General features: G+C 36.3%; 1 protein-coding gene across 3 annotated transcripts; it reads right to left on the minus strand.

The window, feature by feature from the left end:
• Positions 1-146,731: 146,731 nt before the first annotated feature.
• KCNC2 (potassium voltage-gated channel subfamily C member 2) lies at positions 146,732-446,466 on the minus strand. 3 transcript variants are annotated; one of them, XM_072655398.1, is made up of 4 exons: positions 445,496-446,466; positions 159,485-160,412; positions 156,809-156,973; positions 146,732-149,026 (listed from the first exon to the last, which is right to left on the minus strand). In XM_072655398.1, the coding sequence occupies exons 1-4, from the start codon at positions 446,159-446,161 to the stop codon at positions 148,965-148,967; spliced, it is 1,821 nt and encodes a 606-aa protein (XP_072511499.1). In that variant the 5' UTR covers positions 446,162-446,466; the 3' UTR covers positions 146,732-148,964. The 3 variants fall into 3 exon arrangements, with proteins under 3 accessions (XP_072511499.1, XP_072511498.1, XP_072511500.1); XM_072655397.1 differs by having other exon boundaries at positions 146,732-149,957; XM_072655399.1 differs by lacking the exons at positions 146,732-149,026; positions 156,809-156,973 and adding an exon at positions 158,642-159,085.
• Between the last annotated feature and the right edge of the window lie 38,112 nt (positions 446,467-484,578).

Raw genomic sequence — 484,578 nt, forward strand, 5'->3', positions numbered from 1 at the left:
TAGATTTGTAGTCAGAAGCACTGAGACTTTATTCAGACTTTTGAAATATATGAGTCTCATTTTTTCCATCTATAAAATGTGGGTATTAATGTCTGTGCTAATTGCTCCAAAGAACAATTTAGATAGTCTAATGAGATAATATATGGAAAGTGCTATATAAAACTGTTATTATTATTAAAAATAAAATGCTCTTATATGGTTGTGTAGAGTTTGGATAAAAACAGTGTTGTGACATTTGTTAATATAAAGGGAGTCTAGCACCTTCATAAAAGCACCTGACTTGTCCTCTCTCCACATGGAGAGGCTAGGGAACTTGCTTCCATGAGAAATGTGATAAAATGAAAGGAAAAAAAATACAGTGGAGTGTTGTGGGTAGAGAGCTAACCTCAGTTATTAGGTTAAAGTCTCATATCTGCCACACTCAAAAATTTCTAAGCTTCTCAGTGCCCCACATGCAACATTCTAAGACTAAGTTGTATGGTTGGTAGAAGAAGTTTTTCATTGGACTGTACCAATAACAGATCGACAGAGAGAGAGACAGAGAGAAAGAGAGAGAGAGACAGAGACAGAGACAGACAGAAACAGAAACAGATAGAGACAGAGACAGAGACAGAGACAGAGACAGAGAGAGAAGTAGAAGTGTCCTCAGAGACAATCTAATCTCTTTCTTTTTCATACATATATATATGATTCAAACATATATGCATATATATGTATGCATGTAAAAGTATATATGCATGCATGTGTATATGTGTATGTGTGCATATGCATGTGAGTATATGTGTATATTTTGTGTGCATGTATGTACATGTATGTATGTGTTTTGCGTATTTGTGTGTGCATATGAGTGCTGTGTGCACATATATACACTTGCATGCACATATATGCATGTATATACATTTCTCCATGTACATATACACATATATTTAGACTAGTACTGTGATTTCATTAACATAGAGAATACTTGGTGAAGTAAAAAAACTCTTTTTCCTGATGCTTATTGGCAAAGATTGTAAAAATTAATCTGAGAGAACTTTCTGAGGGCATTAAGAAGTTAAGTGACTTTCCCAGAGTTGCACAATCAATATGTGGCATGACCCGAAACCTCATATTCTTGATTCTACAACCAGCCCTCTATGCACTGCATGACACCACATCTCCATAATAACATTTCAAAATACTAGGCTATATCATAATCAACTACCAAAGGGTACTTTAGGAGGATTCTAATACAGGCATTAGAAGAGCTTACGTACTATACACAGTAAATCAGTTGTAGACATTTTTTTGAGTGCAATATCCCAGTAATTGTTCTTATAACTTTCATGTCAAGGGGAATGTCATCACCATCACCTCCTAGACATTAGTATTAAAAGTGTCCAATCACTGAAGTTCAATTTTCTTGAAATGGAAATGCCACAGATGTCTACTGATCTAATCTAATTTAATCCAGGTGATTTTAATCAAGCTCTTCAGCAAATCAGAGATATCCAAGAAATTCGCCTGATGGCAGGATGAGACACAGTGATTACATCCATTAGAAGCTGGAAAGATTCCTTGGGGAGGCATGGGGGTAAGAAAAGAAATGATGGTGGTCAAATTGTTTTTTTCTCTCAACATTACTTATGTCAGGGAAAATATATACATATATCTATAGATATAGGTAGATATAGATATCTGTGGTAAGGCAAATTTCTATGTCATTTTTAATGAATACAATGAAAGAAGTGGTCTTAGACAATGGAAGATGAATTTGAAATTAGGAGGAAGGATGAAGATAGAATCCTTGGCAAATCTCGGTTTTGGTTTTTGTTTGTTTTGTTTTTGATGATATGGGGTAAGGCCCTTGACTGAGAGTCAAGAGAAAAGGGAAGAGAGGGTAGCATGGGCAGCTCGAGGAAAGAAGTAAAGGGCTAGGATAGCAACTGGACAAGGAATCAATCAGTAGGAATAGATTTGTCTTTCTGAAGTGAGAATCCATGTGAGATATATACTGTAAATCTGTAACTTACCCAATTAGGCTTGTTTCAAGGTTATTTTTCAGTCGTCTTCAGCAGGACATGAATAAGAATAAAAGAAATGGATTCTGTGAGTGCTCCTGAGAAGTAATTTGGTACAATGTGATTTGTGGTGGGACAAGGGAGAAATGGATTCAAGAGAAGAAAATGGTATCAAATTGAATGGGTTGACTAAGGAGTAAAGAGTGAGAAGGGAGCAAAGAAAATGGATGATAGCCTGGGAAGGACCTAACGGATGGGGATATTCAAGTCCACGATGTATATAAAGAGTAGGTTTAGGAGTTAGGGGGAAAAAATGTGAAAAAAAATTATATTTTAGTTCAAGTAACACATAAAACATTGTAGCCTCATGCATCCTCTTTGTACTTGTTTTTCTTTTCTTTTTTAGAAATACTCGTATTCTGCATAAGTTCCAGATAGTCCTAGTGCCAAATCTCCCCACACTAATGATGTATCTGTCCAGGTTTCAAGAAACTCACATTAAACTTGCATTTTAGGAGAGAGGGGAAGATTATATAGCATATGCACAAAAAATTAAATAAAGATAATTTGAGGAGGGAGAGATCAGTAATAACTGGTAGGATAGGGGAAGACTTCAGATGTTATCTGAGCTAAGTTTTGATTAGTATAAGAATTCAGAGAACTCCAAGTGAGAAGTGAATAATTACTTAAAAGAAGGACATGAGAAGTGGAGGGGATCTACAAGACCATTTAGTCCAAACCTTTCACATTTTAAGTGGGGAAACTAAGGCTGGTGAAGTTCACTAATTAGTTCAAGGTCACACAGGTAGTTAATAGAAGAGAAAGAATACACACCCAACTTGCCTGACTCCAAAATCAGTGCTCTTTCCATATACTGTGTTGTCTCTCAGAAAGCACTTGGATGTGAAATCCTAGATTTGTGGAGGTTAGTACTTCTACAGCGAAAGACAGATTAAAAACAATGGAACAAGGTTATAAAGAGAAGGTAAAAAAAAGAGAAAAAATGGCTGACAGTTGTGCAGAAGCTACTACTGGTCTAGAAAGAAAAAAAAAAGATGTCATCCTAGAGATGTGGTTGTTCCTTGCAAATGATGAGGAAGTGTTCATGTGGTATTGATCACTTGGATTCAAGTGTTATAACAGCTGAAAAAACATGATAAAAACACAAAAAAAGTCCTAGGCAGAAACAAGGGCAACCCACATATGCTTTAAGGATAAAGAAAATAAATACTTTTTTTAAAAAAATAGTTAAGTAGCAAGGCACATATTTTGTACTTAGAAGTTCTTTTCTCCTAAACATGAGATTCATACATATTTTGAGAGTACAATACACTATTATTTTTCTTCATGATGAGTGGAAAAGTCATGTTTTCCTCAGTTTTTAAATGGTCAAAGTTCTTCTAAAAAGCAAAGTCTATATTGCCATAAGGAGGAACCATTTATAATATAGTGACACGAGAGATGAAATGTCAAGTTCAGAAAATAGCTCTGTTTTGGCTTGAAAATTAAATGTCCTGGGAAGAGTGATATGAACTAAAGCTTCAAAGATAAATTGAAGGGAGAATGTGAGGATCCTGAGGTTATGGTTAGAGGAGTGTGAATTTTACCTTAGAGACAATAGATAATTACTGAAGCCTTTTGAAAAAGGGAGTGATACCATCAGCTCTTTGTGTTAGGAAGATTACTTTAGAAGTTATGAAGAATAGAGAGGAGAGAAGATAAACTGAAAGCAGGAGAACCAATTAGGAGGCTATTGGAATATCTAAGTGTTGTTTTAAGAAAAAATAGGACTTTAAAATTACAAATTTATACATGTAGTGGAGCTGCACATTATTCAGTGCTTAGGTTCTAAAGTCAAAATATAAGATGAAAATTGGGTAGGATCAAAACTAACCTTGAAAATCTCTGAAATTACTTAGATAATATAGTGTCTTTTAACAATTATAGACAGAAAAGTCTGGACTCTGTGAAAGAAGGCAATTGGTATCAGGGGTCACATGGATCTGAGATGGTTGCTATGAAAATGACTGAATATAAGCTTTAATTTTCATAACACTCAACTAAGGTATTGATCAGAAAAGAGGCAAGAAATATGACTTCTAGCAAAATAGATGAAAAAAAGTTAAAGATTAAATTGGCAGGATAACTGATGATTAAGAGAGCAATTACTCTTTTTTTACTAGTATTTTGTTTTTTTCCCAATAACATGTCAAGACAATTTTTAGCATTCATTTTTACAAAACTTTGGTTCTAAATATTTCTCTTTCCTTCCCCTTTCTCAGAAAATGGTAGCAATTTAATGGTAGCTATGCATAAGCTATCTTGTAAAACATATTTCCATATTAGTCACAGTTGTGAAAGAAGAAACAGATCAAAAGGAAAAACACACACACAAAAAAATAAAGTGGGGAAAAAAGCATGCATCAATCTGCATTCAGAGTCCATAAGTTCTTTATCTAGATATGGATAGCATTTTCTTTTGTGAATCCTTTGCACTTGTCTTGGATCATTGTGTCGCTAAGATGAGCTGAGTTATTTGGAGTTAATCACCATACAATATTGCTTATACTTTGTATAACATTTTCCTGGTTCTGTTTATCTGCATCAGTATGTACAAATCTTTCTAGGTTTTTCTGAAATCTGTCTGCTCATCATTTCTTATTGTACAATATTTTTCATTTATATTTATATTCCACAGCTTGTTCAGCCATTCCGCATTTGATGGGCATCCCTTCAATTTCCAAAATTTCTCCACCATGGAAAGGACTTCTATAAAGAGTTTTGCACATGTAGGCCCTTTCCCCTTTTTATGAACTCTTTAGGATACAGACCTAAAAGTTGTATTGCTGGATCAAAGGATGTGATCAGTTTAGTTGCCCTTTGGACATAGTTTCAAAGTGCCCTCCAGAATGGTTGGATCAGTTCACAACTCCACTACCAGTGCATTGGTGTTCCAATTTTCCCACATTTTCTCCAACATTTTGCCTTTTCCCTTTTTGTCATATTAGCCATTCTAATAGGTGTGAGTTGATACCTCAAAGCAATTTTAATTTGCAATTCTCTAATTGAATTGATTTAGAGCACTTCTTCATATGCTTATAGATAGCTTTGATTTCTTCATCTGAAAACTGCCTGTTCATATTCTTTGAACATTTATCAATCGGGGAATGGATTTTATTCTTATAAATTTCACTCATGTCTCAATAGCTTTTGGGAAATGAGATCCAACAGAAATACTATGTTTTCCAGCTTTCTGCTTTCCTTCTAATCTTGGTTGCATTGTTTTTGTTTATTTTTTGGTTTTGTTTTTGAGGTGTGTGTGTGTGTGTGTGTGTGCAAAAGAGTTTTAATTTAATAAAATCAAAATTATTTATTTTACATTACATAGGGCATTCTATCTTTTACTTGGTCATGAACCTCTAATTCACTTAATTCCTTTAAGAATTTGGATTCTATACCACTTTGTGTATATATGTTTAGTATTGATATTACTTCATTGTCTATGGTATCTTTTGGCAAGATGTGGATTCCTTCCTTATCTCTTTTAATAAGGTCTATTTTTTGCTTTTGTTTTGTCTAAGATCAGGATTGCTACCCTTCTTTTTTGTTTTTGTTGTTGTTTTTTTTGTTTTTTTTTTGCTTCAGGTAGAGCATAATAGATTTTGCTCCAGTCTTTACTCATTGTATATCTGTCTCCTTCAGTTGTGTTTATTGTATACAACTTATTGTAGGATTCTGATTTTTGATCCACTCTGCTGCCCATTTCCATTTTATGGGACAGTTCATCCTATTCATATTCACATTTAAAATTACTAACTGCATGTTTCCCTCCATCCTATTTTCCTCCTGTTTGTCTTCTCTCCCTCCTTTTAGCCTTTCTCTCTTCACCAGTATTTTGCTTCTGTGTACATCCTCTCCTGATGTGCCCTCCCTTCTGTCAGTCCCCACCTTCTATGTGAACTCCTCTCTTTTGGGTAAGTTAAATTTCTATTTTCAAGTGATTGTGTATGTTATTCCTTTCTTGAGAGAATACTGATGAGAGTAAGGATCAAGCAATACCTATTGCTCGCCATCCCATTTTTCCTTTCACTGTAATAGGTTTTTTGAACATCTTCATGTGAAATAATTTATCCCATTTTATCTCTCCCTTCCTTCTGCACCCATTGCAATGTCATTTCCTCAAATGCATTATACTGACTATGTATAGTTCACCTAGTTGTGCTATTAGTGGTACAATTTTTAAGAATTACAAGTATCATTTTTTTCATGTAATTATGTAAACAGTTCAACTCCATTGAACCCCTTATTTTTTCTTTCCTCTTTTTAATTTTTTATGCTTTTCTTTGATCTTGATATTGGAGATCATCTTTTTCTTCAACTCTGTTTTTCTTATGAAAGCTTGAAATCCTATTTCATTGAATGATCATTTTTTCCTTTGAAATATTATGCTTAATTTTGCTGGGAAGACGATCCTTGGTTGTAGTCCTAGCTATCTTGCCTCCTGGAATATCATGTTCTATGACCTCTTATCCTTTAATATTGTAGCTGCTAAGTCCTATGTGATCCTGACTGTGGTTCTCCAATATTTGAATTGTTTCTTTCTGGCAACTTGCAATATTTTTTTCTTTGACCTGAAAGTTCTGCAATTTGTCTATAATGTGCTCTCGAGATTTTTGTTTCCTGAGGTGATCAGTGGATTCTTTCAATGCTTATTTTGCCCTCAGATTCTAGGATACAATTTTTCTTGATAATTTTTAAAAAGATGCTGCCCAGGTCCTCCTTTTCATTATTTCAGACAGTCCAATGATTCTGACATCATCTTACCTGGATCTGTTTTCCAGGTCAGTTTTTTTTTTTCCAGTGAGGTATTTTACATTTTCTTCTATTTTTCCATTCTTTTGAATTTGTTTGATTGATTCTTGATGTCTCACAGAGTCATTAGCTTCCACTTGCCAGTTTTCACTATTAAGGAATTGTTTTCCTCAGTTAGCTTTTGTACTGCCTCTACCATTTGACCAAATATAGTTTTTAAAGAGTTGTTTTCTTCATTAGATATTTGTATTCTCTTTTTCACTTGATCAATTCTACTTTTTACATAGTTATTTTCTTTTTCAAAGCTGCTAACTCTTTTAAAAATAATTCTCTTATATCCCTCTCATTTCTTTTCCTCTATTTTCTTCTGCCTCTCTTATATGATTTTTAAGCTCCTTTTTGAGATTTTCCATGAGTTCTTTCTGGGCTTGACAGTTTCATTTTAGGATGTTGCCCATAGGTGTTTTGATGCTGTTGCCCTTTACTGAGTTTGTGTCTTGATCTTGATCATCATAACTTTCTATGGTCAGATTATTTTGTTATTGTTGTCATTCTTGCTGTTGTTTGCTCATTTCTTTGGCCCTTTTTCCCTTTCTTTTATATTTGAGCTCTGTTCCTGGGGTGTAAAGGGTACTATCTCAGGCTTCTTGTGCTAGGGGCTGCAGGAGCTATTTACCTGGTGTTGCCCTGAGGTCCTTATGTCTGGTACTATGCTAAGGAGGTGGGGTCGAGGTGGCTGGTATTGTTGGAGGCTGGAGGTTTCTGAAAATTTACCTGGTGCTGAGAAAAGGTCCTTCTGGTGGTGTCTGGCATATACTAAGACTGGTAGTGTGTTTCTGTTTTTCACCAGGGCTACATTAAAGGAGATCTAGCCTCTGTAGGTTGCTTATTTGCCTGAGGCTATGTTGAAACATGTGGTGGTTCTCTATGCTGGAGCTGACTAGTTCCCCTGGTTATGCTGAGGCAAGTGAGGGGTCCTGGTTTGGGCTTTTGCCAACTCCACCACACTGGGACTCAGGATATCTCTCTGGCTTGGTGAGGTGGAGTTAGTTGTTGGCTTGCTGGGATGCTTCCTGTCTTGGACTGGACTCCCCTTTTACCAAGTGAGACAGATCTTTCTTGCTGATATTCCAAGTCTCTTAGACTAAAACATTGATTCACCCTATCTTTTTTCTGTTTCTATTGTTTTAGCATGTTTGAGGATACTATTTTATGGTTATTTGGAGATGAATATGAGAGAGTTACAGCAATTTTCTGCTTACTCTTCCATCTTGCCTCCTGGAAGTCAGGAACAGTTATTCTTGAAAGGACTTACATATAAGTTTCATCAACAGATAATTATATAATTATTTCTTCTTCCTACTACAACAGGAGGCAAGAGGATACAGAAATAAAAAATGAAAAAAAAAAAAAACATGGCAAGAACTCTCTACCTATACAAGTAAGCACCCTGACATACACAGAGTCACCTACTATCACAGGTTCTTTGATTTGCTTTTTGAAAGGAAAGGCAGCTTTTGAGGGGTTAGCAACCTCCTTTAATCAAGTATCATATAACATTCACCAATAAAGAAAAATACAAGAAAAGAAATAAAGTCCAATGGAAAGGCTTCCAATTCTATGACCACTACACATATAATTACCAGAGAGGGAATCACCAACATCTGGGTTTTCAAAACTGGGGGGCTGCATAGCAGCTTCCCAAAGTCTCATCTGGGACACAAAACTTCTTCCAAACTAAGCCCCAAAGGAAAACCTCACCCTCAGAGTATTTATACTCTTTTCAGAGCCAGAGGGCACCAACCCTCCCTTATTAGAAAATTAACAAAAGGTGTGGGCCTTCCTACAAATCTTCACTAAACAAACTCCCCTTAAGGGGCAGGCCCATTAATGGGTGAGGGAGATCTTCTCATTGAATTATAATCCCATGAATTATTGCCAGTGTGGTGAAATGTAGTTGTCCCTAAACTTTTAAACTATGCACTATCACTTAGAAAAAAAAATATTCTGAGATTGGATCTCCAATATGCATTTGTCCATTTATTTATTTACTTGCTTGTTTCTTTATATACTATATACACTTACCATTGTACATTATAATATTTAAAAACAAAAAAATGTTAAAAAGATGATAAAGATGATTTAAGTTCAATCTTAAGATCAATAAAATGTCAGTGAAATTCATAAAGTAGAGGAATCATATGGTCTTCTTTAAGCTTTAGTAAAATCACACTGGCAGATGTGTAGAAGATGAAGTGGGGGGAAACAGCAGGCTAGATGCAGGGAGACTAATTAAAAGGTTATTGCAGTGGTTCATTTGGGACTTTATGAAGCCTTGAAGTAGGAAGGTAACCCTATGAGTAGAGAGAATGGAACAGATTCAAGAGATATTGTGGAGATAAAACTCATAAAATTTAGCAAATGATTTGGATATGTGGAATGATGAGAGTATAAAGAATCAAAGATGACTTTGAGGTAAACCTAGAGGACTGGAAGGATGGTAGCATCCTCAATAGTAATAGGAAAGTTTAGAAGAGGAGTGGTTTAAGGGGAAGGTAATGAAATGACATTACCAAAGACAATGACAACCAAATCATGCCTGCTCAGGCTGTATGAATCTTTCTGCCCCCCTTCTGAACACACACACACACATACATACACACACACACACGCACACACACACACCACCCACAAGGAAAAGGAAGGCTGAACTCATATTTCATTAGTCACTGTACTAGAGAAGCCTACCTACTAAGTGTTACCTATTACAAAAAGTTATATAAGGAACCTGCGATGTGGTATAGAATTTCCCAACGACACTATGCAGCTGCTGCTGTGGATGTCTGAGTAATATGCACCTCTTATTCTGGGAGATTGATGCCCAGCTTGAATGGATAGAAAATGGAACCTGCACAGAAAAGAGACCAGAATTCTCATATTCTCTCAAACACTCCCCCAATAAACCAGAGCGAGGGAAAATGGATCACACTATGAGAAGTGATTATGCTTAACATAATCCTCACTGTGTGAACCATATTTATTGATCACATAGCCTTTGAGATAAGATCACAGACCTTCAGGAGACCATGGATACCACTTTGGAAATCACGTACTTACTGGAAATGGAGCTGACCTCTTAATCAAGAAGACCTGTATTCAAATCACACCTCTGATATGTAATGGTTGTTTGATATTGGGTAACTAGCTAAAACTCTCGTTTTTCTAGGCAACTTATGAACTGCAGCCAAGGCCATCTGCATTAGGAGGGGCAGTTTCCTCATTTGGAGTTCCCTGCAAATCATAATTTCAGCATATATCTATATTTATACCTATCTATCTATTATTCTATCTGTCTGTCTGTCTGTGTCTTTCTGTATACATACAGAAAGACAGAGACAGACACATATATATACATATGTGTGTATACATAGATACATATATGTGCTACATACATGTGTACATATATCTAAAATACATATATTATCTGCACAACACATATATGTGTACGTTACACATGCATAAACATTGTTATATATTATATGTGTGATACATTCACATGTATTATATATAATACATTTCCAGAAAAGAGCCTTTAGGCAGGGGGCAAGGGCCCCATGGAGTGCAATAGGGACAAGGGAAGGGAAGGGAAGGGAAGGGAATAGAAGGGAAGGGAAGGGAATGGAAGGGAAGGGAAGGGAAGGGAAGGGAAGGGAAGGGAAGGGAAGGGAAGGGAAGGGAAGGGAAGGGAAGGGAAGGGAAGGGAAGGGAATAGAAGGGAAGGGAAGGGAAGGGAAGGGAAGGGAAGGGAAGGGAAGGGAAGGGAAGGGAAGGGAAGGGAAGGGAAGGGAAGGGAAGGGAAGGGAAGGGAAGGGAAGGGAAGGCTGGAGAGGGGAGAGGAGGGGAGGGGAGGAGAGGGAAGGGAGAAGAGACTAACTAGTGAACCCCAAGTCACCCGGACATCTTTTGACCATCCAAATTTACCTTCCTTTGGAGAAGAGAAGGAAGGGAAGGGGGAGGCAGACAGGAGAGGAGGAGCTGAGTTTACTCACAGGGTTGTGTTCATCCTTTGTTGCCAAAGAAGATCATGCCATTAGAGAAATGATGAGATGACTTGCAAGGGTAATTATCAATAGTAGCTGTTGCTGTTTCCCTCTCGGCCTGATGTCTTTCTTTTCATTGCCCCATTAAAGGTGCCATACACCGACTACTTCTTACAGAGGCCTATTCAGTGAACGGGTGTTACCTCACCCTAAGTGAGTACCTAAATAGACCTTGGCCTAAAGGCACCAAGGTCTCCCATTGCATCCTGGGTCATCTCCAGCCATCCTGATAAATATCTGGTCACTGGATCCAGATGGCTCTGGAGGAGAAGTGAGGCTGGTGACCTTGCACAGCCCTCCCTCACTCAAAGCAAAGTCAAGTGCAAGTCATGTCATCATTTCTCTGATGGCATGCTCTTCTTTGGCAACAAAGGATAAACACAACAACAATATAATACGTTTGCATACATTACTGTATGAGTCCAATAATATGTGCAGGAGTCCTCTCTGCCACTGAGGGCTACTTTACTTTCAAAAGAAACTGAAAAATAATTGTTTATATTTTACCCAGTAGAACAGTTGGGAAGAAATTAGAAACATCACAAGGCAAATGGTCCCAAAGCAGTCTATTGGACAAGACATTTCAGAGGAATATACGCCACATTCTTTGTACAGATTCCCACCCTGGGAAAGAGATGTCTCATAGTATCCACTAAGCCACCTGGGAATGGCAAGGGCCACCATTTACTGACAGACCTAGTTATAACTACATTAGATGCTGCCTTGTGTTCTGACAATGAGATTGATTGCATATGGTGAAAACAGTCTGAATGCAAACAAAGAGATATGGAACCACCAGTGTTCCATTTGGGGTATTGTTGAAAATATCAGCTAACTAGAAACAGCTGGTAGGGTAAGATGCTTAGGCACATATGAACATTTTCCCCCTTACAAAACTTGAAAGATATTCTAATTATGAATCATGTGCTCTGCTATAAATAAACCATGACTGCAAATTGCCAGATCCAGAAACATTCTCATTAAAGGCTATTGTTTTAAAAGATAAAATCGCCTCATTTATTATTTTGATCCACTTGAACTGGGGTAGAGCAATTAAAACACATAATGCCGAGTATGCTTGATAGACTCCAAATCTACATCAAAAAGGGGGCAGCTGCTCTCCTAAGCTGATGGGTCTTTGACCAGTCTGCTACTACAAACATCATTTGTTAAATGAGAGGCAGCACAGTGTAGTGAAATAAGTAGTGTGAAAAACTCTAGATTTGGGAAAAGTGGGTCTGGTTTGAATCTTGGTTCTAACTTCCTGGAGTCACAGTTTATTCATCATCCTTTCAGTCACTCAGCTTCACAGCTTTGGTATCATGCTTCTTCATCTCACATATCCAATCACCTTTGAAGTCTCATTAATTCCCTTTCTACCACTTCCTCTCATTGGTCCCCTTCTCTCCAGCAGTACAAGCATCTTCCTATTTCTTGTCTTCCTTACCTTTCACCTGCACTATTGAAACAGCCTCCTAACTGGTCACTGTCCCAAGTCTTTCCCCTCTCCAAGTCATCCTCCCACAGCTCCAGAATTGGTTTTTCTAATCTAAATATCAATATCTGCTCAAACCTCTAGTACATTGTTTAAAGTTGTTCTGCTTTATAGCACTAGTGTCAAACTCAGAAACTAAACTGAACCAGAGGATCCTTATAGCGTCCACATTGACTTAGAAAACCATGCATTAACATTATCGATGTTCTACTGTATTCCTACTTATTTTCTTAAATATCTCCCAATTACATTTTAATCTGATTCAGGTCAATGGGGAATGTTGCTAACCTCAACACTGTCCAAGAATCTTGTGTTTGACACCTCTGACCAATAAAATAAATTTATTAAGCTTTCTGTTTGACTTTGAAAGTCTTTTGTAACCTGGCTCCAATCTACTACACTTACAATGTTCTCTATGATTCAGCCAAAACTATCTTAGTTTCTATTTTTCACATTCAAAATTCCATCTCCTATCTCTCTATCTTTGCACATGATATGTCCCATGGCTAGAAGGCATTTGCTCCTTACCTCTGGCTCTTGGAATCTCAGGTTTACTTCCAAGTTCATTTCCTGTACAAGGCCTAACCTGATCCCTCCCTGTACCTGTCCATGCTTCTTTTACTCCTTAATTATATTGTATCTACTTTGTACATATTTCATATTTATTTTTGTGTGTGCATGCTTTCCATGAGAGTCCACAAGCCCTTTGAGGACTGTTTGTTTTTCTTCCTTGAATCTCTGGGGTATTATCACAGTGACTAGCACATAGCTATATCTTAATAAAGGCTAACTGACTGACTGATTTTCCTTCCACTTAAAGTAAATGAACTTAGAATGGCACACTTAAAGTGACCCCTTCTTCCATGCAGTAATTGTAGTAAAGGACCAAGGAGAGTGAGTGGAAAGAGATAATAGAAGCCTCATTCTCTCCCTTCTCCAAATTTCCCATACTGAACCCTCTGTCTGAATTGGCTAGAGACTACCGCTGAGATTCGGCATAAATGTTACTTGTTATCAGAATGACGGTGGAAGTTGAAGAAATTTGGATGTCCTACCCCTACTAAATTCTGAACAGGGTCAGGTTTATGAGTTGGTGAAATAGACCATTTCTTACATGCTAATAGTTTCAGAGACAATAGAAAGATCACTATTTGGAATAGAAAATGGAACTTGCATTGGAAATAGCTCCCACAATAATATGTTAATTCAATTAATTGAAGACTCCAGTCTTTTGGGTTAATATGTTAATTCAATTAATTAAAGACTCCAGTCTTTTGGGTTAAGGATCAAATTGTCCAGATGTTCTTGCTAAAAATGAAATTCCCCCTATCAGAAGTGTACAATAAGTCTTTACATCCTAGTAGGAATTATTTGGGTTTAATATCCTTCCTTTAGTGGATGCTAGCTATGTGAACCTGGAAAAATCATTTAAATTCTCTGAGACTGGTCACTGCTGTATAGCACATATACATGAAAGAATAAATAAATGAATGGATGATATTTGTAAAAAGCATTCATTGAGTGAATACTATTTACCAAGCACTGTGCAATTGCTGGGGAAAGGAATATAAAAGTAAAGATTCCTAATCTTCAAGGAATTTGCATTCTAATTGGGTAAATGCATTTAGTAAACTAATGGTCAGGGAGGCTATTACTTGGGCTGAAAAGTTATAATAATTGTGAATGAGGCTACAGTGAATTAGAGTAACACAATCTGTCTCCATGAACAATGGCAGAATTGATTTTGATCATAGTTCATTATTCCAGAACTGAGGGAGCTGGGGTGGCAGGGAAAGGGAAGGGAAGGGAAAGGAAGGGAAGTATCATAGGAAAATAATAGTTACATTGTTTACCACTGAGTTTTGTTATGAGGATTCAATGAAATTTATTTTATTCGTAAAATGCTTTACAAACATTAAGCTTTGAATATTGACATGTCCAACATAATGATGCATATATTGAAGATGGTGATGATGATGGTTAGGAACCATGATGATGAATGCGTTTATAAGAGTGCTTTTCTCTATGATTGACAGTGACTGAGTACCAAAAGAATACAGAAGAAAATGGAGAAAAATAATAGTTTATTATCATCCTTATTATCATTATTAATGGTAGTAGTAATGGCAGTAGTAGCAATCATAATGATAATATCATTGGATTGCCATGGGTGAGGAATTTATCATGTGGTCAACAACATAGTGATGATGCCTTTCTCCACAGTTCGCTAGACTGCTTCTTGAAAAGCTGATTCAGTCTGTTATTGAGACCTGACAAAGCTGTTATAGCTTAGTTGATTTTGGCAAGACTTACATTCTTACAGAATTGTCCTTGAGAACTTCTGTCACTTCCTAGTCATTGTGAGATTTTAGAAGAGGTTTTTTGTATTGCTACTACTGCTACTACAACCATTACTATTACTACTATTATTACTACTACTATTACTAATAATACCATTATTATCAATAATTATTATCACTACAATTACAAATTTATTAGTAGTATATAATTAGCATAATTAGTAATTATTATTAATACTACTTATAATAGTAATAATAGTTACTGCTAATAATATAATATAATAATTATTACTAATAATATAATAATAATAATAAATGATAATTTATATAACACTTGTTATATACCAGGTACTGAGCTAAGTGCTTTTTAAAATTATTTCTTTTGGTTTAGTGGATAGAGCTTGGGCCCTGGAGTCAGGAAAACCTGAGTTCAAATCCAGCCTTAGACACTGACTGTCTGACCCTGGTCAAACGACCCTGTTTGCCTCAATTTCCTCATCTGTAAAATAATCTGGAGAAGGAAATGCAAACCACTTCAATATCTTTGCCAAGAAAACCCCAAAAAGGGTCATGGAAAGTTGGAGAGGAATAAAATGACTCAATATCACAAAAACTCTGGGAGGTAGGTGTTATCATTATTTCTGTTTAACGGATGAGGAAACTGAGACAAACAGAAGTTAAATGACTTGCCAAGGTCACATAGCTGGTACGTGTCTGAGATCATATTTGAATTCAGTTCTTTCTGTGCTTTATCCACTACATTACTTAGCTGTCTATATATCAAATTTCTTAAAAATGGAGAAATATTACCAAGATGGGAGGAGGGCATTGAAAAGGATATTTGACTGTGGAAGGATGACTTGGAGAGGGGAGAGAGTTGAGACCAGGGAGATCAATTAGGAAGCTCTTTCAATAGTGCAGGTGAAGGGTGAGAAAGACCTGAAATAGGATAATGCTTCTCTATTAGTAGTAGAATAGTAGAAATAGAAACAATAGTAAGAGTAGTAGTAAAAATCTTGATGGAACTTGTGTCAGCAGTAGTGATGCTGTTAGGAGTAGCAACCTCAGCTGCAGCAATAAGAATAACTATAAGGGTGGGAGCATAAAAAGTACAAATATTAGGATTAATAGTACTGGAAATAGTAGTTGTACTACAGCTCATTCACTATTAAGCTTGCTTCTATGACACAGATCTTTCTTTAAATGTCCCAAGTTCATAGTAATTCTGCCCTTGGAAAAGTCATTACAGAGTGACTTGTGATAATATTCCCAGATCAAGATCCCTGTGGAGTTGAGGTCTCAGCCTTGCCCTAGGAAAGGTCACTCTCTCCTGTGTGTCTTCCAAATCTGTTGCTATCCTCCTGCTGGGAACAAAGGGACACCAGGTGATTCCAGGTCACAAGTTTTCATGAGAAATGAGATTAAATTCCTCAAATATAATATTTAACAGATTTTTTAAATTACTAGAAATGGAATTAAGCAAGCAGAAGTATAAAAACTCTCTTATCTGTATTTCTTTCTGCACTCCAGCTAGTAGACTGAGGACCTACCATTGATAAACAGATGTAAATATAGATAAATAGATGAGCAAACAGAGGAAGGAAGGAAGGAAGGAAGAAAAGAAGGTAGGAAGGAAGGAAGAAAGGAAGAGAAGGGATAGAGAAAGGAAGGAAGAAAGATTAGAAAGAAGGAAGAGTGGAAGGAAAGAAAGAAGGAAGGGAGGAGGGTAAGTATCTGTTCAGATGTCACCTTTCATGATCTCCTTTGGATGCTTCAGTTTGAGGAAGGGGACCGTAGGCATCACAATCAGGGATTGCTCCACTGCCCTCTCCCCATTCTCACTCCTCCCTTCCTTAGTAGAGATACTAATATTTCATATTCCAACCCTGATATCCAGTTAGCTTCCACTCTCCCCCAGCTCATAAGAACTCTAAATCCTAAGGTCTTCATTAGAATTATTGTTACTCCAGCAATAACCAACATAGCCTCAGCAGCAGCATCAATAATAGAAATAAGGAACAGTAGTAGGAGAAGCAGTAGCAGAGGTTGTGATAGTCTGGGGAGTCACATTATTAGCATCCAATGTCAACAACAATAGAAATAAAAGAAATCCTCGAAGCACAGGGTGTGCCAAAAGTTTAAGAGTTTGAGGACACCCAAACTAGTAATACTTGTAACAGTCCTAGTAATACTAGGGACAGGTCTGATAATGGTAGAACGTTAGTAGCATTTCATATCTTTGAGTGCCTTCTCGTTTTCACAGTGTTTTCTAGTTTTTATATTCAATATCTCACTTGATTCTTGAAACAATCCTGAAAAATAGATAATATAGACTTTATTATTCCCATTTCACAGATAGGTAAAATGAGACTCAAAGGGTTTAAATGAATCACATGAGGTCAAAGAGCCCAAGTCCGATGTTATAGTTCAGAGTCAGTAGACCTTTGAAGTAGGCAGATGTAGTATTTATTGCATACCCTTTTATCTACTTGATAACTATCAGATTAACTTCTCTCTCTTCTCTGGATTCCATTTAATAATTTGGGCAAGACCTGACTTATCCAATACTGAAGTAAATGAGTATTCCCTGGAGTCCCCACTTCCTCCCTCCCAGCTAGAAATGTTAAATTAACCACACCAGACCTTTTAATACATGCAGTCACCTGGGAGGGTCTGTGCTATGGATCACTGAGCCATCCAGGCATTTAGACAGATGTCTTTGCCACTTATTCACATCTCATTGAGAAGTGAACTTCATTACATCCTACTGGCTGGGACTTTTGAAATTTTCCATCTATCTCCCCTCCATGTACCAGCTGTGAGAACAACTTAACAGCATGTTCATTCCTCAGGCACCTCAGCAAGAGGGAGAAAGCCCATGACTCTGTGATTTTCATTTTGATTTATGCAAAGTAGAGACTTTTTCTGATCCTAGATTAACTCAACCTCACGATAGGGAGCAAAGGACTGTAATGCTCGGAAGAAAGCATTTAAAATAATAAAAATCAAATTAGAATAGCGTTCCTTGAATACTTTAATAAGCACAGTCAGTTCAATAATACTGTAACTCTGTGGTATTGAGAAGATACAGGGTAGTCAGTAGAAGATGGGAATTGGAGTTTGGAATCTCTGGGTTTGAATATTCCCCTGAGAGTTGTACTGCATGTGTGACCCTGGACAAGTCATTTTGCCATCTAAGCCTCAATTTTCCTTACTTGTCAAACACAAATAATAATGACCCCATGCAAGAAGATTATTGTAAGATGCATATGAGAAAAATATATATAACGTACCTTATAAATTCCAAAAATATGAATCTATAGTATATATAATTGCAAAGATAATAATGATAAATATATAAAATAAAGAAATATATCATAAAGATATCCATTATCATTGCTATGCTATAACGATTTTTTTTTTGGTTTGAGGTTTTGAGTATCTTGCTCTCCATAATCCATTTTGAAATAAATAAAAAAATAATAATTTTCAATTGCATAGCACTTTGAGGTTTGCAATGTATTTTACATACATTTATACACTTGAGCTGCACAATAATACTCCAAGATAAATGTTTTAATTTTCTTTATTTTGTACAAGAGTAAGCTGAGACTCAGAGGGGTTAAGTAACTTCCCTTGGGACATATATATGTATAGATAGATAGATAGATAGATAGATAGATAGATAGATAGATAGATAGATAGATGATAGAGAGAGAGAGGGAGAGATAGATAGATAGATGGATATAGATATAGATATAGATATATAGATGTATAGATACATAGATATAGATATAGATATAGTAAATTTAAGAGGTAAGATTCAAACACAGATCTTACTGACTGCAGGTCATATGCTGTATTGATCAGGCCACACTGCCTTCATAAAGTATTTAACTTGCAATCTCAAAAGTTCAGCGAACATAGAATGAAATGTTACAACAACTTAACTGCAACAGTGACAGCAACTAATATTTTTAGCTAGATTCTGATTGGTGTGAATAATGAATTCCCTGAAGTGGTCTCATGTATTCAAATTTACACTATTCTAAGTGATGATTTTGTAAAATACAGGAATTGATTGATTTCAGTCCAGGGTAAATAGACAGTACAGATTTTATGACCATTTCAGAGGATTCATTATTCATACTTAATCAGGATAGTGATATTCTTAATGGTTTGCAAGGCACTTTACACATATAATCTCATTCACTTCTTACAACAACCCTTTGATGTAGGTGCTATTTTCATTACCATTTTACAAAGGAGGAAATTTAAGGGGAGAAAAGTGAGGTGCCTTACCCAGAGTCACACAGCTAGTTCTTACTTGTGGTAAAATTCAAGCTTAAATCTTCCTGACACCAGGTGCAACGCGATTTCCTGCTAAATGGATGTGTGTTTGAACACAGAAATTCTTTCTGAGCTCTCTGTCCTGATTCTTTGTTGAATTTGATACAGCAGAACTGCAGTTCAAATTCTGATCCTTCTATAACTTCCTGTGTGACCTCTGGAAGGTTATTTCCTTCTTTGGCCTTATTTTTCTCATCTGTTCAATGAGGGAGCTGGACACTACCTGTTCAACTTTATATGTCTTTTTTGAATTGAAGTTATAGATAGTTTAAAAAAAGAGTCTAGGGAGCAGCTAGGTGGTGCAATGGTTAGAGCACCAGCCTTGCAGTCAGGAGGACTTGAGTTCAAATGTGACCTCAGATACTTACTAGCTGTGTGACCCTAGGCAAGTCATTTAACCTTCATTACCTCCAAAACCAAAAAAAAGTATGGGTATATTGAAAATTACATGTTCAAGATGACTCATATAAATCTATGAGAGATTAATGCATGACACTTTTAGGAGAAAGTTTGAGGAGTTTCAGATGCATCCCTAATCACTTGAAACTGTTATAAAGAATAACTATAATACTCCCCTAAAACCAGAAACAAAAACGAGGAAATAGGACTTCTTATGTTCCCTATTTCAAAGAGAACAAAAATTTCAGTTCAGTTGATAACCAGCCATGGTTTGTCAATGTGGATGTACCTGTGGTGGAGCTCTAATTCAGAGAGCATGGTGGGACAAAATGTTTCTGTTCCAGCCTGGTATCATTGAATGCATTGGCAGAGTCAGGTTAATATCCTTGTTGATTTTCTTTATCTTATCATCTCTTATTTCCCAAGGCCTCTTCTCAATCCTATCTATTAAATTTCCTTTAATTCTTCCCACATTGCCAGGCACATAGGTAATATGACTACCTGCTGCTAGATGGTAAGCAGAGGACTACTGTAGATTATGTGTGATCTGATCACCTCATTTTCCAGTCACCAATCTTCATTATGATGTCTCTGATGCCATATTTCTTATGCAGTACTTTACTGCTAATATAACTTATTCATACCCAACATCACTCTCTCCATTTCTTTGTTGTTGAACTGTTTGAGTTATGTCCTAATCTTCGTGACCTTATTTGGGGATTTTCTTGGCAAAAATACTTGGGTGGCTTGCTATTCCCTTCTATAGCTCAGTTTACAGATGAGGAAACTGAGGCAAACAATGTGAAGTGACTTGCCCAGGGTCACACAATTAGCAAGTGTCTGGGAACTGATTCAAAATCAGAAAGATGAGTATTCCTGACTTCAGGTGCAGTACTCTTCACTGTGCCACCTAGTTGTCTACCATTACCCTTTAAGTGACCCCAAATTTTAATTCTTCAGAGACTGTAACATTCAGTGACTCACAACTACATGGTCCTGAATAATCAAAATGTTAGTATGTTCTTTAGGTCTGAGGTTTTGTTTTTTTTTTTTCAGGGAAAAGTTTGGGGACATTAGAAACAGTGTATAATTTCCCAAAGGAAATCTGTTTTTTACTTGATTATTTTGAATCAGTTCGGGGTCCCATTCATTATCTATTCATAGGGTCTGTTCATGATTTAGATATATGTTTGATGGCTATCTAACTGACTCTCATAAGCTGGAGCACAGACATTTTTATCTACTTGGTTTTTCCCCTTGAAAAAGTTAAGGCAACCTTTTTGAGTTACTGTGAATCTCCTTTATGGAACTCTGATATTTTCTGGAGATTGATATAATTGGCACAATTATTTTCTTCAAGTAGGAGCTTGGAAAGTGTTTCACCATCTATAGCCAGGAGAGAATAGGGCTAGAATGAGTTACAGTAAATCATTTAGTTTGGCAAATGGCTTGAAAATCTAATCAGAATGGATTTAAGCCAAAAAGAGTATTAAAAGGGGGAAAAACATTGTATTCCTCCCACCTCCTCAACCCATGTCAAGTTTAGAATCTATGGAGAAAAGATTCAATATAAAATTAGTAATAGCAAAAGGGATACTTAGAAGTTCATAGGAGTTAAAATTTAGGGAAGAGGCCTGTAGCAAAACTTGAGGCCTCAAATTTCTGTACAGAAATGCAAAAAGTTTAGCATCAAATATTTTAAATCCTAGTCAAAGGAAGAAAATTGCACCATACAGGTATCGCTGAGGCTTGGTTGGATCGAATGCATCATTGAATTATAGTTCTGGATTGGCATATCATTTTTAAATAGGGACACCTAAAAGTTGGAGACAGGAACATAGCATTGTACATTAATAAGGGAAGGTCTAGCCTAGAAAGGCCATGGTCTCCCAGTGCATCCTGGGCCATCTCCAGTCATCCTGATGAATATCTGGTCACTGGATCCAGATGGCTCAGAAAGAGAAAGTGAGACTGGTGAACTTGCACAGACCTCTCTCACTCAAAACAAAGTCAAGTACAAGTCATGTCATCATTTCTCTGATGTCATGTTCTTCTTTGAAAATGAAGGATGAACACAACCACAACATAAATAAGGTATTCCTAATGAGGAAATAAAATAACCAGTAGTTGAGGGTAAAGTCATACTGAAGAACATTTAGAAGATCAATGGAGGGAGAAAGACAATGTCCTTATAGCATACTACAGACCACTTGGTCAGAAAGAGGAAATAAATGATTTCAGGGAACAGATAACATGCCTGACTCTAAGGCATGATAAACTAGTGATGGGAGTCAGGGGTATTCAGTTTTCCAGATGTCTGTTATAACTTTCTCTGCCAACATCAGAGCAGCTAATCACATTTTTATTTGTCTTAATGATAATTTCATCAAAAATTGAATCTGATCCTTACTAAAAGGAAATAAGAGATTTTAGGGATCAGTCAGTTAACAAAAGCTTATTAAAAATTTGCTATGTGCCAGTGACTGTGCTAAATGCTGGGATTAAAAATAGAAAAAGAAATATGAACCTAGACTTCAAGGAACTTCTAGTCAAGTGGAGGAAGACAACACATAAAAGGAAGCTAAAAAGAGTAGAGGGAGAAAAGGGTACCCAGAGAAGGAGGCAGAAGGTAGAGAAAGTCCTTTGGGGATGATTCAGCAATGTGGTCTTGAGAAGGTTGGAATTTATCGTAGTGGTGGAATTGGTGGGAATGTTATGAGGAAATTAATAGAGAAATTAGAGAATATGACAAGGAGGGGAATGTAGACATAGATCCTGGATTTGGAGAAAGCAGATAGGACTATAAGGAGTAAATAGAGATGGTTCATGAATGACTACAATGAGGACTGGTCATCAAAAAAAGTCATGGCTTCAAGAAGTCATTGTAGTTAAGCTTTATTTCTTTTTTTACAGGCTTGTTAAGCTGATAAATGAGAAGAATGCTAAAGATATTGATTTGGTCTCCATTTCCGTCAATCACTTGATAAAGATCATCTTGTAACTCTCATGGAAAAGACAGGTAAATGTGAGCTAAAAAAGACTACAGTTTGATCAATCCAGATGGGTTGTTTATGGTTCATTGATAACTTCTAAGGAGGACTCCAATTCAGTGTCTCAGAGATTTGGTTGTGGGCCTGTGTTGATTTTTCTTCTTCATCCAATAACTTGGATGAAGGCACAGCTGACTGGGATCAAATTTTTTGATAGCGCAAAGCTAGGAAGGACAGTAAGAACATAGGATGATGATATAAGGATCCTAAAAGTCTTTAACAGGCCAAAGAAATGAACTGACTTAAATATGATCACATTTAGTAAGGGTAAAAATAAGATCTTATACTTGGGTTCAGTAACTTCAGTTCAAAGTACAATATAAGGGGCTCCAATTAGATGTGATTTTTAGTTGAGTGAGGGGAGATCTTGATATTTTAATGAGATGCAAATTCAATATGAGCTAACAAGATGAAATTATATTTAGAGAGAAAAAGCAAAGCAATCTTAAGCTTCATTAAGCGTGACATAACTTCTAGGAATACAAAGCTAATAGTCCTCTATGTTCTGCTTTGGTAAAATCACATCCAGATGGGTCACCATGTTCCATTTTGGGTGCTAGAGTTTAGTAAGGACATTGATAAGCTACAAAATGTCCAGAGGAAAGTAAAATGAGTAGTGAAGTCCTTAGAGACCATGCCATATGAATATTAATTGAAGAAACCAAAGATAATTAGCCTTGAGAAGAAAAGACTCCAGTGGGAAATGAAAGCTGTTTTCAAATGTCTGAAAGATCTTGTGGACAAGTAAGATTGGACTTATTTCATTTGATCTCAGAGGGAAGGATTAGGAACAATGGGTAGAAGTTACATAGTCAAAAATAGTTTATATTTTATTTGATATATAACAGATAACTACTGAATAATTTTGAGCAAAGTGATGTGATCAGAGGAAGTTTTCTGTTCAGTGGTATAAGGAGAAACATAACATCTTAGCAAATAAGGACATTAATGCAACCTTTATTCATCCTACAATTCTGCTAACAAATTCCCCTCTCAAATTTAATGAGATCCAGGTTTGTTCATTTTTTCCTCTTCAAATTATGTACAAGTGACAGTAAATCATTAACATTTTCAGTTGGTTCTTGACAGGACACATTTCAATAGATTTATGTAACTGACAAAGCCTGAGAGCACACCTATTCTATACTTCGTAGGAGATGATCACTTGCATTGTCCTTCCATCACTACTTACCTGTGTGACCTTAGGTAGGCCATTTCACCTCTTGGGGCCTCAGTTTTCTCATCTGTAAAATGAGGGGGTTGGGTTGGATGATTTCTAAGGCCCTATAGAATGAGGCTCTTCAAATTAGTACCATCGTGCTGAAAGATGGGGAAGAAGGTTAAATACTGCAAGTCAAGGATGGAAAAGAAAGTGGCAAGATATTTGAGAAAGTGGCCAAGATAGCAGTTCTAATTGGTGAAACCTAATTCATCAGGTATAAACATTCCTTCTGCCCTCAAAATCTTTTGCGTGCTCATTTTTACCCCTTGCAAATGCCACATTTGCTTCCCTGATATACTTAAATTAGAACTCCAGTGAAAAGAAACAAACTTATAGTTAATGAGCTATTACTTGGGTATCTGAGCAGAAAGAGACTTCATGACTTAAGGGAATTAAGAAAAGAGCAAATGGAAACTGAGTAATCACTGTCTAATTTTATTCCACCAGAAATTTTCACAGTTTACATGGCATTTTTTCTGAATATCACAATTTTTGTTTCTTTGAAAATTAAGTCCTTTCTGTTTTTCAGATATACCCTGACACATTAAAATCTCTACTCTCCCCAATTTCCATCCCTGGGCTATGCATTCATTTCTCTTTCTCCATGTCCAAAGTCCATCCTCTTCTTTGGTCTTTATGGTACACAACAACACGATGCTTGTCTCATTGAGGGTGCTAAGAATGTCATGTAAAGGACAAGAAATGAAGATATACTGGTCCTTTCTAGCTGAGAAATCAAACAATGCTTTTTGCATTCTACTGATCCTATATTAAATTGGCTCAGTTACCATATGGATGAGCTGAGCTTAAAGATTTACCATCTGCCTAGCTATTTGTAGACACATGTTCTTACTCCATGTTTTAAATCTCTCTTCTCATGTTTCTCTTTTGCTCTGTGTGTGTGTGAGCTCACCATATTGGTGATACCCTTGCCTTTTTAGTTTTCTGTCTCCTATTACTCTTTTCCACGCACTCTGCATTGGATTATTCTATTTTGGGCTGTTCTCTGCCCATCTCTCAGTCATTGGACTTTCCCAAAGTCTTTGCTAAGCCTCTCTTTTTAAACTAGAATTTTTTCTCATCCCACATTGACCTGAACAATTCCTACTCTATTCAAATGTCATTTTTTTAGGAAATCTTCACTGATTGCCAGGAGTAAACCCCAAATTCAATTGCATTGGACAAGCATATATTATGCACCAACTATGTGACAGGAACTATCCGAGGTGTCAGGGGGTTAACAAAGCTAACTGTTTATACTGTACTCTTTTCCCTTGAATCTCACCTGGAGCTGTATTCTGTGAATCTCTAACACATATAGATATATATCCTCTTAGTAATATATTGCTAGCTTCTCTCATTAGGATGTAAGCTCCTGAAGATGAAGTGTTACTAATAATTGTTGTTATTATTATTAACAACCCACAACAATGACCAGCATTTTGGTACCATTTTAATTTTTACAAAGGCTTTGCATATAATATTTCATTTAATGTTCAAACCAACCTTGTGAGGTAAGTTCTATTATTTTACCCAATTTACAGTTGAGCAAACTGTGGCTATTAAGTGACTTTTCTTATATGTATGGCATAATAAATTGAGTGCTGGACTTTGACACAGGAAAATCTAGGTTCATTTTCCACATGTGACATTTATTAGCTATGTGACATAGGACAAGTAATTGAACCTCTGAGTCTCAGTTTCTTTCAATTTAAAATAGGAATAATAATGCTTATAATATCTAATATATATGGTTGTTGTGAGACTCCAATGAGGTAATTTATGTAAAGCTTTTTGTAATCTCTTAAGGGTCCATTTCAGTTAAACTACTATTTCCCTTCATCTCCTAGTACATTGCTAAATATATGGAAAGACATTAATGGATTTTCTTGTATTGGAGTGGATTATAATTTTAGAGTTTGTGAATAAATGACATAGTACGTAAGTTTCAGTGTCATATTCATATGTCAACTTTATTTCAAGTTGCTATTAAAAGTCATAAATTTACATTAATATTCAATCCATTCTATGAAGGCAGATAATTAACAACATCCCTAACTTCAGTCCCCTTTTCTCCATTTCCCCTGCCAATATCTTCGTACCACTGTTCATTAATATCCTTCTAGTCTTTTAGGATAACCTGATATTTCTTCCTACTTCTCTACTCCCTCTGTCATCCATTTTCTTCAAAACCAAAATGAAATTTCTTATGCATAAGTATCAGCTAAGTAGTCTGTTCAAAAATCTCCAGTGGCTCTTTCATCACTTACTGAGTCAAATTCAAACTTGTTTGCCTGATATTGAAAGCCTTCCACAATCTGATACCAGCCTACCTGTCTAGCTATAATTTGTGTGATTCTCTTCCAGTACTGCAAGGCTGAGTTAATAGGGATTGGGACATTTGTCCCTCCTTATGTCCTGTGTAGTTATAGTGGTTTGAAGCCCAAGTTTGGAATGGAGTAGCCTATATATCTGCTGATAGCAAATTCCCTTATCTATACACTCAATGGCTCATAAACAAAGCCCCTGCCCTAACATCCCTGGGATGGTGCTTATTTTGATTGATCAGTCTAGGGCTTCCCCAATAAGGAAGAGGAAAATAACAAAGGTACTCAATGTGAAATACGAATTGGATATGAAGTGCTGAGAATAGAAGAATCACAGCCAATTTAGCAGAATTTAGAGTATTAACAGGATTCAGTAACTTAACTATGATTATAATTATCTAGGAAGCTAATACCTAAGCCTCATTAAAATGTAAAGCATTTTTGCATCCTAATCAGACATTTTATATTTCACCTTGGCACTTAACTGTCCAAATACTCCCAGTACTTGCTTGCTAATTACATCAACCAGTCTTGGGCTAATCCTCTTGGTGAGAGTAAATTCCCTGATGCAGAGACTTCTCCTTCTAATAGCCACTTCAATCCTAGAGATGCCATATCATATCACTCAAAGCTCTTCCAAGACTTAGAGTTTTAAGAACCTACACTGTGATTACCAGTTCTTGACATGTCCACTATGGGATATTTATACCATAATAAGCAAACACAAAAAATTAGAAGTGGCCATGTGTTGGTGACCTCATAGAGGCTAAGTGGAAAATGGGCTGATCACCCCATTCCACATCTTAAATCTCCAGACTCAACTCTAAATAGTTAACATGCTTCAGATCCAGAAACAGAGTGACAGAGGTACATCTTGATCAGTTTTGCACCTCCAGTTCAACTGACAATTAAGGGACCTTTTGCCATTTCTCACTGCAAGTCCCTCAGTGTTGAGTCATACATGAAGATGGGGAGACGGCTCCCAGGATGCTTTGGTCACACTGTGTCCTATGCTTGGAATCTCCCTCTCCATCTAGTAAATATATACCCATCCTGTGAAGCACAACTTAAAATGTCATCTCCTCCATCAAGTCCCCCATGATCAGCCATAAAGATTTTCTCCCTTGAGCCTCTTTGATGTACTTCTAAAAATATATTTAGACTAGTAATTGAATTAAACGAAGAACATCTGGCAAAAATAGATGCAATTTCTCCATCCCACCTTGTAGATGATCTGGAGCAAGAGTAAGGATCTGCAGATAGGCAGCAATCAGGAAAGAAATTCTGTCTCTGAGGCATATATCGGGGATTGCTCTGTCTGCCCCTTTGGAGCTCCACATAACTAACAGAGGTACATTTACTTCTTCATTGACCACCTCTACCTGGGATTATGGAGCAAGCTATTTCAAACAACAAAAATTCATAGGTTGCCTAAACCCATATACATTCTAGTATTATATTTTTTAGGAAAAGCACATATCTAAAGCTGCATTACATCAGAACAGATTTGAGTCTCAGTCCAAGGTTCAGAGGGTAGTCTAAGGCTATCATGGTAATCAGAGTAGGAGGGGCTGTTAATGGTTTGAATCCCATGCAGACACAGTCTGACTTTTTTGTATGGATAATCAGATAGAAGATATGCACAAAACATAATTTTGACAGTGGTATGTATGAAATACTAAAAACTGAAAAGGAAAATTTCAGAAAAGAACTGAGATGGAAAGTTGCACTTCAGCCGAGCCTTAAAAGGAAACTAGGGGTCTCAAGAAAGCAAATGAGGTCATAGAGCACACTGAGAATGGGGGATAGCCAGTACAAAAGCCAGGAGGTAAAAGATGAAATGCTGTGGATGGAATTGTTAAGATGGTATCAATAGAGAGATCTATTATGCCATGGTCTGAAAAGCAGCATGATATAGTGGATAGAAGGCCTTCTTCAGAGCAACAAATGCCAGAATTCAAATCCTGACTCTGTACTTTGGCTCTGTGACCCTGGGATAGTCACTTGACTTGTATTCTAGCACTAGGCAACTCTCTAAGACTGTAAGTTAAAGAGAAGTGCTATCCTGAATGAGCAGTTTCCTCATCTAGTTCTTTATACCAATGAATCACAGATCTAGTTTTTTATACTAACTATGCCATAATCTAGTTGGTTTTTGGGGGGTTGGATGGGGTATGTGTACTAGTCTTTGCTAGTACCTCTGGTATGAGGGCTGCCAAGCCCCTTTTCAGGGCTACTCATACATCTCTGGTGTCCATTTGTCACCTAGCTTTCGCCTGTGGTTCAAAAATCTGTGCCATGTACAGCAGCCACACTCAGGTAACTCATCTTGGCAGATGACCTAAATCAGGCAGAGGGTAACCAAAGGACCTCAGACCCATCAGTGAGTTAAGAGGTTCATCTACTTCAAACATGTGAAGACTTCCAAAGTAGAATATACAGATGTAGACTTTTTTTTTTCCAGTGAACCACAAAGGTGGTGGAAGTAGGTGCTATGGAGTACTTAGACCTTACTCAAACACTGAAGATGTCAAGGTCATCTGCTAGATCCAGAACTATCATCCTGACTTTATCTTACCATTGGACTCCAATAATACTGGAAGACAGAGTGAAGCTGATAACTTCATGTAACTCTGCCTCATTTAAATCCAATTTGTCTGCAAGACAAAAGACATTACCATGCTGTTTTATTCCATTATTTTGTTGTCATACTATTCAATTACCTTAAATTTTGCCCAAACCATAGAGCCTTCTGAGTTCTTACTGGTATGATCATCCAAAGTCAGACACATTATATATTGACCCTGACATTGTGGTGTTATTTTGGCCCTCTTTGAGCATGAAGAACAAGCAGCAATAATAGTTTGTTTTTAGAAGTATAGATATTATCTTACTTAGGTCCTTCTAGGAATTACATCAACTCTCTCAGGAGAAAGTTTGCTATATTTCAATAGTGCCAGTCACTAACCATTGGGTCAGAGAAAATGGATTCAAATTCTTGTTCTACTTAATACCTGAGTGACTCTGGGCAAATTATCTTTTTTTTAAATTTTTTGCATCTCGGTTCTCTTTTCTGTAAAATGAAGCAGGATTCCATGTGGTTCTTCATTTCACTTTGTTTCTATGACTCCCTTGTTTATTCTCATTGGAATTCAATTCCGTTGGAACTTATTTCAACTCCAATTGAAATTTATTTCAATAGTAGCTAAAAAATCATAGTAGATAAAACTCTGAGTCTTGAGTCAGGAAGACCTACATTAAAATATGGCCTCTGTTGTGTGACCTTAGACAAGTCACTAGACCTCTCTCTGCTTCAATTGTATTAACCATAAAATTAAGATTTAAACAACACCTGCCTCCCAAGGCTATTGTAAAGATCAAATGAGATAGTATTTGTAAAGGGCTTAGCACAGTGTCTGGCCCATAGTAAGTGCTATATAAATGTTACCTATTATAATTGTCTTAGTATTTTGTGAGCTTTAGAGTGCCTCTCTTATTCCTGTAACAGAGATAACAGTTTTGTTCCAAAATCCTATGAAAGAAATAATAGCCTAAATGAATTTGTGTGAAAGGGGAAAATTTCTTTGAATCAAAGAAGAAGGGTCCATGTTTTCTTGATAAAGAGCAAGCAATAAACATAATTTAGAAAGAGAGAGAGAGAAAGAGAGAGAGAGAGAGAGAGAGAGAGAGAGAGAGAGAGAGAGAGAGAGAGAGAGAGAGAGCGAGCATAAAAAGATACCTGGGCTCAGAGGGAAAATATTCTTGTTTGAAGTTCCACTTCTGATTTATACTGTCTATATGACCCCAGGAAAATCACTTAACCTCTCAAAACTCTAAACACCTCTTTAAAATAATAACTTTCAGAGAACATGCCAAATTGAGTCAGTACAGTAGGTTCCCTCATTCAAGAGTTCCCTATACCAGTGAAATCATTAACTTAGTCTCTATCCATATCTCTATAAGAAACAGAAACAGTGAAAAAAATTGGCTGGGATGGTGGGGGTAGAGATGCTGATTAATACTATCTGGGTACATAATTTCAGCAACTTAATCTTGTTTATTTCAAAATTTTAAAATGCAATATTTTAATTCATGACTTTTTGCCTGAAGCAGAAAATCACATTTCCAGGGACTCCATTCATTAGCTAACAAATGCAAATTGACTATCAGCTGGTGAGGAAGCTTCATGCTCCTCCTACAATTAAAGTTTCACTGCAAACAAGGTTGTTGCCTGAAATTTATGTCATTTCTAACTACCATTATTGTCTATGTGCTCTTACTATTTATAATATGAAAATTTGGATATAACATTTTATTTTATGTTTTACCATACAACTAAATATTAAGAATAAAAATAGTATCCTTTATATGTTATGTATAGTGCTTTTCTTTCTACAAAACTGGGCTTTTTCTTCTTGACAACACTTGATATTTATTCAACACCCTTAATATAGTATCCACAAGAAACAAGAAAATAAATTGCTGCATAGATAATTCAGCTAGGCAAACTGAATTCTATGAGTGTTTCCAGAACAATAAACAGAACACTTTTCTACGTACTAATTCTAATGTTCTGTTGTTGCTTAATGGATCAGTGACCTCATCTATGGGAATATTCTCTCCAAAAATCCAGATTGCAGCACATAGGTGCCTTTCCATCTCAAACGACAGTCATCCATGTCTTCCTCAGAGAGGCACAAAGAATCTACCTGACATTTTGGGGCCCTTCCTCTCATTCTTTTAGATCACAGAGTTAATAATGGAATAGACAAGCTACTCATCGATTATTTCACACTCCCATTATATGACCAGTCCATTTTCTGTTTTGGTCACATTTCTCTGAAGGGATATCTTTTATACCATTTCTCACTACTTCCTCTTAAATGGCAGTGCTCCCATGAATGCAAGCAGACTATGGGTTTCTGCTCATATTCAGACACTGTCACCTAATATTTTTGAACATTTTCATTCATTTTTATAGTACAAATGTTCTAATTGGCCGGGAATTTAATTTTAAAAAGCCAAGATTCCATATTAAAATAAAGGTCTTCACTGGTACTGGGCATATTTGAAGTCATACTTTTTTGATGAAATCCTTTATCCTGTTCCTTCTGATAAATTTCTTGTTTTTATGTTGTACTCTGGTCTGACCCATCATATACTTTTTCATTGCCCTGGGAGTGATCATTAATATCAACCCTTTGGTACTTTATTTTTGCATGACTCATAATGATATAATATCACAGGAATATTGAGTAAAGGAATCGATCTTTGTTTCAGGAGAGTAGAGCTGAGGGGATTTTTTATAATATGTTGAAGTTTCCCAGTCTCCAATTTTGTTGTCTTCCTGTTGAAATACAGGTCTAAATCATTGTCTATTTGCAATGTCCAATCCAATTCAACAAGCATTTATTAAGTGCCTATGTTCCAGTAATATGTTTTGGGACTAACATTTCTCTCTTCCTCCCCCCCAAAAAAACTATCCTTAAGGAGCTCAAAGACTAAATGTATATGTCTATCTGTCTATCTGTCTATCTATCTATCTATCTATCTATCTATCTATCTGTCTGTCTGTCTGTCTGTCTGTCTGTCTGTCTATGTATCTATCTATCTATGTAGATGTGTTTGCATATATTTATGTCTATATGTATGTTACAGGCTTGTTTATATATGTATGAGTATATATGTGTATGTGTAAATGTATGTATACATACACATGTATATCTCTGTGTGCATGTGTGTATAATATATGTGTATATATGCATGTATATATACACATACATGAATACACACATGTATATGTGTATAGATAGATAGGCCCATATATATGTGCATTTAGGGGCAGAGACCTATGATTTCATTGGTGTTGGAAGTTCCCAGTAAGGAAATTCCTCTACCAATGCAAAACATTAGCTTCTCTACAAATTATGGCTTTGTAGAGTTTCCTTGGACACTGAGGTTGAAAAACTTGACCAAAATTACAAAACTGGTATGTGTCAAATAGGAGATTTGAACTCAGATTTTCCTGACTGTGAGACCATGTTTCTATTTACATTGCCATATTGTCTCACTTAGGTTTGACAAGATATGTGACTGTACAGATGTAAGATATGTATCCACCATTCATAATTTATATGTGTGTATATTAAATGCATATGTATTACAGTCAGTCTCAACACTTGTGTTTTTAACTTTCATGATTTCAAGTATTCGCATGATTTGGTCAGTAACCTGATTTGCACTCTCACATTGGCTGCATGCACATTCACCATTATGCAAAGTAGAGAAAAAGGTTAGGTGCATGTGTATCCAAGTGTGTGGTATGGCTGGTATCCTATTAGGTGCTTCATAGGTCTTGTTCACCCACTGTTGTATGTATGCATTCATTTCATATTTCAATTGTTCACCTTTAAAACTCAAATTTGGTGTTGCAATTATGCCCTCAAAGTGTTGCCCGAATCATTTGACTCTAAGCTCAAGCATGCAAAATCAGTGATACAGCTTAGTGAGAAAATAAAGATGGTAGATAAATGTCATGCTGGAACGTCTGTAGTCATTCAAATCTGGTGCTAACGAATCATTCATTAAATGTGCAAAGACATTGGAAAAAACTATCAAGAAAAAATGTTTTTCAAGTTACCAATTTTATTTTTTGCCCTCTATTTTATGAGTTATTTCATGGTTTCTTTGTTAGCCAAAGTATATATCATCATAATCGATATTTTGTTATCAAGAATAGTGTGCAGAAAGTGTATTTTAAGCAATCTCTAGTGAAAGATTACAGTTTTTGGTGGTTGTGGGTACCAAATCCTCTATTTTCCATAGGTTCAATATATCAACATTTTTAAAAAATTCTTGCCTTTTTCTTGGAATGTCATCCCTATTGAAGTTGAGGATCAATTGTAGATGCATGTACTTAGGTTTATCTCTTTTTATATATTGAAGCAGAGACATACTCATAGATATAGATGTATGTGTAGAGGTAGACATAAAATTATTGCACTCCATAGGCGATAAATGTTCTTGTGAGTTGTCCAATGCTGAATTGAGCTCTATAGGCTAAAGACAGGTACAGGTAGGTGGCACAGTGGATTGAATGTCAGACATGGAGTCAGGAAGACTCATCTTCCAGAGTTTGAATCTGGCCTCAGACACTTGCTAGCTGTGTGACCCTGGGTAAGTCACTTCACCCTGTTTGCCTCAATTTGTCACCTGTAAAATGAGCTGGAAAAGAAAATAGCAAATCGCTCCAGTAGTTCTGCTAAGAAAACGCCAAGTGAGGTTATAAAGAATCAAGAAACTGAAATGATTGAACAACAAAGGCTAAAGATACCTACCTAAATACGCACCATAGTTTAGAGTCTATAGGATTCTTCAACCATTTTTTTTGATAGTTAAGCTAATGCCTTTTGATTTCAGTCTCACTTAGGAGAATACAGAGTTCTAATTCAATTATTCTTAGTTTTTTGTGTGTTATGGATCCAAGTAACAATCTGGTGAAACTTACGGATTCCTCAAATAATGTTTCAAATATATAAAATAATATACAGAAGATTACCAGGGAAATTTGTATATGTGTGTGTACACACATATGTGTGGATGTGTGGATGTGTATACACATATATGCATGTGTAGACACATATATGTATATATACACTTTTATATGTGTGTGTGTATACTTTCCCCATAGATATCCTGAGAATAATTACGTTAACACTCTCCAAATTGATTCACTGCCATTACAGACCTCTCCTGTATGTATTTCACAGAGTTCAGTTCCTATTCCTACTTTGTTTTCTCTATTTTCATTTCTGTTTCCTCAAGAAGCACATCTAGAACCTATAATGGTAGAGTCTGATTGCCATGTATCCATAACTATCTTTGATAATGAAAAGGCTGCTTTTAGGGAGATACAGATATGTTAAAGGACATTCATTACAGCTGCCTTCAAGAAGTTTGCAATGACGTAGAGGAGACAAGACAGCTAAGCAGACAACTAAATTACAAAGTAGCGTATAAAAAGTAGGAGTTCAAATCACACCAATTGCACATATTAGCTGTTTTACATTGGACAAGTCAATAAACCTCTCAGTGCTCTAAGCAACTCTCTTAAGAATATAATTTACAGAGAAATGGCTAACCTGCACTGGTAAAGGAAATTCTTTAACAAAAGCTCCCTATCTAATGAAATCATGTATTTGTCCTCCTTTTGCCACCTCTATTCTACCAACAAAAGGGAAAAAGAATGTGAGGAGAGTTCAGAGAGGGCTGCCTGTTCCAGGTAAGGAGATCAGATAACATTACACATTTGAGGTGTCATTTAAGGAAGGTCTGAGAAGAAAAAAATAATATTAGTTGCTTAGAGGAATCTCTTTATAGGAAAGATCAGGGATTTTCTAAAAGCCTTTATAACATTTACCTTAAGAAAGCCTGATAATAAAGTTGACATTTATTCCATTAATAAATGCTACAGTATTATTTCTTCTTATGTCTAAAATTTTTATCCATATTTCAAATATGAAGTCCATCCTAACAGATCTGTTTCAGGTGTCAGGAAATTATATGTTTTCAGGCATTAGCAAGAATAGTATTATATTATAATAATACAGAAGGTTGTATCCATTTTCATTTATGTGGCATATATCTTGAGAGCTTTGTCTTGTAAGAATATCATCCTAATATGAATAATAATTTTGGTATTTGCTTTTGCAAGATTAAAGGAAATAATTGTTTTATATTTCAGGAAGTTTACAGCTACCTCTCTTTAGGCACTATATGTGTTTCTGAAAAGTTGTATTTTTTTCTTCAATTGGACCTTATATGTAATTTTAACAAAATCCACATTTAACAAATGAATTAATTTATTATTAACTTATGTTTGGATTACAGTGACTAGTTCATACATATGACACTAACATATAAAAGATACTAGAGGAAAAAATCTCTTAAGAATTTAGAAAACTCCTAAAAATAACATTGAATAAGAAAGTAGTGGTTTTCCAAGAATTTGAAAGCAAATACTCTACATTATTTGAAACTCAAGTACTTGACCAGCGAGGCATGAGAAGGGAAATAGTACTTCCCTTCCACACCTCCTCTCCCACCCAAAGAAACCTGGAGATATTGTTCACAGTTTGAGCTATTTCCGTATGAACTATTTCCCTATTTTCTATCTACCTCACTTGCTTATTTCAAGTCAAGAAGCATTCATTAACCTATTACATGCCAGGAAGCATGCCAATCACTGGACATTCAAGGAAAACTAAAATTATGGTATTAGCAGAGAAAACTGCTGGTCTTTAAGTTACACCTGACTTCAAGCTTATTATATAACTCTTCAGGTATGCAGAAAGTACATAAAGGTGAACCTAGATGTCCTCAAGTGCCTGAAGACTTTTCTTTCCATCATTAAAAATTCAATACTGTATGTATGTGTTGTGTGTGTGTGAGGGAGAGAGAGAGAGAGAGACAGAGACAGAGATGTGTTTTCATCTAGTTGTCAGATAGCAAATCCTTACCCCACGAGCTAAGGTCTTTGAGTTGGGGCATAAAGTTGCCACACTGAATAAAGTATTGGGCCTGGAGTCAGGAATAACTGAGTTCACATTTGGACTCAGACTGTGATTAGCTGCCTCAGTTTAGATAACTGTAAAAAAAAGACATAATAATAACACCTACCTCCCAGCATTGTTGTCAGGATCCAAGAGATAATATTTGTAAAGGATCTGCACAGTATTTGGCACTTAGTAAGGACTTAATACATTTTGTTTCTTTCCTTCCTTCCTTCTTTTCTTTCTTCTTTTATTTTTAAGAATGTCAGGTCTTTGAGGGCACACACTGTCTTTCTTTTTGTATCTGCATTACCAGCATTTAGCACAGAGCCTGGCAGATGGTACATGCTTAATAATGCTTTTTTTTTTTTCTACTTTCCTGAATTAGCAGGTGAATTCCTTAATGTTTTATTTGACTATCAAATTTGAAACAACACAGATTGTTGCCCAATAAATATAAAATATACATTCTGCTAAAAGAACTGGGTTACCTTTGGAAAATTCTGTGGAGTTTTTCTTTAATCCCTTTATTGTGATGATCTGCCTCTTTTTTTTTTTTTATTTTGTAATGTTTAACAATCACTGCCATACAATTGTGATTTTATCCCCCCCACCTACCCCCCACTCCCCCCCTCCCTCCGCACGACTGCATACAATTCTGTATAGATTCTACATATACTTTCCTATTGAGTATATTTTCACTATAGTCATGCTATGTAGTCAGACTAAGATAAATGAAAGAAATCGCATAACAAATCAGAACATGATACACAAACACATACACATACACAAACATGATCTGCTACAATATGTGAGTGACTTCTATATTTCTCTCTCTGAGTGTGGCAGGCATTTTGCCTTGAGATCCTCCATTGGGATTTTTTTTTTTTTTTGGTAAGAAGTTCTTGTGTTATTACAAAAATCTAAGTCTACCAGAAAAAACTCTCACACACTGTGGTTGTTGCTGTGCATAAAGTTCTCCTGGTTCTGCTCCTTTCACTCAGCATCAGGTCATATAAGTCCTTCCAGGCCTCTCTGAAGTCTTCTTGTTCATCATTTCTTATGGCACAATAGTACTCCATTACATTCATATACCATAATTTATTCAGAATAATGCTTTTTTTCTTTCATTCATTTATTCGCATTTGTACTAAAACCCAACAAAGCTAAATTCTCATAACATATAATACAAAATTTAAGTTTGCCATAAATTAAAGCTTTAACCATTAATGAAATTTAAAGCTGAATTTCTTTGGGACTACAATGTCTGTTAGCTGCCCCGACTCCCTATGAAATTCCTCTCTTATTTTTAAAACTAAAATTTTCATCAGAGGCAAGTACAACCTCAAAATCTAAAGCCAGTCTATTATCCTATTAATGATACAGTTGAATCATTCATGTCAACACGACAAGGGAAGAAGCTTATTGGAAACATCTACTGGACACTAGACAAATTCCCTGAGGTAAGTTCCTTATAGGGCAGGTAAGGAGTCCTAGGAACAGATGGGAATACTAAGCTATATACCTTGAACACAAGGTGAAAAGAAGAAGATTTTTGACCAGCCAAGAAGTTGAAGAACAAATGGAACTCAAAATGACAGAACAGACCTGAAGTTGAAGGTTAAAGACTTTGAGTTCTGGACTGGCAAGAGATGTTGCCCTCTCTGCCTCTAACTGCCACTTTCCTTACCTCTTCCTCAAATATTTCCACAGCCTTTGCCCTTCTAACTGATTCTCTCTGTATTTCTCCTTGCTCCTTTTTTTATTTCCTATTTTCTCTTCCTCATCCTTTCTTTTTCCTCTTCTGCCTTAAGAAAAGGAAACTGTACAATTAATCATGTGTTCTATTAAAGTTCTGACGTTGTTCTTAAAATTTGGCTCAAAGAAATAGTGTAATGTAATGGATAGGAAAGCTGACCTCAGAATCTAGAAACTTGGATTCACCTCTGTCACATATTGGTTTTGTGACCCTACACATGTAGATCTCCTAATCTCCCAGTGCCTCTAGTGGTTCTATAAGGTTGTATATTGAGCAACAGTTGTTTATCTGCAATGCTAGGGTGAAATTAGGAGGCAGCTAGGCAGTAGAGTGAATAGAAGACTGGCCCTGAAGTCAGGAACACCTGAGTGCAAATTAGGCCTCAGACACTTACTAGCTGTGTGACCCCTGATGGCCACATAAAATTAAATAATTTGTATTTGGGGGAGTTTCCTCAATCAAACTTTTCACTCCTTACAAAAGCATATATACCAACAGAAACTCTTTAAAACAAAACAAGCAAAAACACTTTGGCCTTCACTGAAAGAAAGATTAGAAAATAGAAACAATTCAGGAAAGAAGGAAAGACAACATCTATCAAGGCAAAACACCAGGAAGATTAAATTAAAAGATTAGATTTTAAAAAATAGATTTAAAAAAGCTAGGGAGGAGGATGCATTTCAGTAACATTTCAATGAGATAAAAAACTACTCATGACTGATATGATTTTATTGAAGCACTTTTATGATGAAGTTATATAAAGGTTAATTCATTCAGGGTTATAACTAATTTAATGAGTTAAAATGAATTTGCATGTACTGAACTTATTCAAGATATGGCTGACAAATGCAACTGACCACATTTAAGAACATTTTGATAATGTGTCAAGGGACTGAAACCTTCCAAGTACTCAGCAAGAAAACATGCACCATTATTCATATTTAGCAACGACATTTTTTTTTACTTGAGGACAGATTGCAGTTTTACTGGATTGTCTTGATTAAAAAAAAAATGAAACAAGACACCACCCAGTGGATTTCAGGTGCTCAGATTCAACGTCCATCTCTCCAACTGAAGCAAGGGTCAATATATAATCATGAATATTTCATTATCAGATACTCATCTACTCAATAAATACTGTTATAGGAGGGTCACAAAATGTGGAAATGCCATTCAATACCCCTGAGCATACTACATATAGTCAGTTCCAAGAATGGAGTAGGGAAGACATTTATTGATCAACAGTGTTTTTTGAAATCAGTTTTCTGTAGTGAATAATCATTCGGTCACAAGAAATCTTGATGCTACATATGAAGAAGAATAATGTGTAGATTGTCCAAATGTATGAAGGAAAACTAACAGGTAAGGGTGACTTAGGGTGATTGGAACATAGTGAATTGATTCCTGTTGAAGTCTTAGAATCACACACTGTTCAAGTTGGAAGCAACTTCAGAGACCTTCCTTCTAGTCCAATTCATATCTAAAAAGAAATCCTTTAACAATAGACACTCAGGTAGAGAGATGGAATAATAGAAAATTAAATAAACAGATAGATAAATGGATAGCTAAATAAATAGATAAAAAGATGAATAATTGAATAAATAAATAAACGAATGAATAAAGGCACATATATAAACACATATGCAAATATATATTCATTTAGAAGAGCTACTTCAGGCTCATTTGACAGGATCTTTATGCCCAGGTAATCTTTCAGATTTAATGAGTATGTATGTAGAATTAATCACCACCAAATATTTTTTTAAAAATTTTGAAGATCACAGGCTAAGAAGAAGCAACAGCCTAGATGATCACTAAAGCCATTTTCCAGTTCAGAATTCTGTGATCTATGAGTTATGACTTTAGATCCAGACTATGTTATAAGCTGCCCAGAATCTGAAACAAAAAACACTGGAGGGTATGGGCCTCAATGACTCTGTATCACAAGGTCAATGAGAGATGTGTCCTTGACAGAACCATCTGAGCTTTTTCCTGGCCTCTTAGTCACGTCTATATTGGGAAAAGCAGCCTTCATTGAAGTTTCTTACCACAGAGAGAACAAGACTCATCATATTTATGATATCATTATCAGCATGCCAAGAATACTTAGCATAATCTCAATAAGATATTATTCTCTATGAACAACTTTAAAAGGAAAATGGATTTCCTATTCTTCATAAGAATCTGGGCCAGAAGAGTAGGGGGTGGGGGGAATCTATAGTTATTTATGCTTTCTGGCAGATCTTATTTCTCCACTCTTTGAATAGCCGACTTCTCTCTCATGAATATTCTAATCAGATGAAGATTTCAGCAGAATCAGAGACAGTACAAACTGCAAAGTTGAATTGGTACCTCTACATAGAGAAGGAAAATCCATGGAGTTTTTCAAGGATAGATGAAGAAGTGAAGAAAAATAGGGTTCACTATCTTTAGCAGCAGCTCAAAAGAAAAAGAACTACAATGGACATTGTCAAAGGAAGACATTCATGCTTCATTTCATTGTTTCATTCATTCCATTCAATTGATTAGGAACATACTCTATACTCAGCACTGTGCTAGGCACAGAGTTAATAAGAAAAGCTTCTCTCCCCAAAAGATTTTCCATTCTGATTCAATGACCTCCATGTTTTTCTTTTCAACTCAGAGATTCTATTTTTGGAGGCAGCGTAGTGGCTGATGTACCACTCTTAGAGTCAAGAAGACCTAGGCCCAAATCCAATTACAGACATTTACAAGGTATATTAGAGCAAAAATAGCACTAATAATAGCTTCATTTATAAACCACTTTTCAGATTTGCAAAGCATTTTGTATGTTACCATCTAACCCTCCTAACAACCTGGGGAGATAGATATCATTATTATCCACATTTACAGATGAGGAAACTGAGGCTGAGAGAGTTTAAGTCCCTTGCCCAGTTTCACAGAGTGAATGATTCTGAGGTAGAATTTGGACTCAGGTCTTGCTGACTCCAAGTCTAGTATTCCATCCAATTCCCCATCAGATTCTTCTGGGCAAATCAATCAAGCAATCTAATGGGTATGTATTAGGAGACAGTATTCAAACCCTGAGCTTTGTGTGCTTGGTGTAGTTTTGTCCTTTCTTCTTGAAGAAGACCATGACATCAGGAAGATGATGACATGACTTGCAACGGACTTTGATTTGAGTGAGGGAGGGCTGTGAAAAGTCACCAGCCTCACTTTCTCCTTGAAAGCCATTTGGGTCCAGGGGCCAGATATCCATCAGGATGCCTGGAGATGACTCAGAACGCAATAAAAGATGATGGTCCTTTTAAGCTAAGATCTTTTGAGGTTCTCATTTTGAGTGAGGCAACAGCCATTCAGTGAAAAGGTCTCATTGAGAAATGAGTCTGAGGTAGGAACAGAGGAAATAAAGATATAAAAAAATAGTCCCTGATCTCGTAGTCTACATCCTCTTAGGAGTCAATGTTTCCATATATAAAAATTTATATGATAAATAAAAGATAATGGTCTTTTATGGGGTGAAGGATACTTACCATTGGCAGCATAAGGAAAGGACTCATGCAAGAATGGCATGAAATGAGCTTTGAAGAAAATTGTAGATCACAAGAGGTAAATGTGAATAGAGGGTCTATTTCAGTCAGTAACAGAGCAGCTACAGAGGAGTAAAGACGAAGTAGGGTGCTGTAAATGAGGAAAAGCAAGGAAGAATGGGGAAAAATATAAGGGTGGAGTGACGAGTTAAAGCCAGGCTCCAAAGATCTTTAAATGTCTCTTAGAATTTATATTTGACCCTAAATGTCCCCTAAATGTATCATGGTGTTGTCACTGTGGGGTTCAAAGTGAAGCAGAACACATATCTCTAGCCTCTTTTTGTCCCATTCTTCTCCAAGGGGGACCTTATTACCTTGCAGAAGAAGCAAGAGTTTGAAGTAAAAGCTTGGCCACTCTGATCTCCTCAGAGAGAGGGAGTACTGGGTTAGAATTATATCTATCTACTCCCTTGAATGTTATTATGTACAACTAAAACATGATTTTTAGGTTCAAGGTAAACTTCTGATCATTATTCATGAATGAGGAAAGAAGAATCTGAGCTTTATATACAAGGCTTGACTCCCTTCTCACAAATTCCAAGCACACAATGAGCACACAATGAACACACATAACAAGCAGCAAAGAAACCCATTTGTGCAAGCTGATAGCAAAACAGAAATCAGAGAAAGTATTTATTGGAGAATATATAACAGACAATACAAGGTGAAAGCTCTCCCATCAGGAATGAGGTAACTCAGCTCAACCAAAAGAGTCCCAAATCTCAACCCATGAAAAATTCTCAGAAGTTACTAGTATGGGATGGAAACTGCTGGCTCCCCTCATCTCAATCCCCACTCCCACTCCACCCCTGCCAAGGGTCTTATTCTCCCTTCATCAGCCTATACTATCATTGACATCATCTACTTTCTCTCTTGAAGGTGGAAGCAAGAAGTGCTAGGAGTGACTGCAGAAACTGAAGAAAGGTCTGAAGAGAGCAGAGCTCTTCCCTCTCCCTCTCTCACCATATTTACTCTGGCCCTTACACAGAAGAAGGCCCAGGTTTTATCTCTACCAATGAGGAAAGAGTTGTATATTAATAGTTTTTAGAAGTTGAGTCACAGGTAAGAGGGAGTCAAGAAAATGTATCTAGTAGTGGAATCATGAACTCCTGAAGCCCCAGTTCCCTTCACTCTAAAACAGGCATAATAGTAGGGCTTACCTCCCCCAGGTTGTTCTGAGAATCACACTGTATACTGTGTAGATGACACTTTGCAAACTTTTTAAAAGCATTATATTGTACCTATTATTTTCAGTCAGGGATTTATTCTTTTTCTTCAGTTTTATGATTATATTAGATAATTGCTCTTTGACTAATGAAATTAAATAAAAAATCTCAATTAGCATCATGAGTTTACGGATGTAAGGGACCTTAGATGTCCACTTAGCACCCTCATTTTCAAATGAGAAAATTGAGGTTTCAAAAAGTTATATGACTTGTCCAAGGTCATCTAGGCAATAAAGCAGATCAAACCATGAATCTAGTCCCTTTGACTCTAAATCTCACATTCTGTCCATGGAATCCTGTGGTACCTTTTACCAATGCTAAAACATAAAATAAAATAAAAAGACAAGCTAGTCGTCTAAATGATCCAGTAGAGGGAGATATGCACTGGTCCATTTCTATTTAGTCAAAAGGGCCTAATATTTTTGTTTTTTGGAACTCCTGATATAATCAGTTAGATTTCCAGGGCAGGTGAAACCAGGCAGTTTCTGACTGGTAAAAATAGAATTAGCTTAAAATGTCACTACACTTTTTTAAACTGAGAAAAACATGCCAACTTACAGGAAATTTTTCTCTCCACTAAAGTGTTGGTTGTGACAGATGACAGAATCCACCAATAATGAAATGTACTTCATGAATTTTCCAACATGTAAAAATGTATACCGATATAATGAACACAATTAATTACCTCTACACAAGAAGAAAAATCGTTTCCCAGATTAGTAGAATTCATAAGGGATACTTGACAATAAATCTTACCTTTGGTGGCAGATTTATGTGAATTCCATTAAAAATTATATTTTTATGCTACAAATTTTTTTCAGAATATTACTTTGACAATATAGCATAGAAGAAAAATGATTGGATTTGCAGTCTGGAGATAATCCCATGTGTTTTCCCACTTCTGCTGCTAATTTTGTGACCTTGGCATAGTCCTTTTACTTATCTGGTTCTTATTTCATCTTCATTCAGTCAAAAAATGCCACCTAATTCAAGGTACTGTTCAACCTTTAAGATGTCTATATTCTAGGGAAAGGGAATGTAAGATGAGCTGAGAGGTAAATATACTGCAAACCAGAGTCTGAAAATACATGAGAAACATGAAGAGGGCTGTGTGAATTCTCATTTCTGTCTTAAGAATCAGGGAAAATGTGGCATTTGAGCTGAGCCGGAAATGGTTTAAATAGTAATAACCAGATATCTTCACGTGGTGCTCTTGGCTTTACCAAACACTTTCTTCATAACAATAGCATGAGACAAGCCAGACATTTTATATCTGGCCATATAAGACTGCAACATTATGCAATGACTGCTGCTGAGGTCATTATACAATGTTCCAGTTGGAAATTACCTCAGAGACATATCTGAACAGGGATCCCTTCTATAGTAAACGAAATAGTTAAAGTCTTTGCTTAAGGACCCACTCTTTTGGGAAACAGACCTATTTCATTTGGATGCATCTAGGAAGTTGTTAGCCATTTTTGTTGGTTTGTTTTGCTATTCTTTTTTTCTCCCCTAACCTCAATTAGCCTCTGTTTTTCAGTAATTTTTAACTTGTTTTCTAGTTCTACACTTTGGTACTAAGCAGAATAAGTCTAATCTCTCTTTCACATGACAGGACTAAAAACGCCAAGAAAAAAGAGATTATCCACCAGGTAGTACTGCATCACCCATATACAGAAACATTGGTTAAAGTAAATGAAGATATTTTGAATGCTGTGGATAAGCTCATTGTCTTGGCAATATACTTTCCAGGGATATACACATAGATAATAAGGTTGATGCATGCATTGCCAGAGCTAACTCAGTGTTTGGGAGGCTATGAAGGAAAAGTGTGGGAGAGAAGAGATACTAGGCTGCCTACTAAAGTGAAGGTTGACAGAGCTATTGTACTGATTTCATCGTTGTATGACTATGAAACCTGGACAGTCTACCACTATCATGCCAGAAAATCAAATCACTTGCATTTGAATTGTCTCAGCAAGATTCTGACGATCACCTGGCAAGATAAGGTACCAGACAATAAGGTCCTGTCTTGAGCTGAAATGCCAAGCATTCAAACTCTGCTGTAGAGAATGCAACTCCAAAGAACTGACCACGTTGTTTGAATGTCAACCTTACATTTGCCTAAAAGACTATTTTATGGAGAGCTCATACAAGGCAGGTAGTCAAACGGTGATAAGAAAAAAAAATGATACAAGGAAATTCTTCTCTGAAGAACTTGAGTATTGATTGTGAGACAAAGAAGGTACTGTGCACTATGAGCAAAGAAGATTTGCACTAGATCAAAAGAAATGTGAGATGTGCTAATTTAGAGACATCTCCCTCCCAAATGGTTATATGCACTTTTTGTTCTTGACTTGTGGTAGAATCTTCCAAGCTCATACTGATCTGATCAGTCACAGACAGACACAGTGTACATTGACACCAAAATTGACATCATGATGTCATTTTGGTCCTCTTCAAGCAAGAGGGACAAACAACAACAATTTAACGTGTAACAACATGTGTATAATATAGAGAATATGAGATATAAACAAAAGTAATGATGATTTGGTGTTTAGGAACCCCATAAATGTAGAATGTCACACACACACACACACACACACACACACACACACACACACACACACATGATGAGAGTGCTTAGGGCAAGGCCCAGGTGAGGAAGAGCTTTTCCCTAGACTTTTTGTTACCACCACCATATTCTATCAGCTCCAGTCAGAGGGTGAGTGGAGGCAAAATGTTCATTAGCATTTCCACATCACAACTAAGACAAAGATTGGTTAATGAAGGGGTAAATAGGCCCAGATTGGAAATGGTTCAGGTCAAAGCTTCGTTGATAGTCAGTAGAGAGTAAATGCTACACTACTAGCCTGGGCAAGGTAGAGAGATTCAGTCTCGAAAGAAAAAAAAAAAACACATTAATTCATACATACAGTATTGTGAATCTCCTGTATTCACACACACACACACACACACACACACACACACACACACATGCACACACACAAACACAAGAATCATGTGATACAAATAAAACAAATGGGAATGGTTTCCTGGAAGCCACTCAAGAGTGTAGCTAATTTGTCAATAATCTAGTCATCCACGATTTTCACCATACAGATACCCACACACTTTCTACTCTGAAAAAGAAGAGTGAAAGACTGAGGACTAGATGACAGGCAACAGCATTATCAACATTAAGTCTTCCCTATCCTTCACCTTCTTGCATTAAAATGTTTTTGACTCTGGGCAATCAAAGAAACAACTTTCTCCATTATGAGTAACTGCAACATGTGGAAGTTTCTTATTTGTAGAGGTAAGCTTGACATTGATAAACCTGACCTAGGTGAGAGGCAATCAAATGCAATGGAATTAATAATTTAGAGAAAATATACTGATGGGTGGGGATGGAGAAGAGAAGGAGAGCAAAGGGGAGGAGAGGGGAAGAGAGGGAACGGAATTAGAGGGAAGGGAGGAGAGAGGAAGGGAGGGAAAAAAGAGGAGAGGAGAGGAGAGGCAAGGAGAGGAGAGGAGAGGGTAGGGGAGAGGACAGGAGGGGAGGGGAGGGGAGGGGAAAGGAGAGGAGAGACATATATTTTCATTGGATGTGGAGAAGGGAAACATAAAGAGATAGTGCAAAGTGGGTTTATGATGGGTTGCTGGACAGCAAAAATTCATACATGTCATAGTAAAAAGTAAATGAAATGATATCAACACCTAGCCAATGCCATTGAATGGAGCATCAAGCTGTGTACCTTGCAGATGTTAATAAATATCAAATGAGTAAATTAAGAATCAGCATATTTTGACTAGTCATGCTACTGTTGCATCCCATTAGGACAGATAGAACAGAATAATGATGTATTTTCAAGCTGTATTTGTGTCACAATGTCGTAATTTGTCATTGGAAAATGACAATATCATGACATTGAATAACTCCTCCAACATAAAGCTCTTGGAATACACTGACCTAGGCCTTGGTCACAAGTTTCAAGATTCTACTTATGAGTCAAACTGCCCCAATTCCCATCCAAAGCAGTTGATAATGAAAAATGGCAGTGCACTTCTCCTTGAATGCAGTTATTAGTCTTTCTCCACAGACAATTTGACACTGTGAAAAGTAAACCAAGCTGTTTCCTCCCTTTCTCCCCTCCTTTTTTTTCAAGACTGAATTTCCACCAAAGTGGCATTCTTTTGACAGGGTAACTAAGTAGATCTCCCCATAGTGCACTGTTCTTTTCAAAAAGAGTCCCAATTCTCCCCTTGAATTTAGCTGCTGCTGTTTTTGTCTCTGATAGAAGTGGTTTGTCAATAATTTTAGTCACTACTGGCAATTGTATTTCAATTTCCAGACACTATAGGGATTTTATTAAGCAAAAATGGGTCATTCATTTATTTCCTTTCCTCCAGGGGCACTGTTGAAATAAGCATGCTGCTATTTCTGTATATTATAAAAGGCCATCAATGAGATCTCATATTTGTGCCCAAGCCACCAGGTGAATGTTAGGTTAAGTGCTTAAATTAAATAAAGAAGGGAGTTGGAGAAAGGAGAAGGAGGATTTGATAATAACATAATCCATTTCAAACACACAAGAAACTGACTCAACGGCACAGAATCCCATCTAATGTCCTTTTTTTCCAGGTCATTTTCCACTCCAATCCAGTAAATAAAATGTGGAGTCATAAGCCCTATAAATACTGAAAGAGGCCCTATCTACACCTCTTTTATATTTAGAGACTGAAGTTTGCAATGGAAATAAGACTGGATTGGGAGTGAAAAGACCTGAATTCAAAGCCTTCTTCAGTTCTTTTCAGTGGTGTCCTCTTTCTAATTCTATTTGAGATTTTCTTGGTTAAGATACTGGAGTGGTTTGTCATTTCCTTCTCCAACTCCTTTTTCAGATGAGGAGACAGAAAAACAAGGTTAAGTGACTTGCCAAGCAGCTAGTAAGTGTATGAGAACAGATTTGAACCCTGGAAGATGGGTATTCCTACCTTCAGGTCTAACACTCTATCCATTGTGCCACCTAGCTGATACCTTCTAATTGTGTGATCTTAGGTAAGCAATTTTGCTCTCTGGTTTCATTTTCATCATATGTAAAAATTATAGAATTATATAGGTTTTAGAGCTAGGAAGAACCTTACAGATCGTCACATTCAAAACCTTTATTGTAAAAATGGGAAAACTGGGAGGCAGAGCCATGATGGCAGAGTAAGACAAAGTACTCACCTAAGTTCTAAGACAACCCTCCTTCAGATACCACTATAAAGAGAATCTGAACAAATTTTAGAATGTCAGAATACAGTAGAAGAGAGAGTGTGGCAGATTTCCAACACAGGACAGCCTGGAAGGTGAATGAGAAGGATGTGTTGTATCGTTGGAGGGGTGCACAGCTCACAGGCTGTACCAGCACAGATTCCACCATAGCCAATGCCAGCAGAAACCACCTGGAAGTCTGAAGCAGCAACAGCACTGCAAATTCTCAAACATCAGCGCAGGACAGGAGTCCAGTTGATCTGTTCAAAAAAGAAGCACAGCACCCCAGATAACAGCAACAACTGCACCTAAGACTATCAGTCCACAGGATAAATGTCTGTGAGTCACCCACTTGAACTTCCCAGGAGCCAAGACAGCAAAGTGACCTGTAAATGCTCTACCCCTCTCTTTATTGACCTTGAAAAGCCCCGAAAATATTTCCCCACAAAAAATCCTGAAGCAGTGTGATCAGTTGAATTGATAAAGTCTCTTAGGCTAGAAAAATCACAAAAGAAAGTCCCTCTTGCTGTAGATGAAGGAGACCTGCACAGGACTGGAGTTGTCCCAGACAGCCCTACCTCAGTGAGCCAGGTCCCAGGGGGTGGATCATGCAATTGCCAACACCAGGACCCCAGGCATGCCTCACCACAGCCAAGGCATAAAAACATTAAAATCCAGTGCAGAAAGGCAAAGATACTCAATGTATACTTCTCAAATCATAATGCAATAAAATTATATGTAATTAAAAGCCATGGAAAGACAGACCAAAAATTAATTTAAAGCTAAATAATCTAATTCTAAAGAATGAATGGGTTAAACAACAAATCATAGAAACAATCAATAACTTCATTCAAGAGAATAACAATAATGAGACAACCTATCAAAATTTATGGGATACTGCAAAAGCAGTTCTTAGGGGAAGTTTTATATCATTGAATGCCTACAAGAAGAAACTAGAGAAAAAAGAAATCAAAGAATTGGGCATGCAGATGAAAAAGCTAGAAAAAGAACAAATTGCAAAGTCCCAAGTCAAAATGAAATTAGAAGTAATGAAAACCAAAGGAGAGATTAGCAAAATTGAAATTAAAAAAACTATTGAACTAATAAATAAAACTAAGAGTTGGTTTTATGAAAAAACCAATGAAATTAGTAAACCTTTATTCAATTTGATTTAAAAAAAGAAAGAAGAAACCCAAATTACCAATAGCAAAAAGGAAAAGGGCAACCTCACCACTAAAGAGGAGGAAATTAAAACCATAATTAGAAATTACTTTGTCCAACTGTGTGACCATAAATTTGACAATCTAAGTGCAATGGATGAATATTTAAAACAATATAAATTGCCCAGATTAACAACAGAGGAAATTGAATACTTAAATAATCCCATCTGAGAAAAAGAAATTGAACAAACCATCAAAGATATCCTTAGGAATAAATCTCCAGGGCCAGATGGATTTACAAGGGAACTCTATCACACATTTAAAGAACAGTTCATTCCAATACCATATAGACTATTTGGGAAAGGTGGGGAAGAAGGAGTCCTACCAAATTCTTTTTATGATACAGATATGGTTCTGATACCTAATCCAGGAAGAACCAAACCAGAGAAAGAAAATAATAGACCAATTTTTCAAACGAATATAGATATAAAAATCTGAAACAAGATATTAGCACAAAGAAGACAACAACTTATCAAGACAATAATACATTATGGTCATGTAGGATTTAAACCAGGAATGTAGGGCTGGTTCAATATTAGGAAACTATCAGCATTACTGATCATATCACCAAGAAAACTAACAGAAGCCATATGATTACCTCAATAGATGCAGAAAAATCTTTTGACAAAATACAATACCCATTACTATTGAAAACTCTAGAGAGCATAGGAATAAATGGAGTCTTCCATAAAATGATAATCAATATCTACCTAAAACAATCACCAAGCATTATACATAATGGGAATCAGCTAGATATATTTCCAATAAAATCAAGGCTGAAACAAGAAAGTCCATTATTACCACTGTTATTCAATATGGTACTAGAAATGCTAGTTTCACCATTAAGAGAAGAAAAAGAAATTGAAGGAATTAGAATAGGTAAAGAAGAGACTAAATCATCACTCTTTGCACATTATATGATGATATACTTAGGGAATCTCAGAGAAAGAGGCAAAAAAAAACCTACTTGAAATAATAAACAAAATAAACCCACATAAATCATTTGCATTTCTATATATTACAAACAAAGTCCAACAGCAAGAGATAGAAAGAGTAATTTCTTTTAAAGCTATGGTAGACACTATAAAAAATCTAGTAGTCTGCCTGCCAAAACAAAACTGAGGGCTATATGAATACAATTACAAAACACATTTCACACAAATAAAGTCAGGTCTAAGTAAGTGGAGAAACATGAGTTGCTCACGGGTATGCTGAGCCAATATAATAAAAATGACAATTCTACTTAAATTAAATTGCCTATTTAGTGCTATATCAATCAAACTACCAGATGATTATTTTCTATAAGTAGAATACAAAAACCTGTTGTTTGATGAACCTAAATACCCCAGCTTCTGGGATAAGACCTCACTGATTGACAAAATTTGTTGGGAAAAATGTGTAATAGTGTTGCAAAAATTGGGCATAGACCAATGTCTGACATCATACACAAGAATAGTCCAAATGGACACATGTTCTAGATATAAAGACTGATAATATAAACAAATTAGGGGAGGAAGGAAGAGTGTACTTGTCAGATTTATGGAGAATGGAAAAATTTTTGACCAAACAAGAGATAGAGAACATTATGAAATGCAAAATAGGTAATTTTGTTTATATTAAATTGAAAAGTTTTTGCACCAATAAACCCAATGGAACTAAGATGAGGGGGGAAACAGAAAACTGGGAAAGTATTTTTGCAACTAGTGTCTGTGATAAAGGCCTCGTCTCGAAAATATATACAGAGCTGAGGCAAATATACAAGTATACAAGTCATTCCCCACTTGATAAATGGTGAAAAGATATGAACAGGCAGTTTTCAGAGGAAGAAATTAAAGCTATCTAGAGTCACATGAAAAAATGCTCTAAATCACTATTGATTAGAGAGATGCAAATCAAAACAACTCTGAGGTACCACATCACTCCTATCAGATTGAATTTTGAATAATTGAGTAACAGAATTTTGAAGAATTTTGAATATTGAGTAATAGAAGTAGAGGAAAAATTAGGAAGAAAAATGAGAGTTATGCAAGAAAATCAAAAACTAGTCAACAGTTTGTTAAAGGACACACTTAAAATGCTGAAGAAAATAACATCTTTAAAAATAGACTAATCCAAATGGCAAAAGAGGTCCAAAAAACTAATGAGATGAGAGCTTTAAAAAAATTAGCTAAATAGAAAAGGAGGTTCAAAAGCTCATTGAAGAAAATAGTTCTTTAAATATTAGAAATGAGCAGTTGGAAGCTAAGACTTTATGAGAAACCAAGAAATTACTAAACAAAACCAAAGAAATGAAAAAATAGAAGACAATATGAAATATATCATTGGAAAAACAACTGACCTGGAAAATAGATCCAGAAGAGATAATTTAAAAAGTATGGGACTGTCTGAAAATCATGATCAAAGAAAGAGCTTAGACATCATCTTTCATGAAACTATAAAAAAAAAAAAACTGCCCTAATATTCTAGAATCAGAGGGTAAAATAAATAGTAAAAGAATTCACCAATCACATCCTGAAAGATATCCAAAAAGAAAAACTCTTAGGAATATTGTTGTCAAATTCCAGAGTTTCTGCATTAAGGACAATATATTGCAAGCAGCCAGAAAGAAACAATTTGAGTATTTTGGAAATACAATCAGTATGACACAAGATCTAGCAGCTTTTACCTTAAGGGATTGATTGGCTTAGAATATGATATTGCAGAGGTGAAAGGAGGTAAGATTAAAACCAAGAATCACCTACCCAGCAAAACTGAGTATAATATTGCAAGGGGAAAAATGGTCATTCAATAAAAGGAAGGACTTTCACGCATTCTTGATGAAAAGAACAGAGCTGAATAGAAAATTTGACTTTGAAACACAAGAATCAAGAGAAGCATGAAAAGGTAAACAGCAAAGAGAAGTCATAAGGGACTTACTAAAGTTAAACTATTTACATTCTTACATGAAAAGATAATATTTGTAACTGCTGAAACTTTTCTCGGTATTTGGGTAGTTGAAGTGATTATACATGAACATGCACACACACAGAGTGGGGGAGGTCATAGGATGAGTTGAATAGGAAGGGATGATATCCAAAAATATGAAATTAAGGGGTGACAGAGGAATATATTGGGAGGAGAAAGGAAGAAATGGAATGGGGTAAGTTATCCCTCATAAAAGAGGCAAGAAAAAGTTTTTTCAATGGAGGGGAAAAGGAGGAAGGTGAGAGGGAAAAAGAGAAGTTTACTCTCACCACATTTGACTTAAGGAGGGAATAACATGTACACTCAATTTCATATGAAAACCTATCTTACACTACAGGAAAGTAGGTGAGAAGAGGGTAAGTGGAGTGTGGAAGTGATAGAAGGGAGGACAAATGGGAAGAGGGAGAAATTTGAAGTAAACACTTATAGGGAGGGATAAGGTCAAAAGAGAGAATAAAATGAAGTGGGGGCATGATAGGATAAATATTGAAAGAATCCACCAATTGCATCCTGAAAGATATCCAAAAAGAAAAACTCCTAGGAATATTGCAGTGAAATAACTAGATATTTTTTAAAAAAAGAAAAAATAGACTAGCTCTAGAAAAATATTTTTGAGGTAGTTTGATTGCTATGGCACTGAATAAGCAAATTAATTAGGTAGAATTATCTTTTTTATTATATTAGATCAGCCTAACCACGAGCAACTGATACACTTCCACTTACTCATATGTGATTTTATTCGTGCGAAATGTGTTTTGTAATTGTGTTCATATGGTCCCTAGGTTTGTTTTTGCAAGTAAACTCCCTGATATTTTGGGGGGTCTACTGTAGCTTTAGATGGGATTTCTCTTTCTGTCTGTTGCCATTGGGTTTGTTAGTAATATATAGAAATGTAGATGATTTATGTAGGTTTATTTTTATAACCTGCGACTTTGCCGAAGTTGGTTATTATTTCAAGTAGTTTTTTACTTGATTCTCTAGGATAATCTAAGGAAATCATCATATCATCTGCAAAGAGTGATACATTCGTTCTTCTTTGCCTGTTCTAATTCCTTCAATTTCTTTTTTCTTCTCTTATTGTTAGAACTAACATTTAAAGTACCATATGGGGGTGAGGAGCCAAGATGGTGCAGTAGAAAGATACACATATACTAGCTCCTAACCCACAGCCCATAAAATACCTGTGAAGAAGAACTCCCAACAAATTCTGGAGCAGCAGAAGCCGCAGAACAATGGAGCAGAGGATATTTCTGTTCCAGAGAGACCTGAAAAACTGGCACCAAAGGTCTGTCATGCACTCGACCCAGAGCAGAGCCCAGCCCTGCCTTGGCCGCACAGCACCAAGAGGAGCAGATCCAAGCAGGTTTCAGGGACAGAATCTCCAGCAGCAGCACAGGTCCCTCTACCCAGTGACAGTGAGGGAGTCTATTCAGCTTGCTGAGAGGGTAGCAGGGTGTCTCCATAACTCAGGCCCCCTCGGGAGGCCGCAGCAGACAGGGGCTCCCAAAGCAGGCAGGAGCTCAGATCCATTGTTGAAGGTCTCCACATAAATCCCCTGAAGCAACTAAACCCTGCCCCCACCTGAGCAGATGAACTTAATCTCACACTGAATAGCAGCCCTGCCCCCACTGAAAGCCCTGAGGCTGGGAACCAGCTTTTGAATCTCAGCCCCCAAGCACTAGCTGGGCAGATCTGGAGGTGAGGTGGGTGTGGAGAGGAGACTCAGAATTCAAGTAACTGTCTGGGAAAATGCCCAGAAAAGTGAAAAAAAATAAGACCATAGAAGGTTACTTTCTTGGTGAACAGATATCTCCTCCCATCATTTTGGATGAGGAAGAACAATGCTTACCATCAGGGAAAGACATGGAAGTCAAGGCTTCTGTATCCCAAACATTCAAAATAAACATTCAGTGGGCTCAGGCCATGAAAGAGCTCAAAAAGGATTTTGAAAATCAAGTTAGAGAGGTGGAGGAAAAACTGGGAAGAGAAATGAGAGAGATGCAAGAAAAGCATAAAGTACCCTATGGAATAATAGTGGTGATAATGGACATCCTTGGTTTACCCTTGATCTTATTGGACATGCATTTCATTTATCTCCATTACATGTAATGCTTGTTGATGGTTTTAAGCAGATATTGCTAATTATTTTATGGAAAGCTCCATTTATTCATATACTCTCCAGTATTTTCAACAGCAATAGGTGTTGTATTTTGTCAAAAGCTTTTTCTGTATCTGTTGAGATAATCAGATGGTATTAACTGCTCTTTAAATATTTGATAGAATTCACTTGTAAATCCATCTGGCTTTGGAGAGATTTTTTCCCCGGGAGTTCATTTATGGTTTGTTCAATTTCTGTTTCTGAGAAGTATTTAACTTCCTCTTATGTTAATCTGAGCAATTAAATTAAAGAATTAAAGTTATCTATAGTCAGAATTAAAAATGTTCTAAATCACTGTTGATTAGAGAGGTGCAAATCAAAACAACTCTGAGTCAGATTGGCTAACATGGCAAAATAGGAAGATGATAAATGTTGGAGAAAATGTGAGAGAGTTGGTACACTAATTCATTGTTGGTAGAGTTGTGAGTTAATCCAACCATTCTGGAGAGCAATTAGCAACTATGTACAAAGGGCTACAAAAATTTGAATATTCTTTTACCCAGCAGTACTGATTCCAGGATGTATCCCAAAGAAATCATAAAAATGGTAAAGGGTCCTATGTGTACCAAAATGTTTCTAGCAGGTCTCTTTGTGGTGTCCAAAAACTGGAAAGCAAGGTGATGACCACCAATTGGAGTATGGCTGAACAAGTTGTGGTATATGAATGGAATGGAATACTATTGTGCTATAAGAAATGACAAACAGGTAGACCAGAAAAACCTGGAAAGACCTATGTGAATTGATGCTGAATGAAAGGAGCAGAACCAGGAAATCATTATACACAGTAACAACCACAGTGTGCAAAGAATTTTTCTGGTAGACTTAGCCTTTCATAGCAATGCAAGGACCTAAAACATTCCCAAAGGCCTCTTGAGGTAAAATGTCATCCACATCCAGAGAAAGAACTATGGAATTTACATGGAGAATGAAGCACAATATTTTCTCTTGTGTAATGTTTTGTTTTGTTTTGGTTTGGTTTTTCTCACGGTTTCCCTCATTCATTGCAATTCTCCTATGTAACATTACTAATGTGAAAATATGTTTAATAAGAACGTATACATGGAACCCATGCAAGATTGAATGCTGGCTCAGGGAGGAATGGAGGAGGGAGGAAGAGAAAAATCTAAGACTTATGGAATTGATTGTAGAAAACTGAAAACAAATAAATTGATAATAAAAAAACACAGATTAACCTGAATGGCAAAAGAAGTTCAAAAAGACAATGAGGAGAAAAATGCCTTAAAAATAAGAATTGGCCAAATGGAAAAGGAGGTGCAAAAGTTCATTGAAGAAAATAATTATTTTAGAATTAGAATTTAGCCAATGAAAACTAATGACTTTATTAAGAATCAAGCAATCATAAAAAAAACCCAAAAAGTAAAAACATAGAAGATAAATGTTAAGTAGCTCTTTGGAAAAACAATTGACCTGGAAAATAGATCCAGGAGAGATAATTTAAACATTATTTATTTACCTGAGAACCATGATCAAAAAGAGAGCCCAGATATCTTCTTACAAGAAATTATCAAGGAAAATTGCCCTGAAATTCTAGAACCAGAAGGTAAAATGGAAATGGAAACAGTCCATATATCATTCCCTGAAAGAGACTACAAAAGCAAAATTCCTAGGAATATTGTAAGCAAATTCCATTGTTACCTGGTCAAGGAGCAAATATTACAAAAGCAGCCAGAAAGAAACAGCTCAAGTATTGTGAAAATACAATCAGGATAACACAGGATTTAGCAGCTTCTACACTCAGTGATTGGAAAATTTGGAACATGATATTGCAGAGGTCAAAGGAGGGAGGATTAAAACCAAGGATCACCTATCCAGCAATACTGAGTATAATACTTCAGGGAGGGAAATGGAATTTCAGTGATGTAGAGGACTTCCAAGCATTCTTGTTGAAAAGACCAGAGCTGAATAGAAAATTTAACTTACAAATATAAGAATCAAAAGAAACATAAAAAGGTAAATAGCAAGGAGAAGCCAGAAGAGATTCATTAAAGTTGAATAGTTTACATTCCTACATAGAAGATGATATTTGTTAATCATGAAACCTTTCTCAGTATTAGGGTAGTTGGAGGAAATATATATTATATACATATAGACACACATGCACACACATATATTTATACACACATATACTTGCACATGTATATGTGTGTGTTATACAAATACATATACATATGTATGTGTGTATGTGTAGGTATGTATGTGTGTGTCCATACACAGAAGTCATAGTGTGAACTGAATATGAAGGGAGAATACCTGAAAAATAGAATTAGCTATTGAGAAGAATGTACTAGGAGAGAGAAATGGAGAGGTAGAATGTAGCAAATCATGTCACATGAAACAATTTTTACATTGAAGGGGAAGAAGGAGGAGGTGGAAGGGAATAAGTGAGCCTTACTCTCATCAGATCTGACTTAAGGAGGGAATAACACATGCTCCATTGTATCTATATTACCTTGCAGGAGGCAGGGGGAAGGGGATAGGAGAGGGAGGATAAAAAAAGGGTCAGCAGATTGGAAGAGGGGCTAATCAGAAGCAAACACTCCTGTGACCAGACAGGTCAAGGAAGAGGATGGAATAAATGGAAGGCAGGAAAGAATAGAGGGAAATGTGGTTAGTCTTTTGCAACACGACTTTTGGATTACACATGTATGACCTATATCAAATTGCTTGCTTTTTCAGTGACATTTGGTGGGGAGGGAAGAAGGGAGAGAATGTGAAACTCAAAGCTTTAAAAAATGAATGCTGAAACTTGCTTTGCATGCCACTGGGAAATAAGTTGTACAGGTAATGAGGTATAGAAATCTATCATGGGATGGGAGAAGGGGGGGTGATACAATGGAAAACAAATTAAGGGAAGGAGTGGATGGGGTACACATTGTCCTAGGGTAGGTGTGGGGGAAGATGGGGAGAAAAATTGGAATTCAAAATCTTGTGTAAAGGTTGTATACTGAAAATAAACAAATTACATATTAGAAAAGGTCGTTCTGTTAACAATCATTCACCAAGAACTCATTAAACTCCAAATAGGTAGAAAGTGAAAAGACACTGAAGGAAAAACAAAGATACATAAGACATAATCATTGACCTCAAGAACCTTACAATTTAATATAAGCCATGAACACACACACAAAAACTGTAATGAGAGGTAGAACAACACAAAGCACACAAAAAAGATAGCAATATAGTGTTGTGAGAGAATTGCAAAATCACAGAACTTTTTTGGTGGAGGAGTTGTAGGAAAATTTGGAAAAAATTTTGGACAGTCCATGAAGAAAGTTGATGCTGAGCTAGGTCTTGAAAGATGAGGAAGCTTACAAGGTAGGTACAGGGAATACTAAAGGTATGGAACATTCTTGAAGGAAAATCATAAGCCATTCTATTTATTAATATCAATAAAGCCCTAGAATTTAGAGAGAAGCTAACTCAATATTTGATTCTGGAAAATGAATCCTTCAATATGGTAGCATGCTAGATGACCTCTAAAGTTCCTTCCAAAACTAAGATATAATTCTATGGGAAACCCACCACATATTAGATGCAATGAATACACTATGGAATTGCAACAGAGCTCCTTTCTAAAGAGGATATTAAATGAAAAACTATGATAAGGAAGCAGTGATGAATATATCAGATTATCTAATAGCATTATTAGGTGGTATTCCAGAATGAGAAGGATGGTTCAAAATAAAAATAGAATCACACAGATTGAAAGCAGTTTGATTTGAACTGCAAGTTTCTGGAAATCAAAATATTCCAAATAAAACTGTGCCTCTGTTAAGTCTAAACAGTCTTACTCTGTCAGAACCTGCCATTGCTTGATCTCCATGGGTGATGATCTTTCCCCTAGTCCCCTCTGTTCATTATCACAGTTTAATTATAGCTAACCATTATCAGAAGGAACACGACTGTGGCACTGGAAAGTCATGTATATTGGAATCTGCCAGTAATGGATTCTCTACATCTCTGATGAAAAGATAAAAGGGTACATTGTTAACCTATAGCTTCATGGAGCCTTCACCAATGTGGCAATGAAGTTCAAACTCCAGGTATGAAACACTCTTGCTTTTTTCAAAAACCATTACAAAATCTTATCCAATGACAAAGAAATTTACTGAGAGCAATAAACTTGATGTCCTGTTCTCAGCAGAAAATAATAACTGAATACATCAAGAAAGTAGATAAGAAGTGGCAGAAAGCTATCCCATTACCTGGGAAGTCCAGCACATTGCTCCAACCAAAGAACTAAAATAAAGTTCTAATATGTTGATCTCCAAACTGGGGCACCATGGTCTGAATGTGCAGATAATATAATCAAGTAATAAGGAGATACTAAGATATATTTACTCTTTCCAATCGCAGGGCTTATCTTCAACATAACCCCATGTATCCTTATCTTTCAATGCTAATCTACACTTCCACTTTCCTCTGTTTTGCAAGTTCTCCATCCTTCCATTCCTGAACAAAGCAATTATAATCTGTTACCTAAGCCGTCATTGAAGCACCTTTACAAGTTGCCAGGGAAGTGCAGGGCCCCAGGACTTTCATACATGCATCCCTTGGTTCCCAGATCACTTCTAGGCTATGAATGCTTATAAAGTTAGACTCTGTACTACCAAATGAGTAAACACACACACACACACACACACACACACACACACACACACTCACACCATTCTCCTTTTTATTATCGTTGGGACACTGTGACTTGTACAAGTTCAGTAGGCCTGGATAATTTGTGAAAGACAATCAATCACATTATATTCTCTTCTAATTGAAACTCACCATTCTACCAAACTTTTCTATAACTGTCAAGGGCACTGGCCTCATTCCACTCACTTAAATTTCCAACCTTAGTGTTTTTTTGATTCTTTACTCTCTCTCTCTCTCTCTCTCTCTCTCTCTCTCTCTCTCTCTCTCTCTCTCTCTCTCTCTCTTTCTCTGTCTCTCTCTCTCTTTCTCTGTCTCTCTCTCTGTCTCTCTCTGTCTTTCTCTCTCTCTGTCTTTCTTTCTGTCTCTCTCTCTATCTCTGTCTCTCTCTCTGTCTTTCTCTCTCTCTCTCTTCCTCTGTCTTTCTTTCTGTCTCTCTCTGTCTCTCTCTCTGTCTTCTCTCTCTCTTTCTCTCTTTCTCTGTCTCTCTGTCTCTCTCTCTCTATCTCTATCTCTCTCTCTTTTTCTCTCTCTCTGTCTTCTTTCTCTCTCTTTCTCTGTCTCTCTCTGTCTCTCTGTCTCTGTGTGTCTCTCTTTCTCTCTCTCTCTGTCTTCTCTCTCTGTCTCTCTTTCTCTGTCTCTCTGTCTCTCTCTGTCTCTGTCTCTCTCTGTATCTCTCTCTCTCTCTCTCTCTCTCTCTCTCTCTCTCTCTCTCTCTCTCTCTCTCCCTTTCCCCCTATATGCAATTGGTTGTCAAATATTGCCTTTTCTATCTTCATATCTCTCTTTTCTTGGATCTTTTCTTTACTCATCCAGTCACTGCCCTAGTCTGAGTCCTATTACCTCTCACTTGGTTTATGAAATAGCTTTCTAATGGATTTTATTGTTTCAAGCCTCTTTGCTATCAAATCCATCCTTTACACTGCTGGCAAAACAATTTTTCTAAAGTGCTAGACTAATCTTGTTAACTTACCATTTTAATAAACTCTAATGGTTTCATATTGACCACAGGATCAAATATAATTTCATGAAATATTATTCTATTCTTTTTGATATTTCTATTTTCTGCAAGTCATAAAATTATATAATCATTAATATAGGAACACGTGACAATTTTAAATTAATAAATACATACTTTAACATTTATCACTTTTTTATTTAATATTTTTTCTGGTAGGTGTGCATAAAACATTTGAAGCCTACAGGTCTAAGAAGTATGAGTTATGGGAAATCAACAAACCAAAAAGTATTTGTGGAATATATGCTATGTACAAGATCCTGAGGTAGTAACAATAGGCATAAAAAGATAAAATGAAGGCAATCTCTGCTTTCATGGATTTGTGCTAGACACTGAGCTTATAAGGCAAAAATCAAAACAATCTGATTCTTATTCACAAGGAGCTTACATTATATTAAGGGAGAGAAAATGTGTATGTGTGCATGTATGTGTGTACATATATATAAACACAGGAAAGAAAATTTGCATTTGTATTTCTGTGCATACATAACTCAACTAAAGGCCTCTATCATAAATCAATAAAGCAACAGGGAAGACATTGATAACAGGAGGAAATCTGGATTCCAAATGAGATAAAAGAGTTCAAGTATCTATGAATTAATATTGTAATACAAAGGAAAATAAGGCAATATCTGATGAGGCAAAGGACTTTGTGAATTTCTAGGAAAGCAGAGAACAACAGCAGGATGTTTATAAGTAATTTAAGCAGAAAAATGAATATTGGGAAAGTCAAATTTCCGAGATTCACAGTAGAATTAATTGGCAGAATAGAAATAATTTGAATCTATAGTGGGAATTATTGCCCCCACCAAGAATAAAGAGAATACACAATTGTGAATACAAATGTATACAAGTGAACAAAAATTTGGAAGGAGAGAATGGAAAACAATAATGTTAAATTAAGACATGATTTGTAATGATCAAACCATATTGATTTCAAAGACATAAATTATAGAAATAATTTGAAGATTAGAGAGATTCCAGAAGAACATAAATCAAAAATTCTGAACACCATAATGCAACAAATCATACAAGAATGCTACACAGAGATTCATAACACACGCATACACACACACACACACACACACACACACACAGAGGAATTGCCAATAAAAAGAATCTATAGGTTGGCTCCAGAAAAATGCCTGTACTAAAAACTTCAAGACACATTGTTAAATCTAAGAATTCCATTGACAAACAATAAATTCTGCAAGAAACCAGAAGACTTCCAAATATAAAGAAAAGTAAATTCTAACACGAATTCTTCTTCACTTCTCACCTGAACACAAACAAAAGAGTAGACTAATGTGTTCTGAAGAGCAAAGGAGCTCAAGATACAACCCAAAGTGATTTGACTCTCAAATCTGAGCCTAACCATTAGTGATTTTTTTAATGGACTCATTAAAAGAGATTTTGAAACATCATTAGGAATGAAAGAGGACCTGAAGGAATTTTTAACTTCTCCAATATCCCAGAAACAGAAATAGAAGTATAAAAAAATACAATAGCAGAAATAAAATAACAAGAGAGATCAATTAGAGGTTTCTTAATAAATGTACATGAGGGAAAGAGTGAAAGCATACATCAAATAGAAGTCAAAATGAAGAAAAAGTCCTAAAATAATTATGGACGAAAACTCATAGGACCACACACATAGTAGAATAAAAGTGTTTAGTTGTTCTTCTTTGTTTTTTGTATGGTTGTTTCATTTCTTTTCTATAAATAAATAAAATGGGAGGGAACATAAAAAGGAGAGGGGAGGAAGAAGAGAAAGGGAATACGTGATATGCCTTAACTGAATTGTGAAAGGGACATCAAGGAAAGATGATCCAGAGCTCCCTGAGACAACTGACACCAAGAAGAGTGAGAGGGCATGAACTCAGAGAAGTGATTCCAAAGTATAGCCCAAGGAAAAGGCAAAAGTTAACAATTAACTTCATGATCAAGGACATAGAAAAATCCTTACCATGAGGAAACACTCATTTTCAACAACCTGAAAGGCATTTCTACACATGGAAGTCTCCAGAAGGTCAATAATGAAGCCTGATTGATTATGTACTTTGTAGCCAAAGGTCAAGAAGCTCTATACATTCGGTTAAAACAACAACTGGGTCTGACTGTGACTCAAATCTTGAGATTCTTATTGCAAAATTCAGACTTAAATTGAAGAAAGTAGGGAAAATCATCAGACCATATAAGTTTGATCTAAATAACATTTCTTATGAATGTGAAATGAAAGCTGTGAAAAGATTTAAGGAATATGATTTGGTAAATAGAGTGCTTAAAGAACTATGGACCAAGGTTTGCAGTACTGTATGGGAGGAAGCAGCTAAAACATTCCAAAGAAAAAGAAAAGCAAGAAAACAAAGTGGCTTTCTGATGAGATTTTACAGTAGCAGAGAAAAGAAGGAAAGGGAAAGATCAAAGAGAGAAGGAAAGATATACCCAATAGCAAGAAGAGATAAGGTGTTCTTAAATCAGTAATGCAAATAAATAGACAAAAACAGTAAAATGAGAAAGATAATTCAAGAAAATGAGAGAAATCAAGGAAAAGTTTCATCCAAAAAATGGGCATAATAAAATATAAAAATGGTAGATGCAACAGAAATACAAGAGATTAAAAAGAGGTGACAAGACTATATGGATGTATATAAGAAAGATCTTAACATCATTGATAACCATGAAAGTATGGTTACTGAACTAGAGTCATACATCCTCGAAAATGAAATCAAATAGGTCTCAGAAAGCACTGCTAGCCATAAGCCTAGGGGAGGTGATGGAATTCAAACTGAGCTATTAAAATGCTGCATTCAATATGCCAGCAAATTCAGAAAATTCAACAGTGGCCAATTGTTTGGAGAAGATCAGTTTATGTCTTAATCCTAAAGAGGGGCAATTCTAAAGAAAGCTGAAGTTACCAAACAGTTGTGCTCCTCTCACATGGCAGCAAGGTTAAGTTTAATTTCACCAATCATTACCAGAAGAGCAGGCTGGTTTTCAAAAAAGCAGAGGAACTAAAGCCCAAATTGCCAGCATTCACTTGATTATGGAGAAAGCAAGGCAGTTTCAGGAAAAAAAAAAAAAGTTTCCTTCTTCCTTATTGACTACACTAAAGCTTTTGTCTATGTGGATCCCAATAAAATATTGCCAGTTCTCAAAGACATGGGCAGGCTAGATCATCTCACCAGTCTCCTGAGGAATTCATAAGGAGCAACAGTTAGAACTGAACACTAAACGACTGATTGATTTAAGATTGGGAAAGGACTGCAACAAGGCTGCATGTTGTCACCTTATTTATTTTACTTAAATGAAGAGTACATCATGATATCATGTGAAATGCCAGGCTGGATGAATCAAGGTCTAGAACTGGGCTTGTCAGGAGAAATATCAACAATCTCATATATACAGCTGACACTACTCTGATGGCAGAAAATGAAGAGGAATTAAGAAGTCTCTTGATGAGGGTGAAAGAGGGTAGTGTTAAAACTGACTTGAAGCTTAACATTAAAAGAAAACTAGTATCATGGCATGGCCCCATTACTTCCTGGAAAACAGAGGGAGAAAAAATGGAAGCAATGTCAGATTTTATATTCTTGGGCACAAAGATCACTGCTGATCATGACTGCAGTCATGAAATTAAAAGATACTTGTTCCTTGGAAGGAAAGCCTTGGTAAATCTGGACAGCATACTAAAAAACAATGATATCACATTGCCGACAAAAGTCTGTATATTCAAAATAATGTTGTTGTTTCTCCAATAGTTATATATATGGCTGTGAGAGTGAGACTACAAGGAAAGCCGAGAGCTGCAAAAATGATGCTTTCAAATTGCAGTTCAAAAGAAAACTTATTATTGTAGTTTGGATAGCAAGGAGATCAAATCAGTCAATACTCAAATTACTTCAGACCATTCCTTGAAAGAACAGTGAAGCTGAAGTTTAAATACTTTGGCAACATAATGAGAAAACAAGACTCTTTGGAAAATAACCTGATGTTGGGAAATATTGAAGGCAAAAAGGGAAGGGGACGGCAGAGGATGAGATGAATACAATGATCATGAGCTTGGAAAGACTTCAGGAAACAATGGTGGATAGAGAGGCCTGCTGTGCTAGGTTCCATGAGCTTACAAAGAGTAAAACATGTTTAAATGACTGAATATCAAAAACCACAAAGTGTATTATGAAAATAAAAAATAAAATAAACAGCTAATTTGAATTTCCTAAGAGAGTAGGGGATTGTTTGCTAATAATCTTTGGTCATTTCTCCATGGAGAATAGCTCTTGGTTTTATACATGCTTCTAACTTCCCTATATATGGAATCATGTTTTGTAAACTTATCTGGAAGAGACATCAGAAGTCATCTAGTATTATACTTTCTATAAATAAGGAAATGTTTTCTAGGGAGGTTAAGTGACTTGCTTTAGGTCACATACACAGTAAGTAGTAATTATGACATCTGAACCCATTTCCTCATACTCCAAAGCCAATGTTCATTTCAAGAAAATATATTTTTCCCCACAATCAACAATTACAGTATGTGAAAATCTGAACAAAAATGTGTATATGTGGTCATATATGTAAATATATGTAATTGTATGCCCATGCATACAGAGATGGTAGATGGAAAAGTATATACACATATGTAGATTTGTTTAAAGAAAATCATTAGTAATACTGGAAAGGGCAGTTTTCTTTTAGCATGATACCAGAGACCAAATTGCAAGAAACTGAGAAGTGAGTTGGAGGAAAGTACAGTTTTCTTGGAGTTGAACTATAAAAGTGGAGGAGAGATAAAGGAAGACAGTTATATCATACAGCATAATTCTGGCATCACATACAATTTGTACTGCTTAAGAGAGTCACAGGAAAATATGTAATCAGTTTCATTCTTGTCCCCTCTAACCCACAAGCATTATGAAATAGCAAGATAAGATTCATGATAGTAGGCTGCTGGAGCACAACCAGTCCATCAGTAGTGAAAACATGATCATCAACATTCAGATCTCTTTGGCTGTAGGGCTTTTAAGAAGAATTAAAGATATCCACTGTAATATTGAAAATATAAGTGGAGCAAGCACAGGCAAGTATAGCTTTATATCTTAAGGCAATATGACACAGCTATCAATTTATGGCAAACAAGAACAGCAGGGAAATCATGTTGGTGTACTGCCATTAAAAATGGAAGGCAAAGGCACCTAGTGGGTGGTGATGGAAAAATATGAGCATATGCAATAGGAGAACTTTCTAGGAAACAGACCACTAGAAATCTTACCTAGAAAATTACCAACCAATTAAGAATAAATATTGAATACTTATAACTTGTTTAATACTGGTCATGATACTGTAATTGACTGCAGTAAAATCTTTGAGGCCCTGGTTTCTATTTTTCAATCTGTAGCAACTGAGTGTCTTGCACATAACAGGTACTTATTAAATGTTTGCTGATTCGAATAAAGGGAAAAACAAAAGAAATACAAATTGTGTCTCTCCCCTTAAGGACCTTGAAATCAGTAGAGAGTAATGACAAATAGCCTATACTTAAATTATTCTTCCCATGTTACATGACTACATGTCATGAAATATGACAATCTCACAAGAATTCAAAATAATTAGAACAATAGTAATTAATGATGATGAGTGTTTCAAAGTTTGTAGAATACTTTACAAACAAGATTGTATTTATCCTCCCAATAACCCTGAAAGATAAATGGTATTATTATCCTTATTTTTCACTGAAAAGAAAACTGGGACAGATGGAGATTAAGTGACTTGTCCAGCTAAAAAGTTTTTGAGGTTGGATTTTAATTCAAAACAACTCAAATCCAGGTCCAGTACTCTATGTACTCTGCAATATAGTCATCTCTTTAAATGTAAAAGCCTATAGTAGGTGTGTGAAGGCTGTCATTCCTCAGAAAGCAGAAATTTTGAGGGAGAAATGTGTGAGGTAAACAGAATATGTGCTAGTTATGTGACAAGAGTATATTCATGCTATGCAGAGAAAGATAGGAAAGTCTCCAGCATATTAGGTGAACTGGCCTGAGGAAAATTTATGAGAAATATTCAAGAAGGTGTGGGATTGTCATCTGCGGTACATTTTTTAAGTGTGATTTTCGTTCATTTATTAGTTAGACCAAATGTTTTCTGAGGACACTTTCAAATCTGAGGGATTCAATGAAAAGAGGAGATTTTTGAGCTCATAGTGACAATAACTAACATTTATAAAGGGCTTTAAAGCTTGTAAAATAATCAATAAATATATTTGTATTTTAAAAATTTTACCTTTTATAGAGCAAATAATCAATTTCACTTTTTTATAAAAATATCTGAGGAGTTCTCTTTTAGATATTCATGCTCTTCCCATTTAAAACAACAAAAAAAGAGTTCATGTGCTTAATTTGCTACAATCTGGATGTGTTTTTTTTTTTTTAAAGGAAAACTATACTCACTAGCCCAGGGAATAAATCCACAATGGAAAAACTGAATAGATGAATTCATTCCACAGAAAACTGATTGTACAAAGATGAGTCAGGGAAGGATATATTGTACTAAACATTCATCTCTATTTCAACACATAACATCTTGAATTCTGTCATTCCTTATTACATCCAAATCACCTATTTACACCTTCTTTACAGATATGTTTTAATTATAGCTTTAATATTCACCTTTAATATGGAAGATTGCAGTATGAATATATGGCTTGATAGAGATTATTAAATTCAACAGGATATTATATCAAATGTCTAACAAATATCAGCTACCTGGTTTACTATGCTATTTTCCTAGTTATACAACAAAATGAAAATTTTATGAAAAAAATACACTCATTTTTCATCAGGATGAAGAATTAAGGAACAGTAATCCATCAGCCCCAAATACCTGTATCATCCTTTCTAGTGAACTATTTTGTATGTTTTACAATTTGTTTAATTCTTACTTTCACATTACGTGACATATGTATATATATATATGTATGTATGTATGTGCATGTATATATATATATACACATATGCATATGTGTGTGTGTGTGTGTATACATCCATGATTTAGTCATGGTTTAGTCTCTACCAAGAGGTCACAGACTCTACAGACCTTCACAGACTGTGCTCATGAACAGAAATGCGTTATTTTATCCCATGCCTTTGTTGATAAGCTTCCTTTGGTGGTACATATATGGTTAAGCCTGAGCGAGGGAAATCTTTCCTTTAAGCAGGACTTTCCAAAATTTGAACTCCACTGACAAAACGCTCAAGAAGCAAAAGTCACCTCCAAACAACAATAAAGTGCTGGTGTTAGAGATCAATGAAAGCATATCTAAAGCTGCCATTTCTATTCAGCTCAACAAACATTTAGTCCCTACTGAGTACCAGTGAGATAGCTAAGTGGTTCAGCGACTAGAGGCTTGGACTCTTGGAAGACCAACGTTCAAATCCTGCCTCAGACAATTACTCAACTGGGTAACCCTTGGCAAGTCACGTAAACTCTGTTCCCTTCTACTTAGTGGCAAAATGGGGAATAATGGCATCTACTTCACAGGTTGTTGTAAAGATTAGATGAGTTAATATTTGTCAAGTGCATAACACAATGTCTTGCACATATTAGGTAGTGAATATATTATTATTATCTTCCATCTCATTAATCATCCCCTATTTCTCATTCATCTTCAAAGTCTACATCTCCCATCTTCCTCAGTTCCCTCATCCGTAAAAAAGAGATAATAACACCTACATAACATAGTTGCTACTCTCAAATGAGTTAGCATACGCAAAGCACTTTGCAAACCTTAAATTGATATCTAAATATTAGCTCTTATTCCCAAATACAATGGTTGATTCTGGGAAGAAAAAAAGATAAAATGAAAAAAATAATCCCTACTGTCAAGCAAGTTATATTCTCTTCTACATTCATATGTTTGAACCACATGGCTTAAGGTTTAATGTACTTATGAATATTATTTTATGCTCACAACAACCCTGAAAGGGATATTTGTCTCATTTCATTTATATTTATTTATAAAATTATCTCATTCTACAGATGAGGAAACTAAGCCAACAGAGCTCAAGTCAATTGCTCAGGGTCATGCACCTTGTAAGTGCCTCAGGTCAGATTTGAATTCAAGTTTCCTGATACTATGCCCAGCACTCCATTCACTATGGCACCTACCTCCCTCTAAGATCATTATTGGCAAAGAAGGTACTGACCTTCTTTGGTAGAAAAAGTTACCCCATTTGGGAATTCATTATACCAAAGAAATCATAGGTTCAGTCTCTGTGACTATTCAGATATTTATATGAACTGATGACCTCATCACTTGTGAATATCATCTGCAATAATAAAGTGATTATTCAGTTTTATCCATTTAAAGTTGTCTGTGCATAAGTAGATAAAAATTTTGTTAAATGTTTCCATGTGTCACTTGCTGAAGCAGATGATGTATTGATAATGCATTTTTTTTTGTTTTAGTGTAATCAAGTGCCTCTGATTGAATAATGTGATTAAAAAAGATCTTCCCCACCCATTGATGGGCCTGGGAAGTTTTGTAAGAAAAGTCCACACCTTTTGTTAATGAGGCACTGGTTCTCAAGGGTTGTGTTACCCACTGGTTCTAAAAAGTGTATAAAAACTATGAGGTGTGGTTTTATTTTGGGGCTTAGCTTTAGGAAGAAAGTTTGTGTGCCAGGTGAGACTCTGGGAAACTGCTAAGCAGCTCCCCAGCTTTGAAAACCCAGATGTTGGTGCTTCCCTCTCTGGTAACTATGTATGTATGGTCAGGCAGTTGCATCTGTATGTTGATTTCTGGTGTATGTATTACTTATTGTCAAGACAATTTGGAAGCCCTGTCTGTTAATTTAGACTTCTCTGTTTTTTCTGTGAAGTTTAAGGTGCTGGCTTTTCCCCCTGAACTAAGTGAATAATATAGGTACTTGATTAAGGAGATTGTTAACTCCTCAAAAGTTGTCTTTCCCTTTATAAATACAGATCCAAGAACCTGTCATAGCAGCCCTCCCTCCCCTCCCCCTGTGTATGTCAGGCTGCTTGCTTTTACAGATGAATACAAGCAAACCAGACCAGTCCCTGCTCTTAAAGAGCTTATATTCTAAAGAAGGGAGACAAAATAAGGGGTAGTTGGAAAAGGAAGGGACTTGTACAAAGAAGTAAATAGGCAGGGAGGGAGGGAGAGAGGGAGAGAGAGAGAGAGATAGAGAGAGAGAGAGAATTCTATATATGTGTGGCTTGTGTAAATATACATACACTTGTCTCAAAGTCTTAGTGTTCAATTAAATTATTAATGCATAATACTGAACAAAGACTTTGGATTCATCCTGTGCATAAATATATACATAGAGATGTGCATGTTAGATAGATAGATAGACAGACAGACAGACAGATAGATAGATATGTAATGACAATCAAATTAGAATCTTTTGCTGTTGTTCTTTTACTAAAAGTGTCTCTGCTTGAATGACGTGATTAGGGAAGATCTTTCCCACCTATTAATGGGCCTGCCTATTGAGGGGAGTTTGATAAGGGAAGATTTGCAGGAACACCCACAGCTTTTGTTAATGAGGCACTGGTTCTCAAGGGCTGGGATGCTCTCTGGTTCTAAGAAAAAGTACGAATACTCTGAGAGTGAAGTTTTATTTTGGAGGTTATTTTTGGTATGAAGGTTTGAGTGCTAGATGACAACTCTGGGAAGTTGCTAAAGAGGCCCCTCCATCCCCCCTTCCCTCCCCGCCCCCCGGTTTTTAGAACTCAGATGTCGTGCTTCCTTCTCTGGGGTCAGACAGCTGTACCTGTCTTATTTAATTATGGTCAGACAGAGGAAGTCATGGCTGTTGATTACTTTGGGGTTCAGGGTGTTGACTCCCCTGAACTTGGTGAATGATATATTTGACTAAAGGATTGGTACATGTGCTTGATTAAAGTGACTCTTAACCCTTCAAAAGTTGCCTTCCTTTTATGAATGCAGATCTAGGAACCTGTGGTAGGAGGTGCCCCTGTGTATGTTGGGGTGTTTACTGATACTATATGTGTGTGTGTGTGTGTGTGTGTGTGTTTATATATTTATATTTAGCATGTATATATGAACATACATAAATTATTCTACATATGTCTGTCTGTATATATATATACACATGCATATATACAAGTATATATAATCTCTCCATGTTTATATACATACTGTATTTATATGTGTACGTATATCCAAGAAAAGCAAAAACACTGGAGCATTGACAACGAAGGGGATCAGGGAAGTCTTCCTGTTGGAGGTAGCAGCTGAGTTGGTCCTTGAAAAAAAAAATGATTCCAAGAGGCAAAGATGATTGATGCTCACCATGGCCCTGATTTTAGCAGCAGAGGTCAGAGAGAAGACTTTTAGAGTTCCACATAAGAAAAATATCTGAGGATTCATGCAGGGAAGAAAACGTTCCCTTTCATATCCTTTTACAGAAAGTCCCCATTGAGTAGTATATTCCCAGTGAAGACCTTAGAACTCCTTTTGTGCATGGGAAAGAAGAGCAACTATAGTTGCCTCATTCCCCTGAGGAGGCTGACTCATAAAGCCACTGAGATACCTGATTGAATCAGCAACCAGGGAGTCTGCCAACTCCAGCTGAGCATAGATCCATGGGAATATTTTCCAAGTAAAATTAGGCTTTTAACTGTTCATACAAAGCATTTTTTTCTTTTTTAATTTCAGTTTACATGCAAAAAAAATTCCTAAATCCTTAGCTATAAATTTATGCCCTCATTTTCACTCTCTAGCAGTACATTTGTTCCCAAGTGCCTTTAAGGGAATGGTCAAAAGGCAAAAAGTAGAACTTTACTGATCATGCATATGTTTGCAATTTTAAAAACTTGACTTCAGAAGTAGGAAAGGTTGCATGTTAGCTCATAAGCTTCTAGAAGCCTTCTGTCATCTCTTCATGCAACGTAACAACTGGAAAAGTCCTGTGAAAAACTGGAAATGTTATAAATGTAAAATTACTTTCTGATGATGACGGAGAGTGACATGTTGTGCTTAAACTGGAAATGCATTCAATATGAGAAGAAAATTGGAGAGGCAAAAGCCATGTTGAGTAAAAGGAATATGAATGAAAACATCTCCAAAGTTTCATTTCACTCCCAGCAAATTGGCAAAGGAGACAAAAGGTAGAAAAAGTCATTGTTGGAGAGATTATGGAAAAACAAGTACATTAATACCATGCTGGAGCAATGAAATGGGCCAACTATTATGGTAATTGATTTGTAACTACATTAAAGAGACTAAATTGTTCATGTTCCCTAGCCCACAGATTCTATTTCTTGGCATACAGAAGGAGAAGGTTCAATTAGAAAAAAGCTGCAATACATACCAAAATCTTCATTAAAAACTTTTTTTATAGCAACAAAAGGGTAGAAGAAAGAACATAAACCAGCATTTGGTAAATAACTAAAGCTTATATTACATGTATTTAATAGAATACTACATTATCATAAAAATATGAATGTTTATGTAGAAAGATATAAACTGATATAGAATGAGTAGTGGAATCAGGAAACTAGAAACAGTCTGTATGTAATTCATTACATATCTAGAAATAACAATAAGATTTAAAAAAAACAAAACCTGGCCACTGGAGATGTTTAAGGATAAAACTTTACCTCAAAGAAAAGATTAACAATTTCCCCCCACATGCAATTTTTTTTTTATTTCACAAAAGTTACAATATGTTGTCTCATTGTCATTTTCTTTGAGGAATAGATCTGTTTTCTCTATGATTTATTCTTTGACCAATCAATTATTTAAGGTTTAATGTTTTTTGCTTTAATTCTTTAGTAAATGTTATTTATTTAATATGATTTTATTTGGACATTTTCAGTGAAGGATGAACTTATTATGTCTGCTTTGTTGCATTTGATAAGATTTTTATAACCTAGGACATACTTGAATTCAAAATGTCATATTTAGCAGAGTAATATGTATGCTCCATTGTATTCTCATTCAGTAACCACAGAGGTATCTTTTTTTCTTCAAAAATTCAATCCTGATTCTTAACTTCTTTCTTATTTGCATTGTTATTTGACTCATCTAGGTTTAAGAGGGGTACATTGCTATCCTTAACTTTTAGAATTTTACTGTATTTTGATTAACTTTTACTTCAAGCATCTGTATGCTATGCCATTCAGTACATATAAAGTGCTGATACTGATTAGTTCTCTATGCTGCCTTTTAGCATAATGTTTTTTCATTAATTATTTTAAATGACAATTCGTAACATTATTTACTTTAGATTATTGCTACTTCATTTTGAGATATAATAAATTCCACTCCAATTTCTCATTATAATTCTATGCAACTTTATTGTGAATGTGTTTCTTGTATTTTTAATTCTGTTTTCTAATCCATTCTGCTACCTAATACTTTTATGTTGGTGATTTCATCATATTCAAATTAGCTGCTATGATTGTTAATTTTGAATTTCCCTCTTATCCTTTTAAACATTTTTTCCTCTTTTACTACTGGTTCCTTTTTTTGTGAGGCTAAAGGAGATAGGGTAAGAGAAGGAATAAGATCAATATTTAAAATGTATAATCGAAGTAATTAATTCCTAACCTTCTACCTTCCTTTCTTCTCCATGCCAATATCTCCCAAATCTCTTATGCTTTATTTCTCTTATTTTCATTCCCATTTTATTATGAACCATCTAAAGCTGGTTTATTTTGGTGATGTCTATCCCCTCCTTAATTCTATTTACTTTTTAAAATCCTCAACCCTTTTACTATCCTCACTTGATTCCTTATTGACTATAATGTATTTCTACATCCAATTCTTCGCATTTGCATGTGTGTCATGTGTGTATTCAATCCTACTTTACCCTATTCACATAATACTGAGATTGTGAAATGCCTTCTCCCATTGACCCTTCTTTCATATTCTTCTAGCCTTCTTTTTGTCAAATCCCATTTATATAAGATAGCAACTTCTTTCTTCTTATTTCTTTCCTAGTGTATTCTTTTTTCAGCTGTGTTTTCTTCCCTTATTAAAACCAATAAAACAGAACAAAATAGCACTCAGGCCATCTGTTTATCTTAACTCCTTCTGTGACTATTAAAAATATTAGAATTCTGCACAGTCTTGTATTTTCTCTTCCTTTGGAATACATGTACTTCTTCATTTATTATTATGTTATAATCTCTCAAGAAGGAGTACTCGATTATTAACCATTCTTAGTTTTTCTTGACTCATGTTTGCATTTCAAAGTTCCTCCTAAGCTCAGATCTTTTTAGTAGGAATTACTAAAAATACTGTATCTTAAAAATTCTCACAGTATTATGTATCCTAATTTACAGTTTAAGTTATTCTTGGTAATAAAACCTTTGTCTTTTGCCTTTTGGAATGATATGCCAGGCTTTCCTTCTCTCTTTTAATGTTGTTACTGTCTTGTGTGATTTTGACTGTTCATTTGTTTTGGTCCCTTGAGCTCAACCTCTCTTGCTCTTTGCGTTTTTCCCTTTTTCCTCTTTGACTTGAAATTGTGGGTTTCTCTCAGGAAGTCAATGGTGAGTTATTTCTCTTTTTATTTTGAGCTCTGATTCTAATAGATCTAGGTAAATTTCAAAATCATTTGAAATATGGTGTCTGAGTTTTTATCTTCAATCATGGTTTTTGTGGAGGATAATGATTTTTTTTTTACTTAATAGCATTTTTTTCTTTTTTTTATTTCACATGATGATAGTTTTCTACATTCATGTTTGCAAGATTTTGAGCTCCAGATTTTTCCCCCTCCTTCCCTTCCTATTCCTTTCTCCAAGAAAACCAGAAATCTGATATAGGTTATACATGTACTATCAGGTTGAACATATTTTTACATTAGTCATATTGTGAAAAAATACTCAGAACAAAAGGGGAAAAACTCACGAGAAAGAAAAAAATGAAAATAGTATGCTTTGATCTTCAGTCTGACTCCATAGTTCTTTCTTTTGATATGGTCATCATTCTCCATTTTGAGTCCCTTGGAAGTGTAGAGTTAAGTGTATCATAGATGACCATCACATGATTTTGTTGCTATTGTGGTCTCTTGGTTCTGCTGACTGAACTCATGCAAGTCTTTACAGGTATTTTTTTCTAAATTCTACCTGCTCATCACTTCTAACAGCACAACAGTATTCCATTACATTCATATGCCACAAGGTGATCACTCCATTCCCCAACTGATGGGCATCTTCTAAATTTTTAATTCTTTGCCATCATAAAAAATTACTGCTTTAAATATTTTTGTACATGGGGGCCCTTTTTCCCTTTTTTATGATCTCTTTGGGATACAGACCTAGCAGAGGTATTGCAGGATCAAAGGGTATACACAGTTTTATAGCCATTTGGGCATACTTCCAAATTGCTCTACATAATGGTTGGATCAGTTCACAATTGCACCAACAATGCATTAGTGTTCCAATTTTCTCACATCTTCTCCAACATTAATCATTTTCCTTTTCTGTCATGCTAGCTGATCTGACAGCTGTGAGGTAGTACTTTATAGTGCCTTTAATTGCATTTCTATAATTAATAGTAATTTAGAGTATTTTTATATGACTATAGATAGCTTTAATTTCTTCATCTGAAAATTGTCTGTTCCTATATTTTGACCATTTGTCAGTTTGGGAAATGACTTACATTCTTTTAAATTTGACTCAGTTCTATAGATATTTTAGAAATAAGGACTTTATCAGAGATGCAACATGTAAAAATTGTTTCCCAGCTTTCTATTTTCCCTCTAATCTTGGTTTCATTGGTTTTGTTTATGTGAAAAACATTTTTTTTTAATTTAATATAATCAAAATCATCCATTTTGTATTTTATAAATGTTCTCTACCTCTTGTTTGGCCATAAATTCTTCCCTTCTCCATATATCTGACAGTAAATTATTCCTTGCTCTCCTAATTTGCTTATGGTATCACCCTTTGTGTCTAACTTTGTATCTAACCATTTTAACCTTATCTTGGTATACAGGGTGAGATGTTGGTCTATGTCTAGTTTATGCTATACTATTTTCCAGTTTTCCCAGAAGTTTTTGTCAAATAGTAAGTTCTTCTCCCAAAAGATAGAATCTTTGGGTGTTTCAAACAATATATTACTATAGTTATTTACTACTGTGTCTTGTGTACCTGATATATTCCACTGATCTACCACTCTGTTTCTTAGGCAGTGCCAAGCAGTTTTGATGATTGCTACTTTATCATAAAGCTTAAGATCTGTGCAGCTTATGATGACTCTTACAACAGTTCAACAAAGTTATTTTTATATCATTAATTATATATATTTTCTTCTATTTTTAATTGTTTTCATTTGTTCTAATATTTCCTTTTTTTTAATCTCATGAAGACATTGACTTTTGATTGACCCATTCTACTTTTCAGGAAATTTATTACAAAGGTAAGATTTTCCATGTTTTATAAGAAGCTACATGTTTTCCTCTTAATTTTTTCCTCTTGAACTTTAATTTCATTTCTATGTTATTAAATCTTGAGTAATCTATGCAAGACAGTTTGTAATTTTGCATCAGATCTTTTTTTTTCACCTTGGAGGTTTTGCTTGAAGTTGTACAGCTATTTTCTTTTTCTGAATTTATTCCTTTATTTTATCTTATTTTATAATAGTTCTTTGTGGGGTTTTTTTATCTTATATTCCTTCATATTTGCAACTTAAGTACTTGAATTGGGATTTTTTGCTAAGATTAGTCTCCATTTCTACTCTTGAGTAGGTTTCACAGACCTCGTCATCTCCATAGTCAAAGGTCGCTTCTGCCATCTAGATTGGTTAGTTGGATTAAGCTACAAACTTTGTGTCATTTCCTGACATGTATGAGTTCCCTGGTGTTCCATTGCAGATTCAAGATTTAAACAGTCTCTTTTTTTCCTTACCTTTGTATAAACTAAAGTCAGAGATGAGTTGCAATGCCTGCTATGGGCCCAGGGTGATATAAAAGATCATATTGACTTCGAACCTATCCCATAGTCCTCTTGCTTAGGACGCAAACGCTAAATGCTCTCTTCCTTTTGATGGGGCTCCTAGTATTCTAAGGAGTAGTTCTATGTCCTGTCTTTATCATTCTTTTTTTTTTAACTGAGTCCAGTTCTATTCCCCATTTCTGTCCTACTAGATTCATCAGGTTCCTAATTATTATAATAACTGGAATTTTTCAGAGCACTGATTGACTTGAGGTCTGTTTGTATGTTAGTGCCACTGTTTTCATTTCTTATTCCTTCTTTCTCTAGATTCTGATTATAAGACTTTTTATTGGTTTATTTTTCTTGACCCCTCTCTTGGTGTCTGCTAGATTCTGGACATTTTTTGGACTCAATTGAGCTAACATTTCTCATTTTTTTATTTCTTTATCAGTGATATTTTTGATATACTTTTCATATATTGGTATGGGTTTTTGGGAGAAAGATGTACTTTTTCTGACTATTTATATGACCATCTTAATCAGAAATCACTCAAAAGAGATGAAAAAAATGTGTTTTTCTCCATTCTTTGAAAAGCTGAAAGACTATGGGTTTGGAGTATTGCATATATTGTCACATTGCATTTAGGTGGTGGTGAATCTTACTTCTTGGATGAATTATATAAATTCTCTGACTCTCAGTTTCTTCATTTTTTATAATTAAGACAAGAACATTTGATCTTTATCTTTAACTCTGTAATTATGTGCTCCTAATTTATAAAATAGGGTAGAATCACAACTGTTACCACATACTTCACAAGGTTGCTGTGGGAACCAAAAGGGAAGATGGGTGTAAAAGGCTTTGTAAACCTTAAAATATCAGTTATTGTTGAGCTTAGATAATATTATAAAATTAGAATCAGAGTTTCAGAGCTAGAAAGGACCTTAAATCCATTGTACTTTATTTTAAATATGATTTATTTATTTTCAGTTTTCAGCATTCACTTCCACAAGATTCTGAATTCCAGATTTTCTCTCCATCTCTTTCCCTCCCCGAACCCCAGTACAGGATGCACCTCAACCACCTCTTTCCCCAATCTGCCCTCCCTTCTATCACCACTCCCTTCTCCTATTTCCCTTCCCTCTATTTTCTATACCTATTTCCTGTACAACTTATTTCCCAGTTACATGCAAAAACATTATTTTTATTTTTAAAGTTTTGAATTCCATATTCTCTACTCTCTTCCCTCCACACCCATGCTTATTGAGAAAGCAAGAAATTCAGTATAGGTCATACATGGGTAGCCATGTAAAACACTTCTATAATAGTCATATTGTGAAAGACTAATTATATTCCTTTCTATCATATCCAACAGACACACATAAAATATATGGAATTATCCACACATACACATGCACATATATGTATATATACATATGTATGCATGTATGTATGTATGGTATGTACTTATTCTCTCTAATTACACTAATACTGAGTAAGACCTCATGAGTTAAAAATGTCTTCTTTCCATGTAGGAGTAAAAATAGTTCAACTTTAATAAGGCACTTTTGGCTTCTCTTTCCTGATTACCTTTTCATGTTTCTCTTGATTCTTGTATTTGAAAGTCCAATTTTCTATTCCTCTCTGGTCTTTTCAACAAGAATGCTTAGAAGTCCTCTATTTCATTGAAATTCCTTGTTTTTTCCTGAAGTATTACAGTCAGTTTGGCTGAGTAGGTGATTCTTGGTTTTAATCCCAGCTCCTCTGGAATATCGTATTCCAAGTTCCTTGATCCCCTAGTGTAGAAGATCCTGTATTATTCTGATTGTGTTTCCACAATACTTGAATTGTTTCTTTCTGGCTGCTTATAATGTTTACTCCTTGACCTGGGAACTCTAGAATTTGGCTGCAATATGCTTAGGAGTTTTTCCTTTGGGATCTCTTTAAGGAGGTGATTGGTGGATTCTTTCCATTTATATTTTACCCTCTATTTCTATTTCTTATAAGAGGATGTCTAGGCTTTTTTTTTGATCATCGCTTTCAGGTAGACCAATCACTTTTAAATTATCCCTCCTGGATCTATTTTCCAGGTCATTTGTTATTTCAATCAGATGTTTCACATTGTCTTCTATTTTTGCATTCTTTTGGTTTTGTTTTATAATTTTCTGATTTCTCATAAGGTCATTACCTTCCATATATTCCATTGTAATTTTGAAGGAATTATTTTCTCCAGTGAGTTTTTGGACTTCCCTTTCTATTTGGCCAATTCTGCTTTTTAAGGCATTCTCCTCATTGACTTTTTGGGCCTCTTTTGTCATTGGGTTAGTCTATTTTTAAAGCTGTTATTTTCTTTAGCATTTGGGGGGAGGGTCTCCTTTAGCAAGCTGTTGACTCCTTTTTCATGATATTCTTGCATTATTCTCATTTCTCTTCCCAATTTTACTCTACTTCTCTAACTTGATTTTCAAAATGTTTTTGAGCTCTTCCATTACCTGAGACAATTTCATATTTTTCTTGGGGACTTCGGATGTAAGAGCTCTGACCTTGCTGTCTCCCTCTAACTGTATGCTTTTATCTTCCCCCAGTTGTGTGCTCTGATTTTCCTCATAATAAGAAAATACTTTTTCACCAAGAAAGTAGCTGCCAAGAAAGTTTTAAAAAATCTTTTTTCCCCTTTTGGTCATTTTCTCAGCCAATTACTTGACTTTTGAGCTCTTTGCTAAGTGGAGGATATATTGCCTCAAGTTTCAGGGTTTTGTGCAGCTGTTTTCAGAGATATCTCTAGGGATCTGTAAATTCTCAATTTCTCCAAAGTGAAGATCAAAGGAGAGGTGTTTACTTCTCTCCAGACTACATTATGGTCTGTGAGCAACCACAAAGATTCTTTTCTGCCCTGGAACTGGGAGTTAGATTTCCTCTCCACAGCTGTCACTGGCTCAATCTTGCCAACATTCCACCTTACCCCAGGACCGCCACCCAGAACTATGACCCACTGTAACAGTAAGCACACAGACATACAAAGGGGGTATGTTTTCACAGCATCTTAGATCTGCATTTATAAAGGAAAGGCAACTTTTGAGGGATTATCTATCTCCTTAAATTGAGCACACATATCATTCCTTTAGTCAAGCACATATTTCATTGACCTAGCTCAGGGGGAAAAAATCAACAACCTGAACTTCAGAGAAAATACAGAGAAACAAACACTTCCAATCAGTAAACCCTAAAGTAAAACCTCAACACAGAGCACTTATACCTTCTTTAGTGCCAGAGGGCATCCCAACCCTAGAGAACCAGTGCCTCATTAATGAAGATGCAGGCCTTCCTACACATTTTCCCTAACCAAACTCCCCTTAATGGGTAGGCCTATTAATGGGTGAGGAACATCTTCTTTAGTCACATTATTCAATCAAAGGCACTTTCTACTAAAACAAAAACAACAAAAGATCCTACTTTACTTGCCCTTACACCCAGATCGGCCTCTCTACTTCCCCACTGTCTGTAGGCTAAGAGCTCCAGAAGCAGCTGCTGCTGTGGCAGTGGCTGCCACTGACCTGGGTCTGGGGCTGTGGCTGGGACTGGATCATGCTTCTCTCTCACCCAAGCGAGAGAGCTTTCCCACTGACCTTTGAAGATGTCTTTGGTGTTTTTGTGTTGAGAAATCTAGAAACCACATTAGCTGCCAGCCATTCTGAACCTTGAGGCCTGCTCTAGTCTGGTATTTGCTGGTGCAACCCATTGAGCTGCACTCCACTCTGAATTAGGTGCAATAGGTACTTCCTCTTGGCCTTCCATATTCTCTTGGGCTGGAAATCTGTTTCACTTGGTCATTTTGTGGCTTCTGCTGATCTAGAATTACAGAGTCATTTTTCACAGATATTTTGAGGGGGTTGGAGGAGAGCTCAGGCACATCCCTGCTTCTATTCCACGATCTTGGCTCTCCCCCACCCTCCACATTCTACTTTAAATCCCTCATTTTACAAATAAGAAAACTGATGCCAAGGTTGCCAAGTGACTTTTCTGTAATCATCCAGGCAATAAGTGACTGAGCCAAGATTCAAGGTCAGGTGGTCTTACTCTAAATTCTGCTCTTTTTTCCTAATGACAATTCAGCCTCCATATAAAATTATACCACAGAAACTAAAGACTAAAAAAGGATACTTAGAATGATATCATCTTCACTGAACACAAATTGCAAACATTGAAAAGAGCAATGTGGGGAGGGTGGAAAATGATGCAGGATCGAAAATAATGTTGAATTGTATATATAAGTCAAACCATGAAAATGCCTTTATGTGAAACTATCTATCTCTGCCTCTGCCATATCCTGCCTGCAAATGTCTCTTTGTATTATTCAAGGGTGAGTTGGCCCCTAGTTAGACTACATGAAGGAAAGTTATATATGCTGGACATGTCAGAAATAGTCAGGTTTTGTTGTGCATGGGTTTTGTGACAGATTCAGGCCAAGGGCTTGGAATTTGGTAGAAGGTGCCTTATAAGTTATATCACTGATCAAGACTTTGCTAATGGCTCTCACAGCTCAGAGGGTGGATAGGGTCTCCTAGAAAACATTGGTTTAACTACTAAAATCATGTGTTTATCCAATATGAGATTCTGAAAAGTCATTCCTTTAAACCCTTGGTGCCAAATAGCTGACTTTTTTTTCCTGGAGTTTTTGTGTTACTTTTTTTTCCTTCCAAGCAAGCCTAAAAATGTCACCATTAAAAGATGACTGTTTTTCCTTATGTAACATTATTCTTTAAAGTTGAGCCAGCCCTTTTCAGAGATGAGCCTCCAGTGTCAGCCTTTGTGCAGCATGTCGGCTGCTGATTTGGTGAGCTCTCCTGGCCCCAAATAGAAATGTCCTACAAGACCTAGATTCCATTGCTCTTAAGGAATGAGGGAAGGTTCATTAGTAACTGATTGAATAATCAAGTGCCCCTCTGTGAAACAAGAGTAATTGCTCACTGTCAAGTGTTTGGATAACAAAATGACTTCTCAGACATTCCATAAAAATAGCAGTATAGTCATTGGCATGAAACTGATTTACCAACCAAAAACATCAGTTGTCAGTCAAAATAAGTGAGCCAAATGTCTTGATTCTACCATAATTGTAACTTTCTTTATTCTCTTTCAGGTTTTCTAATGTTTTAAACATTTTCTTTCAAGGCAAAATCTCTACTGAATTAGCTTCCATCTCTCTTCCATTGTTTAGTGCAGAAGTTAACCTGAGATGCATGAATTTTTGTTTGATAGACCAATAGAGATATTGATATCTGCATTTCAGTATTACTGATTTTCCTTGTAATCCTATATATTTTTGATACATTTAAAAACACTGTGAGAAGTGAACAATAGGCTTCATCAGATTGCCAAAGTGGCCAGTGACATTAAAAAGAAAAAAGTTAAGAATCCCTGTTTTCTTGTAAGGATTTGCATATACTAGTCACTTAATACATATGTGTTGGAAATGCAATGCTGAAATCCTCTTGATTTTCTTAATTTCAGCCTATCTTCCTTTATTTCACATCTATCTGTGTATTCACTACTGAGTATAGTCTCATGAAAAATTTTTTTTAAAAATTCAACTTTTAAAAAATGCATCCATTCAAACTGTGATAAAGTAATGACAATTTTGGTAATATGGAACTAATGATTTACCATCACCTTAAAAATCACTTAAAAAATAACTCTCATTTCCATATTACTTAAGGTTGTTCAAAAAAGAAGTGTATTTTATGCTGGGTTGAACTGAGTTAGACCATTTGGTAAAAAGGAAAGTGACAGTCATGGAGCTATCTGCTAGATAATAGCAGGAGTAGTGTGTTTAGTCTGGGCACTGCAGTTTAAGGAGGGCATTGATTAGTAAACATTTATTAAGTACCTACTAGGTGTCAGGCACCATGATAAACACTGGAGATACAAAAAGTGGAAAAAGACAGTCCCTGTCCTTGAGGAGCTGACGGGCTACCTGGGTGATGAAAGGTTTTGAATATACGGTTCAGTTGAAGGAATTATGCATGTTTAGCATGGAGAAGAGAAGAAAGGTGTTAGAGGACACAAAGAGGAGACCATGATAGTTACTTTGAAGGTCTGTCATGTAGAAGAACAGAAGAGGGATGAAACAAAAGAAGTTTCATCCAAGGAGACAGAACTGGGAATAATGAGCAAATTTAGGCTTCTTGTTATAGAAAAAATATCTAATAATTAGAAGTATCCCAAAGTAGGATAAGCAACTTCCAGAGCTAGAGGGATTCCCTGATTGGAGGTCTTCAAGCAAAGCCTAGATGATCACTTGTAGAGAATGTTATAGTGGGAATTATTTTTGGACAGGGGCTGTACTGCAGAGTCACTGATGTCTCTTCCAACTGCAAACATCTCGATTTTTTCTGAAGCTCTAAAAGGTGAAAATACTTACTTGCCCATGGTAAAATAAAGAGGATTCAAATTTAGGTGTCCTTTCTTCAAGTCCAGCACAAAGGCTACTGCAAAGTCATGAAGTAGAAAAATGGGAATCTAATCCATACTACAACAGAAATGACCATTAAAATATCCCTGACATTTGAATATCTAGCCTACATTTCAGGCCTTCCAGTGAAAAGGAAGTCATTTGAGTGGTGAGTGGTGGATTATCTGATTCTCTTAATCACATGTATCCTTTTACAGACTATGTATGCTCTGGAGCATCCTTTTCCCAGTTCCTATTCCCACTGTCAAACTGGATCTCTGGAACTTGACTAGCTGACTACATCTCCATTTCAAGAATGCTAAAAATTCTCCTCAGATTCAGGGATAATTCTTTTATATTGTTTCCTTGAGCTCCCAACAATATGATCCAAACCCACCCCTCAAGATTTTCATTTAATAGTCACTTAGTCAAACAGCCTTAAGAAGTTCTCTTTGAAAGAGGTATTTAATAGAGCCATACAGTAAAAACAGGTGGAACAAAACTATCTCCCCAAATTCCTGTTATATGTACTCTTACAAGTACATACAGAGTTCAGGGGAAAGTAGGCTCAAACTTAGACAAGGTATGTATGGCACAGGGGTAACTGAACAATAAATCATTCCTTGATTTGTAGTATTTTTCAGTTTCTAAGGTGTGCCCTCTCAAATTAAGAATTGACTCTTGGAAACCTTCATAAGGTACTTCCAACTCACCTGTTGACATTCCTTCACCATGGTGAACTTTTGGGAGGACATGGTAGTTACATACTATAGACAGCTATGCATGGATTGTGCCTGCATCAGTGAAGGTAACTCCTAAATTGATAAGTTGTTAGAACCCATTTGATTATTTGAGTAATTCTAAAGGGCCATGCTATATTTTACTGGGCCCACAGACTTGTCTCTAACTTATCAAACTTATTTCTAATGTTCTGTGATAGCTCAACCATGATTTACGTAATGGAATATTTTATCCTACAGTTCAAAAGGGTTATATCCATCATCACACTGATTGAAGGGAATGAGTGGTGCCTGTTGACCCTCAATCATCTCTGCCTTTTATCTTTTACTCTGTACACCTGCTATTTAGTGATTTTGTGACTTTGTACTGGACCCTTACTTAACCTAAGACCCTCTCTGAAGTAGATTGCTAAACTCATGTCCTACATATCTTAATTACAGAACTTGATGTAATCTAAGTCCTTTTCAGATGTTGGATGCATCATATCTAATAATATTTTTCTTTATAATTAATCAGCCTCTCTTAATATTCCAGATATTTGTTGATGTCTACGTCTATTGACACCAAGCTCTGAGATCATACATATCTTTGTCTCTAGGCCTTTGTTCTTTTTAATAGCTTCCCATCTCTATTCTTTTTATCCAGATGGCTGATTCACACCATGGAGGAGACTTTTCTGTAGAGGAGGACAGAAACAAATTAGATACTTAAGCAATAGTCTAATGAATACAGTCAATGCATAAACCAAATCCTTTTGACCTAAATTAGTTTGATTGCCTACTTTAATTAATTTAATAATATTAATTAAGATCCTTAAAGTTAACCATTTTCTTAAAAAACTAAAATAAAAACCGTGTAGCAGATTTTCAAAATTAATAGGAATCATGGGAGTGGATAGGAAATGATCACCATCATGAGTCAGACTTGTACTAAGACCTCTTATTTAACCAAATAAATGAATGAAGAATGGATTTAAGCACTTATTATATATAAAAATCTGTGATAAAATCTAAGGATATGAATAGAAAAGTAATACTGTCTCTGCTTTCAAGGAATTGCCATCCTAATAAGAAGATAACATATCAAAAGTTTCCTGCAATTAAAATAGAAAGACCACATGCTCCTTAAGGTTCAGTGACAGAGCAAAATGTAATGCTCCTTCTTTAATTGTCATTCAAATGATTAGGTCATATTAGATTTCTAAAGTTGAGCCCTTTGACAGCATCAGACATCTTGATGACAAGAACATTATTTTTCTGGGTCTTCAGTAGCTGTGGCTATGGCACCTTGCAATACTATTTGTCTCCATACTTGCTTCCCAGTATGATGGCCACAGACATTATGCTGGAATGATTGCTAATTATAAGACTCTTGAGTTCAGGATTCTGGACTATCCCTGTTAAAGTCAGTGGGGTGATGGTCAAGATAATGATGGTGGTTTGACTTGCTAAAAACATGATCCTTCCTTTCTCTCACTTGGGATACCATGATTCTATATGAAAAGAACTGGTTTATTGACAATAGGGTACTTTTAGTGTTAATTGGGGAAATCATTTTAATCCACTAATTCAATTCTATCCACCTTGGCAGTTATACAAGGAGACTATAATTTAAGCATATACTCTCTACTTTAAAAAAAAAAAAACAAGCTGCATAGAAAATAAAGAATAGATGCCACTGAGAGGGAAATAGTCTGGTAGAGGCATGAATTATCTAAAAGAGAAAATTTTGAATTTCTTTAAAGTATGCTACATATTCTATAAATTTTCAAAGGATTTATTATACATTGCTTCTTAGGCAAAACTTATAAATATTAATTTCATCACCCTGAAAGCATATATTGGTCAATATTCTGTGTGCCCAATGTCCCATTGTGTTTTTTATGTTCATTTTCCACTTCTCAGTTGTTATATAAATCACACTTTGCTGCAAAATGCTGCTGTTCCCTTTTTTGAAATGATAATAAAATGTTCAAATACAGACTTACTAGTCATGAAATCAGAAGAATGAAAATTGTAAGGAATGGTTATACTGAATTGACTTATAAGAACACATTTATTGATTCAGCCAGCTAGGCATTTATTTATTCAACAATAAACATTTATTGAGCACCTTATATGTGTAAGGTACTGAAAACTCCTTTTGAAGAAGCACCTAGTTCAATGATCCTCTTTGTGGTTTAGCAATGAGACACTGTTTAACTTCCTGATCTTCTTCCATCCCATCTACTATGGATATCTTCTATCTGCTCCTTTAATTTTCAGCTACCTTTTTATGTTTTTCTACTCGCCCCCACTGACATATAAGCTCCTTAGTTGCTTCTCTCTCTCTCTCTCTCTCTCTCTCTCTCTCTCTCTCTCTCTCTCTCTCTCTCTCTCTCTCTCTCTCTCTTTCTCTTTCTCTCTCTCTCTCTCTTTCTCTTTCTCTCTCTCTCTGTCTAGCTCATAGCACAGTGCCTACCATATGGTAAGCAATTAATAAATGTTTTATCTATTTCAAATTAAAAGGTTGAATTTGATATCATCCCTGACTTCTTGAAATTTACAGTCATGGTTAAGTATAAAATTTTCACATGCAAAAATTATCCAGATTAGAATACAATAAATTGATAAATGCATAAGTGCACAAAATGCAATGGACCTTCTAAATATTATTTTCTAGTAGAAGTCAAAGACAGATTTATGGGCAAGATACCATTTGATTTAAAACTTGAAAGATAGCAAGAATTTCAACTGAAGGAAATGAAAACAATGCATTTTAGTCATAGGAGGCAATTTGAGGAAAGCAGAGCTATAGAATATGTAAAGAGAAAGAGTGTGATATACTACTGAAAGCAGAAATTGAAGCAAGGTTATGGGGGGAACTGGAAGAGGATAAGGAGTCTGTACTTCATTTGGTAGGCAATGGGGAAAACAATGAAGTTTTAAAATCATAGGTAGGATTTTGAGTTCCTTGATAACAAAGACTGTCTTTTTGCTTCTTTGTGTATCCCCAGTGCCTAACACAGTTTGGTGCATAGTAGGCATTTGTGTTTATTGAATGACTAGCAGAGTAAGAATAACATGGTGAGAATTTTGTGTTTCGGAGATTTTTCTAGTAGCAGTGTAGAGGAGAGATTAGAGAGGGAGAGATGGGTAGCCAAAAGACAAGTTAGGAAACAAATGCAATAGATTATATAGGAAATGAAGAGTATTTGATATAGTCTGATACTTATTAAGCATCTACATGCCAGACACTGCGCAAAACACTGAATATACAAAGAAAGTTAAAAAAAAAATCCAGTCCCCTTTCTCAAAGATCTGTCATTTTCATAGAGACAGTGATGACTATGGTGATAACAATGAAAATGCAAAGGAAGAATTGAAATCAAATATCATGAAACTATGACAAATTTTATTTTAATGGTCAAGAAAGACATATTATTGAGGTAGAAACTATCCTTAAGTCAGTTGTCTCTTTACAATTAGAAAATCAACCCCTATTCATTAAGAGGAAGAGGAGAGAAGAAGATGATGATGATAATCAAGATGAAAAAGGAAAAAAGATACTGATGAAGAAAAATACAGTGCTATATAGAGTATAATTTAGATAATTGAGTTAGATAAATAAGTAACTTAAAAGGTAAAATTTTTAAAAAATGAATGATCCTATTTGTATCTTAATCCAAAAGTTTATTCAATGTAGTTAACTGACAGAGCAAGAAGAGCAAAAGAACCCAGAAACTTTTCATCAGAAAGTATCTTACTTAATTCTCAAAAGAGATGGCTGCCAATGAAAACAGCAGTTTAGAATGTAAATTCATCTGTAAAATCTTACAAAGCATGAGGATGGTTATGAAATGTGTTCTCATAAAACAAAGAGAGCAGTGAAGAATAAAATCAGTGTAAATAAAGGATGGTAATATATTAGACCCAATAAAGTTAACTCAAGGGCATTCAAGAGTGAAAATGGAAGGAAGACTATAAAAGAAATCAGAAAAAAATTAAAAGATCATCAAAAGTCATTTCAATAAATGGTTTTCTCCAACAAGAATAGTGGAAAGACTACATTTGGAACCTGGCATCACATTTCTCTGATGAGATTAAGAAGGAAGTAGAAATGACACTCAAGAAAACAAAGTTAAAGCAGCAAGATAAAATATAGCAAATATGTATGCTGGAGATCCATGCTAGAAGTGATACAATGGTTTGGAGGAGAAAGAATTCATATACTGAATATGGAGGAGAAGACGTGAAATATGAGGGGAAAACACTAGATTTTCTTAGCACTAAAAAAAGATTACCAAGAGAATATCAAAACCTACCAACCTACAACATATACTTACTCTTGTATGGACCCAACTCTTTATGAGAGTAATATATAGATTAATCTAGAACTTCCTTGATAAAGGTATTAGTAGGAAACAAATAGGCTTTCACAAGTGATATTCATAATGGGCAACAGCTTTGCCATCTTACAATTTAATCGAGAGACATGGTAAAAAACAAGATCCCATTCTACTTAATTGTTGTTGATCCTGAAAAAGTACTTGATTTGGCAGAACAAAAAACAACTTTACAGACTGTTTTACAAGTTATTTCTCATCCACAATTTAAAATAATTTGAGGTTCCTTGAAAGATATAAGAAGAAAAATAACCCTGTTCAATGAATCTCTGATAATAATATCAAGTGAGATATTAAAAAATGTAAAAGTGTGTTCACTTAGGGTATTTGCTATTGTAATGAAGAAAATCCAGTATAGATTCCAGGTCAAGGAGGGATTCCCTTTGGATGGTGAGGTCTTCCAGATGCTCCTGTTTCTTTTCATTAATATTTTATTTTTCCTAAACTACATGCAAAATAATTTTAACATTAATAGTTTTATTAAATTTTGAGATCCAAACTATATCTCTTCCTTCCTCCCCTTTCCCCTCGGTGAAACAGAAAGCAATCTAATACAGGTGGTACATGTGTGATCAAGTAAAATATTTCCATATTAGTCATTTTGTGCAAGAAAATGGAAAGGAAGGAGGGAAGGAAGAGAGGAAGGAAGGAAGAGAAAGGAAAGAAATACAGTAACCATTCTGCTTGTCATTTTTTATACCATATAATATTTCATTATATCATATGCCACATATTGTTCAGCTACTACCCAATTGTTGGAAATCCCCTCAATTTCCAATTCTTAGTCACTACAGAAAGAGATGCTATAAATGCTTTTGTACAAATAGGTTCTTTTCCCCTTTTGAAGTTTCTTTGAGATGCAGACCTAGCAGTGGTATTGCTGCATCAAAAAGCATACATAGTTTAATACTGCTTTGTGCATAGCTCCAAATTGCTCTACAGAATGGTTACATCAGTTCACACCTCAACCAGCAGTGATGCTCCTGTTTCTTAATGATTTTGTGCTAATTGTTTCAACCCCCAGAAGACGGTATATCTTCCTGGAAGAGATTTATAATCTTTGAGAGATCTTTGATCTATCCATTCACATAGAAAGGACAGAGTTGATAGTGTCTCTTGTTCTATATGCCTGTGAGTAAACACACATGACAGGGCTCACATAACAATATGTGTATCTCAGATAAACAATGCAGATGGGAAATGAAGAATAAACAAGAGGGGAGCAAGTTAGATTACTTTGAGGAAATTACAAAGTTCTACTACAAAGTTGTAGTAGTAGTAGTAGTACTAGTACTACTACTAGTACTAGTCACTGGATGAAATATAATATAGAACTAACCTTGGGACCAGTAAGACCTAGCTTTTTGGACTGCCTCTGACACATACAAACTTTGTAACTCTGTTACTTAATCTGTCAATACCCTACCAACTCTCTAAGACTATAAATGGCAGTGGAAATACAAAATTGGATAAGTACAAGGAATTTTCTCAGTCATAATGTCCTTATGTCAATGAAATCTCGGACCCAGTCTGAATTCTTTTTTTTTTTCAAATGTATGGGAAAAGATTTAACATGAAGCAGAATATATAGAATATTCAAGAAAAAAATAACATGCTATAAACCTCCAGAGGAAAGACTGATTATCTATCAATTAAGGGGAAAGGTCCTGGTCAACAAAACCTCTTTCTTCCCTGGTCCTTTCTCAAATTTTCTCCTTTAACGGACATTCCATTTGGTATAGGCAACCTTGTATGTACCAGGCATCACATTCCTAGTCCAGAGCTTTTATTCCCCCAGTAATTTCATTTCATAGATTGCTCCTAAATGGGAATATTGGGTCAACATCTAAATCCTTTCAGGAAATCAGTACCAAAAAGTGTAGAGATTTTTGGTCCTTTTGGGAGACATGAGTTTGAATCATATCAATTGAACCTCAGTTCAAGGTTTCTAAGCTGTTACTATATGCAAAACACTGGGAATACACATACACATACACACGTACATACACACACATACACACACACACACACACAAACATGTGGACTGAAATTAGATTTCTTTGTTGTCGTTGTTTTTTTTTACCCTCAAGAAGTTTAAATTCTTCTTTTGTGACTATGAGACTGTGATGTAATAAGCCTCAGTTTCCTCATCCATAAAATTGAAAAATTAGATTATATACTTTCCGTGGCTACTGCATCTGATGATTTTGTGGCAAGCTACTAAAAGCAGCATTTAAAATTTACTAGCAGTGAATTATAAAACTTTTTTTAGTGTGTTATAAATGTAAAACAAAAGTCGTAATTGTCAGGAGTTAAGAAAGACACAAGCTAGTGCAGTCAGTAGAACTTCCTAAAAATTTTTGTAAGGATAAATTATAAGGCTTTCCAAGATAATACAGCAGAAGGAATCCCAGTCAATATGCTAATAAATAAACAAACAAATAGATAAATAAATAAATAGATGAATAAACGAATGAATGAATGAGTAAATAAATAAATATTAAAAGCCAAAGAAGCGGACTTCCTTTCTGGACAAAAAGCAAAGCAAAGCTACTACTAAAATCTATTGACTAAGAAAAAAAAAAATTTAATACACTGCTATATATTCCCTGAAGATGTCAAAACCTGCCTTAATAAAACATGTTGGTGGATTGCTTTTGGCATCTTCAAAAATTATTTTAATAAACAGCTGATCAAAGAATAAAGTCTCTTTTAAATGAAGATATAAGGTAAGTGTCTTTAATTAGAGAAGTCTGCTTCTTGGCTAGGATAAAAAGAATAATGATAACACTTTTTTTTTTCCTAAACCAAAGGGGAAAGTGAGGGAATATGATAAACCCAAGGAAACATGGATCCTTGCTGTGACACCCTACAGGGTGAAGGAAGAAGGTTTTCAGAAAATGGGATCATAGCTTTAGCTCACATGAGAATTATGGAAACAGTGAAAAATATCAGAGCAGTTCTTAGTGCTGGTTCTAACTATTATTTGTTCATAAATTAAAATATAGATCAAACCAAAAGACAGGTAAATGCATCTTTAAATGGTGATATAAATTCATGTCAAAATGATGAGCCCTAATACCACTGCTTTTAAATGCTTCAGTATTTATTCTCCTTTAAAATATTTTAATGGCCTTTAAAAAAATCTAATATTCAATTCTAGAAGCCTGAACCATTTAAAAAAATGTTTACTGTAGCTTTCTCATCACTATACCTTCCAAAGTAGTTCATAATAACAATAATTAAGATTTAAAATAATAATGATCTTCAATAATAGGAAGCAATTACGGTGGCAATATGCTGTGAAGCTTAACTTTAAGTGGCTAGTAGCATGGGCAAAATTACAGGGGCCACATAATGGTGGTAATCAAATGAATAATTTTTCCATGAGAAAAGCAATGTTGTAGCAACTATATTTAATGTTGTTGGTTGAAAATCAAAATACAACATTTAGGGATATTTGGATCTGGAAGCTATGAGAAAGGCAGATCAATAAATGGGATAGGACATTTTGCCTAGTTATCAAGAAGACTGCAGAGTAGACTACAAATTTGTCATGGACAAATTCAGTTAATTAACATCAATTTATAAGTTTTAAGTACCTACTATGTGCCAGGCATTATGCTAAGCGCACAGTGGAAATTTACCTTACTAGGGCAATAATCATGAGATCTGCACTCTGAGTTTTGCAAGCTGCACTCTGAGTGGGAAGTTTGATCCCACTCCCAAAGGTGAGTTCTATTTGTCTGTACCCGCAATGTTGCTATCTGGGTCAGGGACAGCCCTTTGCTTTGACTGAACTGTGAAGAGTTGGAGGATCACTTGCAGAGGTAGAAGAGATGGGAGCTTGTGACTGCCTACAATTAAAAAGGCTGATTTGATGATTTTCTTCCCTGGCTTACTAGTTTTCTTTTGGCTGCTTTTCATTGAACAATATGTGGCCCAGAGGGAAGAAGGCTTAACATATGGGTTAAAGTATTCCTTTTGGTGTCTGACTGCAACTCAGGGATATAAAGTTTTATAGATTCCAGGAAAACAAATGAAAACAGTAATTCAAACTCTTATTTAAGAATATTCATAACTGAGGCAGGGCCAAGACAGCAGAGTAGAAAGATGGATAGACTCTAATGTTTCCCCCACAGCCCACAAAATACCTGTAAAAAATGACTCTCAACAAATTCCAGAGCAGCAGAAGCCACAGAACAACAGAGTGAAAGAGGTTTCCAGCCAAAGGTAACCTGGAAGACTGACAGGAAAGATCTGTCTCAAGGGATACTGAGAAGAGCAGAGCCCAGTCCTGACCATGCAGCACTGGGAGGAACAGGACCTGAACAGACCTCTGGGGTGAAATTCCCTGCAGGGAGGGTCCCACAAGCAACAAAGAAAGCTTCAAAGATCAGTGTGGGAGGGCTTTTCCAGTTGGGCAAGAGGGGAGAGGGATCCTTCTAGCACTGGCCCTAGGCAGCAGCAGAGATGGAGGCAGCAGCAGCAGGCAGTGAGCAGCCTGCAGCTTGGGTCCATTGTCCAGGAAGCTCAGCTTAAAGCCTCTGGAGGAATTGAGCAGCTGATCTGAATCTCAGCCTTGAGCATGGTACTGAGGGGAGGAGAAGCGCTAGGACCCTCCTCTTGACAAAGGATTCAGAAGGCAAGTAACTGGCTGGCAAAATGTCTAAAAAAGGGGAAAAATAATACCGTGGAAAATTACCTTCTAGGTGAACAGGTGTCTCCTTCCATCCTTGCAGATAAGGAACAACAAGGCATACTGTCAGAGGAAGTCAAGGCTTCTGCCTCCAGTACCTCCAAATGAATATGAAATGGGTTCAGGTCATAGAAGAGCTTGAAAAGCCAGTCAGCAGCTTGCTAAAGGAGAACCAAAAAATGCTGAGGAAAATAACACCTTTAAAAATAGGCTAACTCAATTGGAAAAGGAAGTTCAAAAAGCCAATGAGGAGAAGGAGGCTTTAAAAAGCAGAATTAGTCAAAAGGAAAAGGAGGTTCAAAAGCTCACTGAAGAAAGTATTTCTTTAAGAGGGAGACTGGAGTTCAGGGAAGCTAATGACTATAAGATAAACCAAGAAGTTGAAAAACAAAACCAAAAGATTTAAAAATAGAAGATGATGTGAAACACCTCACTGGAAAAACAACTGACCTGGAAAATAGATCCAGGAGAGACAATATAAAATTTATGAGACTACCCGAAAACCATGATCAGAAAAAGAACCTAGTTATTATCTTTCATGTAATTATCAAGGAAAACTGCCCTGACAGTTTTTGACAAAAGGGCAAAATAAATATTGAAAGAATCCACAGATCACCTCCTGAAAGAGACCCGAAAACAGAAACTCCTAGGAATATTGTGGCCAAACTTCAGACTTCCCAGGTCAAGAAGAAAATATTGCAACCAGTTAGAAAAAAACAATTTGAGTATTGTGGAAATACAATCAGGATAACACAGGATCTGGCAGCTTATACATTAAGAGATCAAAGGGCTTGGAATAGGATATTCCAGAAGTCACAGGAACTGGGATTAAAACCAAGAATCACTTACCCAGCAAAACTGAGTATAATAGTTCAAGGGAATAAATGGTCATTCAATGATATAGAGGACTTTCAAACATTCATGATGAAAAGACCAAAACTGAAGAGAAAATTTGACTTTCAAACACAAGAATCAAGAGAAGCATGAAAAGATAAACAGGAAAGACAAATCATAAAGGACTTTCTAAAGCTGAACTGTTTACATTACTACATGGAAAAATAATATTTGTAACTCTTGAGACTTTTCTCAGTATTTGGGTAGGTGGAGGGATTATACACATACACACATACACATATAGACAGAGAGTACAGGTTGAGTTGAATCAGAAGAGATGATATCCATAAAAAAATAAAATTAAATTAAGGAGTGAGAGGGAAATATTGGGAGGAGAAAGGGAGAAATGGAATGGGGCAAGCTATCACTCAAAAAAGAGATAAGAAAAATCTTTTTCAATGGAGGAGAAAAGGGAGGAGGTGAGAGGGGAAAAGTGAAGCTTACTCTCCTCACATGTGACTTAAGGAGAGAATAACATGCTCACTAAATTTGGTATGAAAATCTATCTTACACTACAGGAAAGTAGGGGAGAAGGGGAAAAGTAGGGTGAGGAGGATTATAGAAGGGAGGGAAAATGAAGAAGGGAGTAACTAGAAGTAAACACTTTTGAGAAGAAACAAGCTCAAGTGAGAGAATAGGAAAAAAAGGGGGGGACAGGGTAGGATGGAGGGCAATATAGATGGTCTTACACAGCATGACTATTATGGAATTCTTTTGCAAAATGACACATATATAGCCTGTATTGAATTTCTTGTCTTCTCAGTGGGGAAATGTGGAGAGGGAAGGAGGGAGAGAAGTTGGAATTCAAAGTATTAGAAACGAATGTCGAGAATTGTCATTGCATAGAGCTGGGAAATGGGAAATACAGGCAATGAGGTATGGAAATTGATCTTACCCTAAAAAAAAATAAAAGAGAGAAGATGGGGATAAGGGAAGGATGGGGTGTGATAGAAGGGAGGGTACATTGAGGGAAGGGGTAATCAGAATGCAAGATATTATTGGGTGGGGGAGGGGAGAGATGGGGAGAGAAATTGGAACTCAAAATTTTGTGGAAATAAATGTTGAAATGTAAAAATAAATAAATAAAAATAAAAAATAAAAATAAAAAAAAAATCTCCATAACCCCTTAGTTTTGTTCTCACTTATCACAGGCCTATCTTAGGAGCTATTGTTACAAAATCTAAACTCTTGAATCAACAGAGCAATACTCATGACAACCATATTTTTCACATCATAGGTGTGTATATGTGCTGGTAGAGGTTTTGTGTGTGTATGTGTATGTGAATATGTGTGTGCGTTTTGTGTGTGTGAAACTCAATTCATAAGCATTCATTAAGCACTAACCATGTACACTGTGCTGAATTCTAGGGACATCAAGAAAGGCAAAAACACAGCCTAGGCAAGTAACAGGTCAAGAAGATACTCCAAAGTCCCTTCCTTAGTCCTATTTGACATTCATGGGCAAATCTTGGCAACACCAAGTCATTCTAGGAATTTTAACTAGAGATACTTTGTATGGGAAACCACCTTAATATAATGGAAACAAGACCAAATTTGGGCTCAAAAGAGCATATTTTTGTTCCAGCTGTGCTGCTAGGTTTTTTGGTTTTTGGTTTTTGGGTTTTTTGTTTTGTTTTGTTTTGTTTTTTGCTTTTGGCAAGTAATTTATCTTTCTATATTCAGTTTTCTCATCTATAAAATGAGAACGATCACTCACTCACCAGATTCACTATTGGAAATTGAGAAATCAATAACAAAATTTTAAAAATCTCTGAAAATATTATATAACAAAGAAATGTTAGATGTTATCATTATTACATTACTTTCCCCAGACTTCACCCCAGAAGGGAGATTGGGATGTAACTCAGTGTAGATTCCATGAGTTACACCTGAGATTAAATCTGTTTTAAAGTAGAAGATAAGTTAGTAATTGTTCCCATTTGCTTTTCTAACTGCTAAAAAAGAGACAGTGGGATCTTAGACTCCAAATGGTTGCCTAGCAACTGTTAACCACTAGTGGAAAAAGGTCTAGGAGACTGACTTTGTAGAAAGGATCATTAATATACTCAGGTCAGAATCTGTTCCCTAGCTCAGATAGCTAACTTCTGATTGTATAATTCAATTTTGTTATTTGGTTTGTGGTTAAGCACTGACCCCCCTATAGCCTTCTTGATTCCCATTAATGTGGGCTGGACAGTGATCTCAGCTATCTTCCATCCTATCTAGGTCCTGCTGCTGCTATTACTACTGCTGCCTTAAATCAGAGCTAGTGTTAGAGTTTCCTCTAACTTCAGACATTAGGCCTTTTTTTGTTTACACATAGTAGGAGTGCATATTGGATTAAGAAAACTGGATTTGACTTCATGGGAAGGACCTGAGTTTGTATTCTGGATCTGCTGCTTTCTGTCTCAAGCATCACCTTCTATGTGGGGCCATTCATGGTCCACCTACCAGCTAGTGACTGGTATGTGTGTGTATTTGTAGGTACATGTATGCTTATGTATTGATGCATGTACTGATGTATATTATATTATGTATGTATTGTGATGTCTACATGCATAGGTATATGTGTATATCTATCTATATAGCTCTCTCTCTACACATACATACATATATACACAAATATATGTATATATAGACATATACAAACATGTATGCACATACATGTATACATATGTACACGTGTGTATACACGTGCATACATGTGTGTTACACATATGCATGCATGTGTGTATATGTGTATATATGTATGTATTGTATATGTGTATATGGATGCATGTATATATGTGTGAATATGTGTGTACATATGTATGTGTATACTCATATACATAATTGTGTGTATGTATATATTGCATGTATGAATGTGTATGTGTATATGCATATGTTTATGTACATGTATGTGTATATATCTGCATACACATGTATGTGTGTTTGTGCATGTGTCTGTGTGCACATGTATGTGTGCGTGCATATGCATATGTTGTGTGTCTATATTTGTTTGTGTGTATATGTATGTGTGTGCGTATGTATACATATATACTAAACACACACACATATAATCTCCTATATGCATACATATTCTCTACCCCATTAAAAATGTAAGTTCCTTGGAGGACAGACTTTTATTTCTGTCTTTGTATCCTCAAGCACCTAAAACACAGGATGCACTTAATAAATGATTATTGATCAACTGACTCTGTGATAGTTTCCTCCTCTCTAAAATGAGATTTTAGTGCTTGGTGATCTCTAAGGTCTCCTGTAGCTGTTAATTCTGGGAATCAAAGAAAGAGAAAGCAAAAGGTGGAATATGAGTCAAAGGGGAGAGGCAGTTGTTGTGGTCATTCAGTTGTGTCCAATTCTTTGTGACCCCATTTAGGGTTTCCTTAGCCAAGATACTGGAGTGATTTGTCATTTCCTTTTCCAGATAATTTTACAGATGAGAAAACTGAGGCAAAGAGTGTTAATGATTTGCCCAGAGTCACACAACTAGTAAGTGTCTGAGGCCAGAATTGAACAAAAAAAGATGAGTCTTCCTGACTTCAGGCCTAGCATTCTATCTACCAAATTGTCAGGCTGCTCAGATAGGCAGTTACCAGTGGCCGAACTGAAAGCCCCAAGTGAGCATTTTAAAAACTATTGTTTTTAATCAACAAGCATTTATTTCCTTTCCCTCCCACTACTTTCCTCTAATGGAAAAGAAAAATGAAAACAACAGCAAAACCTTTGTAGTAAATAAGCATTGTCAAGAAAAACTAATCATCACACTGGACATGTCCAAAACCACACACACACACACACACACACACACACACACACACACACACACGTGTGTGTGTATACACATACGTGCACATGTGTGGTTTTGGACATATACGTATGCATATGTACATGTATGTGTATGCGTATGTATATATATATGCACGCAGACACGCTGGTGTGTGTATGTCCATGTGTACCTATGCATGAATATGCATGTATGTAGAGTTATATATGTGTATATGTGCATGCATGTATTGTGCATGTGTATATATATGTATGTGTGCATATGCATTGAACATATATCTCACACTAATACATTTATTGATAGATCTAAAATGTGTGTTTCTACACATATGTTTGTATATATGTTTGTATATATGTGCATACAGGTGCATGTTGCACACATATATATGTGTACATGTATATCTCTAGGCATATACATGCTTTTGCACATATTCACATACATATGTGTGTACACACATATGTTTACATAATAGCCATGTGTACCTATAATATCCAGTGTATATGCCCATACATGCACACATAAGCATACATGCATACATACATAATGCACACACATTCACAACACATTGTAAATATAAACAATTTTATCTGAGGCTGGATTTCTATTCTATTCACTATGTCATCTAAACAATGACTAAGCTCAGAAACTGTGCTTCCAGCCAGCAGAAGGTGCCATCAGAAGGTCTCCAGAAAGAACAAAAGAACTGATGTTTATATGATGATCGATACTTGACAGAGTGCTTTTCAAGTTCTTGTTGGAGACTTAGAAATACCCTATGAGTTAGATATTATCAGCATTGTTGTTAATCTTCTAATTATTTTTATTATTATTACTTCTTATCAATGAGACAAACTGACAGAGAGATATGGCCTTGGAGCCAGGATAAAGTCTTGTCTTGGATACACACAAGTTGTAGGCAAGTCATGCAATCTCTCAATGCTCTAAGTAATCCTCATACTTTAAATTTCAGGGAAACTGCCAGCTTACAGTAGTAGAGGAATTTTTCCCATCCAAATGTCCCCTACACCAAAGAAACGACAGGGTGAGTCCCCACTTGAGACCACAATCCAGGGTCTTTCTAACTCTCCAGCCAGCACTAAATGATTTCTGAGGTCCCCTTGAAATCTACCATTCAGTGATTGATTTAAAACCTTCACTGGCTACTAGGCCACTTGCAGACAATTTGCGATTGCCAGGAACTGGGCACAGCATCTTCTGGATGGATTTCATCCCTGCAGATGTTGGTATTGACTTATAAGGATCTTATTACTTCATGCCCATTAGATAAATAAAAGGGGTTGTTATTCTCATTTTAAAAATGAAGAAACCATGTTTCAAAAAATTAATTGATTTATACAGAAGTACCACAAGCTAGTGAAACAAATAACTGGTTTCATCTCCTGCCTCTATGCCCTTGCCTAATCTGTCCATCAAACAGAATAATTTCACCACTCCTTAAATCCCAGTCTTCCTTCTTGGGGAAACTGAGAGCCAAAAGGTTAAGTGACTTGTCTAAGGTCACACAGGTATTATTGATTTTAAGCCTTTTGCTTCTACTGACCATATCCTAAGAAGTCACTGTCTGTCATATTTATTTCTCCAACAAGAAGTAGAAGGTTTTGTCATTTGAGAGAGAGGTTAGATTTCCTCTACTTGACCCCAGAAGACAGAATTGGGCATTATTGATGGAAAGTAGACTACATTGTGATGTAAGAAAAAGATTTCCTAACAGTTTTCTGAAACTGAAATGGGCTTCTGAGGAAATGTATGCTATGTTCCTTCTCACTTGAAATCTTTGTGCAAAATAATCACAGTAGCTAGGATTTATAGAGTCCTTGAAGACTTGCAAAGCATTTTCCATAGGTCATCTCCTTTGATACCTGGGAGGTAAGTACTATCATTAGTCCTGTTTAAGAGATGAGGGAACTGAGGCTGAGAGAGATTACATGAGTTCCCCAAGATCCCACAGCTAGAAAGAAAGTGATTGAGGCAAGCTCTTCCTGGCATCATTCCAGCATTCCATCCCTTTGTTGTAAATCTTCTTACCCCCAAAATTTTACTCTTTACTTATCTCAGGGTGTCATTTCCCTGCAGCAGAAGATAATCTACATATTTATTTAGATAAATACTGAGGTCAAGACAGTCTCATTTTTGTCTTTGCATTCTTCAAGAACATAGTGGAAGAAAGTCCCAGTGCAAACATTTCTTTTTCCAATATAGATATGCGTCTGTTCTGCAAACTAGAGTCTTATGAGGTTGTCTGGGGACCTAGAGTTTAAGTGATTTTCCCAGGATCCCACATCATTATGGGTCATCAGAGGCAGAACTTGACCCTAAGTCATGTTTGTTCCTCTGATTGTCTATCCACTCTGTCCTACTGCCTTGTGCCAGCACATAGGAGATAATTTTATTGGACATTGTAGAGTAGATTCTTCATGAGGTACAGGTTGGACAATAAGACCTATGGAGTCATTTCCTATTCTGAGCATCTCTACACTTGTTGGGAAGTCAAGAGATCTGGGTGTGAGATTCTTTCTACTAAGTAATCAAAAAACCTTGGATATTTCATCTATCAGACCCTTAGTTGCCTCATTCAGAAAAAAGGATTTGGACTAGACTGACTTCAGTTTCTTAACCTCATAAGTGTATCATCAAGACAATTTTCATAGCATTGGTGGTGACCATAAATATGCCAGTGTATTTCTCAATCACAAAGTATAACAGACTCCCTATATAAAAGACAGAAGAAAAAAAATTATTCAGACACCAGAAAGTCAAATCTCAAAACCAGAAAGCCAAATTAGTATAGTAGACAAGAAGTCAACACACATTAACACCTCAGGAGACAAAGGAATTTCCAAGCCTTCCCTCTACCCCCAACACCTTCCCACAAACAACCAAACACTCACAAGCTTGGCTGTCTGCTTGCCTGTGTACGTCTCAGCTCTGACTAGCCTGACCAACCTACTCCCAACTCCATGCCACCCTTCCTTTTCCATCCATTCAGCAAGCTCCTCCCACCACATGTGACTTAGGTTTCCATGTGATTTGAGTAGGTCAAGATCTTCCCATTTAAATTACCATTACAATAAGTGACATAGACTCTTTGAACAATTTGGTTAAAGCCTATTAACCTCTTCTCAGAATGATTCTTTTAAATGAATGAAATAAAATCCATAGTACTATCAGGAAAACCAATTGTATTCAAATATACTTATCGTTTTTGAAGTTCATGAAACCCCAGGTTAAAGACCCCTGGACTAACCTATCTCTTAGATTCTCAGTATGATGTTTATAAATTAACAAAATAAATCACATAGTAATATGAAGGAAGACAGTTATATTGAAAAATATCTTATTATAATCCCTGTCCTAAAGCCCGTTGGTATTGGATTCTTTCCTTACTTGTGGAGATGAATGTCCTGACCTGCATGAAGGATGGAATTGGAAAGAGGGAGACATCTTCATTTTTTAGACAGTCCCTTTTGGGACTTTTTAAGTGAAAGTCCTGTTTGAGTCCCTGTCTGGGATTCTTCAGGACTTGGTCCCTTTAGAACTGGTCAAGCTTCAGATGGAAATCGATCATATCTACTACATGAACAATTTTTAAGGGAGCAGATAGATATACTTCTAGTCTGATGCCTGCTCTCTCTTAGAAGAGCAGAATGGCCCCAAATTCCTACTTCCCCTCTTAGCAGTAACAAAAGTCTCCCTTGAATAATAGGGTGGGGAAGACGAGGCTTCTACCTCCCTTCTTGTCCCATGACAGCCCTTACAACAGGTGGGCCTTTCTACACATGTGGCCACTATAGTTTTCCGTAAAATAATTACTATTTTTTAAAGTTCATGGACCCCTAGGTTAAGAACCCCTAGACTAAATTATCTCTAAGGGTCCTTCCATATTTAACATTCTATTGACTTGTTAGAGACATCTCCACTCCAAATGTTCATGAGGAGTATTTGTGCCCAACCTGTGGGAAAGTCTTCCAAGCTTCTGTTGGTCTGATCACCCACAGTGAGATACACTGTACTTTGACCACGACCTAGCGATGTCATTTTGGTCCTCTGGACCAAATAAAGAAGGAAGGATGAGACCAACTAACTTGTTTACAGATATACAAAGTGTAGATGGCTATTCTTTTTCCCCCCACTGAAACAATGATTTCCACAACATTGCAACAATCCATATGACAGAATCAAAATTAGAAGAGTTGGAAAAAAATACCTCCTAAGATTTTTTAAACTCTTTATGTCAATAAACCCTCCACTCCTCCACCTCTAGGAACACATTGAAGGCAGTTCTTATCCATCCTGTTTTAAATGGGCTCAACAACTGCCTCCCATATCAGTTTCACTGTGTGATACTCTTAAGTCACTGAGTTATAATTTAGGTCTATTTCCTCTAGTCTTGTCTTTGGTGTCGTGTTCTTCAGGCACGTCTCTTATCATTAAGATTTATTGATATCATTCCATTTACCAACTGCCCTTTTCGTTTTATATTACAAGCAGATGTTCAAACTGGCAATTTCCCCAGCTGCAATCAATATGCATGAGACCACAGTTATTTGACTGGTTGCAAAACATTTCCCTCTATCCATCTAGGAAGAAGTGTTGGGTTACTCTCCTCAATTTCTTGATTGTCAAAAATAGAACTCCCCAAGAAAGTAAATATGAGGTGGGAGTGGGGAAAGAGGAGGGAGGGAGGCAGAGACAGAGAGATAGAGATGGGGGAGAGAGGGAGAAAGACAGTGAGAGACAGAGATTATAAAGACTTCTCATTATGCCATGTCAATATTTGGCATATTGCTGTATTGGTAGATTGGTAAATAATCTCTTTCTTTTTTTGACTTCTCTTTGTCCCCCTCCCCACCAATTCCATAGCCAGATCTTTTCTCAGGCTATCTTTATTTTCATTTTTTTAACATTTTATTTTTTACTAATTACATGTAAAAACAATTTTAACATTCAAGCTTTACATGAACTGAAGCAGATTGAAGTGAACAGAACCAGGAGAATGTTGTACACAGTAATTGCAATATTGTATGATGATCAATTTTGATTGACTTAGTTGTTCTCAACAATGATCCAAGACACTTAAGAAGGACTTTGCCTTTTATTTTTTTAATCTCTTTGTAATACAGACCTAGTAATGGTATTTCTGGGTTAAAGAATATGTGCAGTTTTAAAGCACAGAGGGTATAATTGCAAATTGCTCTCCAGAGTGGTTGAATCAGGTCACATCTCCACTAACAGTGCTTTACTGTCCAAATTTTTCCATATCTCCTCCAACATTTGTCATTTTCCCTCTCTGTCATATTAGTCAATCTTACAGGTATGAGGTGGTATCTCAGAGTTATTTTAATTTGCTTTTCTCTAATCAATAGTGATTTAAATCATATGTATATATGTATGTATTTATTTTTGAGAAATGAAGTTTTTTTTCAGAGAAACACTTCCTATATTTTTTTCCCACAGCTATGATTGTTGACTATGGATTTCCTTCATTCTGCTTTCCCCACTTATATTTCTTCTCTCTCTTTTCATTTTTTCCATCCTCTGCCTTTTTTGACCCCTGCCTTCCCCAATCAGTCCTCCCTTCAGCAACCCTCTTCACTTGTCCCCTTCCCCTCCTACTTCTTTGTAGGGTAGTACTCTATACCCAACTGAGTGTGTATGTTATCTCTTCTTTGAGAAAGTTCCAATGAAGATTTGAAGCACTGTCCACCACTCCCCATCTTCCTCTCCACTGTAAAAACTCTTTTGATATGAGATAATTTACCCCATTCTACCTTTCCCTCCTCCCTTCTCTCAGTGCATCCATCTTTCTCATCCCTTAATTCTACTTTTAGATAACATCCCATTATTCTCTTTTTTACTTCCTAAATCTTATTTTTTAGGTATTGTCCCATCATATTCAACTCATACCCATGGCCTCTGTCTATGAATAGTTCTTCTAACTGTTTCGAGAATGAGAAAGTTCTTAAAAGTTGCAACTATCCTCTTCCCATGTATGAATTTAAACACTTTAACCTTATTCAATCACTTATGATTTCTCTTTCTTGTTTACCTTTTATGTGTATCTTGAGTATTATATTTTAAAGTAAAATTTTCTATTCAGTTCTTTTTATCAGGAATGTTTGAAATTTCTCAATTTCATTAAATATCCATTTTTTCCCCTAAAGGATTAAAATCAGTTTTGCTGAATAGGTGATTCTTGATTGTAATCCTGTCTCCTTATTCCAAGTCTTGATTCTTTAATGTAGAAACTGAACTGCTAAATACTATGTTATCTTGATAGTAGATATATATGTTTGAATTTTCTTCTGGCTGCTTATGACATATATATATATATGTGTGTGTGTGTGTGTGTGTGTGTGTGTTTTATATATATATACATATAATATGCATATATATCTATAAATATATATTATATATACATTAATGTAATATGTATATAAATAAAGATAGAGACAGATATTTTCCCTTGACCTAGGAGCTCTGAAATTTGACTAAAATATTCCTGGAAGTTATTATTTTGGTATCTTGTTCAGCAAGTGGTTAGTGAATTCTTTCTATTTCTATTTTACCCACTGGTTCTAATATATTAGGTCAAATTTCCTTGAAAACTTCCTGAAATGTCATATCAAGGTGTTTCATTTTTAATCATGGCTTTCAGGTTGTTCAACAATGCTCAAATTATTTTTCCCAGATCTATTTTCCAGGTTAGTTGTTTGTTTGTTTATTTTTTCCCAATGAGATATTTCACATTTTCTTTTGTTCTTTCATTCTTTTTATTTTTCTTGAGGTCTGATAGAGTTATTAGCTTTCATTAGCCAAATTCTAATTTTTAAGGCATTATTTTCATAAGTGAACTTACGTACTTTCTTTTCTATTTCGTCAATTCTTTTAAAGGAGTTATTTTTGTCAATGAATTTTTGTGCATCTTTTTATTTTCCATTTGACCAATTTTATTTTCTAAGTTGTTCTTTTCGATTGTTTTTGTGTCACTTTTACCATTTAATCTATTGTGTTTGTAAAGTGTCCTTATCCTCAGTATTTTTTGGTCTCCTCTACCAAGTTGTGAACTCTTTTTTTCATCATTTTCTTTTGTTCTCGTTTCATTTTTTTTTTCAAATTTTTCATCTATCTCTCTTATTTAATTTTTAAAATCTTTTTTATTGAGTTCTTCTAGGAATTCTTTTGGTGCCTAACACCAATTGACATCTTTCTTTGAGGATTGGGATTTAGTTGTTTTGGCTTTGTTGTTTTCTTCTGAATTTGTGTTTTTATCCTTTCTGTCACTGTAATAACTTTCTATGGTTAGGTTCCTTTTTGTTGTTTGGTCATTTTCCTTGCCTGTTCCTTGAATTTTAGCTTATGTTAAAGTTCAGTTAATTTCCCAGGGTGGAGGAGGTACTATCCTAAGCTTTAGGATTTGTGTGCTTCTTTTATTTAAGAGCTGGGGGGTCTATAAGATTTTAGTTCTTCTGAGATGGTATATTCTAAATCAGGGGAGGGAAAACTGCAGCCTTGAGGTCACATACAGCCTTATAGGTCTTTGGGTGCATCCTTGTGATGCAAGTTTTATGGAACAAATTCTTTTATTAAGGGGATTTGTTCTGTGAAGTTTGGGTTCAGTTAATGGGCTATGTCTGAGGACCTAGGAGGCCACATGTGACCTTGAGGCCATTGTTTCCCCACACCTAAATTCTAAGGAAGTTGTGGTCACTGCTGTCCTGGTCTGTGCTCTAGCTTATCATTAACCATAGAGCTCTTTTCTCCTCTGAAACTGTGTCCAGGGTCTTTCTACCCCTGTACCCATATTTCTAGTTTACTAGGGCTCTTCCTTCTCCTCATCCTGGAATTGAGACCCAAAAACACATATGGGCAGTACAACAGAGTCCTACACTCAGTGCCACAAATGGTCCCCTGTAATCTCCTTCTGGCCAGTTATCTGACCCCCTTATACCTGTTGGTTAAGAGATGCGAAAGACTCTGCTGCCATTAAGTCACACCCAAGGCCTGTTGCTGCTTTGTTGGGATGTGGCCTACCTTGGTGGGATCTGTGTAGGACTGTGCTCCAGCATCACCCCAGTGAGACAGATATTTCCTGCCAACCTTCTAAATTGTCTTGGGCTATAAATTGTTTCATCCCATCCTTTTGTTGATTCTGCTGCTCCATAATTCATTCTGAGATGTTATTTTAATGTTGTTTGTAGGGAAATTCAAGAGAGCTCATAGAAGTCCTTGCTTTTACTTCGTTATTTTCTCAACCTATTCCCTTGGTTTTTAAACCTCAATCACCCCATCCCAATGAGTCTTTGTTTGTAACAAAAACAGAAACTGTTATGTAAAATAAAGTGACATATACTGCACACAAAAGCATGTATATACCATTTAACAACCATAATCCCCTACCTTTCCAAAGAAAGCAATGGGCTACATTTTTTGATTTATCCTCTGGGACCAAAATTGGTCATTAAAATTATGCTGGTCTTAGGATCATTTTAACTTTTTAATTTATGTAGTTGTAGGCATTGTACGTATAATTTCCTCCTGTTCTATATCAGCTTCTACATGCTCCCCCACATTTCTTTGAATTTCCCGTATTGATCATCTCTTTCAGCAGCATCGTATCCCATCACATTCATATTCCACAATTTAATCAGCCATTCCCCATGAAAAGTTATTTTAACCTCAGTTTTCTCATTTGTAACACAAGAATGTTAGACTAGACTCCCTTTCAGCTATGATACTATGAAGAAACCTGGTGAGGTGACTCAAAGCCCTGTAAAACACAGAATTGTTTTTGTTCTCATGTTGCTTTTGGCTGAAAAATAATCACTCCCCCTTGCTGTAGATCTGCTTTCTATGATATAAGCTAAGAATTACCATTAGATAGGAATGGTCTCCAAGAATCCGATGTATTCCAATGTATTAAATTAGTCCAAATTCCTCCAAATAAATTTAATATGATGAATGACCTTTATTCAAGGTCTTTACCAATTTACCAAGTGGCTATTTAAAATGTTTTTAATTATAATAAAATTTACAGTCAGTCTTCATAGGGGAATACTGCTTGCCAGCTCAGTTCTCATATGATGAGTGTAGCTAATTGTTACTATTATTTAATATTTATTTAGCAGACATTGATCAGGTCCCCCCAGTAAGGAAAAGGTTTCTGTAATCCTCCAGTGTGCCAAAGGTAGTCTAGACATCCTCCATCTCCACTGCTTGCCAAAATCGTGGCATAGTGACAAGCTCTCAATAAATGTGAGTTGTTGCTGATTAATTCTGGCTTTCGTTTGAAGAAACTCCCATGTGAGTGACCTTTAAAGGACCTTTTCTAACAAAGTTATACAAGGAAAAGGACCAGGGGATGATTTTTTTTTCAACCCATTTCTCAAGCTTCCTGGATTTTAATCACATCACTACTCTGTTCCGAATTGTGACTTTTCAGGATTGCTTGATACAACATGACATTCTGAAAGTCCACGGGGAAAGCAGCATGTGTCCACATTGTTCTATTTAGGGAGATTTCAAAAGGATTTTAGCAGTATTGGTTCCCTGGGGTTTCTAAGATATACCAAGAAAGAGGAATTTGGGTATTTCCTAAGTGACAGTTCTAAGAAAGTGAGACATAGGGAGATGAATGCTGTGGTCATCATATCGATCTAATTTCTCAGAGGACACATATAAATTTGAAAGAGAAATGCAGTGTCATTCTGAAATGATAAGGCCACTTTAGATATGTCATTAAAATAAATAGGACTGTGTCATCTCTAGGCTCTGAAGCAGCAAGGAGACTTTCGCCTCTTCTTTCTCATTTCTTCCCCATCAAACCGTGGCAGTTTCCTAAATATCTCAGAAATGTCTTCCTTTTCAGCCCTCACATCTCTTCTGGTTACTTAGTGAGATTTTGGGAGCATTTCTAAGGATACAGATATTACCAATGAAATGTCCAAGAACACTCTACTGAAGGAAAAGAAAAAAAACTTCGGAACATAGTGGAACTATTTGGCTCTGCAGGTATAGAACATGGAAGAAAAACGTATGCAAAAATCAAAAATGTCTTGTGGATTGTAAATGGCTTTGTAAATATCAGTTTTTGTATTATCATTGTTATAAATTTCAATTGAATTCCATAATAATTCTCATTCTCTTCAAACCTACCTCTTCTCCTTTACTATCTTTTGTTATCCTTCATTTTCCTAATCTCTAACTCTAAAAGACTCTTTCCTCACCCTCATTTCACATCTCCCTTTTGAAATCTTCCATGTATTCCTGTAGGGAGACCAGTAGTGTATCTGTACTGGACAGAATATAGCCCCACAAATATGAATTTTTAATCCTAGATGACATTCATCTTAAAAAAAGAATGTAGACCAGGAGGCACATAGTGATGACTTTGTTCATTTCACATTTTTTGTTTATTTTTGTCCATAGCTTTAATTGTATCCCAATCAAAGATAATCTTGGGAATTAGGGTAGACACACTGGCTCTGCTTTTCAGCTTCTGTGGGGATTTAGGGGTCATGCCTGTTAAAAAAAGAAGGAAAAAAGGGGGGATATCCCAGGGATACAAACTCATAATCAAGGATTCTTGCTAACGCAAACCTTGAATAGTCAACATCTTCCCACCTCCCTCAGCTTCCTTTCCTCTCTGATGGAGGGCCTTATCATAAAGCATTACATGTCTCCCAAAGCTTTCCTTTATAAAGGTCAGAAACTAGACTTTCAGCACATTTCACTTTTCATCTGTACCTCTAACCTAGTTTTAACTTCATGGAAAAAAGATGCTCTTCCCAAGATAAACTGTTCAAATCTAATCTCATCGCTATGCTGCTAAATCAAGACTTCATATTGCTGTCTTGGGTTTAGACAACTAACATTTTTAATAAACTAAAAAAAAAAATCTTTACTTCTGTAAACATAGGGAGGGTTATTATTTGGCCAGATCCAAAAATAGGGAGAGTTACCTGAAAGAGATGGCTCCTGTTAGAATGATCCACTAAAAGTGATCACTTAAAATTTGCTCTTTAACGCAACTAACACTTAAATGTAGAATACTTACCAGGAGTGAAATTCCCTGGATGGAGCTCTGGTTTATCAGATGTGAGTGTTTTGCATGTTTATTTATTAATTATTTCTGATAAATTCAACAATCAGGTTAAGAGACATGATTTGTCTTTCCAATTTTACGTTGTGCAGTGTGTGCCTGAGCTTTTAAGCCATTCCTTATTTGTTCTAGGTATTAGTGATAATGATCAATGACATACTTATTAGGACTTAACACTGGAAAATTATATACTTTTATATCTTTCACACAAGGGAGAATTCTTCATTGATATTTTTTTTACCAATAAAGTACATAAAAGGAATAAGCATCTTTCTGTAGTAGAGTGATACACAATGATTCACTAGAGCCTGTTGTGTTTCTCAACCTATGAAGAATTAAAAGGAAGTCAGTTTTGAATACATAAACAAAGCCAATGGTGAATTATTCAATAAAGAGACATGTATGGGCATGAAGCTAAAGTTAAGCCCAAGATGACAGACCAATCCATGTTATATTGAATTTTTAGCAATAGATCTATGTACCTAGTACATAGAAAGAGAGTTATGTCAAGGTGGTGGGCAGGAAGTATCTGGAAGTTCAACAGTATTAGAGAATCTACTCATGGGGAGGTTGGATTTGAAGGAAAGTTGAAATGTTGGATGATGAGGATCAAAACCAGGTACCTAAATGCTGAGGCTATGACATCCAAGGTACAGAACTTAATAACAGGACAGTATGGTACAAATTATGAAGGTGAATCCCTGTCAATAAAGCAGAAACCTAATAACTGGAGTCTGGAATCACAAATGCAAAATAACAACAAACTAACAACAAGACACACCTATAGTTGAAACTACAAGTAACCATCATGAGGCCTTATACCAGAAATGCTATGAATTCAAATTGTGAAGGACTGAGGTCACAGGTAAGCAGTTAAGTAGATTTATTGGCTAAGGTTAAAGGAATAAATTAAGGATGGATAAAGAGGCAAGAAGTCCAAGCAGAGGATGACCTCCACCCAAGTATAGTACATATAATGAGTTGTCTATATCTATAGGTATAGAGAAAGGGAAAAGAGATGATATGAGTGGCTCAGAGAGCTTTACGGAAATTACTGAAAATGCCAGATCCTCACATTCTTTCATTAGCTATATGTTTCAGAATGAAATATCTGTATGTTACAAGTAACAATTTTATGTCTTTCACATTCCAGCTGAAATCATACCTATATCTACCATTAAGATACAAATCACTGAAAATATAATCCACCAAAATATAGATTTTTAAACTTTTTGCCATTAAGAAGCAGCGAAGATATTTGTAATCACATATGGGGTGATAATTTCTAATACACTGTTGGACTGAGAAAGGAAATGCAATTAAGATGTTGAATAATTTAATGCTGTACAATCTTCTGAGGGTTTCTACTTTTACTGCTGCTGCTATATCTGGAGTTTATTTTTCAACCTAGATTTTTTTTTCCAATTTTTTATTTTATTTTTTTGCCTGAGCTGTGATTTTCACCTGAAACTTTACTCATTCTCAATGATCTAAGTCAAAAATGGAAACTGGGGCTTATCCCTCTCCATGAAACTCACATGAAAGAGGGAAAGTTGCTACCTCATCTTCTTTTAAGAACTCCTGTGAGTCATAAGAAACCTTTAGCAATGTTTTAGGAGTTGTTTTTTTTTTATTTTTTTAGTGGACTGTCCCATGCTCTCCCCCTCCAAAAATGATTGCACTTAATTTTCAAGACTCAGATTGAAATACTAGAGTGCAGCTTCGAAGTTTCTAGAGAATACTAGAATTTGTATAGAATTTCATTCAGGGAATAGCAACTCTAGACCACAATATTATCAGGACAACCAGTTCATTAGTTGTAGTAAATGCAAATTAAATTTCTTCTCCTTCCAATACACTCATCCAGTAATTCATTCTTTTTTTCAACCAATATTGATTAAACATTTACTCTGTGTAAGGCACTATACTTAGCAAATGGTAGGTGCAAAAAGCACTTAGGCTACTTTCAGAGAATTTACAAAGAAGTAGAGACCATCAGGCATGAACACAAATAATCAGTCAATTCATTGATAAGGTTTTGTGGTGGATTTACTATTGTCAATCACTGCATCAGGGAGTTAAGACACAAGGCAAAAATGAAATAGCATTTGCCCTCAAAAAGTCCACATGCTGTAACAGAAATAACATACATAGAGAAATCTTTTTTTCTGGGGGTCAGTGAGAAAAAAACATTAGAAATTAGGGGGATCAAGAAAGATTTTATGCAAAAGGTAGTCTTTGACCAGAGTTCTAAAGGAAACTATGGGTTATAAAATGGAAAGAGGGGGTGAATTCTAGTCATGAGAGATAGCCAGTGCTAATCTATGGAGACTGGATCTTAGGGTCATGGATGAAGAACAGTAAGTAGGCGAACATAGCTGGATTTCAGGATACATGGAGGGGAGTTAAAATAATAAAGCTTTTTTAAGGTAGATTAGGATCAAATTGCAAAAAGATTTAAATGACTAGGAGAGGAACTTATATTGGACCTTCAATGGAATATGTAGTCACTAGGGTATACTAAGTAAGGCAATGACATGACCATACCTGTTGTTTTGTTCTTGTTTAGTCATTCAGTCATGTCTGATTCTACAAGACCCCATGGACCATCCCAATGGTGCCCATAGGGTTTTCTTAGTGAAGATACTGGAGTGACTTGTCATTTCCTTCTCCAGTGGATTAAGGCAAGCAGGTTGAGTGACTTTCCTGTGGCCACACAGCTAATAAGTGTCTGAGGTTGAATTTGAACTCAGGTCTTCTGACTCCAGGCCCAGTGCTGTATCCGCAAAGCCATCTCATTGCCCAGGTAGCCAGACCTACATTTTAGATAAATCACTTTTATATGATTGTGACAGATAAATTGGGTTGAGGAGAGTCCTGTGGGATGGGAAATCAATGAGAAGATTATTGAAATGATCCACATAAGAGGGGGATAAAGGTCTGAATTGGACAGAGAAAAGAGGAAGGGATAGGTGGGAGAGAAACTGTGGAAAGTTGTGCAGAAATGACAAGATTTGACAACGATAATAAAGGGTGGATTTTGCATGTTCATGGAGGAATAACACAGTGACATGAGAATTCAAGAGAGATAGAAGGTATTTTTAGCTATGGGTATTAGGCAAGCCTTCTTTTATGAGGTGACATTTGAGCTTGATAGGGAGAGGTGAGATTTTAATAAATTGAAATGTTGACGTAGGAACAGTTATTTCAGCCTAAGATTTTACCTTCTCTAGGACAGTTTATGATATTGCTATTTGCAAGTGTTTCTGCTGCCATCAGACTTTCGATGGCATTTTCTGGATATTATTAAGGAGAAAAGATGATAAGATTCAGAAAGGTCTGAAGAGTCTAATCATATCACTTTATACATTTGGAAACTGAGTCCAAGGAGGCTGAATAATTGGCCTCAAATCAAACAGTGAGTGACAGAGCTGGGATATTAACTCCAATTCCTAATACTAAATTTATTTCTCTTTTATTATACTGAGCTTCTCAAGGATAGAGATGGGGTCTATGGAGTTGAAGGGATGGACAGAATTTAAATAATCTGTGGAAAGGAGCAGCACATATTCAAGACAATGTTGCTGAAAACCCACTGCCATAACAGTAGGACAGTGCATTGGTAAGAAGTGAAAAGCTCTGGTTTAAGGGACAGATCTAGATGATAGGGCACATAATATAACCCATGGGCCATGAGTCATCGAGATAGGCTTAGTTTCTCATTATCAATCATTCAAAAAACCCAAGGCATTTATTCAATTCCTACTATCCTCTTGGTAAGAGGGACTGAGGAATAGTGGGTATACAGCTATCATGGTAGTCAAAAAGAATCAAGTTGAAGAGTCACCTTGAACTCATTCAGCCTCTTGTCTACACACACTTGACATCTCAGTGCTTCTGACAACTCTGTAAGATTATAATTTGCAGATCAGGTGCTCATCTACAATGGTAAAGGAATTCCTCTCTGGGAATTCCCTATGCCAAAGAAATCATAGATCCTTTCAACTCTTCATCCTATGTGTCAGGCACTGTGCTAGGCTCTTGGGATACATATGGAGAGGTAATTTCTACCCTTAGAAACTTATATTCTACTGAGGGATGGGGATACACAACACAAATAAAAATATTTACAAAGTTAAGACATATATACTATATGCATGTACAGATTTGTGTATGTCAGTATGAAGCAATTTGGATTAAAGAGAATACTAACAACTGGGAATAAGGAGAAGAAAGTTCTCTTTCATTCCCTTATTGATAAATGATCAAAGGATGTGAACAGGGAGTTTTCAGAGGAAGAAATCAAAGCTATCTGTAGTCATATGAAAAAATGTTCTAAATCACTATTGATTAGAGAGATGCAAATCAAAACAATTCTGAGGTACCACATCACACCTATCAGATTGGTTAACATGATAAAACAGGAAGATGATAAATGTTGGAGAAGATGTGGGAGAGTTGGAACACTAATTCATTGTTGGTGGAGCTGTGGGCTGATCCAACTATTCTGGAGAGCAATTTGGAACGATGCCCAAAGGGCTACAAAAATGTGCATACCCTTTGACTCAGCAATATCACTTCTAGGACTGTATCCCAAAGAGATCAAAAAAATGAGAATCTTTTAGCAATATTTATAGCAGCTCTCTCTGTGGTGGCCAAGAACTGGGAATCGAGGAGATGCTCTTCAATTGGGGAATGACCGAACAAGTTGTGGCATATGAATGTAATGGAATACTATTGTGCTGTAAAAAATGATGAATAGGAAGACTTCAGAAAGGCCTGGAAGGTACATGAACTGATGCTGAATGAAAGGAGCAGAACCAGGAGAACTTTGTATACAGCAACAACCACAGTGTGCGAGGAATTTTTCTGGTAGACTTAGACCTTCACAGCAATGCAAGCACCTAAAAAATTCCCAATGGACTCTGAGGCAAAATGCCTTCCACATTCAGAGAAAGAACTATAAAATTGGATTGCAGAATGAAGCAGACCATTTTCTCTTGTGTTATGCTATGTTTTGTTTTGTTCTGTTTCCATGGTTTCTCCCATTCATTTCCATTCTCCTATGCAACATGACTCAGGTGAAAATGTATTTAATAAAAATGTATGTGAAGAACCTACATAAGACTGCATGCCCTCTCAGAGAGAGATGGGAGAGGGAGGGGGGAAAACCTAAGGTATATAAAAGTGATTGTGGAAAACTGAAAACAAATTAATTAATTTTTTTAAAAAAAGGAAGTTATCTTTAAGAGAGGAATTAGAGGGAATATTATCTTCTTCTTACAATCAGGCTGTTATACCTCTCTGTAGGCCTAACTAACCTAACTACTTGTTACCAATGGTGAGTAGTCTTGAGTATGGCTAGTAGGTTCTCCCCTTCTGACTAGAGCCATTTGAGGGCTTAGAATCCAATCAAAACCAGGTCTTGAATGGCAAGTGGATGGAAACAACTAGGCACAGTCTGACTGTGGAGATCAGATATTTCACTTGGGAGATTCAGGAAGTTCTCAGCTATAGGAAACAGAAGAAAATCTCATTTAAGGAAGAGTCAGAAGCACATGGAAGGAAGTAACAAGAAAAGATTTAGAGACACAAACATTTGCCACTCTTAATGAGGTCCAGTAGTTGCCATGGGTTTTCCATTCAAGTGGACACACCATAGCATTGGGGTGATATGATGGCAGACAGGACTGAAAAGCAGATGTTGAATGATAGGAAATACATGGGTGTCTAGTGTGGAAGTAGAATATGGCATTGGGTATTATAATCATAGAACCCTTCAAGTAGGAAGATAGTTTAAATCCTGTAAAACTAATCCTTGAAGAGGAATCATCTTGTATAGGAATTTCTGACAAATGTTCACCCAACTTATACTGACAAGAATACCCCTTTGTGGCGAGCTCACTATCTGCGGAAGTAGCCCATTTTACTTTTAGATGGCTGTAATTAATAAGAAGCTTTCTTTACATTAAATTAATATCTGCCTTCCTGGAATTTCTACCTGTTGATCCTAACTCTACCCTCAAGAGCCAAGCTGAACAAATCTAATCTCTATTATACAAGACAATCGTTCAAACTTTGAATAATAATAGCTCACATTTCTTCTGTGCCTTAAGGTTTACAAAACACAAGTCTATGGAAATATAGCTTTCCTCATTTTACAAATGACAAAGATGGAGTCAATGACTTATGGATGGTCACACAACTAGTATCAGGGTCAGAACTGTGACCCAGGTTTTTAAGCTCCAATTCCAACTCTTTTTCCATATACTATAGACACTCCTCATATCCAGCCTTAAACCTTCTTTTGTTCAATTGAAGTATTCCAAAAGAATTAACTGGGTTTTCATGTGACCTGCGTTCCAGTCATTCCCTCTGTTTCCTGGCCATCCTCCATATTTACTGATTTTTCAGAGGCAGTTAAGTACATAGAGCACTGAGCCTCTGATAAGGAAGACCTGAGTACAAAGTCAACCTCAGACACTTCCTAGCTGTGTGACCTTGGGTAACACACTTAGCCTCTGCCAGACTTAATTTCCTAATAATAGTACCTATCTCTCAAGGTTGTTGTGTGGATGAACTAAAATAATATTGGTAAAGGACTTTGCAGACTAAAGAGGGACATAAAAATGCTAGCCATCATTTTGTGCTAAATGAAGGATTTTATATTTGATCCTAGAGGTGATAGAAAATCACTGGTACTGAATGGGGGCAGGAGTAGGGATAAAACGGTCAGAAGTGTGCTTTAAAAAGATCAATTTAACTGCCAAATGGAGGACGGACTAACAATCTTCTGAGAGTATGGGATCTTGGCCTAAAGGGCCCAAGGTCTCCCAGTGCATCCTGGGTCATCTCTGGTCATTCTGATGAGTATCTGGTCATGGGATTTAGATAGCTCTGGAGGAAAAATGAAGCTGGTGACCTTGCACAGTCCTCCTTCACTCAAAATGAACTCATATGTAAGTCATGTCATCATTTTTCTGATGGCATGGTCTTCTTTGGCAATGAAGGTCAAACACAATCTGAGAGTACGGAAGAAACTTGAGGCAGGAAAATGAATAGGGCTGGACAAATTGATGTGGGAATCATATACTCAGAAATCATAACTTATATCACTGGGACTGATGAACTCACCAAGCAAAATAATATAGAGGGAGAAGAGAAAAAAGCCCAGGACAGTCATAGGGGATATACACCATTGTTTTAATTTCTGGTGTTTATGTCTGTGTCATACTTTATAAAAATAAATTGTATTTCAAAAAACATTATAGAATGTTTGACCAGGGAGAGACTTTAGAGATCATTCATTCAAGAAAAAACTATGTGCAAAGTACTATATTTGACACAAAAATTAGATGAGACACAGTCTCTCACCTGAAGGAGTTTACTCCCTAGCACATATGCAATATGTATGTATGTATGTATGTATGTATATTATGTGTATATATGTATGTGTGTATATTATGTATATGGGTGATAATATACACATCATACATTATGTGTATCAAGGAACGTAATAAAATTATACATAATAAATGTTTAAAAGGGTGCAAAGTAACATGTGAGATCAGGAGGATGGAATCAGGAGCAGTAGATGGGAGGGTTGAGTCTGGGATCAGGAAGACCTGAGTTCAAATTCAGCCTCTGACATATATTAGCTTGCTGTGTGATTCTGGACTAGCCTTTTAAACTCTATGTCAATGTCCTCATCTGTAAAATGGGGATAATAATAGCACATCCTTCCCAGGGACATTGTGAAGAACAAATACACTAACCATAATGAGCTTAGGACAATGCCTGGTCCATAGAAAGCACTATATAAACGTTTGTTATTGCTGCTGTTGTTTTAATCATACACTAATATCTTCCCAAGCATGCTGGTACCCATTAGGAAATACAATTCTCCCCATACAGTCTTACCAGAATCACCAGAATAATTTTTTTTCCCTCATGGCGAACGTGTTTTCCCATCATTTCTTCATTCTTACCTTTTTCCTCTTCTCATACTTTACTCTCCTTTACATATTCTATAATTTAGAAACGTTGACCTTCTGGATAGCCCTTCTACAACACATCATCTCTGGGCTCTGTGTATTTTCCTGGCTATGAATTCTCTGTCGGGAATGCTCTTTCTCCCTCCTTACCTCTGCCTCCTGGCTCCCCTGGCTTCTTCTAAGACAGCTCTTCTGTAGCAAAGACCTTATTTCTCTCCCTACGCCCATGGCATTGCCTTTCTTCTGAGATTACCCCCAATTTACACATTATATATCTTATGTACATTTAGTTATTTCCATTTTGCCTCCTTCAATGGAATATGAGATCCTTTAGGGTGGGGACTACTTTTTGTCTTTCTTTACATTCTCAGCCAAGGTCACATAGATAGTAAATGTTTGATGAAGCACTTAAGATATTCCTGTCTTTAAATCCTACGTTCTATCCTTATGTCACTAAGATGCCTCTAGATGTTTACATAATTCATTGAACTCTCTGATAAAGAAAGTCCCTCAATCAATGCAAATCATTGCCTGCTCTTAAATTTGTGGTCTTAGAGTATTGCTTGATGAAGTAAGAAGTTATTTTATTTGCCCAGGGTCACATAGTCAGTAGATGGTAGGAGAGATTTGAACCTAAGAGATTTCAACCAAAGTTTTCCTAACTCCAGTATCAACTCACTATCCACTATACACCAATGCCTCTCATTACAATATATTTTCATTTCTATAAAACAAGGTAATATGTAAGTATTGAAGATAGGTCCACTCAGAAGAACATGAGATTTTTAAGAGTGAATTCATGGATGGTTGAGAGTATCAGTGAAAACATCATCTCTAGTGCAAACTTTAAAGAAAGGAAAGCATTTTGAAAGGTGGAGAGGTGAAGGTAAAATTATATTAAACATGTGAATACAGCATTTACAAACACATGGAGACAAAAGGATGAGATAAGGGAATAGTAAACAATGGAATTTGGCTAGAGTATCAAAGGTTTCCAGAAGAACATAAGTCTGCAAAGTTATGTTGAAAGTTATAAAGGACCAACAAAAAGTCAAAGGGAGATGCTTTCCCAGTCTAAGACAATTCAGGAGGTCCCCAGGGGAGGTCTGTAATGCTGGGGTGGGCACAGGTCAAGAGTGCAGCAGGAATACCAATGGTGGGCCTTGGAGGTGACTGCAGTAGTAGCAGCAATAGCTTCAAGAGCTTTCAGACAAGATACAGTGAGGGGGTTGGACAACTGGTCTAAAAGAGATTACAGGAATCTTTTGCTGGTACTGGGTATAGCCGGTACTGATTGACAACTCTATTGCCCATAAGCAGTTCTGGGTTGCAGTTTCAGAATGATAAGGAGTATTAAATTTGAACACAATTCCAGGGCCAACAAGATCACTAGTACTTGCAGCTTCAGGGAAGCAGAGGCTCTTCCTGGGTAACGATCAAAGCATAAACCAGAAGAGCAGTGACCACAACCAAGGATAACTATATATTGGAAGATACCCAGAACTAGCTCTAAAACAGCAACCAGAATAGTTCAAATATTATGGAGCGACAGTCAGGATCACACAAAATTTAGCAGCTTCCCCACTAAAGGATCAGAGGTCTTGAAATATCAGAGGAGAGCAAAGGAGCTAGGATTGCAACCAAAAATAATCTGCCTAACAAAATTGAGAATAATCCTTCAGGGGAAAATAGGTATTCAATGAACTAGAAGACTTTCAACCATTTCCGATGAAAAGATAAGAGCTGAATAGAAAATTTGACATTCAAACGCAAGACCCAAGAGAAGCATAAAAAGGTATTCATGAAAATGTAATCATAAGGAACTCAATGGAATTTAACTATTTTCATTCCTATGGAAAGAGAATACATATAACTCCTAAGAACTTTGTAATCATTAGGGCAGTTAGAAGAAGTCTGAATAGACAGAGGGCATGAGTGTGAATGATTATGTTGGGATGATGTCCAAAATCATATGTAGGACTGAAGAAGAGGGATGTACTGGGAGAAAGGGGAAGAGGGGTAAAATGGAGCAAATTCTCTCATATAAAAGAGCACATAAGAAAAAGCTTTTATAATGGTGGGGAAAATGGGAGGGTGGCAGGTATTGCTTGAATCTCACTCTCATCAGAACTACTTGAAAGAGGGAAGAATATACACACACACACACACACGTATATATATATATATATATATATACACACACACACACACACACACACACGGTTGGGAACATGAATCTACCCTCCTTATTATGGAGGTAGGAGAAGAAAGGGATAAGAAATATTGGGATAAGAAATATAAGGAGAGAAGCAGATTGGAGGAGCCAGTGATTGGAAGTAAGATACAATTTTGAGAATAGACAGGATAAAAAAAGAGAAATATAAACACAAGATGGAGAGATGATGGAGAGAAATGCATATAAGTGATCATAACTGGGGATGTGGATGAGGTGAGCTAACCCATGGAACAGAAGCAGCAGAACTGACTGGACACTAGACCCTATATTGCGTACAAGAGACACACTTGAGACAGAAAGATACATACAGAGTTTAAATGAAGGGCTGGAGAAAAATTCTATTATAATTGTGCTGAACTGAAAAGGGCAAGGGCTGGTTATCATACCTCAGACAAAGCAAATTAGAAAGAAATAATCAGGGAAACTATATTTTGTTAAAAGGTACCATTGAAAATGAAGTAATATCAGAATATTTCACAGCAAATATCTCTGATAAAGTCCTCATTTTTCAAATATATAGGGAACTGAATTACATAAATAAGAAACAAAAGTCATTCTTCAATTGATAAATGGTCAAAGAATTTGAACAAGCACATTTCAGAAGAAATAACAGCTATCTACAATCATACGAAAAATGTTATAAATTACTCATAATTAGAGAAAGGTTAATTAAAACAACTCTGAGCTACCAACCCACACCCATCAGAAATGACGTATGCTAGAAGGTAGGAGAGAAAATAGGTAATTAATGAACTTTTGGTGGAACAGTAAATTGGTCCAATTATCCTGGAGAACAATCCAGAGCTATGCCCGAAGGGTTATAAAACTGAGAATACACTTTGATCCACCATTAATATGTCTATACTCCCAAAGAGACCAAATTAAAAAAAGACCTAATTATATGAAAACGTTTATACCAACTCTTTCTGTGGCAAAGAATTGGAAATCAAGAGGAGGTCATCAGTTAGGGGAATGTCTAAACAAGTTGTGGTTTATGATTGTAACAGCCTACTATTTTTTTTTGTTTTGTTTTGTTGGTTTTTTTTTTTTTATATAAGAAATGGCAAGAGGAAGTGATTTCAGGAAAAAAATAAAATAAAAAAACAACAAAAAAACATTACAAGACCTATATAAACTGATGCAAAATGAAATGAGAAGAACTGGGACTTCATTATGCATAATAATAGCAATACTGTAAAGATGATCATCTATGAAAGACTTGGCTACTCTGATCAATATAGTGATCCAAGACAAATCTAAAGGATGCATGTAGAAAACATGCTACTCACTCCAGAGAGAGAACTCATGAATTCTGCAAATTTATAACTTTCTTTATTTTTTTGTGTGTGATATGGCTAAGATGGAAATATGTTTTGCATGATTTCACATATATATTTGATATCATATTATTTGTTTTCTCAGTGGGTTGGAGAGTAATGGGAGGGAGGGAGAGAATCTGGAATTCTAAATTTAAAAATTTAAAAAAGAAAAGGTTAAATATGTATGTACGTGTTTGTGAATACATGTATTATGTGTATATGCATATATGTATATGTATATAGATCTGTGTATATATATACATACATAGATATGCATGTATATGTATTGCAAATGCGTATAATATATACATACATACATACAAATATATGCCAGAACTTGGCTAGTGGAAGTGGGAGTAGAAATAATATAACGAAAAGGAAAATTTTTATGTGGAGAAAAAAATAAATGACTCCTCATTAGCTACTACATAAAATTTAGCTGCATTGTCTAATAATCAAGCGCCATTCAACCTTTCCAGGATTACTGCATATACTGTCCTCTCCTGGAGTCCATTTTAGTCAAATTGCTTCACTTTCCCTTCCTCACTCTTATCTTACACTCATCCTCTACACCTGGAATGGCCTCCTACTCACTAGGCTAATGTCTTTTAAAGTCATTTCCTTCTAAGAGTTAAAAATTAAAATTCAATTAATTTAATTAAGATTTATCAAGTTCCCGCTATATGCCAGGCATTGTGCTAAGTGCAAAGGATACACATAAGAAAAAATAAAGACGGTCATTGCCCTGAAGCAGCTTACAAACTAATGCAATACACAGAAGGAAGCTGATAATGAGTGTACATCAGAGGACACCTGGCACAGGAAGATTATATTCTTGGAGATGAAAATAAGCAGAGTCATCGATGGATAATGAAGTTACCTACAGAGTTCTGAGTCCTTTATAGATGAAGGCTTTGAAAGGAGGAGTTCATTTGTCTGCCCTCCAGGCCTCCAATCAGAGAGAAGAGGCAATTGAGGGTGCTGAATCAATCTGCATGGTGATGAGATATCAGGTGATCAACTTATCCTGGAAAAGACATGAGGTTCTTGGAATGAAACCAACCAGACTTGCTATTGGAAAATGAAGAGTTTACTCAAATGTCATCACTGTAACTTTTCCCTGATCCTTCATGTGACAATGACCTCCTTCCATCCTTTCCATCTGGAATCTAGAACTTCATATAGTACTTTACTTATATTAATCATTCATTTATATTCTGGATTATATCTTTTTGCATATTAGGTAGCAGAGCACAGTGGATAAAGACTCAATCTCGTACACAGAATGATTTTAGCTTAAGTCCTGTCTCATACTGGCTCTGTGACCCTTGGCAAGTTCTAGTAGGCAACTCTCTAAGACTAAGAAGGTTCCAACCTACATTAATAGAAATTTCCTCACCCAGATGTTCCCTATGTCAATGAAATCAAAGATATGGCCCCTGTCTTTATTTATGTGTATATGCTTAAATAAATTAAAAGAATGGAAATCTCGAATTGATATTATGCTGTTTCCCAGATAGTAAATGTAGTCTTTTGGCAGACATGCAACCTTGATATCAATAGTGTTTTGAAGAATGCAGGGTAGATTTATGAAATTCCCCCTACAAACTCAATCACTGTTCATCCTTGTGGGTAATTCTAGGCCACTCAACTGCCCTCCATGGCCCATGAGTCTTCATTCTTGCCAAGATATTTTCTACTTCTCTTGTTGCTGCAGCCTGCAAATTAGATCACAAGAGACTATGCCATCAGGGACCTAGCACCTGAGCTCTGTACTTTCTGGACCAAATATCTTCATCTTTGTACTAGCAATTTTTCTATCCTCCCACTGAATGCATACCATTCTATTTCCATTTTCTTCCAGTTTTTTCTAAAAACTATAATCAAATCAATATTTCCATTGCCTTTAATATTGACATACCAACAAAATCCAATATGGCTACATTCACTAGTTCTGTGACCTTTCCATATAAAAACATCTTTCTACTATGCGAGTTATTCCTCATCTATTAGAACATAAGGCCCTTGAAGTCAAGGACCTCTTTCTTTTTTGTATTTGTATCCCTAAGGCTTCACGTACAGTAAGGATCATGAACATCTTACAATACCTTTTCATTCAATCATTTATTTATTCAGGTCTATAATGTCTCCCAAATGAACTGATCTCTGTGAGGATAGGAACCATGTGTTATTGAAACATTCTACTTTCCATTCGAGGAATTCTAAAACAACGTACTCTACATGGTACATACTTAATACAGATTTGTAAAATAAAATGAAATTAATGTTAGAATTTAATTCATCAGTTAATTAACAAATTAATTATATATTTATATATATATATATATATATATATATATATATATATATATATATATATACATATATGATATAAAATAAATACAAAGATAAAATTCTAGACTTGGAGTCTGGATAGCCTTAGGCTCCAATCCTGTCTCTGAAAAGTATTACTCATGTGACTTCAACAATTTCATTTAATCATCTTCATCCTTCTTCACTTGTAAAATGGTGATAACAACATTGGCAAAATGCATTTCATAGGATCAAAGGCAATAGCATTATGTAAAGCATTCTGCAAGCCTTAAGGGGATATCTATATAGAATTCACTATTATTGAAACAAAAGATAGATAAGACAATGGTAACCTTCAATGAGCTGGGTACCACTTTTCAAATATATTGAAGATCACAAACATAACAGGGTTTAAATGATTTTTATTGAAGATATGAGCCTTTCAAGAATCCAGATAGACTATTGTCATAATTACCCTACCTCTGTAAACCAAACAGAACAATTAGAAAAATACTAACAGCAAAACAAAATATTCATTATGAACAAAATGAAATCCCAAAGAAACAACTCTCTATTTCCCTTTCTGAACTCGTTCTCTTCGAAAGTCAATAAGAAATTGATTTCTCACAGGGCACATGCCTCAAATTTGAAGCTATTCCATATGAAAAAAACAGGCATTTATAGCACCAAAGACTCTTTAAAAGTGAGATGGCTATTTTAAAAATGACTTTAAAGAACACATATTGACATTATACAACTCTTTCTAATCTTACCTTCAAACTGTCACATTCATCTAGACATGACATTTTGGTCATTTTTTGTTTCTTTTCGGTAGCATCATTAGCAAGAGTATATTTTTATTATATTTCTCTGTCTGTTTAACCAGTGCTTTGACCAATACCAGGAACATAGAAGGTGCTTAATTCATTGACTGATTGATGTTTATGAAAATGAACTCACATGAATAGACTAGTTGAAAGGAGTAAGGAACATTTTTTTGCCTAACTCAAAAGGTCAAATCAAAAAAGCCATAAGGCATAGAGGGAATGTCAATCTTGCCAAGTTCCACTCTTACAGAAGGATGTTTGAGGCCTCCAATAGCACAAAACATCATCTGAATGGTACAAAAACAGTGTTCATAGAGGCACCATTGTTAGGACGTCGGACTATCTCTACCAGTGACCAAATTAAAACTCAAATTAACTGTACTGCTGAGTTCTTAGAAAACTAGAACAATGTCTTTCTTCAAAATGTGTGGTATGGGCATTTAATATTTTTTTCATGTAGAAAATTCTTTGCATGCAACATAATGGAATAAACTTTCCTTTATTCTCCCTAATTTTTTGGCCATTATAAAAATCCAATTAATTAAATCTATCTTGAAGGCAAATGTAATTTTTACCTTTTTTGTCATCCATGGATTTTTACATCCTTAGTATCCTCTGATATTTAAATTACTGGAATTGTCATCCTCATCATTTAAAATATCAAGTCCTTGAAGGAACAGGTTTTCAAAGATAATCCTGGGGACCTGTAAAGTTTTGGTTTGCCTAAGATAGTTTATAATCTAGAAAGAGGTTTACTACTCTTCTGCCTTATATTATGGCCTGTGAGAGACCACAAGCACTTTTTTTGCCCTATGACTGTGACTAATGCCCCAGCTACCCTGAAGCCACAAGCTCTGGTGTGCTAGTGCTCCTCCATGCCCTGGGACTGAGACCTAGGACAGTGACCCAGATTCAAGGATAGGCAATGCAATAAATTCCTCAGTGTCAGCAAAGGGACCCTTGTATCTCCTTTGAACCAGCTGTCTAACTTCCTTACTGTCTTTGGGCTGAGAGGTCTGGAGATCACCACTGTTGCATTAATTTGGTTGCCTCCAAGGTTTACTGCTGGTTTACTAGGACATGGGATTTGTTGAACTGTACTCTATTCTCACCCTGATGTTTGCTGCCTTTGCTGCCAACCTTCTAAGTTGCCTTGTACTGGAAAATAGTTTTACCCTGTCCTTTTGTGACTTTTGACACTCCAGAATATCTTTTAAGGCATTATTTTAAGCAGTTGAGAGGGGGGTTTGGGAGGAACTCAGGTGAGCCCCTGACTTTTCTCTGCCATCTTGGCTCTGACCCAGGTGACTAGATTTTTTTAAAAAATATATTCTTATATTTTGCTCAGTGACTAGTACAGAGTCAAATACTAAGAAGAACTTTACTAAATGTACAGCTAAATCTTAATTAGTATAAATAATGAATCTCACAAAAGAGTCATGTGCATTCAGATTTGTACTATTTGAAGTGATAATCATTTAAAATTTGGTAATTAGCTCCAAAATAAGGGTAACATGCAATGTGAATTTGAATGAGAACACATCACAGGATTGTTGTACTCCACGTTCTATGTCTATGATCTGTGGATTCACCTAACTATGTTTGGAAAGACTTAGTCTCAGAACACTGACCATCACTTTATGATGCAATGTCTCCCAATAACTTCCAAAGACTTAGTAGTGTTGGCCTCCTCAAGAAAATCAAACAATTAACCCTTATGATGAAAATATATACATTTAAAGTATGTTTTCACTAATATAAATACCTGAAATTAAGGACAGCAAGGTGTGTAGACAGAAAGCCATCCTCAGGACCAAGAAGACCTTGATTCAATTCTTACCTCTGACACATCTCAGCTATATGATCCTGGACAAATGCCTTTGCTTCTCTTTGCCCTTGACAACTCTCTGAAATTCTAAGTGGGGAGAAGATGCTGACCTGCATGGGAGCAACTCTCTTCACCTGAGAGTCTCCTATTACAACAAAATCATAGGACAAGTCTCTTTCACACTATTTCACATATAGATGGTACTGTGGAGAACATGAAGTCAAACATCCTCATTTTACCCATAAAGAAACTTAGGTAAGAGGGTGAAATCTACCTGTCCAAGGGCACAGAACACAAAAGAACAAGACCATATGCATTTTGAGAATTACAAAATGACAGTTACCTGAAGGACTTTTCTGTCACTTATGAGAGTCACTATCCTTACACTTTCTATTTTAGTGAATCTTGAATATGGGAAAAATTTTTCTCTGACTTGGTTTTGCACCTGCTATCTTATTTTATTGGCAGAAAAAATGAGATTTCTGTTTTAGAATCATTGCTTTGCCAAATGAAACAACACTTAATCTAAGGCACCTGGACTCTTCATTTTTTTATTATTTTTTATCTGTGTTTGAACAAAGAGACATAAGAATCAGAGAATGATTTTCAATACACTGATATTTAAAGTTTGTTGTTTTTTTTTTTTTTAACAAGAATGAAGCCTATGTGAAACAAAATTGTGAAGTAGGCAGTTTGTGATCTCTTCTTTTCTGTTGGGCATCCAATCCCATCATTCTGCCTTCTGTTTACCCACAATATACCCCTGTCCCCCTGAACAACTCTAGTATCCCCACATTCTCAACCTCTATCCCCATCCTTTGATGGTTAATGCTAAGTGACTGGCTAAGGTTTTAATCCTTAGTCTGAGGTAGCTGGATGGTTCCGTGGAGATAGCTTATTGGACCTGGTTAGGAAGATCTGTGTTCATCTCCTGCCTCAGATACCAGCTGTATGATACCTGGCAAAGCACTTAACTCTTGTACACTTCAGTCAACTCATCTGCAAAGTACCAATATCACCTGCCTCCCAGGATTGTTGTTGTGAGGATAAAATGAATAGCAATTATGAGGAGGTTTGAAAATTTAAAAATACTATGGAAATGACAGCTATTATTAAAAATGACTAAATGTGCTTTACCCTCTCCCAGATAATATTTGAATTTTAACAATCTTCAATTCCTTAACTCCCAAACAACAATTAAAGTAGGACCTGTGAGGGAAACATTTGGTGCCAAAGGAGGCTTTGGGTACCCTTTGACTCACTTCTCAGAGACAAGTGTCTAGTTTTATCTCCTTTGGCAGCTGGATCACACAGTGGCTGGAGCCCTGGACCTATAGTTAGAAAGACTTGAAGTTCAATCTATGAACTACGTGACCCTGGGCAAGTCACTTAACTTCTGTTTTCCTCAATTTCCTCCTTTCAGCAATGGAGACAATACCTACTTCTCAAAATCTGTGTGGGGAATCAAATGAAATAATGTGTACAAAATGCTTTGGAAATCTTAAATCCTATATAAGTGCTAGCCTTTAGCATTTGCCTGCATATAAGATTGGTCTTATCTATGAGGTTTTAACCTATCTATGAGGGGACTTTAGTAGGAAAATCAGAGTAATAGCTTTATTACTCTGACACTTTGAAAGATCCGTTGCTTTATACTGAGTACCTTTTTTCATGAACAGTAAACACTGTATGTCTTCCACCAGTTGCCTTAGTCAACAAATCTATCAGTCAACAGTCAGCCTTCAGATGGTGAGCCATTCTCACTTAGATGAAACAGTTCTCAGCAAACAAGTGCAGTCTGTTCCTGGATTGTACTCAAGGCTTTCCAGATTAGTAGAATCTGATGGAACTTATTTTTTGTTGGCAAATGTCACATATGAATTCACACAGCATATCAGTTGGTAGAAACTTCCAACATCATTCAGTTCAAATCCCTCATTTTACTCATGAAGAAACTGAACCCCATAAAAGTAAAATCTTTGGCAGCAGAGATTTAGACCAATATGTCTTCTATAGTGGTCCAGTATATTAGTAATGGGATGAACCTCAAAAGCCATCTAGTCCTGTTTAGGTGCCAGGAAACTGAAGTTTAGCAGGAAGTAACTTCCCCAGTAGGATACAACTGAAGAATACAAGATGTTAAAACCATGGTCTCAGTCCCCACCTAATGCTCTTACCCCTATAGCATGCCCCTTTAATTTTAAGGCAGAAATTAGGTGATCTTGGGCTACAGTGGTAAAAATATGATCTCTTGAGTCGTAGAATGTGGATTCAAATCCCACCTCAAAAACTTAGAAACTACCATCTCAGGACTCACTTTCCTCATCTGTAAAATAACCTAAGTGACCTCTGAAGTTCAAGTTTTCATTTTACGATAGATTTGTTGTATGTAAAACTAGATTCTCCATAAGTGGAAATAAATGGCCATCCATAGGTCTTTAGGATTCATTTTCCTTTTCTACAATGACCTAGGTAGATTCTGAGATTCCAACTTTATATCTTTTATCTTGTATGTATGTGTGTGTATCTAACTTTAATTGGGTTTATTATACTCATAATGAGATTCTCTATAAGTGTGAATAAATAGTTCTCCAAAGATCATTAGGACTATCTGCACAATGACATAGGTAGCCTTTGAGAGTCCAACTTCATATCTGTATCACTGATCTTATGTATGTGTGCTTAATTTTAATGCAGATTTGTTTTATGTATCACCAGATTCTCCATAGATAGGAAGTTCTGTGGTACTTTGGAGATTGTTCTTTAAAATCTCCTATACTTTTCTGCACATGAAGTATTAGAAAGAACCCTAGGAACCCCACTAAAGGTTGGGAGCAGATCAAAATAAAGTTAATCTTTGAGAATATAAAGTTATCTCCATTCCATATTGAGTCATCAAAATAGAAATTGTATGGAGGGAAGCAGGTTTCAATGATGAAAAAATTATAATATTAACCATATAAGTTTACATATTTGGGTATATCTAGAGGTATGCATAATTGTGTATATGTATGTATGTTTATAAGCATATTGTATTTTAATAACTGAAACATATCACTATATACACTAACTTCAACAGGTACAAATAACAAAATATGATAAATATAAAATCAGAATGGTTAGTTGGTTGTTCTTCATTCTAGAAGAGGGATAAAATGATATTATTATATTAGAGTCCAGTTACAGTCCCCTACCGTGGCTGATCAGACCAATATGAGTTTGGAATGCTCTTCTATAGGTCAGACACAAATAGTACATGTGAACTTTTGGGGTGGATTCTCTCAATTTGTATATCTCCTATTTCTTCTGAACTGCTTCAGTGCTGCTTTGCTCATTGTGTACAGCATCTTTTATGATGAGGCCACACCATGCTAGGCAGTCTTATGCCATTGTCTCCCATGTCACACAATCACTTCATCGTCAGTACGTAAAATCAAAATATTTATGATATAAGTATACGTTAAAAAGTAACATTAACCATATATCCTCATTTTGACCTCTTACAATTATGGTTAGTCCCTTATGACCCATATATACAAATCTGGTCCATTTAGACAGCCCAAGTCATCTATGTGCTGTTTTTTTTTTTTTTTATCTATGGTTCTACACATATATTTATTAAAAATAAGAAAGATAGGAATAAGGACTAGAGTTGTGGTTTGATTGGTATAAATCTTCTAATTCCTATACCAACCCCTCTACAGAGTACGACAGAGCCCAGGAATTCTTTCTCCCAATACAGGTTGGCATTTTCTCTAAAATTTATACTTTTAGAGAGTTGCCTAGGACAGTGCCTAGGGGCACACAGCTAATATGTATGTACCCAAGTCTTGCTAACATCAAGGCCAATTCATTATCAGATAAAGGATTATACTGATATTGATACATTTATCTTTGTGTGTGTGTATATGTATGTATATGTATATATCTACACACACATTTATATAGGTACTTGAATGTGTATTTTTAGCTATATATATGTGTGTGTGTACTTATATATGTACATATATAGATATGAATATATGTAGCATAGGGATTTGGGTTACAAATGCCTCCATTTGTCATGTAAAGCCCTTTACAGTCTGATCCCAACCTACCTGTTGCAGTTCAGGATTGTCGAAGACCTGAGACAGCTTGACTTAACTTCCCATCTGCATATCACCAATAAGCATTGTTGTGAACCAGGATTTGTGAAGCACACCTACTAGGACTCCTAGTAGAGTTTGAATTAGCTTTGTCTCTCTTGGATTGTTATAAAATCCAGATTTGGGTCCATTGGGCAAGGAGTATATAAGGACTAGTTCTGTGACTTGAGTAAGAAGCTTCAGAGATGTGGAGAACTTCCCTACAGGCAGTGGATGATTTTATGTGAGGGTGATCCAAGTTGTTTTTTTAGGAATTTTTTTCTCTGAACCCTCACACTCCAAGTGGTCCTTTGCACTAGCTATGGAAAATTCTTCCACTATGGTGCCATTCCATAACCTTATTATGCATTCCTCTTCATCACATGGCTCAATCAAACTGGATGCCTGACAGTTCCTACTTACAAGACTCATATCTCACCTTTGTACTTTTGCACTAGCTGTCCTCCAAGCCTGGAACACATTTTTTATCACCTCCAGCTCTTAGAAATCTTTAGTTGTTGTTGTTCAGTCATTTCAGTCATGTCCAACATTTCATGACTCCATCTGGGGTTTTCTAGGAAAAAAAATACTAGAACGATTTGCCATTTCCTTCTCCAGCTCATTTTATAAATGAAGAAACTGAAATAATCAGGGTTAAGTGACTTATCCAGGGTCACCTAGCCGGTAAGTGTCTGAAACCAGATTTGAACTCAAAAAGATGAGTGTTCCTGACTTCAGGTACAGAATGTTATCCATTGTGCCATCTAGTTGCCCTCTTAGAGTCAGTCCCTAGCTTCTTTCAAAATTTAGCTAAAGTAACACCTTCTATGTGATTTTTCTTCAATTTCTTCAGCTTTTCATAGCTCCTTTCCCCTACCACATCTAAAAATTTACCTCAAATATTGTGTATATACTAAAGTACATGTGGTCTTTGAAAGAATGTAAGGGATTATTGTTTTTCTTTCTTGAATCCATAGTGTCTATGTCAGTACCTGGTACACAGTAGATACCTAATGTATGCCAGTTGTTCTATTGGATAGATAGATTTAGAAATTAAAATACAGTTTACATGTGTTTCCTATTTATCAAAGTAATAGTCAAAGACATGATAAGCAACAACAAAAACCACATGCATACACACACACACACATGCAGCAGACCTCCCTTTTTATTCTTTACCCATCTTGTATGAAAGTACCAGGATTGGCTGAAGATAGTTCAGGTTTCTGGTATAGATACAGACATACATTTATAGATTGTGTGTGTGTGTGTGTGTGTGTGTGTGTATAAATGAACTGTGATAGTGTCTATAGATATTAGCTGGCATTCTGGAATGGTTTTCTGACTCCACACTAACAGGTACTGACATTACTGTAACTATTAGTCTCTATTTAAAAGAAACTCTTCTATTTTGCACTGGAGTCCAATATAATGCATGGGGCAATGTAATATCTCAAGTGTTACACAAATCAAAGTGGTTATTAAATGGATCTTTTCTCTCCCTTGCTTCTGCAATTGCAAGTCTTTCCCTGTCATTGCCTTTAAACTCTCTCTGGTTACAAAACACTAATTCATTAGTCATTTTGAAAGATGCTGGCTTGAAACTCTCAGAGGAAAAATATTCTCTTTGATTCCAATCAACAAATATTGCGTTGCATCTCCAGTGGAAGTAGAAGGCACATGATATTTCATTCACCTTCTGGGATGTAACTCCAAATAACAAAAACTAACAATATCTCATGGATGAAGTTTCTGAATAATCAACATCTGTTTTGAGATAATGTGCAGGACTTGTTTTCTGATCTCTGCAGTCATCATAAGAATCAGTTCTAGATTTTTAGCACTTTTCACAGCTGACATATTTACATTTGTCAAAGATACTACAGACACTATTGGTTAAGACAGAAAATATTACATTACCACATTTCAAACCTTGAGTTCTGCAGCAAAGGACAACCTATTGTGATCAATTCGTTGCCGGATAGTTACAGCTAGAATCAAAATCTTAAGGAAGAAAATAATTCCTTGAAAACTAGAATTGGGCAAAGGGACAGTAATGACGTTCTAAGACACCAAGAAATGATAAAACAAAATCAAAAGAATGAAAACATAGAAGAGAATGTGAAACATCTCAGAAGAAAAAAAAATAATCTGGAGAAGGTATTGAGGGGAAATATAAGAATAGTCAGACTACCTGATTTGAAAAAAAAAAAGAATTGATACATTACCAGAAATTATCAAAGAAAATTGCTCTGAAGTTCTAGAACAAGAAGGCAAAGTAGAAATAGAAAAGAAAATCACCATTCAATCTATGAAAGAGATCTCAGAAGGAAAACTTGTAGAAATATCATATCCAAGTTTCAGAGCTGCCAGGTTAAGGAGAAACTATTGGAGAAAACAAGAAAATATTAAATATTATGAGGCTACAATAGTATTATGCAAGATCTAGCAGCAACTATGGTGAAGGACTGTAAGTTTTGGAATGCTATGTTTCCTAGAACAAAAGGATGGAAGTTAAAATGCATGTTAACTTATCAGCAAAGTTGAGTATAATCCTGAATGGAAAAAAAAAAATGAGCATTTAACAAATTGAAAGATTTTCAGATATTTGTAACAAAAGAGCAGAACTTAAGGGAAAATTAACTGTATAATATCCAGAAGAAATATATGGTAAACATTAAAGACCACCTACAAGGGATTCAATAAGGTCAGATAGTTTACTTCTTATATGTGAAAATATTATAAGAACTTTCATGATTGTCATCATTATCTAGGTAGTTTGAAACAAAGGGCTTGGGCTGAGCTGAGTATGGTGGGGGTAATTCTCAAAACAAAATAAAACTGTGTAGGGAGGGATAAAAAGGAGCAATTATTTCATATAAATGAGGCATAAAAGGAAAAAATTATCCAAAAGAAACTAACTGGGAGAGTGGGTAGTGCTAGAACCACATTCTCCTCAGGAATGGGTTAAAGAAGGAACAACATTTATCAAGGATGATATAAAACTCTAAATTCAGAAAGAAATAAGAGGGCAGGGGACAGGGTAGAGAGAGACGGCAATAGGGGACTCTTGGAGGGGTGAATAGGTTAAGGAATAGGAGTACAAGGTATTAGTTAGAAGCAAAGCAGTAGAGTGAGGAACGATGAAAATAGGGTGAGAAGGATAGAGAGGGAAAATAAAAGGGAGGAAAATACACAAGTAATTAGCTTACAGTGTGAATGGGATGAATTTACCAATAAAATGGAAACTGAATGCAGATTAAAAATTTGAATTCAACAATATGCTGCTTTTAAGAAAAGCTAGAAAAAACAAGAGATATAAGCAAAGATAAAATAAATGCTAGGAGTAGAATTTATTATGTAAAAATAAACAGGGACAGCACATGATCTCAAAGTTAAAGTTAACATAGTTTTAATCAAAAGTGAGAAATAGGGAAATGATACTATGTGTCAGTAATACCATTCAATACTACTTTAAACCATTTAAAATAACTAGCTAGTACAAAATACCTGAGAGTATATCTGCCAATATGTGAACATAAGGAACACTAATATGTTGGTGGTGTTGTGAACTGATCCAACCATTCTGGAGAGCAGTTTGGAACTATGCCCAAAGGATTATAAAATTGTGCATACCCTATGATCCAACAATATCATTTTTAGGTCTGTATCCTAAAGAGATCATAAAAACAGGGAAAGGACCCACATACACAAAAATATTTATAGTAGCTCTTTTTGTGATGGGATAACATTGGAAACTGAGGGAATATCCATCACTTGGGGAATGGCTGAACAAGCTGTAGTATATCAACGTAATGAAATACTGTTGTGCTACAAGAAATGATGAGCAAACAGACTTCAGAAAAATCTGAAAAGATTTATATGAACTGATGCTGACTGAAATGAGTACACAGGAACTATATGAACATTAACATGAAAACCTTTTTGCACAAATAAAATCAGATCTAAATAACTGAAGTAATATTTATTATTCATAGGTAGGTAAAGCCAATATAAGAAATGACAATTTTATCTAGCTAATCTATTATTTAATGCCATTGCTATTAAAGTACTAAACATTATCTTACCGAGTTAGAAAAAGTAATAAAGTTCATTTGAAAGAACAAAAGGGATTTAAAAAGGAATTTCAAAGAAACCAAGCGTGAAAAAGTTGTAAAGAAAACAGATTAAGTAGTATCAAACTATAAACTATATTATGGCATGAGAGCATTGTGGAAGGGTAAAATGGATAATTTTGATTACCTTAAAATTTTCTTGTGTGAACAAAACCTATGCAGCCAAAAAAACTGGGGAAAAAAATTTGTAGACTATTTTTCAGATGTGATTGGGTTGGGATATTGCTGGGGTGTAGAAAATGATGTACTGGTTGATTTAGAAAAAGACCTGGACTTATGGAGGAAAGGAGCTATCCACCTTCAGAGAAACAGATGGCATGTAGAAATAAGCACGTATACATATGTATGTGCATATATGCATATATACCATATATACATACATGTAAACACATATATACACATATGTGTGTTTCCATTCTTAATTGCAGCCTACTTTAGCATTGGACGGCAGTAGGGAGGGAGGGGGAAAATTAAGTAAAAAGCACACAGCAGATAACAAAAGAAAACCTACGAGGAAAAAGAGAAAAGCTGGGCAGCACTGAAAATAATGTGTAATATTTATTACAAAGGCATTTTTGAAATGGAAATTCACTGTTTTGTGTTGAATCCTCTCATGTTCTGTTATGTACACAGCAATATTTTTTTTCTTTTCCCAATTTCTATTTAAGTTTAATTTTTTTTTAATTCTTCTGACAATTGTTGAGTTTCATAATAAATGCTTCAAGGCAAAAAAAAAATACTAGCACCTCTGATTATTTTTAGCACTCCAACATTAATAAAATATATTTGATGTCCCATTTCTCTAGCTAACTGAGCATTTTGGGAAGTCCCAGTTGCCTCGTCTCTCCTTTCCAGCTGCAGCCAAAGTATGAGATAGTCAGGATAGAAAACAGCTACACAAATGGCCATTTATCCCCACTTATGTCTATAAATTATTTAAAAGTTGATAAAGGATTAGATAGAGAATCCTTGAAAATTTGCTCCATTTCTTTTTTTAAATTTCTTTTATTTTTATTTCATGGAATGAAGCAAGGATTTCCATAACACGATATAATAAAAAATGATAACTGTATATGAAACTACAAATTTATTACATACAACTTGCTAATCTTCTTAAATATCTAGTAAAGTTGTCATATAAATTCACTTTTTCTTCCTTCCTCTTGCCCTAGAGATGACAACCATTAAACACAAACAGATCTGTGTGTCTGTGTATAACATGTATATATATATGTGTGTGTGTGTGTGTATGTGTGTGTGAGTATGTGTGTGTGTGTGAAATTATTCCATACATATTTCTATTTATCAGTTCTTTCTCTGGGTGCAGATAGTATCTTTCTTCATATGTCCTTTATTTTTGATTTGTGTATTTACAATAGTCAAAATCACTTAGTCACTCAAAGTTGTTTTTCTATATTTTATTTATTTATTTATCTATTTTTAGTTTTCAACGTTTGCTTCCATAAGATTTCTAATTTTGAATGTTCTTCCCCGTCCTTTTCTTCCCCCTCCTCAAGATGGCATGCAATCTGACATAGGCTCTACTTATACATGTATATTAAACATATTTTCACATTAGTCATAGTGTAAAGAATTAGGACTAATGGGAGGAACCATGAGAAAGAAGAAACAAAACAAAACAATAAAGAAAGGAGAACAAATAGTCTGCTTCCATCTGCATTCGGACTCCAGAGTTCTTTGTCTGGAGGTGGATAGCATTTTCCACAGTGAGTCTTTTGGAGATCTCCAAAATCCTTGCTGAGAAGAGCTAAATCTATCAAGGTCAGTCATTACACAATGTGTCTGTTACTCTGTACAATGTTCTCCTGGTTCTGCTCACTTCTCTTAGCATCAGTTCATATAAGTCTTTCCAGGTTTTTCTGAAGTCAGCTTGCTCATCATTTCTTATAGCACAATAGTATTCCATTACATTCATATACCAAAACTTGTTCAACCATTCCCTGATTAATGGACATTCCCTCAATTTCCAATTCTTTCACGCCACAAAAAGAACTGCTATAAATATTTTTTGCACATATGGGTCCTTTGCCCCTTTTCATAATCTCTTTGGGATACAACCCTAGAAGCAGCACTGCTGGGTCTAAGGGTATGCACAATTTTATAGCCATTTGGGCATAGTTCAAAATTGCTCTCCAGAATGGTTTTATCAGTTCAAAACTCCACCAACAATGCATTTGTCATTTTCTTGTTTTGTCATGTTAGCCAACCCAAAAAGTGTGATGTGGTTCCTCAGAGCTGTTTTGATTTGTATCGCTCTAATCAATAAAGATTTAGAGCATTTTTTATATGACTATAGATAGCTTTAATTTCTTCCTCTGTAAAGTGCCTTTTCATAACTTTTGACCATTTTTCAATTGGGGAGTGACATTCTTATAAATTTGACTCATTTCTCAATATATTTTAGAAACGAATCCTTTAACAGAGACACTTGTAAAAATTGTTTCCCAGCTCTCAGCTTCCCTTCTAATCTTGTTTGCATTGCTTGTGTTTTTTCAAAAACTTTTCAATTTAATTCCAGGATTTCTACCCTTGCTTTTTTTTTTTTTTAACTTCAGTGGAAGCATAATATATTCTACTCCAACCTTATACCTTTACTCCATGTGTATCCATTTGCTTCAAATATATTTCTTCTAAACAACATATTGTAGGATTATGGTTCTTAATCCACTCTTTTATCCACTTCTGTTTTATGGGAGAGTTCATCCCATTCACAATCACCGTTATGATTCCTATCTATGTCTTTCTCTCTATCTCCTCCCCATTTATGCTTCTTCCTTTCTTTCTCCCTTTCCCTCCTCACTAGAGTTTTGCTTTTGACCACCACTTCCTTTAGTCTGCCCTCCCTTCTATGCACCCCCTCCCCTTTCTTCCCATTTACCCTTCTTCCTCTCCCCTCTCCCTTCTCAAAGTCATTCTTAAAACAACATAGTTGTCACTGTATACAATATTCACTTGGTTCTGTTGACTTTTCGCTTTACCATTCCTTGCAAATCAGTTTCTAGAGGCTCCTGGGCCATAACAAGGACCAAGTGACCCAAGGGATATTTTAAGATTCAAATAGGAGGTTTAGTCTTGGCTAGTGTGATACTGAGTTGAAACTAGAGGTTCTGAACTGTATTTCATCTTTTCTTCTATATTATGGTCTGTAAGTTCTCTCTAACCTTGTATGACTTCTCACATTAGTAGTACCCTCTGTGGGACCTTTCCCACAAACTTCTGGTCCTTACCCCAAATTTCCATTTTAAGGAATATGTTCAGGATAATCTTGGCTTCATTCTTCCCAAGGACATCCTGATGATTTACTTTACCATGTCTTCATGGTGAGTAAATTTACCCTTCTCCATACCCACACTCATAAACTCCCTTTTAAGTATTATCATTAGAGTAGAAGATTCTTGAGGACGTTAACTTTATTTCTGCTTGTATTTGTATGTCCAACATTTAGTATAGCAATGAACACAATATGTCTAAATAAATACTTGTTGACAGCAGACTTGAAATCCCACCTTAGAAAACCTGATGGTCACTGTCATAGGGGTTCACCATAGATGGTAGGCTTTGGCTGTCTCCTGAGCTCAGGTGAACAACCAGTCTAAGCCTTATGAATAGCAAGGATTATAATCATGTGCCACCATGCCAAACATCCTGAAATTTATAGATACTACTTACTGTTCCATCTTACTATGTGGATGACCTATCCAGTTTGCTGGATGATAAATTGCAGTGCTGTCAAACTCCTGAATGAGAGCCATTAAGGTATACATAAGAATCTCTGTGGGTGGCATATTCACTGAGAAAACTGCATATTTGTGTGGTTCTCTTTCATTAATATAACAACACATTAAAATCAGATAGAAGCTACATTTTATCCTTGTTCAAGACACACTTAGGACAGTTGTGGGCCATGGGTGCTATGTTTGCCATTTCAGCTATAATGGATAGAACTCTAAACTTATGACTAAAAAGACTCAATTTCAAATTCTGCCTTAGATATTTGCTTGCTGTGTCACCCTGGCCAACTCATTTAACTTCTCTGAGTCTCAGTTTCCTTATCCATAAAATAAGGCAATGGATTTGAGAACTCACTATTTTGAGATCATATTTCTTTGTGATACTACACCTTGAATTGGTTCTCAGTTAATTTCTCTTAAATTTCTGAGTTATTTCCATAGAATACTGAATGTGATTTTTATAGCTATAATTAGATTTTAAATCCTCCGATTTGTCATTTTCTGTTCATTTTTCTAAAAAAGTAAATATTCCAGTTACTGAGGATTTGATCAAAAATGCCAAGAAACCCTGATAACATATAGGCTAATAGTAATGCTTGAGATGAATCTAAGGGAAAGTAATATTTTATCGGGAAGATTGTTACTAATAAAAACTACCTTCTGACAATTGTGGATGAACAATTTAAGTTATATCTGCAGTAACTTTGAAATACTTTCTTCAGGAATCAAAGAAAAAAATGCAGAAAGAGTGATCCATTTTCTCAAACATGCTCTGCAAACTGAAAGATTGTGCTATTAGAAGGCCTAACAAATAAAGAGATCTGGTCAATTTTTTGCTTGTGAAAAAAAATTATCAGAAAGGTCAAGTAGATAAAGTGCTTAATTGTGCAAAGTCAAAGAGACCTGGTATTAAGTCCTGTCTATGACATTTACTAGTTATGAAAAAATACTCAGGTTATAAAACCTCTACAAACTCCAACTGTCTCATGATTCTTTAAAGTGAAGCTAGTAAGAACTGCAGCACCCACACCCTGGGGTACTTGTGAAGATCAAACAAGGCATTGCATGTAAAGTTTGTTTTTTCTTGTAAATTTAAAATACTCTGAGATGACCCATTTAAAATTACTTAAATTTTATTCAACACCACTACAAAAAATCAGGGCATTTGAGAAAATGGACAAGTTTGCAAGAACAAATTTGATTCAATTATGTACAATGTTCAATTCAACTTTATAAATGTTTATTTAGCCATTATTAAATGTAGAGATCTTGAAACATAAAGAAAAGGAAGATATAGAAAAAAATTGCTTTATCAAACTTCTAAATTATGTAGTAATGCAGAGACTGGAAGAGGAATTACAAACAGAAGGGAGCACAGATCTAACATTAAGATGGGCCTCAGATGTTCTCTAGTTCAGTATTCCTTCTCTTGTCTTCCTTTGTTTCTTTGACTTCTCTTGCCTTGCCTTGTCTTCTATTCCCTTCCCATCCTTATCTTTCTTTACAGTTGAGGAAATCAAAGACCAGACAGGTTAAGCCACCTGCCCAGATCAGACTAGATTTGAAGACAAGTCCTCTGCCTGCAAATTCATTACTCTAGTCACTGCACCACCTATCCCTACATTATGAAAGGAGATTCTTGAGAGATTATTGATTAAATAATTTTCAAAGTTAGTCAGTGAATTTTCATGTTTCCGATAATGTCATATCAACTTTCAAAAATGACCCATCAACATATATGTCCAAGGTGAAATGACTTACAAAGTAGTGATTTTTTTCCCTCAAGTCTCGGAGAAACCAATGCACCAGGCCCTTGACCTCAAAAGAAAGGTACCTTTAGTTTGGCACCTTCTAAAATAATTGTCACATCCACAAGAACTTACTGGTAATCCACTGCTCTGGACAAATGAAATCCATCTGTGCCTTTTCACTGTATCCCATGCCTGGAATGCTATCCCTTCTCACCTTTGCCTCCTGGCCTTTTGCAAAGACATCTCAAATCCTACCTCTCTACTCCCAATGCTAATGCCTTCCCTGGGATATTAATTCCTATCTACTATGTGTATTTCTAATATTTTCACAGTTTTGTGTTGTCTCTCCATTCCTAAACACAAGGAGAAACCCTCAAGACATACACCTGTTTTTGCCCCCTTTTTTTGCCTCCCTAGTACTCAGAATAGGGTCTGGCAGAAAGTAAGTGCTTACTTCACAAATACTTCTTGACTGACAAAGGAATTGACCTCAAAAATCTATTTATAGTCATGCTCATTTTCTTTGATATAAAAGATATGAAAGACTTGAATAAGGATGTAGGGCATTCTGACTGTAAATCTTAGACTTAAACTGATGTCAGGACAGGTGGTATCCTGGCCTTTCTCATTGTCTCCTTGTCTTTTCCTTTGGTCTGTAAGAAATGATATGCTTTCTTACAGGTAGTTGGAGCAAAAAAATATGTCTTCTGCCATTGTAATCTGATACTCATGTATTAAGATCACAATAATTGCTTTTATAAAACTCAGTTGATAGACTCAAAACTTTAAGAAAAGAATATATTCCTCTAACATAAGTTACTCTTGAATTTAAGTCTTCTAGGGAAGTTTGTCCCCTGGGCATCCTCTGTGCACATTAAAATGCAAAACACTGTCAGTGAGAATATATTAAAATGTGTCCTTGTAATGAGAATGGGGATATAAACCTGCAAGAGTGATTTTTAAATAAAAATAAGCAGAGTTGATTCTTTTACATAATGTTAGACAATAGCTGATTCAGAAAATATCTAATAACTAGCTATGGACAAGAGGCGTTTCCCCAGAAACTCAAAGTTTCTATATATCTGATGGAAAGTGTTTGTTCTCCTATGGCACTGAGAGTTGACTGCCTTCCTCACCTTTCTTCTTCTGCATCCCTTTTATGTAATGAAAAGCTGCCAAACTCTCCTTCTTAATGGATTATGGGTCTATTTAAACTCAGGTTTTAAAAGAGAATCAATTTTCTAAGTTTTATTACTTATCTTGGTACTGCCTTTCTACTCATACATTTTATATTAAATGTCTGACCCTGGTGATGTTCAGGATTTTCTCCATAGCAAGAAAATGCCTTTCTTTGACTTGTATAATACATGGCTACTTTTTTTTAGCTTTAGAGTCTGAAGTTCCATAAAATTCCTCTGAAATGATTGTGGGTTATTTTCAAAGTTGGCCTGCTAAAATTTAGTATGATAGGATGTTTTTATAATAACAGAGGAGGTACAAATTGTAGAATATTAAAACTACTTTCCTTGTTTTCAGAGAGGACTCAGCTATATTAATGGCAAAACTAATCATGGATACTAAAGAAAGTTTAAAGAGTTCAACACATTGGGCAGAGTTATGTAAATGAGGATCTACTTTTTCATTGCTGGAGGATGTACATAATAAGAGAAGATATGTTTTCTTATATGATCTTTTGTTCTCATCTTAACATCATTTGCATCTATAACTATGTAATAGAAGTTACAAAGAATTTTCTAACTCGAAGTCAGATAGTTGTCTGGGAATCATGAATATCCTTCCCTTTCTTCTCTCACTCTTTTTCTCCCTTTCTCCCTTCCTTCCTTCCTTCCTTCCTTTCTTCCATCCTTCCTTCTTTCCTTCCTTCCATTCTTACTTTCCTTTTCCTTCTCTATCCTCTCTTTAATTATCTTTCTTCTCTCTTTTTCTTTCTTCTATTCCTTTCTGTTTTTTTCTTTCCTATTTCCTTCCTTCTTTCTTTCATTCCTCTCCTTTCTTTCTCTCTTCCTTTCTTTCTTCCTGTCTCAGGATGGAAATTCAGTGGCTACTCATTGACATGTTTGCAAAATTGCTCAGGACAGAAACTTTAACCAGCTTTTTTTTTTTTTTTGACCTCACTAATCTAGTCCTCCTTAAGTAGTCTCTCATTCCCATAGCTTCACCATGGAGATGCTAGAATGAAAGAAGACACCTAATCAGCTTTAGTCCTACTACAGCTCAGAAGTTTCACCTCAAATGATCAAATTGTCATAGCTTTCCTTCACCACCACCATCACCAAAGCAGGGATTGCTTACAGACATCAAAGTACACGTAGAAGATCATAAAATTTCAATTAACAGCATCCAGATGGAGTTTAAAAAGAAATAGGAAAGAAACAATTCAAATACTGTGAAGTCCTAGTCAGGATAACACAATATTTAACAGCTTCTACATTAAGTACCAGAGGGCTTAGAATATGATATTGCAGAGGGCAAAGGAGCTAGGATTACAACCAAGGATCACCTATCCAGAAAAACGTAATATAATTCTTCAGGGGGAAAATAGACATTTAATGAGATAGAGAACTTTAGAGCATTCTTGATAAAAAGATCAGAGTATTAGAGTAGTTAGGAGTGTGTATATATAGACAGAGGACACAGGTGTGAGTTGAATATGAAGGGCTGATATCAAAAAAATCAAATTAAGGATTGAAAGAGGAATGTACTAGAATAAAGAGAAAGGAAGAGGTCAAAAGAGGTAAACTGTCTCAGATAAAAGAGGCAAGAAAAAACTTTTACAGTGGAGGGAAAGATGGGAGAATTGAAGGGCAGCGTCTTACTCTTATCAGAATTGGCTCAAAGAGGGAATATCATACACACTCAATTGGATATAGAATCTATCTTACCTGACAGGAAAGTAGGAGGGGGACAAGTGGAGGGAGGTGATAGAATAGAGGGCAGATTTGGGGACGGGTTACTCATAAGTCAAATACTTTTGAGAAGGGACAACACTTACCTAGTAGTCAAGTCAACAACTCCATTGAACTAATGAATAACATGTCAACAATGTAAATAATAGCTTACCTTTATAAATAGCCATGAAAGTACGTAAAGCCCTTACACACTATTCTCATTCAATTTTTGAAGAAAGTATACTTTTAAAACTTTATTAATAATATTGATGAAGTTCTACATGACAATGAATTTATTGGTATTTTCATTGTAGGCAATTATTTTTGTCCTAATCTCTGATGTCTTTGGTGTAGGGAGTTTGGAAAAAGAAATTTCCCTCTGCCAATGCAGACCAGCAACTGTTTTTCAATTTTTAGTTACTGTCTAGATTAAGTTGAACCATAGCTAGACCATTGATTGATTATGATTTTTTTTCTGACCATGACACCTTCTAATTCATAACCTTCATTGATTCTCTATTACCTTTATGATCAAATAAAATATCCTCTATTTGGCATTTAAAGCCCTCTACAACATGATCTTCACTTTCTTTCCAATCTTCTTACCCTTTGCTCCTCTTTCCCCCTCCAAGCTGTCTACAATCTAGCCACATTGATCTATTTCCTATTCGTCACACATGGCACCCAGTCTCCTGCCTCTGTGCATTTTCATTGGGCATTCCTATTGAATATACCTAGACCCTTTCTGAAGCCACATTGGCTCTCAGGTAGAAAACCATCTTCAAAGTGAAGGATCAGCTTATTAAGGAGGACTGTCAAGAATCTTGCCAGTAATGACTAAAATAAAGACCACTCCCGTGATTATCACAGAACCATTTCCTTTACCTTTGTGGATATGGACAATGGAGGCATCCTTGAACTCCTGGGGGACAAGCTCTTCTTGCCATATAACCTGGAAAATTTCAGTCAGCTTTTGAATGAGCAATGGATCCACTACCTTGTAAATATCAGCTGGAATAGAATCAGCACCAGATGCTTTGCCACACAAAAGGAACCTAATGGCCCTCAAATCCTCTTCCTCAGTTAGAACTTCAGCTAAGGAGGAATTGACTTCAGTCTGACATAAAATGGTTAATGACTTCAGCACTGATTGATGATCTGATGGGCTGGCTACATTGTTCAAATACACAATATACACTGGCCAAAAAGACTATTTTATGGGGAACTCACAAGGGGCAAGCATTCACATGGAGTTCAGAAAAAGTGATATAAAAGGACGCTCTCAAAGTCTCTCTTAAGAACTTTGGAACTGATCATGTGTCATGGGAGACATTAGCCCAGGACCCCTCAGCATAGTGCGTCCTCATCAGAGAAGGTGCTGTGCTCCATGAGTAAAGCAGAATTGAAGTAGCTCAAAAGAAATGTGAGATGCACAAATTTAGAGAATCCACCCCTAATGTTCATGTGGACTATTTTTGCCCAACCTGTGGTAGAACATTCTGAGTTCATGTTGGTCTGATCAGTCAGTCAGGCACACTATAACTTGACTCTAGCATAGTGATGTCATTTGGGTCCTCTTTGAAAATTTATTCATTGAATAAATGACTTGACCAAGGTGACAGAGACCCCATAGGTCAGAAGGAAGGCTTGAAGCTAGGTCTCCTTGACTTTGAGGCCAATTCCTTCCCTGACCTATGGAAAGATATATCAAGTATAGAAGCTTTTTCCTCTAGCCTTTACATACCTGAAAAGGAATTGTTTGCTGTTCTGTGAGGCTTGAGTGGACGAAATTAAGCTAATTATCTATACTCAGAACTCATTCAGAATGGAAATATGGCATTAGATAGTAATCAAGTAGATAACACTGGTATGCTGCTTCACTGGCTATATGGAAACAAAAGTGTCTTATTATGAACAATCTATGAAGCTATGACATAAATGTCTTTAAAACTGTTTTGTAATATTTTGTAATATCTTAAAAGGTAGCAGTGACCCTGTAAGCAACAGGTAAGAAAGGACAGTTTTAACAAGAGTATAGGGGTCCATAAATATCTTGAAGCTGAGTGAAATGGACTCATACTGTATTTGGAAGGGCATTTTTTAATGGCAAAATCACAATAAGGATCACGGGAATAGTCATTCATTTGACCATTCATTCATTCATTCACTTGTTCATTTATTTATTAAACATTTGTTGAATACTTGTTATGTGCAAGGTTTTCAGAAATGTGGTTGAAAAGTAGAATAAGAAACAGAGCCTACACATATGAGGCTTGTGGAGAAGTGAGGAAAACTCAAATTTCCATCACAAATCAAATTCCCCTAACTGGTAGCCAGTTGAGGTGAGAATGGACAGCTATTCTCTTCATGATGCTGACTTACTGTAATATGGAATCAAGCAGGGAGCAGATATAGAGAAATATGAACTATTCATTCAGTATCTGTCCAGCATCTGGCTTGTGAGAGCAATCACATGCCTCATAAATAAAGTTATATACAGCTATCTAGTTAATTGAAAGTCCTCACCATTTTCTGCTTCCATCTTAAAGGAAAGCCTTTCCTGTTCAATAAATGAGTGGAAAATAGCTCTGAATGTTTGAGACAAGGAAAAGGCAAACATAGTTAGCAGCTTTAAATTAAGGTAAATGATAACTGATTATTTTTTAAACAACAGGAAATTATGGGTGATAGTCAAGGGAATTTATACGTATCTAGCATTTTTTCCCTTTTCATAGGATTCTTGGCATAAATGTAGAAAGGACCTCAGAGTCCATCTAGTCACTTTTCATCAGAGGAAACAGAGGTCCAAAATAGTTAATGGTTTGCCCAAAATCTCACTAGTGACAAGAGTCAGAGGAGGAGTTAGAAACGCTACAGGAACTATAGGAACATTGCTTTTAGTTTTTCATCTTCACGACATTTCTTTGGAAGGTATTTATTGGACCAGTTTGTTCCATGATTAAAAAATAATTGCATTAGGACATCATCATCATCATCATCATCATCATCATCATCATCATCATCATGGCATTTTGAAGCACTTTAAGCAGTTTATATGTTATCTCATTTGATCCTCACAACAACTCCATGAGATATGTACATAACAGGGCATAAATTATCCCTATTTTATAGATGTGGAAATAGAGGCTAAGAGTGGTAAAGTGACCTTCCCCATGTCACGTGGGTAATAAATATCAGAGAGGTATTTGTACCCAGGCCCTTTGACTATGGAGTCATATCTTATAATATTTCTACTGAGCATAAGATTATCAGGCTTGAGTATATTCCATATATAAAAAAAGCAAGGTCATCATGGTGACTTGATATTGCTGGGTTCTCAACCAATCAGTTCCTGAAAGAAAAGAAAAATGAGCCACCCCTATCCCTAGTCTTGAAAATTAAGCTGTCTTGCAATCATTCCCATTGAATTTGAGACACTTAGTTCTTGTGGAGTCCTTATTAGGGTCTGAGTAATGTACTCTTCAGATTCAATCATGTAGGACAATGAAAGGTTAGCAGGTGTCTTTTCTGGTATAACAAAAATGCATTCTATGGGCAGAATATTTATTTTCAAGAAATATTGTATAACACGTTCTTCCTGAGATTTTTTGGAGACCCTTAGACTTGTTTCCTCATCTTTCCATTTTACTCTATGGAGGGGATCCAATTTTAAAGTTTGCTTAAAGATAGATGGAAGTGTCAGGCTTCTATCAATTCTGTTGTAGCACCAAAAGAGGAAAAAATTGTGCTTTATTACTAAAATTTTCCATGTGGATTGTGTTATTTAGGTGTTTACTAGCAAATACTGAATATAGATACAAAAATACTAACCTTCCAAAAATAGAATTTATGTAATATTTATGCAAAAACTTAATTTAACTTTAGGGTAACAAAGAAAGAGGATGTGCTTTGAAAGAGTTGATTTAGGGGAACCTAGGAAAGTATAAGGACTTAGATTGATAACAAGAAAAGGAAACGGACACAGCTCTGGAGAAAATATCCATACATAACTTCAATTCCCAAATCATGAAGGAATCTGAATAATGAGTCATATGGGTTTGGGCATTGGAAAATAAAGAAGAGGGCTCATTGTGTGTTTTGTTGTTTTGCTTTTCTCTTTGAGAAACAGGGAGAACAATCCAGATCAGTATATTTTAATTGTCTTGAACTATTAGTCAATATCGATTCTCTAGATTCATTTACCTCTAATAATCTTCAAGGCATGGAATAAATTCTCCTGAGTCATTGCCTTGTAATGTAGTCTTTTAATATATTCATAGTCTCTAGAATTATTTCCTTCTGACTGCTGCATGATTTAATTTCATAATAAAATGAATGACATTTAATTCCTTCATAATTTTTTAATTCTAATCTTTATATCAAATTTTCCTGGTAATTATTTTTGATTTTAAAAGTCTTTATCTTTCTTCTCCAGATATTTCTTCCCTTCTTTTACAATGATCCTACATCCTTGAACTATATTTAAAAATTTATCCTTATAATTATAAGTGGACAAATTCCTTTTTTTCTGATTCTCTTAATAGTTCCTTCATTAATGTTTTTAATAATACTGGACACAGAGCACTTTATATACATTATCTCATTGCTCTCACAGTATCCAACAGACTGAGGGATTACTATCCCCATTTAACAGACAAGAAACTAAATACAGAAAGTTTAAGCAAATTGTCTAGGGCCATACAGGGTGATTTCTGAACTACTATTAAACACCAAATATTCCTGACTCCAGATTTCTATCCAGCAAATTATAATAGAGAAACTACTCTAACTTATTATGAAGTATTTCTTTAGCAAATAGCATGTGTTTTTTTTTTTCCTTTGAGGAAAACAGAAGTTAAGTGACTTGTTTAAGGTAACACAGCTTGTAAATATCTGAGGATGTAATTGAAGTCTAGTTTTTCTGACTTCTGGCCCAGAAATCTATCTACTATGCTACCTAGCTCTCTCTAATTGTCATGTTTTCTTACCTGACTTTGCCTATAATTTTGGAATTTTACAGGTCAACTTTGAAAAAACAGGATAATTTGCAGAATAATGCCATGAAATAGTTAAAATGTTAACTGAGTGGTATGTCTGAATTCAATCTTATCAAGAGGTCAGTAGCCCAAGTTAATGAGTAAAGTTGCTAGGACAAACGATGAAGGTTATCTTTGGGCAGCCAAAGAATTATTGAAGTAAAGAGAATCCAAACTGGAGAGACATCATGGAGTAAAATTTCTTAAGAGATGCAGAAAGAGGTATTTATCCAAATGTAATTAACAGGATAAATTTTTAAAGATAGAGGATATAGGAAAAGTATTTTTTAAAGGAAGAAATAAATATATGGAGGGGAGAAAGGGAGTACTTTTTAAATGGAAAATAATTACCATCAAATTTTGATATATCAATGTAAAAATCACAGACTTCATTCCTGCCTCTGATACTTACTAGTTATTTAACCATGGGCAAGTCACCTCATCTGTTTGCCTTAGTTTGTTCATCTGTAAAATGAGAATAACAAGAATATCTTTAACACTTGAAGCTCAAATGAAGTCATGTATTTAAAGTAGTTTGCAGACTTTTCTAAACACCATGTAAATGTCAGTTGTTATTTCAACCAGATATGACTTTTGGTAGGAAATACTCTGTAGCAAATATCTTTTAACACAGATCCAGAATTGCAGTATACTTTAGAAAATGAGGGATTTTGAAGAGTAAGACTTTTTTGCTCTTATACTATATTAAGAAAGTTCACCTATATATGTGATAATCTATCGATCTGTCTGTCTATCTATCACCTATCTATCTATCTATCTATCTATCTATCTATCTGTCTGTCTGTCTGTCTGTCTGTCTGTCTGTCTGTCTGTCTGTGTCTGTCTGTCTGTCTGTCTATCTATCTATCTCTCTATCTATCTATCTATCTATATGTTATATTTTTGCATCTGATTGAAGACTCATTTATCCTACATTTTATATCAGGAAATCTTGACCAGTGGCTTCTGTGAATAAGATAAAGATGGATAGATATTGAAACTTCAAGAGGAAAGAGAAAAGGTAAAAACAAAGAAAGAAAAAAAGTAAAGAAAAATTAGCCATTTAATAGTTAGGAACCAAATTCATCCCCAACTCATTTGCCCTTTATTCTTCATTTCAGTTAGTTACATTATCATTGGTTTTCACCAAAGTTGTGCATGCACTTTGAAATGTTCACAAAAGGTCCACAATACAGAGTTTCATAATTGGGATTGGTCCTTATATCCAGGATCCCAGGGTGACTAACAGATTCTGGAGATGTTCATTCAACAGGATGAAATAGTCTTATAACAGTTTCAACTACAAAGCTTCAGAGACATGTAATAGACTAGCTTCAGTTACCACAAAACTCACAAAGAATAATTCATCAAAGAATATCTCTCTTATGCAAAATATACAATTTAAGATATAATTTGATTACATATTTCACTATTTACTGATGTTGCTCCATGATTATTGTAATAAAAAAATATTCTCACTTGCCAGAATTTTATTTTTTCATAATATTTATATTCTTGAGGTAACAATGAAAAGGACTTATGCTATGAACAAAGTTAGTGACATTTTTTTCCAGCCATAACAGTTGTTTTCTCAAATAAATGAAAAAGAAAACAGACGTGTTTTCATACACATTAGAAATTATGTAGTAATTAACAAATATAATCATGTCAATGAATTCTAACAAAATGATTGATAGGGGCATTGTTTAAGAACTAATCTTTTACCAAAAAAATATAGTAAGTGTGTGGGAAATTAAGACAGACATACGTTAAATTAATATCACTGCATGTGCCTTTAATTCACAGCACAACCTACTGGGTGGGGAGAAGCCCATGAGGAAATACATGGAGGCTTGGGTGTTTGCAAGCGGCCTAAGAGGCCATCAGTGACCACAAGTTCAGCTACTCTTGAAGTGAGATGACCAAAGCTGATATCCCATGCACAATATGTGTTTCTTTTTTTTAATTTATTTACAGTGGGCTCATCAACACTGGCTGGTCCACTGGCAGCCCTCTCACAATGGGAGCACCGAGTTCAGTTCATGGTCCTTTAGTTATCTTTAAATCCAAGTGAAGATGTAGGGACCTCTTCAAGGCATGGCTTGCTTATCGGGGCCCATTCAGCAGCAGCAGTAGTTTCTTTCCAGTTTAGTCCTTGGTATGGCTAAATTCCATTGTCCCTTGTCAGCAGTCAAAACTCCATGAAAAAGTCTGGGCAGCACTGTGGCTAATAACAGCAGCACCAGACAGCGTATTAATTCCTTTGCTAGAAAGCTGTTGATACTTATATCTGTTTACAGGTGACATGAGCAAGATTCATCAATGCACATCTCTAAATATCAGAAATGTATGTTTAGATAAATACACTTTTGTACAAGGATTCTGACATGCAGTTCATGCTCTAGGGCTCATACATATCAATTTCATTAATACATGTTACATGGTCAACAAGAAAAGTGGTCATTGTGTTCCTAACAAAAATAAACACATGAGAAGCAGTATTATTCAACAATGTCAGGAATATTGTCTGCCTCTGAAGGAATACATTGCCTTGCCCCCCATCATCCTTAAAAACCAGATATGGTATTGCTATTTCACTCATACTGATTGGTAAACAGACTGTATTCGTCACAGATCAAGTATGACTCCTCACAGGCTTAATTGGAGTGTAGTGATGAAGGCTGGTTGCTACATAGGAGAACTGACATTCCAGCCTGCCACCGAGTGCAAACAGTTCAAAAAAAGCCCTCTACTTAAACTCTGTTTATCAAAACCAATCATGGTAGGTAGTCTAAAGGACATGATTAACTTGCATATGATGAATGGTGGCTGGACTAAATAGGGGGAAAGGAGAAAACCTGGGACTAAAAGATGGAAGCCTTTTTTCCCCCTAAGGCATCTCTGTGCTTTATGGAGACAGATGACATTTACAGTAGACAGGAAGTTAGACAGACAGACAGAAACAACATATAGGACACAAAGCACCTGCAAAAAACACTGCCTGAAATTCTTATGGACCTACCAGGTCACAGATTTAAGGCTGATCAAAGAAATTCCTTTAAAAGACCTCTGCTCTTCTACATTTCCACCCACCCCCATTTCATCCCCTAAAAAAGGAGCAGAAGTCCTTTGGATTGCGAGTTGGCCCTATGTCTCTTTTGAAAATGTCGAAGGGGAAAAAAAATGACTATGGTACCAAGTAGCCTTTCCTGGCTGAAAAAAAAAATAAAATCAAAAAAATGCAAGCCTGGCTGGCATTTACCTTTCTCTCATGTTTTGTGCCTTCCCCAAGTCATTAAGTTAGAGATCTGGCCTCTGCTTGCGTGTAACCAGTAATGACAACCTCTTTGCAGTTATCTGTGTGCAAATAACCAGACATTCAGAACTCCATTACAGCATTTTAGAAGATAAAAAGCAATTTAAAAAATAAACCATTCAAAATATAGTTTTCTTTCAAAAGATTAGAAAAAGAAGGAGAAACCCTTCCCTCCTCCCTTGCCTTTCATTTCCCTCCTCCCTCCCCCCACCCCACAATTATACATGCGAACCATTTCCCATTGCTTTTGCATCAGCAGGAAGGTTCAATGTGGAAGAAACAAAAAACAAAAAAGAAAAACAAAAAGCATCCAGAGCCATCCAGGATTTTCATTTAGTGTAACACTGCTTTCAGGTGATGGAGACAGGATGGTCCATGCAAATGATTTGACCAAAGTCATATCAATAATTTGTGCAATCAAGACAGTGTTCCAGACATCTTCAGAATGAATTAGAGCATCACAAGAAATGAAGGTAGGTCCAATGGAGTGGTAGTCATTTGGAAGCACATTGGTTTAAATAGATCTCCCTGAAAATATGCTTATTTTATTGAGTGTACTGGCCAATATCTGACACTATCTGTCTCTTTATTGCCAGAAAACAATTGCCAGAAATCTAGTGCAGAGGAGGAAGAGAAGTACTACTTTAGATAATCTGAGAGTCAAGCTGAGACTCATTTGCTACCCAAGTGGCATTTCTGACTTCTGGTAATAGTAGTAACATGCAGGATTTCTATTGTATTAATGGAGCCTACAGCAATGCTACATTTAATTATTTCCATTATGTGGCAAACAGTACTTGAATTGATGCAATTTAATCTCCTGGTGCAGTTTGGTTTACAAGATGGATGGGATGGGAGATCGAGACCGTCTCAGAGGACAAGGTGAGCTGTAGGGTGATGTAACTGGAGAGAGTCTCAGAGCATTGCCTGCCAAGCCCGCTATGTTGTTTAAACTTCTGGATTTTTCATATCCTTTTATGAAAGAATGCACAAACATCAGTTGAATTCAACCAGAAAATAGACACAGACAAACAATACAGAACAGGGTAATCAAAAGTTCTATTTTGAGCTTCAAGAAGACTTGTTTACAAAGAACTCCATATTGAGACAATTTGTAACTAAAAAAAGGGAAGCTCCCTCTAGCTGCCACTTCAATGTAATTAACTCAAGCCATTCCCATTGTATTGAAAGGGTCCTGACGTGATCTTTCCTCAGACCATCCCTAGTACTGCTTAAACTTTGGTGCATGGGGCATTCAAAGTTCTCATAAAAATATATGCAAACATAATTTTTTACAAAGTTATGCACTAGGTCAAAGTGCTCTTATTTGAAGGACATTTTAGGGGGAAGAAGTGCAGAAAAATAATAGGCTATTTCTAGAATCATTTCATACTTCAATCATTCAGTTAACATAGCTGTTTGTTTATGCACTAACCCCATGGGAATATAATAAAGAAAATGTAAACAGGAAATTAAGAACACTTAACCCAAGTATTTAATCTTCAAGTGTCAGAAATTAGAAAGGATGATGTACTTTGAATGCAAAATAATGGCATTCAGTGTCATTATCCAGGAAACATGAAGAAAAATGTTTGCACATACTTCCTCAAAAAAACAGTTAAACCAGACTGTTGTATCTAATGGAATAAAGCCTGCATTTGGTGGCATACTGTCTACAGATGAGCACCAATTTTATATGGAATTTAATCGAGATGTAGTTTTTTTCCCCTTAACATCATCCTTCTCTGCCTCAGAAAACAATTTTTATTTTCAATTCAAGTATAGGGAGTTTGTAGAGTAAAGGGTCCCTTTCATTGTCTGTGGCCCTGCAGTATATTTCACTAGCCAACTGATATAATCTTCTTGCCTGTTAAAAGTGAATTTTATCAATATTCATCCACTTCAGGGAGATAAAGAGGCATTATGGAGAGTGGGAAGAGATAAACAGATTGGAGAAGTAGAGGACAGGGTTTTCTTCAAGTTGGAGGATGGTTCCTTGATGTCAAGGACAACTAGCTCTCTCTCTCTTTCTCTCTCTCTCTCTCTCTCTCTCTCTCTCTCTCTCTCTCTTTTTCTCTCTCTCTCTCTCTGTTTCTCTCTCTCTTTATCCCTCTTTCTCTTTCTCCCCCCACATGGCTCAAGTATGCCAGTGGAAGGGCGCATTCTAACTATCTCTATTTAAGAAAAAAAAATGCTGATGGAAAAGAAAGATTCCCTAGAGAATACTTAAAGGTGTCTGGGAAATGTTTTAGGGAATTTGCCATTGGTAGAGTTGTACAAAATTGTCCATCAATCCACTATGCAGATATCAAATAACCTCTGACTCCTTCTGGGATCCTTAGACACCTGAAAGGTGTCATCCTTCACAATGTCTGCTACATTCGAGTCAGACCATTCAAACTAGGGACCTCACTCAAGGCAAAAAATCTCCACTAAGGGCAGAATCATCTATGATCATCGCTAATAGCAAAATAATAATGAATATCAACTTGAGCTGCTGCTTGGCATGGTAAACAGCAGACTGGCCTACCCTCATATTAGCTGCATGATGATGATAAATAACTTCTTACTGTCTCCCAAGCAATTCTAAATTATAAATGAACTGTTGATCTGCATCAGTGGAAGGGGTTTCCACACCTGAATTTATATATACATTGATAACATCACAGGTCCAATACTTGTCCTCCAAAATAAAAAGTAATTTTTAAGTCACTATAGAATTTTCAAATTCATCAACTTGTGATAAGAAACACAGTAATTCTGCTGAAAAGGCTGGATCCCAGCTGTTCTAAGTTAAACATTGGGGGGACTTGGCTTTCAGTGCTGCTTATAGATGACCAACTGGCAGATTTTCTTCAAAAATCACATAAGGATAACAGTGAGCTCATTTTTTAACCCTCAGCATTCCATCTGAGTTATTGAAAGGCTGATACATGGTATCCTCTCTTTCTAACACTTAGAGCTGACCGTAAGTTGAAAGGGCTAACTTGCTGCAGAAGGGGCTCCCTCTCATTGGGGATTTTCAAACAGATAAGTACTAATAGTAGGGGTTCTTAACCATTCTGTGTGTTGCTGAAACTTCTGACAGATAGGAGAAACCTAGGGCACTCTTTCCAAATATATATACATATATATATACGTATATATATATATATACATATATATATGTATATATATATTAGGTGAATATATATTTTAAATGAATGAACAAAATCTGGAGAATTAAAAAGGAATCCACCCATGAAATACTGGTGTCAAAATGCTTTTTAAAAAAAAAAATTAACAGACCCCATGAGTTTGACCAAAAGTCCAACTGAGATCCTCTTCAACTTTGAACGTTTTCAGTTTTGTGATTCATTTTTTTTTTAATTCTTTAAGAATGCTATTAGGAGTGGTTAACACTATAGGTATAGCTCTTGATTTCCATATTTGTGTACAGCAGGTACATTTTCCTTCATGTTAACCTTCTCTGTCTCAGAAACTAGTCTTTGTTCTCTATTCAGGAGCAGGGAGTTTATGGACTGAAGGGTTCCTAATCATCATGCTTTTAACTTCCGTATATTGCACTAAAAACTGAAAGAGCCCTCTTGTCTCCCAAGGTAAGTTTATAGCATTAAGCAGGCAAACATGCTGGAAAGTTGTATAAATCATGACTTTTTGTACTTACAACATTTTCATCTTATACAATGTTACATGAATTTCCATATTCTATATTCATGATAATGAGGGGATTGTCCTAGAAATTAAAGCTTTCCTAAGAACTTGTCTATAACATGCTAAAATACTGAAGTGTTATTTTTAATCATGATTCCTCTGTAATGGGATTATTAACAAAAGAGTTATCATTTCATTCAGCAAATAATTCATTTGAATTAATTTCATTATTATTCACTTGAGGTTTTCAATCATATTTAGAAGCATATTTGATTAATTAGAAAATTTATGTTTTCCACAATGCATCTGAATGACATATGTTTCATTTCATTTCAATAGGCTTTATTTTGGATAAGAAACTTTAATAAGCAATTTTGCCTACAACAAAATTTTAATCTAATTCCCAGAGAAAATTATGTTTCTGAGCTTATGTAAAAACAGACCTGAGGTGAACTGAGGTTCTGTAAGATTCAGTAATTCCACCTTCCTTCTAAAACCTGGCTTCAGTATTTAGGACTCAATGCCATTTGTTTAATCAAGTCAAGTTTTAAAATACTGTTACTGGTTACACAGTAATATGCCTATATCTGTATAATATTTCTTCCTTAAAACCTCTGTATAAATATCCACATATGTTTAATGATAGGGAGGGATCATTATTAAAGAAGGACTGAGGTGACTCCATGTGTCTGCAAGTTCATATTTTTCCATATCAGGGTTGCCTAAAATGAGGTATATACTTATGTTACTACCTGGAATGACAAAAAGGAAAACACCTCAAAAATGCAATGATGAGGCTTTTCATTGAAATAGGGGGTGGGGATAGAACTGGTTTTCTTCTTATTAAAAATCAAACAATAGAAAACAATTTGAAATGTGAGGGAAAAAACAGAGAAGGAAATGATTACATATTACTACCAACAAAAATACATAAATAGAAAGAAGAGGAAGGAAGGAAGGAAGGAAGGAAGAAAGGAAGGAAGGAAGGAAGGAAGGAAGGAAGGAAGGAAGGAAGGAAGGAAGGAAGGAAGGAAGGAAGGAAGGAAGGAAGGAAGGAAGGAAAGACAGAGGGAAGGGAAGATGGAAATAAAGAGAAAAGAACAACTGAAAGGAAGGAAGGGAGGGAGAGAAGGAGGGAGGAAGGAAGAAATGAGGGCAGGAAGGGAAGGAGGAACGTATAGAATAAAGAAAGGAAGAAGATGGAAAAGGGTGAAGGAGGGAAGGAGAGTGGGGGGGAGGGAGGAAAGAAAGGATCCACATCAAGATGAGGAGAAGACAAAACACTGAAGACACTAAGAGAAGGAAATAGATGTTACTAGACTTAGGGGGCAAATCAATATAAAGTTAAATATGAATTTAAAAAGAATTGTAAACTCATAGATTCAGAGCTAGAAGGAGCTTTAGAGCTCATGTGCTCCAACCCCACTCAGGAAAACAAGACCATAGTTCAGTGACTATGGGAACACAGGTAGTCATGTGGTAGAATCAGGATTTGAATCCCGGACCCTCTGCCACTGGATTTACTGTACTTTTTATTGTTCTATGTATAGGAAACTCATCAATTAAAATGATAAATGGAAAGATAGAGATCACATTTCCAAATGATAGTTTCACTTAGGAAGGGAAAAATAATTCATGGGAAAAGTATGGGCACAGAATTGCCACATGTGGAATCCATTCTCCAATGTCTTATGCATGCAGCTTTGCACTTTCAAAATGAATAATAATAATGCCTTGCATTGGCAAAATGTTTTTAGCTTTGCAAAACACCCACACGTTTTACTTTATGATTTGAAAATCTCGAATATTCTAGTATCAAAAAGAAAACATACAGTGAGATCTTTTTACATGTAAACTTTGGTATATATATACATATATATATTAAAAGTAGGTATTTGAGAGATATGGGCAGAGACAGAAACAATGAGAAAAGTTGAGCAGACAGAGAGAGGCAGAGAAACAAAGGGTCATAGAGACAGAGATATAGGAACAGAAAGATTGAAACAGACAGAGAGAGACAGAGACAGAGGAAGAGACGGAGACAGAGACAGAAAGAAAGGCAAAGAAAAACAGAGACTGAGAGAAAAAAAGGGAAAGAAAAAGATAGGAGAAAACCTCCTAAATTATAATACTCTAGAACTGAAATGCAATTAAAAGTACAACAATTTAAGTATTTGATATATATAATATCTCAAAATTCTTAGAAGAGATAAAGGAATCATATTGTACAAATGCTAAATAGCAACATAGTGAGAGGTTACTAGAATAAGTATAAAATGTATTTCATGTCACATTAAGATGCAGACACATAGAAAGGAGATCTGGTGGAGGGGGGAAATAAAAGAAAAACATAACCTGCATTCCAGAAATTAGAGAAAAGCTTCTCTTCTTCAAAATAAGACTCTAGAGTAAAAAGACAAAGAGAAAGGCCAAAACTGGGCAACTAGAAGCAATAAAAAGAAGACTGTAGACTGTGTAATGAGAAATTAAAAAAAAAAGAATGGGCAAGGAGGGAGTATGGAGGATAATCTGGAGTAAGTCTTTAGAAAACTAAAGGAAAAACTATATATAGACACCTGAAATGACTATATAAGTGTAATATTTTAAAGGACAATGACGTCATGCAGCATTTTATAGAGAAATTAATGTTTAATAATCTATTGTAAGATATCATTTTAGTTTTATTTCCTGTCCTTTTAATGAGGTATCACAGAAAAATGTTCAACTTATAAGTAGATATTTTTTTCTATTAAAAATAAAACATGTCCAAATGCATATACACACATGCATATATTTAAGGTACATGTACATGTATACCCCTTGATACAAATACAAAAATAAAAGAATTAAAATTGACACTGTAATATGGAGTTAACAATGTGTAGACCAAGATTTTGGCAAAAGTAGATTAGAAATGCTGATCTGTATTTGCAGACTCAATGATATATTTAAAAAGAAAAAAAGGGACAATTATACTGATATTTAGAAGAATCAGACAATTCTAAAAAATAGTCAGAAGCAAAGGCAACACTAAGTTATAGTTGAAAGAAATGTGAGATGGAGCTCAATTAAACTATTCATATAATCTCCCTCTCTTATAGAAATGCCTATACAAAGGGAAATTCAAATTCCTGTTGTTGTTTTAATTTTGAACTACCAGGAGAAATTACATAGATTCATAGATGGCAATGCCTGGTGATGTCAAAAGAATAATCCCTAGTTGATAAGGAAATAGGAAAGTTTTCTACTGTTTTTCTTGAGATCATTCTATTGCACAGCATCGAATCTTTCTTCGAGTGATTAGATATATTAGTCAAAGCAGTTTTTGTCTTGTTATAGAAAACTTGTGATTCTCATGTAAACCAGTGGCAGAAGTTGCACAAATTGATTGGAGTTTACTATTTTGATTCTTTGAAAATATTCAGTACTTTTAAAAATGATCAATATCCTTCAATTATCATTTGAAGATATACTACATTAAATTAGACATTAAATCTGAATTAACACAGTGATGTGCTATGAAAATATTCCAGTAAATTTTTAAGACTTCCGAAGTGATCACATCAAAGAAATGATGAGTGATTAAATTAAAAAAAAGTTTTAATTTCAGGGGTGTGCTGAAACTAACTTGTACCAGCTCAGAGAGCTATTTGTTACATATCTTATATGAGAATTTACACTGCAGAAATCAGCAAATGTTACAAATTAAAATTCAGTTACCGCTTCATTTATTCTTCAACTTAAGAAAGTAGTGGAGAAAAATGTTAATAATAATGCAGATTAAACATAAAAGTATGTCATCCTTTTATATTTTGTTGTTGTTTTTCCTGAAATGCCAGTTGTTAACCATTTACCAGCACATCCCTGCATTATAACCATACTCATAAGAGAGATTAAACAAACAAACAAAAAATTAAAGAAGTCTGAAAAAGATAAAAGTGAAATGACTGTCAAATGCAATACCAAGCAGGCTTTGCAAAAAAAATAAAGAAAGAAAGAAAGAAATAAAGTTTTTGGCAAAGAAAAAACAATGGAGATGAACAAAGGGGGGAAAAAGTACATTGAACTAGATGCAATCTCTCCTCAAAAGCAATCCATTTGCATTTCATTTTTTTCTCAGCATTTAACTGGTGAATGACCCTCCAGAAGCTGATGAAATTCATTCCTACCTTTCCTGATCCCTCCATCAGTCGCACACGTGTAATCACCTGTGGTCAGTAGGAAACAGGCTCCCCCTCTTCTGTTTTTGTCTCTGGTACTAGAACGTCTCATTGGAAGCCTTTCAGGGGGTGACAATGGCTGCTCACTTCCTGCACTGTCTTCACCTGATAACACTGGTCAAAGCATCATGCCCATTTACAGACAGTAATGAATGAAGAAATGACACAGCACATAGAGGTTTACACTGATTGCCAGATATTCCAGTCATTCAATACAAAACACAGTAATCAACTCATGATACAAAAAGGAAACGAATTTTCATCTCTAGTCACAAGCATCTAAATAGGGCAAAATGTAGATATCATCAAATTGAGAGACGGAAAGAATCCGCCTGGGACACCTCTACTCCTTTTGTAGGTTTTGCGTAACAGCAAATAGATTTCAGGGAATAGTCTGTGATCATGCTAGCAATCGTACTGTTGACACAATGCCCTGCAATGATGTCTATTGTATAAAAGAAAATGGCTTTAATGTAAATGAGAAAACATTAGAAAGGATTACCTATTTAGAAAAGGGATGTAACATAAATATTTGAACTAGGACTCTGCTGACACCTTATTGTTGCCTACAGGTAAAGTTTTTCACAATGTCTCATTGAGTAGAAAACCAGGATGCTTATTTCTAAAGCTTTAAAACAGAGCTGACCAAGGAAATCAACAAGAAAAGATGAGCTTCTTGAGGTGTCCTCACAGTATAGATTTGTTGGTTTCTATCAAATTCTCAAGGACTCTTAGATTTTGCCAGCATGCACACAAGCTTACTAGCTCTGTTTTCATGAGTGCATGGCTTGTTTTTGATTCCCTTTCATGGAAATACCTTAGAGGTATTTCCTGAGAAGTATCCTATAAGAACTATAAGTATCCTATAAGAACTATCATTTGAACTACAATCTTTGCCAACATTTTGAGCAGGTTTATTTTCAGATGTCTATTTAGAAAGAATGTTCAGAACAATTGAGGTTCAGTTGATCAAATCTTCAAGCAGCTATTCAATACTAGGATGAATCTATACATACTTACATGCATACACATACACACATGGACATGTGTGTGTGTGTCCCCTAATTTTTCATCAGCCCTATATAAATGCCTGAGTGCTGACAAGTAAGTTCATTGCCACCTAAAGGCATTTGATTTATTTCATCATTAGCTTAATTTATTGAATTTCTGAACTAAGACTAATGGTTCATATAGGATCATCTTAAGCCACTTTTGCACAAGAAAGGATTTTAAATGATCTGTTTGAAAAATGTTATACAATTGAAAATCTTTGGTCGGCTAACTAACAACTTTCAAAATATTTCATCCAAGCTAAGAAATAACTAGTTACAGATAAGCCTATAGGCTACCATCTCAGTAAAATATGTTTCAACAAATTATCAGTTGACTCTCAATTATATACATCAATGGAGGGAGAATGAAAGGCAGAATGGCATAGTTTGGTAGTTCTCAAACTTTTTAGTCTTGAGACCCCCTTATACTCTTAAAAGTTATTTACAACCCTCCCCAAGAGCTTCTGTTTACTTGGGTTATATCTATTAATATTTTGATAATATTATAAAAATAGTTCTGAACTCATAAACCTCCTGAAAAGGTCTCAGGGACCCCCTGAGGTCCGCAGACCACACTTTAAGGATCACTGGTATAGTTGACAGATAATTAGTCTTAGAGTCAAGAAGACCTCATTTCAATTCTTGCTTCTAATTTAATCTCTCAGTGCCCTAGGTGACAATATAAGACTTCAAGGCAGTGGTGAGTTGCTCACCTACATTGGTCAAGTGAGTTTCCACAGCCACTAGATCTTCTATGCAAATAAAAGCATCCATCTAAGCCTGTGTACCTCTCTTCCAAAAAAAAAAAGGGGGGAAAAGCAATACAGATAGTCCAGAATAATAAATCATTCACAAATAGTTTATAGCCAGCTTTGAAAGGGGAGGGAAACAGTCTAAATGGGTAGCATGTTAAAAATAAGGAAACCCTAATAATGGAATTTAAACTTGAATACAAATTTTACAATGAGTATGATGAGATGCTTGCCCTTAACTTCAGGATGATGTACATTTTAAGCTATTCATATAAATGCTACAGTGTTAGAGGTCTAGAGGGCAACTTTCCACATCACTTCTTTGGGATTCAGGCCTCTACAGTGTAAGCATCCATTGCTTTTAAACGATGGCTTGGTGTAATTATTTTTATAATGTATGCCACCGAGTGACTGAGGTAAAGCTGACACAAGAGACACACACACCAAGCAAAATGGCATGGAGGTTAACAATGAGGAACATGGCAAGATATTCATACCATCACATCGTGCAAAAACACAAAGAAACATTGGCACAAGACCAACGAAGAAACAGGCAAAAGAAAAGGTTGGCACCATCAGCAAAAAGCATTCGCACTGAAGCAAGAAAACTATAGGCCAGCTATGCGCAAGTCTAGTTAGTATTAGCTTAAGAATGCTTTAACTTTGCCTCTCTCATAAGCCTAGCACATTCAGGAATAGTAGTAAGGAGAGAGGACTGAGAACTGGGTTGTATTTGCAGAAAATTAGCTTCTTGTCTTACCCCTACAGAACATATTGTTCTGGAAGGCTTGAGGAGGCATGCATTTGGTGTTGTGTCTTACCTGATCGGTTATGGTCCAGCAACAGATTATCTTTGCCCAGGCATGGATCTCCTTGTGTACTATTGCAGGCCATATTCAAGTCCATCTTGCAAAAGGTAGGAGAGCTTGCCTGAGGAGCTGGAGGAATGTGCTTCTTTCTCTTCCTTGGAAGTTTCTGCTTTGCCATTGCCAAAGAGTAGTACATTCCAAAATTGTTGACAATGACAGGCACAGGCATGGCTATGGTCAGCACCCCAGCCAGAGCACACAGGGCCCCCACTAACATCCCTGACCAAGTCTGTGGGTACATATCTCCATAACCCAGAGTGGTCATGGTCACCACAGCCCACCAGAACCCAATGGGAATATTTTTAAACTGTGTGTGCTCACTAGCTGAAGGGTCATTAGGCTGAGCCCCAACTCTCTCAGCATAGTAGATCATGGTGGCAAATATCAAGACTCCAAGGGCCAGGAAGATTATCAGCAGCAAAAACTCATTAGTGCTTGCTCGAAGGGTATGTCCAAGCACCCTCAGCCCTACAAAATGGCGGGTGAGCTTAAAGATTCTTAGAATCCTGACAAATCTCACCACCCTGAGGAAGCCAAGGACATCTTTAGCAGCTTTGGATGAGAGCCCACTGAGTCCCACTTCCAGGTAGAAAGGTAGGATGGCCACAAAGTCAATGATATTCAAGAGATTTTTGATGAATTCAAGTTTATTTGGGGAAAAAACAATACGGACTAAAAATTCAAATGTAAACCACACCACACACACGCCTTCTACATACGTTAGAGCAGGATCCGTTTCAATTTCATACTGAAGAACAACTTTTGTGCCATTGATGACTGGTTCTGTCTTGTTTATAATGGTATTGAAAGCCTCATGGGTCTCCAGGCAAAAGGTTGTGATTGAAACCAGGATAAAGAATAAAGAAGCAAAAGCAATGAACTGTAAATGAAAAAGAAAAAGAAAAAGAAATGAATAGAGAGTGATCTCTGCTACTGAAAGCTTTGATCAGAGTCTAAGATCAGTCATCCCCATAGATAAGAAAGAATTAAATATTACTTGGACATTTCAGTTGAGTTTTCACGAATGTAAAATCAGACCCATGGGTGAAAAATTAATAAAGCCTGTAGGTGAAATGTTTTTCAAGTGCTGTATTGAGCTTGCCCATTTAACCAGTTTTGCTTTATATAGAAGAAATTTCTCTTATTCCTTTGTCCCTGAAAGATTATCTGTAGTTGTGAAAAGAAAATTCACTCCAAAAGAAAGTTTAAAGGTGAGAGATACTTTAAAAGACATTTAAGATAATAAAGTGCATTGGAGCTAGGACCTTGTATTCATCCTCCCAGGACTCAGCACAAAATAAGGTTGAGATTTTCTTCTAGAGATATAAAATGTATTTCAGAATGGCTGAGGCTTTCTGAAATCTCAAAGCAACCTATCTAGAATTCAAATGGAAAAAAAGAACCTATGATATTATAAACTACACTGAGGAATTTACTATTCTACACCTATGATATTATCAACTAAGCTGAAGACTTTACTATTCTAAGCATAAGAAAAGCCTTTTGAAACAGAACTATACCTAGGTAGGGACACCAGCACTTTGGCCCAGGATAGTTAGATTTAGTAGGCACTGGTAACACTTATTACAACAGTGAAGAGCTAACTGATCTTGGCACTCAGTAAGAGTTCTTAGTTAAAAATTGAGTGCTTTCCACTCCCCTGACCCAGGGGCCACAATCCAATGAAATGCAGACCATCTTCACTTATGGAACTGGTACCCCTTGGTTGTGATCTCTTTCACCAACTTGGAAACAAAAGAATTATTTTTTAAAAATCACCTAAAATTATCCTGTTCCTTATATCAGTTACATTTTATGAAACTAGCTCTAGATATGAAAAAAATGGGAGATAAATGGAATTTAATAAAAAAAAAACAAAACCTGGGAAAGAATGGAGTGACCATTTTTTTCAAAAGGCAAAACAATTCCCTAACTCCAATATTTTAAATAAATTATTAAAATAGTCACTAAGAAACACAGTAGGGTTTATCAGGTAACATGTAAAGGACCAATTGAATCTGATGTCTCCTTGGCCACAATATCAAAACTCTTCCCTATCATCCATTTTTGTGAATGATTTAGGTTTGGGTCTGGGGACAATATCTCATTTCTACATTTGAGGAAGGAATGTAGCGTGATCTCTTTCCCCCCCTCCCCCACATCTCCCTCCCACCCAGAGGAACTGCACACTTCCCAGAGAGTATGCAGTTGAATAATTCTTTGCATTTATTGTATTAGTATAGAGCAAGACAAATGTATAAATTCCCTCACACTCTCCAGGTTCAATATAAGAAAGTCACCTTTGGTTAGATATAGATAATTTTTCATCTAATTCACAATTTATGAAAAATTATCTAACTAGTCACTTCCATCCCAAATCTTGCCATTTCTGCTTCCACAACATCTCTCCCAATCCATCGCTTTCCTGTACTCAGACAGCCACCATCTTAATTCAGGTTCTTTTTAATTTTCACCCAGATTAGTTTAGTGGCCTTGTGATTTTGTCTCCCTGACTCAGTTCTCTCCCAACTCCAGTATATCTTACACACACTACTGAAAAAGTGATTTTCCCAAGTGCATATTTCACCATGTTCCTTTCTGTACTCAATAATCTCCATGAGTTCCCAACTGTCTCTAGTAAAAACTATAAGTGGTTTAGCTTATAAAGTCCTTTATGATCCATATGCAGATCCATAAAATGACCTAATTTACAAACTTTGGGAAATGGAAAGGCATGGTCACCTTCATGGAAATAGAAAGTTAGAAATAAGGAGAGAAGCTTCAAAGGAAAGAGAAAAATGATAGATACAAATGAGAGAGAAAGAAAAATCTATCCCGATTCATGCTCATCATACATGACATAAATGCTCATATATGATGTATAAGTATACACATATTTTATTTTCATAGAATCTGAAAATCATTAGAAATCATTCACATAGGAGGTGGAGCCAACATGCAGAGTAGAAGCAGGGATCTGCTAGAGCTATCCCCCCAGAACCCCTTCAAAAACCTATATAATTCTAAACAAATTCTAGAGCAGCAAAAGTCACAAAAGGACAGACTGAAGCAAAATTCCAGCCCAAGACAGTCTAGAAAATCAACAAGAAGGGTATATCACACAAGATTGAGAGGGCAGCACAGTTCAGTGTGGGCCACAGTGGCAAAGACAGAGCTGGAGCAGACCTTAGGGACTGAATCACTGGCAGCTTCTGTGATTTCCAGACTTCTCAAACCACAAATTCCAAAGACAGCTTCAAGGATCAGTGGGAAGGGTCTCTTATTTGGCTGAGAGGGGAACATAGTCCTGACCCAGGCCAGGCCCCAGCTCCCCCCTCAGGCCAGGATGATGGCAGCAGCTGTTGAAGCAGAGGCTGCTTCTGAATCCTTCCACTCAACAAAGAGCTCAAAAGACAAGTAACTGGATGGGAAAATGATCAAACAGAGGAAAAAAGAAAAAGATTATAGATGCCTACTTAGAATCTACTTATAGATTCCAGTCCAAAAGCTCACTGAAGAAAATAATTCCTTAAAAGTTAGAATGTGCAAATGGAAACTAATGACTTTATGAGAAATTAAGAAATTATAAAACAAAATCAAAAGAAGGAAAAAATAGAAGACAGTCTGAAGTATCTCATTGGAAAAACAATTGACCTGGGAAATGGATCCAGGAGAGATAATTTAAAAATTATTGGACTACCTGAAAGTCATGATCAAAGAAAGCTTAGACATCATTTTTCAAGAAATTATCAAGAAAAACTTCCCTCATATTCTAGAACCAGAGGGTAAAATAGAAATGGAAAGAATCCACTGATCATCTTCTGAAAAACATCCCAAAAAGAAAACTCCTGGGAATATTGTAGCCAAATTCCAGAGTTGCCAGGTCCAGGAGAAAATATTACAATAGCTAGAAAAAAATAATTCAGGTATTGTGGAAACACAATCAGGAAAACCCAAGATTTAGCAGCTTCTACGCTAAGATATTAGAGGGTTTGGAATATTAAATTCCAGAGGTCAAAGGTGCTAGGATTAAAACCAAGAATCACATACCCAGAAAAACTGAGTATAATCCTTCAGGAGAAAAAAATGCAATGTCAGTGGAATAGAGGACTTCCAAGCATTCTTGTTGAAAAAATCAGAGGTGAATAGAAAATTTGACTCTCAAATATAAGAATCAAGAGAAGCATGAAAAGGTAAACAAGAAAGAGAAACCATAAAGGAATTATTAAAATTGAACTGTTTACATTCCTACATGGAGAGATGATATTTTAACTCATAAAACCTTTCTCAGTATGAGGATAGTTAGAGGGAATATATGTGTGCATGTGTATGTATGTATATACACACATATATGTATATATATGTAGAGAGAGAGAGAAAGAGAGAGAGAGGTGGGGGAGCACAGGGTGATCTGAATGTGAAGGGGTGATATCTAAAAAATCAAATTAACTTTTGAGAGGAATGTACTAAAAGAAAGAGAAAGGGAGAATGTAGTAACTCATCTTACCAAAAAAAAAAAAAAAAAAGAGGCAAAAAAGAGCTTTTACAATGTAAGGGAAGAAGGGGAAGATGAGAAAGAATAAGTGAACCTTCTTTTCATCAGTTTTGGCTTTAGAAGGAAATAAGATACACACTCAATTGGGTGTGGATATTTATCTTACCCTACAGGAAAGCAGGGATATAGCAGGATAGAGGGAAATATAGTTAGTCTTTCACAACATGACTTTTACAGATGTGTTTTGCATGACTACCTATGTATAATCTATATGAAATTGTTTCCCTTCTCAATGAGGGTAGATGGAGAAAGGGGAAGGGAGAGAATGTGGAACTCAAAGCTTTAAAAATGAATGTTAAAAATTGTTTTTACATGCAGTTAAGAAATAAGATATATAGGCATAGACTGGAGAAATCTATTTTGCCCTACAGGAAAATAGAAGGGAGCGGAATAAGGGAGGAGGTGATAGAAGGAAGTGCAGATTGGAGAAAACTAATCAGAACACGTGCTATCCTTGGGAAAGATGGGGAGAAAATTTGAAATTCAAAATTTTGTGGAAGTGAATGTTGAAATAAATTTAAAACATAAATGTTGGTTGATTAAAAAAAGAAATCATTCACATAGAGATGATTTAACACCCACAAGCTAATAAAATAAATGAGAGAATACAGAGAAAGGAAAGGCAAATAATAGGACAGAGTCTTGGAGGATACACATGATCACAGGGTAGGGCATGTAATCCAACAAAGGATAATGGGAATAAATGAATGAATACTTTACTACCTTAAACTGGAACTAATATATTCTGTATGGGGTCTGAATCATAGAAATATAAGGAATGTCAAAGAAAATTTGATCTAATCCCTTGATCAATGGAAGAATTTCTTCTTTCAAAGGTCATTCAGTCTTTGCTTAAATACATTAGATGACAGGTAATTTCTGATGTCATGAGGGATTATCTACTATGTTTTATGAGAACACCTTACAGGGTAACAAGGTGGCATGGTGGATAGAGTAGCAGCTCTTTGCTCTGGAGGACCTGAGTTAAAATCTTGCCTCAGACACTTAGCAGTTATGTGACCCTGGGCAAGTCATTTAACTCTAATTCACACACACACACACACACACACACACACACACACACACACACACACACACACACACACAAGATTCTGCTTCCTCTTATTGAACAGTATTGACCTTATTGAACTCTCTTACTGTAACTCCCAAATTCCATACTTTGTGTTATTATAAGTATTCAAATAGTAGGGCAAGAAATAAGTTATTAAATGCTTCTAAGCTGTCTTTTGTTTGTAGATACTAACAAGGAAAGATTACAAATATTTAGTATATCTTTGTATTTGCCACTGTGGAAAAACTTGACTGCTTATTGGGATTATAAAGGTAATTCAAGCGTTAGCTACCAGTTAGATTAAACACTTCTAAGGTTTCACATTTCTAAGTATTTACTCCAAGAAGACGGAAGATAGGGAAAAAAAATGTTTCTTGTTGAATAAAATACTCACAGCAACACTTTTTAAGGAAGTGAAAAACTGAAAACAGAACTGATGTACATCAATTGGAGAATGACTCAACAAATACTGGCATATGAAGGTAATGAAATATGATTGTGTCGTAAGAAATAATAAAAATTCAGAGAGTCATGGAAAGATTTCTGTGAACTGATATGGAGCAAAGCAAACAGAACCAAGAAAAACATGCACTGTTCTGAAAATGCAAATATTTAAGATAACAATAACAAATAGAAACCAAACAGCATGAAATTAAAATGGTCAAGCATGTCTCCAAAGAAGAAAGAAATGCATCTTCCTTATTTGTAGAAGTAGGGATGATGGCTGTTGAACACTGCACATATATTTTGTCATAATTAGTTGATTCATTGCCTAGTTTTGCTGAGCTGCTTTTCTCCCTAATTTGCTTTTTTCTTTGATTAATTAGGATGACTGGCTGGGTAGGGAAAGAAAAGTGAAATATTTGAAATTGAAAGTGATAAACAAAATGTATCAGGAAAACTTAAAATTTAAAAAGATGATATGGAAGATCACTTCTGAGATTCTATGATTCTAATCTTTTTTTCATAATCATAATTCCCCTACAATTTTAGTCTTTGGAAAACAGGATGTAAATATGGATCTTTCCTGACCCCCTTTTAAACTCCCTTTCCTTGTCTTCTTCCACTCTCCTCTCTCTCTCTCTCTCTCTTTCTTCTCTCTCTCTCTCTCTCTCTCTCTCTCTCTCTCTCTCTCTCTCTCTCTCTCTTCCTCTCTTCCTCTCTCTCCTTCTCTCTCTGTATATATATATATATATATATATATATATATATATATATGATATATATTTGTAATTTGATATAGAACTAAAAATTATTGGCAAATTTGTCCAGTGTTCAAATATTACACCCGATATAGTTTTCAGTTACAAAAATGTCTTAGTATCCAAAAAAACCTTTTAGTAGGACCACTATATCTCCCAGAAAAGTCTACTTTGGGCAGAAAAACTTAGGTATGAGAGCTATGAAATATTTTTACTGAATTTTGTTTATTGAACGAAACAAACATTAGAGATTGTTAACGTTCTTTAATGAAAGTTAGTCCAATACCAAATGATCAGTCATACTTCCCTTTGCTCTTTGGCTCAGTCTTTATCACTATAGTGCCCATTTAGGGGCTTAATGACTCCACTGAGAGGAATGTATTACGAGTATTATTTCTATAGTAAAGGAACTGTTAGACTGAAGAAAACAGAGCCAGAATTCAGGTGTAAGGAAGCAATTTCAATAATTCTCTGCCTAGTCCTAGTGTGTCTAGCTATATTTTCCTTCTGTGAATACATTCAGGTTGAAAATGACTACCATTTGTCAATGAGCTTTTGGTCAGTTTTTAAATCACAGACTCATGCAAGAGTCACACAGAAACAATTTTACTGATTCCAAATAAGTGATGGAAATAAATACTTAACACTAATCTAATAACAGTGAATGAAAATAAATCATTGAGCAATTCTTTAGCTAGGGACTATTGTGTCTAGTCTTATTGGAGATATAAAGTTTTAAAAAGACTAGGTCCCATAGAAGTTACGAATCTCCTAGGAAAATTAGACAAAAAACAAAGATAACTTACAATAGATGTTATTGTAATAACAAATTAGAGGGTTGCAAAAGAAAGTAATTTATGAGTTCTGAGGGGAAAATTATGAGCCAAAAGGCTCAGTTAAGACTTCCTAGAATCAAACCAATAACTTGGATTTTAATGAATGGATTGGCATGTGGTATTCCAGATATAGGAAAGGGGTCTAAGGAAAAAAACAGAAGCTAGATCACACATCTAGAGTGAGAAAGGAGCTCAGAGGCCATAAACTCTGATTCCTTTATTTAACAAATAAAGAAACTGAGACCCAAAAAGGTAAAGTGATTCTTCCCCAAGTACCAATGGTAATGAATGACAATGGAGGATTTGATTATAGATACTCAGGCTCCTAAACAGTCCTCTCTCTACCATAGCATATATGGCTACACTGAAAAGTATAGGGAGGAGAATTGTACGAGACAAGACTTGAAAAGTAGAGAGGTGGCAAGTTGCAATGAACAATAGTAAACAGCAAAGAACCACAGATGGGATTTTTTTGCTTTGTTTGTTTAAGCAAAGTCATCTGACAAAGAAGGATAATTCTGTCACTGACATGACCCTGGTTTTGAGGGAATGGGAAGTAGAGTTAGGAAGATTTGCTAGGAGATCACTGAAATAGTTCATGCCTGTACTAGGAAGAGGTGTAACTTAGGTCAACCCAACAATACTTGCAAGTGATTGCCTTAGAATATTGTTTGAAAAGTGAAAGATTGGATCCATAACCTTTGATGTAGAAATACCACTACTAGCTCTGTATCCAAAAAGAGATTTGAAAAAAGAAAAGATGACATATACTTAAAAAATATTTGTAGCAGCTCTTTCCTAGTGTTAAAGAACTGGAAATTGATGGGATACCCATCAATTTGAGAATGGCTGAACAAACTGTAATATGTGATTATGATGTTATACTATTGGGCTATAAAAAATGATGAGCAGGATGCTCTCAGGATAACTTGGAAAGACTTTCATGAGCTGATGTGAAGCGAAATATACTATGTACAAAGTAACAGCAATATTGAAAGATGATAAGCTGTGCTCAGTAATACAATGATCCAAGACAACTCTGAAGGACTTAGGATGAAAAATGCTATGTATCCCCGGAGAAAGAACTGAGTATCTGAATAGAAACTGAAGCATACTTTATTTGTCTTGAAGGTTTGCTTTTGGTCTATTTTTTTCTTTCACAATATGACTACTATGGAAATGTTTTGCATGATCACATATGTATAACCTAAATCAAATTGCTTGCCTTCTCAATAGAGGGTGAGAAGAGAGAAAATTTGGAATTCAAAGCTTTAGAAACAAATGGTAAAATTTGTTTTTCTTTACAAGTAACTGGAGGAAAACAAAATACCAAATTAAAAGATTTTTAAAAGAATATAAAAAGAAAGCAAAATACTGGGGATAGGAGATAATGAATAACAATTACTTAAACAATTCTGAAAAAAAGTAGGAATTATGCAAGAAAATGCATTCAACAGTTGATTCTCCATGACCTAATAAGTAAATATCAAGGGAGATATATGGGAGATATCAAAGACAAAAATAATACGCTAAAGGGATAAGGATTAACCAATGATTTTACTGATTTTGGGAACTCTGGTAAGGAAACTCCTATTAATGCAGGTCAGCACAGTGCCTGAAATTAATAGTCTTAAAGAGCTGCCATGAGCGCTCTGAGGTTAAATGATCTCGTCAGGGTCACAGAGCCAGCAGGTGTCTCAGGGAAGACTTGAATCTTAAACTGGCTCTCTGTTACTTGTGCCATACTATTTTCCCCTATAATGACTAAAACATTCAAGTTGTACTTTTTTTAAATGTGGATAAAAACTGGAAATGAAGTTTATAATATATGTGTGTGTGTCTATGTGTGTGTCTGTGTGTGTATACACAAATTAACTTACTGATTAATAAGAAATCTCAAATTCCTATCTAAGCATAATCTTTTTATCATTATATCTTTCTCTTATGTCTAACATGGCTCTTTGTCCTCATTGTAGCCTATTATCCCTCTGTCTCTCACTACTTTTCCAGTCTATCACCCCTGCTCTGATTATATTGTTTCCCCTTCCTAATCTTGACCTAATAGTGAATCAATTCAATTCTACTTTCTCAAATCACTTGCCCTCAAATCATTATACCTTGTTAACAAAGGAGAATCAGAAGGAATGAATGAGTAAACATTGATTACCTAAAATTAAAGCTGATATAGTTTATATGTGGTAAAAACTCCTGAGACAGAAGGAATTTTTGAGATAATCTGATCTAACTCTCTGCCCAGTGAGAGAATCTTCTCTATAACAACTTCTTCAAATGGCCATTCAACCTTTACTAAGGTACTTCAAGTGATGGGTATGCATTATTTTATGATGTAGTCAATTTTGCTTTTTTTCCAAAATCTATTTGGGATATATTTTATTTTTCTTCCTAACTTGCCAAAATATCAGCCATGAATTATTCCCCATTTGCCTTCTTTATTCCTTTTCTCATCCTGATAAAATGAGATGGAAGAAGCCATAAAATCACACTTAATGAGTTCCAAGAAAAGTTATATCATTTAATCACAACTGGGTCCTCACTAAGGCAAGACAATCCTCCTATTCCTCCCTAATCAATTCTCTGTCATCTTCACTACAGTAACACATTCCCTGAAGTTTTAGCATATTGGTTATATGTAGACAGGCAATCAATCAGCTCAAGTGTTCTACCATCTTCAGTTTCCCCTGGAGCAGAGATTATGGAATTGTGCTACCACTTCTTCCAAACTCAGATTTTCCCAACTCCAATTCCAGCTCCCTGTCCACTTGTGTCACCTAACTACATTTTACTGGATACAGTCTAAGTGGTTCTAACCTCTGAAGAACTCTTTGGATCCTGACTGCCATTAAATGGGCTAGTTGTGTCACCCAGCTTTCTGTCACAGACAATTGTGATAAGCATATTATGTGTAACACTATCCAATTCACTAATAAATACTTGAGCACTCTAATAAAGACTTACTTCCATGTTAAAGTTGAACAATGGATCCGACCATTCAACCAGTTCATAATATCTCTAGATATACTATAATCTAGCCCACTTCCTTTTTCCCATGAGAGAATATATATATATATTAATATAGATATAAATATATATATATATATTAATATAGATATAAATGTGTGTATGTATATATATGTGTGTGTATACATACATATACTCTATATAATATATGTGTATACACACATGAATTATATATATATATATATATATATATGGATATAGTGTGTGTGTATGTGTTTGTGAATACCTGTATTGTGAGAGACATTGTAGCATAGTAAATAACGGGATGGTCTTGAAACCCAGAAAAGCCATGTTAAAGTTGCACTTCTGATCCATACAAAGTTCCACTCCTGTTCCATATTGGCTATGTGAACCTGGGTAAATTACTTAACATCTCGAAGCTCTAGGCAACCAGGAATACAATTTGCAGAGGGAGTGCTGATTGGCACTTTGGCCATGAAATCATAGGTCTAATTCCTATTCCCTATGATAAATATGAATTCTCTTTACATGTTATCTTTGATCATTTACCAACAAACTGACTTGTTGCCATAGAAGCTAAACTGCAATTATTTGAATATTAATTTTATTAATAATAATTCCACATTTATTTTTACAAATTATTTCTCATATCTATATTATGCTTTAACTTTTATAAAACATTCTGCTTACATTAAAAGTAAAAGAGGAGAAGGGCAAGTTTTTCATCCATATTTTGCATATGAAGGAACTGTGGGCTCAGAGACATTAAGTAACTTGCCTAAAGGTAGTACTTTTAGTTGCTTTAGATGCCAGAATTCAAATCCAAGTCCTTTAATTCTGAGTCAAGTATTTTTTTATGCTTTACTGTTAGATTCTCAGTATATTGGATATCTCAAAAATCTTAACCAATTAAAGCTTAAACCTGCGGTAGGATTTTTGAGATACATGGTTTATGTAGCAAAAGGTCTCAAAAGAAATTATAGCCAGACAGAAAAATGGTTTATAAGTTCTCTTCTAGGAAACACATGAATGAACATATATGTGTGTGTGTGTGTGTATGTATATCAAAGTAAGTGTGTATGTGTGTGTATATAATACATATATACATCAACATATATATAGATATCAGCTATCTAGAAACAGGGCAGCTAAGTGACTCAGTGGATAGAGTGCTGAGCCTAAAATCAGAAAGACTCATCTTTTTGAATTCAGATATGATCCCACACCCTTACTATCTGTGTGACCCAAACAAATGACTTAACCCTGTTTGCCTTGGTTTCTTCATCTGTAAAATGAGTTGAAGAAGGAAATGGAAAACCACTAAAAGATAAAGTTTATCAAGAATTTGATGGAATCTCCTGACTAAGTCAATAGACACCTTAATATTCAGTGACCTCAACAGGGAGGTGGGTAGAGGGGAAGAAAATTAAACTTATATTGTAAAACCAAAGAGGTCAAAGGCTCCTGAGAAGCCTCATGCTTTCTTCAAGAAAATTCCAAATGGGGTCACAAAGAGTAGGTTACAAAGGAAAGTGACTGAACAATAATTTAGAACTAGACGAATCTTAGAAACCATCTAGTTCACTCTCTTGTTTTTGTCCATGAGGACACTGAGGCCATGGAGGTTAAGTTACTTGCCCCATCATTATCTTCTTAGCTGGTGTCACCAGACTCAAATCCAGGCCTCATAATGCCAAGTCAAGTTCCTTCTCCATTACACTGTGACATTATCAGTAGAAATGAAAAAAGAGGTCTAAAATTGTATCTAAATGGAAGGATGGCTTAAAAAAATTATATAATCATTGACACAGAGTTGGAAGGAACCTCAATGGTCATATCGTTCAATCCATGTGTTTTATGGATGTTGTAATATGGACCAATGTGACTTTCACTGAGGTGGTAAATGGTAGAAGTGAACTTTAACCAAAGATCCATGATTCTCGAGTCTTCTTCCTTCTGTAGCACTAATGCAATGCCAGCACTGACAATATATTCCAAAAGGTCCTCACAGGATACGAGAAATATTTCAAGGTGACACTTTATCCTCTTGCTTTGATGTTCTCAAAATAACTATCATGAAATAGAGCACCATGAAGATCATCATGGCTTGTATACCAACACTTATTACCTAAGATGAGCTAAAAGACAAAGCCTATCAAGAATTTGATGGAATTTCCAGACTAAGTCAATAGATACCTTAATATTCAGGGGAGAGTAGAGGGGAAGAAAATTAAAATTACATTGTAAAATGAAAAAGGTCAAAGGCTCCCGAGAAGCCACATGCTTTCTTCAAGAAGAAAGCCACAAAGCAGTCAAAAGAAGTTAATGTAAAAATGATCTTGCAAAGAATTTGGCATACAACCCAAGTAAATAATTTTTAATTATAACTACTATTTACACAGCAATTTAGGTTTTGCTAATGCTTTATATGTATTACCTCTTCTGATTCTCACAGTGACTCTACATGGTCATTATTGTTACTATCCCTATTCTACAGATGCAGTGTTCTAATCTTAGACAGGTGTGCATGGAACATCGAAAGAATCAGATTAGACTTTGAATACATCTGGTGGAGCTCTTAAGGAGAATCCACAGAAAGGCAGAGACAAAAAGGCATGGGAATGTTTCCATCACCACCTGTGGGGTGAGTAATGAACACATACAGAAATCACAGATCCTTTAAAGTAGTAATAGATTCTTTTAAAATATTCAAAGGTATCAGAAAACAGATTGAGCATCCATTAGCCCCATTTATTTAGGTGCTCAGATCCTGGAGATAATTTGCAGAATCGCATAGATTATCATGAAATTTTTGGCTAGATTCAGTTGTCTACTTTTTTTTCTTTGATCTTTCTACTATTCACCAATCCCCATTCACTGGAATAGGTTTTACTACAGCTTGCCCAGTGGTTTCATTTTGGAAAAGTGTTAATTTAAGTGAATCCATGCATGTAAGGGACTTGCCAATATTTCTATAAGGTTCAATAAATGTCCTGCTGTCCCTGAGAAGTCGTTGAGAAAAGAAAATCCCATTGGGAATGAAAAAGAGAAAACAAAAGACATGTTGCTTCAGAATTCCAGGTCTTATTACTGGCACAATGATGCTCAGTGATCTCTCAATAATTATGATCTATACACTCATAAAAAACAAAAGTTGACCTGGCATGAAAAATTTATCAAATTTTCTTCTGTCAATATTCTGTTGTTGAAATTTATGGTTCCAAGAAGTCTTTCACTTCCTATAAGTAACAAAGGGAAGAAGTCTTTACTGTTCTCCATCATCATTCTGGCAGAGCATGAAAAGGAATCAAAAATTTTAAGGCATCTTTCTATTTGGGAGATTTGAAACTACAAAATATTATCTACTCTGGCAAGGCAGACTCTACCCTCCACTGTCACTTCCATTTTTTTCCAGTCATGTATAGTTTTGAGGATGTAGTAGGAGAAACACTGGCATTAAAGTCAGAAGATCTGAGTGTGAATGTGGACCCTGTTACTACTGTGTGACTTCAAGAAATTCTCTTTGTCACCACTGACTTTTGTCTCTCTCACTCCCCACATCCACAGTTATTTGCCTATGACATTTACAAAGGTTTGCTCACATTTCGTAATATCACCCCTACATTGCTGCATCCAAACTACTGAGAATGCAACCTGGCAATGTCAAGTGAAACATATTTCCTATTTTACAATGAAAATGGATGAGCGAAAAACAACATTAATAGAAAATTCATATGACTCATTAATTGGAAATGAGTACTTTTTTCAGGGACTTCGCAGTAGTATATTAGTGCCAAGACTGGATGTCTGCAGTAAGCATTTGTTATGCAACAACTACCAATGCTCTTTCCTTATTTAAAGTAAATTGCACTTACTTATCTGTATACGTACTATATTCCTACAACATAATGAAAGTTCTTTGAGGGCAAGGGTTAGTTTGTTTTTTATCCAGTCAAACAGGTCGTCGTTCTTCTTCTCAGACCTTATACAACAATTCGCCTCTTTGTGTCACAGTGTCTTTACTTATACCTCACAGAATTCCTCACTTCCTTCAGACACAGCTCCAGCACTCCCTTCTAAATAAAACTTGGAAATATCATCAAATGACAAAAGCACTAACTGAAAACAGTCTTAAAATCCTGCCCTTGATACTTAATGATATGTGTGGCCTCAGAAAAATCACTTAGCCACCCTGTGCTTCAGTCTCCTCATTTGTAAAATAAATGTTCACTAAGATCTCTTAGCGAGCTAAATCTATGACTCCTCCAACTACTAATACCCCCACCCCAACTTCCTTGCCTTTGTTCTGTGTATACTCATGCATGTTGTACATATTGGAAAAGTACCCATATGTCTTGAAAGAAAACTTACAGTTTGGTCTATTGCCAACCCACTACCAAGCACAGGGACTGCCACATATACTTAATAAATGCTTGTTGATTGACTGAATTTTTGTCTCTATATCTTCTCAACATAGCACTGTGCCTTGAACATTTTCAGTCATTTTTCATTCATGTACAACTCTTTGTTGACCCCATTTGGGATTTTATTGGCAAATATACTGGAGTGATTTGTCATTTCCTCCTCTAGCTCATTTTCTCCATCTGAGAAAACTGAGGCAAATGGTATTGAGTGATTTGCCTAGGGTCGCACATCTAGTAAATATCTGAGGTCAGATTTGAACTCAGAAAAGATGAGTCTTCTAAACTCCAGCCTCAACACTCTATGGACTGCATCACCTAGTTAACCAACCATGTACCTTTCATATAAGTGCCATCTAATATGTAATGGTTAAAATGGCTGAGAATATATTTTCAAATTTCTATTTTTTCATAACCTACAACATTCTTGAGGTACTGCATTATTTCCAAATAAAGTTCCAGAAACACCGAGAAGCCAACTACTTTTCCAAGTCAATTTTGATAGTCCATGGAAAAGAAAGGATTAAAACCTGACATTTCCCTCAGTCCATTGAACTGACTTTATTAATTCACAAAAACACACATCTGTGACTTGCCATTAATCCACTTCTTTTCCAGCATCATGTCACCAGAAACCCTTGAACCATATGCACATTCATGTCTTGGGAATGAGATTTACCTTCATTAGCCAATCTTTTTTGTTTCCAGAATCACCATGTTTGGGGATAGAAAATGTCTCTTTCATTATATAGTCAAGGGTCAGTCAAGCAGCAGCAGCTATGGCTGCACTGTGTGCTGATTTATGTTCAGCCAAGATTTATTTCAACTTCTTCTGAAGTTAGTGAAATCAAACATCTGTTCACAGGTGAACAACTGTCCACCATTGTGCTACCAAAAAAATTGAGTGTTTGGTTTTTCTTCTAATTTTGGAAAGAAAAAGAAATTTAAAAAAAGAAACATGTGATACTAGTTCCAAATAATGCTATGCAGTAGTGGTAATAGTAGTAGCAGCAGCAGCAGCAGCAGCAGCAGCAGCAGCAGCAGCAGCAGCAGCAGCAGCAGCAGCAGTAGTAGTAGTAGTAGTAGTAGTAGTAGTAGTAATAGTTATTGTTGTAGTAGTAAGAGGAGGAAGAGTTGGAGGAGTAGGAGCTTACAATGTGCCAGGTATTGTGCTAAGAGCTTTATAATTAGCATCTCATTTGATCCTCACAACAATCTAAGAGTCAGATGCTGATTATCTCCATTTTTACAGATGAGGAAATCAAGATAAACAGAGGTGTAATTTGCCAAAGATCACATAACCAGTAAGTATCTGTATTTGAGCTCTAATTTTCTTGACTCTAGGTCCTGTGCTTCATCCACTGTGCCACCTGAATGAATTTTATTCAAATAAAATACACAAAAATAATTCCATAATAATTGGAAGAAATTTAAATATTCACTACAAAATTCTTTACTGGGATATTAAGATGTTATTAGATATTTCGAAGTTCTGACAGTAATGTATATGTCCAAGTCCCATGCATTTGAAAGATTTTATGTCAATATATAAGCTGCCTGCTCAGTGTCTGAATATCGGGCTAGTTAGATTCAGAGAAGCCCATCACAAATACGATCAGAAACTGATGATTTTTCAGCCACAGACATTCTTAAAAACCATCTGTCCAGACAGAGAAGGTTTGCACTGTGCTCATAGATCTGTTGTGTCGTTAGATTTTGCTTTGTTGTGTTTCTTTGTTAGAATAGAGTGTTTGAGAAAATGGGGGTTATTTGAGGGATATGGCTGGCTACATAAATATCTAATGTGACATAAGTATGAGAGAAAGGGAAAGAGAAGGAGGAGAAAGAGGAAAAGGAGGAGAAGAAAATTATGATGATGATGTATCATTCTCAACATCATCATCATCACCATCATCATCAACACCAACATCATCAATATCAACATTGCCAACATGATCCACATCTACATCTGTATCAGCATCTACATCAACATCTAACATCTGCATCAGCATCTACATCAACATCTAACATCTGCATCCGCATCTATATCTAACATCTGCATCAGCATCTACATCAACATCTAACATCTGCATCAGCATCTACATCAACATCTAACATCTGCATCAACATCAACATCAACATCTAACATCTGCATCAGCATCTACATCAACATCTAACATCTGCATCAACATCAACATCAACATCTAACATCTGCATCAGCATCAACATCAACATCTAACATCTGCATCCGCATCTATATCTAACATCTGCATCAGCATCTACATCAACATCTAACATCTGCATCAGCATCTACATCAACATCTAACATCTGCATCAACATCAACATCAACATCTAACATCTGCATCAGCATCTACATCAACATCTAACATCTGCATCAACATCAACATCAACATCTAACATCTGCGTCAGCATCTACATCAACATCTAACATCTGCATCAGCATCTGCATCAACATATAACATCTGCATCAGCATCTACATCAACATCTAACATCTGCATCAGCAGCTACATCAACATAATCATTTTTTTTTAATTGTAGGAAGTACTCTGTTCACGCCAGTCCCCTGGTAGTTTAGATTTAATATTACAAGTTTATAACATTGGCATTTTGACACTAACAAAAGGAGATTTACTTAGCCACAGCAAGGAAAGACACAATAAGGATATGAATCAAAAATGAGTTTGATAAAATTCTTATGTACCTGAACCAAAAATCTTTTCCCATCCCCACTTTGGTAGTTCCCTTATGACTAATCAATTTCCTTTTCTGAAATTGTGGGTTTTGATGTATATTTGCTAATCTGGCAACGGATATTTTATATAAACTAGAAAGTTATCAGTATTTACTATATAGCATCTGATTCCATGAAACCTGAGAAATTAAACAAAAAAGAGGATTTCCTGTAAGCTTGCTTTTGTTATTCTCTCCCTCTCCGTTCTCAATCATCTTGTCCTGGATAATTTATCCATTTGGATCTTCAGATCTTAAAGAAGATCTTTTTTGATATCAGACTGCTTTCTCAGTAAACTCATGTGAAGTTGTCCCTGGTACACACCTCAAGAGTAACCTCCTGGAAAGTAGGCAAAGCATGACTACTGTTAATATCGGAACCATTTAGAGTATCAGACTGTGCTGTGATGAAAAAACAGTCACATATTAAATGTACAAAAATATCTAGAATGAACAAAAGCTTCCTGGCCTCATTTCAATCTAAGAAATTTTTCTTAAACAAGCATCTACTATGAGTAAGAGCAATAATGGACCTCAGGTCTTATTTGGAGTGCAAAATAGTACAAAGGCTCTTCTATGTGGAATCAGAGGATGGGAGTTCCAACTTTTATTGCTCTGTATTATCTATGTGACCTTGGACAAGTCCTCTCACTACTCTGTAAGAATGAGGGTGTTAAACTGGATGCAATCTTAAATTCCTCCAATCTCTAATCCAATTAATCTCCCCATTTTAGAGATGAGAAAACAAAGTTTCAGAGAGAATTGGCCTGCCTGAGTTTACTCGTCAAGATAGGAGAAGAGCAAGGACTACTATCCAGGTCTACAGAGTCCCAGTTAAGTGATCTTTTCTGGTAGGATACAAAAAAAAAAGGTGTCTCATAAATAAGTCTTAGTTAGTCTTTTTCTTTATTTTCTTAATCCATGCTATATTGAAATAAACAGAGCTCATCAAGCACTGAAACTAATTCTGTGCAATGTTCAGAAATAGTGGGAGCCGGGAATAGTGGAAAGAGAATTGGATTTAAAGTTTCTGAAGAACTGAGTTTGGATCTCGGCTCTGTACCTTCTCAGTGGGGTGCCCTTTATGGAATTATTTAATTCATATGGGTCAAAATTATACTCACCTGTAAAATGAGAGAATTCAACTAGATGTCCTCTGAGACACCTTCTAGCTTGGTATGTTTGTGTTTAAAAATAATCAAGCATATAATATGGAATGAAACAAGAAATTATATTGGGAGATTTTAGCTTTTACAACAAACTCCTGTTTATAATATTTGGGTCAATAGAATATTCTAATTAGCTAAGGGTGACTATAGATGCTATGAATGGATTGCCATTTTTAAAAGTCTGAATACAATAATTTTTAATCATCAGAATATTTAATTAGTTACGATTAAAACTATATAGGTAAAAGATAATCCTACTCATGATTTAGAAGGCATGGTAAGAGTATCATTCAGGGCTTTCAAAGAGTATCATTATATAATATAATTATATAATATTGAATTATTTGTTAAATATTTAATAATACATAATTATTATGCAATAATTTTTGTTATCTGCTAGGATGTATGACAAATTAAACTGAACCAGTGCTATCCCTATTTCAGCAAGTTAAGAAAAAACCCATTATCCATTCTTTTTCCTTGTTTGTCACTTTCTCATAAAAGCTATGTGCAAGAAAAATGATTCTTTGAATTGAATCCAGCTGTATGAATTCCCAATTTTAAAAAGTGTTAGTGTCTGAGAATGCCAAAAAAGGGATAACAGATGTGGCTTCAAGACTTCTGAGACATATAGTTATTTTGTTACTGGTGGTGTTCAGTAGTTCACTCATACCCAAATCTACATGACCCCATGGACAAAGTTCATGAGGTTTGGGGGTATTTTTGGCAAAAATACAGGAGTGGTTTGGCATTTCCTTCTCCAGTATGTCCCCATTTTACAGATAAGGATCAGAGAGGCAAATGGGATTAAGTGACTTCCCCAAGGTCACATAGGTAGGAAATATCCAAGATTGAATGTGAACTCAGATCTTCTTAACTCCAGGTCCAGTACTTTATCTGCTACATCACTCACCTGACCCATATAGTTATTCCACGCAACTCTTTAAGACTTACAATTCACCATCTGCTGCTGCTAACTGCATGGGACAGAGTATCCCATACCTGTGGGGAATGGAAGCACTGGGCTGAACACTGATCTATAGGGACAGAGTGGTTAAGTTTGTACTAACTAATGAACATTTAAGATAGAAGAGATCAAAGAGACTGCCAAACCCCTTTATATATGGAATATTTTTAGACCTTTAATTACAAAACACTAGAAAGAGTATGCCATAGTGAGCAAAGAAAGCAGTCTTCAAAAATCAGGATGACCTGTTTTCAAATGAGTGTGCATACAAGTTATGTGGCATTGTGATGTAATCTCTTTGTGACCCAACCAACTCTCCAAGACTATAAATGGAAGGGTAAGTGTCGAGGATTACCTATGTTCATAAAAGACATTTCTTCACTAGATATTACAGCAATCAAATCACTGGTAGAGTTAAATGTAATTTTTAAGTAATATCCCATTCAAGAGTTCTGTTAATATAAGTAAAGTAGGTTAAGAACTGAGAGAATTACTCAGATATTGAACCAAAGAACACAAAACATATGGGCCTGCATTATTTGAACAATTTAGGCAACTATTCACTCAACCAACTGTATTTTCTGCCTGAGTTAATGAGGTCAACATTTTTCAGACCTGAATCTCCTGTGTTGTTGGTGTTCTGGGCACTGTGAATAAGAGAAGTGCAAGTTTTAGTGTCCAGCAATATTTTCCTCTCTTAAAAACAAATGTAAGACAAATGCTCGTGATGGGTGTTGGGGTCGCTTACCCTGTAAATACCTTATGTATGAGTAAGTTTCTGGAAGGGAAACAGGGAAAAATCTCAGGAAAACATCAGCATGAAATCCAAAAGTTACCCACATAGTGGGCAGGGAAGATGCTTCCATTCCTTCCCTCTTCATTCTAAACTTTAGTATCCCCACAATGTAAAAATCTCTACTCTTACGCTTTGGATTATGCTTTGGATTCTCATCAGGCTGTGAAAACTTCCCCCTTTAGTACTTATATTGCTTATCACTTTGAACTAGGTTAATAATACAAAAATGGCAACTAAAATAGTTTCCCAGGAAGAAGTCATTACTGTCATTTTCATATCCCATGCCTCCCATTAGGAATTAGATGTGTCCTCTGATTTGTCCCAGACTGCTCTTTCCCAACCTCAATCACCACAGCTGACGTTTAAAATGAGACCAAGGTTCTAATTTCTTTATATGACAAGAGTAATAAACAGCATTTAGGGAAAGGGCAAAAATCGAGAAGGTATGAAAGGACTGACTTGTATAATCTCTTGAGAAGAGTACCTGTGATTGTAAAATGTGGCAGGAGTGATTTCCCCTCCTTAGTCTCTTTCTTCCCACTCTGGAAGAAAACAAAATTGATTTTGGAGTGTTTTGGTTAAAGGTCTCCTTCTCAACTCTGGAACAGAAAGATGGAAATTCATCCCATTCAAACACTTCTTAGACTTTGACCTGCTCTTAATAGGTCAAAGATCTCACCTTCACTTCTAAGAACTCCAAACAACAGCTGTCAGAGTCTTTGTGGAGTGGACAAAAAATACTAGATTCTCCATAATCTGCCAGATGACAAGGTAGAAGATGACCCTAAGGATAACCCTTCCTGACCAAGTTCTCCTACTACTTCTTTTTTTCTGTATTGCTTTGAAAAATCCCTGAAAATCCCCAGACAGTAACTTGTGAAACCCTAGGAAAAATGTTTCGATCTTCATGGCTATTCCAACACAGAGTCATATCCCAACATGGAGTTATACTAACTATGAAATTGTGTCCATATAAAATATGTATTACATTAAGCAATTTTTAGTATGAAAATCTGCTTAATTCCCTTTTTTTTTCTCTACAATTTCCTCCAGCATTCTTACTGCAAGGATATAATATATCTTCAGACTGCATGTGTGGGTTCTGCTGATAAATTGCAAAGCAGAAAGTGTTTTGGGGTGAAATTAGTTTGGAAATTGATGATCTAGGTAATACTTCCCTTTTTTATGTACACTGATACAGCTTTGAGACAAGCTCCTACCCCACCATTTATTTTCTCCTCTCTACATTCCCCCTCTAAAAAGATGGCCATTTTTTCCAGGTTATTTAGCTCATTTCAGTTTGGTAGTGAGTTTTACAGCACTTGTCCTTGATGTACTGACTGCACAGAGGAAGAACACTGCTGAATATTTAATAAGACCTTGGAAATACTACATTTAATATTCTCTTGTGCTTCCTCTTGTGCTGACTTAAAAGGAAACCTAAATAGTCCCTTTCCCTGGGTGTAACAATCTTGAAAATACAGTCAGCAAAATAGTCTTTGAAATGATACTCAGCACTCAACTGTCTTCTAAGGAAAAGATTCTAGAAAAAAATGTGAAGATGTAGGTAAAATCATAATGATGAAGTTATGGGGCATTTAAAAAAAATGTCTATGGACATTCTTTTTCCTTTTCCACAGTTTTTCACTTTAAGCCATCAATACTTTCTTACCAACCAATTTATTACAAGATTTTATTTTGGGGAAGAATCAGAGATTCAAAGATTACCTCTAGAAGGAATTGTAAAGCCACAAAGTCTAACGTCCTCATTTTGCAGATAACAAAACTGAGGCTTAGAGAGGTTAACTTAGGATCAATCATACAGTTAGCAACTGTCTAAAGAGGATTTGAATCCAAGTCTTCCAGACTCTAAATTGAATATGCTATCCACTTCTTCATGATGGCATGCTGGTTATGTAGGATTAACATTAGAATTGGAAGGGACTGTAGAGAATATCTAGTTTAATGTCTTCATTTTATAGATGTGGAAAAAGAAACACAGACAGGGAAGTGGCTTACCCAGTGTCACAAAAGTAGCAAACAATATATTATAATTGAAACCCAGATCCCCTAACTCCAAATCTAATCCCTGCCTCATGTTGTTCTAGGTGACAGAACACTAGAGTCATAGAACACAGATTTAGAGTTAGAAGGAAAATTATAGGCCATCCGATCCAAACTCCTCATTTTATAGATAAGGAAAGTAAGGCCCAGACCAGTGAAGTGACTTACTTATGGTCATGCAAATAAGTTGCAGAAAATCACCTGATTCTGAATGTAGTGGTTCTCCAGTCTTGTTTCTATCATACATTAAGCATGTGACCCAGGTACTTTCTGTGATCCTCAGTTTGCCCATCTGCCAAATTAAAGGGTCATATTCAGTGGTCTGTAAGGTGCTTTACAGTAGATCTATCAGTATCACAATTCTCCAGTGGATCCATAAACTCATCACTAAAGAAATTTGTTTCAATAACACATATCACTTTCCAAAAATGTATGCCTGTCCTGTGCAACTTTTATCCATTTGCTATCATAAATTATGTGGAAGTTCATATATAGAATCTTAAGTCCATATCCTGTCTATTCAATTTAATTCAAGTCAATGCTTATTTATTAAGTACCTGCTATGAGCCAGAAACTGTGCTAAATGCAGAGGATACAAAAGAGGCAAAAGATAGTCCCTACCCTCAAGGAGCTTACAATCTAACGAGGGAGCCAAAGTGCAAACAAATGTATATAAGTATATAAAGGCATGGGGTATAGCCAAAGAAAATGCCCAGAGCTGAGAGATGGAGTACCTTGTTCATGTAAGAGAAAGGCAGCCAGTGTCACTGGATCATAGGGTATGTGGTAGGGTATAAGGCAGAAGAAAACTGGAAAGATAGGAAAGAGACAGGTTATGAAGGATTTGGGTATTTGCTCCTGGAGGCAATAGAAAGACAGTGGAAGGGTGGAGTGGGGGTCGGGGGGATAGGATTGAATTTCGTGTTTAGGAAAGTTACTTTTTTGACTGAATGGAGGAATGGAGAGAGCTGTGAAGCAAACAAGCTACCAGCAGCCTTTTGCAGTAATCCAAGTGTGAAGTGATGAAGGTCTGCACTAGAGTTGTGGCAGTGTCTGAGGAAACAAGGGAAACTATCTGAGAGATTTTGCCATAAGGGATCTGTTCAACATGCTAGAAACCTTCACTGCCTTCTCTTGGCATCACAAAAATACACTGGATGCCCATCTGTAATCATTCATTCTCACTACATTTTTAGTATCACCTTCCTTTATCAAATAGATATTTCCTTGATTATATACTTTACCCTTCTCCTATTTCCTTGTTAGGAATGGGTTATAGTCTGTTCGCGCCCATCATCAACTTCTACATTGTCTCTTGGGTAACCCTTGGCATCAATTTTTCAAGGTTTTGATACTACAAGATTTACCAACTCCACAGACATAAATATTGACTTTAAAAAGCAGGGTCTTTGATTTCAAGGAGAAGCTTAGGATCATTAAAAGAACTTTGTGATTTCTCAAAAACAAATCATCTGTCAAATCAGGATCTGTCTATTTCACAGCGTTGGTGTGAGGCAGAAATTCTATATGTGAAAAAATATCTTTCTCAAACTATTTCTTTATCTGTAAAATAAGAGTAACATTAGCTCCTATCTCACAAGATATTAGGAGCATCTAAAGATCAAATGAGGTGACATGTAAAGTGCTTTGCAAACTGCAAAATGCTATATAAATGTTAGGTGTTATTATATATGTAAAGAAGTAGTAGTAGTAGTAGTAGCAGTAGTAGTAGTAGTAGTAGAAGTTGTAATAATAGTAGCAGTAATAGTAATAGTGAGTGAAGAAAGAATATATGCTATCAATCAAACAAGTATTAATTGCTTACTATGGTCCAGGAGGCATTTAGTAAGTGCTAGAGATACAAAGAAAGATAACAACTTTCCCTTCCCTCAGGGAGTTTCGATTTTAATTTGGGAAAGAACATGTATATAAGTAGTCACACAGAAGATACGTACAAAGTAGAAGGCAAACATATTTTGGAATGTTATTGAGATTCTATATCTACTGTAGCTTTTCATATTGATTAACTCTATTTTACAGATATAAAAGTGGCTAAGACCATTGGATAATAGACCTAGGTATGAAAGAGAAGTTAGAGATCAGTTAGTCCAACCTCCTCATTTAACAAATGAGGAACCTGAGAAAAAGAAAGATTGTGCCTTCCCCAAAGTCACCCAGAAAATAAATGGCAAAAGCAGAATTTTAACCCATGTCAATGTTCCCTCTAGTCTACCAGCATGCCACAGGCTACAAAATACTTCTATTAGAATTAGAGATTCTAGACCTCTCCTAACTCCTTTTCATAACTAAGGGTGTAGAACATTGCCTGTAAGGTCACATGGTTTTGTTGAATCTTTTTCTCCTCTCATTAAAAAAAGAGAGAGAAATCTTTTTTATTTATGGAATAGTTCTCTGGGAGTGGGTACAAGAGGCTTCTTGAGGTCAACATGTCCAGAAGAGAAGTCATTTTTCTCCCCCTGAATCTTCTCTTTTTCCATATTTCCCATTGTTGTTAATGACCGCCATCTTCTTTGTCAGCTACACTCATAATCTCCATGTCATACTCCTCACTCCCACTTATCTCACCTATTCAATCTGTTGTCAATTCTACCTTCTGACATCTCTCATTTATATACCTTCTTCACACTGATTGAGCTACAATCCTAGTTCAGATCCTCCTCACTTCTCACCTAGAAGACTACAATAGCTGCTATGTGGTTTCACCAAGTTTCTCTCCATTTTCCAATCCATTCTCTACTCTGCTGTCAGTGATAGGTCTACCCATGTCACTCTCATACTCAATAAACCAAAGTGGCTTTTACCCTGACATCTGTGGGATCAAATATAAAACCATCTAGTTGGCATTCAAAGACTTTTCTGGTATTATTACATTTTGATGTCATTCATGTACTTTATGATTCAGTGATATGAGCTTTATTGATGTTCCTTGATGCCCATGTTTCTTGAAAAGAACAAATCATCTCTTCTTGTAACACAGTTATTTACATGCCATCTCCTCCATTAGAATGTGAGCTTCTTTAAGATAGTATTTTTTGCTTTTGTTTTTTTTCTAGTGCTCTGAGTACTTACGCATTGTCTGGCATATATAAGTGCTTGTTAACTGTCTTGGAAAGTATGCAGGAATTATTATTCAGAACATCTAAATTCGAATCCTGCCTCGAAATTCTCTAGCTGTGTGGACACTGGGCAAATCACTTGATATTTCATGCCTCTGTTTCCTCATCTCTACAAGAGGCTAATAATAGAACTTGGCTCACAGACTTATTTAAACCCTTAATTCCTAGAATAATCAAGAACCCAAAAAGTATCGATTAACACTATTAAGCTTATTTATGCTTCAGTCTTTGAAGAATTTTCACGATGGAATTCATATAAATAAAAAGGTTAAAGGACAATATGAAAAAACATATAAAGCACTTTGTCAACTTTAAAGCAGCATATAAATGCAAGAAAATATTAATAATCAGTTCACTTTAAATATAAGATTGATTTAATTCATGAGTTTCTTATTTATATGTTAACTTTAGACTTATTAACTGCTGTTTTCTTATGATAATTCATGACAGAATCTTGAATGAAATATTTCAACTATTACAAAAAATGAGATCATTTACACTTTCTTGCCATATTTTAGTAGACTATTTTCTCTAATATCAGTGTCTTGCTTTTGGGAAACAAGGACAAAACTGCTTGTCATATTTTGAACTCTGAAAAATTTTCTAAAGTCTAGCTGATTTCCATTACAACCAAGAATCGGAGAAGTAGAGGTCGATATTTTTGTGTTTAATTATGTTTCAATCTTTGGATCACTTTTATAATAGAATGACTACAAATGAACAAGTTAAAGGTATTTAACTTCTGCATTTCTCTAATGAAACTAAATAAAATATCATTAAAATCAATCCTTCTCACCTGTCTAATCATGAGTTCCTATTTAAATGGTGCATAACAGTTTTAAAAAATCAAACTCTGTGAAGTAGGTAATGTAAACATTATTGCAAGTTTAGATATGAGGAAATGAACACAGAGATAGAGTCAGAACTAGAATAAGACCATAAGAGCTTTACATAAGAGAGAATCATCAAGCATTTATTAAACACTGATTACATGTCAGGTAGTATTGTACAAACTGGTAATACAAGGATAAAGATGAAAGTCTGCCCTCAAAGAGCTTGCAAAAAATTCATACCTGCAATCCTTCTGCTAGTTAACAACTGAATCATGTTGGTAGCAAGACTAGTCACTTAAAATGTGAAATTAGAGCCACTAATCCTCACCTCCCATGCAGCAAACTATGTCTTAATTATGTATTATATTTTGACAACAAGAATTATGAAGATTATATGTGGGTATATCTCATGTTACTTGACTAGGGCACCAAAATTGCTACTTACGGTTCTGCTTACAGAGGAAAAGAGTGTGGCTACAGTTCAAAATTGGTAAATTGGGATGAGAATAGGGGACTAGACTTGTGATTTCACTGGGGTAAGGAATTCCCAGGTGAGAAAACTCCTTCTACCAATGTAGCTCAGTATTTCTTCTTAATCTGAAAGTCTTAGAAAAGTTATCTGGGCACTGAAAGGTCAAATGATTTGCCCCGAGGCATGCAGCCTATATTTGCCGTCATATGAAGTCTTCATGCCTTCAAGGCCATCCCTAGCCACTACATTGTACTGCTTCCCCCAAACCCACACTTCTAAATCATTCCAGTGACCCTGTCAACATAAAGCTGTTTTGTTTTTTTTAAACCCTTGTCATTCTCACCATAATCAATTCCAGTCAAAAAAATCACATGATAACAAATATGTATGGTTTCACATAGGATCTTCATTATTTCCATCCTCACTGCAGCTGAATGACTGATCATAGCATGAGACTCAGTATTCATTATAGGTGAGTATGTTTTAATAACACCATCGCTACTTAAGAGCACTTATACCCCCTCATTACCTAATAGCAGAAATAAACAGAGCTATATCATGTGGAGGTATTGGCTATGAATGGCTCAAGTTCTTCATTATACCTTGAAGTAGGAAAAAACTGGAACCATACAGTTAGGGAGAGGGGAAAGAATATGAGGAATATTTTTCCCATTGTTTTTTTTTTCAATTAAAAAATCATAAATAGCATTGTTGTGGTCTTGATCTCAGATCATGGAAACAGAGTTCAAATCCTCTCTATGGTCTACTCTACACAGGGGCAATTCACTCTACTTCCCAGTTCTTTAAGGTAATTTTCAAAGACCACCCAAGGTTGAGTCACCAGTATACACTGGTAAAGGAAATTCCTACAACAGAAGTTTCCCAAGTCAAAGTACTAACAGATCTAGACAAAATAAAACTATCAGTACAGCTTAAATTCTCCCCTAGTATATTCTCACTCTATTATTGCCAATAGTGACATCTATTTACAACAAGATGGATGCTTCTAGCAATGGACTTTGAAATGACAAAAGAAATCAATGTTTAAAATGGCATTTCCCTAGTTTACTCTAGCCTTCCTCCCTATTTGTAACTTTAAATTCAATTGATCAGAAATAGGTCAATTAGTTTTGGCTTCAAAGTTGCACACTTAAATTATTCTGACTAAAATATTCTTGAAGTCCTCCAATATCACTAATTTCATGGCAAGAATAGATGAAGGGATATCATCTAATAGATGAAGGGTTGAAGTTCAGTCCATTATACATGTTGTAAAATAATGGTCAAGTCACTCCAGCTCTCAAAGTTCCAAGCAATTCTCTAATCCTAATAATTTTAAGAAGAGCTGATTATCTAGATCCATGGAGGGAGTTTCTACACAGAGAGTCCAAATATAAAAAAATAATCACACTTATTAACCTCCTCCTTCCCCAAAAAATAATTGGGAGTGAAAACAGAGATTAAATTGGAACGTGGTACTATGCTAGAAGTGAAGAGCAAAAGATAAAGATTTGGAAAGCAGGGAAAGGATTTTGGGGGTATCCTATGAAACCCCCACATTTTACAGGCAAGAAAGGAGAGGTCCAGAGAGGTCATTTTATTAGCAAATTACAAATGTATTTATGTATTTTTGTAAACCCTCTCTTGAATTTCCAAGTACTAAGACTTTTCTGTCCATTCACAAAGATTATTTTGTAGAACATATTTTTAAAAATGGGCTTTTTGAGAGTTACATTTTCAGAATAAATATTAGAGCATATAATTGGGGACAAGAAAACAATTCAAGTATGTCATTAGGTGAGATGGCTACCAGCACCACAATATCAGAACAAAATTCTCCTCATAGTCACACTGTGTTTAACATGAGGATTAACAATGCATCCGTATGTAATATATGTATAATGTACACACACTTCATATATACATATATGTGTGTATGTATATAAAATATATATATATAGTCACTCATTAAAAATAAACATTCAGTGCTTTCTCACTCTCATGCATTTGTGTATCTTGCCTCCTATACCTGGAATGCTGTATCCTTCCCTCAATATGCTCCCAACAAATGTTAGGAGTCTCAAATGTTGAAACTCAGCCTTCATGGTTCTGCTTAAATTCTGTTTTCTTCATATCTTCCCTGACTGTTTGGGTGGAAATGATCATTCATTCCTCTAAATTACATAGTAACTGGTTTATACTTCTTTTATGCATAACTAAATTCCACTTCCTAATGTTCTTATTTTTTATATGTCTGCTCTTCTCTAAAAGATTGTGAGCCCCTTGAGAGTTTTCTTATTAACTTTGAATTACCATTTGCACCCAGTAACAGTGCATTGAACAAATTGATAACTTAATAAATATTTGTTGAACAAAAATGAAAGAATGAGGCTTTACCAAGGAAGAGGGAGAGAATGGTGGTGGCAACCAACATTTATGGATATTTTAAGGTTTGAAAAACAAGTTGGATGTAGTGTAGATATTACTTCATTAGATCTTCAAAATAATCCTATGAAGATGCTGCTATTAGTCCCATTTTCTGGATCAGGATATTGAGACTTAGAGAAATGGAAAGATTGGAACTCAGGTCTTCCTCACTCCATGTCCAACACTCTATCCACTATGCTTTATTATTTTATCATATAAAGAGAGTGACTATTTCTCTGTCAAGGGGGAGGAATGATAGCTTTTCATTTAAGAGGAGGAGGAGAAGGAAGGAAGGAGAGACAGAGAGAAAGAGAGAGAGGAAGGGATGAGGGAGGGAGGGAGTGGGGAGAAAGAAAGAAAGAAAGAAAGAAAGAAAGAAAGAAAGAAAGAAAGAGAAAGAAAGAAAGAAAGAAAGAAAGAAAGAAAGAAAGGAAGGAAGGAAGGAAGGAAGGAAGGAAGGAAGGAAGGAAGGAAGGAAGGAAGGAAGGAAGGAAGGAAGGAAGAAGGAAAGAAAGAAGGAAAGAAAGAAGGAAAGGAAGGAAGGGAAGGAAGGAAAGGAAGGAAGGAAAGGAAAGAAGGAAGGAAGGAAGGAAGGAAGAAAGAAAGAAAGAAAGAAAGAAAGAAAGAAAGAAAGAAAGAAAGAAAGAAAGAAAGAAAGAAAGAAAGAAAGAAAGAAAGAAAGAAGGAAGGAAGGAAGGAAGGAAGGAAGGAAGGAAGGAAGGAAGGAAGGAAGGAAGGAAAGAAAGAAAGAAAGAAAGAAAGAAAGAAAGAAAGAAAGAAAGAAAGAAAGAAAGAAAGAAAGAAAGAAAAAGAAGAAAAGAGTGACCAATTTTTTTTTCAACAAAGCACTGTTATTCAAGCCCCAGCTACATGCTTTGGTCTATCTCATTCCAACTTGAAATTTCAATGATGCAATAAAGTTCCTTCCATCAATGTAGAGTAGCAACTTATAATTTATAGTCTAAAACAATGGCCCAGGGCACTGAGTGGTTAATTGATTTCCCCATGGTCATGCAGATCATATATATCAGAGGCAGGACTCAAACCCAGGTCTTCATGATTCCAAATCTGGCCTACTGTCCAATTTGCCACTCTCTCAGATTTACATGTATCCAATGGAAATTAATGGTACTATGAAACTGACCTATTCTGATGCATAGTGGTTTTATCCACTGATCCATGATTACTGATCCTAGCCATCACAAGGACACCTTAGTACATTGTGCTGACTTGGTCTGATAGAAATTTTCCATCAGGTCCGGAATTCTTATTTATGAAATGACTCAGCCTGAGCTGCAGACTTAAACTTTAAGATGTCTTTAATTGCAATTTTATCACTAATTACTGTACCCTTGTTTGGGGAGACTTTCTCACTGTGGAAATAAAAACAAAGTTTTTATTATTACACCTTTTCCCAAGAGTTAAAAACCTGATGATGTTTTTCATTGTATTATCAGCTTTCTGTCTCAAGAGTTTTAATTTTCAAATTGCTCAGAAATCTCATTCAAATAAACAGCAGTTACTTGGCTTTCTTAAAAACGAGAATTATAGAAATCTTAATCTGATACAGGATAGTTATACAGCTGTAAATCTAATCAATGCAAAATCCATCTGCTAAATCTTTCTCTCAAGGGACCCTTAAGAAACATATTTATGACTTTTAGAAATTATAATTACCTTGTCCCCTATGAAAGTGCTGCCTATTTTCTGGAAAAAAAATATGGATGACTCAAATACTAACTTTATAAATAAAGATATTTCTTTTCAGAGAGATAGTATAAAAGGGCTCTGGTACTGGAATCAGGAAAGTTCTGGGTTTGAATCCTTGTTCCAACAAATCAGCTTGCTAAGACAAATCTAACTGGGCAAGGGGAAGACCTTTGGGAAAGACCTCAATCCTCAGGACACAAGGACCTATGAGGGCAAGACGGAGCCCACTGAACATGCAGGTAGGCCCCTGAGGAGGCTTCTACCATCAGAGAAAGTAGGGCATGATCAGGACAGTCACCAGAGAATGAATCCTACCATCTGATAACTGCGTATTAACTACTACCTCTCATTAACCTGGTTCCAAGCTAAGTTGTCTATCTATACCTACTAAAGATAAAGACTTATTAACACCCTCTACGTTTTGGCACCTTGCAGAAAAGTTCTGTGACTAAACCCTGAATCCTAGTTATGACTGTGAGTCATATAACATATTTAACTAACCCCTGTTTCCTCAAGTGTAAAATAGGAGCAATAAAATTCACTTACCTACCTTGCAGGGAGGTACACTTTGCAAAATTTAAAGTGCTATGTAAGTGTGAGCTAATATTGCTTCCAGCTAAGCTTCTCATTTTGGGATCACTTCAACATTTATTCCATCTATTTTTAGCATTAGGGAATGTTTTCAGGGCTACGATAAAATTTTCATCACCGCTTCATTTAATTTTACTACAAACCATGCCATTGTTCATGGAATACCACTAATGGCAAATGAAGTTTCATCTATCTTTGTGAAATATCACAGCTTGTATTGCTTGGAATTGAATATTCTAAGTAGCCATAGGAAAGCTGGATTATGATCAGCTTTCCTTTTATCTTGTAGGCTGCGCATCTTAGGTTCAGAGAAGCCTCTCCATGTATATACGACAAAATTAAATGTATTCCATTTTTACCAAAATAATGGCAGGTTAGCCTGGTACCATTTATTTATTTGTGAGATGGTACAGTGGATTAAGAACTGGTCCTGGAGTCAGAAAGACTGGAGTTCAAATCTTACCTCAGGCACTTACTAGTTGTGTTATCCTGAGTAATGTAACTTTTCTCTGCATCAGCTTTCTCATCTGTAAAATGGGGATAATAATAATAACACTTACTTCCATGAAAGTTGTAAGGATCAAATGAGCTTAGCAAAATGCTTTGCAGACCTTTATAAACTATACAAATATTAATTATAATTATTAAGATGCCTGCATCGCTTAACACAAGTTCAGCTCTCTAGTAATCACCTAATAAATGATTGTGAACTGATAATCAAATGGTTAATCTGATTATTTAGACTAGCTTAACAGTCAGATCAGATCAATCAAGACCCACTGATCGTGCAGTAATTAACCCAATCTACACCATTGCCTATGGTGTAGCAAAGTTAATTATGACTTTGTTCCATGTTAAGCAGAACAGGAAAACAAAAGAAAAGAAAACCCCTTGATTTTTAATCTTTAACTTTAAATATATATGACCTTCCCCACTTTAAAGTTCCACGAGTTTTCATCAGTGTAGGTATTCCCTTCACCTGTACAGATTGCAGCCATTCTATGGCTTCATAAATAGTTTTAATGAGTTTATGTGACCAGAATATTTATTAGTCAGTGTCCTGCCTTCTAGTGATGAACTCTCCATACTTAACTAGGTTGGTTCTCAGATGGCAGACAGAGGCTATACTTGAAACTTTCCAGCTTTGACAGGATTTGATCATCTTTTACTGATATGGGTAATTTTCATTGAGGAAGCTCTTTCTATAGATGTAGATGGCAACTTTTCTGTACCTTTTCGTGTAAGAGAGTTACTTGGATGCTGAGAGGGTAAATGACCTGCTCAGGGCCACACAGCCACTATGTGTCAGGTCTTCCTGACTGAAACCAACTACCCATCCTCTACACAAAATAATACTAGAATGCTTCATAATTTCCACTTATATGGCATTTTAATATTTCCATTGTATTTCCTCACAACAATTCTTTAGAGGCAAATATTACTATGCCTAGTTTACAAATGAAGAAACTGGGTGGATGAGGTTAAATGATTTTCCCCTGGGGATACAGCCAAGAAGCAATGGAGTTAAGATTAGAAATCATGTCTCCAGATTACAAGTTAAATACTCTTCCTGCTGTTCAACTTTAATTTCAACAAACATTCCAATTCAATTCAGTTCAATTCAGTAAACATTTATTAAGTATCTACTGCATGCAGGCATTGTGCAAAGCCCTGGGGATATAATTAAGGGAAAGAAAGACAGCCTCTGCATCCTCAAGGAGCTACAATCTAATGCAGAGAGAAAAGACACAAAAGGAATGAAGAAATGGGGAGATGGAGACACCAGGGGGTATCTGGGCAGGGGCATCTGCTCTGCACTGGAGTTGAACTCAGGTAGTGCAGCAGATGGAGAGTAGAGAGAGCTGAGAGTCCAATTCCTGCCCTCTATAAAGAAAGGCTTTCAGAGGAGTTTGGTACTCCATCCTCTAGCTCTCCAATCAGAGGGGAGAGGAAGTGATATCAATCAAGGCTTGATTTACCCATGGTGATGAGATTAGAGGCAATAAACAATGTGGGAAAGGGAATCTTGTTCTTTGAACTTGATACCAAGCCGAGCAGCAGACACAAACTGGTACTGAACATTGCTCTATGCTGGGAGTGGGGAGGGGAAGGAATCAGCCCCTCCTCTAAAAGATCTATTATTCTATCCTTCTACTATGTCAGACTGCCATTTCTAGAACTCCATTTAAAAGTCATAATCCCATGGCTAGGTATGGTGGCCCACATCTATAGTTTCTCCTACTAGGGAGGCTGAGACTAGTGGATCACTTGAGCTCCTGAGTTCCTAGCTTCATTAGGACCAAAGCTGATTAGATGTCCACACCTAGTCCCACATCAATACAGTGACTCCCCTCAGGAGCAGGGGGGAAGAAAGGGAGCAAGTTAAAAGCTTTCACAGCAATTAACAGTGGGATCTGGGCCATGTGGCCCCTGAAATTGTAGCCTGGGAAAGACAAGGACAACCAGTCTCAAATAATTAGTAGGCAGATGAAGACAGAAAGAGAGAGAAATAGAGACAGACAGAGAGAGATGGTATAGACAAATAGAGACAATTTTAAAAGAATAAAATAAAATTATGCTCTGATAAAGAAACCGGTAAAAATGGATGTCTCCACCATTAGAATGTAAGTTGTATGTTGGTAGAACTTGCCGGTATTATTTTATTAATTGTGAGTGTCCCTTCAAAAGGAAATTGAGCTGTGGGAAAATAAGAATTACATCAACAATATTAGGTTTATTGTAATTCATGTTCATTAATGATATTGTCCTAAAATTTTCTTTCTGTGTTTTATCTTTCCCTAGTTTAGATATTATGACTTTGTCTCATAAAATTATTCCACTTCTCTTTCTCTATTTTTGAGAATAATTTCTGAAGGATGGATTGATTTCCCCAAATTACCAATGATTTCTTGACTGTCAAATTTGATGTTATTTTTTTAGTCCTCATATCATTTTTGTCCCATTTTTTGAGACCTGGTAGTACTGACCACTAGATACCTTTTCCTCTACAGACTTTCATGGTACTGCTCTCTTCTACATGTCTGAAATCTCCTTCTCAGTCTTCCTTGCTGGCTAATCATCTGCTTCATGACCCCAAGGATCTATGCTAGACCTTCTTCTCTTCTTCCTTCATACTGTCTGTAACTCCATCAGTTCTCATTGAATTTAACTATAATCTTTATATTAATGACACTCAGGGTGTATATACCCAACCTCAGCCTCTCTCCTGAGCTTCAGTCCTAAATCTTTAATTGCCTATTGAAACCTTTAAACCAAAAGTCCCAGAGACACATCTCTACCTTAATATGTCCAAAATGAAATTCATTATTTCTCCTACCAAATCCCACCTTTTTACAAATGTCTCTATTTCTATTGAAGGCATCACCATCCTTTTCAGTTTCCCAGGGTTTTAACTTTAGCATTATCCCAGATTCCTCACTCTCCCTCACCACACCTATACTAATCAGGTGCCAAACATTGCCATTTCTACCACCATAACATCTGTAACATCTGACACCTTCTTTATACTATCAAAGCCACCATCTTATTTAGTTCAGGCTCTCATTACTTCTCAACTAGAATATTGCAACAACCTCACAATTAGTATGCTTGCCTCAAAACTCTAGCCACTCCAGTTCATCCTACATGATGATACCAAAGGTCATTTTCCTGAAGCACAAATCTGCCCATGTGACTCCTCTACTTAACCAATACCACTGGCTTCTTATTGCCTCTAAGATAATACAAAAATTCCTGCTTAACTTTTAAACATTCATAATTTGACCCCAAATTATCTTTCCAAGCTCAATGGACTTTACTCTTTTTGGAATATTCTGAGATCCAATCAAACTGGTCTCTCTCTGATCCTCCCATCAGGCATTTTATTTCTAAACTCTGTGCCTTAGTACGGTTCATCCATCTTCCTAGAATATGCTCCCTTCTTACCTCTGCCTTCCTTCAAGACACAATTCCAGCATTACCTTCTGCATGAAACCTTTCCTGATCCCTTCCAATGTTAGAGCCCTGCTTCTCAAACTACCTTGTATTTAACACTTTGTTCACTTTTGTATTATATTTATTCATATCATTTGTATTTATTCAAATATGTATGCTTGGTTTGTATGTATTCATTTCATATTTATACTATATATACTTCCATATATATTTATTGTCTTTCTCTATTAAAATATAGGCTCCGCAAGAGTAGGAGTTGTTTCACTTTTTGAACTTGAATCCCTGGATCCAGGACAGTGGCTGTCATAGGTATCTTAGATGCTTAATACTTGTTAATTGATTTGTTATTAATGACAATTAAATGGATCCTTGCTGAGCATTGCATGGAAAGATCGAATTAAAACACTGTCAAGGGTCAAAAACCTTCAAACATCAAAGGGCTGTTTTTGGAGTTTATCTACAAAGTATAAACACTTAATAAAAGCTTATTGACTGACTCACTGGCTGACTACATATTAATCCTTACATATGCAAACAAGATAGGAAAATCATCTTTCTTTGGTACTTTGTCCTTTGATTCACATAACAGTTAAGTCCTTATGTTCTGACTCATCGAATTTAAATAAATAAACTTGGACTCTAAGGTTATAGCTCACTTTTTTTTCTATCAAAAGTCACTACAGAATTTTGCCTAAATGCCAATATAATTAGGATTCCTATTCATTAGTCTTGAAAAACCTTCTAAAATAATTTTCATCACATTCATAGCTATATAACTACTAAAAGTGATTAAGAGGACCTTCTCCATCCTGTAAGACATTCATTTTCCCCCTTTTTTGCATAAGGAAAGCCTCAACCTATAATCTCATTCGCATATGAAGTGAACATAAAAACTTCTTCCAGATAGCTCCTCTATAATTTGTAGGCATAGACCTCTGTCCACCACACTGCCTCTCAGTGATAAATGGAATAAAACTATTTTCTTTTGTCTAATAAATTTTAATACAATATAGAAGTTATAGATTGAATACTGGTCTTGGAGCCAGGAAGGAGAAGGGAGTAAGTCTTTGAAACACCTGTGTATATGTTGGTCCTTTGTTTCTGAAGAAGACCATGCCATCAGAGAAATAATGACATGACTTGCACTTGCCTTTGTTTTGAGGGAGGGAGGGCTGTGCAGGTCACCAGCCTCACTTCTCCTCCAGAGCCATCTGAATCCAGTGCCCAGATATTCATCAGAATGACTGGAGATGACCCAGAATGAGGCAATTGGGGTTAAGTGACTTGCCCAAGGTCACACAGCTAGTTAGTGTCAAGTGTCTGAGGTGAAATTTGAACTCAGGTCCTCTTGACTCCTGCACTGATGCTCTATCCACTGCACTACTTAGTTGCCCCTATCAAACACCTATTATATGCCAGGCACTGTGTGAAGTGCTTCACAATTATTATCTTATGTGTTCCTCACAACAACCCTAAAAGGCATGAACTATCATTATGATCATTTTACAGTTGAGGAAACTGAGGCAGATGGAGATTAGGTGACTTGACCAGGGTTATGCAGATAGGAAGTATCTGAGACTGGATTTGAACACAAGTCCTCCTGACTCCTGGCTGAGCCCTCTAGCCATTGTGCCAGCTATATCCCTCTAGGGTTCAAATGTGATATGTAATACTTATTAACTTCATGACCCTAAACAAATCCTTGGATGATTCTCTAGTAAATCACTGATGAGATTTTTATATATATTGGTGAAGGAAGTTCCTATATAAACAGTCCCCCATGCTGAAAAATAAAATCAGATTGCTCCTGTAATCATGTATATATTTTAATGAGAAAATTCATGAAAAAGAAATAGAAAATAAATAATGCTGAAGAGATTTTTTTCAAGCTAAGTTGCTGACAATTTACCCACAGGACTTGCGCATACAGAAGCACAAGATTGTATAGTAAAAACATATGCTTTCAGTTTTGAATTACCCATATTCCATACCAGCAGACATATTTTTTCAGGAAAATTCAGAGATCTTTGGTTTTATTTTTTATTTGTTTGCTTTTTTCTTACCTTTATATATTCAGCTGCAGTTGTTTTTCTCTCCATAAAAGCATTTTAAATCACCTAAAAGTGCTTGTGCTCAGCAAGGGATAAATATCAGAAACCTTGCTTTGTGTGCAAATGAACAGATTGACAATAGAGCTGCAGTTTTTTTCATACATGAGCAATGGTATTTTTCACGTATCGGGATGAAAATTCAATAAAATCTATTCTTTCTGGCATAATAAACTAAGAATTCATTTCTATGTATGTGTACATAGAAATGCATAATATATACATATACAAATACATTTATGTATATATATATGCACATATATGTGTGTACATATATACATATACATATATAAAATACACACATATAGATACATGTGTATATGCTTTAATAAACATAAGACTTTGCTGTACCTTTTGGGACACCTTGTAATTATCCACATTACCAAATTTTACAGATTTAGAATATACCATTATATCTTTACCAAAAAAAAACAAAACATCATCATCAATGATTCAGGGAAAAGTTAGGGGAAATAGGCATTTTATATACCTTGAGAAGCGACTGAAAATTATATCTTCACATGTATCATAACTCACCAAGGACATTGCACTTTTCCTGTAAAACATTCACTATATACCAATAAGAAAGTAGCACAGAAACATTATCACTGTGTCATAGACTTAGAATTGGAAGGGATGGACGTTTAAGACCATCTAAACCAATCCACACCCAAATAAAAATTCTTTCTACAAAACCCTTGACAAATGGTCATTTGGTCTTTGTTACAAGACCTCCAATTAAGAGAAACCCCAAGTCTTCCCTTGAAACATGCCCTAATTTGTGCAAACTATAATTTTGAGAATTTTTTTCCTTATAAACATGACCAGGTTACTTTGGAACTTTTGCCTCTTACTCCTAACTCAACAGCCCAGGATCAAAAAGAACAAGTCTAATCCTGATCATAATATCCTTTCAAATACTTAAATACTGCTATTACATTCGCTGTGAGTTTTTCCTTCTCCACTCTAAACACCCCTAGTCCTTTGAACTGATCCTTATACAGCCTACACTCAAAGCCTACCACAGTCTTAGTCATCTTTCTCCCAGCAGTCTCCACTTTATCAATGTCTTCTTAAACTATTGTGCCCAGAACTAAGCTTAACCCTCCAGATGTGTCAGAGTACATGACAAGCCAGGACTATCAATGCCTCAATCCGGGGGACTATGGGCTCTCCACATGCAAACCTAAGAATCCATTAGATATCTCAGCTGCCATATCAACACTCTGAGTCATGAAACCGCCAGAGTCACTGAAACAAATTGAGAATCTCACAAAAGTCAGTTGTGAGGGGAATGGTGAACATGAATAAGCTGTAACACATTATAAAAAAAGGACATACAAAGGAGAAGCAGAGTAAGTCTTTAATTAGAGAAATGTCTGAGTGAAAAAGATTGAAGATTCACAAGGTAAGATGAAATGAGAGCCAACTCAGCCCATGTGTTCCACTGAAATCCTCATGAAATTTAAAGAAACCAGAGAAGGACACAATCATTTAAGAAACACCCCTTATGTTGTTGTTATTTGTCCTTCATTTTCTAAAAGGACCAATGACATCACAGGGTGATGTCTTGACTCAAGAATTAATTGGATTTAAGTGAGTAAGAGTTGTAGAAAGTCATCAACCTCACTCACTCTTCCAGAGTCATTGAAGAGCAGTGGTAAAACAAAAGTCAAGATGACTGATGATGGGCCAGGATGCAATGGGTGACCTTGGCATCTTCAAAGTCTGACCAAACTCAGTGCTCGACAGCATCTGCTTCACCTCACTTCATGACTTTTGGAAGAAATTATTCTCATCTGACCATTCTGTCAGGGGAAGTCTTCACATATTTGGGGCAGATACTCCCCTAACTCACTGATGGGCTTGAGCTCTACTGGTTACCTCAACCTGGTTTAGCCCATCTGCCAAGATGGTTTACTGGGATATGGTTGCTGCATGTGCTACAACTTCTTGGAGTCACAGGTGAGACTTGAGTGCCAGATAGACACCAAGGGTGGATAAACAGCTTTCAAAAGGGATTGGTAAGTCCTCGCACCAGAGGTGCTAGTCTTCCTTGAACATCCATGCACCCCATAGCCTATGTAGAATTCATAGGAAGACATGAATGACAGTAGCATAGGATGAACAGGTATGGATTAATTGACTTCTGAACTGTTAGAAGGAATAGCCATATTGATGAACTCATAGAGTCCTTTAAATCCCACATTGTTGACTCACATTAAGTTTGAGTTCTACTAAAAAACATCAAATAGTTCTAAGATGTACTTCTATCTAGGGGGTTCCCATTTTGTACATGTGAAGTTGATTTTTTCCATTAACCCAAGCAAAATTTTGCCTTTATTCCTATTCAATTTAATCTTACTAGCTTTGGCCCAATGGTATATCCTGTCAACATCTTTTTGGATCCTTTGATCTATTATTTTTGCTATCTTTCCTTGCTTTATTTGATTCAAATATAACCTCTCTGGATTTTGCATTTCTACAAGTCACTGTCAAAAAATGTAAACAACTCAGGACCAAGTAAAGATCACTAGGACACTGTATTGGAGACCTCTTTCCAAGTTGATATAAAATCATATATTATGCCTGGCCAACACTTCTGGGGAAATGCGGCAACATTCATTAGCAGTTACTTGGAGCTAAGGCAAAGTAGCCTAATGATTCTTATAGGAAATATTGGAGAAACAAGTACTTAGAAAGATGACAGGAAGAAGAAGTACCATTATTTCCACTGCATCATGAAATTGGGACTTAGAGGGAAGGGTACTGACTCCAAAATGTACTCCAGGTCCAGAAATTTAAGGCTTAATAGATAGGAGTGATAAGAGGAGTTGCCCCACACTTTGGTTAAGGTTGTGGCAAAGGGACTTTGCAATGTAGAATAGAAGGAAGATATGGGGAGTGACTATATGAGAGGATATCTTAACCCTTAACATGCCATTAGTCATTAGAATATCTACTCCTATCAGGAGCTTGCCACCATCTTCAGTGGTGAACATCAGGTCACCATCATCAGTCTTTACACATTACCTCTGATAAAATGCAGATTCCTCAGCCTGTCATTTAAAATCCTCCATAATTTGACTCCGATCTTGGACTAGGTGATTTCTGGTTTATAGGTTTATGGGTTGGTGGTCTTCTACTCCAATCTCCCTATTGTACAGGAAGGAGAGAAGGAAACAGGCACTTATAAAGTGCCTATTATGTATCACGCATTATGCCAAGAGCTTTACAATGATTATGTCATTTGATACTCAAACCAATCCAGGGAGGGGAATACTATTAATATCCTCATTTCACAGTTGAGGAAACTAGGGCAAACAGAGGTTAAGTGACTTGTCCAGGGTTAACAGCTAGTAAGTGTCTGCAGTCAGATTTGAACTCAGATCTTTCTGACTTGCTGTCTAGAACAGATAAGTAAACAGAAGGGTAAACCTTAATATCTTCTCCAGTCCTAAACCTATGAATATACTTTTCAAGGCTTGTTTCTTACTCCTACCAATATTATTTCCCCCACTCTGCTGCAAACAAACATATCCACTAGCTGTTAAATCAGACATGCTCTCACATCTCCACCCATTGCAGTTTGACTCCATGTGTGTAACACATGCTCTCCTCATTTCTACCTTTTAGAATCCTTACTTTCCTCCAAGATTAAACTCAGATACTGCCTCTTAAATAATATCTTTCCACTGGCTAGAGTGAGAAAGAAAACAGTAGATGATGGTTGCAAGATTTCATCCCTAGGTGATTGGATTGAAGATGGTACCAGAGAAAGAAATTAGAAGAAAAGTCATTTCAGTGGGGGTTGGGAGGGTGATGGCATTTGTTTTCAACATGGTGGATTTGGATTCTTGTTGGGATGACCAGAGGGAGCTAATCATCAGAATTTCATTTCAGGGGCAGAACTTGAGGGTGAAAGCAAATACTATAGGTTCATAAAGTTAGAATATGAAGAGACCTGAAAGGCCACAAAGATGGAGGAGGATGAGGATAGCTTTTTTTAAGTCATTGGATTTGCAAATAGGAATCCATCAGTCCCTTTAAATAGTAGTGTTGGGCACAGAAATCAGATTGCAAAAGGTTTCAAAATAGGCAGGGGCAAAGGAAACAGAAGCACCAAGTGTAGACTATGTATTTGAAAATTTGGCAATGAAGGGGAAGATAGAGAAGGGAAGATAAGTTGAGGGAACAGCAGGATCGAGAGAAGATGTTTCATTTTGTTTTCAGGATTTGGGAGATATAAGAATATGTGCAGGCAGGAGAGACAGAGACATAGAGAATGAAAGATAGGAGAGAAAGAGAGAGACAGAGACATAGAGAAAGATAGAGAGACAGGAGAGAAAGAGAAACAGAGACATAGAGAAAGATAGAGAGACAGGAGAGAAAGAGACACAGACAGAGAGAAACAGAGACAGAGACATAGGGAAAGAGACAAGAGAGAGACAGAGACAAATAAAAAGATAGATGAGAGAGACAGAGACATATAGAAAGATAGATGAGAGAGACATAAGAGAAAGACAGAGAGAAACAGAGACAGAGGCATAGGGAAAAACAGAGAGATAAGAGAGAGAAAGACAGAGACATATAGAAAGATAGATGAGAGAGACAGAGCAAGGATAAAAGAAAAAGAGGATACTGAATGAAGCTAGACACCAAAGACAGGAGGATAACAGATGGGAGTAAGGACACAAATATGAGCCTTAGATTAGTGAGGGGGAAGGTTCTTATCCTCTGAGACTGGAATAAAAGTGAAAAGACAAGTGATGATACAGAAAAATTCAAAGGAATTAAGGAGGTGAGTTGGGGAAACACAGCTAGCCTTGATCCTGTCAGTAAAAAAGGAGACAAGGTCACCCGCATAGAGATAGGGCAATGCAGGTGAAAATTGGAGCCTAAAGAGAGATTAAGAAATCAATCAGAAGTGAATAAAAAGGATTGCTGAATAGCCCTGAAAGCCCTGTGGACACTAGCATAAATTAGCACCTGACCCAGACAAGAAAATAGATGGTGGGGGTGCCCTGGTTCGGTGATTAACAGAACAGGGACAGTGGAAAGACAAAGTCACAAAAAGATTATGGGACAGAGAGGGAGCTTGGTTGAAATAGAGAAAAATTGTTTCAAGATCATGAAGGAGGTGAAATGAAGTTAGAATGAAAGTATGGACTAGAAAAACATGGGGAAAATGAAGAGACCACAGGTCTGAACTCTTACATAAAGATCTTGGTCAACCAAGTTTCAGACACTTCAACTGGAGCTGTACTTAACTAGCGCCATAGCTCAAATTCTGGGGCTGCTCTGGGATTTATTCACAGACAAAAGAAACTGGTCACTAAAAGAACCAGAGATGCAGACCCCATGCCTGACACTGAGCCAAAGTCATGTTCATATGTGCAGTATCTTTCAGATGTACCTCATTTCCCATCAACATGGAATGTTACTGCTAAATTAGCACAATTTATACATTCAGTGCAGTCCTTGTAGAGCAAGACCTTGTCAAGGTTTGACCTTGACATATTCTCTCTCTCACCTCTCTTGTATTTGGAAAGGGAATATTAACTTATCACAATATACACCTATGGCTAGCAAGTTCCCACCTCCAATTATTCAGGGATAAACCCCTTTGGGTACCATGGATATCTCAATGGACATATGAATGTCTAAATTCAAAGTCATTTAACCCCTCTCAGTCAGAGTTTTGTTATTTGTAAAATGGGGCCACCTACTTTGGTTTCTGTGAGGATAAAATGAAATAAAGGATATAAAGCACTTTGAAAATTTTTAAACACCATTTAAATGCTTGCTAAGGAAGCTCTCTTTCCAATGACATCTTCCCATACAGTTGTCCCCATCCAACTTAAGTCTATTGCTCCCAAGTCATACCTTCCTTTGTCCTCTCTTTCCATTGTGCCCAGTGGAGTTCCTGCTTAATCAATATCAACTTTCCTCCTTCCTCAATCTCTTCTTTTCACACCTCACCTATTACAATAAGTGCTGTCATTCCTTCTATCATGTTTCCTAAACATCCTTCTTAACACCCTCCACAGTGTCTTCCAGACCCTTCCTCTGTTACCATCACTCAGTAAACTCACTTTCTTTGAGGTTTCTCCTATTCATGTATTTAATATTGTCCACATTCTTATTGTTGTGACCTACTAGGTTCAAGATCATTTTTCCTCCTTTTTCCCAAGGACTTTGTGTAGCCTTCCACTCCAAACCAACACCTCCTTTCATATTTGGGGACTTACAACATACATGCTCATGCTCCTTCATCTTCCTAGCCTCCCATCTTCTGAAATTCCTCAACCTTCATGTCCAATACCTTCTCTCTACCTTAGCTAGTCTGAGATAACCATGCCTTAAATTTCACTATCTTCTAAAATTATGCCACCTCCTTCATTTTGAACTCTGAAATTCACTCCTCTTTCTGTAGTCTCCTGCCCTTCCATCTTTCCCTCTATACAAATCTATTCTTCATTCTCATCATACATTCTCACCACAGTCTATCCATGTCCCCCTATTCTCCCAATCTATTTTTCTAGAATACCTTTCCTCTCTTCATAACATTAACCTTATAGTTAACCAGTTATTGGATCTTATCCATTCTTGATTCCCTTTCCCATTTGTCCAGTTACTATTAATATCCTGTTAAGTCCTCCCCAGCACCATTTGCCTTCTAAACTCACATTCCCAACTCTACTAATTACCACTGGAGGAAATCACACTTCTGTTCCAACCAGTTCCACTACAAATTCATATTAAATAGTCTCAACTGGGCCTTCATCGCTATGGGGGAAATTTTATTCTTCTCTGATTGACCCACTGTCTTAATTCACACATCTGCACTTCTAAGACTTCTATACTTATGCCTAATCCTACTTTATTGATAAAATCAAGAGCATCTGTCATGATTTCTCTCCTCTTCCTCAGTTCACATTTCCATTATGCATTCATTCTCTGGTTCCTAAATTTCTTCAGATATTTACATTTTATAGACATGCAGTTCCTGGCACAGAGTAGGTACTTAATAAATGCTTGATGACTGACTAACTGATAATGGTATATGTCCCACTTTATCTAACTGGCTTCTTTTGAATAAGATATACATGACCAGAACTATATTCAAATTAAGGGTTTCAACTCACAAGGTCTTAATGATAACCATTGGGTCAAATTCATTTCCTTTCATTAAAACTTAAAGGATTTTTTTCTAGTTATCTACAGTTTGGAGATTTGGGGTCATGGGTTTACCTAATGGTCCCTTTCTTGGATTTTGTCTCCTGTGAACTTTATGCTATTCTTTTCCCTTCACTAAATTTACTCCCTGTGGTACCAAGTTTAGTGTATAGGTACAAGACATTTTTTTCCTCCTTCATACACTAAAAAAAATAAAATAAAACTGTTTTGATTAAATTTTCAGGATAATCGGAAAATGTATTCTAAGCAGTCATAGTGCTCTGTGAACTTCATCTCTGGCAAAGTGTGCATCTTCTTTATGTTTTTAGCTATGATCCAAAAACCCAATCATCATTCTCCAACACCATCTTCTTGACTAGCTCTTCATATTCAAAATCCACTTTATGGAATTGCAAATAATTGCACATGTATAACCCATAGCTGATTGCTTACTGTCTCAGAGAGGCAGGAGGGATAGAGTTTGGAACTCAAAACTTTTAAAAAAATATTAATAAAATCCATTTTTACTTTTCTATATCCCTTGCCTTCAATGTCAAATTGAGAGAAATAAAATTGATGCTTCTGGGCTCTTCGGTTTCTTGCCCAAGACTTCACACTATTTGGAAATGTTCTCTAGGTTCTCCAGTATTATCATTTGTTCCCATCTAAATCATCAGAAGCACTTTGTAGTTATCTAGCGCATCCTCCAAAAAGCTTCCAGAATAATTTTCCAATGACATAACTTAGACCACGTTACATCCTTTTTTCAAAAATCTTTGTGATCAACCATTGCTATGAAGAAAAAAAAAAATGAAAATTGCTTCACATGGTATTTAAGACCTTCCACTATCTGATGATATCATCTCCCTTGCCAACATAATATTAACTACTCCTCTTTAGGGACTCTATGTTCTGGTGAAATGATGCTACTAGTCATTCTCTGAATTCTGCTGAATAAAGGAAGGAACACTGTGTCTGGAGTCAGAGGGCCTGAATTCAATCCCACCTTTAGTCATTACTATCTGTCTGTCCTTGAGCATTTAACTTCCCTGAGTATCAGTTTCTGCATCTATAGAATGAAGGTGTAGTATAAAAAGACTTTTGTATTCTTATTCAGATAAAAAACAAATCATTTCCGGCCACCTTGCCTGTCCTCCCCATCCCCATTTCCTTCCTTTAAGAATGGATGTTGAGGCAGCTAGGTGGCACAGTGAATATAGAGCACTGACCCTGGAGTCAGGAGGACCTGAGTTCAAATCAAATCTCAAACACTTACTAGAAATGTGACCTTGGGCAATTCACTTAATCTCAACTGCCTTGTCTTCCCCCTCCAAAAAAATAATTTGATGTGATGCCATCTATGTAAAGAAGTCCTTTATGCTTCAACTGTTAAGATGTGCTTCTTCCTTACTTTTACTTGTACTGTACTTATTGATGTATAACTTGCATCTCATTATAATCTTACTGGTAAAGTACAAGATCATTGAGGACAGGGAGGATTTGAATATTATCTTTTATTTCCAGAGCCTAGTTCTTGGGCATAGTGGGCATATAATAAGTGTCCTTTTAACTGTTTAACAAACAGCTGCATGAGAATGGAGGCTACAAGAATTTGTGGTCCAAGGGCAACTTCTGAGTTTAGAATCTTGGAAGTGAAAGAGCGATGATGACATCTAAAATTTGGCCAATTATATGAGTAATAAAAGAAGAATAGAAATATGCCATGAGATATGAGAAGACTGAACAAATGAGAGGCCAGAGCATTAGAAAGGTCATCAGTGTGAATACTATAGTCCTGAAGATAATTGCAAGGGGTGAGATGGATGGAGAATGACAAAAGACTCAGTAAGGAAAGTAAAAGAATGTCTTTCTTTCAGAGGCTGATATATGGCATCAAGAAGGATTGGGAAAGGGTGGTATCAGGACACAGTGAACTTCAAATGAGAATGAATTGTTGCATGATAATACCAGCAGATTTCAGAAAGTGGCAATGGTGGAGGGGAGAAGAGACAAAATTTATACCAACTTCTTTTCTAGGATGTGTAAATCTAGGGGCAGCATCACAGAAGTGGGCCACACTCAGAAGGATAGTTTAGGATATGTATTCCTTTGTGGAAAGTCAGGTTATAGTTAATTCCATGAAGAAGAAGAAAAGGAATGATAACAAAAATGATAAGAAATAACAAATATTTGTGTCTATAGCATTTTAAGATTTGTCAAAAACAATTTGCATGTACTATTTCATTTGTTTCTTATGAAAAATATCTATATTAAGTTTCAAAATACATATACCTAAGTAATAAGAATTTTTCACATCTGTCAAGTCTTATTAATGTAGCTAACAAGATGTTCTCTGCTCTGAAACTTTTATCAGATAAGAATGCCTCTTTGACTGAGTTACAAATTTAATCGATCAACCAAAGAGATAAACCAAATGTGGAATGAATCTAACGAGTTTGGGAAGAACAAACTGATTTGGGCCTGTTGGGTGAAATCAAATGATGTCATACTACTGAAACTATTTTAAAGATCAGAGGAGGAATTCTAACAGCAAAAGAGCTAAATTTATTTCCTTGAAGAGGCATATCCTTGTGTCTGTAGTAGAAGGAAGCAAGGAGAGGGAAGTAGTAAGTCCAGAGGGAGTTAAATAGTTCCCTTCCTCATCAGATAAGTTAAGTCAAAGATACATACATACATATATGTATGTATATATATATGTACATATATATATATACATATTTACAGATATATGTATATACATATGTGATAAGGGAATATTCCCCTTCCTCATCAGGTAAGTTAAGACAAGGATCAATGCATACATATATACACATACACATATACATACACGCACATATACATGATAAGACACCACATCTAATTCTAGTGACTGTGACCCACTGATTGTCAGAGAACAAGCATGATGGGAAGTTTGTTAGCATTAGAACTAGGGTGTTAAGGATCACAATGAAAAAGCAGCCAGAATAGAAGGCAAAGAACTGAGTTGCATAGGCATGTGAGTGTAAGGAGAGGTAACCAACGAAAAGAAATTTGTGCCGAGGTAGGTGGCAGTTCTGGATGGCAGTGATTAAGGAAGTAGGAAATTGGCAATATGATAGCAAATTAATATGTGAAACTTCACCGTTCCAGAAATTGTAGCTGAAGGAAGCAATTTTCTAAGTGGTATGTACAGTTACATTCTGAATTTCTACTTCTTTCCCTGTTCCCTCCCAGTATGGCTGCTACTATACCTGCCAATCAGTCACAGCTGATGGAGCAACACTAACAGTCTTGTAAGACATCAATAAAGCAGAACAGAGGTATGTGCAAATTTGATCCAACCTGATAAACTGTATTAAAAAAGCAGGCTTATTGGGAAGCTAATCACTCAAAAGGTAATTTGGAGCAGAAGGGATCTAATGCAGGAGAGTCAAATGACTAGCTATAGCAATGCTAGAATCTAACAATGAGAAAGAATGAAACTTGATCTCTCTCAAATAGTTAGCCCCCAAAAGAAGTCAGATGAGATTTCCTGGGAAAGTCCTCCTCTCCAAAGACTATCTGTATGTTAGAGATGATCAGCTGTTCTGGGAACCTGCTGTAGAGTACTGAAAAGACACAGAAGAAAAGTAGGGCTTCACCAGGTTCATAGTGAAAACCAACTGGAAATTAAGATTTTATATGCCACAATTCATTTTCTGGATAACTTTTCAGAATCATATCTATCCCATAATAGGAAAGATACCTTTGCTTTTAAAAAATAAGGCTCAAATACTAGAAGATCTATTTCCCAAAAACATCAAAAAAGGGAAAAAGACCTATCTATAAAAAAATATTTATAGTGGCTCTTTTTGTGCTGGTTAAGAATTGGAAATACAGAGGATGCCCATTAATTGGGGAATGGCTAAACAAACGGTGGTATATGATTGTGATGGAATATTATTGTGCTATAAGAAATGATAATCAGGCTGATTTCAGGAAACTGATTTCATGAACTGGTGCAAAGTGAAGTGAGCAGAACCAGGAAAACTGTGTATACAGTAACAAGCAATATTGTACAATGAAGAACTGTGAATGACAGCTATTGTCAGCAATATAGATCCAAAACAATCCCAAAAGACTCTTGAGGAAGCATGCTATCTGCCTCCAGCAAAAGAACAGATATTGTCTGATTACAGACTGAAGCATATTGTTTTTCACTTTCTTTCAGTCTTCTTGTAAAAAATGACATTATGAAAATGTTTTACATGAGTGCATATGCGTAACCTTTATTGGATTGCTTGTCATCTCAGGGAGTGGGAGGGGAGGGAGGAGAGAAGAAGATATAATTTGGAACTCAAAACTTAAAAAAATGTAAAAAAAGTTTTAACCTAAAGAATAATGCTCACCAGTAAAAAATGACAACTGCCTTCATTTGTAATTTTCTTTTGATTATCAGATTAAATCACACAGATTTTTTGATCATTGAGAGTCAACTAATCCCACAACTATTAGACCATGAGCTTCCTGAGAGTAGAGACTGTCATTTACTTTTGGTTTTTTTGTCATTCCTTTACTTAGCAGAGTGCCTGGCACACAGTAGATTCTTAATAAATACTTACTGAATAGTGCAGTGTTGGAGAAAAAAAAGAAAACAAAAACTACATTCCAATATTCATCTACATTTATTTTGTCATTGCATTTATTTATATTTATTGCTTATTCTTATATTATATGTGTATTTATCATCTCTGTTGGAAAGGAAGTTCCTTGAGAATGGGGATTATTTCATTCTTTGTTATAATTTCTTTGTTACCTAGCATTGTGCCTTGCACATAGTATACATTTAATAAATGCTGTTTGATATTCCTTTGTGGAGCTAAAAATCCAGCTGATGGGTGAGTGGATGGAGAAATAGGCAGAAATATTTACATGATTCACTAGAAGGAGGCCCAATAAAAGAGCTCTGATAAGTTTGAGCAAGAAACAATCCCTAGCTAAGCAAGGATCAAGAAAGAACGTAAGTCCTTGTGTTAGGCCTTTTAAAAAAAGGGAATTTGTCCCCTTGCAGTAAAGTGGGAACAGGAGAGCTCAGAGTTCTGTGAGTCCCTTTTCAAGCAGGAGAAACATTTTGAACAAAGATAAAAGGGTAGGTCTTACATGAACTTATGTTGGATGAAGAGAACAGAACCAGGAGAATATAGCACACAGTATCAGCTACATTTTGCAACAACCAACTATGGTAGACTCAGATCTTCTCAGCAATGCAATGATCCATGACAGTGCTAAAAGACTCATGATGGAAAATGCTGTCCATATCCAGAGAAAGAGCTGTGGCATCTGAATACAGATGGAAGCAGACTATAGTCTCTTATTTTTTTATTTTTTTGTTTTTTCCTTATGTTCTGATTCTTCTTTCACAACATGATTAACATGGAAATGTGTTTAATATGATTGTACATGTATAGCTTAAATCAGCCTATGCAGTCCCAAATTGGGAAGTCAGGAGGGAATGGAAGGAGAGAGAAAAAAATTGGAACTCCTAATCTTATAAAAGTGAATGTTGAAATTTATCTTTACAGGTAATTGGGAGAAATTAAATACTATTAGATGGGGAGGGGGGTGGGATAAAAAGACAGGAGATGGGATATGAATGAAAACGGACAAAGTTGATAGGTCACTTGCACACCAACTGTTTTCTCAGCATCCAGTACTGAAACTTATAGATTCAAGGAGGTAAAAAGCTAATTCTCCAGAGGAGAGGTAGACTTTTTCCCAAAGTCCTTAGCATTTTGAGCATGAGTGAGTTTTCAACATATTGGATTTTAAGCCATTTAAACTTCCAAAAGTCTTTATTTTAATACCAAGAAGTCAACGGCACCAAAAAGGAGTGAGGGAGTAACAGGAGGAATAAAACACAGACCAGCATAAGTGTGAGAGTGAAATCAAAGCCCTTTTGGGCTTTGCCAACCATCCCTAAATATGAAAAGTAAAAACATATAGCCATGTAGAAGAGACAATGACTGTACCCCTTCAGATTAGTTCTATTTCCCTGCCTTTTTCCCACTCTACTCCAAATGTTAGGGCCGATCCTGGAACTTTGTAGACAATTAATAAGTGTCTATTAACTGACTAAATGACCTGCATGAGAATTCAAAAGAGCTATAGAGTTGGAAATGTCTAACCCTGAAGCCAAAGCTATGGCTAAGTAGAGTCTAGATTTTATAACATAATAATAACTAGAATTTATATAGTCCTTAGAAGTTAGCAAAATGCTAAGCATATATTATCTCCTTTAATCCTTATATAAGTCTAATGAATATATGCTATTATAATTCCCATTTTAAAGATTAGGAAACTGAGGCTGAGAAAGATTATGTGAGTGATCTAGGGTCACACAACTAATGAATGTCTGAGGCAGGATTGGAATTCATACCTTCCTGATTCCAAGTTTAGGGCTTCACCTCCATTTAGTAGCCTACTGTCTGCCATAAGCAGAAGTAAAGTTGCATAAAAGGATACCAAACAGGTATTATAATAATGAAAAGAAGTGAGTCTGTGGGTACTAGCTACATAGCACGAAGTATCTCTACTCTTTGTTTTAAAGAGCTTGGCATCTAGAACTAAGCACCTGCTGGTGGAGATGAGAAGTCAAGTAGCAGGGTCTTTGAAGTGAACAAGACAGTCACTCAGGAAGGCTTTATGATGGTCCAGGGGCAGCTAGGTGGTGCAGTGGATAGAGCACCAGTGCAGGAGTCAAGAGGACCTGAGTTCAAATCTCACCTCAGACACTTGACACTCACTAGCTGTGTGACCTTGGGCAAGTCACTTAACCCTAATTGCCTCATCCTGGGTCATCTCCAGTCATCCTGATGAATATCTGGTCACTGGATTCAGATGGCTCCGGAGGAGAAGTGAGGCTGGTGACCTGCACAGCCCTCCCTCACTCAAAAAAAGTCAAGTTTAAGTCATGTCATCATTTCTCTGATGGCATGGTCTTCTTCAGCAACAAAGGACAAACACATATGATGGCCCATGATTGGGGCACCTGCTTTTCTAAAATTATAAATAGCATCTTCTATCTCAGTACTAAAAAGAATGGCAGGAATAATCCAATAACCAAAGACTTCCGCTGACATCAGAAGCCAGAAGAAACAAGATCTCCACAGACCGATGACCATTGGGTTCCTCTTGGTCACAGACAGTGATGCTCACATGACTTCTGGAGAAACATTGAAGAGAGACTAGTCAAATGGAGCAGTTCACAGAAAAAGAAAAACTATGTGTCCAACAGAGACTTTCATCATATCACCAAAAGACATCTGCAACCCTTGACCTCTGAGGGCATAAGTTATAACTCCACTTGAATGGCATGCCATTTGTCACCCAAGTGGTTTTTTATGTTTCCCCTGCTCATAAGAAGTCCCCATGCGTGTGCCCTTCTATACAAGTACCCTGCTCACAAATTCCCAACCTTGGGTCCCACTCCAAATGTGGGTCCTGGCATATTTGCCTCCCACAAACTTTTCCTACATGTGCACACTCTTCCTATTGATGCTATGTCTACTTGTGGGAGAATGTGTCCTGGGTTTATGGGAGATATATGTTATTAGTACTTTGACTACAATATGATTTCATTAAATTCCTTTTGTTTGAACCAATTGTGTCATCTGTATGACTATGAAAGATAAATGTACTGATCGGGACTTGGGAGATAAGTTTTAGTAGATAAGGTGATATAGTGTTCCTAGATGCAGAGGTATCCATCCCTGAAATACTCTCCTCATGAATTAGTGTGCCTTCCAGGTGTAAAACAAAGAAATACACTGGGACTTATGTCTTTTCCAATGTTCCTATCAGTTACTATATGAAACAGTTACTATATGAAGAGCAATGGACAGAGGTTTTTCTATCCCTTACATTTGAGGATGAAGAATGGTTAGTAGATTTATAAACCTGTCAAGTTTGCCAGATGAATGAAATCAACAGAGTACTGCATGATTCAGATTCACCCTAGTTAAGGCTGTGACCAGTCAAAGGGATGGTGACGAATTAATTGTGACAAAGGCTCCAAATCATTTAAAATTTAAAGAAAAAATAAATATTTATTGAGTGCTTCCTCTGCTTAATCTACTGTGCTGGGAGTTTAAAGGAACTCAAACATAAGTAAGGCACTGCTCCTCACTTACAATCTTATAAAGGAAAATAATAATAAAGGCCATCTTTGGAGCACTTCCCATGTAATATCTGATTTTTATCCTCAAAATAACCCTGTGAGATCATTCTAGTAATTCATTCATTTGACAGGTGAGAAAAATTAAATCTGAGAGAGTTTAAGTGACTTAACCAGATCACAAACCTAGTAAATGGCTGAGATAGAATTTGAACACAAGTCTTTTTGACATCAAGTCCCTTACTCATTCTATTATATCAACTGGCAATGAATTATATAAACAACATATATATGCATTTCATAATAGAAAGAGAAAGAAATGATATCCAGTATAAAGGATCTGAACAGGGCTCATGGAAGAAGTGACCTTTAAATGAGGCTTATCTTGGAAAGTAGAGAAGCTTTTGGAAGAGGAAGGAAGAATGGAAGGAAGGAAGGAAGGAAGGAAGGAAGGAAGGAAGGAAGGAAGGAAGGAAGGAAGGAAGGAAGGAAGGAAGGAAGGAAGAAAGGAAGGAAAGGAAGAAAGGAAGGAAAGGAAAGAGGGGAGGAAGGAGAGGGGGAGACAGGGAGGAAATGAAGAAGGAAGACTGGGAAAGAGGAAGAAAAATGGGAGAGAGGAGGTATTGAAAGAAGAAAGGAAGGGAGGAACATTATTTTACAAGTATAATCTCAGTTGATCCTCATCACATTGCCTATATAATAGGTGCTTTTATTATCCTCATTTTATAGTTGAGAGAACTGAGACAGAGGTTAAATGACTTGCCCAGGGTCACATAGTTAGCAAGAGTCTGAGATTGGATTTAAATTTGAATCTTTCCTGACCCCTGGCCCCTTCCACCTGGAAGTTTCTAAATGAATGAAGAAATATTCCAATTAGAGCAGCTATCATTAACAAATGCATGGAGGAAAGTATAGTATATCATAGGAAAACTGAGAGCAAACCAGCTTTTCTGTAACATAAGATGCATATAGTTAGGGGAGAATCTTCAAAAGAGAGAACGACATGTAGACATCAAAGGAAGCTGAAAGCCATATAACACATTATTTATGTGTATCCCTTTGGATCATCATCATTCTGCTCACTTAAGAAGAGACTTTTTACAAAGTCTCATAGGTACCATGGAGAATGTCATAAAACAAGTAAAAGTGTATGGTATTTGGGGAGAAGTGTATTTATCTACCTATCTATCTATTAGCTATAGGTAAAATTAAGAATTTTCAGTGTTTTAGTTTAAATTTGATCTTTTTTGAATGTTTACAAGTTTATGTTTTTAGATGAAATAATATCCTTTTGTCATGGAAAAATCCATAACCAGTTTAATGAGAAATCAACTGCAATAGCTGAAATTGAAATAAAGACACTAATAAAATATTAAGCAGCAGAAATTTTAAAAAGCAAATAGTCAACTGCAAAAAAATATGATCCAAAATATTTATCATTGGGACTTATAGGGAGAAGAGAATACTATTGGCTGTATATGAATGCTTTAAGTGAAAATGGTATAAAACCTAATGAACTAAAATGGCTTTAATAAATAAATATAAATGACATCTTAAAAATGAACATGATGAAGAAACAAAGCTGTCTCTTTGCAAATGAAATGATGATATACTTAGAGAATCCTAGAGAATCAACTAAAAAGCTACTTGAGATAATATACAACTTTACTAAAGAGGCAGAATATAGAATCATGAGTTTTTTTATGTCTTACCAACAAAGCCCAATAGCAAGAGATAGAGAAATTTCATTTAAAGTTACTGTAGATGCTATAAAATATTGGGAGTCTTCTTGTCAAAACAAACCCAGGGACTACATGAACACAATTACAAAACGCTTTTCACACAAATAAAGTCAGATCTAAATAACTGGAAAAATATCAGTTGCTCATGGGTAGGCTGAACTAATATAATAAAAATGACAATTCTACCTGTTAATTTACTTATTTAGTACCATATCAATCAAACTACCAAAAATTATTTTGTGGAGTTAGAAAAATAATAACAAAATTCATCTGGAAGAACAAAAGGTCCTGAATATAAGAGAATTGATGAAAAGAAATGCAAGGGAAGTGGTCTAGCCATACCAGATCTAAAACTGCATTATAAAGCACCAGTCATCAAAACTACTTGCTACTGAGTAAGAAATAGAGTGATGGATCAGTGGAATAGGTTAGATACACAAGATGATGATGATAGTAATCTACTGTCTGATAAACCCAGTTTATAGGATAAGAACTCATTATTTGACAAAAACTGCTGGGAAAACTGGAAAATATTATGACTGAAACTAGTCATAGATCAACTTCTTACACTGTAAATCAAGACAAGGTCAAAATGGGTACATGATTTAGACATAAAGAATTATACCATAAGCAAATTAGGAGAGAAAGGAATGTTTTAACTGTCAGATTTATAGAGAATGGAAGAATTTATGCCCAAACAAGATAGAGAACATCATGAAATGCAAAATGGATAATTTTGATTATATTAAATTAAAAAGGTTTTGTCCAAACAAAGTGAATGCCATTAAGATTAGAAAGGAATCAGAAGGCTGGGAAACAATTTTTATAGCTAGTGTCTCCAATAAAGGCCCCATGTCTCAAATATATAGAGAAATTCATAAGAATATTAATCTTTCTCCAATTGATAAATGGTCAAAGGATTTGAGCAGGTAGTTTTCAGATGAAGAAATTAAAGCTATCTATAGTCATATGAAAAATACTGTCTATCACTACTGATTAGAAAAAATGTGAATTAGAACAACTCCGAGGTACCTCTTCACACTTATCAGATTAGTTAAAATGACAACAAAGAAAAATGATAAATGTTGGAGAAGATGTGGGAAAATTGGAACATTCAAGCATGGTTGATGGAGTTGTGAATTAATTCAATCTTTCCAAAGATCAATTTGGAACTATTCCCAAAGGGTTGTGGTATCTGTGGGTTTGTCCTTCATTGTGATAGATCATGCCATCAGAGAAATGATGACATGATTTGCACTTGACTTTGTTTGGAGCGAGGGAGGGCTGTGCAGGTCACCAGCCTCACTTCTCCTCCAGAATCATTTGAATCCAGTGACCAGATATTCATCAGGATGACTGGAGGCTATAAAACTGTGTATCCCATTTGATCTAGTAATACCACTACTGGGCCTGTATCTCAAAGAGATCATATAAAAAAGGGGAGAAGACCCACATGTACAAAACTATAGCAGCTCTTTTTTTGACAAAATATTGGAAATTGAGGGGATATCCATCGAGAATGGATGAACAAGATATGGTATATGAATGCAAGGGAATACTATTCTATAAGAAATGATGAACATGCATATTTCAGGAAAACCTGGAAAAATGTACAGGAACTGATGTTGGATGAAGTGAGCAGAATCAGGAAAACATTGTATATAGTAACAGCAACATTTTGCAATGATCAGCTTTGATAGACTTAGCTCTTCTCCTTAATACCATGATCTAAGACAATTCCAAAAGACTGAGACTGATGATGGAAAATGCTATCCACATCCAGAGAAAGAACTATTGAGTCTGAATGCATATCAAAGCATACTATATTCTGTCTCTCTCTCTCTCTCTCTCTCCCTCTCTCTCTCTCTTTCCCTGTCAGTCTCTCTCTCTGTCTCTCTCTCTCACTGTCTTTTTTGTTTTTGCTTTCTCTTTCTTAGGTTTTTTTCCCTTTTGTTTTGATTTTTCTTTCACAACATGACTAATGTGGAAACGCATTTAATATGTACATGTATAGTGTATATCAAGATTGTTTGCCATCTTGGAGAAGAGGAAGAAGAGGGAAGGGAAAAACTGGATCTCAAAATCTTATGAAACTGAATGTTGAAAATTAAAAATAAACAAAAAATATGTTTTAAAAAGGAAAATGAACATGCAGATAACTTAGAAAGATAGAAAAAATTTTCCAGAAAAATGTTTCAATTAGCAGAACCATTTTTTTCCAAATACCATATTCTGTGATATTAAGAGGATTGTTTGTGTCACAAAAAGTCACATACAGAATTACCAAGTATAAAAGACCTCACTTGATAGGAAGAAAATATCATTACTGCCTGCAGTTATTTTTATGATTGAAATGATAGTTGGTGAATCATATGAGTAACAGGTTTAAATGGTTCTACTTGTAGATAATAGATTGAAAAGAGAATTGCCCATAGATCTGAAGACTTTTGCAATCACTTAATTGAGAGACCAAAATCTTTCTATTTTGTATTGCAAATAGATAACACAGCTAATGTGAAGATGTTCATTTCATTATATATTTGCAAGATTTTGCTGAAACTTCTTCTAGAGAAGATGGCAATGCCAGAAAAAGAAAAAAATTCTATATAATTAATGGATTTTTTTTCAAAAGAAAATATAACGATGTAGGAAAATGACTGTTCTTTGGCAAAGTTCAATTGATGTTAAGATGAAACAAAATTCTACAGGTGTTAGTTACAAATGTTTTCCCCAAACTCATTCAATTTCAAAACATTGTATACTTTATTGACAATCATTTGTTTGGAGGCGGGAAGATAATGTATAGCTTTTCTAGTTCTTACTAGTGTAAGAGAGAGAATAGTCTTTTCTGCCACAGTTGATGCAGTCACAGAAAGACCAGCATGTAATCAAAAAGTGTGGAAGTGGTGGTGAGTTTTCCTACAAGCTTTCAAAAAATGTATGAACAAGTTCTATAATTAACTTGAATAGATTATATGCCTTGACTAATTGATGACACCACACAGGAATCATCTTGTAATTGTCTAAGATAGTAATTCACATCTCTTAGACTTTTATATTGGAAAAAAAGAAAAAAGAGAATGGAGCCAATTATGAACTCAAGAAAAGTTCAAATTCTGGGAGTATATATCAATAACTATTCAGACATGCTATATCCAAAGGGATTTATATGAACATTATGAAGATAGAAAGGACTTCAAGAACCTAGGGTGCCAGAAATTATGATTTACCTTTATCCTACTCAGGTGTCTTATCACCATTTTCCTGTAAGTTTGAACCCATTCTTCCCATTCATTATTTATATATCTGTGGAAGTGTGAATTCTCAATTTGTCTTGTATTTTTGTTTGTTGTTAGAAGAGGAGTGATGTTCTATACCAACTATTCTTATAATGCTATTTTAATAAATGCTTTTGCTAAAGAGCTGATCAGCTCCTTGTTGATTTTTAATGCGAAGCATCCAGTTGAGGGCTCATCAACTATATTTTGGAAGTGCAAAACCACAGGGTCACCCCTAGAACTGTAGGTAACATCTACCCTTTGATAAATAACATGAACACAGATAAATAACTGCAAGTTATTTGAGAAGAAGGAGAGAACTAACAACTGTCTGTGGGAAGGATAGTTCAAAATCAGGAAAGTCTTGACATTAGCATGCATTCTAAAACATCCAAGTATGAGGAAAGAAGCTGTCATTGAGAGATAACTGTGAGCCAGAGAAAAACTCTGAATGAGGAGGAAAAAATCACTTAAAGCTTGGTAGATGTTTTGGTTGTTTTTAATATTTTGACAACTTTATTTCAGTCTAGTTGGTTTCCTTTGAAATCCCATGTGTTTTATTTTATACACTTAAAAAATGAGTCCATAAGTTTTCCTGGAGTGCTAAACAATCACACACACACACACACACACACACACACACACACACACACACACACCTCTACCTCTCTTCTCTCTCAAATTAAGAACTCCTTCCATTAGATCCAAATACATGCATATGTGTCCTCATTCCAGATTCCTTGATATATACAATCAGACAAATATTTTTGTTCAGCAATCCTCTAAACGTTAAACAAAGCATAAAACAGGAAGACACATTCCTTACCAATGTGAACACCACCGTCATTGTAGATGCCCTCTTGAGTCTGAATGAAAAGAGATTCCCTATAGATGGTGAGTGAATCTTTGAGATATTCATGTTTATAGAGGAATTGACATTGAATTCTTAAACCAAAAAATACTTTTGAGTCCTTTCCATGACAACTATGAGTCTAAAAAAGAGATCAAACTGAAGGTGGAGTCAAAATGGCAGCGTAAAAGCTTGAGCTCTCCCAAATTCCTCTCCAGACAACTTTAAAATTCTGCCTCAAAATGAATTCTGCAGTGACAGAACCAGCAAAAGGATGGGGTGAAACAATTTTTTTGCCCCAAATACCTTAGAAGATTGACAGGAAAAGTCTGTCTCATTATGGTGAGAGTAGAGCTGAGGTTCCTCCGGGGAAAGCCAGTAGCAGGTCTTGGGGGTGACGGAATCTGCAATCACTTCCAGAGCTCTCAGTCCACAGATGGTAAAGGGGTCAGCCAAATAGTCAGAAGGAGATTGCAGAGGTCCTTTTGCTGGCATTGGCAGCAGGATTTTATTGCATTGCTCGTAAGTGGTTCTGGGTTGTGACCCTGGGGCACAGTCCCATAATAAGAGGGAATATTAGCACAACTGAACTTTTGGTCACAGGGGAATGGAGACCCTCCTCACAGTTCCAGGGCAGAAAAGAGTGCTTGTAGACACTCAAAGACCAGCGCACAGGCCAAGGGAGCAATGGCAGTTATGAAAATATTAAATTACTAGACCCCAGGTTAAGAATCCCTAAAAGAAGGATTATGGAAAATGGGGTAAATCTTTTTGTGGTGGATTCATAGAAAGACCTGGACAAGAATCACAGGGATGAAGTATGGAAGTGTTGAAATGTGCATCACTGGAGAGAATCTACACATCAATGAGCTTATGGATTTATTGAAACACTCAAATTTTACCTTGTTTCAAGATTTAGTTTAGTGCCTAACTCTGAAATAACCTTGCACTTATTCGATATGTGCTTATATATGAACATGTTATCTTTCTAGAATGCAAACTCCTTGAGAAAAGAGGAGGCATAATATTTGCCTTTGTGTCCCTACCACCTAGCATAGTGCTTGGCACACAGAAGGTACTTAATAAATGCTTTTTGATTCTCACCTGAAAAATAGTGATAGTAACCATATTCACTCCCAGGTTTGTTATGAGACTAACCTTAAAACATAATATAAATGATAGCTATTATTCTGTCATATTACTGCTATTGTGATTAATGATAATACTATATGGTTTCCAAATGTTTAGTGTCTGTATTTTGGGAGTGAGGTTTCCTGGAATTTCTTGATTAACTTGCATTCTAAAGGCTTGATGAAACTCTGTTCTGCTTGTTTCTAGAGACAAAACTTCATGCCTAATTATCTAACCACAGAGAGAAGAATCATAAGATTTTAGAGTTAAAGATCATCTTAGAAATTATCCAGTTTACACCCTACAACTCTCCTTAACTTCTCCTTGATTGGGGAAAAAAAACAATAATAGAAACCACTAAGAAATTTTCTTAATTAATCCCTAATAAAAGTATTTGTTCTGTAAAATTTGGACTCAGTCAAAAGACTACACTCAAGGTCCCAGAAGGTCACATGTGGCCTTGAGGCAGCAAGTTCCCACCACTGGGTCACTCTCCTATCCCTTAGATTTGATAAAAACAAGTCTCTTCTTCATATATGTATGTGCATATTATGTGTGTGCATAAAACAAAAAGGCCAACTTGGAGTTAGTCACCCAATAAACAGACCTGTCTAGTATTATAGAAAGTCATTCTTCCTCTGCCCCCCACACACATGCCCAAGGTAGCTAAGTGAGTTCAGAGGTTCCACTGTTGACCAGAGGCAAAAACAGTGTCAGCTGAGTGTGGTAGATGATAACAGAAAAAGCCTGCAGATAGCTGTGCAAAAACAATCACCCAAGAATAGTAGTACTTCAGAAATTGAGATCCCCTTATGACAGTGAGAAATGTCAGCTGTGGACTCCAGAGGACTCACTGAGAGAGGCAGCACAGAGAGATACTTAAGGTAAAATTCATGGAGACTCCAAAGTGAGAAAAGGATTTCTTGTAACTAGGAATTCTGTTTAACCCTTTATCACATGTATTCTCCATGCAAGTCCCACCTTGCCTTTGAACTTTCCTTTTGAGCTCTTTCTCCTTAGGAACGTTGTACGTGCCTCTCATTTGGGCAGAGGATATTTTCTAAACCACTGTTCTCATTTATACCTTCTCTGTGAATACCTTTCCTAAAAGCTAAATGAGGTTACTTGCTGATAATCACTGAGAGGCATGATTAGAAACTTAAGTTCCTCAGAATTACCCGTAGAGTCAGGAGAGCAGCCTGATCAGTCAATACTAGCACAAGTTGGGGAAAAGCCTTGGGGGTATGTGTGCAAAATCAGGATTTAATATGCAAAAGACAATGGAACAGTCAGCAGAATTAGTAATTCTCCAGATTTTCCAAGGTCTGTACCATTTTTCCATAAGAATACAGGGTAGACAAACCATATTTTCTCATTTCCATATAGAAATACCTTCATTGAATTACAATTTGACATTCTATCCTCTGCCTGTATCAATAAAAGAATGGCTCTTTTGAATAGCATTTCTAATTCTTTGATAGTTGAATACATTGTCTCCTCAGTTGTCAAATGTTTCTTCCAATGACTTCAGTTATATATTCCTCCTTGAGTTGAGTTCTAGAAAAACATTTTGTCTTTGCAGATGAATTCATATTTTTAAAATAACCTAAAAATGTAATTCAATGCATTTTTCTTTCTGTCTTGACTGCCAAGAGATCTAGGTGCAATTTGAATACCCATAATGCTCCCTAGTGCTTGTGAACGTCTACTCCCTCATTGTTTTCAGATGACTGTTCCATTTTTATCATTGATTATTCTCTTGTATCATGGTTAGTTTATACTAACCATATGGCTAGTTTATACTAACCATATGGCTAGTTTATACTAACCATATGGCTAGTTTATACTAACCATATGGCTAGTTTATACTAACCATTGTTTGTAAACAATCAGTGTATAGCTCCTAAATAAATGGCTATTTCTTCCTTTATTTTGAATGAGGCTGCTTGAAGAAAAAAAAAAACAGGATGAATTAATGTAGAGTAAGAAAGTAGAACAAAGGTTTGTGAGATACTGATGAAAATTTGTGGATACTTTCAAGAATTTTGGGGAATGACAATGCTGGCTAATTCATATTTGTAATCTTAAAATAATATTTTTACTTTTCCTTGATACACAGTATTTCTAAATCTGTCTTAACACTTTTCGGATTTAAGAAGGATAATTTGGGGATTGCAAATAGAATGGAGTGGAAAAGGAAAGAATAGAGGGACAGGGAAAGGAAAGGGGGAAAGAGGGGAAAGAAAATTTAAAAAGTAGAGAGGGAGAAAGAAGGAAGGAGAGATGGGAAGAAGAAAGGAAGAGGGAGAGGAGAGAAAAAAAGAGGGGAGGAGAAGCATATCAAAGAGGACAGGAAACCAAAGATGGAGGAGGAAGCACACAAACCTTGTTGCCATCAAATTCAGTGACAGAGAGATTATAAATACTGACTCCTAAATGAGGAGAAGGGAGACGTGAAGGGACTTTTTCTGGAGGACAAATGTTGAAAAAAAAGGAAGGAAAAGGTTTAAAAGATGTGCAAATGAATGTGAGAGATTTTCTAAGATGGAATTCTTTGACCAACAGAGACATTGGTAGAGGCCAAAAGACATGAATACAACTCCCTCCAAGGGAAAAAAAAAAGATGATGGGAAAGATGGTGCAAGTACCCACCAGCAACCACTGGGTGACTGGAATGACTGGCCCAAAGCATCTTGGTTACTGACTGGAGTGAGGCAGGTGGAGAAAAAGGAAAGTAATTATGCAAATACAAATTATGCAACCCCTTGTCAGTGCAGGGTGTTCTTAAATCATATCTTCATAATTTGAGCATCTGCATTTATTTTCTGGAATGCATGATGCCTAGCAGGGCCCCAAATACTTAATAGGCACATAGTATTTGTTGACTTGCAACATTCCAGTATATAGGTCTATACGACTCTGTTTTTCAGTGCCACATATGAATTACTAAATTTTCAATGTTTTATGAGATTTGTTTTCTCTTAAATAGGTGCCCTTAAAAAATTTATTGTATTATCATCATTGGCAAAAACCAGTCTCTTAAAATATTTTCATCAAAAATCCATCTACTCGCTGATAATTTTTTTTTAAGTTGCATGGCTTGGAAAGAAGGCATATGGGTCAAGGATCATGGATAGAGTTTCTCACCTTATTAGGTAATAATAAACTATGAATTGTTTGTTTATTTGTTTGTTTTCCTGTCTTTGGTCTCCTTCCCTCTTTCAAATACCTTCTAAACAAATCCTTTAATGTTTTCAAAATTTCATTGCCTCCAGCATGCACTTTCTCTATGTGCAGATGAGACAATTATATTTGTAAAGCACTTAGAACAGTGCCTTACATGGTAGCACTATGTAAACATTAGATATGAGGATGATGGTGTGGCCTAATTTAACTGCCTTTCCCATCATTGTTTCCTTCAGTGACATTTGAATATCCCCTAGCGGCACATGCAGGACTACAATTTCAGAATCTGAATGTGGTATTTCCACTGCAATTGATGAATAAAATACAAAAAAATTTTATAGACCTTTTATGGTACATTGTTAAAGTGAATAACCACTTTGTTGAGACCACATCTCTACTGGAATATTGGAATACTGTGTTATCAAGTATGATTGTTTAATGAGATTCAGAAGCTCCTATTATTTTTTTCTTTTAAAGTATATCTGTGAAAGTTATGGCATGAAACCCAACAAAGAAAATATGATTTATGTGATTCATTTTTAATTCCATTCTTACAAGGTTTCTTTTTTTTAAGGAATTTTACAGTCTGGAGAATGCTGACAGGAAGGTAACCGAGATGACAGTGGGCCTCAAATCATGCTATGAGTTATTGATTAAAGGAGTGGGAGATTTTTAACCTTGGGAAAAGGAAGTTTGGAGTATGTATGAAAGGGGGAGGATGATAGTGAACTTCAGGTATTTAAAGGACCATCTTGTGGGACACTTAAGACTTGGCCTGCTGAGGGAATAGAATTGGGGCAACAATTTGCAAAGGAGGGTAAATTTAGACTTGTTATGAGGAAAAGCTATCTGATCATTAGAACTATTGAAAAGTTTAATAGGCTGCCTTGGGACTGGTATGTTCTGCCTTTCTGGAGGTCTTCCAACAAAGCCTGGATAACAGCTCTTCAGGTAGATTATAAAAGGGATTTTTTTAGGTACAGATTTCATTAGAGGGTCACTGGTGTCTCCTCTAATACAGATAGGAAATGAAATGGAAAAAGTGTGTTATTAAGTGTTCACTATATGCCAGGCACTTCCCTAAGCTTTGGACATACAAAGTCTGTCTGTCTGCATTCATCCTTCGTTTTTTGAAGAAGACCATGACACCAAGAGAAATGATGACATGACTTGCACTTGACTTTGTTTTTAGTGAGGGAGGGCTGTGCAAGGTCACCAACCTCACTTTCTCCTCCTGAGCCATCTGGATCCAGCTTCTTTCCTTCCTTCTTCCTCATTCCCAAAACCTTAAACCCAGTCTGAAGCCCATGGGCTGGACAAAAATAGGTCCCTATTCAAGCTCCACTTAATGGCTGGCTTAGAGTGATTATCACTAGTAACAGTTTCTGTTGATTTAGTTTATTTTGCTTTTGTTCATTAAAAGCGTCATTCTCTGATTACTGCTTAAAGAGGCCTATTCACTCAATGGAGGCTACCTCCCTCTAAGTGATTACCTATAAAGGTCAGCCTAAAACCTCCCATTATATCCTGAGTTATCTCCAGTCATCCTTATGAATATCTGGTCATTGGACCTAGATGGCTCAGGAGGAGAAAGTGAAGTTGGTGACCTTACACAGCCCTTCCTCATTCAAAACAAAGCCAACTGCAAGTCATGTTATCATTTCTCTGATGTCAAGGTCTTCCTCAAAAACAAAAGATGAACACAGACTGTGAGTAGATTGAGCTGCCTGAGTGGGGACCCAGGTAACTGGGTAATCCAGCTCATCCTCTCCCTTTTGTCTCCTTCTCCCCTTCCTTTGGGGTTTACTGGGCATACAAAGATAGATGGATAGATAGATAGATAGATAGATAGATAGATAGATAGATAGATAGATAGATAGATAGATAGATAGATAGATAGATAGATAGATGGAGATACAAATAGATATAAAGGGAGAGAGAGGAAAACAAACAGAGACAGACAGAGAGACAGAGGGACAGAGATAGCGGAGATGCAGAGTCACAGAGGCAGAATGACATATATGCAGAATCAAGAAAATAAAGATAGAGGTAGATAGAGACAGAGAACCCTTAAGTAGTTTATATTTCAACAGAGTAAGAAAATGCCTATCAAGGAACGGAAAGTAGGAAATTTTGTTCTAGGGGTGGTGGAAAGAGGGGTAGTAGTATGTTGAGCTAATTGTGATGATGTAGCCTAGTTGGATGAGTTGTTAAATGGAAGCATGTTCTGGTGTCTCTGGCTGGTCAGTAGATAAAATGAGTTAAATGGACTAGTCTATGTACCTATGGGTGCATCTACTGTGATGTTACATCTAAAACCAGGTCCTAGTAGTTCAACAATGAATTTCCTGAAGTGGTCAAATTATTTGAATTAATACTTCATATTTCCATTGGGTTGAAGCCAATTACCATACTTTACATTAATTATAATTTCAAATAGCACATATTTGAATATAGTTAGGTTCTAATCATGACCTAGGGACAAATATAGAAATATAATACAGTGCTAAGATGAATTCTATCTGCGTGGATGCTATAAGCATTTTTAATAATTCATAGATTACATCATTATTACATCTTGATATTTATCATAACAAATATTATTAAGCTCACATCTCATTTCAAAGATTCAGCACCTGCATGACCTCTGGCTAGTCATTTCATTTCCCTGGTCACCGTTTCCTCATCTATAATTTGAACAGGTTGGGTTAGATGGCCCTGGAGGTTCCTCCCAGCTCTCAGCGTGTTATCCTGTGGTTTTGTACATGGAAAATGGTCAATAGGTGGCTGCTGAATTAATTAATGCTTTTAACTGGGTTGCTAAGATGAAAGGCTTCATCAACTCTTGTGTTTAAAGATCAAATAATTCTTAAGCCTCAAATTTGACCAAATACAATATTTCATATATGAATTATTTGTGAACAATTACACATAAATGATATTAATAGTGTTACAATAATTATTAATCATAAATGTTTATACACAATCGTATATAAATTGTCCACATTAATTACATTCATCTAGAAACTGTGCCTCACTATATATGAAATCTAAATGAATCTGTACTTCCTTATTGATGTAACTAATACCACAGAGCATTAGGCCACTCCCACAGAGATATGATTCAAGAGACCAATAAATTTGTGGAGAGGGCAAAGTGAGTTTTCCATTTCAAGTTCAGTGCTTGGCATTTTGCAAGTCAGTCATTTTGTCTATATGTTTATTTTATGATACAATTGATTTTGACAAAATGTGATACTCCACAAATGGGGATCAACATATACCTTTATGGCAATAAAATAATCAGTCAGGAATAAAGTTTTCCAAAGTGGCTAACATTTTTCAGTGATTTCAATGACATTGAATATATAAGTCAAAGTTATGGAGAAAAGGACTGAATTATTGAACTTTTCTATTCACAAAATTATGGCTTATAGGGATGTTGGTCAACGAAGGGCAAACATATCAAGATATAATTAAGGGCAATGGGAAAGGGACATATTAAGAAGCTGTTTGGTGGCTCTGCTTCTATTTATATTACAAAAATGGCAAAGTCCTCTACTCATGCAGTGTCCTCTATTTAAGATGACTTTTGAAGATCGCAAGAGAGCTTGAATTAGGAAGAGAATGCTAACAAAAGCAAAGGATACCTTCTTTATATCTCAATTTGGAGTTTAAAGCCTTTAATCAGCTTCAACCAATCTGTTCACCCTTAATTCACATGATCCCCTTCCATATACACTGTAGTGCAGCCAAATTGGACTTGGCTCCTCATGTGCAGCATTGTTTCTCCCTCCTTCTCACCTCTGCCTTGGCTCCCATGCATGTACTCTCTCCTGAACTCTGTCTCTCAGACTCCCCAATTGTCTTCGGGTCTCAAGAACTGCCTTCTACATGAGGCCTTTCTTGGTTTCCCCCAATTGCTGATGCTTCCCACTGTCATTCACTTAGTATCTCTTCTGCATGTACCTATCTATACAAGTACACATTGTCTCCTCAGGCTAGAAATGTAAGTTCCTTGAGGGTATGGTATGTTTCACTTTTGAGTTTGTATCCCTATTAGATAGCATTTTGCTTGGAATATGCTGGGTTCTTAATTGCTAGATAGATAGCAGACAGACAGACAGACAGATAGATAGATCAAAAGATCAATGGATAGATATAGATATGTATGTATATATGCATGCATGTATATATGAATATGTGTATGTATATGGATGTGTATGTATATGTATGTATATAGATATATGTTCATATATGTATATAAATAAATGATTGCTGGTTGCACAATTGATGTGTAATTATGTATATAAACACTTACATGTATATACATATATGTATATTATTTGCTAGCATTTGTAATAGCCCTTTAAAGTCTGCAAAGTGATTTTTATATATGCATACATATATGCATGTGTATGTGTATGTGTTTATATGTGTGTGTATCTCATTTGATTCTGACAACACCCTAGAAAAGTTGATACTATCATTATCACCATTTTACAGATAAGGAAACTGAGGTAAAGAGAACTTAGGTAACTTGTCCAGGATCAATAAAATATTTCAGTCAATAAATATTGACCATACATACTATATTCCAGCTGCTGTGTGCTACATTCTGAAGACTGTGCCAATAAGTGTTTTAGGGAGGACTGGAATTGAGATATTTTTTTACCCCAAGTTCATTCTTAAATACTCTTGAATTCAGCAATAATAATGGAGGATTAGCAGCACTTCAAGTTATTTTTACTCTCCCAGGTAGTCTAAAAAAGAATAGTGGTTTTTCTCCATCCATTTCCTAGAAGACATACTGCAAGTGGCATTAGCAACAAGAAAGGGATCTATGCAGCACTGAAACCTGGTGCAATGTCCTTCCTAATAAGGCAATGTGGAAAACCATTCACTGGAATTTATTGTCTCAAACTGTCCTACTGGGACAAAGCTTTGGAGAAGGGCAAGCCTCCTATAACCTTTCACTTGAACGCACTTCCACAATCTTTCACTGTCACAATCTAAGTATTTTCCTCCTTCTTTCAGTGAAATTTTCCAGAGCAAATATAAATGTCTAAATTACAGGCATCCCTTAAATAATGCCAAGCATCATGTCACTTTGGGAAAAGCACTTGACCAAATTAGGCCTCTGGTTCTTCATCTGTAAATTGAGGGAGAGGTTAGACTAGATGGCTTCTGAGATCAGATTTATGATACTATAATTGATTAAAAGAAAAAAAATCTAAAAGATTTTTGAATATCTAAAGAAAAAGTACTATTTTAAATAACCAAATGGCTCCCTGAATCCTTTATGAACTCTGAGGCTCCTTCTTTGTATTTAAATCCTTGCTGTCCAGCACAGTGTGGATAAATGCTTGTGGATAGATGAACTCAACCATAAAAGTCAAAACATGTACCAGGTCAACACTAGGGCCGTTGGAAAGGTAATCATAAAAGCATCTTGATGAGATCCCAGCTCTCATACTATGTATGTGATTGTCTGGGCTCGATAGAAGATGTTTTGTAAAGTCATAGAAGTAAATTGTAAACTTCTAGAGATTAGAGAATGTCTTATTCATTTCATTTGTATTTCCATCACTTAGGACCGTTCCTGGAACTGGTAGATGCTTAATGAAGGTTTGTTGATTGATTAATTGAGACTTCCAGCTCTCTCATTTTACAGATCAGGAAGCTGAGGCCTGGAGGGATTGAGTCACTTGCCTGAGGTCCTACATACAGAAAATGTCCAAGGCAGAATTTGAACCTAGGTGCTTTTAATCCAAGTCTAACTCTCTTCCCATTGAGTCTCATCTCCATGAGTTGTACTTTTAAATATAGGGGCAGTGTTTCCTTGACTTAGATTTTCAAATGATGATGTGCTATTGGATAGATAGACAATGGCTCAGACTTTAAGAAACCTCTTGGGAATGTCATTTGAAATAAACAAATAATAAAATGAAAGTAGTGCAAATGTAGAGACAGGTAATTAGTTAACTTGTCAGGACAAAAGCAGGTGCATTATTCTAATAAGCTTTAGGAGTAGATTTTCTTCTTCAAGGAATGGAAGGGGAGTTTGAAAAGGGTTGTGTTTATTTTGTGCCAGCTGTACCCTGAGTGGTCATGGGAAAAAAATAAGTCAAGAAAATTGTGCCAGCACCAATGTAAAGTCCAACCAAGTTGGCCTCAGTAGAAAATGATTGGTCATGCATAAAGTGAACATGAGGGCTTCATCAGGGAAGAAACTGATGAGAGGACCACAGCAAGACATAAAATCATTCAACATCAGTGATACAATTCTGAAATATCCCCCCAAAATTACGACTGAACTGATCCAACATTGCCTACCTGAGAAATGGAGTATCATGCCAGAAGGAGTCTAAATACTGCAGATTTATTTACAAGAGCTAGCCATCCTTCATGGACATGCTCAAGTCCTCCCTTACTACTTTATATTGCAGTGATCTTTCTCATTTGTACTCAGATCTAAATATCTGAATTACTGTGTTTTTTTAATTTCAACATGCTACTTTGTGATATTCCTTGTGTTTTTGTAGGTTTAAAAAAAACCAAATTTTTCACATAGTTATGGTTTCTCCTCAATTGGTCCAATAATCTCTTTGAGGAGTATGCCAACACAGTGGTCTTGGCATCAGAAGAATTTATCAATATCACAGAATTTAAGAATTAGTGAGGTCCTCTGCAGCCACCCAGTCTGATTTGCATACTAATATAGGAGTTTTGAACATGGAATCTATGAACTTGTTTTTAAAAAATATTTTGCTACTTATCTCAATGTCATTGGTTTATTTATTGAAAGGAGGAGGGAGATCGATAAATTTCCACTGCAGAATTCCCTTTATGCCACCCTAGAACTCCTGATCTTATTACTATCCCCACAAGGCATTACTTTTTTTTCAAATAACTTTTTATTGGTTGAAGTTGGTCTCGAGCATCTGCACGTATTAAGTCATGCACCTGTGAAGTACCTACCAGGTCTTCTACTTAGTTTCAGTTTAATTAAGTAAAGGTGGCTTCTTTGTTCTGCTTAGTTTTCAAAACATGTAAGATAAACATTACAGGTGAGACTCTAGTAAGAAATAGGAAGCCAAATAGGAAGCCCTTCTAGTATTTTAGGAACTATGGTCCCCGGGGAAACATTTGGGCTGAATCTTCGTTGAATTCTGCTCTCAAAAAAGCAGTGTATATAATAGCAAAGTCCCAGTATACAAATGCATGTGAAAAGGTATTTTTTTTGTATTTTTGCATAATCATATTATGATCACTTTATATTTTATTTAATTTTATGTATTGATAGTAAAATTAAACAAAAATAATAGACTGTTTATATTTGTATTTTTTTTCTTGAATTTAGAAACATCCATTTTAAAAGTATTCAAACCTTTGACCAAAGGGACTTGACGATGTCTTTATATTGACTTTACACATACACACACACACACACACACACACACACACACACAGCCAAATATAATGAGAAAAAACTAGGATAGATTTGAGTTCCCAAGTCCCTTAGTTTCCTAGATTTATAGCATTTTCTTAACACAACTATTTTGTTGCTAGGGAGGGTTTGCTGAATATTTTATCAGGATTCACTCTGATACACTGCTTGCAATAAATTTTCTCAATGTTACACTAGGGAATTTTAGAGATAAAACTGCCAATGGACTGAATGGGTGTCATGAGTGCCTGCCTGAATAATCATTCATGCCTGGATAATCTTTTGAAAGCTTATGGCTGAGAGTTTATACACTTTGGTAATGAGAAGCATCATACATGCATTTGATATCATTAATATTTCAGTGACATCTACCACAAATTCGTGATGGATGTCTCTTAATTTTAGGATACAAACAAGAGTGAATCTCTGTGAATCCCTTGGCAGTACTTACAGACAGAGATTCCTGGCCTACGTTTCTCATCTATGCATAGATCTTACCCAGTGTGGAATTTCAAAGACTCACAGATTCTGTGAATTGGGCGAAAACTCAAAAGCCAGCTAGTCCAACCCACACTGAAGCAAGAATATCTTCTGTATCACCCAGCAGTGACTATACAGTTTTTGTCTGGAGACCTCTAGGGAGAAGAGATCTACTGTATCTCAATGTAGTCTCCTGTACTTTCAGATAGTCATTGCTTAAAGAATTTGCTTAAACTATCAGCAAGATAATACATAATAAATTGACAAATATGTATTAAACATCTACTATGCTCCAGGAAATGGGACTATAATGACAAACATGAAATGTTCCCTGCCCTAGAGGAAATTCCATTCTATCAGAGGAATGACATACAGACTAAATTAAAAGCATGTAGAGGGCAGTCAGATGGCACAGGGGATAGAACACTGGCCCTGCAGTCAAGAGGATTTCAGTTCAAATTTAGCCTCATATACTTAGCACTTACTAATTGTGTGTACCTGGGTAAATAACTTAATCCCAACTGCCTCACCAAAATAAGTAAATAAAAAAATGAATAAATGAATGAATGAATGAATAAAAACATACACTAAGATACAAGATAATTTGTGGGAATAGAGGGAACTAACAGCTAGGAAAATAAGAAAAGGCTTGAAATAGGTGTTGACATTTGAGCTAAACTTTGAAAGGAGCTAGGGATTCTCTAATGTACACTTGAAGAGTGAGTGTGATCCAGGCATGAGGATAACTCATGGGGACACTCTTCACAAAGGCACAGAGACGATAGATGGCTCACAAACATCAAGCAGGCAGATTTGTTGGGAATGTAGATTTTGTGAAAAGAATAAAATATACTAAACCTGAAGAAGAAGGCTGGAGTCTCGTGGCTAAGGGCTTTAAATGTCAAACAAAGGAGTTAGTATTTTATCATAGAGTAAAGAGATAAACACACCAAAATTTTTTGCAAGGATGTGATGAAATAATGAAACTTGTGCTTAGACATATCACTTTGGCAAGTAGGTGGAGAAAGAATTCAGAAAACTTGAAGCAGGGGCAATAATTAAGAAGCTATAGTAATAGACCAATCAAGAGATCATAAGAAGTGTTTAAACTTGGATGGTGGTAATAGAACCAGAGAGAAAGATGTGAGAGATGATGCAGAGCTCCATAAATATAATTTCAGTGGACATTGATCAGAATTTGAAAAATTCAAAAACAATTTTACTTTTTCTCAAATGTAACTTTTTGTTGATTGAAATTGGTCATTTGTCATCTGCATATGTTAAGTCATGTACCTGTGAAGCACCTACCAGGTCAGCTATTAATTTCAGTTTAATTTAATAAAAGTAGCTTCTTCTGCTTTGTTTTCAAAAATTTAAAGTAGTGATAATAATGAATCCAACCTACCCCTGCCTCCTAGATATATTGTGAATAATAATTAAGTTGCCTTTAGAAAATGTTAAGAACCAGCTAGTCTTTTTTTGTTCAATGAAAATTAAGGAAAATATCAAAAGCATATTTTTCTATGGAAAAATAGATCCATAGACTGTGTTGCACAATGGGTAGAGATGCTGTCTTAAGCTAGGAAGACATGGGTTCTAGTGGTACTTCTGGCACATACTGGCTTTATGACCCTGAGCCAGCCAATCAACCTCCCAATGTTCTAAACAAAATCTTAAGACTGCAAATTTTGGAGAAAAAGTGCCAAGATACATAACTAGATAGATTTTCCGTTTCTGTTAGTTTCCTATCCTAATGCAATCAGAAGACAAGTCTCTATCCCTACATTTTTCTATGACAAATATCCCATGCTAGAAGGAAGATGATGGTCTTTTCTCTCCCAGTGTTCATAATTGCAGATCAAGAATTATGCATTTTCAGTTATGCATTTGATGATAAACAGTACTCTTCTAATCAAAGAAATCATATACATTAAAAGACCAGGTTTTATTTCTAAAGACTAGCTATCTAGGTTTTCTTGAGAAGACATATACTTTCTGTTGTTTATGACCCCAAGGATCTCTGTTATTTTTTTAACTATAAAAAAAAAATATCAAGCCAGGGATCAGCCATAGAACATTGAAGAGACATGGTCTGTGCATAAGCAGGGGGTAAAACATTATAATCAAAGAATTACTTATGAAAATCCACGCAAAATAATGCATAACTGGGAAAAAGGTTGGTTTTATAAGGAAGGTGAGAGATAATCAATGGAAAGAGTGTGGGTTCCACTTAAGTCAAGAGTACACAAATAAGGCACCCAACTTCTAGGTAATCTGTAGGAAACTTAATAGAAGAAGTAGTCAAGAATCGCATCAGGTCGACATAGATAGGTTATGATGACTAGGAATGTTTATGGATGAAAGACATACTGGGCTATTACATTGTTACTCATGAACTTGTCACTAATCAAAAACAAAGTTCTAATTCCTACTCTTTAACATTCTATAGTCCAACCTTACCACCAGGAATAGTATGGAAAAGACATCAGATTTGGAGTCCGAGGACCTTGGTTCAAATTCCAGCTCCAGTTCAAATTCACTTCCTATCTTTGTGACTTTGGGAAGTCACTTGACTTTTGCCTCAGTTTCCTCATTTGCAAAATGAGTGCGTTAGACTCGCTGGTCTCTACAGTGTCTTCTAGTCATAAACATATGATAATATGCTCCTATGACCCCTGTTTATATCAGCGTTTCTTGTGTTTAGCTATAGTCCTCAAATGGGAAGGGATGATTCACTTTGTAGAGTATTATAATGCAATACTAGATTTATTAAGTGCAAGTTATGTGCTGGATGATGAGGATGCAAAGATAAAAATTAATAGTCCTTGCACCTAAGGAGTATATAACCTATAAGGAGGGGATAAAAGAGCAAGTACACAGGGAAATAAATAAAAGATCCCTTGAAGCCATAGAGAGTGCTAATAATGTTTCCCAAGAGGTGAAGTACTGAGCTGGGCATTGGAAGGCAGATAGATTCTATCAAGTGGAGATGAGGAGGGACTCCAGCCTATAAGGGGACAATCTGTGTAAATGCACAGAAGGCAAATCAAGCTTAGTAAATAGTGAGTAGTTCCATTTGGTTGGAATATAAAATTCAAGGAGAATATGATGAAACACAACTAGGAAGATAAGTTGGAACCAGAACACGGAAAACCTCAAATGCCAAGCTGAGCAATTTCCATGTTGCCTGAGAAGCAAGATAGAGCCAGAGAAGGTTTTTGAGCAAGGGAGTCATGTGGTCAGATTGGGGAATGTTGTTTTTGTAGCCGTGTAGAAGCTGGATTGGCAAGAAGAGAGGTAGCAAAAAAGAAGACCAATTGGAAGACCATTGCAATATTCCAAGTGGAATCACCAAGAGGAGATAAGGATGGTAACTATGAGTCAAAAGAAAGGGACAGGAACAGATGGAATACATGTGAAAGCAATCCTAACACAATTTGGCAATTGACTAGCTGTGGCATTGAGAGAGGAAGATTTAAGAAAAAATCTGAGAAGGCAAAATTCAGTTACTGGGAGGAAAATCGTGCCCTCAACAGAAACAGGTATTTTTTTTAACTGGGAGAGGTTTAAAGGAATTTAATTAGTTCTGGGTACATATGGGTACTTAGCAAAATGTTGCTGCTGCAGCTGTTGGTAGCAATGCCTATGGCTATAGATGTGCATCAAAGTTATTGGTGCACATGGTTATCAGATGGAACCAAAGGTTTCTCAAGCTTTTTAGAACCTAGTACCAATTATTTCCGGTTCAGGCTGTGTTGGGTAGGTGAATAGTTTTGATATGAATCAGCATTTTCACCAGTTGGTGGATGAGTCACTTTCAGTTCACATTTGCCCCTTTTCCATTTTGGACTAGAAGCTACATTTCGACAAGGAGAAAGTTTCTCATGATAGTTATTCCCCACATAGAGTAGACCAACTGGATTGAATCACCATCTGGAGTTTTTCTTGATTCAACAATATCATACAGACATTACAAACATGGGGTTGGATTGATTTTGTTTGATTTTAACAGCACATTAGAAAGAGCACTGGGTTGGTAGAAGCTGTGTTCATATCCCACCTCTGATCCTCATGGCCTGGGCATTTCATTTGGGCATGTCACTTAATCTTCATGAACTTCAGTTTCTTCATTTGTAAAAAGAGGGGGTTAGACCACATGGCCTCTGAGTGCTCTTTTATCTCTTTAGCTTATAACCCTAAAATCCAATGATAAACTTCAAATATCAAAATTTTAGAAACACAACCTCACTAAGTTCTACAAAATTCTAACCTCCCTGAAAGAATATTATAGTCTATTAAATGATTGCCTTAGACAGAATTCCCAAACACTGTGACCTAGTGTACTTTTCTGCTGAAGAGATTTTAGGACACAGGAAAAACTACCCATATCTAAGAAAGAAATCACAAAGGTTGAGATCATTATCTCTATTTCCTGGAATTTTTCCAGTATAAATGAGCACCCTATCTGATGGAAAAGAGTGACTCTTTGATACTACAGATAATGCAAACCAAGTCCTATTATTTCATTCATCTAACAATTATACCTCCTTTATTAATCAGGGAGGAAAGGATAGTAGAGCTTTGGAAATTTCTGCACACATTGCCTTCCCCAAGAAAGCTGAAACAAACAAACAAAACCCCAAAAGCCTTCATTCCCAGCATGGACATCCTCACTCATTTCTGTTGACTTGATGTTACACTAATGTCATGAAGAAACTCTTGTCCTTAATTCTTCATCATTAGTTTATTTGCTTCCATGTATTATAAACTCCTCTGGTGTCATAGTCTATATATTTTTGCATTTCTCTGAGAGTCTAGCACATTGAATTGCCTACAGTTGGCACTAAATAAGTGTTTGCCATTTCAATAAATTATATGGAATAGGAATCTAATAACAGCTTAGTATGCATCAGGAACTAAGTTTGAAATTTGCTTTAGACAATCCCCTAGATAAGACCTTGGACAAGTCACTGAATCTCATTTTGGCTCTATTTCCTTATAAGCAAAGTAGGAATGAAAGTAGCACCTCCCTCACAGGGTTGTTTCAAAAATCAAATGAATTAAGGATACAAAGAACTCTGAAAACTGTAAAGGGCTATATAAATACTATGTAGCAGTAACAGTAACAGAGGAGGAAGAGGAGTACTTGTAGTAGTAAGGGCTATAGTGATATTTACCTTGCTAAGTGATAAGAATATTAAGACAAAAACAAAGAATTTCCTGCCTTATTGATATTACTTACTGAACTAGTAAATGATTATAATTATGATGGTAATATATATATATCATTTCATACTTTATTTACAAAAAACTCAAAATTACATATGTACATTATGCATATTTGCATATATATACATATATGCATACATACACATATACATGCACATGTGAGTGTGTGTCTGTGCAGCGTGGTAGTACAGTGGTTAAAGAGCCAGTTATGAAGTTAGAAAGACTCCTCATCCTGAGTTCAAATCTAGCTTCAGACAATGTGATTTTGGGCAAGTCATTTAACCTTGTTTGCCTCCATTTCTCGTCTATAAAATAAGCTTCCACTATCTTTGCCAAGAAAACCTCAGATGAGGCAACAGTCAGACATGCACACTTGAAACGACTGAAAAACAGCATAGGTATAGATATATGTCTATATATCTATATTGACAAATAAACACACACATATCTATATACATATACATATATAAAACTGTATACATACACACACACACACACACACACACATATATATATATACTTGTGTGTGTATGTATATAACTCTATTTCCTAGGTCAAATGATCCTTTGCATTATTTTGCTGAAGTCAAAGAAACAGATCACTATCATGGAAAGAGCCTTATTTGGGCCTGTTTTTAGCCCTGCTGTTGGACTCTGAGCAAATTGGACTTGAGTTGGAATAATACAGGCTTTTCCTGCTTGACCTTGAGTCGGGCATTTCAATTCCATGAGAATCAGGTTCCTCATCTGTAAAATAAGTGAAATGTTCTCAATGACCTCAGAAGCTCTTTCAACTTTACATCCTGGACTACCATAAATCCCTAGGTCACTTACCTACTCTCAGATTCTCCTTTTCCTCATTATAAAAGAAAGATAATCCTGACTTGACTTACATCACAAAGTGGCTATAAGTATCAAATGAGAAATTATATATGAAAATGATTTGAATAAATCAGAAAACTAAAAATCATACCTGATTAGGTCCAGAAGCTATTTTTTTCAGACTCATAGATGGTATATTGTAGAGATAATTCCAATGTTTACTATTTCTAAATGTTCCCTAGATGTTTTTGACTTTTCTTAAAATGAAAACATATGGGATATAATTAGTAAAACATCTGTAAATTGCAAGATTAATCAGGCTTTAAAATATTACTCTACCCAACCAAATATTCATTTTTGCCCCTTGATGCCATCTATCATCTCGAAACTAACCAAAAAGCAGCACGTATGCTTCCAAATGAGATGCATCCTTTTAATTAGAAGCTTCCATTTAATTCTTGGGTTGAATTTCCTCTAAACCTCCTGAAGAATCCTATAATTAATCCTCAACTATGTTTGTATGCTAAAAACAAAGTTGAGAGAAGGTGAAGGTCAAAGACATTTATTCATTAATGGAATAAGCATTTACTAGGCATCTACTATCCATCTATGGAGTGTTACACACCAAGTGTTGTGAGGAAAATAAGAGAAATGTAAAATAGTCTTTGTCCTGTGGGGTCTTATGCTTTTTCTGGTGAGATAAAGCAGTTGAAATAATTACATTTATGTCTTTCCCAACATAGTATTCACAGATGACCTTGACTGGTTAGTTCTACTTCCAATTTCACAATTATTCAAGGATTCACCTACAAGTGCCTAAACAATGAAACTCTCTCTGGCCATAATCTGTCCTTCCATTCATTTCATTGCCTCAGTCCCCCCATAGCTTTTCTAATCATCCACTCTGCTAAAGCTTGTCTCTGACTACCCAAGCAACAGCTTTCATACGTCTACATGAGATGCATCATTTAATACAAAGCCCTTTATCCATTAGCTCCATCTTAAAACTCCTCAATTTTTCTCCTTCCTAGGGTTCTCCTCCCCTGACTTCTCACCAAAATACATACATGTTCACATATTTATGATATTAAAACATTTGTTTTTACCCCAATATCTCCTCGAGCTATAATCCCATCTCTCTCACTCTTTTCAAGGAATAATTAATAATATTTATTTATATCACATTTTAAGTTCTGCAAAGTGCTTTAACTAAGTTAACTCACTTGGTCTTCACAACAATCCATATGGCAAGCACTATTATTATTATTCCCAGTTTACAGATGAAGAAACTGAGGCACTGAGCCATTAAGTGACTTGCCCACAATCATATAGCTAGTAAATGTCTGAGGCTGAATTTGAACTCTAGTCTTCCTAATTTTAAGTCCTACACTTCACCTAGATGGAAAATTTCTAGAAAGAGTAACGGGTGCACATTTACTGTCTTCTCTTTCTAATCCATTTATGTTCAAATCTTTGCAACCAAAATTCCACTTCAATCACTCTAATGATTTGGAGCTTTCCAGAGTTATTAATGGTCTCTTTATAAATAAACATGGGTGCATTTGCTTTTCATCTTTGTGATCTCTTCATAGCATTAGATATTTTGGTTCAATGTTGAACATCATAGAAAGGACATATCCATGGGCCAATCTACTAAAGTCTTAATAAGATGACACTGAACCACTAAGAATTATCTAAGTATTCAACTCGTCTTAAATAGGTGATATATTTTAAGTTGTGGTCAATGTATTTAAATCTTAACTTCATATATTATATTTTAACAAATTCCTGATTGACCATTTTAATTCTTCCTTTTTCAGTCCAAAGTTCTTTCTCCTTAATAGACTGTAAATCCCTTGAGTATAGAGGCTAACTTTTACCTGTCTTTATATCCCTACTGCTTAGTATGATAACCAGCACATAGTAGTCATTTACTAAATGTTTGTTGACTGACTGTGGACTAATTGTAGAGAAAACAAGCAAAGTGAGAGACACAGAGTGGGTGGGAGAAATAAGGTTAGGAGAGGTGGAAACTAGTAAGAGTAAAGTTCAGAAGACAAAGGTTTGATATATAGCACAGCATATAAATAAAAATCAAATCTTACAGACTATTCCTATAGTCTATCAGCTAATACTCTACCTGGTAAGAAAAGACAAACATATATTAAACAATTACGTAATAATACAGATGCATATGTGACAAAATATCATGTGTGTATATATACATATGCACATATATAATTACTTTTACAAAAATTGTAAGAAGGCATAATTCAGTGAAAATTAGAATGGCTAGTGAAATCACTCTTTGAGAAGGCAAGCCTTGAATTAGTCCTTGAAGGAAGATTAAGGTTTAAATACATATTTAAAGCAGAGTGAAAGGTAAGGAATAAATAATATTTACTGAGAAGATAGTGGGCAACAGTCCAACTGAGGTCTCTATGTGGAAGCCTTTAGAATCCTATGCTCCATTATCTCCTTATTCTTAACCTCTTTAATCTATATCAAATAGAAGTCATAGTAGAATGGGCTAGGGTCTAACCTAGCCATTAGGCAGTTCCTGGAATCAGAAATTGTGAGTCAGGAATCCAGGCAAGCAAACTGTGAGTTAAGGAGCTATTCACTGGTTGGAAATAGAAAACTAGTCAAAAAATACTTAAGTAAAACTTAAGTTAGCAGGTAACCAAGTATCAGAGGTGAAGGTAGAAACTTGTTTCAAAAGCCAGACAGAAAGGTAAAATGAATGGGAAAACCAAAGTAATCAAAGAACTATAATGTGAATCTGATTTTGAAGAAGGATTTGCCTCAGTGAGGTCTCACATATATTTCTGTTAAGGGAAGAGATTGGGGGAGTGGATGATTGTATCTGATTGGGGAAGAAGACAAGGAGGTAAAAAGTAGGTTCTAAGAGATAGAGAAGGGGCCAACTTGGATGGAGTGTACAGTTCCCACTGGAGATTAGTAAGAAATAAACTTGAATGGGGACAGTTTAGGGAGAACCTGGGAAACCGGACAGAAATATTTCAACTTTATCTTGTAGGCAGCAGGACATCTCTGGAGAGATCCTTATTTAAAAAAAGAAAGAAAAAGGTGACATAATCATTTCGCTAGTTCTAAAGCACTAAAAATAAATCAGTTCTAACCTAATCTTTCTGCAGCAGGACCTGACTGGGGAGCAATAATACTGTGGAACACACATCCACTATTTCAATAATCCATCCATTTCAAGAGTCATTATCTGTTGTTAAAATCTTAGGAAGTGTCGTAACTGCGGGAAGCTTTCTTCAGTAGCCTAGTCAACCAACCCTGTAAATATTGAGAGACAGTGTTAAAACCCACATTGTTTGGATTGTGCTACTTGTCTCTTCCCACTACACTGGAATCCCTAGATCAGGAAGTGAATTTTTTGATATGTACACAGTGATTTACAATTAGCAAAACACATGTAAAGAGCTTTAAAATTGACAAGGTGTTTTCCTCATGGCAACCCTGAAAGATGGGCATTTTATAGATAAGAAAACTAACCGTGAAATAGTAATTCCTTGCCCATGATTACAAACCACTGAGTAGCAACGCTGGGATTTGTACCTGTCTCCTGACTTCAAGTCCAACAGTTTCACTGTACCAGCTGGAATAGCAAGTATTGTTATGACACTTTTACTGATGAGGAAACTAAGGTACCAATTGTAATTGTTCATTCATGTCTGACTCCTTGTGACCTCATTTGGGGTTTTCTTGGCAGAAATACAAGAGTGGCCTCTCATTTCCTTCTCCACCTCATTTTACAGATAAGGAAACTGAGTCAAAAAGGGTTAAATGACTTGCCCAGGATCACACAGTAAAAAAAAAAAAGTCTGAGACTAGATTTGAACTCAGGAAGATTAGGATTCCTGACTTCAGTCCTGGCACTCCATTTACTGTGCCACCTAGTTGCCCAAGATAGAAATAGGTTGAAGTAAAATTCTAAATGTAAGCATCCAAATCTCTAAATTTATTTTAAGCTCTGATTCTAACTCTCAAAGGTCAATACTAATGGGAAATACTTACTTTTCTATTGCATAAAAGAGGTTGGCCCATTTGGAAGCTAAATGAACTTCTGTGGGTACCTAGACCTTCATTTAGAATACTTAAGAAGTAACTTATCAAATGCTACTTAATTGCACTATTGTCTTCAAACAGTGCATGTTCCCTTTTAAAATCCTATTCTTCCAGAAAACATTACGCTCATAGAGAAAAAAGTTTTACTTCATTTTATCTCAAAGATAAGAAGAGAAAAAAAAAATAATTAACTTGGAATAGTGGGGGGAAAGCAGTGTGGAGTTGTGGAGAAAAAGTACCAAAGGTCTAAATTCTATTACGTACTCTATTAGGTGTTCAGTATGTAACATTTGGGTCAAATTGTTTAATTATCTTCGCATGAAAGTTGTCTTATCCATAAAATGGCAATAATGCCTTACTTAGAAAGGTCTACCTAAGAACTTGCATTTGCTCTTTGTTTTATACCTCTCTGATGCATTTAATCTATGATTCATGTCTATGATCTTATATGATGTAGTCACCAATGTTTATGCCTTATCCCCCTATAGAAAGGTCAGTTTTGTGAGGGCAATAGCCATATTTTGACTAAACTTAGTATTTACCTACTTCAAGGCCTAACATAAGATTACACAAGTATTAGACACTTAGCATATTTGTGGGATGAATGGACCAGATGATCTTATGACTCCAAGATCCACTTTTTTCATTTTTTTCATTTTCATTTTCATTTTTCATTCCATTTTTTTCCATTTTTCAGAATTTTGCCTTATAATAGAGAAGAGAGTTGACTCAAGCCAAATATAGGTAAGGACCCCAACAACCATATCCAACACAGAAAACAAGGAGCCAAGCAATGGACAGTTGTTGTGCATTGGAAAGAGTATCTGAGTTAGTCCAAGGACTTAGGTTCAAACCCTATCTCTTTTGCTAAACTATGTGCAAAACCTTTAGCAAGCTACTTGCCCAAGGTTTCCTCTTCTAGTTTCAAAAACATGTTGGAGACCTTCTAGGTTGGTTTATTTTTTTTCCCAGCTCTAAATCTATGATTCTACAAGCCATCTGTTGGCAGTAACCTTAGCACCCATGCTCACGAGTGTGAAGTTCTAGCATGTGACCTACGTGCCAGATGGGGTCAGTGACAAAAAGACCATTAATGTTCAGTCATATGTAAATCATATCATTTCTTAGTTGCCTAATTTTGGCAAAGTTCCAAAACGGAAGAAGAATTTTACTCAAATAAATAAAAAAGATATTTTCTTTTTATTCCATGGCCCTCTGTCCTTCCACTGTCATTGCCAATCTGTTTTCTCTCCTAGATGTTCCTCTGATAAGGCAGAAATGCATAGGAATGAGGCTGGCCTTTCTGATTCATATCTAATTCACTTTGGGTCAGGTAGTAGAGAAGGGTAGTGAGTCAGCAGTAGAAGTGAGAGGTAAGAGATATTCTAGGTCACCTCAAAACAAAAGGAACACCTTTCTTTTAAATGCATATTTGCTAAGAAAATGATATAACCTAATACAATAGCAATGGCAAAATCTCAATTTTAAGAAATGAACAAAAAAACATTAACTGCTATATTCAAGAAACAAATGAGATTAGTTCTATTATTTGCAAGTAGTTATGAGTCTATGATGAGCTGAAAAAGAGAGAGACTAAATTACACATGCATATATAGATACATATGTTTATGTATAATACAATGTACTTTTAAAATGTGCTTTAAATTATTCACTTTATTCTCAGAATAAAAAAAAATAGGTAGGACAGATATTATTATTTCCAGTTTACTTACCATTAAAATTAGAGTATGGAAATAATAAGTGACTTGCCAAAAGGTCGCATAGTTAATTCATGACAAAGTCAAAACTAGAAAACAGTTCTCCTGAATTCCCAGACCAAGTCTATTTCCATTGGTCTAAGAACCAAGCACTCCCTCTTTTCCACTTATTTAAAGAAGCCCTTCAAAAGTTGAGCCTTAGAAGTACTAAGCTACCATTGGTGCTGTCTTGCATTGTCTATTTTAGGTTTCTTATTGGTTAAAGACAGATGACTAAAGAAATCCACAAATTCAGCGGAAATTATAGAATGAGAGATTTAGAGCCAGAAAGAATCTCAGAGATCAGCTAGCCTGACCTTCCCATTTTATAAATGAAGAAACTGAAGCCTGGGAAAATGAAATCACTTAAGTTCATATGGCAGTGCTGAGATTAAAGATCCAGTCTGCTGACTACAAAGTCAACACTTTTTCCACTGCGCCCAGGAATCACAAAATCACAGGATCTCACAATTGAAAAGAAGATGTCATTTGTCTATATGAAATCCAATTGTCTCTACAAGATAACTGACAAGTGCTTATCCAGTTCCTACTTAAAGACATCCAACGAAGCAGATCTCGCTACCTCCCAAGTAACTCTAATGCTTAAGTAATTCTAATGCTTAGGAAATTTTTCCTGTCATAAAACCTGCATTTTTTTTGATATTATCTATTCCTTATACCGTTTATCTCCCTCTATGACCAAATGGAACAACCGTCTTCTACACACACACACACACACACACACACACACACACACACAACAGTTTTTCAAATAATGGTGATAATCCCTTTCTTTCCTTTCAACCAAGTCTTTTCTTCTCCAAGCTAAACATTTTGAGTTGCTTCTACTGATACCCATATAGAATGAAGTCAGAAATTAATATTAAACTGTTTTCTCATCCTAAAGGTATCTGAATAATATTTTCTAAAAAGTATTAATGGGTGGAATATTATCACATCACAGGTGGGACCAAAGACTTTAAGGGACTCATTTTTGATCAGCTCCTCTTCTTTTTCGCTCTTACAAACATGACTACTCTGAAGTACACCCTCCTCAAAAGTAACAAATTTCATGATAGCTGTGATCTGATTTGCTGAAATATCCACATTGTGTTAAATCCTGGTTGATCTCCAGGAATGTGGATACCTCCTAAAAACACGCAAAATGTCTCTACCATACACAAGCACATAAACCATGCAATACATATCATGGTACACAGGCCTTATACATGTGAAATTAGCGTATGGACAGAGACAACTCATGTTGCCAAACAGTTCTACAATATTCTAGAAGATTACTGATTTTGGAGCCCAACTAATAAGTGAATAAGCCAGGATCTATAATACATCTAGAGCAATCTGCCCTGTAGTTGTGTTACTTTGCAATGATATCACAAATATCTATAAATACGGTAAAAACAGACTTTAAAAATGCTAAGTTCTGAAAGATTGGTATATATAGATGTGTGTATATGTATGTATATGTGTATGTACATACGTATGTATGTATGTGTGTGTATAATTGTTTCTCTGTTAGCATTTTACTAGAAATTAGAGTTCTGTGTATTCAGCTGTGATGTACTACCCAAAACGTATTTAGTTTGCAGTCAACCAATCCATAAACTTTAATGTTTTACAGCAAAAACTGTCAATGAACACTGAATACGCTCTATGTATATAATATTGTAAGACTGGTAAATTCTCTTTAGAAGACTGTCATGTAACTATGAAGTTAAACTCCCATTCCATTCATAATGGAATTGGGAGCTGTTTTGAGGGGTTACCTTAATTATTCCCTAACCAGGGAAAGGTAAGTACATCTCATCTTGATTTAAAAAAGCTGTCATCAGTTTATAAAGCACTATGTAGGATTTTATTTACATCTTTCAATAAAGTCAATGGGAGATGTGCAGCTAGAATACCATGTAAGCCTTGATAATTTTACACTTAATTGGTCACATTTCACTTTTTTTCCCATTATGTATTTCTGGTAATGTGACAAGTAGAACTGTATTTCCTAAACTGTTAATATTAGATACTTCCATTATACTGGATTTCAAGCTATTCGGATAGATTAGAATTTGATAGCTAGTTTTGGTCTTTCACGGGCAGCTAGGTGGCTCAGTGAATGGAGCACTGGATTTGGAATCAAGAGAATTCAATCTGGCCTGTGACACTTGCTAGCTCTGTGACCCTGCTCAAGTCATTTAACCCCATTTGTGTAGTTTATCAATCTGTAAAATGAAATGGAGGAAGAAATGGCAAACTACTCCAATATCATTGTCAAGAAACCCCTCCCAAAAAATGGGAGTTGAGAAAGAGTAAGAAAGGATTTAAGTGACTCAACAACAAAATTTGGCCTTTCACTGAATATACGTTAAGGATTCTTTACAAAATGACAAGAGCCTTGTAACAGTAAGTACCCCAACATACACAGGGGGTCTGCTATCACAGGTTCTTAGATGTGCATTCACAAAAGGAAAGGCAGCTTTTGAGGGGTTAACAATCACTTTATCAAGCACATGTATCATTCCTTTAATACCATTCACCTAGTTCAGGGGAGTCAGTACCCTGAACTTCAAAGAAAATAGAGAGAAATTAAAGATCAACAGACATGGCTTCCTCTGCCTGACCATAATTCAACATTCAGTCCAACTATCTGACCACAGTTACCAAAGAGGGAAGCACCCACACCTGGGTTCTCAAAGCCAGGAGTCTCCTTAGTGACTTCCCAAAGTCCTCATCTAGCCAAACAAACACTTCTAGTCAGTAAACCTCCCCCAAAAAAACTGCACCTCAGAGTCTTTATAAACTTTTTAGAGCCAGAGGGCATTACATCTCTTGAGGACAAGTGCCTCCTTAATAAAAGACGTGGACCTTCCTACAAATCTTCCCAGGCCAGACAATGACTGGAAAAGATCCTCCTTAATCACATTCAAATAGAGGCATTATACTTCTTGATTACACTAAAACAAAAACAGCAAAAGATTCTATTTTACTTGCCATTACAAGAATATTAAAAGCTAATTATAAGTTCTCCTTAAAAAGAAATAAAAGTAATTTTTGAAGTATGTGGTCTTCTTCCGCTTGATTTTGGATGCAGAATTAAGATATCATTTCAAATTTTTAGCTATAAATAATTTAGCTCCACCTCCTTATTTCTTGGACAAATGCAAGACTATGGTTAGGAAATAATACATATGTTATCAGACATAGTTTCTGTGATTCTTGGTTTGTTTTTCTTTATTAGGAGGGAAAACTGACTGAGGAAGAGAGAGGATAAAAAGCTAGGGAGGTTAATATAACTGGAAAGGACTGGAAAACTTGTATGAACTGATAGAGACTGATATGAGCAGAAAGCCAGGAAAACAAATCATATTATAACAGCATAAAAAAAAAAAAAAACCACTCTCATCAATGCAATGACCCAACCGTGATTTGAGAGGACTAGTGATGAAGAATACAACCCCTTTCCTGAAAGAGACAATGGATGATAAATGCAAAAAAGAGACCTACATTTTTGGATGTGGCTAAAGTGGGAATTTCTTTTGTTTAACTCCATATATATTACAAGGGTCTTGTGTACTTTTTTATTCAGAGTAGGGGTTAGGAGAGGGAGAAAATAGACATTTCTTCATTGAAAAATCAAAATTTAAATTTAAAAAGTCACCAACCAAACTTAAATAAAAATAATTCAATGATTTATAAAATCTGCCTAGTACCAGAAGGTAAACTACACCTTAAAGAGCTGAAAAACAAATTATTGAAAAACAAATGCCTTGAGGAAATCCTCCATAACACATCTTAAACCCTAGATTTCCTGGATTTTTTTATGGTGATGTTGTATCTCCAGAAAATGGATTATATTCTCATTTTTAAAACTCTGGCAGTATTCTACAAATAAACTTGGCTTAGGAGTCTGATTTCAGTCTGCCAAAAGAAAAGTAACTGTATATATGAGGAGACATATTGCTGCCCGTTGTTTTTCTAGGTGTGCAGTGAATACAGCACTGGGTCTGAAATCAAGAAGACCTGAATTCAAATCTAGTCTCAGACATTTACTAGCTGTATGATCTTGGGCAAGTCACTTCACCTCTATTTACCTCCATTTCCTCATCTGTAAAATGGGGATAATAATAGCACATACTTCCCATGATTGTTGTGAAGATTAAATGAGATTAATAGTAAAATGCTTAGCACAGTTCTTGGCACATAGAAAGTATATATAAATGCCAGGTATTATTTTTAGCTATTATGAATAGGAAAATTACAAAACATTTTTATGGCATCAGAAAAAAACAAGGCAGAACCAATGAAAATGGGTGAAACCTGTCTCTTGACTTTGACTACAAGAACCATTTAATATGCCTAACTCTCTTAAATCCCCCTTGACTTATGAACTGCACAATAGTAATGTTCTGTCTTGATGGAAGTTTCAAAGAAAGTTAAAACTCTATATGAATGAGAATACTTGTGTATACAACTTCCTTGGTGCAAGTCAATCTATGAGCTGTCTTTTTCAATTCATCTCAACAGCACCATGCGTCCATTCAGTGTTTATGTGCATGATAAGAAAAATGATGGGCTGTTAGATGAAACAAAGACATAACTAGAGCACAATTCATGATATTTTAAGTGAATATGGCAGGCATGACTCTGTGTGTGTGTGTATATACACACACATATATATTGTATAATATATATATACATATATATCATATATATAAACATGATTTGAATCAAGAAGAGACAAGACATCAAGGAAGATTGTTTGGAGGAGGTAGCACATGTTTTTGGCTTTGACAAATGAAAAAAAAATTGATGACAAGGGAAGATAGGAGAAAGCAGATCTCATGAATAGGAGATAACATGAATCAAAACATTAAGAAAGGAAAAAGTGAAATAAGAAGTCAACAAGTTATCCATGTTGTCTGGAATACAGAGTATGTTATGGAGGGTAACATAAGACCAAAATAAAAAATATTTAGAAATCTACAATTTAATATAAGATGGGTATGTGAAAAACATGGAAAATATCTATTTCCCATCTAAAATTCAAAAATATAATTTTAATTTGGAATGTATGCAGATAAATATGATCCCAATAATTTGAATCCAGAAAATTATTCAAGTGATTTCTATCAAACACTAGAGATCACCTTTTTACATAACATAAATAACCAGGATCTTAGATCAAATGAGATTCAGTCAGTATCTTAAACCATAAGTAACTTAGAGATGGTCTCCAAGTTACCACTAAGAAGGGCACATTATGGTGATTTCTCTAAGACATCACAGAATCACAGTTGGTATGAATGATGTTGACAGTGTAGGGATGATGTTCACCTAAAACACTGACCCTGGAGTCAAAGAAGCTGGGTTCAAATCCTACCTATCATTACCAATATGACTCTAGACAGGTTATCGAACTTCTCTTGGCCTCAGTTTCCTCCTCTGTAAAATGAGAATGTTAGACCAAGCAACTTCTAAGGTCCCTTTCAATTCTTTATCTGTGATCCAATGTCACTATGCCTATGAAAAATTCCATTTCTGGTCATAGTCATAATCCAGAGGATATTAAAATGCTTAGTTTTCTCTATCATGGAACTTGGGAATTAGTTCAATCAATACAGATTAGGTTATGGGTCTCTCTTTCTTTACATGTTTCTCACCATGGTCATTTTCATCAGATTCAGGGTAATCTTTGGGCAATTTCTTTCCATCCATGGCTTTAACTTAAAGAGAAATGAGGAAGACCACTAAACTCCATTACCAGGACAGAGGAAATGGTATGGGGAGGCATCATTTTTTTCCTCCTAAATATCAAACAGGAGTTTATATTTGATCCTAAAAGTAATAGGGAGATTTTGGAGTTTGTTGAGTAGAGGGATGACACAGTCCAACCTATATTGTAGGAAATTATTTTCACAACTATTCAGTCCAATTCTGCCATCTACCAAATTAATCTTTTAAAACTAGAACCTCTGTATTCAGTTCAGGTTGTAGTCAAAGTATATCACTTCCTTTTAGCTTAACATATCCTATTTCCATATCTTTATAACAAGCATTCAGTAGTTAGACTTCATAAATATTAAATTCATTCTTACATAAACCTACATGAATCAATTTTTAAAAGGTTCATCTTATTCAATATAGCACTTTGAAAAGCAGTGTTTTAAAAAAAATCTTTTTGGGGAATAACAATGTTCAATCTTCTTCCTGTTGAATTTATACACACACACACACACACACACACACACACACACACACACACATATACACTGACAATTTGCAGGAATATCTTTAAAATGATCTTTAAAAATGTTCTATGTCCCTAGAGAAAGAGATTTGTTTGTGTTAATGATGATAACAACATTTTCAACCAATGTTTTAATAGCTAAGTATCTCCATTTGATGTCATGGTACCCAAAGTAAAAAAGATTAATTAATAACTGACATGTATAGAGCCCCTCAAAGTTTTCAAAACATTTCAAATATCATCTCATGTGTTCATCATAAAAATGTCGAAAAGTATATATTATTAGCTTGATTTTTTTTTGAGGAGGTGGAGACAAAAATGACTTATGATTTCATTGTTTTAGGGAAATCCCAGGGAGGAAACTCCTCTTACTATTGAAGATAAGCAATGACTCTGTAACTTAGAAGAGTTGTCTGAAGGGTCACACAACCAGTATGAGCCAAGGATAGGTTTGAAATGAATTCTTCCTGACTCTCATGCCTTCTTCACATATATCTCAGGACTTTTATGATGATCAAATGAGATGACATCTAAAGTGTTTTGAAAACCTTGAGAGAATCTATCCATGTCAGTTATCATTACTAATATTTTACTTCACATTCCATTGGATAAAATGGAGATGCTTTGTAATAGGTCATGATGTCTCTGTATTCCCACTTTGCTGAGAAGGAAACCAAGTCTTAGGTTAAAGGTCTTGTTTATGATCAGTAAATATTAATGAGAAGTGGAGTTGGAATCCATATCTCTCCTGACTTCAAGGCCAGTATTCTTTCCTCTCCATCCCACTGCCTCTGAATATCCTGTCTCCTCCCCCACACTTCTCCATGTCTAAGTCACAATCTCTGATCACAGGTATTTTTTCTCAAGAATGAAAATCAAATCAAGTGCTATGCATTTAAAGACAGCATCCCATGAACTAATGGAGCAATGCACTGGCTCAGCTAAAAAAATAAAAGAAAAAATAATGAGGAAACTCAGACACAATGAAGCTCATTGCATTCAGAAGTCAGTCTTGCATAGACTACAATCAGCTCATCGCAAATCTTTATCACAAGAATGGCTTTGACTTTTAATAGGTCATGCAGCCAGTGTGTGGCAGTAATTTGACCTTCAGATATTTTATATTTGGTTGAATAGCTGTCTATTCCTTCCCCTCTATTTAAAACCTGGCAATGAAGCTGAGATGGAAGGGAAGGGGGAGAGAAAGGGGGAGGGAAGGGCAATGAAACAAAAGACAGCAACTGAAATTGCTTCTAGTTGGCATGCCATGGATACATTGGGCTGAAATGCTCAGCCAACAGTCTCTCACGAGGCCATAAACATAAAAAGAATAGATCCGTGTTCAGTTAGAATTGAATTAATGTATAATTAAATGCAGAGAATCTTCTTTTAAAGGCCCAGTATTTTTATATTGTTAATGGTGTCACCCTTGCATATGTCAGAGTCCAAGTAATAACAATGAAAAGAAAGAACTATGTCATATAACTACTTGCTTTTTCTATATACAACTGAGAACAGTCAACCCCTGAATAAAGCTAAAGGTTCAAGCCAGGTTCTCCCAAGTGTTAATATATTTTCTGATTTTATATGAATTCATCAACAAATATATCTTAAATGCTTTTTATGTATTAGGCATTGTGCTAAGTGCTGAGAATACAAAAAAAGAGGCAAAAACTGTCCCTGCCCTCAAAGAACTTATGTTCTTGGTGAGAGATGGGGAAGGAAGACAGAATCCAGAATTTATTGATTTAAGGATCTGACTGTCTGTAAGGTGACTTCCCCTACCAATGCATGTCAGAACCTGATCTGTAACTTATGGTCTGAGGGTTTCCTGGGACACAAAGGTTAAGTGATGACCTGAACCCTAGTCCTTCTAATTCTCAGACTGGCTCACTATCCACTATCCCAGCTTTCCTCTAAGGAACTTATAAGTGAAGAGAAAAAGACATACCTAGATTTCTACATAAAAACTGAGTATAGAGTATATGTAATGTATCCTTAGGGGTATATGTGGTGGGGAAGGGGTGGATGGAGAAAAGCATCCTGTAGGAGGAGGCATTTGAACTGAGTCATAAAAGAAGCCATTTAAAGGAACAGCATTCCATGAAAGGAAATCAGCCAAGGAAAAGGCAGGCATCAGGGTACAATGACTGCAATCCCTGGTGCTGCATTGTGTTAAGAAGAGCTTTCACCAGTATGGTGATGGGGGTGTGGGTGGGGACCAGGCTGCCTAAGGAGAGATAAACCATCCTAAGTCAGAAATGGCCAAAGCTTCCAGAGAAAGCAAGGAGGAGAGGAAGGAAGGAAGGAAGGAAGGAAGGAAGGAAGGAAGGAAGGAAGGAAGGAAGGAAGGAAGGAAGGAAGGAAGGAAGGAAGGAAGGAAGGAAGGAAGGAAGGAAGGAAAAAGGGAGGGTGGAGAGGAGAGAGGAAGAAAAGAAGGCAGGGAGGAAAGGAGGGAGGAAGGGAAAGGAAGGAAGGAAAGAAGGAAGGAAATGAGGGAGGGAGGAAGTGAGGGATTAAGGGAGAGAGGGAAGAAAGAAGATGTAACATCATGTGTGAGAAATAGTATAACTGAAAAGTGGAGTGCATGGAGGGGAGCGATATGCAAGAAAATTAAAAAGATAGGAAGAGGCTAGGTTCTTTGAGATGAACCTTAAAAGACAAAAAGATAAGTTTATAGTTTGTCCTAAAGTTAATAGGAAGTCATTGAAGTTTATTTCGCAAGGGGTGACACGGCCAGGAGAATCTTTCAAAGGAAAACTGAGGGAAACAAGGCACTTATTCAGCCAAATTCTGCCACCTCCATCTTAGACCACTGATGCAAACCCAAGATTACTCTTCCATTTTATTCTAAAGCCGAAGGTTTCATTGTTATGTATAAGTTCATGACTTGTTCTCAGTATGTTAAGCAGCAAATCATTAAAGAGCAGAGTGAAAGAGATTCGTGGAACTTTCCAATGTGCCATATTTACAACCAGTGAATGCAATGCTTGGCACTAAGTTTCCAGCTCAATCAGTTGCAACATTTTCTAACTGTAGAGTGGAATGGGCTACCTCAGGATGACATGAGTGCCACTCCTAAAAAGATCTTTAAATTAACACTGCAAGATGATGAGGGTGGGGATATTGTAAGAAATATTCTGAGATAGGGTTTGAATTAGACAAGAGCTGAGCCCCCTTCAAATTCTGAGACTACTTAATTCTATGATTTTGCTTCAGTTTCAATGACCAAAACCAAGACAAAGTCACAGAGAGAGAGAGAGAGAGAGAGAGAGAGAGAGAGAGAGAGAGAGAGAGAGAAAGAAAGAAAAAGAGAGAGAGAGATATGAAGAGTATGTTCAGAACCCCATAGAGAGTTTCCCAAAGACTTACTCAGATCACTCAGACAGTATGCATCAGAATCACAATTTGAAAAATGGCCTCCCTGAGGTCAGCTATCTATCCTGTATTCTACTCCACTGCTGCTATTGTCACCATATACCCACTTTACAACAAACAAAGTGATGGACAATTTATAAGGCATATGTAAATTTTACCATTTAGAATTTGGTATGTAGGTCTGATTCAGTTGAGAAACTGTAATTCCAATAATTCTAAAAGTTATTTTCTCTGAGGGGCTTCAGTCAATATTTTTTTTTAATTTCCTCCAATGTTTCTTTTGGCTAATTGTCAAAAATTAACAATAATTCCATACTATGTTCATTGTATCAAACCTCAGTTTATATGAAGTTTTGAAAACATTAGATATCTGAAGTCATCATTATTCTGTAACAACACTTCCTCTTCATTTTCCTTTCCATTGATGATATCACCAGACTCTCAGTCACTGAAATTTGAATCTTGTTAACCTTCTACCTTTACTTCACCTCTCACATCCAATAACCTGCCAGGTACTTTTGATTCTAATTCTGTAATCTGTCTGGAATTCATCTATCCATATACCATTTAATCTTCCACCATCATACCTAAGAGACTCACTAGCCCTTTTCTGAATATTTTTTAACATTTATTATTAAATATTTCAACATTTAAAGACTAAATATTAATAACATTTTAATATTTATAAATATGTATATTTAAGTATAATTATAAAACAACAGGTGATAAGCATGAAAATGACATTTATAAATAGTAAATAGAACAAATTATAGATAAATATAATAAATAAATTGATATTTTTTAATGCACAGAAGTATGGTTTTCAAAAGCTTTATTGATGTTTTGTTTTATTTTGTCTTACAAATATTTACAAATTACTCCTACTTCATAAGAGATCTCTTCCAAAAAGAAAAACAGTTAAGTAAAACTAAAAATACAGTAATCTCATCTGAAAGTTCATGCAGCATTCTGTATCTGCAGCACTCCTCCTACCTTTCTATTTTTTAAATTAACATAAATCTATTTTCTCCATCCCACACCCACCCAATTAAAACTGTTGTAAAATATGCATAACAAAGCAAAATGAATTCTTCAATTGTTGTATACAAATATGTACACACACATATGTATATGTCTCATCTGCAACCTAAATTTGTCAAGTCTAAATTGTTCTTCCCACCCCAGTCTGTCCCTTCTTGGCTCTCTTGTATCAAGTTTATGTTTTATTTGGCTTTATCTGTTCCTACCATATTCCCTTTTAATATACAAACTTGTAGTATAGTTTTGTTTGTTCATTTGGTTTATATACGTGTGAGTGTGTGTGTGTGTGTGTATGTGTGTCTTATCTGTCCTCACCAGGTTGTGCTCCTGAAGGTCAATTTTGTAGCTTGTTTGTTTTCTTTAATGACTTGCAGAAAGTAGGTATGTTTGTTGAAATGTGTTCCATTTCGTAGCATACATTTGTTATTCATTCACTTTTAGTTGTGTCAGACTCTTCATGACCCCATTTGGGATTTTCTTGACAAAGATACTGCAGTGGTTCACATTGCCTTTTCTAGCTCACTTTCTCCCTATTTTGCAGATGAGGAACTGAGGTAGGTTAAGAGAATTGTGTAAAAAACATACAGTTATTTAATATCTAAGGCTGGATTTGATGTCTGAAAGACGAGTCTTTGTGATTCCCAGCCCAATGCTCTATCCACTGTGACAAGTCACTGCCTCTCAACACACATAGTAAGTGCTTAATAAATCCATATTGCTTGACTGATAAAGTAGGTATGCCCATGTTCATTCAGAAGATGAACCTTTTTTATTTGACCCTGCTTACATTATTCCTTTCATCTGGGATTCCTTTTTCACCTGAACTCCCATAGCATTTTATTTATCAATTCTCTTGCGCTGGTTTTGTAATCCTGCTATCAGATGTATTTGTGTTTTTACCACAGCCTCCAGTTAGACGGTAACATCTAGGAAACCAGGGATTATATCATCAAAAATTGTAAATTAAAAAAAAAAAAAAAGCCCTTACCTCAATGCTCTACTTAAATAGACATGGGTATCTACTAAAAGGATATGAAATGTAATAAAATGTTAATAGACCCTCTGTGCTCTAATTCTTATTCTAGAACTCTGTCTACTTTTTTTTCCTCCCAAATTCAATGTAGGCAGCTGTTATATCCTGAGAAAATCACTGGATGGAGTTTAAAGATGCCTCGACCTGCTGCTTGCTAGCTGTATAATCTTGAACAATCCCTCAGTTGCCCTGACTTAACTTGATCATCTGTATAATGGTAACATTTATACCATCCATTTTGCCAAGCTGTTGTAAGCATCAAATGAGATAAGGTCTGTCAAGTGCTTAGCAGCCGTGGAGTTCTATAAAAATAAAAGCTACAATTATGGGCAAAACAAAGGGAAAAAGGAGCAGAAAATAAATAAATTTCAGTCAAGATGAATCATTCAGGCTCCCTAGCTTCTTTTCTCTTCATATCAAAACTAGGGCAAAAATTTTCCAAATAAAAGCACTAATTTGTCATTTTATTTTGCATATGTGCCCAGAGCCTCAGTGTGGCACAGTGGATAAAAAGATAGCTCTGAGATCAGGAAGGCCTGAGTTAAAGTCTTGTTTCTAGCTTAGCGTTGCAGTGTGACCCTGGGTAAACCACTTACCTTTTAAGTGCTCTAGATAGTTCTCTAAGACTCCAAGTTATAGACAGGTTGCCAACCAGGACCTCATTTGTGGTTGCCTTGGCAAAAATACCAAAATGGTTTGCTATTTTTTTCCTCCAGTTCATTTTACAGATAAGAAAACTTAGGGAAATAAGGTTAAGTTATTTGTCTAGAGTCACATAGCTCATAAGTGTCTGCGGCCAGATTTGATATCAGGAAGATTAGTTTTCCCATATGCAACTGCATATGCACATGTATGTATGTATCACATAAATCTGTATGTGCATATATAAAATGTATATATGTGTTTGTGTACCTGACTAAACACATATTAACATCTTATTAGCTTAACTCAATGGCAAACAAAGTTAACTTCTGTATCTATGGGCCTGTTGTCCTGATAACTTCAAAGATAAGAATTTCCATTGAGTTCCACTCTTTGCTTTTCTGTTTAATTCACTTGGTAAGTCTCTCCCAAGGGCAAATGATAGCTGTGATTTGTGAATCCCTTCTTTGGGATGGGTAGGGAGGGCTCCTCTAGTGCCCAGGTGCTTCTGTCTTTCTTTCTTCCTCCCTGGGCCTCTTTTAACAAATTTTCTGTCTTTACTGTAAGATTTCCATAAGACCAATTCAAATGGACACACCAAGAATTCTAGAGGTTTCTCTAATTCATTACCAATAATAAGGATTAATTAGCAGCATTTTCCTCAGAGACAGGCTGCATTTAGGAACAATAACCAAATGGAAGAACTGAAAACACAGATCAATAGTAGAAAAGAGTAGGGACGAAGCCCAACCAAAAAATCACAGTTAAAAATATATTTGTACTGAAGGATGGCAACCAAGGTCCACTTGACTTCACTCTCCAGGATGTCTGGCTCTAGATCAGTAACTGTACCATTGTGGTTATTGATGATGTTAAGATCTTTCTTGTACAATTTTTTTATATATTCTTGTCATATTTTCCTTAATTTCCTGTACTTCTGTTAAATTCCTATTTTTGTCTTTAATCTTGCCCTTTTCTGAATGAAATTTTCCTTTGATATCTCTAATTTTTTTTGAAGAAATCTCTCATCTTTCCCATTCTATTGTTTTCTTCTATTTCTTTGCATTGTTCATTTAAGAAAACCTTATCTCTCCTTGCTATTCTCTGGAATTCAGCATTTCATTGGGTATATCTTTCTTTTTCTCCTTTACCTCTCACTTTTTTCTTTTCCTTATCTATTTTTAAAGCCTCATCGGAAGACCATTTTTCCTTCTCCCTCCTCTTTTTGCTTGGGATGCTTTTTTGTTGCTGCCTCCTGTACAATATTGCGAGCCTCTGTTCATAGTTCTTCATGTACTCTATCAATCAGATCTAATCCTTTAAATCTATTTATCACTCTCGTTTTATAGGCAATCAAATCAGTCAATACTTAAAGAAATTAATTCAGACTATTCATTGGAAGGTCAGATACTGAAGTTGAAGCTTAAATACTATGGACACATAATGAGAAGATGAGACTTATCAGGGAAAAACAAATGTACTGCTGAGAAAGGTTGAAAGCAGAAGGAAAAAGGAATACCAGGGCATAAGATGGATAGATAGCATTAAGAAAACAATGAGCATGAACTTTGAGAGTCTTTAAGAGATGGTAAAGATAGAAAGGTCTGGTGTGCTATGGTCCACTGGGTTACAAAGAGTTAGACATGACTGAACAACAACAGCACGGGGCATGCTTCCAGACTAGTCTGGGAAAGCACTGCAGTGCTATAAGACAAAGTGGACCCAGGGAGAAAGCTAAAGTAGTGGCAATTCAGTGATGGAACAGGGTTATGCTACATAGGTCAAGCCATGTTAGGAAAAACTGCAAGGAAATGGAACTGTTTGTTCTCAAATTGTACTCAAAGTACACTTTCTCAAAGAAAGAAGCACATACATATATCCATTGGTTAAAAGAGTGCCTCACAATGTCAGCACCCTGGGGAAAAGCCCAAATTTCCCTATCCTAGTTGTAGCTCTGTACATATGCTTTTGTTCTTCTAAAAATGTAACAGCTGGCTATCTCCAAAAAAATCTCAAGTTCTTCATAAATAGTACTCTGAAAGGCTATGTTATTTCCCAATGAAGGGCTCACAAAACATCAAAAAATCCCAGTCAAAAAGGCAGATCATATCTCATTATTCCCATTTCATAGACAACAGAGGGACAAGGATAGAGAAGTCCTCCAAGACTACAGAGATATGGACAAAGACAGAACTAGATTTCACATCTAAGGACATCCAATTTGGGTATCTATAAATAAAGCTCTGTTGTCTAGCCACCAAGATTATAGATCATCCCATAGGATGTGATCACTTGCACAGACACCATCCAATCCAGACCATATCTGAACTGATTTCCTCCTAACAACATACTCACAACCTTTTCTTAAAGACCATTAGTAAAGAGGAGACCCCTATGCCACAAGATAGCCTATTATAAAACTTCACAAAGTAACAGAATTTAAGAATCAGAGAAGACAATGATTTTCTAGTACAGTCCTTAATAAAGGAATCCTCACTGTACAGGTATACCTTGGAGATAGTGAGGGCTCGGTTCCAGAACTTACAATAAAGCAAGGCATATAAATTGCTTTGTTTTCCAGTGCATATAAAAGTTTTGTTTAAACTATACCATTGTCTATTAAATGTGAAATAGTATTACATCTAAAAAATGTACATATTTTAATTTTAAAAATTCTTTATTGCTTAAAAAACAGCTAACCTTTGTCTGAATCTTCAGCAAATCATAATTTTTTGCTGGTGAAAAGTCTTTGCCTCAATGTTGATGGCAAGGTGGTGATTACTAAACATTGGAGTGACTGTGGCAATTTCTTAAATAAGAGAGCAATGAAGCTTGCCACATGATTGACTCATCCTTTCACCTGAACTCTTAGAGATCACAGTAGAGTTATTAACTGACCTAATTTCAATAGTATTATTCCATCTCAGGGTATAGTGAGTCCTGAGGATAGGGAAGGAGATGGAGGAACAGCAGGTTGATGGGGCAGTCAGAACACACGCAACATTTATCAATGAAATTCACCGTCTTATATGGATGCAGATTTTGGCACACCAAAACAATCATAATAGTAACATCAAAGAACACAGATCACCATAACATATAATAATAATAATGAAAAAGTTGGAAATATTGCAAAAATTACTAAAATGTGACACAGAGACATGATGTGAACACATGCTATTGGAAAAATGGTGCCAATAAACTTGCTTTTACATAGAGTTGCTACAAAACTTCATTTTGCTTTTTTAAAATGCAGTATCTGTGAAGCAGAATAAAGCAAATTTCAATAAAATGAGGTATCCCTGTAACATATACAGTAAGGAGCTATCCACTCTCTGCTAGAAGACTTCCAAAAAGTGGGAAGCCACCACTTCTCCAAGTTAGCCATTCCACTTTAAACTCTCTAATGCTAGGAAATCCTATCCTTACATCAAGCCGAAATTTACCTGTCTGAACCTTTCACCAGTTGCCTCTGGTGGTTCAGCCTTCTGGGGCAGGACAAAACAAGTCCAATCTTTCTTCTGTATTATAGTCCTTCACACACTTCACACACACAAGATAGCTTCTATTTCCCTTAAGTCTTCTTTTTTTCAAGGCTAAACATTTCCAGCTCCATGAACCAATTCTCAGAAGTCATAAATTCAAAACCCTTCATCATCCTGGTTGCTTTCTTCAGGATACTGTCAATAGTCTGCTCAGTATAGTTTCTCAGTAGCCTTCTTAAATTATGGCAGTCAGAACTAAAGGCACTATCCCAGAAGAGATCTGATAAGGCCAGAATACAGTAGGATTCCCACTTCCCTCTTCTAAAATGTATGCCACTCTTAATCAATATTTGTTAAGCATCCGTTATGTGCCAGGTCCAACATTAAGCTCTTTTATATTCTACCTCTCCCCAAGCCCAACACACACACACACACACACACACACACACACACACACACACACACACACATACACACATTGTGAAGTGCCCATGTTGAATTCTAGAAAAATAATTCATCTTAAGAACTAGTGGAATATGACACTGGCCAGTTTACATTAAAGTTCAGTGCAATTCAATTACTCAGGCACTTTTTAGTTACCTATTTTACAGGAAGAGGCCTAGGGAGTGAGGATTCAGAGACAAGTGGAGGAAAAATAATCCCTGTTTTTAAGGAGAGTGCATTCAACTGGAATGAAACAAGTATGCTCAGATAAGCATACAAAGTAATTTCAGGCATAGCACTGATATTTTGGAGATGAGGAAAGGTCCTGTATAGGAGGGAGCATAAGAGCTGAGCCTTAACTGGATGCCATGTTGACCAGTAACATGTTAAACAATCCAGTCTCAGGGCATGAATAACTCGATGGGAATGTGAAGTCCTTGGAGAAGTTATATTCGTACTTTCAAGCCATTAGGTAGCATATAGTTCACAGAAGTCATCATGCTTCCCTTAGCCCTTGACAATTGTTTCTAAAATAGAGCAGACTGGATGATTAGAGTGGGGGAAAAGCAAAAACAGAACTATTGTCATTGAAGACTAGATGACCTTTAAAAATCCCTCCCATCTTTACATCTACAATTAGTTTTTAAGTAGTATTGGCATATTAAATGTTACTCAGTGCTCTGAGTTATTATTTACATGAGAGCAAAGTCAGGATTACAAGTGATCAAGTTGGTTACATTTAGTCCCCAGGCTTCTTGACGCACTCCATTAGATCTAGAAGGTGAAACATTCAGCAAGAGTACATTCCAATAATAAGACACACTCCCAGGAAAAATAATTAGAAAGTATGGTGGGAAGGCAACACAACAGCACCTTTTTGTTTTATTTCCTCTATTAAGTGGATTAAATGACTCTTTACATATTCAGACTGTCTTTTGAGGTGCTTCTGTTACCATACAATCTGTTGCTATTTGAAAATGGGAGTTAGAAAGAGAGATGGAGAAAGAGAAAGAGAAAGAGAGAGAGAGAGAGAGAGAGAGAGAGAGAGAGAGAGAGAGAGAGAGAGAGAGAGCTAGGTGGTGCCATGAATAGAACACTAGTCTTGGAATCAGGAAAACTCATCTTCCTGAATTTAAATCCAACAGCAGACACTTACTAACTGTGTGACCCTGGGCAAGTCACTTAACCCTATTTGCTTCAGTTTCCTCATCCATAAAATGAGCTGGAGAAGAAAATGCCAAATCACGCAGTGTCTTTGCCAAGAAAACCTTAAATAACATCACAAAGAGTCAGACACGACTGAAACAATTCAGCAAAAACTGGATGGATATATTATTTCCCCTGCTATGCTAATTTAGATTTTATTTCCAACAGAGAATTGAATTAAAGCTTAGGGCCCTTTCTAAATCCTCAGACAACTTCTTTGTATGCAAATTTTTAGTTGTGTTTTCTTGGCATGATAAACTATTGCTCATGAATAAGCACTAGAAGAATCCAGAAGCCACCCAAAACCAACATGAAAAAAATGGTCAAAGCAGCATTAAAGAGCATTTTTGGCTTCATCTATCACAAGGAAAATTATCATAATCTAAGTACTAGGAGAGAAAGTGAGTAAGTTCAGTTCTCAATTCTATGACTGATTCAAGGCAAAACCTGCTAGAGTTTCCACTCTGGTGGTATAGCCTTCAAGAAGGTGAGGTTATCTCTACACCATGATCAGTCACTGCAATAAGGATCTAATGGAGGATACATGAAAATGTTATATTATACTAAACGATGGGGATATGGAGTTGGGAATACACTAACTTGAGAAATTATAAGTTATGCTGAGATATCTGTTGCAAGGAAGAACATTTATTCTGAAGGAAATGCATTTTCTTTTCATCTACTAAAGTTGATCTAAGAGGAAAATAATTCAAATTCATTTTTCTCTGTCCCTTCTACCCTGCCCCCACCCCTCACATTCAGATATCATTCAGGACTTTCAGTAATTGATTTAGTGCAGATTCAGTTGAAGTTACCAGTCTTCACATGGTCCTGCTCTTGTCTGTACCTGTGAAAGCCACAGCTGTCTGTGCAGCTGTCCATCAGGCAGTCCTGATGCTTTGATGAAGGCAGTTTTGTATTAGCAGCTTTGCCACCTCATTCAGATGTAGAAAAAGGTAAGCTTCCACATCATCTCTTACTGAAGGTCATATAGAAATGCTCCTGACACTGAGAACGTGAAGGTTAGAGATAAAGCTTCATTTGGTTCTAACGCTGACAGATGGTGTTTACAAAGCATCAACCCTGATTGATTTCTTTATAGCTTTGTCACTTATTGCCTGTTCTCCTGTATCACATCAAAGGAAAGAAGAATTTTTGAAGCATTTGCTTAGCCATGGGAACCCTAACACCTCTATTTCTATTCCATTGATTTTTTTTCTTAATGATGCTCATTGAACTAGAAAATAAAATACAACACAGCAAGAAAGACATTCTTTTGCATTTGCTACACTCTCCTAAATAAACGTTAAGGTGATGTTTATGAGCTGCAGTCTGGAAGTGTGGTGTAATAAAGTGGACACTCAGTGAATTCTCTGGGAGTCAGGAGATGCTTGATTCTATATCTAGCTCTGACACTAGCCGCGAACCTTTTGGAAATTTGCTTCATCTTGTTCTGCTTCATAGTCTCATGTGTAAATTTAGGGAGTGGGACTAAATGATCACTAACTTTTCTTCCAAACCTAATGTTTTAGATGGGGAAAAAAACGTGTATCTGACCATCTTCAGCTTGAGGAAAATAAAATACAGGGAAAATCCCATCTCATTTAAGAGATCTTAAATAACTGCTTTGCCATGAGGAAACCAGGGACACAATGAGGTCAGAAGAAAGCCAGAGCACATATAGCCAGTATTCAAAGAAGAAGACAGAACTTTTTTGTTTCGGAGGATAATGCAGTCAGACAGTATATTGTGGATGAAGGGGCGAACAAAGGAGATTTCTGGTGTTAGTGGTTTTCTCTGACCATTATGATTCTATGGATACAGAATGGTTTTAGTGGAATCCCCACTAGAGCTCTGTACACAAAGGCTGAAGGACCTCTTGCAGGTATATGATAAAGGGATTCATGTTCAGGAATGGATTGGATTAGAGAATCTCTAATCCAAGTTGGTCCTTGTTCCAGCACTGAGATTTTGTGAGATCATTCAGGTCTACAAAATCTATAAAGGCTGTAAGGTTGATAGGATCAGATTCTTTTCCAACAAACTCTGATTCAAGGATTATACTTTATTTTATTTAAAAATTATAACATAGGTTTTGCTTTTAAAAAATAAAGACATTTTAGAGTGGAAATGCAAATGAAAAAATGCCATGGTTGCACTGATCAAGTTGTCAAAGATAATTAAAACAAGCAAAACTAGAATTTATATAGCACATTCAGGTTTCCAAGCTATACAGATATTTCTTCACATAACCTTCTAAGGATGGCAATACTTTCATCCCCACTTCATAGATGTGTGGAAACAAGTGGTGAAAGGTTAAATTACTTGCCAAGGTTATAAAATCAGGAGGTATTTGAGGCAGGGTACAAACACACCCAGGTTTTCATGGCTCCAAATTTAGTACTCCATCGAGGGGAGAATCACTAAACTGTTGGTAATCTTAGATTATGAACATCAATACTGGTTATTTAATCAAAGATGGTCAAAGTCAGAAAGAAAAGTACAAAATACATAGATTATAGATAGATACACAGATAGACAGATACAGATATAAACTGACAGACAGACGGAGGGATGGATGGACAGACTGACAGACAGACAGACACACAGACAGACAGACAGACAGATAGATAGATAGATAGATAGATAGATAGATAGATAGATAGATAGATAGATAGATAGATAGGTAGGTAGACTGGCAGACACAGACAGGAGAGAGAGAGAAAGAGACAGAGACAGAGTCAGAGAGACAGAGAGCCAGAGAGAGAGAGATGAAGACAGGAAGGAAAAGAGAAAGAAAAATGAGTGCCCATCTGCTGGAGAATAAAAAAAAAAACTGTATGGCATATAATTGTAATCCAATTTCACTACTTAAGAAAAGACTAATAATAGCTAGCATTTTGTTGCACTTAAAAGTTTACATTTTATCCTTACAACAATCCTGAGAATTAGGTTCTATGAAGGAAGTATATCAGGATATTACTTGAAGAGGATAAAAACAAAGAAATCAAGGAAAAAAAACAAGATTCATCAAACTCAAACAGCAAGATTTGTCCTTAATTTAAACTTTTAACACAATTAATAGGAACAAGAGAAAAATAAAGAAAAAAAGAGAAGTTATGTGAATTTTTAAAATTGATATGTTATTGACTTACTGTCTTATGTTTAAACATTGAATTTTCATGCTGAATCTGTCTTACTATAAACACACTTTGACAAGAAGTACTTTTTGCATCTGGAAAACTCTCTATATTGCGTCTTTATATGAAATCTTTTTTTTTTGACTACTAAGTTTTCTCCCTTCTTAACTAAGTCATGTACACCTAGGTTTAAGAAATCTCACAGTATTACCTCAATAAAATAATAATTGTTGCAGTGTTGGTAAAATTGTCCAAAACTGTACCAGCTCAGAATGTATTATATTTAAAAACATAGGATGTTTCATCGTAGCTACTTTATTAAAGTTTGCTGTCATGGAGGTGGTGGTTATTGTTCAGGTGTTTCAGTCATATCTAACTCTTTGTGATCCTGTTTGGAGTTTTCTTGGCAAAGATGCTGGAGTGGTTTGCCATTTCCTTCCTCAGCTCATTTTAGAAATGAGCAAACTGAGGCAAATAGGACTAAATGACTTGCCCAGGATCACACAGCTAGTAAATATGTGAGATCAGATTGAACACAGAAAGATGAGTTTTCCTGACTCCATACCCACCACTCTATCCACTGCTCCATCTTAGATGCATTTTAAAATAAGCCATAAGGAAAATTTGTAGTTTTACATATTTCATAATATTTGAGTATTTTGATATTTGTATTTATTTATGGATAGTAAGTTTATGATAAAAATAATATTAAAAATTTGTAAACATCAAGCACTGAAATCAGAAATACTTCATTCCCAAGAGAGTATAGCATGAAGAAACTGTAAGATAATTTCCTTAATTTACTCAAGACTTAGATTGGAGTACACATCTGATATGGATTAGAAAAGCATAAATAATTCAGGATTCCATAACAAAAGAATATGAAAGATGAGAGGCACAACAATTAAAATGGATTAAAAGGGATCTATGAATAAGGACTAAGCAATTTGGGATTTGAAGACATGACATAGAGGAAACTGTGTGGGTAAATTGGCCTTCTCATGTTATAGATACAGTCTCGTTTTATGAGAACAGTAGCCATAACCAAATGCTCTATAAGTTCCTGCACTCTAGAAGAGGGAAAATGGTGACAATTTAAAGTAAAAAGGTTTCATTTCAATTCCAAGTGAAAGAAATCTAAAATGAATGGCATTCAGTTGTATCACCACAGCTAAGGAGGTATCGAATCAGTACTTTATTTACAGATTTATGTGCATCGTAGAATTGTTCATCAGCCTGGGGAATTTCATATAAGATCCTTCCTAGAAACAGGAGGATGGATCGTATGAATTTTCATGGTCCATTACAGTTTTATGAAACTATGATTCTGACTTTCCAGCAAAATGAATGAGGAGTAAATGACAGGCAATGTTCTATGCATTTTAAACCAATTAGAAGAACTAAACCAGGCTGAGAGCAAAAATAACAGAGACAGAATAAGAGATTCATTCCAAAAATGGTGTGGGGGGAGAAGATACTATCTTTTTATTCTTGTCAAAATCAAGTGAACGTCGCCACAGGTTAGTAATTTGCCATGGCAGAGTCCCTAAAAGGAATTCCTGATGCCAATGAAATGAAATATTGTTTTAAAAATGCTGTTGGGTTCAATATATAAAACTTGAAAATCTGGTTTAGATTCACATAAAAAGCAAATGAATTTCCTAAGAATTTATTATTCTGCTGAGTTGGGCTGTAGCGTATCTCTCTTTATCATTTCTCCCTCCTTCCCAGTATTATCTTTTCACTCTTTGCCATTTCATTTTCTTTTAACTATATGATAAAAACAATATTTCATCCTGTATTATCTTCTAACCTAGGTGGCACATTATAAATTATTTATTTCATCATGCTGCAGTGGAAAGAATACTGTAGTAGAAGTAAAAAAAAAAAGTGCCTTGTGACATTGGCCAAGTCACTTAACCATTTTGAGTCTGTTTTCTCATCTATAAAAGAATCTCTAAATCCATTTTTAACTCTAAAATTTTATAAAATAATGACTAAATGATACGTAATGTTCCTTGGTATAAAATGTATGATTCTACAAAGTGCTATGTTAATAACAACAAAAATAGCTACCAATGACACAATAAACTATTTCTGAAAAAAATTTTTGCTTTAGGAATAACTATTTCTCATAGTTAAGACCCCCAGAATAGTTACTTGCTGTCCAAGATAATTTCTGGGTCTACCTGCACTCAAAATAAAAGTCAAAATCTCCCATTAGCATTTACTTTTCTCTAGTCAGCCAATTAAATCAAAGCAAAGATATTCAATGAAATAATATAGAATATTGTCCTCAATAAACCTAGGACACATTTACAAAAATACACCTACTATGAATGAGCCCAAGCATGGATAATATTTGAGCATGGGAAATATATCTCTGACAATGAAAAGTTTTATTTAAACTTTTGAGTTCCAAATTCTATCCCTTCCTCCCCCCTCCCTGAGATGGCAAGCAATCTGTAGGTTATACATGTGTAATTATGTAAAACATTTTATACTAGTCATTTTGTACAAGAAGATCTGAATAAAAGAAAAATTAGAAATAGCATGTTTTTGCAGGGAACCTGTGGCCTTGAGGTCATATGTGACTTCCTAGGTGTTCGGGTGCAGCCTTTTGACTGAGTCCAAGTTTTACATAACAAATCCTTTTACTAAGGGGATTTGTTCTATGAAGCTCAGATTCAGTCAAAGGACTGAACCTGAGGACCTAGAGGGCCACATGTGGCCTCAAGGCTGCAGGTTCCCTACCCTTGCATCAGTCTATATTCATTCACTATCAGTTCTTTCTACAGAGTCAGATAGCATGCTCCATCGTTAGTCCTTTGAGATTGTCTTCGATCATTGTGTTGCTGAGAAAAGGTAAGTCATTTGGTTCTTCATCAAACAATGTTCCTCTTACTGTGTATAATGTTCTCCTGGTTCTGTTCACTTCACTGTGCATTAGTTCATGTAAGTCTTTCCAGGTTTTTCGTGCTTGTCATTTCTTATAGCATAATAATATTCCACTAATATATACCACAGCTTGTTTAGACATTCCCCAACTGATGAACCTCCCTTTGATTTCCATTTCTTAGCCTCCATAAAAAGAGCTGCTATAAATATTTTTGTACAAATAGGTCTCCCCTCCCCTCTTGGGATGCCTTTGGGATACAGACCTAGCAGCAGTATTCTACCAATGATTCCTGGTCATCTGGAAGCTGTTGTTTGTCCTTTAAAAAAAGGACTGGCAGTGTCACAGAATGATGTCTTGACTCCCATAAATTGGATTTAAGTGAAGTAGAGTTGCACAAAGTCATCATCCTCACTCTGTCTTCCAGAGTCACCAAAGTCCAGCATCAAGACAAAAGTCAAGATACCTGATGATGGCCTCGGATGCAGTGACCTGGGCATCTTCAATATCTGACCAAGCTCCAAGAACTCCACAGTGCCTGTTTCAGCTTCTTTCATGGCTGTTGAAACAAATTATTCTCATCAACCTATTCCACTGGGGAGAATTCTTCACATGCTTGGGATTGACATCCCCCTAACTGGCCGGCAGGTTTGAGATCTATCAGTTGCCTTTAACCTGGTTTATCCCATCTACTGAGATGGTTTTACCAGGATGTGTAGTATACTGTGCACGCTACAGCTTCATGAAACCAAAGGTGAGACTTGAGTGAAGGTGAACACCAAAGGTGGATGAGCAGCTTTGAAAAGAGCTCAGCAAGTCTTCAACCTGAGGTCCTTGGTATAGTAGCTAGAAATCTGGAACAAACCTGAGTTCAAATCACCTCTTAGGCACTCACTAGTTGTGCAAGCCTGGAAAAATTGCTTAATTTCTCTTAGTCTCAGTTTTCTCATCTATAAAATGGGGATAATGAGAGTACCTACCTCTTTGTGTTCTTATGACAACTGAATGAATAATTACTATTTATAAAACACTTTGCAGACTATAAGGTGCAATATACACTGATTTATCATCACCATCCTACTCCACTAGGTTGGTTTCCTACTGGGAAGGAGCTCCACTATGTGACAAACAGAATTTAAATTTTATTCTAAGGTCAATAGGAGAGGGGCAGCTAGGTGGCACAGTGGTTAGAGTACTGAACCAGGAATCAGTAGGACCTGATTTCAAATGGGGCCTTGAACTCTTCATTAATTACTTTTTTATTTAATTAATTTGATAATTTATCATTACAATAATAAATTATAATTTATTAATTTGTCATTTATTAATCCTCTTTCACGGGTCATATTTTCAAATCTCGAGGCATATACATTCTTCCTGGCCCTCATTAGATGCCAGGAGCTCACCATTCTTACATCACATATCATGACCCAGAAATATACATCCTATTTTCATATGCCCTCCCTTTAGCCTTTCTCTTCTAACTGGGAGCCATGACAAAAACACTTTTTGTGACCCCAGAGCCTTCAGTTTCATAAAAAGAATATCATAATCTCAGGAATAACATTTTCAACCTCTATATATTATGCTGAATGCAAGTGTTAATAAAAGTTTTTTTCCCAAAAAACAATTTTCAGTCAAAGCAGACATTCCAAATACCCATTCAACAATCTAAGATGACATGAAAGCAGTCTATACCCCACCATATTTACTATGACTAGCATAGTTTTCTTATCAAGATGTAAACAGCTACAACATAGCTCTTGTTTCCACACTGTGTGATTTCATGAAGTGAAGCTATTTTGTCCTCACTAGTCACTTATATGAACTTAATAAAAACCAATGCCTGCTCTTAAAGTGAGCCAGCTGTGCTGTCAGAGCCAATGAGGTCAGAGACCTAATTTAATATGGAGACAAAAAGTAGTATTCTATTTCAGTCCGAACAAGAATGAAAAGCTTCCACAAATAGAACACCCTTGAAATGAGAGGGGAAGCGATAAATTTAAAAAAGAGTATTTTCTCCTTGGAAAGAGATGATAACCCATCCTTTTTTCCCAAGGACTACCCAATGTAAACTACTTCTGAAGAAACTGAAAGGATTCAAAAGGAGATCTCTGATTTGTCCTCTTTAAGGGTCATCCTCTAAATAACAACCTTAACATGATGGTATTGCTTTTATGGGCTCCTGCAGCTTCCAGGTCCAGAGGGAGAGGACAGGAACAGTGAGGGGAAAGATGAAGACAGTGTTTTCTTCTTCGCTTCCCTTTGGCCAAATTTAACAAGCCTTGAAATTGCAAAAGAATGAACTTTCATTTAGGAAAAGGGATGGCATTTAAAACCCCAAATAATCAAGTTCAAACTGCTTATCCCAGCAATGCGAGTTGACAGCATGTGCACATACATAATCAAATGGAAAAAAAATAATCGTGCATTCCAATGAACTGCACAGCACAAAAAAAGCCAACTGCCCAAGGGAAGTGTCAGAAACAATTTCTCTGCTTGCATTGCTCGTCGGAGGTGTGTCACAGCCCAATTCCATCAATGGGAGGAAGCACTGGGAACTCAACCAGAAGTCTTAGAATTCACCTTGCTCCATGGCTTTGGGAGGTAAAGAAAGCGTGCTCTGAACATGCGTATGTGTCCTCAAGTTGAATAAAAGAAGCTTAAAAGAGAATTTTCAAAGTCGCACCAAGTAGATACGCATTTGATTTTTCCCAACACCTATATTCTGGTTTTATACTTAAGAATGAGATAAATGGTATATTGAGAATAAAATAAGCTATATTCCAAAGACTAGGTGTTGAGTAGAGGAAAAGAAGAATGCACACAGGTCGGTTTTTGTTTGTTTTTCTTTTCAAAGTTGGTAAAATTCAATGGAACTGGTTTTGATGCACAAGACTTCCATGTAAATTAAATTGCAAAAACTCTAAACTCTGTGTTATAGAAGTCAAAGATTTAGCCAGAATACAAAGAATGCAGATGATCAAAGTTGTACTTTACAAGGAGAACATTTATATAGTTCGTTTACATAGCATTTTATAGTTAAGCCCCCTCTATGATCAAAAGCAGCACTTCACTGTCACTTGGAAGTGACCCTGTACTATTTTAAAAAGTTTATTTTATTCTACACTTCAGAAATAATAGCATTTCTATATGATAAGATATATAAATTGTATTATAGATATGAATATATGAAATTATATAAAATAAAGCAATTCTATAACATAGTAGAATAGGAAAAAAAGATGATTGTATATGAAACCACAAATATATTGTGTAGAACCTGCTATTCCTTTTAAACATATGATAAAATTATTGTGTAACTTTTTCCTTTTTTTTTCCTAACCTGTATCCCTTAAAGAATATGCTTATATAAAGTAGTTTAAGGAAAACCAGTCAAGAAGCATTGACTGTTCTCTCTTTGAGAGACTATTTCCAGATGCAAAGTTGGGGATGAAGTTGGGGGTCAGAGCTGATGACTTTAGAAAAGTGTTTCTTGACCTTTTTATTTGTTTCTTTCAGATAGCTAAAGCCTATAGACCCCTTCTCAATATGGTACATTAAATATATAAGATTATAAAGGATGCCAATTATCCAAGAAATGTCAAATATACATGTATGTGACATCCTTTATATCTCATATGTATAGACATGACACATATCTCATGTATGTATACATATTACATTTTAAAATAATATGTAAATATATACATATAGACACATGTTTATGTGTGTATTATATTGTATATATGCATATGTAGAGAGAGGAAGAAAGAGAGTTTTATCATGGTTTTTTTAAGTTCATAGATCATGCCTAAGAACTCCAACAGAAAAGCTATTGTCAGTAGCTGCCTGGATATACACCTCAAATAATCAATCTCTCTCTGATTGTGGAGAAAAGCTAGGGTCTAGGTGACACCCAGGTAGGAGTAGGGAAGTAAAAATGGGGGGCAAATTTAGCAACACATAATTCTTCTCATATACCATCTCATTTGAGCCTTATAATCATCCTGTCTTTTAGGTACTTATTACCATTTTATAGATGAAAAAACTGAGGCTCAGAGGGGTTTAATGGCTTACCTAGGACCCCAAAGCTAGAAAGTATGTGAAGGCAATGTTTGAACCTTAGTGTAGCTGACACCTAGGTTTGTTTGCTCTTCATTCTGCCAAACTGCCTGTCTTAGGAAAGAAATAAGGAGAATATAGGTTTAAAAAAAAAAAGAAATAAGTCATCATTTTACCCTCCTTTCTTACCTCCCCCCTCCCTTCAGAATCAGAATCTCAAAGATAAGGGTTTTCATCATTCAGATAAAGTTATAGTAGATGAAATCTGACATCATAATTCTTATTATTGCTTTGTTCTACACTGGCATACATTTGGGATGTGGGAAAGGAATGAGAGCAGCCCAACCACCAGTCTACAAGTCTAAGCAAGCAGCTGTAAAAACTCCTCAAGGACTACCTGAGGTAGGAAATCCCGAGGTTAAGCACCACTTTGCCACCTACATTCCATCAGTCTACCAATAAGCATTTCTTTGCTAGGCAGTGTGCTAAGGATTGGGAGAGTCCCCTTCCTCAAGAACCTTACAATCTAGTGGGGAGACAACAAGCAACTGATTATATACAATCAAAATGTACAAAGTAGATAAAAGGTAACCTCAGAGGGAAAGGCTTAACTGTGTAAGGAAAGGGAGTGAATGAAGAAAGACTTCCAGTAAAAGGTAGGATATGAGGTAAGTCTTTGAAGGAGTCCAGGGAAGATAAGAAGTTCAAGGGAGAGGGGGGAGCACTCCAGGTATGGGGAATAGTCACTGGAAAAAAGCACACAAGTAGAGTGTTCAAAGAAAAGCAAGAAAGCAGGGATTGCTAGATCATAACAAACATGGAAGGAGATAAAGTATAAGAAGAACATCCCATACTCTCCTCATTCTCTCATATTCACTGTGTTCCCATGTTGAAAAGTACATTAAACAGAAACAATTTAATCTAGAACCCAAGAGTACAGACTAATTTAGAGAAAGAGTCTTGCTATTTATTTGTGTGTATACTCAAACATGTGTGGTGGTGGTGGTGGTGGTGGTGGTGGTGGTTTGTCCTTATTTTTTAAGAGGACCAATACCATTGCAGGGTGATATCCTGACTTGTGTGCGAATTGGATTTAAGTAAGGTTATATATACAGATATAAACAGATAGAAGGATATGCTTAAAGATAAATAGATACATGTATATATACATATGTGCAGATTTAAACATCCATGTATCTCTGTACATGTGCACATATATGTAGTACAAAAATATACCTAGGAATAGATATAAATATATAATACATATGCGTGTATGTATATACATACATATCCAGATCTGTGTTTTCAATAATACTTCTACTAACTAGTATCTTCTGGGCAATATAGTCTTCAGGGAGTTGACTAAACACCAAGGGGTTAAGCAGCCAGGGTCACACAGCCAGTAAGTCTGAGGCAGGACTTGAACCCTTTCTTCCAGACTCTCTGGTTACCTCCCAATGCACTGTAGCTTACAGCCTCCATAATTTCTAGTGAATATTTTTAATTCCTCTCTACTAAATACCAATCTCTGATAGACAACTAGTAGATATAAGACCAAAAACCATTCTCCAATGGATTAGTGGTGAAATAATATAAGTATTTCTCAAAAGAAGTGCACATTACTAACCATATGAACAAATATTCCAAATCATTCAAAGAAAAAAAATCGAGACAACTACTTGGTTTCACATCATATTCAGTAAATTTGCAAAGATGGGAATAAACAACATGGTGAATTTTGTGGGAAGATGGGATGACTAATTAATCTGTTGTTGGCAGGTCTATGAATTGGTTCAACCATTCCAGAATTATAGAAAGAAGGAACTAAAATGCCCATACATACCATTTTGACCCAGATATGCCACTGTAGGCATATGCTCTAAGGAGGTTAGTGGCAAAAAAGAAACAGGGCCCATATATATCGAAATAGTTATAGCAGCACTTTTTGTCTAATCACAGATCTGGAAACTAAGCATGTTGGGGAATGGCTAAAAAATTTGTGGTGCATGAGTGGAATGGAATATTATTACGCTCCAAGAAACAAGGAGCATAATGAACACAGAGAAGCATGGAAAGATTTATAGAAACTAACACAAAGTGAAGTAAATAGAATGAGAAAAATAATACATACAATGACTACAATAACGTAAATAGAAACAATGCTATAGAATTATAATGATCAAACTTAGATAGAAGAGGTAAGGGAAGATAACTCCCCTCATTCTTTTGCAAAAATGGAAGACCAGAATCTTAAGATACTGTATATAAAATGACAGACTTTCTATATAAGGTTCAGTCTTGTGGAACTTTTGCTTTTACCTCTTCAATTCTATTACAAAGGCAAGTTCCTCAGGAGTCAAGGAATAGGGAAAGGGGATAGGCAGTAGGAAATACAGATGAGAAAAGATCAAAAAATCAAAAAAAAATTTAGAGGGTTTACAATCTGCATTGGAGAATGGACTGTATCCTTACTGGTAAAATTTAAGATTCCTAAAGTATTGTTGTTGCTCAGTTGTTTTGGTTGTGTCTGATTCTTCATGACACAAAGATGGCAAAGATACTGGAGTAGTTCGACATTTCCTTCTCTAGCTTATTTTATAGATGAGGAAACTAAGGCAAATTATATTATGTGACTTGTCTAGAATCATACAGCTACTCTTCCTGATTCCAGGCTGGCTTATCCACTTAGACACCTAGCTGTCCCACTTCCCTAAAGTTTGGAAGTTAACATATTTTTACTTAATCTGTATAGATCCTTTCATTTAATCTTCCTAATACAAGATCTGGCCATGTCATTCACTTACTCAATAAACTCCAATATCTCCCAATCACCTCCTGGATCAAACACAAAACCTTCTGTTTGAAGTTGTACGCCCTTCCATAATTCCCTCCCTCATATATCTAGGCTTCTTGTACCTTCTACTTTCCCATCTCCCATCAAGTACTCTATACCAATGACATTGACTTCATTGACTTTTCCTCAAACAAGACACTCCTCTCCCAAATCTGAGCATTTTCAATGGCTGTCCCCAATTTCTGGAATTTTCTCCCTCTTTATCTTTGCCTTCTATCTTCCCCAGCTTCCTTCGTGTTCCAGCTAAAATCCTACTTTAAAAAGAATGTCTCTCCCAATTCTCTTAATTCTAGTGTCTTTCCTCTATTGATTATTTCCAATTTATCCTTTATTTATTATTTTTGTACATAGTTACTTGTATGTTGTATTTTCCATTAGATTGTAAGATCCTAAAAAACAGAGACTGTCTTTTACCTTTCTTTATATCCCAAACACTTAATACAGTATCTAGCACAGAGTAGGCACTTAATAAATGTTTATTAACTAAAGATTTTCAGGCTATGTTTAGATTTTGTGTCTGCAACTGATTTTGGCATCTCTGATACTGTACTTATATAACTCTCTAAATTTTGCATAAACATTCTTTGCAAATACCTTCAGTTCTTCTTGTAGGTAAAATTATTCAGTAAGGGAAGTCTTCACAAACCCTCACTTCACTTTTCTCCAAGCATCAATTGTTAAGTTTCTTGTTAGTGTCAAATGAAGGAGGGGATAGAAAGAAGTCCTAATACTTGTAAAACATGCTGGAATCTTTGCTTCGGCACCAGGAGATAATATTGCCATAGAACTGCCAAAGCAAGGCCTTCTCCCTGACAGCAAAGAAGTCAGGATGTTACATATATTATGTATGTTGTATATAGCATACAAGAGATAGAATATTATATATAATATACAGAATGCTATACGTAGTATATAATTGGTGTATTATATACATTGTCAGAGGCAGTCTCTGTACAAGATTATTTTTCCTTGTCACAAAAAAAGATAGGATAGAAAAACATGATTTAAAGATATCAATAAAAATTCTTTAAAAAAAAAACAACAGAAAAAAAAAATCAGAGCAGGAGTTTTCTAGGAGGAAAAAGTATTCCTCTTACTTGGCTCTAAGAAAATTGGTAGTTGTGTGTGACTTTTGAGGAACCCAATTAGCTATTAGTTTCCATACTTTTTCCTGTTTCTCCAAAGATAGTAGTAAGGAGCTGAGCAACTGAATTGAGTATCTCTTCAGATCCTTTTTCCATCTTACTTCCTAGGGGGTATTCTATGGGGTAACTAGCTAACATGAATATCCTGGTTTAATGCTTGCAGTACATTTTCCATAAATACATATGCACCAGTTAATAAGCAAGTGTTCAAGAAGCACCAGGCCCTGGGCTAAATCATGGAAATACAAAGAAAGTCAAAAACAGTCGCTGATTTCAAGGAATTCACATTGTAATGAGGGGACGGCATGCAAGCAACTAGATACCTACAAGATGTGGAGTAATTCTTCTGTTCCTTATTAGAGCCCTGGAATGTAAGTGTTATTATGGTCAGAGAGGCTAAGTGATTACATAGTACATAGTTAGTGTGAGTTCAAAGAGAGGATTCAAAACTATGTCCTTCTGATTTCATATCCAATCCTTCAAGAAACAGTAACAGATCTGGGTAACTCACAAACTGAATGAGTAATCTCTGCTTAATCAAGAGTTAACTAAAAATGCAGAGCCATAAATCCTTAGCAAGTCCTCAAAGAATCAAGCATCTATTCCATTTACAAATAAAGATCCAGACTTAACATAAGAATTCATTGGAATAGAAGTCAGTGACTACCAGGGAGAGAGGATGCTCATCAATTTTCTCTTTTAAAAAATCAGCAATTAAAAGAATTAAAAGTTCTTTCAAGTGCCTCAGGCAATTTGACAGGAGATATGAAACTGGGAGGTGGGAGCACTTATTCCTAGCTTCTGAAGAATAACTACAGGCAGTACTTATGGGGAGATTACAATCAATTACCTACCCAGCCAATGGGCCACATGGAAAAGCAGTAAAGAAACTAACCCATATAATCAGCCTAGTCACCTCTCCCTGAAAACACAAACAGGTATAAGACTCAGTCACTGCTGGAAGCATTTTTATCTCATTAATTAGATTAATCTCAAATCTCCTGATGACAATACTGTCATTACTTTCCATTGATTGCAAAGTAGAGAAGATGAGAGTCATGAACTTGATCACTATACACTTCATGTATTGTGAAACAAGAAGAAAACTTCATTGGATAAGTTGAAATTTTTAAAGAAAGATCTTCTTACTCTTCACAAATGGCTGTCTCATATCTCACTCTACTTGGTATTATACTTACACATGTACATATATATGTGTGTGACTGTGTCTGTGTCTGTGTCTATGTCTGTGTCTGTGTGTGTCCATAATGTATCCCTTCTCCAACTCCTACCTCAGTTTAATAAGATGAAAATTCTTATCATTTTTTTTTCAGGTATGTCCAACTCTTGGTAACCCTATTTGGGATTTTCTTGGCAAAGATACTTGAGTGGTTTGTCATTTCCTTCTCCACTTCCTTTTACAGATGCGGAAACTAAGGCAAACAGGGCTAAGTGACTCACTCTGGGTCACAAAACTAGTACATATCTGAAGCCAGATTTGAACTCATGGTGACAAGTCTTCCTTATTCTAAGCCCAGTGCTCTATCCACTGTGCTACCTAACTGTCCAAGGAAAATCATGGCGCAGTGACTTTTGGAGTCAGAGGCTTGGAATTCAAATTCTATGGTCCATTAACTACCTGTATGACCCTGGGCAAGTCATGTAGCCACTCTCAACCTTAATTTCTTCACCTCAAAAATGAGAAGGTTGAGCTAGGTGACCTCTAAGACCACTTTGAGCTTTAAATCTAGGATCCTTTCAGAGCCTTTATAAATTTAGATATGTAATTGAACTCCACAGACCAAAAATGAAAAAGATCTTTCTTGACTATATTTCCTGACAATACTCTTGGCTTTAAAAAAAAAAGACTATATCAAAATGATCTAAGACAAATTAATAGGGCTAATAAATGGCAACATGGAAGATTTACTATTCAATTTTGGGTTTCCTTTTCAAATACAGGACCTTCTGAGAAAGGTGAAATTACCTTCACCTCAAGGCATGTTAACACAGAGCTCTTGATGGTCATTGTTCATTGCTGAAAGCAACAAACAAAGCATTGAGTGAAATCTGAGTTTATTTTTTAATACTTCACTAACATCAATTTTAATGAAAAGGAAAGAATACTGTTCTAGAGATGAAAAGATGACCAGTATCTCATTTAGGGCCAGAAAACAATCAGATCTTAGCTTTTGTGCTCACATCTCCTCTGGTGTGGCCAAAGCCCAGACTATTAACTCTCTGCACAATCCAATCAAGCTCCACACACACTCCACCCTCCTACAAACTTCTACCTCATTGTAGAGACTCTAGTGGCAATTTTTGCACCAACAAAGACAGCTTTTCATTTCTACAAGTCATGAAAATACCATATCCCCTATCTGAACTGACTTACTCTGACCTCTCCTTCAATTTACTTGTAGCTCCCAAAGAGATGGAATATATCTGAGATCGGTGTCTATAGAACTTCCTAGAAATCATTACTCTTGGATTCAGAGCTATAGAGACTCTGACTGTCAGAAAAGACAGTCTCCTCCTCCCATCATAAAAGTAATATAGAGCTGGAATCTCAAGAGAAGGTAACAAGGAACAATCACGATAAGGGGAGGATGTGCTGTTTTCATAGTCTCATAGGAAAAAAAGGGGAGGAAGGACAGAAGACCAGAAGATGGGGACGCTATTCAACCCTGACATGGCTACTGCTACCACTGACCAAAGTGGGAGGGAGATAACTCACTGAGAAGTATTTATTAAGTGTCTGCTCTATGGTAGGCAGTGTGTTAGGTGCTGGAGATGTGAATTACTTACTCACAATGAGCCTACATTCTAATAGGATTCTGAGAAAAGTCTCTGGCTGAACCACAGAGAATAGATGCAGAATGGAAAGAACAGGATAAGATGTATCTGTCAAGCAACATACAAAAAGAAATGGTCAAGGTGAAGGTACATGATCTTGGTGAATAAAGAGCCAAGAAGCTTAGTTCTTCCCAGGCGCAGACTCTGATTGTCCATTTTCCAGGCTGCAGCAACACTCTCTAACTAAAAAGTCTTGCTGAGAAGAAAGTGTTCAAAGCACTATGTAAATTCACATAAATTTGAGCTATTGGTATTATGCTTAAGCCTATAACCTACTTTCTTCCCAGATTTCAGCTCCTATCTGGGTTTGCAAGTCATTTCCAAGACTGCTTAGGTTTATATAAATGATAAGCTGTGAGCAGAAACTTGCTAAGTAATTACTTAAATAAATAATGCATGATAAATAAATAAAAGGTTTGTTCCAACTAATAACAGAAGCAAAGAAATAAAGTTGACTTTAGAGATCACCCAATTCAACTTCCTTTTTTATACATAAATGAGAAAACTGAGGCCAAGTGGAATGAATAGACTTACCCAAGATACACACCTAGTCCTTGGCAGAGAAGATTCCTGACTCACAGTTCATAGTTCTTTGCATTACATCATTCTGTCTTTCTGTCAGGAGGGAATAAAATAGTCTCTGGATTTCAGTTTCTTCATACATACAATGAGCAAGAGGGGTTTTAACCTAGGTTCCTCTAATTTTTGAGGCCTATACATAGTTTCAAGGAGTTCATGAACTTAGATGTGAAATATGTGTATATATATATATATATATATATATGTATATGTATGTATAATTTCCACTAATCTCTAACTGAAATTTAGCATCCTCTTTAATTATCTTCGAGCATTAATCTAAGCCAGTGCCCACCAGCTTTACCAGACTGCCAAAGGGTTTACAACACATAAAAAGCTAAGAACTTTTACTTAGATGAACTCTAAGGATGAGTCCAGGTCTAAATCTCTGCTCTTGTAATCCAAAGTCAATCACAACACACTCAGATGATGACCAAAATGTAACAGGGTATCTACCAAATGTGGTTATGAATAAGAATGGTCCCATAACTTTGGTGGATTTTTCCTTAATATTTGTTATGATTCAGTAGTAAATGACTATAGTATTCTACTTTTTGATAAACTCAGAGACTCCACCTTCTAGGATTAGAACTCACTATTTGACAAAAACTGCTAGGAAAACTGGAAAATAGTATGGTAAAAAATAGGCATAGACCAACATCTCACACAATATAACAAGATAAGGTCAAAATGGGTACATGATTTAGACATAAAGGGTGATACCATAAGCAAATTAAGAAAGCAAAGATAAGTTTACCTGTCAGATCAGATCTATGAACAAGGGAAGAATGTATGCCCAAACAAGAGACAGAAAACATTATGAAATGCAAAATGGATCATTTTGATTACATGAAATTTAAAAGTGTTTGCACAAAAACAAACAATGCAACAAAAAATAGAAAGAAAGCAGAAAGCGGGGAAGCAATTTTTACACCCAGTATTTCTTATAAAGATCTCATTTCCCAAATACATAGGAAACTGAGTCATTTTTTTAAGAATACAAGTCAATCAATGAACAGTCAAAGGATATGCACAGGCAGTTTTCAGGAGAATATTGTACACAGTAACAGCAACATTGTGCAATAATCAACTATGAAAGACTTAGCTCTTATCAGCAATGCAATGATTCAAAACAATTCTGAAAGTCTCGTGATGGTAAATGCTATCCACATCCAGAGAAAGAACTATGGAGTTTGAATGCAGATTGAAGCATACTGTTTTCACTATTGTTTTTGTTTTCTTTCTTGTGTTTTTTCCCCTTTTGTTCTGATTCTTCTTTCACAACATGAATAATGCGAAAAAATGTTTAACATGTTTGTACATGCATAACTTATACCAGATTCCTTGAAGGGGGGAAGGAAGGGAGAAAAATTTGGAAGCCCAAATCTTATAAAAATTAATGTTGAAAACTATCTTTACATGTAGTTGGAAAACATACAATACTGTTAAGTGAAAAAATAGTTGATTGCTAAGTTTATAATAATAAAAATTTTTAAAGAACAGAAGTCATATTTAGTCAAAGGCATCAACACAATGTTCATTTTTATAAAGAATATGGACTTTCCATGAGATCTGGGATCTTTTCCTGGCTGTTCCACTTGCTAGGTCTGAATGACCTTGGACAGCTCCCTAGCTGAATCTCAGACCTAGAAAATGAGAAGATTGAACTCTCCAATGATTCGACTGTGTCTGATTCACATCAGACGGAGTTTAGCCTGGTTAACACTCAACACTCACACTAAACATGATTCCATTAAATAGATAGAATCATGACAATGATAAATTGATATGAAGAGTGATCAAGAAGAAGGAAAAAATACAATGGGAATCTATGCTACACTCAGTTTTCATACATAATTGATTTTTCCTTTAAAACCCCAGCATCTAGCATGCTTCTTGGTACATAGTAGGTGTTTAACAAATTTCTTTTGTTAGGTTATAACTTCCTCACCTTCAGGATGCATTTTAACAGACATTCACCATATGAACAAAGAGGAAGGGATGAAAGAAGCATTCAACAAATGCCCTTGAACACGAGTCTATCAGTCTTCTGCTCACATTCAGTGCTATCTTAACATTCAAATCATCTGAATTAAAATTTCACAGAAAATGCTGATGAACTCATGCCTAAACATAGCAGCAAAGAATTGGAACCAACTAAGACATCTGGATTCAATTAAGAATTTATTCTTAGAGGGTTCATATAAACATTTAAATAAATTAGCCCAAGCAACCAATGATAAATCTCACTTCTTGGGATTTACAAGTCATAAGTAACCTTCTACTCTAAGACAGATATAGTACTTCTCCTGATTTTAAATACCCCAACTTGATTTATTATATATCATATAAAATGTATCATATTATACAGACAAATAATACAAAATATGTCACTTATATGTGTCATTTAAATTTGATATCTGGTTCAGGAATGTTGGACAGGGTTTGTATTTGAATATACAAGCAGTATTTGTTGTCTGGCAATTTCCAAGACCTATGCAAATATCACCTCAATGGCCTTCTCATTGATGGTAATCACAATTTTCATAGCATAGTCAGTTGAATTGATTTGCTTCAGTTTTCGTAATACAGTATTCTCATGCTAAGTCAGATAATTGAATTCCTGATCTTGATCAAGATACATTGATTACTTGGATGCATGCACTGCTTCTAACAAGTATATTACCCAAACCACCATTATTTTTTCTTGGAATTTTCCAACGAAAAGAAAAATAGGAGTGCTCAGTTTAATACTGTCTCTTTGAAAATTGTTCAAGTAGTAAGAATGAATACTTGTAGAAGAGTCAGTCAGCCTCACGACTATAAGTTTGAATTATCATTCTGCTTTTCCCCTGTCTACATCCTCAAAAATGATGGAAGATCATTCTCTTTCCATGGTAAGGAATGGAGTCTCTTCTCACCCTGTTAACACCACTGCAATTCTTTCTGATCCCTCTGCCAACAAAGGTCAGTCATCTTGATTACTGTGAGCAAGAAGCCATGAAATCTTTACTTTGTGTTCCCTATTCAAATGCCAAGATTCATCTCAATTGTGACTTATATGAAACTATATCCTTCATTGGTTATTGTTTTCCTAAATGTCCTAATGGGCTAATGGGACATCCCTAGTCTATTTTATACTCTGGTCCTTAATTGTACTAGACAATTATATTTATTTTTAAACTTCTGGGTTTTGTCCTTATTCTACCAGTCAGAGATGAGGTTTTCCTTTTCTGGCTCCCAAAGAAATCATCCTGGAGCTCAAAGATGGAAATATGGATTTGCCCTTTGATTAGATTGATGTGGAGATTTCCTGGATGAAGAAACTTCCTTTCCTGATGCCAGTTGGCATGGTGTTTGTAACTTCTCATTTTAGAGAACACTGACATCAAACTCAAAATAGAAAAATGGGTGTAACAACCATAATTAAGATTCCAACGGGCAGTATATTGACTTAGAAAATGACATTAACATTAACTATATTCTATTGAATATTTGTTTATTTTGTCAAATATTCCCAATTATATTTGAATCTGGTTCAGGAGTGTTACCTCCATTCTAGAGCACCAAGAGGTTAAGTAACTTGCCCAAGGTTTCAGAGCCCACATATGTCAGGGAAAGGACTTGAATCCAGATCTTCCTGACTTTTCAGTCAGCTCTCAGTCCACTATACTGCCTTTCTGATTCTCAGATTCTCTTTTATCACAACTTTCTGAAGGAAAAGTTTTTGGTGTGTTTTTCTTTTATTTTTTTTCTTATTGGACACCAATGTAATCCCAATTGGTACTTCTGGATATTGATGTTTTTCCTTCCAATACTTCAAAAATATGACCTGAAAACCAAAATTAGCTTCTCTGATTAACAACCAATGTCTCAATGTCATGAAATATTTTTGTTTATTAGATATATGTCTAGTGCGTGTGTGTACATGTGCATGTATTTAAGAGAAACTGGATTTTTGGCATGGAAAAAAGATGGAGTATGGCACCTCCAAATAATGTAAGCCTTTGTTCTGATTGTTTTGCAATCACAGCAAACTTCTGTAGAAAATGTCCCATACAATGACAACAGTATTGTCATCATCATCATCGTCAATGTCATCATCATAAATGTGGAAAGATTGATGTGTCCCTATGATATAGCTGAAATTTTTGATCTCTAGTATTTTGAATTTAGACTGCAGTCCTCACCATTTGGATGGATTTGGGGAAGAGATAGACTATAGTCTATGTGCTATCATACTTGAATAGAGGCATGGTAACTTGGTCCAGGAAGGCTCTGCAGTGCTGTCTCATGTATCATTCTACTGCTGAAGTCCTTTCTCAAAATGAAGCACGAAGTGGTGGAGTATTTCTTGTTAAATTCTTTTGTGATATGGGTCACTACATCCTCAATGTTATACTTCTCCAGAGCACAGTCCATGGAGTACTGCAGCAACCCTTCCAACATGGTGGTATTTTTTAAAATTAATATCTTCTGGTTAGAGAAGGGCAAGGGAGGCTAAGAAGAAACATTTTTTTTCTCACACCAAAAGCTGAGCTAAAGGAGAATCTGAGCATTAGAAATATAGTGGTGTCATGCATAGAAAGTCCAACTTCAAGCCAGGAAGACCTTGATTTAATCCCTGTCTCTGACACATACAGGATATGAGACTCTGGGCAAGTCACCTCACTTGGTAAGAGTTTAGGCAACTAAGACTGTGCATTGCTGAAAAGTTACTGAGCTGAGTGCTTACAAGAGTTGGCAGTGATAGCACAACTTAGTTACTCCTATTTTTTATTAAGAACTATTTATTCAGAACAAGAATTGTTTTTCTTTTTCCTATCCTTTGTATGGTGCCTGACACATAGTAGGTGCTTAATAACTAACTAACGAAATGTGTTTTATTCTTATAAAACTGATTATGCTCCTTATATATTTTGGAAAGTAGGATTTTATCAAATAAACTTGCCATAAGGATTTTCCCCCATTTAATTATTTTCCTTTAGTCTCTGAGTGATTTGAATTTGTTTCTGCAATAACTTTTTTGTTTCTGTGTAATCAAAAATTTCCATTTCACATTCTGTGATCCTCTCTATCTCTTGTTTTGTTCTTGAGAGCAGGGAATACTTTTTGCCTCTTTTTGTATCCCAAAACATAGCACAGTACCAAGCATGAAGTAGGTGCTTAATAAATGCTTATTGATTGACTGGCAGTCTATAAATCTGGAAAGTAATTTCTTCCATGTACCTCTAATTTGTTTATAATTGCTTAATATCTACACTATGCAACTGTTTGAAGTACATCTTGATAAATAACATGAAGTGTTAGTCTAAACCTCATTTCTGCCAATTTTCCCAGCAGAAAACTGCTTTTGTCAGATAGTGAGTGTACCTTTATCTTAGTAACTGTGATCTTTTGGTTGGGACAGATTTGTGGCCCAGTGGATAGATCCCTAAGTCTGGCACCAGGAAGACCTGAGTTCAAATTCATCGTCAAACAGCAGCTGTATGACCCTAAACAAGTCACTTGGCCTCAATTTGTCCCAGTTTCCCCATCTGTAAAACGAGGATAATGATAGTGCCTTCCTCCTAGATTGTTGCAAGGATCAAATGAGAAAAAAATTGCATAGCTCTTAGCATGGTGCCTGGCACATAGCAAGCACTCCATGAAACTAAGCTGTATCAACCTGACATCAAAATTCAGATTATTTAATCAAGTGGGTATCTCTAAGGTCCCTTTCAATTCTAAAAAATCTGGGAATCAACGAATGAATGATTCTAAGGATTAGGTGAAAGGGGAAGTAAAAAATACAAAAGACAGTTTCACTGCCATACATATCAAGAATGTAGAGAAATTGTAATATAGATAGTACTATAATCCCCACTATAATCGATAAGGAAACTGAGATATTGGACGTGCTATTTGATTTGGCTAATGGTACTCCGAAAGAATCAAAGGGGAAGCCAGAAATCAAAGTCTCTGATAAATGTTCAACTCACAAGACTTTGCTATCACAAGGGAAGTAGGTGATCACGGTAGTTAGAGCAGAGTGGACTTATAGTCAGGAAGATCTCAGTTCAAATCTGTCCTTAGGCACTTACTAGCTATATGACCCTGGGCAAATCATTTAATCTCTGTCTATCTCCATTTCCTCAACTATAAAATGTGGATGAAATAGCACTTAGCTTGCAGGGTTGTTGTGAGGATCAAATGAAAAAATATTTGTAAATCATTTAGCATATAGTAGGTACTATATAAAAATGTTTCCCTCCCTTCCCCTGATATCTATGGGAGTACTGTAGCTTGATGTAAATGTTATGTCCCTCTTTTGGGAAAGGGGAAGAATAAGAATTATGCTAAGAATACATATGTATGTATGCATTTATGTGTACGTACCTACACACCCCTAGCATTGTATATATGCATACATGTGTGTATATGAATATGTGTGTATACATATGTATGTATGTATACATACACATATGCATACACACACATATTTCAATTTAACATAATGGCACACCATTGGGGTGGACCATCCAAGACCTCTCAGAAAAAAGGGAGAAGAGGAGAGCATCATCAAAGCAGATCTTCAGTTGGAATTTTGTATGGCTTATTTATTTGACACAAGCTCCTTATTAATTAACACTTCTAAACTTATCCTTGAAGCAAGCTAATGTAGTTCTTATTGAAATTTATCAATTTACACTACACACCTAGGGTGGAAATCTATATATGATTCACTGAAGTAATTGAGTTACTGAAGATATATTTCTATATCCCTCCAAAAGCTATATTGTATGCCTTGGTGATTTTTTTTCTGGCTTCTTTTCAACCTAGTTGGAAAGAAATTTACAGAGCACTTTCTCTGTTCATCGATATTAACCGTTTCTACTGAATTTCTCAAGGATATCTCAAAAAGCAGTCTTGTTTAACGAGCATCTACTCTGAAGCCTAGGATCTTATTAATTATGTATCCAACCGACACACACACACGCGCACACACACACATGCACACACCCACACACAAACACACACACTTTTTTATCAAAGTTTAAGTTGATAGACCCTGTGGAATTTCAGTAGCCAAAGAGTTGAATTGAACTGACCCAATTTCCATCTTAGCTTGTAGATCAACTAAATTATTAACTAGAAATAGATGGAATGCATACAAAATTTTCAGCAAATTTAAGAGACTTCTTGACTGGCTCACTTAGAGGCTTAAAATCAGATTTTAATCTATTTTTGTCAGTAATTAGAAATCATGGAGTGACCTTTGGCTCCTCTCTTTCCTTTATTCACCATATATGATCTGTCAGTGAGCCCTGAAAATTCTACCTTCAAAATATTTCTCAGATTCACCCTTTCTATCCTTTTTCATTGCTATGCATGCCATCCTCCTCCTTCCCTTCATGCCTTTCCTTAAGCTGCTTTCCTAGCCTATAATGCCTTTCTTCTTCCCCTTTGCCTAGCAACATCCCACACAGACTTCCTTCATGATCCATTTCAAAGTCTCCCTCTTTATTACAAAAGACAGGAATCATCAATTGCAGATGGGTTGTGGAAAGACAAGTATTGATGGTGAGGCTGTGAAATGGTACAACTATTCTGGAAAACAACTTGGAAGTATTTTTAAAGTGACTGTGTTCTTAACCTTTGGACCAGAGATTCCATTGTGAGGCTTAAACCTCAAGAAGCTCATGTGGTAAATTAATGCAATGGAATATCACTATGCTGTAAAAATCAATGAACACAAGGAATACAGAAAAACATAGAAAAACATATAAGAACCTAGGGAGCGGGAGTGGGAAAAACCAAAGTAAACAATAGCCACAATGGTCCAAATGGAAAGAAAAGCAACCACCGAATAATTGAAATGGAATGTCGTAAAATTATAAAGAATCTTAGCCTCAAAGTAGAGATATGAGAAGACATTCATGATCCTCTTTCAAGAGGTTCAAGTCCACAGGTAAGGAACATTCCATATAACATCAGATTTCTTTTTCAATGTGTTGATCAAAAATTTTTCTCTTCTTTTCCTTTTTGAAAAAAATTCTTTGTGATAAGGACTGGTTCCCTGGGAAGGGGGAAAAAGGAATATAGTGGAAAATCTAGGTTATATGAAATGAAAGACATTAATAATGTCTAAAAACAAACTTTACTTCTTTCAGGAAATGTTATCCTTTTATCCCAGTGAATATTCAGTCCTCTCTTCCTGACTGGCCCACAATATTTATTTTGACACTTAATACCAGGACATAACTAGAGATTTTTCTCTCTATCTGAAATACCATTCTACTCTCCCTTCTTATGTGCCAAAGGTAAACTCAAGGCCTATATCTTCTATAAAAGGTTGTTGCCATAGTCTTATTTAGACATTGGTCTACCCTGTCAAATAAAAAAGCATTTATTAAGCATTCACTATGTGATAGACACTGTACAAAGTTCTGGGAATAAAAATACAAGTAGAAAGAGTTCCTGTCCTCAAGGAGCTTATACTCTAATGAAGAAAGAAAACAAGCAAAAAAAAGCTAAATGTGAGGTAGCGGGAAAGAAGTTATTGTCCACAGGACATGCAAAACATCCATAGCATCAGGAATAGGACCTAGAAAGAAATGAACACATGGTTGTCCTGGGTACTTTCATTAAAATGAAGGGTTGATGGGAATTGAATAAGTATGACAAAGGATTATCAGTCTCTGGATGAGGGAATACTATCAGTAAGGTACAGATATAAAAAACATCAGGTCATGTAGGAGGCATAGAATGCAATCCAGTTTGGTTGAACCATTTAGAAAATAATAGGATACCAAGGTGGAAAGACAGGATAGGATACTTACAGTAGGCAACAGAGAATCAAAGATAGATGAGTAAGGTAATGTTGGGGATGTTGTACTGGAGAGAAAGTACAAGCATAGGACCTCCCAGACAGGTGTTCAGATGATAATGAGGGCCTCTTCTTGCCCAGTAGCAGTGAAAATCCAGAGGAGAGGACAGATAAAGGAAAGAGAGTGAAGGGACAGAATCAAGAGGACTTGTTAACTTACAAGATAAGAAAAATGACAGAGGGGGAAGACAGTAAAACAACATTAAGGATGCATGGAGAGAATGAATTGGAGAATGGGAGAATGAATGCTAACTGTGATCATAGTGAGGTTAAAAGAAAAAGCAGGGATAGGGGGAGGGTGGAATAATGTGTGATGTTTGAGATATTAGAAGGAATGGGGACTAGAGGTGATTTCCATGAGATAGGGAACTCCCAGGTGAAGAAACTCTCTATATCAAGGCAGGTTAGTAACTTCTCTGCAATGTAATATCTTAGAGGGTTGTCCTGAGAATTGAGAGGTGAAGTAGCTTAATCAAGGTCCACACAGCTACACAAGGTCCACATGTACCATGACCAGAGACCAACCCAGTAATCTTCCTAGTTTTCAGTCCAGTTCCCTATCCATCATGCTATGTGCCCTCTAGCAGGAGTAGTAGCTACCACAATTAAAACAAAGAAAACAATCATAGCAACACAACAAATTAACAAGAATAAATACCTGGTGATAAAATACTTGCCAAACAATCAAATATAAGCTGGTGCACAGTTCTAAGCAGAAGACACAGATAGAGATAACCTACAGGAAGCTGAATCTCATGGATTCTGAGACAGAAAGAAAGTCAGAACTCATCTAGTCTGACCCCAACATTTTATACATCAGAAATTAGATATAGAATAAAGAAATTAACTTGCTTACCCAAGATCACAGTGGTAGTAAATAACAAAACCAGGATTGAGCCTATATCTACTAACTCCAAATTTTTTGATTTTTTTCTACAATTCCAATTCATGGGAAATCTTGAGCTTATAAGAGATCGGAGCAGGAGATATTGATTGATAGTGATCTAAAAGGAACATGCAGTTGAAGTCATGGGAGGAAAAGAGATTACTAAGAAAAAAGGGAGAGGTCTATGGGCAGGCACTTGAGGATCACCTATCATAAGGTGATGAAAAGGGGACAAGGACTCCTCATAGGTGACAATCAAAGACTCACTAAAAGGATGAAGACAAGGAACCTGGCAGTGTTCATCACATATAACACAGGAGTCAGACAGCACAGATCTCAAGCAGTCTCCAAGTGAGGCACAGTAGAAAGTGAAGCTAACCCAGTTTGGCTCACTAAGATATCTGAAGTCACACTGTGGAGTTGTAGTGCTGCCAACAACCCATGACACAACCAAACTAGGGGCCAATCACTAAAAGACACAGTTAGAAAAAGAGTTCAAGTATCAAGAAACAGTCAGGAACACACAAGCCTAGACTATAACTACAGTGACAGAAGTAGTGTTTGAATCCTATTCCTCAGACTCTAACCCAGCACTTTAGGCTGTAATTAAGTCCCTTAAGAATAAGGACTGGTTTTTGCCTTTCTTTGTAACTCTAATACTTATCATAGTGCTTGGCACATAGCAGGAGCTTAATGCTTATTGACTTGACACTATTTTCCACTATTCTGTTCTGCTTAAAAAGAAACTGGCAAAGGGGTCAGAGCCAGCATGGTGGAGTAACAGCACAGACTACTAACACTTTCCCCACAAACCCAGTAAAATACCTGGAAAAGATTAAAGAAATTCTGGAGCGCAGAACCCACAGAATGATGGAGTTAAATAAATCTCCAGCACAAGACAGCCTGAAAGGACACCAGAAAATGTCTGTTACACCATTCTGGGAGCAGAGCACAGATCAGTGTGGGCTATGCTGGCACAGACAGGACCTAAGCATGCCTTGGGGGGACCAAATCTTGGATATCTGTGGTGGTTTCCAGATTTCATGAACCCAAAACATTGAGGACAAATTGGAAGGTCAGTGGAAAAAACCTGTAGAAACTATGTGAGAGATTAGGGTAGTTGGGCACCAGCCTCATGGTGATGAAGGGAGTGGAAGAACTCTCTGAGGAGGAGCCCACATAGGAGGGACAGGAGCAACAGCATCAACTGTTTCCACAGATTGTGTGGGGATTGAGCAACTGACAATACCCTCCCAACCCCACTGGAAGCAGAGAACTACCTTGATAAAGAGCTTAAAAGTCAAGTAAATGGTTGGAGAAATAAGCAAAAACTGGAAAAAGAATCAGACTCAAGAATCTTATTTTGGTGACAAGGAAGACCAAAGTATAAAAAGAGAAGACAACAAAGTCAAAACTCCTGCATTCAAAGCATCCAAGAAAAAATATGAATTGGTCTCAGGCCATGGAAGACCTCAAAAAAGATTTTGAAAATCAAGTAAAAGAAGACTACCCAAAAAGGTAAAAGAGATCCAAAAAGTGAATGAGGAGAATGCCCTAAAAAGCAGAATTGGCCAGATGGAAAAGGAGGTCCAAAAGCTCACTGAAGAAAATAATTGCTTAAACAGTAGAATGAAGTAGATGGAAGCTAAAGACTTTATGAAAAATCAAAAAATTATAAAACAAAGCCAAAGGAATGAAAAATTAGCAGAAAATGTGAAATGTCTCATTGGAAAACAGCTGACCTGGAAAATAGATCCAGGAGAGACAATTTAAAAATTATGTGACTACCTGAAAGCCATGATCAAAAAGGAGCCTAGACATCATCTTTCAAAAAACTGAAAAGAAAACTGCCCTGATATTCTAGAACCAGAGGGTAAAATAGATATTGAAAGAATCCACCAATTGACTCCCGAAAGAGATCCCAAAAGGAAAATTTCCCAGAATGTTGTAGCCAAATTCCAGAGCTTGTAGGTCAAGGAGAAAATATTGCAAGCAGTCAGAAAGAAACAATTCTAGTATTGTGGAAATACAATCAGTATACCACAAGATCTGGCAGCTTCTACATTAAGGGATTGAAGGACTTGGAATATGATATTCCAGGGTTAAAAGAACTAGGATTAAAACTAAGAATCACCTACTCAGCAAAACCGAGTATAATACTTCAGGGGAAGAAATGATTATTCAATGAAATAGAGGATTTTCAAGCATTCTTGTTGAAATAAACAGAACTGAATAGAAAATTTGACTTCCAAACACAAGAATCAAGAGAAACATGAAAATGTAAACAGGAAAGAGAAATCATAAGGGACTTAATAAAGTTGAACTATTTACATTCCTATATGGAAAGATCATATTTGTAACTTTTGAGACTTTTCTCAGTATTAGGACAGTTAGAGGGATTATATACATATAGACAGAAGGCACAGGGTAATTTGAATAGGTAGAGATGATAGCTAAAAAATAAAATTAAGGAAGGAGAGAGGAATATATTGGGAGAAGAAAGGAAAAAGCAGAATGGGGCAAATTATCTCATATAAAAGAGGCAAGAAAAAGCTTTTTCAATGGAGGGGGAAAGGGAAGGTGAGAGCGAAAGAGTCAACCTTATCCTCATCATATTTGGCTTAAGGAGGGAATAACATGCACACTCAATTTGGTATTAAAATCTATCTTACACTACAGGAAAATAGGGGTCAAGGGGATAAGCAGGGGGGTGGGTAAATGATAGAAGGGAGGACAAATGGTAGGAGGGAATAATTATAAGTAAACACTTTTGAGAAGAGATAAGGTCAAAAGAGAGGATAGAATAAATGGGGGGCAGGATAGGATGGAGGGAAATATAGTTAGTCTTTCACATCATGACTGTTATGGAAGGATTTTGCATGACTACACAAGTGTAACTTATATTGAATTACTTGCCTTCTCAGTGGGGATGGGTGGGGAGGGAGAAAAGGAGGGTAGTTGGAATTCAAGGTTTTAAAAACAAATGTTAAAAATTACTTTTACATGCACCTGGGAAATAAGATATATAAACAATGAGGTATAGAAATCCGTCTTGCCCTACAAGAAAATAGAGGTGATGGGGATAAGAGAAGGGAGAGGTATGATAGAAGGGAGGGCAATTTGGGGGAAGTGGTAATCAGAATGCAAACTGTCTTGGAGTAGGGGGAGGGAAGAGATGGGGAGAAAATTTGGAACTCAAAATCTTTAGTAAAAACTAAAAATAGATGGATAGATAGATGAATAGATGATAGATAGATAGATGGATGGATAGATGATAGATAGATAGATAGATAGATAGATAGACAGATAGATAAACAGTAGAGAGAAAATGTGTCAATGAGAAACTTAGCATAAGATCCAACTAAACCAACACATTGCAGTTTTTTTCACTTTATTTAAAAAAATTTTAATTATTTTTTCCAATTCCATGTAGAAACAGTTGGTATTCATTCTTTGAAATTTTGGATTCTAGGTTCTTTTCCTCCCTCCTCTCCCCTCTACTTGACAGGAAAGACAATTTTTTTTATAGATTGTACATGTGCAGGCATGTAAAACACATTTTCATGTTGTGAAAGAAAGAAAACGCAGATAAAAAAACAAGAAAAAAATGTTAAAAAAAAAAAAAGTATGCTTCAATCTGCATCCAGACTCCCATCACTTCTTTCTCTGGGAGTAGGTAGCATTTTTTATCATGAGTCCTTCAGATCTGTTTTGGATCATTGTATGGCTGAAAATAGCTAAGTCATTCATACTTGATCATCATACAGTATTGCTGTTACCATGTCATACTGTAGTTTCAACCACAAGACAACAAAATAGACATAATCAAGAACAAAAAAAGAAGAAGAAGAAACCAGCAGAGAGGGAAAGAGTTTCAAAAGGAATGGAACAAAGAAATTAGATAATACATGCAGGAAGTTTTTGGAGAGGGTAGAAAGAGGCACACTCAAGGAAGAAGATATTCTCATTGATTCTTAGGCATCTAGGATAAATATCTTCAAAACAAAATCCACATAGTAACACATTTTTCATTCTGCACTAGGAATATTCCACAACTCTCATTATCACCATTAATCAGCCCTTTTACTTCACATTTTAAAAAAAAATGATTTAATTACACATTTGTCTCAATAGTCTGAGAATTTATTAGCTTCACAGTCAAAGTTTTTTTCTCATGCTTCTTCTCCAAAGGTTTTGAAGAAAATGGAAAGAAGACAAGCTGTACTCTTTAACAGACTAGTCCAGCATTTCCTTCGCTCAATGCCACTTCCATTAGTACAATTTACATTAATTATCCATAACTAGTAAGTTCTTGGAAAGTCCACATACCATTTAGAGCCAAAAGCTTCTATATTTAGGATGTCCAGCTATCTCTCCCCTCCCCCCCCCCATAGTTCTGGTTCCTTTATCTCAGCATAGATTTGCCTGGAAAACATGGAAAAAGAAAGCTATATCAAAAGATCAAGGGAGGTAAAGAAGATCTCCCTTCCTCCACTGTGAAGAAACAGCCTCTCTAGCTAGAATTCAAAACTGGCCCCCAAACATCAGCAACTCTTAATAAGACCAAGAGGCCTCCACCTCATCTCTTGCCATAGTTAGGAGATCATAGAATAAAATGTATCCCCTCCCATTTTTTTTTAAGACTCTTACTTGTGGCTTTTTTTAGTGAAACATTAGAGGCATTTGGGGTTATAAAGAATATTTGGTTAGAGACTGGGTTATACATTAGTAGCATTAAAAAAAAAAGAACATAAGATAAAAAAGGAAGGAAGGGAGAGAGGAAGGAAGGAAGGAAAGATGGTGGGAGGAAGAGAGGGAAAGTAGGAGGGAAAGGAATCAAATGGAAAGTAAACAAAATGAAAGGAAATGAAACACTAGGGAGAGATGAAAAAGAACAAAAGAGAGAAAACAAAAAAGCTTGAGAAGTGTTTAAACAGAAAATAGCCCAGTTTGTGGAGAGATCAGCGTCCCTGAAAGGCTGGGATGAAACAAAGCTGACCTGGTAGATTGGAGCCGTCCTGTAGAGGACTGTGAATTCCTGGTTAAGGAGTCTTCTCATGTTCTTCCTAATGGGGAATGCAGACAGCTTTTTAATAGTGAAGTGACATGGTCAGAGGCATGGGTTAGGAAGATGAAGCTGAAAATCACATATAATATGGGTTGGCATCAGGGAGGGGAAGATTGAGGGATGGGAGCAATGAAGTGAAAATGTTAATTGGAAAGTTAGGCAGTCAGTCAATCAGTATTTATTAAGCATTAACTGTGTATCAGGTACTGTACTAAATACTGGAGACACAAAGAACTGGGAGTACATGGCCTCAGGAGCTCACAGTCTAATGGAAGGCACAACAACAAACAAATATGCACACATAAACTGCATATAGACTAAATAGGAAAAAATCACCAGAGGAAAAACACGAGAAGTAAGGGAGATCAGAAATGCCTTTCTTTAGCAGGTATGACTTAAGCTGGGACTTGAAGGAATTCAGGACTATTTTATTCAATGAATAACCCACCTAACATCTATAAATACATGATCTTATGATATGTCATACTGGGATGTCAACTCACTTTGGAGTTCTGTCTCTGACATCAGTAAGATGTGATATGGTGAGACATACTTTAGAAAGATGAATGTGACAGCTGACTAGAAGATGGACTGCAGTGGGGAGAGACTTGAGGCAGGAAGACAAGCAAGAAGGCGCTTGTAATAGTAGAGGTGTGAGGTGATGACACTATTAGAGTGGTGATGGCAGTGGTGGTGGCAGTATCAGAGAAGAGAAGGAATATACGGGAGAGATGTTACAAAGACAAAATACAAGTCTGACAACTGATAAGATATGGGGTGGAGTGGAGAATGATGACAGTAAAGAGTAAAGGACGATAGATTGCTGGGTGACTGGAAGGGTGGTAGACTGGAAGGGTAGGGGAGCCTCAACATTAATAGAGAAGTTAGAGGGGAAAAAAGAACAAGTTCAATTTTGGACATTTTAAGTTTATAATTTCAATAAGATATACAGGTAGATATCCAATAGTGGACTGGAAAGGTCATTCAGTTGCCTGAATGGAGACCCAGCTATCTGTGTAACTCAGTTCCTCTTCTCCTGTCTGTCTCCCCCTCCCCTTCCTTCTCCTTAATAAAGGAAGACAAATTTGGATGACCAGAAGATGGCCAGTGAACTTGGGTTTTACTGGCTAGTTTCCTTCCCTTCCCTTCCCTTTCCCAAAACCTTAAACCTACTGCACTCTGAAGCTCATACATTGTACAACACTAGGCCCCTGCTTAAGGGCTCTTCTGAATTTTCCTGGCTTCAGAGTGATTATCAATAGTAACTGTTGCTGTTTCCCTCCCAGCCTGATGTGTTTCTTTTTCTTTGACTCATTAAAGGGGCCATCCCCTGGCTACTTCTTAAACAGGCTTATTAAATGAATGGGCGTTACTTCACCCTAAGTGAGTACCTGAATAGACTTTGGTCTAAAGGGGCCAAGGTCCCCATTATATTCTTGGCCACCTGTAGTCATCCTGATGAATATCTGGTCACTGGACCCAGATGGCTCTGAAGGAGAAGTGAGACTGATGACCTGCACAGCCCTCCCTCACTCAAAACAAAATCAAGTGCAAGTCATGTCATCATTTCTCTGATGGCATGGTCTTCTTCAGCAACGAAGGACGAACACAACAGCAACAAGGAAGGGTAGAGGACCCTCAACATTAATGGAGAAGTTAGAGGGTGAAGAGAGCAAGTTCAATTTTGGGCATAAGTTTACAATTTCCAGGAGATATCCAGTTGAAGATGGCCAAAAGGCAGTTAGAGATGCAATACTAAAGATCAGAAGAAAGGCTAGGACTGAATAAATAGATTTGAGAACCGTCAGCAAAGAGATGATAATGGAATTCATGAGAGCTAATGAAATAGCAAAGATAGAAAGGAGAAGAGAGCCCAGGACAGAGCCTTGGAGGCACCCATAGTGAGGGGACAAGATCTAGATAAAGATCCAGCAAAGGATGTTGAGAAGGGCTAGACCATAGGGGTAGGAGGAGAACTAGAACAAAACATTGTGACAAAAACCTAGAGAGAAGAGAGTGATCCACAGAGGTGGAGGACTATGGGTAGGGAACATTTCACACACCCTCAGATCTTCAGAATGTGTTGGTCAGTTGTGCTGAATTGCTTGATTTATATCTGTTTGTTTGCTTGGGCTGCTAGGTGGTGTAATGAATAGAATGTGGAATATGGAGTCAAGAAGACCTGAGTTCAAATTCAGCCTCAGACCCTGGTTGTAGGACCCTAGACAAGTCACTTATCTTCTCTGTGCTTTGGTTTGCCTATCTGTAAAAAGGAGATAATAGCACCCTCCTCACAGATGTATGGGAAGCAAATGAGACAGTAATTATAAAGAACTTTGCAAACCTTAAACAGCTATATAAATGCCAGTTGTTATAATTGGTGTTTTAATGTCGCTATTTGTTACAAGAAATAACTCTGGGTCAGGAAGGGAAAAGAATACGTCTGGAAATGAACATTATATAGAAAATGATATAAAATTTGAATAACCTATGTTATATTTACTTATCTAGGTATGATTGACGTTTCTCAGGGTAATGTAAGTTTCTTGAGACAACCATGGCTTGGGTTTTGTGTTGCGTCCCTTGAGTACCATGTTTGGTATTTGTAGAGCACTCAAATAGCAATGCTGTGTACAAAGTTAGAGTTTAATACATGTTTGTTTAATTTAATTGAATGATGGAAGCAGGTAATTGGCACAGTGAATAGAGCACTGGCCCTTGAGTGAAGAGGACCTGAGTTCAAATCCAGCCTCAGACACGTGACCCTGGGCAAGTCATTTAACCCCAATTGCCTTGCTTCCCCCTTCAAAAAAATAAACTTTAAAAATATTTAATTCAATGATGATTGTATACAATGAACTGTTCTAGAGTGGTGTGCTACATGGAAATGAGAAGGTTTGAATCTTGGCTCCACTGATTCTTGCCTAGGATAGTGAGTGAACTTGGGTAAAATGTTCTCCCTTTTATGCCTCCAGAGTCATCATCAATAAAGGAAAGAAATTAGATTATTTGAAATCTAAGGTTATTTCAGTCTTAAATTTGATTGCCCCAGATGTAGGAAGTGATAATATGGCAACCTCTCTGGCCCAGAAGAGCTTATAATTCAACAGGACCAGTTGAGTCAGGGACACACTTTAATGTGATCCAAATTATCATATGATAAATGCAGAGGAGGGGGAAATCTTGTGAATAAAGGTGTACTTCCAGGCACTTTCTCTGGATGTCCCACATATCTAGAATGGTCTCTATTTTTATCTCAGCATTCTGGCTTCCTTTCAAGTTACAACCAAAATGGCACCTTCTACAACAAGTCTTTCTCAATCCATCTTAATTCTAGTGCCTTCCCTCTGGTGATTATTTCCTGCTAATCCTTTATAACCATTGTTCATATATATTTGTTTGCATATTGTCTCCCCCAGGAGATTGTGAGCTTTTCTTTGATGACAAAAACTATCACTTGCCTTTCTTTGTATCCCCAGTGTTTAGCACAATGCCTGGCAAAAAGTAGCCTCTTAGTAATGTTTATCAACTCACTAATTAAATCACTAGAGTCAGGGAGAAGTTAAATGGCACAGTGGATAGAAAGGAAGACACACATATTCCTGAGTTCAAATAAGGCCTCAGATGACTCTGGGCAAGTCAATTAACCCTGTTTGCCACAGTTTCCTCATCTGTAAAATGAACAGAGAAAGAAAGCAAAACAACTCCAAGTATCTCTGCAAGCAAATTCCAAAATATGTCAAAAAGAGTCAGTCATGACTGAAATGATTGAACAACTTAGACACAAAGTCTGGGTTTAGATTTGATTTAAAAAACTTGCTAGATTTGGGATGCTGGGCTAGTTATGGAATATTTCAATATCAGTTTCCTCATCTAGATTTAACAATAAACCTACTTTTGTCCTTGGGAGAAGGGAAGGGAGGGAGCTGGAGGACATGATCTCTCCCTCTAAGAGACTCCCTCATCTCCAGGCTCTTGCCTTCAAATCTTCATTTAGTCTAGGGGATCCTGGTTTCTGGCAAAGGGGGAAGCTCTTTTTCTTACGTTCTCTGACTTTTTTGGGTCCTCACCATTTAGCCTCAGGGGAGAGTGTGGCTGTCTTTTAGGGTCTTTTAAGTCTGACTTTCTTTTAGGGTGTTCCCAAAAGGGAGTAGAAAGTTATTCAATGTTTCATGGAGACCAGGGATAGGGCAATCTTTTATTTGTTACACGCAAAGGAAATGTGAAAAACACAAAAATTCAAAGTGGCTCCCTGATAAAGACTTAGACATGAAACATTCACCAATAACTGCTATTTTGAGGGCAGCTAAGTGGTACTAGATAGAGCACTGTGACTGGAATCAAGAAAATGTGAGTTCAAATTCAACCATGTTCAGATACTTCCCAGCACTGTGGCCCAGGGGTAAGTCACTTAACTTCTGTATGCCTCGGTTTCCTCAGCAATGTTGTTGTGAATATTTGTACCCTTAGTACAGTGTCTGGAACATGATGGGTGCTAAATAAATTCTAATTATCATTCTATTCTCCTGTGAGACTGTTAATTAAAATATTAATATATAAGACATTTAGTGGGACTGTTGAATAGGTAAATCATCTTTACCTTAATTTTGTACTACCCAAATAATTCTTTAACAAGGTCCATAACTTCTGGCAAGTCAAGACAAGGATTACATTCATGCTCTTGTTAATAATTATCTCCTCCACATAGAAGAATTTCAGCACCTCTATTTGGTCACCTATGGTCCAAGAAGAAAATGCAAAGCAGAAGAGGCAGTCAGAGTCTCCCCTCAGACTTTGCTAAGCAACACAAACTCTAGTCATCATGTTCCATTGCCATTGACTCTAGGGTAGGGAAAAGTAAAGAGAAATTCTTTCCTTACACCACAGGAAATCATATACAGATTGTTCCATGACACACGCTCCAGAGAAAGGACAGAAGAGAAGCAAAATTGGCAGTTGTCTCTCCCTTTAAAGCTTTCTGAGTGGAAGGTTTTTCCTAACTCAAGTTGTTTAGAGCAGAGTCCCACCCAACATCTCCAGAAGTGATCCAGGGCCCTGAAGATCACATATCACATATGATGGGGAATTCAGTTGAGGACTCCCACATATAAAGAAGCCATAATAATAGCTGTAACAATTTCCTCACAGAATTGTTGTGAGAGTTAAATGAGATAATATATTTAGACTGTGTCACAAACCTTAAAAAACTATATAAAGATCTATTATGGAATAATAAGATGCTATCATATCAGATGAGGAAGACATGACTTCCATAGGAGTACATATCTAAGTGGCAGAGTGAATATAACAATGGATTTTGTGTAGAGAAGATCTGAGTTTGAATCCTACCTCAAATACTCATCATCTGTGTGACTCTGGACAAGTTAACCCCCGCCCCGAGCCATAGATTCCTCATCTGTCAAATGTGGATAATAAAAGTATCTACCTCATACAGATATTGTAGAGCAAATGAGATAATATATGGAGAATGCTTTGCAACTGTTAATTCATGTTATTAATGTGATTACTATGATAATGAGGAAGATGATGGTCTGAAAAATCACTGAAAAATCAGTACAGAAGTCAATTAATTGTATAGTGAAAAGAGAACTGATTCTGAGTCAAAGGAACTAAGGTTCAATCTGTGTGACCTTCCACAATTCATTAAACATCCCTGGGCCTTAGTGTCCACATCTGCAAAGTGAAAGGGTTGGGCTAGATGGCCCTGGGGTTGCTTCCAGCTTTAGATTTATGATGGCAATAATAATAATCCTAGTGTTTACCATGTAGGGCTATTATGAGGATAAGATGACGTATTTCAAGGATGTTGCAAACCTGGACCTTGGTTTCCTCATCTGTAAAATGAGAGGACTGGGGTTAATAGCTTCTGAGGTTCTTCCCAGTTCTACATTCATGATCTTATGAAGCCTTTACAAGATATTCACATAGTTTTCCCACAGGGTCCTTGGCACATGCACTGCACCTCACTTAAAATTCACAAGGGACTGGGAATGAAAATATAATAAATACAAAATGTTGAAGACAGAAGGTTAACTGGCTGATGAGCCATAGTTTAACAGTTCTAGTCATCTACATATAAAAAATGTGCAAAACATCTTGTCTTCCCTCATCCCCTGCTAATCTATCATTTTAATGGCTGCTGAGAAGCTGCAACATCACAGCCCAGTCTCATCAATATTCAGGATTGATCGGTGTTAAGAACCTCGATCCACAGGGGCTCCTGGGCAGCTCAGCAATGCGGCTTGCCAGAACCTCCCCTGCCCCCATCATGTGTGGCAGCACCCTTGGCTCCTGAACACAGCTGGATTTATAACCAGCCATTCTCCATACAGCATTGCTCTGAAGAGCTGTTCCTTGGGGCTGACAGTAGTCCTAAACTTTAATTCTTTTCACAGTCCTGGGATTAATTCCAGCTGGCATCTTCTGGGTCCTGGGGACTGGTGTCCCATACAGCTTCGGAAACCAGAGTATTTAGGGGCACTGCCAGAACTGCTAAGCTTCACTCCAAAGAAGTAACGTCTCCAGAGGAACTTGCTAGACCTGTCAGAGAAATGCTGGAATTTTCCACATCAATATTGCATAACCCTATGGTCTTCCCCCTTGGCTCTTAGCTCCTAATTACTATGCCATGGAAGATGGCTCCTGGCCCTTCCCAAGTACATTGCGAAGAGAGCTGTGGGAATTATTTCAAGTAAAGATAGGAAGGCTTAACTGTTTTTCTTTGTGATGAAGGTAAGCCAACAGGTAGATTCAGCTATACCTGGAAATGCCTGATACCAAAACAAAAGACACCAATATAACCTTAAAAATAATGAGTAACAAAAGAGGTAAAGAGGTAGTATTGTGTGATGGCTACATGGTTGGTCATAAAGTTGGGAAGACTTAGGTACAAATCCCAGCTCTAGCATATACTGGGTGATTCTAGACAAGTCTCTCAAGTGTTCTAGGCAACTCTCCAGAACTCTAAGTTGCAGTGAAGGTGCCAGCTTGCTTTGGTAGACTGTGTTTTCTCATCTGGGAGTTCCTGATGCCAGTGAATTCACAGTCCCTGGCCTTATCCTAATAAATAATGATAACAAACCTGTAAGCTATTCTGCAATGTGATTTATCCAATGAAAATGACACACAAACCTCTCTACTATCTTTATTTTATTTTTTATCATTTTATTATTTATTTTTATTACTTTTTTATTTTATTATTTATCTTTGTTTATTTTTTTGTGAGTAGGCATCCTCCAAACCTAGAAAAATTCTTCAAAGGGAGATTGTTTTTATATGTCCTCTCATAAGAAGAGAGGAGTTCTAAGAAGAGTTCTAAGAAAACATGTAGGTCAACTCCTCAGTTTACAGAAATTCAAAGGATCGATATGATTTGGTCAATGTCAGATGAGCTTAGTAAGTAATAGACCCAGGATTATAGCTTAGATTGGCTGATTCAAAAATTAAAGACAATTTCCACATCTTTCTTTTCAGTATTACCATACCCACTTTGACACATTCCCTAAACCACAAGCAACCTCATTATGTCCCTGAGCTGCCCAGAGCCCTCTTATTCTAATCCTCCTACTGGTTCTGTCATTCTTTTCTGCCTCTCTTCCCAAGACATAACTGTCTTGTGTCTGTTCTTGAAGGCCCATCACTCTGATATCCAAGATATCCATGTCTCACAATGCCCTGGATTAGGATAACTGCTAGGACTGTATAGGGGTTATGAAGATGAATATGAAAGAGGGTAAATACAAATAAACAAAAACTTAAGGTCAGGCCATAATTTGGACTTCTCTGGAATGCCAAAACTCCAAGAGTAGAGGTAGAGAAGCAAAGACTCAATCTAGGGAGGTCATGTTGGATGAGAAGCCACTCTAGGGGTCATCATCCAACAACCTGGCTACCTCCTCCAGGCTGCTCTCTTATAGGTGTGCACCAAGGCCCATTTTCTATCATCTACCTGTTTTCACATATAGATTTCACATGTAGACTAGGTACCAGGAGGCCTACACTGGTCACAATAGTTTAAAGGAACTGTAGGAATGGACAACCAAAGGTAAGGACTTTATTTAGGCAGATAAATGGATAATGAACAATCTTTCTTATGTACCTAATGTGTACCTTGTTCAATCTCAGAACCCAAGAGGGTATCGATGACGTTGATCACCATGAGTACTAAGAATGTCAAGAGTTCTAGCAGGTCAATGAGAGAGGCATGTTCAGTTATGAGTCTTTAGGAAGCCCATCAAATCACACAGTACTTACGGATGTAAAGAAATTATGGACACCTGCGACCCTCTGTCACAGCTTGTACCTCTGCCACAGAAGTGACAGATGCAGTGCCCCCCACCATCACCCCATCTTTGAGGAGCTAGAAAATCTAGGTAGTTGACCACTTGCTAGGGTGAGGATAACAATGATCTGACATATAGGTTCCCCTTACTTCTACAGACCTGATTCCAGATATTCACCCCAAGGAGATGAGCTATTTTTTTTTCTCAACCTAAAGATAGATTTTGAATCTCTCATTCTCTATTTAGATAATAAAGTGTTCCTGTTATTTTGATCATCCCTGGTTTTCTTGGAGCTTACCTATCATTTTATCAATCTGTTTCTGTATTTTCATTACTATCTGACTGCTTGCTCATTTTTTTGGTGTTGTTCATCTGATTGATTAAACTTAAGCTACATGTCCCTCTCTAGGTTTTCCTAAATGCCAATGATGTTTAGTAGAGTAAGGGGAATAGTTCTAATTCTGGAGTCAGAGGCCATGTATTCATATTTCACCTCTGTAATCTTAGGGAATCACTTGACTTCCCTGGGTCTCAGTTTTCTCTTCTGTAAACTAATGGAGTGGGTTAGACAGTCCTTGCAGTCCCTTCCAGCTCTATAGCTATGATTTTGTCATCCTGGTATCATTATTATCATGAGGATTTCTCTTCTTCTCCTCTTCACTGATGATACTATTGTCATTAAATATCTCTTGAAACTCATTATTTTCTCAGCCTCATTTATGGCCACTCATTCCTGGACAGGCACTGCCCAGGTCTGCTAGGAAACCATGGACATCAGTGTCCTTTGTTTCATATTCTATGATCACTTCTCATCAATTACTGACAGCTCCACAGTTATATCACTAGCCTCTTCATTTCTTTTTACACATCTGGAGACCCCGGCTTATACCACAGAACCTTTTCTTTCTTATATATTTTAGTGACAGAATGAATTTCTTTTCCCATCTCTCCTTATCTTTTTTTTTTCTTATTTGCTTTTAAATCAGGATTGTTAACAAGTTCTTCCCAAAATGAGTAATTATTCCTAGACACAATGAAAACAAGCACCTGGAAATTTCTGATGTCTTTGAAAAGTTGGGATTTTGTTTTGTTTTGAATTGGATTCTTTTTTTTAACAGATAGTTTTCAAATTTTTCAGTAACCCTGGGCAATTGAAGTAGCTTAGTATCTAAGGGAACATAGTACACTCAGACAATTCCATGTAATTAAGAACTCATTGGTTTAAAACTGGTGGCCATGGTGTTCAACTCTTATTTGAGAGGTGAAGAAATGCAATCACAGGGGTCAAGTGACTTGCCCAGGATCAGTCACACAGCTAGTAAGTATCTATGGCAGAACATGAACTCAGGTCTTCCTGAACCTAAGTCCAACAATATATCTACTCTGTGACCTAGCTGCTTCAAATTCAATAATTAGTTGATCTTTAGGGCTAACGTTTACAGACTATATGCCCATTCTCACCATGGATATATATTTTGTGGGCAGATGTAACATAAATTGGTTCTTTAACTCACAGGCAGCAGCATCCTTGTTCTTGCTCATATTTCATTTTGTAGTAGTCAATCATTCTGTTCTTGATTTGCAGAAACATTTGTAAATACATATGTCTTGCCAACTGATGGCCCAGGTGCCCTGCTATTACTAGTTGCATTTGAATCTTATAGCTTCTCAGACTTGTCCTTTAAAGGTCACCCAGGTATGGCAAGTCTTTGTCCAGTCAATAGCCAGGCTCCCCATCATATTCAATTAAAATGTTTTTCCCCACACTTACCTAAGTGTGGAGACTAAGATGTGACTAAGTGTAAATTCATCTTTATTCTTCATTACTATAATGTTTTTTTAACTCCACTGTGTGTTCATTATTTTCCGTAATTATATCCACTGCCCAGAGAAGGGAGAACAACAGACAGATAGATAGATATGTACACAAAATCACACATATAAATAAAAAAATGTAAGATAAGGAATTATACAATAAATATATTCACTATTTGTAGTATGAATATATACTATAAGATATATTACACTATATAGTATTATAATATGTATTGTATCATATAATCATATATGTATATATAATACATATATTGTATAATTCCCTGTCTTACATTATTTTTGGTTGTCTTGTGTAATATCTGACATGTGGTGTTATGAATTCCTTTAGAAAAAGAGCTCCAATTCATTTTCAGATCAGATCTTTGCAATCACTAGTCTATTTGTAGCTATTTACAGCATTCCTCATTTGATACAAATAATTTCCTTAAATTAATTAATTAAATTCTCCTTTTTTACATGAGAAAACTTATTTAATCACTTTGAGTACTATGCTCAGGCACACATTTTTTGTTGCTTTTGTATTACTTATGAAGTGATTTATTTTAAGTCAATATTCACTCTAGTATTTCTGATTGTCTATTTAAAACAAAATGTGCATAATTAGGATTTGACATGTACTTCAAATATTGTTTACCATCATAAAGAAAAAAAATCTTCCCATTTCCCTTTAAATTCTCCTATGAAACAAGAGCTAATTGATATGGAAATACTTAAAGATATTTTTCTGTCATTAAGACTGACAAATTAAAATGAATGACTTTCATCCATCAGCTCGTTTGTAAAACATAGAGTAAAATTCACTGTTCAGTTTCTTAAATCTTCTTTGATCTTTGGCTAACCTTTTAAATAGAGGACAAAAAAGGAAAAGGTAGCATCCTAAGTGACTATCCACAAATCACTCTGTAAGTCAGCAGTAGAGATTAGAGCATATGACTCTAGAGTTTCCAGTTTGCCAATCCATTGAAAATGTATTCCACATCCCAAATGGGTGACTGACATCATTCAGTCAATGCGAATGACACCAGTCATGTTCACTTCATGGAAAGTTGGTGACTAGTCAAAGAATTGAGAAGGATGGTGTAATGAGACAGAGCAGTCTACTGAGATTCCAGGTACCAAGATCCCAAAACCATCATGGATTGACAAATGTCTAACCCATCCCTTCTGCAAGGTGAATGCAATTCCCCCCTGTTTCATAGACACCCTGTGAAAATAGGAGACAATCCTTGCTGTGGAGTTTTTAAGCTCATGGTACAAGAGTTGCATATGCTAATAGGATCATAGATCTAGAGGCAAAGGGGAACTTAAAAGTCATTTATTTCAGTTCTCTCATTTTACAGATGAGGAAACAGCGGCTATGAAAAGTTTAGTGACTTACTTGCCCAAGGGCACAAGGTAGTAAGTAAGAGAACTGGGTCCTCTAATACATCAGCTAGCACTTTTTCCACTCTTAGTGCTTCCCATGCATCTGATAATCTGGAGCAAACTCATTAAGGACAGGGAGTATGTCATTTGTGAAAAGGGAATGATGATCATGTTGATAATAGAATTCAATTCTTTAAGGTTTGCAAAGTAATTTAGATACATTATTTCATGTGATCCTCACAACCACGCTGGGAAGTAGGTGCTGTTACTATTATTCCCATTAAAGATAAAGAAACTGAGGTTTAGGGAAAATAAACTTGCTCAGGACCAGAGGGTTATTAAGTAATTAAGGCAAGATTCAAACTCAGGTCTTCCTGATTCCAGTCCAACACTCTACTATACCATCTAATTGCCTAAAGATCATTGTATTGCCTGTGTCAATCACAACTCCTTCAATGTGGCATGTAATTGAAACTATGTGCTTTGTTTACTTTGAGTTAATTGTATAAATTACTTATATCAAGCACTCCCTTCTAGTAGGAAATGCTTGCCTTCACATCAAGATTAAGCATCAAAGCAGTAAGTTATTGTAAAGGAATGAATTAATAAGATTAAAAGTTGTATATATATATATATATATATATATATATATATATATATATATATGTGTGTGTGCTTATATATATATGCATACATATACACATATACATATATTATATTATATCTATGCTGTGTGTGTGTGTGCGTGCGTGTGTGTGTAACACACTAAAGACCAGGTAGGAGTTATACCAGGAATGTACAAGTGGTTCAAAATTAGGAAAATGACCAGCATAAGTGACAATATAAATAACAAAACCAACAGAAATCACATGATTATCTCAATAGAAGCAGAAAAAGCTTTTGACAAAATACAGCATCTATTCCTACTAAAAACAAATGAGAGCATAGAAATAAAGGGAATGTTCCTTAAAATGATAAGTAGTACCTATCTAAAACCATCAGCAAGCATTATCTGTAATGGGAATAAATTGGAAGCCTTCCCAATATGATCAAGGGTAAAGCAAGGATGTTCATTATCACCAATATCATTCAACATAGTGCTAGAAATGTTAGCTATAGCAATAAGACAAGAAAAGAAATTGAAGGAATTAGAATAAGCAATAAGGAAATAAAACTATTATTCTTTGTAGATGATATGATGGTATACTTGGAGAATCCTGCAGAATCAACACAAAAACTACTTGAAATAATTAACAACTTTAGCAAAGTTGCAAAGTGTAAGAAAAACACACAAATCATCAGCATTTCTTTATATGATTAACAAAGCCCAGCAGCAAGAGATGGAAAGGGAAATTCCATTGAAAATAACTGTAAACAATATAAAATACTTGGGAGTCTACCTGCCAAGACAAAGCCAGGAAATATATGAACACAATTACAAATCAATCATTTAGATCTGACTTTATTTGTGTGAAAAGTGTTTTGTAATTGACTATTATTAATTCCCTTGATATTCTTGACCTTCTGTTCTTCCAGATGAATTGGTGTTGCTTTTTCTAATTCTATCAAATAATTTTTGGTAGTCTGATTGGCACGGACTAAGTAAATTAGTTTAGGCAGAATTTCCTTTTTTATTATATTGGTTCAGCCTGCCCATGAGCAAACTAATGTGCTTAGTCAGTGCTATCCACATCCAGAGAAAGAATTGATGGACTCAATGCAGATCAAAGCATTTTTTCACATATTTATTCTTTTTCATGATATTTTTCTTTTGATCTGTTTCTTCTTTCACAACTGTGACTAACATGGAAATGTACTTTACATGATAACACATATATAAACTATTATCAAACTGCCTACATTTCTGGAAGAAGAGAGGGAAGCGAAAGAAGGAGAAAAATTTGGAGCTTAAAATCTTGTAAAAATGAACACTAAAAATTTTCTTGACACATAATTGGGAAAAAATAAAATACTATTAAAAAGATTTAAAATTCAGGGGAAATAAAACTTTTTCATACTTTTCTGTGAAAAATAAATGAATAATCAGTCCCTTAAGCACAATAATTGATCAATAAATATATATCAATTGACTATGCTATACTTTTATTCTTGGTTCATCAATGCAAAATTTAAATATTTGAAAGTTTGAGCTTTAATTTAACAATCATTTAGATGAACAGAAAAAAGATTTTGCAGTTGAATTACACTATTCCAAGATGAACTAATAGTACATTATTTTAATAAAATATGTTTCAAATACCTGAGGTCATCTACTTACAGCTAAAAAAGGACCTGAGAGATTATAAAATGCCTTCATTTCACATATGATGAAACTAAAGCAGAGAGGTCAAGTCACTTGTCAAAGGTTATACAGGTGGTGAGGGACAATGATTGTTTCCCAAACTCCAAATACTAATGCTGTTTCCACTCTGTCGTTCTTCCTTCCACAATGAATTAATTGAACCAAAATCAATGAACATTTTAATGATATCTATTACATCTACTCAGATTTTTTAAATGAACATTGCAAATGTCTTCAACTTTTTAACTCTACTGATTCGAACCCCAAACTTCTAGCAACTCTAGTGTAATTATAATTGATACAAAAAAATGGAATAGTAAGCGTGGCAAGAGGCACTGAGAAAAGGAAGAGAAAGGTCCAGAAGATGCCAAAGGGACAACTAAATTAGCTAATATTAGAATAAAGTCCAAAACAATCTTGAATGTACTTTCAGGTAAACAGACAGAGAAAAGACTCAGTAGGTAAGCACCAAAAGCAATCAGGAGGCATTTCAGCAAGACACAAAGATGAGGCTGACTTCACAGATGGACAGATGAAAACATAAGGTCTGTGACTCAAAGCCAAGGTCAATGAAGCAATAGGCAAATGGGAAAGAGATAAGTGGGGTAGAATGTGGGTCCAGGTTCTCAAATTTTTTCAAGCTTCATACTTTTTGACTTTTAGTAAACATTACTGAACAGTAAATATACTCAATGTACTGAATAGTAAAATATACTGTTCAATATGAAAGGGAATATGTTCTAATGTTTATCATATGTGAAAAACATACATGGACTCCGGGACACATATACACTTAAGAAATAAAAAGAGCAATTAATTTCAATAGGATAATATCATTTTCCCCAATTATTCCCATGGACACTCTTTTTAACTCCCATAGAAGCACCCCAGATTGGAAACCCTAGAAGGAAGGGTGTTTTGTTAAACTCTCACTAATGTGAGAACTGCCTTTTTCTACCTGAAGGAAGGAAGCATTCCTTCCCTTTCCCTCTCTCAACTCTGGTAGCCCTTTTCTCCTTTCTCCCTACCCTAAGACTCTACACTTAAAAAAGAATAATTACAATTTCATGTCTCTTTTAAAAGGTTTTATGACAGCCTTAGAGAGACAAACTATTTTTATTAATCCATAAGACATTTGCCCATCTTCTAGTGTTGTCCAAAGTCATCACCAATAAACATCCAGTAGCTACCAACCATAGTAAACTGGAAAAACATAGTCCTTATGTGTAGGTCATATTTTTACTGAAATTTTTACACTGGGAAAATCAAATTTATTTTTTGATATTTCCACATAGCCCTGCTAATTGCCAAGTCTATTTTATTATACGATATTTTAAAATTTGATCTTTGAGCAAGTCTTGAACAAAATAAGTTTCTCCAAATATATCAGAGAGCTACATTAAATTAGATGAATTTCTTGAAAAATTAAGCTTAATCTTAGTAAAGGGGAACAATTAAATGCAAGCATATAGTAATGCTCATTTTTAGAAGATGAATGATCCCCTCAAATTAGGATGTGTTTTTAATGGGCTGCTACAGGGCAAAACTGAAAGCAGTTTCATAAAACTTTGGTATCAAATGAGGATACTGCAAAGACACCAAAGTATCCCTACACTATAAAATACTCTCCCATTTAAGAAAGACTCCATTTTATGGATATTAAGTCTTACCATTAAGAATAATTAAACTAGTTTGCAGTCAAAAGTTGTTAAGTATCCTGACTCATGACTAAGAAAGGACTACTTCAAGTCAACTTTTTTTCATGTTAACTTTTAAATACCTCCAACAGAATACTACTTTCCAAAATGGATGATTTGTAGTGCAGTGAAAAAAGTGCAAATGGGAGCAATAACTAGGATGGGTAATGAGGGTTTTACCCCAGAATGTCTACTTAAAATATGATGGCAGCATTTGCAGTCTTCTAGTAGGTAGAAATGGCAGAACTTACCATCTAATTGGAAAGAATAATTCCTTAATTATGGAAACTATTAGATGGTGGGCTGCCATGACCTTTTCCCTTGGCCCACTCTACTCAACAACATCCTCCTCAACAGAGGGTATACGTTTGTGATACTTGTCACTGGTGCAAAAATTTTCTACTTACAAAAAATGACAACTCTGCATGCAATTTTGGAATCTACTCAGAGTCAAAACTTGAGGGTAGACAAGGTAACAGCTACCTAAGGAGTAACTAAGTGAAATATATAGGGTTCTGGGATGGAAGGAATAAGATGGAAAACAAGACTCACAATGATGAATTTCCAGTATATGAAATACATAACTTTTTGACAACACCCAGGGCATGCAAGTACTTTGTCCTGGCTCTGCCATCTCACTCAACAATTTGTTTCGACTATTCTTTTCAAGAGGAAAATTCATATGTAGACCTTACATTGCTTTTGGGGGGGAGGAGAATCTTAACTCCAATAATTGACTAAGAACATAAAAACAATACAACACGTGCCCAACACCACAAGAGATCAATGAAAGTTGGTCAACAGAATCAATCTTAATGGCTTGAACCTGTGAGCAAGTCCCAATAACTCTGTGGACTCAAGGGACCCAAGAATCCATTTATATATGTATAAATAATTTTCTACAGATGAGGATCTCTCTTTCTCTCTCTCTGTCTCTCTGTCTCTGTCTCTGTCTCTGTCTCTCTCTCTCTCTCTCTCTCTTTCTCTCTCTCTCTCTCTTTCTCTCTATTTCACACACACACACACACACAGAAACATATGCACGTTTGCAAAAGAATATATCTGCTGGTGTGATTAATAAAATATAAATTAATTAAAAAGCCTGGATTCATGGATGATTTTTGTTAAAAACACATTTTCTCAATCAGTGAATACTAAGATCATAGATCTAGAGTTAAAAGGGATCACAGAAGCCAGCTAGATTAACCTCTTTATTTTATACATAAGGAAATTGAGGTCCAATAAAGTTATTATTTACCCAAGGTCACTCAGGTAGTAAGGATCAGGGGCATGATTTGAACCCAGGTTCTCTGATTCTAGAGCTAGTATATTTTCCACTACACATTTTACCAATAATACAATTACTATTAATTCAAGAGTCCTCAAAATTTTTACATTTATAATGGTATGCTTATGCTCAGATAAATTGGGAACCATAGACTTAACCTGCCACATGCCTTGTTATACATGCTTATCCAGCACATATTGACCTGACTCCATCTAGGGCTTTCGAAATTACCATCCTTCCTTTTTTTGCTTGCTCATTCGCCTCTTATCTAATAGAGCACAATCTTCAAAGGCTACTATATCAAACTGTTTCTCTTTGAGTACTCTAGAGAACAGATGGAAAAATCTCAAAGTTCACTAGAAGATCCAGAGACTCCAGAGTCCACTGAGGCTCTGCTGGGAGCCCATCAGGAGTACCAAATATGGAGGAGTACTCCATGTAGTACCAAAATATACTTGGCAGAATGAAAGCTGCCAGACCACATATTGACATTCCCCAGCTTAAACAAAAGCACATTTTTCAAAGCCTTACAAATTTTCTATTCATCTCAGAAATTGGACACAATGAGAAGGAAGTTATTAAAAGGAATGCAATATTGGTAGCAAAAAAGCTGGTGTGGGGAACAAAGTAAATGTCTACTCTTGAAGAATAACTAAATGAGTTGTGTTACATAAATGTAAAGGAGTGTTATGGTTTTTCAGTCATTTTTCAGTTGCACACAGCTCTTTGTGACTCTGTTTGGAGTCTTGTTGGCAAAGATGTTGGAGTGATTTGCAGTTTCCTTTTCCAGCTCATTTTACAGATGAGGAAACTGAAGCAAACTGGTTTAAGTGACTTTCCCAGAGTCACACAGTGTCTGAGTGTAGATTTGAACTTAAGAAGATGCCATCCTAATTCAAGGTCCAGGGTCTCATGTGGTGCTATGGTGCTACCTACTTGCCCCCCATGGAATATGACTGTGCAGTGAGATAGTATGAATGTGATGGATACAGAGAAGCATGGGAAGAATGATATCAACCAATTCAGAGAGAAGTAAGCAAAACCAGGAAAATGATACAGATATTGATAACAAAAATGTAAATGGAAAGACCAAAAAAAGAAAGCTTTAAAAAAAGTGTAATGATCAAGTACAGTCCCAAAGAAATATAAAAAAGCACCTCCTCAAATACCTTTGCTAAGATATAAGACTATGTGTTTGAAACACTGCATATAATTTCATTTTTTTACTATTTTAGTTTTGTTGCACTGCTTTTTCTCTCTTATTCTTTATTATAAGGATTTGAAGAAATGAGAAGGAATGCACTGTGAAATAAATGTGATGTATAAAGAAAACAGATCAATGAAAATTTATTTTAAAATCAAAATTCCCCCAAAAGAATATAAAACAGAATTTACAAAATAGGCCTAAAATCTGCCTATAAACATTTTTATTATCTGCCAAAGATTGGCCAAAATCTATATCTTTTCTACAAAGAAATTGAGAGGTACTGTATATAACTAGAGAGAAACTCCAGGCCTTTCTGAATGAATCAAATCATGCTCAGATCTAAAAATTTTCATTCTATTAAGAAGATTTATATAACCAGAAAAGACCTTTCCAATTTAGGAAAGTCATTCAAAGGAACTTGCAAAATAACTTGATAAGTTTTGGGTTCTATGAAGAACTCATATCTGCAGAATTGGGACAAGCTATTTACTTTTTAACCTTGGTTGCCTCAGTTTCCTTATGTACAAAATGAACTGGAGAGGGAAATGGCAAACCACTTCAACATTTTTTTAAAGAAAATCCTGACAGGGATCATAAAGAGTCAGACACAAATGAAAAATGACTGAACAAGAACAACAGATTGTAGCAATCATTTTGGTGAGATCATAGGATAAACTTGTGAGGGCTGTTATGATGCTGGGACCTCCTGTTGGAGATAACGTATCTTCCTGATCATGCACAAAGACTTGGAAATAAACTGCTCTGCTTGTCTCCAGAGGATAAATTAGGAGCAATATGTATAAGTGAAAAAAAAAAAGATTTGTTGTTAGTGTTAAAGAAAAAGTATCTAATAATTAAAGAGATCTATTAGTAGAATGGTCTATCCAAAAGGGGGTAGTAAATCATATTCAGTCCAATCTCTTCATTTTACAGATGTGGAAATGGAGACCCAGAAAGGATATGTCACTTGTCCAGTGTTACTCAGGCAATTAAATCCAGGTTCTCTGATTCCACAGTCAGGGTCACAGCCACATACATATACCCTCCGACTACCGTGATACTAAAAAAGGTCTCAATGAGTTACAAATATCATCTTTCCATGTAGGGATATAAATAATAATAAATACTTCAATGAATTCCTTCTGGTTTCTCTTTCCTGTTTTTCTTTACATGCTTCCCTTGATTCTTATATTTGAAAGTGCAATCTTCTATTCAGTTCTGGTCTTTTCAACAAGAATACTTGGAAGTCCTCTATTTCATTGAATTTCCATTTTTTCCCCTAAGGTATGATACTCAGTTTTTCTGGGTAGGTGATTCTTTGTTTTAATTCTAGCTCCCTTGAACTTTGAAACATCATATTCCAAGTTCTCTGATCCCTTAATGTAGAAGCTATGAAATCTTGTGTTATCTTGATTGCATTCCCACAATATTTGAATTATTTCTTTCTGGCTACTTGTAATATCTTCTCCTTGACCTGGAAACTCTGGAATTTGGCTACAATATTCCTAGGAGTTTTCCTTTGGGGATGTCTTTCATGAAGTGATAGGTAGATTCTTTCCATTTCTATTTTACCCTCTGGTTCTGGAATATCAGGGCAATTTTCCTTGATAATTTCTTGAAAGATGATGTCTAGCCTCTTTTTCTTTTAATCATAGCTTTCAGGTAGTTTAAAAATTTTTAAATGATCTCTCCTGGATGTATTTTCCAGGTCAGTTGTTTCTCCAATAAGATATTTCATATTGTCTATTTTTTCACTGTTTTGATTTTGTTGTATAATTTCTTGATTTCTCATAAAATCATTAGCTTCCATTTTCTCCATTCTAATTTTTAGAATTTAGTGAGCTCTTTAATGAGCATTTGGATCTCCTTTTCCATTTGGCTCATTATGCTTTTTAAGGCTTTATTCTCCTCATTGACTTTTTGGACCTCTTTTGCCATTTGGGTTAGTCTATTTTTAAAGGTTTATTATCTTCAGTATTTTTTCGGGTCTCCTTTAGCAAGCTGTTCACTCATTTTTCATGATTTTCTTGCATCTCTCTCATTTCTCTTCCCAATTTTTCCTCTACTTCTCTTACTAGATTTCTTAAATCCTTTTTGAGTTCTTCTGTCACCTGAGACCATTGCATATTTTTTTCTTGTAGGCTTTGGATGCAGGAGACTTGACTTTATTGTCTTCTGGTTGTATGTTTTCATATTCCCTTTTATCAAGGACACAAGAAAATACCTTCTCATTGAGAAAGTAAGAATCTATAGTCTGGTTTTTTTTCTCCCTGTTTGCTCATTTTCCCAGATAATCACTTGACCTTTGAGCTATTGGTTAAGTGGATGGTTTGGAAACAGGTGCCTCTAAGGCAGTGGTTACCACCAACTTGAATCCTGGGCTGGGCTGGGACTGGGGCAGGACCAGGCTCCCTTCTCAGCCAGGTGAGAGATGCTTCCCACTGACCTTCTAAGCTGTCTTTGGTATTTATGGGTGAAGAAGTCTGGAAACCACTGCAACCACCAGCAATTCAGTTTCCTAAGGCCTGCTCCAGCTCTACCCAAGCCAGCATGGTGAGGCCCATACCAAACTGAACTCTACTCCCAGCCTAATGTGATTGACATTTCCTGGGACCTTCCAGCTTGTCTTAGGTTGGAAATTTGCTTCAGTCTATCATTTTGTGGCTTTTACTGCTCTAGAATTTGTTTAATCCTTTTTTACAGGTTTTTGACATATTTGGAGGGAGAGCTCAAGTGAGTCCCCTGTTTCTGCTCTACCAACTTGGCTCTGCTCCATTCCCCTTTACTTATGATATGCAATCTGCCACGAAAATCTATCAAAAACCTTTCTGACTCTTCCTTATGAAAATAGCATAATCAGAATTTAGCAAAACTTTCCAGGTCAAGTGAAAACAATGACAACCACAATCCAAATGGACTTATCATGGGAGTCTGCACCACAATAGCTACTGTGGATGATGATGAGAGATAAAATCATAAGATATAATTTTGCACTAACAATTCATTATTTAGTATGAGGTGATAAAAAAGATTAACATAATACAACAACTGAAGACCAAGGGACATCTTAGAAAATTACTTCCACAGCACATCCTATGAGATTATCATAAAAATGGATTAATCCATTTCTAGCCAACAGTGTCACCATACTGCTATTTTGAAAAAGTAAAAGTGCTTATATTTACTATATTTTGATCCAAATTAGTAGTTTTATCAGGGAAGATTATATCTGATATGTAAATTATATATATATATGTATATATATATATATATATATATAACTTACAATCCTAAGGACATGCCTAGGGCATTGAGAAATTAAATGGTTCTCCCATGGGTCACACAGCTACTGTGCTTCATGGGTAAGACTTGATCTCCCTGTTCTTCTCTCTGTCTCTAGATCTAGCTCTGTCTCCGTTATCTTTGTCTATATCTCTGTCTTGTTGCTGTCTCTGTCTATGTGTGTGTCTCTGTCTCTGTCTCTGTGTTTCTGTGTCTCTGTCTCTGTTCCTGTCTCTCTGTGTCTCTCTCTGACTCTACCTGTCTGGCTGGCTATCTCTGTCTCTGCCTCTCTCTATGGCTCTCTGTCTCTCTGTCTCTCTGTCTCTCTCTCTCTCTGTGTCTCTGTCTCTGTCTCTGTCTCTCTGTCTTTCTCTGACTCTCTCTCTCTCCCTCCCCCAGGCCTAATCTAAGTCCAATAGCATGGAGAACTAGCATCTATTGTATGAAACTCCATGTTAATAATCATATCTACAACTAATAAAGAACTTAATTGCTAGCAAAAAATAAGCATTCAATACATAACTGGTGAATTAACTTTAATATGTTAATAGCTGATAATGGCTTGATGTTTTGTCCTCCTAGGAGTCATAGACAGCATACTCATCACATTTGCATATAACACAGCTGTGGAAAGGAGAGCAAGCACACTGGGTGACAGAGACTGAATCCCAAAAGTTAGAACACAGGGCTGAATCTAATAAGGTGAAATCCAACAGGGATTAATGTTGTTTTATAATTGGATTATATATATGCTTTATAAAACCAAGATGGGAGAGGCAAGATTAGATAGAAGATTATTTGAACAACATCTGGGGACTAAAGTGATCTTCAAGTTTATTATGAGTATGCAGTATAATATGACACCCAAAATAAGTTAATGTTATCCTGGGAATCAATAAGAGGTGCTGTGCTGATGGTGTCAGTGTTTCTGTTTCTTCTCAACCCTTTCTTGGCAGAGATACAGGAGTGGTTTTCCATTTCATTCTCTAACTCATTTTACAAATGAAGAACTAAAGCAAACAGGGTTAAATGATTTGCCCTGTGTCATATATCTACTAAGTGTCTGAGGCTGGATTGGAACTCATGAAGATGAGTATTCCTGATTCCAAGTCCAGGTGCTCTAATCATTGTGCCACCTAATTGCCCTATAACAGGCATAGTTCCCAGGAATAAAGAGGTAAATATGCCTCTGAACTCTGCCTTCATGAATATATATACATTTATATATATATACACATATACATACATACATATGTGTGTGTGTGTGTGTATATATATATATATACATATATATATATACATATATGGAGTATTTTGATTAGTTTGAAGCATTACAATTCAAATAAAGAAATTGCTAAGCTGGGGAATATCCAGAGGAGGCTTTCTAAGATGGTTGTATAAGGCTCACTTGGATGCAAGATGTCTGCCCTGGACAGCAGAGGACTCTGGGAGGGCAGGAAGGTTGTTTTCTAGTATCTTAAGGATTGTCATATAGAAGCAAGATTAGACTTGTTCCACTTGACTCTTGAGGGTGGAACCAGGAGGAAAAGATGGAATATACAAAGAGTCAAATGTAGGGTTTGACTTCAGAAGCAACTTCCTAATAATTCAAGATGTTCAGAAATGGAATGAGCTGCCTCAGCTTCTGCTGGGCTCCCCCTTATTAGACATCTTTAAACATAGACTCCTTCAAGGGAACTTTCCTAATTCTCCCAGTTTTGGGTGTGACCTTTCCATGAAAATAAAATCATCATGCATTTATTTTGCATATAGTTTGTACTAAATCACATGTGATTGTGTTGTAGCTGTCCTCCTAAGGGCAATTTGGGGATAGAGAATATCTCACGTTTATATTTGAATCCCCATTGGTCCCCATGATACCTAGAGCATAGTAGGTACTTAATAAATGGTTGTTGATTGGTTGATTGAGTTAGGGGTCCTTCTCAGACTCTTTTAAATAAAAATTAGACTGGCCTGCTAATTTACCTACTTATGAGGTTATCTATAATAATGAGCTATGGGGCATCTAGGTGGCACAATGTATAGAGAAATGGACCTGGAGTCAGGAACACTCATCTTCCTGAATTCAAATCAGACATCAGACACTTATTAGCTTCATGACCCTGGCCAAGTCACTACCTCAGTTTCCTCATCTGTAAAATGATCTGGAGAGGGAAACAGCAAACCACTCCAGTATTTTGCCAAGGAAATCCCAAATGAGGTCATGAACAGTTGGACACAACTGAACAACTATAATGAGCTAATGCTATAATTATCTGAGATATGAAAATGAAATTCATAGTGAAAATCATTTGAATTTTGATAATTCTCTAAGACATCCAACTGCTTTTTCTACAATGTCTACTAAAATGGTTTCATTAAGGAGCTTTCCCCCCTCATTAACATATATACAGTCTTTTTTTTTTTCCTGAAAAAGGATTTTTGACTCTTACTTTCTATGTTTTGGTTTTGGCAGTCATTGGAGAGATTTATGAATGAGAACTCACTGTGGAAATTATAAAATTATAAAAGACAATTTCTGTGTTCTAGTAAAAGGCACATTTTAACAAAGTGAAAATTAGTAGCTACATGATGGAGCTAGTAGAAGATGTAGCTACAAATTAAATTCAAGCAATATTGAAAATTACAGGATATTTCACTCTCTTCCCCAGAAAAAGGTCAGTTCTCCAACTGTTGACAAGGGGGGAAAAAAAGAAGCCTGATATTTAAAGAAAATTGCCTATGGCTCCATGGACTGATGGAGAAACACATTTTGGCCGGCAGTCTTAGAAGTCTGAGTTATTCCATGGTGGGTTAGAATGTGGAAGTAGTAATTGAAGATGTCAAGTTGGCAAATTTGGGGGTGGGGAAGTGACAGAGATGGACTCCTCTAAAGCTGGGCTATTAGGCAAAGCTCTGAGGGGTCAGTAAGGTCCTCTGGGTCTATCTGAAACTAGAAAAGTTCAAAAGGGATGTTATCCCACCAACCACTAGATAAGTGCTCTACTCCTGTCAGAAGGAAATTCAAAACTGAAGACTGAAGACGAACAGTCACATAGTTGTAAATATCATGTAGTTGAGTTTTGTTTCTAGCATAAGGACATTGTGTAAGGGCAGGTCAGGAGAATGGAGGGTGCTGGGATTGAAGAGACAGTATTTGGAGAAAAGATTTGTCCTTGAAACAATATGAGAGACAAAGAACAATTATATCATTAGCCCTTCTATTTATTTATTTTCAAAACCCCTCACAAGTACAAAAATATTCATGACTGCATGTATGGGGTGCTCCCTCCCAACAACATGAATTAGGTATTAAATATTATTCTTATTTCTCAGACTGTAGTTAGACAAAGGCTAAAGGTTTTTGGATGAATGATGAACATTTAAATTCAAATTTCAAAAAACACAAAAGGGAAAAGAACAAAAATTCTCCTTTAAAATTACATATAATTAAGGATACTTTTATGTAAAGTGTCCTCATTAGTGAAAATTGCTGAGAATAAAATAAAATAAACTGCAGTCTATCTCAGTGCCTCAAAATGTGTTTTGCAAAAGTACCATGTTAAGAGCACTATCTGTTAAGCATAATCAATGGAATTTTTACTCTTAATGAATACATCCCTAGTTAGTCAAAGCTCTTAAATCTCTGACTATTCAGGATGCAAGTTTCTAAATGTAGGCTGAAACTACAAAGAGAAATCATCAGCACAATAAACAGAAAATGAGACTCTGAAGTATAGTTATTGTCAAATTATGCTTAATTTTTCTCTTCCCTAGAAGGAAAAATTCACTCTTTTTTATTGTGTTCATTTGGAAGAAGAAATATATTTTCAAATGAACAAGATTAATTGGTGCACATAAATATTTATACAGGCATTAGTCCTTCTGAAGAATGACTATAATCTCGACAGTGTAGGTTGTTAAAGAGATTTGAATCTTTTTCCTGTGGGTTGGCTTCCTATATTCGGTATGTTTTAAAGGCAGTCTTGGGGTAGAGGCAGAAAATTAGACCAGCTAACTGCTTAAAATTTTTCCCTGCCTTATGATAATGGGAATGCACCAAGGATATATAATTTCATCAGCACATGGAACTCCCAGTTTGGGAACTCTCTCCATCACTTCAGATTATAACCCATCTATGGTTTTAGTAGATTAGTCCCAGTTCTATTTCCTGAAGCATGTAGAGGTGGAGTGATTTGCAATAGATCATGCAGTTTAGTAATTAACAGAGGCTGAATTTGAACACAAGACTTCCTAACTCCAAGTCCAGCACTCTACTCCCACACCATGCTTCCACAAGATTAAAAGACCCAGATTTAAAAAAATAAAATTGACAAGCAAGGGGATCATCTAATTCTCACACTCCACAATTCACCATTAGCCCCTCACTAGCAACTGATGATCAGTGGGGTGCTTCTCACTATAAGAAATGTCTCAAAGGATAAAGAATCTGGGTCCTGAGTTTGGGCATTCCTACATTCCAAACTTGGACAAATGGCCATCATTATTTATGATTTTTAAAGAGCAGCACAAATAAAATACAAAATATAGGAGCGCTTCTATGCAAGCCTTGCAAGCATCATCAGTTTCTTTGTTTGTGAGGAATAAAACAACACTGTTATATCAAGTTCATGTCCGTGATGATATTTAAACCAAAATAAAGGAGAAAAGACTTTCTTTTGTCTCAAAAGACCTTTACAGCCTGGTTTTGTTTCTCAATAAAGGAAGTTAAACTTTACCCTCACTAGTATCACAGGCAATGTGAGGGACTATACACGATCAGGTACTCACAAGTGGCAAGTCCGATTGTTTATTGATTTGCACTTTATTTATTTCTGTTTTTTCTAAAGCAGAAGCAATTATTCTCTCATCACATACACAGCTTCAAGCCTCTACTCAGATTGAAAAGTATCATTTCAATTGATGCTGAGTTTTGGAAGTCAGCCTAGGTATCCACCAAAATGTTAAGTCTTTCTTAACAATGTTTCTAAATCTAGTCACTTTCAGATTTCAAGAGCAGTTAGTACCACCATGACTGGGACTGGATAGAGCTCTGCAGTAAGAAGGTCAAGGTCACAAGCATGATAAGAAAATTTTAACTCAGGAGAGCTACTAAATGACTATGTCAAGACCGCTAAAGCACCTCCCTGACCACAAACAAAGGATACATTTCTGGTAGACGTTAAATGCTTAACAAATTCAAAGGGAGAGGATACAATCTCTCTCTCTCTTTGTCTCTCTCTGTCTCTCTCTGTCTCTCTGTCTCTCTCTCTCTGTCTCTCTCTCTCTCTCTCTCTCTCTCTCTCTCTCTCTCTCTCTCTCTCTCTCTCTCTCTTCTCTCTCTCTTTCTCCTTTACTCTCTCCTGTTTCTGTTTCTGTTTGTCTCATACTGCCTCTGTCTGTCTCTTTCTCTGTTTATGTCTCTGTCTCTCTATCTCTGTCTCTGTCTTTCTTTGTCTCTGTCTCTCCTCTCTTTTTCTGTCCCTGGATTCAGATGGCTCTGGAGAAGAAGTGAGGCTGGTGCCCTGCACAGCCCTCGTTCACTCAAAACAAAGTCAAGTGCAAGTCATGTCATCATTTCTCTGATGGCATGGTCTTCTTCGGCAATGAAGGACAAACACAATGATGATCCTTGCTTTCAATGAAGAGAGATAGATGATAGAAAATGAATAGACAAAGGAAGATAAGGTTGAAAAATTTTTGCCATGTTTGGATGTTACAATTTAATAAACCCAAGGATCATGTAACATAAAATATTTGACTTAAAGAGATTAAGAGATTGACTAATATTAAAGGTCAACACCAAAAGCAACATATCAAGGCATTGAGGCAGAGGAGATAAAGCTTTGCTTCAGTGCATTCTCATAACCTACATTAATTTACTGGGCAGACCTTGAATGAAGCACCATCATCTGCCTTTTATGGACAAATAACTTCCATCTGTTTTCCCTTCTGATTTTTTTTGTTGTTCAGGGTACACAAGTGTAATGATGTGTAGAAAGCCCTGAAGGATAAAACTGGAATAAGCATATGTTGAGAAAAGACCTAAGGCTTGGGCACATTTGTAGCTCATCATAGTCTTTGCACCAAGAAAGAAGAGTATTTTTTAAAAATTTCCAAATACATAGACAAAGAAACTACCCTCATTCTGGTTGATGGCATGCCTTGGATTTGTTCACCATCACCTCTTTCCATGAAAAAAGAGGGTTAAAGTTGACAAATAAGAAGTAAGGATACAGACCAGTTAGATGAGGTCCCATCCCCCAAAAGAGAGAAATAGTGAGAAAGGAAAAGTGGAGACAAGCAGAGATAGCTAAGCATGAACAATGAGTATCCATAAGTGCAGCACCTGACTCCAAAGAAAATATAACCCAGGGGTGGGGAACTTGTGGCCCCAAGCCACATATAGATTTCCAGGTCCTTGGGTGCAGCCTCTTTATTGAGCCTGAATTTTATAGAACAAATCCTTTTATTAAGGGCATTTATTCTGTGAAGTTTGGAGTCAGCCAAAGAACCACTCTTGAGGACATATAAGGTCACATGTGGCCTTGTGGCTACAGGTTTCCCACCCCTGATCTAGCCTATCTGACCTGGCCATGATTGGAGTATTCAAAGCAGCTGGAGATTTGTTTAACTCAGAAGTGAATATCTGGTTCCTTTTGGCTAAGGCAAGATATAGCTACCCAGCTGATTCTCCTAATATCTTCAGGTCACTCAAAAACAGTTATCTCAAATCAAGACAGTTTCCTGGGATCTTCTCCCCAGGTGAAAGTGGGAGCACAGAGACTTTCAGAGATGAAAAGTATCTCAGTGACCATCCAATTTAACTCATGTTTCCCAAAGAATCTCTTCCACTCTACATTGCTGAGAAGGAGTTATCCAGTCTTTGCCAGAAGACTTCTAATGAGAAGTCTGTTCCCAATGCAACCCATTGCTTTGGGACAGCTCTTATTAATGAAAAGTTTTGCCTTATGTCTAGTGTACATTTGACTCTCTGACACTTCTGACCATTTTTCCTAATTCTGCCTTCCAGAGTCACATCAGATTGCCTTGTTGTATAAGAAAGTATGACTGCTAAATTAGTTGATATGCTATCAATAAATTCAGAAGTTAGGTCAAATTGAGCAGCTAGATGATGCATTAGATAGAGCACTGCCCAGGCCTAGTCAGGAAGACTCATTTTCCTGAGTTCAAATCTGGCCTCAGACACTTTCTAGATGTGTGACCCTGGGTATATCATTTCAAACTCTTTGGCTCCATTCCTCATCTGGAAAATGAGTTGAAGGAGGAAATGGCAAACCACTCCACTATCTTTGCTCAGAAAATCCCAAATGATCCAACTAAAACAACTGAACAACAAACAAAAAAGATCAGCTTAGTTTGGAGTTTACTCAGGCCAGTTCCCTGTTAGTACAAGTTTAATGCTGAAATGAAGCCACTCAAAAGCCATTCAATAGTTAATAAAAGGAGGCTTACTTAGCCATAGGATGGGAAGGATGCTCTACAAGGACACTCTAGCATTTAGCTGGGGAAGAGAGTAACTCCCTTCATCTATATGAGGGGATTTGTCCCAGTGGCAGAGTAGCATATGATGTCTTAAATGGTCTTGGAATATCTGCCATGCATGTCTGAAGTTATATCAGTACAGCCAGGGGCTATCAGGAAGTTGTGAAGGGGCTGGTTAAGCCTTTGTCCTTGGAGTTAATCAAATCCCACAAATAACTTTGTCACTTTTCAGGGAAAACTCATATTGTGAGAGTAGGATGGTAGGGAGGGAGTAATCATGGTAATGGTCCTATCACACAAGAGTCTATAATAACCATCTTCTTGATAACTGCTTTCAAAACATATGTAGGTGGGGGCTAAAGAAAGCACTCTCAACTCTGCTTCTTACAATACTTTTTTCATCATTTTTACACATGAAAAAAATTGAATTACATTTCTTATTGCTAGAAAATGTAGTGTTCTTTGAAATTGTTTGCTGGGATAGAAATAGAAAGAAGCCTTGGGCCTTCTAGGAAGCATATGTAAATTTAAGGAGAAAGAAATATTCCATCATCTGGCAAAACCTCAAGTACTCCAGAGAAAATGATGTCCTTTAATCAAAAAAAAAAGTGTTTGCTATGTTCTGCATGTTTAAAAATAGACTTTGTGTAAAAGGGGAGAAAAATGGTTTGAAACAGTCGCTGTCCAGCAATAGTTCATTTGACTGCAGATTAAAATTCTCCAACAGTTGTTGAGGCTGGCAGAATAGTTACTATTGTTTCCTTAAAAACCCTGGAGGCAGCCCCAGACTTCTCAAATGAGAAGAGGCCCTGCCATATCAGAAACAGGGAACCAGGCACTTGGGCCTCATGCCAGGTGTTCTCTCATTGGCTGAAAGAAAACAGAAGGATGCAAGGGCTAGATGATTCCTGTGTTCTGGTCTGTGAAGTGCACTTTGAATTGAAATATTGGAACAGAAGGTCAGAAATAGCTCCAGTTAGAGACATAAGCATGTTATAGAAGTTTACTGGAGGGAGAGTCGGAGAGGGAAAGAAAGGCCTTAGCTGAGGAGGCTGTATGACCGAGTAGAAAGTGCACTTGCCAGATCTAGAGCCAGAAAAACTGACTGTTTACTCCCTGTATGACCATGGGCAAGTTATCACTCCCCTTTGGTCTCAGTTTCTTTATCTATAAAATGGAAGGGTTTGGATTAGACAACTACTCTCTCAAGCATCAACGGTGACCTCTAAATTGCAAATCTAATGGCTGTTCTCAGTACTTGAACTCTCTGAGGCATTTCATATGATTAACCACATCCTCCTTCCTTAAAGGTCCACCATCCATGATTTCTATTACAGAACACTATCCTTCTTCTCTTTATAACTCTTTAATAACTTTTTCTCTGTCTCCTTCAAGCACTCCAGTACCTCTCCTTAGCCCCTAAAATATCGACAATCAGAAGATCATCATTGATCATGCTCTCTTTTCACTTGACTTTCTTTCTTTTAATGATTTCTCAAAGCTCCAAGCCTCAACCATCACCTCTTCCTTCTGAAATCTGTCTCCCGGCTCAACATGAATTCCTACATTTCTACTTGCATTCTCAACATCTTCACTTGTCATCTCACCATCACTCCAAACTCATTGTATCAAAAGCCAGATTCATTCTCTTCCCTTCCCTGCCTCATACCATACCCAATGGTAGAAGAAAAATCCTATGAAGATTAAGTCTTTGGGATATTGCCCAAGATGAATCTGTGATTTAGCAATGCTTATAAGACTCTACTCTATTACTCTGAATGTGAGTTAAGAGATCCTCAGAAAATCCTGGTAGTCAAAGCAGATTGGGCAAAGATAAACTTGACTCTGATTCCTTTTTTTCCTTACATGTCTTGTGTGAAAACTCCACTGTGAATATATATAATTATGATGAATGTACCATTATCTAATGCAAAGGAGACACTAAAACCAAACCAATTTGCCCTCCAAAGGCTAGCCAAGGAAATAAATGAATGAAATCAACATTTGACTTTTACTCCTGACCTAGGGCAAATCTGTAGGTACTCTGGATAAGTGCAAAAGTATTATTTTCAGAGCCATTATTACAGTAATTATGAATGACTAATCACTCCCTTTGAAAATGTTTTAACTTAAAAGAGCAAAAACATAAATTAATTTGTCTCAGATACAAAATAATTCATTGCAATCAAAAATATATATGTGATCATATTGGTCATATATGTGATATATTGATCAAATATGTGATCATATTGATTTTACATAGTTTGATTTGAACATGGCAAGCAAAAGAAATAAATTGTCAGGGAGTTAAATGCAGCTGCTATGAATTAATGTGAATCTGCTCATGATTAGGTTGGTCACTTAGCCAAATTTCCCATGCAGTAAAAAAATTACCAACTCTACAACATAATTTTTGGGAATGAAGAAAAATTACGAATACAAACCAATGCAACAAACCATTGCTGGCTAGAGAGAGCTTCATTTCCACATTAGGTCATTTATGGTTCCCCACAAATCCTCAGCGGGAAAGAGAAGGAGAAAAGAGGAGGAAGAAGGAGAGAAAGAGGAGGTCAGTGTCATGGGCACAGCCATGTTCTTGACCATTGAAAAGGTTCTTTATATAATCAAAAGAAAGAATTGCCAAGGATGTCAAGTTCTTTCTAGACATAGTTGTATGCATAAAACATAACACCACCAACATCAATCGCATCCTCCAATATAGCTCCATAGGTCCATAGATTTAGACCTAGAAGAGCTACCTCAGAGGTCACTAAATCCAACTTCTTCACTTTACAGATAAGATGATAGAGGCCCAGAGAGATTGTGACTTGCCTAAGTCACACACTGAATAAATTGAAAAGTCAATATTCATACTCAGGTTCTCTGATTTATAAACCGAGAAGACTTTCTACCATAACATCACTGATATGAGTTGAGTTATTTTTTTCTACTCCTCTCATACATATAATAGACCTGGGCAAGAAATATCTAAAGAATGGGTAAGGATTTAAAAGTGACGAAGACTTGACATTGAAAGGACAGTAAGTATCTGTTCTTACTGCCCTCAACTGGCCTGTTCACTCTGTTGTGGTTTCTAGGAACAGTGACTCCTGGTTATGCTTCTCCCATGATTTCCAGAGCACAAACCTTTAGTAGCAATGACTTCTCCTCAATAGTTTTTGAGTGGAAAGAAGTGACTTGAAGTGTCCCATCTAGTTTCCAAATGCCACTTCTGACAGTATAAAAGAAATGAGATAGATTAAACATCTGTAGCATACAAGTCTGGGTCACATACACAGAAGGTCTCAGAATGGAGGATGACAATGACGAATTGAGTTTGCTAAGTATTCATGGAGCACCTATCCTGAGTTCATCAATGAGTGGAAGACCTCACTCCTTCTTTTAAAAAATTCATAATCCATTTGCAGAGGTAAGATGGGCATTTAGGAAACAACTAAAGAACAGCTTTATAATAATAAGCAAAATAAGTTGATAAAGCTTCTATGAAAGTTCTACTCTGATGCCCCACAGAAGTGTGAAAGTACTTCCTCAGGCCTTCATGACTCTCTTAGTGGAATGCATGTTCTGACAGGTTCTACCGTACAAGCTGAAAAGGCTTATAGGGAATTCCTGGTGGTGAGCTGATGCAAGGCCCAGTGAGGTTCAGGGAGACTCATTACCATAATGTGGGCCACCATGAGATAACTTTCTAATCACAACAAGGCAGGAATACCATCTATTAAAATAGGTCCAGGTTGCAATCTGAATTCAAGGAGGGCATGTGCCAATGACATAGTGGATCCTTGGAGTAGGGAAATAATAAATAAATATCCACTTGCGTGCTAATGATTAAGATACTAACAAACATTACCATGAGATGACTCTTCTCTTTTTAAGATGTTAACTTTTATTAAAATTAAGGATGGTACCTATGATTTCCCTGGTAAAAGGAGTTTTCAGATGAGAAAACTTCCTTCACTAATGAATGATGGCAATTTCTCAGCAACTCATAGTCTTAAAAAGTTGCCTAAAGCACTGTTCCTTTAAATGATTTTCCCAAAGTTATACATTTTAAAAGCAAAATGCAATTTCTTCTACAAAAATTTTTATTCATTTGTTTTTGTTAAAATAGCCTTTACCCATCCTACACACACACACACACACACACACACACACACACACACACACAACATACATATACACACACCCTCCCTAGGGAACATGGAGTTCAGTTTGGGAAATCAGTGTTTATTATTATTTCAGTCCTCTATCAGTTTTCTTAGAATTCAAACACTAAGAACAGTGCCTGGCATGTAGTAGGTGTTTAATAAGTGTTTGATTGGTTTGTAGTGTGCCACTAAACTATCACCCCACTACTGAGACTTCCATTGGAAAGCCAAGAGAATTTCATATTGCTATATACCATAGGCAGTGTTCTTAGGGTAGGTGTATACAAATGTGAAATTTTTTTGGCTTTATACTTAAAACAAAGCTGTATCATTGCATCTCTTTGTGTGTGTGTGTATGAGATAATTTTTCTGAGGTGCCAGGATGTCTTACTAGAGTTATAGGGTTTTTGACTAGCAACCAAAGTAAGCAGTAGTTTGTAGAAAAAATTATTAACAATGAAATATTGATTAAGAGAAAGAAACTATTTTTTGCCAAAGCTAATGGTAAATGTCTTTTCAGGCACTGAGAAATTATTTCAAGACCCAAACAAAATGAGAAAAAAAGAGAAGGACAAAGAAGGTCCTTGTGTTTCAGGATGGATTGGCATTTGTTCCACATCTAGAGCAAGTGCTGAAATTTACCTATCGAACATTGAGTAATAGTCAATATAACTTCTCCAGACTGAGTTCATGGTTTTACAAAGATAAAGACATTTGGGCTCACACAATACATTCTTTTAAAATCTATTTTCTGCCCAATCAGCCTTTTCTTTATACCCCAGGTATATAGCCTGGTATACAGATTCTGTCTCATCTGAGACCCACACATTCTTAGACCATGTCTTATATGAATGATGAGTTTTGCAGCATTTCATTAGTGATTTCAAAGAGGGAATTTTGACTGGTATTTTTTCCCTTAGCACCTCCATTAGCTCCAAAAGTAGGAACATCTGTTCAGGGTTAAAAATAATTCCTGGGTTCTATATGTCAGTGGGAAACTATGGGCTGCTCTACTTTGCCCTCAGCAATTGAAAATTACTAAATCAATATGTTTCTGGTGATAAAAGTCTCACTCAACTGCTCCTCAAAATTTGTAGGATAAAGAAAAAGCTGAACTGTCCAACAGAAACTTTTCATATCTTTAAAGTAAAAAAAAATTAAAAAACAACTTCAAGTTTTGGTTATAAGACAGAGAAAATGGGTAAGTGTGGAGATGAGTGTTCTGTTGCTCAAATACTGAAAGATTGAGGCTTATATAGGAATCTTAAACACTGAAGTCTCCATGGCCCAATAACATATTTTCTAATCATCCCAGACAAATGAAATCTACAGTATACTCTTATTAAAGAATGAACAAAGAAAAGAATTATACAAGCATCTCCTCAAACTCATCTCAATAATCACCCCAACTGTTAGGAAATTCTCCTTTGTAACTACCCTAAGTTTTTTCTTGATGGAGTTTAAACCCCATTCTAATTATTTCTTTACTGGAGATTGAAAACTAAGTTTGTAAGTTTGAATCAATACCTAATACCTTGGCATCAGAAAATCAGAAAATTGGAAGGAACCTCAGTGATTATCTTATACAAGCCATCCCTGAAGTCCATCCACAACATCCCCAACAAGTGACTATCTAGCCTCTTCTAAAGAACCTTCAGGAAAAGGGAATGACCCCCCAAGGCACCCAGTTCCACTATGGGATAACTCCAACTTAGCAATCAGAGAAATTATAATCAAATTTATGAAGCACTTACTATGTATCAGGCACTATTCTGGGTACTGAGGATACAAAGAAATAACAAAGCAGTCCTTTGCTTGAGGGAGGACAGATTGTATTGGGTGAAACAACATATGCAAATGTAGGCAACTGTAGCATATGTTTGCATATGTACTATATATATATATATATATATAATGTATGGTAAATTATACATGTATACAGCTACACATATATACATACATATGTGTATATATACATATACATGTGTGTATACACTGAGTTTTGACTAACAACAAAGATAAGCAGTAGTTTGTAGAGAAAAATACTAAGAAAATACTAAATACACACATAGTGAATGTCTTCCAGGAACTTCTGTAATATTCTCAAGGCTTGATGTAACTATCACAATGTCATCAGCACACAGTGACATCAGGAAGATCTCCATCTACCTCCACATGTCCATCTCATTCACATGGAATCCCTCTTCAAGCTCAACTCTGTGTTAGATCCTCCCCCACATCATGATGATGAAGACCTTTGCTAAACATACATTGCCATGTTGTCTACCTCACCTGGTGCTTATTGTCAGAGGGACACTGAAAAGGGTTATTTTAGTTGTTGAAACCTTGAAGGTCATGAGTTCTGAATGGGAGACACGTTGTTGCTCAAAAGACCATAGACAGTGTTTTGTTCCACTGAGACAATGCTGTTCTACAATCAAAAAACAATAAACTTGATGGAATTGTATCTTCTCTACACCTTTCACTTAGTTAAGTGTTGAGAGGTAGTCCATTGTTGAATTCAGAAAATTTACTTGTTCTTTCCAATATCCTCATGAAAGATGCTCTCACTTACTATATAGATTTTACTCATAAAGATTTTGTATAGAAGAAAGAGTAAAGGTGAATAGTTTTGAACGTTCTCTCAATCACTTTGATTTGGTATTAATGAAGTCCAAGATTCATTTTCATGCCTTTGATATCTTCCCCTTCCTTTAAATACCTTGATTTTATTCCCTTAATGCCCTTGTAGTTTGGTCTGCATATCCTTAAAGGAATGAATAAGTGAATAAAATTTAACATGCATTTGAATGGAAACATTAGACCAAAAGTATGTATATATTGGACAATAGTATAAATGGGCAATGGACAATGATGATCACTACTTCAGGACGGCATGCCTATTTTAATACTGCCTAAGGAAAGATCATGGGAATGTCCCATCATTGTTCACAGTATTAGTATAAACAAGACTGCAAGAGTAATGTAAAATATACTTGAATACAAAACATTCTGAAATGCTTAAACATTTCATAACAGGATATTTAGTTCTAAGCAACTGATGAGGTAATTACCAGTCATTCTAAGCAAACACACGTTCACCTTAAAGCAGATAAACCAAGGCAGTGAATATAAGTTATCAAAACTAATAGAAGATCACAGTTTTAAAACTTAGAATTCCAAATCAATTTGGTACAGTGGCAGAGGAGGTGGGGGATGGATTATCAAAGAACTCAGCTTCAATTCTGCTTCTGACATCTTATGTCTATGCAACCTTCACTTAAGGCACTAAACCTTCCTGGGCCTGGGTTTCTTGAACTGTGGAAGGAAGAAATTCAACTAGATGGCATGTGAAGTTCCCTCCAGTGACTAGCCTATTATTCTAACCTGATTTACTTGTTAAATAGCAACAATCACAATAATACCAATGGAATATCTAGTCAATGATACAAAGAAGTAAGCATTTACTAAGTGCCTACTATGGGCCAGACACTGTACTAAGAATTTTACATATATTAACTCATTTTATTTTCACAACCACCTTTGGAGATAGCGGCTATTATTATCCCCATTTTTGTTGTTGAGTCATTTCAGTCATATTCAACTCTTTGTGACCCCATTTGGGGTTTCCTTGGCAAAAATACTAGAGTGGTTTGCTATTTCTTTCTCCAAATCATTTTACAGTTGTGGAAACTGAGGCAGGCAGAAGTTGGGTGACTACCTAGAATTACACAGTTATTAAGTGTACACGGTCAAATTTGAACTCATCTTACTGATTATAAGCTCAGTGGTCTGTCCACTGCACAATCCTAGCTGATTCAATGAAGTAGATTTCCCAAAGAGAACACTAGACAGGCTAGAGAATATTGGGTTGAATTTAATAAGATGAAATCCAACAGGATTAAGTGTAAAGTCTCAAACAAGCATAAAGAACTCAACTTTACAAGTACAAGACAGGAGAGGAAGACTTGTTCTGAAAATGATCTGGGGGTTTTAGTTGACTGAAAACTCAATACTTATCAAGAATGAGATATGGAAGCCAAAATGGCAAGTTTGCTCTTGGGCTGCATTAAGACTGGAATCACTTTGAGGAGTAAAAAAGTTATTGTGTCCCTACTTAAAGCTTCATCTGGAATCTTGTGTTCAATTCTGGGATTAGGATAATAATAAACTGGAGAATTTCCAGCTGAAAACAATAAAGTAAAGGACTGTGATTCCAAATTATATAAGAATTTGATGAAAGAAATGCTTAGCCTGGATAAAAGAAAATTGGGTATATGAAGTATCTTAAGGCAGATATCATGGGTAAGGGCAATTATTCTTCTGTTCAGTCCCAAAAAGCAAAGAGCAAAAGTGTTTAAAATGGGGGAGGGAGAAATTTCAACTTGATGACTGAAAAAATTCTACTAATAGTTTAAGCACCCCCAAAATAGAATGAGACTGCCTTGAAAGGCAGTAGGTCACTTCATCTTAGATATCTTCAATCTATGCAGCACCATGGATAGAATACTGGGCCTGGAGACAAGAAGACCTGAGTTCAAATTAGGTCTATGACACCTACTAGCTATGTGATCCTCAGTAAGTCACTTAATGCCTTGAACAAACTTAATACAGTTTGTTCAATTGCAAAATGAAGATCTCAGTATCACCTACCTCCCAGGGCTGTTATGAAGGTCAAATGAGATATTTATAAGACACTTAGCCCAATGCTTAGCACATAACAGGTGCTTGATAAATGCTTATTCCTTCCTCCTTCCCTTCAAAGACCAAATGAACATTTATTGAGTGTATTATGGTGGCCATTCCATGTACAGGCTGGTCTAAATGACCCCTGAGGTTCATTCTGACTTTCAGTTTCTGTGATCCTGTAACTTCCTAGACAACTGTTTGTCAGCATAATTTAAATTGTAGTATCAGTTTGGAATTAATAGAATTGTAATTGTCTGAAAATAGTCAGATTCCATTTTTTCCCTTAGTTCAAATTGTTTCTTTTCAATTAGTCTGAATTAATGAGATCTTATTTTATTATTCTAATTATTATCAGAGAAACATTTCCCTATCATCAAAGACTATTATAGTCACCATCATAATGAAAGTCATTTGTCATAGTACATTACTATAGATTGTTCTATCTGTGCATTCAAACAGCATTTTTAAAATAGCTGCCCAATGAACAGTTGCTAAGCCAATATATTATTGCCAGCTTTCATGACCCAGGTTTCCTAATTCTTGTTCCCTTCTGAATCCCAATCCACAGCTACACAACAAATGGGAATAACTCCAGGTCTAAGCAGATGGATGATAATGCTGTTCAGCAGGCAACATTCCAGGTGTTTGGGGCATGAATATTAAAAAAAAAAAAAAACTACAGAAATCCTGCTTCCTGTGTATACACAGCTGTGTGTTTGTTGTTCGTGTGATGCTGATCTTAAATTAATTTGTTCTTCTATGCTAGTAGATTGGTCAAAATGAGGTCTACCTCTATCATTCCTTGTATTACTGTTGAATTCAGCCACTCTTTTGAAAATGAATGGCCCAAACTAAGAAGAAAAGCACTGTAACCATTCCTTGGATTATTGCTATTTGCATACATGCTTCACAGCCTCTACCAGTCTTTAAACTATTTGAGATGAGAGATAGTACCTTAATTTATGAGAAACAGTGGATATAATGGATAGGACACTTTATTTTTTGTTATGGTGACCTGAGATACCTCAGACATGGACTAGCTGTGTGAGCCTGAGTAAGTCACTTAATTACTGTGTTTCCTCATCAATGAAAGGAGAGAGTTAGACAATGACTTCTAAAGTCCCTTCTAGCTTTAAAACAATGATTCAGTGAGTATTATCTTTGTCCCCCACTCACCACCTAGCATGACAATATATTGATGGATCTGCAATCTTAACCAGATAGGAATTCCCTCAAAGATGCAGAACAAAATGGAACCAGGTGGCCTTTCATCTTTACCATTTTTTCTACTTCCTCCCATACATCTTTCACAATGGATTTACCCAAAATGCATGTAGTTGTCACATAGTAAATACCAGTTGAATTAATGAACAAGAAAATCTAAAAATATGGTTTATATTAAGATAATACATAAGTGTGGTTCCATAATTATGGATGATTCATGCTAGGGGTATATCAAATGTGAACAAAAATTATGCAAGTCCAGAAGATGCCCCATGTTGAACTACAGAGATTCCCCTTCCATGTACTGTGACATTGTCAAATAAGTGATATTTCTTGGTCCTTTGTCCATTGATGTTTTTTCTCATAACCAGCCCTAAGATATGATCTCAATACTATATAAATTAAAAGTATGGGCTCATACCATAGCTTCATTGATTAGATTAATTATGACATGATATTCAATCAGTGGCCAAGAAATAACATTATATTACAAAGCAGTAATTTTCAAAACAATTTGATACTGGCTTAAAAAAGGAAGATATCAATCTCTGGAACAGCTCAGGTATGAAACATAGAGAAGTAAAGAAACTTAGTAGCTTAGCATTTGATAAATATAAAAACCCCAGTGACTAGTATAGGGACTCACTATTTGTTTAAAAAAAACTGTGGGAAAACTGGACAGCAATATGGTAGAACTTAGGCTTGGATCCACACCTTACACCTTATAGAAAGTTAAGTTCCTATTAGATGTGGGACCTAGATATAAAAATTCACATTAAAAATGAAACAGAGAAACAATTAAGTACTAGCCTGTCAAATCTAAGGATGGGGAAGAATTCAGAGAAGTTATAATGGATAGTTTTATCAGAGAGGAGAAAGGATTACAAAAGATAAAATCAATTTTACACATAAAATTAAATCATGTTTATACAAGTTCAATAAAGCTAAGGTTAGAAAAGAAACAGTTAATTGGGGAAAACCCTTTTATAGAGTTTCATTTTAAAAGGTCTGCTCTCCAAGATATATAAGGTACTGATTCAAATTTATTAGAAAAAGAGTCATTCATCATTGATAAATGGTCAGAGTATATGAACAGGTATCTTTTAAGGGAAGAAATTAAAGCTAGCTTTAGCTATGTGAAAAAAAAAGCTCCTAATAACCCAAAATTAGAAAAATAAAAACTAAAGCTTAGCACGGCAAAAGTGATACAAGAAAGAAAGAAAGAAAGAAAGAAAGAAAGAAAGAAAGAAAGAAAGAAAGAAAGAAAGAAAGAAAGAAAGAAAGAAAGAAAGAAAAAGAAAGAAAGAAAGAAAGAGAAAGGATGGAAGGAAGGAAGGAAGGAAGGAAGGAAGGAAGGAAGGAAGGAAGGAAGGAAGGAAGGAAGGAAGGAAGGAAGGAAGGAAGGATAAATGACAAAAGTAAAAGAGAATTAGGAAGAAAACATAAATAATGATTCAGAGGAGCTACAGAAAAGTAGGTACTTTATCCATAAGTAGAACTATAAATAGGTCTAACCATTCTGAAAAACAATTTGGAATTATACACAAAAACTTACAAAACAATGCAAGTCCTTTGACCATGCTATGCCAGTGCTAGACCCATACCGAAATTCGATTAAAGAAAGAGAAAAAGTACAAAATATTTCTAGCAGCTCTTTTAGTGGTGGTCTAGGGGCAGGGGGGTGGAGATTCTGGAAAATGACAGAATGCTCAGCAATTGTAAAATGGCTAAACAAATTGTGGCATATAAATGTAATGAAATTCTATTATGCTATAAGAAATAAGGTAAAAAATTTTTTCAAAGAGATGTAGAAATATTTGTATGCACTGATTCAGAGTGAAGTAAGCAAAATGAGAATGAGTTACACTGTAATATTATAAAAATAAAAATTATAGAGGGATTGAGCCAAGATCATGTAGTAAAGGCAGGGAGAGCTTGGACTTTCCCCCAAACCCTTCCAAATACCTTTTAAAAATGACCAAACAAATTCTACAACAGCTGAATCCACAAAAAGACAGTATGAAACAAATCTCCAGCCCAAGACAACTTGGAAGGTCAGCAGGAAAGGTCTGTTGCACCAGGGTGAGAGAAGAGTGAAGTCCAGTATAGGTCATGCCAGTACAGAAAAGGCCCTAGCAAATCCAGAGCAGACCTCAGGGAGATTGAATAACTGGCAGGAGTGGCAGTTTCCAGACCTCTCAGCCCACAGACATCAATGACAACTTAAAAGTTCAAAAAGAAGGGTCTATTGCACCTGAATAAGTCCAGCACAGACTGCACCAACACGAACAAACTGGAAGCAGACCTTGGGAGCTATTGGAAGTGACTGAATCATCAGTGGTAGCAGCAGTGGTGGCTTTCAAAGCTCTCAGCCCATAGAGAGTAAGAAGGACAAACAAGTGGTCAGAAGGAGATTACAAGGGTCTTTTTGCTAGCACTAAGGCAGGGCTCTGTTTGTTTGCCCATCCTTGAATCTGGGTCACAGTACTGGGAGGACAGTCCCAAAGTGAGGAGGAGTACTAGCAGAGCAGAGTTTGAGGCTACAGTGGAGGGGGAACCCTCCTCACAGTCTCAGGGCAGAAAAGAGTGCTTGTGGTCACTCAAAGATCAGAGCACAGGCTAAGAGAATAGTAAACACTTCTCCTTAGATCATACCATCTTGGAAGAACTGAAAACTTACAGATCACTAGAAGCATCTCTGAAAACAGCTGCACGAAAGTCCTGAAGGTTGGGACAGCATACTCTCTACCCTGGAAGCAGAGTCCTACTTTAACAAACAGTTAAAAGTCAAGTAATGGGCTGAGAAAATGAGCAAACAACAGGAAAAAAAAAACAACTCTGACTATAGAAAGTTATGACAAGGAAGATCAAAATATACTCAGAAGAAAACAAAGTCAAAACTTCTACATCCAAAGCCTCAAAGAAAAATACGAATTAGTCTCAGTCCATGGAAAAGCTCAAAGGGATTTTGAAAATCAGGTAAAAGAGATAGAGGAAAAATTTGAAAGAGAAATGAAATGATACAAGAAAATCAAGAAAAACAAGTCAATAGCTTAGTAAAGGAGACATAAAAAAAATACTGAAGAAAATAATACTTTATAAAAAGACTAGGCCAAATGGTAAAAGAGGTCCAAAAGGCCAATGAGGAAAAGAATGTCTTCAAAAGCCAAATTGGCCAAAAGTAAAAAGAAGTCCAAAGGCTCGCTGAAGAAAATGATTCCTTCAAAATTACAATGTAGTAAACGGAAGCTAATGACTTTATGAGGAATCAAGAAACAATAAAACAAAACCACAAGGATGAAAAAATAGAAGAAAATGTGAAATATCTCATTGGAAAAAACAACTAACCTGGAAAATAGGTATAGTAGAGATAATTCAAAAATTATTGGACTTCCTGAAAGCTATGATCAAAAACAGAGCCTAGATATCATCTTTCAAGAAATTATCAAAGAAAGCTGCCCAAGTATTCTAGAACCAGAGACTAAAATAGAAATGAAAAGAATCCACCCATCACCTTCTGAAAGAGATGCAAAAATGAAAGCTTCCACAAATATTATAACCAAATTCCAGAGTTCCCATGTCAAGAAGAAAATATTGCAAGTAGTCAGAAAGAAATAATTCAAGTATGGTGGAGCCACAGTCAGGATAACACAAGATTTAGCAGCGTCTACATTAAAAAGGGCTTGGCATATGATATTGCAGAGGGCAAAGGAGATAGAAAGAATCACTTATCCAGCAAAACTGAACATAATACGTCATGGGGAAAAATGGATATTCAATGAAATAGAGGACGTTCAAGTATTATTGATAAAAAGTCCAGAGCCAAATGGAAAATTTAACTTTCAAATACAAGACTTAAAGCATAAAAAGATAAACAGGAAATGAAAATCATAAGGGACTTAATAAGATTAAACTGTTTACATTCCCACATGGGAAGATGATGTTTTGAATTCATAAGATCTTTCTCATTAAGATAGCTATTTGTGTGTGTGTCTGTGTGTATCGGGCACAGCTGTGAGTTGAATATGAAGAGATGATATCTAAAAAATGATTATCTAAAAAATAAAATTAAGGGGTAAGAGAGGAATGTGCTGGGAGAAAGAGAAAGGGAGAAGTAGAATGGAGTAAATTATCTCACATAATATAGTCAAGGAGAAGAGGGGAGAAGTGAGGGGGAGTGAGTAGACCTTATTCTCATCAGAATTGGCTCAAAGAGGGAATAATATAGTCATCCAACTGAGTATAGATATCTATTTTACCCTACAGAAAAGTAGAAGGGCAAGAGGATAAGAGTAGGGGAGTGGGGGATAGGTCAGGTATGATAGAAGGGAGGGCAGATTGGGGGAGGGGATAATCAGAAGCCAAACACTCCTGAGGAGGGACAGGGTGAAAGGAGAGAATGGAATAAATGGGGAGATAGGATGGAGTTAGCAACAGTAACTGTCAAAAAAATTTTGAAAAACATTTCTTTGATAAAGGTATCATTTTTCAAATATGTAGAGAACTGAATAAAATTTATTTTTAAAAAAAGAGCCATCTCCCAATTGATAAATGATCAAAAGATATCAGTTTTCGGATGAATTAATCAAAGCTATTTATGGCCATATGAAAAAATACTCTAACTCACTACTGATTGGAGAAATGCAAATTAAAACAATTCTGAGGTACTACCTCATACCTGTTAGATTGGCTAATGGGATAAAAAAGTAAATGGAAAATGTTGGAGAGGATGTGAGAAAAATGGAACATTAAATGCATTGTTGGTGGAGTTGTGCACAATTCAACCATTCTATAGAGCAATTTGGCTCTATGTTCAAACGGCTATAAAACAATGCATACCCTTTGACCTAACAATACCACAACTAGGTCTGTATCCCAAAAGAGAGAAAAACACAAAGGAAAAGGATCTATAAGTGCAATAATATTAATAGCAGCTCATTTCTGGGGGTAAATAATTGGAAATAGAGTGAATGCTTGTCAATTGAGGAATAACTGAACAAGACAAGTTATGTGATTATGATGGAATACTATTGTGCTACAAGAAAAGAGTAGAATGTTCTCAGAAAAGACTTGCATTGGCTGATGCAAAGTGAAATGTACTGTGTACAAAGTAACGGCAATACTGTATGATGATCAGCTGTGAATGACTTAGCTATTTTCAGCAATACAATGATCCAAGACAACTCTGAAGGACCTACGATGAAAAATGCTGTCCATCCCCAGAGAAAGAATTGATAGTGTCTGAATAAAGATGAAGGATAGTAAACAATATTTTATAAATGACATATAGAAGTATGTATATATATTATATATATTTTATTGCTAGACTAAAGAACTCTGATCATCTGTGGCTCCAGAATACTGCCCACTTCATGACCAAGAGATGATAGATTAATATGCAGAACGTGAAATGTATTTTTGCATGTGACCAGTATGGGAATATATTTTTGCATAACTGTACTTATATGATACAGGGATTCTTTCTTTTTTTCCTTCTTATTTTAAGTAGTTCGGAGAAAAAAAAAAATGAATGCTCCAGTTGGTAAATCCACTAATTAGGTCAGTCATTTCAAAAAGCAATTTGAATCATACAAGAACTGTATACACTGAATTGCTCCTACCTTTTGACCTGGTGATCCCACTTCTAGCCATATAATTCAAAGAGGTCAGTAGCATAAAGAAAAGTCCCATGCATACCAAAATATTTGCAGCAATACTTTTTGTGGCAGGAGAAAACAAACAAACAAACAAAACAGAAATGCTTCCTTTGGAGTCAAATGAGATTTAGCTGAACAAATTGTCTGTAGTGATTTTGTTATAAAAAAATAATAAGGAATTCAAAGAAACATGGAAAAGCAAATGAAGAAAGCAAACCCAAGAAAATATATATGTGCATATATATATATATGCACATATATATGTTGACTGCAATAATATTTTTTTAAATCACTGGAAGGAAACAAAACTATGAGTAATTGTAATAGCTAATATTTGTTTCATCACAATGGGAAACTACAGATGTAAAATGTTGCATATACTGTAAGAAAGTCACTGCACTGAATGTTTTTAGTTATTACTTATTCTTATTGAGGGAGAGTGTCTTGCATCATATTATATGGTAGAGACAATAATAAATGGTAATAATGTTTCAAATGTAAAAAAGTTAAATGATGCAGTTGGATTAGATGCACCCTAAAATCCCTTTCAGCTATAAATCCTATAATCCTAAACTGCTTCCTATGGCAACCTACTAGGCTTTCTGAGGTATACCAAATTCAGTTTAAAATAGTTTCTCTCTTTGGCAAGCATATAATCTAGTGACAGAGGGAAACACAGCAGGTGCAGCTTGAGATGGAAGGTGGGAGGTGGGAGGTAAGTTGAGTCTGAGTTCCTCTTATTTATGTCTCTTTCTCTCTCCTCCAGACCCTGAAGAAGCCCCAGGTTAGCTCAATTTAAAGTCAGCCCCATATGTAGCTCTCTTTGTCCTCTCCCAGCAACAGCTTCATGCACAGCTGGAGTTTAACAACTGCCTTTCGATGATACTGCTAATACTGACGTTGATGGCAGTCAGCTCTCTAAAGACCAATTAAAAGCATACTCTATCAGGAATGCACAATGCTGACTGATTACAATTCAGGACCCAGGTGTTCTAATAAAAAGAATCCACAAGAATTAGTATTTATTCGTACCCCTTGCTCACATCTTGTCTGATTTATCTCTCACTGGATTTTCACGAGCCCCCGGGGAAAATTAATGAATTTATTGAATAAATTTGCTCAGCTCTACCAACCATTTTCATCAAACTAGGAAATTTTATTAAGCATTCTTATGAAAAATGGGATCAAGTTGGGAAATGCTGACACAAACAGATCCACAGAAACATAAAATAGTAGCAACATAATTAATATTGTGCCCTAAAGCCTTCTTTGCATATATGTCTGAACACTATGAAAATGGACATTTTTTTAATGTGGCTTATTAAGATTTCCACATGAAGAAAGCTTCCACATCAATGTGACCTTCAAAATAGGAATGCATATAAATGGAAGCAATGGAGTAGGGAAGTTTAACAATGTCAATTCATACTCCTTTTCGCTGTTCATATTTCTAATAAGCCTGTTTTCATATTCACAAGATAGCCTCAGATCCTCAGCCTAAGGAAAAAAAGTACATCAGCACACCTGATTGAAGACATCTACACCAAGGCAGGTATGTTCCAATAACAATGACGCTAGATTTCTTTGACCCAGGGGCCAAATAAAAATCTGGAGCTCCCACTAAATGTCCACAGTAGAATGAAATGAATCAAAGACATGCTCTCTAGATTCACAGGAATTGAATTCTAAGGGGAGAGGAGAACATGTTGATCAGCGAGTAGCCAGAATCATATGGATTCTAAGCACAAGAAATGTTTCTGCTATGGAATAACATGTCTTGCACAAAGTGAGCAGAAAACATCTGAACCTTTGAGGATACATTTTTGTTTTAACTGATTGAAAAAAAAATCCACCCACTCAAATATAGCAAGTTGTTTGTCTTACGTTTTCTGATGATACGCCACTTTTGAACAGTCTACAGCTGAGCTGGCCCTCATTCTATTTTATGTACTGAACAATTCTCTCTGGCATGTTGAAATCTACAAGAGCCAGTTGGAGGAACAGAAGAAGAACATGGCCAGCTAGACTCTTTTACAAGTTGTCTCTCCCACCCGCCCACTGATTCAACTTTGAAAAAGTGTCAAGAAAAGGCAGGAGGCTGCAATATGCTAAATGACTTTGCTTTGGAGAATTTGACCATCAGTTAGTGAAGGTTCAAGGACATTCCTGGGCAAATCAATTATTGAAGCTGATACCCTAGAAAAAAGAGAATGCCCAAGGAAGGAGGGAATCTGACTTGACTTTCTGGAGGCCTCAGTGACCCAATAAAATCATATTATTGACTTTTTCTGTCTTTAAGAATAGCATGATTGGCTCAGTTGTGATTAGTTTTTTATCTTGACTCAGATACCTCCTAGGAAATTCAAAACCTCTCCGTTTCAGTTTTCTCATCTTTAAAACAAGGATAATAATCGCATCTACCATATTTGAGGCTTAAATGAGATTATATGAAAAGTGCTTTGCAAACCTTATAGCATCATATAAATTTGAGTTATTATTAGTAGAAAAATAACCAACTTGTACTCCGCTGACTACTGCACATAAAGTTGCAATCAAAAAGAATAATGAAATAAATTCATACCTGTTCTTCCAATGGACCTGAGTATTTTGTAGAGCCAAGCTATCCACTAGTAGAATGGGGTGCCTTGGGAGGCAATGGGTACCTCACCTCTGGAGATTTTCAATCAAAGGATAAATATTAGAGGGAGTTTTTGTTATGATATGAGCACCAAGATTTCTTTTAACTTTGAGATTTTATTATCCTAATTCCTTATGATTAAGGGGCCAAGAGTTCCATAAGAAACAATGTAGCATCATATGTAGCAGGCTGCCATGAAATCAGGAATATCTGAGTTGAAGTTCTGACAAATCAGTGTGATCATAGGCAAATCACATTTGTGACATAACTCGAAAGCTATAAATTAGTGGTGAATTGCTATATAAGGGAAGCAATTTCCAACTTGGGAGTTTCCCAAACTAACAACAAATATAGGAAGCTAGATGGCACAGTGGACCTGGACCCAGAGTCAGGAAGATGAGTTCAAATCCAGAATCAGACACTTACTAGTATGAACCTGAGCAGATCACTTAATCCACATCTGCCTTGGTTTCATCATCTGTAAAATAGGATATTAATAGCATCTAATTCCCAGATTTTTTTATGAAGATAATATTTGTAAAATATTTCGCAAACAATAAAGCCCTTCTAAATGCTAACAATTATTATCATCATTTTTACTTAAGAAGTTCTAATTGACTTCTTAAATAATTCCCATATTATTAATTTTTTTTTTTACATAGTGGCACAATTCTGTGATATCAGTTTTGTAATACTCTCTGCTGACCTCCAATATCTCATCTCCAACTACTTTTCAAACATCTCAAATATCTACTGGTTATCCAGTAGACATCCTAAACTTGATGTGTCCAAAATGCAACTAATCATTTCCCCCCTAAACTCTTCCCTTTCCTATTTTCTTTATTGATATAGAAGCCAAACCATCCTCTCAGTCTCTCAGGCTCACAACCTAGGAGTCATCCTGGACTCCTCACTATCTCTTACCTTCCTCGCCATATCCAATCTGTTGCCAGGGCTGTTGATTTCACCTTTGCAACATCTCTTGAAAATGTACCCTTCCCTCCTTGGATACTGCCACCATTCTAAAGTAGGCTCTTCTCACCTCATGCTTGCTAGTGGTAGCCTTAGGTTTCTTCCCAACTCTAATCCATCCTTCATTCAGCTACTAAAGTGATTTTCCCAAAATGCAGTTCCAGTCATCTCTCTCTCTCTCTCTCTCTCTCTCTCTCTCTCTCTCTCTCTCACACACACACACACACACACACACACACACACACACACACACACACATTAACTCCAGTGGATTGCTCCTTATTACTCCTAGGATGAAACATGAAATACTCTCTTTGGCATTCAGAACCCTTCATTATCTAGCCTCCTCCACCTTTCCAGTCTTCTTATACCTTATTCTCCAACACATACTCTTTCAATTCTGTGACATGTCTCTCCTGGCTGTTCCACATAGAAGGCACTCCATCTCTCAGCTCCAAGCATTTTCTCTGGTTGTCCCCTAGACCTGGAATGTTCTCTCTCCTCTTCCCTAGTTACTCACCTCTCTGGCTTCCTTTAGGTACCAACTAAAATCCCATCTTTTATTGGAAGCCTTTCCCAAATTAATTAATTCTAGTGCCTTTCCTCTGTTAATTATTTCCTATTTATCCTGTTTGTATGTGTGAGAGACAGAGAAATAGAGAGAGAGAGACAGAGACAGAGAAAGAAAGAGAGAGAGATCCCATTTATTTTCATCCATTAGATTGCAAATTCTTTGGGGGGCAGGGATTCACTTTTGGCATCCCCACTGCTTAGTACAATCCCTGAGATACAGTAGGCACATAATAAATGTTGACTGATGCCAAAATTGAGTAGCCACAATGACTTTTTTATCCCTTAATGTAAGTGGAATGGAATTCAACTGAATTATATTGAATTGACTTAAACTCCATCTTCTTGGATCTCTGCCAGTTGCCTGTCAAGCCCACTTCCATCAGGTTCCATACGAATTCTGCTTATACTATTAAATTATTATTAGATTATTATCTTATTTCATTGAGTGTTAAACTTGCATTGGAGGATAGGTTTACGGTAGTTTTATTCTACATGGCCTTACTCCCAAGAGATTGATGTTCTGGTTTTGAAACTACTCTTTGCCTCACATTCCTGAGGTTGTGTCTAGCCTTGCTCTCATGTGCAAATCCTTGACTTTTACCCTACTCAGTTGCTGGTGCTGGACTTTTGTTCTTGGTCTTCCTGGTTTGGCCAGCCTACCCCATTGCCAGCCAAACCTAAGATATATGTTAGCATGGATAATAATAACAATAAAATCAACAATTAAAAATTGTAATCTACTTACTATATGTCAAGCACTGTATCAAACACTTTTATAATTTGTAACTCATTTGCTCCTCTGAGGAGGAGAGGTAGGTGCTATTATTATCCCTGTTTTACAGAAGAAGAAACTGAGGCAAACAGAAGTTAAGTGACTTGCCCAGGATCACTTAGCTAGTAGAGATCTGAGACTGATTGGAATTCAGGTCTTGACGCCCGGCCTGATTTTCCATCCGCTGCACCACTGAGTGGCCTGGGTATGCTTTGATCATGGGCTAGGTATGCTGGCATAATCAGACATACCCGAGCCATCCTCTCTACACACCTGCGTCAAGGAGTTATCGGTCCCTTCTTATTCCTAAAGCTGCCCTTCAATATTTGTGTGTATTATGCCCTTAGATACTCCAATGCACTCTTTTGCTTCTCTCTGCAGAAAAACGGCAGTAAAACACGTTTAGAAAAACTTCCATAAGATCCGAAAACTCCCATTCTGTATGATATGTTATGATGGGAGTTTTAATTAGACATATAAAACTAATTTAAGTGTCAGCAATATTTTTCTAATGTGCATGTAGACAGTCTTCATCTGATAATAATAATGACATCAAGAAGGTAAAGAGTTATTGCGTAGGAGTAAGAATTGCCTAAGAAAATACCATGATTCACAGTGAATAACCATCTTTGCATGACTGGCATTATGATAATAATTATACAAGTTTTCGCTTGTCAGTGAATAGGGAATATATGCAACTACTGGTTTTCTTGTACAAAGATAGATTCATCAAGCATGTTACCTGACAAATATTAACGGTGACTTTTTTTAAAAAATTCATCAACTGTCATCCTTTCTTAACATTAACATTTGTCAATCTTCCATGAAGCAATAAGCGTGTAACACAACATACAGAAAGATAAAAACCTTCTCTTAAACTTGATATTCTAAGAAAGAGCATTTGGATGCATATATGTGCCCTGTAAGCTAGCTTTCATCAACAGTCATTTGTGCTCTTAAGCTTTTTTATATGTATATTGCATTATATTATGTTATATAATGCCTTACAATGATATATTACATATTATGATATATTCTATTACTAGTTTTGTTAATTATAATAATTAATATATAACTGTATATTTTTATCAAACCGATGACATATCTTCATAAAGCAAAATGGAAAAAAAAAAAATGTGTTGATCATGCCTTGACATTTTATTCCAGTTCATAGTATCATAGATTTAGAAGTAGATGAGACCTCTGAAGTCATCTAGTCTACTCCCCTCATTTTATCAATGAGGATACTAAGACCAGAGAAATGTAAATGTTTCCCCAAGATAACAAAGGTAATAAGCATCAGATCTAGGTTGAACAGGAAGCCAGATTTTCTAATTCCAAACCAAGCATTCTTTCCACTGCACCAAGATCACTCCAATTAGTCACCATTATCACACTTCATTATTTCTAATCCAAGTTTGTAGATGCATTATTGCTTCAGTGAAGCTATAATCTCAATGATAAAATGATAAGGGATTCCATCAAAGGTGTAAGTCATAGACCAGGGTTTCCAATTCTGGTCAATTTTTATCTATATCCTCTCACAAATGCTTTTTTGAGGACCCAAACAATATAGAGAAGCCCTGCTTCTATGTCTCAACATTCTGAGGGTATGAACATGGATCTCAGCCCATCCATTTTTATTTTAGGATTGGCTCATCACCTTTTATACCATGGATTTTTTGGATGATATATTTTACAACACTTTTTATATGCATGTCAATGAAGGTCATATACAGCAGCCTCCTTATATACATTTCATATCTTTATTGCTTTCACTAAGGAAACATCATTTCCCACCTTCTGAAGTGTATGCTCCATGACTAAATGATATATTATCAAACAAAAATATTAGAATTATAAGGATAAGTTTCTCATGTCAAAGAGCAGCCTGGAGTAACTAGAAGCATGTTATGGTTTCCCATATGCCCACTCTCTTACTCCCATCCAACTCTTGGCCCAACTCATTTATGTCTGCTATACTCAACCAAGATATATGTGTTTGCGGAATACCTCCCATGGGTCCTACACCTAACTTCGTATCCTAGTCTAGACAGAAGACATAATATATCTTTTTTCCAGTATGGATTATTAGGTCAATTTTTTCAATGGTCGTGGACTACAGTAAGGAGGCCTTACCATATTATGAGGTTGTATCCAGTCAGTGCAGTATAGTCACTAATAATATAGAATCCCTCTCCCATTAGCACTATATGAAAGAATCCCTCATGGTGATGGTGAACCTTTGGTTCACCAAATCTTCACCAAATGAAGCATAAATCTTGCTTCATTGTTTGCCTGATATTGAGAAGCAAAAAAAAACTGTCAACTTTTTTTTCTCTGTAATTAAAACTATGAATAACTCTTGTATACTTTACACATATCGATGGGAGTCATTTTGTAGAAAGGTAGCTTTCAAAAATGCATTTTGATCAATCAAATCATTTTTTTAAATAATCATTAACCAAGAAATACATCAAGATCTTGCATTATTTATATCAGTCAATTTTATGATTGTGAAGATCACCAACTAATGTGTAAAAATCATTTTTGAAAGTTTTATTTTCGCCAATCCAATTTTCACCTCATCTTAATATTCTAGAGACATGAGAAAATAGGTTTATTTATGAGTTATTTCTGATATGCTCCTTAGTAACTCTTTTATAGGTAGTAATAAATCCATGATTTGTTATTTATTTAATAGTATCCTCTTTTTTATAGGATCTTGAAAATTGATTTCTGAAACCTTTCAAAATTATGTCATTTCCCACAGATTCATTTTCTGAATATTTCATCTGGTCCAAGTATACTTCCCATTTCAATCTCCTCTGGTGCTAATAGCACTTCCTCCAATAACAAAGACAGGGCTAAAGTGTTGCAGTTTAGATATCAGTGATAATTACCATAGTTGGTTACAGAACTTCTGACAGATCTCTTTCATCTTTGATGTCCTACTTTCATCCATAAGTGATCTTGCATTGATATGGATTAGTTTAGTTTTACACAAGTTTTCTACAAATTCATTTTCCCATCTACCAATCTTGGATATTTTACAACTCATAAATTTCCACTGTCCTCCTATATGAAGTTTTACAAATGAGTTGTATTCTAGTGTTTCCCTTGGGTACCATGTCTTTCTCCTTCACAAGGAAATCAAATATTTGCTGACAAGGTGTTTTTTGTACTCATTCACTTATTTGTCATGAAGATTTCTTTACACTGGCAAACTTCTGTATTAAAACAGCAATAATCCAAATGATATCTTTCCCTTTATTTTCCAATTTTGAGTGTCAATAGTACATTTTTACTGATTATGCTGGAGCTCAAGTAACATGAAGTTCTAATTTGATATAGCACCTGAACTTTAACTAATTGATCTGACTATGCAAAGAAAAAAACTGTAAAGAAATGATTTTCACATTGATGTGCAGTCACTTCTTTTCTATCAAGATATGGCCAATTTCATTTTAATGGTGCTTATTAAATCCACTTTTTTTTTTCTGATTTTCATCTTTAGGAAAATATGATATACTAATGTGAAGTTACTAAATAGTCTAAGAGATTTGGGCTTGTTTTTTTTTCATTCCTCTGTGCTGTACTCTATTTTTCAACCTATTTTTCACTAATTTCTGCATGCCCACCTTTGCATCGAACTCACTGAGTATAGATGTAAATATTGATTTTTTTGGTAGAGAATGAGAATTTTCTCATTCATCCTCTTCAACAGATATTTGTGGCATCATCTATAGTTATTTTCCTGATAAACTTTTTGCTCATACTAGTAATTTCCTCTTCTATTCTGATATATACCAAATTATATAATTTAATTCTTCCAATAATATATTAATTCACTCTATGATATATAAGCAAATCCCATTTAAAAAAAACAAAGGGGAATTAAGTACTAACTATATGCTAGGAATTATGCTAAACACTAGGACAAAATAAAAGGAAGCTTAGTCCTTGCCTTCAAGGGGTTTATATTCTAATGAGGAAAGACAGAGCATCAAAGGAAACTGCGAAGGAGGTAGAAAGGTAGGTTTATGTGAATGATGGAGGAGTGTGAATTACAACCAGCAGAGAAATAGACAAATGACCTAGGCTCCCTCTTTAAATAGGGAATCTAGAAAGCCTACATCTAATCAGATAAAGGGACCAGAGGGACTGAGTAGCAAAAGTTATGTCAGAAAAAAAAAAGTTAGGCTAGGATTCGATGTTTTTGTGGAATGCTTTAAAGAAGGCAATTAATTTAGCCCTATTACAAAAGGAATCTTAGTAGGGTAGATCATGTACTGCATTTGTTATGATGAATCCTAAATCTGAAATCCATCACAGATACCTAAGAACTCTATGATTATGAGCAAATAATAACCTCTGACAGTGTTAGTTTCCTCATCTGTCATTGTCAAAAATAGGGAAACAAGGAATAAAAATATATGTGGGGGAGATTAGTGTCCCCCCTATTAGGCTCAACCTGATTTGTTTTGGGTCTTTTTTACTATGTGAATCAGCATGTATTTTTAAGGTTGGGATAACTTCTTTTCTTTAAGTTCATTCTCCTTTCCCCTTCTTTTGTGGAAATAGAAAATAAATGGTCATTATCTTTATAATAATCATTGAAAGTTAATCAGTTTCTATTAGATTTCTCGTTTTCCTCTAACCTTTTGCTCACATGATCCTTTTAATTTAACATACCTTCAATCATTGCCTCCTCATCTTTCTATCATCTACAGTGTCCTGTATCTTTAAAAAAAATGGAGACTAAAACTAGACATAAAGTATTAAAATAAGGGCTCAATCAGTGCCATTTGTGGTATAAGGATTATAATTTCATTCTTGATTGTCATTACTTGACTACATACTGGCATAAAATTATGCATAGCTAGGCATAAATGTGTGCACATGCAAATAATGGGCTAAAGACTCTGGAAACCTCCTAGAACTCTCCTTGAATCTTCCTACTCAATCTGGCTTTTCATATGCAGATCTGTTAGCCTTAACCTAGCCTGGCCCTCCATTGTCTGATATCTTCTGATTGCCTCCAGCTGTTTCCAGCCTTTGATCAGTCACTCCAGTCCCATTAAGATCTTCCTTGGACTTTTCTTCAAGACCCTCCCTAAACTCCACCTCCCGTCACCCTAGATTACTAGACCACTCTCAGATCCCTCCCACAGTCTTTTCTGTATTTAAATTTCATCTTGCCTACATGTAGGCACTCAGATTCAATTCAGCTCAGACTCCATCTAGCTCAGATTATATCTGGCCTGCTTGTTAATACAAGCATTACGAATGCTGGGGCTCCTTAAGAGTCAACCCAATATGGCGAATCTTTAATAAACTTTGTTTTACTTTGGCTGAAAGAAGGCTTAAGTTGAATTCATTCAGCAGAACTTGGCATGTTGGTATTTTGGGGTCCTGAGCACCCCAACCCCAACACAGACATATGCATGTGTTAGAATAAATGAGTACATTGCTGACTCAATTTGCAATCACCATGACTATAATAAGATCTTCTATATTTGTGTCTAACTAGCCATTTTTCAATTTGCTCTCCTAAAGACTTTTGTTCATATGAGTTCATATTGAATGTTATACTCTTTTTCATAGGTTGTTTATCCAAATTATCAGATTTGCCTTAAACTTTATTGTTATGTTTCAATGGCTCCATTTGTCCTGCAACCACACTAAAATTTGGTTCCATATGGCTTCCAAGGCTGACTTTATAACAGTGTTTTTTTCTTAGAATAAGAATGCTTTTATCCCAAGGAGATTAAAGACATAAAGAAAAGACCCACATATATCCTATCAAAAAATTAGATCAGCATTTTTGTGGTAACAAAAAAAAGTCTAGATATCCATTCTTTGGCACATGGCTAAATAAATTGTGATACATGAGTATAATAGAATATTACTTCACTGTAAGAAATGATAAATATGAAAATTGAGAAAATGGGAAGATTTATATAAACTGAAGCAGAGTGAAGAAATCATAACAATGAAAGTAAGCTATACAATCACTGCAAAAAAAAAGAACAAAAACATCTTTGCAGAGATTGGATATAATACAACACAACACAACATTATACTATACAATACACTAAACATTTTAGTAATTTATTATAATTTAATTTATTATAATAATTATAAAATATTAATTTATTTTACCATGTGCTAGGCATTGTGCTAAGTTCTAGAGATACAAAGAGGAAAAAGAAAGACACTCCCTACCCTCAAAGAGCTTATATTCTTATAGCAAATGACACAAGAGGAAACTGCAAAGGGGGAAGGGAGTCCATGGTGACGGTGGAGTTGAAACCAGTACAGCAGGTAAGATCATGAAGGCTAAGAAGTGAAAGAATGGGGTTTGTTTAAAGGGAAGTTTTGGGAGTGCTGTGGTCTAATTAGAAAGACAAAGGCAACAGGGTATACTAATGAAGAGTGAATTCCAAAGCTGAAACAATCAATATTCATGATGAAGTGTTTCCTACATATCAGCTTTGGGGAGTGAGGGAGTGTGTGGGAGGTAGTAGGGAATGATGACAGGGAGTCAAACCACTCAGTGAAAATGCTATATACAAGTAGTAGCAGATTCTACTACATGTATTTTCAGACTCCATTGATGTGCTTGTTGGTTATACTGATGTTTTATTTCCTCATTTTTAAATATTAAATTTTACATATTTGTTACAAAAGAAAGGTTCTCTGTGAGTGGATGGGAAAAGGATAAAAGAAATAAAAAGTCATATGTAAACAAAAGATTTCAATAAAAAACTTTTTTAAAAACCAGAGAACATTTGAAACTAACTTTTTGAAATGTTCTCATGAAATAATGATACTTGGTACTACTCCTGGCTATCATTAATTGCATATAGAAGTATATTGGTGAATGTTTAACAACTGGCTCTCTGAAAATAATGTGTACATAACACCAATTTTTCGTTTAATGTACATTATAAACATTTTCTCTAAAATTTTCTTAAGTCTACACAATCAACAAGAACAACATATCATTCTCTGTTTTTCAGCATTTGTCAAATTCTGGGGTATAAATACTAATGATGGGGTGATAGAACCTGGATCAGTGAAAGGAAAAGACCATGTCTTTCAAAGCAACCCAATCCCTGAATTTTCCCACACACTTCAGCAGCCCAGACCACTGGTTTCTTGTCCAAGGCATCTGGCCTGCGCCAGCCCACCTAGTTACTTTAACCTAGATAACAGCTCTTGGCCCACCCCAGACCATTTAGTAATCCTTTCACTGCTCCCCTTATAACCCACCCCAGACTACTTTATTCCTTTCACTATTGCCTCTGGCCCACCCCAGGCTATTCACCACTCTAATCCCTTAACCCCTCCACTATTCCTTTTTTTGTATATAAACATAAGTCTAAGCCCCATTAAGTGGCAGATCCACAAGGAATCCAGCCTGCTCCTATTGACATCACAATAAACCTTGCCACTTTGGAAGGTCTGAGTGCATGGATTCTTTCCAGGCAGATGCCATTCTATACCTTGACATTTTGAGGTTCCCAGCAACCCCAAACCTCATCATTATCACTAAAAATTAAACAATCAGTTCTTGCAAGCTGGTAGGATCTGGCAAATTTCTTCCTTTCCTGAGTTTCATACTCTCTGCACAGTGCCTGAAAGCAACTAAACAGTTGTCAAAATAGCTGATCTTTTGAAATAAGTAATCACAGTTTCATCCCTTTCTCCTTTTAGATGAAGAAAATTTTGCCTAATGTGTGGGTATTTCTATTTATTTGGGTAGAGAAAATAAAGATTATTTCATTATATTCTCCCAACAATCCAACACCCAATATTACATAGTATATGGTTTTGAGACCCATGACTATTTCAGTGGTTAGTTTCAACTCCCTGGATTCTGGAATTCTCCACAGTATCCAGATGAAGAGTACTGAGTCAGTGTTTTTCTGCTTAAATTCCAAGTCACCAGTTTGAGGAACTCCCTACTCTGGCACACTCCAATAACACTCTTGGATGGCATTTCATCCTGCAAAGCTTCGTGTGTTGCTCAGCATTTTATGATTCAAATGAATTCCTGTCAAGCATGCTTCACATAAAGCCTTCCATTACCACACCTGAGGTTTTACTGCAGGGAAATTGAAAAGTGATTGCAGCTGAATGGAGGATTACCTTATCTCCACCTATCAGGATGTCAGTATTTGAGAAATAACAGACAAATGACCAGTGCTGGCAGATCATGAATCAAGAATATAGTTTTAAAAAAAAATCATTTGACTCTAACTAGCAGAGGTAAAAGAATAGAAAAATTAGATGAGATTTTTACAAAAGGTAGAGAGTCTTGGGGTTTTCCTAAGAAAGTCAAGTTTTTAGTATATCTTTAATGGACTGTACAAATATTTGGTAGACACATTATCTACAGTTGATCTTAAAAAGAAATAGAATTTGGTTTTGTTTTAGTGCAATATGTTAATAATGTGACAAGTCACCCAAAAAAATTTAATATGATTTTATAATGTATTAGGAAAGGGGTATAGTGTCCAGCACTAGGTGATGGTTCCACAATTCTCTGCTCATGTCAGACCTCATGGAATTCAGTTCTACACATATCACATTTCAGCAAGTACACTGACAAACTCCCACATGAGGATGAACAAGATGGTGAGGGGACATAAAAGGAAATTCAAGGCAGCATGGTATAATAAATTGGTCACAAGACTTGAATGAGGAAGATCTGGGTTCAATTTATACTACAGAAATTACTGAGTGACTTGGGCTAGTCACTTAGTCTCCCTGTGCCTCAGTTTCCTCATCTACATAATGAGGGGATTAGACTCAAAGATCTCTAACTCCATTCCAGTTCTAAATGTTGTGCAGAGATGGATTGGAAAAATATATATATAGGGTATATGAATGTATGGTGCTATAAGAAATGATGAGCAAGCAGACTTCAAAGAAACCTGACAAAAATTATGTGAGCTGATGCTGAGTGAAAGGAGCAGAACCAGGAGAACATTGTACACAGTAACAATCACATTGTGCAATGACTGATTTTGATAGACGTAGCTCTTCTCAGCAAGGCAAGGATCTAAGATAACTCCAAAAGATTCATGAAAGAAAATTTCATCCACATGCAGAGAAAGAATTTTGGAGTCTGAATGCAGATGGAAGCATACTATTTGCTCTGCTTTTCTTTTATAATTTAATTTTGTTTCTTCTTTCTCATGGTTTCTTTCTTTAGGTCCAATTCTTCTTTACATCATGACTAATGTGAAAATATGTTTAATATGAATGCATAAGTAGAGCCTATATGAGATTGCATACCATCTTGGGGAGGGGAAGGGAAAAAGGGGGGGGAAAATTTGAAACTCAAAATCTTATGGAAGTGAATGTTGAAAACCAAAATACATAATTTAAAAAAAAAAAATAGAGGTACCTGTAGATAATAGTAAAGGAGGACAGTATAAATGTCTCCAGGTGCTTTAAGAGCAATCATGTGGAAGAATGATTAGACATTTTTCTTCTTGACCCCAGAGGGCAGGCAAGGTACATAGAAGTTGCAGAAGACTAGCTTTAGCTTCAATGTCAAGAATAAAATTCTTTACAAAGCTATCTAAAAGTAGCAGTGGGGTAGTGTGGTAGGTAGTGGGCTCCCCAAAATTGTAGGTATTTAAACTTAGTCTAGATGATGCCTTTTTTTAAAGAATACTGTTGAGAGAGTTTCTATTTAGGTTGAACACAGATGATCTCTAAGTTCCCTGCCTACTCTAAGATCCTGTCTTTCTTTGCATCACATTGGATAGTTATTCATTCATTCAGAAAATGCTTAGAAATTACCTAATGTGAGCAATGAACTCTGCTAGGCACTAGAAGATATGCAAAAAGAGAGAAGGCAGGATCCTGCCTTCCACAGAACATAAAATTCAATAAGAATGATACATAATTCTAATTAGAACATAAGAAAAATGTGAATGAGAACAGATAAGGAAGAGAGCACTTCTAACTGGAGGAAAAGTAAATGAAAATGAATGGAGAAAGAATCCTGATGGGGACTAAAAATGAGTTACAGAAATGAAACAATGACTTTTTTATTCATTAAAATTCATTGGTTTAATTGACAAAATAGAACAGGAAATAATTAATAAATTAAGCATGTGATTTTAAAAAAATCTAGAAAATGAATAAATTAAGAAAACCAAAATAACTACAAAAGGAGTAATGATAAAAATAGAATGAAATAGGTGTGTTCATCCTTCATTGCCGAAGACCATGCCATCAGAGAAATGATGACATGACTTGCACTTGACTTTGTTTTGAGTGAGGGAGAGCTGTGCAGGTCACCAGCCTCACTTTTCCTCCAGAGTCATCTGAATCCAGTGATCAAATATTCATCAGGATGACTGGAGATGACCCAAGATGAGGCAATTAGGGTTAAGTGACTTGCCCAAGGTCACACAGCTAGTGAGTGTCAAGTGTCTGAGGTGACATTTGAACTCAGGTCCTCCTGACTCCTGCACTGGTGCTCTATCCACTGCACCACCTAGTTGCCCCAAAATGAATGAAATAGGTTAAATTACGTAAAACTATAGATATAAGATAGCTGTTTTTATTAAAGATATAAAAAATTGATAAATATTTAACTAAACTAATAAAAAAGAGTTAAATGAGATTATCAATTTTGTTTTAATGTAACAAGGTGAATTCACTGGAAGCAGAAGAGAAATAAAAGGAATAGAACCCACCATAAACAATTATATGGTAGCAAAACTGAGACATTAAAGGGGGGAAAAAGACAATTACCTACAAAAATATACTCAAATACTTAAATGGATCTGAGATCTAATAAATTCAGAGGTGCCTTCTCACAATTTTCTTGACAGCTCATCCATCTGTGCCTTTAATTTTGCAACTGATCAATGTTCTCCTAAAAGTTAGCCACTCAGGGTCCACGCTGGCTGTCCTGTCATCCCTCACTCTTTCCATGTAATAAGCCATGCTCTTTCTATAATAAAATTCTTTGACAATGTCCTTTGTCCTACTCTTCTTCATTCCTTATTTGTTGTATGTTGCTGCCTACTCAAATCTATCATCCTCTTCTCTGTATCTCATCTTTAGGTCTCTAGAGGCAGCATGTTCCAGTCTTGCTGCCATATAGCAATATAATTTCTATGTTAGTATTGAAAATTTGTGCCTTTGCTTTGGTTGGAAATCCAAAGGCAATAAAAGAACAATGCATTTTCCCAAAATCAATCCATGCTGTTCTCTTCCCATTCATTTTTGACCCAGCTCATTATCTCCCCATATTATGTGCTCTAGATATTTATACTGTTGAACAAACTCTAGAGGGTGTACTTCCAAAAACACACTGAAAGTTGGACAATTAGACATTCTTCCATCACTTGATTTCTCCTGTGTACATTGGAAAACCAAATTCCAATGAGTGATTAATGACCTCTTTCAGGAGGCTCTACAGTATTCTAATCTTTTAATTGCCAAAGAGAATGACGTTTTTCTCAACTCATCCTTAGTGACCTCTCTGCACCATTTGACACTGCTGACCAAACTCACCCCCTGAATGCTCTCTCATATCTGGATTTTCATGACATTCCTTCTTCTCAGTCTCCTTTGCTAGTTCATTATTTATGTCACGTCCACTAACTGTGAATGTATCCCAAAGCTCTATCCTGAGACTTCTTGTCTTTTTTCTCTAACTTCCCTCACCTGGTGACCTCATCAGTTCCAATTAGTTCAATTATTATCCCTATGCAGATATATATTGCATCTATACACCCATTGTAGTCTTTCTCCTGAACTCTTGTTACAAACTGGCAATTGGACATTTTGAACTGGATATCCCATAAGAATCTCTTTAAAAACAGAACTCATTATATGGAATTTAAAGATCTTCACAACTTGACTCACCCTATCTTTCTGGTTACATTACCATCCTTTCCATAATCTCCAGTCTTACCAAACTAATGTTCTCTCTTTTCTTCAAATGCAACACTCCATCTCCCATCTCCTGGCCTTTACTCCCACTATCCCTTACGCCTTGCATATACTCTCTCCTTATCTCTGCCACTTGAAATTACTGTTTTTTCTTGAGATTCAGCTTACATGCCATTTCCAACTAGTATCCTCTCTCCCCAAAGTGCCTCCTAGTCACTTTGTACGTATTCTGTAAATTCTTGCCAATGTACATATAATTCCTCTTTTTGAAACATACAGTACCTCGTATAAAATATTCTATAATTTTTTTTGTTGATTAATTGATTGATTGCCTCACAGGTTGTGACTTGCTGTTCATAGGTTGGTTGGTTTTGCTTAAGCTTTGTTGTTGTTACAAGGGAGAGCTCACTTAGAAGGAGAAGATAGGGAATGTCTAGAAATGGTGGTGTTGTAAAAACAAAAGTCTTCCACACAAACTTTAAAGATAATTGTCTGCATTATAAATAGTTCCTAAGCAAGATTAGTTTGTATTGATAGTCCATGTTACATTTCTAATAAACTACTTAATTTTTAAAGCTACTATTTAAAAGTTATTATTATCCACTAAATCCTGCTTGCTGCCTTTCCTCCATTTTACAATAATGAAAATTAATCTTCAGCCTGATGACTCTCAAGAAAAGTTTGATTTTTAATCAGAGAATCATAAGTTCATATTAGTCAAAGAATCATATGTTTAATCATCTTATGTTCACTTTACTGTGTTTAGTAAGGTAAGCATATATTTCTTCATTCTGAAAGGATTTTCAGTATCAAATTCTTATTTATGAATTTTATGGGAAATTATTATGGAACAAGGATTCTAGAAAATTCAATTAAACTCAAACATCTCTTTCCTTGATTATGCCCATTAATCAAAAATGTTAAGCAAGAAATCACTGGCAGTGGTGTGGTTGAATCCACATCTGTAGTGTACCAAATAGATCCCCAGAGTTTGAATTTCCAATCAAAATTTAAAGTCTTCAGAAGAAAAACACTATATCATAATGGTAATATAATCACTGGAAAGGGGTTATTCTCTAACATTACCAATTTCACCGATAGCACCTTTAGTATCTTCACTTCATACGTCAATACACAAGTAACAGAGATGTAATTATTGTTATTATTCACTCCACTGAGGCAAATCACAACTTTCAGATGTCTTAGTAGATGTTCTTCATGGGTTGGGGCCAAAATACAAAAATAAAAAATTATCACCTGGTGGTTAGAATGTCCTCAGGCAATAGACATATAGTTTGTCACATAGCCATGGCTTGAAATGTTTCCAGCTCAGCTTGTACTCTGCTAAAAGAGTTTTCAAGAACCCAGGGTAAGTCCAATGCCCTGATCAGACATTGCAAGAGATTTTCAGTGCAGGTCTTAAACCATTTCAGAGATAAAATTGGATACCTCTTATATATTTGGCACCTAAATGCCTAAAATTGGAGTCTGTTGTTGTTCTTGTTCAATTGTGTCCAACTTTTCATGACCCTATCTGAGGTTTTCTTGGCAAGGATACTAGATGGTTTGCCCTTTTCTTCTCCAGCTCGTTTTACAACTAAGGCCAAGAGGGTTAAGTGATTTCCCCATGGTCACACATCTAGTAAGGGTCTGAGGCTAGATTTGAACTCACAAAAATGAGTCTTCTTGATTTCAAGCCCAGTGCCCTATCCCACTGTGCCACCTGGTTGCCCCTAAGTTAGAGTCTGGGCTCATACAAACTAAATTTGAGCCCAGGGACTGACTGTCTTCCAATAGAGTTGCTCCAGGAAAATCTTATAGTGTACTCATGGAATAAACCTTTTCTCAGTTTCCTCAAATGTAAGAAATGGGAGTCCATATATCCCAAATAAGCATTCAATGTGCTAGATTTATATAAGGTAAAGGATATCATTTGTTGCAATTCACAAAAAATTGCACATATCTCACAGGGACCAATAAAAAGATAAAAGAAAGACAGATGTTACTCAAATAACCTATTCAATTCTCTCAGAAAGGTAATTCTTTGACATCTTGCAGAATCTGTCTTCCCCACAGAGTCTCTCTCCAGACAAATAGTGTCATCTTGTGTTTTGACTGTCCTCTAAAGATAAAGAAGTATGGGCACAAACAATTCTCTTTGCTTTGGACCTATATTATATAAATAATTTAGTTGCTGTAAATAGACATTGTGTCGATATTAGGTGAACCATACTCTTCTTTCTCCAAGGAACACAGTCTATTGGAGAATGCTCTCTTTTTAGAAGATCGATCATTGAATTCACAAACTTGGGATCTCTCAAACTCGGAGAAGCAAATCTTTAAACTGGTTGCTACCCACAAAACTCTATTTCTGCACAGGAAGGGGTAGATTCTGATTTCACGTTGCCTAGGGAATTAAAAATCTCCATTTATTCACGTAACTCCCTCCCAAACACACGCTGTAAGGATTCAAGAATATTGTCCATTAAATACCTCTTAGACTGTGTGTTTGTGTGTGTGTGTGTGTGTGTGTGAGAGAGAGAGAGAGAGAGAGAGAGAGAGAGAGAGAGAGAGAGAGAGAGAGAGAGAGAGAGTGTCTACTTCTGCCCCAAATCACCACTAGTTGCTCCTGGGGGAAGGAGGGTGGAATGGAGTAAAATGAATGAGGGCACAGTTAGAAACCCTCACCCCAAAATTCATCTCAACTCTGCTATACAGTGATCTATCTTTTTAACAGGAGAAGAGGGAAGAAAGACTGAGAGAATGACAGAGATAAAGGGATATACAGAGACGTAAAGATAGGAGAGAAAGTGATTTACAGATAGAGATTGAGTCAGAACAAAGAGAGACAGAAACTAATAGAAAGAGAAATAGAGATGAAGAGGGATGGGGGGAGAGAGAGGGAAAGGAGAGAGAGAGAGAGAGAGAGAGAGAGAGAGAGAGAGAGAGAGAGAGAGAGAGAGAGAGAGAGAGAGAGAGAAGGGCGCACTGGTCTGTTAGCTTGTTAGTCATAGATGGTTCACCACCTCCAAGTCTGTCTCCCTAAGCCTCCGTCCACCAATACTCTTGAATTCTCTGTGATCTGTCAATACGTTGCTCATGAGTATGAACACTACATGGAGAGGGGTCCCTCAGATGCCTCCAAAGATTTACACCCTATAACTTCATCAGGCTGATTAGAAAATGCATCAAATCAGGCAAGGACTCCTTTGTATTTGTTTGGTACAATATGTATGAGATATTAACATTGGCTATGAGAGTCAAATTGACCTCTACAAGAAATTAAGAGATTCCATTATCACTCATTGTAGGCTCCTGATTGCAAGCTCTGTTTTCAGTTTGTGCCCTAGATGCATTCAAATAACCTTGGGAAGAGGAGGAGTGCTGTTGCCCTCATTGGCAATGTCCTCTTCCTTTTTTTCCACCCCTTTAAATTATCCAGCTCCCAGCTCCATCCCACCATTTCCATGAGCCCTAATCCAGTATCCCACCTTGACAGGAATTCCTACTGCATTTATCATTGGAATCATGCAATTTAGTATATGTACTCTTTCTCCAATTTTAACTTTCATTTGCCTCCTCAACCAGCTTAAAAGTCGCTTCAGGGGCTAGCTACTCCATGACTTATACTTTATTTATGATGGACACAAGATCTAAAACAGTGTTAGGTAACCAGGTGATGCTAATTATTAATTAAAAGAGAAGTAAATGAAGGGTAAGATCTATGCTAGAAATACACAAAACATCATTGGTCCGTATATTTAGAGTTAGAAGAGGCTTTAGAGATGATCTAGTTCCCCGATTCAGCTCTCTTTCCACTACATCACATGCATTCATAAAAACATATCATATTTTACATCTAAAAATGATATGTTTTCTTCCTCTCATCATTTCTTAGTCTCTCAAACAAGGCCTCTCTCTGTGTGTCTCTATCTCTCTCTGTCTCTGTGTCTTTTCCTCTCTCTCTCTCTCTCTCTCTCTCTCTCTCTCTCTCTCTCTCTCTCTCTCTCTCTCTCGCTCTCGCTCTCGCTCTCTCGCTCTCTCTTTCTCTCTCTCCGCCTTCCATCCTTCCCTGTGAACAACTAACATAACAACTATAGGATCACCTTTTTTTGTCCCCAGTAATACAAAATTCTTCCCAGAACATCTGTTGAAGGCACCTCACCTTGACAATCCTCTAAGCAGCAACATCAATAATGAAATTTCCTTTAGTTTTGGCAGGTGAGTTCATAGATGTTCTAGTTCAAGAAGATCTCACCTCAAACTCCTTCAACCTTCATTTAAAATTAAAGAAGCAGAGCATCTGTATGAATTTGTTTTCATTTATCTGGTAAACAATGTGACACAGAACTCAGTGTCATCTTTGAAATGAACTGGTCACTTTCCTTTTTAATTTACCATCTACAAACAAAAAAAAATCTGGCACAATTCTTAGAAAACATTAAAAGTGCCATGGGAGGTTCTGGGTATGTTGACCCCAGAGAAAAGAAGACTTGAGGGGACATTGTGGCTGATTTAAAGCTACAGTGGGGAATAGGGATCATATTTTCCTGGTTTCATAGAGCAGAGCTAGGAATAATGGGTGAAAAATTGAAGAGAGCTATGCTATGGTGACGGCATAGCTTACCAAGAGGAGCAAGTCTTATGCCTGACCAGCAGGCTGCTCGTCCTCCTGTGGAGCTCGCAAATAAAAGAATGAGGCAGGAGAGCGGGTCATGAAGCAACTCCGATTTATTCAAGCAAGCACTCTGATTATATAGTCTTTGCCAGCTAGCCCAGCGAACCATGGTAACACACACAAACAAACCTGAAACTATAGTAATGAACACAAGCTGGAACTATAGTGACAAAAACAAACCAGGGGTGGGGCCGTCCCTTCCAGTGCCATCTTGTTCACCCTTCCCTGCACCGGACTCAGTTTACCTGATGTCCATCAGTGTGGCATCCCAGATGGTGTGGCGGTCAGTGCCCCTTACAGAGCTAGATGCTGGCTTGTTGCAAGGTGGAATTTCCTAACAGTTACAATTATCTGAAAACTGAATAGCTGCTATGTAAGGTCATGGGGCAGTTAGGTGAAGCAGGCACCAGACCCGGAGTCAGAAACACTCATTTCTGTGAGTTCAAATCCATCCTCAGACACATACTAGCTGGGTGACCCTGAGCAAGTCACATAACCCTATTTACTTCAGTTTCTTCAGCCATAAAATATCCTGGAGAAGGAAATGGCAAATACTCTAATATCTTTGCCAAGAAAACCCCAAATGGAATCATGAGGAATTGGACACAACTGACAGACAACTCTCAACAACAACAAAGGTTGAGGGTTTCCCCTCAATGGAGGTCAAGCAAAGTTAGAAGAGCATTTGGGGATTTGGAGGAAAGGATTTTTATCCAAGTGACAGTTGAACTAGGTAGCCTCTGAGATCCCTGTCTACCATAAGACTTCTAATCTGTAATGACTTATATTGACTGGAAAAAATGTTTGCGTTAAATGCTTCATATATGTGTCAGGTTCTGACAGCCAAGAAACATAGGATACTAACACAAATGTATGACCAAAAACCATTCCCCAGTCAACAAGTGATCAGAGAATATGAACAAAAGATCCTCAACAGAAGAACTGCAAACTATTAACAATGACACATAAGATTCAATGAAAAAATGGAAATAATTAATATGGGATGATTGATGGAAAGAGGTATGTTAATATAACATCAGAGAGACCTGTGAATTAGCTCAACAATTCTGGAAAGCAATTTAAAGTAGAACTTTAAAATATATATTTGTGCATTTTTGACAATTGTAAATAACAACACCACCAAAGAAAGTAGATGCCTGTCAGCTGGGGAAAGGCTAAACAAAGTACTATACATGAACGTAATGGAATATTACTACACTATAAGAAACAATAAATATGAAGAATACAGAGAAGCAAGGTAAAATATGCTTTAATGTACAAGGAAATAAGCAAAACTAAAAAAGCAATTTACTAAATGAAAATAACTAGAACAAAACAATTCAACTTCTAGTGCCTAAAGCAAACATCTGCTGCCAAAAAGTCGAAAACAAACCCCTCTCTGCCTTCCTGTTTATTCTCTCTCATGAAACTTGTATTCTCCTGCAGCCTAAGTTTACATATTAAAGGTAAAATGGAAAACTGATGTATTACTCAAACAGTTTGAGTTGAATAAGCCCATTTTGTTTCAATTATCTGGCTACTTTAAGCAAGCGTTATTGACCTTGATAATGCAAGAAATTGCCTTAATTGTAGTTTACACCTTGTAATTCTACATATAAAAGGTGAAATGGAAAACTGAATCATTATTTGCATAATTTGAGTTCTAAGAAACCCATTTTATGTTAATTATCTGGATAATCTAAGCAAAAATGTTTTAGGCCTTAATAATGTAAGAAATTGCCGTAGGTTCTGAATTATACGTTATATGTCTACACACAACAGTTTTGTCCTGGTAAAGGCACCATGGATAGAGACAGAGTAGAAAATATTTTCAACTGCCTGTTTTTTAAAGAAAAGGGAAATTGAAATCATTTCATTATTTTAATCAATATTTTGTCGAAATAAGATATGCATACATTATTATACCCCAAATCTTAACCGCTATGGCAGCAATGCATGGATGCCACACTCCCTAATATAGTCACAAGGACATTTAATGAGGAAAGGTGAAAAGACTAGCTGCTTGGAGAAAACCAAACCCATTCTGCAGGAATGTCCAACAAAGCCAGCTGTCAAAACAGACCCACACAAACTCAAAGAAACTTCCACACCTTACACAAGATGCATCATAGTGCTAACTGCCAAAATATTCTGACTGAGGGAGGATAGGTATATAGAAGCTGACCTGAAAATTAGCTGTAGTCATGTAATGAAGAGGGCTGAATCATCAGCTCATGCTCCTATTCCTCATGACATAAGATGCCCTTGAAGTCTGGTGGTAGGCAAGCCCTGCCTGATGCAAATAATCAGGGCTGGACCCTTCTCTCTGTTGTTACAGGGCAGGTTATTACTGTACTTTAAACAGTGATCTCCACAGGTTAAATGCTTGCGAGAACATAGAACCTAGGGAGCCCTTTGACTCAAATTCTGAGATGTTACCTCCTATTGAATATTTGTGTGAATCAATTTGACTTCTCTGAAGGTTGACCATTTGAGTTTGGTTTCAGGTAGCCATATTGTGCCGGTTTGCTTCAAGAAGAAAGGAGATCCCTCTGAAAGGGGGCCTTTGGGGCAGTGTTTGACCTGTACAACCCTATACATCTCTGAATCTATGTGTGTGTGTGTGTGTGTGTGTGTGTGTGTGTGTGTGTGTGTGTGTGTGTGTGTGTGTGTGTGAGAGAGAGACAGAGACAGAGACAGAGACAGAGACAAGGAGACAGAGAAAGAGACAGAAACAAAGAGACAGAAAGAGAAGACTTGATGAGTCAGTGATAAGGTGCAATAAATACAATGGTACAACTCCATCCCTAGGAAATCAAAAGTGTCCAGGGATTTAGTTTGAGTAAGTCAGATGATGATGGAAAGTCTCCACAGATGAAGCAAGACAGAATCAAGTTGTCTCTTCTCTGCGATGTGCCAACTATTATATTTGGAGATGTATTTGGGGGTGCCCCCTATTATTTTTCCTTATGAGAAATGATAAAAACAATTCTTCATAAGTTTAAAATATTCACCCTATTTTTCTAAGCATGATGGTTGTGAAGAGAGAGTCTGTAATAAAATACATGTTAAGCACTCAACTGGAGAAAGCATTTTCCCGAGAAGCTACACAATATGAACAGAACTGAACTCTGAAAATTACAAAAGGTACAGTTAGGAGTGCTAGCCTTGGAGTCAGGAAGACCAGTATTTGATTACTACCTCAGGTATTAATTTAAGAACTATGTGACCTCAGGCAAATTGCTTAACTTTTCTCAGCCTTGGTTTTCTCATCTGTAAAATGGGAATAAATATAGCACCTCCCTAACCAAACATTTGTGAAGCTCAAATGATATAACACACGTAAAGTACTTTGCAAACCTTAAAATTATATATATATATATATATGTATATATATATACATATATATATAAGCCATTATTATAGGCACCAATTCAGTTACTTTAACTGACACTAATAAAACATTTTGCATACTTCATCTCATTTGAGTTTCACAACAACCTTGTCAAGTCAGTGCTAAAGGTATTGATATCATCACCATTTTGCAGATGGAGATGCTACAATTCATAGAAGTTAAGTGACTTATCCAGTGTTAAACAGTATATTAAGTATTTGAGTTGAAATTTGAATCCAGATCTCCTGATTCTAAGTCTAGTGCACTGCTTGCCATATTATTTGGCATTCTCTAAAGTGAGCCAGGCCTTTTCAACCCCCAAGACTGGGTAATAAAGCAAGACATACGGCAGTATGACATGCTGTGAAAGGAGACACATTGGCCATGGAGTGAGATGTACCTAAATGGAAAGCTAGTTGTGCAATTAGGTGCTGGTCTTTAGGCAAAGTGGCCTCTGACACAGTAATCTAGTATGGTCCACAGAGAGCAGCTGATTGTTATCTTTTCTCTTTCATCAATTCCCATCACACCTGCAATCCATTTTTGCCATTTTTGTTTACCCATTGGGATGCTATGCCACGACTACCCCTCCCCCTCACAACCTAAATGAAAGGTTTGCTGAGTCTCATTTGCTACAGCTGGTCTACAAGGCTTGGCCAAAGGCCAGGAACCAAGATTACCAAATCCCCCTTTTTGTGGATCTGAGCAGAGCATCTCTAAAGACTCAGACTGACTAAATTTCTCAGCCCCATCTGGTTCCTGCATAGTGTAGAGAGATCTGCAGCCATTGTTTCAAGAGAAAAAATTCCAATTTGCAACAGTGGGCCCTGCATCCTGAAATGTGGGAACAGGTCACCCTAATGAATGGGAGAGGAAAATCACTTAAGGCTTCTCTAATTCTTTAGTTATTTTTACATGATGACATCACATAAATCATAGAACATGCCTGCTATAAAAAAAATAAATAAATAAAAGCTCGCCTAGTATATAAATAGAAACTGGGAAATGAATTGCCAAGCTTTGTGACTTCCCACAATAGTCATAATACGACATTTGCTTTTTCGGATTCCTGCCTCATTTCATGATTTTTCTACAACATAAAATTTTACATCTATTAAATGTTCAAGTCTTTATGAACTTGAGTCATGAAGTATTTTCAAATAATCCAAAATACCTTTCAAAACTTTTTCCAAACAATTTTTCACCAATTTGAGCAGTAGGTTGGATACAGAAAGCCGCAGCACTCCTGTGATCACAGAGACAGGAATATATGAGTTCAAATTTTGACTCACACACTAGTCAAGTGACCCTAGGTAAGTCTCACAATTTCACTGTGCCTCAGTTTCCTTATCTATAAAAATGGCAGTAACAAAACCTACCCAACAATGTTGTGAGGATCAAATGAATAAAGCATTTATTAATTGCTTATGATGTGCGAAACATCGTACTAAGGGCTGAAGATTCAAGGTGGAAAAATAAGACAGTCCCTATTCTTAGGGAGATCTTGTGGGAATGGTGAGGATAAGACCTATGTTAATACAAGTGCTTTGCAAACCATAAAGTACTACTTAAATGCTATCTATTATTAGGAGACAATTTGCCCAAGGTCATTCAGAAGTAAGTACTGGTGAAACAGTCAATGGTGATACTTGAGCCTAGGTCTTCCCAAATCTAAGTTCAATACTCTGTCCACTATGCTATCCAATCTCTCAGTTCATAGAGGTATTCAGGCATTGTCCCTAAGCATTGGAAATGCCAGGGCCATGCTAACCTCCTTCTAGTTTATGATTGATTTGGAAGTTACTTGGAGATTTCAACAAGAGAAAGTAAGAATCAGAGAAAAAGCAAAACTGAAACCAGTTCATCTTGGGCCTCTATGGCAATGAGCCTAAAATGGATCATGTGATCATGATGAGAACACAGCCTTAGGCACTGCTCATAACTACAAAGCCTAGAGAAGAGTATAGCAGAGCAGTGGACTGAGTCAGGTAGACTGAAATTCAAATGCTTCTTAACTACTAGATATGTTACCCTGGGAGAAACACTTAGCCTCAGTTCCCCCATCTCTAAAATGAGAATGATAATTTCTCCTTCATGGGCTTGATGGGAGGATCAAATTAGAATGCTTAGAAAACGTTACATGTAACCTTAAAGACTATACAAATTTTATTGTCACCATTATCAATATTACTGTTGTTGTTTTTGCCTACTTTGCAAGAAAAGTGCTGAGATAAATGCGTAAAACTCAATTCTCCTTGTAGAGTCCATCTTTCATTAATTGTTAATCAATCAGAGTTGACTGTTACCCTCAGGAACACTCCTCTTTCAGAAGGAGATATCATCTGTAAGTCCTACCACCATAATGATCTTGGATCTAAGAAAGAGATGACCAAATGACCATCCTTTGATTAAAATACTAACATTATTAGTAAAATGATGAAATTACCCAGAAAAAAATCAGTTGAGAGGGAGGGTAAAAAAAATGAGGGTATTAATTAACATAGTTATGCAAAGACCAAGTTGGAGGAGACTAAAGTAATTTGTCTCATTTGCAGAGCTTTGGGTCTTAGAGACTGCACAAGCAAGAAGGATAAGAGAGTTTGACATTGGTAGAGTTTTTTTTTTCAGACCATTACTTAGGTACTAACACCTGTACAGCATTCAGCCATGGATGACAGAACTTGAAAAACCTCATCGTCTGCAGGGGACAGCAGGGTGAGAGGGCTGGTGAGTTAGTTAGAAGACAAAAGAATCAAGGATGGTCATAAAAAAAAGGCATAGGTGAGGGTAAAAAAAGATGGTTAAGCCAGTAGAGATGTGGAACACATGCTAGAGGTAGGACCTAAGCTCAAAACCCTTCAAATGCCATCACTTAACTCTCTTTGGGCTCAATTTCCTCAGGTGTAAAATGGTGGAGTTGGACTAGAAAGCCTTTGAGTTCTCTACTAACTCTAGATAGATAATGCTAAGTGCACCAGAGAAAGCATAACAAAGAAGCAAGCCTAGAGGTATCTGGGCATAATAGGTAACAATAACATAAACCTTTAAGGTTAAAGAAGTGCTTCATACATCATAGCTCGTTTGGTTCTCACACTGGCAGCAACAGAGAGGTAGATACTACTATTGCTCCCATTACGCAGATGACGAAAATGAGGTTGAGAGTTTAGTTATTACCTGGAGTCACACAACTAGTACTTTCCTCAGTCAAGACTGGAACCCAATTATTCCCAGCTCCAAATCTAGTCTATTTTCACTAAGCCAAGCTGTTCCCTAAATGGTGGGACAAAAGTTTGTGCAAAAAATATTGCAATATTTCTAGAGGTTGGGATTTTTCTTGTTTTTAAGGGGCTAGAAATGAGGAAATGGGCTGGGAAAAACCTTATTGAGATATTTGCCTATTAATGGAATGGGGTGAAAATTCATTTTCCAGACAGTTTAATAGGATGTTTTTCCTTGGAGTTCTCATAGACTGTATCACCAGAATGTCATGTAGATATAGGGTAGAGAACTCTCTAATTTATAGATGACTTGTCTGTCCACAATGAAGGGAATGGGCCACTCAAAAAATATCTGTATTTGGTCTCTGATTTCATCTGTGTGAGGAACTCCTTGTAGCAGAGTTCCTTCTACCAATGGATGTCAGTTCCTACTTTGTAAGCAATAATCTCAAGTAGTTCCTGGGGCAGTGGGAAATTGTGTCTTATTTAGGGTCCCAAAGGTGGCACTTGAACTAAAGTCTTTCCAGACTCCAAGAGAGATCTCCTATCCACTAGTTTGGTATGCTATCTCACAGAGAAGACCTTGAGGGGAAAAAGAAATAGTGCATTCCCTAACCTTCAAGCAGGATGGCCTTTAAGACATCTGGAAGATAACCTGGGTTTTATTTGCTGTATCAACACTAAATGAAATGAGGTAATTATTTGTTCAATTTATCGACAAATTTAAAAGAAAATAAGATAATTCAGGTACCAAAAAGAAGTGGATCTACATTTTCTATATTATGTGGCTTGACTGTGTGCCACATATATACACCAATATGTGTATATACATAGACATATGTGTGTACAGAGATATATACATACACACACATATGGCAGATTCCTAGTTCACTTATTCATCATTACAATCTAGATTCCCCTGGATACCCATGATAATGATTTATATGGCATATATATGAATACATATATATACAAATATATGTATATATGTGTGTGTGTGTGTGTGTGTGTGTGCGTGTATATATGATATGGGTATCTCAGTTAAAATGGAAATGTCTGGAATTGACTAAAGCTATGTAAGGTTGTTGCTCATTGAGTCTAAAGGACAATGAAGGTCTGTTTCCCTCTTCTGCTTCCCATGTACTTGCAGCTGACAGCCAGTTCCTACGTTATTTTTTTTAAGCTGCTCATAATTCTTGATGTTTTCATATAAAATTATGACTGATCTGTGATTTATATCTTTTGTTAATGAGTACATCGGAATTTCAAGAGAATTAAAAAGGACAGAGGTTTAAACCTTAGTCCATTTTTTCTTTTTCTATTTTTTTTTTAATCCATGGGAATGACATTAAAGAAGAGGTATTACCATCCGCTTTGCTGTACCCTTAAGAACCATGGGACTTTTCCATCTAACTTGCAGCTGTAACTTTCCCTGGATTCTGTCCTGGGCCCTCTTATTCCTGCTATACTATTTAAAGATCTCATCAGTTCCCATGGATTTAATTATCATTTCAACACTTATGATTCTTCAGTCTATTATCCTTCTCCAAATTCTCTTCTGACCTCCAATGTAGCATTCCAATTGCCTTTCATACATCTCGAACTGTATGTCTGGGAGAAGTCTTAAATTCCACACATCCAAAACTAAGTAGTAATTGTTTCTCTTTTACCCAGAAACCCTGAGGGTCTTCTCCTTCCAGTTTGATTTTTTTTTTTTTTTTTGATTAAAGAGGCCATCCCTTGAGCAACTGTGGTGCTGTGGATAGAGCACCAGGGCAGGAGTCAGGAGGACCTGAGTTCAAATCTCACCTCAGACACTTGACACTCACTAGCTGCATGACCTTGGGCAAGTCACTTAACCCCAATTTCCTCATCATGGGTCATCTCCAGTCATCGTGAGGAGTATCAGGTCACTGGATTCAGATGGCTCTGGAGGAGAGGTGAAGCTGGTGACCTGCACAGCCCTCCCTCACTCAAAACAAAGTCAAGGGCAAGTCATATCATCATCTTGATGTCATGGTCCTCTTCGAGACCGAAGGACAAACACAACCAAAGCAACAATAACATTATCTTTCTCCCTACCCACCCCTTACTTTCCTTATAACTTCAAAGGACAAAAGTATCCTCTCAATCCCTCAGGCTCACAATTTAGGAGTCATTCTGAAATCTGATTTCACCTTTGCGATATCTGTCAAATACTTCTCCTTTTTTCTGATGCTGCCACCCCTCTGGTGCAGGCCTTCATCCCCTCACACCAGGACAACTGCAATAGCCTGCTGGTGGGTTTGCCTGCCTCCAGTCTCTCTCCACTTTAAGCCATCCTTCAGTCACCAAAATGGTTTTCTTAAAGTACAGATCTAACCACGTCACCCCACTAAACAATTAAATTCCAGTGGTTCCCTATTACCTTCAGGATCAAACATAAAATCATCTGGCATCCAAATTTTTATAACCTAGGCCCCTCCTACTTCTCCAGTCTTTTTTACACCTTAATTTTTAGCAGGTACTCTTCAATATATACTCTTACTCTTTCAATTCTTCTAATATTCTTCAATACTCTTCAATTCTTCAGGTACTCTTTAGCAAGTCTGGCCTCCCAGGAAGTTCCATGCAACAAGACTCTCCATCTCAGTTCCAGGCCTTGCTCCTCACTATCTGCTGTGCCTGGAATGATCTCCCTCCTCATCTCTTTCTACTGGCTTCCCTGGTGTCCTTCAGGTCCTAGCTAAAATCGCATCTTCTAAGTGCAGCATTTCCCAGCCCCTCTTCATCCTTTCCTTCTCTTATTTCCTATTTATCCTGTATGGAGCTTATATAACCAGTAACTATTTGTTTTCTTGTTGTCTCTTCCATCAGATTGTGATCTCCTTGAGGGCAGAGCCTGGCTTTTGCCTTTTTTGGTTTTTTTGGTATCCCCCATGCTGAGCACAGTGCCGGGCACATAATAATCATACTTTAAACGTTTCTTCCCTTCCTCTTGCTTTTCCCTTTCATGTATTTCTCCAACACTCAGTACATCTTTGTACATAATAAATACTTCATTGATTAAATAAAATAAATTAAAATAAATTAAATAAAATTCAAAATTACTAGGATTTTATCCTGACTTGGGTGCTTTGAGCTGTAATTTTAAGAGGATCTCATAGTTTGGATCCTTTAATAATAATTCAAAAGGTATTCGATAGCAGAGAAAGATGAACCATATGACTCAGGACCATTTACCCTGAAGAACTGGGCCATGACTAACTAGATTTAGGTAGTGTGACAGACTTGGTAAAAGACAGGGTGATTCTGTCAGAGGCAGACAGCTTACAAAACATCACTTTTGAAGATGGTCTTTTCCTTGTCCCTGATGAGAGACAGAGTAGGAGCACTAAGGAAGATGCCTTTCCCTGGGGCAAGGAAAGGAAGAGTTGGTGAAAGAATATGACTTGTCCCCAAATTCTAAAGGTGGGGGACCAGGAGGATATTTCTCCGTTCAATTTTGTTTGACATTCAAACTACCAACCTTGCCATCCATACACAGTATCACCTGCTGGTTACCCAGTCAACTCTCACATTTTGTATACGAAGAAATCAAGATCTAGCAAGGTGAGATGGTCTATAGTATGTAAATGCTTCTAATGTTACAGTTTGAAATTCCTATGGCAAATCAATAAAGTAATTGTCATTTAAAGGACCTCCAAAGAAGAACTTCCAACTACAAAAGCCACTGTAACAACTACTGCAGATATACTCCTGTGATGTCAAATCCATTTAAGTCACAACTCACTTGGAACAGTTTAGGAATTCCAATAGTACTTAGAGTTTGCCAGTACTTGTCATTAACATGATCCTGTAGGTTTTATTCAGAAAGAACTGAGGTTGATCACTGGGATTATTTGCTAGGGTATAAAATTGTGTCCTGAATATATTAATTCCATGGCTTTATTAATTCTACAAGAAGTAAATCTGTACATAACTTTAGAGATCATTGAGTCTAACCCTTTCATTTTACAAATGAGGAGACTGAGGTCTAGAGAAGTTGTTATGTCCCCAAAGTCTCACACATAACATGTAATAGAACTATGATTAGAATCTAGGGCTTCTGGCTCAAGATCCAGGCCTCTTTTTTTTTTAATACCTTGCTACTTAGTTTAAGAAAAATAAAATCTGTCATCCAGGAAGCCACTACCTATAGGAGAAAAAAGATCTAAGGTTTTTGGGGGTGGAAGCAAAAAATAGATACTAATTTTCATAATGAAATGAAAAGGTTTTTTTTTTTTAATCTCTTAAGATTAAAGCTACTAAAACTGACTATGCAGAATAAGCCATGTACATGGATAATGTGAAAATTTGTTTGGCTTAATAATGCACAATTGTGATAAGGGTTTAGTTTCTTACATTTACTTTTTTTCTTTTTGCATTATGGAGGAGGAGGTAGGAGAGAGGGAGAATATAGATGTCTACTCATTTAAAAATTAATTCTAAAAACTGTTAGAAATTGGAACCACTATCCTCTGCTGAACATCCTTCACCCATATTGAAAATATTGATTGATTTTTAAAAACTCAGTATGTCTACAAAGATCAAGTTTTGTTTTTTGTTTTTCCACGCCTCAAAGAGTAGGAAGAAACCTTGGATGCTTGATTTCTAAGTCAATATCAAAATAAACAGGTTGTAATAGCTGTCTTTGCCTCCCTGCATGTCATCTTGGTTTGTTCCCTGCAGTCCAAACCTGTTGGTTTGAAATCCAAAGGAAATTGTTTTGATGGTTATAATATTTGCATTGACATTTATTCAACAAATAGATCTGCCTTTTTAAGTACCAAGGACAGCATCTTCTTGTGTTATTATTGTTCATTTGTGTCAGTCATTTCTGACTCTTCATGACCCCGTTTGGGGTTTTCTTTGCAAAGATGCTGGAGTGGTATGCCATTTCCTTCTCCAGCTCATAGTGTAGATGAGGAAACTGAGGCAAAAGACTTAAGTCACTAGTCTTTTGATGGAAAACAAGTTAGCATTCTCCTTGTATCCTTGGGTGCCTGATAATCATAACAACTGATATATGATACATTAAATGCAAAGTGCTTTATTTTGTTTTATTCATGTCTGACTCCTCTTGACCCTATTTGGGATTCTCTTAACAAAGATACTGGAGTGGTTTCCATCAAAAAGACTAGTATCTGAGGCCAGATTTGAATTCATGAAGCACTGATTCCAGTGCTGTATCTACCATGCCACTTAACAGCCCTGTGTATTCTTGTAGTGGGAGGGGGGATTATTTTAGCTTAGTTAAGTGCTGTTTTTCACTACCTAATATGCTCCATCCACAAAGAAGACCTCAAAGCCAAAGCTTTTCCAAGGTTTTTTTCCAAGAAGGGTATAAAGATTTAGTTTCTCTTAGAGATTTTTTTAAAGACCCTGGAGACTTTGAACATAATCATGTTATACAGTGAATACTGAGTGAAATTCAATTAGGTCACATCTTAACCAGACTCATGGGAAGCAACCTCTGCTGCTAACGATATTTTACAAGTCAGTACGAGGAAAGAGAAGGACAAGAGAGTTTCTGGGTTCCATTCAAGCCGTGAGCTACAGAACAGTTTTCTCACCATGCTCCTTGAGATCAAAAGGAGAATTATAAAAATAAATTTTTTTCTCCAGATGGCTTTGGTAACCCTGGCACAAATAACCATTGCATTCAGAACACTGTATGATAGTAACAATACTCAAGCTTGCACATACCCTACTTAAAAATTATTTTCAGTAAATTTTCTTTTAAAAAAAGAGTCCTTTTGTAATAACCAGGTTTCTTTTAGGGTCTTGCAATTGCTCCCTTCCCAGAGACTATGATTTGGGACCATGCATTTGGTGAAGCAAAACCTTTGAGTTTGCTTTTTTTTCTTCTAGTAATAAATCCCTTTGGATCAAATGGACTACCTTGAAAAATGCCATTTTTCTTCTCCTTTGAGGTATTCAAGCTGAGGCTAGATGACCATTTGTCAGCAATATTATGATGGAGATTATTTTTCTACATGAGCTGGACTCAATGACTGCTAAGATCCCTTCCAACTATAAAGTTCTGTGACTCTTTGTGGGGGAGGCGAATAACATTTTTCTTTTGCTGAAATCTACATAACATCGACAAGAACTGGTGTGACCAAGGGGATTCAGTGCTAGATTTGGAGTCAGGATGACCTAAGTTTAAAGTCTGCCCCAAATACTTATGAATATGAGACTGAAGGCAAGATGCTCAATCCCTCTCAAACGCAGTTTCTTCATGCATCAAATGAAGATGATAATAACCACAGCTCATAGCTCATAGCTGATTGTTGTAAGGACCAAATAAGATAGATAATGCTTATGAAATATTTTGAGCAGCTGGGTGGTGGAGCGGATAGAGCACCAGGCCTAAAGTCAGGAAGAACTGGGTTAAATCTGATTTCAGACACCTGTTACCTGTGTGACCCTGGGCAAGTCACTTAATCCTATTTACCTCAGTTTCCTTATGTGTAAAATGAGCTGGATAAGGAAATGTCTAAACCACTCCAGTATCTTTGTTAAGAGAATCCCAAATAGGGTCAAGAAGAGTCAGACATGAATAAAAAAAAATAAAACAATTTGTATTTAATGTATTATATATCAATTGTTATTAGGGACCCAAGGATACAAGGAGAATGCTAACTTGTTTTCCATCAACACCTACCTATATTCATCATCATAATGAATACTATATATTGTGACTGGTAGTGAGTACACAATCTGCTATGAGACATAATTAATATACTCATGGCTTAGAAAAGTGCTAGACAAGAAAAAGCGATTATAGATTTTGGTATAAGGCTCTAATAACATGGTATTAAATTTGCTTCCAAACCTTTGCAAAATCAGATATTTCTTTCTAATTCCTTCAGGAAGCTATCCAATTAGTAAAAGTTTCTTGTTACTGCCCCTTCTATATTCCTTCTGTTTCATTTAATTGCAACTCCCTAGGCTTAGGTGAATTCATTTAAGGTTTATAAAGTCATTTAATATTCATCATTTTATTTAATCCTCAGAACAACGTGCAGTGCCACAGCAGATTGAGGTACAACGCCACAGTTGAGAATATTGGGAAGGCAAAGGAAGGCAATTCCTTGGAGAAGGAATAGGGAAAGGAAAATATGTATATATAAATATATGTGTGTGTATATGTGTGTAAATATATATTTATGTGTGTGTATGTGTGTGTATATATAGATAGAGATCTTGAAGATAGAGATAGATAGATAGATAGATAGATAGATAGATAGATAGATAGATAGATAGATAGACAGATAGATAGATAGATGATAGATAGATAGACAGATAGATCATGAAGACATTTCATGACTGGGAAACAGAATATGATCTAAAGTGAGGGAGACATCAGACATGATAGTAAAGCAAGGAGTGACAAAAGGCAAACTTTGTCTACCTGAGAAGATTGTCTTAGCCTTGCCCTAATGGACTCTTCCTTTCTATTACAAGCTTAGGACAGCGAGATGGTACAGAGAGAAAAGGGTCAAGTCTGGAGTCAAGAAGATCCAAGTGCCAACAAAACCTCAGACACTTACTAGCTGTGTGTCCCTGAGCAAGTCACTTTACCCTGTTTGCCTCAGTTTCCTCATCTGTAAAATGAGCTAGAAAAGGACATGGCAAACTACTGCAGTATATTTGCCAAGAAAACCCCAAATGGGGTCACAAAGAGTCAGATATGACTGAAACAACTTAACAACACCTATTACAATCTAGAAGCTTAACATATCTGAAGAAATACACACGTCTAATTATGTCTATATACAAAGGCAGATAAATAGCTATATTGTAATAACTACAAGCTAGTATGTAAAATGAGTTTATTGAATGTCACAAAGTATAGCAAGGCTAAGGATTATCAGAGTAATAAACGTAGTATGATATATAAGTATAGTTTCAGTTTAAAAGGTCATTTTCCAATTCCAATTTTTCCAAGACTTAATGATCAAACCAGAGAATACCAGAAGCTGATTTTGTCTGTTCTTAATATAGAAGAAAATTTTAAATATCTAGATTCCCATACTCTGTGGGCTGGCTAAACTGGATTTCTTGATGTTTTTCACAAAGGTGACATCCCATCTTCAACATCCATGCCTTTTCATAATCTGCCAACTATATCTCAAACAGCAATAGCAATAACTAAGATTTACACAGTGTTTTAAGGTTTGCTAAATACTTTACATATATCACCTCATTTTCTCCTTCTACAGTTAAGATAACGGCTATTATTATAACCATTTTACAAATAAGCAAATAGGCTGAAAAAAGGTTAAGTGATTTTCAGAGTAACAGATTGAAGGCGAGTTTGAACCCAGGGCTTCCTGACTCCAAATCCTACTTTCTATCCACTGTGCCTTAATTTATCTCAGAACATATTCCCTCCTAAAGGCTTAGCACACTCATTCCTACATGTAATCTTTCATGATTCCAGCTCTCCCCAAATTACCTTTTGTTTACTTTGTATATTTTGTGAGCTGCTAGGTGGTACAGTGTATAGAACACTGGTCCTTGAGTCAGGAAGACTTGAATTCAAATCAATCCACAGACACTTGCTAGCTTTGTGACCCTGGTCAAGTCACTTAACCTTATTTGGTTTAATCCCCTCATCTGCAGAATGTTGTGGAGAAGGAAATGGCAAACCATTCCAGCGTCTTTGTCAAGAAAACCCCAAATGGGATCATGGAGACTCCAACATAACTGAAACAACTGAACAACAATAACAAATATATTTTGTATATGCTAATATGCATGATGAATACATGATGTTTTCCCCAATTTACTTCCTTGAAGGTAGGTATGATTTCATTTTTGCCCTTTTATACCAAGTACCTAGCACAATATCTGTGGTTACACAGAAGGCACTTAATATATGCTTGATTCTTTCTTGATTGGTTGATTCATTGCCTTGTTGAGTGGGTATATAAATCAATAAATATACATATATGTATATATGTTTGTCTGTGTGTGTGAGGGAGAGTTGTATTGGGAGAAGCAGTAGACTTGGAGTAAGTAGACCTGGTTTCATGTTTCCCCTCAGTCATTTAACTAATTATGAGACTGTGGACAAGTCACTTAATGTCTCTAATTCTCATCTTTAAAAGGGAGATACTATTACAGTTTTTAGTGACAATGGGATAAAATTAGTCAAGGGCCAAGGAAAGAAAAAAAAAAACTTAACAAAAAGCTGGTATAAATTAAGGATGAAAGGAAGGGATTGTCAAAGGCATGCAAATTTAACTAATTTCATATTCAAAATATATTATTTTAAAACATGTTGTCTTTTGGACTTAAACTGAGTTGAGTCACTGAAAAAAGTAACATCCTTGATCTTACAAAATGACATATGAGTTACTTGTGGACAGTTATTATTTGCAAGCCAGGAGGACCACAAGGATGAAACATAAGATAAGATAAGATAACCAGAAGATGAATCCAGAAGCAATGATATGCAGGTAAAAAAGGAAGGTTACTATGGCAACAGAGATTAGACTCTGATTATGCACATGAAAGGGAATGCAATTTACCATGAAATACGAGTAAGGTAAAATATCCAGAGGGGACAATTTAATAACATTTTGGAGAAATAGTTGAGGAGTGACATCAGTGAGCATAATGAGGATATTGGAATGTGACTTAATGAATGTAATGATCTTTGTTCAGATATTTACCACTAAGGCAAGGGACTGAGATCATTATGCAGTTGCAGCAACATCATTTCCCATATTTTTAAAAATATAATATTTTATTGAAACTTTGTTTAGATATCACTTTTACTTTCCAAGAGCCTATTCCATGCAAGTCATCCTCCTTACAAAATAAAACAGTTACGCAAAACAAAAGATAATCACATTTCACAGTACATGAAATATTCTGCCCCAATTGTCCACTACTTCTGTAGTGAGGAGAGCGAGGGGGAATTTAATTATTTGTCCTGTGGGACTAATACAGACCATTGCAATTAATCAGAATTCTAGTGTCTTCTAATCTTATTTTCCTTTTCACTGTTGTGTTTATTATGTATATTTTCCTCTTAGTTTTGCTTTTTTTCATTCTGCTTCAGTTACCACTCCCCATTTCTTTTAACTGGAGATGTGCAAATTCAATGAAGTACTTGGGTCAATGTAGGTTTGTCTTCTTTGAAGGCCACTACAGGAGCTAACCATATTACCTACCAGTCATTGGTTGATAAGAAAATTAATAATTTTAATAAAGTAACAGGATGTGAGGGAAATGCTCTGAAAGCTCTACCGTTCTACATATAATTCTCAGTTATTTCTCCTGCTGTTGCTTCTTATCCTTCATTCTCAAAGAAGACCATAACATCAGGGAGGTAATGCCATGATTCAAGTGAACTGGTTTGAAATGAGGGCGGGTTGTGCAAAGTTACCAGCCTCACTTTCACCTCCGTAGCCATTTGGGTCTAGTGGCAAGTTATAGATCAGGACAACTAGAGATGGCCCTAGCTAGAGTGGGAGTGCTGATAGGTTTGAGTTCTTGCCTGGTAAAATGTGCCATTGTTGAGGTCAAAGACTTTTTGTACATAGAGCCGCACTACAAGTATGGACTGACAAAAGTCCATTCACATGTTTTGACTACCAGTTTGCATGCTGCTTGCCAGTGTTGACCAGTGTTCAACTCTAGACCTGGGAAGATTGATGTGGATAAACATGCCTTGTCTAGAATGCCACATGACAGAGGAGCTGTAGTGACATCAGAAGGAAATGTGAAAGTTGCGATACCCAAGGAGTTGGACTATAACCAAATAGAAGTGTACCTTGGTCTTTTTAAGCTAATGTTTTTAGCAGGTCTCAGTTTGACTGAGGCAACATTTCAGGGATGATAACTGTATCCATGGGAGCTGAAATAGTATAGATGGAAAAAAGAATAGGACCCAGGCTAGAGTCCTGTGGGACACCAATGCTTAGATGTCATGGCCCCAATAAAGATACAGCAAAGGAGAGGAGAACCAGGATAGACTAGTAACGGAAGAATCAAGGAAAAGAAAGTGATTGACAGTGGCAAGGACTGCTGAAAGGTCAAGAAGGATGAAGACTGAGAAAAACCCATTAGATTTAGAAATGAAGAGATCATTAGTTATTTTGGAGAGAGCAGCTTCAGTTTACCATGTCAATCCATGTTCAGAACATGTTTTTGTGAGCTCAGAACAAAGTTGTGGATATTTAGAGGCACAGGGAAAATTTCTTGAAATGTCAACATACTAGCCTGAAGTTTTTCCAAAATTTATGATAGCAGTAACTGTGAAATTTTTATGTGAAATTTTTTATGTGAGATTTTTCACCTTCACACTTGAACCACAGATATTAACTGAATTATAGAAGAGAAAGAGGGGAGAAATGGAGACACTGAGTATGGATGATTTTATAAGGAAGTCTAGTTGAGAAGGAGAGATATACAGGATGCCCACCAGCAGGAATGATGGGATCCAATAAGAATTGGAAGAGACTTGGGTGTGTTGTACGTATCAAGAAAAGGAACTAGTATATGGAGAGACACTGAAGATTGGAGAGAGGATGACCAGGGACTGGGGTAGGACAGGGGTGAGGGATCTGCTAGGGAAAACGGGAGAGTGTAAGATGAAGGACACAAAGTATTTGACCTTAACAAGGAGGAAGGCCACCTCATTGTCAAAGATTGGGGGAAAGGAAGAAAAAATAGATGTGATATCAAGGAGATTTAAGAAGAAAACTATGATGACGATGATCTATGAATGTATTGAAAGTATCCAAGACAGAACAAGAGAAAAAAATCAGTAGAATTTTTCAGATGATTTACCATGACACATGAGTTTGTGTCCCAGCTCTGTCCCTTACTACCTTCGTGACCTTGGGAAAGTAACAAATTCTCTCAGCCTGTTTCTTCATCTGTAAAATGAAGGGGTTGGATCAGACAGCCTCTACTTTCCATGATCCAATAGAAATTTAGGCTAGAAAGGTTCTCAAGGGTATAGTAAGGAAAATCCACTCACTTAAACCATCTCTAGGCGGCACAGTAGATAAAGTTGCTGGGCCTGAAATCTGGAAGACCTAAGTTCAATACAACCTCAGATACTTAGTAGCTGTGTGATCCTGAGCAATTAGTTGTTCCCATTTGACTCAGTTTCCTCATCTGTAAAATGAGCTAGAGCAGGAAATGGCAAACCACTGTTCGTCCTTCATTGCTGAAGAAGACCATGCCATCAGAAAAATGATGACATGACTTGCACTTGACTTCGTTTTGAGTGAGGGAGGGCTGTGCAGGTCACCAGCCTCACTTCTCCTCCAGAGCCATCTGAATCCAGTGACCTAATACTCCTCACAATGACTGGAGATGACCCAGGATGAGGCAACTGGGGTTAAGTGACTTACCCAAAGTTACGTAGCTAGTGAGTGTCAAGTGTCTGAGGTGAGATCTTTGCCAAGAAAACCCCACACAGGTCAAAAAGTATTGGACACAACTAAAATGACTGAGCAGCAACTCTCTTAAACCATCTTTAGTAGAAGAAAACATGGTGCAACCTTAAAGTGTGGTATAAATGTGAATTACTATTATTATTGTCACAGTTTAAGCTTTTCTCAAAAACCTCCAAATTGAGATCATAATCCAGTGTTTCATAAGACTAAATAGTCAGAGAGTTAAAGCCCAGCTAAACCCCTTTCCTTTGCCACATCCCTAACTTTGAAAAGGAAAGTACAAAAGAAGTCATTCATTGTCACATTCTCTCCAAATGAGAGAATGGCATCTTGTAGTTTTCTCTCTAGGAAAAATCAATCAAGGTCATGTAAGTTTTTCTCACTGGTCCATTTCTGCTTTTAGTCATTGCCTTCCTTTGTACCCTGTTCATGTTTTTCATATAATAGGCTTTAATTCTAGTACCTGAAAATTCAAGCAAAATGTATATATTTAGAGTTCCATGTACCATTAAACTTCAAACATTTCTGGTGTATAGATGATGAAAGCTATCCCATAAAAACTGCTACTGTATAATTAAAATCATGGGAGTTATTGTTTGTTCTTCTGTGCTTTTTGGGGGGGGTGCTTGAATCCAAAATCACAAATGTAATTTAGAAAGTCTCTCAATTACACAGGGAATATATTTTCAGTGAGCTGGAAAATTGTATTGAATGATGTGTTACAAAAGATGGGTGATTATGTGAAAGCTGAGAAATTTGAACTAGTTGAATAAACTTTTAGTAATCATATTTTTTTCCATGTCCTTTGTAGGTTATTCCTAATGTGCATATGAACAGGTAGATGGTGCAGAGGATAGAGCACCAACCTGGAGTCAGGAAGATCTGAGCTCAAATCTGGCCTCAGTATTTCCTAGCTGTGTGACCCTGGGCAAATCACCAAACACTGTTTGCCTCAGTTTCCTTACTGTTAAAATGAACTGGAGAAGGAAATGGTAAACCACTCTAGCATCTTTACCAAAAACAAAAAAACCCAAAGGGATCACTAGTGTGATTGAATATGTGACTGAAAATGATTGAACAACCACAAAAAAAAATCATAACAATATGTAACAGTATAATACAGTTAAACTAAAAAAATTAGGCAATCACATCAACAAGAACAATTAGGTTATTTGTTAATTATATTTCTGTTTAATCTTCCCTAAGTAACTGAGATGCTTATTGGCTAAAGGAAAAGCTTTTGCCTTCATAATAATAAATAACATGATACTTGCAGCCCATGAACATGTTTGAGATTAACAAGTCTACACTATACCAAGAAGTCAGACTCAATAAAAGCTCCAGGAGATGAAGTCTGATATAATAAAAAGTAATTATAATTGATGGTTACATAACACTTTTAAGGTTCCCAATGCACATTTTACCATTTGATATTTACAACAACACTAAGAGGTATTTGCCTGTAAGGTTATAGGAGCTAAGGGTTCCTATCATCATTTTCTGACTATGGAACCTGATTTGGGTAGGAGAGAATTGATTTGACTAAGGTCACATATCTAGCATCTGGAAAAAGTTTTGAAATATTTTCTATGATTTTTTTTCCCTTTTCATTATGCTGTCAATTCCAGGAAGAAGTACAAATATTTTAAGGTCCTGGGTATTGAAAAGCTTTGAAATATATCAACCACGGATGGGCCCTGCTCTTTGCCAATCTCTGCTTTAATGTAACCTACATTATAATTCAGTCAATAAGCATTCTTCATTCATTTTTTTTCCCTATGTTTAAAGCTAGACCAATAACTTTTAAATGTCTACAGATTTCATTAAGGAAGCCTGTGCAGATTCTAGTGAATCAGAACAATGCCAGCCACAAACATTGGAATTTTATCATCTTTGGAGGAATCTTTCTACATGGACTTTGTGAAAGCCATCCTTCATGACAATAAGAAGTGTATTTTTGTCTATTATACATTTTCCTATTTTAGGCCTCATCTGATGTCTTGTTAGAGACAATTAGGGTTAAGTGACTCAACCAGGGACATATAGCTAGTAAGTGTCTAAGTTCAGATTTGAACTCAGTTTCTCCTGACTCCAGGGCTGGTGCTCTATCCATTGCATCACCTAGCTCCCCCTGATATTGATAATTATTAAATTGACAGAATTATCTCTGTAATAAAATCTATGAAGGAATCTTCTATGCTATTAACAAAATCACAAGACACATCTTGTTGACCCTCTTAGATATATCTTAAATAGGAGTGAAATTCTTTTGTTGTAATTAAGGAGCAGTATACTCAGTAGGATATAGAATTCTCCATCCCTTTGTACAAACTGTAAGACTGGGAAGATACAATATACCATAGAAAATTGATTATGAAAGCTTGCCTGTTTCTTGTTTTTATGTTTTCAGCAAGGATACACTTAATACATACAGAGATCATTCTCAGAAAAATTCTTATCAAAATGAGAAAGTAGTCAGATGCATTAGTAGTGGTTGATGTTTTATTGATGATCATTTTTCAGTAAAAACAAAACCTAGGATTTTAGAAAAAATAATTTGACATATTTTTTTTTTTAGAGATATCAGACAATAAGCATTTGTTAAGTACTTTTCATATGCCAGGAACTGTGATAAGCACTCAAGAAATAAAGAAAAATCAAGAGCAGTCCCTAGCTTCAAGAAACTGAGCTTCTAGTGAACATTTTGAAAGTTAATTTCTGAGTACCTTGAAAACTGTGTCATCTATAACATGGATGCTTTTTTGCGTGTGTTTGGTCATGGCAAACATTCTTCCTGACTTCGTCTTCTTACATGTCATTCTGACTTCTTAAAATAGTCCTTTGGGTTCTAAGGGGAGTTCATATGTGATTCTACTGTATCTAATACTGAGAAAAAGTCATGGTAAAAATTTTGGAAAATCTATTCTATCATCCACTTAAGTTGTCTTTATCCAGTTTCATCCAAAATGCTCTCATGATATGATTCTGCTTGAGTTTCTCCACAAGTTTTTATGAGACAGAATGGTACAGTGGAAAGATCATGGACATGGAGTCAGAAGTATTGAGTTCAAATTCTACCAATGACTACCTGTGGGACTTTGGCTAAATCACTTAATCTCTTTAGGCTCTTAGACCTTAACTATGAATATAATTGAGCATTGGACTAGTGTGCTTGGTCCTTCCAAGATGAGATTGGTGATCCTATCAAAGCTTGTTTTTCCTCCTCAGTTGCTTTCAACTTCTTTTGTGAGTTCCTAGTTGCCCTTGTCACATACAATCTTTAAATATTTACGGATGAGAATTTATATCTATCAAGAATACATATACTTTACCTATATATCTGTATAAAGATAGTGTGGGACAATGTCTAGAGAGATCTGTCTCAGAATCAGGGAGCCTTGAGTTCAAGCTCAAGCTGTGACACATAGGGGCCTCACTCCTTGGAGCTGGGAACATCCATCCTCTTAGCTCATTTCAGTTTTCTAGCATTAAGTTCAGCCTATGAAACATGTTAGCTGTGTATACTTAGACAAGTCACTTAGCTTCCTAGTGCTCCAGACAACTAGGACCATAAATTGTAGAGGGAGAGAATACGCATAAACATAATACCTACTATGTGCCATGAACCGTGCAGAGTCTTTCAAATATTATCTCATTGGGTCTTCCCAATGTCCTGGAGGTAGGGGCTGTTATTATCTATTTTACAATTAAGGAAACTAGGGCAAACAGAAGTTAATTGACTTTCTCAGGTTCACACATTTAGTGAGTATCGGAGGCCAGATTTCAACTCAAGTCTTCCTGACTCCAGGACCAGTGCTGTAACCTCTGTGTCCAACCGCCTCTAGAGCAGAGGCTGATTTTGAGAGACAGACAGGTAGATAGATGGTAGATAGACAGACAGACAGAGAGAGAAAAAGACAGACATAGATAAGACAGATTAATTTAGCTAGATAGACACTTAAAAATGAATATTCCCTCTATCTATTGATCTCTAACTATAATGTGTATGGAGACACTATATACACACATATATACATATTCATATGAACATATGTATATATATATATATATATATATATATATATATATATATATATATACACATACACATGAATATGGACAGACTTACAAACCCATAAATAAACCAATTTAATCCAGTACCAATCAATCACAGGTCTGAGGGTGAGGAGATATATATATAGAGATATATATATAGATATATATATATATATATATATATATATATATGTGTGTGTATGTGTGTGTGTGCTTGTGTCTATACACACATATTTGCATATAAATATTACACACATGTATGTGTTGTGTGTTTATAAGCTTATATGTGTGTATTTGTAATGTATATCTATAGTATAATATGTATTTACATTTAATACATTTATATATACACTTATCTTCTGGAATTAATTTGTAATAGCACATTCATATGTAGCATGTTAAACTTTAAGAAATTCATGAAACCGTTAACATCCCCAGAGGCAATACTGTACTGACACAAATAAATGAAAACTGTGATTGTTAAATTGTCAATTTCCTTTAAGCAAGAAAGAAAATCCATTCACTTAAAAAAATTTGAGAACTATTGTATGGATTAAAATCCATTCACTGATTTTCTCCCAATATGTGAATATCTGTGAGCAACAACCATGAGCTTTTGATGGTACATTATTTTCTTTAAGAATAAAGATTTGAGATTTAAAAAATCCTCAAATCACTGTCAGAAAAAAAAAAACATTTCATGAAACAACAAGGCAAGAAAGTGAAAAAAATAAAATGGCACAATCAGATAACTGTAGAAAGCAAAGGGTTGCAACCATAAATACATAGATTTCTGTATTTTTTAAAAATTAAAGTAAAAAAAAATCCCTTACTCAAACTACTTCTGTGCTTTACTTAAAGAGAAATAAGCTTTCTAAATGGCAATTAATAAGTCTTTCTAAAGAACAGATGAGAAAGAATGAGTTAATTAATCATTTCTTGAACTCCCTAAAAATTTTATTAGTGCCATGTAAAAAGCCTACTTTATTTTGAAATAACTCCTATATTCACATCACATTTTAATTATGATTATACATACAGCAGTTTGTCAAGATTGTCTGACACTTTAATGGCCATGATCTATAATGCATGAAAAGGTCATCTTAAATCTTCAATCATTTCCAATTTTGCTTTCATGTCTGCACTTCATCTGCTAAGTTTAGAGAACAAATATTAGTCTAAAGTATATAAAATGAAATTTCTAGAATCTGAAATAAACTTAGGATTACAGTTAGTTTTTTTTTTTTTTTTTTGGAATTCCCACCTCTAGACTGCTAGTTTTTCCTTGTATATTATCATGTTATATCCTACAATAGGTAAAATAATTTTGTTTCTTGTACAAAATAGTTTATCTGAAAAGTATGAAAGACATCAATGACTTGGTCAAGGGAATCAAGAATCAAAACAGACCTTTGATGCGAAGAGGTTCATTCTGTGTCTTACAAAGAAAACATTCTATAGATAATTCTTCTAGAAAAAACAATGCAATTATAGGGGATTATTCTAGTTTTACTCCAAACACAGGCAAGTAACTAAACATTGAGTTATCTCCAGAAGCTTTCAGGAAAATTCTGCAAAATAATCTTGATCACAAATATGTCAATTCAAACCGAACCACTGTGAGAATAGATATATCATTTTCACTTCTGGGTTTGTTTGTTTTTTTTATTTCCACAAACTTTATCTCTCCTGGTTCTGTGGTTCTGACAGGACAAATCCTTAATTCAAATTCTTCCAGCAAGATGATGCTGTTGATAGAGTTCTGGACCTAGAGGCAGGATGCTTTGGGTTCAAATCTGCCCTCAGACACTAACAAGTCACTCAATTTCTGTCTGTCTCAGTTTTCTCAAAGGTAAAGTGCAGATAATAATAGCATGTACTTCAGAGGTTGCTGTGAGAATCAAATGAGATACTTGCAAAGTTCTTAGCACAGTGCCTTGCTCAAATAAATTATTCTACCTCTTAATTCTACCCTTGAGCTTTTAGCCTCAAGATTCAGAAAATTTGTGGAAGTTGTGAGGTACACTAAGTAACATAAAGAGCTAGGAAAAATGGACAGAGACCAGAATTTCATCAAGAATATTTAATTCAGCCTGAAATCAGTAGTTCAAATCTGGCCTCGGATACTTGCTAGCTGTGTGACCCTGGGCAAGTCACTTAACCTTGACTGTCTACAAAAAATTAATTCAGCTAAATGAAAAGAATTTCAGAATTTTACTAATTTCACTTCAAAAAGTAATCAATTAATCAATCAGCATTTATCAAGTATTGCTATGTACAATGTACGAGGGTGCTACCTGTTGGAAAAGCAAAAATAACACATAAAACAACCTTTATTCTCACGAGGACAGACAACAATGCACACATTTCTGTTTTCTCACATTTATATAAATGGTGGTTTGAGGTCCTTCCAACAGTCCCATGAGATAGATTGTACAATTATTTCTGTGATCTCCATTTTGCAAAGGAGAAAACTGGAGCTCAGAAAAGTCATCCACCAAGCAAGCTCTGAACTCGGCTCTTTCCAACACCAAGTCTAACATGCTACTGACTACATTGCTTCTTCAACTTCTTTGAAACTAGCTTCAAATACAATTCTTAAACACCTTACTACATAACGTAGAGCATACTTTGAATTTTTTTTAAATGTGTGTTTATTGCTATTTCATGTTTATGCCCCCATCCCTTCTTGCCTGTACTATTACACTTGGACTTCCAGTTTCTAGTTTCTCTACAATTAGTGAGCTGGGTTCAACGGAAGGAGGGCTGGATTTGGAGTCAGTGGATTTGAGTTCAAATCCTAACATTTTACCTACTTGTGTGATCTTGGACAAGTCATTGACTTCTTTAGCCTTGCTCTTCCCTCACCAAATGAAAAAGTTATAAAAGATGGACCCTAAGGTCTTTTCAAACTCTTAATCTATGATCCTATGACCACTTCCCATCTATTTTCCACACAGTTTCCTAGATAACTCATCTTCCTAAAGTATGAGGCTGACCATGTCACTTCCTAATCCAGAATCTTCAATGGTTCCTTCTTACCTCCACAATCAAAAGAAAAGGAAAAAAAAAAAAAACTCCTTATAGTTGTATTTAAAACTCTTCACAATCTGGTTCTAGACTACTTTGCCACATTAAAAAAAAAAAAATTGTTACATTCTCCATTTTCATCAAAGAGCTCTATTGGCTGTTCTTCATTCCAATGCTGTCTTTCACCAGCCTTTATGCCCGGAATGCTCTCCCCATTCCCTTTTATTGCTGCTAATTCCCAAGTTCATTCAATACCAATAAAGTGGATGGAGACCTCGACTTGGGAATCAGAAAAACTTGAGCTCAAATTTGACCTCAGAAACTTACTACTGAATAAGGAAATGGCAAACCATTCCAGTATCTTTACTAATAAAACCCCCAAAAAGTCAAACAAAACTGAAATGACTGAGCAAAAAAAAATTTGTGATTCCTTGGGCAAATAAATCAGTTACTCTTTGTCTGCCAGTTTCCTAGTCTGTAAAATGGTGATAATATTAGTACCTACCCCCCTCCCCCAGCCGATCAGTATGAGGAAAAAAATGAGACATTTGTAAAATGTTTTACAAATGAGAAAGCACTATATAAATGCTAGCTATTAGTATTAGTCTTAATGTAACAAGGGATCTTGCTAAAGCCTCACGATTCAAATAAGATAATAGAGGCAAAGGGAGGGAGGAAGTAATTTGTTCATGGTCACATTGGTAGTATAGGGAAAAACATTTGAACCCAAGCATTCTGACTCCAAATCTATCACTTTTTTTCTCCTACACCACAGAGTGTATTCTCAAATCATCGCAATTCCAACGAACTCTAAGCCTGATAAAAAGACTGTGACATAGGGGGAAGAGGTCTGGAGTCAGAAAGTGATGATTTGTACCTGAGACTGGTGTCCCTGGGCCAGCCCCTTAACCTCTCTAAGATTTTTCTTATATGTCAATTGCAGTAGTTTGATTAAATGATCACTAAGGTCACTTCAGACTCATATGCTATGAAATTAATGTATCTAAAAAATCTGAAATGAAACAGTTAAAAATAAAAAAAGTATCATGGTCTCAGCGTGAAAAATCATCAAACAGAATTCATGTTTAAATAAAATTTCACAGATTGCTCAGACTGCTGAGCTCTGCTTGCAGGAACTTTTCAACACTAATAAAGAGGTTATACTGTACTCTGGTTGAAAGGGGTTCTCTTCAAACGTCAACAAAAATAAAACTGGTTGTGAATTAAGGGCCTCTGCACCATAGGGAGGAAAAAAGCAATTGTAGGTTGAATTAGTTAAAAAAAAAAACCTAATAAAGTTCCACTTTTTTAATTAAGACAATAAAACTATTCAATAAAGGTATAACAGTGTAATATATGTAATATAGCATAATATTTTCTATTATGCTATAGTATATCATGTCATGTTGAATTTTATTGTATTGTGTTGTATTATGTTACGTATAACATGAGATGACACAATACAATAAAATTTATATGTGTGTATATATATATACATGTGTGTGTGCATGTGTGCATAAAACCATGCCACAGTGAATCAAAAGCAGGCTTCAGAATAAAGATGACTTGAGTTTAATTAAGACTCTAAAAGTATGGTTAATGAATTAGGCACTTCATTTAAAATCAGGAAGACCTGGGTTTGAGTCTTTCCTCAGACACTAACCTTGGGACCCTGGGCCAGTCACTTAACATTTCTTTAACATTTCTTTGCCTCAGTTTCCTTGTCTACAAAATAAAATGGTTTCACTTGATGGTCTGTTAAGGTCCCTTCTAGGAGTAGCATCTGTTATCTAGAACATAATAGCTCCATAATCCCCTGCAAGTCATTTTACCTCTTTGCTTTAGGCAACTTTGTAAACCTTAATTTAAATTTCAGAGCAAGTGACTATCTTTATTGGTAAAGGAAATTTCCTCATGATAAAGATTTCCCTTTAACAATGTAATAGGTTCTAATTGAAATATATGGAATAGGGACTGAGATATGGACTGGACCTGTGATATAAATATATTTTCTGTTATGACCAGGTGAGCGACATAAACAGAAATGAAAAAAGGAAATCAACAAAAATTAAAATGGGAAGAAAGAGTCATAGAGAAATAAAAATGGGGAAAGAGAATCTTCTTTTCCCCATGGAGGAAATACCATTTCCCATGTGTCACTATCCAAGATGTCACCCAATCCTTGAATATTCTCCCTCCTCTTGGTATCTCTCACTTCCTTCAAGATTCATCTTGACATCTCTTGCATCAGGCCTTTGTTGATGCCCTCAGTTGTTATTTTTCTCTCAAACTTCAAAATTATTTTGCAAATAATTGATATTTACTATCTACACACACAAATATACACATACACCTTGTCATAGAATATAAACTTTTTGAAAGTCAAGGATCACTTTTTTCCTTCTTTCTGTCTCAACTATCTAGAACAGTATATAACAGATATTTAAAAAGTATTTTTTGAGTTGAAAGTAAAATTCAGAAGTGAAGATAAAGAAAGATGTATACTAACTGAAGTACACTCAAGGCCGTTGCCAAGAAAAGGAAAAGATATACACAGAAAGATACCAAGATATTCATAGATATAGATAATCAGATAGAAATAGGAGCAAGAAGTTCTTACATGATAACACCATTTTTAATGTCTAAAACCATGTAAAGTCATGCAGTATTTTCATAACTATTGGCACAATGTAATCATACCTCTTTCTGTTTTTCCTACGGACAAGAAAATGAAATAAAGATAAAGACAAAGTCCTCTAAGCCAGAGATTCCCCAAACATATACACACACAGACACAGATGCACACACAGACACACACACGCACACACACACGCAAACACACATTTATTTTTTTTTCATTTAGATTTGTAAATTGTTGCCTTTAATATTTCAAGCTATTAACTCATCTACCAAGTCTTAGGTTTCTTTTATTTCTGAGAACACCAGCCATATTCTCCTTTGGAATCCCAAGCTCATGGCAGCTCCAAGCACAAAAACAGAGTAAATAAAGAAGCCAGACTTGGCTCTTGTGGTGTCATTCCAGTCTAAGAAACTCAAAGGACCATAGAAACACCAAAACATAAAATTTTAAAGGTAAAAAAAAGATATTGAAATCAAGTTAACCTCTATCAATATTATCTATAATCTAACTTCTTAGATGAATTAAATGAAATTTTATTGAACTAATTAATTTGAAAGTAGAGCATTGATATAGAAGGAATGTTGGATTTGAAGTTAGAGGACCTGGGATTGGATCCCAGTTTCTCTTCCTTAACTACCTATAAGATTTTGAGTATTTAACATCTCTTGCCCTCAGTTTCTTCATCTGTATTACTTAGAAGTTAGAATATAACAACCCCAAGGTCTACTCCAACTCTAATCTTTGATCCTACAATCTATACACTCTTTATCTGTTGGATATAACCAACTTCTGACCCACAGGCATCTCAAACTCAAATATCCCCCTAAAATCTAAGATCCCATGACTTGTCTAAGCCTCAGTGTCTTCCTCAGTAAAATGGGGAGAGTTGAAATAGATGCCACTTAAAGTCCCTTCAACCTCTAAATGCTCAATTGCTTCTTTAGGAAAAGATAAAATGATATTTCATGTAGATTATGTTAAATCAGGTCATTCCCAATATTGCACCAATTAAAATAAATGCTACTCTGACCTAGAATAAATTTAGATGGGGAGCTTTAAGTAGCCTTTGTAGTACTGAGTTAAGTCAAAATATATTAATGCCCAGCAAGCATATATGATTCAGTTTTACATAAGGGACTCCTGGAGGACAGCCATCATTAACAGTAAAAACTAATCAATTAAGACAGCTCTCTGACTTTGAAACAGAAGTCTTCATCTTTAGTATGGCTATTACAATTATAAAAACGATAGGTTTTTATGCTATCAAGATATTTCAAATAAAATGTAAAGACTAAGAAACAAACAGGGCCCTCTTTCAACTGCTATTTATTCATTTCTCCTCCTTTGCCAAGACTAGCAAATCTCTGAATGGAGCAAGAAAAGGTGGAGTTTCTCATTTGAACCCTTTCCAAAGCTGACTGACTATATCTATAAGGATATTCTTAAAATATCTTCAGTAATTTTTTAAAGAAAATAAATTCAAAATGTTTTAGCATAGAATTCCAAAGTTTTCGCCAACCATAGATTCGCTCTCTAACATTATTTCCCAAGACTCTGCCCCAATCAAACCACATTAGAAATATTGTGCTTAATTCTAGGCACCATATTCTAGGAAGACATTGACAACTTGGACAGTTTGCTGAGGAGGGTAACCAAGGTGCTGAATAGTCTTGAATTAATGCTCTATGATCATTGATTGAGGAAATTGGTGTTATTTATTCTGAAGAAGAGATTTGGGACAACTAAAGCAGGGGAGCTGAGAGAAAATGTTAGATGTCTTCAAGTATTTGAGAGCCCATTAAATGGAAAAGTGATTAAACTTTTCCAACTTGACCCTAAAGGGTAGAGAACTAGGAACAATGTTTGGAAATTGGAGAGGTAAATATGAACTTTGACTATAGGGAAGATAAATTTCTAATGGACTTATAGCTCTATAAAAATACCCAAGTGAAAGTCAAGTGACTATTTGTCACTTATATTCTAGGGTATGCATGTAAGTGTATGTATGTGTGTGTGTGTGTATGTGTATATATATATATATATATATATATAATAGATACATGTTATTATTGTTAATATTATTATCCTGAACTAAATTCTTAAATTCTTCTCTTTTCTAGGCTATCCTTTCTTCATATGCCCAGTGAAACTCTTCACTGTTCTGGTAACTATATAAATGCTCTTCAAATTATCATTGGTCTAACTGATAGATGATATCCAGATCAACATGCTTCATGTTAATGTAATAAGAACATTGGATCTAAGGTCAAAGGACCAACCCCTTGTCCTGCTACGTATTACATATATGACCTTGTATAATCTGTTTCACAGAAATCTAAGAGATGAAGGTCTCCTTAAAGACCCTTCAGTCCAATGTATACCCAAAAAAGAAATCTCTCAACCTAACAAGTGTTAATTCAGGAATACCACCATCATCCTTCCATACACTGAGGTTCACAACCTTGGTGTCATTCTCTTTTACTCACTCTCCCTCATTCCATAGATCCAATCAGTTGCCAAACCTTGCTGTGTTTATCTACATATATATATTTTCTTTCTCTGGTCACAAAGTCACCACCCTGGTTCAGTTCTTAATCATCTTTTGCTTAGCTGTCACAATAATTCCACCAAACTGATTTCCCCACAATTCAAGTGTGTCTATATCAATACCCTGTTCAACATACTGTAATGACTCAGATATAGCCTCCTCTTTTTTGGAATTTAAAACCTTTTACAACATGGCTCCTTTCTATCTTTCTAGTCTTCTTACACATTACCATCCTAGCCATACTGGGTACTTGCTGGTACACACACACACACACACACACACACACACACACACACACACACACGCTACTCTATCTTCCATCCATGGGAACCATTGTCCAGAGGAGCAACCCTTGCAGAAGAGGGATCTGCCATCCTTAACACCACTAACTACCCCCATCGCCACCAGCTAATGGGTAGTGAAGCAGAAGAGTCTCAGGAGTAACAGCATATCATAGACCATCAGCCCTGTTTCCAGGGTGTTCTATGGCCATCATATTAGGGGAAAATCCTTATAAAGTTGTCACTGACTGTAACTGTCATAGCTCCTTCCAGAAATCACAGAAGCGCCAGAAAAGAAAGTTCTTACCACAAAAGTCCTTGGCATCATCAAATGGTTCAACATTAGAAACTTGTGTGTATGTGTTCCAGTGGAAATTACACTAAAGAAAATGTATTGTCACCTGCCTTCAGCACCCTAAGGATCACTATGCTATTAGCACCTTAAAGATCACTAGACCTTTCCATCTAACTTGCTTCTAAAAACCTTATATAGTGTTTTTCCTGATTAAAATGTGAGCTTGTCTACTTGTATCCCTAGCACCCAATACAGCATAGAGGAAGAACCTAATGAATCTTTTTCATTGATTCTTTGATTGATTCACTCATTCATTAATAAATGCTTGTTAAGCTATTTGGATTAGATAGTTGCTGCTGCTGTATGTGTTGCTCTTAACATCAGGCACTTGAGAATTGTCTTTAGCCTATACTTACTTTTGAACATGTCCTGACCATTTCTTTATCATTTTGCTATGCCCTCTGCCAACTGGCAAAAGGAAACTGAAAAATGAAAATAAAAGGCCTTAAAAGAATACCTATCAAAGAATGCCTGACACTCAAATAATATTTGCATATCACAAATAAATTACACACTAATATACTATTGGTAGAGCTTTGAAGTGTATTTAGGAAACATTTAGAAAAGCAATTTGGAATTGTGTAAATAAATGGACTAAGATTCCATACCCTTTAAACTAGAGACTCCATTACTACACATATACCCTAAGGAAGCCATCAATAAGAAAATGTCCCCATAGACTCCAAAATATTTTGTGGTAGTTAAGAATTGTAAGCAAAATAGGTGCCCATCAATTGAGGAATATCTAAACATATTGTGGCATATGAATGTAATGGAATATTACTGTGTTATAAAAAACTGCTATATGTGATGAATTCAGAGAAGTATGGAAAGATCTATATGAACTGATACAGTGTGAAATAGGCAGAGCAAAGAAAACAATGTATACAGTAGTCACAATCATCTAAATAGAAAGAAAAACAACACACCTAAAAATCAAAAGTAAATATAACAAAATTATAAAGATTCAAATGGTACTCAAATGAAGAGATATGAGAAGACACCCTCCACCTATCCCTTCATGGAGGTGGGAAGCCCACAGGGATTGCACATTGCACATATTTTCAGACTTTTTCAATGTATCAATAAATTATACTGACTTTTTTTTCTTTTCTGTAAACAATACTATTTGTCATAAGGGATGGTCCTTGGGAAGGGACGGGGAAAGGGGAGGGATACATGTTATTCTATAGTGAAGTAAGAAACAGAAGACTTCAATAAACACTTACTTAACCAAAAGAAAAAAAGAAAAAAACAGACCCCAGCAAAATACTGCTCCCCTGTCAACCTACCAAGATTTCTTATAAATGAATTGACCCTGTGTCAAACTGCATCCACAGTTTTGACAATTAGCAGTAAACTCTGTGTGTGTATTCATTTGCTTTGTGGTATACGGATATAGCCTCCTTTTCTCAAAAGACTCATATTGCCTTGAAAACTAAGCAAGGAGGGAGAGAAAGGAAAGGTTAAGAATATTGCTTTCTTTATTAAACCAATGCCAGTTTTGCCCTAAGCCCCCTACTTGAATCTCTTTAGGGCTCCAAGTCAAGTGTTGATCTTCAATACTGTTTAGATAACCTACATATCCTTTTGTCTAACAACAGAAGTCTTCTTTTAAACCTCCTTCCTGGATACACAGTTGGAACTGAATTTTAGTTGGAAACTTATTATAAAAGAGAAATTTGGGAGGAAGTCAAGAACGGTTTGAATTCACAATGGAAAAATTTCAAATAAAGTCATAATTGCAATATCCAAAATGCTATTTGCATACTTAATTATTTCCAAAGCTTTGCAGTTCAAAGAGTCTTAAAAATCTGTTCCTTGTTTCATCCCCAGAACCATAATCCCCACAGTTAATTTTCTAAAGCAACCTAAATTGTTCATATATATTTTCTCTTCACTAAGCTGCAAAGAAAAATCAGTCAAAAAAAAAATTTGACTAGCTCAGCCTCCATTTCAAGGCAGTGCTGTTTGCTCATCCTCTGAGTCTCCTTTTTCATCTCTGTAAGCTTTTCATCCTTTCCCTCCAAAAAAGCAGTCATTTTAAAAGCAGTCATTTCCCCAATTAGGCTACTGATTAGGCTTATGTTAAATGACATCCTTCCTCAGGGTTCTTCCATTTTTTTTCAAAGTGGAGGCTTAATTATACCCATTTAAAGAAACACTGGGAAAAAAAAAAACCCAACTCCAGTATTCTAGATCAGCAATTTGACAGTGAGCAGATTATCTGTTTTGGCAAATCATTGAACTATTGGGGGATTTTTTATTAAATTATTTATTATACACTTAACATTATATAGAAATTTAAATATGCTAAGCAAAATAAAATAACTCCACATGGGCATTAAATAGTACTATTCATGTTTTCAGAAGCAGAATAAAGTTTTCAGAAAAATAAACATTTTTCCCTATAAAAGATAAAAGATTTTTTTAAAACTTTTAAAGTACATAATTGATGATCTATCTCTTTTCTTCATATCTATTATCACCCATCATCCCACCTCCCTTTTTTTATCCCCAAGCGGAAAGCCTCCTTCATAGCAAATATGAATTTTCAAAACAAATCATGATATTGGTTATATCAGAAAATTCATGCCTGGGAATGGAATTCATTGCTGCTTACAGACAGATGCAAAATATCCTCAATTGCCACTTTACAAATCAACAAATCAATCACCATGTATTTATTAAGCACCTACTATGTACCAGGCACTTTGCCAAGTGTTAAGGATATAAAAAAGGCAAAAAAAATGTTCCTGTACTCAAGGAGCTCGCAGTCTGGGGAGCCAATTCACCAACTATGTACAAACAAGCTATAAGCAAAATAAAATGGAGCTAAACCACACCTGAAACAGACCAGAATTAAGAGGGAATTTGGATAGGCCTGGGAGAGGGGAGGGAAAGAAGTAGGAGATTTTAACTGGAACTTGAAACAAGACGTGGAAGCTAGGAAAAAAAAGACCTGGAGTGAAGGACTTGCAGATGTGGGAGACTTCCATTAGAGGACTGAAATAGTGCAGTGCTTTTCCCCCTGATGTCACTGTGGTCATTGTATAAATTGTTCTCTGGGTCGGCTCTTCCTTCTGCATGACTTTCTATTTTGACATTCCTCTGAATCTAACATTCTGTTTTTCTTACGGTGCAGTAAAATGGCATTGCATTGGTAAGCAACTATTTATTCCCCCTCTGCTCAACTGACAGATGACTTTTTGTTTTCAGTTCTTTGCCACATCAAATAAGTTATGCTATAAATATTTTTGCCTATAAAAGTCCTTTCCCCTCTGTCCCTGACTTGAGTTACATGTATCTAAGCATTTTTGAAAGAAGTGTATTGAAAGTTGGGGAGGGCGTGGGGAATAAACTTTAAATTTTCTCCCCAAAACATTTCTGGAGTTAATGGGGCAGAAAAGTTTTTCAATTTATCACAAAAAGATAAATAAACAAACAGGAGACGAGTTTGTTTGATAATTCATGACAGTCTTCCAACATATGTAGCCTGCTCTGATGAGCACAAACCTAGGGTCGCACAAATCTTTTTGGACAGAATTCCTTCACACCATGAAAAAGATTTTGAAAATACTGTTTAGCAATTCTTGGGCAGCCAAGAGATATTGCATGTTGAAATATATATGAATTTTTCAAGATGTACTGAACATCCTGTTCTCAACCAACTGATCTTCCAAACAGTAAGGCTTAAATTGTTCCTTTCCCTTACAGTCTAATATTTATTTAAATATTGTCTCTTTTCTGGACTGTGGCAAAAAAGAGGTTTACTTTTAGTGGTCATAGAATTTGATGGTGAATTCAATCAGAGGCTCATCAATTTAGAGTTGGAATTTAAAAGTTGCCTGACACAAATCTCTTCATTTTATGGATAAGGAATAGGACCAGAGAGATAAAGTAACATATATTTTAAGTGGTGGATCCAATACCTAAAGCTATATCCTTGGACTTCAAAGTCAGCATTGTTTTCCTTTTGTTCCAAGTGAATGTAAAAGAAGATCTAAGTGACTTCTCACCATTAATAGATAGTCCTTACTGAAAGGATTCTGTACTTGTCTAGCCATAACATTGCTTGTCCTTCTTTCTCTAAGATGACCATGACATCAGGGAGGTGATGTCATGACAGGCAAGTGAACTGAATTTAAGTGAAGAAGGACTGTGGAAAGTCACCAGTCTCATTTTCTCCTCTGGAGCCATCTGAGCTCAGTGGCCAGATATAGATCAGGACGACTGGAGATAGCCCTGGGTGCAGTGGGAGATCTTGGCCTTTTTAAGCTAAGGTCTTTAATAGGTCTCAGTTGGACTGAGGCAATGCCCTTTCAGTGATTAAGATTGGGCAAGAAATGAACCAGAGAATGGCTTCTTTTACCTAGTCAGAAAGAAAAATCTGGGAAGGAGAAACCCTCAGGGTGTTTGGCCAAAACAGAAACAAATGCTATTTATATTCACTCTGAGCCAGTCAGGGTCCAGACAATCCCCTGATGGAGACTGAGGCCTCAAAGATCATCATTCTGTCTACTAGGGTGGAGAGAAACAGAAAGAGCTGGATTAAAAATCTGCCTCTGGTCCATACTATTTCTGCATCCTTAGGTCAGGTATCTATCCTCTCTAAGTCTCAGATTCCCCATCTGTAAAATGAAGGTAATTAAAGCCTATAGTGTATTACAAGGTTGTTGGGGGCTCTGAAGAGACAATGTATGTCAAATGCGCAACAAACCTATATAAATCTATAAATGCCAACATAAGGAAATAAAAGAAATGCTAAACTGTTTCAGATGGAATGAGATTGGAAGTATGATTATAAGAAAATATTATAAGGGATAAACGTAAAACTAAATTCCCTTTTTTTAGCCTGCTTCTTCAGGATGATATTAATTGACAAGATAGTAAGCTGGTTCTAAGTTTGGAGCATTTGATTATAAGAAAATGGATACTCATGCAGTCATTGTAGGATCCCTATAGATTCTTCTTCATTTGTTCTCTGAAAATAGCCCCAACTTAAGGTAGCCTTTCTTATTCCTGAATCTTCATTTCTGGCATATCTCTCTGAAAAGATTCAGGATACTTAATATTTTCTGTAACTCAGATTCTGAACAAAGGACCAGCCTTGGAAGAAAGAAGATGCTAATCCCAGTTCTGACACACTTTAATATGCACAAAAGTAAGTCACTCAATTTCTGAGTCCCATTTTCTAAGACTGCACTTGGGAAGGAAGCATAATACAACAGAAAGAACACTGGTTCTAGAGCCATAGGATGTTTGACCTTGGGCAAGTCACTTTGTATTTTCCATAACTATAAAATAAGGGGGTTAAAGTAGAAGACATCTAAGGCATTTTCTACTATTAGATCTAAAACCCTATGAAGTTTCAAATAAGTTCCTGACCTGTTCTGGTAGGTAAGCCTACTCTGCCTACATGAAACACTCCCTTCATTGACTGATCATGGCATGAAGACAATCCTAGAATCTGAGAAGTATGCCATCTCAGTGCCAGTCCTGGCAAGCCCTCCGAAGCTATTTTGTTTTCATTTTTAAGAACTTCAATAACATGCCTAGAGTTATTGCCCTGCTGCTTAAAGAAAAATATCAACCAAAGTTGGTCATTAAATGATGAGGTGGGGAGGAGGCAATCAGTAATTCATAAGGAATGTCTATTCAGCATGGAGGGGTCCCTCCCTATCTGAATCAGTAGAAGGAGTACCCACAATGATGAAGCCACTCATTTTCTGAAACATTCAAATATGAAAATTTATAATGGCACCCATTACCAGATGTAGCCTGTAAAATCTATGTGACAAAAAGTTCCCATTGGTCCTTGCTTTGCATTCCAGAGAAAGACAACCTAAGGTTATAATGCTTTCAGAATAGCACCATTCTTAGACAACTTTATAGACTAATGAACAAGAGGAAAAATGGATTTATTGTTTATAAAAACAAAAATTTATATTGCCTTGTAATTAATTGAGGGCTATGCATTTGAAAATATTTATAATTTGTTCTCAACTTACAATGCCTAAATTCCCAGAATTACTAAGCACCAGATATTCATAGTAAAGAATTGGACTCCCCACACTTACAAAAACCCTTTGAAGTCTCATGTCCATTAAATCTAAAGGACACTGCAGAGCTGTGCTTCAGAATGTGTCTATCAAATAGATAACATCCATCAGAGATCAGCATAATTCTTTACCTCTATGGATATATTTATTTTTAGCTTAATGGTATATTTGTTGTTGTTGTAGAGTCATTTCAGTGGTGTCCAACTTTTCATGACCCTATTTGGGGTTTTCTTGGCAAAGATATGTGAGTGGTTTGCTGCCTCCTTCTCCAGCTCATTTTACAGGTATTAGAAACTGAAGCAAATAGGGTTAAGTGACTTTCCCAGGGTCACATGGTTTGTCAGACTTGAGGTCAGATTTGAACTCAAGGAATAAGTCTTCCTGACTCTAATTCCAGCAATCTATCCACTGTGCCATCTAGCTGCCTTTAATTATGTATTTTTCTGTCCTCAATAGGATGCTAAGTGATAACACATACATACACATATATGTATATGCATGCATGTGTATATATATGGATTTTTGTATGTATATACGTGTGTGTGTATGTATATGAGACCAAAATATGCTATACAGGCACTATATTTTTAGACTTAAGAAATCATTTTGTTGTAGGGAAAACCCTTATATCGCAGACCCATACTGGTGGACTCAAGGGAATCAGGAAGAGGAGAGAGAGGAAATCAGAGCTATTATCAAAGGCACGATTGTCACTGACCCAGAGACTCAGAATCATAATCACCCAAATACTTTTATGTTCTCTCTGCCCAAGACTTTGGGTAACTCATAGAAATATCCTGGCATGCAATACTTCTCTAAGGATACACTCAATACAAAAGACAAAGACAAAGACAGAATAATAGATCCCAAGGAAAGCAGAACTCTAAGCTATAACTACATCGAAGTTTCACCTGGCATTCTCTCCTCATTTAAAAATAATGAGTTTTGTGACCATAGTAGAGTAGACCATCCTCAAAAATACCATCCAAGGGGATCTGCCTGTTGTTGGGGGGTTTTTTGGTTTATTTGTTTTAAATCCACTACCTTCAAACAAGCTTGGGGAAAGAATCAGAATGATGTTCTCCTCATGGCTATAAGTAGTACCCCCTGTCTTCCTACCCACATGATTAAACTGTGGTACTGCCTTCCCAAGAAAGATCTCTGGTTCTAGGGTCAGATGACCTGAATTCAAATCCTGACTCGATAGATTACTATTTGTGTAACTTTGGGCAAATCATTTCCCCTTTCTGGCCTTGAGTTTCTTCACCTGCAAAATGAAGAAGGTGGACAAGATAATCTCTGAGAACTTGTCCGTCTCTAATTCTATGTTGCTGTGATAGTGATAAGATCTTAATACAATCATCAGTCACCAGTTAAATCAGAAATATAGCATGTTGATGCAGCAATCTCCATTCCATAAAAACAAGATACACAGAAAAAGCAGGACATTTCGTCTTTAAGATGCCTTTATTTTCATCCACATATTGCCATCCTCTTTTTTCATCCTCCTGGCTCTTTTATATTTTCCCTACTCCCTTTTATGCTCCCAAAAAGGAGCTCATATATTGCCAGAATTTAGAGACACTAAGAAAAACATGTCTCCACTGTAATTCACTTGAAAAAAATTTTTTTAATGAGTTCATTGCTTTTAGTAATACCCCTAAGGCTTACTTAGATTTCAGTTAACAGTCACGTACTTGGTGACCATTGAATAAATACCTACTACGTGGACACCAGGGCAGAACAACACAGTGGATAAAGAGGACACTTTAGAGTCAAGAAGACCTGGGTTCAAGTTAGGGGTATGCTGGAGCCAACCAGAACCAGCTCCTGAGAACCGACTGTTAAATTGCCATTGTTAGTATTTAAATCTCAGATGTCAGCAAATGTCATTCTGTCCATTGCCTAGACTTAGGAAAAGTGATGGAGAAAATGTTAATAATGCAGAATAAACTGAAAAGTGTGTCATTTATACATTTCCCCCCAAGAGCCATTTGTGAAACATTTACCAGTAAACCCCTGGTTTGTCCATCCTACCTCTAATACTTCCGATGGCTGGATAACCTTAGGCAAATCATTTAACTTCTCAGTGTCCTGGGCAACTCTTGAAGACTTTAAATGCCAATGAAGATGCTGCTCTGAATTGGTAGATAGTTTTCTCATCAAGAGAATGTGCTAATGAATTTATAGATCTGATAGATGAGAGAGAGAGATATGGTAGATTAATATATGGTAGACAGATATAGTTAGGAGAGAGAGAGGATAGATTGATATATGGTAGATAGATTATAGGTAGAAAAGAGAGAGAGAGAAAGTAAGAGAGACAGATGATAGATTGACATGATAGATAGGTAGATAGATATTATTGATAAATAATAGGTAGATAGATTGATAGATACACACACACATACATACACACATACCTATCCATATATACATATAACATACACATTGTATTGGATAACATGCAAAGATAATCAATCAATGGTTCCTGCCCTCATGGAATTATAATCCAGCAATGGTGTGTATTTGTGTATGTATGTCTGTAAATATGTGTGTGTATGTGTATACACACACAAATGTGTAATGCTACTGCATCCAGCATACAACTTACAGTATGCAATATCATATTGTATAATGACCATACAGTAAGGATAATGATGAGTAAAATAATAGCAAAGAGAGTTACAAAGGGCTATTCAAAGTCATAGGAAGAAAGATCATCCATGATGAAGGGAAACAGGGAAAGTTTGAGAAGGAGAAAGTAATTGAGCTAGTTATTAAAAGATGGATAGGATTATTAAAAAGAGAAATTGGCTAAGAGTGGGAAAAGGGAATGTGGAGGAGAGATTCCAAGCACAGAAGATGGATTTAGCAAAGGCAGGTAAATGCTGGCCATACACAAAATTCTACTAACAGTTCAGTATCACTAGAATCACATGAAGGAGATTACATATGGCTGGAAAGAAAGGAAGGTACAAAATTTTGAAAGGTCTTGAATCCCAGTTTAAGAAAGCTGATATCTATTTATTTTGGTAGAGTGTAGTTAGCTTTTGGTGAGTTTTACACAGTGATGTTCATATCTGTATATAAATAAGATTAATCTGGTGGCAATTTAATATTAGAAGGAGACACGGGAAGAGTGAAGGTCACTCAGCAATGACAATAAAGACTTGTACTATGGTAACAGGATTAGAAACAGAACCATCTACAGAATTTGGATCCAGGTGGTACTGTGGAGATATAACCAGCATAACTTAGACATAGCAGATGACAGAGAGTCAAGAAACAAAGAGAACCCCAAGATTTCAAGAATAAAGGAATGAGGAAATAGCATGGTCACCAGTAGATATAGGAAAATCAGAAGAGGGAGTTGATTTGCGGAAAAAACACAGACAAACACCACAGTCTATTCGGCATACATTAATTCTGAATCACTTCTTGAGACATCCAGGTAAAGAAACTCAATAAGTTTTGGAAGATGTAGGTCAAAAATAGATCTATCATCCCTCAAGGTAGCTACCTTGAAGACAATACCCATTTGGATGCTTGAATTCTGCTATCCAAAGTGCAGAAATATCTTTAATTTTGAGTCTCTGTATGTGGGCTAAACCATGGCAGACTGCCACAAACCCACCTAGGACTTAGTAAGCAGATAAGTCATAAAGAGTTGCCTCACACATGGAGTTTAAATACTTTGTCCAAAGTCACATGGCTAATGTCGGTGGCTGGATTGGTCCCTAGTCATTTCTGACTTTAAGCCTAGAAATCAATATCTCTGGAAAACAAGCAGGAACACACAAACGCATGCATGCATGCACATGCACACACATACCTATACACACGTATACATGTATATTGTTTATCTCTATATGTATTTATCTACATATATATGGAATTCTTGAATCCACACTCCTTTTCTCTATTCCCAAAACTACCACGATAGTACAAGTTTTTGTTGACATTGGTCTATACCCTGAAACAATTTCCTAAATGGTCTTCCTATTTCCAAAATCTTATTAGACACTGATCAAATTGCTACCAGAATAATCTTACATATCATTCCACCTAAAACTCATCAAAAGTTTACTTTTGCCTACCAGATAGATGCTTGCCAATTTTCTTAGCTTGGGACTAAAGGCATATATACATACATACATGTATATGTGTGTACATGTAGGTATATGCATATTTTTGATGCCAGACTAAGAAAAATGTGCTTGTGCATGTGTATGTATGTATGTATGCATGTGTATATATGTGTGTGTGCATGTATATACATGTGTACAATTATACATGTATGTTTATATGTGTGTGCACCTTTACATGTACGTGTGCATATTTTGCTGTATGCCTATACATGTATATGTCCACATTAATACACATATATGTGTGTGTGCATGTGCGCATGTATGTATAATTGTGTATGGGGGAGAGATGGTCTGGACCTGCAACTTTATGGCAGCAAAACTCCCAACTTCTGCCTACATCAATTAAATGTTATTAGGAAATATTTAACAAAATAAATAAAATGTAAGCAAGATAATATTGTGACTTTCCAATTCAATACATGGCCAACAGAGATCTAGTTCTATCTGAGTTTGACATCAATGCAGAGAACTCCCAGTGTGGAAGCTTCCTCTCCCGATGTAGATCATCTGCTGCTCTATATCTCCATATTCTTAGAGAACTACCTGGGACCCTGTGAGATTAACTGACTTAACAAGGGTCATAGGGCAGCATTATCTCAGAAGCAGAAATTAACCCTAGGTCTTCTTGACTCTAAAATCATATTTCTATTAAGATAGCTATTCATCTACACATACAAATACAGAAATAGTGTGTTATTGAGGAATGAGTGCTAAGCATGGTGTCAGGAAAATGTGGATTCAAATACCAGATCAGCCACTTACTAGCTGGATTATCTTGGGCTTAATCTCTTTACACCCCAATTTGCTCATCTGCAAAATGGGACTGATAATTACATCTGCTTCTCATGAATGTTATGGGGATCAAATAAGGTAATTTAAGTTGTTTTCCAAACTTTAAAGAACTATATAAATGTTAGCTATCATGTATGTATATACGCATGTATGTAAGTGTGCGTGTATATGTGTATATGTATGTATATGTATGTATGCATATGTAAAATACATTTGTATTTTAAGGTTTGATGATATTTATTCATGAGTCAGAATCCTGCAGTCACCTACAAGAAGTTCATCTGCTTCTGTTGCCTCTAAATTGTTGAATAGATTTATCTGGGTTTTCCTGCATGTAACCTGAAAGGATAAATTGTGACATAATTATGTCTTCAAGTTATGAAACCACAAACAAAAAAATGCACTATATGCTGCTTTTTCCTCCAACTTGAATAGAGACTTGTCATATTTTATCAGATCACTAGTCTTTTCAGATCAAGATTTGTTTTCAACAAGAGTCAATTATCAATGCTACAGAACTACATGAAAAAAAGTTATTATATAAAAATCCAATCTTAAAAGCCTTCCTCAAGGCACACTAGGGCAATCAGACAGATGCATGGAAATTTCCTGCCTGTCCTCTGCGAGGCATTGACAACATGGTCCAGTCATGAAAGCATAGTACTAGGAGTTCAGAGACTGTTCTCCTATTTTCAATTCAACTAGTGACTCATAGTGTGACTCACAACACAGCTAAATGCCATTTCAATGATGCAATTTGCCTATGCATTATTTCCCATGCAGATTAGTACTGGCCAGGTCCCATTGCTAAACACATATACCAAAGAGGTCAAAAACAAGAAGGGTCTTATATACTAACAAAAACAACTATAACAATAATCACCATCATCACAATAAATTGCTAGGTGTCCCAATGGCTAGAGCAAATCCAGTCTCAGACAAAAGCTGTGTGACCCTGAGCAAGTCACTGAACCCTGTTTGCTTCCATTTTCTCATCTGTAAAATAAGCTGGAGAAGAAAATGGTAAAGCACTTAGTATCTTTGCCAAGAAAACCCCCAATGGGGTCACAAGGAGTCAGACATGACTGAGTAATAAAAGGGTAGTAACATTACCAACTCCCTTAAAGGGTTATTGGGAGAATTAAGTGAGATAATATTTGGAAAGCACTTAGCACAGCACCTTCCATGTCGTAATTACTATATAAACGCTTATTCCTTTCCCCATCCTTAATTAGTCATCAAAAAAGCTCTTATTAGGCACCTACTTGGTGCTGCACACTTCACTAAGCACAGGGGATACAATGAAAGGGGGGAGCAGTCCACATTCTAAAGGTCCCCACAGTCTAATAGGGGAGACAACATGCTTACAAATTATATATATATATATGACATATGTGCCTGTGTCTATACAGTAAACTGGAAACAATATCAGAGGAAAGACAGTAAGATTAAGAAAGACCAGAAAAGGTTTCTTGTAGAAGGTGAGGCTATAGCTGAGGCATCTTTACAATCTTGGATATATTGCTTATACATAAGGACTCATTCAATAAATATTTATTTAGCATCTACTGTGTACAAGGTTTGAGGATGATACAATGGTAAATATGACTCAGTGTCTAATCTCAACAGAGCTTTTAATCCAAAAAGGTAGAGATGACAGGACTATATCATAAAAGGGAGTGTGCCAGAGAAGCAAGGAAGGAAAACAAGTTTATTAAGCACCTACTATGTTCCAGGAACTGTGCAAAGCACTTTATAGATATTTTCTCATTTGATCCTCACAACAATCCTGTAAGGTAGATGTTCTTGTGTTCCTGATTTTACAGTTGGGGAAATAGCTATCTATATATTATGGCACAGCTCCCTATTTCTATTACCAGCCATAGACAACAGAGAAAGAGTTGGTATGAAGCAGGATTGGGGGGAAGGGGAATGAAGAGCTCATTTTTCATGATGAGGGCATAGTAGAAAGCCAGGAAGAGCTTAGATTTTAAATCTAGGAATGAAAAAAACGAGAAGCACAACCAAGCAGGGGGAGAATAGGGAAGGAGCAGTTGTCTAAACATCTCCACTAAAATGAGACCTTCTGTGACTACCTGATATGGAAGGACATCTGGCTATATTGGTAAGATCTCAGAACTAGGAATCAGGAAGACCCAAGTTCATACTCCATTTCTGACACTTAGCACTTAAGTGACCCTGATGAGGCACTTGATATCATGGAGACTCCATTCATTTAACTGTAAAATACACATCATAATATTACAGTTGCGAGAATTCAATGATATAAAATATTTCACATGGTTTGTAAACTTTCAAATGTTCTATTAATGGAAGTTAATGTTCTTATTATTTGCTTCTATGATGAATCAAGGTTGAATAATTATTGCTACAGCATTTCAATGTTTCTAAAATATGAGATCCCTGATTTAACTGAGAGGAATGAAATACATGCCATTTTTAATTTTAAAAAAAGTTTGGATAATAATAATTGCTAGCATTTATCTAGCGATTTAAGGTTTGCAAAGCACTTTACAGATATTATGTCATTTGATGCTTACCTCAACCATGAGAGGTAGATAATATTATTATTCTGATTTCTACAGATGGGGAAACTAAGTCATAGACAAATTAAGTGTCTTGACTAGGGTCACAGAGGTAATAAATTTCTGAGGCTGAATTTGAATCCAGTCCTTTCTGATTCCTGGTCTAATACTCTATCTTCTTGGCTACCTAGTTGCCTCTAGAAGTAGGAGATGTTGCATTAAAATTCACTCATTCATAATTTTTTTTGTTTGTTTAGCACATAACTACCTGGTCTTCAATATATCAAGCGTACGTCCTTTGGTAGATCAAATTCACCTCATAGCAATTTATCAATTTCATCATCGTATTTTTTTTTATCAGTATTAAGTTGGGTTTTCTAGGTTCAGTTAGCCAACAAGTCCTTGCTATGTGCCAGTTACTACACTAAGTGCTAAGGATACAAATAAAAGAGGAGAGAGAGGGAGAGAGAGACAGAGACAGAGACACAAAGAGAGACAGAGACAAAGAGATACAGAAACAGAGAGAGAACAGAAGGAGATTTTCAAAGTGGGACATGGAAGTTAATATTCCCAAGTAAAGTCTTTGAGGACAGGGACTTTTTATAGTCTGTTTTTGTATTCCCATAGTCTAACACACTTGATAAATGCCTTTTGGATTGAACTGAATTGAAACAACAGATTATCTCTCTAGACTTCAATTAACTTGTGCCTACAAGTCCCTGTATTTTCAGCTATTCAAAAATAAGCCATTGAATTTCATTGACATCCCCTTTGAATGACTGATGTGCTGCTAATTTGTTCATTTTTCAAAAAAACCTTCTGGTGTGATACTAATGTATGGAGGGAGCATGAAGTGAAAGTGTAACAGATAGAGTCAAAAATCACTTTATCATCATCAACAACCGCATTTATTACATGCCTACCACAGACAAAGCACTGTGCTATGTCATGGGGATTTAGACAGGTAGGAGAATATTCAAATCCTGAAATCTGAAATCTCAAAAATCAAAATTAAAAAGCCAGTGACAGAAAGTCTTCAGTACTTAAGCCAGTAAAGACACTCTGGGCAAGGGATAAGGGAGGAGGATCAGAACTCTGGCCTTTAAAGGAAATCAAAGATAGGAGCTTTTTATCTCCTTCCTAGTGGAGAGTGAGGAGAGGCAAGCACTTTCTCCTTAATTGTACTATTTGCTCAAAAGAAAGGGCTGGGTCTTTTCACCTTGGACAAAGAGATAATATCTTTGAGGATATGGTATCTATTTAATTAGAATCTCATCCCATTGATATCCCGACAATCAACCAATTCCACCATCTTATTTAATGACATTTAGTGAACATTAATTAAACACTTACTCTGGGCAATGCATTGTGCTGAGCTAGAGATGCAAACTGAAATAAGACAGAGTCCTTAAACTCAAAGAGTTAATATGTGTTGAACAGGAAGAGGACTGCTTTGAATAAAGCAATGAATTTCAATTTATTTCCTTCCTTTCTTTCTCTCTTTCTTTCTCCTTCCTTCCTTCTTTCTTCCTTTCTTTCTTCTTTTTTGTTCATTAAATAATATTATTCTTTTCTGTGAGGAATTACAAGCACACTAAGGACGAGTGAGAAGACTGGCACATGTACATGAAATTGTAAGTGTTAAATTCCATACAAGTCACGGCACATCTAGTAGAAATTTCTGGTACATTCACATACCACCATTTGAAAACTACTGAAATAGAGTAAGTGGCTCATGTGGAGTCATGAAGGAGAAGACCTGGGAACCAAACTTACAAGTCATATATTTCTATTGGACTTCTTGGTCATTGGACTGACTGTTATATGTTGAACAATAACAAATGTCTTCTTAAATAACATTAAGAGAGCTGCCATTACATGTCAAGTGTTCTGTTCAAAGCAGAAACATGCAAAAGATATAATTCTGTACCTTTGTTCCCCTGAAAAGAACCAAAGATCTTTCCTGCTACAACTTTTCAAGTTAACTTAGGAATAGGCTAGTTATTATATTCAAGGAATTTATGAAGAAAAGAAGGTTTCTAGTTAGAAATTCAAGATGTAACAGAAAATAAATTAACCAGAAATATTTACAGCTTCCAACCAAATTATTCATGTATAGACTAATTTGAAACTAGTCATTCCCATATGTGTATTATATAGCCCCTGTAGGTATTTAGTTATGTAATTGGGGATGCTACACATATTATGTAAGTCATACTTTCTATATTAATGGAATTAACCTAAGAGGCAAGGCAAGACAAAAAAAAAAAGAATTTTAGTAATGTGAATGGTAAAGGCATAAAGAGGTCTCTAAATTTGAAAGAATGTAAACTAATTTCGTTTTCAATGTTTATGCCTCCCTATGGCTATAAGTTGCAGAACAATCACTGATCTCCTTTGGTATTTAGGCATCAGAAATCCCACTCATGCCAATTAAATCATAGATCTAATCTTAAAATTATTTGTTTTGCCCACTACATCTAGGCACAGTTCCAACCCTGCTTCACACAGCTTCCCCCATGCTTTTCTCATTAGCAGACTTGCCATCAGAATATCCTCCCCAACCCCCACCTTGTTTTCCAGGGCTGAAATCATAATAAAATTGTGAAGAAATTCTGTTTGATGTACTAAGAAGAAATCCAAATCCTTAAAGATCACAAACCAGGAAACAGATTACTCACAAGGATGCAAGTCTACAGCTATGTAGCTCTTCAGTCCTTTGGGCAACCTCAGGCTGCTGCACAGATGGAGAAGGGCTCTGGGTCTTTGCCTGATGTTTGTTACTAGGCAACTTCACAAAGACCAAGTGAGAAGAGGGTCTTCAGGGCAGTCAGTCAACAAGTGGTCTATTGTTCAATTATGTCTGACACTTTGTGACCCCTACAAGGCTTTTATTGACTAAGATACTGGAGTGATTTATCATTTCCTTCTCCAGCTCATTTTACAGATGAGGAAACTGAGGCAAAAAGGGTTAGTGACTTGCCCAAGATCATACTGCTACTAAATGTCAGGTCAGATTTGAACTCAGGAAGATGAGTCTTCCTGACTCCAGGACATGTGCTCTATCTGCCACACTACTTAGCTGCCCCAACAAGTGGGCCTACGGACTCCCATTATCAATCACCAAGGGCAGTGTGATTAGGATGAAATTTGTTAAACTGATTATAATAAAGAGCCTTGTATTCCTTGCCTAGATGATGCTGACTAAAACAGGTACTGAGTACACAGGAACTTCCTGCTACATAGGCAAGTCAATCAGTGGTTAACACATGAAGTCACTTCTGTCAGCGGTGGCCTAGCATTAAGTCAATACTCACACAAATCAGTTCTGTCATGGTTCCTAGAAGGGATGGGTCAGTCTACTCCCCATAGCTTCATTCACCATCTCTAACTGTGCAAACCAAAATTTCCCTCCCTGGTGACTACTCAAGGATTGTCTTCCACCCTAAAAATGCACTGCCCTCCCTAAAGGTAGAGATTGTTTTCCCTTTCATGTAATACCGAAATTAACCCAGGTCTTGGGCCAAATTAAGGTCTTAATAAAATGATTTTTCATTCATCTACTCTTTTTCATCTCATCTTTTCTAGATTTTAGTTCTAGGTTTTTGTAATTTTGAACTGGAAACCCTTAACAAACATTTCATTTACAAATGAACAGAAAGAGAAGTCTATGTAAAGCCACAATTCTCTTTGATTTATGATGTTTGGGGTTTTTTTAAGTATATAATAAATTTAACATGTTAGTTCTAAATCTATCCATGTTTGTTTGTGTCTCCTTCTGAACTTCCTTCTGTTCTCATTTATGCTTTTTTTATGAAGGTTTTATTGATGCTCTTTCATTCTTTTTCTTTTTCTCTTTTCTTTATTATCACTAGTGCCCTCTTAACTACCTCCAAAATCCTAGCTCCAAAAGGCCTCCCTTCTAACAAATAAGCAAACTCAAGCAAAACAAATCCACAGTTGGCAATATTAGAAAATGTATGTCTGTCTCATTCTATATCTCTAATTTATCACACCTCTTCAAGGAGGTGGGAAGCACACTTAATCAAGTCTTTTGAAATGGTGATTGGCCATTTCTGTGATGAGACTTATTAAATCTTTCAAATGTTATTAACCATTGTAAAAATTCTTCTCTTGGTTTTACTCACTGCACTGCATAAGCTCATGAAAATCCTCCCAAATTTCTCTGAAGTCATCCCTTCCATCATTTCTTATAGGACAATAATATTTCATTACATTCTGTAATCCATTCAGTCATTCCCTAATTAGTGGATAATCTTAGTTTCATTATTTGTTACATAAATCACTCATTTGCAAATGAATGATTCCTTTCCCTTTTTCTTTTATCTATTTGGGAGATATGCCTTGTGGTGTTATCACTGGATATAGAGTTAATGACTTTTTGAATATATCTCCATCTTTCCAGAATGGCTGAAGCAGTTCACAGCACAAGCAATAGATAGTGCAGCAATGAGTCCTTACCATAGCAGTTGGAGTCTGGGTTTATCAACCACCATACAACTGTATTTCTTTCCTTTTGAATCTAGAATGTACCACTAATTGACCTCTCTGCTATGCTTTGGCAAATCTAAACAGCATACTAAAAGCAAAAATAGCACCTTGCCAACACAGGTCCATATAGTCAAAGGTTCTTCCAGTTGCAATGTATGACTGTGAGAGTTGAACTATTAAGAAAAATGAGCTCTGAAGAATTAATGCTTTTGAACTGTGTGCTGGAGAAGATGTTTGAGAGTCCCTGAGATAGCAAGGAGATCAAAGTGGTCAATACTTAAAAAAAATTAATTAAGTCTTTTCACTGGAAGGTCAGATGCTGAAGCTGAAGCTTAAATACTTTTGCCACATTGATGAGAAGATGGTGTTTAGCCTTTACCCCTGATTTTATTAGCAAGCTCTTTAGAGTTTCTCTAAAAAGGTAATGTTGACTCTTGGTTCTAAAAAGAGAGTAATAACCCTAGTAAGGAATAGTTCTTTTATTTGGGGAGGGGGGGGTGCGGTTTAGCATGTGTAACATAAAAGAGTCATGGCCAACCCTTTGGGATGCCATGAACTAGAGCATTCCAGGCCTTTCTATCCTCCACTATTTCCTAAAATTTGTCCAAGCTCTTCTGTTGTCTGCATGATAATATCTATCCATTCATCTTCTGCTGTCCTCTTTTCCTTTTGTCTCTAATCTTTCTTAACATAAGGTTCTTTTCCAATAAGCTCCATCTTCTCATCAATTTCGCCAAAATATTTAAGCTTCAATATCAATATTTGACCTTCCTGAGAATAGTATGAATTAATTTCATTTAAATGATCAGTTTACTTATAGTTGGACAAATTTGTTTCTGATTTCTTTTTTAAAAAAATATGATTAGCTTATGATTTATCTATTTTATTTTTAAAACTAGCCTCTAGATTAATTAATTAATTGAATGCTTTTTGCTTTGAATTTAATTTCTTTGATTTTTTTTTTTAGAATTTCTATTTGTGCACTTATATTTTTCATTGGTTCCATTTGTAATTTCTTTTAAGCTATGTATCCAATTGATTTGCTTATTCTTTCTCTGTTTTACTAATGAAAGTATTTTAAGACCCACATTTTTCCTCTAATGATGGCTTTGGCCATATCTCTGAAGTTTTGTTATGTTGTCTCTGCCATTTTCTTTTGTGAAATTATCTATTATTTCCTTGATTTGTTCTTGGATCTTCCCTTTAGGGCTAAATTATTTTGTCTCCATTAAAATTTCAATTTTCTTTTCAAATGTATTTTATTAATCTGAATTTTATTTTATTATGGTAAGGAAGGACATTTTCTTTTCTGCATAGGTTTATGATACTTTGATGCTCCAGCACACGTTCAGTTTTTGTTTAAGTGCCATACATAGCTTAGAAACACACACACAAAAAGTACTTTCTATTCCCAATCGTTAAAGACGTATCATATTTAACTTTTCTAAAATTCTATTCAGTTTACTTCTTTCTCATTTTTCTTTTTTTTTTTTAGATTTATCTACATCAGAAAAGGCATATTGGAACCTCCCTTTATTATATTTTTTTGTCTCTCTCTGTAATTCAACTAATTTTTTCATTAAATACTTAAGATACCAAGTCATATTGTACAAATGCATTAAGTATTGATACCAATTCATTTTCTATGGTTCCATTAAGTATAGTGTTGTTTCCTTGTTTATTTCTTTTACCAAGATTACTTCTACTATTGCCTTGTCTGAGATCATGGCTGCTAACTTGCTTTTTTTAGGTCACTGGAAGCATAATAAATTTTGCTTCTCCCACTCATTTAATGTTTTTGTGGATGTTTCTGAGTTTCTTGTGAACAACATAATGTTATATTCTGCGTTCTAATACATTCTGCTGTCTTCTATTTTATGTGTGAGTTCATCTGATTCATATTCATGTTATGGCTATTAATTGTATATTTTCTTCCATCATGTTTAATACACTTTTTCTCTTATTGTTTTCTACCATCTCTCTCTTTACAAAGGAAATAGTGATTTTTAAAAAAGGAATATAATTAACAAAAGAAGTCTATAATTCATCTGGTTTTATTCCATTCCATTGCCCCTTTGCTGTTCATCTCACCCAGGTCTATATCACTGGTTTTTATTTTCTTTCCTTTTAGTCCATATTTTATGATCTAAAGTTTGTTTTCCTTATAACTATTCCTTCAGTTCTATCTTCCCTTGTAAAGCTCTCTCTTCCTTCTCCCTGTTTTGCTTATGATATTCAACACCACTAGCCACCGTGTGTGTGTGTGTGTGTGTGTGTGTGTGTGTGTGTGTTTTCAATCTTTCTTTTTTCTAATTCAGATAAGGGTGGAGTTGATGTGGTGTTTTTTTACTCCATTCTATCCTCCATATCTGGGTACTCTTTTTCTCCCACACACATATTTATTATGAAATAAGTTTCTACCCTTTCATACTCTTGTCTTCTCTAGAGTATAGCTTCAGGTCCCTTTTTTTCTCTCTCAGGACCATCAAAACAGAAAAACTCCCAACCCCCAACTCTCATGTCTTCTTCCCCATTAGTATATTGTCACTTAGATCTTTCTAATTGCCCAAATGTACTTATTTATCTTAATTTTTCTTAATTTTTGTGTTTTCTTTCAAAGTTCTTACTCAACTGATTTTTCCATCAGGATTCTACTTAAAAGTTCATTCCATTAAAGGTTCATTCCATTACAGAATTATATTCAGATTTCCTACATAAGCAATTGTTGGTTGCTAGGCCTTTTTTTTTACCCTTTGGAGTATCATATCCAAGATTTTCTCTTCTCTATAGTAATTATGGTACAGTCTTATGTGATTTAAGTTCTTGGTCTATATGCACTTGTTTTTCTTTCACTTGGAGGCTTTACAATTTTGCCAAGTTATTTCTGAGAGTTTTCAATTTAGGGTTTCTTTCAAGTGACTATGTGACTAATGGTTTATTTCTATTTTTACTTTACTTTTTGGTTATGATGGCTCTGGGAAGTTTTAATTATTGACTTCTTGAAAGATGCTATGCAAGTTTGTTTATTTTTTTTTTTGGAAGGCAAGATTTGGTCATGGTTTTCAGGAAGTCTGATGATTCTTAATTAAACTTTCCTCAACCTATTTTCTATTTCAGTTTTTTTAACAGATACTTTATTTCTTTTAATCTTTTTAAAAGTTTTTTTATTTCCCAAAGTCATTGTGATAATTTGCTCCTTTCTAATTTTCAAGGAGTCTGTTTCTTGAGTTTTTCCATGACCAGTTCTGAGTTTTTCATTAATCTAACTCTTTTTTTCTAAAGCTCTTATTTCATTTTTTTCTCTCTCATTTTGTTTCTCTTCTAGCACACAGTTAGGCCTTGTGGCCATAACTTTTTCTGAGGTTCCCCTTGTATTTTTTGTAGAGTTGCTTTCTTCTTTTAGGTTTACCCCTTAGAGGTTTCATGACTCATAATATTTTTTCACTGTTTTTAGTATCTTCTGTCCATTCATAAAATGGCTACCATTTATATAATGCCTTAAGGTTTGCAAAGAGCTTTACATATATTATCTCATTTTACTTTACATCTCCTGCCTTAGTTCCTGGTCTAGGACTTTGTGCCAAGATTCAATGCTGCCCTCTCACATACCTTTTAATGGAGTGGCAAGGCCCTATTTGGTCCTGACTTCAATATCCTGGGTTCCTGAAACTGGCTTACCCCTCCCTACCCTAGGGATTCTGTTTTCAAAGAACCAGCAAGTTTCAGGTTAATCTTGATTTTCCCAAGTTAGTATTCTGTGGCATTCAAGCTCCACTGAATCATCCTGTGTCAGAGTTCTGTGCTCCCTGGAACAGGGATGGGGAGCCTGGAGCCTTAAGGCCACATGTGGTTCTTAAGTGAGGCCTTCTGACTGAATCCAAAGTTCTGTAAAATTTAGATTCAGTCAGAAGGCTACATTTAAGGACCTAGAAGGCCACATGTGACCTTAAGGCTGAAGATTCCCCAACCCTGCCCTAGAACATCCCACATGGAACACTGTCAGCCTCTAGACCTCCTAGAACTTTTCCATCAAGGCACTGTGGACTTCCACAGTCTCAGATGTTCTATAGGTCTCCTGCAAGTACTGTCAAGCTTCTAGCTTATTTGTTTGAGCATTTACTGGCTGTCCTGATGAAACTTCTTTTCCAAAAGCCAAATGTATTTTGTATAGTTCTGGGCTAGATGAAGAGGTTTACTATTGTTTCCCTTTGGATTTATTTATCATTGTGCAATTTAGTGTTTTTTTTAGAATTTTACTGGAGTGTATGCAGGAGAAATAGACTCCTCCATGATGTCTACAGATGTCTACAACCTCCTCATGTTGTACAGAATAGAGCGACTAGCCACAGATCCAGGACTAGTCTTACACAAAATCAGTAAAATAGTAAATTTTGTCTCCAGTGTCCTTTCACTTCCCTTTTTTAAAGTAAAGTCAATATGCTAACGAAGCACTTGCTATGTTCCTGACACTGTTCTAAGTGTAGAGAAAATGAATACAAGCAGAAAAACAACTCCCTGCCCTCCAACAGCTTATACTCTAATGGAATTGTCAATCAGGAGGGTGGGTGGAAGGTATGCAGTACTGAGTCTTAGAAGAGAAAGTTCTGTAGAGATGAGTCAGAAGGGTAACCTAGAGAGGGATAGAGACTACGTTACTGGCCCCTCTACCAACATCCTCCTATTGCTCCCTAACCATTCAGGTTCCCACCTCCATCCACTACAGGGTGTTTTCTGCCCTCTTTAGCAGGTTCTCTGGACCTTTCCAATTATCCTACATCCTCATCAAAGCTTACATATCATTATCTCATATCTAGACCAGATGAAGAACTAGATGAACAGCAAACTAATTTATGCTGATGTGCTAGGTGTAGTAATGGACTTAGTGTTTTACCCTTCCCACTTACTATATGTGCATTTTAATTACAGTCTTGTGGAAACACAATACCTCAGTCAAAGGGTGGGGAACCTGTGGCTTCAAGGCCACATGTAGCTCTCCAAGTCCTCAAGTGTGGCCCTTGGATTGAATCCAAACTTCACAGAACAAATCCCCTTAATAAAAGGATTTCTTCTGTAAAACTTGGACTCAAAAGGCCACAACCATGGACCTAAAAGGTCACAAGCAGCCTCAATGCCACAGGTTCTCCACCCCTGCTTCATCCAAAGGAGAGAATACAACTTGAGGAATTTCAGGCTCCATTACAAGTTGATGGAGGTAACTTTTTCTGTTGATCAAATCAGCCAACATATTAATAATGTACAGGACTGGCTAGCTTTTCACAGAATCTTTAAAGTTGCAGTGCCTTGGGTTCTTTTGTTGAGTGACCAAAAGGTACTCCAACCTAATATGTTTTTCTGAAATTCAAAAAGACTGTATAGTGACTCCATTGAAGTAAGGTGATTGGTTACTATATCAAGAAAAGGTAAAAGAATTTCACTCCTTCACCTATTTAAAAGGTTATATCAAATGATATATTATCCTTATGTTAATTGGGACAATAACATAACTCAATATCCCAATAGACTTTCAATTCTTTTGACCTAGCACAGTGAATGGTACACAATAAACACTTGAGAAACGCTTGGATAAATAAATCTTACTTGAACCAAAACAATCAGATCAATTTTTTAAAATAATAGACATTTTAAACGAAAATACTCCAGTAAGTTCAAGTCATGATGAGACCTAACTGTTAAAAACAGAGGTAGAAATCTTGACATACATCTTTCTGAAGAGGATTTTATAATTTAATTACCATACCATTCACTTTTAGAGCATCTCCTCAAAAATGTGCAACGAGGACATACATTTTTGCTGATTTTCAAACCTGAAATGAAGTAATATTCATACAACCTCATTAAAATACTTGAAAACACTGAATATTAGATTTCATACAGATGCTACATTTTTAAGCAAAAGACAGAGTTCCAGAAACCTGATTTATACTATAATTTAAAAGGAAAGTCAAAAAAGACATATTTTTCCTTGGAAGTTGTCTCCCTTCCCAGAGATCAAAGAGAAATTAAATTTCCACTCTTTTTTTAAAAAAAAAATTCCTTTGCAAGGAACTTCCTTTAAAAATTTGGCTCTTTCTTTAAAATAAAATCTGTCATGGTTACAGTTTGGTGCCAGCTGGCATGTCTTACACTACAATTTCTAAATGCACTAAGCTCCAAATCAATCAAGGATTAATTAAAGAAAGCTATACTAAGATTTGGAAATAGATTCTATGTTTCTGTTCCTGGCCTTCTTCTGATCAAAGTTACAATAACTGCAATGAAAAGGTAACAGCAGTGCCCTCTAGACTACAGCCCTACTGCCAATGCTGCCCCCACAGCCGTCCTCCAGGGGAGCAACGCTTGTGGATCTGTAACCTGCCAACTATCTCAGCAGAAGCTATGATACTAAAGACCAGGAAAAGAAAGACCTTGCTGACAAAGTCTTTAGCACTTTCAAATGATTCAGTGTCAGATATAGTTTTATCAATGGAAATGGCATTAAAGATGATGCATTACCCTTTGTTTTCTTGCTGAATCTTAAGGACCACAGGGCATTTCAATCTGACTTAGAGAATAGTTGTGTTTTCTCCCCCTTTGAGAATTGTGAGTTCCTTGAGAAAAGAAATTGTCTTATTCTTCCATTTGTATCTTCAGTGGTAATCATAAGGTTTGGGACATTATAAGTACTTGATAGATGCCTTTTCATTCATTGGTTCTTATCAAATTGAGAGACGAGAGGAGGCTGGGAGAGGCAGCCCCATATCAGATCATACAGCCAAGTTTGAAAATGATCATTGCCAATTAGGATAATGCTTCAGCTTCAATGAACTGAAATTTAATATGGATAAATGTGGATGAAAATAAAAATAAATTTCAGAAATAGTACAAGTAGGATTCTATGGTCTAAAATTCTACAGGGGAAATCCAGCCTGAGAAGGATGGAAGGAACTCAAGGATGAAATTCTGATAGCATAAACACAAATGATTCCAGTGAATAAGAAATGGAGAAGTGGCTTAAAGATACTGATTTAGATTTTTTTTTTTCTTTAAGGCTGTCTGTTCTTTATCTTCCATTGCATAGTAGACTGCTTTGGTCTCCTGAGGAAGTCTTTGGACCCCTTCTCAGGATAATATTTTTAAATGCATAAAATAAAATATTTAGGATTACAGAGGAAACCAACTATATTGAAATACAATTATTATTGTTTTTCTAATAAAAGAAGTTCATGAACCACAGGTTAAGAAACCTTGTTTGAAGATATGCTAAGAAGATAGAACCAAGGGTAGATAATTGAGGGATAGATACAGATGAGTAACACTGACCTGAATAGGATGAATAGAATAGAATACTGCTGCTCAAAAATATCTGGGAAATGGGGAATGCCAAGGACCATAAAGTCTTGTTGAATATTGGCAAAACCAATATCAAATAAGCATTAGAAATGCTACCTTAGTGATAGAAACAAGACCATTATGATAATGGACGGAGAAAGGAAATATAATCAGCATCATGGATAAAGCACTTTAAAGTTTGCATTTTATTCTTACAACAACCCAGAGAGGTAAGCGCTATTATTATTCCCATTTTACAAATGAGAAAACTGAGGCAGAGAGTGGTTAAGTGACTCACCTACCTAGTGTCTGAGACCAAATATGGACCCAGGCAAGTCTTCCTGACTCCAAGTCCAGCACACTATCTACTGCACTACCTTGCCAGTACCTATTATTTTCCTGCAGACTGCTCTACCAGGAAGAGCAATCTTCATTCTGAGGGCAGAACAGAAACCATGTTTTCTGAAATCCAAACTCAATTAAGAAAAAGTAAAAGAACACCTCACCACCTCCAATGAGTTCAGGTCACTATAGATGGGCCAATTACATTGCAGCATACAAAAACTTAACCAGAAATAATCACATATTAAGAAACTACCATGTATCAGACACTGGGTTAGAGACACAAAAGCAAAAGTAAAAAAGCTTCCTCCCCTCAAGGAGATTATATTCTACTGGAGATAGAAATTTCAGGAAGGAAGTGGTACATGTCCTGACCTTTGAAGGAAGCTAGAGATTTTAAAAAGTGGAAGGAGGAGGGAGTGCCTCTTAGGCATGGGGATGAAAATGAACAAAAAGCAAGATGGCGGAATGTTGAGTATGTTATACGAGAAATAGCAGAGGCCAGCTAGGGAGTGGTATGTGCATAAGTAGAAGGGAAATGTGGCCTGGAGCCAGATTGTAAAGGGCTGTAAATGTCAAACAAAAAAGTTTATATGTTGCACTAGAGGCAATAGGGGAGCACCAGAGCTTTTTAACCTGGGGAATGTCATAATTGGATCTATTCTTTGCAAAGATTGTTTTGCGGCTGTGCAGAATATGAATCAGAGAAGGGAGACTCTGAAGGCGGGAAAGCCAATCACAAGGATGTGGCAATAGGCTGGGTGTGAATTAATGAAGACTTGCACTAGGATAGGTGAGTTATATTATTGGAGAGAAGAACATGAGTGAATCATGGAAGTAAAATGGTTATAGATCCAGGAGTGTCTATACATATACAAAACTGATAGACTCACTGATTTTTCACCCAGAGAAAGTGGAGATGTGTGATTTTATCTGAAACATATTTAATATCATAGATAACAGTTAGATACTGGTGATAAACAGGCCCTAGGGTAGAAATAAGCAAAATGAGCAGCTTCCTGAAAATACAATGTGCAGGAGAGGAGAGCACGAAAAGAGACTCTTTTTAAAATTACTTTTTACAAATGTGCATTTTTATAATGAGCCCAAGCTGCAACTTGCTTCTTCTGGGTGCAAAGATAGTTTTGTATCACAAATGTTCTCCCCTCACCCATCCCTCTACTACAAATACTGACAGTTCTCCATGCTCTAAGCCAGAGTCTCAAACTTTGGATTCTCAAGAGTTCTACACTCTTAAAAATTATTGAAGATCTCCAAGGACTTGTGTTTAGGTGGGTTAAATCTAGAGATATTTACTATGTTAGAAATTAAAACCAATATTTTAAAATATGTATTTCTTATTTCAAAATAACAGAATATATAGATGAGCATAAATGGCATTTTAATGAAAAAATATATTTTTTAAGTGAGTGATAAGTTTATATATTTTTAAAAATCTCTTTAATGTCTGACTTAATAGAAGACAAGAGGATTCTCATATCTGTTTCTGTATTTAATCTTTTGTGATATGTTGTTCTAAGTAAAGTATATGAAGAAAGTCTAGCCTCACAAAGATATGTAGCTAGAAAAGGTAGAACTACTTTAATAAACAAATAATATCTTACTATTATTATGAAAAGTCAGCTAGATGACACAGTGGACAGAGTGCCATGCCTGGAGTTTCCTGAATTTCAATCTGGCCTCTGACACTTACTACCTGTGGGTTGCTAGAAAAGTCGCTTAACCCTGTTTGCCTCATTTTCCTCATCTGTAAAATAACTTGGAGAAGGAACTAGAAAACTGCTCTAGATCTTTACCAAGAAAATTCCAAATGGGGTTATAAAGAGTCAGATATGACTGAAATGACTGAACAGCAACAATTATTACAAAAGTAGTTTTGATCTCAAGGATCCTTGAAATCATCTCAGGGACCCCTGGAGTCCTCAGATCACATTGCTAGAACTGTTGCTGTAGCCCGTCTGAAGAGCTGAAGGTATGGGTGATCCAAAGGGAAATGAAGAGATGAATATTAAATGTAAGTAGGCTGCTGAATAGTTCTAATGATGTTACACACAAAGATTTGAGAAAAGACATTATCAGGGAGAAATGGTTTCTAAAAAATATGTGATTTGGTTTTGTGGAGAAAACAAGGGAGAACACATAGATGACCCCTGTGTCCACTGGCCCCACACTAAATGTAAAAGAACTTAGGAAGACTTCCAGTTCATTGACGGTAGGCCTCATGGGTGACTTGGAGAAGAACACAGACTAGAGTCACATAGGAATGAAAAGTCATGGATGAGTCCTGGTCAGCACTGATGGAGTGAATGCCTAAAGTGAAGAGGTCCCACTGAACTACTGAAGTATAGTTGATAATTGTACCAAATCTGCTCTCCATGAAGAATATGTCTTTATCTTGTATTAAATCAAATGTCATTTGTTATATAACAAATTCCCAAAGCCTCCTACATGAGGAACTGTCTAGTGCTGAATTTGGAGCTAGAAGACTGAATCCAAATTCTTACTCACTAGCTATGAGATCTTGGACAAGTCATTTAACCTCTTTATATCTCAGTTTCCTCATCTATAAAATGAGGGGTTGGACTCAGTGTCAATAAGGTTTCTTCTAACTCTAAATCTATGACTCTACAAGGCCTTTTTAGTTGTTAGTAGCTTTCCTCCTCACCCTAAAATCATGACGTGATAGGTTTATAGAATGACAAATCAACTTCCTCATTTCTAATATGGCAAGTATCGCTAGATGTAACCCACCTAAGCAAAAACTCTTTGAGGTTCTCGGTAATTTTGAAGTATAAAAGATTCCTGAGAACCAAGCAGATTCCTGAGGGTAAAAGAGAATACTTGGCACAATGTTTCTGGTTTGTTTGTTCATTCTCTTGTCATTCCAGACCTTTAATTTCACCATCGTAGCCAAACTCCATCTACCAATAATGGTTAGAAACTCTATTATAGCATAGGCTCCCACAGAGTTGCATGGAACACAAAAAGATTCAACGACTTGCCCAGGATGATACTACCAGTATGTGTCAAAGGCAGAACGTGAACTCAGATATGCCTAGCTAGACACGACAGGCATTCAGTGGTGCAGCTATGTAGGTATTAGGAATGCAGAGGGTATTAAGAGTTAGAGTCAGGAAGACCTGAATCCAAATCTTCCCTTGAACATTCACTAGCTATACGACCCAGGAAAAGGCACTTAACCTCTGTCTCCCTCAATTTCTTCATTGGTACAATGGGGATAATAATAATACCTACTTCAGATGGTTGTTGGGACGATCAAAGGAGACAACATATATAAGGGACTTTATTAGTGTTAAAACATAATATAAGCACTAGCTATCCATACCATTTGCAGATTATTAACGAATGCTTGCTAATTTGAACTTGATGGACAACACACATGGAGGATAATTTTCAATCTGTCCCTAGGACGTACAAGTGCCTGATCCAGACAGATGTTGTGAATCTGAGCATCCCTATCCCAGAGTCCCAAGCACAACCCAACCCTACTTTTCTAGTCCCCTTATCTTTGCCCAGCGCCCTTACTCTTTTTTTGTACTTACCTAATGGCTGTTATCCTACCGAACAATTCTATGCCTAGTGGCTTATTACTATTTTTAAAAGTCCTAGTCCTATTCAGACTCCTAGCTATAAAGGCCACTTGTACTATTATATTGGACAATAACTTCCATTTCATGGAAATTGTAAATGTAGTAAAATTATTTCCTTTGGATTCAGACAGAAACCCAAGTAATACAAAGCCTATACTTTTGATAGTCAGCACTGTCTGTACCTTGCTCTCTAGATAGGGTTTTAAACAATCAACAGAAAATTTAAGGAACATGATTTGCACTGTATTACACAGCCAAAATACCTGTCTAACACTTTTCTATAATGATATAAATGATATTGGAACTTGAAAAAAAATCACTAGTCATAAGAATTCAAAATTACATTGTGCTAAATTCTGGGAAGAAGCACCAGGTGAAGAATTGAAAATGTAAAAGTTGATGATCAAGTCATATTATACTGGTGTTAGAAAAGGCAATAAAATAGTCCAATGCAACTTCATTATTTTGCATAGAAGGAAACTGAAGCCCAGTGACTTGCTCCAAAGTCCCACAGGGAATATCTGCATGAGCCAGGATTCAAACTCAAGGCTTTTGACCCCAGTGCTCTTTCAGACACCATGTATATGCATCCAATATGCATACTATTCCCCCAAGTGAAAGATCCAGGTTGGAATCTATTTCCTCTGAAATCATCTAGCCAAGTAGAGTCAAACTTCAAAAAATAGAAACAGGGGCCATTGAACCAGGCTACGGAAAACCACATATTAATATTAGATGTATCTAATTGTGTTTTTGTTTATTTTGTGAAATACTTCCCAACTATATTTTAATCTGGTTCAGGTCACACTCAGGTGTATTGAGGGTAATATGCAGCCTACAGGCCAGGTGATTGACACTTCTTAACTAATACATCTTTCCCCCTAATTCAATAATCTTTTTAAAACATCCAAGGAAGGTGGTTACTTAACTTCTTCTTAAGCATTAAGTGACAGTAAACTCATTGTTTCATGAGGGAGGGCAATATGTTATAGGATAATTCTTATCAGTGGACATTTATTTCTTAATTCAAGATTAAATCTGATCCTCTCAAAGTTTCATCCACTAGTTCTAGTGGGATAAAGTGTTTTACCTGGGGTCAGGAAAATATAAGTTCAAATCCTGCCCTAGAAACTTACTAGCTGTGGGACCTTGGGCAAGTCACTTAACCTCTATCTGCCTCCATTGCTTCAGCTAGAAGATGAATTAATAACAAAATCTATCTTCCAGAGTTATTGTGAGGATTAAATGACATGATATTTGTGAAATGTTTAGGACAGGGCCTGGAACATCGGAAGCTCTATATAAATGCTTATTTCAATTATTATTGCTTCTCTCTATGGAGTAATACAGGACTCTACATCTTCCTATATGTCAGTCCTTCAAACAGTTCCAGCTCACATGGTTTCTTCTTTTTTTCCAGGCAGCTAGATATCACAATGGAATGAAGTGATAGAGACCAAAGTTTAAATTCTGCCTCAGACACCTACTAGCTATGTGACCCTAGACAAATCATGTAAACTCTCTGAACCTCAGTTTCCTCAACTATAAAATGGGAGGGTCAGACTTGATGGCCTCTAAATTCCTTCTCATCTTGAAATCTAGGACCCTATGATCCTTATTCATTCAACTATTCCTTTCTAAGACTGTTTCTAGATCTGCTTGCTCTTCTCTGAACATAATTTAGTTTGTTTTTTTTTCCCCTTGAAGGTCTCAAATTGGATATAGCATTCACAATGCAATTTGACTAGCACAGACTATACAATAAGATCATTAAATCCCATAACCTTGCCAATATACCACAATTAATAAAACCCCAAATTTTATTTCTTTTGTACCATCTGTGTCACACTATTGGCTCATATTTAATTTTCCGTCTTCTAAATCCCTGGAGTCTTTTCTCACAAGATGCTCTCTAGCCAAAATCTATACATGAAGATGAGATTCATCTCATCAAGTATACCCCCCACATGGTTATGTAAACAAGAGAAGAAAAGGAAAAGAGAGAGAGAGAGAGAGAGAGAGAGAGAGAGAGAGAGAGAGAGAGAGAGAGAGAGAGTGAGAAATGATATAGGTATAGATGGAGACAGACATAGACACAGTCAGACATAGACATAGACCTCCATACTGGAAGAACAGCTGATTATACACAAGCTTGCATCATGAACATCTCTTGTAAATTCTTTTGAGAGCAATTAATGATGTTTTTAAAAAAGAATGAGTGAATGAATAGCATTTATTTATTTGTATCCCTGAGCTTAACATAGTGCTTTGCACATAGAAAGCTTAATAAATTCACTGTCTTGATTTTTCTATGTGCAAAGCACTGTATTAAGCTCGGGGATACAAACAGAAAAATCAAGACAGTTCCTATTCTCAAGAAGTCCACACTTTAATAGTCAGAAACAACACATGAAAAAAAGTTTGTTTACAAGGCAGACAGAAAGGCCTGGAATTTCTAAGTGAGAAAAGGGCAGGATAGATCAAGGCTCAGGCATCCTTGGATGCATCTGAAGGTCAAATGGCAGTGCCAGGCAAAGGGTGAAGCATAGTTATCTTTTATCTCACTAAAAAGAAGAAAGTTATTGACTCTCAATTGACTCCCAAATGTTAGAAGTCAAGCAGCTCAGATAATTTCTAGGCAGTCCTAGAGTCAGGTATAAAAGGAAGGCAAAGGAGGAAGTCCTATGAAGCTTCTGCAAATGTTTTTCAGAAGAATTTTAAACTACAAATGGCCACATGAAAACATGATCCAAATTATTAAAAATTTAAAAAAACTATCAGTTAAAATAATACTGAGGTTTCACTGCACATGTTACAAATTGACAAAGATAAAAAAATGTCAACAGGCAAAATTTAAGGAGTTATTGGAAAACAGACACATGAATGCCCTACTGGTGTGGTCAATCATTCTATATTTCAACTCCGAAATGTACAAGAAAAGTGACTAAACTGTTGAAATGTTTTGACCCAGCAACACCATTCACTACTAGACATATATCCCATAAAAAATCAAAGAGAAAAATACAAGGTCTGGTATACCAAGAAATTCATAGCAGAACTCTTTCTGGTAGCAGAAAAGGCACTAATCTGAATTGGTAGAAGCAGTTTCATCCAGGAGCTCCCTATACCAGTTCACTGATGGCATAAAACTGAAAGCTGTGTCTAAATTCTGCTACCTCAATGAAATTATGCCAAAACAAAATAGAGAAAAAGAAAACAGAGAAATAGGTGACTGAATAGAGAATAGAGAAAAAGGTGACTGAATCCAAATATCCAGCATTGAACATGACATCCGTGAGTCATCAAACACAGAATAATCTGCATCCTAAAAATGTAATATTTAGGCCTGACTTTACACCCAACATGGAGTCATAAATGTGTGTATCCATGTGTATGTATGCATGTGTACATGCATGTATACACATATAAATACATACATAGAGAAAGCAGACCCCAAGATTCCATCTCTCTCTCTCTGTCTCTCTCTCTATAGATATAGATACATTGTGTGTGTGTGTGTGTGTGTGTGTGTGTGTGTGTGTATAAATTTGGATTCTGACATGTGTTTAGAGCTAGAAGGGACCTTACAGGCCGTTGAATCCAATTCCTTAATCTACAAATGAAAGAACTAAGGCTGAGGGAGATTAAATGACTTGCCCAGGGCCACACAGAGAATAAGTGACTGAAGTGGGATTTGAAATCTTCCTGACTTGAAGGCTAGTACCTTACACCATTGAGCCTTAGAACTACCTGACATTTATACAGTCCTCTCTAAGTAATGCTTCCTCTGTTTACTGAAGAAGAGACAGCTCAGTGTTCTGCCTCATTGTCAAAGAGAGTGCTAAGCTTGGAATCAGGAAGATTTGAACTCAAATCCTGCTTCCTACACTTGCTACATGTATGACCCTGAGCAAGTCACAACTCCTCTGTTCTTCAAACAATTTCCTAAGGCTTATTTACTGTCACAGAGCTGTTATGATGTTCTTCAGTAGAGGGTGTCCACACACCAGAAATTCCCCACATGAAAAATTAGATCACTAATGCATTGTTGGTGAAGTTGTATATTGATTCTGGACAGCAATTTGGATCTATGTGCAAAGGGCTATAAAGCCCTTTGACCAGGCAATATCACTACTAGGTCTTTATCCCAAAAAAGATTTTAAAAAAGGAAAAGGATCCATATGTAAAAAATTATTTATAGTATCTCTTTTTGTAGTGGCAAAGAATTGGAAATTGAGGGGATATCTACCAAATGGGAAATGACTGAACAAGTTGTTGTATATGATTGTGATGGAATACTACTGTGTTATAAGAAATGACAAGAAGGATGGTCACTGAAAAACCTGGAAAGACTTACATGAACTGATGCAAAGTGATATGAGCAGAACCAGGAGAACACTGTACACAGTAACAGCAATATTGTATGATGATCTAGTAAATAGCTTAGCTATTCTCAGGAATACAATGATCTAACAAAATTCTGAAGGATTTATGATGAAGGGTGCTATCCATATCCAGAGAAAGAACTGATGGAGTCTGAATGTAGATAAAAGATACTTTTTCTTTACTTTTTTTGTTTTTCTTGGGTTTTTTTTCTGTATTTTCTTTTACAGTATGAGTTGCATGGGAATGCGTTTTGTATGACTACATATGTTTAACCTATGTCAAATTCTTGTCTTCCCAATGAGGACTGGGAGAGGGAGGGACAGAATTTGATTCTTGCAATTTGATCAAAGAATGTTAAATTTTTTTACAAGGAGTTGGGAAACATTAAATTTTAAAAAGATAAATTCCCCACATGAATGAAATCATAGATCTTTCACACATCGACACGGACATTGATGAGGACAGTGAGCTAGAGTGAGATGCAGGATGATTCTGGGCCAATCTATCTACTATGCTACTATAATAGCAGCAATGTTCTAAGCTCCTTGAAAGTTTAACTAGTTTTTCCTGAAAAGTTATTGAGATCACCCTTGAGAATGATTGGCTCAGAGGACCAAAGTCTCAGGCCTTTGACATCCCATCCTGGCTACCTAAGCCCAAAATAACCATTTGGATTTCCAGGAGCTCTTTGAAAACAATGAACTTCTGAGGAAAGGTAACTTCACCTAACTGAATGAATGCAAGGCATTGTCAATGCTTATCCTTTTTGAATGTGCTTAGCCTTGCTGAATAATGTTCTTCTGCTGCAGAAACATCTCATTTTGTTAACTCTGTATCTCATTTTGGTCCAATATCAAACACAAGCTATAAAGCCACTAGTCTGAGTCAGGCTCATTTCCTCTAGAATTCTGAGTCCTACAAACCAAACTAAGCAGACAACAGCCCATGAATCCCAAGAGGTTTGAAGTCTATCTTTTCTATCTATGAATGTTCAAGTTCTATCTGCTATGTCTGAGTCACAACATTGACAGGTGACTGAGCATGATACAAGACTTTCCTAGGCACTGAAATTTAATCTCAGATGAAGTAATCATAACTAGTACTGGCAAATAAACACTGATGAAGTACGACTTCAAGGAATTGAACGCAATCACTTGCTTCTGGAAAACACTGATGCCCACAGATCATCCAGGAATGAAAGAATCAGAGATTGAGTGAATGACAGGAAGACCAGAAGTGGCCAGTTTTTGTAAACAGAATTCTCATTTCCTAGCTTCAATCTCTAAAATAAATGAAAAATCTGAATCTGGAAAGTTTTTTGTGGCACATGAAAAAAATTGAATGATTATGGATCTGATTTAGGAAGCACTAACCATGTTCCAGGGCTTACAGCAAGCAGCATAATGTCATCTGCAAGATGAATCATCTAGAGACCTCACCAGCTCCAAGGAATCTTGATGCAGGCTTGGGCAAGAATTCCTCCATGACAATGGTGAACACCTTTGGCAAACATATGGCTCCTTATTCCATACTTCACTTGATGAAAGGAAGGGTAGTACAATGTATATAAAGCTACCTCATAGCCAGAACACCTGGATTCAGGTGCCACCTTTGAGGCATACAAGCTGTGTGACCCTGGACAAGTCACTCAACTTCTCAATTTCCCGTTTTACATCATTACACATCTTGCAAATATATCTACATCTGATTGTTTACCATCTCAGGAAGGAGGGAGGGGAGGAAGCAAAGGATAGAATTTGGGTCTCAAAATAAAAAAAAAAAAGGTTAAATTTGTTTTAATATTTAATTGGGAGAAAATAAAAAATATTTTATAAAAACCTCTCAATGCCCTGTGCAACTATCTAAGACTTTAAATTGAAGACAAGATGCTGATTTACCTTGGTGGAGGGAGTTACTTATCAAGGAGCTTCCTATACCAGTGAAATCACAGGTTAAGCCTCCGTCCATTATGTAAATGATTAGAAAGCAGGTCATGGATCAAGATTATATCTGTTCTTGTACCTTTCAAGGACTTAGGTAATTTTAAGATATTCATGGAAGACCTTTCGATAGAAGATGTCTTTACTCCATCAAATGCAGTATTTTGTTCCACTAAAAAAAAAGGTGGGTTTTTTAGCAATCAATAAACAATAAATACAGTAGGATCATGTTTTTTATAACATCTTTCAGTCATTTATATGATGGTTCAATGTTGCTTGCAAAAGCCTGCCTATTGTTTTCTAATTCCCTCATCAAGCATGACCAAACTAGTCATATATAAAAAAGCAGGTACCCACTAGGGTACCTGTAGGGGAGGGAAGGAAAGGGGGGGAAGGAAGGGAGAGGAGAAGGAAGAGGGAAGGAAAAAGGGAAGGGGAGGGGGAAGGGAAGGCAAGGGAGAAACAAGTAGGTAGATAGATAGGCAGCTGTCATTTACAAATGAACGGGGTATAAAGTTGAACAGAAAGAAGAGAGAAGATAAGGTTGCTTTTAGAAAACTGAAAAACTATTTTAGTGACCTTCACAAAAAATGTTCTGGAACAAAGGCTAATCTTTATAATACAAATATTCTTCTGGTTTTGTGGTACGGCTATGAGTCATGGAATACTATGATTTCTAGAGAGCTGGTGAAGTTAAGGTTCACCAAAAGGGCAAAGAAGAAGCGAAAGTTGGCACAAACAGGCTATGACACACTGCAGACAAGGAATTACAAAGAAGGAAGTGTGTTAAGGATGTCATCTTTAAAAGTTACAATCCAAAATGAAAATGAGTTGACGATGGGGAAGAATGAGAAATAACCACTGAACAGCCTATGTACTTATTGGAGGACCCCCAATGATGAGATCAGGGATGTACTTGTATTTGAATACTTTAGTAAAATCTGAAAAATTATTAATGGCTATAGGATAAAACAGGAAAATAATTAAAATATTAATTGTGATTCTGTGGTCAAAGTTGATGGTTTAAGTAAAATGTTTTGCTTTAACAGAGGTACATATTAGCAAATATTAGCAAATGAAAATATATTGGAATTTTCATGATTGTATTTGAATGTCACACAATTCATGTCACACTCTAGTCCCAGAAGATCTAGGAATCCATGTCCAAGTAGTATGATCTTGAAAACATAAGATTTAAAAAATAACCAAGAAAATACTAGATTATTATAAACATGATTTTGAGGAGATCTTTGTTTAGGTATGCGTTGGACAAGATGGCTGCTGTGATCTTGTGAACTAAATTAAAATAAGAGATGATTAACCATTATAATGTAAGTTTAAACAGAGCTCTAATGCATGAATTTGAAAATTGTTCTTTGAGACATACATTACTGTTCTATGGCTGTAAAGTAGTTCCCCTTAGATCATATTCCAAGAGTTCTTGACAATCTTTAATAAAAACTAAGGCATGGGATGACTAATTGTCTCTTGCTGGATAAAGAGAAGTCTATCTACTTTTGGATGATATTTAATAAAACAAAACTCCTAACAGATAAAATGATTTTATTTTAATTAAGTAATCAAAGAATTTGATGGATAATAGCTTAGGCTCCCTATGCTCATAATTTGATTTTCAATTATATATGTGACAAAAGTTAATATCATTTACAATGTGGATCAAATAAGTTTCAGTGGAAAACAATTGCTTTCACCACTGTATTGGATCTCCATGTCAGTGGAGATAAACAAGAGGTGGCCACTTATTAAATAGCCAAGACTATTTAGTGCTGGCCAAGACTTTAGGATAATTGACTTAGAGACATAAGGAATCTTTGGAGTCAACCTCGTACAGCTCCCTAAATTTATAACTCAGAAAACTAAAATTCAGGGTTACATGACTATTAAATGATAGAGCCCAGGTTCTCTAACTCCAAATACAGGGGCCTTTGCATTGCACCAAGTTGCCTTCCTAAGATTTATCCAAAGGACACACGAACACACATACACACAAACATATACATTCTGTTTGATGACATGACAACATACAGCAGATGTTTGCTATGCCTGTAACATTATCCTATAAACTAAGGATACTTGGGCCTTGCCATTAACCCCACTAAGCATCTATAGGACTTCCAGACTTCTCCAACTGCTCCACAGCTGACCTTTTTTTTATATATTGCCTCCTTCCCATCAGGATGTTCCTTGAGAGCAGGCAGTATCTTGAATTTTTCTGTTTGCAACTGCAGCACTCAACACAGTCTTGGCACATTGTAAAAGCTTAAGAGACAACTTGGTAACACGGTGAAAAAAGGGAAGTGCTTGGGATCAGGAAAAACTGAATTCAAATCCAGCCCTGGATACTTACTAACTGTGTGACTCTATGTGACACTTATTAGCTGTTTGACATGAAGTGGCCTTACTCCTTACCAAGGCTAACCTCTCTACTGGGATCCCATTTCATCTCATCTCTTCCAACAAATTACCCATCTGTCATCGCCATTCATTCACTCATTTTTCAATCTCTTGCCCTATACTGGCCCATTTCCTACTGCCTACAAACATGCCCAGGGCTACCCTATCCAGGAAAAAAAACCCACTTGATCCTTCCATCCCTGGTAATTATCATTCTATATCTCTTCTGTCCTTTGTAGCTGAATCCCTCAAAAAGAACCTTATAATAGGTGTCTCTACTTCCTCTCCTTTCATTCTCTTCTTAACTCTTTACAATCTGGCTTCCAACCTTATTATTCTGCTGAAATAGGTCTCTAAAGTTATTAATGATCTTTTAATTACTCTATTCTTTTCTCAATCCTCATTCTCTCTGATCTTTCTGCAGCCCTTAACACTGATGAACTCTCTCTTTTCCTAGATATTCTCTTCTTTATACATTTTTGGGACATCACTTTCTCTTGGTTTTGCTCCTAGTTATCTGACTGTTCCTCCTCTGTCTCTTTTACTGGATCCTCCTTTACACTGTGCACTTTAAGAGCTGATATCTCTCAGGGTTCTGTCCTGGGTCCTCTCCTCATCTCCTATGCTATTTCACTTGGCAATCTCATCAGCTCTCATGGATTTAATTACCATCTGTCCTTCTACCCCAATCTCTTTGATAACCTCTAAACTCTCATCTCCCACTGACTTACAGATATCTCAAACTGAATACCCAGTAGACATCTTAAAGTCAACATTTTCCAAACAAAATTCATTCTCTTTCCCCCTAAGTCCTTCCCTTTTCCTACCTTCTTTATTACTGTAGAGGGCAACACCATCCTCCTAGTCCCTCAGGCCTTCAACCTTTGAATCATCCTGTATTACCCACTACCTCTCCACCCCATATATAAAATCTACTGTCATGGTCTGCCAGTTTCAACTTTGCATTATCTCTTGAATATGTCTCCTCTCCTCTGACATTACAGACTCTCATCACTTCATACCTTGATTTCTGCAACAGTCTGTTGGTGGATCTTCTGTTTCAAGTTTTACCCCACTCCAATCCATTCCATTCAACCACTAAAAGTGATTTTTCTAAAATGAAGGTCAGATCATCACACACACACACACACACACACACACACACACACACACACATTCATAAGCTCCAATGGTTTCCTATTGCCTTCATGTGCAAATGCAAAAATATTTGTTTTAATTCAACATCCTTTATAATCTAGTCCCCTTCTGCCTTTCCAGGGTTCTTGCACCTTATTCCCACCCTGTACTCTTTGGTCCAGTGACACTGGTCTCCTGGTTGTTCCACAAACAGGATGCTCCATAGAGTGCAGACATTTTCTTTGGTGTCCCCCATGCCTGGAATGCTCTCCCTCCTCCATTTCAACTATTGACCTCCTTGGTTTCCTTTAAGCCCCAGCTAAAATCCTGTATCCTACAGGAAGACTTCCTTCATCCCTCTTAATACTAATGCCTTCCCTATGTTAATTATTTCCTATTTATCCTATGTTTTGCTTGCTTTGCATAAATTTATTTGCATGCTCCCTCCCATTAGATTGTAAGCTCCTTGAGGGCAACAACTGTCTTTTGTCTCTTTTTGTGTCCCCAGTGCCTAACATTGGGCATGGCACACAGGAGGTGCTTAGTAAGTGTTTTCTGAATTGAATGGAACCAGAAAAAGCAATATATACCACAACTACAACAACAAAAAGGAAACATTATAATAAGTTGAAACCAAACATCATAATTGTAATGGCCAGTCTTGGTTCTGGAGAAGTGGTTAGAGTTAGATAGAATTGGGGTTGGACACAGAATCAGAGCTAGAAGCTGGGTTAGAACTGGGGTTAGGACAGGAATGAAAGGCACCTCCCTCCTTTCACTGGAGAGGTGGGGGACTATCAGTGGAATATGACTTCCTCTGTCTGACTAATTGAGGCGAATTAGTTTTGTTTAACTGTTTTTCTTTCCTTCGTTACTGGCAAGAAGAGAGGATGGGAATATGGCTGAAATGATTGCTATAAAGCCAAAGAGTATCACTTAAATTTTAAACTATAAATAAATACGTAAAAAAGCAAAAGCCAGCTAAGTAACTTGCCCAGGATCACACAGCTACTAAGCATCTGAGGCTAAATTTGAGCTCAGATCCTCCCGGCTGCAAGGCTAGTGCTCTATCCACTAAGTCACCTAGCTGCTTCAGGAGGAGAGGATTTAAGGGACTTCCTCAGATGCTTAGTAACTGTGTGACTTTCAGCAAGTCATTTAATGCCTGTTTCATTTGTAAAATCAGAATAATAATAACATCTACCTCATAGGGCTATTGTAAGATAACCTATGAAAAGTGCTTTTGCAAACCTTAAAGTGACATATAAATGAATGGCTTATTCCCTGATACCTGCTTAGATAAACATATCTGTACCCTCTACTTGTTGTTTTCCAAGAGTACAAATGACATCCCAGAGTGTTGTCTTCATTTGTGTATGAATTGGATTTAAGTGAGACAGAGCTATAAAAGGTTGTTAGCATCATTCTTTCTTACAGAGGGTTAAGACAAACGTTAAGATGACTGGGGATGGCCTGGGATGTAGTGGATGATCTTGGCCTTTTGAAATTAAGGTCTCTCCCAGACCTCAGTTTGTCAGTGACTAAGGGCTAGGAAAGAATTGAGACAAAAATGGACTAATTTACCATCAGAAAATAACAGTCTGGGAGGGGAAGGCTTTCAGAGTTTCTGGCAAGGACAGAAAACAGTAGCTATTTGTTGTTATTCTCCTTTATTTTCTAAGAGGGTTAATGACATCGAGAGGGTCATGTCTTGACTTGTGTATGAATTGGTCATTCATTTTATCCCAGGCCATAGTCAGTCATCTTAACTTTTGTCCTGCCACTGGACTTTGATAACTCAGGAAAAGAGAATGATGCTGAAGACTCTTTTTCTAAGTTATCCCAAGCTCTATCCACTGCTTCATCTAGAAGGTGTTTTGTGATAGTTCTTTCATTTTGTTTTGGTTGCTTTTCTGCCAGACCTATATTTTAATGGGCATAGGGGCTTCCCAGTGGTGAAACTCCATTAAAACAGATCAACATCTTTTCACAGCTTATAGACTTAGAGTTGCCTGAAACACTTAGCAGTTAAGTGATTTGCCCAGGATCACCTAGCCAATATATGTCAGAGGTAGACTTTAGCCCATGTCACTCTGACTCCAAGCCTAGACCTCTGTAATGCGCCAGCTTGACTCTAATTGTCTTCATAAATGCCACTCCAAAAGAGCATTGTTATGAGATCATTTGCTGTCAAATGGCCAGGCCTTTGTGATTACCAGCTGCTCTTCAGCAGAATTCATCAAACCCACAATGACCAAGAAATGTTAGTGTGAGCTGCCTGCTGGGACACAGAAATGACCTTCTTACATCTAACAGGGTATTATTATGATATTTGTTCAAATGATATAGTACCTGGATATACAAATATTTGCCCTGGAATCTCCAATGATATCAGAAGGCTCTGTTATAAGAGCAGACACTGAATTAACCCGGCAAGTTGAAGATCAAACAGCCCTCTGAGAAGATTAAGCTATATTAAAGGCAAGGAAACCATGAAAAGTAAAAGACAGTAGAAGGATAAGGATATTTCTGCCATACACAATATAATTTGAATTTTAGGCCTCAAAACATAAAGAATAAAGGCCAATAGATCAAGGCTTTTTTTTTTTAAGATTTAATCCCATTCTCTCCCTTAAAAAAGATGTGTGTGGGGGGCACCAGTTCCACTGGCGCTCATGTCTCAATGCTAAGTACTTTATAACTATTATCTTATTTGAACCTCCCATCAACCCTGGAATGTAGGTGCTTTTATTATTCCCACTTGACTCCTTGAAATTACCTTAGTGCTTAACACAGGGCTTAGCATATAGTAGGTATTTAATTAATGCTAACTTTTCAACAAGTTTTTGGCTCTGCCCTGGTGTATAATTGTATACTCAAAGACAAAGATGGGAGCAGAGAACCTCTCTCTCCAATTTGGACCATAAAGAATTATTTAATATTTCCCATACTAGATCAGTTTCATTTTTAAAAATGAGGCTATATTACTATGTTTTTAGAAATTTCCATTTCAATTAATTCCCATGTTCAAAAAACATTTTTTTAAGTCAGTGGGATCACATAACAGATGAGCACTGAAATAAATGAGGACAAACATGAGTGATTTTTCCCTATGGACTCTGTGTCATTGTCTCCATTACAAGCACTACGCAGTCATAATGTACAAGGAAATATTTCAGAGTCAAAAAATTTCCAGAATTATCAAAGTATTTGAATTTCTGTGAGTTTGCAGGAGAAAAGAAAAGGGTTCACATCAACTCTAAAGGATATCTGACCTTTAATTGACCCAGAATTGTGTGATTAATGGTGATGTTGATGATTACATACTGATCTGGATGGAATGTTTTACTACTTAAATAAAAATCCCAGAGCCTGTTGCTGCAACTTAGAAATTTACTTATCAATAATATAATACACTTATGCATTTCTCATTCAAATTCTTTGTCTCATCATAGCATGGATATCCATGGAAAGTTATACCAGTAAGCCCAAGTTCAAATGCTTCCCACTTCTTTCTTAGGATATTTGGTTTCAAAATAATGTGAGTCTATAGAAGCTTCACACACACACACACACACACACACACACACACACACACACACACACTTTATAACTACTTATTCAGTGCACATGTTAGACCCAATATATAGAAGTAGACTCCATTCTTTAGAACAAGAATTTTTAATCCAGTGTGCAGGAATTTTTAAAAATATTTAACCTTGATTTTTAAAACATTTTAATTCTGTATCTCCATATAATTAGTTTCTTTAGAAATCTTACATATTTTAATTTATGTATTTTTAAAAATAACACATTCTAAGAAGTCCATAGGTCTCTCCAGGTTTCCAAGGTCAGTGATTTTAAGAAAAGGAGGGATGGGATTTAAGAACCCTATTCTGTGGTGTAGTAGAAAAAATACTAAATTTGAAGTCGGTAAGACTTAAGCTTATATGTCTAGTGCATAGCTATGGATTAATCATCTAACCTTTCGAGCTTCATATCTTTATTTTTAGAAAATGCCGAGAGAAGGAAAAAGGCCAGAGAGAATCACAGATAAGGAGAATACCGTTGAAAGCTTTGAAAACTTATTACATTCTTAGAAAAAAATAAGCTACAGGTAATGTATTTTCACCGTGTTAGATATAATCCTCTTTTTCTTTTCCATTGTGTATAGGAAAATACCCATTTTATTTGTTGTTTCTTAAGTTCGGAACAATTTTTTTAAAAAAAAAACCCTCTCTAAACCTCAGTTTCTCTATCTAAGGCAGCAGTAATAGTCATAAGAGCACCAAATTTACAGGGTTCTCATGATGGTCAGATGAGTTAATATCTATGTCACTTTATAAAAATTAAGGCATTTCATAAACATAAATTATCCTGAAAACTTTTTTTAGAAAAAAGAGAAAGTCTAATGAAGCAAACATATACTAATCAAGTCTCTCTCTCTCTCTCTCTCTCTCTCTCTCTCTCTCTCTCTCTCTCTCTGTCTCTCTCTCTCTCTGTTTCTCTCTGTCTCTCTGTCTCTCTCTGTCTCTCTCTCTCTCTCTGTCTCTCTCTCTCTCTCTCTCTCTCTCTCTGTCTCTGTCTCTGTCTCTCTCTCTCTCTCTCTCTCCTTCCCTTTCTCCTTCTCTCTCTCCAGCTCAAGACTCTAAACTGTAGCATACAGCACTTCCCATTTTCTAACAAGTCCTCCCTCTTGGCCAGAGTCACAAAGAAAAGAATGCTAAAATCTGAAAGCAAACTCACTGAGGACGTTTGAAGAAGGAAAATGATTCCTGAGATGCTTTCATGAACTCTTTCTGAACCCAAGAAGCAGACAAGTCAGACCACAAGGATCAAAATATACTTCTACTTCCATATTGATCTCTAAGAAAAAAAGGTCATTAAACTGACTGCCCTGTTCCTACCCAGGTAATAAAAGCACACCTTGTCTCCACTGATGGAATGTAAACTCCTTGAGAGCAAGATTGGTCCCATTTTTTCTTTGTATTCACAATGCTTAACACAGTTCCTGGAATGGAAAAGCTTGATCAATATTTGTTGATGAATTAACTTTGAGTTAGAAGACTTGAGTGCAGATGTTGGCTCTGCCATTTCCTGGTTCTGTAACTAGGCAAGACACTTATTTCTGTGAGCCTCAATTTCCTCACCCTTAAAGTGAAGAAGTTGAACTAGCTGTTCTCAAATGTCCCTTCCAAATCTGTGTCTATGATCCTATGATATGTGGCAAACTGATTATAAAACAACACTTTAATTGTTATTTATGACAATAGCATTCACAGCACTTCACAGGGCTTTTTGAGGAAAGTGATGCTTTAAGCTATAAAGACAAACATAAATGTGAGCTACCTTGCAATGAGCACACACTATAACCAGCCCATTTCTCCCCAAAGTTAGATCTATCCATCAGATACAGGTAGGGAACAGAAAAATAGCAGATTAGTGAAGAACCACTTACACAGCAAGGTAAAATCGCAAAAGAACCACTTTTAGGATGCATCACAAAATGATCAACATTGCCCTTTTTGAACAATGACTTAAGTCTATCAAGAAAAGTCTATCAAAAATAGCCACAAAATCTGTGAAGGATGAGATCAGACACCAAAAAGAGAACAGCTATCATCTGTGTACAGAGTGGCGAGGGTATTCAAGGGTGGTACACAATAGCTGTATTTAAATATTTGAAGGCCTGGCTTGGGGGAGAGGAATTAACATTGTTCTGCTTGACTCTGCTGGAAGAACTAGGAGCAAAGGTTTGTTGCTGCTTGTTCTTCATTCTAGAAGAGGATCATGACATCAGGAAGATGATGCCATGACTTGCAAGTGAATTGGATTTAAGGGAAGCAGGGCTGTGCAAGGTCAGCAACATCACTTTCCCCTCTAGAGCCATCTGGGTGCAGTGGCCAGATATAGATCAGGATGCCTAGATATGGCCCCAAGGAGCAAAGAATAGATGCTCTGGAGAGACAAACTGAGTTTTGATTTTAAGAGAAAATTTTTAACATTAAGAGCCATCCTTACATGAATTTTCTCCCTGAGAAGACAGCGGGTTCCTGTGGTTCTGGACTTCATGCAAAGGTTGGATCTATCAGGTGTGTTGTATGAAGATTTCTTTTGCAGACCAGAAAATTTAGACTACGTAGAAAAGTTAGACTAGATAGCCGCTGGAGTCTCTTTCAGCTTTGAAATTCTTTGACCCTATGGACAACTAGTTGGCCACATGCTAGTATTTTCAGCACCATAACCTCTAAGTCAAAATCATCTTAAGGAACATGACCAAACCCGTATTTAGGTGAAGAAGTCATATATCAACTTTCCTTCTCTGCACAAAAGAATATCACTCACCAGCCTGCTACCATGCCTAAATTCCCTGTGACTCAATCCTCTGAACTGAAGCACTGAGGGTCCCAAATAAAATAAGGATGACACTTTCATTATTAACTATTAACTCCTTAGATCAAATTAGTTTATATTAGGTAGGCTAGGGTTAGATCATATGGTTAGAGTTTGAGTTAGCTAATTAAAGTTAGAGAAATAACTTGGAATAATGGATAAAGGAGAGGCTCTGGAGTCAAAAAGTCATGGGCTCCTGTGCCAACTCTGCCATATACTTGCTATGAAGTTCTAGACAAGTCACTTATCCTCCCAGCATCCTAAGCAACTCTCTAAGATTACAAGTTATGAAAAAAACTACCACTCTGCATTGTAGAAGGACCTCTCTGATCTGACTGATGATATCATAAATCCAATTCATTCTCATTAACTAATAGGCACTTAGTAAGACTGCAGAGATGAAACATTGAACAGGTAAGTTTTGATACTGGCAAAGAGGACAAGAACAACCTGGAGTACGAGGAAATTCTTGGAAGAAGGGAAAGTACCTCCAATATGATCTGGGTATTTTTCTCTAAAAGGTAGTGAAAACCATCCTTGAGACTTAAATAGATAAGAGGACCAAAGGCTCAGTCTATTGTTATCTGTAACTGCTAGAAGTGGGGAAAGTACAAGGAGTTCCAGCTTTTCCCTCACAATTTACTGGAAGACCACTAGGAGGATGCACAGGAGAAAGATTTTAGCATAACAATACCGTATACAATATATCTATTTTATATGACTATGGTTAATCTTTCATAAATAGTATGTACCATACCATATGTGTATACATGGAATATATGTGTGTACATATATATCCCAAAGTTCACAGTCAAGTCAAAGACAACTTTTCAATATTATGTACTTTAGGTATGAAACTACACAAATACTCTTGAGGAAGACAAGGAGGGGGGAAGACATCTATATGAATATATGCTCCTGCCTCTCCCCCTCCCACAGAAAAGGGGATGGCAGGAAATAGTTAAAGGCATTAAGAAAGGAAGTATTATGTAGAAGATAGGTAATTGGTCTTAAAATCAGGAAGACCAGGGTTCAGGTTCTGCCACACGCAGACAATGTGATCCTGGATAAATCATTTATTCTTTCATTATACTTATACTATAGAATTATGGGACAATAGCTGAGCTGCCTTAGCAGCTAAACTTTCCTTACCAAGAGTTTCCAAAACTAATACAATCCCAGGTACATAGCAAGAGAAAATAAATAAATAAATAAAACATTTGAGGAACTGCATTTATGAAGATTTTCTACTCTTCTAAAATACTGCCATCCTTTACATAAGAAGTTACATAATCATTTTTTGAGAAAATGCATCTCTATGAAAGGTGCATATTCTCCCTCTATATAGATCCCTAAAATGGACAAGAGAGCCTGTCCTGTGTCTAGTAAGATCTCTGAACCCTCTAACAGAGGACATGCACATAGGCATTCACATTTCTCTCTATGAAGAGATCTATATTGCATGTACATGTGCATTTTTAGGTATTTAATAAACAGTTATATTAACTAAGAAGATTCATTAGTAGAACCTGTTAACCCACAAGTTATTTCCTGCATTAATGGGGATGGTTATGTAATGGATATGAACTGAATGATCTGACAATATTTTGTAAACATGCAGAACAATGTGTTAGACATATCTGAAAATCTTCGAATAGATGAGACTTTTCATTTTCTGAGATGCAGAGGGAGGGGGAAGGAGGGAGTGTCTTCAATAAGGCACCTTTCAAATAAAAATCAAACTCAGATTACCTCATCAGTAAACCAGTGTGATGGAGAGCTATGGACTTGCATCAGTTCTTGGGTTTATGAAATTACAATGCTGATCATATTTATGGTTTTCATGACAGAACCACAGCAAAAATGATTTCCTGAGATCAATATGTGGCTGAGAGAAGGCTGTTTTCAATGGAAACAGGAAACCAGGAGCTAACCTGTTTCTATGGTAACAGTAGCAGCAGCTACCCAACAGCTGTAGAGGAAAGGACCCAAGTTACACTGTCAAAAAGCTTGCTCTTGTTTTACTTTAGAAGTATTATGATCCTCATATGATAATCTAAATTTAATATAGATGTATCTCAATTCATGATTCTAGCCCAAATCATTTTAAGTGATAATCATAAATAAGTTTTAATCAACCTCAACCTTTCTCAAGACATCCCAATAACATATCAGAGAATGTCAAAGCTGAAAGAGACCCTCGTTGGGTCATAGGATAACAGAGTCTCTGATTCAGACTTGGAAGATCTTCTACTTCAGTGGTGTCAAACTGAGATAGAAATAGATCCTCACGGGCCATATATTGACTTAAAGAAATAAAACCCACAGAATTGCATTATCTATATTGTATTGTATATTTATTTATTGTTACACACTTCCCAATTACGTCTTAATCTGATTTGGGCCATACTCAGGAGCCTGTGGGATGCTGTCAATGGTTGTGAGTTTGAAACCTCTGCTCTAGATCAACCCTCTCCTCACTGTTATTCACATAAAGAGCCTGAGGCCAAGAAAAGTGAAGGAATTGCCCAGGGTCACAAAAGTCAGGAAGTAGTAAAGCTAGCTTGCAAATTAAGTTCCATTTCCATCACGTTGTACTGAGATCATCTTTATTTTACAGATGAGGAAACCAATCAAGAGAAAGGTTAAGTGATTTGCTCAAGGTCACTCAGTGACAGAACACAGGTCTCCTGATTTTCATTCAAGGTTCTTTGCTGTGCTCATTCTACTACGTTACCACACTGTTCCTTATGTCTCTCTTCTCTTTACCTCAAACTTGCTCTCTAGAAATACACTGACTAAGCATTATGGAAATCAGTTAATAATTTGCAACAATTAAAGAATATAAAGGGGATTTATCATCCCCAAAGAATATTATCTCCCTCAAAAACAAACACAAACAAACTAACAACAACATTTTTTTCGTTTTTTTTAAAAACAGAACAAAGATACCTCAAATAAACCTCTGGGCTGAGTGCATGTAACACCCTAAATGTCATTTGACCAGATTGTTTTTCCATCATATATCTGCTATCATTTTCCTTATACTGTTAGCTAAAGGTCTTTTACAGATCCTTTAACGTCCTTTACTACTTTGTTTAGATTCATTCCCAAAAATTATGATGATAGAAGGATACATGACTCAGAAGATCTAAAAATATGAGACCTAAAAATCACATTGACTTCATTTGTAGTAGTGAAAGAGGATAATGATATGCATTTTAAGATTTGAAAACTCTGTCATAACTTTCATAAAAACATAGACATTTCTTTGTCTCCAGGTGCTTAGAAAGTAAGATTTTTGACAGACAGTCAACGTTTCCTCTTCTTTCCTATTTCTCAGTTTCTTTTATGAATAGGTGTCTGCCATAATACTCCCGGAAACACATCTGAACCTAGTGAACATACCTACACTAATCAGATTGCCTTTTGAATGTTGGTAAAGATAATAAATAATTGATCCATTTATGTTAAAATGGACCAATTGACTACTTTGGTCTTTTGGATTATTCTAATGACCCAAATACACCAATCCATCAGCAATCTGACCTAATAAATGTTTGACACTTCACCATATCATGGTGAAATTAAATAAAACTCATTCAACTACAACCTCAATTGACCTTAAACAAACTGAGACATTTGGAAGGATATACATAAATCAAGAACACTGGACTACTAAAGTCCAAGGTTTTAAACTGCTTTAATATTTGATTTGTATTACTCTGTACTTGATTGGGTAAATGCTAAATGATCAACGATTGACCCATTACTTTTTTAAAAACACATGAATTAAGCATCCCACAGTTGATTCATTCATTTTGGGAAAGAACAGCATTGAATCAAAGCTACATTCACACCTTGTTACTGTAACAAAGGTACCCCCAAATGACTTAGAAAACATGAGAAATACATATCCATGAACCAAAACATAATAACCTCAGCAATTATGATAGGTAATATCTGTAATCATATTTCTAACAGAAATGATCTCATATTTAATGTGTCAGATTTTTGACACATATACATACAATTTTCCAATTTACAATATCTATCTATATATGTGTGTGTGTATATATATATATATATATATATATATATATATATATATATATATATAAATTCATTACTGTCTCTACAGTAGTAAACCCAACTTTCTAAAACTAGGCAGCATGTATTAGAAGCACCTAGGTGTCACAGTGGATAAGGCACTGGTGCTAAAGTTCAAATTTTACTTCAGATATTTACTAGCTATATGACCCTGGGCAAGTCACTTAACCTATGTTTACCTCATTTTCTTCAACTGTAAAATGGCCACAAAATAGCATCACCCTTTCAGAGTTGTGGAAAGGATAAAATGAGATTAAATTTTTAAAGTGCTACATTTTATACATAAAATGTAAGCTAGTGTGATTTTGGGACATCAATTCTTTGAATCAGGAACTATGATGAAGACAAAATTACTTCATTCAAAACTTCTAAAGAAATTTTTGCTTATATAGTAATATAATGTAGGTAAGAAAATGAACCATCTTTTAGCTTACATATGTATATTGTGTATCACCAGAAGGAAAAAAAAAGATTTGCCAGTCACATAGCAAGACTGGGGACATACAGTATATATGACTTGTGTGTTCCATGTTAAATGATTTAAATGTAAATTCTAGCAAGTCGAATAGTCTTCTGATGGTGGATTTCCAGGCAAAGGTGAGACAGAATCTCATAGGATGTACTAGTATGGAGAGACCACAATTTGCATTGTTGAAATATCATTGTTGAAACATCAGTATCACAGATCCATCAAATTACTGAAGTATGAGCCAATATATTGTCTTTACATCAAATTTCCTGATCTGGAACATTCAGCCACTTGAAATGTTTTTGGGTTTTTTTTTTCATTTTTCTCCAGGTGTGTTTGACTTCCTACATAACAATTAAATAGCTTATGGAAACTTTGGTACAACTATTGGAATAACCAAAACAAATTCTGAAGAACTAATTAAACAAAGACCAGATTTCATGGAATAGGTGCCCTTCTGACCCTCATTGCTTTCACTGGCATTGAACATAAATTTCTACTAGTATTTTACTAAGACAACCTCTTTGCTACATAATTGTAATAATTGCACAAACAATTTTAATATCTCAAAATATCATGCAAAAGTAATTCAGGCATAATTAACAATTGTATCAAGATTTTGAAAAAAAAAGTGGATTAGACAGAGTTAAAGTATGGGATGCTGTTACACTGCACCCACAAAAAGCAATTCATTTGCTGTGTCATTGTAGAAATTCATTCTCTTTCCTTACCCAACCCCTCTCCCTCACCTTCCCTGCAAAATTTTCCTGGAAAAAGGCAATAGAGTTGCATATGTTGTGAATGACATACAGATTCATTGAAGGAGATCTACACTCTTCTAGATATCTGAATTTCAATTTTCTCAAAAAATTAAGTTTAAAGAGAAAGTCTCATTTGTTCCTAGTTACATGACCAAAGGGATAGAAGTGAACATTTTTTTCACTATAACCTTTAGTTCTCACTTCAGTTCCTTAGAGTACTTTTTTCTAAACTTCAAAAATTCAAGTTCAGCAAAGAACCTTTCTACAGGCATCCTTTGGTTCATTAGTAATATAATATTTTTATAGAAAACAAGATATATTCTCCATTTGCTTCTAAAATGTAGGTATTAAAATACAGATGAAAAAGACATATTATTATAAAAGTCTATAAACATCTCAGCGTAACCTTGTTCTCAATGTTTGTGTAATATCATCTAATAGTATCACTAGAATAATCTCTCCTTTCCTCTCCTGATCTCACTTTCTTGCCAACAGGTTACCATGACAACTTATATTTGAATTTCTATAAATTTCTATTTTTAGAGAACACAGTTAAGGATAAAAATTCATGCCATAAATAAGGAATGTGACCTTGTTTACATCAAACTAATTTTGTACATTCGTGTATTGTGATTATCTATATTTTTATAAAGTGAAAAAGGTGGGGGAGAAAGGGACCTGGAACATCAACTTGAGCAAAAGGCAAGAAAAATATGTTGCCATATGTAACTAATTATGAAATTTCTAATAATTGTGGTTTTATAGTCTGTGAGTTTAAATCATTAAAGTTAAATAGAATAAACATTATTTCACTGAAGCAACTACTAAACAGCACAAAAATAGAGATTCTGAGACAAAGGATGAAGAAAATAGGTACAATTAAATATAAAAGATGGAAACAGATCTAAATGTATTAATGGATCCAAAATTATTCAGCAAAATGGAATAAAAAACCAATCTTTTTTTCATATCAATGATCATGAAAGTTAAATGATATTTAATGAAATTGCATATTAGAAATAACTCATATCAATGAAACATTGTGTTGAATCAAATGATTTAATTAATTAATTTGTGTCTACTATGATAACCATATTACAAACGTATCTGTATACATATATACATATGTATATATTATTTCCACCTTGATCTTTCAATGCAGTCGTATTCATCAAATTAGGCTAATTATTCAAGGTCTTGGCTTGACTGCAAACATTTTCCAAAGCCCAAAGTACATTCAGAGTCATTTGAAAACTCACTTATATATCAATCACCATTTAAATACATGGATATTATAAATGAAAATATTAGCTTTATCCAGCAATTTGAAATGGGACTTCCCAGGGAGCAAGTTCATCACCAGTAGATCTAAGAAAAAGGAAAACATTAAGTGCAAACTAGAGCATAGAAACTTGAAAGTTCAAAGGTTATTTTAAAATTATTCTACATTCTTACTCCTTCCCACAGGAAGAGAAGGATACCAATTCTACCAACCTAAATGCTACAGCATAGCCACCAAAGTTGTAGAAGACCCTTAAATATTAGAATTTTGATAGTCATATCACAATACACCAGTACAAAAGCAACAAGGATCCACAAAGACTTAACATACTAGAAACTCAGTAATAATAGCTTGTAACTTAACTCCTCTTCTAGTTGTTATTCCTCACAGTTTCTTACATCATCTACAAAATGGGCAGCCTGTCAAATATTCAATATGCTGCATCTCGGTGTACTGCAAATACTTCTAATTCCATGGCCTACATTTATAAAGCAATATTCACCATAATGAAATTCCAGCACAATGTGGACAATCCACCATTGACCTAGACTAATATGTCCCTTGGGTTATTATGGAGAACACTGATAAAAACACTGCCATTCATATACACCACCTGCAAACACTGATGTGTGGTGAGCCCTAAAAGAAAAAAAAGAAACCTGCTTCTCCTCTTTTCAGCCACCAAAGGAGAAGATTCTGGGGTTCTCAGCTGAGAGCAAAAGAAAACTACAGCAATCATGAAATGAAATTAGTATTTCTTTCTTTGTGAATGTTAGATCTTAAATTTTGAGAAGAATCATCCCAAAGAAATAGAACATTTCAGAGTTCAAGTTATTAATACTATTTCTAAAGATAAAAGTGTGAACAAACCAGAGAAAGAGTGTGTGCATCTCAGTAACTTCTTTTATAAGGGAAGGGAAGAAATACTATACCAGATTTTCTCCTCCACATTCTTTCCAAAAACTAAAAATATGATCACTCTCTGCTCCTGAAAACACTATGTGTAACAAATCTGTTCATTTTCAAACAGGTATTTGACACTAGTCATTAGACTTTGTTGCCAAATATTATCTTACCATGGAAAATTTGGACAAAGAGAGAAGGAAATAAAGATGAGGTTAAAGTGTAGTTGGAGAATCCTTTCATTTACAAAGAAGATTGATTTAAAATGCTTTAATGATTTAAAAGGAAGTGATTTTAAAGATTTAAGAGAAAAAAGCATTATTCCCCATGCAAAATTAGAACCCCTACGAAATGACTTTCTATTTATATTTATTTAATGTTAAAGGAATCTCTAAAGATTAAATCACTTCAGAAAAAAAATGAAGACTTAATCTTGGCTCTTTCTAAGCAATAACTGAAGATAGGAAATAAAAAGAAAAAATGAGTTGGGGTCATATTCCAATCAAAAGTTAAAGTTTGACAGTTTGAAATCAGATCCATTCTTTAAATGAAAACTACATTCTTTACCTAAATGAGTAATTCAAGATAAAGCTATTAGTAAACTGGCTGAACATCTTGCTTTGGTTTGTTTTGGTGTTTGTTTTTGCTCTTTTTAGTATACATGTAGGATATTCCAAACTCAGTGTCCTGATAGGCTTTGTAAGCTCCTTAAAACCAGTTCTGTGAAGTTCTGAAGAATTCCAAACCAGGGAAGGAGTGAGCTGTAAAGGGAAGATTCTCTTAACCAAACATCTTGCATAGAGAGAGACAGATAGACAGACAGAGACAGAGAGACAGAAACACACACACACACACACACACACACACACACACACACACACACTACACACACACACACACACACACACACACACACACACACACACACACACACACACACACACACACACACACACACACACACACACACACACACACACACACCACACTTTTCCTCCAGTGCCCAGAATAGGACCCTAATTGAAGTCACTGCTCTAGATGAATCAGTCTGAAAGGTTATACTTCCTTTGAAATTTTAAATCAGGATGACCCCAGGGTAGGAGAAAGTAGTAAAGGTGAATGAAAAGTGGAATATGGGAGCAGAAAAAAAAGTAAACACAAGAGGTAAATATGGTTTGAGTTTCTGAGACTCTCAGACCATGACTTGCACTAGTCCATAAAGTGAGGCGACTTTTGTACAAACCCCGTTTCCCACCCTAGGTGGAGAAAGTCACTATGGTCTTTGTAGGGTCTACAATACTGTGGGTTTCAAGGGCCCTCCAGGCGGCACAGGGTTTGAGCCTGCAAGGCCCCTTCTGGACCCTCAAACAATCATCCTTCTAAAGAGAAAGCAGAAAGGAAGAAAGCAACCGAAAAATAATGAAATTGGGGAGGAGTTTGGGGAAGAGGGTGGGGTCGACCCTTGCCTTACCCTGGCGGCTCGAGAAGAGTAGGGATCCTCGAAGAGAGCCCACATCCGGGGCTGCAGCCTTTTCCAGCGGCCGGTTTTGCAGTCCGGGCCCCCCACCCCCGCCACCTCCTCGATGCCCAGCCGCTTGGCGGTCAGGTCCTCGTCCTCTCCTTGATCTCCGCCAATGAGGTCGGGGGTCTCAAAGATGTCGAGCGCCTCCTCGGCGTCCCGGTGCTGCCTGTAGGTCATCCAGCAGCAGGGTTCCACGTCTGTCTCGTCGATGCCCCAGAAGGCCAGCTCCTCCTCGAACAGGGGTCCGCACACGTCGGCGGGGCAGTGCAGCTTGCCAGTGCGGTAGTAGTTGAGGACGTAGGCGAAGACCCCAGGGTGCCGGTCGAAGAAGAACTCGTGCCCACCGCCTCCGTGGGCGCCCGGGGGGCTGCAGTTGCTTGCGCTGCTCTCGAAGCAGCCTCCGGCGGGGCCAGGAGGCAGGGGCGGAGCGGGGGGCGTCGGGGGAGGGGGCGATGGCTGCTGCTCATCGCCTCCAGGCAAATAATCGCCCTGGGATTCCGAGGCGAGCAGAGCTAAGCGGGTCCCCGGGAGGGTCTTCAGCGTGCTGCGGTAGGTTTCGTGCCGGGTCCCCCCCACGTTGAGGATCACCCTCTCGTTGTTCTCGATCTTGCCCATTTCTGTGGCTCAGACATGACTGAGGGGAGGCGAACACACCACCGGGTTAAAGCTACAGGCAAGGCAAGAGGCCACCCCCACCCTTCTCTCGCAGACCCCGCCACCCCCGAGAGGAAGTGAGTGATGACACAGAGAGTGGACAAGGGGGCCAAGAACTGGAGGAGTCAGAATCAGCTTGGGATGCTAATCTCCTCTTCATCTCACCTCCTCCTTCCATTAACTGCCCCAGATCTTCCCTGAACCTTTCGGTTTTCTCTGGCTCCCCAGATCTCCCCTAGTTCCTCTGTTCCCCCTTCCTCCCCTGGTCTTCCGATCCGTCCATTGACTTACTGCCCCTGCTGCTCCCCCTCTAGCTCTGCTCTTTCCCCAAGCGCTAGGGGGCTCATCATTCTCACTTTAATGAACCTCTCTCTGTACTCAACAACTTAGAAACTAGTGTGTGGTAACCGCAATCCTACCTTCTTTCCTGTCTCCTAGCTGGTGACTTAAAAAAAAATTAAAAAGCAAACCCTCAACAAATCCAGAATGGACGGTTTGGTTTGCTTTTCCCAAATGAACTGTGGGTTCCCCCAGACTCTTGGTCTTTAACTCCCATCCACTTCACCACTTTGCCTTACTAGGTTGCCTAAAGGACTGAAGGCAGAAGTCATAATATAAATGGAGAAACAAATAGATAAGGCTGCCTCTTACCGAACAGACCCTTGTCTATTCTCCTTTTCTGCCCACCTTTGGAGGGAGGGGGCGGGGCATGAGAATGGATGGCTTGGAGCTGTCTCTCTGAAGGCAAGTAATCAGTTCAGTGCGCTCATATTCCCCAGGGGAATGGGGGAGGGGGACGCTGAAGAAAAGCCTTTGCTTTCTAGGAGGGGTATAGTGCAATCCAACGCACTAAGAAGATCTCAGCGGATAGTCGTTGGCAGACAGTCACAGTTACCAGCTGTTCTAACACCAGCCTCCTGCTCACCTTTCCCTGGGGTTTCACCTCTACAATCAGATGCCCAAACAGCGGAAGGGGATGCCTGTCAGTCAAGTGCGCTTATCCCGCCGCATCCCCGACTCCATTCCTCCCCTCCCTTTCCATTCTTCCTTCCATCCCTGAATACCTTAACAAGGGAGAGACCAAGAGAAAGTAGGTCTTGCAGGCTTTCCAAAACGACGCGGCTTTCCTGCCTGCTGGACTGACTCCCACCTGACGCCCAACCGATCCTCCTTCCACCGACGAGAAACTACTTGTTGGATTTTTCCATGTTCAGGTGGCTATGCCGCCTCCCTCAGCGCTGAACTCGGGAAGACACAGAAACAATCCCCACTGCCAACCAGCCGGGCATTCTGTCTTCATGTTGCGAGATGTACACCAGGCGTCAGCATCGGAGCCCACAGTCACCATCACAGAGGTCTGAGGAAACCATGGAGCTTTGGGTGGGTCCGAGCGATGCTCCCCAACCCTAACAAAGAATAGATGGTTGGAGGCTTCGGAGGTGCCTTCCGAGGCCGGGCAGAATGTCACTCCCCTCCTTGAAGGTTAAATCGCCTTTGCAAAGGCTAGTATTTTTTCCCCAGTTCACAAGACAGAGCTGTCCCTTCAGCACTAATCTCCTGTCTCCTCGTGTTCCGAGGCTTACATAGCAAGAAAGGATGGGTGGGTCTGGTGAAACCGTATTGTACCAACAGAACTCACATCCTTTTTTTCGTTCGTGAAGCTCTGTCCCCACCCTCCCTGCAGCCTCTGCCTTCTTTACATCCCACTCCCCACACGCTGTTCATTCCCCACTGCCTCCCACTAGCCCACCCTCCCACAAGAGCTGCTAAGATCAATTGGGATATGTTTGCTGACAGTTGAAGGGAAAGAAAAGTCTACCTACAAGCCAAGCTTGTTTCTTATATCTCATATCTCTCTTCTTTCCAGTAAAATGTAGGTTTCCAGATATCGCTTTAGGATTATATAAAAGCAAGGAGTTGCAAAAGTTTATTCCAGGCACACGTTACTCCAAAAAGAAAATGTCAGGTTACCTCTTGCTACAGACAACCTAGTTCCAAAGTAGTGCTACCCCCTCCCTTCTAGCAAGTTTCTCCACGTTATCCAACAAGTAGTTTAACAAAATATTATTGCGTAGTGCAACAAAAGAGAAAATCTGGAAAGGGGATGATATGTTCCCCGGTCAGAAAAATCATAACATTTGAGAATGAAGTGTCTTTGGGAGGAGACCTTTGTGAAAGGCAAAGATACTGATAAAGAAAAATCAAAATGAAAAAGAAATTAAGAGAAAGCATGCTAAAGATAGTATACTGTGAAAACAATAAGTACTTATTGTGTTTAGAGCACTATAAATATTTGTGCTTAGAAGTTAGATGATTTTAAGATCTGAATATTGACAGATGACATTTTTATCTTAGGAAAGCAATTTTTAAAAAATTATTCCTAAAAACAGTAGGAAGTCATGGGAAATAGTAATTACAGAGTCAGAGTTTCAGAGTAAAATATGTGTAGATTATTGTCTACATCTTTACATATGCTTCAATCATTTTCATTAACTTGATAAGAACAGCATGGGGTTTGTTTTTGAATAACTTAAATGTCAGGATCCTTCCTGTAAAATCACAAGAGCATACTAAGGTTAAGATAAAATTTTCAAAAATGCCAGTGAGAGATAAAAAGAACTTTGAGTAGTAGGGCATTAAATTTGTATTATGAGAAATGTGTGGAAAGATCTAAAGGAATGAAGTAAAGGATGCAAAGTACCCATGGGAGAACATGGAGGAGAAAATGTTCTAATCAGTCAAGGCCTTAGGGTGAATCTAGAGAGAATATTCTGGGATTTTATGTTAGAAGGACTCCAAAACATCTTATAAAGGATCAGAAGTGAGATTATAGAACATATCAAAAAAGTACAACAGCAATAACATAAAGAGGCAAAAAAGAATGTGTAATGCATGTCAATTGATAACTAAGAAAATGAATGAGATTCAGTCCTTGGTAAGATTTCCCTGAACCATATCCTGACAATGTTTGAGAAAGACTCTCTAAAACTACTATCCTGCCTTCATTAAATAAGACATGAGGGAAGTATAGAAAAACTCTCCAATAAAGATATTCTTATGATCTATTTGAAATTTGTATGTATACTTACGTACATATCTAAAAATGTAGATTTGAAAGTGATAGGAAAAGAAATGTCTAAAAGATAATGATAGAAAAGAAAGAAAAAGAATTTTTTTCTTTGTTAGTTACGAATCCAGTACAGTTTCTTCTCCTTAATTTGCTCATATGGAAAAAGGAATAAAAGAAAATCATTGACCTTTTTCACTAATAGAAAGGGTCTGAAAGTGCTGTTTTCTTTATAACTCCAAGTATCACAGAGGGTTTAATAAAAAGGAAGGGGAAAATTAGTTGGAATACTTCTAGGAAATGCATGTCTAATGTTTAAGAGGAGACACTTAAAAACTGTGGGGTGGTGTCAGGTAGTAATGCAATGGATCATGTAGAGCCTGAGGGTTCATATAGATAATTCATTTAATCAAAACATTCACATACCACCATCCCCCAAGTTAAAAAAAAGAAAAGACGGTCCCAAAGTGACTTAAAAAAGCAATTCACAGGAAAATAAAAACTGATAGCAAAATCATTTTAAAGTTATTGAGCAAAGCAATTCTTTGGGGTCTCTCAAAGCCTTTCTATCAGAATGTTAGAGCTAACTTGATATTTTCTTTGTTCACAGAGTCCATGGCTGGGTCCCCAACCTGTCCACCTTGGGGCAAAGATAACTCAAAATGCCCCAGATATGTTCCATAGCTCCTTTGCTCTCACCAGTCTTGGCTGATGTGGTGGAAGACTGGAGCAGGCTTAACAAGTCTCCCCAATTGCTCTAATATCCTGACCCACAATGTATGGAAAGAGTAATTCCACCAATGCAAAATGATGATAGATCAATTAAACATAGGAGCATATAGAGTTGAAAGTGACCTTGTGGCTATTTGCAGTCATTTCTGTCTTCCTCTGAAATCTTGTCTCCTACTTTACCTGACAAACCTGCTACTGTAGCTCAAGTGGAACATCCTTCAACATCCAACTCAATGTTTTATGTGAAGAATAGGTATTCTAGCTGTTGAATACAGTTTATGGAATGAATAAATTGCCTTCTTAAAGCTGTCTAATCTCACTCATGAGTTGTTGGGTTTTTTTTTTTTAAATAGTGATTGCCTGTTACTGGAATCTATATCAGAAATTAATTTCTTATATTAAGTAATTGATGGCCTGCCTTGAGTAATTCAAGCTTCATAGTCATTCTCATTAATTTTCATCTATAAATTTTCTTCTATAATTTTTCTATATAAATATCCTGGAGGTCTCAGATTTATTCTTCTTGGCCTCAGAGGGAAAAACAAGGGCCAATGTATGGAGGTTATGGTGAGACATTTTTTCCATAATAAAAAAAATTCAAAAGATTTAGATGTATTTAAAAGTGAAACAGGCTGCCTTTTGGGGGGGTGGTCATTTGAGAGGGGGAGAAGTGTTAAGGTCAGTAGTGGAAAGAACATGAAGGAATTGCTTCCTTTTTCTAAATGAGAGGTTTAAATGAATCAAAGCTATTTTATTTATAGATATTATTTTAACTCATCATAACCAGGAAAAGATTATACCACTTGAATCCAAACCTTTTAAGATTCCTCTAGAAAATTTCATATAAGAGCTAAAGAGGTTTAGTAAGGAGATGCTTCCTCCCCAAACTCCCCAGAGATTCTTAGTCGGGATTGGTTCCATGCCCCTCCTATAGATCTTTCCCACTAGACAGTTTCAAAGAGCTCCTATCTGTCCCTATGGGCAGCATTTAACAAGAGAAAGTTAAGCCCAAATAAAAGCCTGAAGGAAGAAAAGAGAATGGGGACCACTAAAAGAGATTGTTACCTTTATAAAAGAGAAGTTAGATTTGTGGTTATATACACATGATGGTTGGGGTTGTACAATGGGGAGTGGTTAGCTTTCCTTCCAAATCCAACAGCTCCAATCCTAGCCACCGCTAGACTATGAAGGTATAATGAAACCAGGAAATAGGAAAAAATGAAGTCAGCAATTATCCTAAACTACTGCCACAGAGCTAGATCTTATAGAGATGAGAAAACTTGGAGAAAGTCAAGGGAAACCTTGAAATATGAAAAACCAAAAGGTATACTGAGAGCAACGATATAGAAAGCAACAAAGCAAAGATAATAGAAGGTAATGAAGATGAAAGGGTAAATATCTACAATAAAGGTTCCTCATAGTTATATAATTGTAAACTTTTTGTTAGATCTTAGGGCTAAATCTTCCCTTGTTATTAAATGTGCAGCAAACAAAATATACTTTAAAAATAATAATCAAATAATATAAAGGAATGATAGTAGGTTATAATGCAAGACTTGAGATGAAATTGTGCTCCATTTAAAATGGCATATGAAGATGACCAGTGGTGAAACTATGACCCATATATCTCACCTTGCAAAACTACTGAAATAATTAGACTAGTTTCCTTAATATAGAGGATTAAAGAGAATAAGATATGTCATTTCAGGGACATGTAAGAAAGCTAAAGCACAGCTACATACCATTGGCTTCATTTCTTTACTTAGAGAAATGTGGAGAGATAGAAAGGTTGCTGTTCATCCTTCATTCTTGAAAGGGACCAATGACATCAAGAGACTGATGTCATGACTTGTGTGTGAGTCAGATTAAAGTGAGCCAGAGCTGCATGAAGCTGTCAACCTCACTCTTCCCTCCAAAGACATCAAAATTCAGTGACAAGACAAAAATCAAGATGACTGGTGATGGCCTAGGATGACACTGACCTTTCTAAATGAAGGTCGTAGTATATTTGAGGCAACTCCCATTCAATGACTAAGTGCTAGGTAGCAATTGAAACAAAAGAGGACCTCATTTACAGCACAAAGGGAAGACTTTCAAAGTTTCTGGCCGCAGCAGAAAACACTTGATAGAAAGGTAGACCTCTGAAGAAACTGCAGAGTGCATGACAAAAAGAAGCTTGGAAAAGATTTAAAAAAAAAAAAAAAAGATAATTCAGTCAAAGAAACAGGTGATTCAAAAGGAGAAAGAGAATGAGACAGGCATTTTCAGAATCTGTTTTCATGAAACCTACTGAAACTTGCTGGGGAGTGATTAATTTATAAAATGGAATGAGGAACTTCTATTAAATCAAGCGCTTGGACCGCTCTCCCATCTTTGCAGATGTGGGGGACTATGGCTATAGAATACTTAATATACTGGAAGACTTGACTGATATGTTGGTTAGTTATACTAAGATGATTTTTTTTCTTTTTTTAATTCTTTGTTATGAGGGATAGCTCACTGTGTTGGGATAGAGCATATATTCAGAAATAAAGATATAAATAAAGCAAAAGATGTTAAAAAAAATTAAATCCAGCGCTTCAAAAAGAAAGCTGCAAACAGTAATATGATTAGAAATTTAACAACAATCAAATAAAAATCTTTATCTTCATTAGAATGTCAAAATAGGCTTTCAAAGAATCAATCCATCAATAAACATTTATTAACCGCTACAGCTATTAGCTATGTGCCATGACCTGTGCTGAGTGCTAAAGACATAAAAAGAAGCAAAACACAGTCCCTGCTCTCAAAGAGCTTATAATCTAATGGGGAGACAACATACAAACAAATATATGAAGAGTAAGCTATGTACAACATAAATAGGAAATAAGGGAGAGAAGCCCTTGGAAATAAGAGAGGTTGGAGAAGACTTTCAGTAAAAGATGGGATTTTCATTTGATGTAAAGGAAGCCAGGGAGGTCAGTAGGCAGAGAGGAGGAGGAAGAGCATTGACAGGTATGGGGAAAGCAAGAGAAAATCCCAGGAGTCAAGAGATGGAGTGTTGTTTGTGGGACAACCAGGAAGTCAGTGTCACTGGAACTAAAAGTAAGTGTTGGGAAGTAAAGTGTAAGAAGATTGAAAAGAAAGAAAGGGGCTAAGTGATGAAGGACTTTGAATGCCAAAGGATTTTGTATTTTCTCCTAGATGAAATAGGGAGCCACTGGTATTTATTGAGTAAGGAAGTGATATAATTGGACCTGCCCTTCAGAAAAATCACTTTAGTGACTGAAAATTGGTTGGTTGATTGTTGTCCTTCGCCTTCGAAAAGGACCAAAATGACATCACCATGATAAAGTAAAATTACATTGTCTCCATTTGTGGCTGATCAGACCAGTATGAGCTCGGAATGTTCTACCACAGGTTGGGCATAGATATTCCATGTGAATATCTGGGGTGAATATCCCAAATTTGTATATCCTGCATTTACTTTGTGCTGTCTCAATTCTGCTTTGTTCAAAGAACTCAGCACCCTTTCTGGTGTGGGCATACCATGCCAAAAAGTCCTGTGCCAGTGTCTCCCATGTAGCATAGTCAAATCCAAAGTTCCTGAGAGAGACCTAGAGAGTATCCTTGTATCTCTTCTTCTGGTCACCATGTTATCGCCTGCCCCATGCTAGTTCTCCATAAAATATTCTTTTTGGTAAGCATACATTTTGCATTCGAACAACATGGCCAGCCCATTGGAATTATGCTCTCTGAAGCACAGTTTGGATACTTGGTAGTTCAGCTGGAGCAAGGACTTCAGTGTCTGGTACCTTATCCTGCCAGGTGATCCTCAGAATCTTCCTAAAACAGTTCAAATGGAAGCTATTCAGTTTCCTGGCATGGGGCTGGTAGACTGTTCATGTTTCACAAGCATATAACAATAAGGTGAGCACAACGGCTCTGTAGACCTTCAGTTTGGTAGTCAATCTAATACCTCTTGCCTTCCAAACTCTTCTTCAGAGCCTGCCAAACACTGAGCTAGCTCTGGCAATGTGTGCATCAACCTTATTGTCAATGTGTACATTCCTGGAAAGTACAATACCAAGGTAAGTGAACTTATGCACAGTTTTCAAAACTTCTCCATTTGTTATAACCAATGGTTCCGTGGATGGATGGTGTGGTGGTGGCTGATGGAGCACCAGTGTTTTCTTGGTGTTAATTATTAGGCCAAAATTAGCACCAGCAACAGAGAATTGATCCATACTTTGTTGTATCTCAACTTCAGAGGCTGCATTGAGTGCACAATCATCTGTAAAGAGCAAATCATGCACCAACACTCCCTCCACTTTGGCTTGTAACCTTTTCAAATTGAAGAACTTGCCATCAGTATGGTAGCTGACCTTGATGCCATGTTCATCCTCATTGGAAGCATTTGTCTACATAGCTAGGTGGTGTGGTGGATAGAGTACCAGTGCAGGAGTCAGGAGGACTTGAGTTCAAATCTCACCTCAGACACTTGACACTCACTAGCTATGTGACCTTGGGCAAGTCACTTAACCCCAATTGCCTTATCCTGGGTCATCTCCAGTCATCCTGATGAATATCTGGTCAGTGGATTCAGATGACTCTAGAGGAGAAGTGAGGCTAGTGACCTGCACAGCCCTCCCTCACTCAAAACAAAGTCAAGTGTAAGTCATGTCATTATTTATCTAATGGTATTGTCTTCTTTGGCAACAAAGGATGAACACCCAACATGGCTGAAAACAACATGCTAGAAAGCATGGGAGCAAGCACACAGCCCTGTTTCACTCCATTGATGACTGAGAAGGCACAAGAGCATTGTCCATTACCCAGAACCTGGGCAAACATGCCATCATGAAATTGATGTACAATATTGATGAACTTCTCCAGGTAACCAAATTTTGACATAATTGTCCATAAGCCCTCACAACTAATAGTGTCAAAGGCCTTGGTCAGATCTACAAATATTGGGTACAGACCTCTGTTCTGCTCCTGGAATTTCTCCTGGAGTTGTCGGGCAACAAACACCATATCTACTGTTCCTTGGCCCTTTCTGAAGCCACACTGGCTCTCAGGTATATGACCATCTTCCAGGTGAAGGATCAACCTATTAAGGAGGATTCTAGCAAGAATTTTGCTAGCAATGACTAAGAGAGAGATCTCCCTGTGATTGTCGCAGGACAATCTATTCCCTTTACCCTTATAGAGATGGACAATGAATACCAGGATTGGGTAAGCAGACAATATTTACTGCACCCTTTCTAGCCCCCTTCCCCTCACCAGGATGTGAGCAGTGTGATCTTTAAAGGACTGCTCAGACACCCAGGGGGCTGCCACTGCAGCCTCCAGTGAGAAATGACCCTATGGCCTGGGCCACCTATGTGCAGGGTTGTGACTACAGCTCCCAGTGTATCCACACCTGCTACTTCATCATTTGTCTATAGCCACAGGACTTTGAGGCATAATAGTAAAATGGCATGGGTGATGTCTTTTGATTCATGTGTAAATTGTATTTAAGTGAGACAGAGTTGCAGGAAGTCATCATTCTCACTCTCTCCTCCAGAGTCATTATAGTCCAGTGGCAGGACAGAATCAAGATGGCTGGCGATGGCTCAGGATGCAATGGATGACCTTGGTGTCTTCAATACCTAACTAAGCTCTAAGTGCTCCACATCAACTGCTTCATCTACCTTCATGGCTGTTGAAATAAATTGTTCTCATCCGCCCATTCCACCAGATTAAGTCTTCACGTGCTTGGGGTAGATAACTTCCTAACTCATCAAAAGGTCTGAAAACCTTTGGTTACCCTCAACCTGGCTTGGTCCGTCTGTGGAAATGGTTTACTGGGGTGTGGTCAGTGCACATGCTGCAACTTCTTGGAGCCACAGGTGAGAGTTAGGTGGAACAGGTGGACAACAAAGGTGGAAAGAGCCCCAAAAAGGGCTCGGCAGCCATCACACCAAAGGTACTGGTCCTCCCTGAACACACCCTACACCCTAATGTAAAGTAGAATTAATTGGAATGGGGAGAGACTTGATTAGAGCTGATAAGAGCCTGTACTAGAGTGGTGACCATAACAGAGGAGCATATTTGAGAAATGTTGCTGAGGTGAAGTCAAGTGTTCTTGGCAACAAACTGACACCTAAGTTACAAGCCTGAGGGACTGGAAGGATGGTGTTGCCCTCTAAGGTAGGGGGAAGAAAGATGGAAAAGCAAACTATGCTAACTTTCCAAAGAATCTGTAATCTACTTTCCACTAAATACAAAGATTTCTTCTAATCAAAAGATTACATGTATAAAATATTTTATAACTAGAAAGCACCATGTAAGTGGAAATTATTTTGATTATAGTCTGCCATCATCTGAAAGAAGAATATTCATTTTCAATCTCCCAATTAGATACATAATCAAAAGAACTCATTAATTGTACCAAGATCCTTCCATATTTTACCTATCACTAAAAATCTATACACTGAGCCAAAAGGATTTACAAATCTAAGATGGAAAATTTTTGTTTACTTTTTAAAAATTTTTTTGTTGTTCAGTCATTTAGTCATGTCCAACTCTTTGGGAACCCATGGACTATAGCAAGCTAGGTTCCTATATTCCACTCTCTCCCAAAGTCTATTCAAGGTCATGTTTGTTGTTTCCATGACACTATCTATCCATCTTATCTTCTGCCACTCCCATTTTCCTTTTGCCTCCAATCTTTCCAAACATCAGGATCTTTTCTGAGTCCTCTTTTCTCATTACATGACCAATATATTTAAACTTCTGCTTCAGTATTTGTCCTTCCAAGGAATTGTCTGAATTAATTTCTTAAAGTATTGACTGATGTGATCTCCTTCTCTTCCAGGGGACTCTCAGAAGTCTTCTTCAACACCACAATTCAAAACAGCTTACCTTATAATTCAACTCTCCCAGTCATACATTGTGGGGAAAAGTAGGTTTGCTTCTGAATAAAAGAAGATGCAGATGTTTACAAGAGAGCTAGAAATTATAAATAAAATGAGGGAAAGGGGGCAGAGTAATGGGAGATGTTACCGGGGTCAGAGTATTCCATGGGGAATTTAGGTCTTCCGGATAAGCTGTAAACTCTTGGTTACGCAGCCAATGGGGAAAGAAGGAAGGGAAATATGAATTGGAAACAAAAAGCTATGTTTTTTTCTCTTGCAAAAACGTTAAATGAAAGTCCTTCCTAACTTCAGGGAGTTCTTGGTAACATGTTTGTTTCCCACACACACTGCTACTGAAAAGACCATGGCTTTGATTTTACAGGCATTTATCGGCAAGGTAACGTCCTTACTTTTTAGTAAGATGTCCATATTTGCCAAGGCTTTCCTTTCAAGGAATGGCTTTTTATTTCATAGTTACAGTCACCACTTGCAGTGATCTTGGAGCCCAAAAATATAAAATCTGACACTGCCTCTTTTTGCTATCCCTCTGTTTTCCAGAAAGTTCTGGGACCAGTTGCCAAGATCTTAGTTGTTTAAAAAAAAAGACAATAATCATCAAGCCAACTTTTATATTCTTCTCTTTCACCCTCTTCAAGAGACTTCTTGATTTTTCTTCAATTTCTGCCATCAGAGTGGTATTGTCTGCATATCTGAAATTGCTGATATTTTTCCTGTCAACCATAACTCTGCTTTTTTTTACTCTTCCAGCTTGGCATTTAATATGATGTTCTCTGCATATGTTAAATAAAAAAGGTGAAGACATACAGCCTTGTCATTCTCCTTTTTAAAATTTTATCCAATCAGTTTTTTCATGTTTGGTTATAACTGTTGCTTCTTGGCCAAATACAGGAGACAAGGAAGATGATCTGGTACTCCCATCAGTTTGAGAACTTGCCACATTTTGTTGCAATCCACTTATTCAAAGACTTTAGTGTACTCAATGAAGCAGGAGTGTTTTTCCCCTGGAACTCCCTTGCTTTCTCCACAATCAAGAAAATGTTGGCAGTTGGGTCTCTAGTACTTCTGCCTTTCAAAAGTCACCCAGCACAACTGGTAATTCTCAATTCACATATTGCTGAAATATAATTTGCAGAATCTTAAGTATAACCTCGATGGCATATGAAATGAGCACATTATTTTGGTAATTTGAACATTCTTTGGAATTCCCCTTCCTTAGGACAGGGACATAAAATGATCTAGTGATCACTGTTAAAGTTTCTAAATTTTCTGGCATATTGAGTGCAGCACTTTAACAGCATCAACTTTTGAGGTTTTGTTTTTAGTTGTTTTCACATTGTTGTCTTCTTGTGAGTTTATGCCTTGGTCTTCCCTGGCATCATAGTAGCTTTTTTATGTTCAAATTCTCTTCTATTGTTGGTGGTGTTTGCTCATTTTCCCAGATTATTCCTTAACTCTGACTTTTCTGTTTAAGTTTGGTTTTGCTAACCTATGAGTCGGGAAACACTATGCCTAGCTTCAGGCTTTTTTGCTGCTGTTTTTAGACCTAGTTGTGAGGATTTGCAAGTTTTTTAGTGCTTCCAAGGTAGTATGAGGAAGGGAGAGATGTGGATACTGCTCTCCTAGTCAGTACTCTGATCTTTACCAAGAAATGGCCCCAGGCTTCCTGCAGCCACCAGCATTAGGGTTCCCCTTGACCCTCTATCCGTGATGAGGGCTCCTGCTCCCATGTGATTGACCACAAGTGCTCCTCTCTGCCTTAGAACTATGAATGGACAATAGAATTGATGTACCCAGTGCCAGCAAAGGGTCTCTTTCAATATCTTTCTTAACAGTTGTCTGTCCACCTTACCATCTCTACACTAAGAGCACCTGAAGCTACCAATGTGTGTGGGTTCCACAGGTTCTGTGTCACAAACTTCTATTCTTGACTTCCTAAGCTTTCTATGTTCTGCCCTGGTGTCACAAACTTCTCTTGACAAGTTCCTAAGTTTTCTTAGACTGGAAAAATGTCTCAATCTAACCTTTTTTGTTGACTCTGCCCCTCCAAAATTTGATATGAGGCATTATTCTAAAGTTATTTGAAGAGGAATGTTGACAGAGTTGGGTTACCTCTAATCTGCTAACTTGTTTCTACCCTTATATCCTATGTAACAATACCATTAAACATTACTATGGGGGGAAAAGATCCTAGATGCAGAGGCAGAGCACTTAGTTAAGTCTGAACCTTAGCTATGTGTTTTATTTACTTACATGTCCTTGGGCAAATCACTCAACTGCTCTGAACCTCAGTTTTCCTAATCTTTAAAATGAGGTTGGCTCATATAGCCTCTGAGATTTCTTTCAGCTCTAAATGGCAGTTCAATGGAGAGAGCACCAGACCTGGAGTCAGAAAGACTTGAGTTAAAATCTGGCCTTAGACACTTACTAGCTTTGTGACCCTGGACAAGTCATTTAACCTTGTTTGTCTCAGTTTCCTCATCTATGCAATGAGCTGGAGAAGAAAACAGCAAACCTCTCCAGTATCTTTGCCAAGAAAACCCCAATGGGGACATGAGTGAACAACAACACCTAGGTAGTAATTTGACAGAAACAATTGAAAACATGGTGAGACTAACCAATAGATTAATCATTGAATAGGTACTTGTTCCCCCAAAAGAGAAAGTGTTAACCTAAATAAGTCTGTAATTGGTAGAATAGGGTAGGATGGATTTTTGTCCAGCAGAAGACCTTCTGGCACCTTGCTTGATGTAGTTAGCTATCACATACATAATGATGACATTATATACAATTCTGCAAATCATGACCCATTCCTTTTCTTAACCTTTACAAATGACTGGGCACTTCATGAGCCTCTCAATATATTGCTAGGGAAGAAAGTGTGGGTTGGCACAATGAAGACAGGAAATTTCAATGAAAAATCAAGAGAGCCAATGTTTGTTCTCAAAACATATGATCTCCATGAATAGATTCCATGACCTCCATAACTCCATAATAAATGGGTGGTGTCACCTATTGATAGTGAAAATCAGATTAAAAAAAAAGTTTAATAAAGCTAAACATGGCATAAAATCAGCTGACAATACTCTTTGCTTAATTAAACCACATTCTGAAAACACTGAGCTTACATTAGCATGGGATAATTATGATGTATGAAAGTCCATATGGGAGCTCCATTTATGCACCTAAATTAACAAATAGTCCTGTGAGGAAAATTCCCCTTCAATTTTTGGCATTTGATTTCAGTTGCAAACCCATCCTGAGATGCCTTCCAAGTTGAATCACACTAAGGTATCTGTGAGGATAGAGGAATATCCTAATAAGAAGAGGGAGATGCCAGGGTTTCAATCAAATGGACTTCTACCAGGTTGGATAGAAGAGTTTCCTGAAGAGTAAACTGAGCTAGCTCTGTCTAGGAATTGAGTCAAATATATAGATATATTGAAGATGGTGATAAGAATTTAGTGTGATGACATATCTAATAGGAGAGAAAATGCTATCAGACAGAATGTCCAGAATTTCTGCTCAGAAATTCTAGATAGAAATTGACCAGACAACAAGGCCCTATATAGCAACTTGGGTTAAGGACCATTCCAGTTGTGGCATTTCTACCATGATCGTTTTAAGATGGGGTTAAGTATTCAACTTCCTCTTCTGTTAATCTGGGTGATTTATATTTTTTAAAATAATCATCCATCTCATCTAGATTGTTGAATTTATAGGCATACAATGGGGCAAAGTAATTTCTAACTATAGTTTTAATTTCCTCCTCATTGGAGTTGGGTTCATTGCTTTCATTTTTGATGTTGGTAATTTGGCTTTCTTCTTTCTTTTTTTTAATCAAATTGACCAAAGGTTTATCAATTTTATTGGTTTTTTTTCATAAAACCAACTCTTTGTTTTATTTATTATTTCAATAGTTTTCTTAATTTCAATTTTGTTAATTTCTCCTTTGGTTTTCAGCATTTCTTATTTGGTCTTTAATTGGAGATTTTCAGTTTGTTCTTTTTTAAACTTTTTCAGCTACATGCCCAACTTATTGATCTCCTCTTTCTCTATTTTACCATGATCATTTTAAAAAGAAGTGTATGGAGTTCTTAACCTTCTTTATACTTGGGAGATTACTAAAACTTTCCATGTGGCAGCTACCTATTTTCTTTCTTTGCTGTTCCCCCTGTTCTTGATCACTCCCCTGTCCTGGTCCAAGACTGACCTCTCGACCTGAATTTCAATTCTTGCAACCGTTTTCCATCTTTCTTAACCCCCTGGACTGAGGGACTCCAAAGAAATCCTGATTTTAGCCCACCTTGTCTTGGGTTTTTGGTTTCCTTACAACCTATGATTCTTCCCCATATGGAAGACTAAGTATGTAATGGAGAAAACACTGGATTTCAGTGTAAAATCCTACCTCAGATACTAGCTTGTGACCCTGAATTAGTCACCTCAAATTTCTGTGCATTCTTCCTTATCTCCAGAATGAAGACCATATCTATGGTCCCTTCTACCTTTGTACCTATGTTCCTATGATGATTGCCCCCTTCTCCTATCATAGCATTTGCTTTGATCAGTGTTATATATTGATCATCAAACCAGATGAGAAGTAGGAATCAGACTGGACATTTTATCCTGTCCTACAATTCTATACTCTGCTCAGGAGAATATTATTAAATACTAGGCTTCATCCATTCTACCAAAATTCAGAGGTCTCAGCATATCAACATAACAGACTTTTTTCTGAGTGAGGAAAATGCTTCCAAGAATATCTAACTCATGGAAATTTCTATAGAATTTATTTAAACAATTGAAATGAGCAGTGTAGGAGATACATTATACCCTCATTGAACCAAAAACATATAGCTTAGAAAGGAAACTTTTGCAAAACTTAGGGAAAAAAGTCCAAAAGCACCATTATTTAGTTAGCAATATCAAAAGTTTGAGCCTGTCCTTATTTCAGAGGTATAACTTTCTTGAAGAATAAAATGCCTTTATATGAACTGACAGCTCTTTCCAGAGTATTGTAATATTTAAAAAGTTCAAGAGACATAATTTCCAGGTAATTGGTCATTTTATTAACAAAGCCAGCATTCTAGTAAAAAGAGGTTAGAGGCACTGTTGAATGCCAAAGACCTTCATGGTGGTGGGTTCACAGTTTATATGCCCTTGGAAGGAAGGTTGTTCCTGAGGATGGCAACATTCTGATTGGCTAACAATTAATGAGAGAACGAATATTATAAAGAGGGGCTGGACCTATTATAGTGAAATTTATCTCATTTATTCTAAGTTACCTCCACCCTTGAGCAATCTATACAAAGAATTTATCACCACCCAAACCTGAGTAGAGCACAAAACCTTCCCCACCTAGGTGAGGTCTGAACAAGATTGCTAAGAAAGTTAATCCAATCTCATTACCAATTGGTATGGGTGGTGTCTTTTGATTCCTGTGTAAATTGGATTACTAATAATGTGCTTCAAGAGACTGAACTTTGAAGTGAGGACTATAGAAAAATAGGAAGCTCTGGATCTCCCCATATCATTGCTTACTAGCAATCATTTTTCCCAGCATATAGAAAACATAATTTGCTAAACTGTACTAGAAAATACATACTATCTTAAGACCAAGAACTGGAAATTGAGAGGATGCCCATCAGTTGGGGAATGGCTGAACAAGTTGTAGTATATGAATATAATGGAATACTATTGTGCTATAAGAAATGAGGAACAGGCAGACTTCAGAAAAACCTGGAAGGACTTATATCAACTGATGCTGAGTGAAGTGAGAAGAGCCAGCAGAACATTGTACACACTAAGAGCCACAGTGTGAGATGACTGATTTTAATAGACTTAGCCCTTCTCAGCAATGCAAGGACCTAAAACAATTCCCAAGGACTCATGATGGAAAATGCCATCCACATCCAGAGAAAGAACCATAGAGTCAGAATGCAGAGTGAAGCAGACTATTATATTTTGTGTTTTGTTTTGTTTTTCTTTATCATGGTTTCTCCCATTCCTTATAATTCTCCTATGCAACATGACTAATGAGACAATGTGTTTAATAGGAATGTGTCCGTAGAGACTATATCAGATTGCATGCTGTCTTGGAGAGAGAACAGAGAAGAGAGGGGGAGAAAATGTAAAACTTATGGAACTGAAATGTTTAAAACTAAAAATAAATAAACTAATTATATATATATATTACCTTAGAATCAATGTTTTTTTTTTTTTAACTATACTTGTAATTTCACTTGTATAGGAAACTAGATGAAGTAACTCTACCAAGGTAGGGGAAAAATTGTGCTGCCTGATAGAGTTGAAGCTAAGACTTCCTGACTTCAAAACTTATCCTGCCACCAACCAAGCCTTGCTTATGAGAATAGGGTGTTTAATGATCTGAATCAGTCAAAAGTTCCCTTAATCTTAATACAACTAAAATGTTATACACTTGTTATTTTGTTTCTTAGTTTTTTTTTTTTCTCATCAAAACATGAGTTATGATGATAAGAAAATAAGCATCATTGTCCTACAGATGTTTTGGGGAGAAAACAGGAAACCCTCAGCAGGATCAGAGCTTTCTCACCCCTACAGAATAAAATGATGGTACAGAGAGGGAAATCCTGCAGACATTTCTAATAAAAGGCTGACGTCCTGGGAGGTATGTTTATTAATCTAGCACCTTTCCCACAAAGAGAAGATTAGCAGGGATTTTCATTATTAAAGTGTGTTTTACATGTGATTTATTGCAACATGATTATTACTGAAAAAAAGAAAACCATTTAGAAATCTAGAAAATGTTCTTTTAAAAGAAAGTCATTGTTAATAAGTGACTAAGAAGAAAGAGGCAAAAATCTGAATGCCTTAGAGTCATGATGACTGATTTACATATAGCCAAAGTGAAAGTTTGCACAGTTATATGAATAATAAAGTGGGGGGGGGGGGAGGAAGGAAATCCCTGTTCTGCTTCATTTGCCCAGAGTGGTTGCACCAATATTCTGTAGTGAATATGTGAAAAATCTGCTTTCCTCAATCTGTCAGATTCTTATTGTGGAACTGCCTTCTTCCAATATAGATTGCTATTGTCTTTTACTCAAATACATTTAATAAGAAAAGATTAAATTCCCACTATGTGGCAGATATCATGCTAGGTGATAAGGCTACTAAGATAAAAATGGGACAGATCTTCTTTTCAGGGAGATCACATTCTACTAAGAGTAAGCAATATGTATGAGAGATGAATTAGAAATTAAATTTAAAACTTTAATGAAGTTTAAAAATAAAAAATAAGTGAATATTTAGTAGATAAGACCCAGTAAGTGCCATGAGGTGCAGAGATGTAGACACTCACCCAGGGTTCCAAGCTAACGTGTCAGAGGCAGAGTTCACACATAAACCTTCTTGACTATCCAGCACTCTCTCCACTGTACCATAGTTGCCTAATTCATCTGTAAATTGACCAAAATATCATGCTACCAGTCCTCTATTTTGCTCTAGATGAATAAACAAAGCTTTAATAAGAGGCTGATAAATATGTGCCTGCTGAAAATAACATTACTATGCAAACTCAGTATTACTAATGACCTAACGGAATGGAGCAGAAGGATTATGTCAACCTCTTTCAAGTTATGATTTGTTTGGGGTGGGGCAGGGGGAGTGAGAGAGAACCGTCAGGCTCTTCCTTTGATAATGTTAATTGCAATACCTGATGAAAAAAAAATCACCTTAACTAATGAAAGCCAGTGATTGCAAAATTAGATAAAACTGCTATAGGAAACAGGGGAAGAAAGAGGAGGGAATTATTTCTTCTAGAAATAACAGAAACTCAGATAAAAATGTCAAAGGGGCAAATTTTCCACTAATAATATCTGGTTTGCTAGCAAAATACACACTTATGCTTAATATTTTTAGTTTTATTCCGGTATCTCCTTGAATTAAGACAATATAAAATTAGACTCATCAATTACATAAATTAAAATATCAGAGGAAATGAGAATTTTAGAGATGTGTGAGCATACTATGAATTCTGGTTGAACATAAGCTTCTTGAGGACTAAAATTATTTGATTTTTGTCTTTGTATTCCTGCAGTTCAATATAGTGGTTAGAACATAGCAGCAATTTTGCAAATGTCTGTTTAATTGAATTAATAATAATCATAAAATTATTCTTTAAAAAATGAGAGATAATTAAACTTTTTTTTGTGAGGCATATATTCCAAATACCTTTACCATGGAAGGATAAGGAAAAGAAAGAAAACTATAGGCCAATATTATTTATGAATATAGGCTCAAAATTTTAAAATAAAATACTATATAAAGTGGAGGAAGGGGTGTTATTCCAACTTATTCAAGAAATCATTCACTGTGATTAAGTGAGTTTTATCCCAGGCATGAAATTTTGGCTCATAATTAAGCAAACAATTAACATAATCATATTAAATCCTATTAAAAGTAAAAACATTCAAAAGAAAATAATCATATATCAATACGTGCTGATAAAAGCCTTTGACAAAGTACAAACCTTGTGTGTGCTAAAAAAAAAAAAATAAAGCAACCTCCAAAATGTAGGCATATAGAGATATTTTAAAGTTATTAAAAAGTAACCTAGCTAAAAGTGAAAGTTAGCATTTTATGCAATGGAAAAATACAAAAAGCATTCCTAATAAATACAGGAGGGAAATAAAAATGACTCTAATTTCTTTCTGCTATTTGTTATAGATGGAGATATGCTAACATTACCAATAAACCAAGGGAAAGAAATTTTAAAAATGAAAATAGACAAAAGAAGAAATAAAACTATTCCTGCTTGCCAATGACATGATGGTCTACTTAGAAAATATTAAGGAATCAGTAAAGATATTTATTGAAATTAATAATTGCTACGATGTTGAAGACTACTAAATAACCCCTTAAAAATCAATAGGGTTACTATATTTCAATGGTAAAAATCCAAAAGACAATAATGGAAAGGGAATTCCCATTTAAAGTCAGTCATAGCACTTAGTAGCTCTATGGATATAATGACAGAATACTCCTTACAGAAATTTTTAATAACAAATAATTTGAGAGCTACTCAGTGCTTATGGCTGCGATGTGATAATAAGAAGTGTCCCAAAGACATTTAGTGCAATTTTAAACTTTAATAAACTTAAATGACTGTTAAAATGGCAATGATAATATTTGTAACACTATTGAAATTAATTTACAGATTCCATGCTATACCAGTAAAACTAACAAGGGAATGCTTTATATAAGATCAAATAATAGCAAAATTCATTTTGTTGCATAGATCATTGGATAGATTATTATCTATAATATAAGATAACAAAAAATGAAGGAATGAAGAGAAATAGCATTCCCAAGTCTCAAACTATATATGATAAAGCAGCAGTCATCAAAACTATATGGTAACTATTCAAAAAATATTTAAGTAGAAGCATATTACAAACCAGTCAAGGCAGAATTGGAAATAATTGAAATCAATAACTCAGTCCTCAATAATCTCCAAAACATAAATTACCTAGAAAACAAGTTCTTCCTTGATAGGAATTTCTAGGAAAACAGGAAGTAGTCCAAGAGAAATTAGTTGTAGACTAGCATCATATACCACAAATAAACTCAAAATATATTTACCTGAATGCTAATATGAAAGATTACTAATTCCCCTAAGTATATGCAAAAAAATAGTTCTCAAAAGAACTTCAAACTGAACAGCCATATGCAAAATTTTCCAAATCACTGATAGTAAGAGAAAGTATTATTTTTAGTCTGAGAGTTTACCACACACCCAGAAAATTGTCAAAGATACTAAAAAATGGGAATAGTCACCATTGAAAGGATTGTGGAAAGACAGACTAATATATTGTTGGCGGAGTTGTTGTGAAGTGGTCCAACCCTTTTGGAAAGTAAATTGGACCTAGACAAAGAAAGTCACTAATGTCCTAATCTGGGCATGTACTCCAAGGAGGTCAGTATCTAAAAGAAATGTCTCATAACCACCAAAATATTGTATCTACTATGATGTCCCACTTTTTATGCTATTGCATATGGACTAAAATGTTTACTGACAACACTAGGTAATATCTATGTTTACATAAAGTATGTATAGTTAATGCAATTTTTTGTCCTGTTCTATTGTAAAAATTCAGTAATTTTCATTTTCTTACTGGCTAAGTAGACTTGACATTTCAGCGATTCACCTTGCAGACATCAAGTCAGTTGGTTATGAAAAGCTAATCCTAGTCTTTCTCCATTCTTATGTTGAATATATTCTAGAAAAATATTTGAGTTTTGGATGGGGTTAATCAATAGAATTTTAAAACAAATGAAAATCCTTTACCCAAATTGATTTAACTTGTTTTTAGTGGTGATATTCAGGTGTTTCCTTAAATGTTTACAATTAACTTTAACATTTCAGACACATAGATCCTTGAACAATTCTTATACATGTTGAGGAATAACCCCATTTGGGTTCAAAAGAGTTCAAATTCAGGTAGATTGTTTGAGTTCAAAACTGAATTATTAGCCTTACATGTAATGCGAGGTAGTATGGGAGAATGGAAATGAAAAGAGTAGAATGGAAAAACTACTGACTCTGAAGTCAGCCAATCAATATTTCTATGTGCCAGGCACGATACTAAGTGCTAGGGATACAAAAAGAGGCAAAAGATAGTCCCTTCCCTCAAGGAATTTATAATCTAATGGGGGAAGTAGATTCAGAGAATAGAAATTTAAATCTTGCTTCTGACATTTACTTTCTGTATGACTTCCAGCAAGAACTTAATCTCCTTAGACCTTATTTTATCTAGAAAATGAAGGGTTTGGATTAAATCATCTCTGAAGTCCCATGTGAATCTATGATTTTCAGTTGTTTTTAAAATGAATTAGTCATATGGGAAAGATCAACATAGATTTCAAATATGCCAAAGTATATTCAATAGCAACCTTACCATTAATAATAATCAAAACAATAGATACTTTACAAAAATCAAATTCTTAAGATTATATCAATCCTCCTTTTTCCATATATCCCAAGGAGCTAAAAGACAGGAAAAGAGATCCATCCACAAAGACATAGATAGCAGCACTTTCGGTAGTAACAGTTAATCAGAAACAAAGCAGCTGCTTATGCAGAATGGTACGGCTAAATAAATTGTAGTACACAAATGCAATGGAATATATAAGAAATGAAGAATATGATAAATAAATAAATAAATCTTTCATTAACATAAACCTCATTAACATATCATAAAGAAATATGATAAATAAAGAAATATGATGAGACTTATGTGAGCTTATGAAAAGTAAAGAAAGAAGAATCTAAAAAATTACACACACACACACACACCACTATGATGTAAATGGATAGAACAACAAAAAACAAAATACTGTAATTGTGAGGACCAAGCATAACCCCAGAGAAAAGTTGAGAAAATATATTATTGTCTTTTTGTAAAGGTATAGTACTATGGCTATAGAATATACTGTTACATACAATTAATACTCGTTTGGTTTTGTTTAATTTTTTCCTTGGCATTTTATTTTATTTTATTTTTATGAGGAATGTCTCACTGAGTAGAGTAGAAGGGTGTGAGAGTCAGAAAAGAGGGCAATTAAAATGGAAAAGAGATCAACAAAATAGTATTCTTAAAAAGATTAAATGTCACATTTTTATTCATTAGAATTCTGTAGCAATAAGCACCCAGGCATATATAGGAGGGCCTGCCGTACAGGTTCTTAGATCTGCTTTTCTAAAAGGAAAGCAACTTTTGAGGGGTTAATCATCTTCCTTAATCACATGTACTGATAGAGACAATACAAATAGAGAAATAAAGACCAAAAGGCAGGGCTTCTAATTGTCTGACCATAAGCAATACAGACATCACAGATCAACAGATGGATCCAACTATCTGACCATTTACATACATACATAGTTACCAGAGACATCTGGGTTTTCAAAGAGCAGGGCTCCTTAAAGGCTACCCAGAGCCTCATCTGATTATATCTCATGAACATTCTTCCAAAGAGTAAGTCTCCAAAGCAAAACCTTACTTCAGAGTATACACTTTTCAGAGCCAAAGGGCACCCAGTGCCTCATTGATTGACAAAAGTGTAGCCCTTCCTACAAAACAAGATTCCCCTAATCAAGCTTCCCTTAATAGACTTCACCAGAGACTTGTTAATGGGTAGAAAAGATCTTTCATTAACATAAATCTCATTAACATATCATTCATGTCTGTTTCATACTTCTCCTTACCTCTACCTCTTAGAACCCATATTTTCCTTCAAAAATCATCTCAGACACACACACACACACACACACACACACACACACACACACACACAGAGACAGAGAGCACAGAGTGAATTGAATAGGATGGGATCATATTTTAAAAAAATGAAATTAAGCGGTGAGAGAGAAATGGAATGGGGCAAATTATTTCTCATAAAAGAGGCAAGCAAAAGACTTTTAAGTGGAGGGAAAAAGAAGGGAGGTGAGAGAAAAACATGAAGTTTACTCTCATCACATTCCACTAAAGGAAGGAATAAAATGCACAGTCATTTTGGTATGAAAATCTATGTTACAATACAGGAAAGTGGGGGAGAAGGGGATAAGCAGGGTGGGGGAGAGGATGGAAGGGAGGGCAATGGGAGGAGGGAGCAATTTGAAGTCAACATTCTTGGGGAGGAACAGGATCAAAAGAGAGAATAGAAGCAATGGGGGGCAGGATAGGATGGAGGGAAATATAGTTAGTCTTACACAACACGACTATTATGGAAGTCATTTGCAAAACTACACAGATATGGCCTATATTGAATTGCTTGTCTTTCAAAGGGAATGGGTGGGGAGGGAGGGATGAAGAGAAGTTGGAACTCAAAGTTTTAGGAACAACTCTCGAGTACTGTTCTTGCTACTAGGAAATAAGAAATACAGGTAATGGGGTATAGGAATTTATCTGGAAGATGGGGACAAGGGAAGGGAGGGATGATAGAAGAGAGGGCAGATTGGTGATAGGGGCAATTAGAATGCTTGGTGTTTTAGGGTGGGGGGAGGGGACAAATGGGGAGAAAATTTGGAACCCAAAATTTTGTGAAAATGAATGTTAAAAGTTAAATTAATTAATTAATTAAAAAAAATCATCTCAGGTGCCACCTTCTTCACGAAGTCTTTTTAGATCACCCTAATTATTAGTGATTTTGCATCTTGAAATTTATTTGTATTTTCTTTGCATTTACTTACCATAGTACAGGTTGTATTGTAGTAGAACATAAGCAGATTTTTTATTTTTGTCTTCATATCTCCAGCACCTATCACAATGTACATGGAACATAGCAGGTGCTTAATAAATATTTGTTGAATTAAATTGAATTGAATTAGATTGAATTCATCCAGCATTAGTAGAGTAACCAGAAAATATTTCATAAAATCACTGAATCTTAGATTTGCCAGACATCTTAGACATTGTCCAATCCAGCTTCTCTCCTAGTATACAAATGCTTTCAAAACCAACTTTGTGGTATGGCCATTTAGTCTTCGCCTTATCACCCCAATAATGTTGAACTTCATAATCACCAAGGCAACCCTTTGCATTTGGGAACAACTGTAGCTGCTCTCTTCCTTATGATAGTCATTTAAATGTCTGAAGAGAGCTAGTACAACCCCTCTGAGTTTTCTAGCTGCATATTCCCTGGTCGTTCAGTCATTTCTCATGTGACAAGATTTCCGAATCTAACAACTGCATTGGTAACCTTTCTCTAGACACTTTTTTTTTTTTACCAGCATACCTATTAATATATAGCAGCTGGAGCTCAACAGATTTCATTTGACAAGTTTAGAAAATAATGCAAATTATTGTCTCTTGGTTATGCACCTACTACATAGTAGCATACTACATAGCCTCATAATACAAGGTGGCTCCAAAGTCTTAGTTATAAAAACCTAAAACTTCATGAAGACTCTGTATATACTTTAGAGTAAAGTCTCCCATCTGGGTGACCAGAGTTTGTGTCTCTGCATGACTCTTTTCACTGCTGCCAGGGATCCAGTTCCTCAAAGCTTCTCCTTCTCTCAAGTGATTATCTTTTTGCATCAATATCTCTCTGGAGTATATATCTCTAATCCCTTAATTATGCCTCAAACCTACAAAGGGGCTGTCTACCTCTGGGCAAATTGCTGCTAGACTCCATGGTAAATGTGAAGTGGAAAGAAAGAGTAATGCCTTCCTCCAGCTTGAACATTGTAAGGCATTCCTCTCCAAAGTGCTGCCTAACCTGTTTATCTAGTGAGCTCCCCAGGGCTTGGCTATAAAAAGCTCCAGGAGTGTGGCTAGTTGTTTTCTCCCTTCTGCCTTTCTTAGAGAAATGTCTATGCTTCATTAAAGGGATCACTGGGTGTGGCCCCAATTTTATAGTTAGTTTAACATCTTGTTAACACATTAAAATATAATTACCCATAACTAAATCCTGTGACTATATAAAGTGAGTTGGAGGGAGTTTAGAGTAAGAATTAAATTGCCCCCCCCATAATATTTCTAAAACTATTTATCATACTAGATTTTGAACAAAAGGACTAGGGGAAATTGGATATTTTGACAGTTCTTATAGTGTTTTTCACTTGCAAATGACTGTCAAATATGATCTTGCTAGAGTTGAGGAAGCATAGCCATTTATAAAAGGACAGCCAGAAAATATAAAGAAGTCTAATCAAATCTCCTTCCCTCCCTTCCCAACTCCATGGCAGAAGTGGAAGGTCCACAGCTGTGGAACATTTCATGTATTATCAGATTGTTTTTCAATGAATTGATTTTTCTGCTTTTTTTTAGTCACCAAAGTAAGATTATGTAGTCTGATTTTCCCCCCCACTATTTGATCACTTTCCCAGTCAATCACTTGGTTTTTTCTTTGTTAAGGTAGAACTCTGCTTCCAGTGGGGGAAGGGGGAGGAACAGTGTACTATCCCAAGTTTCAGGGGTTTTGTGTAGCTCTTTTCAGAGATACTTCTAGGGGCCTATAAATTTTTCAGTTCTTCCTCAAAGGTGAGGATCTAAGGAGAAGTGTTTACTCTTCTCCTGACCTGTGCTCTGATCTGTGAGTGATCACAAGCACTCTTTTCTGCCTTGGAACTGTGAGGAGGATTCCCTCTACACCACCATCACAAGTTATGTCACACAAGTGCTCCTACTTGATGCAGGACAGCCAGCCAGGACTGCAACCCAGATCCAAGCAAGGCAAAGCAAGAGAATCCTACCTCAGTGCCAGCAAAGAAATCCCTGCAATCCCCCTGGAATAAGCAGTTTGATCACCCCATCATCTATGGTCTGACAGCTCTGGAAGCAATCACTACCACTGCTGCTGCCACCTCCTCCGCCACCCTAGGGTTGGGTCCTGATGACACTCCTCTCTCACACAGGTTCGAAAGACTCTTCCTACTGACCTTGGAAGTTGTCTTTGGTGTTTTGGGGTTGAGAAGTCTGGAAACTGCCACAGCTACCAGTGATTCAGTGTCCTGAGGCCCACTCCAGCTCCTTCTATGTCAGCACAGCCCAAGCTGGACTGAGCTTCTTTCTCAGACTGAAGCAAGAGACCCTTCCTGTCAACCTTCCAGGCTGCCTTGGGCTAGAAATTTATTTCACTCTGCCATTTTGTGGGTTCTGCTGCTCTAGAATTTGTCTAGAGTCATTTTTACAGGTATTTAGAGGGGTTTGAGGGAGAGGTCAAGCAAGTTCCTGCTTTTATTCCACCATCTTGGTTTCTGCTTTTATTTTTTCTCTTCTTTTCCTTAAAAAAAAAATCTTTTTCTTATGGAATGGCTTTCTTAAAGAAAAGGGGGAGGAATACAGGGAAACATAATGTTTAAGTAAAAACTATCAATAAAGCTTTATTTTTAAAAGTAAGTCACATCATTAAGAATCTATTGAGATAGCTATCAATTTGGATGCACTCTCATAGGCATGTTGTAGGATGCAAAGGAAATGGAAATCAAGACTTTCCTTTGAGGAGCTCACAGTCTGGCTGAGGAGACAATTTTTGTACATGAAGAAATGAGAAAATAATACAAGATGAATGTGTTACACAAAAAGCATTGGGTTTAGAGTCAGAAAAGCTGAGTTTGATTCCTCCCTCTGCTACTTACAAACTTGGGCAAGTCACTTAACCCCAATTACCTCATCCTGGGTCATCTCTAGTCATCCTGATGAATATCTGGTCACTGGACCCAGATGGCTCAGGAGGAGAAAGTGAGGTTGTTGACCTTGCACAGCCCTCCCTCACTCAAAACAAAATCAAGTGCAAGTCATGTCATCATTTCTCTGATGACATGGTCTTCTTCAGCAACAAAGGAAAAACACACTGACAAACTGGGTGACCTTGCGGGGTAAGTCCCTTCATTTCTGGTGAATTCCTCATTTGTAAATTGAGTAGGTATAAGGGCTCTTCCCAGTCTATGTCCAGCCATCCTATTATCCTACTGCACAAAATTAAGCCCTGGAATTGTATAACACACAATAAGCTGCAGGTTTCACTAAATTTAATGAAAGAGAATAATCACCTTGGGCTGTGATAGTAAGAGAAGCCTTCATGGAAGCTGTGAGGCAAACTGAGTCTGGTGTAAAACTGAAGAGTTTTATTGACAGATAAAAAGGATTAGGGCTTTTCAGGTAAGAAGAGGGGGATGATATGGATCAAAAAAAAGGAGAGAGAATGGTATATGAAGAGAAGAATAATAGTCTTCCTCTTTGAAGTATGACCTCTAGCAGACTGAGACAGGTGGCAGACCTACTTTGACCATATAACAAAAGAGAGGTCTTGATAGATTGTTATTAGCATGCTGTTCTGCTGGGAAGACCACTGAACCAGAAGTCAAACCAGATTCAGATCCTGTCTCTGACACTTAATAGCTGTGTAGCCATGGATTAAGTTATTTATATTTCCTAGACCTCCATTATCTCTTCTGTAAAATGGACATGATAATACCTATACTACATACCTCACAGAAGAATGATGATTGCTTTGCCAAAGCCTGACCTGAATGTTCATCTTTATTTTTCTGCCTATTGGTCTTTGGAAAACACATTCATTGAGAGGTAATATGCTATGGTAGAAATAGTTCTGTACTTCTGAATAAGAATTGGCATCACTGATGCCTCTAGGACCTAGAACAAATCACTCAGCCTCTGAGACACTAGCAATAATAATATTACTAGTCTCATCTTTTCACAGGGTTGTTGTGATATCAAATAAGAAAATTATGAAAATCGCTGGGTAAATCTAAAGTGTCTGTAGATACAAGCTATTCTTGAATACTTCCATGGATCTATGATAAATCTATAATCTAGTCACTGTCAGCACTCCCCTAGTGCAAATTCTCATCAGTATTCCACAGGGTGTCTAGCCAATATACTAAGAATTTTCCCCCCTTTTGCTTAACAAAATTTGGGCTAGTTCTGGTTAAAATACACACACACACACACACACACACACACACACACACAGGCACAAGCACACAGGCACAAGCACACATGCATGCACACACACATGCATGCACACATGGACATACACACACATACCTGCACACAGACACAAACATATACACACATATACCATAGCATGTGGCTAGTATTATATGTAAAGTCTTTTCAGTGTGGTAATAAATAATAGATAAATAATAGGTAATAGGTAATAGATAGATAATAGGTAAATAAATAATAGCTAACTTTTATAGAGAGTTTTAGGGTTTACCAAGTACTTTAAATATGTTATCTCATTTACATATGTTACCTCACAATAACCCTGTGGGGTAGGCACTATTATCATCCTCATTTTACAAATAATAAAGCTGAGACTGGGTCAGGCAGCTAGTCTAACTTTGGAAGCAGGATTTAATCTCAGATTTTCCCTACTCCAGATCCAATGTTCTATCCACTGCACCAGAAATGTCAAGTTTGCTTCCCCTTCCACCAAAAGACAGACCAAGCAAAACACCTCAATATGGCTTAAACCAGATTAAGATGTAATTGGAAAATGTTAAAAAAATAAATAAAAATACAACACAGCATAGATAATGTTTAACTTGTTTTTTTATGTCAATATACAGTGTGCAGGGTTAGTTTCTGGTTGACTTTGACACCACTGAGCTACATCCCCATTTAGATCTTGCCAGACCTTATGCTTCCATGCCAGAGCTTTCAAGAGCACAGGGTCACTTTCCTACCACAACATGGCATCGGAAGTGGACTTTTCTGACTCTATTATTATCACTAAAATTTATTCTTTCTCATTAGCCCTCCCCTATCAAAATTTAGTGTGTATGGGAATGATAGAAAAACTTGAGAAGAACATCCATTTAAATCAAAACCAACATAAAAATGTTCACATGATGCAGTGGAAAGGATAGTGACATCCAGGTCTGGAGACAAGATATGATTCCAGATCTGTCACTAACTAGCTATGTGGCCTTGGGGGAGCTATTCAGCCTCTGTCAGGCTCAGCAATCTTCTCTATTAAACGGAAATGTTAACTAGATTCACCAAGGTTCTTCTGGCCCAGCCTCTGTCATATTGTTTTTCAGTCATTTCAATTGTGTCCAACTCTTCATGACCTAATTTAAGGTATTCTTGGCAAAGATGCTGGAGTAGTTTGTCGTTTCCTTCTCCAGCTCATTTTACAGATAAGAAATTGAGGCAAACAGGGTTCAATGAATTGCCCATGGTCATACAGCTAGTAAGTGTCTGAGGTTAGATTTGAACTCACAAAGAGAAGTTCTTCTTGACTTCAGACTGGTACTCTATCCACTGTACCACCTAGCAACCTTATTCGATATATAGTGGTCACCAAATAAATGTTTCTTGAGTGACTGATTCTAGAATTAAAACTGCATGTATGCACTACATTTTCACATATATAATACATATATATGTATGTATATATACACATGTACGTATATATGCATGTGTGTATATATACATATACATGTGTATGTATGTATATATGTGTAATGGTATTGACAGCTACATCTCAATCAATGAGAATAAATGAATCCCCTGACATGGTTGTATGTCTTCAAATTCACATTATTTGAAGTAATAAGTTCATAAAATATGGTCACTGGTTCCAGCCCAAAGTAAACATGCAATGAGAACTGAAATAATGAAACTACTTTAGGGGATTCATTATTCATACTAATCAGGACCTAGCTGTACTAAACAATTTGGGGAGGGGAGAGACTAGATTTCTTATTTCATTTACCTCTTATTTTATTTGAAACTCCACTGAACCATATATCTCACAGAGAACTGTCAATACACTGAAAAGTTTAGTGACTTAGCCAGGATCACTAAGCCAGGACCTGAACCTACTTCTTCCTGACTCCAAGACCAGTTCTTTATCCCCTATGCCAAGCTAAGTTTAAATTATGTATTTATAGTAATAGTGTCTGGACCTGGGATTTCTTTCATAGAGAATTCCTGGATAAGGGCATTCCTTCTACCAAATGCAGACCAATAACTCCTCTGTGACTTAAAAAATCTCACAGAATTGCCTGAAACGATGGTGTTAAACCCAAATAGAAATAATAGCCATTAAACCATTTGCAAGGATCCCCATGGACTGCATATTGACTTAGAAAACCATATGTTGATATTTCTTTTTCTATTAATTAATTAATTTGTTACATATTTCCCAATTACATTTTAATCTGGTTCAGACACACTTTTGACACGTCTGACCTAGAGTACTGAAAGGGTGAAGTAACTTACCCATTAGACTGTGAGTTCCTTGAGAGAAGGAATTATTTGAGTTTTGCTTTTCTTTGTATCCCCAGTGCTTGGCACACAGTAGGTACTTAATAGATATTCTGTTGACTGACTAACTCACCAAGGTCATACAGGGAGCACATGTCAGTAGCAGGTTTGGAACCCAGGTCTTCCTAATTTTGAGACTAACTCTCCAACCACAACATAATGCTACCTCTCAGTACACTAATACCTTTATTTTTAAATGGAAATGTTCTAATGATGTATTTCTTTGTCACACTTTCTAAAGGACTCTGAAAGAGTATAGAAGGCATAGGGACACATTCTAGGAAATCCGATGAGAGGAGGTTACCATATTTAAAATATCATTATGTACTACCTAAATTTAGGATCAAGTGTGCCACGAAACATAGAAAATACAGCTAAGAGACTTGGAAAAGAGGAAAGTAAGAGGTGAATCAAGGTTAGGAGAGCTGTGAGAGGGTGTGGGCCCAGGAAGAGGGTGAAGAGGGAGAAATAAACTTCGGTGAAGGAATAAGACCTGGAATTAAGGTTAGGCCATGAAAGGGAATTCTCTCTACCCAATTTTCTTCTTCCCCTGGGTAGCAGGAGGGGAAGGGAAGCAGTAGGAGAGAGCTTCCAAATATGTGATTTGTGGGGTTCCTTTGTTCCCGTAATCTCTGAGCCTGCTTTTTCTTCTTCGTTGTGGGGGGAGGGCTGGAAAGAGGCAAAGCTGAGAATTTCAAAGTGCAGTGCTGGCCAAGGTAAGCCTAAGATTCATTTAGAGTGTAATTAGTCTTTCCATCAATAAGAGTAAATGACTAGAATTAGTGACAACTCCAAGGCCTTAAAGGGAAATGGAAAATGTCAGAGTAGACTTCAGAAGGTCAAGGAAGGAAAGATCCATCAATCAGTCAAAAAATGTTGTTGAGGACCTAGCATAGCTAACCACTAGACTAGGGGAATGGGCTTCCAAAGACAATCATAAAATGAGAAAAACATTGTATTTAAGCAGTTTATGTTGTTGAGTCATCTGACAATTGGTGACCCCATTTGGGGTTTTCTTGGCAAAGATGCTAGAACAGTTTGCCATTTCTTTCTCCAGCTCATTTTATATATGAGGAAACTGAGGCAAACAGGGTTAAGTGACTTGCCCAGGGTCACTCAGCTAGTAAGTATCTGAGGCCAGATTTGAACTCATGAAGAGAAGTCTTTCTGACTCCAGGTCTGGAGCTCCATCCATTGTGCCTCTTAGTGTCCCCAAGCAGTTCATGTTCTATTGATATAAACAATAAGTTCTGATATTATATAAGGCACTATCCCTTTCATTAATGAGCAGTTGATTGGCTAAAAAGAGCAGAAAAAGAGCATGTATGTCCCTCCTTTACCATTGCCACCACTCTGGTGCAGACCCTCATCACATCACCTCAGAGTTGGACTGTGGTAATAGTTGCTGGTTGGCATTCCTGCCACAAGTCTGTTCCCAATATACCCCACCCTTTATTCAGCAGCAAAAGAGATCTTTTTTAAAAAATTTAATTAATTTATGTTTTCAGTTTTCAACAATCACTTCCATAAGTTTTAAATTTGCCCCCCCTTCTTTCTTCCTTCCCCAACACAGCAGGCAATCTTATATGGGTTCTACACATACATTCTTATTAAAGAAGAGATCTTCTTAAAGTAAATTCTGACTGCTTCATGCCTCCACTCCATAAACTTCCTATTGCCATAGGATAAAATATAAAATCCTCTACTGGGTATCCAAATTCCTGCATTATCTTCCCCCCCTTCTCATGTTCTTATACCAGACTACTCTGCCCCCACATGCATTGTGATCCAGTGACAATGACCTCCTTTCTGTTTCCATCTCCAGACTCCAGGCATTTGCCCTCACTGCCGAGGGATCCCATACCCAGAATGCTCTCCTTCCTCATCTCCACCTCCCTGCTTCCCTGCCTTCCTTCAAGTTCCAGCTATCTCACTTTCTACAGGAAGACTTTCCCCATCTCCCTTAGTTCTAGTGCCTTTCTTCTGTTAATTATGCTTAATTTATCCTGTCTGGTACGTAGTTGTTTGAATGTTTTCTATTAGACGATAAGCCCCTTGAGAACAGAAATTATCTTTTTTTTTTTAACCTTTCTTTTTATCCCCAGTACTTAGCATGGTGCCTGATACATAGTAGATGCTTAATAAATACTTACTGACTGACTGTGTAAGAAAAACTGATCAAATCAGCCTGGGAAGAAACAGTCTCTCAGATGAGATGGTATGGAGAGACAGAATATTCTGAGGACCAGATAAACAGCTGATCCTCATAGAAGGAATGAAACATGTAGGATCAGGGAGAAGAAGCTATGGGAAGAAAGAAGTGGGACCTCAAGCTAAGCACCAGGGATGTAAGAATTTGAGAGAGAAGATAGAGGAGGTTATGAGAGAAGCTGCTTCCAACTGAATGACTGACTCTTGGATGTTTTGTCAGAAGCTTACTGATTGGAAAGGAGATTAGATGGTCTGTTTGACTTGAAGAAAGGCTTAGTTATTAGAAGAAACTCTTCAGCGACTAGGGTGATTGGAGGAGAGCTGAATCCTGCTGCTGTGTACAGGTGTATCTGATTTTAGTTCCTCCCTACTGCCTTTTATATCCTGAGAGACAACCTCTCCAGATTGCCGGTTGCCCTCTCTTGTCGATCAATCCATCAGTCAACAAGCATACATTAAGGTTTATTCTATATCTGGTACTGTGCTAAGCACTGGGTCACTAAGACAATAAGCATTTGTAAAACACCTACTATGTACCAACTGCTTTGCTAAACTCTGAAGATACAGAGAAAAAAATATAGGACAGTCTCTGCTACCAAGGAGCTCAGACTAATAGGCAAGGCTGGATAGAAACAAGCTATAGATATGAACTGTATGAATAGAATTCTTTACCTAGTCAACAAACTGTTGATTGGAAATAATGAACAGAGGACAGATATTACCATCAATGTGTATTAGGGAAAGCATCTCATAAAAGGTGGGATGTATCCAAAGAGAAAATAAGAATCCTTACCATTAAGAAACTTGTATTTTCATGCAGAAGACAATATGCAAATAAATATATGCAGTTAAATGTTTCCATTTAATCTCATGGGGAAAGGAGAGGGCAGATGGGACAAGAAAGCCCTATTGAAGAAGATGGAATTGAAGCTGAGTCTTGAATGAGGCCAGGGAAGCCAAGAGGCAGAACTCAACAGAGAGAAAGAGAGCTTTCTAGGCACTGAGAATAGCCAAGGAAAAGGCACGGCATTAAGAGATGGAGTGTGTGAGGAAAAACAAATGGACTAGTATTGCTGGATTGTAGAGATCTTAAGGTTTGGACCACCCTCTAGGATTTTAAAGGTTTAGAGGAAGAAACAGAGGGGAAAAGAAAGGTTTTGCATCTGTTTTACTCTGATCTGTGCTTATTAGAGAAGAGTCCTTGAATTTTTAGGAGCTGGTTGGAGAAAGCAGAATTCTCGAGAAGCTTATATGCTTCATTAATATCTATGTGTCTATCTATTTATCTATCTATCATCTATCTATTTCCCTGTCTGTCTTACTACTAATTTAAATGAAAGTTTTATTGCTAAATAAGGACAGTAGAGAGATGGATGGAAGGATGGATGGATGGATGGATGGATGGATGGATGGGCAGATAATACATAGATACATATTATACATACATGTGGGTACATATGTGTCTATAACATTCTCTCAGCACTATGTTGAATGACTGTAAGCTGAAAGAACTTATCACTGCTTCATTAGCTAAGGAGCAGATGGTGATGAATGTCTCTATGTCTCTATCCAGTAGGGGCTGAGCAGGAGCAGCTAGCTGAGTAGCAGGTTACTGTGGTGCTTATTTCATTCCTGAATATACCAAGGAGATCCAGGCCCTCAGGTCAGAGTTTTGAGTTGTCCCTATCACATGGACTTCCCTACTCATGTGCCTGTCTGCTAGTTTTCTATATGCATATGTTCACTCTCCCCTAGAGACACTTGTGCTTTTGTGGGAGAGTGCCACTCAAGTTTGTGGGTAGATGGTGATGCTTGGGTTATGTCTTGCCTGCTACTAAGTAACAAATATGGTTATTCCTACTTTTGCCTTGATCTTTATTCAATGTTTAATACTTAAGAGTCAATAGAATCATAGAGACTGAATGATTTTGTATAAATGGAAAGCCCACAAATAGAAGCTTAGGCATCGTGGTGGTAAATGGTAGACGTGTATCCCATACCCCATATAGAGTTCCCTCTATTTCCCTAAGAAAAAAAGTAGGAGCTTCATGGTCATGGTCATTTCTACCTTATATGCTAGAAAAATGAATAAACCTCAACAACTACAAAAAAAAACCAGACCCACCAATGTGTGAGATGTTCAGAATGAACAAGGCCACTCAGAGAGAGAAGTAGAGGTGAAGGTACCATAGTGCAGAAAAGAGGTGTCAAAGATGTGACTGCATGAACAATATAATAATATACTATATTAACAATAATATAATAATAGTGGATAATAATATTCAGAACATTTACTCAATAGAAAATAAAAGTGGGACTATACTATACATACTCATTTCTGGAGGGATCCCCAGTTACCAACCTTACTTCAGAGCTAACTGCAAAGTTTTGTCTGCTTATAAGTGTAAAAAGAAACTTAAATTTGTTTATTTCTTTCAAATGAAATACCATAGATTCAGCAGTGATTGAAACCTAATGGAACCTTGGTGTCATCTTTGTCTTCTTCTCCTTTGATGGTTTACAAAAATCTACTGGAAAAGATTTTGTCCCCAGTGCAAAAGTCAGGTGTGACAACTGACCTTTTCTTATTGTAATCATGGGTTATGGGGAAGGATAACATAAGAGCATGTGAATAGGGACCAAGACACACTCACCAGATGGTAGGAATAGAAAAAGTGCAGAAATTGGAGCCTGTCAACAGGGCTATAATTAGTAATTGTATGTCTGAGGCCAGAATCACTTACTATGCTAGGAGCAAGCATCATGAAGCATGCCTTCAGTTGATCCGATGAGGATGGAATGTTGCTTCAGGTTCTTGGGTTCGTCCTTCATTTTTGAAGAAGACCATGACAGCAGAGAGATAATGGTATGACTTGTACTTGTCTTTGTTTTGAGTGAGGGAAGGTTATGCAAGGTTACCAGTCTCAGTTTCTCCTTCTGGATCCAGCAACCAGACATTCATCAGAATGACTGGAGATGGCCCAGGATCCAATGGCAGACCTTGGCCTTTTTTGGCTAGGTCTATTCAGGGACTCATTTAGAGTGAGGTAATGCCCATTCAGTGAGTAAGACTTTTTAAGAAATAGTCAGGGAATGACCCCTTTAGTGAGAGAAAGATAGAAAGAAAGAAAGAGAGGGGGGGAGAGAGAGAAAGAAGGAGGGAAGGAAGGAAGGAAGGAAGGAAGGAAGGAAGGAAGGAAGGAAGGAAGGAAGGAAGGAAGGAAGGAAGGAAGGAAAGAGAGAGAGAGAGAAAGAAAGAAGGAAAGAAAGAAAGAAAGAGAAAAAGAAAAACAAAGGAAGGAAGGAAGGAAGGAAATGAGGAAGGAAGAAAAGAAAGGAAATGAGGAAGGAAGAAAATAAGGAAGGAAGGCAAGAAAACTGCTACAGATGAAGCAGTTACACGTGGAAAGGGACTGTGGACCAGGAAAGAAATTCACCAATACTACTCTCTAATTTAACATTCTGGGGCAAATCTTCTATTGTTCCACCTTAGTTGTAACTCTGGCTACTGATGAGAAGATGTAGAGCTGACTCTGTTTACCTTGAACTGGACCAGGGCAAAAAGGAATGCCCAGATTGCAAACACACACATCTCTGTTCCACATGATTTATGAAGATTTCTATTTGTTTGCAACACAAACTTTGTTATAAGGGAGCTTTGTTCCCAGAGGACTCATTAAGAGGTAGCAGTGCTTGCCTAGTTACTATTGTTACACATTTATTAAAGAATCCATGTGCTGTTTGCAGCAAATGCAGGATATGATTCCTGCTCTTAAAGGATTTCCATGACACATTATAATCTAATTCTCATAACATTACTTAAAAAATCTGTAACAATAGCAAAAGAGTTTCTATACTCAACTCTCCTAAAGTTATACAAGGCAATCAAACTTATAATTTGAAATTAGCTGTCATAATTTGTCACTGCTTCATAAATTGCTAGTTATATCAGAAAGAAATTGAAACAAGGTCTCAACGTTGAAATTTAATCAATCTTCTTCACCAGAGAACATTAGAGAAAACTCATGCTGTGAAGTAAGCATTTCAATCTTAAAGTGGCAGATTCTTACATGAATTAAATTGGTTCTTTAGTAATGGGAAAACTTTTCAGATCACTTGATCCCAGATGGGAAAAGGTATAATAAATAATAAAATAATAATTATAATATTAAAACATAGTAATTTTAGAGTAGTATAAATGTTAATGAATTCAATTATTAGACAGGACAATGAAGCTACAATAGCAATAAATAGACACAAACTTTAAATTTAGAGGGAAATGGGAAAGGGAGAGAAGGAATAAGTGCTTTTATAGTGCCAAGCTCTTTGCTATAAAAAAATTGTCTTTGTCAGACATCTCATATTCTAGATTTGAAGATTTGATTCATGACACATGCACATAAAGTGATGCAGAAACATGTGAAGCCTATTGAATCTATAGAGTAACAATGCATCCTTATCAAGCACCTTTTTTTTCCCCAATAGAACATCACTTCTTTGAGGACAGACTTCACAGAGATAACTTTCTTGTGTGCTTTCTACAAAATATTACCTCTTACACTTATGTGTATGTGTTCCCTATTAGACTATAAGCTCCATGAGGAACGAGAATGTGTTGTATTAAATTTTGTATGCCTTTGGTGCCTAACACAGTACTCTGCATACATTCAACATTTAATAAATGTTTGGAGAATTTACAAACTAATAGAACTCACTACTTGCATGATCATAAATGAGCCAATTTCCCTATTTGCCAAACTCTAGGATGGATGGCCCATGCACAGGTTGTTGGTGTAAAACCAGACCCAATACCAGAACTAAAAGGGCTCCTGAGGAGTTTAGCATTGGCCACTTTCATACTGGTGTCTTTTAACCACTTATAGGGTGTGTTACAGGGGGAAAAATAAGGTGAAACCCTTAATCTACATGAAAGTCAGAATCTTGCTCATTAGAGCAAGTCTCCCTATAAAATAAAATAGTGATCTTCTACCTGGTTCATGAAGGATGGTGAGGTTAAGCTATGGCCTTCAACATTTTACTTAGCTGCATTCTTCAGCAGAGCTTCTTTCACAAACTGATAGTCTGCCTGGAATCATTCCCCCATAGTTGGCAAACTTGCATCCTCTTTTATTTTCCCAGTCCCTGTGATACTGAATCCATTGACTCTGAAGAGCAAACCCTCTTCTCCAAATGTTGATGTCCACTCTCCCACCCTCATCTCCCTCAGTCCTGTGCCCCAATGTCCTATTTCAAATCTTCCAACTGTGTGCTGAGGAAAATGTGTGCATGACACACTTTTAAGTTTAATCTTCATTATTCATATTTTCTTAAGTCTTAATAAAACCATAAATCAAACTCTGATTTGTAGGGTTTGCTGATTTCTGGATGTAATGGTCACATTGAAAACTTAACAATCATTTCTCATGAACCAGTTTGAGCTGCCTCCAGCACACCCCTGCTGGAAAGAGTAAGTTTTGAATCAAAGGAGTCCTAACCTATTATTGAACAAATAACCACCTCCTCAATCCAGCCCACATTATTCACTGAGACAACTGGGGAGAATAGGAAAGCAACTAATTGTGACAGCTGAGTAAACCACACTAACGCCATCTTGTGACAATTCTGGAGTTAGCTCAGTTCCCTTTCTGCTCAGTTATGGGTCTAGTCCACATTCTGCCTTATATG

This window comes from Notamacropus eugenii, chromosome 3 (genome assembly GCF_028372415.1).
Source record: "Notamacropus eugenii isolate mMacEug1 chromosome 3, mMacEug1.pri_v2, whole genome shotgun sequence".
Classification (NCBI taxonomy): domain Eukaryota; kingdom Metazoa; phylum Chordata; class Mammalia; order Diprotodontia; family Macropodidae; genus Notamacropus; species Notamacropus eugenii.

What these genes read in the sequence shown, in the direction of transcription:
- KCNC2 (XM_072655397.1), bottom strand. Translation starts at nt 446,161, where the DNA reads ATGGGCAAGATCGAGAACAACGAGAGGGTGATCCTCAACGTGGGGGGG. An exon ending in ACTCTTCTCGAGCCGCCAGG is followed by an intron (nt 160,413 to 445,495) that starts GTAAGGCAAGGG and finishes TTTCATTTACAG; the next exon opens with TTCATTGCTTTTGCTTCTTT. An exon ending in TGATGGAGGGATCAGGAAAG is followed by an intron (nt 149,958 to 156,808) that starts GTAGGAATGAAT and finishes CTTTCATAAAAG; the next exon opens with GATATGAAAAATCCAGAAGT.